This window comes from Lonchura striata, chromosome 3 (assembly GCF_050655825.1).
Source record: "Lonchura striata isolate lonStrDom1 chromosome 3, ASM5065582v1, whole genome shotgun sequence".
In the NCBI taxonomy this organism is placed as follows: Eukaryota; Metazoa; Chordata; class Aves; order Passeriformes; family Estrildidae; genus Lonchura; species Lonchura striata.
Genome location: NC_140705.1, coordinates 59,732,482 through 60,291,687, shown reverse-complemented (window position 1 = coordinate 60,291,687; position 559,206 = coordinate 59,732,482). Strand labels below are relative to the sequence as shown.

The 559,206-nt window shown below is 38.8% G+C and overlaps 3 protein-coding genes across 21 annotated transcripts; 1 reads left to right on the top strand and 2 right to left on the bottom strand.

Annotated features, from left to right (window-relative positions):
* Positions 1-14,878: 14,878 nt before the first annotated feature.
* ZDHHC14 (zDHHC palmitoyltransferase 14) lies at positions 14,879-108,656 on the bottom strand. 10 transcript variants are annotated; one of them, XM_085575266.1, is made up of 10 exons: positions 108,543-108,656; positions 106,754-107,286; positions 56,268-56,428; positions 46,872-47,030; positions 35,839-35,976; positions 32,186-32,234; positions 28,571-28,673; positions 26,725-26,834; positions 24,211-24,313; positions 14,879-16,069 (listed from the first exon to the last, which is right to left on the bottom strand). In XM_085575266.1, exons 2-10 carry the CDS (start codon positions 107,002-107,004, stop codon positions 15,713-15,715), a joined length of 1,431 nt encoding a protein of 476 aa, XP_085431392.1. In that variant the 5' UTR covers positions 107,005-107,286; positions 108,543-108,656; the 3' UTR covers positions 14,879-15,712. The 10 variants fall into 10 exon arrangements, with proteins under 10 accessions (XP_085431392.1, XP_085431390.1, XP_085431391.1 ...); XM_085575264.1 differs by lacking the exon at positions 108,543-108,656 and adding an exon at positions 108,228-108,375 and having other exon boundaries at positions 14,879-16,114; positions 56,256-56,428; XM_085575265.1 differs by lacking the exon at positions 108,543-108,656 and adding an exon at positions 108,228-108,375 and having other exon boundaries at positions 14,879-16,114.
* Positions 108,657-127,883: 19,227 nt separating this feature from the next.
* Positions 127,884-149,014, top strand: TMEM242 (transmembrane protein 242). Of its 2 annotated transcripts, none has more exons than XM_021532091.4 (4): positions 127,884-128,045; positions 129,779-129,879; positions 134,430-134,567; positions 147,796-149,014. In XM_021532091.4, the coding sequence occupies exons 1-4, from the start codon at positions 127,898-127,900 to the stop codon at positions 147,892-147,894; spliced, it is 486 nt and encodes a 161-aa protein (XP_021387766.4). In that variant the 5' UTR covers positions 127,884-127,897; the 3' UTR covers positions 147,895-149,014. The 2 variants fall into 2 exon arrangements, with proteins under 2 accessions (XP_021387766.4, XP_085431386.1); XM_085575260.1 differs by having other exon boundaries at positions 134,430-134,578.
* A 53,492-nt stretch (positions 149,015-202,506) lies between these two features.
* Positions 202,507-528,165, bottom strand: ARID1B (AT-rich interaction domain 1B). 9 transcript variants are annotated; one of them, XM_085575254.1, is made up of 22 exons: positions 527,917-528,165; positions 525,931-527,725; positions 494,883-495,077; positions 446,738-446,884; positions 427,821-427,931; positions 346,562-346,603; positions 301,347-301,590; positions 284,258-284,347; positions 269,160-269,339; positions 262,526-262,853; positions 244,708-244,859; positions 237,138-237,247; positions 236,240-236,398; positions 230,015-230,224; positions 226,440-226,644; positions 218,623-218,761; positions 217,397-217,569; positions 215,645-215,795; positions 213,098-213,194; positions 209,037-209,826; positions 208,044-208,174; positions 202,507-206,047 (listed from the first exon to the last, which is right to left on the bottom strand). In XM_085575254.1, exons 2-22 carry the CDS (start codon positions 527,680-527,682, stop codon positions 204,335-204,337), a joined length of 7,119 nt encoding a protein of 2,372 aa, XP_085431380.1. In that variant the 5' UTR covers positions 527,683-527,725; positions 527,917-528,165; the 3' UTR covers positions 202,507-204,334. The 9 variants fall into 9 exon arrangements, with proteins under 9 accessions (XP_085431380.1, XP_021387762.4, XP_085431385.1 ...); XM_021532087.4 differs by having other exon boundaries at positions 244,714-244,859; positions 525,931-528,165; XM_085575259.1 differs by lacking the exon at positions 346,562-346,603 and adding an exon at positions 214,557-214,673 and having other exon boundaries at positions 525,931-528,165.
* Between the last annotated feature and the right edge of the window lie 31,041 nt (positions 528,166-559,206).

The following is a 559,206-nucleotide window of genomic DNA, read 5'->3' as shown; positions in this document are numbered from 1 at the left end:
AGTAAGTATGCAATAATAATGTAAACTTCAAAGTGCAGCACTGTCACATTTTTTCTCCTTGCAGAACAAAGCATTCCTGAATGGAAGCAGTTTAATACTGATGATAACTCAGGAAGGGGAGTGATTTTCCTCTTTGCTGACTGTAATCTGCCATGACTATCAATATCAGAACATGTTTATCTACACACAAATACAGCTATTATAATGTGCTTAGGTGTAGGTACATATGTACATATGCAAGTAGAAAATTTATATAGTAAAGATCTGTGTGAAAATACTTGATCCCTGACAAGTTTATAATGTGCTTAAAGCACATCACATACACTTAAAGCACATCACACCATAGCACATATTACTTCAGCAACCTGGAGCACCTGGGGACTGCAGAACACGATAAACTTGAACTCCAGAATTCTCAAGTTCAAAATCACTGGTATGCGATTTCATTGAAGTGAGCAAATTTAAGTAAATACAATTCCTCTCTGGAGGGGAGGGAGGGAGCAAGAAACCACATTTTACGTATGAGGAAACAGAAGATTATGAGAAATTCCTTTTCTGCCTGGGAACTGCATCTTTGTATTGTAACACAACATTAGTTCCCAAAATGAACTCAACCAGTTTGTGGAACATTTGGTACAGCAAACATGATGACAATAAACAACTTGCTTGAGATCACACAAAGCAAGTCAGCCATCCAGCTTCCTGAGTCCCACGACTCAGTCACGAAGCGTAGCTCTGCATGGCAGACTTGCTCCAGATGACTGCCTCTGCTGACTGAACACCAAGATTAATTAGCCTGTGATTACTGTGCAGGCGTGCCTTCAACAATTCCCAATCTTACAAAACCCCCACCCCTTAGTGCTACTGCCTTGTATTCAAAATATGGCTTCCAGCTCAACAAAAAACAACTCGGAAAGATCATGAGGTTTGTGTTTGTGAAGCATCAAATTTTCATAGCAATGACTACTTCAATTTTGTGTTTCCTACTTTTTTTTGTTTCCAGTTCCCTGTGTAAGTGATAGCTTCAGCAAAGTGGCCAGTTCAGAACTCTGCTATTTCCAGTGATGTTTTTACAGGATTTCTGAGAACTGTTCTTCACCTCTGCTTGCTGAGATGCCCAGGCTTTTCAGAAGTTTTCTGCTGAGGGCTGAGCTGAACCAGAACCTGACATGCATTCTAGGTTCTACTTGTCTTTCATACTTCTCTCTTCCTCTACAGCTATCTCATCAAACCATTTGTAAGTAATAATTGAAATTGCTTTGGAAAAGACTGAACTGTTGGAAGTATAGCTGCCTGTTTAGGGCAGGAGGTACACGTAACCAAAATTTCTTGCCGACACACCTCTCACCTGCTCCTTAGAGCTCCCTTTCAAACAGGTGTTCAGGCATCTTCTGAATGCACCCTTAGAGCGCTGCATGAACCACAGCAGTGCTATCTGACAGTGAACATTAGCCCTGCCTCCTGGCCCTACACAGCCTCTCATCAAACAGAGAACATCAGCAATGCTGCTTAGTTCAAGTCCTCTGAAAAATAAATAAATACATAAATAATTAAATCCAGCAATAAATCTCCCATACAAACAGGTTGCATTTCAAGTATGTGAGAGAAGGGAGCTAAGGACCCCTGAACTGACCAGTCTGCATGCTCAGACTTCTGCTGGGGCAGCTGAGCCCCAGGATATTTTACACCAGAACAAGTGGACTCAGCATTTACTGCAGTATTACTGGGAAATACAGGTGCTCCCCATGACTGAGAAGGGAGCCTGAGGGATCAAAGGAACACTGCAAATCCACAAATGTCTTGCAAATGGTAGGTGGCTTGAAACTACACATTATGTTCATTTAGTTAGTATTTGCTATTTATGCTATTTTCTCTGGGGTGAGAGCAGGGGATGTGCTGCTTTTAAGATCCTTTCCACAGAGCAATCAGGAAGCAGTTGCTGGAGCATAAAATTTGTTTACTCTGGGCTGAGCAAGCAGAACTTGCCTGTAAAAGCACAGCACATACTCCATGTATCCAAATTATTCCAGCACAACACATCCTAAAGTGCAGAACCACGTACAAATAACCTTCTTACTGAGACTTAAACCAGGTAATAGTTCATGCCTGTAGAAATACATGCTTCTTCTTTAATTCATCCCTTTCCTTCTCTCCTCTTCCTTCCCCATCCATCTCCCAAGAGACCTCCATTTCTGAACTGTGTTGTACCTAAATTTTATCAGAACTGTATTATGAAGACAAGTTTTCTTTCAAAAGAATTATACCAGTTGTATGAGGAATTTTGGATGAAATGGCATCAACAGACTGTCACAATGCATCCAGTGAAATGAAGTTTTTTTAAAAAATTCCATTATCTTCCCCATGCTTTTGGTAAGATAATAGGATCTAAGTACTTGTTCAGATTTTCATCACTTTGACTGCATCTTAGAAAAAAAACCCCAAAATAAAATCAAATCCAGTAATATATCCATTGAGGACCTTTACAAGCAGGATTAATAAAGCCTCCTCCCTAAACAACTACAGTTAACTTGTTTTTACAAAGCAGCCCCAAGTTTCCTATGGAAACAGTGCAGAACATGGCTCAAGCAAGTAGAGCTGGCTGGGTAGCAGTTCTTCTGTAAAGATCTGGGGCTCAGAGCCTCAGATTTGGCTTTCCATGGGATTGCTGCTGGCCCAGTGAGAGGTGGGAGACGGGGAATGAGCATGGTCAGAGAGCTGGAGCCTCACCAGAGCAAACCAATGGCACCTTTGCCCAAGGAGAAGTGTGCCAGTGCCAAGAAAAGTGCTGCCTGACCAACATCCCCAACAGCCATGACAAGGGATAATGAGAACCAGTCACCTTGTGGGAGATTTCATCAAAACTCATAGAAAATATAATTTAATATTTGAGACCCTAAGAAAACATGTCTAATGAAGTCAGGCTGCTGAAACAACAGAGGGTGAGAGCCTGGAGAGTCTCCCCCATTAAACACGATATAACCAGATACAGTGGTTCAGGCTTGAACTGAGGACTGAGACAGGTATGTCTTGAGACACAAGGATGAACTAGAAGCTTTCAGGGTCCCTTCCAGCAATACTCCTTCTCAATAACTATTTCCTGAATTTAATCTGGGGTTTAACACTCAACCCATATATTTTGTTTTCTGGGAGATATAGCCTACTGCAGTTTAATGACTTGATTGGGCCACACACCTCTAATCTAGTTTCCTCACCGTGAAAATGGGAGTAGGGAACAACAAAAACCCTTAAAAACCATATTTCACTTCCTTGTAGAGCTAAATTTTCCATTCCCAGAGCCTAGAACACAGGTTAAATTAGAACAAATGATGCCAATTTTAAGACTGGGAGGCTTCAAGCAGAAAAAAAAATCCCCAGCTAATTTCCTGAAAGACACATAAGCTTCTTACTTTCTTGGAAATTATAAGAGACAAATAAAAACTCCAAATCCCAGAATTTACTGAAGGCAACATTAAAGCAGCAAACAAGGGAGGATAGCAAAAATGTAATCTGTTTGCTAGGTCACACATGCATGTAACTCGCATCACTGCAGAGCACCACCAATTCTATAATTTAAAAATTGAACCTTGCATCAATGTAAGCTTCTTTACTTAATTGTTTTTATAAAACATTAACCTGAGGCAATAGTGTCTCAAAGCTTGGCAGATAATGCAATAAAGAAATCAAATGAAAAGGGAGTTTTTCCTACTTGTTAATCTTATTTAAATGTTAGCTGATCAAACCACTGGATGATGAGGTTTTGTATAATACCTTGCGTGTTAGCTTCCAACTCCTGTTACATGCAATGGGTAAAACCATCAATTACTTAGCCAATTTTGCAGCATTACAGGTAGGTAGGAAAAGTCTTTTAGATGATCTTGACTGCAGACAAAATTGGGGAAGTGGGATCCCTTTTTTCCTCATGAGAATTATTACAAAACTCTTTCCTATTCATAACATTTTGCTAATTTTGTATACATCAGATGCTGAAAAAAGGAGTTTTTTTTCTTTGATTGATAAATATATTCATTCCCAATTAAATTCCCATTTCAAGAACAAGGTCTTCACAACATAAAGACACAGAGACCACAATTTTGCACAGATGCCATTTGTGAAGGCACACTTCATAGTGTTTTTTCTTCAGTTTCACAAAAAACTACATTATACAATCTTCCCATATTATTTTATGTGGGCACAATTATTGCATGGACACTTTACTTTTTAAGAAAACAGCAGCTATGAATTATACTTCAGTAAATTAACAGAAGAGATACATATTAAGACGATAGGATAACACATTTGTCTACAGCACAGATCCATTCTGCAAATATGTATTTTCACAGGAAAAGAAGCAGTAACTTTCTGGAGGACTGAAATAGCACATCATTGAACCCAACTGCACCGACACAAGCAGTTATTCTGGAAGAAAAAAGAACAAACAACATCTGTTTTTATAATCCAATAGGTTTTAAATGCTACAATTAAAGAGGGTTGTTCCTGTTACCTACTAGATCTGGGTCCATAATTCTACATCCCTTACTTTATTTAATGTAGAATTATGAACATTGAACAATGATAAAAGACAAAAAATTACATCTGAAAGCAACAGATTTACTTTAATACTGGGTGAGTCATGTTCCTTTTTGTATGTGCCTGTTCACTCAAGTGTTAAGTGTTTTCTGAATTATAGAACACATAACCTAGCTTCAGCCCTTCTGGAAAGACAGGTACTAAATAATTTACTGGTCGAGTCGTCCACCAAGCCACTTACACAAAGTAATCTGCTATCTTGAAGCTTTCAGCAGACTTTCAAATAAGCTCAAGATAAAACTCAGAAACACAGGGGAGCTGCAGAAGTATATTAAAAAAAGCTCTACTTTATGGCTTATCTGCTTTGAACAGGAAAACAAAATCAGGTTCAGCATTACATGTGTGTGGATAAAAGTCCATGCTACAGTGGACTTGCTTGTAAAGAAAGCACAGTGCAAAATTGAGCAGACTTTTTAGAAGGGTCTTCTAAAGAAAAACAGACTCAAGCACTCAGCCTGATCTTGAGGGTGTGGATCCTCCTGAAACCCTTGGAGCTGCCAGAGAAGGATGTCAGCAAGCTGCTGTGTGGTGCGTGGAGATGGGCTGCTGTCAGTGTGCTGAGGGAAGGGCTGCCTGAGGGAGACTGAGGCAGGACAGAGGACTGGCAGCATCCCTGTGCAGTTCAGCAAAAGCCAACACAGAGCATGGCAGCCAGAGCACAACAAACCCCTGGAGCAATACAGAGAGCATGAATGTGTGTATATATATCTCTATCTATAAGTACATGAACGTTACAAGCCTGTGGGAGATGGTCATGCTGCTGTGGCAAGAGAATCCTAGAAAAGAGAAGCCTTAGGCAGGAAACCAATACCCTTAAAATGGAAAAAGTGAGGCAATATATTCTTCCATCACCTAGCTCAGAATCAAAATTGGTGTGTTCCAAATTGAGAAAGCAAATGCAAACACAAAAATGAGTAGTGATGACAAGTGACACTTAAGTAACAAAGGTTGAGTGTGGCCAGAAAAAAGGCCTCCTTTAAAAATCTCAGAATGTAGAGGAGTTCTTTTCCCATGTTAATTGGATGTGCTTTTTTGTTTGCTTTTGAAACATATTTCATTGACAAACCCAATACAATCTTGTTATTCCCTATTCCTTGAAATTCATACAACTATGAGGAAAGCTTTTTTCAAATCATACATCACCAGAACAAGTTTCAATTTATCCACTCGATCATAAATATAACTGCATCTTTGTTATACCTGTAAATTCCTATATTCACTGAGGAAACTAAAAAAGACCTACACAAGTGGGGACCCCTCCCAGACATAAAGTCCTGTCTCAAACAGAAGATGTGACACCCAGGACACCTGAGGCCCAGTGGAAGGCTACAGACCTCACCAGCTTCCAATCTAAGAACTGAACATTTGAAGCTCTGTTTACAGCTGATCCCCGCTTGAAAGAGGTGCAACTAGAAATCAAAAGAGAAACACAGCTCAATGTTTCATTAGATTAAAGTTCCTCGTAAAACATCTTGTTCTAGAACCAAATCAAAAAAACAGAGCAAGACAGAAGAACATGTAGAAACCTAGAATAAGGAAGTGCAGGAGAAACTGCAGAGGTAAGTATGAAACTCAAGTAGCAGAAAAAAGCCTGGAAAGATTTCCTGCTCCTTGATAGGTGCAGAACTGTAGGCAATTGCATTATCCATTAGAAAAAAAAATTTTGAGCACTAGAGTAGAATACTGCCTAAATCTGAGAGGACAGAAAAAACACCTCAGATCTAGATGATCATAATGACTTGGGAAAACACCAGACTCTGTGAAATCAGCTAAACATCTTACTGAGACAACAAACCTGGATATTTGATTTTTTACATAGGTTATATGATATCAAATATAATAGAACAGAGTATTGGAAAGCTGTGTTTAAAAAGAAGTAAAATCAAACAGACTTTCTACGCTCAAGAATAGTACACTGGTCTTTTAATCTATCTTGCTCATAAAATATGGCTCATTTAATTACAAGAGTCTGCATGTCAAGAATATTGTTACATGAACAAAGTATTTGCCATTTATGCAACTCCTGAAATGATAAAACAAAAATAAATACAAAACCTTTAATTATGAACTAAGTCAGAGATTTTTGGCCTCTGAGCTGTATTTTTATTTTGGAAATTCCACTTATATAAACTTAGCAGAACTCTTAAGACAAATATCCAAAACGGTGATTTCACATGAAGACATGCATGTGGTTATATTTCTAAATTACTTACAAATTGTAAATTTAATCTTAATAACTAATCACGTAACACTGCATGTCCTTTAATTCATGTTAGCTCAAACATTTTGGTTATATAAAACATCCTAATTATAACCCTGGGGAACCATTTGTACCATTTATTAAAAAAAAAAAAAAAGAAAGAATTTTTTTCCTCTTTTTTTTTTTTTTTTTGAGAAATAAGCAAAAGGTAGCTTGAAGAAAAATCAAGAAATTGATGTGTTTTGAGACTTATTACTTACAGTGTACTTTGGTACAGGATTTTCAGTATGAACAAATGGCTTCAATGCAGATGTTCAAGCACAGGTAACATCAACAGCATGCTGGGTCAAGAGTTAGTCTCTAGGCTAAGACACAAGTACTAACCAGTTGAAAATTTCAGGCTTTTATCTGTGCTTGATTTGCACACAGTCCTTGTGAATCACGTACCAGGCTGCAAGCAACATTCCCCATTCATTTTCCTTTAATGAAAAGGCAACACATCTGTCATTGAACTGTGCTATTAACAACTCCTTGCTGTGTACCTCAGTGGAAAGACACTGAATTAAAGACTTTAAGGCTCCCTCTTCACACGCACGTTGCTTTTCTACAAATTGTAGGGTGACCACAAATACAAGTTTGTGTGAATGTGATACTGCTTGAATGAGACTAGATAAAAGCCAACATGCTACACCATGTTTCTGTTTTCTCTAATGCAACTCAATATTCTTTCTTTACAGTCAGTGGGAGAAATGCACATCTTAAAGGCTTTTAAGGTATGTAATCAGTGCTCCTTAATTATCCTTGACATATGTGTCAGTAAATTTCTGTAGGATGCTACTGTCATTACAGCCAGCAAAAGCATGTAGGAAGAAAATATGCAAACATCAGTCTTAAAACATTAATCCATTCCTTAGGCATCAGGATCACTAATTACTATGTCGAGAATGTAAGATCACAGCGACTGCCTATTAAGCAGAGACAAAAACTTGCCATAATTCAGCAACAACATAAATAGTTGAAATACTACATAAACTCTTCAAATAGACTTGCATAAATTAAAGCAAAGCAGAAGCCATCTCCTTATAATAATTAATGCTAAGGTTCATTAACTAGCCAAACTGACATGGACCAGAAAAGAGACCACAAGATTTCTAGACGACAGGTTGTGAGAGCAAATAGGCAGCTTATACAGGAATATGATGCTACTGAAAGCTAATCCTTGAAATGCATGTGTTAGTCTTGCATGTGACAAATTTCCAGGAGCATTTTTGGGCACACTGCTCATGTAAGGATTATTTTTTATATTTTAAAGAAAAACAACCTATGAATTCATAAAAGTTAATTTTGACAGACACTAGGTTCTTGGGGTTTTGCTTTTAGTTTTTTTTTTTCAGCTAAGAAAGAGCACAACTTCAGCAGTCTCAACAAGAGGGACAATACAAGTCAGTTGGAAAACCAATCTATGGTTATATCTACTTTCACAAGTAGTGAGTTTAATATACATAGATTTCTGTAGCAAGACATTTGGTGCTGTTCACCTCATGTCCACACTGTACTTGTTTTGAGGACAGAAACTCTGGACCAGCTCCAGTCTGGTCCTGTGAGCTTTTGGATTGCATCAGGTATGCTGCTGGAATCTACCTTCTGGTTGATTTTCTTTTTAAAAGAAACCTAGTTTGTTTCAAATGTTGCTCCATGGAATGAGTCTTAAGTGCTAAGCAGGGGTAACAAGAAAACAGATTTCAAAATGCATTAAAATACTTATGCGGATACATACTCAACCAAATTTCAGAACAAACTCAGTCACAAGCATTTATATCTAGAACATTCTGCTTAAGTCTTTTTGCTCCTCCTCACCAATATATTATTTTCCATAACATATTTTAGGCTGTCAACGCAAATTTTTTAGGTTTTCTTTCAATATGGTTTCCTATGTGTATGGGCCAGTATGTGGAATACAGAGCAAATAATCTCATATCAACTGCATGAATCTATTGCTATTGTGAAGTCTTGTGACAGAAGTAATAAAAAACAGCATTTTGATTTTTTGCCTGATTTGTGAAAACTGATTTTAGTAGTCCTGACTTATCCTATCAGAAGTTTATTAAATAATTAAAAAACCAAGGTACAATGTGTTACAGAACATTCATTTACAGATGGAAGATTTTAAATCCTTCATATGAGAGAAAAAAATATTCAAGAGAAAGACAAGAATTTTAGAAACAGCTGCTACATGTGCAATTATGGAATAAAGCATTTAATTTTGCTTTCTTCTTCATGTCTAACTGTGGAAAAACGTGTACCTGCTCACAGCAGAGGGGTTGGGACTGGATGATCTTTAACATCCCTTCAAAACCATTTTAAGACATTGTGAATATAAAAACAACAGCAGAACTCTGAGATGATTTTTTTAGTATTTCAATTTCATATATGTAATAAAATAAACACTAAACACCTACTGTTTATTTAAAAATCAAACACCATTTGTGTTTCAAAAAGTTCTTCTATTTTAGTCTCCAGAACCTATGGGAACTTTTTTGAACTTTATTTTTCCTTTCAATTTAGGAAGAAAACTAAGGTACATAAAAATATTAGGTATCTTCTGCATGCTAGAAAGTTAGCTGGTCAGCATTACAGAAGCATGTTTTTAATTTTCTGTGACCTACATAGAAGGAAACGTCACATTTCAGTAAAAAAAGGAAGGTTGTCTAGCTGTGTCCTTCCCATTCCAGCCAAAAACCACCATCAACTGCTCCACTACCACAAAGCAGGTAGCAGGGCAGACACATTAGAAATCCTGTAACCAATTTTCTGTTTATTGCAATGAAGTTGTAGTTTTCCTGCAAAACCATGACAATCCTTGAATTATCAACTGTTTCTAGCACAAATCCAAAGCGTAGCCTCATACTAGCTACTAAGAAGAATATGAAATAGAGAAATGAACTTTCCTGTGTGAATCCAGGACTTTTAACACCTTTGCCACCAAAGCCCTCATGCCTAGTGACAGCAAGTGACAGGAATCGCTCCCAGCCTTCCCACAAACGCTGCTGTAACTGCAGTGCCACCAGCCTCTAAGGAGTCCAGCTCATTCCCACCTCTGAGCTGCAGTGCCCAGGGCAGCTGGATCCCTGCAGATTGCCATGCACAGACTACAAAGTGAGACACTTCAGAGCCTGCTTTTCTCAGTTGTACACGGTGCTTTTAAGAGGAACGAAAGAAAATCTACAGGAGTTCTCCTCACATCATAGATCGTTCAGCCAAGTTGTTTTAAGGTGGTCCCTTCATGTCCTTTCTGTAACTACACCTAAATATACACAGTTAAGTTCCAGCAGCTGTTACCTGCTTTGGGTTTGAGGAGATTAAAATTACAGTTGGATTAAATTTGGTTGTTTTTCCAGGTTTTCAGAAGTGGCAATGTAGCTAAAGTTGGAAAGCGCATAAAATAGATCAAGATAACACTGTCACCAACATTTTGTTGCCAGTGGAACTGACTTCATTATCTATTGCAACATAAATAAATCTTTGTGGGACAGATCTTTCCAGTTTTCAAACCACAAACTTTATCTAGCCTGTAGTCTTAATTCCAATTTGCACAATAGTCACAGAAACTCTGACTGAATTCTAGGCTTCATGTTAAATTGGTGAAACTACTGCTTAGGAAAATACTCCACTAAAGTATGGGTAAATTTAATTAAGTAATTTAATTTAGAAACACTTAACCATACTACATAATTCATTTTCCCAAGACAATAGCACTTCTGGTATGGAAATACATAATGCTGAAATGATTAACAGTATGGAAATTCAAAATGCTAAAGCAATTGCCATTTTTATCACAGTCAATGTCCTCATATTCCTGTCAACTTCTAAGGAGTCAAGACTTTACCCTTTTTTATATTTACAGACATGTTTTCAAAACAGAAATAGAAAAAGAAGTTAAGGGAGAAGAGCTTGAGGGCAAACTAACTTATTACATTTTCCTTACCATCTTCATACAATCACTTTCTCTCAAAAGTTTGACTTTTTTTTTTTCTAGAATGACTTAAGAAATTTCTAAACAAACAAACAAACAATCCAAAAAAACTCAACAACAACAAAAAAACCACCAAAAACAAACCAATGAGTAATTTTGGGGTTTTGAGTTGTTCTGGGTTTTTTAAAAATATTGTTTGATCAATATTAACAGCTGTCCTCATTTCTTTCCCATGAGGCTTTTTTGTTTATACCCCCTCCCTTTCCCTCCACAGCTTACAGGTAATTCTTTTTTTCCTCCATGTCACCTGATAATCTCTGTTCTGCTTTCACTCTTTCTCCCTTTCATCTTCTTATTCCTGTCCTCTCTGACCTACCTTAGAAACAAACTCCTGTTTAATCTCCTTAGAACATCCAAAACTTTTTCTCCCCAAATTGTCTTGTTTGTGGTGAACTTTTAAATGGTATAGTTGCATGTTGCAGACATTTGCCTTCTGGTGATAGACCTGAATTGCTGCAACGACTCATAATTCATCTAGATACCCACAGGTTTAAGGAGATCACTTAATCTCATGAGCCTTTTGGTAGCTCAGGCAGTGCACTCAGATGTCAAACTGCAACACCTTTGCAGGCAGACAGCCAAAATCAGGGAGCCCTGACCCAGATGAATCCTGAAAACTAGGACAGCTCTGATTTAAGTGAGCTACATCTACATGCAACTGCCTAAAACACATTTCATTCATATTTCAGGCCTAGGACTATTTGGAACTGTGCTGAAGGATACTACTTCATTCCACATGAGTCCTCAAACAGGATCATTTGGGCAGAAACTGACTTTTAAAACCAAGAGTCAGAACGGCCCATGGTTGAACACACCATGCTCAGCTTCAGACTAACACTGCTGATAAGGAGGGGAAGGGAGAGAAGGAATAAGTCCACAAATACATGACAGTTCCCACATACAATTTAAACCAGAATATAACTTAAGTGAGGATTGGATCTCTCCCAATGTTGCTGAATTGTTCTTCAAACTGTATTTATTGAATTTGGGAGCTAAAAGACAAATAGAAGCTCAATTTTGTTCCACCAGTGAACTCCTTTTGTTAAGGATTTTGAACATTAGGCAACCATTCAGTTACTGTGAACTGTTACAATCACTGAATAGACTGGGGAGGAAAAAAATCTGCATTATCACAAGTTGGTCATCACATTTGTAAGACATGTCTCATAAATTTATTTTACCCACGTCTTATGTCTTTGGGTTTATGAGATCAGTTTGCTTCTTCTGGGATCTACACAACTGCAAAACAACTAATCTTCCATCTATTATTATCAGATTATTAATTACTAATTATCAGATTATTTTTAAGGAATGCAGAAATACATCTCCCTGTATCATGAGTTCACAGAAAGGGATGACAAATTACCAAAGGATGTACTATAATATGAAAATGCAGTAACACCTGGACATTTATTACATTACTGTTTAACTGCTATGAATATAAAACTTCCTTTAAGATAGAAATATCTTTGAGAAATCACAAAAATAAAGAGCCTTAAAAATTTTTATTAAGCACTGTATTTCATTCTACAAAGAAGACTATATAGACAACTAGAAGGGGAAAATATTATTAAAAACAAAAGCAGAATAAATATTTAAAATCAGATAGACTAACCAGTTTTTACACATTCAAAGATCTTAGGCTTTTAAGAAAAAAAATCTACTCTTCTGAAAAGATCAATTTTTATTCTAGATTTATAAATCAAACACGGAAAGAGCTATTTAATAGTAGTATACTGCCACAGAAAAAAATAGAAAAAACCCTGTGCAGTACTCACAAGGATTGTAATTTTGGATTCTTAGTGTGCATGCTCATAGTTCAAAATAAAATATCAATCAAATCTGTAGAGAAGGTGATGGATAGTTACTTTGCTGACTCATTCCAGAGATATACACAAGTTCCAACGAAGGGGGTGCCCAGAACTGAAGACAGTGACGGAGGTGAGGGGAAGCATCCAAAAACCCTGCTAAAGTTACCTTTTTGATCAACCTGCCGCTGAACCACCGACTGCTGTCAGTCAAAGGCTGCAATGACCGATCCACGCGGGTTAGGACTTAGTTCCGAAGCCTTCCAGCAGATGTCCTCGCAAGGCAGGCATGGCTGGGAGGTTCAAGATGTCACCATTTAAAACAGACAGATGGGGAGGAAAAGACTTAAAATAGGGGTAATAAAAATGTATAAACGAATTCAAAGTATTCAGTATATTCTCAAAAGCCAAATTTAAAAACATAGGCAGCACGTTTAGAAAAAAAATAGTATCATCTTAAAAACTAAAAGAAAGTCACCTGAACAAGTACATTTGAAGCATCTGTTTCCACCACTGTTTCATAATTCTTACACTTCCCATGTAAACAAAATAGAAGGTTCAAAAAACGATGGTGAAAAACACAAGCACAAGGCAAACAGCATAAAGACTCTAATCCTGCCCCCCTCCCTTCCCTTCCATGTTAAAACTGACACTAATTTTACGGTGCACAGAGCCTTCTTCACTACTCCCTAGTGGCAGTGACATACAAACGTTGTCACGAAGCTGGTATTCTTGGAAACATAAAATCCATCTGCTATTTCAGGGAAAGTTAAAAAGAACAATTTCCTTAAAATAATCACCCTCATCATGACTAGTACAAATGGAAAGTTTTGATACCACATTAAAAATATTTGACTTGCCCTTCAAAGTGGTGAGTAATCCACAGTTAACTACCACATCCACAGTTAACTACCCACAGACACCTATGAGAGAAGAGAATGATTCATCAAGTACTGGTCTACAAACTCAAAGCTGGGATTCTTTACCCAGCTCTATCAGACCAATATCTCCAGCCCACTGCCTGCTTTAATGCAGACGTTCATGGCTTCATACCCAAGAAGCTGTGTTGGGGAAAGGTGAAATCAAGAAGATGAGCACCACTGATTTCTTCAAGAGCAGACACAGAAATGCTGAAACTCATGGCTTACTGGGAGATCAGCCAACTGGGACATGTCTGTCACTACACTTTGGCTGATGGAAAGAACTCCAGACCGTCCCAGCTTCTGGAAAATACGAGGAAGGTGGTTTATAATAGCTGGGACAGACTTGTCTGCCAGAGCTTCTTCAGTAGCTCAAATAACTAGGACAGAGGTTGTTTGGTGGACGCATTGTGACACTTACAGACAGAAAGCACTGCTATGTTCCACACACTGAAGTAGGTCCAAGGTAACATCATCAGTTTTAGAAATAGACTGCTCATGAAAGCTTACAGGAATATGGATTTTGTCAGCATTTTGTCTTAATCTTCAATAGCATGGGTGAATGATTTTCTGCAGACTGATTGTTCTCAATTTTGACAACAAAAATTAAAAGAAAAAAGGTTTTTTAGCTTGGAGTCAGTGAATGACATGGTCAACAATACAGAACTGGAATAACATTTCTTAAGTGGCAAAAGCTTTCATGCAATAGAAACATTAAATAAAGCCCATTCTGTACATAATTTGTCCTAGGAAAAGAAGAATCCAGGTTCCACACCCTGAAAAGCAGGTAAATACAGTACTAAAGCTATTACAGTTTTTCAGCTTAACTAATATTCTCTTCAGCTGTCACGAAAAATACTTATAAAATTCCCTTTAACCTTTTAGTTGTGCTTTACTTAAGGAAGCAAAGAAAAAGCACAGAAGAATTCCATGAAACCAAAATTTCTATTTAAAATATCAAAGGACAAATACAAATGAGGAACAATGGCCGGGAAAGCTCTACAGACTATTACTCATTTCAGATTACTTCACTAAGCTCTGTCTTTGTCTTGAATCTTAAGCCCCTCACCCTTCAGCCACACTGAATTACAGTGCAAGCAGAGGTTAATTCTGTGGGTTCCAAATAAAGAGCTCCTATGGGAACAAATACACAGTTCAAAGAAAACCATAAAAATGGTGAAGCAATCCTAATTGTAACCAGTTATTCCTCCATAGTTTTATCATGTACACATATTCCAGTTAAATCTTTACAAACTATGTCAATAAGTCATGATTTCCCCTTCTTTTCCCCATGAAAACTGTGTAAGGATAACTGTACACGTCCACGAAATAGAGGATGTCATTTTATTGGAGGTCCACAGTAATTGTATCACATTAGGGAGTGGAAGAATCTTGTGGTATGGCACAACACAATATCTCACTTAAACACCTAAACAGAAGGTTAAATGATATGCAACATGATCAAATCAGTAATTCATCATCTTCTAGGCACCACTGATTAATTTAAAATAAAATTTAATAAATTCAAAAAATATAGTCCATTAATTTGTTTGCTGTACTGTCTTTAAATGAAACAGCACTTTGAAAGTCACAAATAAAAAAGCAGCACTTTCTCTTAATACCAACACCACTGTAACACATACTGTAGCGTGGCATGCAAATCCACATCTACAGTCTTTTGTTTTGTATTAACAAATGGAATGGCAATTTTCTATCTCAAATATTGGTAGCATAACATGTAAGTGCAGATCATTCTGGCCACAGGTGTGGTAAGCCGTAACAAGTGTATTACAAGAGCATAGAACACAGAGCATGACACTTACATCCAAGAATCTCTCTCTTTTGTACTGTACATGGTGTTTCTTACAGGCTGACTTCCAACTCACTGTACCCAAACTTCAGGAAGTGAGATCATTGACCTTTTCTGGTTTTATTTAAAAGTAAAAGCCAGTCATCCATCAAAGCACAACTGTTAACAACCTGGTCAAAAAAATGCCATAGCTCCATTGCAAAAAATACCTTGTCCTTTTAGTAGACTCCATTAAATGATAAAGTTTCCATTACAGGCATGTTATGAAGCCTTACAGTGGCACTGCAGTGTCATTCCTGTCAAGCACAGAGTTGTATAGACACCAGGAAATGGTGAGATGTTCAGAAAAGCTGTTCAAACTGAGCTAAGCTTTACGAGGCCACGCACCGAGTCTTCGTGCAGCGAGTCCTGACTGGCCAGACTCAGCACGTGCATCGTGCGGCTGTGTGCAATGGGACTTCCACTCGGCAGCATCCCGGGGGGCGACGGAGCTTCTTCAGGAGTGAGGAACTGATGGCCTTCGTGCTCCTCTTTTAATGGTATGATGTCTGTCAAACCTGAATCTGATGTGAGATTAGGCATAGAAGATGGTGGTGTTGGTTGCCCTAGAGTCAGAGATGCACAAGGCCCACTGATAGAAGTCTTTCCTGGTAAAGGGAGCTCTTCACTAGTTATGCTTGGCTCACTCTGTAGGAGGGGGGTGGCAGCAGCCTGCAAAACGAATTTAGTGCTCTGAATGCACTGATCTTGGTCACACTGTAGAATGGAAGGGTGTCAAAATCATATAAAAACAAAATAGAGAAAAAAAAGGGAGAATATGGATAAAAAGGTACGGAAAAGAATGGGATGTGAAGAGAAAAAAAGAAAGCCATTAGTATCATTCCATGGTTAGCCACCCAAACATCCCACTGCATGCTGCCCAGGAAAAAAAAGGAAAGGCATGCATAACTGAGCCAATTCTTTGGATTATGATCAAAGAAAATGATGATATACATTTACAGTGTTCATTTAAGTGTTCTTTAAAAAACACTAGGCAATTTTGTCCTTTTAACTGGTCTTCACATGTAGGAATTAACCTACCACAGAGGTTTTCCAGAATAAGAATTATTTTGACAGAAATATCTTACACAGTTAGCAAAAAAGCTCTATGAGTAAAATTTTTTCCCCTCACAAGTTAATACATTATACATAAATTCTAGAGAATGTCCTATGCTGTACTCCAGAGGATATGTAGAAACCAGGCAGCACTGCAGATGCATTGAGATCAACCTTAATGATTTTTAGGCTGTTTCCTGATTAATATTGACAATGTGATGAATCAAGGTACAAAACACAAGTTTTCTGACAAGCACTGTCTCAATAATTAGCCAAATTCAGCATTAGATAAATCCAGTTAAGCTCAGTGAGTGTTATCATAAATGTTTTTTAGGCTCTACACAGCTCCTAAAAACAATTTATACAAAATTACCCCTCATTCCTTGAGATGAAAAGACAGGTATGCATTTCAATACTGTCCATCTAGCTAAGTGGGTAGTATATCTACTGCCAAATTAAGTTTCTTTAACATGAATTGACATGATTTTTGAGTGCTCCTAAGGAAAAAATATTTAATTCATTGCCTGATCAGTTCTAACATTACAGTTTTTCTAAATCTTGTTAGATTCATTTGCCAAAGTACTGATCTGCTGGATAAGAAAAACACTACAATCAGTGACTACAACTACAAATGCAATGAAAGATAATTGGAGGCAAGCAAGCAGAATAAAAGACATATCCAGAGGTAAGACATCCTATTCACTGTTACTTCAAGTATTCTGTTAAAGCAATATGTTCTGCTCTACGACTGACTTCTTAGATTTTTATCAAAATACTACATATTACAGATCCATCATCTATCCAGATATTCCTGATCCTAACCATTGTTACTAACATTACAGAACCTCTGCAAAATGCCCATTTGAGTTTAAGAAGCCACTGTACCACACTTTCTGAAAACTTATGGGAAGACTTTTGCCTCTTTTATTGTATTATGAAAACCATGATTAACAATGCTTCCTGTGTTATTTTCAGGTTCTCCAGTTTCACCACTGAATAGCTTAATGATGGATGCACACACCTAACATCCAGCAAGTGTGCAAGCAGACTGCTCAGCCATAAGAGATAGGTAGTGTTTAAACACATCTAAGTGGTTTAGGACTCCCAGACCAATTACTTTAGACAGGCAGAAGCTCAATCCTTACTCAGGTATGCATTTCCAAGACTCCTGCTTTCAGAAAGATAAATGGACTGACCTCCCGTTACATAAATTGAATTTATATAAATTACAAGCAATCTTCCCCCCACAAAATGATGAACAGCCCCAGCCAAAAAACTAAAGTAGTTCCCTATCATTTCAGAGGGATTACTCACAGGCTTAAAGCCATAACCTTGCTTAAGTACCTTACTAAGAAGAAAACTGTCAGCATCCTTTAAAATCAAGCTTTCAATTAGTGATTCAGTGTGAATAACTCATTCTTGCTGAATATCCTGTTATTCACGCCTGCTTATTTAAATTAAAACTTCAACCAGCCTTACTATGCAGACCTTAAAAATATGTTAACTGAATTTTGGAACTTCAAAAAGACCAACAAAACCTATTTTCTCTGAAAGGCAGTAGCCAAAGAACAAGTTAAATAACAAAGGAATGCTTATAACCACTGGGGTACAGTGAAAATAAATAATGTTAGCAATTGACTTCTTGCTTTAGTGAACCTTCAGCTCTGATCTTCAAAAGGAAATCATTAATGTGTTCCAAGCAATACAAATACACAGCTTTTTATTAGCTGAAGATAATTTACTTGAACTCATTGTATAGTTTGAATTCATTCTCTCCTTATGGAACACTACTGCACTTCAGTTAAATGAATATCGAAAAGATAAAGTAGCCTCATAAAGCTCCATTAATAGTGTTATAACTTCAGGTGCTAAATATCTCTTCATTTTCCATGCACTTGTCACTTCCCTAAAGCCTCTCCTTTCATTTAGATAAATTTCAGGTTTTCTTTTTCTTGTCTGTTCCACACTGATCAGCACAAAATCCTTAGGAAAATACAGGCTGTAAAGAGCTTTCTAAAGGGAACTACTGCAGGGTCTAAAAGCCAGAAAAGGTATGTGTGTTCTATGAGGCTCTTGAAAATATCTGATAAAAACAGCACATAATATATACATAGACTATTCTTGAGTCTAAACAGCCAACACAAAACTAGAACAGGGAAATCATATTTGTTATAGGGTTGGCATGCTGGTTTTTCTGTTGATTTCATTATTTCACTCTTGACTGAATGATATTTAGGGCAAGAAGTCTTAGCTGCTACTAATCACATGAATTATCCAACACCAGAATTTCAAATTAAACAAAAAAGCCTATGACTGTAAGAAAAAGGAAGCTAAGCATTAAAAACTAAATAACTAAAAATCTACTGCAAAAATTATTTCACCAGCGTCTTCTTATTTCAGATAAGCTGACTTTATTTTTCATTTACAATTTCCTGTGTTTCAGAGAAACAGCAGATTCTGAAAGTAGAACAAGTTTAATAAGTTCTGCAAGTACAGAAGTCCAACTAAATATATGCAAAGAAATTTTTACATATCTATTTATTTCCACATAAAAAGGCACAAATTGAAGCAAATCAGACAAAACCTAGAATTTTGTGTTTATTTCACAAATAATAAATACAAACTACTAAGGAAAAATATTTTTCTGAAGAAAATCTGTTTTTTCTAAGCTACACAGAAATATAATGTTGTACATGGCAATATATTTTTCACATTTCTAAATGTGATTCTTTTGAAATAATCAGAATTATTTACTTTAAATATTAAATAAACTTAGTTTAAAATTTCCTAAATGCTAGTAACATTCAAGAATTGTTACAGTTCTCAGAAGATGGAAAAAAGCAGGTCAGATATCTCACAATCTCTGAATAAAGTACAAACAACAGAGTTCAGAGGAGGCTTACAGTGGCATGAAGTTACAGGAAGAATGCTGAAATACCATATTCTGGATATAGCAAATGGGTAAAGAGTGGAGGGACAGAGCTGTGTGACTGTTCCCAGCAGGTGTAGCATTTCACAATCAAAATCAGTGTGTTGTGGATATTGTGCAACAGCTGAGCCACAAGCCCCACCAAGTCAATGGCTCCACTATCAAGCAGGTACAGTGATAGCAGATGAGTAGATAGAGATTCATGATGAGTAGATCTATGAAGGAAAACACTTCTGAAGCCAAACAGGAAGCTACTCTTGGCCCAGAGACTTTACTTCAGATTGGAGACTGTTTGTTCTTATGGACTGAAAAGTCTGGGAATGCTTACAGCAACTTGGGTGCATTCCAGGGGCGTATCTTCTAAAATAAATCTAGTTCATGTGTTCCAACACTGCTCTGAGATGTGAATAAAAACACAGTAAACATGCACTATCAAAAGAATTGCTCCTAAAACATATCTCAACCCAAAGCAAATGCTGAAATTGATTTACTTGCATGTGCCCATAACCCATTTTACTTGTGAAGTAAAATGCATTAAGGAAAAACCTCTATCAACTGTGAATGTGGAAATGTTGACTTGGTAAGAGCCTCAAGTTCTGTTTTGGGCATCTGGGAAGTACATCAGTAAATACAGAAGGAAACACACTCGCAAAACTCCCAGAAATACGGGGTTGTGGTCTGTGCCCATTCTGTTCTTGTCATGATAGAAATACTAACTCCTAATAATGCAAATATAAAAAGCAAAGGAAGAAGTACACGAGGAAGGTCAGAGTTAATGCTCCCTGTGTCAGCTGGATCTGTTTCCAGATCAGTAACAGAAATACTTATGTGGGAGAGGACTTTCCTGCACTCATCACTGGTAATAAATGTTGTGCATGCACTACAGTTCCTACAATTTTCAGCAGTACATATAAGTGAAAAAACACTTCAAAGTATTTGCATCCAGGAAAGGAAATGGAGAATTAAAAACAAGGGAATTTGGTACACATGGAACTTCCTATACACTGAAGAAGAAGAAACACCTAGGAATGCAGGAATATAAGGAAATTTCTTAAAAACAAGGAAATAAACCTGTCCTGACATGGAGTCAAACCAAAGCAAAGTCTATCATTTTATAAGGCATTAGAGAACTCCTAGAGATATCATAGTAAACATAAACCAAACTAATTCCTCCGAAAAACATTAAGGAGTGAGACAGATTCTGTGTTTTCCCCTAATGGATTACTAAAGAATAAAATACTCTATATCAAACCCCAAGAATCAACTGCAGCTTTAAGAAAAAATTAAGTACTACAGTGGTCCAGACCCAAGGAGTGGTAATTAATGGGCTTATGGGTAAATAAGAACTTTTTTCAGAATACAAAGAAAATAAGCTTTAAAATAAAAGAATAAATTGCAGAGAAAATTATTATTTCATAATGGGTGAGATACTGTGCTTCATACAAAAAAAATTATTCAGAATAAGGAAAATACTTGGGTAATCAAGCTAATGATGAGCTCATAAAAATAATCAGCAATAAAATGCAACAGGGAAATACTTTGGAAGTTATGAGTTACTATGCTTTTCATGTGGATAAGGATATTAATAAGTTGGCTAATGAATTTACTAGACTAATTTCAAATTATATTGAAAATGAAATTAAAAATATTGGGAATGAACCAGGAAAATGTATGTGCTTCCAGCCTTCATGGAAGTAAATATAGATTCAGCTTTTACTAAAACAGTTTTCTCTTTTTATGGAGAGAACATGAGAAAAACCTCTTCTGGAAGATCTAGAAAAAAAACAAAATCACAGTGTAATCAAGCACTGATTATAGCTATGACTCTCACTTTCTGAGATTGTGACAAACTGGGTCACTACCACGAGTAGGGGAGATCCTGTACTAAATATTCAAAGTCTCAGAGGCAAAACTACCACAAAAGCTATTGAATACAGAAAGAGCGCCCCACAAATGGTATCCTGAAAAAGAGATAATATATTGCACTGAAAACCAGTGTCTGGCAACTTTACATTTAGTCTGATATTTATTTTGAACTTAACTGCAAAAATGAGGCTATGCTAAAAGATTAATTAAAATAAATAGAGAGTATTATACTAAGTAACCCACAGAGACTTAATAAGGGACAAGAGACTCATTGGGTGCAACACAAGAATTCTATCTAGAAAGTCACAAGTCACTGACTCCTATAAAGAGCTGCTGAGGGAGCTGGCGTTGTTTAGCCTGAAGATGAGGCTCAGAGGAGACCTCAGTGCTCTCTACAACTCTGAAAGGAGGTTTTCGCCAGGTAAGGGTTGGGCTCTTCTCCCAGGCAACTAGTGACAGGACAGGAGGACATTTATCTTAAGCTGCACCAGGGAAGGTTTAGGTTGGACATCTGGAAGGAGTTCTTCACAGATGGGGTGATTACACATTGGAACAGGCTACCGAGGGAGGTGGAGTCACCATCCCTGGAGATGTTTAAGGAAAGACTGGATGTGGCACTGAGTGCCATGGTCTAGTTGACAAGGTGGTGTTTGGTCATAGGCTGGACTCGATTTCAAAGGTCTTTTCCAAACTTAGCTGATTCTGTAAAAGATTCGAGGGAAGAAAGGGAAGTGAAAGAGGGAAGGAATAAGAGAAGACAAGTGAGAGAATATGCTCATTTAAATCTTTATTTTTTCATCAGTGATGAGGAGAGATATTTTAGCACATTGTGGATTAAGTGGGGTAACATCTAGACATGAAGACCTGATGTAATACATTCTGCAAGAATATCAAGAGACACCACAAAGGTGTTCTAAAACACAGTTCAGACTTCTAGTAATTTATTTCTGGTAATCAAAAGCATTGAACTTGCTAAAGTAGTATAAATATCTCTGACAATGTATGAATGACCAAACTTCTGTGATTTGAAAAGTACTATGGTCTACAGCTATGATCTACACATGCTCCTTTAAATCAAGGAATTTTACTTTGACTGTCTTTATCTGAAATCATAATAATACCAGCTCCAGTACCAGATATATCCCCTCAACAGGGAAGAGAAAATAGTGTTGGAGAGATGGGAAACTCAGCCAGTCTTTAACGGTTTACAAAAAACTCAAGGGTGAAATTTTAATGCTGATAGCCAGCAGTCATTAGAATTCAATTGGTCTTGGATGCAGATCAAGAGAAAAGATGCCCTGGGAAAAATGGCATTACAGTATTTCAAAATATTCCTTCAAACCAAACAAGACATATTACATTTTTCAAGCTTTTTCTAAGAGGTCATTTTCAGGAGTGAAATCTGCACATTTCTGAGCAACTCTGATAACTGGTAAAGAACCCAGGCTTTTCCCACCTCATGTGGATAGAAGCTCATTTCCCAGCTCATTCTAGGCTATAAGAAGAAATCTTTGAAGAATTTGTGGAATTAGAGGTATTACACTCTAAAATTGTAACAGCTACCTGTTTGACTTGAAGTAATACCATAACAGATTTCTCCATTTCTGGAGACAAACTTAGTCAATTTTCTATCAAACTGGCAAAGATTTTCTCATTATTATCTAGTAATAATTACAGTATCTAAATTCTTACAATGATAAAGACAATTTAATGCCTTGGACACATTCTGGGTTTATCATCCTCCAAAGTAAAAAGTCTTGACACCATCAGAAAGTTTGGGTAATCCCTGAAAGACCTCAGCCCGTTTCTAATTTCTAATTTCTAATGTTTGCTTTACCTTTTCTTTTTTTTAACTCCTTTTTCTCTCTTCAGAGTTATAATATTTTGAGCAAAATTTACATAGAGGTTTACCTTGTTCTGCTCAACTGTACCTCAGAAGACTCAGACTTAATACCATGTCCCTAATACATTTTCTTATTAAGGAGACTAACAAATTTATTTAATTCTTAAAACATTAAGTAAAACCAGCTTAGGAACTACAGTAAAAATTTTGCATGAGTCTATTAGTGACACTAAAACTGATCTGTCTGAGAAGAGTGCATCTTTTCTCCTTTTGTTCCAAAGAAAGGCTGAGCTATGTCAGAAGGCCTTGTGGCTTCCTCTTTTTTGGCAGAAGTAGGGTATCCGTAACTCACGACTTCCTTGACAAAGTATTAGAACCCACATGCTGTGAAGATATATGAACAACAATTCAGAAATAGGCACATATGCAAGATGGTTGCCTTCAGAAAAAGATCTCTTCCAATTACTCTCTTCTTCTTGGCACTGGAAATTCTATCTTCTATTATGATAGCCAATGCTACCAGCAAAAAACCAAAGTAAATACTACTGGCACAGTTTCAAAGATATTTAAAGAACTTTTGTTGCAATAATTCATTTGCCATTTTTTGTTCAGGTTCAGTGTTCTCCTGCTCTTTCTTAAAAATATTTCTCCCCTAGAAACTCCTCTTTGTTCATCTTTGCTTTTGAAAATACATTAGTCTATAAAAAACTGCAGCGCACAAGCAAAGAAGGAAATAAGAGTATGAAGAAAGTGACACACAAAATAACAATTAGCTGGAAAATGATGAACCAGAGTAAGTCCATGATACTTGAATATTCCAGTTCAAAACAAAGCAGGTGTCACAGCAAAAGTCAAAATGCCAGTATATTCAATAAATTAACAGCGTAGAAAAGACTTTTTTTTTTTTAGAATCCATGAGCAGTAACTATTACACTGTGTGAAATGCACAATTAAAAAGAGCCTTGAATTTTGTTTTTTTCTTTACTGTTATTAAACAACTCATTCCACCCAGTGTGTCAGCTGTATCCAGTTAGTTATTACTTGATTAGTTCACATGAAAGTGGAGAAGAAAAACATTCACAGGAATCCTGATGAACAACACTATGGGATGATTCCTACCATGTTGCTCTGAGATTGTGTGGCCCCGTACATGGTAATGCCATTGGATGGTCCTGCTAACTGTGGTGTATCTGGCTGTATAAATCCTCTTCTGTCAATTAAGCTACAGAATAATCACAATAAAGGAAAAGTATTAGAGACATTGCTGATGAATAACTATCTCCTCTCAATAAAAAGAAATAAAAACTTTCTCTCATACAACAGACTTTAACAACTCACCGATACTTTCCAATGTCTTCTTTTTGTCAAATGAAGTACTAGATTTCATTTTCTACTCATCAATAAGGTTTTCTTTGTGATACTGTCTGTCACATGCACTACTGCTTTTTTTTGATTTTTATCACACAGACTGAGAAGCTCACCAGCAGATACCACAAAACCAAATTTTAAACTACAGGTGAAAAAACAAATGACAAAACTCACTTAAGGCACTTTGATTCAGTATCTCTTTTAAAGGTTTTTTTTTTTTTTACCAGCTTCCACATCTAAATTGAAACTAATTAATAATAAAATTTAGCAAGAATGAAGAAAATTTCACCTTTATTTCTGACAGACAACTTATCAGGTGTTTCATGACAGCTACTTAACACTGCTTATAGTGTTCCTCTGTGTTTACCAAAGTGATGCGCTCATAAAATTTCTTATTTCTAAGAAAATGCTCTGTGGAGAAATTACTAAATGTAAGCAAAAAAATCTGTGTAAGATTATAAACTAATTATGCAGAATGAAATAATCCAACCAAATTAGAGATTAAAGATGCCTAAAGAAGTTATGTAATTTGTTGCACCAGAATAGTGGTTAGACCTGTGCTGACAGGCAAGCATTAAATTAAGATTTGAAAGCAACTGTTGAAGACATGTAACATACATTATGAATTTGCTAGCATAGGTTTAAAAATTATAAATTATCTTTAAAAGAAGTGAGAAAAGTTTTGATTATTTGCAAATCCTCTCTTCACCTGCATTCCATGCTCAAAGGCATTTGAACAATTTGAATTTTGAGCTGAAATTACTGGTAAGCCACTTTTCCAGAATTCAAGGAAAAAACTTAATATTTAGTGACTTGGGACATAGCTGAGATTAAAAGTAAAAGAAGCAAGCTTATAACTTACATGTTGCAGTCAGTAAATTTTTCCCTGTGTCACAAAATACCTCCCTGAAGAACCTCTATATATACATGCCAAAGTCTGAATAAGTAATATTCCTACATGACATTTAGGAAAAAATACACAAACTCTCCGAAAACACACGAGCCAATGCCAGTCTGGTCCAATTGTCTGTTGCTACTTTTATCAGCCTAATATACTATTTCATATGCTGAGAAACATGATGTAGTTTTAATAAAGATTTCCATTTGGAGTCAAAAGAATTTGAAGCGTGGCATTGAGCTTTTATGTCACATACTTTTATCAAAAGCAAAATTTCAGAATTAAAAGGTTGGCTTCAGGCAACATCTCTACAGGCAGGAAGCAGAGATGAAGCTATTCACTCTCACCAGGGGTAACCTTGTATGTAGAAATCTCTATTATGTTGTTTCCTCTTTGGGAAAATATGTCAGTCTCCCCTGTTAAACTCTGACTGCTCCTAGAAGAACCACCTCTGACATTCCTGACAGCAAAGCCAGAAATCTCGCTCCAATTAAACACCTGAGGCACTGGACTATCAAGTCATCTACTTTCTTCTTCAGATTCATAACTTTACGATTCTAGCCAAAGCAAAACATACCAACCAAGGAGCAGGCCACGAATTATCTACCATTTTTTCTGCCCCTCTCTACACTGAAACTGGCTTCTATTGTGTATGTGCCACATGAACTGCCTAATCACTGAGAACTGAAATAAGAAAATAATTAAGTTTTTCTGGCTTCCAGTTTTTTTCTCTAGTCTCAGCTCTGTACATTTTCTTCAAGCTGAAAAAACATCTCCATCCTCAAAAATATAAATATTTCAGACTTCCAAAGGTGAAAATGTATTCAGCAAAACATAATCCATTACGTGTTTTTGGAATTGCTTTGGTGCAAGACCATCAAAATAATTGTAATTTATATATGTTAACAGTATTAAAAAAAAAACAACTGTCAATTTAAATATAACATTTCAGAGTTAAAAGACAAAATTCAACAGTTATCAAGCTAGTTGTAGATTTAAGGCTCTCCTCAAGTCATGTTACATTTGTTAGGTATGTAAAAGTTCAATAAACTTCCAGGATGACCTTCATGCCACAGCTAACTACTAGAAACTTTTTCTTGCTATACACTATTAACTGCAGTAGTGAAAGTTCAAATAACAAACAAGCTTATTTCCATTTAAGATGTAATTTTACAAGATTTGATCACTTAGTTTAAACACAATTTACCAACTTATTTCTTTATCACTCAAGAAAAACGTAAAGCTTCTAACAGACACTAATCCAAAACTTTCACTTTGTTGAGTAAACTCAAATAGTCAAAAAGAATATTTTTTGATTAATAATTACATGGCTTCATTTATGCTAACAATACTTTTGATACTCTTACCTTGGAGAGAGGGGCCCACAGAGAGCAGCACAGCAGTTAGTAAAGATGTTGCCATAACTGTAGGGATTATAGTTTTCTTTACCTCTTTTATTTGACCATGATCCTTTAATCTGAAGAGATATGAACAATATGCATCACATGTAATACAATACAGAAAATAGCTGTGAGAAATTGAGGTTGTAACATGCTATTTGCAGAAGAGACCACAGAAAATCCATAATGACACTTTCCAAACAATTTAAGAGTTTTGGGTTGTTATGAAGGCTGGATTCTACAAGCACATGCTTTAACTCCATAATGTAGACAACCCACAACCTCAAGAGATCAATATACTTCAAACAGGAATTTCAGCATCTAAACATAATGGTCCAAGTTCAATTTTACAAATATTATAGCATGTTTTGCAGAAGAGGCTCAATTGCAAAATATCACTAAAACCAGCAATTGAGCACTTCTTTTCCATACTCCTGGGTAAGTTTTCAAGCTGCGCAATATCACACAACATTATCTTCCCTAAAGTTCACAAAAGCTTCTAAAATATCATAATGCAAATGCAGCCATTGCTACCTCTTACTGCATATTACATTTTCTCTTGGCTAGTTTGCTTTTCTGTTTGTGGGATATTAGAGAGCCTGAGTAGAATGTCTTGCTGTATTCAACTGGGAATTTATGTTTTAAATTAAATTACTGAACAGTTCACTTGATATTCAGACATGTTCCACTGCTGCAGTTCCCTGCTATCTATCTTTCAACAATCCAGAAGAGACTTTTATTTGAGGGAAGAGGGTAGAAGCACACTAAGTCCATCTAGAGAGAAAACCTTGGTGTAAACCTAATGACCAAGGAATAACCGAGTATCTCGTCTGTCTTATTAACAAGGTAGATTTCTTCCACATCAGGCTACTTGCTCTGCCACTTGATGCTGAAGCACAATTCATTTTGACCCTGCTTGGGAACTGTTTTTCTGGTTGATTGATATTTACTGTAAAATTTATAATTTTAACTGTGACCTTAAACAATAACGAAACATATTTGACAATACTAAAGATGCTATTTTTGTATCTACCAGATACCTATGAAAAAGGTACAATAGGTACAAAAGGTACAATACGTTAAAATAACTTAAAGCTTGCAGTGCTTTGTTAGATCACTTATGAAATTTCCAAAAGCTTTCTATACCATCAGCTCTCAAGTTAATTTTACATATTCCTTTCATTCATTACACATTTCTCCCTTTAGTTAGGGAAGGACACATGAAGACTTCCACACAGAATAAAGCATAATTCAACACCAAAACAAAGGAATCCTATATGCAAAATAGACAGCTGTAGAAATGAGAAAGTTGATCTTTAAATTAATGATATACTCTTTGCCAGAGGTTTTGAACCTCAGAATGACAAAAAAAGTTTCAGAGGTAAGATAAAATAAAGGATGAAATTTTTGTTTAGAGAATTCAACGCACTTTTCAAGTTTCACAGTAAGCAATTTTTGAATTAAAGAATATTTACCACTCCCAGTGAAAAGGAGATACTGAAAAGTACTTACTAATTTCCAACTGTATAAAATATATTTATTTGTCTCCTCCCTCCTGTATTTTCCTATTTCAAGATAGAATCCTATATGTGTAAACCACAATGGACATATTACATATATAATGAGCACATCTTCAAACCATAAGAAATACAATCAAAAAGATTTAATCTGATCTTTTGAATCAAGCATGAGCATATTACTTTCCTTCTTTCCTACTGAGGTATTCACAAAATGATGCAGACATGTCTGACTTAAGAAAAACCTCCTCATTATTATTAAGAAATACATATGTAGAAACATACTATAAACTTACATCTTCATTTGTTGTTTGATTGGAGCTGATCAAATATGTATGAAAACCTGAGAGGCCAACAATGGACCATACTGAGAAAAAACACACCACAGCTTCCAGCACAGTAATTAAAAGTCAAGGAAATATATGCAAATGGGAAAAGAATCCAACAACAAGTAGTTAACAATCACAAAATACAGGGTAGTCCACAAGTCCTTTGAGATCCCTGAGTACTTCAGAGGGGTCAGCAAAAAAATAAACTCAAGGCATCTGCCTAGCCCAGACACAGCACCACCCCTGCCAAACACTGGAGCAGCAGCGTGTGTCCAGCCAGCAGACTGCTGGTGTGAGGTGCAGTGTCCAGGGCTGCACACCCCAGGGACACGGGTGGGAGCTCGTGGGGCGCTCTCATGTGTGACTTACAGGGAACAGCACAGGGACACGTTCAGCACAAGCATCCTCACCTCCAAAGGAGCAGCAAAGGTGTGCACATGCATGGATTGGTATACTAGGAAAAACAGTCAGTGCTCAACATTGCATATTTACTACAGTTTATATAATTATTTTAACTCTAAAGGAGTCATTATCTCATAAGTAAGACAATAAAGTTGCTTCTAAACTTTATAGAATCAAGCATAAAGAGGAACGTTCCAAATTTTCTGTAGAAGACTTTCTTCTATGGCTTTTATTTGTTTATTTACACAAAACAGCCATGAACTCGGAATGCATCTGCTTTGAGAATGCTATTTTCTATAATACTTCAGTATTTTTGGGATTTATTTTAAGGGAACACGATTCAACACAGGGCTTTGGTTCCTAGAAAAGCACATAAAATTCATCACTAGGAACAAAATTATGAGAAAAGAATAGGATAAAAATAATCTGTATATTAAACATATCAACCTTTAGTGAAGTCAGTTTCCAAGACAACGTCAACTCAAAATTTTCCAGAACAAGGACACGGCCTTAGAACACAGAAAATACACCCTTATCACAGAACCTATCAATAGAAGAAAAATATGACAGCTCCTCACCATTACACAGAGACATGGCCTGGAAATTGCATGGATGGACATAAATACTTGCAATAAAAAATACTAACGTTAGTTAAAAGTGAGAAGTTTTGTATTGCAAGGCTGCTTATCCCTAATGAACTGGGAAATACTTGAAGAGTCTGTATAATCTTCCCTAGGACATATTTCAATCAGAGTGGTTCAAAGCCAGAAAAGAGCCACTTGCACTCTGAGCAGATCTGCTCCAAAAGCAGCAGGATGACCAAAGGGCACTGCTGAGCAGCAGGTTCACTACTCTCATTTCCTCCTCAGGCTGGGTGAAGTCAAACCAACACAAGACAGGAACTCTGACTCTCTGCCACAGCTACAGCAAGGAGTACGAGGGATAACCGGTAAGGAAAAGACTCTTGGCAGAGGGTTCCAAAACATGTAAAAGAAGAAAACCACCCAAAGAGTGGAAATAGTAAGGAAGGCTGCAGAATCTACACACCAGAAGGAAGACTCACCAGGTCAGAAAAGAAGAACCTTAGAGGGAAAAGAGCTCCCTGCAACCTGATATATCACCAACAGGTTCCTCATCACAGTTCATGATCAAAAGGGTGGTTCACTTCAAGATTTCTTTTAGTTCCTCATAGCAAGGGATATTTTTCAGTTCCCCATACAATGATCCAAAACCAACTTGAGAACAGCAGGGGTAGCTTACATCAAATTAACCAGAATCCACTAATTCAACCTAAGTCCACTAACTGTAAAACAAATCTAAAAAAACAATGTATTCTCAAAGTATAACCTTGCAACGTGTTATGGTATAGTATCTTACTAGCATCATACAGTATAATTTTCCCTTAGTATCTCACACAGGGTTGTTAGCAAGATTTAAATGTCCATGTTCTCTGTGCCTGAAACAACTGGCTCCAAAGTAGTATTCCCAATACTATTTGGACAATGTAATTTTTTACTTTATTAATTGTAACCAAGCGTTTAAATTGCCCAACATATCACTATCAAGTTAGGCATTTCTGCAAGGTGTGCTACTAAGCTTTTTAAAGCAGCACATCTCTGAACAAAAATGAATTCCAAGCCACTGCTCCTGTACAAAAATCCTCAAATGCATAAGTGATTCTCTTTTGATTTAAAGAAAACAGAAAGCTATTCTCAGTTTGAAAATAGTTTGAAAGAATTATCTTTTGTAAGAATTTACTGTAATTGTTTTAACTGGAAGCTACTGTAGTGGTATTTAGAACTGTTTGTGCTTTTTAAAATTATTTGTACGGAGAAATTTGAACATGTCTTTAAAAAGGGAGTTTACAGCTCAGTGATTCCACCTGATGAAGACAAGCACCCAAAAAAAGTACCTGCAGAATTTGACACTTGGGAAAATTACCTGGAAAGAGGTCTCTATGTACAACTATGAATGACAGTTTTTTCTTCCTACCTTTGTGTGGAAAAGCAAATTGTGTGAGGCACAATGCACAAATGGGAAAGAATCTTTTTACAATGTCTTTTTGAGAGGTGAAAACTGTTTATTCAGACAGGAACCATTCAAAACATATACATAACCAATGGGAAGCTGACTGTACAGAAATTAAGCGGTGGTTTCATCCGTTTCCCATTTTTTTATTATGTTAGCTGCTTTCTGGCTCCATTCTCACCGAGTAGAAAATATACAGAAGGCTACCATGAAGTGATAAAAAGTAATGGAGCGTTTCAGAATAGAACTACAGAGTGGCTTGTGTTGGAAGGGACCTTAAAGGTAATACAGTTCCAACCCCTGTGCCTGGGTAGGGACATCTTCCACTAGACCAGCTTGCTCAGAGCCACCTCAAACCTGGCTGTGAAAATTTCTAGAGATGGGTCATCAGCCAAATCTCTGGGTAACCTGTTCACATGTCTCACCATTCTCATTGCAGACACTTTGTTATGGCAAATCTATACCTGCTCTATTTCAGCTTAAAACCTTGTTCTGTCACTACAGGCTTTGCTAAGAAATCTCTTTGTTTTTCTTATGAGACTTCTTTATATACTGACAGACCACAATGAGATCTCCCCAGAGCCTTGTCTTTTGAAGGCTGAACAACAATTGTACTCCCTGTGTATGCAATTTACATACTGCTATGTCACTTAATGCAAGTTGCTATTTGAAAATGACTTCTCTAAAAACATAAAGAGTAGTTTCAGAAATTGAGTTCTTCAAGGAAAGCATGTTGTTTCCGTTGTTCCAAAATCTACTTTTTCTACACCAAAAACAACCAGCCATTTTGGATACCTTCAGTCATAAAAGCAGAACAATTCTTGAATCTTTTTAGTGAAACCACAGCATGTATATAGTGCAAATATATTTAAGAATTCCACCACAAAACATGAAGCATATTTAATGGACTTGGAAACTACAGATCTTTGTCAAGAGTACTGCTCTGCAAAACATGAAGAATAAAAACCATTCCAAGCTATAGTCTCTTTCCTATCTCCAACATGTGGCAAGAAATCCTATTGTGTAGAAAGTGATGAAGTCATTAACAGATAAGGTCAGTTAAAGCACACATTCAACAATAGCAAGGAAACAAGCAAAACCATCTCAGATGTTATTTTGCAACATCTACAATATGTTTCAGTGAAAGGATATCTTGCAGGACTGTCCTTCAGAGCATTGAGGAACCCTGTTTGTTGAGAACCTGTAGAAATAGAACCCAGAATTACCAGCCAAGTAAGAAACTGGACCATGGGCTGTTTTTACTATAGTTAAAATAACTACATTTGAAGATAAGCAAATAATCATAGATTTATTAATATGAATCTGAGAATATGTTGCTCAGCAGCAACAACATCAGAAAAGCCCTTGAGCAACTTATCAGGTTTAGCATCTGCAGGATATTTTCTCAGTCATACCAAATTGATGCACACATACTTTCCCATGAACAAGATTTCTGATTATTTTCAGACCTAATATGGAAACAAAAATTATAACCTCCTGTTTAGTTTTGAAATATCATTTTTCAAAGTAACTTTTTTACTTGAAAAATGTATTCTATAAACTTGGATTCCCAACTTTCCATCCTTTGTTTTGGACGCAAAGCTGTCTTATTTATAATTCTGCTCCTACTGCACCTACACAGAAGATTTTTCTAATAGGTTACTATTGTCTCTGGGCAAATAAAATACAATCTAGTTGCTGAAAACAGCTCAAAAGAAGCATGAGCCCATCAACTAGAAATGTAGAAGCATGCAAAGTGAAAAAGCACTTGGGTTCCATAACCATGAGATATTAATCAATTAGGGTGATTTCACAATTTGCTGATTGCAACAAGTGAATTTGTTGTAGAAACTGATTTAACGTGACATAGCTACAAGCACACAGTTTGAACTTTACTGTATAACATAAATTATTTAAATGCATCAGGCTGAAAGTTTTCCTCAGAGCAAAAATTTTCCACTTAGCTAAATTAATCTGAAGATCTGTATGGAGAGAAGAACCTTGTCTTGACAAGAATAAACAAATATATGTATAATTCTCTAGACCTAACTGGTCAATTTTACTGTTTATTGTTTCAAGTGGGAAGTTACTTACCTTGTATTTCTTGAGCCTTTTCAGACTCTTTCAGGTTCTTAGTCTCAAGGTTCAAGACTAATAGAACTTTTCCTGCTTTCTTACTATTTTTAGCATCCTTAATGGCAATGGCAGCAGGTAGGTGTTATTTCTACACCTTGCTGCTGGTCACAGTCTTCCAAGCAGTGCCCAAAACATGAGAAGGGGAAGGCTGTTCACTGCAACAAACAGGTGAAATACTGATGCCTCAAACAGAGATGAGCAACTGTAAAGACAGATACTACTACTGGAAATGCGTTCAACTTGGGGAGAGGGAAGAAAATATTGCAAGACAGTACCTCTAGTAACTGATTTACAAATTAATTTTATTATCTTCAGTGATGTTATGTGCACATTTTCTTAAACCTAGAAAGAACAAATTTCCAATATATGCCTCAGAAGGCCACAGAAAACAAAAAGATGTATCTTATATCTCATCACCTCTTAGGCCCACCAAAATCTGTAAAATGCCAACTTGCAAGATGCATTATAAAAAATATACAAACTTTAAAAATTTGTCTAAATCAAGAGGTGCTAAAATAATTTTTCCAAGACTTATGTATGACTTTGAAATATTGTCATAGTCTGAGGAAGGAAGGAAGGTCATAGTCTGAGGTGTAAAAGCCAGGACTTTCTTCAGGCATGCTAACAAAAAGCAATCTATGCCAGGAACAAAGGTTCAGATTCAGTAACTGAGAATCCTGCTTAATGGTTAGCATCAGCTAAAGAACTGAAGAGCTAGAAACCAGAACACAAATTGTTGAGTGATAACTATTAGAAAGACAGACAGGACAACTTCTAGAGGTATGGTAGGCATAAAGACAGTGGAATGACAAGAAAATCTTATTTGTAAAGAACTCTGTTTTGGACACTGTCAAGACTACAGCAGACAAATTTGAAAGCTTGGCTTGAAGTATATCAATTGATCATCAAGAAACTAATCACATTTCATACCTGCTCCCATTGCCTTTGAGGACTGACCAATCTTTAAAGCTTAAGGATGTTTCTTCTTATCTCATTCTAGGTAGATGAACCTCCATGGCGAGAATATTTTACAGTTGACAGGCAATTCAGCATTTAACATTTACTATACATAATCTGTAACACCTACACAATGCTCAAGTGCTTCTCAACTACACAGAGGCACAACTAATTACTCCACTCTTTGTCTGAATCATACTCAAGAGTTAGGTTTGGACACTGTAAATTTAAAACCCACTAGATAAATCTAATTAACATACATGAAATGAAATACTGACATTATACTGATAACTCATATACTGAAAACTAAACAAAAAGCACTGAAGTCCTTGTGAAACAAAGGTAGGTTAGTGTCAAAAATAGCCTTATGTTGTCAGACTAGGAATGTTTTCAACTACTGAACACTAGTAAAGATTGCAGAAAAACCCCCATGTGTCTTTCTTCTTAAATGTAAAAGGTGTGCATATATATGCTCATGTATGCCCAGATAAATAACAAGCATTTTATTAATGGCAAGTGTTCTTTTTCCAATAATTTTCCTTTCTTAAACAATATATAAATCTTATCTCTGCTTTTTTCAACTGGTATTGGAAATGCTGTATCTGGTAGTGGAAACAAGTTGTTCATTGAGACTACCTCAGAATTACATATCCCAGTTCTAGCCTATGAACTAGACTTCTGAGCTATAGGAGGGCCTCTCAGTGCTTGCATCATAGTTTTGCAAAGAACAAGTAAGAGCAAGAATTCTGCTCTTTAAAACACAACTTTTCCCTGCATGTTGTAAACAACTTCGGAAATTGAGCACAATCTGACATATTTTTCCAGTAAAACATTCTCTGAATACTATCATTATGAAGTTAGCTTTATAAATGTGTCATATACTGAAATTATTATTTCTATCAGGTTTCTGTTGCAATACAGATTACAAAGGAATAAACAGATCACATTTTCAAACTGGTTAAGGCAATATCCTATATAATAAATGAAAAGTATAGAAGAGTCTTCTAGCGATGATGGGTTAAAAAACCCAACTTACAAAAGGTGTTTAAAGACAAGTCATGTAGCCTGTCACCATCATATAGGAGCAGCAAAATTAGTTAGGGGTATGGAAACAAGACAGTACCCAGAAGAGTTTTGACCTCAAACACAACCCAGAATACAAATAAAAATTAGTCTCAAACTCATTAATATTTCTGATTCATATGACTCTACTATGAATTAGTTATTCTCAGAATGCCTATGCAAATGAAAAAAAAAGTGCTAAGAATAGGGCTGAGAATGGTGTAAAGTTAAACAGCAACCTAGAAAAAGTATAGCTCCAATCTATTTTCTAGTAATTTACCTCTTTGTCTGGATGGCAAGTGATCCATGCTAACAGTGAAAAAGCACATGGAAGTTCTTTAAGTAAATGATACTACCTGTATACTTGAACATACAGTATGTATGATGCTTTTCCAATTAATCATCCATAAAAGGACAAAAAAAAAAAAAAAAAATTAAGACTGCATTAAGGTAAAGCCAGTGCCAGGCCAATGACTACTATGAGCTGTGCCTACTATAGAATGGGACTCACTGGGGATTGTGAAGCTTCAGAGAAAAGGCAAATAAACAAACAAACAAATAAATAAATAAACCCTGAATGATCAAAATATTAACTTAAAAAACTCAAGCAAATGGCTACATACGTAATCTGATTTCACCAGCATACTTACGAAGGATGACGTGGGTGATAACGAATGCAAATATAAAGACTGTCAGAAAGGACAGAGATAAAATAAACATATAAAAAAATCTGTAGTTTCTTTTCCCCACACAGTTGCCTACCCAGGGACAGTGGTGATCAAACCGTTCTGAAATGAGAGGCAGAAGAAAAAAAAATGGAAAACAATTAATAAAATGCTGTTTATTCAAAAAAATGCTCTCTGAATACTATATTAAAACTCATGATTAATCTGGCATTTGCAAAGTAGCCACAGAGAAGTTCTTATTTAGAAAGGAACAAAAAATAGAAAAGAAAAAAAAAGTACTTGAAAGAAACCTTACAGTTTTTAAAGAAATCAAAGCATGGCTGAGGTGAGTTCCTGTTAAACTAATAGACTAACAGCCTTATTGTGACAAATTGTGCAGTCAGACCAGCAAGCATGTATTTATCCATTGTCACATGGAGCATTAGCACCTCAGTTGTATTTGATTTTTTCAAAACAAGGTGGCTTTTTTCCCTTCAGTGAATCTTCTACTACCGATTGGAATTTCTGAGGTTCTTTCCTTTACATCTGTCATGATCACACCTCTGACTTATGCCTACTATCATATCATCCATCCATCTGGAGCATGAAATATTTACACCTTCCCACTTCCTTTTATTGCTTCATTCAAGATATTCTTCATTCTAGACCACCTATTTTTCCACTTGGGAGTTGATGGTGTCATGTAAGATCATTAAAAATAGCAGAACCATTCACATCAAACATTTTTCAAATGTTAAAATTAAAATACATAATATAAAACCTGGTAATCTGCATGCTGTTACCCTTTGCACTATAGTCTGTGTCTCCTTTTTACTAAGTGAAAGCCTTTCTCTTTACGTCCCTGAGAGAACTCGTTCATGAGACAGGAAAAGGCCAGGGTGGATCACAGAGTGTCCCCAACATGGGATAATGCCTCAGTGCTGGAAAGCAGCAGAGGGAATGGCTTACTCTGCTTCTCCCTAGGCAGCCTGGATGCACCCTCCACTTCCCAGTATGCTGGGAATGAAACAGAGGTATTGCCAGGAAACAAACTTGCATTTCCTAACTTTATTTTGGAGAGATTGCACTGACAGAATTTTAAGGGTTTTTTAATCAAATCCAAAACCATAAGACAGATGCATTCATGCTGACTCTTTCTTTCACTCTCTGATCCTTGTCCAAATCCTGGCTTGCCTTCTGTGATTTTTATGCCTCCACTGACGTACTATCAAACTATTCGTAATTCTACAGGAAAGGCGTGCTATAAATCCAAAGTCCTTTAAGCCCTGTGTTAGAAAGGCACATCTGACCAAGTATACCAGCTTATTTTAGTTGTGGATTTATGTTAAAGGCCTGTATTAAAGGTTTTTCTTGAAGAATGTATTTAGTATTATCTTCATTTAAAAAAAGTCAAAACAACAAGCGCAACAGATTTTTGAGTCTACCAGACTTTCAGGGGCTTTTTAAAAAATGGTTTTGCATGACAGCTGTTTGGACCACATGTTTCTGTCATAAATCTGTTCCAAATTCCAGCAGGGCTATTCAAGGTGAAGTTACTGAACTTTCTTAGGATATGGGTTCATAATATTGTGATTGAGGGAGTACTGCTAAGAATACCAAGAACTAAACACTCTGGGTAGGTGATACTACCTTTTCTCAGTGCACTATAGTTGTATTCCCAAAATAAATTGATGTTGCATTTTAAAAATGTTTGTCTTTAAATCTGTGCTTCTGAATGAGCCCTCATATTCTGATAAACACTCAATTTAAATTCTTTCATATATACAACTCATAAGCAAACAACACCACAAAGAAACATAGCTACAAAGCCATATTTTACTATAATCCTTGGGTATTTTTGTACCCTACTGCTAAAAAAATACATGACGTGTCTTGGAAGATGAATTCCGTATACACAGATTCATTCTCCTCTATGCTGACACAGTAGGAAATGAATTATAAAATAGAGACAGACTTCAGGCTGTTTCTAGCCATGAAACAACATTTAGATATATGCAGACATCTATTTGATGGATTTGGATAAATGCAGGAAAAACTACGCACATACATAGACACAACCCCTCCATCTATAAACTCATGTTCCTATACATCCACACGCTCCTTACTGATGACTGACTTGCTGTTTTTAACCTATTTTTCAGTCCTCTTCAATTTCCATCTTCAAACTTTCCAGGTGAACTGAAAAGCTCTGCTTTCTCAATAAGTACCTTACTACTTATTGTGAAGTTAAGTAACTACCTAAGATATTTACAAAGGAGGAATGGGCCAAAAAGGCTGGATACAAAAACCACTCCTACAGTATTAAACTTGAATCAGAGGCATAATGAAAAAGAGGCATAGTTTACATGAATCTTATGATAAATACATTTAATCTCTTTTTTCTCAGTCAGAAAATAGAAAGGCATGTGACGTGCCACAAAACAGTATATTAAAAGGCAAGATATTATTCTACTCAGCAGAATACAAATATGCAAATGCAATTTAAAGATAACAGCCTTACAGCTTGTGAGCTGCTCTGCTTAGTTATTCATGGAAGAGAAAACTGCCAACCCTGGCAAAATCAAGAGACAAATGCTAAGCAGAAACTTCTAATGTTGTTAAGAATATATTAAATCTATTAAATCTAGAGGTGTTTCTTCTTCATTAGAAAAACACATGACCTAATAAGTATTAATGAAGAAGTAACACAGCGCCTTAAGGTTCACCTTCAGCATTCCAGATGCCTAACAACTGAACAACCAATGATTTTGTAAAGGAAGCTCTATCTGACATCTCCACTTGGACAATGTTGTCAGCAAAATTAAGACAACTTAATTGAGAAATGAAAAACTACTGATGCTGAGAAAAATTGGAATTCCAGGCCTCATGAACTTAAAATGCAAAGCAAATAGAAATGCAACTTCTTGTGAAGAACAGACTGTTAAGAGGTCATGACTGCAGTTCTGGATAGTTAACATACTACTGTATTTAAACAAACATTTGTGGCAAGGTTAATGTAAAAACATGAAACAAATACAAAACATTGGTAACATAAAATCTGTTAATATAAGTGTATTAGAACTCATAATGAGGGAAGAAGAAAGCTGAAGCACTCCATGGATAGCAACATTGTGGTATATCATCCTCCTACACTCAAGTTCAAACAAAAGCAGCAAGATATTTGCCTTCTTGATGTTACAGCTGTATCTTGTATCTACCTAATCAAGAACTACTGATAGAACAGATGGCCCAGTTTCTACCATTTCAGTGGGTCTGTGAAGTCTTTTGCCTGTGTGTTCATGGCTCTCAATTTGTAGGCCAAGCCTAGCACTCATTTTACCCAGCAAAGAGGTTTTACCCAGAGATTGACCTCTGTCAATCTCATTTTAGGTTGACAGAGCCAGATGAACCTAAAACTATGGCTTTCTTTTGCCTATCTCCTCATATCACCAAAGTTGGCCCAAGTGAAGCACTGAGAACACACTGCCAGAGAAGGGATAAAATAACGCCTTCAGAAGCAACTAAGCGCTAATTCAGCCCAGATGTGACACCAACCTTACTAGAGGTAAGCAGCTATCACAACTGCAGGAGAAATACAGTTTTGATTAATTTTTCAGGATCTGAGATCAAAACCTGAAGCAAATAAAAAAGGCCTGAAAAAATGTGTGAAGAGTTTACAAGGTACAGCATCAATAAAAAGAGGAGATGAGTAAATGGAGACTATAAATGCTGCTGTACAAGTCACAGAAAACCAAAGAGGTTTGGATAGCAGAAACTGTCAGTAACAATAACAAAGACTATTTCACTACTCTTTCCCAAGTGATCAGTATCTTTGAATTTAAATAATAACTTCTGAGGATAGCCAGCACCCCCTTAAGTAAATCCAAAGGATGAGGCTTCACAAGATAATTGAGCCAATCCAAAACTTTAGTAGCAGTGAAAGAGATGATAAAATGCTGCCTTTCCTGCCACTTCATCCCACTTCCTTCTTTCATTGTGTAAGCTGATAATGAATCAGGTCAGTTCCTTGGACTGGCAGGAAAGGAAAAAAATTATTTTGCTAATTGATGAGTGGGAAAAACTGACTTACCAATGGCTGTGTTACCAAATGGTCTGTGAACAGGCACAAACAGGAGAATCATGGAAATGAGGAAAAGAATAAATATTGAAGAGGAGGACATTCAAATCCCTTTGGATGCAGCAAGCTGTAGCTGAGTGGCCTCATTAGCACTCAGACTGAGTGGTCTCATTAACACTCACTCAAGTGGTCTGATTAACACTCACCTCATAATCTATGCTAACTGGATGACAGAAAAACAATACACATTCCCCATTTTTTACCTACTCTGAACATTTATATTTAAAACTTGCATAAAAAAATTAACTAGTGGATATCTCAGATAAAAACAAAACTGAGAACATTTCCCATTTTACTAAGCAATGGTCTTACACATGCAGCTTTTCCTTCAGAAGCCACACCAAAGCATGTTTCTTGCTGCTCAGAACCAAAAAGTCAAATCTCTACTTTTCCACAGCACAGTATGTAGACTCCTAAATACTTAAATGTTCTGCTTCCATTCTTCAATCACTACACTCCAGGAAACCAAGCACAAAATGACCCAAATGCTTTCCTTCCCTTTTCAAAACATTTAATGAAAGCCTAATAATTTACAAGGAACACAAAAGCATTTTTAAATGGAACATTTGTAGGCCAGCTTGGCCCTTCAGTTTGCAGTATTTATTAACTGTTTCCTCTTTGTTCAACTGGCTCACTGCACACCAGCTCACATTTTCTAAAGCTCAGTGTGAAGGTAGGACTCAAAGACAAGAAGTCGACAGGTGCAAAAATATCTAGGTCATGTTACTAGGAGATTCCAGTGAGCAAGAGCTAGAATTCACTTGGTAATTTTTCCACCCTGTGCAAGTAAAGCATTGTAGGACAAAGGAACAAACCTAAGGCATTCTCTGAATGCTACCATCTTTACTTATAACATGCAGACATGTATCCCATGACTGGAAAGAGTCAAGAGCCCACTATGCAAATCCTACATCAGTAGAAAGTCACATTACAGCTCAACCAACTGGGCCAGGATTACTCAAAATTACTTTTGATAGTAGCAGGAGCACAACATAGGACTACAATGTCCATTGTCAAGGACTCACACTGAGGAATTATGTAGAGAGACTGACACATCTGCATGTACTTAAAATGGTGACAATAAAAGCTTTTGGAAGGACTATGATGTCATGATATGATCACATCTATTCAGGCTTCTTGACTTCACATTTCATACAACAAATACTACTTTCAGAATTTGATTGCTCTTGAAACATTGAAGAAAACAAATGAGGTTTTTAGAAGTCCATATAAGAAATACGTTTTATTACAAAGAGTATTTATTTTTTTCTAAGATACAGCAGTCCAATCCCAACTGCTGACTGATGCACACAAGCACAAAAATATAACATTACATTAAGTTCTTTACAGTCAGTTCAAAATACCTGATAATTTAACATAACAAAAAATTTATATCAAATAATTATAGCATATTCATAAAAACCATCCTTAGCTCCAATGTTCAGTTTCACCGACTGAAATCATCACTCCTATGAAAATTATTTTTTAAATAATATTTAAAAAACCACCCCCACTGATAGGATTTGCCATCAGCTGGCAACAGCAATCAAATACTTGGATCAATTTAAGTTACACACCATTCACCTGCCTGACAGTCATTCTGCTGACAATAGCTTTGCTGTTACTTTTGTGGAATGAAATCTGAGTAGAAATTTAAATGAAAAAAGCAGTGAGTAACAAAAGATCAATTGCAAATTACATTTATAGGCATACTGATGTTATTTTAGAACATCTGTTATGGACAATGCACAATGGATCCTCTAAATCACCAAGCTTCAGCACTTTCATACAATGATTCCAAATCAAAACACCCTATGAAAACCAAACAGAAAGAAAGCATCTTCTAGCCTCATGTTAACATCTGGGAAATACTCACCAAAAGTTTACTTCAAATTACATTCTGGTCACTAATCTCTACAAGGTGATGTAAACTGAAACAGTAATGTAACACCAGGAAAGATGGGACTCTATAAATGAAATAAGTTAATAATGTGCATGGGTATCTATAACAAAAACTCAATCAGAAAACCAAACAAGGGCTACTTAAGGCGTATTTTACTTTCATGACTGTTTAACCTGTTCCAGATAGCTATGCTATTTGGGTGGGGTTTCAAGAAAATAAGTTGCCATGACAACGTTTTGCATTCTAATCAACTTCAATATTTGTAGACTATTGCTATTCACAAAAAGAAAATAAACATGCTTAATTTTCAAAATAAAAATAGCAATTGATTCATTAGGAAAACATCCAGCCACTGCCCTAGGATAGCTCATAGTAATTAAACTGTATTGTCACATAGATCACTTCACTGCACCCTCCAATAATAAATATTGACTAATTAACAAACTCCTTTGACTGCATGTGCATTAATGGTGACATTTTCAAAGGCAGCAGCAGCAGTTTGGAATGGCTGCTCTTTGAGAGGTACAAAGAGTGCACCATGAAGGACCCCACTGCTTAACAATTTCTCTTTATGTACCCATTCGAGTACGTACACCCTGCCATACCCAGGCAAGTGCCTGACACACACCCAGCTGTGGAGGAAGAGATTTTAAAACCCCAAATTTGTCTCTAGAAGAAGCATAGTATCCTTACCAAGTAACAGCATCCACAAAGTTTATGAATTAGTTTCTCTCTTTTCTACAGGAAGGCACATTTTTTTTTACACACTTCCTTTGCTGTCTTTTACCAGAATTTGAGTTTTTTAACCATTCTGCAAATTGTTACTGCATTGAATGTAAATATGTGTTTATTTTCTTAGGTTCCTAATTTTTCTAACTGATAATTTCTCTCTTTAATTTTTACTCTGACACCTTGATATTTAGAACATCATTTACACAGTCAGATGTTCTGATCATCTTTGTATTTTTCATGTGCAGACCAATGCATAATCCATGACCTCTCTTAAATAACCTATAATGTAATTTTATTTCTTAAAGAGACGGATATATTTTGCAGTCTGCTGGCCTAGGATTTAGAAACCCTGACACACACGCCATACTCCCTGAATTTCCAAAGTACATCTAATTTTATAAGTGGCACAATCATAAATAATACATCACTTCTGAGAGTGTTTGTGTGTACGCCATTTGACAGCTTCTTGTTCTACCTTTTTGGGGCACCCAAACAAAAAGAGTCCAAGCCATGTCTCACCTGTAAAACTGGGAAAAATACATAAGAAAAGAAAGAAAAAAGAATGGTCACAGCAGCCAAATTTGTGCTTTCAACTGTTCAGCAAAAGAGTAATTTCAAGACAACTCGTGCTAAGTTTTAACAGGTTCAAAATGAACCGAAGATTGTACTCTATTCACTGCAGGAAATGTAAGGAAGGAAATAAGCAAAGGCCATGAATAGGAAGTGAAGGCAAGAAAGGAAATAATAAGGTAGTGAAGAAAGAGTTCAATTCTACAGAATAGAGTTTAATTCTACAGAATATAATTAAAACCAAGTAAACCAATGTCCTGACATTCACATTGATTATAAAGGACTACAAAGTCCTGAGAAAATTGTTCTCAGAAACACTGTCTGTGTTAGAAAAGCCAAACTGTTACAATGCTACCTCTCATCCTGCTTTTGAAGTAATTGGTATTCTTCAGCCAGGAAGATGGTGATATCTGGAGTAGCTACTGGGAAAAGCTTGTCCCCAGAACACACTGGCAATTCTCACTGTCTTACACTGTCTGTGTTATGTGTGCTTTGGAAATTAATTCCCCATACTGTTTAGATGTAGCCACCTGCTTCTTGTTCAGCTTTCATTATAGAAATCTGATTAAACAAAAAATTATTTATTAAAACCAAACAAAACAAAAGGAGATTACATAGTCGATGTTGCAATGACCAAAAAGAAATTTTAAAAGCCACCATTAGGTCATTTCAGAAGCAAGTCCAACTACTGCCTTCTTTCTAGCATGACATAGTACCATCAAAACCTCTTGTCAAGACACAGCAATAACTACCTTGAGCTCAGAATTTATGTCTGGTTTGGTTACTTTTATTCTGAAGTCTTTATGTCTTGCTTTCAGATGCATATTATGCTTAACTAGTTTGTAATTCTTAAGAAACACAATGGTACACAAAACCCTTGAGGGGCTAATTTCCAACTGACATTCACAGAGGCAGTAAAGAAAGCAAATCAGGAATAAACCCAAGGTATGTGCTTCAGGGAACACTTATTTAACCAAATTTTTTAAGGTATGACATAAATGGAACAAACTACATTTGTATGGAAATAGAGATTTTTCTGGACACTATTAGGAAAATATTGTAGAGCTAAAGGAGTCTGAAATATTGTCATGGCTACAACTCAAATTAGCTCGTTTCCTCTTTTTTTCTTATTTTAATCTATTTGCTGTTATTTTAAATCTATTTTGTTATCTACAAATATCACATAGACATTTCTAAAAACAGTGGTGAAACAAAAATCAGACAAGGTCAAGTAACAGATATGCTTACTAAACAATTAGACAGAAATAAAGAGTAAGTTTTTGTATATGTACTTACATATATAAAATGCTGCAATAGATTCCTTACAGAATAAAAAACATGAACAGAAAACACAGAATGAAAGAACCTCTTTCACACTGCATTCATTTGCCAAGTATCATAAAACACCTTTAGGTAAAAGTAGCACACTGTTTTTTCTGAGCAGTCAGTACTGGTTTGAGGACAGACTCCATTCCTGTACCACAGAGTCTCTGTAGCTGGTTTGTAACTGTAACAAACTCTTTGGAAACTATGTGGTAAAAAGGAATGCATGGTCATACTGGCAGTGAACTGCTTAAATATCACATATTATGTTTAAATAGCATAAGTTACTTAAATATCCATATGCATGTCAAGTAGGTTTAGTTAAATCAGTAACAAACTAAGAAACAGTGGCACAACAACACTCATTACTATTAAAAGATTTATTCAGAAATGAAATAAAATCATTATCATATAGACAAGACTAACTTATAAGTGGTGGCAAATTGCATAACACACTGATTAAGTGTATACTCTCTTGCATTGTTACATTTCCTCAGGTGCATGAGACATCCAATTTTCTTGACACGAATTTTTAATAAAAAATTAGTTGCAGGTACTCATAGATTTCACTTTTTGCATTCAGTACACCCAAAACCTAATATGACAATATGATGAATACTTATATGACTGCATGTAATCAGGAAACAAAACTACTATACAGTGCACCCTGAAAAAGTCAATTTATTCTAATTCTCAATATAAACACTGAGGAGAAAAACCACAGCAAATTCATTCAATTACTTTAAAACAACTCCAAATTTAAAAATGTGCAAGAGGAAATGACAATGATCATACCTATCTTATAAGCAGAAAAGATATCTCAGTTTTATAAGTAATTTGCTCACTCTTTTCTGATAAATATTAATAATATTTAATATCTGTTTTTTCATCACAGATATGATCATAAAACTGTATAAGTTGTTTCCCGGCCATCACTAATTTTATGTTTTACAGAATAGGTTTTTCAGATGTGGTACGAAAAAGACACAGATTACAGAAAAGCCTATTGGAAAATCCTTCATACCACTGGATTTAAAAACCAGAACATAATTTAAAATAAGCTTCAGGTTGTACAGAGGAATTTGCTCTTATCTTTGCTCTCTTGATAAAGACAACAGCTTTTCAACTTTTATTTATCACACTGGTCAGCAACTGTATTTACATATTATCCAATTTGCTGAGCAATATCATAACACTGTAATGTTAGAGAGACACATTTGCTAAAATATTTTTCTGAAAAATGTACCGACTACAATTCATAAGCATTCCTACTTGCACAATAAAAACATGCTCAATAGCTTTTGCAACACTTACAAAATTTTAACACATCAGAAAAATTTATTTACAGAAGGAACCATCTACAGATACCAATCAATTCTATAGGGTGAAAAGGCTAATAAGCTTCTCAGTCTGATGTAAGTGCACTCCCAAAATGAGTATCATCTAAACATAAAACTCCAATTCTTCCAACGACTGCTTTATATCTAAAAATATCACTGCTGAATGCTGCAATTACATTTCTCAGCTGGAGACATCTTTCTACGTTATTTTTTTGAATGCGTAAGATCCAGACTCAACAGTGTGCTAATCAACTGCACTAAACTGCAAATGTGATCTAATTAACTGGAAACCACTCAGATCTGATTGGTAGGGGTTTTTTGGTTTGCTTTTAAATCCAAGCATATCTTAATCACCTTGTCTGACCTCCGCAGAAAATGGTAATGAAAAAGGACAAGATATTCAGAGAGAAAAAAACCAACCCCATAATTATAAAATATGCTTAGGTCCTGACAACATGTACTTACTCTAAAAATAGCATGTTTGCCCAGTAATTTCTTACGGATTTTGACATAAGTACATCTAGTCATAAAACTGCTCAAAGGTAGGAATCACCTACAGTGTGTATTTTGGTCACACAGCCCTAACCATTTGAACTGTGCCTTACAGTTAGTTACTGATGGACTGGAGAAATAGATCCTTGCCCTCAATTTAGTTTGGTGAAAAAAACAATTCTGAGACTCCCAAAAAGCTTGGAAAGATCATTGCACAATATATGTGGCCCTAATTGAGCTGGGTGTGCTCTTTGTCATTAGGGCAGGTTAGGAAAGTTGTATACATCAGAAAAGACTCTCCCATCTTAGAGTAGCAACATTGCTAGGCCAAGTCTCCTTTTCTGCCTCCTCTAAAATTCCTAACATTTATTAGTTCTTGCAGGAAAGGAAGATGAACAGAGCAAGTCACCTCATGACTAATCTTGTCACTAACTGTTTTTTTAATGTCTCCTATGAAAAGTATTCATAACAAGATATAAGCTACTAAATTGAACATATGCCGTATCTTTTTTTTACTCACCTACGCAGTTATCACAAAGGCTGCAATGTGAGGCACGAGGTGGGCGGAAAATCTTGCAAGTAAAACAATATTTTAGTTTCACTGTCTGTCCATTGATGATCACTTCTTTTGTTCTGGGAGGGGGGCGATAGCCTCCTGAACTGCAGCCATTTGCTATATCTAAGCATGAAAATACAAGACATGAAATGTTGCACATGAACTACGATGTATGCACAAAACTGTCCTTGATGGCAATCTATAGCAAATTTCAAATTTGTAAATACACATTTAAAAGAAACAATTTTCCCCCTTCTATTTCTCAAGTAATAAACAGCAAAGAGATATTTCATTGCAAATAGCATCCAAAGCCAATCAATCTGAATCAAAGAAACCATCCAAACCCAATTCTCAAATGCTGACAATGACCTTAATCCCAAAATTCTTAAACCCCTAATGATTCTTAGATAACATATTAAGGACAACTATAACTACTGGTGTAGGACAGCAAAACTTGGAAGTTACCTTTAGAAGTGGGTTAATTTTTTTCAGAATTTCTGTAATAATAAAAAATTTTCCTAGAAGTGCTGCAGAAATTCTACAGCCTAAAAGGGAATCTGCACATTTACTTAAGCAACAGCAGCTCTGTCATCTGAATCTGGTGAATATCGAGATCTCTTGCATGCTGTGATACAACAGAGCACATTCACAAAATTATTTTACAGCTTTGGCTGTTTAGAAGTTTGAACACCCAACTTCCAGTGTTACCTCTACGCTCCTTGAACTTTGTTACACAAAGCCAGTTTCCAACTACCTTGCTTGATACAAGTGGTAAAGTTTTGTTTCTAAGCTTCCTTTTGTTTTATTTTAGGATATTACCAATCATTTTTCCAGCATCTAAAGGATTGATTAGACTAATAAAGTGTGATTTTGCTCAAGCTGAGCTTTACTCTGAAACTTCAACATGTAAAAGTGGTGCCTTTTTCTAGGTTTATCTGTTCTTATGTAATCATAAATCAAAACAGAGAAGTGAAAAAGAAACCCCTAAATTTATTACACTTGGATAAGAGATTAGCTAAGACAATAGGGAAGTAAAATAAAATATTTTCCAATATATGAATGAAAATACATTTCAAGATCACACTCAAGTCACTTGAACAACTGCGTTTTAAGTTGTCCCACTTCCATGGGGGCTTGTTATTAAAAGATCTATATGATCTATGATTTGTATTTGAGCTCGAAGTGCTAGAAATAGCATGCAGAATTTCTATTTCTGCCAATTATATGCCTACAAATTATGTATTTTACAAAAGGGCAATAAGAAAGTCTCCCACCTAGCAAGGCATTCAAACTGGCAACAGCACAGCTGTGCTAGCAAAGGTGCAATTGTACAATGTTCTGATTTGGTAGCAAATCCAACTTAAGCAGTTCTCATCTGTAAAGTGCTCACCCATAAATATTTTCCATAAATATGCATCAATAAATAAAAGTTGTTGTGGCACACCACTGTAAGCATGACCATTAAAACAACCAGACTTCAGAAAACTCTAATGGAAAAGGGGATAAAATTTAGGGAGCAATAGCTGAGATAGATGGAATCTGGGTATAAAGCTGCTAAACATCCTTTATGAGAATGAAGTGATGAATACTGAAAAAACCAGCAGCTTAGAACCAGCCTCCTACAGCCTGATGAGGTAAAGACATTCATTTGTGTTGGATATAAAGCAACTCCTGCAATGTGCTTATGATGCTTGGCCAGGTCCTACAATCTGCATGTGGAAGCATGGATTATTGTGTGGTTCCCATAACTAACAGTTATACTGATTTTGACCTCAAGGCCAATGCTACTTGACAGATATTTCTGATTAAGTAATGCTACCAGGGTATTTCAGCATATAAATTGAAAATATGTTCTTTGGAAGACACAGCACAACTGTGCTTATACTATTTAAAGCTTTAGAGAGACATGGATGTTACCTAAATCCAGAAGGCAGGGAAGAATTTCTTCTAATTCACATTACATTAAGAAAGCTTCTGGTGACATTATAACCAATCAGCTTGTAATAGTCACAGTCCTTATAGAGATCTTTGGGCATTACAAACCACAATGTTAGACCCATTTCTGACCATATTTTGGTCAAGACAAAATGTGAACATATATATAGGTCATTAGCCCTACTTTTTTTTTTCTTGAATAAAGCATTTAACACATGCTGGCATGGCATGTTCATTAATAAAGCAAAGATTTTCATTTGATACTCAAATTTAGGTGCATAATTATAAAAATTACTACTAAAGCCTGAATATCATCTAGGTGTAGCTTTGTACACTAGAAATACTGATGCATTGAATTTCCTAACATATCAGTAATATTTCAGATTTTTTTCTTTTACAAAATCTTATTATTCCTGAGTATGTACATAATCATTGAAAGAAAATTACTTAAACCAGTCAAGGGAAATTGTTTAGAGGAAAAATGCTCTTTTTCCTAGATAAACATTTATTTTGTAAAAGGCACACTGACTAAACCCAATTATTTCCTTTCCTTTCGAGAAGCTCTTAAAGTGCACCGCAATTATTTCAGATGGGCTCTGGCAGAATCTCAAAGGCAACTTCTGCCTTCTCTGGTGGAGAAGTGAGACAACTGTCCAGCCCATTTTATTTACAATACCAGTCTTCTAAGAGGATTTTCTCCCAAATATTTGTAGGGAAGTTCAGAGACAGCAAATCCTAGCTCTTCAAGGTGAATTAATCTTGAAATCCAAGGGTGAAAGCTCATGCAAATTAAATCAGTGTAAACAGTCTTGCTGACTTTCCAAGGACTGAGATTTTTTTCTCAAAATCTTAAATTACATAATCAAACCTGAATGTTCCAGTCTTTCTGTTTACTAACATCTTTTTCCTGGAAACAAGCTGCAGAGTAAGGTCAAATGTGCTTGGATTTAATATGATTTATCTAACCTAAAAGTGCTAAACATGCCTTGGTCTCACAGTGAATTTTCAGACTGTAATTTGCCTTCTACTCAACTGCTCATACTTGGGGTCTAACACACTTAAATCTTCAATATATGAGATCTCTTTGAGGAACAGAAAGATTAACCTTTATGGAATCACCTTCCCCAAATAAATTGTGTTTTACCACTACTATATTCCACTAATCCAACCTATCACAGATGTAGTAATGCAAGTTCTTTGACAAAAAGGCTAAAATTTACCCACTAATGGGATTGGCATCTATCCTCTCTGTTCTGACACATTTTGTAACTTCCCTAGCAGGGTTAACTGTTCATGCACTACTGGAGCTCCAGCATTTTTATTACCATAATTACAAAAACCCTATGAACACAATTCCTTGCAGGACTGAGAGACCTGAACTGCTCCAAGAAAGATACTCCAAGTATTTAATGAGGATACAGCACAACCTAGCAACCTTCTAACGGGGCAACAAACTCCACTTAGATTTCTCAATTTATTATGCTACAAACAAATGAGCAGTGCTGATGAAAGACAGAAGCTGAAAGTTTGTATACATATCACTAGGACTCTCCTGCTCAATCAAGAGTTGGATTTTTTTGGTCCATGTCCCTAAGAACTTGAAACAAACAGCCTCTAGAAGGCAACCCTATATTGTCTTTATACAAGCTTCATAACCATATCATGCAATGTTTGTTGACAACTTTAAAAAGGCACAATTTCAATCTTCAAACAATATTATTTGAGAAGTCAGTAAACTGAAACAATTCTAATGTTTCCTGAGGATTAAATGAAAAGGTAATGAAAAAAATCTTTATGTATAACCCATCACATCTGAAAAACAATAGAAAAAAATCCCAACCAAAACAAAGCCTGCCAACAATGCAGATCTCTAAGAAATGTCTTCCTCTGTGTTTAACCATTTAAGGTACCTGTTTAACAACAGCTGGCTACAGGATAAAAAAGTAATTTATTTCTTGGAGGGAAGAGAACTTCAATAAAATGTTCTTGTTTCCAGAAAGTAATCTCAGGGACCAACATCACTGGGAACCTGGTTTGGACTGAAACAAGCAGCTGCTAACTTAATTCTTCACATAGTTCTTCACCTGATAGCCATCAAGTGATACTGACTGACCACATATTGCTCCTGACTTTAAGGACTTGCTGCCTTAGATTTTTCTGAAATTATGTATTATTTTCTTAAAAGTAGTTTCAAGATCTTCTTGAAGCCTAAAACCTCATGTGAATGGTTTGCTCATTCCCAGAAAGAAATTGAATCTTCAGTGATTTGCTGAGGAAAAGAAGCATTGAGAGGAAGAGTTTTCCAAGACTTACCTGACACACTATAGAGTAATGTTACTATACTTATTTTAAGAATGTTGTTCAAGAGTGCAGTATCAGGTACAACTATAAGCCTAGGAAGCTGGTATCCCACTTTTGTAAAGAAAGCAAAACATGATAACCACAAATGGTATGTATTTGTTCAGGCCATTGCCAGTTCTATGAAATGCCTAATGCCAGTGCTTTGGCACTGATTTAATTTTATAAGGCTATAATGAAATCAAATTGTGCATTTCAAACCAAATGAAAGACAAGCAAGGAATTTTGAAGAGCTTTCAAATAAACAATTTGCAGAGATAGTGTGCTGGTGTAGCTCATACACTGAGTTCAGGGCTTGGAAAACCCAAAAGTAAGCAAGCAGAAGCGGTCCTATGAACTGGCCTGAGCTACTTGTATGGATTAAATGAGGAAGAGACACATAACTAAAGACAGCCTAAAGAAAAACCAAAGCATTTTAAGGCTGGAAGGACAAATTACCATGACCATCTTTTCATTTATTTGCATCACCTACCTGATGCAAACAAGATTGATATTGTGGAAGAATTGTTAAACTTGTATACATCAATTGAACAAATGCTTTCCTACCTACAAAACCCATTCTCCACAACTGGGTTATCTTTCTAAGCCTTCATATCCAAAAGTTTACAATTTTTCCACTTGAAGTGATTTAACACTTACCTAACCACAAGAGAGATATGTAACTGCAAAGAGGTTACAAAATAAGACTGCTCTTAGTATTGTGTTTCTATAGAAGAAAAAGCTCCTCTCAATATAATATTTTGTGTGATCGCAGAAGCCATGCTTATATGCATCATGACAATAACTAGGACACCCCTGGAAAAATTACTTTTCAATTTTATTGAAAGTTATAACTGAACTAGAAATACTACATCAGTACGTTTGATGTTTGTTGTATTGCTCTGGGGAATGGTTTTTCCCTCCCCAGAGACCCCTGTAGATGTGACCTGTTAGTTTAACCCTTCCTTCCTTTCCTGACTCAGTTGGCTGGGAGCCAAGTAGTCCCTCCTGTGCTGAGCCTAGATAAGGCTCTGTCCCTTCCTTGTTCTCTCTTTTTCCCTCTTCCTCCTATGAGATAAACATCTTGGACCACATCGGGGGTTGGAGCCTCTTTTGGAATCTTTTCCCAGCTCCTGAAACACTTCCCTCCAAGGCCTCACAGATCTGGGCTATCCTGGTAACCTGGGGGGGCTGCAGGGGGTAGGTGTTTCAGATGTTGCATTTAAAGAAAGAAAAAATCCTGCTGCATTTCAGTGAAATCCTAGCACCTTTTTAGCAAATAAAGTTACCCTCAGCGATTTTTACATTTTATAAACCTCATACATCTAGTTGCTTTTGTTCTATTACGTTATATGAAAACCTCAGCAAACTAGAGGATTTTAAGACTTTTGCTTCTCCTCTCTCTTAGGCCAAATGCACGTATGTATTAGATATTCTTACAGACCCTGTTTTCCAGACTTCTCTGTTTAGCTGCCTTCCTCCTGAGTTTCTACTTATGCTGTGGAAAACCAGACAGTGCACTGAGCCCTTGTCACCACTGGGTATCCCAGAATGTCACTTCTGGTTCATGGAACCACTCTTCTAACATGCCACAAAAAAGGATTTCCCTTTTTTTGTCATACCACAGTGCTAACTCAATCTGTTTGGAAATAACACTCAAGTCTCCTCTTCCTGCACCATTCATCACTTAGACCCTTTCCATTAGTATTTGATTTCCACTTATATTCATGCATTTTATGGTTTTTCCCTAACACTGCTCAAACTACTTAAAATATATTAAAAAAATCAAACCCAGTGATTGCAAATTTCTCCATCTCAGAGTTAAGCATACTCCTCATGAGCCCACAATGAGTCTCTGAAAGGTCCTATTTGAGCACTTAGCATTTGCTGCTAGTGTGTCTTTTTGGAAAGGTACTTACTGACTTTGTGACAATTTCATCTAGAACTTATTTCCAAAACTTATATAGAAAAAATCCTATGCAGGACAGCACCAAGAGGCTAATTAGAGTGAAAAATGAAGCACATCTTCTGCTTTCCCACCAAGACAGTTACTCTTTCAATGAAGGATACCAGTTGGTTACACTTGATTTACTCTTGAAATTCTTTGTTGCTTGTTTTGAGACTTGAATAGCCACATGCCCCAACCCTTTGACAGTCCCAATTCTTGTAATTTGATCATGTAACACGTCTTTCCAGACAGAGAGCAGTTTCTAGTGATAGAAATGACAGATTTTTATTAAAGCAGAACACTAGATAAACCAATATACAGTATAGTAGATTAACAGACTTTTAAACTACAACTACTCTCTTTCTTCTGACCTGCTCTATCAGCTATCAAGAAGCATACAAATTATCTTCTGAGATCAAAGCAGTGTTGAATCCTACAGATTGTCCTCTGCTATTTCTCATTTCCCAATTACACAGCATGCCTTCAACTTTTCTTTCTTCCTCTGACCTCTAACAGAACCTGTCCTGTTGTCCTCTACTGCTGCTTGCTGATTGTAACTGTCTTTATTCTCCTTCTGCCTTTCTCAATATGCTTGTGCCATCCTTTCATACTGACCTTTAAGGAACTATCTCCACTTCTGGCACTAGTATATTTTTGACTACAATCAAATACAGTCAAAATGGCCTCTTATTTCATTTCCCAACTTTCCTCTGTATGAGGATAGCTTGATGATCTGCATTAAATACAGTAGTTTTGAATAACAGAATTTCCTTTTGTTTCTTGGACAACTTCTTTTTTTTTTTTTTTTCCCAGTTCTTTTCACTTTTGGTTTTTTGTTTACCTATGAAGACAGCAAATTCTCAAGAAATAACTTCTTTCCATTTCTGCAGGGGGTAGAATAGCAGCATCACAGCTCTGTTAGTCCCCCATTCTTCACCTGAAGAATGATATTTCTACCTAGGCTGATAGCCTAGGTAGAAACATTTTTCACTCTTAATATGACCACCCTGTTCCCAGAAAGATGTCTGAAAAGACAAAGTACTGTCAGCTTCTTCAGAAGGTCTTATTTTGAGAATCATTCTTCCTAATCAGTTCATCCTATTCTATACTTTCTAATGTAAAAAAATAAAGTTTGATACGTTTCAAGAGAACTTCAAAATAGCATTCTTATATCACAATTCCTTATCTTGGGACACAACTGTTTCTCAGTGTAACTGTAATAATTTCCGGTAGGCTGCTTCCCAAAGAGACTAGTAGGGCAGGGTAAGACTCAAGTACCTCAGAATGATTTGAATAAAGTAAAAGCCACAGATAGGACAGGTTACATACACACATTTTAGAAAAGAAACTTTTTGGTAAAGGCATTATTTTTAGGTGAGTTATCTGAAGAACTTCCTTGTCTAAAATTCCTGTTAACCTTGCACCTCAAGTTGAAAGGTACAGCAAGTTACAAGGCAATCCAGCCAGAATGATAGTTTTGGAAAATCTAGTCTTCTTTTCCACTGCAGGAGCCATTCAGCTTTTCCTGCTGCACAGATACCACTCCACTAGGACATACCTTTTACAGGCACATAAAAAGCCATACTGTAACAGTACAAAAATGTTTCTTTCAATTTCCATTGTTGAATCCAGAAGCACAGTTTTAGGGCAGAATGATTTCTTATAGCTGCCTAGCTTGTTCCTCTATTAGACTTGCCTTCAAGTCTCATAAGCCCTCATGCTTGGGAACTCCACATTTACTGGCACTGAAATTCCTCGCTTCAATACTCCACTGGCCCTTCTTGGAAGAGTACTGTCTTTGCTACTGCTGAAGAAAAGACAATGGCTTTGATCAGCTCAGCAGCCTCAACCTGTGAACAAGTATGCAATACCATTTAAAAAGAATTATAATTTGTAAACACAAGTTCTGAAATTGTTGCACAGAGGAACATTTTGACTGTTCCCTCTAGTACATTCAATTCGTAATTTTAGTTTTGCATTTCACTAAAATTCTGACAGATGACAATATAAAATTATTGTCATAAGCTGCTTATTTGAAATAATTTACTTCCCGATGTAGATCAATGTTTCTGTGAACATGGGGCAAATAAGCAATTCCTTGAACAGGAACATGTACCTGTGTTTTGACTAAAGGAGGTACTTTATTCTAAGTAAAGAATTCCTTGAAGGAGAGCAATCAAAGTAAACCATAACATTGGTGCTGAATGATTTCTTCATTATATTTTCCCGTATTTTTATGCACTTCCAAAATTCAGATGAATAGCAAATGTTTTAATGCTTCTATCATAAAAAGCCTAGGACTACACTATGGTATTAAATCAAGGATGTTGCAAGTATTTCTCTTGTGCTTGCACAGACCTGTTACCTGTCTTTTCAATTATATGAGTGAGCATTTCTCTGAAACTGCTTCAGAAAAATGGGACTTCCACCGGCTATCACATCAAAGCAGATATAGTAGCATTTAGTAGGGTTGAGTAGCTTACTAACAAACCCACTATTTATGAAGCAGCTCTGCAAACTCATCCTGTTTTCTTATTCAGGTGGCACATTTCAGCTATTCAGCATATTTGTACCTGTAGAAGTCCCACTTACAGAATTTAGTTAACAGTGCTCTTGCTAAGTGAGAATTGTTCAAGTCTAGCTCTCTAATTTAATTATGCTGACTTTACTCAAAAAAATAACCTTTTTACTGTAAATTAGCACAGAGACTTTTCTGACTCTTTTGCAATATAAATAATATAATTAAATGCAGTTAAATTCTGAAAATACACAGTTTTAAAAATACACAATTGTATATCTTTTTGTAGAACTTTGTAGATCTCAAGAAAGCAGTATCAGCTTTCTTGTCAAAAACACTTCAAAAATTATTCTCTTATGTACTACAGAGAGATTTCTACCAGGCTTGCTGAGAAGTATGTGCAGTAATAACTGTCCCTGTAAAAGGCCAGGGTTTTGTTTACTTTCTTGGTGAAGAGCTGATCAATCATCTTTCCACAGGAATCACTGCCACGTCACCAGACATTACAGCTCCAAAACAATCCCTGTGGCAAGGTAGGAGTAACTCCTCCCCCGAGCAGAGCAGCACACAGCACACGCACCCTCGGGAGGAAAGCGAAGAGACAACAGACCTTCGGTGTTACCTATTTGTCTCTCTAGATCTGCTGCCTCATCTGGTGTTGCGCGGGGGAGGACACCAGGATCACTGAAACTAGTGCGCAGCAGGGTCCCCATCACGAAAAAGAAAAGAATCCCACCAATTGCAGGTATCGCAGGCGTAATCTTCTCTGACAAATATGGGCAACTGGAAAAAGAAAGAGAGTCAACAGTCAACAACACATAACGTAACTTGCTCTCAAAAACTGTTTATCTCTATAAATGCACATGAAGAATTCACTTTCTTCTCTTGAAACATTAATGATGGAATGTTTATTGAAGCTGAAATTTCTAGTTATGTGTTTATGACACTTCTGCAATTTTTCATAACATGTTCGATATAATAAAGGCACAAGTAGCATAATAATGACCTCACTATATGCAATACTCATTTACATAAGAAGATAAAATATTTTTATCACAGCATAATAAGCTTATATGTTTCTTCACCTGCTGCCCAATTACATAGAAGTAAATTGGGCAGAGAGAGGAAAGGGGAAATAACCTGAAGAAGCCATAACATAAAGAAATAAGCCACACTGAAAGACATGATTGTCTATAAAATGGATTTATCATCCACCAGAAAGATAGTGCTCAAGAATATGCAACACATTCTTTTAACAGTCTTGGTGTATATCAGTATTGTAATATCTCTACTGTTTTTCTTTTTTAACTCATTTCTTGTAACTTAGTAAATTTGTTTACTCATTTACAGAGTAAGAAGAATGCAAATGACAGTTCACCACACCTGGGAGCAAACAATCCAAGGGAATGTCTATAGCAACATCAACAGCCCTTGACCAGGGTAAAAATGGATCTGTGTTTACCAGATTTACAATGTACATGCAGGGTTTAAGACTGGATTACAATTTAAGCAAATTTTTCCCTGTGCTTCACATATGATTAAATCAAAATGGACAGGAACACTGGAATCCAACCAATACACAAATATAAATATCTCTTTACAGCTCTGCAGAAAGAAGGGATATGAACACTTGGACATTACAGAAACACTGCAGCACCATCTTAGAAAATAAACAGGTTGAAGACTCTCTTTATAGCTCTTATATTAAGTAGGTGTGAGTAGAATATCAAGATGGCTTTATGTACTGATGTCTGCATAAGAAGTCATAAAGTAAGCCTAAAAACACATGTCAAAAATCAACAAGTTCTAGGCCTTAGGGCTTCATGTAAAGTTTCTAAGTATCGATCAAGTTTAATTAACATTATCTTCCCTAGTTCTGCTGACTGCCTTAAATGATGATTCAGAAGTGCAAGCTTTTGCACTGCAAGTCAGATAACCTCAGTGGAATGTTGACTCTAAGGAAGTGATGACAATGTCAGTTCCATTGTCCATCACTTCTGCAACAGGATGGGGAAAAAATGGAAACACTTTTCATACCAGCTGCCATGTACAAAACATTTATCTCCCTGCATAACCCTATTAAAAATACTTGGCTGCTTCACCAAACCTAGGGGTTTCATGGATGCAGTGAGTCCATATGCATTACACGGTCCACACCATAACAAGTGGAAATCATCTCTCCCTACACTGATGCAATACTACAAGTGCAACAAGTTACAAAATATTAAAAAGATAACTGGGTATTAGAAAAAGGCGAGGACCAAGAGATACTGGGGTTTCACATAACAAATTGAAATAGTAGGAAACATCCTTCAAATGTATGCTTTCAGGAAAATCTTCAAAAACTCAGATTTATGAAATCAGTTCCAGCAAAAGCAAGCAGCAGCATGATGTAAGCCTTGGTAGCTATAAGCCTTGCTTCTCTCATGTCAGGAGAAGCCAGTCAGAATGAACAGCCAAAGAGAAGCTTTCATATTCCATGAATGTCCTACTGCTCAATTTATTTCTCACCACAAAGGACTACTGAAATCAAAACCACTGTAATGTGCTCAGAGAAGAGTACAAATAGGCTGCAAGAATATATTTTTAAAAGGATTAGAGGGAATGTGTACCTTAATGAACACTAAATATAGCACAGTTCTCTCACTCTTCTGTTGCATTATTCATTACATATACCCAAGAAATTGCAACTGTGCTGAAGTGTGTTGACCAAACAAGAGCTGTATGTGTGTGAAAGGTAGCATGAGATAATCTCAGGGTAGTGCAGTAGGCACAGTACAATTTCGACACTTGCCAACGCAAAACCAGCAAGGACATTACATACAGAATGGAAACTAAGGGCCATCATGACTCTAAAATTTCCTTTTAACAGTAATTCCATATGAAATTGGTAGAAAGAAAAAACTGATGTGCTGAAATACTAAGAAAGACCAATATTGCTGAAAAGTGATGTTTTCAGTAGAGTAAAAAAGCATGGAAAAATCTGTCTCTGCCCTGCTGAACCAAGTCCACCTGCAGTGAAAAAATCCCCACCCTCAAAGTCCTGTATAATCTTCATAACAAGAAAGTGTGAGGTAATCTGCTTTGACTAAAGTTGCTTTTAAGGTTTAACAACATGTTTTTTACCACCTTTGACTTGAAATTAATTCAGTAATAATGCAGAAAGGACTGAAGATTGCTTCTTTGGAAATAATAACCAAGTAATATTCCACCAATTAAAAAATTATTTCAAGCTGAGAAACCAGTTTCTTACTCCTTAGTCTGAATCTATTCAGACAGTAAGTCTGGGCAGGACCATTTAATACAGTCTGATTTATGTACAGACCATATAATATTACATGGGCTCACAGAGACCTCAATAACATCTCTCCTTTAAAAACATTCAATTAATTTTTGAAATTCTTGTGAGATACATCTAAAAAAAGCAAACCAAACAAAAACCAGCAGATACCATTAGACCTTTTTTCTTTACATTTGTTTAAAGTACTTCTCTTACTTCTCCTGAGTTATTAAAAAATCTATTAAATGTGCCGTCAAGTTAAAAACATGGATCCTAACTCAAAATTGTGAAAAAATCTGTATAAACACACTTGCATATTTATATATTTTATATTTGCGTGCTTACATAACAAATGTATTGGACTATATTAAGTCAATATTATTTTAAGCACTCCTAGTGTTACTACTTTTAAAATTGTCAAATACTGAACACAGAAAAATATTATCCCTCATGTTTGCTCAGATTCCTTAATTAATTTAATTGAGGATGTATCCCTTCAGGCAGCAGCTTTCCTCAGATATTACAAGAAGTATCTTTTTTTGGAGAGTATATTCAGTGAGTTTTTACAGCAAACATTAGTGGGTATTTCCTGACAGCAAATTTCAGCATTTTCCCTGCAGAGGGACTCCCTGTGCAGAGACCTGCCCACTGCCAGAAACACTTTGATAAACAGCAGAGAGCTCCAGGACAGGTGCCTGTCCCACTGCAGAGCAAGCAGTGACAAACCTTTTCCAACTGGCACTTGGTAATGACTAGATGTGAACTGGCATCCTCAGTTTACATCTTAAACTGGGTAAAACAGTTGTTTTTAATCAGCATCTGTAAGGACAGCAAGTACTGACTAGGTCTATCCCAGAAAACACATTTTTAGAAAATATTACTAGACCACAGACCCCAATAGAAACTGTTACTGTGAAAACAGCTTTTTCAGACAAAAATGTTTGGATCTGCATACAGCAAACTGCAACATAAATTGAAGTTTTGAATTAACTTTTAGCCCTGCTTTTTTGCTTGGCTTCTCAGCTGCTTTTTTGAAGTATCATGTGAAAGTCTGCATGAGTGTAGGAGGGAAATAAAATCTGGTGGAAGACTAGTCTGTCACAGTTTGATAAAAATAAAAACACCCTAGCACAGAAGAGATAATTATCAAGCATCACCCCTGTGAACAAAGGATGCAGGGGAAGTACAAAAGCAACTCTTACCACCCAGCAGCCCTCATAACTGTGTAACCACACTCTCTGTGGCTACCGAGATCAGCAGAAAAATACATACAGAAACTGTGCTGAGGAACACAGTCAGAATCCTACAACTTTCAAGCATTGTCATTAGAAAATGAGAGGAAAGAAAAGAAGTCTCCTGAAGGCCTTTGCTGGAAAGATGTCCGCTTTCCTGAAAGGTTCACTGACAATTATTCACTGATGGGGAGACTCAGTAAATGACAAATCTATCCAGTATGGGTATCTGGAGAGATGCTGAGGCTGTATTTTTTTTTTTTAAAGGATTTTATACATTGAAATTTTAAATTAATATTTGCTCAGATGGCATGCAGAAAACAATACAAGTACAAATTTAATGCAAAGATGAAATAGCTATCAGACTTAATTACACTAATTAAAAAAAAACAACCCTACAAGCCTACCCTTGGCTTGTAAGACTGCTAAGAGGATACTCTATGTCAAGCTGTTCATCAATGTAAAACTCTTTGTAGCAGACACAAAATATATATACTCTAGGAAAAATATAGCTGAGCAATGTAACAAAGAAAAAATTATCATCCCCTTTCCTACATCATCAGCTTCATTTCTGGTTTTACACAGTGCCTGTTCAATACACCAGTGGCTACTGGCATGCAGGTGATGTCCAACAGAAGGCTGGCACTGCGCACCCTGAGTTCAGCTCCACGTGTTACAAGTTAACATCTAAATGAGACTGGGCTGCTTTCTGTAAACTAGCCCAAGGGGTTTGTTGTTTCTCCTTCCACTCTCATTTATGGCTCTTCTCAGCTTACCCTTCCTTTCAACTCCACTGCATCATTGCTCCAAGCCACTGTCCCAAACTTCTGCCCTTATGCCAACATGAATCTTCATCAGGTTCCTTTGTGAGCGAAGTCAGTTTACTAAAATGTGTGAAAATGACACTATTTTTTTTTTTTGTACTTTCTTTCTATCACTCTAACAAAACAAACATGCACTTGAAAGGGATACTGGCATAAAGCAAAGGAGAAGGAAGCAACATGAAACTACAGGGAGAGGGAAATTTGGACGTGGGAGGAGACCGAGTTTCAGCAGCTGTCAGTAAGGTTTTCATTCAGACCACAGCCTCTAGTGAAACCATGTTCTAACCTTGACCTCTTCCAATTTAGAGATGGTAACAGAATACCCATATATAGACAGATTAAAGCAAAGCAAGACTCTAGGCTAGAAGAACAAAAATAGTTTATAAATTATTTTTCTAATGCTAAGTTGCCAGTGCAGTCAAGGACAGGCATGAAGAGCAAGAGAGGTAGAGGAAGATGTAAAGATGGGCAAAACTTGAGGACACAGCAAAAACCTTGGAGGCTGCTGCCTGGTGAAGAATTTATAAAGATAAACAGGACAAAGAGAATGATCAGGGTGAAATACTTTCGCTATCATGGGGTTTGGAGGATTCCTTCTTTTTACTTGTTTTTTTTCAGAAGCAGGCTGCTGGCACACAAAAAATGTGGCATTATTTGAGTACAGATTAGTTCAAGTAATGTAAATTCCTAATAAGATTAGCTAAGGAAGTTTTGCATTAGTTTCCTACATCTGCTTCATTCTTTTGAACAGCTTTTAAAATCCCTATTGAATTGTTTTAAGGGATATTAAGGAACACACAGACTAATTTCAATAGGATTTGAAATATACTTTTACAAAGTTAATTTATCTCATTATTACTTGTTTTGAGCTTTCTAAATCATACACTCTTTCATTTTACAATGGCAAAGCAGTTTCAAAAACTTACTTCATAAAATACAAGACAAAAATCACTCTTCTGACAATTTGCTTCATTTTAAATTGAGGAAATCTGGAATGTTGCAAGCATGTGAAGACTATGGAAAACAGAATAGTTGTCAAACAAAAGGCAGAATGACAACAGGAACAGAAGCAATAGCCAGAATACTACCTCCACATCATCTTAGTAATCTAAAATATTATGTCTTAATCAGAAAGGCATATTTATTGAATGGATTCAGATGAGAGCCATTGTCAGTTTATTCTCTATTTTACAGTATTAGATACACCTTATTTTTTTTGATAACTGCTATATTTCTGATTCCATTTAAAATTAATTCTAATTGAAAATAGTTTTGAAGTGGAAACACATATAAACTAATAGTGATTCTAGTGTGTAACTAAGTAGCCTAGTCTCTACCAACACATAGAAACGATTACTTAAAACAAAGAAGATTAATATGATGAAATCCCACATATTACTGAACCAGCATGATCCTTAAACCTAATAAGGCAAGTGCTTTATAGGTTTGCTCCAATCTAGTAAAAAATAAATTTAGCTTAACATTACCCTGAACAGCAAAAGCTCAACAATTGGTCTTCAAAGTTTGATGTAGAAACTGGATGCAGTTTGGTCTTTAAAGCATGAGCAGTTACAAAGAATGAGAGACTTCAAGGACCTCTCCTCTGGCTCAAATCTGCAAGCATTCAATGGAACTCCTTACAGCACCGACTCCATTAAATTGTAATGCATTACCATTGAAATAAGATTGACACTGGTTTTGGATGTAGGAGCTCAGATGAAGCAAAGCAAGCACTGTTGATTAGGACATTGTAGAAGACAAACTCTCTCCTACAAGTAAAGATCTCAAGATCTCTAATGTAGCAGATATACAACAATCAAAGTAACAGCCTTACCTAACCTCACAATTTTTATTGCTACATGAATTAATTCTAATGATCTGCTGTCAAACTTCAAAGCTGGAATAAATAAAATGCATAATGCAAAATGAACCTGTCTGCAAAACAGATGTGATTACTGAAGTTCCTGCAAGGGCAATTATAGCTCACTTTGTTCTAGAGGTAAACAACATCTTTGTTTTACAGAATACTATTTTAAAAACTTTGATTCCATCAACTGTTGGCCAGAAATTTCCAAGCAGGGTAGTAAGAAAATGGGAAATGTCTACCAAACTGGTAGATACAGTGAATGTCTGACTTACGAGAAGTCAATGCAAGTATAACATGTCCTCAAAAGATGAACTTAGAAAACTTCCAAATATGCAGCAAACTGAAGTCTTGCTTTATTGATATATCTGTTCCCTGACTACTTACTTAAAAAACTAAAAATATATTTGGACTTAAATCTTCCAGTTTTGCATACAGTGCAAGGTTTGGTTTTCATAGTCTAAGACCACCAAACAATGAATTCCACTAAATACATAAAGTTATGATTTCTTTTAAACAGCCCATATAGAACACTTTCTTTCCTGTTGTGCTCTTATTGCTTCCTTATTACTTCTTACTATTTCCTGTTATGTGATTTTATAACGAAACCATCAGGTTAATCCCAAGTACTAATGAACTGAACTGAAAACTGGGACAAAACAAGCGGAAATGCCTTACGCCACAACTAAGTCCCTAAAGGAGTGTGAGCTTTGAGATGACTTTTCACAGGATCCCCTGGAAACTGAAGCACACACAAATAAGCTACTGCCAGTTATTGGACTCTGAGCTTTCAATGAGCCACAGTTTGTTTTCACCCTTCCCAGTCTATAATCTAAAGGCTAGATGTAAAGCCTAGCTCTCGTTAAAGGGCAAAGGCCTGTCAATGCAATCCCTACCTCTGGCCGCACTCCACTGTCATTTACCCTGTATAGCACAAATGAGCTGGCTAACACTGAGTTAAAACAGAAGACTTGTTCTTTATCTGTTCTCTTTTCCCAAAAAAAAACCAAATCCACCAAACTCAAAAAACTCCTCAAAATATTAATTTTCTGTTTGATCAATTTCCTAAACAATTTAATCCACTGTGCAATTAATGAGTGCCAGAGAATAGGTAGGAACACACAGAAGACAGGATGAAGTTAAACTGTGATTTCTAGATCCACTCAGCTACTATGTGGAAATCCCACCCATAATCATAATCTTAGGAATAGTGGATCCTATGTCTTACTGCCCTGATTTCACCTGGCAGACATCTACACTCCACACAGTTGCTCATTTACCCTGGATTATTATTTTTTTTACTCTTCTCTTCTCTGCAGTTCTCTGTATCACAATTCTTTTGTATAGAACACACAAATGAACCTTCATCTAAAATACAGGAAAAAATATTTACGTTTAACTTCTCAGTGAAAGCCATTATAATAAAAGCCTTTGAATATTCATTGAAAAGCAGATACAGCACTTCCTAGGGCTCCTTTATTATAAAAATGGAGAACTGATAATGCTACCCAGCCTACATATCAAAAGTATATATCACATTGTTATAAATAGAGCAACTGGAAACATAAAGCGAGAAGGAGAATAAAACCAAGCAAGTTTAACAACCTCTTCCTCAAAAGCAGCAGAACTGAGCAATTCAGCAACTTGATCACAGAAAGACTCAAGGGGCTTGTTTGTAGTAACTTCACTGCCATGGGTCTCCACAAAGTGCCGAAGGAGTTTTACCTGAAATGGCATCCTTTGCTTTCTCCTGCTGCCTCCTCACAGTCTCATGTGAATCTTTTGTCCCACGCTAAGCACTCATTGGAGAGGCAGACTGGCATACTGCAGGCTACTTCAGACTAAAAAAAAAACCAACTACTAATTTGCACTCATGATTCCAAAGCAGTGCCAGATCTCCATATCTAAAAATGGGTCAGTTTAAATATATCAGATTGCATAGACCAGCTTGAGGCAAATAATTTATTTCATAGAAAAAATAAAGCACACAGTGCTTCATCTACACAGAGAGCATCACCACTAGAAATATTTGGATTAGCAGTATAATTGAAACAACTAGGAATAGCCTTTTACTGTTTTGCCTTAAAACTGAGATTTGGGTGCAAGTGACAGAAGTCCAGGCATGAAAAGTTTAAGAAATACATTGCTTCTGCTTTCATTTGCAACAAAGATTGCTTTTGAACCACCGGAGTTTAGCAATGTCATAGCATTTAATTACCTTCAGGGATGTGTGCAGAAAAGACTGCAGTGTTTGAGTACTGTAACACCTCTGCCTGAGTATTTCCTTTTTTTTTTTAAGACATTTAAATGCTCTTTCTAGAGTTCTATGTTAAATACTTAGCAAACCTAGATAAGCATGTTCAAACTGAAAATCAGTGGCTTTATCATATTATACTTTTCTCTGTACTTCCACAAACACATCACCAAGGGGCACTTTCCTCTTGGGAAAGGCCATTGACTGAAATGATTAACTTCATATTCTCTTCCTGAACACTTCTATAATTCACCAAAAGTTATTTCTACCATACATCAGTGCTGTATTAAATTAGGTGATTAATAATTAATAAATCTGTATTAAATAAAGGTGATTAAATCACCTATTTAAATAAGAAAAAACATATTCAAGCATATTTTCTCTTAAGCCAGCAACATCAAGAAATACAGAACACAGAAAAGTACAATGAAGTTATCACAGAAATGTTAATTCAAAAATTAAAAACTAAGGATGAAAATCATCCCTGTGAATGGTTCAAAGTTCAGGGCATCACAGAAGATTCTGTAGCAAGTGCAACAACAAAAAAAATTCCACATTCAAAATAATTATGCTCTTTACACAAATGTCACTTAAGAACTACAGTTACTTTACAGTTACATGACATACAATAACCAAATATTTTGACTGCTAATGCATAAAGCAGGTCTGAGTGTGAAGTGAACAAAGAAATGCCCAGTTTTTACAGTTTCTTTAAAATATTTTATTCAAAATTCCCACTCAGTTTTAATTTTTTTGTCATATGCAAATTTCCTTTACTACTGTTTCATTGAGCTTTTCAAGCCTTTTCCCAACTAATACGCTATTTTGTCCAGTAATTATCACAACCCCTAATTTTAATGTTAACCAAAATAGGATTTCAAGTAGGGGAGATTAACAGAGGTTGTTACTGCTATCCTTCTTTGACAGTGTAATTTAGTTCTTCAATTTAACATTTGTCTATTTTTGTCAGACTGCCAAAACTCCTAAAAATTGTCACAAGGTGAAGCAAAGAAAAGGTCTTTGTTACATCCACTGTGACTATAAATTTCAAATTCTTTTCTTCTAACATTTCAATTATGCAACTTGTTAGCACCTGTATCTCACAAGATCCCCACTGAAAGAATACTTTTTTTGCTAGGATTTATACAGACATCAGCAGACAGCTTTGCAAATGGAATGATGTGAACTTTCTCCTTAAGGCAAATCAGCCATGAAAATCAGAGAAAAGCTCAGTTACTTCATTGTTCCCAGAATATACTCTCTGGAATTGCAACACAAGATTTATTCTCCATCTTTCCACTGTCAAACATGTTCTGCTGTCCACCTTCCAGTTTCAGATGCTGACATAAAAACCATTCCCACAGTCACTCTCAACCATTCAAATACCACACCAAGTCTTGCTCTTCACTTTGACACTTTTACATAAACAGGAAACCAGCGGAGCAAGAAGCTAAATAGAAATTGAAATCTTTTGAATACCTAAAACAACTGCACAGAAGCTAAAAAGAAACAAATATTGCAATTGTCTGTACAAAATGACATCACATTACAGCCTATATCTCTGTAGTGCACCATCTCTCAACGTACATCAGTAATGTGCAACTTATTTCACATTGATATCATGAGTTCCACCTTTCACCCCAGTGTCTTCTGTCTTTAACAAATTTTGCAGCTCTAGCCAGTCCCTCAGACTCTCTTCTGGCTGAGAAGCTGCCTGAGCCCTTTTACCAAATCTAAATGCACATATTCCTCATGCACCAGAGGGGAGCTGCAGATTTTACAACACTCCACTATTGTCTCAGTTTATCTGGGGATATTCGCAACTGAATTTAAAGAGAAGCTGCTACCCTGGGTGAATCAGTGGCTTCATACACAGCAACACAAACAGACCATAATCAGGAGGAAAATCCAGAGTTTGGTAACCTTCTACAGCTTCTTCTAACCTGTCTTCTGATTGCATCTCTTCTCCATGGCAAAACTTGCCTTTCAGGTTGGCAGAACATACTACAGCCAAAGACATAAGCTACATGGAACTAAGAAGCATGCTGATTATATCACTTCAAATAGCTACACTAAATGAAAGGATAAATGCCCAATGTGTTGTTCTTCCTTCCTTTCTGTGTCGCTTACGTGACAACAAAGTTCAGGAGTTTTCAGGTTTGTGCCCAATTTCTGAATAGTTTTTCTATGAAAAGGTGCAACATACTGCAGATTTATAGCATTTTCTGTCTGCAAGTGTTCAGAAAGAAGCAACCTTGGTGCATCTAGCTCCTAGTTCTAAAAATCACACTAAAGTTCACAGTGAATAAATGACAGAGCAAAATGTACCTCCAATACTGCAGCAGAATAAGCAATTTCTATTTGCAAATAAAGGACAGACCAGGAGCACAAGCTTCTGTTTCTTCACAGGTATACAAAACCCCTTTTTCCTAGACCACTTATATTCTTTTCTCATATTTGACAGTTTGTCAGATACATTTGTATTCTGTCCATGAAGCCAAAGCTTACAAGGATACAGAAGATTATAATGAGATTTTGCTGAATGGATGAAAAAAGGACCGAAGACTACACATCTTATGAAAACAAGACATTATCCTAAACCACACTGTAACCTAGAGAGAAACTTCTATTTAAATTTATGTAATGAAAATGCTAAACATTACATTTTTGTCCTGAACTGCAATGCAACATTAATAACCTCGATGTCCCAAATACATACTAACAACCTTGCTTAAAACATGCAGAAAATACTAGGGCTGGAGGAAAATAGAAGTGAACATGCAAGAGCTACAAGTGCAATTATTCTATTCAGAAAAGCTACCAACCTTAAAAAACGCAAGCAGCATGGCATATACCAAGTCACCGGTACAGTTGTATTCATTCTCCCTAAAGATTTTTAATGCAACTACTCTTGAATTAAAATTCATAGCCACAAATTCATATGAGCCCTATTACTGGTGTCTGAATCTGCACCAACACTGAGAAATACTAAGATAAGAGCTCTCTGCAATTTTTCAGTCTGTCAGAATAGTAAAGAGCCATTAAAATGTAACAGTCCACATCTGCCAACCCAGAACCACTGCCAGGCTTGTGTTCCAGGCTCATGTACTACGCAAAGGGTACGATCATCTCACTGTGAGCATCCTCAGGACAGCACAAATCTCCCTCTTAGAACACGAACACATTCTGCTGCTTCTCGACAGCAGTGATAATTATTCATAGCATCTTCAGCTGTATTTTGTTCTGTAATGTAAAAAAAAAGTAAACACTTGTTCTGAAAGTCTGTTCTACCCCAGGATAAGGTTCCAGGAAAAGGATAGCATTTAGGAACACGATTAGCACTGACTGTAACAGAACCTAGTGCCAGTATGAATCCAATCTTTGAGAGAGTTTTATTCATTCATACTTTATTAACCCCTTCTCTCTTGTTCATGGAAACATACATACAACTGACAAAAATAATTAAAACATCTGTAGGCACACTGCCCTTGACAAAAATCTCTCAAGGTCTTTCTCATACGGTATTGAAGAACTAAATTATATTATTAAATCTCTATGCCAAGGTAATCAGGAAAAGTAAGCAAAGGGAAAACAAAGACCCTGGCAGAATTACTGGCCAGAAGCAGTCTATTAAGAGTCAAACTGGTATAAGGAAGTGTCTAAATTACAAAATAAGTACTGAAAATATTTTTGAAATATATGGTGTAAACCCCCCAGTTGTTAATATGCTACATTACAACCCTACATCTCTATTTTGTATATGATGTTATAATATTCATACTAAAATTAGCTAAAACAATACATGCATTTCAAAACAACAGAGAAGCATTCCTTATTTTTTGAACTACTCTTCAGTCAGATGCTTGTAACTTAGCCAACTCTCTGCAGCTGCTTCGACACCATGCCAATGCCTTTACTTCCTCAGCCTTTCTATCCTTAGGAAACCATCTCTGGAGACCTAATGAGTATTGCACAAACAATACTGTATCCTCCAACTGTTGCTAAATGCAAAATCCATCTTTGCTTCTTTTGTTTCTTTTGAAGGACACTGAACGTGTGCACTGGATTTCATTTTTAGTTGATGAAATAATATTTTATTGTCTTTCAAAGAGGAGACAGATCAACCTAAGAGAGGTTCATTACAATAGAGGTCAGAAACAGTTCAGTGGATGGGGCAGGAGACCAGGAATCAGTAAAGCTGGCTTCCTGGATCAGCCAGCATTCTGTTGCATGACCTTGTGCAAAGGCAATTCATTACACTATGATCCCTCTCCTTTTTTGGAGCATATACCTCTCCAGAACACATTCAAGACAAAATTATGTGCCAAATCCTATACGACTATAAAAATTCCCCTGGGTATTTATTTTTATTGGGGGATTTTTTTGCTGCCAGTGAACCCTGATGATGTGATGATGGTGTTGGACACTACTGTACAAAAACATTGCCCAAGCAGCAAGCAAATCAGCTGGAATCTCTAGGTAATACTGAAATACAAATAATTACTAACAGGAAACACTGCTTGGCTTACACAATACAATAGGGAAAGAAAAAGGAGGAGGACTTAAAATAGAAACTCCGTATGTTAGTAAGCTGATTATTAGTTGACTCATTAAAAAAATCGCTATGGTTACAAAAAAATTAAGAAAATTTATCAATCCAAAAGTGTTCCAGCTTCTCCTAAAGAGACAAGATGCTTGTCCTTTATAGGTTTTAATCTTGCTTTATAAAATTATACAATTCAGCTTCAAACAAGAACTTTACTGGCTTTCAAATATATTCAGTAGGAACCTGATACTGACAGACACATTAGGAAGTTTCTTTCCAAGTACAGGCAGCACATCTTTGTCAATATTTTAGACAATAACTCTAAGGAAATTACTTCAAAGTTTTGGAGGGTAAAAAGTTTCTAGAGATATCTGATTTTTTTTTTTCCTGTGGAGTGAATGATTTTGAGAAAAAAAAGCATGTTCCAAGAAAGTAATTTCATCCAAAAAAAGCCTTAGACTTTCTGAATTTCAGGATCTGAGCTTGAAGCAATTAGATATTATCTATTTGCTACTGTGAGGAGTAACAGTAGTCCATACAGACCAAAGTAATTTCTTCCATCACCAACATGCTGAGAGTAACTTTTTGTTGAGAGTCCAAATGAAACTCCTCTTCCTCTCAGCCAGGTTAGTAATTTTCACTCCTGCCTTGTGCTGACACAATGTTCCAGACAGTAAGTGCTAGAATGAGAATTGAGATGGTTGGTTGCTTGTTTCTAAAATTGCTGATTTTCATTGTTTAGAGTTGTCTGTGACTTATTCTTGATTGTTAATAAATAGATGATCACCAACTTTCAAAGATGTGCAATAATATTCAGTTAAACTGTAAACACCGCTACAAGAGAGAAAAGCTTTGAAATATTTTCAGGGGAAAATCAGACACCTTCATTTAATTTGAGGCACAGCATAGGATTGACTCCAGCAAAGTAAGAACATGTAGTAACACTGAACTTTAAAAGATAGCAACAGACATTCACAGATAATATGAATAAGTGATTTTAAGCAATACTTGCAGCCCATTATAATTGAGATGACTGAACAAAGAAATAAGCCGAAGCACATAAAAATCCCTAGCCCTTTCAACATTTTGCTCTTGAACTCCACAGAATTTTACAGACAAAACTTTTTTGAAACAGAAATGCCAATTCCACTCAGCCTCTTCAAAACACTTACCTAAGTTAAAATAGGTCATCATCTTATATTTACAAAGCAAATTCTATCATTACCATCATAAGGGAAGTTTGACTTTGTTCCTTTCTCTTGTAGCTAATTTTGTTATATAGCAGTTCTGTGAATACTAGATAACCAAAAAAGTGTTGATATTATAAGAGAGTTGCTACTACTTGATATAAGATTTGTTTGATTTGCAACTTCCTCTTGTGTCAAGAAAAATATTAGCTGTATGATTTTACTTAGTAGAACTGGAATCTTCTTGGGATAGCACAACAATTAAATTTTTAGTGTTGATATATATTCTCCACACTACAACATACAATTAGTGCTAATACTTCAATAACTATAGGATTTCTAGGCTTAAGTAAATTATAAAATAATCCTATGATTCCTTGGGTAAAAAACCTACATTGTCAAACTTCCCTTATTTTCCTCTTTCCTTCTTTAAATCCTGAATACAGACATCAGGCATTTTGCACCTTCTGCTTCCAAGAAAAGCACATCTCCACATCAGTCTCTCCAGCATTTACTGTTAGAAATCTCTGCTTAAGAAACTGGGCAAGTCTGTATTTGTTCCTAATGCCTGTATGAGTTGATTAAATCAACTCCAGCAAACACAGAATGAATCACATAAGCCTAATCCAAAAGCCAAATGCTCAGTGCCATCTCTAAGATGACACAAACACCTCTAAATTGGGAAAGGATTAACACTGGAGTGGGACTATAAATGGACTCAGTAGTGATGCTTACTGACCATTTGAGCTGTGAAGCACCAAAACACCATCCTTCAAAACTAATAGCTTTCCATAGTTCACAGCCCTTTCCTGTGAACAGATGAATCCCTGTGGTCAGTATTGAAGAGTCCTGAGTGTTGGTTGTCCTTCCACCCACCATGCACATTAGCCATGAGACACAGATAGCAGCCATAAAACAGCACCTTGTGTTCACAGTGAAATTAAACTTTTAAAAGATGGCTATCCAGGGATGAATCCTGATAAACAGTTCTTATAAATAAAAATGCAACCAATTTTTTTATTCCTACTTAGGTAATAAGACTGTCTCAGCACCTGACAAATACTTCAGAGCTCCAGCACTGCAGACTCCAGACAGAGGACCGTTCCCTCTGCTCAGCAGTAAAACAGCTACAGAGACTACACCTGAGAGCCTCTTTATACAGAAGGATGTTGTGACTCAGTGGTTTCAATTATCTCAAACTGACAGGAAAGAGCTATATTCCAGTGCTATAAACCTATAATAAAAGAGAAAAGAATAATTTTGGGGGGAAAGGCATTTTCAATGCAGCACTGACTGAATAGCTTCATTTTTGTTCCTTTCAGCACTGCTTCCTTTCCAACAAAAGCAAATTTTGAGTGACAGGAAAGTACATTTCCCTCTCTGCCCTGCAGCTCACTCTGACTGTGCAATCAATGGCAAAGTCTGAAATGGGAAAAAAGAAACCCACCAAAACCCAACAGCGCAGTGAATGATGAATGCCATACAAAAATATATGTCCTTGTATGGCCTGGAGCTTCAGAAAAGAAAAGAAAGATCCCTGAAGAAATACAAACATCCAAAAGAAAGACAATCCTTAGTTAACAAGGTTGGTTTTCTTTAAGTAGTCATACTAACTACCTGCACACCACCATTACTGTTTTGCTAAGGGACATGATATTGAGTAAATTGGGTCAACACAATGGCAATGACCAGCCAGTGACACCTTGTTGATAAAATACAAAAATACACTTCATAAAAATCCTCATCTAGTCAGACTTTCATGTGTTATACAGGTGACACTTAAGACTAGATTTGTGCATTATTTTTACCAGCACCACTTCTTTTGGCACTTTTTTTTTCACTTGGTCGAACAAAGCAGAATGGAAGGGCACCATCAATTGCACTTTCAATTTAGTCATGTCTCATTCACACTCAGAGTAGCATCATCTTTATTTAAGACAGGACTGTAAGTTGAAGCAGCTTTATACTTTATAGGTAAATCACCCAATCCACTTTAGACTAATTTATGTAATTCTACTCACCAAAGCAAAAATGTCTAACAGAGGCCTTAGGAAGGAAATACAGAAACTCCCTGCGTGCACAAGCTTTAACTTATTTTCTCATGAAGTCAGTACCCGGATTTTGGATCTTGAAGTCCCAAAGAGAAATAATGGAGTTTTGGTTTCCACATCCATGTGAAAGCTGGATACGCAGACACAGCATAGGGTTAAAGAATTCTCCAGCTACAAGGACACCAGAGGAACCAATATGGATGGGAAATGTAGTCACTACAGGCAAGGTGATGAAAGAACTGAACCTGAATGACTCTCTCACTACCCCCAAGCAAACAACTGTAAAAGTCTGTATCTTTGATCTATAGCAAATAAAGTGATTTAGGAAAAGTCTAGGCTTGATTACAGTTATTCAAAATTACACTTTTTTGCTAAGAGCTAAAAATAAATTCTTGATTAACTCCTGACAACCTGGGAAAAGCTCAGTTATATTAAATAATAATCTTCTTAATAATGATTAACTTGTATAAAAATAGTAAAATTCTATCTGTAAGAAACTTTTAATAACAATGTTAAAGCTGCACATTTAAAGACTTTTAGCCAAAAGAATTATCCTCATCTAAATTGTTTAATTTATAGGAAACTCATACTAATCCTTAGATGAAGAGAGGCACGGAAATAAAAAAAAAAAGATCAACCAGGACCTGAGGCAGAAAATTATGTTAACATTTTGTACTAAAAGCTTCACAAGAAAGGATTAGTGCAGTTTGTAAGAAACTCATTCAGAGTATTTATAAGTTACAATAGGCATATTGGTAAGATATTATGCAAAATACGAAGGCTAAATAGTCCAACTTCAGTAAAAAGAATTTTAAGTCAATGTAATGTACAAGTGGGAAAAGATATTATTAAAAGGTGAGGTCTAAAATCTGCAAGTCCTAAAAAAAATCCCATGAGGCAGAGATCAAGGAATTCTGATGCCTTGCAGAGCAGCTTTGGTAGGACAGACCAGCAATATGGTTCCGAAATGTGCAAAATTAGAACTTTAATGTAGGGTGTATTTGGAAAATGACTCCTCTATAGCATGAAATGCAGAGAGATTACAGACAGAGGTAGGACTCCACGTGACAGAAGGAGTCCATTAGTCCTGCTTTGCCCACACCCCCTGTGCTGCCCAGTCCTACTGCCCAACCTGTGCCAGGAGCCGGCCCAGCTCCCTCTGCAGCAGAAGGGCTGGGGCAAGGGCTGGGGCAAGGGCTGGGGCAAGGGCTGGGGCAAGGGCTGGGGCAAGGGCGCTTCCAGCTGCAGCAGCTACTGCAGGAAATTACAGCCTGGTCCACGGAGCTTGGGAACTGGAACACGGGAGAGAAAAGTGCCATTCCCACAGCAGAGGGAGTGGGTGAGAAAGATCACGGCTCTCTTCTGCTAACAGTAACCTGACATTGGATTGTCTCAGCTGAAGAAACTGCTGCCTCACTCCTTGAAACAAACACTTGTATTTCCCCAAAACTTCTGAAGTTTGCTATTTTTTCAATATCTATTTTCATATTCAACCTTTACCAAGGCTTTGCAAGGGTTTTTACAGAGACTCATTTTGATATTCTCTGGCTGAGCATGAAATTCATCCCCAGTAGACAGCCAACACAAACAGCATTTAAAGTCTTTTATTCTAGTACTACATTTGCTGTCTCACTCCTACTTGAAAAAAATCCTACTGTAATAGCAGCCACTATTGTAAAGCAGTAAGCCATTAAGTCATCATTTTGCCTCAATATTTCATTTTGCTTCCTCAAAACCACTTCAAAATGTTATTTTTACTCACAATATTGCTAAATACAACTACTAAAAGCTTAGAAAAAATGTTCATTATAAATAACACTAATTTCACTCTCAGCACAACATTACATCATGCTGTTACCAAAGTAATCAGAAAAGCTGGCGGTCACATACCAGATACAGTAACAGGATACATCAAATACTCCACAACACATCATGTTAAATATCATCCAAACTTGAAGAGATTTTAGCCACAGAAACTTAAAAATAGTCTTCTATTAAAGCTTTCAAAGGTGATGGCCAAGTTTACAGGACTTTCAACTGAGATTAGATACCTGAATTGTGTATATGAAATTATAAGAAGCTTGATGCTCACCATAATAGGAAGCTTCCTTGCAAAACAGGGCAAAATAGGAAATTAAAGATGTTTTGCACTAAAATCCATCCCCTCATGCAGAGTCATAGAATTTATACAATCTTTAAAGTCTTCTGAAATAGCTGTATGTATAAATCTCACAAGCCCCTAAGAATCTGCTAGACTTCTTTGTCATCACATGTCCTGAACAAAAATAAGAATCTAATATCATACACAAGTGTGGACAGATACACATGCATATATCCTTGTACATCTGAGTGCACACACACATACACACACGTCTTCTGACCCTCATGGTCCCAGGGAGCTTTGAAATGCTTCCAGTGTAACTGTATCTGGCTATGGAGCAACCCAAAAATCTAATTTGAAGTTTTATCTCTGAAGAACAAAGACAGGTGACACAGACATTAGCTAGTGCAGGGGAATTTGAGAAATCTGAGGAAGGAAAATGAAAAAAGGTTCAAAGCAAAGGCTTAGCACTAGCAGTGCCAGAGTCATACTTTTTTTAAACCAACTGTAAAAAGCTGACCTAAACCTCTACAAAGGGGGAATTTGACAATACACTGAAAAAATAATATATTAAAAGTCAACATAAAGAATCTTGCCACTTCTAACATTAGCTAGCTTCAAGTCTGAACATCAGTGAGAGCCCATTCTGACAAGAAAGATTTACGGCTGGATCTTCACACTATGGTACTACTAATCATAATGTATATGGTACTCAAAGGAATAAAAAATATATTTGGCCTGAACAAAGTTGGAAATTCTTTTCTCTCCCATTAATCTGATAAAGCAAGTTCAGAAGAAATATTTCTGACATTGTTTTCTCTCTTCAGAACTAACTATTCCAATTCAGCAATTGGTTTAAAACCGGCAAGTCTGTTGCAGAGCAACATGTAAGAAAGAGGACATAAGACAGTGCAACTCTAAATTGTAACAGTCACATTATTCTTCGGCCTAAAAAAATCCATCACAAAGAAAATGTTCTATCATAAAGTAAGTCCATCTTCAAAAAATAATAAAATTAAATTTAGGATTGAATTATTTAAAAAAAACCCAAATATAGAAAAATAAGTTCTGATTAGTGCACTTAAACCCATTTTAACCTTGCAACAAGAGTGATGCATTCCAGAACAAACATCCTTGCTTTCTTTGACCATTTTTCAAAACAACGCCAGGTTGTGAAGTAACTTTTTTTTTTTCTTGGCTAAAAAAAGTGCTATGAATCATCAAGAAAACCATTACACAGCACTTTCTGAGCTCTGCTAATTCCTTTCAGACAAAGAACAGCAGTTTTCATCCCTTCTGGAGCCACTTTCAGTAGGGTCAAGGCACTTCAAAACACCATTACAATCAAACCTGTTCTCTACATACACGTATACAGCAGTAGCATGTGACTGTAAATTCACAACTCGTTTGTAAAGCAATTTTCAAGAAAAGGCTTTGATAAATTTGTGCCAATCTTTTACTACAAGTATCAGCAGTATACAGGAAGAACAAAATTGCCAGGCTGCACTCTAGATTATGAAAAACAGAAAGGAAAAAATGACACAGAAGATCACACAGAAGATGAAAGTGGATGCAGACGGAGTAAATGGTTGACAAAACAGGCAAAATTCAAAACATCAATGCAACACACAAGGCATTATTGAAAAACCAAACAGAAGCCACACTTTAATCTCTACAGAAAAATTAAATTTTTGTTAATTGTGATCTTTGTCCTCAAAATGCTTGAAACTAAATTTTTCACTGTTAAAACCACACTCTTTTGTGAAAGTTTCACATTTTTGCATAAACTGTATCAATAGCCTTAGATCATGGATGAGAGAACTTTTCAAAAACCTTGTTACATGCTGCTTCTACTCAAAGAGTGAAAACAGTAAGGGAGGAAGCTAAGATGCTCCTGAATAGCCTCTGCTCTCTGCCTGGATTATTTTAGAGGAAATTTCGTTTAAAGGATTTTTTTTTTTTTATTATTATTCATGGCATTATTGCCTGTTGCTATCAAATACTTCCCTGTAAGATTTATATTAGCCTACCAATTATGTAGCAAGTGTTCCTTTACATGACAATGCACACTTATGACTCCATGGTTGATGCTCCATCCCTAAAGTGTTCCTGGCCAGGCTGCATGGAGCTTTGAGCAACCTGCTCTAGTGGAAGAGGGCTGGGAATCAATTACCTCTAAGCTCTCTTCCAGTCCAAACAATTAAATCATTTTGTGACCTTTTTGTGTATTAAAAGCCACATACTTTGCTTTTAAAGAAAATAAAGTTATTCTTGTCACTTTTGCTTTGAAAAAAATATATTCTCTGCTACTACCTGCATCAATGCTGATCAGAGATTATTAAACTCTTGGGGAAGTGGAGAAAAAAACTGAGCAAAAAAGGAATAATATTGAGTCTTCATATTAGTATCTTTGGAAATAGAATTTTCCAAGAGTACTTCACAGACATTTACAATGTGCAACCAAATATTTTGCATCTTGACATACCTAATCCAGGGAAAAAAATCTCTGAAATACATTTCCTTTTCCTATGTGCAATCACAAGATGTTAACAAGTTTAAGATTTGGAACTTGAAAAAAAAACATACTAGGAAAACCATTGTGAGATAGAATGTGTTTAAACATAGGGACAGGAAAGAGACATGACAAAACTGAAGATAGGTATAAAACATTTGAATAGAAAAAAATATTAACAAACAGGCTGATAAATACATTGCATATTGTGATATTTTTGTTATGTAGAGCCTTCACAGCGAGCACAGCATGTTACAGCAGGAGGCCCTGTAAAAGAGCTCCAGTTTAAATCCTCCCAACTCAAAAATCTCCTGCTGGGAGATTTTTATCTGAAGAACTTAATTAACAGCAAGTTTAATATAGGGTCTCTAAAGTATACTGTTGGTTTTCATTGAGAATAGCAAAACCAAAACAAGACAGACATAAGCAGCAAAGGGCATGAATTCTGTTTGCCTCACAAAATGTATGTGTTATCTTCCCCTTCCTTCCCAGAGGGCAGAAGGGAGAGGTATGAGAAAACATACAGCCCTGCTGAACAGAACATCCATCACACAGAGCTGACCCACCCTGCTGCAGGATGGTATCAGATACACTAGGCTCTTTCCTAAATACTCAAGTTTCTTTTTGGATGCCGAAGGGGTTATTTCTGGAATTATGAAAATTTTACAAATCTCTTCCCATGACCTTTCTGACATTCAAACTTTGATGAATAGCTCCCACACTGGATTGCTCATTCTGAGAAGAAAATTTCATGTTCCTTTTCCTTAGTAGCAGATAAATTATGGATTGTCCACAGCAATGATTAAACACAGTTTACAAATACACTGGCAAATCAGTCATTTGTTCTTAACCCCAAAACGCCTGACCTTTTTTCTGGCTTGACATTTTTCTTTTCAACCTTACAATGGCCTTTGTCAAAATCAACTTTTAAAAGCTGTTCCATTTCCATATTTCACCCGTGTCATAGGTTCTGCAGGCTATTCCTAGTTATACAGCTAGGAACAGACACCGTGCCTAGAGACAAATCAAACTGCAAAATCAAGCACTCCAAAGTCAGCAAATGTCAAAGTCGTTGCCAGAAGCAATGGGCAGGATGCCTGGGAGCCTTGATCTGCCCTTGCCCTGTGTGCATGCATTATGGAGAGTTTTTATTTATAGAATTACATCCTACCACCGCCCACAAGGCTGCTCCCTGATTCAGTTAAAAAGAAGGATCAACACCCATTTACTGAGCAACTACTCAGTACTTTTGTTTTCTTCTCAGCATTTTAAATACAGTTTGAGACCTTCTCTACTGAGCAGTACTCAAGTTTTTGCAAAAAGGTGGACTCCTTAGTTTCCTGGTGGGGTATTCAATAAGGCCCATAACTGAATCAACTAAATATCTTACCAAACACTGTCCTAAAAATCCCTAAAACCTATAAAACATTACTTCAAAAATTGAGATTGAAGAATTCAGGCACAGAAAGGCAAAAAACATTCAAGGTTTTGGTATTAAACTGAAATATTCAGCAGCATAGGTATAGACTATATCCAAACTAGGTGTACTTGCACAGTATTTTTATTATATATAAAAGTAGAACTTTGTATTTACTTAACATAAAATTACCATTAATTCAACTGCACATGAGAATTTGAGCATTTTTCTTAGTTAAATTCTAGATTCTCAAGCCAAACAAAAAAAAATACCACAAGTAGCGACTACAGAAATTCTGGTTTTATTTTATATAGAATTACCAAAAGAAACCTGGGAAATGTAGGAATACTGCCCAGATCTCAACACAATACTGACCTCTACTCTATAACTAAATTCTAAAATAAAGTCAACAATATGGCTAGTAGTCCCAAGCTTCTCAAATACATATGCTTGGCTGAAAAATTTAGGTCACCATACTAAAAATATAAGAGGATTAGCTATGAAAGGTTGAAACTTTGTTACAGGGAAGAGAGAGGACACACAAGATGACCAAAAGCAAACCATACCAGACAGAAAACTATGCTAATATCTACCAAAATATACATACTGAAAGCAATTTTGCACTTTAATGCAGCAGCATGCCAGACAGAAACATAATGAAGGGAATGGAAAATAACACCATATTTGAAGGTCTATTAATACTATGTGGGTCAGACACTAATATCCCAATACCTGGCTGAAAAGAACCCTCTCATAGAAGTCTGCAAAGCCATTAGGTATTTTGTCCATTGCCAAAATGCTTTTTATAGTCCCCTGACAGTGTGGGAATTGATGAATACTAGGGACATGAACACCTGACACAAAAAAATAAATATGAAAATACAACTTAAATATAAAAACACAACTTATGGCAATAGAATATTGTGAAAAAAAGAATTATAGGAGAATTATAGAAGAATTATAGATCCAACTAGCACCTGCTCAAAAATAAATATGAGAAGTTATTAAAATCTATGGCAGATATTTGTGCAATCCTTTTCTGATAATGCTGTTTAATGAAAGCTCTGTACCACAAATTCACAGCAAAGATAATTAATAAAAAGCTGAAATAATTAGGTTACTATTAATTAATTTACAGAATTGTATTAAAATATTTGTACTAAATAAAACTACAATAAAAACATTTGTGTTCAAATCAATTTGTCATTTTTGCACTATATTCATAAATCATATGTAAAAGACAAAGGATATAGCAGAATTTCCAAACCAAAAAATTTATTAAAAGGAATTAAGACAGAGCGCACGGACCTTTGCACGTATTGTATGCATATAAGCATTCCTACTCTACAGATACAGCTATTAAACATGTTACCAACCTGAAAAGTCAGGATCAATTTCAAATCACTGCCATAATGCAGAAGTACATTTTTTTCCAACAAACAAGGAAGTGAAGCAATCATGAGAGCAAAACTAGCACAAAAAGTGGTGTCTTCTCACTCCCTAGACATCTTTAAATGAAGGATGGATATACTTCTGGCAAATGTATTTTTGCTAAGCACAAACTGAAACTGCATTTTGGTCAGTTAAGTCAAAAGGTTCATTATTAGGAGACCTGAATGAAAGATAAAGACTTGTTGTATGTAAAGGATGCCAGACTTTGCAATTTAATGGTCCCTTCTAGCCACAAACTCCACAAAGAATTCTCCCAAATAAAACCATGAAATAAATACATTATTACAACCAATTTAATCAAGCCCACACTCACTACCCTAGAAGTCCATCACTATCCTCTTTGCCAGAAGTAAAAATCTCCTTGGGAGGTGTTATCCACAAGGTAGAATAGTATCCTTGGGATGCTACACATCCTCTTTCCTTAAATTCAAATTCAATTTGCTATGTACTTGATCCTATTTACTCCTCCATCTCCATACTCTTCGTCTCCCTCACGAACACTGATGTTCTTTTTTAAGGAAGGTTAAATAAATTAGGAGAGCAGTTTTGGGTTGTTGTTGTTGTCTTGTTTAGTTTTTTCTTTTTAATTACATTCTCAATTAAAATAATTTCTGTCAGCAGGCAGCTTAATATAATATTCAAACCATGGTTATTTACCAAAGCAGTAACTGTCTCTCACAGCTCCTAAGCAAAGTCAAGTTACCCTTAAAGGACAGAACTGTACAGCACTTTGGCAGCGAGAAAAAAAAAACAAACTTTGCTTCTATATATAGATCTACATAAAATTTTTGAAATATAGTTATTCTTGCTGTGATATATAGTTATCATATCAATACCTCTCACAAGAGAACCTTACAGTTCCAAACAATAAAGTAATCACTTTAAAGAAGAGTTCACCTAGTGATCACTTAAATAGCTATCATTAGGACTAAAAAGCATTAAAACTACCTGAGGCCAGGTTCCAAAATGTACTTAAGGTGTCTCTCTGAATTTCTACTGATTTCATCAGGAATCCAGGTATCTGAACATCACTGTGCACCCAAGTCCACTTTTACAATAATCCCATGGAGATCAACTTTATTATGAGAAAGTCCTAACAGTTTATTTTTGCTGTTATATAAAATATATAGTAGCATGATTTAAGAGACCATTTATTTAAAATAAAAACCCTTCAATAATACATCACAACGAGGAGTTTACATATCCAAAGTTACCAGAAAGACAGTCCACTATGCTAAAAATATATACAAGCATCCTGTTTAGGCCAAATGGATGACATGTGTTTGCTGAAAACAAACTTGCCAATTCCTCTGTCCTCTACAGAGCTCAATACTATTAAACCTAAGCAGCAGTGAAAAACAAGCAGAAGAATCTGTATGGCTTAGCTAACATTTAAATCAAATTTTAACTACATATTATTGCATGCAAGTTCAGAGGGTTCTCAAACTAAAAATGTGGCAGCTGAGAGGCATCTGTCTCAGTCAGACACACACGAAAGCACACAGTGCAGCCAAACAATTGCCTGTCTCTGAACACCTATGCATGGAAAAGACAGGTAACAGTATCGATTCCACAGAAACATTCTGTGCCAATCACCTGCAATAGTTACTCTCTCCAGTTGCAGATCCAGCCTTTGCAAATGCCTTGCAGAACCCCTTGGCCAAGCAGAACAATTACAGAACTCGCTCATGTATTTGCTAATAATTTGGGGTATATACAAAAGAACATCCAAAGGCAAACATAGATATTTTCAAGAAAGAGACAAATATAAACTATTATACGGCTTACTGTTGAGATTGTAACCAATAGCCTTAAAGCATCTCAGTGACAAAAAAAAAAAAAAAAAAAAAAAAAAAAAAAAAAAAAAGGGACATGATTTTGGGAAAAGACATGATGAAAACCCCAAACTGTTGCATTTGGCATGTTGTTTTCATAAGAGAAAACTAGAGTATATCCAAGACAGTATCACTCTTTCACTTGTATTACATTTCGATGTGCATGATCTGCACTTCTAGGATTTTGTGCACATTCTGCTTCCACTCAGGCAGTGATCACAGGCATAATTTGAGGGAGTATGCCATCTCAGCTTCCAGTTTTCATGAACATTTTTAAGTGTCAACTATTTATCTACTTCTGATTAGAAGAATTCAAGAGAGAGAAAGTAAGGGAAACATACATTAATTACATTTGACATTAAATATCATTCCAGTATTTTCACCCCACTTTAAAACACCATGTGCAGTGTGTCCACTGCACTCAATGCACTCAAAAAAAACCAAAAAACCACTCAAAATTCTCTGCTGGCCATTCCACCACACAAGGAAGGTGAAGAACTAAAATGAAGTTCCATTTTATTGTCATCTTAGACATTCTAAGGACCAGAGTGCATACAATCATGCTGTCCATCTACTCTCTCTTTTCCAGCTTTTTTTCCGTAACATCCAAAAGACTGGGACAAACTCTTCACAAAATTTTGAGAAAGTACAAAGAACTAAACAGTGTCTAACAACATGGTTTTTCTAATTAAAATCAAAATGTAGAGGTGACAAAGGAGTTTGTACTCCACTAAATATCTTTTATATTGGAGATACTATGGGAGAAGGGTAAAAGGGTCCTGGGGACAGAGATTGTATCTGAGGGTTTTCTATGGCATTTTCCCAGAGAGGAGATGCAGTTATCTTAGAAGGATTTTACAGAAGACTAAAAAAGGAGCCTCACTACTTTTTTCTTATAAAAATACACTTTTAAACAGAAATGTCTTTTTCAGAGTATATATGTTAGGAGAAATGAAAACACAGGTTGACAAGTTAAAAGAGTTTATTAAATATGTAAGGGGAAAATAATGGTGGTTATTGTGAAACTGGGTAAATAAGATTGTATTTTCTGCTGCATTTCTGTCAAGTATGATGTAATGTAATTCCTTGCCTGAATGGAAGGAGGAAACCAATTTTGATAACAAGGCTAAATTTATGAAGTTAGAAACTGTGCCAAAACAAGCTACTCTTTACTTACCCTGTAGAATGACTGACACATCCAAAATAATAATTTGGAGTAATTCTTCCTTTGATAGGAGTTACTCATATTTCTGCTGACTATAATAAAGAAAAACATTTGCTTTCTCCTGTAAGCAACTATGCAAGAGCATATTTTTAGTAATTACAGTATTCAGAAGAATCCCTGGATCTGGACTCCTGCTCTCTGAAAAGGAGCACTAAAACATGCTCAGTTAATAAAAACTACAACTGGTCCACAAAATTGCTCAAACTACTTCCTCATCTTTAAGTAGACTTGCTTTAATATCTTTAGTCTCCTGACCATAGATATTACTGATTAATTCAGGACAGGACTCCACAAAAAGATGTCAGGGTCTACAGACAGCCATTAAATAAAATAATCCCAAATTAGTTTTCCTTCATGTTCAAAGGTAGCCTTTACACCCTTTCAGCAAAATTCGGAAAACCACAGCATCCTCTATAAACATTTCTACAAATATAAAGCATGTCATCTATAACTGTATTTCCTATATACCTTTCTGTGAGTTTACAGTGGACATTTTACAAATCTCTCTTCCCCTGTAAATGTCTAAATCCCAGCAAACACCTGGCAGGACACCAAAAATTAACCACTGCACAAGTAGCAAGGGAGCTGGGGGCTACACATACAAAACACTCAAGTAATAGATTATTTCCCATTGCCTACACACAAGACCAAAATCTACTGCAGTTATTGCCATCACAGATGAGAAAAGGCAAGTCAGGGAAATCGATTTGTGTCATTCCATGTCCAGTGGCCATCACTCAATGCTAACAAGCTAAAAATCTACAGGAAGTACATTTACTGCTACTATTCAAAGATGTGGAAAGAGGAGGCTGTTTTGTTTTAGTCTTTCTAAACCTGAGTTGCCAGATACTTGCAATAAGATATCACTGAAAGAGGCTGAGAGATCAAGACCTGCACAGTCAGATGTATCTGAGTTGCCAATACAAAGATAGCAATAGGTTTTATGCTATTCTGTGTCTTCCGCAATTATATTTGCTCCTAGTCAGCTCCAACTCACTAAGGCACATTGATCTTTTTTTTGAGGTTTATAAATGAACTGTCCTTATAGTCCCATCTCTCCCTGCCCTTATCTTTGGATAATCTCATCCATAAACAAATACTGAAAACACCTGGGCTCTTTCCAGAAACGTTTTTAAGAGAGACATGGCAAAAATGAAATAGTATTTCCATGCATACTGCTTATATTGTAAATAGTCTGTATCAAAAAATCACCCTGAGAAGTTATGCTATTTTTCCACTGAGAAGAACGTCAGACTGGCTCATTTGCAAAGGAGATTTTACAGCTGATTTAATATAATCTTCATTATCTGCTAGAAATGAAGACCCAGATCTATTTAAACAAATTCCATACAGCATAATCTTGGATCAGCTAGCCAAAGTACAGGATCTATTCAGACCCCAACTACAGCACATACAAGACATATAAACAATCCATATTCCAAAAGATACCCAAAGCAAACTTGATTTGGATTTCCAGAATACCCTGCAGATACCCATTCTGATTAATTTCAAAGTCTTTCAGATCACTCTTAAATGAATAAAAGAAAAGAGAGGCATACAAAAGAAATTAATTGAGGTATCTGGCATGTTGCTGCATTAAATCAGCAACAAATTAGTAGACAACAAACTCCAAAGAAAAACCTGGAAGAAATGTTTACTTTGCACTTGCATTCCTTAACTTAGGAAAATCAGTGAAAGAAAATTCAAGGCCTCTGTAGCAGATTTTTATTAAGTTAGGAAAATGATCGGAAGGTAATTTCAATTTGCACTTTTCAGATCTCGAGAGAAGACTGTACTTCAGAAAATATTTTGCATTAAAAAAATCTTTTATAACATACAGAAGTGTAGAATTAAGCAAAATATTTAAAATTAGAAAAGATACACATGGGATTTTAAAAAAAACACAAGAACCGGCAGCATGTGATAAATAATGAACTTGCCCATCAAAAAGTTTTTGTTTCTGCCTTAACTATGCCAGCAATTACTCAGTGTAAACCTAATGAAAAATTAAAACCTTAAAAGTTGCAATGGTAGATTAAAAAAAAAAAAAAACAAACAACCCCCACAAGTCCCACATATAATTGATTTTGTGACCTTTTGTCTTATATCAAAGGAGTTAGCCATTGTCTCTTTGCAGAATTCTGCAATTGATAGTACTCACAGAAATATTAGTATCTTTCAAATGGCAATGAAACTAGCTATTATTCAAGCGATGACCTATTTTCTCTTTCCCAAGAATTGTAAGAATTTTTTAAATCAATGCTTTTGGAAACACAAAACAATCTAGTCCACTCACTTTCCAGAATCAAAATCTGTGACGTTGTTAAAGCTTGCAGATGAAAACCAAGTATGCTAACAGCTGCCAAAGCAGGAAGAGAAGTACCCTGGTGACTATATTTTTGATCTAAAATAACAAGGACATAATGCTATCATTATGAAATGACATATAAGAAGCAGACTTCCCAATTAATTTTACCAATTGTATGCACTACAAAATGAGGCCTAAATCTAACCTAAGTTATTGTCAAAAAACCTCAACAAAGTAAATAAAGCAGTCTTGAAGTGTACATCAAAGAAAGTGCTCTAAGTCACATGCCAGTCCAAGCTATGATGACTATTTACATAGTGCATTACAAAAAAAAAAAGGCAAAATACATGAAGAAACTCCCTGCTGGCTTAAAGGCACTGAGACACCTAGGTCTCTTTAACACAAAGTTTTCATCAAATCTGAAGTTATACACCTGAAAATACCAACTGGGAATAAAGACTACTACATGACTTTGGGTCGATCACAATGAAGTATCTACTAAGTAGGTAATTTTTCCAAGTATTCCTAATATTTACAAGTAGATAAATCTTTTGATGTATGACTAAATATTCCTAGATTCACAGAAAATTGAAGTGCTTTCTGTCAAATATTAAACACAATAAAATATATTCAAGTAGTTAACAGAAAATATAGAATATTATGTTATTGATAAACACACACAAACTTTATGGAAGCATAGCTATGAATTTAGAACCAAACCATTGCAAGTATCGTATCTTTATTCTGCATGATACATTATCTTCTAATCTCTGAGATACAAATCATGTCAGCTAATATTAATGATTTTAAAAATGTATATTTATCAGTCAATGGAAGCAGAAGAAAGATGGTAGGAGAACTATCGACCCATCCCTTCCACTGGCTAATTCTCAAACATATCCGAGTAACAATTCCAGTACCAATTTTAATTCCATTTCTCAGAAAACATTATGAACTCCTTGGAAGGACCAACTGAAATGGGTAAGGGCAACACCAAGCCCTAATCGATTTGTCTAGCATCACCCATAGCAATATATTCCTATTTCTACACACTACCTCAATAAAGTCTACAATCAATTAAACTACCATATCTGAAAAATAGGTAACACTACTTACCTTAAATTTGTCATTTCCACAGTATATCAGACTTTAGGAAAAAAAAAAAAAAAGGGAAGAAAACCCAACAAAACAGGACAAAGGTGAAATTAGTTGCAAAATCCCACTGTCAGGAAACAAGGCAGGCCTACAAAGAAAGTCATTTAAAGTTTTCATACAGTGAAGAGGATGCCTCAAAAACAGTATTTTTTAACAGCCATGAGGTGGGGAGGGGAGGAATATACTTGAACTTACAATCTACAGGTAGCCTTTTTCCCTCCTCAGACAGGTGCACAATTAATATGATACCAGGCAGTTATGATCCATTCCTATCCCACAAATTTTTAACATTCAACTGTGAAAACTTTACTGTTCCCATATAAACATTGAGTATTTTTTTTTTTTGTAACATAAAACATTACAGCCACAAAATAGAAGCACACATGAAGTAAAATAGTTTGGCATCCACACATAACACAGAGCTCTTCTCTCTCCTTTTTAATGCAGCATCACAGGCCTGGTCAGATAGAGAGTAGCAAGAGGGCAGGATTCCCACACCTTAGGAAACAAGTTACAAGTGACCTGTAACCAACAGACCAGGTCAGCTGGTCTTTGCTTGTTGAATACTGTTAGAGACTATCAGCAGCAGTGAGTGGGAACTATCTACAGCACACAAACAAGATGCCAAAGGTCTGCAAAACAACCGGCTCAGAGGTGGCTGTCACCTATTCAAATTACTTATTTGAACATTCAAATAAAGCATAGTAATTACAGCCATGCTGCAAGACCCAGGTGTTTTCTCACTGTCAAATTGGTTTCACATGTATTTAAAAGATTATTTCCACAAAGTCTTGTCCCAAATGTACTTCACCAGTGAAAGAGAAACAAGCCACCCTCCACATGCCATTGTAGGTCAGTCTGTTGTCCTGCCAGTCAACTCAAGATTGGTTCTGCAGTTTGTTTGCCTATGCTTTCCTTGCCTGTCTTTGTCTATCTCTAAGTTACCTGGCTAAATTGAGGTTTTCATTACTCATTCAGATTCCAAAGCTAACACAGGACAGGTAAACCTGCTAAGATAATTCTAAGTACTAGTTCATTAAAATTTAGGTGTTTAGTAAGGCAAAGAGTAAGAACAGATTCCATAAGCATTTACTTTAGTAGTCCATATCAAACATTTTCACACACTACTGATTTTTAATATATCTCTTGTCAGTGCTACTGAAACTCACTGGAAGGTCATTACACATAATATAATTTAGAAATTCACCTATTTAGAGCTCAGTAACTCACATGGAAGGCCTTTGGAAGTTTTGCAAGTTTCACCCTACCTTTGATCTTAGTTCAATAAATTTAGGATACCGGATCACACAGTCTTTAATAAGGTAACTTTACAAGCTTCCCCAGCAGCAGAATATGGCTGTAGGTACTTGCCCTTTCCATGCCACATGTCAAGACAGCTGATAAGTGTACATATACAGCTCCAGGGCTTCCCAGAAACTATGCACACACTTTTCAAGAAATCAGGCAGGCAAGAGCTAAACACCACTCCTAATTACTTGATCCAGCCTACCTCTAGCCATCAAAGAAGCTGTGGGCATCACCAAGCTCTTCTCATCTGTCATTATTCTTCCAGGGGGAATAAAGGGGCCCAACTCTTCTGTCTTACAACAAAATACATGTCACAGGTGACATCTGAAAAAAATATGCCCAGGACTACAATACCATCTGTTTCAAAAACCCCATAGGCTCTGCAAGAAATAGACTAATGAATTACCTTAGTGGGCAAACAAGCAAACTGTATGTTCACTAGGAGGGGCGTGATTTTTCCTACTAACAATAAAATACATTTACAACTAGATGATTAATATGAACAGACAAGTAGATTATGCTTTGTAAGAAAATGATTATTTTTAATGTATTAAGACCGGAAAATACTATCCAATCAATTTGGCAACCTATGAAATTTTTCATATCATACTTCATTAATTACTTTTCCTAAGACAGCAGTAAATATTTATATTGATTTCTTCACGCATAAATAGTCAACTATGACTACTCTAAATTCTAGATTGTAGGTTCCTTTAAAAATTTTTACATGAGTTACAACAGCATCTCTGTTTTTCAAAGTTCACTTTCTAATATCACCTCTATGTAGTAATAGTTGGAATGTATTACATAACTGACATAATTATATTCTACTCAATATACAGCACACTCCTCTCAATCCCCAGCTGTGCTGCATTATTAATAAAGACATGAAAAACAACAGTTCCAGATAAAATCCTTCTAGTATTTCATAGATATATTCATAAATAATGGCAGTGGAACCATCTTTGGAAGTTACTTTTCTTCAAGAAAAGATCACAAATCACTTCAAATTTAGCATGCCTTGCAAACAACTTCTAGTGATGACAATTCCACAATCTTCCTAGGAAATTTATTTCAGTTCTCATCCATACTTGTTCTTGGAAAAGGTTATTTTTTCCTAAAGTCTACTAAGCTTTAACCTGAATTCTTCCTCCTGCAACTTAAAAGTCACAATGTCCTGTCACATCCTAAACAATGTGGAGAACTATTTTTTTATCATACTTCTACATAACCAAAGGAATAAATGTAACTTTCTCACCATCATCCTCTCTGACTAAAATAAACCCCAGCCTTTTTTAAGTTACCTGAGGTCATGAGAGGGAAGGAGAAGAGAAGGAAGAAATTCTTGTGATTAAGAAAACTGCCAGTTCTAGTGATGGGTTCTCAATTTTTGAGACAAATAAAAGCAAAGGTGTTTAGGAAATTGAAACAAAAATATTCAAAACATTTCTCAATTTAACAACCTAACCTACCCATTGTTAGGAAAGCAATACCCAAGGAAATACAGTATCTTCCATTATATTGGCTGCATATTATAGGCATTATAATAATGCCTATAGGCATTATAATATATATAGGCCTGTATATTACAATGCCATGGTCCATCAGGACTATTAGGAAGGAGAGTGAGTTCTCAAGTAAAAGCAACATGCTCAAGTAATGAAATACATGCCTCTTCTGATCTACAGTAACAGTCTACACTGACACTAGCAGGATTTAAAATTTTTGTACACATCATAAATATTGCCTGTGGTATCTTCTAAATATGTGAAGACATCATTCTAATCTGAAAATAATCTGATCTAATCTGGTTTCTGAATGGATTATTAAAGCCCTGTTTGTCATAGTTCAGTGTCCCTCATTAAGAATAGGTTTATTTTTACAAATTTTTGCATTGTTGTTTTGCACAACACAAAGCACACAATTTGTTGAATTGTTATCCTGCATCTAACCAAGCAATGCTGCAAGGAGAAATGTACTATTCTGAATGGTTTGGTTTGACTATGTTAGTCCTACTGGCAGAATACAAACTGAAAACAGAGACTCTGAAGAACAATTTTAAGTATAAGCATGTGAAAAACAAAGTAGGCTGTAGGAAAAAAAACTGGGAAGATACCATCTTAAAATACTGTGCCTCCCAAAAGATATTTCTGGTTGTAATTAACAAGACCTTAGAGTGGGCCTTCAATTTGTAGCATGAATTGTGCTAAACACCACATTTCTAGAACACAATTACATGTCAGATACTTCTCAGTAAAGGATGTAGTTTGTCCCCAGTCAAAAAGAAAAAAAAATCAAATCAAATATTGCATCTGTCAGTGGCCATTTTCTCCTTTTCATGTATCAAACTCCAACTCCACCCTACAGATATACCTTTATTAAACTGATGACACAACTGTGTCCACAACCATGAGAGACAGATAGATATTACTGGACTCAAGCTCACCTAGCAGACAGCCTCATGTATCAAAAATCACAAACAATAGTAAAATTTAGTTGATGTCTTATCAGAAGAAAAAGATAACTCCTTTAAAACTCTGCTGTCATCAAATAAAGGAAAAGGTTTGTTTGTGGATGAATTTTTTCTTAAAATTCCAGAACTCCAGAGAAACCTGCCAATACAAGAATCCATGGCATCCAGCTACTTTAACAATACATGCTCCTCATTCATTTCCACCACTGCTGCAATCCCTTCAGAGTCCTGTGGGTCTTTGCTTTAAATGAGGGCAGTCAGTGGCACAATATTATATATGAAAGGTCCGTAGTTCTGAAATGCATTCACTCCCCTTGCTCAAAAAGACAGCTGGACATAGTGACCTTCAGAACAAGGTTCATCTTTTTTCCCAGGCTTTGTGCAAGAAAAATAAACTCAAAATGGCAGGGAGCCCTCATAACTAGCTGAGGAAGCAGCCAGTGCCAATCTTACTGCAAAAAAATCTAACCCAAGTCAGACTAGAATAATAAATAACAACAATCAGCAAAGTAGTTTTGCTTCTCCATCCTGACAGCTGTTTAGTATTAACTAGGTTTTGTGCCTGCTGACCAACAGTTGAAAAAAATCTGTACTGGGGCAAACATTTTCATCCTACATGTCTCTCACACACATGCACACACCTCTGAGTTGTCTGTAGTCTGATCAACGCCTGACCCTCTTACAACTACTACTTACAGTTAAACACTACTTGGATGTATTTATTCTTTTTTTATCCATACTAGACCAATGCTGTCACCAGAGAACCAAGCTGATCTCCTCACTTTCCTCCACTGGTAAATGAACTTTAGTCCACTTCAGTCAACACAAGCTGTCTACTCAAAAGGTAGAGTCATCTTACAAACTGAAAATAAATTTAGAACTATGATATATGACCAAAGCTGAAGCAGTAAGTTTTCTGCACTTTCAAAACGAAACAAAAAAATAATATTTAATGCTGATATATAAAAAGCACAAATGAAAGCCGATTGTCAGAATCAGAACACAAGAATTGTGTTGGAAGTAATGACAAAAAATTATAGCAAACAAGAAGGTTCTGAAGCACTACAATATGAAAATCAAAATCAATCAATAGAGGCCTGGAGTGCCTAATTATCAAACCATCTGCATTACATTACCTTGTGAAGAACAGTATCTTAAGCACATAAAACAGTCACAAAATGAAAAGTGTAAACACTGAAAAACATTATGTCATGGACCTTGCTAACCTACATTTGCTATGAATTCCATGTCATCAAGACCTAGGCAGTTTCACCAGTCACTTTCGTACACCACATGTTTCACTACTGATGTGTAGTTAAATCAAACAGCTGCACTTATGCGATTTGCTTAGAACTTTGACTCAAAAGCAGTATCAGTATTTAGGGTTACAAAGCAGGGTTTATATTTTTATTCCTATACAAGCAGCATTTAGCCGCACTTGATCAAGTATTCTGTAAAATGCATTAGGTACCACATTAAAAACAGGTGATGCATCAAGCCACCTTGTTTTATACAGCAGAGAAGTAACCTCCTGTGCAGAACACCCAATTTTATTCATTCACAAATGTACTCTATTGCCTGCAAAGAACATCTCCCAGATTTTCCAGTAACTACAGTGAGTAACTACACTGTTGAGCAGAAGAGGCAGTGCTGCCCCTTTTATGGCTCTCTGAAAAGACCCAGAGGAAGAAGCACCAATCCACAGAGTGTAACAGTAAAGAGCAAGCACATGCAAGCACATATAAGATAAAAGAAGAGAAGATAATGATTTGGGAGGGAGTATGTGGAGAACAGAAATAGTGCCTGTTTGGGCACTTACTGGTCAAATAATTACACACAGAAAAGCCATTCTAAAACAAACTGTTAAGATTGCTACATTCAAGACTGACAAAATGAAATAAAATGCCAGCATGCCTGTAGAAGTTAAATTTGATACTCTTCTGCCAGGCTCCCCTTCTTTTGTCATATGCCTTTCAGTTTTAAGACCTCTACCTCAAATGCCCCCAGAGAATCTGCTTCCCTTACACCTTTACATGGGATAGTTCTGGAGTTTACACAAAGATGATTTCTGCATAATAACACTATACGGAACTTGAGATTGCAGAAACTGGAAGGCAAATGGTGAATGAAGCAATTTAAAGAGTTTCTTCATTTATGCTGCCTACAGCCACAGATGAAAGTACCCCACAGAGCAGAGCTTAATTCCCAAAACCAGCTGTGCTACCAATTAGGCTGGCATTACTCAAAACCGTAACTTCAGTGAAGGAGTTCTGCCTTGCCCTCAGAGGCATGCTCAGCATAGGCACAGATATCAGACTTTACTTGTTAAAAATCAAATTCTTGGCAAATGTCTGTACTTTTATGAAGACAACACAACACACACCTTTGAGAGACCACCACACTTGCAGACTCCTGCCTATGTATAACCAAGAGTCAGAATAACCCACTATCTCTTATATGTAACTTGCAAGCCAGCCTCCCAGGTCTTTCTCTCACCATTATCACACTAGAAGTCAAAAAAAGAACAATGCTGATCAGAGCTACAGAGCTTCCCCATCATGAAAGATTAGCACAAGAGAAATCAAGAATGGTAAGAAAAGGGAAGAGTATTTATGGATAGAAAAACAAAACAAAAAAACAACAAACCAAAAAAACCCCAAAAAAAACCCCAAAATAATTTGAAACCTTGAAGCACTACCAGTACAGGTGTCTATTACAGTTCTCTTTCCTGACCTCCTCTTAAAACAAATATATAAATAATAAAACTCCAAAGGAGTCATATGAATGCTGTCATTCCCAGCATTCTTAACTCTGCACTGATGAAGCAGGACTGATGAACACTGTCAGTGTTTCATCACAAGCCTTGTCAACATTTCGTATCTATTCACATCTATTTTTCATATGTTTATTTCTTACTTTCAGGCTCTGAAGTGAAAGGGACGTTGATAGGACACAACATGCATAAGCAACTTAAGAGTACAGTCCAACTATGTCTACAGTACTGGATGCAGTAACAACTGAAAAGTACAGCATGTGTATCCAAAGTTATTACTGTCTTACCTACAGGTACTAACTAAATATGAAAATGAAACAGCTTTCCCTTGAGCATATTAAATTTATTTTCAGAAGCAAATACTATAGAGTTCAGTTCTTCTCTGCTCCTTGTTCCCCCTCAACTCCTAACTCATCCGCATGTATTGAACAAACTTCAAAAACTGTCCATTTTCCATCAAAATATGAGGACAAGTCTAGCTGGCCTAGGGTTGCACTCATTCTGAATGAATAACAGAACTATGCAAATCTTATCTGTGGGGATCAACTCCAGTAACAAATTATATGCTCCCTATATATTTGACCCTTACTGTGCAGTCAGAAATAATACTTGCACTAAAGCTGAAATTAAAATATTATTGTATGTGACAGTATTATTTCAATAAAATGTCACTTTTGTATTGAACTAAGAAGCAACAAACTTTTGATCTCCTTTTGCAGAAGGCATTTCTTTGTTGCAACAGCAAGAACTAGTGCCAACAACTGTTTATAAAAGTTTCAGAACAGAAAATAAACTTACTCTCACCAAGAACCAACAGTCAACTGGGTAAATGCACCTTCAGACTATCATTTAGCAACCTGAACTGTTGGTTAAAGTTTTCTAGGATGCAATAATAGAAAGGTATGTGCATTGGGAAGGGCACGTTTACCTTTCAATCAAGCTGGATATCAGCCCATAACAGTTTAACTTACTGGGACTCAAGTATGTCAGTTGTTTTTCACATATCAGACTGTTTGGATTTTCACATTCATAGTCAATTGCCTGTTTCCAAAACTCTTCTCCAGTATGAGCTGAGGAAAAAACCAAAATTATTTTACTCCACTCAGTCCTTATAGGCTTTCCTCTGAAATGTCCCTCTGCCCTCTAGCACACTACTTGTGATATACTCAAGTATGGGAAAAGAGACTCCAGCTTTCAGAGGCTAGTATTAAAAACAATGCACAGTGCAGCTTGATCCTAAAATAGTCTGTAGAGGAAAAGAATTCCAAATTCTACTCTAAAGATGAACACTGACCTCATCAGTGATGAGAAGACTCTAAGCCTCCACACCTCAAGGTGAAGAGAGTCTTCTGAGCTTTGGGTCTTGTAAAAGAATGATTATCCTTTCAAGATCTTATATTGAATTATATTAATCTCTGTCAGAGTTCAGTCCACAACTTCTTCCAAGTCTTCTGCTCTATAGACAATTCCTTCTGCTCTAATTAGATTTAGGTGTCTTATTTAACAAAATCATTTTAAAGGCCATTTTTTAATCTCACTGTGACTAGAGACATAGACTCCAACAGTCTCTTGTATTCAGCCTGTTCAGATTTCCATTAACTGCTTTATTGTCCTTCCTTCAACCTCCTAGAATGAAAGTTTCAACATTTACAATAGTAAACAAACCAACAAAACATAAATGGGACTGTGAAGAAACATGCTATTTCCTATGTTGTTTGCTACCTCAGAGAAATGGCAAGGATTGGCAATACTCCCATCCGGTTCAGTTTAGCATATTTTCAGCTAACTCAGCTGTTTTTATAAAGACTACAGTCAAGAAGCATTCGTGGAGCTTTCCACAGGCTCTGCTATCAAATGCAATACAATGCATTGGCTCTGCAGTCTGGAAACAGGGAACACAGACTACCCAAGAAATGATGCAGGAAGAAACACTGCTTCAGTTACTGCCCCTGTGTTGTGTTACAATTTGGATATCTTCTAAAAATAAAAAAAGTCTCTAAGACATGAACAACTAAGGGGTGCTATTTGAAAGATGCTGCAGTTCAAGTTCTACAAACTACAACCCAGTTACTTCAGAAATAAAGAATGATTAAGAAGTCTGAACTCTGTAGATTTTCATTAAGCAACTAAGATTTTCTGTTCACACCCTCACAGATGCCAAAGAGCCAAGACAACAAGTTTCCTAAAGCTGGGATACAGTTCCAAATCACAGTGGAGATGATCTGACAACCTCCTGCCTCCCACTAGTAATAACATCTTTTTCTGAATTTTCAGAGATTCAGCTCAGTGATCTAAAGCAGCAGAAAGCTTTTCTTTGTGCGGGCAGAAGGGAAGGACAATCTTTGTGCAGGAAGAGAACTCCTTGAAATGGCTCACCATTGGGTGGGGAAAACAGCAGAACAAGACAAAAGAAGTGACATTTGACATCAGAGGCCTGGAGAAGGGAAAAGGTGGGTCCATCCTTTTCAGCACTCTACAACCATCAGATTTATCATCCTGCAATGGAGACTTGTAAACAGAAAGGAAACTAGGATGCTCCTATAAAATACTCTTGAGAGTTGTTTGAATTCTCGAGAGAATGTCAACTGCTGGCCTCTCAAAGAAAGCAGGCAGGTATACAGACATGAAGTTTACTCTAAAAAAAACAGTGCTTTGGATATGTGGTATGGGAAGATGTCCCCTTGGCTTTCACCAGCCTTGGAGAAACTTAATTCTGACAGCTGCTATGGAACATAAAAATTCATATATATATATATTTTGCTTCAATAAAATACACTCTGTATCATTTAAGCTTTCTTCTCTTATTATTTTATTTCCAGTTTTTAATCCAGAACTGGGCAGCTGCCTTGCTGGAATTATTTACACATTTGATTTTTTTAAGCAAATCACCCTTTAAAGGGATCTTGGACTAATCTGACATATCTAGGGTGTTTTCCATTCCCCAAAGATAACTAATCCACCTTTAGCAGCTTTTCAGGCAAGTCATTTCATTCATATCTAGGAGTTTTGAAGCTGGAACACACTATCATTTAAGGAACAGAAACTGATCTTGTCAAGTAGCAGGCTCAAGAAGGAAGCTGAACCTGCAGGATCCAAAGGACTTTTGGACCTGGCTCAAGCACTAGGAGACAGACCCCATGATTTCACATACCTGCATGATGATATAGGCAAACAACACAGATTACAGGGGAAAAAAAAAGATATGCTCATTTTTTATGACTATGGAAAGGGAAAAATTAAGTCTTTCAACTTTACTGCCTTCACACCCCTTCTATAGCAACAGTGATCTTAGCCTATTAAAAGTGAACAAGTGTCTAGGAATATTGATGGAAGGAGAGAAAAGTTTACGAAAGCAAGACTAAGACAACCTGCTGAACATGTATCACTGCTGGAACAACTGTATACAGAGACATTCTTCTGTATGAAATTTATTAAAACTTAATGCTGTTATTTATAAGAAAAGAAAATGCTAATTATAAATCAGCAAAAACCAGATGAGTAATAGAGGACAAAGCAAAAAAAGCAGGAAAAGAACCTCCAAAAACCATTAGAAAATGCACTTTGAACTGAGAAAGCCACATTAAAATGTGAGAAAAGAGAAGGGTCAGAAAGAACAGCTATGAATTTCACTTCTGTTAGACTGAGACTTTAGGTTCATATTTTACGACTAGATAAAACTGAAGTTCTCAAAGTATGCAGGTGATAAATGAGTCATCAAAACAAGATTAAAATTATCTTGCTAGGTGAAAAGCATCTTGCTTTGCTGTGTTATGGTAAGTTATCTGTTTTTCAAAGATAACACAGAGCAGCTGAGGAACTCTGAAAATTTAGTCTAACTTCTCCAGATCAAAGCAGGGTCAGCTAGAGGAGATTGCTCAGGTCTATATCTGGCTGGTTTTCAGTGTGTCCATAGTTTCACTGGATAACCTATTCCCATGCCAAATCATCCTCACACCAAAAAAAACCAAAAAAACACAAATCAAAACAAAACAGGCAAACAGACTAAATAAGAAAAAGAAATAACCCCAAAAACTCCACCCTTCTTTCTTTTGTTTTTAAGGTAATTTATTTTATGTCATGTCATTGAACACAACTGAGAGGGGTCCATGGCTCTTTTTTTTCATTCCCTCTCCACAGTCAGGTACTTATTAAATAGGATTCCCCCATGAGCTTTCTCTTCTCCAAACTAATGACTGAAGCAAATCAGCAGTGAACATGCTCTTTTAAGTGTGCACTGCAATCCTTGGTATCACACCATGCAGTACACTTCATGAACCCATCTACCCTGACTAATGATAGAGTTTACTTGATGTTCCCACACCCAGTGCCTCTCAGCCCTGTTAAGAGTTCAAATCACGTTAAATAACAAAAATATCTAAAAAACTGTATTCTTTCATCATATGAGCTTCCACATAATAAGCTTCAGCTCTAAGGAAACCACACTCACAAGAATCAAGTTTATTAATGAGTTGTAATGCTGACGAGAGAGAAATTACAGCTATTACAGCTTTTATTTTGCTTCACAGTACTTTCAACTGCTCTACACAGTTCCAAATAAGGAACAATTCTAACTCTTCCATATACCAACTGAACACTAGAAAACCCTTTTTACTAATAAAAGTGTTTACTAAGGAACATGCATAGATGTGCCATGAAAACTTACACTACGTGCACAAACAAGCATGCCAGCAAAATGTAAGCACAGGCTGATCTGACACTTGCTTCTCTGCCTGGAATCATGGCATTCAAAACCAGTGGGGTATCTCACAAGTGCAATGGACATGCAAGACCAAGACTGCAAGCTCCTGATATACAGACAGTGCTATACAGTTCAAAAAAGAGGTGATGCAAAATTCATCAAAATCGAGGAAATTTTGTATTGGCATTCATTTTGCAAGGTGGTGGGAAGAGGAAGCTTCCAATTCCTGACCATGTTTTTAATCTACATTCATAATTTGTAGTCTTATGCCAAGTATCTATGTTAAAATACTAATGCATTCTAATATATTTACTCCTTGCTCATAAGAGCTGATATATATTGATCATATGTATAAGAAACATATACTAAAGCCTTCAATCTAATTTCATAGATTCATTCAATGCAGACAGTGTAAAAATGTTATTTTGCACTTAAACTACAATATGAAATTCACAAACTTCAGATTCTATGTATACCCGCTTATGAGCTCAGGTTTTCTGGTTTTAATTTGTTTTTCAGTATTCTATTTGATTTGTCTAATAATTTATTTTTTTAAATAAGAGTAAAATTTATAGAAGCAGCTGAACTGACTGTGTATTTACTATAATAAATGCACATGGACAGTATTCATTCCAGTAAGCAACTTCAGGGGACAGCAGGGGTGGAAAAACATAAAACAAAACCAGCTGTGATCTCATTAGCCAAGCTCATTATGCAAGCCCTCATTAGGCCTCATTAATCCCATATTAAAGTGAATAAACCCTATGGACATTGATGAAATGGAAGTGATCATACACAGAATTGTATCATCATATATAATAATATCTCACTACAGCGCACTCTCAACTTAGCAGTTGAAGTTCTAGGATCCATTTGGATAGGAGCTCCACTGATGCACACTGCAGAAAGCCCCTTTGCCCATTCACTGCCGTATGAGCAGGAGCTCAAATACAAACAGAAACCACACAGCAAGGGACAGGGCATGTGTTGCCCAAAAGTGAAACTTAAAAACAACTTCAGCATCCTTCCATAAGTATGTTTTAAGTTAGTATCACTTAGTACTTCTGCAACATGCAAAACATAAACAGAATTTTATTTGGAGCTATTACATATAGGTTTCATCTTGATTTCTCAATTTGTCTCTGAGTTGTAAAACATTTACCCACTTTTCTGTTTTGTATTAAGTTCTGAAAAACAAATGAGCTGTAATTATATGAAGTTAAATAAACTTTTGTAGCTCCAGCTGACTTCAGGGGATTTTCCCCCTTTCTCCATCACCTTTGTCACATGAAAGATGAGCTGCACTGCTATGTAGCTTGGACCTGAAGTGATCATCAGCTACTACAGCATCACTTGCAAGAATCACCTATCAGGATAATAAAAATGTCCTAGATAAAGCTGTTCAAATTTTTAAGCAATTTTTCAAAATCTTACAGTTAGTGTTAGAGGGTTTTTCTGACTGGGCCATTTCGAAACAAGCATACAGTTTAGAAAGTTAAAAATATTCTTAGATTTCTCCTCTTCTGCAGCAATTTTCACTTTCTCATTAATTAGTTTGTGTTTCAGTGCTACAGTCAACAGTTCAATGCTGAACTAGAATAGAAATTTCCATTAGAAACTTTATTTTGCTGGGGTTTTTAACTATTTAAAAAGTAAAACTTAAGTGTTAAGCTCTACAAAAAAACCCAGATATTTTTCAATACAGTATTTTGCCAACCCTCCCCCTGTCCACACTCAGAAGAAAATTTATTGGTCATCCATATTCACTGAGATACTCGGTTTTGTATGAAATGCCATTTACAAAATAATAATGCAACATGACAGCTAAGACAGAAATTAAATCATATAGCAACAAAGGTATTTTTTGCATAATTAGTCTAATTTTCAACATTAATTAAAAGACTACTTTACATGAACCTAAACATATAATATGATTCCTGAGAAACTAACTTGAAAAAACACCTGAAAAAGACCATCTTTCCTTTAAAACACAAATTAAAATTTCTGCAGTTTCCAGATAGCCACATGACAATACCTGTCTTCCAAGAAGAACAGATAGAGATTTCAATACTGTAAATTTATTTAATATGACTACTCTAGTCTCCAAAAGATACACTTTATACCTTTAAAACATATTCATTCAGACAAAGGGACAATAGCACCTACTCAGGGAAGGACAAAATTAAACAGGCATAATATGCACATAACAATAGAAACCTCAACCTTTTCAGTGATAAATTAAGATAGATTGTATCAAACAACTGTCACAAGATTACAAGTCAAAACTCATATCCTGGAGATTGAAGATGTAGAGCAGTATAAGCCATCAGCATTTGTAAACATTTGAGGATACATATACACATACATACACACACACACACATATATAAGAACTAAACTATTAAAATTACCTCTTTCCCCTCTTCTCTGGAATGAGTATAAAATAGTCCAGGTAAGGATTTACACCTATCTACAACACTTACGGTGAGCCTAAAAATTACCCACCAGCCAGCAGTGATTGAGTTTCCCAAGGGGAAGGTGGCATCAGGCAAAGTTGACCACTAATGTTCACATTTCACTCTGAAGATGCATGTATATTGATGATTCAAAGCAACACAATGATTTCCTCAAGATCCCCAAATAATATAGTATCTGAGAAGCCAACATCCCAGAAGCTGACATACCACTATACCATTATAGTCCCTATTTTCATTTCCTTGCACCTCCACAAAAAATATAGAAATATAAGTAGAAAAATAAAAAAGTGTTCAAAACTTCTCCATTAAACAGCAGATAAAGGCCATCAACTAAGCTGAATATATAAAAAAAATCCCCAGCCAAAACAAAAACAAAACCAAACCAACAAACCAAACAGCCTCATAAAAAAGAAGAAAAAAAAAGCTGTTTAACAGCTGTTTTGGAAAGCAGGTTAGTATTACAAAACCATTAAAAGGTTCTACAGTTTCAGGGGAAGTCGTGACTTCTAAAAACATGAGAGGTTGTCTTTCCTTCTGTTATCCTCACAGAATTTTACTCTGAAAAATAAAGCACTTAATCATTGCCCATATCCATGTAAATAGACCTAGTCTTGAACAGAAGTGCATGACTTAATATCAAATGCCATTAGTTAATTTCGACAGAATTATTTCAATTTATATCATACAATTCATTCAATACAGGTTTACACATTTATACTGACATACCTGCTCAGTGATGTGTTATTTTTGAGATATGGTAGTACAAAACTACTCTTTTGGCCAGGGAGAAACTTCAGCAGACACACTTACTCAGATCACTGAGAAACTCAGGAGAGCCTACTTTTGTAATGAAGAAAAGTCCCTTGTCAAGAAAAAAGCATTAGATATACTTAGTACGTGGCAGATATTTGATTCTGACAGTTAACATTTTCAGGGCAATTAAGTGCAAAGAATAAACATTCTGCTTGGAATGCATACAGTCCCTTAGAAATAATTTGCTCAATACAAAGTGTAAACCCTAAAGATTAGACTTACTGCATTCCATGTATTTTTCAGTAAGTTATCAGAGATACATAATATGACAAAGTAAGGAACAAATATTCCTCTGGTTTAATTTTAATGACAGGTTTAAAAAACCAAATGAAGTAAAACTGGGAGAAAAGAACACCTACTCAACATTGCACTCACCTATGTCACCATGCACAATTAGGCAGTGACTGCCTTCCTTGTAGAAAAGGATGCGGGTTCCCTTGTTGAATAATAATTGTAGTTTATATATTATGATTTTTGATTTAAAATCCTTTTTGACATCTTCAACTGGAAATGCCCTATAAGTTTAGAACAGCCTTTAACAGTTGAAGTCTTATTGGTAGCACTTTCTTCTAAGAACTCATAGTTTAAGGACATGGTCATCAGGAGACACAAGTAACTTACTTGTCTTAAAGGAAGTTATTAGATGAACATTCCACCTACTTGGCATACAGAGTCATGCTAAGAGACCACTTTTTGCAAGAGCAGAAAACAGAAGGGTTGTTGATACCACAATGAAAATGCTCAGCTTACTGACATCAGTGTTTACACACAGAGGTTTGTCACAGTGAGCAGCAAGTTACACCACTCCACCACAGAAGTTCAATATTGAACAATCCACACACAGCATCAGAAAGTGTGACTCATGAATGTCCTCCAGTCACACCGGTTTTCAAAGTGGGAGGCATGGAGCAGGTTGCCAGCAACTGTGAGAGCACAGAAATCAATGGTTTGTACACACGTATGCACATAAACAGCCTCAGTTTAAATAATTTTCCAGCATACATCTTTTGCAAGAAAATGCAATTACACAAATGCTTGCTAAAAAACAAAACAAAAAAATTTTTAAAAAATCAAATGTTAGCTCAAAACAAACAAACTAAAAACCCCTCCAGCCTGCTGAATCAGTGCAAGCGTCAAATGGTATCAGAAATGATAGAGCTCTGATTCACATATACAGAAAGAAAAGCTGCACTGCTTCAACCCTTCCAGCATCCCACCATCTGTTTCAACCTTCTTCCAGAGCCACTCACCCTGCAAATAAGTTGACAGAAGAAAACATGACTGTGCCAGAGTCAACTCAGTTCAGTTGGCACCTTCACTTAAACCCATGTTTTATGGGAAGTTTAATTTGCCTGCTTGAGCTGAAGCAGCTCAGGTGCAGACATGTTCCTTCCTGCTACCTGCCCTGTAAGACCCAAGAGGAAAGGCAGCACTCAGAGGCAACACAGCTGAGGTCATCAGCCACCACTCTGAAACTTGTGATCTTGTGCATCCACATGAGATTTGCCTTTTAACAATACATTTCTTTCACAAATCCTACTGTGTTAAACATGTCACTCAGAATCCATTTTGCTTTCCTGTAACCTACAGAAACAAGACCCAAACGACCATAAGTATAATAGATTCCTATTTTTTTGAATATGCATACCTAGCTAAGTGCAGTAAGTATGAAGTATGTTAGTTCTGCCTCTACTGCACAAATAAAGGACTTCATGCACATGTAAATACAATGGTTGAACTGGCTACACACATCAACAGATCTGCCCTTCAGTTACAGATGCTATCTTTGCTCTGTGGAGAGGAATTTGTTTTCTAAGCTTTAAATGCAGCTACCTTGATAAATGAGCGCTAAATAGTCTGGGAAAATATACATCTCCCTGTACTGGTGCAAAGCAAAGGAAAAAACCAAAATGCAACACAAGGCCAAATTTACAAGAAAAAAAGAAGAAACAGCTAAATAACTCAAGGTTAGGGTTAGGAAAAAAGTTTCAAGGTAAAGTAAATACCCAAATTTCAAAGAAAAATTTAGTAATTTGTGGCGCCTCATCTTGAGCAATTTAAAATAGGCATAGTTTTTAAAAACAACTCAGCACAGCATCCCTCTTAGGACCCAAAGTGCTTGCAATCATTCACGTTACATTTAATAAACAAGTTACAGAAATAAAACTGGTTGTTATGTGCAATCTCTTCCTTTGGAAAGGGAGGGAAGCAGGACTTATAAATATTTTACCTGCTTGAAAACACATGGTTTCTTGTTTTTCTTTTAAGCAAATTCTGGCTTATCTCTTTGAAAATGAAAAAGAACAGTGAAATGATAAAAGGAAGAAGTGGTGATGCACTTCAAGTATGAGAGATAAAGGTTAACAGAGAGAAAGGAATAAAACCAGCTGAAAGCAGGAGCTGGAGAAAAAAAAAAGCACAAAAGCATAAATATAGAGAAACAAAGATTACAAAGGCATGACTCAATGTCAAAAGCTATACAGGTCAAGATGCATGACACACCTTTGCTTTTGGACATAGGATTTGCTGACTCTGAGAAATGTATTTCTTCCCTGAAGAGTATTCCAAAGCACATGAGATACACCCCTGGATGCATGGATGTCAAGAGTAAAATAGAAGGGAGGGAAATCACACTGAAGGAACAAATGAAGCCAAAGTATAAAGGACAACTGTTTATGTTAGCATGATGCTTTCCAAGGAATTAGCTGTCAAAGTAATTTTTCCTACCTCCTCCCTTCCCAGCCTGTAACCAGGGAATGACTTGAACCATGAGTACACATTTTCAAGATTTCAAAACCAAAGGGAACAAAATAATTTATTTTCACTGTAGCAAAAAAAAAGAACAAACATTTCCAAGAACATACAGGGTACTTTCCTCTTCAATGGCAGTTTGACCTTATGTTTCAGACACACATGGCACATTTTCATTTAAAACCACTTTGCTCCACAGGTACACAAAGGATTGAAAGACATTTCTGTCATATTCAATAAATAGCTGGTTAATGAGGAACGCCATCATCAAATCAGCTAATAATGGCAGTGACACTTTAGTAACTTCACAATCCTAGAAACAAACACAAGTAGAAACCACTTAAAAGTAACACTCTTCAACAAGAGACTCCCCTCTTTTTTTAACATTAACAATCCTCTGCAGTTTAACTATTGCAAACATACTGAAAACCATTCCACAGCCTTTAGATTTGGGTTTTAATTAGCCTTCAGAGGATGAGTAATAATTTTTCAATGCAAGTGCTTTCTAAAGACCAAAATCTACCTTATCATTATAAAAATGAAATACAATTATCACCCTCTACTATGATTTTCCTTACGCGTGCAAGTGATACAAAATGACTCAAGACCAGTACACACACACAGAATATATACAGTTCCATTATAAAAAGTCCAAGATTTCTCCCCGCTTTAAGACTGCCAGTAAGGGTAAGCACCAACTATATATGAAAATCCTTGACTAAAAGTCTTGTCAATCACACTGCAAGTACTCTCAAATATGCAATGGAAATTGGAGAATTCAACTCTGGTAGAGCACGTAACTCACAGTAGTGATGAAATCAGAAGGTGATGAACGGATAGCAGCTAATCCTGCTTTAAGTTCTAAATCATGCAGCTGCAAAGAAAATTTCTCTCTGAAAGATCAGAGTTAAAACATATAAATAAACAGCAAATGGTGGCTAAATAAATTAGTTGTACAATCCTGATTATAAAACGTTATGCTTTCAATCCTACATTTACATTCTGGTATCTGCAGGAAGTCCAGCAGGCTTCAGAGGCTGTGCTGAAGGTGATGAGACTGCACACAGACAGAAGTTTCATCCCACATAGAAAAGCTTTCCAAAAGCTTAATCATGGCAAACAGAACAGAGTAGCACCCAGTCCTAATGCAATACTGGCATACCATTAGAGGTTACACCTTTAATACCCGTTTAAACCCAGGAAAGTAAACACACTTGCAATGTGGATACCATCATTGCCTGTGTTATTTCAACTACTCAAATGATACTCAAGCCACTTCATAATGTCTGCAGAAGATTTACATTTAATAAACCCCTCTAAAGTTACCTGGAGCCCACTAATGACAATCCGCTGAGCTCACACATATATTTAGCCACTCATTACCTGCTGAGCATTTTTACCTTCTTTACTGCTACCACTATTGTTAAGATGATCTGCATTTAACAGGTACAATTTAGGGTTTGTTAATGTCCTAATCTTCTTGCTTGAAGACACCAAATAATGAACGACCTTTCGTCTTCAACTGTACTGCTTAGCAAAACAATTGCTGGAGGCAGCATTGAAGCTTAGTTATAAATAATAGTTCTTATTGCAGAAAAAATGTAATTTGAAGATATTTTACTACCACAAGTCAAACCACAATAACTGAAAGCAGGTAAAGGAGCACTAACCCTTTAAGATAACTCAATTATCCTTATAAGAAATGTTTTAGCAGTGTGAACTTCTTTGTACTTGGTTCCTAAATAAAACTAAATAAAAGTAAATAAAAGTTACACAATGTTGCTCACATCAAGTGCCTAATTCTTTACTGCCATGTGTAGTTAATGTAACTGCTACAACATAAGAGCAAAAATCAGTATATTTGATTTGCTGTCACTGTGTGTTCACTTTATACAGTTGAAAAGGATTCCAGAGCTACTGAGAAAAAGAGCCCTAGAAGAACACCAGAAGCTTACTTAAAAAAAAAAATACAGTCGAAACCTCCAAAGCAAATGCAGCTTAAACTAAGATGAAACTCTAATACAAGTTATCACAAAGAGAAAGTAATGCTGTTACCTAGTGGTGGAAAGCTAGGTACATACAAAATTGTACAGCTCTTTTTTTTCTCTTCACTTCAAAGTCTCATCTACAAGCTATTAAAATGTCAAGAGAAAAAAAATCATGCCAAATTACTAAACTAACGAAGAACTGCCTTTCTTGCATTCAGTTCTGTGACAAAGGTCAGTATTTTTGCATGTGCCAGTTTAGATTCTAAGAGTAATTGACACATGAGGAGCCTCATCATTTCCTGGCCATCCCAAACCTGCTGTTTTACACACCTCTTTCAACACCAGTAAGAGCTGGAAACCTGTGGTATAAAAGCAACTTCAGATCTCATTCGTTTTCCACAGAGTATGATAACCAAAACTGTATTGTGCATCCCTCAGCATCTTATCAGATGGTATTTTCAATTATATAAATCAGTATCGGTGGAATTCAATCAGCATCCTCTCCTAAATAAAAATGTTAATTTTGCTTTTAGCCAGAAACTAGAGTAGGAGAAGGAATATATGAAGGCTTTAAAGTCACTTACTCAAATGCAAAGAAGAGTCCACTGGTGACCAAGATGAGAACAAGAGTCAGGTAGAAGACTCCAGTCTGTCGAGCCATCATGATCCTCCCATTGCAGAAGAATTTGTTTCTTCCAGGAAAAACCTCCCATTTTCTCTTGGGAACTGATTTCTTTTTCTTATGGGGAGACTCCATGGGAGACGAAGAGCTGTGTGTGCTGATCTGACTGTATTCACAGTCTTTCATGGGCCCACTTCCACCTCCAGGAGTCATCAAGAAAGAGTAAAATGTGGGGGGAACCCCACCAAAAATATATACAAATATATATGTGCAAATATTCTTCTGACCAAGAGAGCCCTCTCCACCAGCCCCAGTTAATAAAAAAGGCAAATAAAATGATGAAAAGTCTGCTACTGGACTAGCAATAGGTGTATCATGCAAACACCATTTAACTCTTCAGAAACCAAAGCTGTCACATCAGAAACGCTTGAGAGGGATCCTTCCTTCCTCCAACAGTTACAAAACAGCCACGTAGGACAATCCTTTTAAAAACAACTTATCACAAAACAGGACAAAAAGAAAAAAAAAAGTAATTATAAATCAATTAGGTTTTAAAAAAAAAAAAAAATCAAGTCTTTTTAAATCAAGTTTATTTTCAAATGGGAAGGTTTTTTCCTTCCCACGCACACCCTGAGAGTCTTCTCCGAGGGTCAGAAGGTTGGTCAAGGCAAGGTTTAGCAATCAAGTCTATCATTCATAGAGATTTGTTATAATCCTCCTTTGCGCAGCAGATTCCACTGCTAAAAATGACCATTCCTAAGACGTTCCCTCGAGAGACACGCGAAACAAATCATTAAGGGGGAGGGGAAAAAAAAAAATAAGAAAAAAAAAAAAAAAAAAAAAAGGCAAGAAAGGAACCAGGCTGCAACTCCAGCTTCCGAAGAACACTTGAAGCTCTCCTCTTCCTGAAGCCGCAGTCCAGCGGGAAGCGGCCGCCGCTCCGCGCAGACCTAGGGGCGCAGAGCTCCCCTGTCACCACTCCACAGGAAGGGATTCTCCCGAGCCCGCGGCAGCCCGGGGCACGGCCGGTCGCCGACAGACACCAGCGCTTCGGGAGCGGGTCCTCCTCATCCTCCCTGCCCGCGCTTCCCCCTACACAACAGGTCCCCGCCGCCGCCTCATGCTCCCCAGCGCCTCGGCCCCGCGGCAGGGAGGTTGGGAGGCAGGGGACGGGGAGGCTTCTCCGCCGCTAGATCTCCGCCAGGACTTCTCCCTCCCCGCACCATCCTCGCCGCCCGGCTCAGCGCCGCCGCGGCCGCTCGCACCCCGCCCCGCCGCAGGCTCTCGCCCACGGCCCGCGGCGGTGCCGGGGCCCCCCCCGCATCCCGCCCCCTCCCCCGGCGCGCAGGAGCGGCTCCCCGCCGGCGTCCCCGGCTTCGCTGTGCTCTGGCCCCGCAGCAAGGTGAGAAAAACGCCCGGCTTCCCCCTTCGCCAACCAGAGAGCGGCGACTTTCTCTTCACCCTTCTTTGCGAGCCTCTATCCAGGTTTCCCCCCGGCAGCCAGACCCCGAAGCAGCAGCTGCCACCACCTCTTCATTTTCAGGGGGAGGCGGTAACCACCGCAGCGCCGGCCGCCCGCCCGCCCGCGGGAGGAGCCGGCGGGGGACGGGACCACGCGGGCGCGCACCCTCCGCCGCTCCCGGCCGGCCGGTCACTCAGACACTCCTCGGCCACAGGGCAGCACGTCCCTCGCGCCAGCCGGCCCGGCCCGGCCCTCTCCCCGGCCACCGGAGCGCGGTGACTGCACTAACTCTTCTCCATCGCCACCTCCCCGCGGGCAGCCTCCCCGCCGGCCGGGCTGGAAGCGCAGGGCAGCGAGCCGGGCAGCGGTGTCCGCGCTGGAGCCCCGCTCCCACTGCCGCCGCCGCCTCCCGCTCAGCCGAGCCGCCCCACGCTCCGCTGAGCCGCGAGCGGTGCGTGCCGTTAGCCCCGAGCGGCAGCCGCGTCCCGCCCCGCTGCCGCTACCGGGCCGAGGCGGGCGAGTCCCGCCAGCGAACGGTGGGCACGGAGAAGCCCCGCCCGCGCGGCCCGACCTAGCGGCAGCGGCCCCCGCCCCGTGCGGGCTCGGACACGGCGCCCGAGACACGCCCCTCTGCCCGCCGGGAGTTGTAGTTTCGCTCAGTTGTAGTTCTGCTGCCGGAGGCGGGACGGCGTCGCGCGGGACTACAAGTCCCAGCACGCCCTGCGAGCCGTCCCGGCGGGGCGGGGCAGGGCCGGGCCGAGCTGCGCTGTACCGGCGGTTCTCGGCGGGCGGAGACTCTGCCCAGCCTGCGCGGCAACCGTGCCCCGTGCATGGTCCCGCTTTTCCTGGGCAGCTGTCCGTCCGAGTTTGTCTCTCAGTCAGGCCGGAAGGCCGGCGCTGGAGCCCCATTCCGTCCTGTCGGGAGCCGCGCCGCCCCCCCGCGTTCCGGGTCACCCGGTGCTGGGTGGCCGCTTCTACCCCCCGCCCAAGTGCCCGGTGCAGCGGTGCGGGGCCAGCGTGCGGCTGTCCCGCTCCTCGTGCGTGCCAGTGCTTCACTGCTCCACCGGTGGCAGCCACACGCTCCATCTGCTGCTGGAATCACGGAGCCAGCTAGGTTGGAAAAGACCTTTGTGATCATCGTGCCCAAAGTATGAAGTAACACCATCTTGTCAACTGACCTATGGCACTAAGCACCACACAGTCTTACCTTAAAAACACTTCCAGGCATGGTGACTCCACCACCTCTCTGGGCAGTCCATTCCAATGTTCAGTTACCCTTCTTGTGAAGAACTTCTTCCAACTTAAACTTCCCTTGGGGCAGCTTAAGACTCATGCCCTCATGTCCTATTGCTGGTTGCCTGAGAGAAGAGATCAACCTCCATCTGGCTAGAACCTCGTTTCAGGTTTTTGTAGGGAGTCATAAGGTTTTTCCCTGAGCCTCCTGTTTTCCAGGCTAAACAACTCTAGTTTCCTCAGTCACTTCTCCTAGGACTTGTGTTCCAAACCTTCAAACAGCCTTGTTGCCCCTCTCCAGACATGCTCCTGATCTCAGCATCCTTCCTAAAGTGAGGGGCCCAGAACTGGACACAGGACTCAAGGTGCATCCTCACCAGTGCCAAGTGCAGGGGAAGAATGACCTCCCTGTCCTGCTGGCCACACCATTCCTGATGTAGGCCAGCATGGCCATTGGTCTTCTTTTCCATATGTGCACACTGCTGAAAGTACAAGATTTGTCCACCAACACTGACATGTTTGTACAGACCCTCACTGTGTCCTGACTTCACATCCCAGAAAGTACTGCACATGCCAGAAGGTATGAGCCACAAAGGGAAAGCTTTCCTATAAATGCCATCCTGCAGCAAGCCCTTCTCACATGGGCACTGCTGGCAGGGGTGCCTGCAGAAAGCCCAGGGAAGCTTCCCTGGCAGAACCACTCTCAAAGCTACTTTCTGTTTTTTCTGCCTAGTATGTTCTGCATATGCATCCTAAGAAAGGCTATGAAGATGGTGACAGGTCACCTTATGATGAGCAATTGAAGGAGCAGGGGTTGTTTAGCCTGGAGAAAAGTGGAAGAGTTCATTGCTCTCTATAGCTACCTGAAAGGAGGTTGTAGCCAGGTGGGGTTGGTCTCTTCTCCTAAGTAACAAGCAACAGGACAAAAGGAAATGGACTTAAGTTGTGCCAGGGAAGGTTTAGACTGGATATTGGGAAAAAATTCTACATTAGGAGTATAGTCAATCATTGGAACAGGCTGCCCAGGGAAGTGATGGAATCACCACGCCTGGACATATTTAAAAGATTGAAGATGTGGTGCTTTGGGACATGGTGGATTTGGCAGTGCCAGGTTTACAGTTGGACTCAATGATCATAAAGGTCTTTTCCAAAGTAAATTATTCTGTAATTTTATGGTCTGCAATGGGTAAGCAGGCATAAAGCAGTGCTAACAAAGATTCATTTTGATTCATCTTTTACAGTTTTGCAATTTACTAGCAGAGCTGTGTAAGCTATAGAGAGCAGACTAGTTTGGGATATGCGATAGGAATCAATACAGTTCAGGAAAACCAAAAGCTAACTGAGCAAACTTTTTAAAAAAACATTGATTGCAATCACCTGCATCTCTCAGGGCTGAATGTTGTCCTAGGAGAGACAGCAAAAACATGTAAGGATAGAGCTGAGTTCTCAGGCAATGTGTTTTCTGTTTTCATAATTTGATTTTGAATTTTGAAAGGGAATATTTATCCCTTTAATACAATAAGCTAATTCTTTATCCGTAAACAGTGTCTGATAAAGGGACTGTGGAACATACTGACCAGCAATGGATAACTTCCCCTTCCTTGGAGGAAATGAATTATTTTGATAACCAAATTACACGGAACAGCCTGGTAGACACTCTCCTGGTGATTCTACAGTCCATTTTATTGATACACAGAAATAATTTTGGCAATGTGAATGACACATGGGAAAAATATGGGAGGGTGTCTCCCTCTGCAAGGTGTAAAGAAATAGTCCTTTGGCAGCAGGATGTAAAAATAGTTTCTGTTATCATCTCTCATGAAAATGCATTGGCATCCTTTTTCCACACATATAATACATGGTGCTACATTATTCCTTCCCATCTCATCCTCCTCTTGTAGTTCCTGTTGTCAACAGTTTGCCTGCAATCTCATAACTTAGATATCACAGCATTTTTTATTCTTTGAAATTGTCTTTATAAACAGCTAATAACCTTTCTTTCTTAATGAATACAGCACCTGTGTCTATTCAGAAGGCTGCTGACAGATTTTTTTTGGTTCACTGACAAGCATTTTTAGTCTTCATCAGGTTCCTGTTAGCATATTACTGGAGCTCTGTCTTCAGTGCTTTGACAATATTAATGGCTGCATCATGTCAAATGGTACTGTTATCCCCTGAGATTATGGAATATTTTAAATTTTCACAAATAGAGCTAATGGTTTATGGGAAAATGTCATTGTTGGCTTATCTTCACAGGTAGCACTCAGGCTAATTTCAGAAACACTCTTCAAAAGTGAAACACTTGTAAACAATACCAGCACCTCATTCAAGCTGCTGTCTCAGGCATATTAACTGAGATAAATACATAGAGGAATTTGAGGAGTGCTGGGAAGAATATTTCTAAAAGTCAAACTCAGAGAACAAGCAGACTTTTATTTTCAATAGTAAATCTATTTTGATTCTACGAGGATCATCCAGTCCTACACATTGTACTTTTCACTATAGCCTGTTTTAGTCCCTAAAAATTTAGTCCCAGTACTAGTATTGCATTGGAATTTAAAGTGTTAATCATATTTTGCATCAATACCTCTTCGAAGTTTTTTTTTCAAAACAATTTGAAAACTCCCCTACAAGAAGCACTAAATACAGTAATATTTCACACGATTCAACATTATCCCTCAAAGTATTTATTGTTTATTCACATTAATGAAAATTGGTTTGAGGCACTAAATAGTTGAAATCTTACTATACATAGGACAAATATTCTCCTTTCAAAAAACTTTGTAGGTTCATGTGTTGCAGTATGTACTCTTCTGATTTCTTAGCTGTGACTCAGGTTGATCTCATGCAAAAGATGAATATGATGCAGCGATGTTACCGAGCTTAAAAGAAACCAAGACAGACTATCTTTCTGTTAGGCAAATGCTAATGAAAAAGCTTTTGCTGCTGCAAATTCCTGTCTCTTTCCCTGTCTACAGTGTGGAGGTGTCACAAGGGCAAGTCTTGAAACAACAGGGAAGCTAATTTGCTCTGATGACATGTCACCTTAGATACATAGAATATCTGTTACCATGCTTCATGGCAGAATCTGCTTAAATGTGTTGGAAGCAGTATCAGGAAAAGTATTGAAGTGACTGAATAAACACAAACTAGCAAACTGCAGCATTTTGGACATAAGGTCTCTGTACACCATATATCCAACACTGCCAAATTGCTTTTTGCTTCCAATCAAAAAAGGAGGCTTATATCAACAAATATCTAAAATACTTGAAGTGTCAAATATTTAACTGAAAGTCCTGCTATTCTTACAGGTGGAAAGTAAGTTAGGCAGTGCTGTGGACACGTTTTCTAGGCACATTTTAGACACCTTTCACAATTAATTTTGAAAAATAAATGAAAAAAATTCAAACAAAGTAGCAATAATACCATTGCCATGCAAGACACTGACAGTGTCTTCACATTCTATACTTGCTGAATGCTAAGTATATGCCGGTTTACAATGTTAAGAGCAAATAATCCTAAGAGTTTTCTACAATATACCTGTTTTTCTGACCAAATATTTCTGTCCCTTTTCTTTGCTGTTTTTCAGAATATACCTCTCCCTGCCATCATTTTAGAGTCTTACCAACTAATCATTTTGTGAAAATACTTAATTTCCTTGCAAAATGTTTTGTGCAAACTAGAAATATTACATTTCATAGGAGCTGGCAGGAATAGAGAGTGAGGACGCACATCAGAATCTCTCTAAAGAATTTTAAAAATAAGGATTTTTAGGTCCAGAAGCTGCTAAGTGTCTCTTAAGTCTTGCTTTTGAAAGACCAAGAAGACTGTCATTTATTGTACAGCCTTCTAACAAAGTGTAACATATATTACTTCTCTGCAGTGCATAAGTTTAGAAGGCAAGATGAGGTAAGAGAGCTTTTTCATTGCAAGTTCTGGAGACCAGAATCAATTTTGTATTTACATTTAACCACTGCATGTTGAAAAACCATATCTCTTGACTGGGGTGGTTTGTGGGGGTTTTTTGTTTTGTTTTGTTTTGGGTTTTTTGTTTGTTTTGTTTTGTTTTGTTGTGTGTTTTTGTTTTTGTTTTGTTTTGTTGGGGTTTTTTTCCCCTGCTTCGAAACAGTTCAAGTTAAAAATCTGAAATTGCCTAATCATATAAAATCTGGAATATTTTGGTAGTTTTTCAACTTCTGACTTTGGCCTTCTACCATACAACTTCATTGCTTTGGATAGAAATCAGAATCAATGGATATTTTAATTTATTTCAGCAGAATAAAATAAGAATTCTCCTTGAAATGCAATTAAAATCCAGAAGTTTTTGGAATTGGCCATGATTCCCTGATCAATGACCGTTTCCAAAGATAAAGGCCGATTGTCTCAAAATCTTACAATTTCAACTGAAAAAATAAAGATTAGCATTGCATGAAGTTGTCAGTGTGGTATTTTAAGTCTATTGAACATTTTGTCTTCCTCTAAACTGACTGAAGGGTAAAAAAACATATTTCATTCTGTGACGCTGATACAGAACATGAGCCAGCCAAAAGAAAGGGCCAAGAAAGTACATGAGGAAAACCCCCACATTTTCCAGTGTTACCAGTCACATTGGAAGTTCCCTCACTAGAGCCAGGAAATAATTTTCCTCAGTCTTCCATAATGTGTTAGTAGAGTACACTGTACAAAGCGTTGGAGTGAATTACATTGTTGTGAATTTCTTTGTTGCTTTGCTTCCCTGTGAAGTGCCTTGTAGATACAGAACAGCATCATTAAGTCATACTGTACAGAAATTTCCAATATCTTAATCCTACTTCGTCAAACCAGGTTTTTTTTTTTTTTCCAGTGGGCTTCCTCTTTAAAATATAGAGATATATTTTTTTTAGGAATATTTATGGGAAATGAATGTAGCACTTCTGAGAAATAAATAAATTATGATGGGTCACACCTATCTGTACTCTTTACCACACACCTGCTTTTCAGTTTCTGGGTGTTTTCTGGCCGTTTTCAACTCCCTACTGTTGAGCCAGGTCTCATTCTTTGCATTCTGCACAATTAATGTAAAGACAAGTGTCAGTGTGGGCGGTGGATGAAGCAAGCTGTATTTCCTCTTCCCATCAGAGGCACCCCTCTGTGCCCCACGATGTGCAGGATGCTCCGTGTGTGACGCCAGCACCACGCACTGTGGCTAAGGAGAGCCTGCCCACAGACTGACCAGGGGCCAGCTGGCTGCCACCACATGACCAAAAGTGAAGTGACAAAAGATGGGCAAATGCTGAGCAGAGCTCGCAGCTCACCAGCACCAAGCGAGGAAAGCCTCTCTCGCTCCACATTTCCTTGCGCCTGAACCCACAGTGGCTGTTGCCCTGTTCTCTCCTCAGATCCTCCCAGCCTGTCCCTTGCAGTCTCACCACAGCTTACCGGATGTTTTGCAGAGCTGTCTTGGTACAAGAATATCAGCAGAATTAAAAAAAAAAAAAACAAAAAAAAAAAAAAAAAAACAAAACCCAACAACAACAACAAAAAACACAACAACAGCTATTCACTTTTTTCCTTTTTCAGCAAGTTAATTTTCTGTTGCTTTACGGTGCTGAAATGACTTGGCAAAGGACATGACAAAGCATGACAAAGGACTGCAACAAAGGAGGGGCAGGAACAGAATGCCCAGGGAAAGGGAAGTGAAAGAGAAAAGACCTTTCCTCTTTTAAAAATATCTATTATATAAACTTGAATATATATAAAGGGGCAGAGAGTAGGATTGTAGGCAGCAGCTGGATTGGTCTAGGCTGCCACTGAACTTCAGGCTCAACCAGATGTACTCATGGAGGCGTTCCATAGGATGCAAGAACTGGCAAAACATGAGGACATGAGATACTATTCATTCAAACTACTATTCAGCTTAAAGACAGAAAGGAAGGGAAAGCAGGACCTTGCATCCCGTAGTGATGGGCTGTTAGATAAGCCAGCTCATCATTACTTGCCCTATGTGGTAGTACCTCACAACCAAGTACTTTAAAAAGTGTTAGCATCAATTTGTCTTTCTTTCATTGATTTCCTAGAAACATCAAAAAAATATAGTTAAACCTGAAGCCTCTTCCCTCTTTTCCATTCAGCTGAGCAAGTTTTAACTTATTTTCTGTGAGAACTCCAGCTGACACTTAAATCAATTGTCTAAATCTGTTCCCATAGGAAACAAAACAAAGAACACACCTACAAAGGGTCATGCAGTTAAAGGGATGCCGTCAACTACAATTACTTTAATTAACCAATTAACGTAGTAAAAATGTTTTGAAACTGTTCTTTAACTAGTATCTTCTCTTCAAAAAAATACCCCTTTTACAGCTTTTCTTTTCCCTCCTCTTTCCTGCTTGAGGCTATAGAAGGAACTGTATTTCTGGTTGACAAAACAATTGCAAATATGCTCCGGTTTAGCTCATATAAAATCTTTTTTGCCCCCCCTCTGTTTATATTTCCTTGTGCCTCTTCCTTCTCTTCTCTGCTGCCTCAGTAAACACCCACTCACAATACTGTTGAAAAGTAGGAACTTATGCTTTGCTGTGGAGTGCAAGAAAGTGACTCCATCCAACTTATGTGGGAGCATGGCACTCATTTTGAGAAAAGCCTTCTTTATAATATAGTTGTGGGCTGTTTCACTATTTTGGACTACACATTTAGAGCATTTACAGAAGAACAATCCATTACTGTCAGTGGAACACATCCATGATATGTGCTTATGCGGATTAACATAAAATAAATTGAAGTTTTCCTGGAGGAATCAGGCGATTAGAGACTTCTGTGAATCCCAGAGTGGGACTACCTGCATCATTGGCCTTATCTAGGCCATCTCAAAATGGAACTAACTGCTTGTGAAAATCTCTCCATTGTCACATTCAGCATCATTAATGAAGATTTAGTATTATACCATTACTTTTATCTTGAGCCTTTGTTTTCTTTCCCTTCTCTGCCTTCCACTTGGTTTTGTGTCTATTCAAGTTCTGCCCTCCCTCAGTGCATATACTTTATCTCAGTAAATAGCAATGTTGGTCTTGGGTTTCATACCAACTCCTCTTTCCCACCTTCCTAACATAAAACAGTGAGTAAAAAGAATAAGGGAGAACAGGTCATTTTACACCTCTCAGAGCTATTGTTTTCAGAAGAATAAGCCAGGACTGCTGCTCAGGGGTGCAGCACTGCAATGACTGAATTAATTTCAAATTTGGAAAGCCTGAGTTCCTTCCCATCCCCCTCACCAAACACGATAAAAAAATTAGTTCATTTACGTGGTAATTTATACTCTGTGGAATCTGAATATTCAATGAGCTCTGTATACAAAAGACTAGCTATGACTCATGAATCATATGGCTGACAACACTGCAGTAGAGAAAGGAAGTCTGACAATTAACAGAAATGTGATACTGATCATACATAAATGTGGTCAGAGGCATAAAAACATTTTTTCTTCTATTTTTGTTCATGTATTTACTATAGTGATCATTCTGATATTTCTGTGAACACTTAAATGGATGGACTTTGCTCAGAAGTGTGTGCCTGACTAGGCATGTGTTTATGGAAGCAGAGTTCTAGCAATTCTGCTACTAGTACAACACCTGATGGAAACCTGATTTTCACTTAAGAAATGCATATTCCACATTGAAATCAACATAATGGCTCACTTTTAAGTGTTCTCAGAAGTTTGACTTCTTCAATTATGTCCATGTGGGTGTCATTAGACCTATTTCTTTTTTTTCCTGTAATATTTATTATTAATCATTAATTAATAAGAAATTATTAATTTTAATATAAATTATTTTAACCAATAATTATTCTTTAAAAAATGCAATAACTTCTTATAAGAAAAGCTAGGGGATTATTCACATGGTCAAGATAATGTTTTGGCCAAGGCCCTAAGAACAATTGTAAATAATTTAGAACATATGCTTTTTATACCATAATAGGAAAATGAGTTTATAAATCTGACTTTTTGTAGAGTTAATTTAATCTAACTCTAGTGCTAATCTATTAGCATTCATCTAAATTAATTCTGATGAACAAATGGCAGTCTGGAGTATAATCACATTTTAAACCGATAAGACTGTAACCAGCAAATCCAGGAAAACTATTCAGAATTCTAAATAAAATTATTCTTGCAATAAATAATATACAAAGATTAGTCTTGGAGGCATTCTGAATTGGTATGTTTTATTTGATTAAGAGGAGTGTAGGTACAGAATACCAGAAGGAATAAAACAGGATAAAAATTTAACACTGTGATACAAACATAAATTTTTATATGCAAAAATGTATTAAGTGGGGTTTCATATAGAAGAATGAAGTCTTCTTCCATGAGGACTGAGAGTCCTTCATGCAAACAACATCAGCCCTTGATGCCTCAGAGATGGTGAATACCTGGTAAAGTTGATGGCTGAATCTTCAGGTGGCTACTTCAGAGCTGAGGACTAGGAACAGAGGACATCAACAGGGGAAAAGCCTGGCATTCACTGCCCCTGGGAGAAACTGCATTTTTAGGGATACCATACTCAGAAGGAACACCTTAAAAAAATTTTTTTTTTTTTTCAATTTATGAAGATTACAGCAATTAGAAAGATTTGTTCTGCAGGAAATGAGCAAATTACTGGTGGTGTGAAGGGACAGCTCACAGGGATTTTGAGAACTCAATTTAACTTCCCCTTTTTTTTTGCGATTCTCTTCACCCGAGCCATCTGGCGCAGAGTAGCTTTTGGCACACAGGTCAAAGCTAGGGCTTTCCTAGCGGACTGGTTCCACTAGGAGAACCCTAGCTGGGTTGGCTTTCTTCACACTCACAGTGCTTATTTTAGTGCAAAATCCATCCCACACTGTTTTTATCTGCATGCCACAGCCCTGCCTGTCATGCATTATGCACAACACTCAGCAATTGTCTGCTCTAGCTGCAGTCCCTAACCACAGCGTGTTGCTCACAATAAGCCTAGCACACACCCGTCACCTTTGTACAGCCTACACTACAAACACACCCCACCTCCTGTTATTTTGCTTTGCTTGCTGGCTGCCAGTCTACCTACTCCTTGTGCAACAACTCAAGAAATCATGACAGCATCTCAGGCCTCTCCTGGGCCTGCCGGAGCCAGATAAGCCAACTCTAGATATCACATCTCAATATCTTGCAAGAGCTTCTAGACTTACATTAAATACATTTTTTTTTTCAATAACTTCATAACATATGAGGTTTTGCATCTTGAAGACTAACTTTCCCACCATGTTATGGTCTGTATTTGGAACAAGCAGCAGATAACCAAAAGCTCTCTGCATGCCAGATGCCTGTCTCAGAGTTAGCACCTGCCATTCAGCAGGAACTGGCATTCTGTGCAGCCATGCATATTCAGGAGACATCTAGTACAGATGAGCTTCAGCAAATCCAAGGGTCTGTTTTCAGTCAAGATCTTCAAAGCCACTCTCCACAGCTTATATCCCTACATAATCTTCAGCAACACTGAAAATATTAATAACTCTTGCCCAGTATAGACTCCCCCATTGCTGGGAACAAAAGACAGGATTCACATTTGCACAGGATGTGTCTCTACGGTTCTTACAACTACACTGAACAGAAAAAATATCAGTCATTGTCAACTCTCTACTCTTCCAGAGTGGGTAGCTGGCACTCTCTCCTCCACTGCAGAACCTCAGCTTCAGCAAAGCTGGAGAACTTGTGTTTATTTCAGGCATGCTGTTTTTTAATCTTGGATGAAGTGTCCGTACCCAGCCAACCTGCACATGTGCTGTGTTGTGAGGGACTGTGCACTCAGCTTGTTGACCTCATGGACTGCCAAGATTCATGGAATGTCAATTTTCCAGATTCTATAAGAATTCCTATGACTGGATACATCCCACACCATCTCTGTATGCAGGGTTTGGTGAGTCCTTCTGTGTGGAATAGCCTGGTAAAATGATGTCTTTCAGTCTGTCTATGTCTATCTCAGCAGTGCTGCTGCCTCTACGCAATTCTGAGCCCTGGGATTGTAGGCAAATATGTGCTAGCAACGACACAGCCTCACAAGCACCACCTGGGTCTGTAGGGCAAGAAAGGCATTACTTTAATGAATGTTCATTCCAACCAGTGCTTATAGGGCATAATTGTTCTGTTCATACATATCCAAAAAAAAGGTACTAATTTATTTCCTTCCTCTGCACCTCCTCAAGAAGACAAATGCAAGTTTCCTCTCTATACAAAAAGGCAAAAAAAAAAAAAAAAAAAATCAATCCTCCCACTTCCTTTTCCCACCTCCTTCCAAACTCATGAAAATCACCAGTTTTATCTCTTCTCTCCACCAACCTACTGGAAGGATACAGCTCTCCATCTTCTTAGACTTTGTAAGATTAGCTCCTCCCCTGCCTCTGAGGAGTTGGAATGCTCTTTTTGAAGGCCAGTGATCAGGCCTCTATCTTGAAAAGCTCACACAAAAACAAAGCCCAAACTCTATGGGGCAGATCAACTGTATCTCACAGCTTTGTTACTGCTCCATATCCCCACCAGATGGAGGCAGCCCACATTCCCTACTATCTCTCTCCAGGAGACCAGCCATGGAGTTGAGATGAAGGAAGAAAACACCTGCCTTCAAACACCTCGCTCAAAATGGATAGCAAGCAGAAAACTTTAAATAAAAACATGTTGTACAATACATGTAGATCTAAGTACTTCTTACAAGTAGAAGAGTTCACCGTAATTAACCCCCTTTTTAAATAAACCCATGTGCTTTTGTGTTAAGTCTCAATCTAGTGTTGCTATGCAGAGACCACTTCAGAAAAGGACTGGATTTGGCCACCATGGATAAGGGATGCTCAGGCTGGAAGCTGCTTGGGCTAGTTCTGTTGCCTGATGGGTTGACAGAATCCACATGGCTCCTTCTTGGGTGGGGTTTAACAGGGTGAAAGTCACTGTTAAAAGGGGAAGGTGCCAAAACAGGTTTTGAAGAAACTCCATCATATATGACCAGCAGCCAAAGGCACCAGCAGTGCAGAAGCATGTCCTCTATAGATACTCAAATTTCTTACTCCAGGAGTGAGCGGACATCACTACTGCATGGCTTGAAGACAGAAATACAGCGGCGGGGGCGGGGGGGGGGAACTCTCTTATGCTAGGTGAGGATTCAAACCAAGTTTTTATTACAATGGCATATAATTTCCTGTTTTGAAGAAAAGGATATTTTCACACTTCCTTCAAGAGAGGAAGGAATTCACTGGAGTGACAAAATATGTTGTCCAGATCTTGAAAAATGCAATTAAAATAAAAAAAATCAAAGAGAAATGTTGTGATTTCTAAAAATCATTAAAATAAGAATACTCTTTTTAAAATTGGTCTCTTTGAGAGAGCATACTCTTTTTTCAGTAATAATTAGAATGGTAAAGCTTTTGAATTTTGAATGCTAAAACACTCTTTTGACCTTTAATTGAAAAGTTGCTACAATTCATAATTTTGTAAGTGAAAAAGCAAAGTTCCTTCCATCCTTAGGAATGATATTTCTCTGTATTATTCTTTATAAAATAAACTATTTGAAATTAATTGTATCAGCAGAACATTATACATTGTTGTTTTAACATTTGGGAAAGCAAAATAAATTGATCTCCTTAAAAACTGAGATAGCTTAGCTCACTGGAAGAACACTGAGAAATTGTACTTGTAGCTGCTGCTGTTTTGGAAGGCCTGCTGGATCCAGTGGTAGTGATGTACTGCTTGGAACGAATACAAATTAGATCACAACATATGTCACAGGGGCCCATCATCTGCATGGCCAAATGCCACTTTTATGCCCTCCAAAAGCATTTGCTGTCAGATAATTTTGTCATGCCTTTGTCACAACCCTGGCATTTATAAAGTTCAGAATTATACTTTTATTTTCTGTCAAAGATGAAACTAGGAAGACTCTCTTCAGATGCTGCTTTATTGTCTGCTTCATATCAGACAGGAATACCCTTTCTTGTCAGTTCAATAGATCACAATTCTTCACCCACCTGAAGAGGAAGTGAGGAAAGGAAAGAGAGAGCAAGGGAACTTTCCTCTGCACCTGTAAGTTTCTGTGGCTTCTTCTGAGCTGAAAGCATTTTAAATGTCAGATGATAATCACAAAATTTAGGCTGCTTAGTAGCATCTGTGCCTCCTGGTTCTACCAAGTTGATCTTCCAGGTTCAGTTGATCTTTTATGTCCTCCAGGGGCTCATATACCCTGTAACAGGGCAAACCATCCATGTTTGCCTATTGGGATATTAGATTTAATAATATCTGCATGATATACATCAATGCAACATACGTGCACATGTACAAACTGTATCCCCATGCACAGACAGATAGAGCAATGATCCCATCTGACCTTCCAATATGTCACCTTTCATGGGCTGATAAAGCACCCTTGTGAGCTATGTCCTGACCCAAGGGTTTATTATAGGATCAGAGCCGTAGTTTAAACCAGGTATCAATCCTAACATAAGCAAGAATACTCACACTTTCAGTTCAGTGAATGTGACAGAGTGTTCTTAAAGGCAGTATTCCCATTTCTTTCTCTAGTCCTTTCATTTCTAGAGAACCAAAAGCACCATCCAATGAACACAAAAGGAGATGAGAAGTCAGCTTGAAGTTCTATTTTGACTCTATAATCAAAGGCCTCTTTAAAGCCTATTAGAATTATAGACTCAAGTCTACCATTAATAGCATGCATGGCGCCAGTGTAGTAAGAAATGGAACTACATTGCCCAAGAATGATTTATGAAGTCTAGTAATTCATGTCAGAGTTTCCACAACATTGTGATTCTCAAAAAATCTCAGATCCAACTAACTAAGAGTGCTCAGTTAGACATTGATCCTTTAATGAATGTGTGCACTTTACTGATTTTATTTTGGCAAAGTTACAAGTATGGAAGTGAAAGAGAAAGAAAAAGTACAGTAAAATATTCAGCAATATTTCTAATCTGCTTTGTATGTGGTGTTTTTAAGATATTAATTTCATCTTTCCATCCTTTGGGATGAATGACTATGGAGCATGTAAATTTCTGAAAAAGTGCACAATTTTTAATATTGATCTCAGCAGATTATATAAAAAAAAGATATGAAGAAGCAAATATCAGATTTAAGGATCATTTTAATAACAGGCTTTATTTCAGATCCATAATACACATAATCTATAAAAATAATGCATAAAAATATTAGTTAGCCTATTTTTGACCATTTGTGTCTCTGTAGTGCTATTCCAAGTGAACTTACTGATTTTTTTTTTAACAGTCTATATTTAGGTTTAATGGTTCGGCTCTTCTTCAGTCATCAATAGGGAGCCTTGTTACCATGGTGACAGACAGATGGATTAATGCAATGTTTAGGGAGATACAGTACTGCCAAATTTTGATATATATGGTAAGCTGTAATGTACTGCATACACAAGAGGGCATGCATGCAGAAAAATTCAGGAGTGGTCTTCCATATGCACAGAGTATCTTGACACAATATTCCCACTATCTTCTGCCAGAAAGTGGCCATCTATTCCCACTTTATGCTCTTGAAAAATACCTACCCTGTTGGAGTCACAGACGTCAGTTGCTCTGGAAACTTAAACTGAATGTCTGAAGAGGCCTGTTGGAAAGGGCCGCGTTCAACACCTGACATGTTGGCTGCATGTCCTAGGCCATGAAGCTGCCGGTCATCGGGGAGTGACTGTCTGTAATCCACTCTATAATCCACTCCTTGAAATTCAGCCGGACATCTTCAGCTGACACCTTTCCATTTGCCTGTTTACTTTATTCACTGCAGGTCTCGTTAATGAGAAAGTAATGCGAGATATACAAAAATCTTTGGGTTTTTACAGAGCACAAACAGATTGCATGTGGAGTAATCCTTAAAACTGTCACACTTCCTTTACTTTTAAACCTTTAATAACCTGCACCTTCCTCACCCATCTCACTCCCTTCCCTAGAGCTGCTAATGAGCTTTCCTGTTTTCAAAGTATTAGATTAGTGGTTCATGTCTCGCAAACACCCTCAGATGGAGATGAAATTAATACAGGAAGAAAATGTGTGACAGTCATGCTATGAATTCCTGTCATTCAGACTGTGAATCCCCCATGCTCATAGAACTAGGAAATTATGCTAGTTGCATAGTTTTATTTTATTATATTTTACTTTATTTGCTGTCCAACCCTTGAATCATTCTGTCATTGCCAAATATCTTCAATGCAGAAACCTAGCATAAGATGTTACTGAGAAGTCAAATAATTTTAAAAGACAATTTGACCTGCCAAGTAAAACTCTGGCACAAACTTGGTGCTCTTAAAAATATTTTAGATGTGAATTCAGAAGTGCTTTATCCAGAGCAAATTTACAAGTCAAATTTATAGTGAACACCTCCCCACAATAAATTAAATGCCAGTCCAATTTCTTCCTCTGCAGCACACACCACTGTTGATGATCTCCAAACTGGTGTCACTGGCCATATGAGCATGGCCAGTGGCATGGGCTGGGCACAGCAGCGTTCCCACAGGTACCTGGCATGCAGCAGCTTCTGAGGAACCCTCTGCTGCCCAGTAGTGCGTGCCAGCAGCACACCCCTTCCACCCTGCAGCCACCATGGTGTGAGATCTTACATCAGAGCCAAGCTTGAAGTTACCCTTGCCCATGAACATATTTGTGCGGGAGTCAAACCAGATCTTGGTGCAACCTTCTTCCCGAAGCAGGGTCAAGCTGTGTGCTCAGAGCAGCTCACTCATGGCTCTATCCTCATGAAATCTTCCCTGAAAAGAAACTCTACAATTTCTCCAGGCAGTCTGATCTCAGCCTGTCTTTGTGGGAACCTCTTTCTGTTACCAAAAAAGTAATCTAGAGACACAGCAGGTAACACACAGGATGGACAACTATCTATTGGCCTGTCACTGAGATAGGCCTTCTTTGTCTTGGCAACCATAATTTTGGAAGTTTCTAGTTCTGGCCACGTGGGCCAGGAGTAAATTTTCTCTGTAGAAATCCTGTTCCCAGGCCATCACCCAGCAGAACCTGGTCAGATGGTCTGGTGGTTCAGGATTCCTGCTGCTACCTCAGGTTACAGCATTCCAGTAAGAGTGGCTGAGACCTAAGTACCAGGCCATGCTCTAGTGACACCATGGAAATAATAATTAATTTTTGCTGTTTCCTTTTATTTTTTAATTCAGTCAGAAATACTTTTTTTTTCCCCCTGGACAATAGTAGGGGTTTTTCTAATATGGTACAGCAAAGTAACTATTGAAAGTTCTATGATGAAACACATACTAAAACCACTAAAGACTTGGTATCCAGTGAAATTTAAAAATAACTTGTAAATATATTTGCTAGGTCACTAAAGACAGTAGGAATACCACAGGAACTGGGAAGGGATCTGTGATTTTCCTCTCTAGTAAATGTGGGCAAAGCCAAACAGATATAGGTATATTTCACTTGCCAAGAGAGAGTATTATAAACACCGAGCAGGTAATAAAACATATAATTTATTAAAGGAAAAGAACAGAAAACAAGTAGATACAGGCATATGAAAGACCCTCCTTAAATGTTCTCATCTCTGAAGCCCCACCTGAATTCTGTCCAAGGCATGTGACATGTTATCAACAGCTCTGAAATCTGTAGTGCGCCTCTGGCCAGCCACAATGACATCATCCCCAGATGCTAATTTGGGATTTATAACTGGAACTCTGGCCAGATTGCCAACAGCACTTTTGCCATTTACTGAAACGTGGCCAGGCTGTGGCCATAACAAACAATGCTGCTGTGGTGTCTCTGCAGATGCCTGCACACCCACCCTGCAATGTCCTAAGTTATGCCTCACATGCGCTCCTGAATACCCAAATGTAGAAGTTGAATTAAGGAAGGGTGTTGCATATTCTGTAGAAGCAAGCTGCAGTTTAGAAAAGCATCTCTGGGGCTCGGGTAGGTGGCTGGAAATCTGGAGATCCAGCCTCTCAGCTCCTGCCTTTGCTGGAGAACCACAGCAAAACTTTGCACAAAATAAATAATCTCCTCATCACCTCCAAAACAAAACGTACCCCTCCACAAGTGGATGAAGCAACCTCAACCAGTATTTTTTATGTGTTTTTTGATTCTCTTCTTTTAAGTGCAAGGCTCTTCTTACAACTGTGAGTACATTTGACAACTGAGCACTGCCTTTATGAGAATCATCAGTATTTCTGTAATTAAAGTCTACACATCTCTATTCAGTGACCAGATTTTTGCCGCAGTGAGACGAGATCTGAGGACAGACTCTCAGCATGGGAATTTCAGCCACCAGATCCTTAGGAGATGCACATCAGTAACCAGCTCATTATAAAACCAGAGATTTCTGCAGAAACCAAATCAGAGGTGCAGAACACTTTAATTTCTTGTCCAATCGACTAGAAAATTGTTTGAAAATATGTAACTGGTTTCTTCATGCCCCTGCCTGTACACAGTGCTGATCCTGCATGGTGCTTTCAGGAATATCAAAGCTGCCATAAATAGAGGAAATAACCTCAGTGAGTCGGGCAGAGAATAAAGCTCAGCTCTCCTGAGAGCCAAAGGGCAGCTCAACTGCTGCATTTTTCTCTTTCCAAAACCAGTGTTCGGCTCTTTCCCGAGTTCTTTTACATAATCCAGTTCAGTTACTGAACATGTCAGTTTAGCCAGTTATTCAAATCAACCTCCTCTGTGTATTGAATTGGATTTTCAAACTCCAAACAGGATTCTGTTTCTCAGGTGCCAACATATTTTGCAGTGGCACTCAAGACTTTTGACTATATAAATCATTGGTTCCCTCTCACTGTCTGCTTTTGGCTTACTAAGTTTTTTGCAATAAAAAGGAAAAAAAGCATTATACTATATTCAATCATACAACAAGAAGAGATTAATATTGTAACCTAAATGAACACAGTTCTGCTGAGTATATCTTGGATTTTTTAAAGCAAGTACAATTTACAACACTAAGAATTTTAAGTTATTCAGAGTGGATTTCATGGTCTTTATGCTCTACTTGCAGTCTCTCTGATTAATAGAGACAGATCTGATCTGACTCTCTTAAATATAGATTCTTGGAATTGTTCAAACCAGGATTAAATAATACCATTATACCTTTCTCTTCTCTTCTCTTTCTTCTTGGTTCTGGAAAAAATTGAAAGAAAGTGATGTCTTGATTGATGTAAGCTCAAAAAACTATTCTGAGAAGAAAATATAGGATTGTTATCATCAAAGACACAAAATAATACAACAGACCAAATAACCTAATTCTCTCACAGTTCAAGGATTCCTCTATCAGATGCAGTGATGATCTTGACACCACAGTCAAAATGACATGCATGCTCCAGTTTTAGTTTCATGCATTCTAATAAATTTAAACACTTTTTATAAAAAGCAATTTCTTCTTTTCACATTTATCACACTGCAGTTTTTCTAAGATGTCCTTCTCTAAGCTTTTCCAGGAGATTATTTTATTACTTGTGGCAAAGTCCAATTCTGTTCCAAAGCACCCACGGGATTTTGGGGCATTTTTCATGGGAAAAAGACTAGAGGAGAGGAGGAGTCATCTGCCTGCCGTCCAGATTAGAAAAAAATGAGTTAGTGATGGGTGCTCTGTGTAAAATATTGTTTAATTTATACAGCACATGGACTATTAGGAAACAGCTTTGAATAGGTTTTTAGAAGTATCATGAACAGGAAGTTTCCCAAAATACTAATTTTTTGCCTAGCAACCCAGTCCCTATAATTAGACCCTTAGATACATGCTATGAAATATGTTAAAAGATAGAAAGAAGGAAGCTGGGGAAGAAACACTTATTTACATTCATTGTTTGCTGTTGAAATACTGGTTGTTACAACTAAAAATACACTTTACCTGTCTATACTGAATCTTAAATTAGTACAGCGTTTGATAAAGTGATGAAATTATATATCACATCAATTCATCAATCAGCAGCTGAGAATTAAGGTGGCGCAGAGATGAAAAAAACCTAATTGTATGTTTTTGTAGTGTGAAAAACTATTTACATAATTTAAAATAATGACATTTTGGAACGAAAATATGTACTTTAAAGCAACACTCTTCATCAAGATACAGCTTACTAAAATTCCTGGGAATTAAGAGTGCCTTGCAGTTTTATTTGCTGAAGTCCACTACGCGATCTCTCCCAACCCAAACCAAAACCCTTATGAGCCTGCTAAAAAAGACTCGATTCAAAAGAGGCTTTGACAAGTTCTTCCGATTGTCCCTCTGCGCGGTTTGGGCTGTCGGCACGCTGAACGCCTCCGAAGGGCGATGCCGCCGGATGCCGCCCGGCTGCGCGGCCCCGGAGGGGAAGGAGAAGGAAAGGCGGCTGCGTGTGCCAGCCCAGCCCGCTTTCCTTCCGGGTTGCAGCCTCCTCCTCCTCCTCCTGCTGCTGCTGCTGCTCCTGCATGCCCTGGGCCATGGGGGCGGCTGCCGGCGGGGCCGCCCATGGCGGGGCCGTGGCCGCAGCGCCGCTGGAGCCCGGGCGCGGGCTGTCCCTGCCCCGGGGGGCTGGGAGCTCTGCGGCATCCCAGGACAAGCTCTTCTTAATCAAAGGTGCAGACAGCCTTCCTTCCTCTCCTCCCCTGCACGGGTCGGGGACGAGCAGCAGCGTGTGCGGCAGGCCCGAGACTGGCCCCAGGTCTCGTCCCTCTCTCCGGCTCCTGGAGATAAGGCGAGACGTTTGGGAGTGGCCTCGCTGAGGCTTCTGGACCAGCAAGGGCGGCCGCCCTTGCCCTCGCCCTTGGCAGCGCGGCGCTCGCCCTGCAGCCGCGCTGCCCCGGGCGGCACGGGCGCGGCGCGGAGCCGCCGCCTGCCCTCGGGGGTCCGCGCTCGGCACCGCCCGGCCCCGGGGACGGGAGCCTCGGGAAGAGGCGGCTCCTGCGGGCTCCAGGCAGCGCCGCGGGTTCCCTAAGGGAAGGAGCCGGCGTCCCGGGCTGGGTCCGAGCAGCGAGAACCGCGGCCAGGGCAGAGCCGGTGTCCGCAGCCGCACACAGCTGCAGGGCAGCGGGCTGGCGGCGCTGTGCGGCGTTATGTTTATATAATATTGTAGTTTGTATCCCTAACTCCGGGCTGCTCCCGGTGTTGCTCGGTCTCCCCGCGCCCCCCGGCGGAGCGGAGGCCGGGGCTCGGCGGCCCCGTCCCAGCGCCGCCGGCCGGGACATCCCGGGCAGCCCCGTCCGGAGGATGCACGTACCGCCGGTATTAATAGTTACTGTGTCTGAAACTGCGGAAATGTTGGTTACAGACCTGGAAATGTAAAACTTAGTGGGCTACATAATTCGGCTATGGTGCGAAGTCTTTTTGCTCCCGGGCAAAGTCTTTTTGCTCCCTTACAGATTTTGCTGACAAGAGTACAGGAAACTTCCTCACCACACTAATCAGATCAATAACTTTCTAAAAAGTGAGACCTAACTTAACTGTATTTATGCTTACTTCCTGTTCAGACCTTTTTAAAATTACCTAACTGGTGTTAGGAAAGGGGAAACAGGCTGAGTATCAATACCTGCAAAGGAAGAACATGTAACCCCCTGGAATTTTTAAATTCTAGTATGAATCAGGTTGGTTTCTACAGTGCAGTAAGTCTTATTAACAAGCCTTTTTCTTAAAAGTGGGCAGGTATGGCTAATGTGCCTTTGGTACAAGAGCTAGAAAGGATCAAGGTACCTCAAGTGACTTTGGAAACACTGAAAGGACTGAAAAGCAAGGGATGCTCTCTTTCTTGGGGTAGCTTTCACTAGTGTAATTTTCTTTCTTTTTTAATAAAAATAATTCAGTTATTTATTTTTTTTTTTATTTTTAAATAGAGCATTAAAATATAAAGCTTGAGAACAAGTGTTGCTTATGTAATGGTCTTCAGAGGAATTGGTATTTGCCATTTGAAATCACCAAGTGGTGCAACAAAACCAATTACATTTCCCATTTAGGGAAAGGTGAGATGTCGCCATAGAACAAGTTGATTTTAGTAGGCTGACTGTGGAATGTCAAAGTACTGCAAAAAAAGTACTGCAAAAATCCAAAATCCTGGGATTTGAATTTTTGTGTGTGGCTTGAAAATACATACACGTGCTGTTATTTTCAAAATTACCTGTTTCATAGAACTATTCTTTGTTTTGCTATTTTGTCATACTGAGTCAGCATAAAAAATGTAGACAACTGTGCCTTTCCCTTTAGCATGTGTTAACAGTTCTTATATTTTCAGATTTTATTTTCTAAATAGGTAGATTGGTTTTTTTCTTCCCTTTAAGTAACAAGGTCTTGATTTTTATTTCTTCAACTTTTCTTGGCAGGTGGAATTTTTCTAGGTACTGTTGCTACAGCAGGAATGATAGCAGGTTTTGGCACTACACTTGCAATGACAAAAAAGAAGAACCCAGACTGGTTCAGTAAGGTTTGTTCTTTTAAGCCATTTTCTAATAGTCATACACAGGAAATAAGAACACATTGAATGCTTTATAGACATGCTGATATACGTGGAACTTGGCAGTGTTGATGATAAGAGCATTAGATTTAATTGAATTCAGTATGGGTGTAGGACTAGTTTAAAAATTTATTAAGAGTTGTATACTCTGAATACTTTAGTACTTGAGAATAGCTGAAATACATCATGCTTACGCTGTTTGCTGGAATCATACTTCTGGTTAGTGAAATACAGTTACTGATATCTTTTAATTCTGTGATGTGAGCACACTTCGGACATGAGCCTGCATCACCTCAGGGATCCACTTCACCGTGCTGTCTCATAGTGCTGCAGTGAGTCTCAAAGCTAGGTGACTGCAGTAAGGATGGGAATGAGGAGGTACAAGGCTGTAAGCTGTGGAATATGTAAGTGGAATCATTTAGTCAAAATTAAAGCTCTCCACTCCCATCCCACTGTGTAAGGGGAAGGATGAGAATGAGTACTAGGGGACTGTGAAACCTCATGGCCAGAATGAATCTGAGCTCATGCAATTACTGACTGGATCCACCTGTGCATTGTTGAAGAACTGCAAAGCAGAACTAGCATTATACTCTGTTGGTATATTAGTTTGAAACACAGTACATTTAATTGAAGGATGCTTTTTTCCTCACTAATGCTTTGTGATTGCCAAAAGCATAAAAATTAGGCCCTTAAAATTGATCAGTCTCATCTCCACCAAGCTCTTAAAATGCAACATGTATTTTTAGGGATTTAAGAACTGATCAATTTTGTTTATTTAAAAAATGATGATTCAATAACATATCAATGTTACTGTCAATTCAGTGCATATTGAAAAAAAAATTCTTCCATTGTACTTTATATCAGACCCTTCATTTCTGATCACTCATAATCTCCCTTTTTGGTCAAAGAGCATGAGATCCTTCATTTGCTTTCCTTTTCCTCTGTAGGCTGCTGTGTCATAACTTATCCATTGCCTTTACAGAAACAATAAGCATGAATTTCTTTTTTGAAATAGACAAAATAGAAAACTTCACAAGAAGTTATTTCACAAGCTGTGGAACTACATTGCAATAAGGAAATTGTCTGCTTTTTTACATTTTTTTTTTTTTAACTTCTTTTCTCTTGAGCACTGCATTTTTTTCCAGCTTGCATATATTCCTGGGTGTTTGAGCTGTCCTGGTGTCAGTGTGAAATTTATCAAGAGTGACATTGCATTGACATCTGAGAATATGTATGTTAGAGATGTCATCAAGTGATATATATAATTTTGATCTTTACTGAAAACTGTATCTGCTGCTATTTGTGCAAAAGAATTATAACTGTTTGCTAGCAAAAATCTGATTTCATGGGCCCCTCGACTTCAATACTGCAGAGTGTAGAAAGATACTTTTTTTTTTAAGGTACTTGTCAGTGAGCAGTTTAAAAAATGAAAGACTAGACTTTGAGAATGGCTTAACTCTCTATAGAAGCTCTCCAAGGTACCAATGAGGTTTTGCATTAGCATTCTTAAATTTGTAGCTAGTAACTAACTCTTAATAATACATCATGTATAATAATAACTAGAGGAGATTTCACCTTTTTTAGATGTTCAATGCCTAAATATTATTTTTATCCATGTTAAGGTGAGGCCATATTTTGACAGGTACTTTAAGCCTATATCAGCCAGCACTGGTGTTGAAATGCCAGTTTTCTGGCATTTTATTCCTGTTCCAGTGAAACCACCAATATGTATGCTATTGGGTTGGTGATATACTCCTGGTTAATTTATGGGATTTTTTTGTTAAACTTATAAGCTCAGCTGCAGCAGCCGCCATTTGAAAAGTGTCCAGTTTTACCAGCATTTATCCAGGTGTTTAATTTCACAATGGATTAGGTCACACAAAAGAGCGAACACACTGTATACAATCAACCAAAACAGTTGAACGCACTTTATTTTAGGCACTGCTTCCTTTTAGACATGCTCTGCACACAAAGGGGCAGTTACACAATCAAGGCCTGTGTCTGAATAAAAAAAGCAATGATTTTTTTTCCTTCTCCCACTTCCTGTTTATATCTTCCAGAGGAAAACAAAACAACAACAATCAACCAAAGGAAAAAACCAGCATATATTTGGAAAACAAACCTGTTAATTCTGGAAAGACTCAATATTGTTTAAAAGCTCATTTTTTAAATTAAAGAATTTTTTTTTCCAAAAATACATAAGAGTAGTGATGAGAAAATAATTTGAACATAGAATAACAAGTTAGCGAATAAAATTCAATTATCTTAAATTTTTTTTTGTTGGTGTCATCTTTTTCTTCCATGCTACCATTGTCCTTTTTTAATTTTTTAGCATTTCATTAATCAGCTTTCTTGATGCTCTGAACACCGTATCTGATAATCATTTAACAACTGTCTTGTTTTCAGAAACCCTTATCTGTCTACTTAAGTTCCTTGAGGAATCAGCCTGGGACTGAACCCTGTTTGACTGCAGTCAGTAAAACCAGATCAGTTGTTTCCACTTAACACTATTTTTTTGGGACAATCAAGCATTTAAATAGTAGTTGGTTGGGTTTTTTCCAGCAATTTTCACAGATAATGACTCCTATTTAAAGATTCTGTGTAGAGGATATTTTTGTCCATTCATTTCCCATCTTCCAAATGGGACCATTTTTTCTCAGTGTTGTTATACATGGTTAGACTATGGAAGCAGGAAAAATGTCAAAAGTAATCAGCATTTCAATACTCCGAGCAGTCTCTGCTGAAGGAGTTATAATAGTTCGTTATCTGTGGTAAGGAGATAATAGGACCTGATATTATAGTGTGACTAGAGATCTCTGCCGTTTGTGTGTGTTTGCTTACAGTGTTGTTTTTGTTAACAGCTTCCACTTTGGGATGTACAAATTTGAATAAATAAGGATCAAGATACATTTTGCTTGTGCCCTTTCCTAGTGCATATTTGTCCTTGGGTAGCTGAGCCTACAGCTGAATCCCAAGGGAGAGTGTCAGTACTGAGGACTGTCTAAGGATCATTTTAACATTTCAATAAATACAAAGCCAAGAGGAGAAAAACTACTCATGCTGCTTGAATGACCATAGTGGTAGGCATTAAGTATGTTTAGAAGAAAATATTTTAAAAGAAGTTAAAAATATAAAGCAAAAATACAAAAGATTTTCCCTCACATTTAGTAATGAGAAGAAAAACCCACCAGCTATTTGGCATGTTTTAGAGAAAAGTATTTTTGATCCTTCCACAAGGATTAATTTTGCTTTTCAGTATTTTAGACTATAAATGAAGTAATTTTTTGTAATTTTATGTGCAATCTCATTTATGTTGCCCCTGAGCAATACTTAGTTGGTTTTTTTCCAAGATACCCAGTTAAGTAGAACTGTTGAGTTGTGTAAGGACTATAAATGCCAGTCTATAACAATTAGCATCTGAAATCTGTGTTTGCATGTGAACAACTGAGCAGTGATCCTTTGAAGGGGAAAAAAATCCTCTGAATGGCAGTTGCCACTGTGAGCAAGAGAATTCTGTGTCACTGCCGCTGTGGCTGCAGTGAAGTTTTGCTGTACCAAATAGGTGCAGTACCATGGGTGTTGTGAGCCGAGAATGGCTGGCTAGCAGGGAGTGTGGGGTGCACATGGATTGATGCCACCCAGCAGGTGCCTGGTCCCCCTGGAAGCTGCAATGTCCATTAATGTGCTGTGGTAGAGGGGTTTCCTTATGGTTGGGACCCCATCATAGCCAAGGCTGCATTCTTGGCCTGAGGTGGCTTTTCCAAGTGATAGCATTTTCAAGGTACTTGTGTTTTCAGGACATGTCTCATGGCAAACTTCTGTGGCAGCAGCATGTTAAAACCACCTACTCTTGTAGGTGTTTTCTGACAAAAATGAGAAGTGTGGAGACCACACAGCATTTTCAGTGTTGTTGCTTGGTGAACTCTGCAGGGGAATGGGTTCAGTGTTGTTTGCTTTTACAGAATTTTCCCTAATAGCTTCCAGAGCTTCTTCAGAGTTGTAGTCCTCTTAAATTAGTCCCTGGGTCACTGCAATAACCTTTCTGTGTCCAGATGAAAGCTGCTTGTGTTCTTGCAGGTTCCAGAAGTGCAGATAAAGACCTATAGTCTATCTGTTGCCCCCCATGAAAAAGGACCAAAATCATTGACATGCAGTGATTATGTTCAGATATCACTGGCCTAAAGGCTTGTGACTGGTTTAGATTCAGTTTTGTATTTTGACTGGTGATACAACTGAGTGTTGGCTTCTTGTGCCCATGGAACAACTGACTCTGGTATTTCTGGGCAGTGAAAGTCATCCCCAAGTGGCACTGACAAGTATGAAATCTGTTCCTGGTAGGAAGGCACTTCACCAAGCCCCTTTCTTGGCTCTTGAGGTATGCTGGGAGCCATAAGATTTTCTGTGGCCACGCTAGTGCAACTGACAGGTCAGGAAAAAATCTAAATTACTAACTTTCTTAGTTTTTTTTTTTTTTCCAATTATTGTTCACTTTGTCATAAATTTTTTACCTTTGGTTCTAGGGGATTACTGCCACAGCTGCACTACCAGAGAGTGGTTCATCACTGGCCTTACGAGCCCTAGGGTGGGGCTCACTCTATGCATGGTGCGGAGTTGGATTGCTGAGTTTTGCCATCTGGAAGGCTCTGGGTGTGCACAGTGTGAGTAGCAAGTATGATCCCCTCAAATTTTTCCTTGGGTAATACATCTTGGGATGGCATCTCTGTATTACTTCAGCCTAAGAATTGCAACTTCATTCACCACCTGTAGAATGACTAACCAGAATGTGCAAACAGGGAAGGTGTTCTCATACCTGAAAAAAATGGCATGCTGTGGGAGGAGGCAGTTTAGGAGGAAGGAACAGTTTTGTCCTCCTTTCTGTTTATTTGCACAGATGTTTTAGATACTTCACAAAAGAGACAGTGCTCTATTTTAGAGACTGAAATAGTAGCTGCTAACTTTGCTTGTCGAACTGAAGGCTACCCCCCTGAATCCTGTTTTTAGAGCAGTACAGTTATTTGTCCAAGTTCTATTTTTTGCATCAGGACACAGAGGATGTAAGAAAAACTGAAAGGAAACCAGCTTGCTTTCTAGAAGCAGAAAGGGGACAGAAGACTGAGTATCCTGTGCATTAGAATGGTGGTCCTTGACATGTCATGTCAAGGCAAAGAAGCTTGGGAAGTGTTTGCATGTCCCAGGATACCAGCTACAGCAATCTTCAGTAAATTGATAATATTTCAGTAGTTCGCACTGTTGAGTGTGAACACTAAATTTCATGTGAACATTTTTGTTTGCCCCTAGTAATGAGCTATGACTTAAAAAGTCCTAATCATCTCTAAGCTTGGGAGAGACGTTTGCATCCTCTTTATGACTAGGAATGAATACTTTTACCTTACGTGGCAATTATTTATATATTCAGCAAAGCATATATAAAGGAGAAAGATGGTACTATTATTGTTTCTCAGTATTAATTGTGAAGGATAGTAAAATTCTGATTGTAAGCAGTTGCAGGTGTTCAATTTAGCAAACAAAACGGATGCTTCATTTGCATGTAGGAGCCCCTCCGTTCCAGCACTCACTCAAATTCTTTGCCAGCTCAGTCCCTGTGACTTTCTAGGTGGGATCTTGGTGAATAAAGGACTTGACTTTCACTTGCATGGTTTGAAGGAGAGTTCCAAGTAAGACTGAATTAAGTGTTTAATGTCTCGAGTAATCTTAAAGTACAAGAAGCCTCAATGGAAAATGAGATACGGTGGGTTGACAGAAGCTATATCAAAAGGAGTAACAGAGTCAGCAGATCTTGACGTGGGACTGGTGTGGCTGGGGAGGCCATGGGGCAGTTCCTGTCCTGGCTGGCCCGCAGCACAGCGGGGCAAGGCTGGCTGGGCTGGAGAAGAGTAGAGCTGGTCATTGAGGTTGGAGCAGTGCAGTGCAAGATATGCTCAGTGCTTCTTGTGCTTTGAGCGCTGCCCACGGCACACTGAAGGCAGTGGGATGTGCAGTCGGTGTCACTGAGCAGCCCTGATCCTTGTGCCATGGCCGGGAATGCTTTGTGAGCCGCCCGGCCCGGCAGGAAGCGATGGCGAGCCTCTCCCGCACACCTGGAGGGCAGAACTGAGCCAGGCGGGCGCTCTGCCACCCGGTCCCGGTTGGCTTCTGGGGTCTCTCCCTGCCCTCTCGGGGTCTGTGTCCCTGCCCTCACGGGGTCTGTGTCCCTGCCCTCTCGGGGTCTGTCCCTGCCCTCTGGGGTCTGTGTCCCTGCCCTCTGGGGTCTGTGTCCCTGCCCTCTGGGGTCTGTGTCCCTGCCCTCTCGGGGTCTGTGTCCCTGCACTCTGGGGTCTGTCCCTGCCCTCTCGGTGTCTGTGTCCCTTGCCCTCTCGGGGTCTGTGTCCCTGCCCTCTGGGGTCTGTGTCCCTTGCCCTCTCGGGGTCTGTGTCCCTGCCCTCTGGGGTCTGTCCCTGCCCTCTGGGGTCTGTGTCCCTGCCCTCTGGGGTCTGTGTCCCTGCCCTCTGGGGTCTGTCCCTGCCCTCTCGGGGTCTGTGTCCCTGCCCTCTCGGGGTCTGTGTCCCTGCCCTCTCGGGGTCTGTGTCCCTGCCCTCTGGGGTCTGTTCCTGCCCTCTGGGGTCTGTGTCCCTGCCCTCTCGGTGTCTGTGTCCCTTGCCCTCTCGGGGTCTGTGTCCCTGCCCTCTGGGGTCTGTGTCCCTTGCCCTCTCGGGGTCTGTGTCCCTGCCCTCTCGGGGTCTGTCCCTGCCCTCTCGGGGTCTGTGTCCCTGCCCTCTGGGGTCTGTGTCCCTGCCCTCTGGGGTCTGTCCCTGCCCTCTCGGGGTCTGTGTCCCTGCCCTCTCGGGGTCTGTGTCCCTGCCCTCTCGGGGTCTGTGTCCCTGCCCTCTGGGGTCTGTTCCTGCCCTCTGGGGTCTGTGTTCCTGCCCTCTGGGGAGTGTGTCCCTGCCCTCTGGGGTCTGTGTTCCTGCCCTCTCGGGGTCTGTCCCTGCCCTCTCGGGGTCTGTCCCTGCCCTCTCGGGGTCTGTGTCCCTGCCCTCTGGGGTCTGTTCCTGCCCTCTGGGGTCTGTGTTCCTGCCCTCTGGGGAGTGTGTCCCTGCCCTCTGGGGTCTGTGTCCCTGCCCTCTCGGGGTCTGTGTCCCTGCACTCTGGGGTCTGTCCCTGCCCTCTCGGTGTCTGTGTCCCTTGCCCTCTCGGGGTCTGTGTCCCTGCCCTCTGGGGTCTGTGTCCCTGCCCTCTGGGGTCTGTGTCCCTGCCCTGTGGGTCTGTCCCTGCCCTCTGGGGTCTGTCTGTGTCCCTGCCCTCTGGGGTCTGTCTGTGTCCCTGCCCTCTGGGGTCTGTCCCTGCCCTCTGGGGTCTGTCCCTGCCCTCTCGGGTCTGTGTCCCTGCCCTGTGGGTCTGTCCCTGCCCTCTGGGGTCTGTCTGTGTCCCTGCCCCGTTCCCCGCCGCTCCCCCGCGCCGGGCGCGGCGCGGCGCCGCCGCTGCCCCGCAGCGACCCCCGGTGGCGGCGGCCGGAGCCGCGGCGGGCGCGGCGCGGCTCACGGCCGGTGATGGCTGCGGCCGTGTCCGGGGCCTGCCGGGCTGTGGGCAGTCCGGCACTGCCGAGCCCGGCTGCCCCGGCAGGGCGGCCTCACTGCCCATCGCTGCCAACATTCTTCTGGTGGGATACGCGTTTCCTGTGAATTATTGATGCCAGCGAGTCATTGATAAAGTGTGTATTACCCTAAGCTTGGTGGCTGTTTAGATTATCTTGTCATCGCTTGCAAAGTCGGAGATGAAATGACAAGAGCAAAGTGGAGTGATATTTCCGTGATGAGTTGTAATTAATCTGTGTTAGTGGCGTGATTGCTCAGCAGTTTGTGTCGTGGAAGGAAACTGAAGCCACAGTTCAGGATGCCTCATTCTCACGCCTTCTGAGACAGCCTGTGTTTGCCCTAGAAGCAAGTTGTTGTTAAAAGATTCCTTCCAGGCACTGAGGTGATGCACCAGATTTGGTGATTCTAGATTTTTATTTAATCTTTGTGGTTCGTTAGTTCTTAAAACAGTGCTGTGACAATGCCTGCTTCCAGCTCTTAAATGGCTTTATTGTTAAAGGTGGTTTCCTATAGCTTTACAGTCTGCTGCTTTTATGCCAGCATCAAAACCCAGGAGTGAGAGTAAGTAACCGATCTTTATGTCTTAGTAAGGAATATAAAAGATTTTATGCTGTCTCAGGTTAGGTTGTTAACATTCCCTGATTGCAGTTGCCACTGTTGTAATCTGGTGCCAGGCTGATAAGTAATAAATGCTACTAAATCCCACTCAACTCTTATTATGAACTGAAGAAGTGATGGTTCAATGAGGACTTAGTTTGATAATGGTTTAAGTTATATTTTTCAGTAGTATTAAAAAAAATCTTTCTTTAGAACCTAGGTGATGGTGCTTATATACTTTTATATTGTAATTCTTGCAGAAAATAATCAGGTGTCAGTGATAACTAGACTTTTTAAACTTGGTTCCTGCAATCGCTTGGGAAAATATTTAAGTTTGTAGCACCTTTGATTATCTCTCAACATAGAAACTCTTTCTATATTAGTGAATATCATCGACCAGCAGCAATGGGCAGTGAAACATCAGCAGGCTGAGGACCTGATATCTACAACTATTCCAGGAATTTTCAAAATTTGGACTGACACTGACCTTGCCCCATGGCTTGAATGCCTGTTGGCAGTTGGACTATGTTATGTGCACTGCTAGAATGCTTCTTCAGATTTGTGTTACCCAAAGAAACTGCTGGTCATGCAGTTTGAGACTGTGCAGTAGTTACACAGACTCATGCCCAGGGAGCATGGACAACTGGGAGATTTGCTTCCAAAGAGCACTCCCATCTGAATCTGGGATTCATCCAGACGTACCTGCAGCCTTCCTCTCTGAGGCATCTTACAATGTGAAAACACACGTGTCATGTTAAAATGGCACCATTGTTTTCAGCAAGTTTATTTGCTATTTAACAACTTCCACATCATAGTATTATATTCCAGTGCATTAGCTTACTGGTTTTGAGCTTGCAACATCCATACCAAACTGGGAAAAATTTTAGTGCCATAGAATCATAGAATAACCAGGGTTGGAAGGGACCACTAGAGATCATGTAGTCCAATCCCCCTGCCGAGGCAGGGTCACCTACAACAGGTGACAATTTTCTATAAGTTTTCTATAATTTTTTAGACGTTAACTTTGGAGTTGTAAACCTTTCTTTTAAATTATACTCACAGCTATAGAGTACTATAGAGTAGACCTACTAACATCTGATGCTCTTTTTTCTTTCTTTTTTTTTAAGCTGCCAGCAATTATGAACCTTCTTTTAAAAGCAGAACAATACCCTCAGCCTTTGTAGACTAAAGTGTACAACAATTGACAAACAAGATAAATTATGCTTTAAAAGCCCTCTTGTTCTTCATGTCGTCAATAAATTAGGTTTCATTTCCTCAAAAATAAAAGCATTCTCTGTCCCATAGGAAAAGGGCCGGGATGATTCATATGTAGGTTTGTGAGATTCTGATTGTTGCTATTCTGTGGAAGGCTGGAAAAATAGAAGAATTGCTTAGCAATTTGTGACTAATAGACTTATAAAATATTAGTTTATCACTTTTATGGTGTCTTCTAATGAAATATCCCATTTTTCATTGATCTTAACCTTTAAAATATTAAGAGTCTAAAACAATTGCATGGCCATAAAGAAACATCTAAAACAATTAAAAACAGTGCAGGAATATATGCTTGTTGTAGCTTTGATGGTAAGAACATTTCCTAAGTGAACTGCTTTTCTCCATTAAAAAAGCTAACCTCTGAATCACCATTTTAAGCATAAAAATAACATCCCCCTTCTTATGTTGAGAGGTATTTATTATAATTTTTGAAGATCTAGTCATAGGCACAGTATAAATACAAAGTAGTATTGGGTTTAAGGATGGATTAATTTAAAACAGAAGATGAGAGCATGGAGACATAGTCTTCAAATATGGCATCTGTAAATTATACTAAGATTTATAAATCCCAGAGTAGGCATATTGTAGTGGCTGAAATGTTTATTCTATTTCATAAATGAGTAAATATTGCTATAAAAGCACCATATCTCCTAAAATAGAGTCATCCTAGAGTAATTCCTAAATATTTCTATTAGTTTATACTTATTGTAGTACTTAATCCTGACAAAAATATTATTTATGAAATTTCTATTCTTTATTGTGCTTGTATCTGATAGCATAATAGAAACTTACCTTTTCCTTGCTATTTTATGGTCTTGTGTTTCTATATAAATCAAATCTGCCATTATTTAATGCTCTTTTATTTCCTCAGTGCTAATTTAAACTCAAGATCTTAGAAGATGGAGTACTAGTACAAGTTAGCACTTCCTCCTCCTGTTTGTACTACATTTTTCTCTGCTGCTTATATTGCTTAATTGGTTTGGAGAAGACTTGCCTCCACACACATGTACTGCTAGTACTTTATTCAAGAAGGAAACAAAAGTGAAACCAATCAACTTCACTGTTTACTTGATAAGGCAGAATGCTTATTCAAGGATTAAGATCATAATTTTTGTACTGGAAAGCTGCTACACTCTGCTTTATGAATAGGGCCAGCTGTAAGAGAGAATTTCAAGAAATAGAAAGGCTGCAACTGTGGCTGTCTTGAGGAGTTTCACTCTTCTGTCGGGGTAGAGACTTGCAGCTGTTGGCTGCAACCAGCCCATTGGGAAGCCTGTGGTCTGAAATGCCTCTGTGCCACCCTGCATGTGTGAGTGGGTTGATCCCATCTTGGCCACGTGCAGCTGCAAGCTGTGCATGTACATGTAGAATCTGAATCCAGGCTTCTCTGATGGGTGCAAGTTCCTTGTGCTACATCTTGTTCCCATGGCATCATCCAGTGTGAAGTGTGGTGCGTGGCCATGCTTGCCTGGGGGCATCTGGCTGTCCCTGCCTGCCTCTGGGTATCACACTGGCTCTGACAGCTTCCTGCATGGAATTCAGCCCCTGTCAAGGTGATGAAGCTGAAGCCTCACCAAAGAGTTTTGGGTTTTTGCTGGCACTTTCCCCTGCCTTAAAACTCACTTGTGGATGGTATATGTAATCTCACTTGCAGATGGTATATAATTATAATGATATTATAATTATAATATCATTCCTGGACATACCAAGGGGAAAAAAAATTACTCAGGTTGCTCACACAGACAATCCATATTTTTGAATTTAATTCAGAAATCCAGATTACAGCACAGAAGTGTCTATAGGGTTGGGGCACTCAATCCTGAGATTTTGGGTCCATTAACCACCTAGCTTTATAAATTTGGATATTTAACTACTTTAAATTTAAAATTATTTCAAGACTAATTTTTCAAATTGCCGAGGGTGACTAAGGGGCAATGACTAATACATCATAATAGACTAATCACGTGGATGTCCTTTCCAGGCACCCAGATTTGAAAGTAAGATTTTTCAGAAATAAATGGCACATTTTTCTGTGATATCCACACTCCATTTTTCTGCATGGCGAAAACGCCTTTACTTTAAGATACTATATACTACAAAAATATAAGTATTTCACATTTATTTCAGAAATATCAACATAGGAATGTATAAAAGTGAAAAGAACACCCCTGTATTTATGAACCTAAGGGAATTACTTTTTTTTTCAGAATCCAGTTTACAAAATTTCTCTCTGTGAATAAAGAAATTGACCATAATTAGCTAACCATGTCCTTTTTTTTTTGTTCCTTAAATTCAAAATAATCTAGCCTTAACTCAGAACAGTTTTACTTTCTTTAGGCTTTTTACTAGCCAAAGTGGGGCTAGTAAAACATGTTTGCGATGTAGATCAGCTCTCTTGCGATTTATGAATGAGCACCATGTCTTCTGCACTCATGGAAGAGTAACGTGAGGAAAGTATTTCATGTGTTTTACCTCTTCATGTGACCCAATAATTGGAAAAGAGGCAGCCTGACCCCTGAGACTTGACAGCTGACTATAGTTCTTTAGTAATTCAAGGCAGAATATGGAGTAGTTGTGGGAAGCTACTACAGACTTATAATTGTTTGGGAATTGTGGTAGATTTGCTCTAAACAATGATGGTCTTCTCCCCCTCTCCCTGTAAAGTTCACATAGGTTATTTTCATGTTGTTTTTATTTTTAAAAGCACAGGGCATATTTTACCCACTTACACAGGATTTATAGAGAAGAATTTGTGAGAAAATGTATTTATGTGTTTGTTTAATTTTGGGCACTGTAAATAGCCCTCTGATTTCACAGAGGGTGCTTGACACTGCACAAGGTTAGGCATGTGTGTAAGCCTCCATGAGACAGCGCCAGTATGAACTCCTGACTTCTCTAGATGGTTTAAACAATTCTGCTGCTGCTTTTCTCTGTGTAAGCCTGAAATGCTGGAATTAGCAAATAGGTGCTGAATGGGGTACTGTGAGAGTACATAGAAAATATTAGGTTGTTTACTGCCAGGATTGACTCTCTCAGGGCCATTTTCATAGACTTGTAGTTCTGCATAATCCATACGTTCACGATGCCTTTTCCAGTGAAGTGCAAGATGTAAGAATGTGAACCAGAACTCTATTTTCCATGTTATTCCAGAGCTGGCACAGAGAGGCCCTCAGTGAATGCCCCATTTTACACTGAGAGAAGGACAATCACCTTGAGCTGCCAGGCTGGCTGCTCTGCTTCTCCAGTCCTGCAAGGGCTCAGCACTTGTCATTTTCTACAAATAACTGGCTATTTCTGTATGTGGCCCTTGGTAATCATTTGCTAACAAGGGCAACAGCAGTCATTTTAAGATTTGGGAAAAGGTAGCAAGGGCAATCCTCAGTGATGCTTTTAAATCCAGGGCAGCCTGCCTCATCTTCATGCTTTGTGAAATGGATGGTGGCTGAGGAGAACTGGGGGCATGAACAGACTGCGTTCTGCTGCCACTTGATATTCCAGTTCAGGGCATCTAACCTCATTTCACTTGGAAGCTAATGTAAGCAGTTCTTACTGATACGAGTACTAAAATAGGAAACCAATAATTCCTGGAATCTGCGTTGTCCTATTATGAATGTCAGACATTAAAGAGAACATTTCTTCGTGAAACTTTCATTCTAGGAATCAAATAGACTCTTTTAGCCCCTCTTCCATTCATTTTAATATGAACGGCCATGTAAGTGCTCTCAGTAATAGTGCTATCCCAATTTTTGTGTGACATTCTGTCAACGATGTACATTAAAAAGAGATTATTAAATGGAAGATGCTTTTAGGTCCCCATATTTTTGCCATCTGAGGCAGGATCATTAGGTTAAGATAAGAAAATAACAGTGATCTGTAGCTATTACAGATTATTTAATGCAGTAAGGTAGATGATACCCTTTTAGAAAGAAGCCTGACAGAGGTAGAACAGTCACTGTAATTTATTTGGCAAGAAAAAACAGCGTAAAGCTCTGTAATATCTGTGATAAAAAAAAATAAAATTCACTTGAGTGAAATTCACTTCAGAGAGTCGCCTGCAGGAATGGAGCATGCTGGAATGTTAAGAAATGTTTTACAAATTGTTCATGTATCACTAGGTTCAGGAGCGGCAGTTGAAAGTGGCCTATGTTACTGAAGGCAGCAGGAAGAGGTAAAATACATTCAGCTTTTAGTGCTTGGTTTACTGCACTATTAATTGAAGACATTATCACAGTTGAACTGAGTACCCCAGTGCCAGTGTGGCTGCCAGTAATAAAGAGGCAGTCATTGCAGTGAGTTATGCAAAATATTCCAGTGCTTAATACATAGCACATTAGCTCTTGTGATTAAATTAAAGCCTTTTGATTTGAGACCACTGGTGTGAGTATTGTGGAATCTGAAGGAAATACAGGAGGAGATTTCTGGAAAGGGAGGAGAGAGGAGAAGAGACCTCTCATGTTGCATGTCTGCTGAAAAGAAAAGGCAGAGCAAGACAGAGATTCCTAATCGCAGCATTTCCCTCATTTAGAAGTGTGTTTGTTGTCCCAAGAGTTAAAGCAAGTAAAGGCATGGTCCCAATTCTCACACCTCAAGTGTTCAGTATTAATAGAACATAAAGCTGATTAACTATCTTCACAAGAAGCTCACCACACTGCCAGAGGACTGGACACTGGTAAGCCCAGTTTGTTGAAGGACTAACTTAAATGTTCAGTGGACAAATTCTACTTTTAGTGCAAGGATACTTTGAAGTTGCAATGGGCCTACTATGACAGTGTAAGCTAAATGCAAGCAAGAACAACCTGGAAGCCAGTGTGAGGTACTTTGGAGGCCAAATTTAGTCCTAGTTATAAAAATATATTAAATAGAGTTTGATCAGTCAAGGTCCAGAAGACTGAATTCCATGTCTCTGAAGAGTAATTTAGGCTGGAAAATACCTCTAAATAAAGTCTGTCCATTAAGAAGTTACAGCCTAAAATGGGTTATTAGAATGGTTTGTAAGCAGGCACATATTGTCAGTGGGAGAGAAGGGACAGGAACTTAGGGATGTGATTTTCATGGTTATATATGTGGGTATCCACCAGTTCTGTGACATCAGAGAGTACTTCTCTTTGAAAGCTTTCTCCATGGTTTAAGATAAGTGAGTTTTAGAGGAATGCTGAGTTCAGGGAAGACAGTGAATGGGATTTGGAAGTGCATTTGGGAGAGCACCACGCACAAATGTGTAAATGAAGGAAGAAACTCAGAAGCTGATGTTATTAGTGGAACAGGAGAGAAAGGGGAAGGTACCTTAGAGGTCCAGATCAAAGCCCTAATGAAACATTGGACTGCACTTTCTGACAGGGATGAGAGAGGGTAAATAGGAGACCGTGACTGGTACTAATTAAGTTGCTTAATGTCTTACCTAGTGAGAACTCAAAAACTGTTGTGGAGAGAAATAATCAGGTGCAGTATTTTTTAAGGGCTATAGAAATGAAAACTTCTAGTAAGAGTTAGTAGCTGTGACATTTGTACTGGGAAGAAATTGGCCCCGTTTTAGACATACAGTGAAATCATGTATTAATGAGGCCCATGCCAGTCACTGCAGATAATGTCCTTCTTAAAGAGCTGACAGCCTGAAGTGTAACACTAAGAGCTGACAGCCTAAAGTCTTACACTGAGCATACAATACACAGTAGTGATCAGCTTGGCATTATAATTTATTGAAATAGATCAATGTGCAGGAATCACAAAGAAAGAAAATCTGTGGAAAAACATAGGCATGTTCAAAATTGTCAATTGCAATGAAAAACTATTTTTGTGCAGAGCGGGCTTGTGGAAAAGGGCAGGTGGGAGAGGAAGTGGCAAATGAAACACTGAGTCTAGCATAACTTTCAAAGTGGTTTTACAAATAAGCATCAAAGTGTGAGAAGACAAGGCTGAGGAAATTTCTCAGGGAGTCTTAAAAGCAAAAGAAAGACATTGATTATTTCAAATCTGAACCACATGTTAAGGAGAAATTGCTTTCCCAGGAAGCTAGTTGCTTTTACCTGCAGAACATAAATTAATGTTCTGAGGGGACAGGAATCTATCTAATATTCCTAAATCTGCAGCTGCTAGCAGTGTTTCAGTACTTTCTAAATAAATACTTTTTTTTCTTTCAGAACTGAGTTGTAGTGTTTTATTTCCCAGTCAAGACTGCATTTTGTGTTCAAGAGTTAGGGTTTGGCATGTTAACAATTATGAGGTAGTTGTCGGAGTGGAATCACTGCTATTTCTGAGTTGCTCCACCCATCATCTTCTTTTTGGAGGCTTTTTACAATTGCTTTTAGTTTTCCTTTGGTTTTGTGCATCTTCAGTGGAGTAACAGAGGTGTCTTCTAGAGCTTATGACTGCATCATTTAAATTTATCACTAAGAAATTTAAGTCTGAGTTTAGAAGCAGCCAGAAAACCCACATTGCACCAGATCATTGGCTAGTGCTGAATGTTTTATCTTTGGTTATATCAATAGAGCTACAGTATTTTACATCAGGTTAGTATTTCACCATTCCTGTGTTCCAAACACCCAGATAAAACTTAGAGTGAGATGAAAGAGTAGAAGAGTTGAATCACTCTTTAGGAAGCAAAAAATGTTAAGTAAATTGAATTCTTTCTGCCCATCAGTGAGCTGGGATAACTTAATTACATAGGACTGGAAAAAACAGCTAAGCCAAAGCTCCTAAAACATTTCCTTCTATAAATACTTGTATCGAATTGGCAGCAATTGTTTAATGTAATTTGGGCTGTTCCTCTACATCAGCTCTGATACTGGTGTTTATTATTCTTGGAAACATTAGCTGTCTCTGACAGCTTCTCAGTTTTAAATGAGAAGCAAAAATACTAGTTTAGGAACAATTGTGGGTGATGGCCAAGATTTTGAAAAACCAAGAAGGAATAATTAATCAAAACAATTATCTGATCAGAATGAAATATAAAAAAGAGAGTGAATTTATTTTACTTAGGAACAAAATCAGGAAAAAGCAAAAAGGATAATTTGGCCCTGAATTTTCCTCCTACTTTATATAACATATATTTTTATTTGATTAGCAGTATCCAGGCATTATTACACAAAAACTAGGGTTCTGAAATGGTTTCATCCATCATAGTTAGCTACTGTCTTAATAAAGGACTGGTAATTTATTTGTAAATGATTTTATTCTTTGTATCAGCTGTAACTTGAATAATTACATTCTGGTAGCATGTCTGTAAAGAAGTACCAATTCTTTGTCAGAATTATTCATACACAAAAGGACTTGCAGAGAAAACAACCCAGAGGTATTTGTATAAATACGGATGACCTATAACACACAAAATGTAGGCATATGAGAGTAGATGGTTATGTGGCTGTTTGGAATATATGGATTTCCTGGAACCTCTCTGTGGGACATATTGCCTGAGACTTCATTTGCTCTTCAAGAGGTCATTGCATCCAGTGCTTGAATACCACATCCTGTCTTCTCTGTGTGAATGTCATTGATTCTGTCATAGAACTTCCTAAAAATAGCAGTCCAAAACTTCCCTGTACATCCTGCTGTTTGTGTAACAGGATTTTCAGTGATCTGGTTTTTCCATGCCTATCCTTTAAAAATATATTATATGTAAAACTCCTGGAAGAAAGAAGGTCACTAAGTCTAAATGTTATGATAGAAGTGATTTTTATTTAAATGAATGTTTGGTTCTGGCATTCCAGCACTGTTGAATCATGTATTGGTGATAAAATTCTTAGCATAAATGTAAAATATAAATATAAAATATAAATATCATATATCTATATTTATATCTATATAATACGGAAATATTTCCCCTTCCACAGCATTTTAACAGCAGTGAAAGAAAAGCTTAGTCCCATATATTGTTATGAATCTTGTTTTCTTTCCTAGTGCTATATACATTTGAATGAGACTTTGTTTTGTCACCTGTATCCACATGGTGGGATAAACCTAAGGTGTCAGAGCTGAACAGCATTTTTCTTTAGCCCTTGTTTTAAAATCCTTGAAGAGACTACTGGACCTTTAATCCATTACAAGTGTAGAAAATGGTACTGCAGTCAAAATAGGGGCATGTTCCATGGAGGTAATTTTCTTCCAAACAAAAATATTTTAAGTGTGTGTGTGTATAATAATTCATGTAACAGCAGTGGATCATTCAGGCAAGCACTCTAAATCAGGCACCCTAGTGTGGTGCATTAGAAGGGGTGATTGTTGTGGGTCCCTTAATGCTTTTTCTCACATTGTTAATTGAACTAACATAATCAGAGGGAAAATCCTAGTTTTCTATTACTTTAAAAGCTTTTTATTTATTCTTTACCTCACACAGATTGTTTTGTGGGATAAGCGTGGGCTTCATGGCGCTACTTGATTTGTTCCCTAGTAGCAATTAACTGATTTTATTTTTAAATCTCTTTTATAGATGAAGGAATTCCAAAGTAAGATGCAATCAATCTTTCCAGCAATTCCTAAAAATAGTGAGTCCAGTGTTGAATGGGAAAACTTACTTAAGTCCAAGTGAAAGACCCAGAGAGCCATTTGGAGATATCTTCCAGCAAGAACAGGAGTGGAAGTAGCAGAAGTGTCCCCTCTGGAAAAACAAAGAAGACTCAGACTGAGCAAGTTACTGACTGAGTGCATTGAACCTGGGAATGCCAGTTAATGTCGAGGAGGAAGGGATTTCAAACCAAACCAAACCAAACCAAACCAAACCAAACCAAACCAAACCAAACCAATTTATACTGTACTTTTTCAGCATGTTTGGTATAGTTGATTCATGAGAAAATGAACCCTCCAAGATAAGTTGCATTCATCTGGAAAGAAGAGTTAAAGAAGAAACTAATTTTGATTGGTAAATATATTAATATAATCCCAGTAAACTCCTGTTCCATCCCGCGTTTCAAGAAGAATTTGATGAAATTTCTCTAGGAAACAAGAACAGTACTTTTAGTGACTTGTCCTATTAGGAATATAAGCATCAAATCAATCATAACAGATCTCTTGCTGAGCCTGAGGGTAAAGCATATAGTATTCTCTTCAAAACTAAAGGACAGATTTGAATTTACAACAGAGATAGTATCTAAATCATTTTTATATGTCCGAAGAGTTAGTTTAAAACCCAGTATGCAAGTTGTGACCTATGAGCTCCTCTGCAGAGCATCAGAAGAGAGCTCCACAAAGTTCACCGTTTTCTCAGTATTAACTTTTTAAAATTGGATCCCACAGTAATGAATTGGATTGTGTGTATAAAAGTCTCTGCTATATTGTATATCAATTGAAATAATAAGTGAAAAAGGTAGAAAACAGTGAGACACCCAGTCAGTCCTACACAAATGTTTTCAGCTAAGAAAGTGTATGGGCAGGACTAATTTTGTGTGTCTCAGTCATTTCTGTGGCTCTTCTACCAGGAGAAGCAATGTGACATTTTCCACACTGCAGTAATCTCATGAAGTGTGGGTGTGAACTACAAAGAGTAATGTCTTACTCAAATGTTGTATTTGCAGAACTGAAGATACATAAAACTGCAGAAATAAAAAAAAGTCTATCAGTGAACTGTCCTTTGTTGCTCTTAGATTTTCTTATTAATTGGACAAAGTCCAGTTAGTCAGTTGTCAGATTCAATAAAGTCCTTTTAAAACTTGCTTTTTGTGATTTAAGTCTTTATATTCCTAGAAAAGAATATAAAAAAGCTTTAAATGACAGATAAAGAATAGAGAAGTATAGTTTTTCTATGAAACATGACACTACTACCTTTAAAACAATTAAAGTGTAATAATTGATGTCTTTTCCAGAGCTTTTCCATGCTTGTAATTCAATATTAAATATATTGTGAATACTGCCATCATACACACATGAAAAATAGTAGAGTTTTTGTATTTTTGTTAGTTTCATGTGAGTGGTGATACCTGTTTTGCTTACAGTTAAGCATAGTAGTGCTGACTTGCCAAGTTTAACAAGTAGCTGTGTCATTATAGCTGGTCAGATACTGAAGCGGACTAAATAAATGCAAATTGCATAATGTCCTTAGGATTACTTTTAGTTTCTAAGGTAGGATTTGGGTCATCTTTATCTGGGTTAAATAGCTCACCTAAATCAGTCATTCAAAGTGCCCTGTGCATTCAATGGAGAAAGGCTGGCCAGAGGGTGGCTTGCCCTGTACTGAAGTGAATGGCTGTCCCTGAAATTGTACAAAGCGTGGGATCTGTCCTGCCTTTGGAGAGAGCTGTCCTACCCTTGCTTACCCCCATTGGCACAGTGACTGCACATGGACACAGTTCAGGAGAAACTCGGAAGGAAAATGAGTGTTCTTCTAGCACTTTAGAGCTCTGAGGGATAGGTAGCTGTGAGTCTTGGCACAAGAGAACTGTCCTTTCTGGAAATGGTTAGCCATTGGATTAGTGTAACTGTATTATTAAAAAAAAAAAATCATTATGACAGATCAGAGTAATTAAGTCTGGGGGTGCCCAGTAACAAGGACATACCAGATGATCCTCCTAAAAAAATGCTGACAGTGACATATACAGACAAATCTTTAAAATAGAATCACACTTACAGGGCAAGTACAGAGTGATGACATAAATCCATGTTGAGGTATAAGGCTGAACATTAAACATGTTTCAAAGAGAGAGGAATTCATAGCTCATCATATTCCAAACTTTATTCTGTGCTTTTGGCTGGAAATGGATTTTCTCTAGATAAGGGTTTGTGTAGAAGAGTGCAAGCATAAATCAAGTCTCAGTTGACATGAAAAACACGGGAGATCTTGGATATTTGTTACTGCAGTGTGCAGCTCTCTTCACTCCGTGAATATTCTGCTGCTTTTGTGATGGGTCATTTTTTCTTTCTATGAAACTAATTGTCAAAGAGTTACTGGAAACCACAACAAAAGGTTGAACAAATAATGGGAAAAGTACTTGGTATACTTATGGCTGCTAGATAACATAGTGTATGTAGTTACTGAAACTGAGCAAATAAAATTTAGATTAAAAATGACAATAGAAAATAGACATTAAAAAAAACCTAACAATTTTTCAAATTAAAGTAGATACTGGTGCAAAAAAAGTTAGTGGATCAGTGACCCCCTAACTGCTTTCTTTTATTTAAAAATGGCTGCTTACTCTCCTTCTGTTTCAAGGAAGTGTAAGGACAAGCAGAAGTTTATTTTCATCAACTTTTCCTGTATGGAAAGTTACACTGAAGTAAGGTGATGTTTGCAACACTGATACTCAGAGTGGATAATGTAGAATAGGCCACAGGTGAGTTTAAATTGTTTCAAGCTACTCTTCAGCTGGTCTGTGTTTTATTTCTGCTGATTTTTCTCAACTTTCTGGTCACATTTAGTTATAGGAATAACAGAGAGCATGTATGTTCTTAAAATTAGCCTGTAGGCTAATGCTTAATAATCCATGAGCTTCCTCCATACTCCTGTGTTGCTTAGAAGCCAGAAGAAAAATAGGAAAACAAAAGGTGATGAGAAAACATCAGGAGCCTGCCCAGCTCTGCCATGCTCATGATTACAGAGGGAGCTCCCACAGTACCAATAGCCCCAAAGTCACTAACGGTGTATTTGCTCTAGAAGGTAGCAAATTAAAACAAACTGGGAATGTTTGTTTAAATTGGTCCACTGCCCACTCTGGCAAAAAAATCTCAGGGGCTTTTGCTGTGATTTTTGTCACCTATGGCATTTGCTGACTTAAACTAGGCTCCTAAGAGCTCATATTTTCAGAAAATTCAGGTCACCTAACATGCACGCAGAACGGAGTAGCCTTCAATATTTAGGCTGTCAGTCAAAACTCTCTGGAGAGTTACATGCCTGAAATGCAATTAAGGATGAAGAGCTGAATCAACACTGTGGGAATCTGGGCTGGTGGTTGAAGAATTTCTAGATGTTTCAAACCTGATAGGCCAGAAAACAATCCCATCTGGGCAAATGGCCTGTTTTAGCAATCGGGATTAAGCTGACAGAAGTTTTCTGTAATTTGTCTATTTCTTTCATAGTGTGGACATATTGTTAAATTAGTTAATGGGAAGAAAAAATGTTTAACAGCTAATGTGATCCTTTATGTGGCATGCCATCTGTCTATTGTGTGCTGAATGTCACTGGCTGTGAGAGAGAGGAAATCATAAAGAATTTCAGCCTTGTCTTCTTTACTGTCATTATCTTGGGCAAGTATGATAAGTAATCATATTTATGTTCTGGAGCATATACAATTTAAATCAACCTATTAACCAGGAAAACATTCTTCACAGACTTTGGAAGGCACAAAAAAGACATCATCTCACCATAAGAAATCCTTTTCATGGGTGCTGAGCACTACAAATTTAGAATGGAATGAACAGACAAGTTATTTTCCCTTTCACATTTAAATAAAGCTATATGCAGAGACTTTATTCAGGCATATTTGAGGCCTAATCCTGAGGTTCTGGAAGGGAACAAATCAGATTTTGTAGTCTGTTATGCAGATAGTTTAAGAAATTTCTAATCCTCCATGTTGTAAAATCATCAATTTTATTTAATTGGACACGTGTTTCTGTGAAAGACTTTTTGCTATTAACTGGAGCTTCAGGAGAATCAGTTCAGTTATTCATCAGCCTGACAACTGGATCCTGCTCTCCTTCCAATCTGAGGTTTTACTCTGATCATCAGCAGAGGAGCAAGCAGGTAGCTGACAATGAGCAATTTGGGTGTGGGTACAGTTCTCTGCCACACTCACCTGCCCACTGCAAGGCTTTCCTCTCCCGAGGATGGAGGTGCAGCTGTCACTCACTCACTCACTCACTCACTCACTCACTCACTCACTCACTCACTCACTCATTCTCACTCACTCTGTCACTCCAAAGAGTTTGAGCAGTTGTCAATTGCTCTGCAGCACAGCCCACTCAGCCACAGGAAAGTTTCCCACACCAAACCTCTGTTGCCATATGTATGGCTTAGGAATACACAGGGACAGCATCTGCCTCATTAGCCCCTGCTGAATCTGTTTCATTGAATGTAAATAACACAATGGTTATTGGAGAGGAAGAGGAAAAACCTTAGGAGCTGACTGGCAATTTTGTGGTCAAGCTATTGACTTGGGATAGGAAAGGGTAAAGTTCAAGAATACCTAACATAAAGGGGGAAGAGTTTTGACAGTGGAGAGAGATGCCTCCTGTGCCAGATATGCCCCAGAATAGTCTCCTGGGACATGAAGACCTATTTCAAATTCAATGCTTTCTGCTTTGCTCTTCCTTTAAAAAGACCCAAAAAAAACAACTCAGAATGAGAACATTTACTTTCATGGTTGGTTGGATTTTTCCAGTAGAGAAACATTTTCTGAATTCTTCCCTAGAAGAAACATTTTCACCACAAGCCTGAACTTACTTTTATCGTGCACCACTGGACTTGATTTGCATTTGTCTTTTCCGTAAGGCCTCTGGAGTTCTTGCAAGCAATAGCAACTGATTAAACTTTATTCCTGATTCCTATCCTTCCCCTTGGCTGTTGGACTATGACTTAAAATTGATAAAATGTACTGGACAGGTTATTGTTCTCTACTCTGCTTGGCTACACAGCTTATTTATTATTTGGTACAACTTATCTCAAGAGTACTGTGGAGATGATTTGCAGAAAGTCTGGGATTCACTCGTATATCTGGGTCTGGTTCATTGCTTTCATACTCTGTTGTTCTACAGAGACATATGTAGATCCATACCAGTTCTTTATTACTTTTGCTTCTCCTTTTATTTAGGTCCTTTTTATTTCTTTAAAAGGAATGAAGAAAAAAGAGAAATGGTTTTAGATATGTGGATTTTAGATACTCGCAGTAAGAGCTTTATTGATAATAGGTAAACAGACAATACTGACAAATACTTTTTTTGCAGCCCTTTAGAGGAGAAGGATTTTCAGATTGGGCACACAGGGTTATCTGCCTTTTTAAAAAAATTGCCTTTCTACATTATGTATTTGTATTTGTAATGTCTTGGACCATAGTGTGACTCTGTTATAGAAATCTGTTGTTATGGGTCACAAGCTTATTTTATGTCATTATTAGAACACACTATGAATTAAAGAAAATTTACTGCAGTGATCCTGTTGAAAAACAGAAGTTCACATATCAGGGATGACTTACTTGATGCCAAACACTAATGTGATATCAAAGTACATAGCAGTCAAAAACAATGCTTTGCAGTCAGTTCTTTTAAATTAATGTGCTGGATTTCTATTCCCAATTCCTACAGATGTCTGCAGAAGCATTTCAAAATTCTCAGTGTTAAAATGTTTAAGTGAAAAATAAAGTGCACCTTAAAAACTATACCAGAAATTGTATAATACATTCATCTGAATTTTTAGGCCAATTGCTACTGTATAGTCACAAATGATAATAACTTTGCTAGCAGGCTGACAAGTCAAAATTGAAACACTTGGTTTGAGTTAAGCTGGTTTTTCCCTCTTTGTTGTTAAGCAGCATATTCTTTCCCTCCAAAACTTACTGCTCTGGACTCTACTGTCATTAAGAAAGACCAACAATTTTCTGGTTGTCAGCTTTTGCTACCAGATAGAGAATGTTGGAGAAGAGCTTTTTGAGTTCATGTTGGAATCCTGTGGCCCTTGGCTGGCCCGACCTCAAACCAGCTATAACATGGTGGGTTTGGCTAGGGTTTTCTTTTGGGTTTTGAGTTTCTTTAAAGCTGAAACTTTGAAGCTCAAAATCCTCAGAAGGAACAGAAAGAGAAGCCTCATGCAAACAAATACCACTGATCTTTACACAGCTTTGATCTCTTATGTATCTATAGTGCCTTTCATCATGAAGAAGCCCAGTAAGATTTATAAACTGCCTTCAAAGGGAAATATCCTCTGCACCACAATGTGCACAGTCTTCGGAGCAGATGACCTATACCACAACGTGCTCACCTGGAGCATGATGCATATTAACTGGCAGTAGGACAATAATTAGCAAATACAAAGGAAAAACATTATTTGGCAGGATCTGCAATGCCAGAGAAAATAGTAGAGACCTCACATTTTAATGTCATACTCATCTTTATGGAACAGACGTCGTGAAGCATTTCAAACTCCTGGGTGCAACAACCCCTACTTCTGGGGATGGCTCAGCAAGGGTTTTTGTTGCACCTGTCAGGAGGTGCAAGTTATGCCAGCCCATCTTCAGCACAGGGGCTTCTGTGTCTCCTCTCAGCATGCACTGGTACCCCACAAGATTTTTGCACAGAAATTTTTGCAGGCACATTTCTCCTCTCTCTCATTCATTCCCATCTCTCTTGAATGTCCTGGCCTTAGGGAACCCAGCTGAAACAGCTCTTCTCCCTCCTTTCCATTAGCCAGAATCTTTGATTAACTGAGCCTCTGTCTGAAAATTGCAGGCACCCTTGAAGACTTTCAGGTAATTGCAGTGTCGACTGCATTTCAAAGCTAAGGCTTAGGTTACTAAGCCATCTTCATAATGTCTGATCAATGGAGTGATCAATTAGGAATGGGAAAATGAGCTACAGTGCAGCAAGTGGAATGGCTAATGACCTATCATGGAGAAGTCTTTTAATCTCTGGGTCCCATAACTGCATGCCAGTCTGCTTCCTCACGAAGCCAGCAGGGTCCTGGAAAGTTGAAAATTACCATAAAAAGAGAAAAAATGGGGACTGGGTAAAAATCAATTAAAACTAGTGCAATTGTAAGGACCTAGAGTAGGCTCAGGAAAAATTTGAAGTATTTGTTTAACGGATGTGTGAGCTTGTTTGCCCTAGTAACTCTGTCTCTGTTTGATATGTATGAGGCTCTGAATATTTTATAACAGTGATGGCTGTGTTCACTTAAAGCCAGCTGCTTAAAAAAAATTAAAATTCCAAAAAACACTTTGTCTTTCAACTCAGCATTATGTAATGTCTCAGGCTTGATACCCATTTTCTTTGAAGGCTTTTCCTACTGATAACATCAGAAGTGTCACCCAGGAAAGATCAAATCAAATTTCATCTGAAAAAAAAAAAAGGTTGTTGTGTTTTAAAGGTTTTGTTTTGTTTTCTTTTTTTATTCCACTGACAGATAATGAGTGTTAATGCTTCATCTGAAACAACAACAAAAAAAATGATAGCTGAATTGGAAGAGTGCTGGGGAGGAGGGCACTGGGGAACACATTTGTGATCCCTCACACAAATTCTCTAAGAAGCCCAGGCAGAAACTCAGAACATCACATCTTAACAGAACATAATGCATATTCCAGAAAGAGTAGAGATAATGTATCCTAATGTATTCAATATTTGCCTTTGATGTAAGCTTAAGCATTATTCCATATGTTTTACTCCATCACTATATTAATTTTGGTTAGAAACCATCACACATTAATTATCAAATATGACTAAGCTCCAGCTCACTCGTTTCCCTAGGTTAATTGATGTCTGCTGTGAGACAGTTACACTGCAGAATTTTGTTTATAATAGCTGTGGCTAACATATTAACAGTGACTCTGTCAGATTTGCCAACCATCAGACACAAATACAGCTCAGCTGGCCAGGGTGGAGGCTGTATAGGAAGGGAAAGACTTGAGCCTCAGCAAAGATTTTGCAGACGCATGCACGGGGTCTTATTTGAAACAAAATAGAATAAATTAAAATCCATTTTTACAGGGAAAGAATAAACTAATTTGTACCAAATATTTTATATATTGTATGGCAGTTATGTCAAGGAAATACTTGAACAAAGAAGGCAGAAATGTATTTTATTTTTTTCCTGGTATTACAGACCACTCCCTGACCTAATGCTTTACTTTATTTTGAACAGCTTTTATGTGAATTTTCAAGAACATTTTAAATAATAGATGTGCCATAATTACAGCCTGTGTTTCTTATGAGAGGGGGTTTTACTATTCAGATCTTGTCATTTTAAGATCAAAAGATTTCTATTTCAGAACTCTTTTCCTTGCTGAGCTCTAGACAGACAGACTAGTTCGTGAGTTGCCAGATCTTTAGCTCTTGTAAGCTCTATTGCCATTAAACTCAAGAAATGTTCCTGAAAAATCTTTTATTACACAAGCAGCTTATTGCAGTACTGCCCACGCTTCTTTAATGGAGAAGCCCACATTCCCTTTGAAATAATCTAGGGACTATCTTGTGTTAGTGGAACCAGAGTGTTTTTCATCTAAAGAAAACTATTAAAAGTTTTGAACTAACAGTAGAAATTTGTGGGTTTTTTTTCTGTTTGCTTACTTAAAAATGGATGTGTGCAGGGTTTTATGCAATGTTTTATCGTGTCCGATTCATGTCTCCTTTATCATGTCTCTGGTCAGCACAGATCCCTGAGATACATGGCAAGAATATGTCTCTATAGTCAGGGAAGCAAAGGGGAAAATGATACTGAAGGTTTTCTGAAGTTGTTCTTTGCTTATTCATCATTATAAACTAACATATAACCTTCTATCACAAGCTGAAGGTTCATAAATCTAGACTCTGTTGTATGAAAAACAATTCATCCAGTCTGTTCCATTGATGAGATGCCCCTACCTACAGGTGAGGGAAGCAGAAGTGAGGAGGGAGTGTACACAGTTTATATTTGGCTCTTCAAATTCAAGGCTAAATGACAAAAGCAATCTGAATACAATAATGGTAAAAATCACACAAACTGCAAAAGCTTCAGCCCAAATATTTTCAAGGGCAAATATCTCTCAAGAATGATGGGCTTTTTCCTACTATGTGTCGTTTCAAATGTTGTTAAGAAAATAGATTGTTTCTAGGTTTAGGCTCTGACAAAAGAGACAGTTTGGGCTAGAGTGGAGATGTATTTGTTCTACTTATGACCTGTCTCTAGTGATGTGCCAACCTTGAACATTTGCTTATTCCTATTACAACTGCTTCTAGCTTCACTTGAGGCTTTAATGGGACATTTATTTAAGAGGATGTTGTTGCATGAAAAAGTAGCCTGTAAGTCTCTTTTTCCTGCAGTCACATCCTTTGCCATCCCCTCAGCTCAGCTAGCAGTATCAGTAGTGCAGCTGAGTGACAGTTCAAGCCAAAAGAGAATTTCTCCCAAAAGGATTATTTCCCCTCTGCTCTGGTTCCCCGACCTAGTGCATCACAATTCCTCAGCTTGGGCTGACACAGTGTACAAGGGAGAGGATGGGGACCAGTTTGGGAAAAGCAAGCCATGATCTTGGTGAAGACAGATCTGTGACCTTTTATTGTAAAAATCATGACCTTAACAAACAGGAAAACTCATTACAGTTACTTTTATATTGAGCTAGATTCTTCAGGCTTTAATCACTTTTTACTAAAAATTCTGCAGTCAGTGGAATCTCATCAAAACACAGGTGAAGCTTGAACCTGTGAAATATGAAAGTTTAGAGGAAGGGTAAATAGCAAGAAAGAGGGAAAGATATGGCAGAGATACGATAATTAATTTTTAGAAAATGTTGAAAAATAAATCTGACCAAAATATTATGTAATGAACAGCAGAATCTATTTTTGTAAGACAATGTTTGGAATCAACTCCTATTTTTTTTTAATTGTCCTACTGGCCATCTGTTAGCATTATTCCACTTTCCACTTAAAAAGCCATCTCATCTTTAGCAGATGTTCAGTTTGTCTACATGTATGTTTTCTAATTCCTCTCAACTCTACTAATGGTCTTTGTACTCTCAGAACTACAAGTTTTCTTATATTGCCTCCACAGACACTGTAAAATCCTCTTAAAATTTGAATAGAAATCTTCTATTAACATCTCCCTTCTTTGAGGAAATAGTATTCAAACATCTTCACAAAATAGCCTTTGCAGTTATCCCTAATGGACAGTAGCTGTAAATGCTGAAGTTCCTATTCATTCTGAAATATAAAATTGAAAGCCTTAACTATCTCTTCTATTGCTCTAAGCTGTCACAAAAAGAAATGGTTGTCTGTTCACAAGGCTGTGAAAATTTCAGCACAGAATATCTGTCTGATACTACTTGCACTTGGACTGAAACAGAGTTTTCCCACTATTTTGCATTCCATATAGAAGTCAATGTGTGTGGTTAATAGTAAAAGAGGTAAGGGAAATATCACACAAGGCCATTTTGTGTCCTTCCAGCCAAATGAACATGAGGGATGTTTGCCTCCCGTTTGGTAGGCAGAGCTACAGAAGGTCAAGCATTTGTATGGCATATATTGCAGTGCAACTTCCTGACATTCATACGTTTTTCATGTTCTAAAAAGAGTCATGTACCTGCCTCCTTTAATAAATCTGTTAGCATTTTCTCTTCCCCATTTCTAAATTCTCTCTTATTTTGTGAAATATTTGTACAGTTAGGCTTCGTGCCAGTGACTAGTAGAAGAAATCAGGGTAGAAGCAGCTGAGGAAGGAAGAAAGGGATGTTTGCAGTGGGTGAGGAATGTGGATTAAATGATGACCTCAATAAGATGAAAATTCTTAGCAGGGCAGCAGGTGAATATGAAAGATGATGAGAATAGGGACGCTGAAGACTCACTGACATACTTAAAGGAAAGGTGTGCAAAGGTTGCTATTTCATACCAAGCTGCCTGAAACTGATATGTTCCATAGAACAGCTGCACGAGTGGGAGTCAATTATTAGGCGGTGCTGCAGATTTCTGCAGAATACTGCCTCCTTGGAAGGAATATTCTGTGGGGTAAATTTGAACCCATCCCCAGAAGCATTGCAGTCTTCCATCATTGCTGACTAACAATTAAGTTTTCTTTAAAACAGCTTGCTTCCAGCCATCTGGAGCTCTTAGCTTCTTTATATTTGCTTTATGTTTCTGCTTTCCCAAACAGACTTCTTTTTGATTGTCTCAGTAGCTAAAATAGCACAGCCTAAAACACAGTTGGCATATACAAGTTCTCTCTGCCCCCTTACTTGCTAGAGGGTTTCAGCCTTCCCACTTGTTTCTGGATCTGTTTTTATCTCTGCTGTCACTTCCAGGAGGGGCATGAGGGAGGTGTGCAACCTGTGCAGAGCTGGGCTGAACATTCTAAGAGAAGTGATGAGGAGAGCAATTTTAGCCATGAATATCCTAATGAAGCTCCTGTGCTGACCTTACACACTTCTGATTAAGCAAATATGCAAATGCAAAGCAGTTCGGAACTGGATTAGCATTCAAAGCTTTTTAAAAAGCTACTCTGGCTACATGCAGAGTGACCTTTAGGCCTGCTCAGATCTGCTGGAATGCAGATGAGGAAAAAGAAAGACATTATAAATACAGTAGAACTTGCACTCACCAGGAAATGTGCCACAGGAGGAAAATAATATCCAGATCATTGTTTTACAATTGATCTGGTTATGGGGCAAGAGATTACTCTGCATCATACGTGGGGATGTTTCTTCCAGCACCTTCCAAAACCAAAGTTAGCTCAACAGTGGGTTTGGTCATAATCCTGCAGGTTTAGTACTTTAAAAAAAAAGAGGAAAGCTGATAAATAAGGAACCAAATCTGTGTCCCAACAGTGGCATAAAAATTCAGGGAGGAAGAGGAGATCCAGGGCAAGTAGGAGGCATATCTCCTAACATATCTAAGGTAACAGGAGGGTCAACTCTCAGGAATCTGCTGTTTCCACCAGTTGGTGATTAGGAGGTGAACACTAGGAGCAAAACCTTCAATTCCCTTTAATTAAAGAGAACTTGTGTAATGAGAAGATATTCCATTATCATTGTCAGGTGCTATGCTGCACACAGCACAGTTCAAAAGCACAACCTGGGCTGTGATTTTAAGGCTGGGTATCAAGATCCACAGATGTTCTAAGCTCGTATTTCTAACAGGAGGGAAAACCACTGGAAAAAGTGGTTAAGAAATAGTGGCCATTTACAGAGAGCTGCTCCCTCTACAAATACACAGCTTATTTCTAGGGACACAGCACTGGAAGAGACCTCCTTGGCTCTGAAGACTGATTGCAAGGACCATGTCAAATTCTTTATAAATTGATGGGATTTAGTTGCTGCTATTCTGACTCAACCCACTGAAAATCTGTTCCAGAATGAGCTTCCCTTATAACTGAAAATTTCTTTCTGTTTTTTCAAGCTAAATGTATTTGTAGCTACTGTTCACTAATTTTTTTCAGAAAACTGACTTTGTTAAAGTACTTCCTAAGGTCTGTGTATCAATATCTTTATTTTCTTGTTCTTGGAATGCTATTCGAAAAACTATTTTAACAAGAAAATAATGAAAAGGAGATACTTATAAAACATATAATATCCTCTACTGGTATAAACTGGTTTAACTTTCATGCTAATATGTATGGCCTAGGAATTTAAAATAAACTTTAAAAAAAAAAACAACCTTGTGGGTTTTTTTCAGATAAAAAATATCTGTGGTAAAATGCTGGGAATACATGCATAGCAACCACACTTTTGGGCAATATATTTGTCTTTTTTTTCCCCTAAGAATTCTTTTAAAAGAAATACAGAATACTGAAAGAAACAAACAAGCAAGAAGTTCTCTTATTGTGATTCCTTGGTCATATAATATCCCCATATCTTAATGTAGCATGTCTATTTCTGTTTATTTTTGCATCAATCAACTTCTTGATTTGGAAGAAATTGTCCCACACATACTTGAGGTTCCAGAATGTCTTTATGCAGATGGCAGCAAAACATTATAATACATTGCTTTATTTCCTTGTTTAGGAGATAAACAATAAAGATCAAAATTTACCACAGCTCAAACTACAATAAAGTGTTCACAATTATTTGTTTCAGTTACAGCTGAAAGGTATAAACTTGTTTTATATCTTAAAAACAATCACTTAGAATATTTGAATGTACTGATCCTTTACATGAGATGATTATTTTGGAAAGGTTCAAGAACTTGTTTTACAATAGTTTTCTAAATTGACAGTAAACAAAAATTTTGATAAAGATAACAAGAACCCTTAAAACCAATATCATGAGACTGCACAGGAAAGTAGCAACAATTCTGTTTCTAATGAGGAAAGAACACATTTTCCTGTGATTTAAACCCCATCAAGCTGTATTTAGAACTCAAATAATAAAAAAGCTCCACATTTTCCTCTGGTTTAAAATGACAGGCTTCATATGGGCTCCGAGGCAAGCTCTAAAATAGCAAAGGCTGGTTCAAAATCAGATCTGAGTTCCATGTGAAAGCTGGCTGTTCTGTGCTTATCACAAAATGGGAAACTGAATTTTGTACTTTTACCTGTAATAACTCTTCATACAGTAAATATCCTGCTTTATTGCTGCCCAATAGGAGGACTAGGTATTGCAGCACGTGGATAAATATGGCTGATTATCCTATGAGACCTTCTGCTTGTGCAGTCTGCAAACCAGAATCAAATGCTCCTTTATGACAACAGCCTACACTTTAGGGAAGAAAAAACAAATCAACAAAGCTTTATGAGACATAATTGGGATCGATAGAAATTACTGTAATTCTGAGATATATTCTACAAGTTTTAAACCATTCTTTAGTATTCTGTACTAAAAGCATGATTATACATTAAATTATAGCAGATGGTATAATTTATAAGTATAATTTGTTAATATATTCTGCTGGGCTTAGCCATCAAGGTAGTACAAATTGGCAAAAATTACACTTTCTTTTGGCTTTTTGGCATGTTGATTGCATTGCATTACGTTCTTTCACATCTCTGTACTTACCCTCTAAACTATGACTAAAAAGTCATCTTGTATAAACCAAATTCGGGAAGAGCAAAATCTATGAATGTCAGAACTACAAGCCCTGATGGCTGGCACTAATCTTACAGAAAAGTCCAGTCCCCTCATTTCCCTCCTGCACTGGACAGCCATTCTGAAAGGGATAGGTTGCCAAGAAGACAGGGGATAGATCTCAGAGAAAAAAAAAAGAAAGCTAGATGTGAAATTAGACCCAAGCAGATCGTATCCATGCAATAAAGAAAGATGCAGGGAAGTTAGGGGTTGGCCCAGCTCCTGCCGCGGATTCAGGGCGGAGATGAAGGCCAGAAGGGCTCTGCGAGCATCACCAGAGGTAATCGTGCCTTGCTTTGTTCTTAGAACCTTGCAGAGGACTCGGGGATACCTCTCAGCTGCCATAATTTCCAGGGGGAAGGCAGCCAGGGAAACACTGTAGCTGGTATTTAGAGCAAGCAAGCCTATGGATCAGGGCAGCAACTTGATTTTGCCTGTGTTACCTCCAGCGAGCCCGGGACGAGTGAGCCGAGGAGCAGCGCTGGGGAACATGAAGCTGCAGCGAGGCAGCGTTCCAGCAGAGAGCAGCATCCGTATGTGGAAAAGTGCTGCTCCCTCTCCCGCAGAGCCCGGCAACATCACCCTTTCCCCCCTCCCGAGCTCATAGGTAAATGAACTCACCATCCGAACCTGAACGCTTGAAAACATGGAGTGATATGATATTAAAAACGTTAAGTCAAGATTAAAGTTTGCGGTTTAAAAATGGAAATTATCAGCATGAAATAATTCAGATTCCAGAAGCAAAGTTGAACTCTCTCGATGTCTTACATTCTGCATGTTTTATGACACAGACAGTATTACAACATTGATTATCGTGATGATTAAATATAGATAATTTAGGAATAGATAAATAATTCAATCCCAATCAGAGAGCAGAACCTCACTTCAGAAGATGTTGAATGCAGAATCACAGAATATTCTGATTTGGGAGGGACTGCCAAGGATCATCAGAGTCCAGCTCTGTAAGTGAATGGCCCATACAAGAATCAAACATGCTCAGACCAGCTGAGCTAATCCCAGTGTGTGTGTGCCTGTGTGCAAATAAAATCAACAAGTTTCAGCAGACACACACCTCAGCAGCTTTGTTAAGCATTTCTAGGCTCTTGGGTTTTAAAACATGGGGTGGAAAAACAGTCTGCCCATGCAAAAGCAGCTAAATTAGTGGTTCCTGGAGCCTAATATTTTACATTATTTTTGTAATCTTTGCAGTTTCATTATCTCAGTAATTTTGTTGCATTAATGTAAGCTACTAGAAGAAATTTGCCCATGTTGAGCTGCACTGGGGCTGCTCTGCTTATCTGTGCTGTTCCTTCCTTCAGGCTGTCCTTTTGTCTGAACTTATGTCTTTACAACATGTGTAGCTTCATGAGCAGGGTGGTAGGATTCACTATAAAGATTCTGAAAGACCAGTGAGTAGCTTGGATGTTTCAATCATAATTCAGATGTAATTAACTTACAAGGCCCTTCCAAACCTTTCCAAAAAGATGACAACTGTGATCAGGAGAACCAAAGTGAGCCTGGGAAGTGATGCTACATAAACAGAAGTCCAAGAGACTGTTGGAAGCAATGACCATGTTTGAAGATGCTGAATTAACCTCTGAACTTCTAAAGCATACCAGCAACTGTGGGAGACACACCTGCTCTTTGTAGATGTAATTCTCAGTAATGAGTAGAAAATGCCTTAGCAGAAAACAAATTAGTGAATTTCGTGCATGGCTTGTTGTGACACTGACTATCAGACTGATCTTGTGAATTTTGCCATGCTGCAAAATGATAAACCATGTAACATGGAAAGGAGAATATGGCTTAAGACATATTTCTGCTTTGTATTTTTATATAAAAAAAAAAAAAAAGAAATTGACATGAAAAACCATCAAAAATTAAATTACCTGTGCAGGTAACCCTTCAGCATTCTGAAAAATAAAGATCTGCACACTTCTCATTAATTTACAAATCCTTCTCTGAGATGAGAAAAAAAACCCCAAACCAACCAAACATAAGCAAAAAAACAAACCGAAAACCCCAAACCCACAACTCCATAAAACAAACAAACAAAAAACCCCCTCAACCCCCCACAAAAACAAATTAAACTCCCCATTAAAAAAAACCAACACAAACCCCCTCCCCAAAAAGAAGAAAACAGTAATACCCACTCAATTAATTCTGTTGAAAAACAAGAGTTTAATAGTAAACCAGTGATACTTTATTCATAGTTCTGCAACACTGAGTTCATGTGATAAAAATAAATTTGATTTTAATGTGAACAGTTTTGTACAAGCCTTAAAAAGTCAGGGTCCAAGGATGTATAGAAAAGGGAAAATTAGAAGTTAATTGAAAACAGATCCTATAGAAAGATGGACAGCAAAAACTGGCAGAAAGAAAAGGAAAGAACAAAGCAAAGTACTAAAAAGCAGAAAGAAAAAAAGGATGGAATAAAGAAAGAGACAAATTTTGACTTCATACATTGTGAAAAGTAGACATTTATCATAAATACTTATATCTATCTATGTAACTCAAAAAACTACATCCATTTCATTGCATTTTTCAGTAGAAAATTATTATGGTTTAAGTGTGTAGTATTTGCAATCTATTCTAAGTAATTTTAAATCCCTCAGGAATGATAAAAGTAAAACACTGCCTATTTGCTTTTTTCATTCTTTGGTGTTCCTTCCATGTACCTTACTTTTCCTGTGCAAAAACTCCAGTAAAAAAACCAGAAAAGCTGTCATGTCAAATGTCAGATTTTTCAAAGCTGCTTCTGCTTTGAATGTCACAGAAAAGCATACCCCCAAGTGCTCATCTGACTTGGTCCATTAAAAACTATAATTGAAATTGGCTGCACCAAAATACCTGTGTGATCCAACATGACCTTCCTTTTTCCTCCCTTGTCATTTCAAAGTCTCTTATACTTTCCCCAGACCTTTCAGCTGCCCCAGTGACTCCATTCCTCACTGACACTTGACTTCCCTCTCATCTACTCTCAACGTGGGTAAGACTGGCTACACATCCCAACAGCAGAAAACTCCACAGATGTTTGACAAGCTTGCCATGTGGAAGGTGTATCCAAATTTTTGCTAGGTAGGGGATAGTTTTGAAAGGCCAATTTCTTTAAAAGAGGCAGAAAGAACATAGTGAGAAGCAAAATTGAGACACTTCAGTATACATGCAGAAAAATCTACATCAGCTGAAAAGGAGAGAAAAAAAAAGGAACTCTTCTGGTAAACCTACTTGTCATTCTTAGAAGAATACTTTGCAAGAAATACTGGATGTTGTGCTGCCCACAGATGCTCCATACCCTTTGAAGGACATGGTCTTATTGATATCTTGTTTTCACTTTCACCTCAGTAATGGCAGAGATTGTATCAGAAAGTTTTAAAAGCAAAATAGAGGTTAGATCCATTTTCGATACTCTAAATTAAAAGAATAAATGAATCACCCAACTGTAGTTAATGGGCAATTAACATAATTCTGGTCCGGTGTAGCTGAAAGATAATGAAAAAGCTGATTGCAAATGAACCAGCAGTAATGTAGGAGGTCATAATAGTCCCATAACTCTGAATGAGAAACCAATTTCTCCTCTAACACTTGGTGCTTTGATTGGTGAAGGGATTTATCATTCTATGAAATTTACCCATGATAGTATGAGACATAAAAAAAAAAGGTTCTGCTGTGTAAATGGTGGATGGCTGACAGAACAGGTACCCTGAGCTGCTGCATGAGCCCGTAGTAGCTATCATAAACTAGAGGGTAATTAGAAGTGCAGTGGTGAACACAGAGGAGAAGAGCATATATCTGAGTAATGAGCTCACAACTGTACTACAGGAGGGCAACAACCCACCAGGGGAAATGCAGGAGGGCGTCAGACTCTGTTCCAGCCTGGAGACTGGATGTGCCAATGCCTTCTAACTCCACCCACCTCCTGAATACAGCATAATATCTTCTTCGTGCTCAATTTGTTCTCACTTAAAGAAGGGGTAATGGGATGGGATGAATTCCACCCACAATGCTTCTCTCTACTTACCATCTATATCCTGATCCTATTAAAACTTAAGATCTTGTTCAGCAAACTGTCATCAGATAAAGTAAATTACATTTAATGCCAGTGGTAATGCTCTCAAAATCAAGAGAACCATTGTGTCTAGGGCAAGGACTGTCTTTTTTTCCTAGAATTTCAAGTAAATCTATATTTAGCCCCTTTGTGGCTTTTGAGGGGGGTAAAAGGATAATCATGTTAGAACACTGTAATGGTAAATGAATCTACATCCTAGCAGCAGATGGCACATTAATAGAGTACAGACACATGCACACAAAAAAGCCTTAAAAATGTATTTTTTTCCTTGGTACTTTTCATCACTGTTTCCTATGTCTTTTCTACCAGGGTGAATAAAATGACGGTAGATTTAACAGAAAGGACTTATTCCTAGTGTATATTTATATCATGACAAATCAACAGGTTATTGCTACATTATGCAAAATAGAAAAAGTAAATAGGTAAAGTGACAGTGCTTAACATTCATAAATATTTAGCATTACACTTTAGGTTCATGGATTACGAGAGATCTTTTTAGGGAGATTTTTACATCACCTTTCTCACCCCTGTCCTGTTGCTAATGTGAGTGACAGAAGGCATTTGTGATAACTGGATCTTCTTGCTGTGTAAACATGCATGCAGATCTGACAGGGGAGCACCAATGCAGTGAGTGCTGTAGCAGATACCTGTAGTCCTTTCATACTGAGTAGAACACCCATCTTTGTGGTGCCCGTCGGATAGAAGAGGACTGGGTTCAACATGGACAAAGCACATATACCAGGGAAATCATTACTAACCTTCCTGTGTAGCCATCAAAACCACTTCCCAGATTTATTCCAATAAATACTTGTTGGAATAATTCTGAAGATATCATATTTTTCATCTGATAAAATTATTAATAGCCTAATAAAGAGCAGGTAATAACTTTGACAAACCTGGGGAAGCCAACATGGCTTTTATAATGGACAATCTTGTCTTCCAAATTTACTAGAATTCTCTAAAGTGATCAATGTGTATGGATGGTCTTAATTAAGTTGGCACAACTTACTTGGATTTCCAAAGGTCTCCTAAAAATCCTTTGTAAAAAGTTTATAAGAAAGCTGAGCAGTGATGGGATAAAGGGAAAGGCTCCCACATTGATAAGAAACTGTTTAATGGAGAGGAAACAGAGGAAAAGTGAATGAAAAATTTTTGCAATAGAGTGTGTTTCACTCCTGCAGTTCCAGTGGGATCTGAGCTGGCAACTGGGATAGTCACTGTATTCATAAGCGATTTGGGAAAGTGGGTGAATAGGGAATTCAGGAAATTTGATGAGGGTACAGAGCTGTTCAAGATAGCAAGGGCAAGCAGCAACCAAATAAACCTACAGAGGAACCTTATGAGTCTGAGTGACTGGGCAATTAAGTGACAAATGAAATTCACTCTAGATAAATGAAAAGCAATGCACATGGGAAAACCAATTCTAACTCCACATATTAATATGATGGAGTTGATCATTACTACTTAGGAGATAGATCTGGGGTTATGACAGATAGTCCTACGAAAATGTCAACCTGATGCTTAATAGCAGTCACAAAGGCAAGTCAAATGTTAGAAAACATTAGGAAATAAATGAAGAACAAAACAGAGAACATCACTGTGCTGCTACAGAAAACCATCACTCAACCCCACACTGAATAGTGTGTGCTGAATACTGTCAGGTCCCCTTTTTTCAAAAAATGATATAAGTAAAACCGAAAATCTCAGAGAAGAGCAACAAAAATGATCAAAGCAGTAAAGCAGCCATCATATTAAGGAAAGCCACTCAGCAACTACAACAGGAGCTGCTGGTACACGTTATCCTGGAAAGAATGATGACCTGTAAGAATATGACAGAAATCTGAGAAATCATGAACACACAGAGAAGGATGGATCTTGATCCTTCCCTGCATGAAAACTAGGGAACATCAAATGAAGATATTAAGAACCATATTTAAAACAAACACAGTGGTAGATGTGTAAAAATAATTTCCTGATACTGTGGATGCATAGACTAAAAGGGGAAGCTAAGCAAGTAGATTGGTCATGCACTGAGAGTTATGAAAATGCAGTGACCACATAATTCAGGATGAACATTTCTAGCTGAAGTCTGGAAAGCACCAAGGGCAAGTATTATGCAGAACTAGGTGCTGTGCCTTTGGCCTTACTAATAATGGCTCTTAATATGATCTTACATTCTTCTAAAATATCGCTGCGTCTGGGATATTCAAAATGCAGTTGATTAACTAAGATGAGGGAATGAATTACGCACGTGTTGTACAATTCAGACAAATGGTAGGTATCTTGAACTTCCTGTCAATACACATTAGGGATAAGTAGCCCTGGTAGAAGGCAATGCACACATTACAGAGGTAGGCCCTGTAAGAAAATTATATAGTTTCAGATATTTCTTCTTGACTCACATGAATCAATTTATTTCCTTTGATTACTTTAACAGGACATTTCTTATTTGAGAGGGACAGACTTTTCCTCCTTCTACTTTCAAATGAATTATGACAGAGATCACCTTCTCTAGTGATCTGGGACTATTTGCCAGGATCTCAAATAATCTTCCAGTGTAGTTACTACCTTAAAGAAATATCTATACTTTGTTCACTACAATGAAATCTGAATTATTTCAGATAATGATGCCAACAGGGAAAGAAGAAAAGTATCTAAATTTGAAAGAAGGCTGGGAAGGCAGGGGAGCTATATAAAAGAGAATTAAATAAATTGCTATGAAGATGGCATCAGCAGATTGAGCTGTTACTTACACTCTTTTAAATTCTTCTCCTTTGCATGCAAGGACCCTCTCAGTTTTAAGACTTTATATATCACATAATTTTGTGAAACAATTTATGTGGTCCAGACTACAGAAAGTAGCAGGAGAGTTTGCTCTCTGTCCTATTGCCTCTACCAGAGCCGCAATCCTGGGAACCCTTTGGTGCTTTCTCTGGACTTCTGAATGAAGACATCACCTGAACCCTTACTGCTCTTTATTCAGATACTATTACACGACAGTGGAAATAAAGTATCCTGCACGAGGACTGCACCCTAATTTTGCCCTGCAATGGAAAGCAGTTCTCTAACACTAAAGGTTGCTTTGGCAGAAAGACAAGCAGTTACAGCTGATCCACACATAACCTTATCGATTGTAGCTCTCCTTTCCCAGGCTTTCCAGAACTGTGCTTGTGATGGGAGCCTCTCTGCCATTTTTCTTGCTGTGGATCTGCTTATTCCTTCTGTTATCAGTGCTCCCAATATGTGTTATCTCTGTACGTTATCAGCCACAACAAAGCCAAAAGAAGAAAAGCTTTCCCTGTGAAATATTTAACTCATACCCCCAGTTATCTGATAAAACCTTTAGCTCTGTCCCAGGGAAGAGAGCAACCTTCAGTTTATTGCCCATAAAGGAGCCTATTCTTATTAATCAAGTCACTTCAGCATCTTATTCAGTGAAAAGCCATGCTTGGTGAAACTGGCCTGATTGCTGCCTCTGTGGGTAGATGTGAGGGAGACTGTATTTAGAGAGGCTAGCACAACCTTGGCAAAAATTGCCTCCTCTTCGTTAAATTCTTGCCTATACCAGATGCTACCACAGGGCTTTAAATTCCACTTTGGAATTCTATTTTTAGAGCTCAAGTGAGATTTATATGGTACTCCAACCTAACATGAGCTCGTTGCACAAGGCTAAATTTAGGCTTGCGTGCACTCGCTGCTGAAACTGCTGACTATAATAAACTGAGAAGGGCTTGCTCTACATATGTCTAATAGACTCCCATGTACCTGAAATGTAGGACTTCCATGATGGCTTTAATTTCACCAAATGCTTGTAACAATAAAGATGACAGATGTGTTTCTAAGTTCACCTTTCCTTATCAGCAGTGTCTGTACTTCTTTATTGACTGTTATAGAAAAATACCAAACCTTTGTTTCAAGAATAAATTAAATAGGATTCTCATATTTTTTACAGCTAAGGAAAAATTGCCTTTTCAGCCTGGTCTATGATCATGCTATAGTCATCCCAGTCTCCCTTCACTTGCATAAATTTTGAACTGTTGGCCAACTTAAACAAATAGATAGAAGAGCAGAGGGGAAGAGGTCTCATGGATATGAAACTCTTTGGGCTTCATTAGGTAGAGGAGAGAGAGTACTAATATCCAAGTGACAGAAATATACTGAACCTGTATTAGACAGTAGAGAAGACAAAACAGGAGCAGACAAAGATAACAGAAAATTAGATGCTGTTGATTCAGATGCTTATGGATAACATATTAATGTGAGGGAGATCAAGACTTATGTGCTTACAGTTTTGTCAATGTGTGTTTTGATGTCTGTTGCTTCAGCTTCAGGTGCAAACTGGGCAGCCATAAATGGAGCCCTTTGATATAGAAATATGGATTGAAAAATCAGTCGTGAGTGTCTTGCCCAAATTCAACCAGTAATGGGAACAATTATCTATGTTGCTTCAAACTGTCTGGCCCTCATAAATTTCTGTTCAAAGCCTGCACTGGGGTAATGAAAAATATTCCCAAGATGGTCTCCATTTCATAACTACACATTAGCCATAAGCAAAAAAAAACAAAACAAAAAAACCAAAACACCAAATGAAGCCAAACAACTCACAATAGTAGAATAAAGCAATGAAGAATGACAAAACAGATGAAGAAATCCACAATGTGCTAGCCTGGGCCTCACAGTAATTAATGCTTTTTGAGATATTAGATAAACTTTTCTTTGTTGTAATAGAAACAGATTTCCCAGATCTCCTATTTCAGCTCTCAAGCTCCACCTTTTCTCAGCTTTGTCTGAAATTAGCCACATTTTCTACCACTTTAATAAACGTGGAATACAATTTGGAAATTATCTGTTTGCATCAGCAGTGGCAAAGAACAATAGCTCAAATTTTGAGAGTCAAGGCTTCAATAATAAGGCCTGATTTTCTTAGCAATCAGATGCATACACACGCGTACACACACACACGCACGCACGCACACCACATGTCTTTGTGAATAGGGCCCAAAACAGCTGCAACCTTCCAGAAATTAATTGGATTCTGGATCATTTGCATTTTTATATAGTTTACCAACAAAAGATGGAGATAGGAAGTTTATTAATGTGAAAAAAGAGAGACAAAGAGAGCGAGGGAGGGAAAGTGAACATTTTGGTTGAGCCACTAATCCAAATTTTAATACACACAGTGCCTATTCACCTTATAATACTGCAGCAGATCTTCCAAGGTGGAAATTGATATGCAGGTCTAAACTGCAGGCAGCTGTTAAGGACTCCTACTGATGCCTAGGGCCCTTACAGTTCCTCATCTGGGTAGACATTATGATTTGATAATGGCCATATTCAGACAACACCCAAGGCAATTCTAGGATTTGCTGTCACAATAGACACACTGAAAATAAAGTCAGTGTAAATAGATTAAGAAATTGACAGAATAACAAGGCAGAAAGAATTAGAATGAATACACAAATGGCAGATGACAACTCAATGTATTGTGATGTGGAGATGGGATAAGGAAAGTGGAGCTGGAGGATTTATCTGCTGCCAGTATGCCTCCAACCTGCTTCCTGCCTGCACAGATGCCTGTTTCACTGAGAAGTGAAATCTTTATTAGAAGATTTCTTATCTCTCTTGCTGCCCACTGAAAAACTTCCTTTCTGTTCAGCTGAAAGTGAAAGCTCCTAAAAGCTCCTGATCCATAGGTGTTCACAATGTCATTTCCCTAGGGAATAGGACGAAAATACTGATTCCATATTCAGAAGAGAGACTCAGCTCCTCATGGGAGTTGATGTGAACACTGTGTGACAAGGTGGTAACCAGAACATTATTCTATGTGATTAATTTACAAATTTCTTAGAATTGTGCTGAGGTGTAAGTGAGGTTTTGTGCATCAACTCTTCTGTAGAATCCCTTATTATTTTTTGAGGTGGAAACACACTGATAGAATTTTATTTATTCACTTCTATAATAATTCAATTGCAATTTTATCTCTGCCAAAAAATGCTCCTAGCTCTGCTCAGCCCAGCCTGAAAAACCAAATCATACAAGAGTAAAGGAAGTATCAGACCAATCCCTGAAATATGGAATGTGACTTCATGCACAGAATGACTGTGGATATTGAATGGTTTATTGGTTGGTCTCTATATGATAGACCCAGAGCATGTGCAGAGACAGAATGTCAGCAGTGACATCTCCAGTAGGCTGGTGGGTGAAGAAGGGACTAAAGCTGCTCTAACACGGAAAATGAAACTCAGTGCTGCGTTGGTGCTCAGCTGGATAAGGATCCTGTGAACTTCAATTGTGTTAGTGCAGTTAAGTGTTTCCTGAGTCTGTCAGACCTGCTGCACAGCTTTTCTCTAGAACAAAATCTGGGTGGGACCACACAGGAAGACAAGGCAGTAGCATTGCACAGGGCTGGCTGTAGCAGCAGGGGGCTGGGGATGCCATACACCAGTAAAATGCCGTCTGCTTTGACTATGTCAGAGCTTTGGGCAACGAGATTGGACACCAGGGAGACATTGGAGTAAAAGCTGCTGCTGGGAGGAAGGAAAGAGTAACGTTTTCCCCCTGGGGCTACATGAGCATGAAGTTGTACCCTTGACTATCCAGCCCAGCTCCATCTTTTCCTTCAAGCCCTTTCCTATTCACTTACTTTGCTAAAATCACTGAGAAGCTGTGAGATAGCTCTTGTGTTTGAACAACACAAATCCCAAACTCTCAGTGCAGAATATTCAACCAATACATTTTGAGTAATCTAGAGGGAGCTTAGACTCATTTTAGTAAAATACTTAGTTTTGCTTGACTTCATGGGAATTAACCCAGTGCTTGAGTGCTGTGTTGAATCAGGGAAAAAGTTATATGTGTCTTGCCTAAATAATAATTAAATATGTTATTATTTTATACATGCCTATTATCTTATATGGACCTTTTGAATGTAACAGTTCTATTAAAATCTGAAACATTTTGCAATGGAACATCTTTGAACTTTAATTTCCTTACCTTATTTTCTTTCCTCCTGCCACATTTCTTTTGCACAATAAGAAATCTCCATGACTTCGTTACATTTTCTCCATGATTTTTCTACATTTTCTGTTTGTTTGTCTTCTGCATGAAGTTTGGCCAAGTCTCCTATATAAACTTTGATCAAGTCCCCACTTGAAACACTTTTTTCCCCCTTCATTCATTTGTTTTTCTCTTTGTTTTCTTCTTTTAGGTGTTATTTTAATTCTTCTTTCTTTGGGTGTTATCAACCATTTTTGTTTAATTGTCTCTCATTCTTCTCTTTCTCTGACTAAACTACCCTGAGCATCTACTGCTTCAATTCCCCTCCCATAATATGTCTTTTAGGGTTAGAGAAAGAGATAAGACAATGACCAGAGGAAGGAGAAATCAGGCATCAAGAATGAAAAGGGCTGAATGTCACAGAGCCTTCAAGTATGAGGAAGGAGGAGACAGAATAACAAATATTAAAAGAAAAGGAGTGAAGGGAAAGTTTCCATAAAGAACATGGGAAAAGGATTGAAAACAAAGGTAGTGAGGGAAAAACTGCAGGGCTATTACTTTTATTCACAGGTTGAATGTTCCCTGATTTTTGAAGGACCCAAAGCTGCAAGGAGTAGAGAGCTCCATTTAGCCTTAAATCAATTCTGTTAAAAGGAATACCTTGATTACAGTTAGGTTGCCAGCATTTAGAAATAAGACAGGAACATGGCCAACATTCTTCTGGCTGAATGCACAGATAGAGCGAGACACATTATGGAATGATAAAGCATTTAAGTGCACCAAGCCCTTATTTATCTAACTTTTGTTAACCTTTGCAGAAAGCCTGCCAAAGTATTCTGGTAGGACTGAAAAGCCAAGCAAGTAACAGTCTTGTAACCAGGCTACATTTTGTATGGCACAAATAACTGTATTTGTATTGCCTAGGGACTTAGTAATTTCCTGCTTTTGAGACAGTAGAGAAATGTGAGCATTTTAAGATTGAAATCCTGGCCCCACTGAAGTCGAAGGCAATATATCTACTTAAGTTCTAGTAGTACAGCTGCTTTTCAACTAAAAGGGTGATTATGGAATGTTGCCTGTGTGAATGTACCTAATTTAGATGGTTTAAAAAAGCATCAGAGGAGAAAACACAGAAAGCTGATGAGTATTAGGGTAGGAGGGATAGAGAAACTACAGGTAGAGAAAGATCATGAAAGGAATAGGGCTGAAAAGTTGGAGGAGAGAGCCTCTGTTCCTTAAACAGGATCAGAATTGTCAGGGACTGCAAATGAAGTGAAAAGAAGGACAGAGGCAATGAGAACTCAGAGCCATTATAGGGAAAGCAGAAGTTGTTGCTACCAAGTGGTAGCAACGATTTTCTGCATGAGGCTCAGGATGTGTTTATGGAAAGAGAGAATTATCCTGCAGCGGTGCTTGGGAGCCCAGCACAATACACTGTAGCTTTGCACCTGTTTATTTTGTAGCTATGACATAGGTTTTTTTTCAAGAAAGTACCAAATACATGTACTTAAATATTCAGGATTTACAGCACTCCTCTTCCATATTTCAGTGGTACCACACCCTGAACTCTGCCTGGAGATTGCCTTCTCCAGAATGAGAAGACAACACCAGGGGCAGCTCTTCCACATGAAAAGATGCATTTCACCTGTTAAAAATCTTGCAATGCTTCTCCAAGCAGAAATACAAATATTGGACTGCTGCTTCACTAGGCAATAGAATTTTTTTCCTCTCTGTGGTAAGAAAATACTAATGAACCACTTATTTAATTTCCTGAAAGGAAGCAAGAGGGAGATGCTGTTACATCACCAAAACTAAAGCCTGATAACAGAGAACAGTATTTGATATTAATTTTCTATTCTTGTCAAAACTCATTTAAATTCCCAGTGGATAGGTCTTCTGCTACTCCTTTGGGGATCATATTCCATCATAATCCAATACTAAAGAAGCTTTCTGGATTTTTTTCTTTGCTTTGCAATAAGATAATTTTTCTTTCTCCTTAGCATTCATACCCTATAAAAATTTAAATATTTTTATATTTCATCTCAGTTACTCTTTCACTAAGTTGCCTGTACTTGACTGGTTGGTTTTTTTTTTCATGCAAGTTCATCTTCCTGTTCCCATTCTCTGGATTTTCTGTAGTTCATCAGCTGCATTCTAGTGACATGATAAATCAAAAATATACCTAGTATTCTATCCAGGCTACAACAGAACTGCACAGAGAGGGCTATTAAGTCAGGACTCAGTGGTGCACAGCTTTTGCACAGGCAGCCTGAAATTTTGCTACGCTTCATTGCAACTGTGTCACATTACATGTGCATGCTTAATTTTCTGTTCACTATTACCCCTTTTAGAATATGTAAGACAGTGGCATAAAGCTATTCAGCTGGTTTACTCTTTTTCAGCACTGCTTGAATGCTATTAATGTTGTAATAAAAAAAAATCTGAAATCTGAATTGGGCTCCTGTCAACTTTATCCAGAAATTAAAATTTTATTTCATTTTCATTTTAAGCTGTTGTATTATGAGAGGTCTGATGTTTAGCAAAATATTTGCCTTTTGCAGGTAACACTTTCACATAAAAAAAACAGGTTTTTGCTTTGCAAAGTTTGAAGAAAGCCCATTTATAACTTTACTTACCCAAAAAACAATTTTGCTAATCAGAAAACAATTCTAATGCTCCAATGGACGTGACTAATTCCAAGAGTACTTGAAGTAAAAAATTAAAATCAGAATAGTATATTGGCTTGGTAAGGAGTTTATACTGCACCCTCCTGGGACATCAGAAGTAGTGCATCATTGCTTGCAAAAGTGAAACTTGTGGTAGTAATTGCCTACATAAGATCTGCAGAAATGCAATTCATCAAGAGAAAATGCTCCATAAATAAATAAGTAGAAATTATTTCAAATAGAGTACTGTTGTTCCCTTACACAGTAGGATCTGCCCGGAACAATCTGAAGATAGGAAACCTCCGCTATAGTGTAGTGTTAGTATTTCATTAGTAATTGTAAATCATTCTGAGGTAAAAGATGAGGAGGGAAGGAGAAGGAGTATTTTTTCAGTGCCTTTGTGCTGTTTCTGTACAAGATAGGGGATGGTCTAGCAGTGGGGTTGATTGCCTTGGAAAGATGAGACAGCAGCAAGGGTAAGAGTACCTAGATTACTGCTGAATTAGTTTTCCTCAACATCATGAAAAACATGAGCTACTCAGGTTTGCCTGGGACTCATGGCATATTGTGAGATGGCTGGTTTATGTGGAAGTGTAATTCACATTCTGCTGCATTTCCTTGCTGTTAGTAAAGTTACAGTTGCTCAGGAAGCAATTAGTCCTTCTTGTTGCAATGTGGACACTGCAAGGCGTAGAAAGCAAAACACATCACTTAATCAGTCCCTCCTTGATTCTTGTCACACCTTCTCCTATACTGACTTTGTACCTTGAACATGAAGGCAGGAGCAATGTCGTCCAGCTGTGCATTCTCTCCTTTCAGATAAAGAAGATAGGAACAGTTTGAGACACTGAAGATCAGAAACCTACAGTACAATGTTAGCTAATGCCATAGTGTTTATAAATAATTTTCAGATAATGGATACTGTGGGATTCATATTATTCTTAGTTCTTTAATCTGGTTTGAAATTGATAAAGCTAAAACAGCATCACAATCCAAGCCATACTCCCCACAGATTTAGAAACTGGGTTTGTACATAAACTAAGCTTAAACCATGTTTGACCCTGTATTGGCAGCTCAACCCACATTTAAATCAAAACTGCATGGAGTAGTAAGTTTTTATGCAAAAGTAGTAAAAACTGTAATGAGACACACGCATACACACATCTCTGTCACAACATATATACATTGTGTCCTAGACATACTTTTAATCTATATCTAACTTTTTTAATAGTGACAAAGCGCCTTTCAGTCATTACTAGAACCATTAATTTAAGTATCAGCATTGTCTGGATGTACTGTTCTCCTACAGTGCCTAGGATGTCCACGCAGCCATTGATTTAGGAGACAATATCACTTGCTTCCAAGTTTATGAGGCAATAAACAGCTCCCGCATATTGATGAATGCGGAGGTGTTTGCTCAGCACATTTGCAGGGGACGTTTATTACCCAAGTGCTGTGCTTTAGAAGCAAATGAAATTGTAACTATTCTCACTTTCTTTTGTTGGGGGGAAGGGAGAAAAATGCTGTTGTGTTTAATTTGTTCCTGCACTTTCCCTCCTCCTGTGACTCATTAAAATGACTGACACAGGCGCGGACGTTTCCCTCATCTGTGCAGTTGACAACTACAGTCATTTTTTCCTTTGGTGGCTTTACATGAGACTGCTTTAGAACAGGGTGCAATTGTCAGAATACCAGAGAGACATGACTAAGATTATTCCTTCGTGCTTTATTACCCCATTATCCCTTTCCAAAGGATTAAGTTAGCTCATCAGCATAGCCACTTAGACTTACTAACTCTACAATAATATTCATTGCTCTGCCCATACAATAAAAGAATGAAATAATTTTTAATCTGCAGAATTGGATCATGTGAAAGGAAGGGATTAAAAGATGAGTCTTTGGCTTGTACACCTGGCAAAACACTACTTAGAATCTAAACTCCTTTGAAGTATATTTTGCTGGGAAGGAAAAGAGTGGAGGAAAAAGATGAGATGGCAAAGCTGCATTTCAACTGAGTTGTTATGAGGATGCCAGACAGAGAAAGCAACCAGGAAAATGTATTAAATTATCAAGCCCACAAAGCTGATTTATAGCTGCTGTAATTTCTCCTTTGCCTTTTGTTCCCATATGAAGAAGGCCAGGAACAATATTTACTTGCAAGAAAAAAAAATGTTTCTATCTGTTAATAAATATATACAAACATGCTGTAATTATTTTATTTATCTAGGGAACAAAAACAGAATGACAATTTAAAGAAAAGTTGGAATACAAAATGTAAGAAATAAATATTTTCCAAAATTCTTAAGATGAATGAATCATTGATTCTTCTGGCTTGTATGAAAAGTCTTTAATCTAAATAGCCTATTTGTTGTTTCAAGAAAATGATGTTTGAAATTTCTAGCAGAGCAGATGATTCCTTTTTACTATTACAATATGAGATTAGGGAAAAAATATTTACTTGAAATATTTCATAATGCTCATTAACTTAACTAATATTTTCTCTCTTTTCTAACTCAAACTCAGATATGCAAACTTGCATTCATTTATATAAATCTGGTCATCTGAGTAGTGGCATTAAAATCGATGGGACACATTCTTAGGACAAGCCAGTCCTCAGCAATGTTATTCCAGTAGGCTGTAAAAGGTCATACCTTTCCTTCATGTTTGAAAAATGCCTTCCATCCACCTAGAAGTGTAAAAATTGTAATATTAAGAACCAATGCTTATATTTAATAGTAGAGAAACTGTAATTGGTTGCACCTAACTAGCTCTTAATACTTTACACTGTTAGCAAGGAATTTTCTACACCTGCTTTAATCCATACACTTTGACTTTTCCATTATAGCCCTTTTCTTTCTAATACTCTTTTTGATCCTTTCAGTCATCCAGAATTTTCATTTTTCTTTGATTTTTTGCCCTTCATTCTTATTTGATAAAATGATTTTTTAAATAAGAAATTGAAAGGAATCAAGTCCTATGCTGATTCATTGCAAACAGCCAGACTCTGGTTTGCTTATTGTCCTTTGCCCTCCTGCTGCTTGTGGGCTAAAAGGAGTTAGTCCATGGGAGCAAGCTGGCAATAGCAGCACCCCTTTCATTTACAACTCAGTTGGCAACATTTAGTTGGCATTGTTATCTTGGTAATATTAGGTTACCATAGATTTTGAAGTATGGAAATTAGAAGGAACAAGCCTTCTGACAAATTTTGACCACCTCACTGACTGCTGCTTTGGGAATTTATTTGGGGTAGCATGTTAAAAACACACATTTAGATTCTGCTTTAACTTACCTGAATTCACTGCAAAAAGTGTATTCCAGAAAGTCAAGAAATGGAAATTGACATTTTTCCATGCTTATAATTTTAAATAATGGATGTATGGAATTTTGAAATTGGAATTACTTGAAAAAGAAGTCATGGCAATAATGGATGGAGCCTGTGCTTCAGTCTGGGAACTGAAGTGAAAATGTATGTCACCATAAAATGGTTTAGGTTAGATCTAGTTACCTCAAGTGTGAAACAAAGTAATGGAAAAGAATATTTACTATGTAGAGTTTTTTATGTATCCTGTTCTATAACAATTGGACAATTGAGAATAAATATAGGAAGCAGGTTCAGTTGCTCACTTAATTTTACTACATATTTTGCTCTATTGTTACTAATTTAATCTGAATGTCTCTAAAGATTTTCATAGCAGCCTTGATTGAGGTCCATACATGATCCTGTTCTTTGGAGGTCTGGGTATGACAACAATCTGCTAAGAAAGAGAGTAGGAAGAAATGGTGGCATAACAAAAAATGAGGCATCTTGCTGATTTAATGGACCCCCAGAACAAAAGAAAATAGCAATATCTAATAGCAGAGGGCTACATGGCCTAATAAAAGACTTTTATACTAAAAATATAAAATAATTCCCAATCAGCGTAGTAAAAAAAAAAATCAAACCTGACAGTACATACAGCTGATAAAATGGTATATTTATCAAAGATGTAGAATTAAATGAGAGTATGGTATTTTTTTAAGAAAATTTTTTTTTTAAAGTTCTTTATTTTATTCCTTATTTAGGCTGTTACTGAGGAAGAAAACAGGGTGTAATTTTGCTGCTCTAGTTTTGGGGTTTAATCTCTTTAAGTTTTTCTACACAAGAAAACTCAAGTAGAATTACTTTCTTTTCAAAAGAAGTTTTTAAAATGACTAGTGCATCATATTTCCCTTTCTGGTCACCCTATTAGATTTTTTTTCAAAACAATGGGAACACAGTAAGGTTACCTCCAGGAAGAATAACAGAAGCATTTGACACTGCATGCCTGAGAAAAAAGTCAAGAAAAAGCAAATGGGGGCAGTGACTAGTCTTTGCTATTCATGACTGCTATCCACATCCCATGGAGGGAAGTGGCTGATGACTTTGGAAAAGACATTCTGAATGTTTGGTCAAGTGTCCCAGTCACACAGAAAAGCTAGGACATGGCAATGATTTTGAGAGAGGATCCATTCTTTTGATGGATAGGATGTGCCAGCTTCTGTAGGAGGAAACTTCAGAAGTGTATACCAACAAATAAGACACCTTTCCGTCTATATGTCCTAAGGGTCTCAGATATGAGCAATACTTACTGTACTCAGTAAACTTTAATTGCCCAGAAAGTGTTGACAGCCTTCAACATCATACTTCATGTGAAGATTATTAGGTGTTCCCCAAAAATCTCCTGTTGAGTGACTAATTGCTAGCAGCAGACACATTTCTAATTAATTATAACACAAATTATTCAGATACTCTCTTTCATTGTCTAAGAATTCATGAGGAAGCTCTGCTATTTGCATATCCTCTTTGGCCCAAGGGACATGTTAGTGCTGGCAGTGAAAGGAAACCAAAAAGCACTTTTGTTAAAATGATAAGGAATGATGCAATCAGGTCTGCTCTCTGATGCGGTTTTACTGAGTTACTAAAAACAGAGCAATCCCATGTCTCCAAACACAGAACCTAGGTGATATTCACATTCACAATTGCCAAGGTTGCCTTCCTAGTCTGTTCTGTGCCCCAGGGTCTTTTCCTTTCTTCTGTTCCCTATTAAAGCCAAACAAGCACCTTATATCTCTACCTGTAGCTGTAGCTGTAGCATTCCCTTACATGAAGCCTTTTGCTAGTGAAGGGAACTCCTAATCTTCCCAGCTGTTTCATTTGTACAAAGGGCCTTAATCAAGCCTTCTTTTAGCCAGATTTGGGGGTATTCAGCACCCCTAGCTAGAGCTGCAGTGGCCTGGAGATCGCAGGCTTACTTGACAGCAGCTTTCTAACACTTTCCAACACAGAAATATCAAAGCTAGGTATGATTTAATTTCAAATCCTTTTTGTTCCTGCAGGGGTCCCATCAAACAAAGCATACATTCAAAGTATAAACTCATAGAAAACACTGGCTCCCTATGTGGATAAGAGATACACAGTAAAGGGGAAAAATAAAAAATAATCCTATCTGGCCTGCTGCTTCTGTGTGATTTTCATGTTTATTGCCATAGTCAGACTTATCATTATTTTTATGTATCTCTTGAGAAGCAGAGTTGCCAATTATTTAATTTCTTAGTAGTGAAGAAGAGCACATCTCTTAAGCGCCAGGTGACAGGAGACAGGGACAGGAGAACCTTGGTATGAGAAGCACACTCAGTGTCCATGAAAATATGTATATACTGCATAACATTTCACACCCTAAATGGAGAACAATTCTTTTCTTAAAGAATTAGTAGAGGCAAGCTTTGCATGCTGGATTTATTTACTCCCTCCTCTGCATAAGAAAAACACCACCACTCACCTACTGAAAATGGTTGCATTTTTGATGTGTTCTGAATATCATTTATTATTTCCTGGGCAAAACTGAACTGTGGCTCACCCTCCAAAAAAAATCCCAGCAGACACAGACCTATAAAAACTATCTTGCTATAAAGGACTCTATAAAACAGTATGTTTTAATTGTTTCCTGGTTTCAGCAAACGGTTTTATATTCAAAGTTAACATTAGGTTGACACTTAACTTCCTTGGGCTTTTTATTATTTTAAGGCATAAATTATCAGAAGCTATTTATTTTAGCATTTGCTTTCATGAATGGAGGTAGCACTTGTGTGACTGATTAAGCACTTAAAAAAGCAGCACAACCCACCACAGATTTAATTAGTTGCACAAATTATCACTGAGCACCATAAATTTAATGTCATCTCTTTTACAATAAAAAAAACATACTGAGCAGGTAATAACACATTTGTATGGATCAACTGAGTATCCTGTGGGCAGGTTACTATTGTACTCATTTGGGATACAGGAAGATGAGATTGAAAGAGTTACCCAGGGTGATGCTTTCAACTGATGGTTTGGGATCTGAAGTGGGGGAACCGACAGTTCAGGAAATGTCAGAGACGACCAGAGCTAACCTGCCACCCACTACAGAAAAAATTAGGAATCACAAATATAATCAGCTGAGCAATTGCTACCTTTCTTGGAAAAAAAATACACAAAGCGTTCTCTGCATTGTACATGTCTAACAATGTTCTGGTGCTCAGCCAGGTAAGTCTTCCCTTAATAACCTGTCTTCTCACAGATGCTGAGCCTATAATATAGCTACCAAAATGTATTTAAAAGGTTTATTAACTTTGAGACTCCTCAGAAATCTCTCTCACAACAAACTGATATCATTCTGGAGAGAAAGATACACAGTAGTTTCTGTAGTGAAGCTCTGGCACTGTTTATCTCTCAAATGAGATTATCAGCTCATGAGGTTAAAAATCAACCAAGTGAATTTTTACATTATAGACTCTCACAAGAATCAGATGAAAACTGGTGATGTGCAAGAGAACTGAAATTACACCTGCTACTTACAGTACAATCTAGTAATTAATAACCTGTTCCCAGGTATTGTGTGGTGTCATGGCTGATCTGTAAGGACAAGTGGGTCACAGGGTAGTTTAAAAGCACCCAGTTTTTTAAAAAAGCCATTCCACATTCTTCTCTGGGGAGGATAGGAATGCACAAAACAAAGGGAAGTCAGCATCCTATGAGAAACAACGAAAATGAGACTGCACAATATGAAGACTTAGCCCTATTCTTGGAGCAGTGAAAATTTTCTAAGCCACAGGAGAAACAACAGAGAAACTCTGCATCAGTAGTAATCTTTTTCTATAACAAGTGCTCTTCCAAGGTCATGCGTTTAAGGAAGCTGACAGATGAAATCTGACAAACCTAGCTGCAGCAATTTGGGATGCAATTCCCAGCGTTGCCTGGATTCATCTCTCCACCATGGACTACCACAGAACACAATGCATGCAGCTGCTTCAGCCCATCTCAGCTTTGTTACTGGAGGTCTGCGCTGCAGAGGGGAGCTGTTGAATTCGCTGGGGCACACTGCAATTCAGAGGCTTAACTGCAACCCCTGCAGATAAGAGCTTTCAGCTGCCAAATATTATGCAGGATCCCTGATGGGCTCCTCAGCCTATGTCAAACCCTGTGAGGTTGTAGTTGCTATCACGCTGCAATCATGGATCTGAACTGTGGGCTGCAATTGCACCTTGAGAGGAGCAGCACTGAGAGAACACAGCAGAAATCTGTCTAGCATGCAATGCTATCTCTTAACAGCAAATGCCTGGAGCACAATGTAAGAACACAAGTACTTTTAAAACCAGAGGTTGCATCACAAATTTCTTGTGTACAAATCTAGCTAATTGCTTTTGGAACTCATAAAAACTTCTGACTTCTACTTGAGGAGATCCAAAGTACGTTTCCTTAAAAAGCATTTCTCCTTGCTGCTTTCAATCAGCCATTTCCTAGTTCCAGTGGAAGCACCTATGTTTTGGGCTGAAAAAAGCAATAATTCCTTGTTCACTTCCCCATCTGTCTCATAGATTTGGATTGTCAAAATTGTTGGTCATTGTTTCCCCAGAAAGAACCATGCTAGTGTCATTGTTTCTCATCTGGAAGACATTCCTTAACTTCTTTCACTCTTGCCATTTTTTCCATCTTTCTTACTCTGCTAGTTAGGTGCAGGTAGCACACTGTCATCTTTGTGTCACAGGAGACAGAGTGGCAGATGTGAGAACAGCTAAATCAGAGTTAACTGCCCAGCACTGGGGATGGCCACCAGCTGAGCATCCCCAAGGATAATGTGCACATCCACTTGTGACGTGCACCTCCATGTTTCCCATTGCAATCATATGCTCCAGACTCTGGGTTCCTTAAAGATTTTTTACCCCTCTCAGGCCTCTCCACCTTTTCCTTTTTGTAAAGACATGAAAGACCCTTGCAGAGATGAAGACTCTCAGTAAATAACACCGCTCAAACTAAATTGTAAATGTGTGCTGATATCAGATTTATCAATAGTTAGAAAAATTCTAAAAGCAATTCTGTAAGTACTTATTCTGCTCTTCTGCTGCTTGGCCCATATGGTTAAATTCACTAAATTAACAAGATTATTTCCACTCAATTGAACTATCAAACAGCAAACAAATGCAAACAAACGAAAAAGCAAAGCAGAAGAGCAAACAGCAACCACAATAACATCCAGGAGTACTAGGCTGTGTTCCAAGAAAAAATGAAACTTCCTTACAGATTATGAGGTTAAAAAAAACTGAATAATCTGGGATAAATATTTTAGTAAAGTAGGTATTCTGTTGTCATGTTCTTTCAGCAATTTTAAGATGAAAAATGTTACTTTTACAAATAAAGCTGCCCATCTGATGCCAAAAGCCACAGACTGAAAAGAAACCATTAAAAAATTGTAAAACCAGTGAAGAAATTCTAGGTAATGACACCATGCTTCCAGCCAAGATCCAAGTCACATGGGATTTCAGTTGGCTTAGCATTTTCAGTTTGTGCAGTTAAAACTCACAGAATCAGCTCTTTACTGTAAACTACTGAAGCAAGGACAGTTGTTCAGTGTATTTTATTAGTTCAGGTAACAGATACTCTGAATTTTATACTCACCTTCAATATATTTAATGTGTCTTCTTTTCTATATCCCCTGCCAAAAATGTAGAAAATACTTTTTGAGACTGGCAACACTCATTCTGGGAATGACTGTGCCTTCATCTTTACAGCCTCAAGAGGCAATTGGAGTTGCTGGGGAATTTGTATGTAGTAAATGATCTTTTCAGAAAAAGAAATGTGAACAGATTGCTGCAAAAAAATGTATAAGACAATTTCACTACTGAGAATAAACAGAAAAACCCTAACCAACCAACCAAAAAAAAAAAGCAAAACAAAAAAATAAACCCCAAAATATCAACCAGCCAGCCAACCAACCAACCAAAAAATCACATGAAAAAAAGGCATTATAAAGAAATCAGCCCTCAAAGAATTTTAGCCAGCTGCAGTTAGTTAATACACTCAAGTTACACTTCTTCATTACTTTAACAGTTTTCATAGTCATTATTATTATTTCATAGTCATTAGTCCACATTAATTAACCATGTCTGGTTGCTAAGATATTTTAGTGGGAATTCCTTGGCCATCACAGGTTAAAGCAAGTCCTTACTTGCCACTTCTGTAACATTTCTAAATTAATATATATGCACAACCTAGAAGACAGGGTGTGATTCATCACGAATATTCAAAATGAGTCACACCTTTTCCCTATTAGAAAACATTATATTTGCTTTAAAATAAGAGCTCAATATTACCCAAAAATTTGTATATGTTTCTCCTCCATTATGTCTGAAACTGGAAAGAGCAGTCAATCTGCACTCTATACTATTTATATATGGAGGAGACATAAGGTTTGCTTAATTCCTACCTTTGCCAATGCTATGAAGAAATACAAACTGAGAAATCTCTACCACCATTTTTCTCAAATTTCCCCAAACATTGCAAAAGTGTATAAAATCATGATACGATAAATAATATTAACCATGGTACCACCAAACTGTATTACTGCCTTTAAATAGAGTATTTATTCTGGTCTATAGAAAAATTATAATATTTTTCACTGGAACTGAGAGCAAACAATGCATAAAATACTTCTGAGTTTGTTAATTACTGAGGGAGAAATATCATTAGCAATAATAATTCTTGGGATCACTTTATAGTCAGTCTTTCTCAATTAAACTTGTAATCTATAATTTTCCTGGAGGAGATACTGAAATGTCTCAGATCTCAGCAGGCTCAGTTCTGTGGATAAAAAAGCTCCATAAAATGTTGTCACACATCAAAGCATGGGCTCTGTTTAAACAGAGTAATAGTCATAGCAATAACTACAGTAATGTTCAGGTTTCGTGGTTTGCAGTAGAATAACTTTCCTGGAGATCTTGTGCAAAGGGTCTCCTGCGGTCTCTGCCAGTGATAAACAAGATCTGAAGAGGGAGTGCAAAAGGAATATTTTGACCAAAATCCATTTCTACCCCTTGATCTCTGTGCTGGTGGGCACTTGATTCTACATGTAGTTGGCTTACTGGACTGCTGGTAGTCCATGCTGGAAGAATTCACTCTTTATATATTGCCATCAGTTCTAAGAAGAATTCATTTTTCCTACAGGAAAAGCAACTTAATAGTGAATGAAAAAATAAAGTAAACCATACTGGACTATGGGCCATGCTGTTTTACAAAGGCATAGAAGAGTTAAAACCTGTGCAGCTTCAATAAATTTGGGGGATGTGTCTTTTATCGTATTTCATCTGTAAGGTTTGCCCACCTAACCAAATCCCAGGAACATATTCTAGAAATGCATTTTACCCAGAATCATACCTAATCACTTTGTTTACAGATGGGGCACTTCTAGGAGTATTACAGACTAAATTACTTGTCTGTTACTTCTCTTAGTTCAGCATCCTAAAGCATTGACATGTGGAGCAGGAACATAACATTGTCCTCCAGATGATGTACAAGACATTTAATAATGTCCAGTTTAAAACATGCATGTTTAACTGTACAATACGGTCAAAGGCAACTATAGATGGAGTCTGAATTGTGGTACTATGATAGACATCATTTATAGATGACTTTTTAAGTATTTTAAGGTAAATATGCCTTGATTTCCTTTCAAAAATTTTATAGGAACTTTGCAATTATATGAAAAACAACATTGCAATCACATCTCATTTGTGCCCCTTGCCCTTGTTGTGTCACTTGGCTCTACTGTAGAAAGCCAGGCCCCATCCTCTTGACATCCACATTTAAGATATTTGTATTTGTGTGCATTGGTAAGATCCCCTCTCATCTGTCTCTTCTCTGAGCTAAACAGGCCCAGCTCCCTCAGTCTTTCCTAAGAAGAGAGACGTGCCAGACTCTTAATCATTTTTGTAGCCTTCCACTGAAAAATATCCAGGAGCTCTTTTTCTTTCCTGACCTGAGGAGCCCAGAACTGGACATAGCAGTCCAGATGAGACCTCACCAGGGCTGAGCAGATGAGCAGAATCAATCACCAGCCCCAACCTGCTGGCAATGATTTTCCTATTCCCCCCAGGATGCCACTGGCTTTCTTGGCCACAAGGTCACTGCTGGCCCAAGGACAGCTCTGTGTCCACCAGCTCCTTCTCTGCAGAGCTGCTTCCCTGCAGATCAGCCCCCAGCCTGAGCTGGAGCCTGGGGTTATGCTTCCCCAGGGGCAGGACCCTGCATTGGTCTTTGCTGAATTTCAAGAAGTTCCACTTCAGCCTGTTGAGACACTTCTGAAGAGCCACAAAGAGCTCTGGGTTGTTGGCTGTGCCTCCCAACAAGGAGGTGCTCTGTTCCTTCATCTAGGTCCTTGATGAACAAATTAAACAATACTGGACACTAGTCAGAATCTGTGTATGCAGTATATCTGTGTGCAAAGAGTACAAGGGGGATTTTATCCCAAAGTGCTTCTTCTTTACTAGAATCTCAGTTTTTGATCCCACATAATGTCATCCTCCTCCTTTGGCCTCTCATTTTGGGCATTTTACTTGGAAATACAGATTATCCAAGAATATGGATTACTTGAAGAATTTTTTTTTTTCTGCAAGGAATAGAATATTTAAATAGCAGTTGGCATGTGGAAGGAAATATGGTAATTCATCAATCCCTCTATCAGTGTGCGTGAAGCTGAGGAATTCAATACTCAGCTCTCTTGGTCAGGTTGTAATTTCAGATACTGCTGGGCAGCTATCTGAATCTCTTTGCATGTTTACGTGGCCTATCCCCATATGCTGACAGGTTCACACCTGTAAATCTGATTAGCAGACAATGTTTGACTTGATTAGTCAAGTGCAAAGCTCAATGCAGTCAGACATTTGAAATTCAAGATTTCCTGGAGCTGTGTTAATAGGTTTGAGACCTGAGCAGTGTGTAAATGAAGGAATAGGAGCCACACATTCTTACAGACAGTGTTTCATTTCTTCATTCTCAGAGGGTGCTAAATCAGGAACTATTTGGAGCTGATGTGTCCCTCAGTTACTAAATGCCTCAGGACAGACAGTGGTTGCCATCAGAGCTTTTCTGGAGCTTCTTCAAATGGAAAATATCAGGTTTGTGTAATATTAAATTCCATTTTCCTACTGGTTACTGTCTGTACATTTGATGATCTCTAAAGGTCCACAGGCTGCTCTCAGATTATTCCTTCACATGAGAAAAAAGGACTATATTCTCCCTCCAGCCTTTCACAGGGGTTATCTATTTGCAGTCTCTGAGCTCAACCTCTTGTTTACTTATTGCTCTTCCATTTCTGTGAATCCAATTTCTCCTCAAATTTTTGTCAATGCAAAACTATCTCTTCTGAGACTGTCTCAGTGAAGCATTTCTGATACCACACATCATGGGTGATCTGTGAAATCAGTTTCAGAGTAATGATTAGCTATACATGCTTAGAAAGGCATTTATGTTCCCAAGTATCTCCTTGCATATTATAAAAGTTTGTGAACAAAAATGATGAGTCGTTCTGCCACCATAAGGAGACCAGAGGAGAAACACACATGAGTCCAGTCCTGTGCTAGTTAGTGTGGGGAAAAAGTAATGGAAATATTGTCATCTACTATTTGTACCTCCCCACTATGAGCATGGTGTTTTACTAGCCAGTATCAAGAGATGAATCCTTGCCCCTTGATCCTGTAGATCCTGGAATAGAAGAGAAATGGCACTGCACTGGAGTAATTGCAGTATTACAAACCCTTGATACTGACACAGTTTGTAAGCAGCAAAGTAAGATTTATTTTCATGTGGTGCACCCAATTGCAATAAGTAGTCAGGAATAAGCACTACTTTCTGGTACCACACCTTAATGTCTCTATTCTGACTCCCAGAATAGTGTCTTAAATTAGGTCAAAACACAGTACAAGAATATAGGACATTATGACAGGGCAAAGTAATGGTGGAAGGAAAAAAAATCAATAAATATTAAAAAAGGCTGAAAATTGCTTTGAGGTGAGTAGTCATTCCCACAGAAAGACTATTTGCATTGATTTAATTTCTGACATGCTTTGTTTTTAAGACTTACAATGAACTGTACTATTACTGTTTGTTCTGAAGCATTGTCAGAACAAAGTCATGAATAAGCAAGAATGGAAATGAAAAATTTTAGTCTCCATGCCATCTGTGAAGGGCAGGAATCACCTAGAGGCACTAAAACATGAGCTGAATAAACAAGATGAGCAGGAGGCTGGAGGAGAACATAGATCAGAGAGCAGTGACTGAGTTGAGAATGGGGGATTTGCTGGAAAATGATAGACACAGTGCTTTAGTAACCATTGACCATGCACTAAATAGCACAGGAAAAAGTCAGTGCTCCAGAAATTTAACACAGGACAAACTCAAAAGGACCAACATTAAACTGATTTCTTTCTCATGTACATGTTATTTCCCTACCCATTTCTCCCTAGCCACATTAGCTGTGTCCTTTCTCCAGTATCATATCTACTCCTCTCCCCACAGGGAGCAGTTCTCTCTCCCCCAGCCACCAAAACTCTGAAACTTGCAGGGTAACATTTATACACAAACCCACATTTTCTTTGGTATGAGAGGACTACTTACTGATGAAAATTTGTGATTTTTCAGAACACATTTAAAAAGAATAAAACCAAACCCTAAACTTACAACAGTGTATTTAAACCAGGAAAGCCCATGGAATAGCTGGTTTTCATTTGGTGCTTATATGAATGTACAAATGACTATCAGAAAACCTTTCCCTGTACCATTTGCTTTATTGCAAAGCAGCTATTGGGAAACTTCATTATGATTTCAGTGAATTTGCCTTAAGACTAATGTTGGTTACACTATCATTTGGCACTGCACAAGACAATTTGAGAATCGGTTTATTTTCAGAGCAAAATGTTCCTTGCTCATGGACTCTTTCAAATTGAAGCCCATATTTTTACAAAATGGGAGTCTTGGGGAAGGACTGCCCTCTGTCATTCACTTTCACGTTCTGCCTCTTTTCTCACATCTTGCAAGATGTGTGTGAAGGTTTAGAAGGATGATGCCTGTGGTGCCTGCAGCCACAGAACAGGAAAGCAAGTGGTGCACCAGTTCTGGAGAGCACAAGGTTGCACAATGCCAGAATCTCTGTCCTTGTCTCTTACCTGAGACATTGAGTAAGTCTGCTTGGTGGATCAAAGGATCAACATTCCAAGGAAGAGTGAGTGCTGTGTGGTGCTCCATCAATGCATGTGATGTGTTAGCATCCTCTAAGTCAAGTCTTCTAGGAAGTGGAATATCTGTCTTCTAAGACCAAAATACAGGCACACCTTCACTGCTGTTTCCACTTTCCTGACCCAGTGCCCCTTTCATTATTCATCTTTCTCCTTCTACAGGTGATGAAGAAACTTCTCTCACCCAGGGCTCCTCCCTCTCTGCTACCTGGAACCCCTGTGTCCCTGTCTGAAAAATCCTGCCTCCCCTCCTGATGACAAGCAGCTGTGGGATGCACAGTGCACACACGCACACACGCGCACACACACACACACACACACACACACACACACACACACACACACACAAAAGCTGTGGGAAGGCATGAGGCAACCTGCTCTTACACCTAGCTCTCAGCAGGGCAACCACTAGCAAATGCCTAAAGGAATCCTTGGGACAGTATTTAACTTGGTGTTGTCTTCACATTGAATGCACTCACTGGAAATAAAGAGGAGGGAGCAAATCACAACTGCTTTGCAAAGGGGCTGCACAGTCTCCAATTCTGAGAATTTCTGCCTCAGGAAGCAGGCACTGTGAGTGGTATTTAAATGTTACTGGAAAGGGGAGGGGAAGGCTGGTGGGAATGAATTTCTCTTTCACGACACACCATGGTCACCAAGGCTGGCAGTGTATGGTCAGCAGCCTGCTCTGGCAGTGTCACTGCTGCTCCACTGCTGCAGTTTGTACGAGAGCTCGGGCCATCGGATTCAGGCAAAATCAGCTAAGGTGATGTAACACATTGAAACACCCTCTGTGAGTTCCCCTGGCTCGTTTTGTTTCAAAAGCTCACACAAAACCGGTGCCCAGCAGAGCAGCAGGAAAGGGGCAGCAACAGGCGACTGGGAGGCAGTGAAGGCTTGAGTCAGAGCTGTATGGAACAGAAACAGCTGTATGAAACATGAACATCTGTGGCTCGGTCATTTACCAGTACAGTTGGTGTTCCTCATGTGGTCAATGAGGTCATCTGTCAAAACAAAACTCTGCTGAGTTCCCAGATGCCTCATTCTTTCATGTGAACTTCCCTAACATACGTGCAGGAATAAAAAGAATGTACTTGTCACCACAAGAATAAATTCATTAAAGGTTAGTGCGAAATCTAAAACAATTATAAGGAAGCATTTACCTCTCCATAGACAACATCTCTCTGTTATTTTTGCCAGCAATTTGGAAAACTAATTAAAATAATGGATTATTGTACTCACTGTTTTAAACTAATCAGTAATCCTAATATGCTATGCATTTGCTATTTTCTATAAACACTATTTTTAAAAGCCTTCCTAAATTGACACTTTAAAATAAAAATTACTTTCTTTCTCTTCTTAGTTATTTCTAATCCAATAAATAATTAAGCTCATCTTGCTTAATATTTGCATGAGTGTGAGAAAGCACAGGCCATTCAGCATGGGTGGCTGAGGAGATCCTACATCCCTATGAAGGGAAGATTTTCATAAAGCGTTTTAGATGCCAAATACATAATGTTTTAAATCCATTGACCTTCCAAAGGGTTGAACACCTTTTATATGTCTCCAGGTGAGCTTTCCAAAGCAGAAGCCGCTAACCTAACAGGCAGGCTTGAATGCCTTGCCTCAGGGTGTTTTTCACAAACAATACAGACACACTCTGCTCATAGCATCTGTGTCTCCCACTTGCCTGAGAACTAAAAACCAAATAAGGGAAAGAGATCCTCAGTTGAGATATGAAATATGAATAGTTCTTCTGTGAACTGAACTTTGAAGCTTAAATAACAGAGCAGTAAAAGTCTGGGAAACTGAAAGATGTACACTTCTAATTTAGTGCTACCCAAAAACTCGGTTAAAAGATTTAAACATCTTTCTTTACTTTAACTAGAATCTTCAATGGACCAAAAGTGCCTCTGGGGAATCAGCAAAGCGTTCTGCAAGATCTGAAGAAGATAAGGGGGGAGGAGACCATGAGGGGAATTATCTGCACTTCAAAGTGTTTCCCTCAATATCCCTATTTCAGATGAAGATTTACAAAATGTTTATTATTTATACATTTAGTTATTTAAACAAATGTAATGTATTACTCAGATGAGAACAAAAAGAGTTTGAAAATTAATTTTTATGCTGTAAAAGATATCAAGCCTATTGGACTGAAGTTCCCTTTGACATTTCTTTCTCTTTTTAAGGAGACTTTTTTCCAAACCAAAGATAAAAATAATGTCAAGTTCTCACCTCTCTGTCGAGGTTCAAAGTATTCCCTTCATTTTAGTGTTATTTTGTATGGTAAGTATCCTATCAAATGAACGCTCTGTTTGCTTGAATTTCAATGAAAAATAAGACAGAATTAAGAAGCCAGCAGCAAGTATTTCACACTAAGCGCTGCTTTCTACACTTTTGATACAACTTCTTTAAAGAGTCTGCAGAAAGGGTAGAAACAACCAAATATGTAGAAAACCCCCATACTGACATAACTTCGCTGTTTCGTTATGTTGCATCATTTAAAATGAGCTTCAGAAAATAGGAAAGTACTTTTTAAAGCTGAGGTATTTAGAGGCATGGAGTGGCCATGGCTTTAAAATCAGCAACAACCTATCACAATGTAACTTCTATAATCTTCATAATTTCCAGGCCCCGCTCTGTACCTCCAAATAATTAGTATTTCTTAAGCATCACACATTTTCTGAGGAAGAAGTTTAATTTAGACTAGCCAGGTTAACCTTTCAAAAACCTGATTCTGAAAGCCAGGTGAAAGATTTTAGAAAAGTGTTAGCAAGCATCTTTCCTGTGTCCCCATGGTTTTTGTGGGACAATTCCTTTGATGAGGTAAGCAGTGCAGAAAAAGCATGGGCAGCATTGCTCTCGTTCCATCTGTTTTCCCTGCTCTTCTGTGCTGCCAGAGGTTCTGCCTGACACTCCCAGGTCCTTCAGGAGCATTTCTTTATGCCAATGGCCACCTGCCTGCACTCAGCCTCACAGCTGTGCTGGACCCTGCCCCACCTTACAGCCTTGGGGCAGCACTGGAGAGAGCCAGCTCTCCCAGCACCCAGGCCAGTGTGGGCAGCAGGGAAACAGAGGTTTCTGTGCAACTTCTGGCTGTCCAGGTGAGTTCCTTCGGACTACCAAAAAGGCAGCAGCGAATCAGAAGCATTGTAATGGCATGTTATGATTTTTAGCATCACTTTGGTTGAATCAGAGGCTACGGATTGGTTTCAAGGCTGTATGAATGTTGCCAGCTCGACTAAAATATGTGGCAGGCCAGAATGGAATTAATGTGCCAGTGAGACAAAGAGCTTTAGCCAGCAGGGAAATCTAAAGCTCTGAGTTCCCTGAGACTGTAACCAGGTGAACCAAAGGTATGGCTGGTTACCTACTGTCATGGTACTGTGACTTGTACTGCTCACACAGCTCCTGAGAAACTCCTTGAAAAATGTGGATGCCTTGGCAATAGCGTGATACTGAGAGCATTGTAAGGATTGTTTGCCTTTGTTTTAAATAACATTCCTTATTGTTTAGAGAGTAGCAGTGGCAGGGAGATTTGGAAAGCTTCTCCAGTATGCTGTCCTTCATCTCCTTCTGTTATTCCTTCTTTATTTGGATTAAAATTTGTGTTTTCTCAACTGAGGACTGAATTTCCACTTCAATTGAGAAGTTTTAAAGAAAATACTACTTTCAAATGTATTTTTATTATGGGAAATATTCAGAACAAACCACTTGAATGTACTGACTGATTTACTGGTTGGAAGGAATACCTAAGCAGAATCACAGTGAGAGAGATATGAAGACAGACCCAAACTACTTCATGATCTCTCACATAAGTTGTTGAGGAAGAAATCTGGATGGAAAGTCTGAATGATCTAAGCCTTATAGAGACCTTTGTTATATTAGGGAGATTTTACCTATTTACCAAGAATATTTCTATTATTTTACCTGTTATATGTTGCTACAATTATGTTTTTTTCTTCCTAATAAAAAAATAACACTCAAAATGTGCTTGATATCTTAGTCTGCAGCCACCAGATGCCTGAAACCACAGAAATATCAAAATATTGCAACACTTTGTCTGTTGCTATATAGTTAATGGAAAAATGGGTTACTATTTATTTGTTTGTTTTCAAGCCAGCACAGAACTTGAAGAAAGATTCTTCAAAAAATGTGAAGATATAATACCATGTGTTTTTAACTTTTACTTATCTACAGCTGATAATGCTGATACCAACACTAGTAAGCACCACTGCCTAAAAACTAATTAGAAAATGAAAATTTATGCTTAAATGATTGCTCTGCTTGCATTTTTCATAATTGACTATAACAAAATCATTGTTTGATCTTGAGTATTGCATAATAAATGGTACCAGCTACTTTATCAGCCAACAAATTTTGGACCAAAGACATTTTTTCAACTTATTTTTCTGTTAAAATGAAGAGGTATGTCTTTAATGTATTACCATGGCACTGAAGGGTCTTAAAATACTGCATATTACTGGATGCTTGTAAACATGAGGCCAGGATTGCATTTTTTTAATAGCTTAACAATGATAAAGTGATCCTTTCAGTGAATGACTACTACTCATATTTCTTTCAATATGAGCTGAAAGATCTTTTTTTTTTTTTTAATTAAAAGAAGCTGATCTGTATGTGCTTAAGTTTGATACAGAATGCTAATTGCTTGGTTCCCAAAAAGTGATGACAAAAGCTGTGCTCATAAATAGAGCTTGTGCAAACACTGGTGAAATTAGAAAAAAAAAAATTATATATATATGTATGTGTGTGTGTGTGTGTGTGTGTGCTTTTATATCCTTTCCCCAGTCTACAAGAAATATGGAGAGAGGATTTTTACAAGGGCATGTAGGTACAGAATGGGGGGAATGGCTTCAAACTGAAAAAGGGCAGGTTGAGATTAGATATTAGGGAGAAATTCTTTGCTATGAAGGTGCTGAGGCACTGGGACAGACTACCCAAGAAGATGTAGATGATCCATTAATGGAAATGTTCCAGGCCAGGTTGGATAAGGCTTTGAACAATTTGGTCTAGCAGAAGGTGTCCCTGGCAGGGCATTTAGAACTAGATGACCTTTAAGGTCCCTTCCAAATCATACAATTCTCTGATTCTGTGATTTTGAGTGCATCAGACAAAAATTACCTCAATTCTGTTCACAGAGCCGGGAAAAAAACGTGAAGTCAGATTGACATTTTGGGAATCAGCGGGTGGCCCCTGTTGCAGAGGGTGGACAAGGGCTGCGTGGTGCTTGTGTGCGAGGGGACACAGAGGCACTTGGTGGCAGGGTGGGTGCCGGAGGGTCCCCGGGAGCCAGCTGCCACCTCAGGGGGCACGGGTGGCCCACAGAGGAGGGGGCTGCTCCTGCCTCCCCTGCATCAATGGACTGGGATGGATTGCAGCGACCTGTTACATATTGATTCTGCTAAGGCTTGGAATTAAAGTTAATTTAAATTGTACGTGTAAAGAGTTTTATTAATTGATTTCAAATGACAAAGAAGTATTGGAAAAGCATTAAGCCTAAGCGTCATTTTAGACAATAAATTTGAGCTCACGGTGATTGAATGATGTGTTTGCAGCTGGAAGGGCAGGCCGGAGGGAAGTGCACCGTGAGCTGCTGGAAGCAGGGGAAGCGTTCTGGAGTGAAATGCTGTCCTGGTGGCAGAGGGGCTGCGTGCGGGAGTGCGAGGCCACAGCTGCTGCCGGGGGGACGGGCAGGGCAGGAGGGAAAGCAGCGGGACACGAGAGGCTGCTGTGGCCATGGAGGAGGGGTGCAATGGCCAGCAAGGCCAGAGAGATGATTGTCCCTCTCCCCTGTGCTGAGACCTGCCTGGCGGACTGCGTGTGGCTCTGTGGCTCCCAACATGGACCTGTTGGAGCGAGTTCAGAGGATGGACATCAAGATGATCAGAGGGCTGGAGCATCTTTCCTGAGGAGAGAGTTGGCGCTGTTTAGCCTGAGCTCTGGGGAGACCTTATAGAAGCCTTCTGGTGCAAGAGAGCTGGAGAGAGACTCTTATGAAGGTATTTAGTGATAGGATGGGGCATAATGACTTTAAGCTGAAAGAGAACAGGTTTCAAGGAAGAAGTTCTTTACTGTGATGGTGGTGAGGCACTAGAACATTTCTAGGTTGCCCAGAGAAGCTGTGAGTGCGCCATGACTGAAAGAATTCCAGGTCAGGTTGGATGGGACTTCGAGCATCCATTTGTTTTAGTTAGAGGTATCGCTGATCATGGCAGTGGATTGGAACTAGATGGATGATCTTTAAGGTTCCTTTGAACCCAAACCATTCTATGAGAGCAGAGCCAAAAAGATCTTGGTCCCACAGAGAATGAGCTTCTCTGTATCAGTGTATCAGACTGGGAGGAGTTCTGGGTTTTATCCTCCATGTATCATAATTGCCTATAGAACTGACTAGTAAATATTTAAAAATTGAAACAAAAATTGTCAGAACAATCCTCTCTCCCACAACCACTTTCTGTTCCAAGGCAAATATGAGTGGTGCTGATGGAAATGTCAAATTCATACAAATGAGGACTTTATTGGCTTCTTTTCATGCCTGATAAGTGATGGCACTGCTGCCCAAAACTGTATTCATGCCCTTTGGGTGCTGCAACACCTTTGTGATGGATTTGTTGCCCCCTATACAACCCCTATTTGTTGCCCTCTGGTTGGCTGTCCCCCTATACAAGACAGAAGGGAAATGAGAAGCCTTTTTTGTGTTGTAGTAGAATGTATTATTTCATAAATAACATCTCCAGACATTAAAAACTAAGCAAAAGTGGAGATTAGACTGCCTATTAGAGAAATTCAAGAGCATGTAAATGTCCTTGGATAATGATTTATCAGTATATTTTGTAGTCCCCTTTCAGCATGTGTTTATCACTCCAGCATTACATTCTCTGCCTGTACCTGGGTCAAGAAAATGTGCCACTTCTTGTGAGATCAGGCTGAAGGCCCAGTGCATGTAGTTCTCCCTTACATGATGTTTTGAGATGCTCTGGAGGTAAATCACATCTACTGGCTCCTGGAGAGTTTGAAGCCAGCAACAAATCCCTGTCCGTACTATAATGGGTGAACAACTCCTTAAGTGTATGGTCATAGCAGCTGTCAAAATGTTCTGGGTGGAAAACCAAGCAAACCAAACACCTCAAAGTATTAAGTGCTTAACTCAGCCTGGACTAGGTTAGAAACAGTACCCTAGAGCTGCTGTGTTTGCAGGGAGTTAATAACTTCTAGGAGGTGCGGGTGGGGAGTGGTAATCTCCTCAGGTAAGGCCACAGCCAGAAGAATGTACACAGCTCCAGCTGAAGACAAGCTAATGAAGTTAGATTAAAAGTCTCCTGCTTAAAATAAGCTGTTTAATGGATATGATCTCTACATACGGCTTTATTTTCTTCCTCATACTATATTAGTCATGCTTTCCTATACAAAATATACATATTGTGGAATGTTGGCATGTTCTACGCTGATAAAAATGCATGAGCCACTTGAGGTACTGAATAAGCTTATTTTGTGGAGGCCACAGTATTATTTTCGCAGGGTACATTGGTCATACATCTAAGTGCTTTTGAACAAGCAGTTTTATTGATATTTAAAGCAAAATCTCTTTACTCAAAAGACCCTCTGTAATAGAAAAGCTGAGGAAACTATAGCAGCTGATTGGAAAGGTTGGTTATTTATGGTTACTCTAAGTAACTTGCCCATCTTTTGAAGGTGTAGGATGACAAATGTGTAACTCAAGGCTCTTTTCTCTTTTTTACCTGTCCTTGGCAGATCATGACCACTTCTGCACTATTAAGACTGGGAGCCAGCATAGTCACTTTTCCCTACAGGATAAGAACCTTTGGGAGGTGCTACTGTCTCAAGAACTGGTGACTTAATCCTGCACAATGAAGAAGTCCCTCTGTATACTATAAGGTATCAGTAACAGACAAATCCTAGGCTGTTCAATTGAAAAACCAGCACTCTCTATTTGGTACTAATTCATAGGGGAAAGGAAGTAAGCAACGTAAGAGATTGAGGGAGTAAATATTAGGAAAAAAAAGGAACAAAAGAGAAGAACAACTTCTCCTGCCCTGTGAAACACATGCCAATGAAACATGCATGACTATACAAAATAGGTGGAAATACATTTTGATTTTTTAGGTGGACTCATGATATTGATAACAAATAACTTGTCTGTCTTCCCTAAGTGCATATAACATGCATAGTGGTAGTTCTGCAGATGAAGCTTTATGCTTAAATTGCAGTATTTCTCAGGTTTTGTGTTTCACTATTTACAGACCTTCATATTTTATATTGAAAAACCAAAAAAGAATTCTTCTTGAAGGAGTCCACTGTAAGCTTCACTGGTGATGTTATACCCAGTGGAACATTGTCTATTTCCAAATTCTCTTAGAGAGAAAGACGTTTAATAGTTGATTTTGCAATTTGGGGTTATAATTTGATGGTAAAACATGATTTAGTAGTTTTTCTTCTTCTCTGTTGCAGATGCATATGTAAGCAAATTACTACATGTAAAGTAGAATTGCATCATGGAGTACTTTAAGCTTTATCTAGCATATATTTTTCATGTTAGGCAAACATATATTTCTCCTGGCATGATAATACATCAACTTGCCTTTTAAAAATGCCCTATTAGTGGAGCAAAAGCCAGAATGTTTGTCCTTCAGGAGTCTCTTTGCAGACCTGAATAAACACTGTAGAGGTGTAGAGGCCCAAGTCATTAGGGATTTGCTCTGCTAGCTAGGCAATTCCACTGCATCACCCTTTCAATGTAAATAACTATGCTTAATTAATGGAAATGCAATATGTACTAAGTAATGACAGAACAAGTAAATTAACAAATGCAGAGGAAGATGTAGCTCTGTTGAGGGCATCAGATGAAGATCTTGCTACTTCATTAGTTTATGCCTGTTAAAACAAATGTGAAGTATAAAACTACATTTTTTTATACTGTACAACAGCATTGCACTGAAATGCATTTTAGCTTGTGTTAGAATTAGTAATTAGAAGTACAAAATGAGTAGTTTAGGCATGTGACAGGCTGTATTTGGTATGCAGTCCAGAACAGCTGCCTCCTTTATCTGGAGCTACTGACACTCACAGAAAGGATGGCCAGACTTTGCAAACCCGTTTCTGACAGTGCACAAATAAACAACTGAGGGTGGATTTAATAATGCAGACAGTATTAATCCTTCCCCATTCCTGCTGTCGTGAGGTTTTGAAAGGCAAATGCAATTAAAAAAAACTTGAATTTACCGGTCTACACTTGGAAACTCATACTTTCCTTCCCTTGCTCCCACTGAAAAGATTTTTTTTTACTTCTGTTGTATTTATACCAGCCACCAATGAAACGCCAAATTCCCCTAGCTTGGTTTAATTGTTTGTTTGGAATGACATAAACATAAAAATAGAATAAGGGACATAGGAAGCTTTTGTTTCAGCTTTGTGTTCTGTTTCTCCAAATGACCATGCCTTTTCACCCCTTTTTCCCCCCTCTTAATTTTCCTCTCTCTTCATAGTCGATAATCTTTAAAATCATTTTTCTGAGGCATGGATGGAAAGGAATTTGCCATGGGGAACTGGAAGATTTCATGAGAAAACGAGTAGGGAGCACCCTGAAATTTCACAAATTATCCTGGGGAAAACTAAAGTGGCATGGGGCCATGTTCTAGATCTCTGAATTCCACTTCACTACAAGAGTAGGACCTGCCTTTCTAAGTTTACTGTTGCTTTTGTTTCTATTTTCTCCTCTTTCCCCACCTGCAGTTACTTGTTCATGACTTGGAAAATAAACTTTTTCCAGCAGGGACTGCTTTGTGGCTTTGTGGTTTTTCTGTGAGCATGTTTTCAACATATTTGATAATTCTAGGGCAAAGGTGATGAAAGTAACCTTTCTCTGGAGTACTCAGACAAAATTTCAGACTGTTCTTAGTTGAAAAGTCCAAAAACATTGGATTCTGTGGTAGTTTTATTATTGTTTGGGCAAGAGGTGTCTGTTATTTCTTAGATACATCACCACTACTCATAGCTTCTTGAAAGCTGAACTCATTGTGCGCCACCTTGGTTTAGTTTCAAATTGGCTTGAGCTCCTGCACTATATGAATGCTTTGTCTCTACTATGGAAGAGAACAGTGGAGATGATGGCAATTTTTTTTTCAGTTTCACCTCTTTATCAGTAAGAGATATTTTCATATTATTCATAAAATAAGAGGTGTAGCCTGCATTGCACTGTTAAAGTGTTGTATAGGAACCATTAATATGTAATGCGTGTATATGCTTTTCCTACAGTATTCCTCTAATTAGATAAATTTTTCTTGTAAATGTATCCATGCAAAAAGGTAATGGTCTTGTGGTGGTGATGGCACAGATTGTGGTGTGAAACAGCAAAAGTGCACAGGCTTTTGAACACAGGAATTTTTCCTTTCCATCTTTCATTTTGTGTAGTTGAAAACATGGAGTTTCTGAGCAGGATATTTGAATGTGTTGGTTTCTGTTTTGTGGATTTTCTGAAAGAGTAGTGTAGGAAGTTATGTTAACAAGAAACAAAACCAATTTCTCATGTCAAAGGGGACAGGCATTTAAATCCTGAAGTGATTCTAGAAGTCAGTAAAGATATATGGATGTTCTTTCAACCTGCAAATAATTAGTTGCTTAGGTCTGCCAAAGAATCAGGTAGATTTATATACATATATGCAGTTAGTTAGTCAAGTGTTTGTGGTTTATTAGTGCCTAAAATACTAACTGGCTGCTTTCCTTTAAATAACTCAAATAGTCCATCCTGTTAGTGCTACTCTGAGCTTCATCACAGTGATCGCATCTGCATAAAAATGTAGAATTTGCTTCCTAAATAAATTCCTCTGGTAAGAACAATACCAACAGCAGTTCAAGCTTGGTCAGGACTCAATCAAAACATGCTAAGTGCACAAGTCTCATCAGCAAGTTGTCTCCAAAGGCTTAGGAGAACATTGTGGCAAAGATGAAATCATACCAAGACCAGAGGGGGAATTGGAGCTCTTATGTGTTACCTTGCTTCTGATAAATGTGATGCAATACTAACCAGTGATTTAGACTGTTTACTCTTACTGTAACAGAATAAAATCATGTTCAGGCAGAGTCCTCACTGTTAACCTTTTTCTTTCACTGCTGTGTTTCCTTGGCTAGTTCTTGGCTCAGCTGGAAAAGTGGCAGGAAATGTCACATACATATGGACATTATGTGGCTGGCTGGGTGTTTTTCCCCCGATGTTCTTTAAGCAGGCTCGAAGCAGTCCTGAGGAGCATTAACATGCTGCCTCTGACAGCTGAGAGTGTTTTGCCACAGGTGTAGTTTTCCCCAGAGGACTTTGGGTCTGAAAGCTGAAGAGGGAAGAAATGTCCTTTGTTGTCCTTGATCAGAAAGGGGTGTGTAGCACTCAGCAGAGGGTTTATTTAAAAGCTTGCTTGTATCCATGGGGTGGGTATCAAGCATTAAAATATTAGTAAGAAACAAGTTTAGCAGGGCGTTCTACTTTCACACTGCCCAGCAATAAGCTGTAAAAATCATCCCTGAAATATGCCTCTTTCTGTGATGAACAGTTGCAAGTAGGTTATAATTCACCAGACATTTCTAAAAGCAGTGATACCCAGGAGGAAGACAGACCACTGCAGCAGATGATGTAGCCGTACAGAGATTACTGAGTAAGAGAAGCTAGAAAGAGAAATTACTTCTTGTGGCACTAGGGAAGCACGTTTCAAACTTGGCTTATAATTGTATATACTTTACCCGTCTCTGAAATTCTCTTACCTATATTAATGTTATAGCAATCTATATGAACAAAATGGGCAGTATGCCAAAGGGGGTTGTAATTTTCAAGTACCTCTGTATTGTTATTGGAGAGGGGAGGAGGATATCCACTAACAGTGTAATTATGTGGCAATTCCTGGGAAATTGATTATTATTAGCTTTTTATGATCACACTAACAAAGTCAATGATCCAAGATAAAATAGCAAAAATTAGTGCTTGAACAATATTCAGCAACAACATATCACCAGGTGAGAGTGGATGTATCTGAAACCAGATAATTCCTGAAAGGGAAATGGCCATCTCCCACCAATTATAACGATGGATGTGCTCTATTAAAGCCTGATCCACTTTAATGGGGGACTCCCAGCATAAGAGGCCACGTAAGTATGCAATGACACATACAGTATCGAGAAGTGGGTGGGTGTTTATTCTAAATACCCACATCACTGGGGTATTTGCACCTTTAACCAACAGAGAGAATTACAGGTAGTGAATACAGATCCATTTCTTCCAGTTGGTTATTGCTTTAACAAAATCTTTTGTCACTTTTTCTAACATCTGCCTTCAGTCCCCCAAACACAGCACGGAGACTGGGTACCTGCATAGTCAGAACTATCTCTTGTCAGCCATGTCTTCCCCTTTGAGGCTTCGTGGTTTTATATATAATAATTAAAAATGCTTCTCTGAGATGTGAGAAGGCTTTTCTAGAAGTTGCTGCAATACAATAGTGTAATATTTTTGAAGGTTATAATAATAAAGTAGGGGAAAGAGAATAATCATTATTGCTCTTTCTTGTAATTATTTTGCTTTCAGATATCTCACACTGTAACTAGAACACTATTCAAGAACACCCATCACAGTGCTTAACAAGATTTAATGTACATTTATTCTTAACATGTGGAACATATAAAGATTTTATACTGAATAAATGAAATTCATTAAGCCAGAGGAAAAGGAGGAATTTACATCAAGTTTTTTCTTTTTTAACTACATTATCTTGAAATACAAATGCAGATTCTTGTCACTGAAAAATCTTTGAAGTTGTGTTTCTTCCTTTTTTTTTTTCCTGTATATATTTTTTGTCTGTAGACTGGTAACCATTTTCTTAAATCAATCCATACGTAACCATTTCCACACCTTGATTTATAAAGCAAATTGTGATCGGCTGCTCTCCCGAAATAGAGCATGACTTTATACATACAGAAACTTGTACATTACCCTCAGTTGTTGGTTTTCTGTGTTGGGTTTTTTCTTTTTTCTTTTTTTTTTTATTATTTTTTGGAGATATGGCCCAAATGAAAGAAAAAAATAATTCTACTATCACTTTGTAGATACCACATCATGAAAAAGAAACTAAAAACTTTGTACTAAAAAAAAAATGAGGGTATGTTTCATGTACAACTTCTATATACATCACGGCCCTTAGGCAATAAAAAAATATTTTAAAAAATGATTAAAGGAATTGTGAAGAACTGTCATTGTGGAAGGTCAAAAAAAAAAAGAAGATGTAGACAAGACAGTTCTGGTGAGGAAGCAATTGATGTTTAACTTCAGGTTTTGTTTAAAAATCTTTTAACTTGACTTGTTTTGTTTTGTTTTGCTCCTAGCCTAATATAACCATTTCTCCTGAGGAGAAATCAGTATTGTTTTGGATTTTGACTACTGACTGACACCCTCCTTGATCCCCTATACCTACATCACTAGAATCTTCTATTGCACAGAGCTTTGGGTGATGGTATACAAGTTTTTTTTTTATTTTTTCCTTATCTGAAAAAATAAAACACACAGGAACTTGGTATGTTGGTTATTTTTCACCTTTTTGTTTCAAAGTGGTGAGAATTTTTTCCCATCAGACAATGGTTTGCCATAACATTTTTTTTAAAAAGTCACTAGTTCGCTTCCCAAAAAATATGCAATACAAACATGGAAAAGAACATTGAAAAGGATAATCTATGGAAAAAAAAAGTGTGACCTTTGAATGTACTAGACAGCAACTTTGGTTAAAAAAAATAAAATAAAAAGATGTACTTATACACATAGACAGCAAATATTAATTTTATAACTGTTCAAATTAATAATTTCTTTAATTCCCAATTGGTAAATAGTGAATGGGGCAGAGGAGCAAAGATTCGTTTTTTTTCCTTCTTCCTACATTGGATAAACAAGAACAGAAAACAGCCAGTTATATGTGACCCTCTAATCTCCACTCACACATGCTTGGCTTCTCACTTATGTCATAACTGCCCAATCTGAAAAAGTACATCACAGATGACAGATGCAACCAGAGAGTTCAGGACAGCAGATATTGAGATATCCAGCAAACGGCCCTCGTGCAAAAGGAACTCGGAGCGGTTCTCGTCCACTCTCGCCATGGCCAGCAAGGCCTTGGCTGCCCTGCACATCATGTCTACGCTAGGCGGCTCCAGAGGCGGAGGCTGCATGTGCATGAGGTTATGCTGGCTCTGCTGGTACTGGGCCATAGTGACCCCATCCTCCAGGAAGCTTATCAAGTTTCCAATGCTTCCCTTCTGCACAGCTATTGCCCTTGCTGCTAATGTGTCCCCCTGGGCAAGGTTCGATAGGAGCGCCATGGACATTTCTCGGCAGACCGGGTTTTTGCGGTCCCCAACGTACCTAACTAAAGTAGCGTAGAGTTTCTCCTGACGGCTGAATGGGGGGGTGGCCAAGATAAGGTCCACATTATTGTCCTGGATACTGAGCTTACACAGGGTCTCCAGCACAAGTCTCTGAGGCGAAAGAACTGAGTTGGGCCCCACGGTTGGAAAAGGATCCTGTGCCTCTGCAGACGGGCACACCATCCAGTGCAGCAAGCCATCCAAAATTGGCAAACAGATGCTTTCTGTGTAAGCAGACAAGTCTAGCTGCCCAGAAATGTTGGCTAATGTGACCAATGTATTATCCCTCAAGACCTCGAGGCAGTCCCACCACCACTCATCCTTGCTGCAGGCCACCCCTTTGTCCTCCTCTTCCTCTTTCTCATAAGTCTGCGGTGCTCGCTTTCTTTCTGGATGCTCATGGTGAAGAAGGATCAACTTTCCCAGGATCAGCACCAAGCCTGGATGTTTGGACATTTCGGTGTCATTGCCAGGCACAAAAGACAAGCTACGGACAATATTTGACACACAGATGCAGCGTTTGGCCAAGGAGTCTTGCCAGTGAGTTATGGTGCATAGAGGAGTCTCATCCCGGCTCCTTGGCTCATCCTCTAGCAATTTAATATTCCGGTGGCTTTTGGCTTGATGGATCCCGAAGGGAAATTTACTGCTCTCTGTTTGGGAACCAGAGTTTGAGTCTTCAGGTAGTGCTCCTGGCCGAGCTGAGAGGACATCATCAATGGTTGCTGTTATACTCTTTTCTTGTTGCTCCTCAGATTCACCTTTCCCCTCGAGGTCCTTCTTTTTGCTTGGAGAGTTCAAGGGAGGAGGGGCTTTCCTGCGTGGTGGAATCTCCATCTTGCTTTCAAAGTGAGTCTGGATATGCTCAGTTGTGTCACCACCACCAAGCTGCCAGTGGAGAAGTCCACTATCAAATTCCTGAACGCGTCCAAGTTTGTCAGATCGGTCAACAACAAATAGATTATTTTTCTTTACAATCTTTATTGGCAGCTTGTCAAATTTACTTGCTTGTTTTGGCCTCTCACTTGGATCAGCAATGGCACCAGGAGTAGAAAAAACAATGCTCTTTTCTTCTCCTTCTACCTTTTCATCCTCCCTCTCCTCCTCATCTTCATCAAAATAGTCAATACATTCGTCATTCTCATCTTTTCCAGTATCCTCTGCCAGGGACTGACTATCATCTTTCTTGGCTGCTTTGTGATCAAGTGCTTTGTGGCCTGGATCTCCCACTTCATATTCCATAAGGATTCCAAAAATGTCAATCAGGCATTTTCTAAAATATTCTACTAAAAGCTCAAGAAATCCAGACAACTGAGGGAAGAAGAAAGAAAGAATATAAAAATCACATAAATATTTTTGTCTATATGAAATTTTATTAGGAACACTGATGCATTCATGTGTGAATATTTCTCTCATCCTGCCGTGGACTTGTGGCTAGGTCCTGTATGGCAGAAGTTAATCAAAAGAAATTCTTCTAGAGTCTGTCCAAACAGTATATAATGTCAAATTATCACAGCTCTGTTTGCTTCAGCTGTAACAGCCATGAGAGGTACAGAACTTTATTAATGTCTCCTTTAAGCCGTAGCAGACTTAGCTGGCTTAGCTGTTCTGTCCCCTTGGAAATGCCTATTAATCTTCATTTTTTGTACAGAGTACTGAAGTTTCTAACTCGGCTATTTTTTCTGATTTGTATTTTTATTAGATATCTAAAGTTTGCAATTCTTCCTTTCCTCCTTTGTCTCTAAAACCAACTGTCATATAGGAACCTGCAGTTCAGGGCCTAGGTACTGATATCCTAGATAAATATGTCATCTCTATTGGAATAGATCAGTTTTTTGTCTGGCCGTAGTTTAAAACTGTTATTGGAGCCTCGTGCTGTAAGTCATCCTTCAGAAACAGTTTTCATTTAGGTTTAATATTCTTAATTAACTTGTAATCACTTTCTTATGGAAAGGCGGTAGTTGGACTTGGTATTAATTTACACTTAGTGGCTTTATTATTAGAAATTCTTTGTTGTTATGATGCATTCAGCCCAATTGTCTGGCTTTTAATGTTTTTTTTTTTAATTGTGGGCTAATGGATTTTCAGCAAAATGTAGCCTTTTGTCCATTCTATGTTCTCTTATGATTGCCAGCTTCTCAAAGAACTAAGAACAAACTGATGCTTATCAAAACCACAGGAGTTACCAGGCATCATTTGGTCCTGGCTGCCATTGGAAACAGAGTCCAAAGCAAACATAACAAAAGAATATATGTATTTACAATATATCTGGTATTCTGTGCCATTTGCATAGGGTGTATTAACACAATTTCTATCAGAATTCAGAGGAGATTCACCTCCTTTAACTTCAAACATCCACACTAGTCACACACCTAACCTAATTGTCTTGATTCCTTTTGTAATCAATGGTCTTTTACAGGCCATTTCTAGGGTATGATTCATCTGACCTATTTTAGATCTCTTTTTCTGGGTGAGATAAATCATGCTATAGATATCCCTAGTTCTATAGTCAGGTGGGATGTAATGTACCATTTGTGTCTGTATTTAAAAAAAAAAGTCATTATATTTAAAAAATGATGAGTTACACTATTAGTATCCAAGGAATGAATGGAGGAGAGAAACTGAATATTTAATTTGTACAAATTTTAGATGATGTGAATTATCAGCATGCCATCTATTACTACCACCTAACAGGCAAATGATTAGAGCAGAGCTGAAAAATGCTGGGAGGCAGTGAGGCAAAAGCACACACTGTTAAATCCTGTGTTGCTTGCATACTATGGATAGACAGTGGATTTTAGCCTTTAAATTGTCAATTTGGTATTCCTCTGAAAACTTAATTCACTGGAAGAAGAAACTGAACAGAAAAGAAGCAATTAAATAAAATCCTACAGTCTCACAGGGAAGCATGGAACAGGACAAGCTGTCACCAAAAACCAGTTTAATATAGTCTTGCAAAATCTTTAAAGAAACACCGATTAAGAAAGATTACTAACATACTGCTGTTTTGAGGGATTACACTATCATGTGTGTGAGTTTATACTTTAGTCTTTTGGCAGTGCTAAAATTCTTATATTCCTACATTCTCCTTTCTACAAGAAACATCCTTTTTTCAGGCTTCTTTATTGCCTCTATTTGACCTATATCTGCCTCTTGTTACTCACCATTACCAATCAGAAAGAAGTTTTTCAATATTAAAATTTATGTTAATTAGAATAAATTGGAAAAGCCAGCAGCATTTTTGTAGGTGTCTTATTACACTTTTCTTTCCCTGGAAAGTTGAGAAGTATAATAATTTCCCACCTACCTGAGAGAGGTTGAAAGTAGCAACAGTGCTGTCATCATAAAGAAGAATATTAATAGTGTCTAGCGCCCAGGTACTTTCAGCCAAAAGACCAGATTTAAGAGACATCATCACTCTCCAGGCTTCAGGAGTTACTGGAGAAAGAAAGAGGGAGAAGTAAAACAGTATTAGTGCATCCTTCGAGACTGTTAGCGAGTTCTGAAAGAGTAAACTATGATATTCGGAGGATGCAAATTTGAATTAAATGGTTACTGATTAAGACCCTATTTTCACTGCTTAGTTGTGTTCAGTTTTCTGTAACTGGTGCTAAGCCTTAGTGCTGGAGAATATCCTGGCAGGGCCATTCTTCCTGACACTACTGAACCTGAAATAATCATACAAACTTAAAAAACTTGACTAACCCAATTCATCAGTAAACAAAGGTAGAACACTCTGTCAGGAATGTGGAAATCTAAAGTATGAGAACTTGAATGGATGAAATGTAAGCAAAATTTAAGATAAGAAAATATTTGGGGATCTTCTTAAGAAGTAGGGGAGAAACAAACAGGACAAATACTATGGAATGATTTAATGGACCATTCAAAGAAAGCAGAGATTGCAACTACACAGCAGAACAGCATGAGCTTCCATGGAACAAAAACATGGAGAGCTTTGCTAAACTAAATGCTATATTGGTGATTTAACAGACACTCTAAAGGACCTTTCAACATATCTCATTTTGAAATCTGAGGCAAGCTTCATTTTTAATGCATTTGTGAAGACCTCAAGTCTCCATTTAAAATAGTGCTTTCATTTCATGTCAGATTGTCTGGGATGAATTTTACCTATCATCCTCACTGATGCATATGTTATTATATTTTTATGGAAAACAATCGCATTGTAGTTACAAAAGTTCACTATTTGTCAAGAGTATCTTAAAAATGTGAAAAAAACCCCAAAACCAGAATCAAAGTCCCTTTCCTCACCATTTACATTAGGTTTTGTTTTGATGCTTACCAATATCTTTTGAGGTAATCTTTCGTCTTGGTTTCAAGACTGGTTGGGATGCTTCTACAGAGCCTGGGGGGAAGGTAATCTCTCGCCTAATCGGTGGTGGTTGGGGTGGAGGTCCTGTGACCTGTGACACTGGAACTGTGGGTATAACCTTTTGCATCTTCATGGAGGGTAAGAAAGGAGACTTGCTTGGAGACATACGGTTTTCCAAAGAGCGCTGGAAGGACGCTGGACTTGGAGCTCTGGAGATGTGGTTTGGCATAGAGGGTGGTGTCTGGTAGGATGACTGAGGAGGTCTAGTGATAGGCTGCATGGAGGCTGAGGATGACATATAAGAAGGCTGCCGTTGGTTGACATGAGAAGGCCACTGACTCTCGTGGTTTATCCTCTGGTCAGGTACCATCATATCATCAGTGCGATTCATCCCTGGATACGGGGGGGCCTGTGCAGGGCCTCCTGGACCTTGCCTGTTCTGGTAAGGGTAAGGCATATCATTTCGTGTTGGCCACATGTTCTGCTGAGGACCTTCACTGGAGGACGATGACTGCATGGGGCCACCAATCATCTGGGGAGGTATTCCATGCTGCTGCATTTGTCCTGGGCCCTGCATCCTCTCCCTGTTATATGGGTATGGGTACTGTCCCTGCATGGGCCTCCTGTCAGGCCCTGTGTAAGCGTTGCCATACTGGTTATACATTTCCTGCTGCTGGTTGCCATACTGCATGTTATACATATCCCCTTCGTGGCGTTTGGCTGGAGGCCCATACATGCCATCCATGTGTCTCTTGTAGTTCTGAAAGATAATTTTTGGAAAGATGTGTCACTTTCACTCTACACACAATACAAATATACTGGATGAAAGCTTATTCAAAAAGCTGAAGGCACTTAGTTCTAGAGGGATCGTGCTGACTCTAGAGTCAGGCATACAGTGCTGTTAGGCTTGATCCCATGCTTTCTTTTTAAGCCTCTGTTTTGCTGTGCTTATAACTGAATGCTAATAGGAAGCTTATCCTTGGGCTAAATTTTCTTATGCTTGCTCTATTTTCTTCCCTTTCCCTTTCCTTCCCCATCTGTCAGATTAAATTCCACTGGTCATTTCAAACATGTATGAAAAGGCAACAGCCCTCACCAACTAAAATATTTTCACTTCTTTTTTATGCTTGGTCTATTAAAAAGAAAAATCTTTAAAAAAATTCAAAACCACCCAGTGAATCTTTTCAAGAGATGAGCACTGAATAAACTCTTAAAGTAACAAGATATGCTGCAAGCATGCATGTCAGAAACAGTAAATCTTACAATATGACATCAGCTACAGACAATAAATTTATTAATAGGAGAAAACAATCTGCTGCATTTGATATTCTGTGTAATTCCCAGGAATATTGTCCTATTTGGGCAACTGTTCTCTTCCTAAATCATCCTAATCACATTTAATTTACTGTGAGATTATTACAGCAAATGGTCACATCCAAACGTTCTGTTCTAGTTTATGCAGGTTCTTACCCTGCTGTTCTGTAATGAATTAGGCAATGTAACTAACAGCTGCCACCTATGGTTTATTCCCTCTTTGTTTCTCACCCTCTCAAAAGGGGAATGTTGTGTGAGGTAAGCTGTTTTACTTAGGGGAGAGCTGAGTGGTTTTTAAACCATACAAGCTTGAATGTATTTATGTTTAAGATGGCAGAACAAAAAAAAAGACATGTTGCTCTTTGAGGGGAAGGTGGTAAGGTTTGTAGCGGTCCTTAGTTCCTGTGGGAGTTTGTTCCACAGTTCAAACCACATTGAGTGCTCTGAAGCAAAAAATGTGAATTAAATGGGTGATTTTTGAATATATGATCTATGGCAAATTCAAAGTTACAGCTCCCCCGGAAACTCAGTAGCTCAGTAGCATTGTACAATGTATACTAATGTACTAGAGTTAAGATCAGATAAAATTCTCTCTGTATTCAATATGGGAAAGTTAAAACAGCTCTGGGATTCATAAAGTCATCTTCCAACTTTGGTGCACATAAAACCACAACTACTGTATTGTATGAAAGTATTTTTTTTAAACTTGCAATAGAGCTTTCTTGCTATCTGAGAAATACCTATCTCCAGCCTTACAAGAACTACGTGCTGTACTAAATTCCACCCTTGGGGCCAATTTATACATTAAGAAATGACTTGGCAGCAGCCACACCTAAGCAGGTCATGTTTGTTTTGCCACAGTGACTCAGTGCTCACAGCAGACACTTGGGAATGAAGCATGTGCCTTTTTAAAAGCACTCTAGCACCCTGGTTCATGCAGTGCCAACGTGCCCAATGGTCCCCAGTGCAGAGGACAGTGATGCACCTGACCTCCTCCCTCCTGTGGACATGCCCAGCAGGACACTGAGACTGCACAAGGTGTGTCTCTCTCTCTCTCTCTATCTCTCCACTGAGATGTGGAATTCTGAGAACTCACAGAGGACAAAAAGCCACCAGCACAGGTTACCTGCTGTGTAATAGCTCTTGGGATGTAAGCATTCATACAGAAATTGGAAAACCTGGCCCCAAGTGTTTCATTAGCCCCAGCAGTTCATGCTCCAATCACCTCCTTTGCAGGTCATTCCCTAGCCTTTGGGTTGTAGGTAAAGCTTTGAAAGGGTAATTTTTCACATTCTCCCTGAACCACTACAGAGTAAGATTTAGGAAATTGTAAATAAGCTACTGGCAACAGAATCTCTAGCTAAATGAAGAAGATCCTCTTGGGATGGGAGAGAGTGGCTGAGGCTGATCAGAATCCTTGTCCTTCATTCTCCACTGCTTTTCTGCATTGATACATTTTGCATTCAAGAGTCATTGTACAAAATATATAAACAGCACTAAGGACAGGGACAAATATATTTTTACAATTCTAGCTGTCTCCTTGCTTAAATGAACATGTAGTTAATATTTTCCCTGCACATGTTAGCATGGAATATCACAAACTGTTCCATTATATATCTTTGCAATTCCCCCACTGAATCACCTAGACTGCTAGCATATGCTCGTCATAAAAAACAACAAAACAGTTTTTCGATTTCTGAGATGTTATGAACCAAAGAGATAAGCAAGAAATTCTTAAATTTAAATTTATGTATGTTTTTAGTACAGTGCAAGCTAAGATCTCTTTTGGTTTCTCCCCACAGCACTCCCAACCCCTGACCCCAATTTCCTAGTAAAACTCTATGCTAAACTGAAAAGAACTATCTGAAATTGGCTCAAAACTAGTTTATATTTCAGGTTTTTTATAATAAGGAAATGCTTTATATTCAGGAAGCCAGATTCACGTATTGTATGACTAGAAATGAATTAATAACACACAGAATGAGACTGATCCTGTTGAAGTCAGTGGAGTTTTGCTACTGACTTCTAATGTGGGATTTTGCTCACAAGGTAGTAATCATGCATAACAAAAAAAAAACTTATTAATTAATGTCATTTGTATTTTTGAGTTGTAAGAGCTGGGGAGACGGTAATGTATAAATGTTTAAACTATTTTTAACACCTATAACATTCTCTCTTATGTATTTGTACCATATTATTACTAGAGATATCATGTGGGAATATGCCCTCTGATCTGTATTGAATATAGGTATCTCATATGACCCACCACAGAACTGAAAATAATTGAGAGTGCTGCTCATTTTACTTTGTTCCAGTCCTCTGTTGGGTTCACTTGGCTGCATGAAATGCCATGTTAAGGCCCTTGAACCTGCCATCCAAACCACTTTTCTATTTGTTCCTTCACTTGTTACTTCACTTCTTTGTCACTTCAGTTAACTATGCTTTTGTCTGGTTATTAACTTGGGACAGTCACTCAATGCACATCCAATGCCACAGAACATCTGTTAGAATTTACATTCTTCCAGTGTAATGAACACATTTACCTACAGCTGCACATACGTTGCTTATCTATACGACTGTGACTTTGACCAGAATTACAGTGTTCTTCTGTATCATAAGACATACACTGCATAAACAAAATTTTCAATGTATACAGAATCCAGGGGTGAATTTTTTAAAACCAATGTTATTAACATCACCGTTTCCCCCTCTACTACCTGCTGCTGTGGATACATTCCAGGTTGATGTCCTCCATATGGTGGCTGTCCTGAGGGAGGTCCTTGTCCTGGATACTGCTGCCCATATGGTTCATGCCTAAAATAAAGCATTCAAATCAATACTTATGGCTGCTGGAGTTTTCAAGCCACCAGGAAAAATAATTTCCTCTGAAAATCTTGTGCCTTGAAGGTATCTGCCATCTGGAAACAAGGTGAAGGCACAGTCTGGTACGGTCCTGAGCCTGAGGTAGTAAGCTCTGCTGGAGCTGGTTGTGGAAGGAAGGAGGTCAAGTAGATAGAAGAAAGGAAGCAATGAAGATACAACAGAGAGATTAAGAGGGAGCAGTCAGGAATGGGAAGAGGATATGGTCAGCCAAGAGGTAAGAAAGGCAGCTGCAGACATGAATAGCCCATCCTTGGTAGGGAAGTATCCAGCATACAGCTCAAAGGTTGCAGGTAAAAATTCTTGTGTTTTAGAATGCCAGCCTAATAGCAAGCTACTTTCTGGATTATTCAAGAATATATCAATTTAAAGTGAGTAAAGCCACTACTCATAATTTTGGTAATGTTAGTGTAATTTTTAATTAAAGCTACATAATGAAGCATACACAGTAAGAGACAAAGTTGTGTTGCACTTGGAAACTTATTTGTGGCCTTTAAGACCTCTGAGGAACACTACAGTGCAATATTTTTAGAACATATGAAATATGTTCTAAATGAAATATAGGTTGCTGAAATCAAGTACTTGGAAAGCATTAAGATTGATAAATAATTGCAGGCTAATATGTGAGTAATTCCTCTCTGTACACTATCAGTGAGAACACATCAACAATTAGAGGGTAATTATAGAAGTAATGTATCAGGGAGAGATACAGAAACAGAGAACTGGGGAACTTGACATGTTAAAAGAACTAATGGGACATAATTTTTTCCAAACATAGAAAACTGATTTTTTTAAAAGAGATGACCAGAAAGAAAGAAATAGCAATTCAGTATCTCCTAAAATTATGACATGGATGGAGAGAAATTATCCAATGCCAGTTAAAAGAACAATGGAAATGAAGGGAGTTGTCTGTAGCTGTCCAAGAGATAAAATTCAGCAAAGGTACACATATGTTATACATAGAGGAAGACTTCAGAAGTGGTATCATTTAATGCTGCTCTGGAGAACTTGGGCCTGTAAACTATGTTCTAGTCCTGTGTTGAGCAGCAGATACACAAGGTAGGATGTACCTACCTATTCTAACATCTCTGATTTGACCACTACAGAAAATCAACTGACTCACACAAGCCTCTGCTCCCCTGCAAGAAACTGAACCAATGGTAAAAGCCTAAACAAGAAAGCAAAACAGAAGTAACACACTGGGAGGCCCCATGCTCTGCCTGTGTGCTCTCACAGGGGCTGCTAGTGCTCCTTAGCTGGTTACTGTGGGTATTACACACAGAAATCAGTGTTCACCTTTGCTGGACAGGGTAACAATTAGGAGAGTATGTGCTTGGGTCACTGTTTGAAGACACCATGGTGCTTTGACCAGGCGGTACCATACTGCCTTCAGAAGCCAGCCCATGAGCTGACCTAAAAAATGACAAAACCTTATTCTGTAAAAAGTACTTATTTTCCAAAATTGTCAACCAAATAAAACAAATCGCACCCTTTAAAGGAAACATTCTCTTGACTTAACACCTTCCACTGGAGCCCTTACTCTCACCAACTCCTCAGCAACTGAACTCCCCACCTACTGAACAGCATGATAGTATTTGCTTTCCTTGACACATCTACTACTTAAAACTACTGACTGAAAACTACTTTGCCCTTACCCTTAAAGATCCACACTGCACCACTCTGTCTACCATCAGGCTAAGTACACAGCCTAATGAAAGTAAAAGCAGGAATATGGCCAGAGCAGGAAAATCTGCCAGAATACTTCATATAATCCAAACATTCCCAGAACATTCTGCTGGCTCTACCAATGCTTAGACATCACTGATTTCACCATTTTTTTCCCAAAGCCTATCCCTAGATAAACAAAAGAGGACCACATTTATTTCATGTACTTCACTGAAGGAGAAACTTATGAGAATCTTGTTGGACACACTGCAAGACTGATGTTGCTACAGACTCCAGACTCTCCAAAGGCAATTCACTCACAGACCACAAATCAGACAAATTTAGACTGTGCATTTTGTTTTTCTATAAAAGCTAACCACAACTGTTTAGGTGAAAACATGGCCAGGAGACCAACTCAAGTGTTATTTTATGCTACCACAGCCCAGCCCAGCTGCCAGCTGAAGGCAGCTGTCAAAGACATCCACGAGCTGATCTGCTGCAGCCTGAGTGATTTCTAAGGTGTGACAATTTCTCCTTATTAATTTCTGTGAACAGCTAGACTCAGTCATTACCAGTGGTTTGACTCCCAGTAATTTAGTAAGATGCTGTAGGAAATGTAGGCTGCTATGTTCTCTGAAAGGTGGAATGGGAAAATGAAAACGGAAGAGAGAGGATCATTTTCACTAATGGGCTTTGCTTTTCCCTGAAGATTGACTCACCTCCTGTCATAGCCACTTCCATAAGAGAACTGCTGTCGCTGGCTCATGCTCATGTTGGACATTGCTCCAGATGGACTCTGGTTATACATATCTTGTATTCCACTGTTAGGCATTTGTCCAGGGGTCATGAAAGGCTCATTGCTTCCAGGCACTGCAACAGTCAGGGAAATTAAATTTATTAATCTGGGTGTTTGAAGATCACTTTCTTTTCAATGAAGTATTTTAGGAGAATGTTCAGATCCCTAACACTGCCAAGGAGAATTAGCAGGTGTCTAACAAGCTCTCTGGGGTCTAATGGGAACATGTGATGCACCACCACTACCAAGATGATGGGTATAATATTAAGGAGCTGCAAGTGAGGAAAAAAATCTCTTCCTATGGAGCTGAGCTATCAGGCACCAGGCAGCTGTATCCCTCCGGTCTTCACAGCTGAAGATGAACTTCACTCTTGTTCCTTTCACCAAAAACAATGCTAAAAATGAACGCAAACATAAGCCTTACAAAACAGATGAAAACAAATCTGCTAGTCTGAACTACAAAGCTGTCAGAATCAAGCTTTTCTTTCCCCCATAAAACCCTCATACACACATATTCAATAATGTTGCTTTGGAAAGGATACTGTATCCTAATGTAGCTTCTCAAGTAGGATGGGCATATTCTATGGGTCCAAGAAAAGGCACTATTATCAGATATAAATCACCAAGCAAATAAAAGAGATTTTAGTCTTCAGTCCCTCATAGTAGATACTGAACAGAGATATTTGTTTCTACAGGATGAAGTGAAATGTAAGACAAAGTACAATACACCCACTTAATCTCATATGGATATAAAACCTAAAGTGAATCTAAAGCAGAGAGTTTTCCCTTCCTTCAGCTATATTATGTGTTAGTGTCCACAGTCCAGGCAAAAGGATTTAAAGGAAAAGCTTTAAAAAAAAAATCACATCAAAATAACTACCTCTTTTAAAGCATCTCCCCACTTCATCACATCTCTCTCTTTCCTCAGTTTCAGGGCCTCTTCTTGCTATATCTCCCTTTTGCTCTGTTTTAGCTTACACTTCATCTCCTCCACCTGCTCTTCTCTTTACAGCCATTGTAAGCCCTGTGTTCTTTCCTCCTACTTCCCTATATCTGAGGCATGCAAGATTGATTAGTTTTAAAATCTTTTTACAATATCCACAAAACCAGCTGTAGGTTAAGTACCCAAAAGGACCAGAGTAAATTTTGACATTAATTTTAAATGTTGCTTTTTAAAAATAAACAGTGTTTGTATCACCTTTTGTCAAGGACTGCCCAAGTAAGAAAAATACTAGCTTTACTATTCTGAAAAATAAGTAAACTGAGACAGAGAGCATTAGGAGGTTTGTTCAGTTTCACACAGTGAATTCCCACACCAGTCCTACTACAATCATGCATGTTGCTTCATCACTTCATATTCTAACAGTGAAGTCCAGCACTTGATTTGCAGAGTAGCTAACCAACCTCAAGAAATATAAATTCTAACCCTATGATTTATGACATTTCCCAAAATTTATTCCTACAAGTTTTTAGGATTCTATTAATTCCAAAATAATGGGCATGACTCTGAGCGGGAAAAATATGACCCGACCAGAAACTCAACTGCACTGCACCTTTTTTTTGCTACAAGAATGCCAATGGCAAAATCATCAAAATAAAGAAGCTCATTCTGACTACAACATCTTGATTGCCTAAGAGACAGGGAAGAACACTTAAGCTCCCACAAAGAAAATACCTTTTCTCATTCCACCGAAAGGATCTTTATTCGGCTCATATGGCATCCTTCCCATCATATCTGGCATGTTTATTCCCTGCTGGTATGGTGCATTTGGCGTCATGGAGTTTCGCTTTGGGAACGCTGAATCACTTACATCAGAAAAGGGATCATGCACACTGACTGCGCTGTTTCTAGCAGATTAAGAAAAAAGAAACATTAACATCATCCTGTATTCATAAGAACTGTGAAAACAGCCTAGACTACAATACAACTAGCTCACCATGCTGTGGCAGTGACCAGTGCAGGATGCATCCAAGGAAGATGCAAAAGACTTTCACAATGGACAATAATTTAAAAGAATCTGCTCACTTTTTCCTCAAACTTTTTTGTCTACTCACCTTAGAGATCAGGGTTTTTAAACTAATTCTATTGTTTGTGCATTCCTATTACTCATATAGAAGTCTAAACCGTCCTGAAATTTCACTAAGCTGTTTTTTTCTTTTTTACCTAGAAAACTCAATCTGAATTAAGATGATTAAAAAAGGTTCTTGCTGTCCTTTCTGCAGCATTACAGATGGAGAAAAATTTAGTTTGGAGTGGCTGTGCAAACAGTTCAGAGATCAGTCATGTTCCTGCTGAAGTCATAAAAAAGCGTTTTGCTGGATTTCAGTGTACTAAGTAATGTGTACAGTGTACCATTAATGAATGGTGAGACAGCTTCACTTCCGATTAAGCTGGTCTGTGAGACTTACAGAGCACAGAACTGAAAGGGATCTCTTGGTCCATCAAATTAAACCCTCTGCTATCTCAACTACTGTTATTGCATATGCTTTTCACAATTTGAATTCAAGTTACACCTTTAAACCACATGTTTTTCCTTCCTGAGCATGACTGGAGCTGCTGACCAGAAGTATACAGGGTAAGTGAGGAGAGGAAGGCTGTAGTTCTAAGTAGGTGCTGTTGTTGGGTTCCACTATCCTCCCCATTACTGACATATTCACATGCATCTCTTTGCACTGGTGCTTGTCTGATTCTTCTCTGGTGTTTAGAAAGCTAATGGACCTCTCTCTACTCCTTCCTCCCTTTCCCTCTCTCTCCTCCAAAAAGAAATAATTTTCTGCCACTTTTCAGGCTCTGACTGGTTTACTGCAAAATCCTACGAGTGTTGAAGCAGCTAGGAAAGACCGGATTAAAGTGATGTAGAACTAGAGCAATAAAAAAATGAAGCAAAGCCCTTTTCATACCTGCCACCCTGCATAGGTGTCATCTGTCCATGAGGTGTGGATGCTGGTGTTGGGGGCTTCAAATCGCCTGGCACTTCTGTCATGGAATTACTACCAGTGGATTGTGGAGTCTGTGGGCCTTGCAAGGAACCAGAATTAGCTGAAAATTAAAAAAAAAAAAAAAAAAAAGAAACAATTATGAAAAAGTAGCAGCCAAATTCCTGTGGAAATAATAATCATCAAGGAAAAATAATGGTTCTCTCCTCCAGAAGCCTGTGTATACCTTAATCCATCTCAGTACTTTATAACTTCCCCAAAGTCCTCTGAGATCAGGATATGCTGTGTAGTAATAGCCATCATCTTTCCTAGAACTATGAATTTAATCTGCTGCCTGAAGCAACATGAATAGAAATCATCCAGATGAAGGATCATTTAAATCAGAGGTCAGAGATACAAAGTTAATTGTCTGTAGTTTACAACAGAGTAAATGAAGGTTGTTCTTTGGCATAGCTTCTTCATATAATCACTATCACAACACATGCGTTTATAAGAAATATTTCAGCTAGAAGCTCTTCATCATAAATTTAAGCTGCTATATTAATATAAATTCATGGTTTTATTTAGCACTAAAAGGCAGACATTTCCATGGTGAAACATAGCAAATGCTTAGCGGCACACTGCAATCCCATGTCATCTTTGAGACAGCATGGCAAAACATGGTATTTAAGAAATGCACAATGCAATCTGGGATCAGAAGAAAACAATAACTGAAAGTAGAATTTGAACAGAAGGCTAAAGATAACACTTCTAAAAGAATTGTAAAAATAGAAATGGACACCTTAACGAAGTGTTAATTTGGGTCAGTTGATAGGAAAGTATACGTAGCAAGACCAGGTCAATTCTGCAAAGAATCTGTTTAATCTGCAAAAACTTGTTTGTCGAGATCTCAGAAAGCAATAGAGTATCTGCATTAGTGTCCTCCTTAATGGAGGTAAATACTTTGATATTCTTGGTATACCAAATGTAGAAGAGCATTTTATTGTTGTGTTCTGATGTGACTGAGCAGCAATAAGGGCATTAAATTACTACATCAGCTATAGGTAATTGTGAAGCTAATGGTAAGATACACCCAGACACCAGTCTTTCAGAGCAGACACCAAAGTTACTATTTTCATGTGACTACTGAACTGAAACATGCCCTGAGCCCAGAGCTCTACATAGCAGTTTTATGATTTAGAAGGTGGTAAGTGAGAATTAGTAACAGCATCTAAGTCTTGGATATGACAGGTCTTGCAGCAGAAATTCTTTCAAAGGAGAACTTGTAGGATTCAAGTCTTTAGATGCAACTGGGAAAAAAATTACCAACAGAAAAAATTTGCAATCTAACACACTGAGTAAGACATGGATTTGGCTGGAAAGGTCCTTCTTTTTTATGAACTGTCATGTAAGTATTTTATTGTGCCCGCCTACCTACGTTCAACAACCAATTAACAAAACTTTATAAATTACTGTTACAGGAAAAATTGGAACAAGCAGTATGGGTTTTTCTTCTGTATATGAAAGAGAATAGTTTATAATTGACTCAGAATCCTAGAACACTCATCATCCTGACAGGCAGAGCTTGTTTTTAACTGGAGAACACCTTTTTTATATGTGTTTCATATATATCTGTAACACATGTTCCTCTATCTGGAAATCAGTCTCAGTAGGAAGTGCATATGTAAAATCTACGTTGTGTGGACCACATTGTTCTTGTCCTCAGCTTTTTGAGGCATTTTTGAATTATGCTTACAAAGTAAGCATAAAAAAAAAGTTTAGGAAAAGCTCTCTGATTGCATTAATACACGAACAAGAAAATTTGCAACAACTAATGTTAGTCACATTAGTCTACAGTTAGCTGAAGGCTTTAGTGGTATAATAAAACAAAAACCCACCATTTTCACATAAAATGAGCTCTTTGTATATATGACCTCCAAGGTCAGGATCATTCTTCTGCCCTTGAGCTTTAAACTCAATTCTAGATTCTTCTAAAAAGCTTGAAAGCATTTCTGAGTTATGCCACAGATTGTCACATACCATCCTGCTTTATTAGAAACATGTAAGCAAACTTCTTAGTGTACCCATATACTTACCGTAATTCAGATATTGCCTAACTCTGCATATTTCTCTTATGCTGGGCTATTAGGAAGCAATTAAGCTTTTCCCTATCCTATCTGAGCAAGAGCTTAATTCGTATCTCCAGCAAACCTAAAGGAAACAAGTAAAAGATTTTTCTGTATTTACAAGCTGCCAGAGTGCAAAATTATTAATAACAATGTTTTTTAGATCATCTTCTATAAAGAATGGTTTAAAAGAAAAAGAAAGATACCCAACTTAGAAGCTACAAGTCCAATTTCTATTTTCAAGGTGACAGTTAAAAGGCTGGTTATTTTTCCTCAAGCCTAATTCTAAATGACTAGTTATATACAACTGAAAAAATGGAAGACAAATGCTGTCATGAGAAGGCAAAGTTTCTGGTACTGCTTTGTTAATACACTTTGGCCCTGACCTCCACTGGGCTAGGGACACTTCTAGAGAACAGGAACTGTAAGTGTTCCAATTTCTGGATTAGGACTCCATCTACCAAGAAGAGCCTGTATTTCCTATTTCACCTTAAATTTTACATTTGTTGGGCTGCACTCTGAAATTTTGACATCTATTTTTGCAGGGATTTTATTATGGTAGATGCTAATTTTGATTGTGGATGTTGTGAACGAGAAACAGTATAATTTAGAATGCTTCATAAGCTTCGATATTAAACCAAGCTCTAAGAAGGAAGACAAAGAACAGTGTTCTTTTAGGAAAAGTAATCTCTGCTTACATGATTCTGCAGCTACCTTGGGGATGTCCAGGAAAAAACCTGGGGGTTCACAGCCAATGAATTCCTCATCTCATATCCACATCTAAGCAGTAACTGTCTTGCAGGTATAGTAACAGATTTGTAAGAATATGCTTTTCACAATACAAAATACATAAAAACTTAAATACAGTTGACATTCTGGTCAGTGAGAAGGGGAGGTCATCCACAGTTTGCTGTGGAAACATGTGTTAATAACACATGATAGCATACATTATTCTCTGCAAAGCCTGCATGGCAGTAAGTATTGTTTTCAGGAAAGACCTTTTATTTACCAGAGAAGAAATATGCAGCTAAAAAAAAGATATTAAACCTTCCTCTTACCAGCATTTTTTTCCCTTCTGAAAAAAAAGGAAGGAAGAAAAAAAAAAAAAAAAAAAAAAAAAAAAAAAGAAAAGGAAAGAAGAATGAAACCTCTTGAAACTCCATTAATGTGAGGCCTGACATGCTCTCTAGGATATCCCTACCTTTTGCCAGAAGCTACAAATGTATACTCTAAAGTAAACAATGGAAAGGTTACTGAAGGTTAAGTACATTCACATACTTCAGAGTGAACAGCCAGCCACCACGCTGGGAAGATAATTTACACAGCACGGACCCAGTGCCCCAGCTAGGCTGGACTGGGGCCGCTGCTGCTGCAGGGCCCCCCGGGCAGGCGTGATGCAGGCACAGGGCCACCTCCGCCTGTCCCCCAGCCACCCCTCCCAGCCCCTGGCCCATCCATCTTCAGTGGGGATTCCCTGGCTGGCCTCATGACACGCTCCATGACATCACCTGCCTGCTAATAATAGCACTTCAGTCAGCCACCCGCCAGCAGAGACGGATGGGTTTGGTTACAGACGCGCTCACTGAACGGCTGTGTCCTGCGGTGCCGTGCCGTGTCCCCCGCCACCCCCCTCCCCAAGTCTCCTTTCTCTGCTGCCAAGGAAACGCAGGCAACACACTCCTGGCGCCTTCTTGCTCCCTCTTTCCAGCACAAGCATATGATTTTTCCAGGTTTGCTTTAATGAAATCTCTGTTGATGTCAGGGCCAGCTGCTGTTACTCACAAGCATCCTCAGCTGGACCACTTTGGCCATGCTGTTCATTCAACACAGGATAAACTCTGAGCCTGTGATTTTGAGAGCTGTGCACACACAACCGTACACTGCAACTAAGAATTCAGAGTGCCAGAGTACAGCAATGGAAGATAACTCCTTCATGCTGATGCTCCTTTGGATTTTTTTCTCCAGCATCCATTACTGCTTACAGTAATGGTGCGCAGAATTCTGCTCAGTTTAGAACTTTCTACATTATTTGTGACCATTTTGGTCAAAACCATCAAACGCACATGACAGGAAAAGCATTTTGTCTTTCCACCTGCACCTGCTCCTGGAAAGAAGGAAGCCCCTCTCTCTAAGGGAGTTTTTATGCAGTGAAAGTCATCAGCATGTGACACGGCCCTTGGCACAGGCCCAGTGATGACGACAGAAGGCCACCAGGGATCCTCCAATAGTTAGTCTGTCATTAGGCATTTGCTGCTGGCCTTCACTGCTGATGGTATTACCTGACCCAGGCAGATTTAAGCTGACACGAAGGCCTCAGCCTACCACAAACATATCACCAACTTGCACAGCCTCACAGCAGTGCAAGGCAAGGCACATTAAAACATTTAGGACCCCAACCCTCCCCAGGAGCTTTATGAAACAGCAGAAGAGGCTCTGACAGGCATTTGACGTAGGAACTATTGAAATGAGCACCTAATCCTAACCCTAACACCTTGGCTACTGTGTAAATCTCTGCCAATCAAAGCCAGCCAGTCTGTCACTTCGCTGCTCTACTCTCGCTCCTTTTTTCAACTTCTTATAATTGCTGACACTATCGTGAATTTCACTGTACATAACACTAAATTTTTCACTCCTTTATGTACCATTTACCTTATTAATGATGTTGTAAAAAACAGAAGTGATGCGAGAATCCTGAATATAGTGCTACAAGGAAATGGACAAACATGTGATCCCAGACCATTGTCTTGCAGCCCCATGTATTTGACTTACACGTTACACCCTTTTCTTGACCGTGCTCCTCCATACAATCTCCTCGCCATGGCTGTCGCACTGTGCTCCCCAGCACTCCCTCTATGCCTGCACTCTAAAGGTCATCTGTGAGGCAGTCACATAAGCACCCCTTGGATGTGAGATATCTGCAAGAACGGATTTGCTCTAAGCTGCACTTCAGCCTGCTCCCACCTTGCATAACCACCCACCTGGAAACTCCGACGACATTAGAACTGAATCCTTCTCTGTACCATAAAGGCTGCCAGTCCTGATGTATTCTTAGGAGCAATTTAAATTTTTAATTTTAGAAGTTTTATGAAGATCAGCTGACTTCTAAGATCTCAAAACTTGTTTCAAGCATCAGCTTGTTAGAACTGGACAAAATACAGCACCCTCCCCTCTGAGAGAAATTCCTCTGCTTTTCTATCAGATTAACTTCAGCCCTAATACTGTAACTAGTTCTCTGCAAATGGATTTGGCTTCTAAGTGGCTCTGCCTACACTGAGCTAACTGCACAAGAGTGGCTAATGGTTAAAGTAAGGACCTTTAGAGGCTACTGTTTATTGTTGTATTGGGCTCCTGTTCCCTCTGAATGCCAAAGAGTGACAGATTATCTAAAGTATGTCTACAACTCTGCTTCTTTTGTGCCTCTAAAATGTTAATGTTGGTATATACTGAAGGAAAAGGAACAAGAAAAAAAGCTGACTATTAAAGAGAACAGGCTTGTACTCTCTGAGGCATCTATACCTCAGCGGGATTTCGTGTACTAAAGCTGATACACACTGGGAAAGCCTTTCTCTGTACAGAAGTGCAGTCCCATTCAGTGACACGAGCTCTTTTCTCTCCAACAAAACAAACCTTGAGATCCTTGCTTGCTTCCCCCTTTTCTAGTCTCTATGTCCTGCTGTGTTTTTATTTTAGAAAAATAGTTTCAGTTCTCCTCAAAGACAGCTTGCTTGAATGTTATGATAAAATTTAAACTTGGACTTTGCCATTTTCATTCATAGCATCGTGATGCAAAAGGACTCTGTAAAGTGGTACATCTGACATTTCCATTACTTTGTTTCATGTTTACATATCTAAATAGCAATTCTTCATCTCAAAATTCAGCTGATTTAGGGTGATCATCCCCAAATCAACTACTGAGAACAGTACTGGAGACAGAAGGTAAGGGAAGAGAGAACAAAGTGTAATACGCTTTCATTTTTGGAGACAAAGTTATTTATTCTTCATTGTCCTTAACAAGTCTAACCATTTCAGCTTCACTTACCAGTCTTCTCAGGAGATGATGGGCACCTCCAACATATATTATTTTTTGGAGCTGTGCACACTCAGGACACTCTGTGCTTATTTGAGACAGATAAACATTTGGACTATGGGCTTTACTTCTAGTACCAAGTGTTTTTCTCTATCTTCTAAACTTGAATTGCAAAGTAATCTAATCTCCTCTCTATTAAACAATCACCACTGGGGTGCCTTATAACCCTAGGTTTTAACAAGGTGGAGGAAACATTGAAGTTATTACAAAGAGATGTACTTAGGAAGATTTTAACTAAACACTCCCTCAAATCCTTACACTGAATGAAATAGGCTGAGAAAGATTTAAGCCTTATCACTGTTATCTTTTTCTGTACTGAGAAAGCACTATTGTAAGAGATAATCTTGGAAAGGCCAGAACTTTATTATATGATTATAGAGGTCTTTGCAATTTTCTAGTGTCCATGATAGGGTACTGAAGTCATGCAATTGCAAATTGTCTGCAGGGCTTGCTGTGTCTCTGACTCTCCACTTCCCATTTTCAGCCAGTGAACTGTACTAGTAGAAACTAAGTGAATTAATATTTTCCTGAAACTGTTCTACTGCAGGAAACTCCTGTAAACATTCCAGAAATTCTATTCTCTTGGCAATAAGTGATGGTGGTCTGCCTAATACGTAACTGTGACAATAGTTCACAGATTTTGTCAAATTATTTTGCTGGTCAGAAAATAATAACAAAATTACAAATAATTATTAACAAAAGTAATAATCCAAAATAATTAAAGGGTTTTTTTACTCTTCCATGGGTAGTCCAGAAGTCAACAGCTAGACTAATACTATGACTCTTCCTATGTACTTAAAATATTTCTACTTAAGAATAGTCCTGCCCTGAGTATCAACTGCGACTATTAAATCTTGAGTATCTTAAGTGACATAGAAATAATACTGTGGTTTCAAACACCACACTCTAAATGCAAGAAAGAGCAGCCAAAATAAAGTAATCTTAGCTCCAATTTTTCAGATGAGAAGATAAAAGCAGTGATCCTAATGACTTACCTGACACACAGGATTAGCAACAAAAGAACAGAGAGTGTGCCTCCAAACAGGGATGTCTGGCAGTGAGGACACACTGTACTCTCAGCTCTCCATCTGCCACACATTCAACACGAGCTGCATCAGAGCAACCATGTGAGACACGCCGATCAGTCCAGCATCTGCCATCCTGCTCCAACTGAAGTCTTGCTGATCAACAGTTGTGTTGAAAAACAGCTTCAGTCACAGCAAGGAAAGTGCAGGTACCAGAGCTTGACCTTTAGACAAATGCATGCCCCTGTCTTACAGCAGAAGCACATCCGGGCAGACCTCTGTTCTTTTTGTTATGCCTGTATCACTGAATGTTAAGGGTGCGCTGGCACACACATCTTTCTATGTTGGACTGAGGAAGCACAAACCAGACATGCAACTGTGGTGACCCTTCAGAGTTAACTCTGATTTGGCTCAGGAACCGGCTCCAAGACTGAGAATGAAGATTCCAGCAGGTTTATGCTTGTTGTTCCAGCATTATCCAGACACATTTATAGGATGCAACAACCTAGTATGCCTTGCATTCAATAATTGGTTGTGTAAGGGGCTGCAGTTTATTTGACTTACCAGGAGATGGCGGCTGAATCTTAGGCTGTTTCTTGGTATCTCCAGTGCTGAAGACTTCTGGAGGGGGCTCCTCCCCTCGCTCAATCTTGCACTCGAAGGCAAACAGGTACTGAATGTATTGTTTTTTCAGGGAGCTGGCTGCGCTGCTCGAAGTGCCAACGTTCAAGGTGGTTGCCAGCTCACGCCACTTCTTGTTTTTATTAACCTAGCAAAGTAAACGGCAGAATCATTGGTTTGCAGCAAAGTGTTTTGTTTAAGACAGGAAACAAAAAAAGGAAAAAAAACCCACTTAATGTCTACTTGCTTTACTTTTTTTATTTTCCTCTTTTAACTAATGCTCATTACTCCCACACACAGTAATACACAGACAGCATTTACAGTTATAAAGCCATTAAGGAACCTGCTGATAGCTACATAAAAAAGCTTTGCTTGTGGAGTCTTCTGCATGGTGCATCCTTTAAATGTCTTACACCCTTCCAGGGCCTATGCTCTTCAGTTAGCAATCCATCTCCAAGCAAATTCCTGTTCACTCACTCCCTCCCTGACACCCACCCACACCCACCCGATTCTAATTAAAAAGCAGCTTCCAAAATATAATTTAGAGAGTACTAACAGTGTTATTCTGCAATTTGTTTGAACATTGATATGAAAAATAAATTTTTCTCCCAAATAGCCACCAGCTGTCAAGCAGTTCAGCTTGTAATTCCTGGTTCAATTCCTTTCACTTTAGTGCATCTTGCAGGGATGGATCAATGATCCTCTGGCTAGATGAGAGGCAGAGTAAAGTCAGGCCCCTTAATTAATTAAGGCAGACTTCAAACACTCAGGGCTAGTCCAGCAATACTCTGTATTACAATGCTGACTGCACCACTCCACTGTGAGTCTTGTTTGCAGTGTAAGGCTAAGAATATTGAAAGACTCTGCTCAAACACAGCTGATCTGTAATAATAGCCAAGTTCATTTGTCATCCTGGGTGATGCCACTGACTCACTCGGCTGTACCACTCGTAGCAGCCACTGCTTTTGCTCTAACACCTGATGTCTTTAAGTTCATTCAACCAGTTGTGCAATTTATAGGTATGATCCAAGGAGCAGGGTCAGCACCAAAATAAATTTGCTTTAAACATCTGAGAAATCTCATCATCTGTGGGTAGCAATTCTGATTCCATGATTGTCTGCTACTTGCCCTAAGGCCTGGTATTTTAATAACCTTAACTTTGTACAGCTAGAAAGATTATCATCAGCCATACTTTTCCTTAGTCTGTTTGCCAGCAAGGAAAACATTTTCTTAAGTTTCTCTCAGTGTTTAATAACACTGTAACTGCTGCCAGTCAGCAAAGATCTTTTGAGGATGGCATTAACAGCAAGCAGGTTGGCATGGCTATGCTAAGTGTTTTTATTTCTCTGGTACATCCTGCAAGAAGAACCCAGGAGTTAAAGGAGACCAGATTTTCATTAAGTGCCCTTGTTGAGGCCTGAAATCCAGTTACACAGCTCTTTGTGCCTACTGGCTTACAGCTAAGTGGTGCGTAATGAACACATTGCATAATGCAAACAGAAACATTCATGCCTAAATGCCCAGTATATTGGCATTTAAAAGAAGACTCCCAGCAGCTGGTCTGTTAGTGTTGGGACCCCATCAACAGCAACTCTTCAGACAGGGGATATGCACCACTGCTGCACAGCTCCACTCCCTGCCACTCTCTGGGCAGAGTCATGAGATGTGGAGTGCAGCAGTTGGAGCAACAGCTTTTTAGGAGGGCATCACACAGATGCATTTAAATAAAACTCAGCAAGGAAAGCTTTGCACCTTTAAACAGATAAACACGGTGACCATTCATGTGGGCACACCAGCAAAACCAGGAGCCCTCATTTTAAGTGTTAATTTTAACCAGTACTAAAGCACACACATTTGTAACTCAAGCTCTTTCAGAAATCAGTCTAAGTGAACAGCATCTATTCTTTGGCAAAGTATAATGTCTGTCACTGAAAATCAACACTGAATGTCCCAAAATAAAATAAATTTCCATAATAAGAAAACATGCATAACTCTCTAGAATATCCCATCTGCCCCCCATCTTGCTCAGTTTTTGATGCTAAGAGTCACACTGTGGGCACAATCATGCTGTATGAGGCAGAGCAGCTGCATGATACAATTTACCTGTAATAAAGTTTCTAAGCTAAAAGTAATCAAATCCATATGACGCTGAGGGGCATGAGATGATCACTAAAAATGTCAGGATAACATCTCTTACCAATCTACAGCATTTAACAACTGGCAGAATAAACTATATTAGGTTTCTCTGCCTTCCTTTAATAATAAGAATAGCTATAATCCCTGGATTTGAATGGCCAATGATCAAATTCAGTTTTCAAATCCTATGTTGTGAGGTGTACTATTAAAAATAGCTTTGGAAGGGGTCCTAATTGATGTTGGACATTCCTTTCTTGAACTAACAACATATATTATGAAAATATGTTCTCTTTATGAGAATCTGTTTGCCGTATTTTTGAGTTCAGATTTTGTAATTGGTGGAGAATTGTATGTTTTAATATTATGTTTTCTACAATATTACACATGCATATTTATCTACATGTTAGCTATGTTTAAGACCTCATTTTGCAAGGCATTTAACAAATGTTCTCAAAAACACAGAACTTATGAATCCCTGCACTTCACAATAGTGTCTAGTGTCTAGCCAGTGATCCCCTAGATGCAAGAGATGCTTTGTAGAAGCATCAGACAAGGACAGGTGACTTTGAATGCCAAATCTAAGACTGCAAGTACCTACCATTTTCTCCTGCTTTCCCTTTAGATGCTAAACAGTGAAGCATTTCATTTTGCTCTGTGGTGAACATCCCCATAGAACTCATGAATATTTTTCCAACATCCCTATGCAAAACTTCAAATTAACTGGTGAGAATACAAATGAAAGCTTCTGTCTCCCATCTGTGACTTTTTTATTCTCAGCTCTTCCTGCTTTCATTTTTCTTCAACTCATTTAGGTAATTCACCTTTTCCTGGTAATCATTATGTCAGCAAGGCAACCCAAAATATCCTGTAAGCATTTTCCAAATACAGCATAGTCTATGTCTAAGAAACACATATACCATATAAAGACAGTCGGAACTAAAGGTTTGGGATGAAAGAGTGCATTTTAAGAATATTTCTGCAGTTTCTCTGGAGAGATGAACTGAATTGTCCTACAGGCTGTATCTCTATATAGGAAAAATGGACTTTAAAGTCTCCTTTTCCTTTTAGCTCTATCATCTTCTTACTCATAATTTTGATCCAGTGGCCTTTTCCTATTTTCTTCTCTCAGCAGCATTACTAGATTCCCCTGAAAAGGCAACAATTTCATCTGTCTACAGCAATGGCCAATCTCGATTCAAACTCCAAAGTTTTAGGGCCATTATGAAGCCCAAAATGAACTCCAGACAGCTATCAAAGCATGGAACGATTTTCTTCAACAATATTGTCTGGGATGAAAACCTAATGATGTATCCAGCAGGAATACTCTAGAAAAAAAGAATATTGATTTTTTTGAAGGTTCACTTTTAACTAGTTCTTCTCACCTGTGCTAAACCTCCGATCTCCTTGACACAGACATAGAGCCTGAACAGGTCCAAGGGCTTCTTGCCCACAGCTGGCAGACTGGCCACAGGCGTGCCCCTCTCCTCCATGAACGTCAGGTACCGATCCACCCACAGCTTGCGCTCTGGCTCATTCCCGAGCTCATAGACTTTAGTGATCTTCTCTCCAGTTGTGGTAGAGGAACTTGATTTCTAAATTGTAAGAAGAAAAGAAAGAGTTGGGGGAAGGGTGGGAGGGGAAGGGAAAAGAAAGTAAGAAACTCACAACATTGAAAAAGAGAAGATGTCAAACAAACTAAAGCTATCACACAACAGTCAGGAATGAAGGCTACTAGTTCAGGCACAAACAGTACATTCTGTCCATATACAGAAAAGTCAGCTTTACAAATAAAGGGCCCAAACTCCCCATTCTCATATTTCTTTCACTGATCTGAACTTTGGATCCCAGAAGGCAAGTTTCTGATGTTGCCTCATGTAATTTTAAGAGGAGGTAGCTGTCACAGTGTGCTTCTCGTCTACTTATCTCAAAGTGCTTTGCAAGCAACTATTCTGGTAAAATTAGAAACAAGTTTGTCCCACACAAGTTTAGAAAATCCTAAAACCAAACCAATCCTCTCCTTTTTGCCCTCAAAGATGGGCTAGAAAACCTGAAAGTGATCCTCTAGAGCAGGAATTGCACAAAAATAGCCTAAAGCGTGAATCATAGCAAACTAGTACAATGGAGAAGTAGTCCTCTCTTCAGAGTCACAAATGGTTATGCTTTATTACCACTTCACACAACTGGTGGCCAAAAAGCAAGATGAGCAAGAGTGCCTACAGTACAAGGAGATTGGTGGCAATACTCTTTGTGAACTGCCAATTAGCTGCCTGATGCAATAAAGCTTGTAAGTAGCAAGTACTCTTCTCCCCTGATGGAGTACTAATGATATCCATCTCTTGTTGTCCTTGCAAAGGGAATGTGTGTTATGACCCGGGGAAAACCAAGGATGGACAGCAATCAGAGCTGAGACACCACCAGAAAAAGCAGAAGAGGTGGCAAGAGCAGAATTCCATCTCTGTGGCAAAAAGGCAGGAATGTACCTGCTTTTCTGCTGCTCTTTGGGCTTTACATCTAATGAAAGCTCACGTTATGTTTGGCTCTCTTTTCTCCTCTTTTTTTTTTTTTTAATTTATTTTTTTTTAAATGTAGAGATGGCAGAAAGATGAGGCTGCTACACAAGCTATAAATTCTCACTGCATCTTTTCTGTGCAGTGTAACCCTGTGAGCTGGGCTCTGTGCCATGTGTGGACAGACCCTGTCACAGACCCTACCCAAGCTGCCTAAGCTCTGACAGCAGGAAGGGGCTGCTGCTACAGCAGGACAACCCTCCTACTTGCAGAAAGTGAACTGATTTGCTCAGCAGTGGAAGATGGGAGTGGTTCAGAATTAAACACAAGCGAAAAAGACTGCCATAAAGCTTTGGGAAAGGAGCCAAATATGTGAAGGGAAACATATCCTTTACGTCTGTATAGTAAAAGCCTAAACTTTGTTGTTGATTGCAGTAGACACTTCTTAAAACTCATATAGTCAATCACTCTTTCCCTCTTTTGCCTTTTCCTTACTTTGAACTGAAGACAGACTATTGTCAAGTAAACAGAAACTCATTCCTAGTTGAACATCTCTAAAAAAGATCCTCCCTGTACCTCACAGATGCTACAGAACCACTCACTTTGTCCATGTCCCCACATAGTGGTGAGGCCTGGCACTCAACACCATGAAAGAGGGACACAGCAGAGTAGAACCCCACTGCCAGTGATTTCAAGAGCATTGCCACCATTTATCTTGCATGTTAGCCTGGAAAATATGACAGACTCTGTATCTCCTTCCAGCTATCAGGTACAACTTGGCAAAACTGGAAAAGAGTCAGGAGAAAAGAAACATGAAGCCAAGGGGGTGACCTAGCAGTTCCATGAGCCATTGCCGTTCTTTCCAGTGAATGGATATTAATTTTAATTAAATAAATAGCCTCCTTTAAAGTTTTCTGCCTTGCTGACACTGTAACTTCTTCACAGCAATCCTTCCTACAGACATCTATGATTACCTTACTTAGAAATGAGGTGCACGCCTGCATTTACTTCAGCCAGACTCCAGTTGCGTTACAACTCCTACTGAAGTGAGAGTCAGGGCTAAATTTGTTTTATTAATTCTAAGTGGCTGGCAGGAAATACACTGATATGAATCCTGCAGATTATGCAAAGAAAGCACAAACTGATTTTGTAATAGCAACCAATTTACTGAAAGCATAATTTGCTATATATCTTGGTGCTCAAGAAAATCAGTTTAACTCTTAGCAACAAATATGCTTTTTCAAAGTTTGGGAGGGGTTTTTTTAGTGGGTGGAAAGGAGGGAAGTCATGTTGATGCGGTGAGCACCAGATACATGATCACACAGGCTTGAACAGCTGAATGAACACGAACTACCCCACCACCTTTGTACTAAGTACAAAGTTACTCTACTGCTCACCAGCATCAATTTTAATCTGACACTTAAGATGCCTCAAAACTCTACAAAAACGAATGTGGGAAATTTCAGCTTTTATGCAAAAAATTTTCTATGTGATTATGTTTTAACACATGAGGCAACAAAATAGTTTTTATTTCACTTTTATGGTGAACCATGATTAAGAAAGTTCAGATTTACAAGTTTTAGGGTTCCATTTTTGCATGTAAAGATTCACTTTTTCAAATCAGAATCAGAGCAGAAGGGAAACAGCTAAGAATTTTTCTTTCTGCATTTTTCTACTATACATCTCAAATGATGCTGCTTTCCAGCACTGTGGCAGCAAGCTCTAAAATGACAGTATAATCTGAAAACTTTTCACAGCTTACAGAAGGTAAGAAGTGTTTCTTACTGTGTGAGCTTTCAGGTTGTCATGCTTTGTAAAATGGGTGCAATTTTCTTCTAAAATGAAATGTTAACTTTAGAAGAATGCACTGGAGGGAAGAATGCTATTCCTCAAGAGTAAAGATCTTTTTCTCTTCTCTTCTCTTCTCTATTTTTATAAAAGTAAATGTATAGAAATGACAGATGTGTGTAAGCTAGTCTACACACAAACAAACTTCAGTTTTACATGGGCAGGTTCAGCTGGAAGCAGAAATTTACCTATAAATATTAAATATTAACCCTTATAAAACAAGGGTTTAAAAGAGAAAGATCCTATTTTAAACTAAAATGAGCACATCCCAGGCAATGCTGGAAGAATACAGATCATGACTTTTTCTTCTGTTAAGTATGTTGATAATTTTGGTGATGGAAGAATGCTAGTGCCAGCCTATGGCAGATATCTTTAATGATTTAGTTATATCCTACTCTGCCTGCAGTCCCCAGCACTCTTCCACATGATACACTTGCAGTGTTTAAATGGGTGATTAAAAAAACTCCACCCAAGTATGTGGATGCCAAAGCCAATTCCCATACTAAATCTGTTGAAACCCATACTTTCTTTTCAATACACCTACCTACTATTAAAACTGTATTATATGCAGACCCTTGTATGGTGAGTCTGCAGAACCCTTCAGAGCAACACAAATTTATGTAGGAGTTATTTTCACATGAAAGGCAGTGGGTAGTTGCTTCTTTACATATCTTTAAGGATCTATATTTATACAATTATCTACTGTTCCCTTCCCTGACTTCAGTGAGGAATTTGCCAATATTACACTTGTTACACAGACCTCCTTTACTACAGAACAGAGTGTGCATACATAGGCAGCTAAAACTGCTGAAGTCCAATCCCTGGTAGATGCTTGTGCAGGACACATTATTTTGTCAAGATTTTCTCCTGAAGGACTCTGAAGACTCCTCCCAGCTACCACCATGGAGGTGTGGTACTGTATTCACTGTCATGTTCATGGGTCCCTATGGATAGTTAACAGCATTTCATGGGCTTTTTGTAACCTCCTGTTTTACTCATGTTGCAGTGACCCTGCATAGTTTACACCCACGCTTGAAATGTCTCTTTTCAAGGATCTTAGAACTACCTCACCACTGTCAGGGATGCACATTATATGCAAAACTGGCAGAAGTATCCTTTTCCTGATGTGCCCAAGGAAGCTTCAAAACCTAAGGTTCATCAGTTCTTTCTCCCCATTTTCTCATGCCTCACTTCCACAAAACACAGCTGAAAGAGAGGATCCACTTAGCAGAATCACAGGGATACCTTGAAGTGAATCAGAAACCATTCACCTCCGCTTTTATTCTCTACTGGAATGGACAAGTTGTAGCACATGAAACGGCTTTGGGATTTAATGAACCAATTCAGGCTGTTTTCAAGTGTAACGAAATGCCTGCAATCAATCGTTCCAGTCTATGTCAGGCTGCTGTTGAAGTCGATGAAGTTATCCAACCCACTGGCCTTCATAGGTAAAAAGGGATCAGCTTATTTGCAGCACTTATTTTTCCATCATTCCAAAGCTCTGTATTTATCCATGTCTAACTGAAGCTTTTGGAGAGAAGGACATTCAGAAGAAACTGAAAGCATAAACTTTCCTCATTTATTTTTTCCAATGTTATACTCTGTCAATCATCTATACTTTATTTACATGAAAAAAATCTCCACATATGCTCACAATGACTCCAGGATTTGCTATGCAGTTTATGCAAGAGCTCAGGAATACATTCTTGTTTGGTTGTAGAGGAAGCACTCAATGTGTTAGGCAGCCTGTGCAGTAACTCTCTTGCTTTCCTCCAGAAAACTGCCCAAACAACCAATATTCCAACCATCACTACAAAGAAAAGTAACAGAATTTTGATGTCACCCTTTCACGAATGTTTTTAAGAAAAAGATGAGACCTTGTGGGAACAAGTAACATCAGCTGCCTTCTGAGACTCAAAGTTGCTGTCAAATCAACATCCAAAGATTTAAGTGGTGCATTTCATGCCATGCTGCCCCCTTGCTCAGGGGAGTCTGTAAATGTCTGGGTTTTGGATAGTTAGATCTCTTCCCCTCTGACTGGCCTTCCTCTGTTTGCCCTGAGACATACTCTGTAACACATCACTTTGTAAAAATTGTTATCGAAGAATCATTGCTAATTTAAGTGCACTTTAACACTGGGGAAACCCCCTTTCTGTACAAGAATATGTTACAATATTTTTCTACAGAGAAATTATTATTATTTCTACTTTTGATAAAAAGAAGTAAGAGAGGAACAACATATATATTCCTAATTATTAAAAAAAAAAAAACAAACAAAACAAAACAAAGCAAAAATGACCAGATGGACATTTGCTCCCCGTAGACCTAGACATAGATCTTAGGTCTGCATTCTCTTTTCTATATATGTATACAGATTTTCTATATGTGTGCATATATATATAGATAGAAAGATAGATGATGAAATTTGTTTTAGTACCACACATCTGTCTCAGGTTCTTCTTTGCAACCTGTGTGAGACTGATTAAACATTACTCATCTAAAAAATAGTTTTCTAAAAATGTACATGCATCAGAAATTTTTTCAGCTCACACTCTGGGTTATTTCAAAATAACCAAATGAAGCAAATTAGAAAAAAATATGGTTTAGACTGTGCCTTGACAGCCTAATGAGTGCATTTCCAAATACACAATTCAAAATTAAAAATGTTTCATAAATAGAAATGGCAACTTTTTTGTGGTGCTGAGTCTATAATTTAACTTTTGATGGGTATTAGTTTCAATAGGGGAGAAGATGTCTTGTTTTGTTTTTTTTTTTTCCTTTGTTCTTTTTTCCCCTCTAAATAATGCTAGTAAAGACAAGTGCAGCAACCAGAGTGAAGTCAGTTGTGTGAAGGAGTTTGGGCCCAGGAACAGAAATGGAATTGTTCTTAACAACACAGTCGGCATGCTTAGAAGCTGATGCATTACAGGAAGGATGTTTTCTTCACAACAACTGCTGTTTTACCAGACAGCACACTTGCATGATGCACACAACTTTACTCTTTCTTATTTCAAAGTACTGTTGGGACAAATTTTGCCCTTGGATAAGCATGCTCAGGCCCCACTGAAGCCAGGCAGTGGAACTTACAGTCATGTGTCCGAGAGCAGAATTTGTACCCAGTGTTATAAAGAAAGAAAACTGTTTAGTGGATAAGTAATTAAGAAAAGGAATTTACAAAACAAACAAGCAAGCATTAAAATATAATTAATTACAGAAAAATAAACAAAAACCAAAATAACCAGAGCCACTTACAGGGCTTGATGGAGTCTTTGGCCAGCCTGGGCTGCTAATGCTATCACTTTCATCTCCATGAAATGAGGAGATGCTAGCAGAGCTTGGGGACATTGGGGAAGGGACTGGCAGGTTGCCTGGGGTTGGGGGCTGAGAAATACCCTGAGAGCTGTAGCTATCCTGTGGTAGAGGAATACAAAAAAAAAAAATATGACAAAGGCAGGGCAAACTTTATTAAAAACAAAAAAAAATACATCCAGTTTAACAGACTGACCCATTTTTATATATAGAATATATATAAACAGAGAGACACATACAGAAAACACACACATATATATTTATATATATATATAAAAGGTATTAAAACAACATAGTTAATATAATTTGGAAAGTTTGCTGGATGCTTGGCTAAAGTCACTAAGCGACCATGCTTACTTCAAGCTCACATGAAATGCTAAGCATGGGTTTCCCGTTATGAAAGAAAGAAACAAAAACAAGCCGTTCACCTTATTTAATCAAATAAGGCAGGAAAGCAAAATATTAAAGTATGCTGCTGCTGCGGCCAAAACAGGAAGCTATAACTGCAGGCAGAGAAAAATGGCTGCAAGGACTGAAACCAGGCAAGACCCTTCTTTCCCACCCACCTGGCACAGCCAAATGCCCACGCAACTTTTGGCTTGGGATGCTTTGCCCCCACAAGTTAAAATGCCGTGAGAACTAGTAACTTTCAGATCCACACAATGAAGAAAGGAAAAAAAAAAAGAAACAAAAAAAGAAACAAAGAGATTGCACGTGAATGGAAAGGCATGCAGGAAAGAACAGAAGTGGGTAGGCCAAAACCAGGAGATGAAGGACAACACAGCAGACCTCTGCAGGCGGAACCAACACCACGTGCGGAAGGTGGTAAATTGGTAAATACCTTTGACTTGCTCTCGGGTTGGGGGGCTCCTTCTTCTTTGCCATCTGCTTTGAGAGGAAGGGGAAGTTTGGACTCACCAGGTGTCATCATATCTGCAAGACCCATAGGTGCTAATCGAAAACAGGAGAAACAGTTAAGCATGACTATGGTTGGTTTGTAGGAAAAAACACGCCTCCTGCTGCATGGTTGAGGTGCCACGTGAAGGAGAGGTTTTCCCACGTCTGTCCTGTTACTCTAGCATCCAGAAACCTGGAAACCTCTTCAGTTGAAGTGAGGAAACAAAGGAGAACGAACAGGAAGAGAATACAAGCACCATGCAACAACAACCATCGCTTAACAGAGTAGAATTCATTCTTCATGCTGCTGGTGCTCTTCAACTGTCTCTGCGTTTGACCACAACATTTTAACAAAACAAGTCTATTTTAATTGCTGAACTCTCCCTTTAGCAGTAGACAAATGTAAATGAAAACAATTCACATTCTGCTTTCCATGTTGAATCTAAGAAAAAACTGGAATTTTCCAATTACATCTGCATTAAGGCTGGTGTCCAGCAGATAATTCCTGCCCCTACTGACTTCAATATGAATGGCTCAGCCACTGTGAGCCTTAAGTACAGAATTACAAGCTGTAAACTGTGCTCTGTTGGACAACCAGCACTCAGCATCTTCCTCCTGCCAAAACGAGGTGGGACTATAACGAACACATAAATGTCTTTCTCTGATAATGGCATGCAGTTGCTTCCCAGGGGTGCAAGGAATTTAAGGTTTTTTTTTTTTATTTGAAGATGCAAGTGCCAAGTATAGTATTATTGCTGCAGAGCTGCTGGGTTCCTGGTTCCTGGATTTCTAGAAAGATGCAAGAAGAAACATTCAGAGAAATAGAAAGAAATTACTGGGCAGTGCAGATGCTAGGAGGTGCCATGACACTGAATTGATGCAAATAACCAGAAAACAGCAACAAGACACAAGGTGATTCTTTGCCTGCTGAAAACCATGTGCACTGCATTTGTGAAAGACTGGATTACCTTCCCTTTCTCTCTTTTTAATCCTCCTCATGCCCTTCTTTCAAAAAATATGAAGTAAGAAAAATACAGAATAGTCTAAAAGACAATAAAAAACAAAAATGATATATCCCACATGTAAAAATGTAAGAATTAGTAAACCATCACTGTCTTTACCAAAGTAAAGTGGCTCTTGCAAAATGACAGTGCTGGCTTGCACCAGGCAGCAGGCACACTGCACAGCAAGCCAAAGACAGGAAGGGGAAAAGAAGCTTTAAAAATACTTCACAGATTGCCCACTACAAAATGATTATTGCACATATTCATGTATTACTATGTTTTAGAAAATAATTAGTTTTAATTACAGCAGTGAGAGCATGAGCAGGACTCTAGCGAATACGCTGGCAAGCTTTGCAGTGCTAATTTGCTAATATCTTTAGCATCACTGCAGGTTGAGACTCTGGCTCTGCCAAAAAAACCTACCCAGCCATGTGCCATGTGAGTTTACAACTGTATGCTCAATATTCAGCTTTGAACTGCCGGTGTTTTTCATGGGCACATTTTCTTGTTTTTTCAAAGCACATTTGTAGCCCAATCAAGCCCTTAAAAGTCATCACAACACACAAATCATAATTGAGATTAAAAAAAAAAACAACTTGCAATACTTCAGACTTCAAGAATTGGAACAAAAAGCCTTTTACAAGTGATGCAGCTGCACAGAAAAATCCATTTGGATCAGCTAAAAATGCTGTTATTTTTATGTATGTGTGTGAAATTTCAACAAAACAGCCAGTCAACATGCTACTGGGAAGTCAGCATACACTAATCATTTGATTTGTATGCATTTTGCCCTTAAACTCTGCTTGAGGAGCTGGGGCAGCTTGTGACCATTCTCAAGTGAAGGATGGCAGCCTAACATGTTCTAGTTTTGAATTTCCATTTTAAAAAATTGGTTACTTTTCTTTCAGAGATTTAAAAAAATATATGTACAAAATGGTCAAATATATGCCACAGTGTAGTTTCAAACTGGTATGCAGAACTGTTATACAATATCCACTTTAACAGTTAACACATTTCATGCTGCGAAAGTGCTAAAAAAGAACTCTTGGGTTTTAAGCTTCAAAGCAAGCAAAGCTGACCCTTCCCCTGTAAAGCAATTTTAGAGAGGTCAAACAAAGCAAAGTTAATGATATCGCTTTTTCACCAGAATTCTGCATAGCTAAGTCCTCTCTGCTGGTACCTCACTTTTATCTAGTTGGCACATCATACTTCTATTACAAAGAAAATTTAAAAATTGTGTCCACTTCTGGTAGTCCTGTTTCCATTAGAACTCCCTTATGGGATCTGTTTCAGAGGGGTTTAAGTTAATGCCTCATATAAAGGGCTACTAACTCCAGTCTGCAGATTACAGCACACATTCTGACTCTATTAGTCATGTTTAGAAATACAAGATCATTTTGGCTTTTGACTATCTTTTGTTGGCATATACAAACATAACTATGAGGAATTAGAGACAATGATGAAACAAATAATAAAATTACCCAAATTCTGTTTCACTTTTTGTTCTAAATTATTTAGTTAATCTACATTCTTTCTTTGTACCTCTAAGAGAAGAACTGCAAGCATTTTACTGGCAAACTGCAAGGTTGTCTATTTTCCCTATAGCTTTTACCCAAGATGTTTCCACAGCTACTTTTCTACCTGATGTTGAAATGCTGTTTTGTAACTTCTTGCAAACATACTCTCCAGCGATTTGTAAGAAGACATTCTTTCACTTTTTTTAGCTAAATGGTACAGCAAGAACATTGTTTTGACCCCTTCTGAGCAGTGAAATACTGTTATTGTCACGAAATGGCTAAAATAAGATACAGACTCTTACTACACAGGTACTAATAATTCTGCCTGTGAAGTGCAGACCAAAGGAGAAAACATTGTAGAGAGGAGGATAACAGGGAAATCTTGACTCAAGAAGTGTTGTGGCGTACTGTGAATAGGTTTCAAGTACTAGCCTCTGGCTTATAAGAATTTAAGAGCTAGAATGATTTCAAAAAGCAAGTATAGGTCAAGGTCCTGAATTAACTATTCCACACTGAATTTAATGTACTCAAAGGCAGATATTGACATGAGTAAAACTGCAGCAAAGAATTCTTTTTTGCTAAAGGCTGCTCTACCAGTCCCAGAAGATGATGAAATACTGTAGAAGCAGCAATATACAAACATTGTTTTTCTCTTTATTGCTAGTGTGATAACAAATCATGCTCTACAAAACAGAATACTCCCTCCTCTCTCCCTTGTAATGTAATCTCTCTCCCTCCTAACCCTAGCACCCTCCCTCTGTGGAAAAAAGAGAAGATAAAGCAAAAGCAGTGAAGTAGTGACTGTGGAGCTGACGAGAGGATCCCCACTGCTTTGATGCCTGTTGAAAAAACAGAAGAGGGACAACAGCACTATCCAATGTCCTGCCATGAATGATCCCCCCAGCTCTGGGGACAAGTGCAGCCAGAGGTGGTTGGGGACCTTATCTCAAAAGGATGAGAGGGTCACCAGGGATCTCAGTGCCACATTGCCTTTCTGCTGATAAGTCTTGTCCAGGGAATGACAAGTACAAGCAGTTTGGGATGTGGGCATCTCTATGCCAGGTGCTGGCTTGATTTGCAGTCACACAGTGACCACTGGATCATGGTCATCATTTGTTTGGAATATAGGTGATGGGAAATCTCAGCTGTTACCACCTACTGACAAACTCCAGAAAGTTTATCTAAATGTGTATTAAAAGTTCATACAAAGATATGTATTAGAGGAAAAAAAACCCTGAAATAAATTGAGGTACTGTTTTTCAGAAAGATGCAACCAAGCTGCGAACTAGAAAAATCCAAATAAAGTTTCTAAAAAAATATTTTACCTGCATAAATATAATTGCTTTTCCTGTCAGAGGTTCATCCAAATAAATGCCAAGTCAAATATAGAGCATATGTATGATTTTTGGTATTATTTTAAAGTGTCCCTTTAACTCCTTTAGTGCAAATAATTTTCCTAGAATATCACATTTTATGTAAAGTGTTATGAGATTGAAAGTTAATTTGGAATAACAATATCCAGAAAAAGAAAGGTTTCAGTAAGACAGAGGTACTGAAATAAGGAAAGTATCCTTAAGCAGTAAGGCGATTAATGCCTTATTATTGGTTTGTTCATCTCCAGAGATAGCAGATTGTGAATGCCAGTTTCTATGCAAGAACAACATGGAAACTTGCGAGACATAAATTTCATATTGCTTCTTTTTAAAGATAATTTTCACTAGAATTAACAAAGCTTACAGCATGAGCTATATTGAGGGTTGTAAATTTTCTGTTTATTATATGCATTTTTAAAGCTGGAATTTAAAAAATAATGGGGGAAATTCTAAAAATATGTATGGGTAATGTGAACTCATACAATTAAAGGACAGCAGCAGTTATACAATTTTTCTGAATGGCAGCTTGTTCCATAATTGTGAAGGGATTCTGACACCTTTTTTCTGAAGCTTTTGTTATTGTTATGGATGGAATACTCTATTAGAAGAATCTGTCGTCTTTGATCTTGTAATTTCTGTGTTCCTAAAACCACTCTGCATCAGCAGAAGCTGGTGATCTGCTGTTTGATCCACAGTCACTGTTGAAGTATCAGGATGCATAACTGCAGCATGATTTTCCTTTCAGTTGTGACATTAATTAAAAGAAACTAAAGACAAAAGGATCACCTGGTAATGAGGAGTTATAAACACTACTAAAAATGGGTGACAAAACCAGTGTTAGACATAGCTGTGCTGATGCTCCAACACCATATGAAAACAATTCCATCAGTTATCAGCAATCTTCTCCTATTTTAGCGTACAACCTAAAAGTGCATTTTATTGAAATGAAAGACCCGCCTTCCTCCCTCACAACAGGCAACAAAACTGCCCCCTTCAAAACCCAGACAATGAAGAACCTAACTTTTCCTTATTGTTCACCTTAAGTTTTCACTGGCCTCTAACTGAAGTCACAGCTGTGGATGCTCAGTGCATGTGAGCAAAATTAACCGATGCCTTCGCTCCAGCAGCAGCCACTCTGCTGCACTTGTTTTTGGCCCTCCACATTGACTGAACCCTGGTTTATCTGACAGATGTGTGATTTTATGGGGCAGGGAGGAAGGGGAAGCTAAGAAGCCACATAGCTGAATTGGTCTTCCTGCCACAGAAAATCCTGTTTTCCAGCTCCTAAAAAGGTATCACCTATAGGTTCTCCACCTCATCAAATGCAGGGCCAGAGCTAACCTTAAAATGCACCCCCAGCTCAAGAAATCATCATTAAAAGTACTATATTTGCATTTGTCTTAAGCTTCCATTTTTTTGACCGAAGCAGAAGGATGAGTCTGGATAGGGGGCAACTAAGCATTCCCACAGCATTAGCACTCAACAATGTATTCACACCTAATTTTCTCTTTCTGGTGTAGTGTGTGTCCATGCCCTCCCCAGCAGTGTCTCTTGGAGGTCTGTAAAGCAATTCTAGATGCATGTGTGCTCCCACACAGACTGAAAGAGGTGCACTGAACTCCTCTAGTTCATCTCATACTTACTTTCCATTGGGTAATCTCTGAATTAATAAAACTGGAACAAAAGAAAACCTCACAAATGCATGGGCAGAAAAAAACCTGATAAATGTTTAAATTATTAAAAATCCAATATTTCAGAATGCATAACACAATAAAAAGAGTATGACTACCCCATACAAAAGACTGCTAGGATAAATGGTCTTGCATTGAACAGATTTCCACTGTATGAAATAACAAATGGCTGAATTATCTGAACAAAAAAACCTCTGTGAATCTTCCTTTAAACTGGTTATTCCTTAGGAATACATAAATCTTCTTAGGCAGGGCACTCTGCCATCTGTTTGCTGTTGGTTATTTTTGCAGCTCTGGGGGCCGACGGAAAAGGGTGGAAAAATTACTTCTGCTAATAGCAAAACAGAATTTATAGCACAGTTTCAATGCTCAGAAGTAATTTTATTTCAGCAAGCCAGACAAAACATATAACTACACAAACAAAACATAATATTACCTGGGACAGCTCTGGTGGGGAAAAAGCAAGCTATTATCTAATGCTCTTTTCAATAGCTTGTCCCTCTTTATCCAGATGGTGCAGTGTGCTGTCTGGGCTAGCCAAAAGCTTCCAGGCTAGAACTGGAAAAAGCCTTTTTTTTTGATTTGTTTGGTTTTTTTTTGTTAATTTCTCTCTCTCTGTTTAAAAAGAAAACCTTACTGATTAGCAGATTCCTTTCCTCTGCTAACCAAAATGGTGACAATGTTCTTGAAATATATGACACTGTTCAGTGTCTCAGCAGCTCCTATGCAGAGGAAAGAAACTCTGGACATACTAGACACCAGCATCTCACTGTGGCTACTTTCTTCCAAAGACACCGGAACATGTGAGACAGAGAGAAAAGACAGTGAAAGATGCAAAGGATGAAAGAATTATACAGGCTCAGAGGGGTAAAGCAAAAGATGTGAAAAACCTGGTTCTTGGTAAGACACAATTTACGTAGTAAGGCATTTCTTAATAAAAAATAAAAGTAGAAACAAAACCAACCAAGAAACAACTTCATATTACCTTAGCACAACCTATTCAGCTTCCAGAAAAAACTTCAAAACTCCCAACATTTCTAAAAGGGATAATGTAATCAATAAGGCATGCACAGAAACTCCATGACTGGAATAAGTACTTGGGAGGATTCACTTCAGAGTTATTGAAACTCCATCCAAACACAGCCTAATCAAAGAATTGATCTTTGCTGAAGTATTATCTTGAAGGAGGATAATTGTTAGGAATTCAAGCTGAATATGTACCATGAAGCATATTTGTGCAAAACTGTATTCGCCTGTCTTTAGAGTCACACACAAAGCTACAAGCAAATTTGAACTCATAAGTCATGATATGAAGGATAAATCCAGGAGCTACATTGAATGTGGTTTTTTTTTTGCAAGAGGAAGTTACGGTGAATTTTTATATACTGATACTTAAATAAATAAATGAGGAAACCTTATATAAATTCTGGAAACAGTAAATATAGCCTATATTTTCCAAACAGAAGAATTATGTTAAATGCCCAGCTTAAAGCATCTTCAAATCAGACCAAGTGCACGTATCTTTTTTTAAATGACTACCACATTAAATATCTGAAATTGCAACCTTAGTGATAAGACACTGAAAAACAAAAGCAATCTCTTAAAACAAGAAACTGTTCTCCTTCCCTTTCTTACAGACACATACACACAAATACACATATACTTGCTGGTCAACATGTACATCAAGCTGAGTCCCAGAGATGCTGGAACTGTGTAAAACCCTGAACTCATCTATGTGCTGAGCAGAAGGACTTAATGAAAAATGTATCAGTTACTGCACAAAAAAACAGCGAGCACCTTAGCCTAATTTCAAATCACCCTGAACTACCCAACAAACCAAATGAAGAAGGATGCTCCTCTGCCACCAGCCCAGGGCTGATAGTGTTAAGCAGGTTTATGGAGGAAGGTCACTGCTGGAAGGTTACTCACCATTACCTGCTGAGCTGTTCACCATGTTGGGTGCCATGCTGTAAGGAGGAGCCTGCGGGTTCATCAGGCCAGAGCTGTTGTTCATCGGCTGAGTGTAGGGAGAGCTGGATCCCATAATGCCACTCTGATTCATGGCAGGAAAATTGCCTTGCCTAGGAGGGGAGAGCACACATACAATATCTCACTACAGACCTCATTGCTGAAGATGCTCTGGTTTGTCACAGAGCACATCACCTACTATTTGTAAGGAAAAAGCAGGTAATTAGTTCATTTTACCTACGTGGGGAGCTTTGAGTTAGTTTTGAGCTGATTATCATATATGTGAAATAGAATTGGACTGAAGTCTAATTTCAAGAGACATATACAGAGTGTTTCTATGTCACTATCAATCAGAAGAAAAATGAAGCTCATATTATATATCCTATGAGTAGACAGTAACAAAATCAGGAGTAAAAATTAGAACCTAGCACTGGCATAAAAACACCCCCCAGTGCATCACCATTCTCACCATTTTGACCATGCAATAGCAATCCTTACCTGCCAGAGCTTAATAAACAGTGAAATGACCAAAAGAAAAATGGGTACCATAGATTCAGTTTCTGATTTCGGCATTTGTTGAATTATTGTGTTGAACCGTGTTCATCTGTATGGGTCATCTATGCCAAATCTTTCAAAAAACTCCATACATATTCCACTTCATTGAGACAAGAAATCGCAGCAGAACTATTTTGCTTTAGAAAATGAATAGCATATTTGTATAATGCTTGTATAACTGAGACTTAAATTTGTCTCAAAAACTGCCCTAAATGAAGCCCTTGCATAATTCGCCACATGTCCAGACCAAGTATTTTGAAAGACTAAAATTTTTAAGTTCTAAGAAGTATCTAAGTATGCTTGGTACCTGATTTGTCAAACTCTGTAGACAAACTGAGGCACAAGGAAGAAAGTAATCTAATTCAAGTACACATGATAACCAATGTAATGCAGAATTCAACTTCAAAAATAACCTTTTATTCTTTTAATACAAAAAACAATGACCTACCTTCTCTTAGCACAGTTGAAGACTGCATGTATTATCATACGTATATGGGTAACACACATATAAAATAATACATATGAATAAAAACACATAGAAAAAAATACTTACTTGTATATTCATAGGAAAATACAAACTCAGATCTTTTTTCAGTGTGTCCCCTGTACATTTCTGTTGCTTTTTCAAATAAAACAAGAAAGCAAACACCCTTATACACAGCTTTAGTACCTGTTAACTTTTATTTCCTTACAAAAAAATGAAGCACTTAATTTCACCCTACAGGAAGGGAAAGCTGAATGTCTGGGTAGCAAGATGAGAGTTTTGGTAGAAATTGTACTTTTAATTATTTTACAGTATTCAAATAAAAAACAGACAACTCCTAAATCAAGAACCCTGAGTAACTTCAATGGCTTCTTGTCTTCTCCAAACTCATGGCAGATTCTTAACACAATTGGTAGAAGCAGATTTCTTTTTTAGGAGGTACAGGAGGAGGACCATTAAAGCAGTATTTGGCCTAATTTTTCTTGACACACTGTGAATTTCTTCAAAGGAAAAGAGAACGTGTTATCTAAATAAAGCATATTTTTCCAAATCAGTTTTGTCCTTTGCTCTCTGAAGACAAACTTTTCTTCACTCTTGCAAAGACGCAAAGGCTTTCTTTTGATATGAAGGAGATAACTGCCATACAATGTCATTTCCCAGATGAAGCATGCAATGAGAAGTGGAGGGAAAAGATTTAAAATGCACAGTGGTGCAATGCTCCAAGGGAAAATTACAAAGGGAAAAGAGAAGAGCAGAACCATTTGGCAACAACTTTAAATTATTTGAGTCACACAACCAAGCTTTTCTTATGTAAATACTTTGTCTTAAACCCCTCCTGCCCTCCTTTTTTAGCTGAAAATTGCTATATTTCAGCAAATGCAGTTAACTGAAAAATGCCTTCTATGCTGGATAAGCAAGATCTTTTCTGTTACTGGGTAAAGTTACTAGTGAAGATGACAAAAATGTGCAAGTGTATTTTCATACTTTAAAAAAGAAGTAATGGATTTTCAGAGGTTCTTTTATGGAGTAAAGCTAGGATCCTGGAAAAGACAAGTCTCTACAGGTAGCTATCTCTTTAATGTCCTTCTTTTACATTAAAAATGCACAGGAGACACACACCTTGTTGGTAAGCTGAAACTGCTCCTTACCTACTATTATTTCAATAGTATTACTTCCTAGCATGTGTATTTTCTAAGCTGTGGGGCTGTTCATTGTCTCAAATTGAGGTATAACCTATTTCATGTTACCCACAATGGACATCAATCTCAATTGCAGCTCATGCAAGCATACTGCTGTACAACAGCTTTAAATCAAGAAGTAGGAAACTATTTCCAGTTTAGACAGAGAGTGGAAATTAAATAAAAAGAATATACAGGCTTTGGCTAGGACAGCAAGAAAACAACTGAAATCTAAAAAAATTGCTTCTGCACCCAGAAGAACCTGAATGGCAGAACCTAATTCTGAAATTTCATCAGGCAAGGTAATAGCTTTCCCTTTCATCCTCCCATGTAATGTTGTACTTGGAACAGACACATCTCTCCATTTCTGGAAAGAGCCCAGCAAGAGAGAAGACTCAGCACCATCCCTGGCAGGACTTTGTCCTTTCCCAGCCCCCTATCAGAGCCCTGACTGCAGCATGCATGAGCTAATTCAGTAACACTGAAAGGACATCCTGTCAGAGTAAATGCTATTTTATTCTGAGATTGGGTGCAGTGAGCAGTACAGAGCTCCTCCACATATTATTTTGCTCTATGATGGCTCAGAATGGAAAGTTTCTTTAGGGAGAAATAATCAGGTATTACTTCAGCCTTTAATTCTCACTCCACAGTAGGCCTCCTTTGAGTAAAGACTGCCGACTGTGACAAATTGTGCTGCATCAGTGCTATAATATGAAGTGGAGTCCATTAAGAACTGAGCTGAGATCACCAAACTCATTTTGATTAACCTCCAGGTCACTAAACACTTATAAATATGTTACACAGCAGCTGCTAAACATATTTATATATGCTTAAGGTCACAGCATCATCTGTTGGTTGTTGGAGTTAAGTCAAAAATCTTATGTTTCCTTCTGTGCTGCTTTTAGTTAAGGCATATCCAACATACTACAGTACTAGACTCTCTCCTACATCTCCCGATTCCCTCCTCCATTTTTCCAGGATGCTAAATAAAAGTCAAACCTTTAAAAACAGTTTCTGTACACGTAGTGACATCTAATGGCAAAAATTCAACTGGCCAGCTGCGAATTTTATAGCACTACAAACCCAGCTAAGTATACAATTTTACAGTATTTACCACATAAACACCAAGGGCTGGGTTGCTTAGGGATGATGCAATTAGGAATAATAGGAAGAAATTAAGAAAATATATACTTTAGTATAATGAAAATATGTCTTCATGGTGAGATACAGTTACCCTCCAAGGGAATGAAGGAACCCTCAGCACCTGACATTTCTGCATGCAGGCAACATATACAAATACATTTAAATGTATTGGTCAGAGAAACCCTGCACTGTGTATGAACTAGAGTATCTGCTCTTGCAACACCTTGATCCCAGATAATGTCTTTCTGCCCATTTAAAAGAACAAGCAGCCAGGCCAATACAAATTTGGGATTATGCTATCCATTTAAACACAATACCTATGGCTACATTTTTTCTTCTGCTCTACAGCTACAAGTAGATCTTCAAGAGTTCAGCAATTTTAAGAGATTTAAAGTGGAAGAGAGGAATCTGCTTGGTTTCTATGGTTTATTTACTCTGTTGACAATTTAGCAATGCCTCATGCCAGAGCCAGTTATGCTTGAGGAAAGAGCTGCCACCTCAGGGGACTTGGAGAAGCTGGAGGAATGTGCTGACAAGAATCTTGTAAAAGTCAACAGGGACAAGTGCAAGGTCCTGCACCTGGGAAGGATGAGCCCCCTGCAGTGGTGCTAGCTAGGATTTGACTAGAGGGAGCAGATTTGCTGACAAGTCCCTGGGCATCTTGGCAGATGGAGCTGGGCACAAGCCAGCAGTCTGCCCTGGCAGCAAAGAGGGCAAACAACATCCTGGGCTGTGTGACAAGGTGCAGAGTTGGGAGATGGAAGAAACTGATCATCCCCTCCTTCCTCGGGACTCACTGGACTCCATCTAGAGTATCATGTTCAGTTTTGGATCACCAGAAAAGATGATGATGAACTAGAGTGAGCAGAGAACCCCTTACATGGCCAGGGCTTGAGCACTCACCCTGGAAGGGCTGAAGGATGAGGCCTCATTCAGCCTGGGGCAGAGGCAGCTGTCAAGAGGAACCTACAGCAGCCCCATAGCACCTAAAAGGAGGTCAGCAAGAAGACAAAACTGGCCTTTTCACAGAGGAGTGGGGCGTGGAACCAAGACACACTGGGTAAGAGTGAAAACATATTAAGTTCAGACTGGATGCAAGGAAACCATTTTCCCAGTAAAAATAGTGAGACTAGATTTGGTGGCCCAAAGGACAATCTCTGCCTTTGGAGATTTTGAAGACCCAACAGGATAACACCCTAAGCTCCAAGATAAGGAGAAGGTTGGACTAAACTTCCTCCTGAGGTTCCTTTCCAGCTTGAATGATCCTATGTTCTTAGCTTGTCAGCTCCACTGTGCTGTTGACAGTCTGGTGTACTATCGGGCCCAAAATACAACTGCTCAAATTCAAACCATTCCCTTTTAAGAAGTTCTTCTGATCTTTTGTTTTCCTTCATTTGCAATCTACCCAAAGCTTAATCTGCACTTAATCTCTTTTCTCTGCAAAACAAGTAGCATCAGATCTAATTGCGTCTTCTGAGCTAATGCAGAAGTCCGTGTATTTAAAAAGAGGAGTCGACACGCAAGATCTGGTCATCGTTAAAAAGCACAACAAAGAAATTGTTAGAAAGAACAGCACTGACAATGCACAGGAGCACATGAGTGATCACAGCTGCTGAGGAGTCTCTAACACTGAAATGCCTTCCTTTAACTGGACCTGAAATCCTCAGTAGGCTTATGTGTTGTCTCCAACTGTGACACAGAAGTCACTCTACAGCCCTTGCACTTCACGCTTCCTGATATGTGATTTAGTACCTCCTCAGTTTTGTCACCTGATGCAAGACTTATACTGTCATCTTCCTTCTCTCTTCTTACTGAAAAAAGATTCCCTATGAAGTTGAGTTCAGATGTGTATATGGTTTAGCTATGGACAGTGACAGAAGTGGATTATGTTTCTCAACAAGGCAAAAAATGAAGACTTTTCATATGTCAAAGCTCAGGTTGCTCTTGTGTACATAGAGATCAAATTCTAAAACTTTCTGTGGATCTTCTAAGAGGCACCTGATGCCTTGTACAGGTGCCTCTCAATCTACAACTCCAGAGCAAAACTGTTCATAAAGACAGAAAAAGTGAACCAGCTTCTGTAACGAGCCCTGTGGCAGCCTGAGCACAGGAGGTGAGTCCAACATGGAAATCTATAGGGAACAGAAGAAAGCTTCAGAGGTGGAGAGTATAGAGATGGTGGAGGTAGAAGATTCTGGGGCATAGAAAATGGAAATGAAGGAGACAGTAGAAGGAAATTAAGAAGGAAAAAGGATTGGGAGCATCCTCACTAGGTGCCAAAGGTTTTTAGGGCAAGGAGGATGACAGGTGCACAGGAGAAAGCAGATGAAACAGATGCAGGAGAAGGAGCAGGGAGAAACAGAATGCTGCTACTCCCAGTGTAAACACAGGTTACACTCTAGCACAAGTGGAGCCTCTTAGCCAGATATGCCTGAAGAAAGGAAGGGATTCACAGGAAGCTTCCAAAGCAGGGTGCTACAAGACATATGGCTTCCCTCATCTCCTCAGCTCGTGCACCCTGCCCTGAGGCAGGGCCAGGCTCTGAGGTGGCCACCTTGGCCAAATGCTGGGGGAAGCCCCAGTCTAAATGTGGCACAACGGGGCGATGCTGAAGGGACAATGCTACAGGGACAAGAGCAGAGATGGGACACAGCCCAGGCAGGGAAGAGGTGGCATTGAGCCACACTGCACAAATCCTGGCAGTCACAAACTCCTATCAGTTGTTAGTTAGGTGCTTCGGTACTGCGCTTCCTGACACTTGACACAGTGTGCACCTAATGTAGGGATTTCTCCCAGTTCTGCTGCCCTAGGTGCTGGACCTGAAAAACTATCCTGCTACTGTGACCTGGCCACCTGAGCAGTTAGCTGGTGAAAAAAAAAAGGCCCCAAGTTTGCCATTTCTACTCCAGATCTTTAACCTACATCAGTTTTGCAGCGAATGCACTGCAGCACCTCAGGGGAGTAATTTGTGTAAACATTTTAAAAGGAACATTTTTTCTTTTAATGCTGACACACTGCTAAGGTGGCTACTTGATTACAAACTGTGAAAATGACTGCGTTAGGCTGCACTCACAAATCACAGTGTACTGACCAAATTGCCCTGTGCTTATCTGTGCCAGGTCTGCAGCATGACAATATTTCCTCTCTCTTTTAAATGTCAAAGTATGATTTGGGGGGTTGTTATTTAAACACACTGACCTGCACAATAACCAGAAGTACTTTATTTAAATCTGTCTTGAGCTGGGACTAGCCTTAAGCGCTTATAATCTGTCACACTTTGACACCAAATGGGTTATTATAATGAGAGTAATTCAGGAGTGAGACCTGTGAATGCTTTCTCCCTGGAGAACTTACACATAAACATGAGCAGCCAGATACATATGCTCTTTTGTTATGGATTTTCTTTCTTGCTACATTATGGGCTTTCTTGGAGAAGTGAAACCATTTCTATTGTCAGGGGATATGGGAAGAAGGGAGAAGGGAGCAAGGGAAAATAAACCCCAATATTGCTTGTTTTGTTCTGTCTGGAGGTTCACAGTACTCTTAGCAAAGGCCAAGACAAACGAAGCCTGAATAGTGTCTTGTGCAGCTATAAAATGGCATTGAAAGCAGTTCCCATGTGAATAAAACAAATTAATTTAACATCATTATATCTGAAAGCAAAGTATCTTGTTCTTGTTAGCTGCTACTGTAAGTATGCTAACCTGAACTTATATGTCCTACTCTCTTCAGTGGGGAAGTTCACCAATTGTAATAACAAAGTTTCAGAAAAGCAACCATGAAAGCTGCTGCTATGAGAGGTATTAGGTCTGCCAGAAGACTGTTTGCCATTTCTGAGAATAGAAAGAAAGAGAAAATTTTACACTTGTGCATGTCTACTTGTGTGAAAATGGGAGGACTAAGTTCTGAAAAACACCGACACTGACAAAGCACGGGGAAACATAAATGAAAAAGCGTCTGGATTTGTACTGAGAGGTGTGTGTTTGTATGTGTCTGCTGACAGGAGGTACAAAGAGCTAACACAAAACTCTTCTTCTCAACAACCAGGCCTAAATGGTAATGCTAAAAGGGGGAAATAATTTTAACACTGTGATTATATGATAGTGCAAATTGCCTTGTAATCCACTGCAGTCAGTACACTGCCTGATTTTTCATTTGGCTGATCTAAATATTGTTGTGCAAGATACTTTTGAAAAGAGTAACAGAAATAGTCTTTCTAAATATTTTATCTTTCTTCTGATTTACAAAACTACTTGTGCCTTTAGCATCATCTCCATTGGCTGAATTTTGCTAAAAACTAATTGAGGAGTGGGAGGAACTTAAAAATTAGTTGTTCCTACCACACTGATTCAATGCTGAGCTACTCAGAAAAAATCACAAAAACCTATTGTTACTTTACATGTTGTTTTCAACACATTAACGATTTTTCCAGTGAAAACATCTGCTCAATGGGTTACCTACTTGGTAGTCATTTAAAGCCCAACAGAACAGAAGTGTCACACCACATCAAACTCTGGAAGAGCAACATAAGAGGCACATGTAATTCATAAGTAATAATGCTAATAAGAACACAACTACCCAACATTTGCACAGCTGAATGCATACTGGGATCAGAAAAAAATCTCTCTACCCCATTTTACAGATAATAAAAACTGAGGAAGAGATCCAAGATTAATAATGGTCTAAGATATGGCCAGAAGAATAATAAAGTTAGTTGAATACACTGAGGAAAATACAGCACAAGCCTGTTAAAAAGAAAATAAATCCCTAACTTGATTTGGTCCTAATGACAGAAGGGTGTGTGACTGAAAAGCATTTAATGATAGTGAAATATGTAGGGTTTTGTTTGTTTGTTTAAGTTGCAGCCATTTGATTTTCTTTTTATAAAATTCCCTTTGTGTTAATTAAAGTAGTTTTGGTCTGAATTTCATGGTGATCACAGCATTTGATTACCAGTCTTCAAACCCACAGAGAACCCCTGAAATGCCTTTATTGCACAGCATTCTTACAAGTACAGCAATACATCCAGATCTGAATTTGTGTAAGAACAAACTAAGCTCTTGGTACTCCATGTAACCTGTACTGGATAAATACAATTATAATGCTGTGTGACAAAATCCACAGAACAACTGAAAACTGGGCCAAGTCAAATGGCTTGGAAACCCATCACAGCTCTGCTCTTGGTGACCTCTGTCTACCTTCACCACATATAGATTTATACAGCAGCTCTAACAGCAACTGCTTGCACAACCATCTACCTCACACGTGGTATCTGAGCACTGAAGAGATACATTTCTTAGCCCAAGTGGAGCGTGTGATGCACAAAAGAGGGCTGCTTTAATCTGTCCAGCAAGCAGGAGCATGCATGAACTGGGTTTATAGGGAAAAAAAGAAATTTGCCCTGTATGGCATGATGCTGTCAATCTGAAACAGAATGTCAAGAAGGGCGATTTAGCCTGGTGTGACTTGATGTCAAAATGCGAATGACTCATATGACTCTCACTATGCACCTTTTATTTTTGTGCATGTTTATAAATAGCTGTATTAAAAAGTCGGAAGGCCCTATGAACTCTCTCCCAGAAAGATTACTTGAAAGTGGTAAGAGTCTGTTCCCAGCACTTGAACAGTCAGAAGGTCACCAAGGTGTGGTGCTAAAAAGCTACAGAAAACTAAGGACACACTTTGGTTTTCAATAACTCAGATTCCTCTGGTGGGACACTGTCTTGGGAGAGGCTTAACCCCTGAGCTCCCTCATCTTCCATCTGGGGATGCTGTCTCCCACTACCTTCTTGCCATGTTCAGCCACTGCTTTTGAGCACCTTGGAATGCACTGTGCTAGCAGCTAGCAACCAACCGAAAATCTAATAAAAACCTATCATTTCATGCCAGCTCTTCAATGTATTTTTTCATAGTAAAATGTCATCTGGATGACAGCAGCATGCTGAATGCAACTGTGCATGTGCATCAGCATGGTAAGGAAGTTCTCCAGGGGGATTTTCCAGCAGACACGTTTTCACTCACCTATCTTTGCCCAATGGCCTGGAGCAGTTATATGTTTATTGATATTATTACCAGCACTGCTACTATCAGTCTCGGCTGTTTGGCACACTGGACAGTTTCACAAGAGCAATGTAGTGCACATGCCAGTATGATTTCAGCTGCCTCTTTTCTTCATCTTTGTTTCACATGCCTGAAACCTACTGTGGCTACTGCAACAGATATTTAACGTGTTAGTAAGATTGCCAGCCATCGTTAACAAAATCTCCTGCTGCTAGGTTATTATTTAATATGATTCTTACAAGACTACTTATATGTCCAGCTAGAATTGGTACTCCCATCTGAACTCATCAACAAACTGAAGGGCTCTTCCCATTCATATTTCCTCAGGCACCATTGCCAAAAAAAAAAAAAAAAAAAATTATTTTTCTCTCAAATACCACCCTTGTAAAAGAACCTAAAACCTTAAACTGCCTTGAAAGCCTGAAACCCTCCTACTATTTTTTATGTCCCTCTCTTTCCGTCACAAAAATCTCAGGCTCTTCTATCACAGTATTGGACTTGCACAGTGAAACGCGCCAAATCACACAGCACAGTCACAGAATTAGCTTTCTTCATGAGTCCCATTAAACAGATGGCTATTCTACTTTGTTTTGGCTTTTTTTTTTTCCTAACCAGTTCTGTGATTTAAAGTAGTAGATCTTCTGACAGACTGTGAAAACCGTTTCCTTATCTGAAATAATTTTTGTCACCCAAGAAAGAGTACTCAATCTAAGGTCCTCCCTTATTCTTTAACTTTATACAACATCAATTAATGAAGTACTACATTCTTAATGTCCTAAAGATCATATTTTAAGGTACAGAATTTCTATGTAACATCCAACCCAGAGGCAGAATGTTAATAAGCTACGCAAAGTCCTATACTGCAATTTTGTTCCAAAATAACAAGTCTTTCTACAGAGGGCAACAAATCTCCTAAACAACCAAATCAAGCCAAAAATAACCTTGACAAAATAATAATCAAATTAGAAGTGTCTCTGAGGTAAGTGAAAATTCTCATTCATGACTAAAAATCATGCTTCCTTCCCAACATACTCCTTTCACAATTTAAGAATGGTTACTCTCTGAAGAAGGAAAAGAGTAGGACTCTTGAGGTCTGTGGTTAATCTCTAATGGCATGAACAGCATACAGCAGTCGACGTGATTGATGAGTCCAAAGAAGAAAAAAATGCCTCCCCAAATCACTGGTTGCCTGCAAGAGCTCTGCAGCATGGTGACAACCAGGGCTCCAAAATGATGGATTTACCTTTTAGTAAAACAAAATTCCAGATAAAAATGTATTTCTCTTGGTCTCCCACAAGAAATGGCTTTGGTTAGCTCAGCATGTAAAGTTTCTTCCAATCCTTACACAATTTTATCAGCAATTTTGAGCTGATCCATAAAATGCATCTCCATTTAAATAAAATAATCACAGAAGATTTCTAGCTCTCCCCTTACAATAATAAATACATATAAGCTGAGCTGAACTTCTTCCCTCCTAATACATTATCGAAAAAACCCATACATGATTCTGCTTTGTAAAGCAAAACATAAGGAGAGGAAAAAAAGAAATAATAAAAAAATCACTTTGATACAAATGCATATTTCTCATGAGGAGGGAAGAAGCATGAGTCCTTTAGAAGAGAAATATGTCAATGCTGGTTAATAGCTTCCTTCGAAATTACAGTTACAGTAAGCATTAGTATTTGGACTTTTAACCCCTCTGAACACAGAAGCCTAGCATGGGGAGAAGATATTCCAGCTATTACTGCATCTCCTCCAGCCTCAGCTGGAGCCAGCACGAGAGTATTTGGGGTTCACAGAGACAATACAGCCAGTTAAGCCAAGAAGAAAAACCACTTCACCTCGCTGAAACTATACACGGACTTTATTTTGGAAGCCAAATTTAGTTTCATGGACTGAAAGTACCACCGGGATATTAGAACAGCACTAATTGAAAGCAAAGTGGGGGTCATTTCAGGGTGGCCATCAAGATCTCTAAAGGAAATTTGTGATTGTTTGGAGGAGCAGAGCAGAGGGGAAATGACCAGACAGCTTGAGCCTGGAGAACTGTGAATGGCCTGAATTTGAACAGGAGCAACTCCTTCCGTGTGACTGAATGTTAAATAAAAAGACCCGGCAGAAAGAGCCTTTCTTGCCAGGGGCTTATTTCAAAGGCAACAGATAACGCAGGCACTGGCTCCAATTATGGCTACCAGTCCTATCTTAGCCTAGTTTACTTTGGGGATTTCACAGCTGGCAGCCTTTCATCTAGAAGTAGCCTGGTTTGAATAAGCAAAGAAACTTGAATGAGTACTTAACCTTCCTGCACTCCACCGAACTTCCCAGCAGAGAAGAACAGCACCTCCAAGCTTAAGGGGAAAAGGGAAAACAATGGAAAATATATACTCTCTCCAGGGATTAAAGATGGTAGGTTTTACTGGAGCGCTTCAAGACTTCCTGCTACAAAACTGCAGCTTTCAAAATTACAATTAGAATTTTAAATCCAAGTTTTGAGATCAAAAGGGCCAGACTGGAAAATATTGCACAAAACTGACAGCCACTAGGATGTAAAACACCTAAAACAGTTCTTGGTTTTATTTATATCATTATTCTTTTTAAAAAATTTATTCCCCATTTCCGCCTCCTTCTTTTGCCTTTTGACATTTTAATGCACCATGTCCATTACTATATTTCCTCACCAGTACCTTCTAGTCCATCAGCAGTGCTGCATTACCCTGCTGTTGGAGAAAATAATATGGAAAAAGTGCTTTGCTGGCACCAGCAACATAGGATTATGAATTATACATACACAGCAGGAGAGAAATGCTGATGGAAGGTTAGTGTGCCTGTATGTGTGCAAGTGCATGTATACACACACACACAGACTAAGACAAAGACATCTAGACTGCACTTTTAAAACTAATTTACACTAACTGTGTTTCTCTGTACAACAAAACTACTCTAGTATCAGTGCAGTTTTGTTTGATCAGTTTTATGACTGATTAAAAATGTACTAAATTCTTCTCACCACACTACAATGAGGCTGTGGTAACCAATCAGTTGCTAAGCAATTTAGAATAAGAACCATATTCTAGAATGCCTAAAATTATGTCAAAGCAATGCAACATCACACATGATTGTAGAGACTGAACACCACTTCTCAGGTGGCATGGGGACATGCAGAAGGTAATGTAAATATCCACCTCAATTTAGCAACCCAATGGCCAGGATTTAAAATGATCAGAGGCTGCAAATAGCAAAACTGATTCCAAATTTCTGTTTAATAAACTACTAGGTCTGAATCATCTCCTCTAAAATCAATAGCACTTAATTCTAAATTCACTCAATCTGTTAAAAAAAATTGCTTTAATTTACAAAATTGCAACATGCAATCCTGAGAATCATATTAAGGTATACTGAGGTCAAAGGGGATGTCTTCAAAGATAGGATTGCTCCTCATGTAGGCACATCAAAACTCATTTTGTTGTAATTAGTTCAGGTATTGATAACTGTAGTTGCACCAGCAAAAGGCTCATTTTAGCACCCAGTTGGATGCACATTTTACAGCCAGGTAGCACTGAATTACATTTTCTAAGGCCACACTACTGAAAGCATCCAAGTCAGCCATTTTACAACTGTTTTTACCTTTCCATATACTACAGTCACACTTTCAACTGCTAAGAAGACATGCTCAGAATGACACTCACTGCTAGCATGAAAGATGCTGGAAGTGATGGAGAAAAGCATCTAGCTCTAAAGATGTCAGTTGACTTTGGGTGCCAAATTGATAATCAGTTTTAAAGTGAGAACTTGCTATAGCAAGCTAAAGCTCACAGACAGTGCACACATAGTCCTGCAAAGGTTCAAGCTGGGCATCTACAAACTGAGGAGTTCAACACTGGCTGGTACTAGAAGATATTGGCTAAATTTGCTGCCTTTCATATCAACATGGATCTCATTTCTTCCAGTAAGAATGAGATACAAACATTATCTCATTTTCTTAAAACTGTTTTTACTAAAGGCTTATTGTAATGCAGTTTTTGTACATACTGGAACATGTATCTGTCACTATAAATCTATGTGTTGTTCTAAGAATCACAGTGTGATAAAACATCTTTTGGATCCAACTGGTCCTTTAAGGGTCTCCTCTGGGTTCTAGTCTCCTGCAGCAGAACCAGCCCTTGGGGTTTCAGTCAATGCCAACTTTCTTCCATGGATATATTAGGTCTTCAACATAGAGTCCTCACCAGTCAATGGTTATGCAGAGACCAAGACAAGACAAATATAAGGAAAACACTGTTTTGTAATTCCTTCACACTCTCCTCCTGAAAATAAAGTGAATTACTACACAGGGTACTGGAGATTTATTTAACATTGCCTGCTGTGAACTTTTACTCAGGGGAAGCTTGAACACACTGGGTAGCCTGAAACAATGAAGAGATTCAATGAAGTGACCTTAAAAACCTTTCTTTTCTCTAGCCTGACATGGTAGTTACCATTTGGAAAACCCTGGCATGCATGCACAAGAGAGACCAGCATAAGATGTTAGGTTACAGGGAAGGTATTATGTAGCCATATAAATTAATCAAAGCTTAACATAAAGAAGACCTCAATATGAGGTCAAAGGCTAATTCAAATGGTGTAAACCTACTATCTTCCACAGCCACCACTTTCATTTGTATGATTTTAATATTTTCTAATGAAAAGGGTGGTGGTCTGCTCTGAGGATGATACCTAGGTACAACTGGCTGACACTCAGATCCTGATTATCCTGCCCTGGTTAATGAACATTGATTTTGTGCGCCAATGGAAGAGATTTTTTTCCTGATACATGCCATTTAAATTCTTTTTATGCTGCTGCTTAGTGTGGCTTGGCAAGGCAGAGGCAAACCAGCATTCTATGTCTAAATGAGACTCCTGAGCTGGGAAAGGACAGATCCTGTGGATTAACAGCTGAAGATAAATTTCTCTCCCCTATTGATACTTGGCTTCTGAGTCAACAAGTTGACCTTGAAGTGGATCACAACCAACTTGAACAGAAACACTGCTGTGTAACCATGACTATGACACAACCATTTCATTTTATTCTTAATTCTACACAGAGTGTTTTATAGTAATAAAAATCCAACACTTTCTGAGCTCCACAGCTGAATCTTATAAACTCAACACATTCAAAGAAAAAGGCTGAGCATTGCTCATGCATGGTGGCATACAGGAGTGGATGTCTTCCCAATTAGTTAAAGTTGTGTGGTCGGAGTATTATCCCATTTCACTAAGTTTTGTTTTTTGAATTGGATAACAAAGTACATAACTTCTGTTCTAATCTTTTTTCTTTCTGCCTTCTCTGTACACATATATGAACAATGTTATTAAGGGGAAAACCAAACTAGCAGCTACGGAACACTGGTAATTAACACTTGTTAACTGCCATGACAGAAGCAGTAATTTGGGTATTAAAGATTTCCTATGGAGGCAACAACTGGAATAACAGGATGGCAGGGAAGTCTGTAAGAGTTAAATCTCAGGTGAAGACGGACTTGTTTGTGAGGGAGCAACAAGCTGAGAGGCAACATAGATACTTTCTCCCAGCTCTGTAACTTGTAATATGGTTACAGAATTCAGTGTGGAGGACTCTGAGAAAACAGTAGTTGCACTTCAGGCAAATATTTTGCAAGGGATACTTAGTGCTCCTAAAAATTCTTCTACAGACTAATTTTTTCAAATACATGCACACTCAACTACAGTGTGCTAAAACTTCCTTGCAAATCCTGTTAAGAAACCCTGTAATTGCTCTTGCAGTACATCATCTCTTAGAAAAGGATTGTACTTCGGGAGGTTGCAGTTCTCTGCATAGGCAGTAGTGACAATACCACCAAGTCCAGAAAATGTGGATGCACACACTGCTGCAGACAAGAACACCACAAATTAAGAAAGTAAAATGGTGCCTGGGTCAGGGAAGGAGACATCTCATTCCTTCTCAGTGAGGAAGTTCTTCATGTCCCTTTTAGGCACAAAGAAATAGAGCTGTGCCAAAAGCCATGCAGGTGTGTTGAGTGAGAGACATGCAGATTTTCATTGTACTGTCACAGTGGCATTAGTAAAAAGAAAACAAAAAACTCAAATCCCCTCTAGAAAACAAGTATTTCTGTATCTTTTATGTGATTTTTATATTCCTTCAGCAGCCAATGGGATATTCACAAACATTTTCAAAAATTCCAAGGTCCCATAGTAAGTCCAGTTTACACTGCTGCCAACCCGCACTGGTCAGGCTGGTGCGCTGAGGGAGCCTGAGTGTTTCCACAGTTTGGGTGCTGTGAAGAAAACATGCTGTGTCTGCCAGCCCCAGATTGGATAAGCAGGTGACCTAATGTGTAGTGGCCTGAAGCAGAACCTCTCTGGATTTGATCTGTATCACAAATCCAAGTCATTGTCAAATACCTTCTTTCCATATGCGAGTCTCGAGGACTTGCAGGAATAGCCAAAAGCCATTATACTTTCTCCCCTACAGCTGACTTGAGATCAAAGAGGAAAACAGTGTGCTTGCAACCCCCCTGGCATGAGAGTGGTGTGACAAGTTCCTCCCAATTTGAAGTTTATAAATTACCCTTTTGCCAGTATTTGTGATAGAGATTCAATGACTGCTCAGCTCTTCCATAGGTGCCGGATCACTGGAATGGGCAGTATGTGATAGGAATGATCTGAAATGGGGCAGTTTTGTCCAGTCAAAGCTAGAAAGAGAAAGCAGTTCTACAAAATTTACTTAGGAGGAAAATGTGAGATAGAAGTGATAATCATTTAACCCAGTTTTTGATCAAACATCACACACTATGCCCAACATGTAAGCTGAATCACAAGCAAATGCTTTCCACTTAACACAAAGTCTTTTCTTCCTGTCAATACCAACAAACGTGAGCTTTTCCTTTCATTCTATGATTATAGAGAAGTCCTGTTCCTGCAGCTGCAGTGATGGCCTATTTATTCCTTCGTGCCTGACCTATCAGCTTATAGCCTAAACCAGACAGACAGAAGCAGACTTTCATAAATCCTACTAGACAGGTCTGTTAAAACAACCAACAGAAGAAGGGGACTGCTGGTTCATAGATATCTCTTGAAGTATGGTCTGTTTTAAAGGAGTCTGTTTCTATTTTACTGAGCAAGAACATGAAGTACACTAAATTAACTGTTACTGTTTTAAAAGTTTGCTGCTGCTTATCATTAGTAGCCACCTGCCTTTCAAGCTCTCAACACAAGAAAGTAACAAATACAGGGACACACTGGCTTCCTATTTTGTGTTTAACATTGCATCTTGGAATAAGAGCATCTCTAGTGTCCACAAACATTGGTCTTGAATGATAATATCTGGATGAATGTATATGCATAAGTGCAGTGAGCAATACATACACATATGAAACATGATGAACATGTTCACCAGAAGAGTGCAACTAGATTTTGTGTAACTCTCAAAGCATTATGGACCTTCTTGCAACAGAGAAAGGTAATAAATATGACAGAAGTTATTTGAGTCCAGGAAAATGTGGATATTACTTAATCTGAAAAACTTCATTAAAAAAAAATTAATTGCAAATATTCACTCATTTTAAAAATGACATGGACAGCAAAGTGGTTTTTACCAAAATCTATATGTCATTAGTATTAATGACAGTATGTAGCTATGCTGCCTTGGAGGGGAGACAAGAGAGATGATGGCCCCAGCCTCGGCAGGTAATGTTTGCAGGTTCTCTGCACAAGTGGCAGGTATTGACTCCAGATAACTACAGACTGTTTTTTACATCTCCCTCTGTCTCTCCCCCCCAGCTGCTCCCCTCAGCCTGCCCTCATCTCCCCCTCTGCAGGCTTGCTTAGGAGCAAGAACATCCCTCAGAAAAGAACTGCCATCAGCACTGCTGCTCAAAACATGGGCAGCAGATACAAGTGCCGATGGGCAGCTTCACAGGCTTCCTTACTCTCTGGCAGGGGTAAGCTGCTGAGGATGTGCTGGCCCTCTCTTTACCAGAGATAAAAAAGGTATAAAAACCTAAAAAAGTTTGAAGTTGCAGAGAGTTTGTTGAATGTCGCTGCAATCATGTGAGTTTTCCTAACACTGTAATGTCAAGAATCAGACTAGAAGTGGCCATCATCACCATTGTTGGAACTGCTTTTTGAGAGGATAATTCAAACAGGTAACAGCATGCTTTCTCCTTAAGAAAAGGAGATGATTAAGAATAAGTATTCTTCGGACACACCATCTCCTCCCAGAGATAAGGGCATAGCTAGAACATGTATAAATGCACATTCACACACCTCTACAGCACTGTTACTTCTGAAATGACAAGGAAAAAATGTTCCTACTTATTTAAACTCCTTTCACCTGAATGCATACCTGCTCTGAGCGGAGTTCGCAGCAGCCTGCATCACTGCAGCAGCCGCCTCCTGTGCCTTACGGTTCACAGTTGGCATGGGTGGGCCCATCCCAGGGCCTCCCTGTTGAGACATGCCAGGAGAATTGGGGGTCATACTGCTCATGTTTCCAGGAAATGGTCTGCTCTGCATCCCAGCTGATGGCATCCGTCCCAGGGGCATGGAACCACAAGGCTGGCTTGGCCCCTGTCCATGCATCTGACTGTTGGCATTTATACCCATGCCGGGTCCTGGGCCACTGTAACTTGTGTTGGGCACACCGCTGTACGTCGGTGGTCTGGAGTAGTTTCCTGAACAAAATGATAAAAAGCACAGAGAAGAACATTAAAACTTTTGAGCAAATGTTTCTGTTTAGGAAGTTAGCAGCTGCAGAATTTACACATGTGAACTAAAGTGACCCAAAGTCAGGACAACGCTTTTACATGAGAGAAGCAGTGGAACAAACTGCCCAAGGAGGTTATGCAGACTCCCAGCATGGAGGTTTTCAAAAGTCAGTTGGATACAGCCAAGAGTAACCTGGTCTGATCCTTTATCTGACCCTGATTTGAATACAAGGTCAGCTAAGAACACCTCTTGAGCACCCCTCCAACCTGAATTATCCTGTGAACCTGATTTTCACATACCCTCAAACATTTTCTGTCTAATGTATGTTACAAGGCAACAGGAAATAAAGAAAAGTACAGCCTCCAAAGAGTTAACAGCACAGCACAACGTGTGACATTTAAGAAGCCCATGACATGAGTTCTGGGGAAATTTCATTTTTGTAATTTAATGTTCTCATTCCTTTGTCTTTCTGCAGTTTCAGCAACAGGCTTCTTGCTCCTAACTGTCCTGCCTATTTAAAACAGAGATGATGCTGGTGTGGACTGGGGAGGATGACTGCTGAAGTCCAAGAAAGATTCCTGCTCTCTCTCACCCCATCCTGCTTTTCTAGTAAGTTCAGTTTGGTTTTGTCAGCATAAGGGGTGGTAGCTTACAGTGCAACTCCTCTGAGAAAACTAGTCTTACACAAGTAAGCAGCAGGAGTACAAAGATGCTCATATAAGCAGGTGCCTTATGAAGGACAGCATGAAAACCTGGCTGAACCCAATCTGTGTTGTCACTAAAGTGCTCCACTTACAGCAGCTTAACTCCCTTGACTGCTGATTTTCCTGTCACGTTGAAATCTCAAGAAAAATCAAGTATACAGCATGCAGTGTTACAGAAACAAACCCAGGCAGCATGAGAAAGAGGAAAAAAAAAAGAAAGCTAAAGATATGGTAGAAAACTATTTTAGGAAACGTATCACATTGCACTACTTCAGTCATCAGTTTTGACTTGTCTTCATTTCCATCTCATCCAGATTAGTGGAAACATGACCCATTCCCTCCCTGTGGGATGCCACGAAGCAGAGTTTCCTGACTACTCTCAGATATTCCCACGCTTATTCGAAGGCAGAAGCCCTTGGACTCTTCCTGTGATTGTGCCGATCAGCCATGCCTCTCCATCCAGAGGGCTTGATGGCAAACAACGCCCATTTGTATTTAAAATAAACATATTCATCCATCAGTTGAATGCACCCATAATTAATTCATATGCTTCTGCTGCTGTGCTTTTGCTAATCTTCTCTTCAGTCTGTAACTGACTCACTCTACTACAAGATCTCCTCAGCGAAAACATATGAGACATACACTTCCCAAGGAAAAGAAGCAACCATCCTCTTCTGCTTTAAAATCCAAGTTTCTGCCTGGGGGTCCTCACAGAAGGATCCCCAGGATGTGGTTCAGCAGATATGAAAGGCTCCAGATTCAGCTTTATGCTGCCTTAAGACTGCCCTGTCACTTCTCCTCCTCTTCTAGGCTTGGCTGCTGGCAGCTGACTATTCTCTGTACAGTGAGCCATTGCCCCCAGCCAGAGTTTTAGTTGCTGAGACTGGCTCAAGTCATGCATCTGATCCAGCAAAAGTGACTCCAAACTGAAGGGTTGACTAGTTTCACACTGCTCTGCAATGTGTTATAGGCAACAGCACACAACTGGGATGTTGCTCTGGGTTTCCAGTTGCTTTATAGAAAAAAAATGTAATACAGCAGGATGGTGCATATGTGCATTCAAAGATTATTCACAGCAGTTAGCACATCTTATGTACATGCTATTAGTAACACTGCTTCCCAAAGTGAAGCAAATTCTCTCCCTAGACTAGCAGACCTGATAACCATGATCACTGGAAGCTACTGTCAGTCCAATTTACATAAAGCCAATTTGTTTTGTCATTTAGGGTCTACAAAGTACATTCAGCAGCATGCGTGGAGGAGCAAACAGCAATGCTAAAACACTACTGCTGTTTTCACGCTATTTTGAATTGGGGCAAAAAATGTAATCTTATGTGCTTTGGCTTTTCCAGCATACACATAACACAGAAAAAACAGTGGAATCTTCTCCATAAAAATATGTGGCTCAGTTAAAATAGCTCCTAATCATTCATCTTCAGGGATACAAAATGCATAGGGAAGTTGTATCTTTTTAGTAAGGAAAACAAGTTTCAATGGTTTTTTCCATCTTTTTCTTTCCCTAAGCATTTCCTCAATATATCAAGTACTAGCTATTCTTATACCTTTCCCAGACCACAACAAAAAAAAAAAAAAAAAAAAAAAAAAAAAAAAAAAAAAAGGCAAAATAAAAGCCAAACAAAATAGAAGAGGAATTGCCAGGAATGAGGAGTGCAATCTTATTTCCATGTTTCTCTAATAGATTAGTAATTTGTTGGCAGTGGCTTTGACAGAAAACAGATGGATGCAGCATTAAACACAATGAATGCAGCAGATGCTAGGCCAGCCCACATCAGCTGGACGTGTCAGGCAGCCAAGTTCAAAAGCCCACACTTTTCAAGTGGGTACAAGCCTGGCAACAGCGGCTGCACAGTACAACTGAACAACTCCTCCCTTCCATATCTGAGGGATTTTTGATTCCAACTCCCCCTTGGCAGAGTAGACCTGTACCAAGAGAGACAACATCTCTAATGCATGAGAAAAAACAATGCTGTAACAGGAATCAAGGGAAAAAAAAAAAGAATGTAATGAAGATAAAGTATAAAAAAGCTGACTAACAACCTGCCAAAGACAGATGTTCATACTTACTGCTGAAACTCTGGTCCACTTTGTTCAGGTTTGCTGAACAAAGTGCTCTGAGATCTTGCCATTTCCAGGCAAACTAAAAAGAGGGAGATTTGAGAACTACCTGTTAGCTTTGCTCTCTGCTTTAGAGACATAGATCAGATTCACCATATTAAAAAGAGCATATTGGAATAGTTCTAGAATTTTTTACATGTGCACTTAACCATCAAGCTATTCTTCTACAGACAATTTAAATATGTTGTTCTGAATTCCTCTGAACTATTTTACCTAGGGGACTTCAGTAAGATACAGTTGATATTTAAGTCTTAGCTCCACAGACTCTTGCATACATGGGTCTGGATTCAGAGGTCAGACTCTCATGATAGACAGGGCATCTCATCCTTAAGATGCTACCATTTTAATTAAAAGCTAGGATTAAAACCAATGGGAACTAGACAGCAAAGTGCTTTTGTGAAATGAATCCAACATTAAAAGCACAAATACTCAATTCATACTACTTTATCACAACAAAAGGGGGTTTAACTTACAGTGAAGCTCTGGGGTTGCAGCTCAAACAAATTCAGTACCGATTCCCCTCTTTGTCATACCCCAACAGAACAGCTTTACTGCTGAATTGAGTAGGAAAGGTTAGGAAGACAGGATGCATTTCTGAGACATTTTACTGATTCACAGGAAGCTTTTCTCTGCCCTGGTCTTAAAAGATCCAACTGACTACAACGTCTGACTGCTCTCCAGAGTGCATTTAAGGGACATTTTGCTGTGGCAGCAGTCTGATGCTCAGGTCATAGACCAGAGCCTCATTAGCCCCTGAGCCAGATGTTGCCCAAATACAAACCAAAGAGATTCTTTCAGTAACAACTTCTATCCTCACTCTGCTTTTTTAAAAATTTAATTATTTGGGACAGGAAAATGCTGGGATTTAATAAAAAATTAAAATTAATCTTCTGTATTGCATGTTCCTGTGTTGTATCCCAGACACACAGAAGTGTGGAGCCAAAGCCATTAATTATTTTTGTAGGAAATGGTTTCACAGAATTCGACTAGGACCCAGTACAGAACTGCTTCCTGGGAAAAATATATTCTGCTCTTATTATACTTCTAATTGTCATGTAAACACATGAAAATCAAATAAATCAACCATAGGCATGAAATGGATCATTCTGCTCTCATGAACTGAGGGCTAATACTTCCAGTCCAAACTTAATGATGTAATCTTTACTATGGTGAGCAATTCCACTGCACAGAGGACACTAGCCTTGAGCAATTGTTTTCAGGACAGCACACAGTGAAATCCAGTATTCAAAGCTGGATCAAAAGCTTAGTGTCCAGAATGCTTTGATGCATATATGAAAATACAAGTAGTCCTGTCAAACCCAGCCTAAGCTTAACAATATTCTGGAAGAAGGTTTATGTGAACAAAACATGGAAAGTAAATCAGATCCATGAGAATTACTTTAGTTTAATAATTTAAGAACTTGGTTTCAACCCACGTAATTTTTAATATATTTGCTATTTTGGCAGAAAAAGGCAGATGGGATAACATTATTATATATTCATCATTGTTGGCATATGCTTATGCTTTATAATAGGGTATGTTAAGAGTTGCAATTATGAATTACTTTTATTTAAAATGAAAAAATGCTATTAAAAAACCCTTAAGTCCAGGTAAACACATAACTTGGAAATATCACTATCTTCATCCCTGGTGGTTAGATCACCCTGGTGAAAATGTAGTATTCTTCTGGTCTAATTGTCACCTATAGAGCTGACAGTCTGCAAGGCCCTTATTTTATGATGACCAGTGCACAGAATCATTGGTACTTCCCAAGCACTGGCAGAAGAACATGGTTTTCATCCATCACACTATTCACCAAACCCTTCTGAAATGGCCTGTTAATGACAATGATGCTCATTTTCTTCCTGTCCCTCAAGTTCACTTTTTAATAGCAGTTTCTTCTTGACCATGACCCATAAAATCATTACATAGGCACTTTCATCTACAGAGGGAGGAAAAGAACTGCTGAACTCAAGCAAAAAGAGAAAGTAGCATTTGGCGTGTTACTTAAATGCATTGATTTAGTACAAAAACCTTTCCATTCAATCAGTGTGGATGGCTAATGTTTTACTGCACTTGACACCCACTATTCCCATGGTTCGGAATCTCAGCAGCAGCAGTACAGCTGGAAGTCAGGATAGCATACCATAAATCCACTGGATTTTTTACCAGTTAAGCTAGTTTCTCACTGTGCAGATAAAAATAAGCACTTGGACAGCATTTTATGGCCACAAAATGCTTTCCAAATAAAAGGAAAGCACCAGTCAACTGGAGTTAGGTAATTAATCTTCACACATGGCTATAAGGCATTACTAGTCCCATTTTATAGTTAAGGAAAGCAAAGCAGAGAAATGAATCTACTTGCCTAAGCTGAAAGATGATGTAAAAGGCAGAGCCAAAATTAGAAACTGGGAAATCTTGGCTTGTAGCCCTGTGTTCAGAACACTGAACCAAACGCTACCCAGAGATGAAACAGAAAGGAGCATTGCATAGGGCAGCAAAGCTCCTTGCAAATAAACATCAGAACTAGTTCTCAGAAACTTGGGAGACTAAAATAACCATCCTTGCTAGCATGGGAGAGTCACTGAGCCCTACAGAAATTCCCATTGCTGGCTCAAATCCTTTCTGAGGCTTTTAAATAAGAAAGCAACAGTAGGAAGTGCTGAAATATAAAAGCTTCTTTATGTTCCTCTAAAGAAAATACTGACCCTTATATATTCCATGGCTTGACTTCAACTTCATTAAACCCCTAAACACGCATACTTTAGAAAGGTTATCTATTAAAGGCAAAACAAGAGATAAGTTCAAGGCTGTCCAGGAGCAGAAACTGTATTCTATTTTGGTTCACTCCCCCACCAATTCTGCCAAACAAGCAAAATAAAAGGAACTGTTTCTCTCAGTCTGAAGGGTTAGTTAAGATTCACAAACCATAAGCATTAGAGCTCAATATTCTATTTCCACAGTAGCCACTGCATTATTATGCTTGTTAGAAGACTTTACCCTCAAAGTCACCACGCAATTTCAGGCTGGCCTTGGGATTTTATCCAAAAAAAGAAGTCCTATTTTGGGAGCAGTGCTGTGACCCTTATTCCATGCTTGCTCAAATGCAGCCTCATCACAGAGATGACATGCTTGGGCTCCTAAACAATAGACCTGGCAATGCCACAGATTCTTAATTTCCTTGCCTAATTTAATGTCGCTATTTTTATACAGAGAAAGGTGCTAATAACAGAAATAGAAACAGCTTCTTCCACAAGGTGCAGCTCCACCTTTGGATACAGTTTTATTTGTTTAGGATTTTTTTTTTGAGAGAGTGTTGTCTGTATGTTTTTGTTGTTTTTAACATACATACACAATACATATATATATAGTAAAAAAAAAAAATATATATATATATAAATTATTGTATCTATTACCAGCAAGCATTTTACCTTGTGGTCCATACTGGCTCATCTGAGGCCCATAAGTACCACTTGAATTACTCTGCTGAAAGCTACCAATTCCAGGATGCACTTGACCTCCAGGTGAGGGGTGTGGTGACATGGAAGGTCCAGTTTGTTGAGGTCCATACTGTGACATTTGAGGGTTCCTCTGTATGCCTGCCATAAAACCTATAGGGAGAAAAGCACCAAAGCAAAAATTAATATTCAGGTAACTGTTCTTTATTTCTAAAAGATCTTTCGCATTAAAATAAACTAACTCTCTTTAGTTATTTCAGACTAAGGATACCCAGAAAACTGCTGTTGTTCATACAAAGGAAACCACACACATCTCCAAGTCAGCAATGATGTCTCGACTACCAAAACCTGCACATAAGGTTTGAAAACCTTTACTTGTAAATGAAGACAGGCAGTCCTGCTTATTTACAAATGTGTCTCAATTTTAAAATGAAAACAACTTTTAGGGGAAAAAAATAAAGGCAATTATATGCATTAGTTAATTAGCAGTAATAGGGAATTTGCTGATGACTTTTGGTGGGAGTATCACAACTTCAAAATTATACATCACTTTGAAAATGCCTCACTTCAGCATATAGAAACCCACTGTAAATACTCCTCTATGGCCAAGAAGCTCACCAGAACTAAGATTTACCTCTATGTGAAGACTAGTCATACCAGCCAGAAGTAACAGTTGTTTTGTTATGTATTTGTTCTCTAGGTCCTCCTTCTGGTCTTTCTCCTGCACATTCCATTGCATTTTCTCCTTTTTCCCTTTTGTAAATGTATTAATGAATCCAAATTTAATTTAAAGTTCAAAAGTGACAGCATGAGACCTACTGAAACAGTATCAAATTTAGAAGCTTCACATGGAGGAACAGAACTAAGCCTATTAAATGAAGGAAGATGAGGGTTTTGAGGTGGGGTTTTAAAGTTTTCATGAACTGGGAAAAATCCTGCAATCCTGCCCACGAAATGTCTATGTAGGGATGCTGGTTTTCTATATGTTTTATATCCTGAAAGGTTTTAGTGCTGCTTTGAATGTTGAGGAGGATGTGCTGGCAAAAATTTAGTAGGGTTTTTTTTTATTTATTTCTGGAGGAAATCCTCTTTCTTTCCTGTTCTGCTTGCATATTAAATTTCATCTTTCCATTTCCCTGCAAGGCAAAAACCCGCACATAGCACAGGCCAGCTCTGGCTGTGCTGCCACCATGCCGAGTGAGGAGGGAGCCCCGGGGTGTGGCACAAAAGGGTGACTCTCCAACAGGGCCGGGGTGTCCTCCCACTGGTTAGCACCAAACATCACCCTCTCCCCACCCCCGGACACTCGACGCCTGATTAATGAAGAGAGGTAATCTTTTCTGAGCCATAACCAGAGACATGATCATACTGTAACTGAAAACACTGAGGCGCGGGTTGTAAGGAGAAAAACCAGGAGATGAGATGACTTTGTACCCCTTGGGCACAGTTCTTTCATGATGTGAACAGCTCAATCCATATTGTGCTAAAACTCCAACTGCAAGACTTGGCAGAATATGCATCAATTTTTTCTGATCTTTGTGCAAGCCCAAGACAAGGAACTTGATCACACCTGAATTGCAAAGTCAGAGTCTGGCACTTGCTCTGGAGGCAGAGAGGACATTGACACATGATGCAGCAAAAAACTGAGTGCAAAATGACAGCTTGGAAACTGGGCTGTACTGGTTGGAAAACTCCACACTTCTGCAAAGGAAAACTTGCATGACCTTCTCCATTTAGCTTTCTTTTGAAACAGACCCCTTGATTTTTAGAACAGTTCCACTCTGGGCAGAGCTCTTACTACAAGGCCTATGTCTTCTGCTAACAGTGCTGTAAGTAATTTAGAAACCTAATACAATCATATGTCTGTACAAAATCAAAGCCCATGCTCCTGACACACACCATATATATCACTCTTGTGGGATCCATTTGAATGAAAAAATTTGTACTGGTCACACTAAGATGTTTATTATAAAGACAGTAAAGTTACTCCTGTGTCTAGAAGTGAGGGGTTTTTTCTGTTCATCTTTTAATCCATATGAGGTAACTTTCCAAACATTGCTCTAGTGATTAAGGTTTTTCAGCCCCATTATTATTGCAAGCAGTACTTTTCTTTACACCACAAGGAAGGGTGATACACTGAACAGCTACTGGTATAGTAATTTCTAGTAGTGATGCAGAGGGACTGCTGGTTGTTGAAGCTAATGGAAAACATCGACTAATGTCTAATGAAAAACATGGACTAATGTCTAATGAAAAACATGGAGATTATCAGTTTTAACTAGCTCTGCTGCTGTCAAAAATGCTTCTAAAGGGACCAGACTAACAAGTAAAAAATAAGTGTTTCTACTCAAATGACCTCTTCCTCAGTAAACTCCTCCTCATTCATTCTGGATGCTGTGGAATGATGTATAGCTATGTGTACAGTCATAAATAAAACATGCCAGGAAGAGAGTGGGACACTGGTGTCCATCCAGATAAACCTTCCCACTCAGTCCTGGTAACCTTATCTGTATGGCTTCTGGGCACAGTTCCTTGTCCTGCCTTATCCATGCTCTGGGCTGTGGCTCAGGGAACATTGGCCAAAACCAAGCTGGGGCATGCCAGAAACTCAAGAGCAGAGATAACTGTGTGATACTACTCAAACTCATGCTCTAGCCGTAGCTTAATAAAGATGTTGATTAACAAAACAAAAAAGGAACACTATTAAACTGTTTTTGATGTGAGGCATGAGTTTCATAATCTCAGAGTGTGTAGATTCCTCTCAAATACAGGCTGGCTTTGCTATTTTCTGTTGAAGGAAGATATTAAGATAAAGAATTAAGGAAAAGGAATCCTGAAATTCAGGAAGAATATCTATGCTATGTTCTGCTACTCTCTGTATGGTACACTGAAGCATGATATTAAAACGGGACATGCTCTAATTTCCTTCCAGGGAGCAGAGGAGTCATTTCAGCTATAGATGAGATGTGGAGTAGCAAAGAACAGATCTTACTGTAATCTGGATTCCATTATAACATAGAGGAGCCTATCTTCATCAGCCTCCTTGATAGCCCAGTCAACATCCAGAGATCAGTGTATGAGTTTGAAGTGGTTTAAGTATTTGCAGAAAGCTCAGACGTCTTACAGAGAAAAGGGTTCCCGGTCAATACATTAACATTCATGCATCATAAAGAAAAAAACAACATCAATTCTAAAAATCTTATCAGAAATGAAAAGGAGCAGCTGGTATACATTCATTTTTCCTTATTTACACACATTTTCCCTAGTGTTCAACTTCATTTTATAGCTGATACAAAAAGAAATAAATTTTCTTTCCAGAAAATTAGATTTAAGATAAGGTTTTCTTTCTTCTGTAAAGAATGGAAGTAGGATTACATTAGAGGTGCACTAGAGTAATGGTAGTGAAGTGATTCAACAGCCAGACTGCATCTGACATGTCAACCCCTGTGACAACAAGGTGGGTTGTTGTTTTGTCTTTTAAACTGCTAGGAAATAGCTATGAATTAAGCTTTTAAAACTGCAGTGGCAACACACTCATCAGTGAACAAATCTACTCCCTTCCCTTAATATTAATGATAAAAAGAGGTAGAGGTGATGCTTTATTTGCCATCACAACAAAAGAGTACTTATTGAAAAAACACTTGAGTGGGTTTTGGCAAACAAAGCTATTTCAGAAGTAGCCGGATAAAGTGACCCTCCCAGAAGCATTCTCTTCCTTTTGAGTTAGCTTTTATACTACATTTACATACATGAAGAACTGTATTAAAAACCATTTTAACATTGCAGAGTCATCTTTTCTCTTTTTTTTTTTTTTTCTGTTCTCAGTGGAAGAGTAGCATATTAACAGTTATCACACTGTAACAATAATAAAATATGTTTGCATGTTCAAATTGAACATACATAGAGCATTTAAAAATGGTCAGGTAGCATCTTATTTTTCTTCTTTCTTTTTAGCAAAATACAGAGAAAAAATAAACAAAGCAATGCTTGTGATAGAAGTGTTTCTGCTCCTCAGATGAAGGAAAAGACAAAAATGAAACTTCTGTTGTTCTAAAGAGCACTAACACCTGGTAATACACATAATTTAGCTAATACCACCTATGATGACTTTTAAAAATAATTTAAAACCTTCTCCTTCCCTTACGCATATGTATACACAAAACAGATATACAACAGTAAATTACTAAAGCTTCATGAAATTGTGCACTAAGGTTGTCTTACATCTGTTCATTGACCAAAACAAACCCATCTGTTTCTTGAATACTATCACTTTAGCACTACCCATGCTGGGTGCTGCTGTAAAACATCAGATGGATTCTTTCAATATTTTAAAATCTTTGCTTGAATATGAAGAAACATTACAGGAAAGTAGAAACTCAAACACAAAAGGAAGTGACTGCAAAGGAATAGGTTATTGCACATCAGTTGATGGACAGTAACTGTCTACTGGCACACACTTTAACCAATGAGAAGTCTTTTGATTTAGCCAGGAGTAGTCCATCGATTTTCATGAATGAATTAAACCAGAAAACACGTGCAACACTTACTCATTATCAGCTCACAAAAACTTTGGAGTTTTCAGTGATAGCAGATCATCATTAACCTATGCATCTGATAAGTAAGAAATGAGGAAAGGTACAATGTGCAACAGTATATTGTAAAAATGAACTTACCTAAGAAACAAGTACACCAGGCTGCAGCTCTTTCTAGAGGGGCATGCTTAGTGACAGAGCTTGCAACCAAAACAACTCGGGAACCTTTCTGAGTAAGGAACAAGGAAGCTCCCCTTGTTCAAGGGCAGAGGCTGAAGCAAGGGCTATTACCAGCTACACAGGCTTATTAGTCTGAAAATCATGGAATAAGAAAACTAGAAAGAGACTGGATACATACACTGATGATCAACTAATTAGGTAAAAACAACATAAAATCATGTACTTATGAATCAGCTCAAAAAAATTAAGTGAAGAGATATTTTCCACTACCTCTAAAGGAAAAACTTGTGTATGGGGAGAAACAGAAATTTCCAATGCTTGGTATTTTAACACGGCACTGGTCAGTACCCTTGAGAAAAAAGAGCAAATGTTTGCACACCCATGACACAAGCTTTTGGCAGACCTTCCTTCCTCAAACAGTGGTTAGTGTTGTATCCACTCTCTCAGGATTTTCACCAGAGTATACAACAGAAGTATGAGGGATCTAAAGCAGTGACTCCCAAATCTAGTTCATCTGTGGGTAAACAACACGGAGATAGACATATCAGGGTAAAGCTAAACAAATGAAAAGCTAAACAAATCATTATTCTGTGATTTGGCACCCTGTTAGCACAGCAGGATGCTCAGGAACATCACAGTCCCACTGAAACTCTGCCTAGCCCACCCATTTCAGATGGCAAGGACAGCTCAGGAAGGCTTCAGACTGGTGAACCATGTCTGGGTTTTTGCCCAGCTAAACATGTCAACAGTCAGCACTTCAGAGCACTGCAAGGAAATAGCCAACAGAACACAACTCACACATTAATTAAGTGTTCTAGTAATTGAAAGAGATGGATATTCTCATGTAAGCCTGTGACTCCAAAACCCTAAATATGCAACCAGGTTGTCTGCAGATGGTACTTGAACAAACACTTCACATGGTGTAGTCAAACCTGGAGATGTGTGGCTTACAGACAGCAGGAGCTGAGAAAATACTGTTGCACCATCGCTTATGGGGGCCAGCTCTACCTGGCCATAAACTACTTACTGTCACTGGCAAAGAATGGCATGGTACTTACCCCTAAGGTGCTACTTAAAATAAACACTGAAAAGGACACAGTGAGAGAGATTTAGGCACTGGAAAAAATCTAAGCAGACAAAAATGTTACATAGGTCTAAACAAATAACAGCAATTAAGAAACTGGTGAAGGTTTGACCCATGTACCAGAAAATAAACTAACTAAATCAAGTGAAATCACGTGGCATAAAAACCAGGTATCTAGGGCAAGCAGGCACAAGATTTCTTTACATTTGAGATACCTCAGATCCTATTTTCATTTTCCAGAAAGCAACCTTATTAACATATGCCCAGCTAGACCTATGTTTGACATACAAAGAGCATCTAACTTAGCAATACACATCATATGGTGATGGGTTGGTGAGCATGAGTGGCTGAGCTTGAAGTGTCCATCTCAATTAGACAATGTAAATACTAATACTCCATATTCCTCTCCAGTTAATAGCCAGACAAAATAAATAATAAAAATTAAAATATCTGCATTACACCAATACAGTATCTTCAGACATAATATTTTATTAAAGCTAAAAATGGTATTTAAATTTCTTGTTTCTTTCTCCAATCTCATTCTATTAAAAAAAAAAAGTTCCAAAATGTTTTTAGGAGAAAGTTCTTTGAGAAAAAAGAGCAAATGCTTGCACATCCACGATACAGTTTTTGGCAAACTTTCCTTCCTCAGACATTCACTCTCTCAGTTCTTCTGAGAACTCTTCTTCTAATGAACTGCTCTTCTTCTAATTAGAAGTTCTTCTAATGTTTCTCCATTAACCATGAAAAAAATGTAATCAAATTTCTATGCTGAGCTCTTTTTTTCAGCCCACAAAAAACCCCACATAAACCTTGCCAGCTTCTCCAAGTCCATCAGAGCACCACAAAAACCATCTGAACTTCTCTAGGCTAGAGTAACAGTGACATGATTTCCCTTTGGTATCTGGACAATTTATTTTCACAATGGCATCTGCTAATATCTGCAGTATAACCACCACATTTCTTCACATCCATTCAACAAAGAATGCTTCTTTGCTTATGGGAAACAGCAGTAAAGGAAAACATTGCCATAGCAAAATTAGGATTTCCTGCAAAGATCACTGCAGTATTTCTCGTTTCCACAAAAAGACCAATGTTCTGTTTAAGAAAAAGTGCTGGACTGGTTTTATTTTTCTTTAAAATTATTTTCTTATTATGCTTTAATATCTATCTTACAGTCTCCTCACTGTTTATTTGTCTGACTGCTTCTCTTCACAATGTGAATAGCTTTGGGGAAGATGGAAACTAATGACCTAGCTAAGGTTTTAACCCAGACCCCCTAGTGTTTTACCAGCTGTGCTATTAGGTTAACTGGCTGAATCTCCTCTGCTTCTCTCTCTGATATTACAAAACCCAGTCCATGTATAGCATGCAATAATGTTTAAATTTTTCCCACCCCTAAATCTCCCTCTGCTACTGCCTAGCCTTGAAATTCATATAATCTATCACTGATAAATTAGAATCTGGGGAAGGATCAGACAGATTACCCAGATGGTAGCCGGGGAAGAAATATCCAACCTTTCCTAATGCAAACCTTGCATAATGCCCTCTGATGCAAATTTTTAAGTGCTATACTGAGGACAAAGAAGGAAAGATATTTGTGGAGATGTTCATGCACAGCCTAAACAAAAAACACATTGCTCATTCACTATTTTACACATAATTTGTTACTGTAATCTACCTTACATAAGATGCTTTTACTATGGTGCTTGAAAAATCAGGGTCACTGCACTTTTGCAGTACAAAAGTGCCCACCCTGCCCTCCCAGCTGCCCCTGAAGGGAATCCTGAATTTCAGTAGGTAGCTTGGGCTGCTGGAAGAAATCTCAGCAGCAACATTAAAACCTGAGGAGTCCATCTGCTTTGCACAATCAACATTTGTCTGTGTTTCCCTAATAACGTGCACACTTACGAAAATCATGGAGGAGAGCAAGGAATGGCATTTTACAATGTGTAGGTGCAAAACATGCAGGCTTAGTGGTCTAAATTTCATGTCTGAAAATTTTACCCTCCTCAGAGACTGCTGTTCAAAGGTTCTGAATCAAGTCAGATCTTCCTTTTCATGAAGTAAATATATTGAATATCACTATATATACACTTTGTGGACAAGATAAAATATACGTGATGTGTCTTCTGTTGTGCACATGTAAAATAAATTATATTGCCTCTTTCAAAAACACAAAATCAGTGTGTTGTCCTCAGTCCCAAAATGCCTTTGCCACAGTCTTATTTTTACCATGATTTATGATTTGACTGATTTTTTCCTTTCCTTGATTTGCAGCTGTTCCCTGATGAGTGTTTATTCTTTTGGGATCCTTTGGGATGGTGGGAATTATCCAGTGTTAGCTATTATTATATACATTATATAGACTTGAACTCACTGTCCTGTATATTAATTTTAAAAGACATAAAGGGTCTTAGATTAAAGATTGTTTATCTTTACAGAAGCTTCATAAACAGGTTAACTTAGGCATTGAGTGTCCTGACAACAATGGTGCTGTTAAATAGGCAGACCACAGGGAGCTCCCAGTTTATAGGCCATGATGGGAAGCTCTCCCAGGGACAGGGATCATACCCAGCAACTTCACATCAAGGGTGTGACAGCAACATGAACTCACTCTGTCAAGTTCTTCTTCAGTAACTGCTGTAGCTTATCTTGCTCCCTGAACCCAGAGGCAGGGAATTTGATGGCTGCCTAATGAAGTCAGTGGAAACTTTTCTATTGAGAAGTCTCTCTGCTGGCAACTATATAAACTCTCTCAGAATAAGGCAATTCTGCTCCCTAATCTCAAAAAGAGAATCCTCAGTTTAGTTTAAAAAAATGAAATAAAGATTAATCTCCAAGTCTAACAAGATTTAACATCAGCAAGAAGAGTGCAATGACCAGCTGCTAGTATACAAAATTTATTTGTTGAGAACTGACTCTGGGTTTTGATTTTACAGATATTATTACTTACTTCACATCCTACTTCTGCAGTTTTGCTGTCTCCCAGCATGGCTTATCATATGTAAATCATACCCATTTGTCCTTTGATTTTTCTTGCAGATGGCCTGCTGTATATTTAGCATAGGCCACAAGTAATCAGATCAACCCAAAGCTGAGACTGGTGGGTGTATGTCTGAAATCCAAGTACAGTCTGGAACCAGCATCCTGAAATGGTGATCAACTTCTTTAAGAATTAACCTGTTTTGGCAGAGTAACATTATTTCTAATACTTCTGGGCAAGAAAAGCAGGTTTTCCTGAAACACTTGAGAGACAGACACAAAACTATGCACTCCACAGCTCAGAGAGGAGAATAGGAACTTTTCTTCCCAGTGATGCTGATTACTAATCAAAGTAGACATATTGTTAGTTTTTTTTGCTGTGCATTGCTAATCAAAATAGCAAGCACACATTTTAAAAACCTGCTTATCACACTGACACTACATTTCAGTGCACTTCCACTTTTACAATCCAATTAAAAATACAGAAGCAAAAATGAATGAGCCTTTGATCTTTTTAAAAACTGTCATTAAATTTAGCACTCATTAAGTTGAGAAAGTAATGTAGCTTTTTGAGTCACCAATAAAGCTTAGTGCCTGGCTCTGCCTTCACATATAGACCTGCTCTGTGTATTCCTTGGCATCATGGTCCTACTTCATCACATGCCTTGAGATAAAAAAGGGATGCTTTACTGAGCTAGTGTCACAGATTCAACTAAAACCTGCTTTTCCTCCTTATGTGATGCACTTCTTCTGTTTGTTGAGGGCACAGTTCCTCTAACCCCAGTTTTCTGGGCATGATTTCTGCCCAGTCTGGCAGAGTGCTCCTGAATACCAGAGCTCAGCTCCCCTGCACTGACCCACTTGGAGAACGCTGTGTGCAGAAGAGGTACTCAAACATACCTGTGGCTTTGCACTCTATGCATGTCTCAAGCATCTTTCTTTAAGAGCCTGAAACACTTCAGTCTACATCAAGTAAACTTATTACCAAGTCTGATTTAACCTTAAGTGGTGTCATCCTTAACATGGCAAGCAGAAGAATGTTAATGACAAGAATCACTTTATTCTCTAGCTCCTCAGTGCTCTGAATAGATCCCAAATCCCCAAATGAGAGCAAAAATCGTATTCTCAGGGAAAAAGTCTTTTTAAGATCTAAAAGCAAACTACAGTATCTTTCGTGTTGCAATAAGAATTCTTTGATCTATTTTCTTCCTTCTGGTTTCCCTTTTTAAGAAGAAAATAGATTTCAGGAAAAAGAATCTCTACCATCAAACGTCAGTATTAAGCCATAAATCTGATCAGGAATTGTAGGTGCAAAATACCTGATTGGTATTCTGTATCTTCCGCATGAGCGAAAACATTTATGTTTTGTTAGAAGAAAATGTATGACAGTGGGATTTATGTAAAGACTGTGTACAAATAAGCATGCCCAGAAAACAGTTAAAGGGGAGAAAAATACCTGTATGAAATCTAATGGGTAAATTAGGGAATTTTAGTTACAGGAATTCAGTTGCTACTTAGTGTTTGTAGGGAAGCACAAAGAGAACATCAAAATGCCTGATCACATCCCATCTGTTACAACCTCTTACTGGATAACATCTTGACTGCCAAAAAAGCTATTTAAATTTACTACATTGCAGCTACTGATAAATATCACTTCTGTGAAGATCTAATACTAAATAAGGACAAGATCTGAGGATAAACCTTACAAGCAGCAGTGTCAAAAAGATCTGAATTTTGCTTAGTTTAACACCTGTACTCTTAAGAGCCTGCAGTTTCTTACTCCTTGTCCCTGACTGTGATATGTTTTTAATAGAGCACACAACTGTACAACACTCCTCAAAAGCTGGATGCCAACAGCGGAATGAAATAAAGGCAGAACAGAAAGAATGACATAAAAAAGAAAAAAAAATGAAAAGGTACTAGGAGAAGGTGATCGAGAAGGCGGCAACTTCTATTCAACAATTTTGGAGGTGATTACTCCAGGCACTGTCCACATAGATCTGACAGGCACAGAATGCTGCCATGAAACTGCCTCCAGCAATGGAATACATTTTCCAGCACATCACAGCAGCTGCAACGGCATCAATTCTGCTTGCAATCCGTGTCCAAAAAGAAAAGTTCTCAGTGGTCCTATTTCAGCATATCTCAAGGACTAATTAAATCCTCATTACTATCTTCTAATTATTCCAGTGCTCTGGGATTTTGCTCTGCAAGTCCCCAATGGTGCATTAGATGAAAAGGGTTAAATAACCTGTGTTGATTTTGAGACTCCAGATCTATTTCAGACCTTTAGCATATCATCAGCATTATCATGAATATTTAACTATGTACCGCTGTGAAAATTATAAGGGGAAAACAATTAAAGATTTTTTAAAAATTAATTCTGACCCATATACATTTGCACTAATAAATAAGGCTTCTTTAAGTATCCCCATTATGAGTGCTTGCTAGAGTAATAATGGGAAGTCATTAACTGTTTTCATTAAATTCAATGGTTTTCAGGAGCTCCCAATTCACTATTTTAATATAAGACTGAAATCTGACATCTACATACCCAACTGCATAAATATGAAAATACTATTTAAAAGCAGGTAAGTTTTCTAAGCTTTTTCAGAATTACATAAAGAACCATTCATTCCTGCAAGGGTAAAAGTGCCTATTTCAACATTATTATGACAAATATTCTCCTAACAATGCTTGCACAGGTGAGTGTTCTGCTTATATAGTAGACAGAAATCTCTGTTAGTTTACAAAAGTAAGAATGGAAGTATAAGCTAATGGCCAGGACGAAGGTTTCTTTTTCAGGCTGAAGCTTCAGAAAACTAATTTAGAGGGTCAATTGGGATGTGCTGGGCTTTTATTTGATCCCTAGAAATAACTTCAAACTCATTGAGCAGTTCTGGCTACTAAGGACATCTTCAAACTACAGCTTCCAAAACCCAAACAAATAAATAAGATACAGCTGAACATACAGAACTCAAGTGGCTGTGTACCTCAAGTATTTGCTGAACGATTATGACAGCTGCCCTACCTCTGGGGCTGATGCAAAGAAAGTTTATAAAGAGCCTTGACTTCAGTAAACACAAAATATGGAACCCTTACTTTTGATCACATAAAGGAAAGTCTGGAGTAGGTTTGTTAGAAGCGGAGAGCAAGATGTGCATCCTCCTTTCTCTCAAAAATGAAGCAAGTTTCGATGACTACCTCAATTAGTCGTGACTACACTGTCATTATGGTAGCCCCAAGTAATGGTAATTGTTGGGATTCAGCAGCAGTTAAACGCATTCTTGCTTCTCCAAGAGACTTCTGACACCAGTCTGTCCCCACAGCTGTCTGGCTCCAACAGCTCTTTAAGATGTGTGGGATTGACTTCAAGTCCCACTGCTTTCCGAGTCACGTGAGCTACGAAATAGGTTATGTACATAAAATAAATGCAATTTCTTGTTTCTTAGGTAGCCATTGTGTGTTGGCAGAACTAAAACCATTTCACTGACTGGGCATCGAACAACAGTGGCCGGTTACCGGTTGTGGGACAAGAACAGAAGTACCTAGAATTTACATTTACACTAAGCAGGTCCAAATGTTCTACAGCTTGAGCAGGTCATGAAAAATTAAAAAATTGTTTTTTAGAAGTACACATTTTAATGCTTATTACAAAAAAGTATTAAATAAGCTATATAAAAAGAAACCTAAGGAGCACAAAGAAATCCAATCCCTCAAGAAACTCTTATTATTTATATGTGCAGTACATTACTACTCCCCTACTATCATACAAAGAATGTACATGTAAAAATGTTGTCATTACTTCATGCTGCGTTGTGAGACAGTGGATGTACAGTCTTAGGTAGGCAAACATAAAAATCCCACAAGGGTGTTGAGTAGCCATGGAAAGAATGGTAAAATACAATGAAACACTTTAACAATAAAATAAGTAAGTGTAAACTTAATGGTTCACAGTAGTGCTTTAGCATTCAGACTCCACCCACTGATCAATCTTCATGTCAGCTGGTAAATAACATTTTTTTCAAGTATTGGAAGCAGAGGATTCTGCTCAAGCAATGATTAGTACTCTTTCGTTCACCCAATTCTCTCTCAAAACAAGGAAAGAAATGCTATATAAAGTGTGAAAACAAACAACATTACCTTATCCTATGGAGTGCCTCTTGGGTTTTTGTTTTCATTTTCCTTTAATTTTTTTTCTCTTTTTTTGGAGAAAGTGTATCAGTAAACCGAGAGTTTAAATTACTGTAACAGATACCCAAGGATCAGGTGTCCTTAGCAGCAACGATTTTCTGCTCAGGTTTTTATCACTAAATGACAAGCACCTTCCCTTTGAGTCCCCATCATTCCCCCTCCTTCCTTTCTTCAAGTTCTGTGGAAACCAGTTCAGGCAAGCAAAGGAATCAGCTAATGTAACAGCCTTTTTAAAAGGTGAAGTTTTCCATTTCAAAGGAGCTTCTAATCAATGACAGGGCGCAAAAGGGAATGCACGAATGTTTATGCGCATACAGCACAGACTTTAGAGAAGCTTTGGGGAACATGTTCTGCAAAATCAATAGGACCTAGCTAGTTACAAATTTTGAATCTCCTGCATGAAACAAATGGACTTCTTGTACAAGCTCGGTCACAAGGATCCAGATTTTGCATATGCAGTGTTCAAAACCTGCAACATTCCTAAATACATTTTCTCTAAGAACATACCCACAATTCTCACTGTGTAGACAAAAACCAAACTAAATCAATCTGTAAATTTTACTGCTCTCACTGTACTTACTTGTTTGACCTCCTAATTATGGCAGCTGTGTTCTGTTTTACTTCTGAATATCTGTCTGCCTCTCCTGATCATACACTGAACCCCAGTTTTGTTCTACAGCAGAACAGAGCGGTTCGACCTTTCCAATTCTGTCAGACCTGCCTAACTTGTCCCCCAAAGCCAGCTGAGGAAAATACCCTGCAGAGATAATTATTACTGGGCACTATAACATTTTATGCCAAGACCCACTTGTGCCAGGAAATGCACACATCTTTCTGAGATGTTTGGGTTTTCAAAGCCTTCATCTGATCCATTCTTGCTGCCTTGTGACATTTCTATCCCACAAAGTATCATGTATTTGTGTTGGGTACTGCGAGCATTCTTTTTTCACCAAACATGCATGCTATTCTGAATTTTTTAATGGGAAAATATGTCCCTGCACTTAACAACGGAGTAAAAAGAATGACTGAAAAGGAAAACAGAACAAACCAGCATGGAATTCTGTATTTCATGTTCTCATTAATCAGCATTCCTGGAGGAGGGGACATTCAACCCAGAAAAATAGCAAAAATTAAGACTCTCTGCTCTTCTTTGTGAGTCCTCTTAGCTCCTCCTGGATGCTATCCCAGAAATTTGTCATTCTGTGAGTTCAACTTGTTTCACTGTGAGAAAACTTCTAGTATTTATGGTATCCCCATATGGTGCTACTTGGGATATTTCTGGAAGCAAGACATTTTAGGAGGGGCATTTCATAAATAACTCCATGTTTATCACAGTTATCATGTGTCTGTTTTGCAAGCCTGTCAGTGGCACATGTTAACCACTGCATGGACAGGACGCCCGGTTTACAGCAGTTGATCACACATATGGCCACGCAACAAAGCTGTGACAACTGTATTCCATGAGCTAGGGAGAAAGGAGGTGAAAGGAAAAAGGGCTTAAAGTTTATATAAAGTAAATTTAACTTAACAATTCTCTGCTTATTTTTGTGAGCACACGGTAGGGAGCACCCTTTCAGAACAGTGCTCTTGCCTGCAAGGTTTTCAATGGCAAGATTTCCAAATGATTGAGCCATTTGACCTAAATATTTGATTTCCCTTTATATTTAAAGATATTTTACCTAGAACTGGCTAGAGGACTATTGTATCCATGCAAATATATTAGAGATGACAATTTTAAGAACAGTAGCAAAACTGCTCCTAGTTAGCACTCTTTCTCTACATCTTAATTCTGAAAAAGACAACAAAGAGCTCTATTCTCCAGGACATGACTCAAGTATTTACAGAAACTGCCTTTATACCCTGGGCATTCACTGTATTTTGAGAAAACCTTATTTTCAATTATAGTTTGGTAAAACCTGCTATTCAGTTGCACTTTCCCCGGAGACGGAAACCCCCCAAGCTTTTTACAATGAAGACTGTCATTACTTTCCCTGGGAATAGAAAAGAAATTCCAGGAAATCTAACATTGCTAATCTGCAACTTACAACGAAGGCTGCATTTGGCACCAACTGAAAAAGCCCCAACACCTAACAAACCTCGATCCTGTGGCATTGGTGACTGGCTCAAGGCAGGGTGGGAGCTGGATTCTGACTGGCTGCCAGGAGGCTGCGGTGGCATCTGACTGCCTGTAACACACAGAGAGAAAAGGGAAAACACACTTGCTTTTAGCATTTCAGTGCACAAAACCAAGCGTTGCTGCATTTTTCAACCACTCAACATCAAAGAAAGTACCAGCTGTATAAGGTAAAGACAGAGCTCAACAGGTCTAGCTTTTTTCATACAGTTTTCTTTTTTTTTCCTTTTATTTTTTGAAACCCATGGAGGAAACATGCACAAACACATTTAGCAACAGGCATGGCAAAATGTTCAATTTCGCACTGAGCGAGTTCCCAACCTCACCAACATGATCCAATTTATAGCTGCAAATCTCCTGACACATATTTCTGTTAGGGAGTTTAACAAAATCCAAGTCTGCTGAACAATAGAGCTCATCCTGCCTAGCTTAAACTGGCCTCCAGCCAGGCAGACATGGACTGCTGCCAGCGATATTACCAATGAAAAATTTGGTCAATACAAAAATGACTAACAACAACAGTTTAAAAAGTATTTAAATGAATCAGTGGTTTTAATATTACTTGAATGTCCATGTAGAATATGGGAATAAAGAATAACATGTAGGCACGCATGGTGAAAGTGAATATTTAGAAGAGATCAGACAGAAAAGGAGTATCTTACTATTCAAATAAAAACAAGGGGAAGTTATTTATTAAAATAACTAGCCAGAACAGACACGTGCATTTTTATGACCTTGTTCAAAAGACATCCACTGGTGTCTACCCACCCAAACAAGCAGAACACTCCGTGCTGTCTGTGAGGCTCAAAACACAAAACGTTCCCTTTCAGTGCTAATGGATAATATGGCAGATGTTTATTGCACTGATGCAAGTCACTCCTCTGGGTCACCATTCAACACCGTGTCAAGCAGAGAGGTCCATATTACCACCCTACCAATACCCCAAGAGCCTTTAGCTTAAGAGTCAACCTCCCCAGCCCAAGCAGGAGGAAGAAAGAGACCTGAACATCCCCCAGGACTCTTCTTTGCTCTTGGTCTTATATATGCCTGCTCGTGACAGCCCAAGTGGCTTGAAGACCACCTCAGGTTAGACAGCAAATATATACTTTAAGCATTTAGACACTTGCAGTGACGAGCATGGTATAAATAGCAGCAGACAGATTTATACCCCTCATCCTCAGAAACTGTTCAGATTGTTTTCCATTTGAAGGAAATGGAAAGAATGAAAACACAGGCAATAGATTTGTGCCTGCTGAGACTCATTTCCTCCTGCTCAGCAGCTGCCCCTCTGCAGTGGCAGGAGCAAGAAGGCTGCTGACGGTCCTGGTGCTGTGAGCTGGGCTGACAATGGGGCAGCAGGGGCTGCCCTTTAGAGTGACCAAGGGCCCCGAGTTGGACAGCTTAAATGCAGGAAAGCAAATGTGTCTGCTCTGTCCCATCCACTTCCTGTCCCACAGCCACTGGCTCTCAGCAGCAACGATAAAGAAGGGCCAGATTGATACAGAACAAAGAGAAAATCTGTAAAATGTGGAGTGTATCCACTGCCCAGCTATTCAGATGAGGTGCTTTTGCACTAAAAACATGACAGTCAACATTACTGGGAGCAGCTGTGACAACTGTCTCAGAGATGCAAATGCTGGACCAGAGGCAGAATTGTTCCACCAAAAGACCAAACATGCCACTCAGCGCTCAAGGCTTTGGGTTCCACAGCCCATTCACGAACTCTGAGGCATATGACAATAATAATGACAAATTCCAGCTTATGTTTTGATGCCACTCAAGAGCGGGCTGTGGAGATGGTAAGTGCCTGCATTATAATGAAAGCTTTCAGCTTGACAGGAAGGATTCAGTGACTCAAGACTGTAAACAAACAGCATTTCCATGTTAACACAGGGCACTGCCACTTCCACTGTGTATGCCCCAGGCACCACTATCAGAGAAAGCACTACAAACACTTTAAAGAAAAAAAAAAACCCAAAAACAAAAAAAACCCAAAAAACAAAAACAAAAACAAAAAACAAAAACAAAAAAAAAACCCAACAAAAAAAACCCACAGGTGGTTCTGACTGCACCACATAGCTCTCAGAGGATCCTCCTTTAGGTGGACGCTTGGCAACTTTGAGAGAAGCTATAGTGCAGAGAATATCTATGATAGGCAACATATTTTGCATATTATAGATGTGTCTGTTTTTTTTTTTTACATTGATAGTAACATCAGTTATCTGGCTGGAGTCTTGTCTTGCACAGGAAAATATTCAATCACAGACCAGTAAAGTCAAGGTGTACAGCACTACCTGTACAACTTTTACGAATGAATCAATTTCATCCACATCTTCAGTAAATACAGACTCTGGAGTTTTGCAGATTCACTGTAATTATCAGTCTCTCAAACACTAATGCTATTTTTTCAGTGTACGTCTGATTTTTTTCCTTATTAAAAAAACTGTCAAGCAAATTTTTTGTTTCACAAAGAAAAATGGTTTCATAAACATGACCAACTCTGCACAAGTAAAAAACTTTCAAGAGAAATATCCACTACGCTAATTATCAGTGGGTGCTACAGATTATCCAGGTGCTGGATATGAAGGTACTGCATCAGAGTGTTTTCAATCAAGCTGTTATTTTATTCTTAGAAGTGCTGTGAAAGGTAAAAGGAGGTTAAGCACCCAAATACCTTTCAAGACTTGAACTGAACTCTTAATTTGGGTATCTAACTCCTATTGATTGGGAGGTGATGACAGGACTTTAAAACCTTTGAAGAACCTGTCTGCCATGCTTTTTAAGTTTCTTTGTCATGAAAAGAAATGACCTTAAAGATTTTCCATTTCTTTCTTTTAAATGATAGCAATCCTTTTCTCTTTCAACCAGTATTGCTGTTGTGGTTCTTGGAAGACACTTTAAATAACACATGAACAGACTCTTCTATTTTATTAGGGAAGGAAAACTTTTACAAAAGAAAAACAATCTTTTTTTTTGTTTTTAACATAACTTCTACAGCTATCCAAAAATCCAGTATTTTTTTTTCACTAACAAACTACTGCCTCTTTTGACCCAGTGATACACAGAAGAAAGCTTAAACAGGGATGACCTTTTCCCATCTTTTTCATACCATTGTCGCCACACTGGTGAGATACTCCACCTGCCAAAATGCATGCAAAGTGAATACTACAGATATTTCACTAGTATTATGCAAAACCAAAGAAAATGCAATAATGCATGTTAAAAGGATAGAAGCTGCCATGATAGTTCTTTCCCCTATATGTAACAAAGGAGCAAAATGCTATACAAATTCATATAACTACCTAGTAAAAATATTCGTTAAAACTAGTGATACCAGAAGTCTAACTAATATAGTATCTGCTATTTAAACTAAAAAAGTCATCTGAAGAGGTAAGGGAATTTAAAAATGTATAATACTGTATTTGTAAGCGGGTTTTCTATTTTTTAAATTATGTCAGATGCTTTAAAATTTTTTCACTTTGAAAATCTTCACTTCAAATGAAGTCAGGAGAGACTATGTACTATGTTTGGCAAAGATGGACTGAGAAAAGTACTAAATAGTGACTGCATTATGGCTACAGCCATGTAATTAAACTGTAAAAAGTAAAATCCTTAGGGTCAACATAGCAAACAAGAGCAGCCCTTTGATATTCTGCTGAGGAGTCCTTACAGTTCACATCAGCAATTTTTTGAAAGATGCTGAGGGCTCTCCCTCCCGATGATACTGGAGGATGTTCAGCTGTGACACCCTGTAACAGCTGGACAATACCTCACAGAATTACACCTGAACAGTTGAGTCAAGAAAACACTTTGGTGATAACAAGTTCCCTCTGGGAAATAACCAGTTAAGGGGGGAAGGAGGGGTATAAGCACAGGAATTTTAAGATGCATGAAGAACTGGAGGGCGGGGAACTGATCACAGCCTGTGCTGAAAATGGAGCACTAGGCTGAAGGAAAGGCAGAAGTTACAGATCTTCTGGGTCATCTTCAGGACAATTCCCAATCTAATTTAGGAATTGAGAGCTACGACTGGATTAATGACATTGATTGATGACAAAGTAAGTAATATTAGTCAATATAAAAGATTATTAAAATACTACCCTAAGAAACCTTTTGGCTTGGAGTATTAAAAATGCAAACGTTTATATACATGGATCAGAACCAGTCCTTTTATAACTGAAAAGCTGTAGGTTATCAGGTAGACATAGAAAAAAAAAGGAAGGAAAAATATGACTTATCTGTTGACCTAAAATGGTTATAGCCTACAAACAGCTATAACTAACTATGCCATGCAGCACTCAAAGAAACAAATTGATCACTAGGATAAATTAGGGGGATTGTTTACAGTAGAGGTACAACAACACAACATCACTGCTGATGTGTCACTGGTGGCCCTTCACAGGGACAAACCCAGAAAGCCTAATACAAACTGGAATGGGAATCAGCTACCAACATGAAATTACAGGAGTCTTGAAAGTGTGAGTATTATTAACTAGAGCTGGAATTTTGTGATTTCTTTCTAATAATATATTTGAGGCTAAATATCAGGGAGGAAAAAGAGCATGATGATGTTTAGGAGGATAAACAAACCATTAATGGAACTTGAAACAACTTTGTTTTAGGAATAATGAGGTCCTGAAACTCTAGTAATTAGGATGCAATCTGATAAAATAACAGGATAATCATCACACTGTCAATGTTACAATAAAGGCTCACAGACCAGAAGAGACATGCCTGGTCTCCGATACCTACATCAGAATTGAAAGAACATAAGTAGGCTTCTATATGGGAATGTTTCAAATGAGCTTTCCAGGAAATTGGAAGTGAGGTGCAAATGACCTCAAAGGAAAGAAATTTTCTATGGGTAGCATAAAGGGAAACTGGTCATGTGTTTTGCGTTATAACTTCCATCTTAGAAGCCTATGACCCTTTAAGAAAAAATATGATTTTCTTCCTTAATTTATGCATTGTAGCCAAGCTTCCTGTTGTATCAACAGTATATTTTAAATTACTTATTAATTCAAGTAAAAAGCAAGGGTTGTCTTCATATCCTCTCAAATTAAGGTGTGCAAAATAGTAAAACCTTCCTTCTATCTATGCAGTAATCTGAGTGCAGATGTTTTAAAAGGCCTGAGACATGAGGACCCTTTCAGATACAGCAGCTGTGGCTGTGCTGGGATATGCAGAATCAAACACACTCAGACCAAGCGTTCTGTCTCAGCACCATACTGCAGCTAATAACCCCTTACAATGCTGGTAATCCACTGCAGCCTGCTTACCAAGACAATTTCCACCACCCTGAGTCAGGAACTTGGGACCAAACCCTCCTGCCTTGGAATACTTTTGGTGTCTGGCTGAGAGGCTCACTGAAGGCAGGACTGCAAGAAGCTGATTTGTTCCACTGCAGCAACAAAAAGCTTCTGTACAAGCTTCTGAACAAGGAGTTTATCAACTTATGCCAGATTTATGGATGCTCTACATCACAAAGTGTTATCAAGACTGCTGTCAGGCCTAGCCCTGATTTTCTGTATTACCTCTTTGTATCATGTTTTGAAGACACAAGATTCCCTAACATATGTGAGTATCACAATCCATGTAAAATCAACAAGAAGCAAAACCCCCCATTTTGCTTTTCATGAAAGTGTAAAATTCTCAGACTACCAACACTTGAAAGTTACACTCTCTCCTTCTTTTTCCTATCTATGTCACATTCACTGTATCAAGAATGGGGTTGTGGGTGAGTTTCAAAGAAATCACCGTAACTTAAATGCTAAATTGCTTTCAAATCTCCATTAAAAATGCAACAATGAGCCTTTGCTCATTGTGGGCCTAGGGAACCCTAGCTCTGACTTTCCTCTGCACAAATGCAAAAGCATAAACATCTTAATTTCATGAGTAGAAGCTACTTGTTTGACATGATATAACATTTAATCCAAAGCAAAGTTGACACTGATGGGATGAGGTAACTACTCAATATTTTGTTTCATCCTCATTATGCAGCATGTAGTCCCAAGGTATTACTTATGGAACACCATCCAAATGTCACCCTTACTACAGAATAATTCATTATATTATGGACTTAAAAAAAAAAATAAAATCAAGTAGCTGAAACTGGGGTCTCTCAAATTAGACATCCAAGATTTATTCCCAGATTGTGGAACCTCTGAGTAAGGTATAAAGACTGCAACAAATACTCAGGAGTATGAAGTGAAATAATTGTTAGTACTGCCTGAGCTGACAACAGTCTTGGTGGCAAGGGGCAGGAAAGAAAATATATTGCCCTCCAAAGCCAAAGCTCTTTTTGCTCTGGAGGGGAAGGGAGAGCAGCAGCAGACACTGCCAAGCAGGTCTGTTTCACCCATGCCCCATCCAGAAGTCACCTCTGTGTTCAGACCAAAGCGAAGCACTTTCTCCTGAGATTTTGGAAATAAGCCCAAAACTAGCTGTCAACTGGAATCTTCAGAAGCATGCGACTCACCCAAATAATGAGTGGCCTTCCAGGAGGTCACAGCAAGCACCTGTCTGCCTGAGGACTATTCCTTTCCAACAAATTCCAAAATTCTGCTGCAAACCAGGAAGGCAGTAGAGCTCCTCAAAATTAAGGATGCATCATTTAATTGCTTGTATAAGAGAAGGCATAAGTCAGTATAAATCTAGGAATCACTGCTTCTCTATCCTCAGTAACACCTATCCCAAACCTGTAATTTCACTTAGCAGTTATGAGAAGTTTCATTTGGGGGAATCAAATTATTTCTGCTTTCACCTCTGCCTAACTCTGCATCCATTTAATGCATTATTTCCATTAAGCTCGGGAGTTTCCAGCCAAAGATATTTCTGCTGGAGGCCAGTCCAGAATGGTGCAGCCCAGGATAGCAACCAGTTAAATCTTTTCTAATCCCCACATTCAGAAAGAGTGGCTCACAGTGGCTGGCATGCAGGAACTGAATAGAGCAGGCAAGCTCATATTTCTCTCACCAGGCCAAATTAATAAAAACAAAACCTGATTTCTCCTTCTCATTTTCCTATTCTTCCTGTTCCCCAATATTTTTCCTCTTTAAAACATTTTTTTTTTTTTGTTTGAGAAGCCTAATGTTTGGCTGCCTTCTGAAGAAATGGGCACAGTGACAGATGAAAGGCCGTATTCATCGCCTAATTCAGAATAGGGAAAAACCGACTGCTGTGCATTTAAGATTCTAACAACCTTGCAATTTTGTAGAGCCGTTTTCCCCAACCCATTCTTTTGAAGAAATCTGCTTTTATTCTGTTAATAACTAACCACAGTTGCAGCAGCATGGATCCGATTAGCAGTTCTTACGCTACAAAGGGGGTTGGGGGGGAGGCTGTGAACAGGGTTGCCAATTTGTCCACCTGGGTCCCCAGAAGAAAGAGTAGATGAGGTGCTTGCTCCTTTCTTCCCCACTCGCTTGCTGCTCTGCACTACACAGACCTCTTCAAAGCTCAGCCACTGATTTAATTTCTTTTTTCCCCCCTCTAAAGTCTCGTTTAACCACCCCTCCACATGTTTTGCACTCTGTCGCTGTGGCCCTCCAAAGCGACGGTGTGAATTGGGATGAGAGGGGTTGGGAGAGGCTGTGGCCACAGCTTGCCAGCACTTTCTCTCACACCTCTACAGGGCCTCTGAATTGCTTTTAGATTTTGAAAATTGTATTTTCTTAAATTTTTTAAAAACATGCCTATGTTCTTTAGGGAATGATCCAGACCCAATAGGCATACTGTGTTTTTTCATTCTGTCCTTTTAATCCTTCCATAAAAATGGCAGTTTTGCTTGCATTTGGACTGAAGTAGAAGATTGTAAAGGGTTGCATGGATTTAGTAATCTATAATTACTTAGGACACATCATTACATGTTTGTAGTAATTATGTGCAATACAAAAAGCATATACTAGAGGAAAACCATTCTCAAATTTTCTATAAAATGTCAATTAAACAGAATATAAAACTGCAATTGATGCAAGTGCTAAATATCTAAAAGCTCCTAACAAAGGAGAGGGTAATATTTCTTTCTTATTTTTGGCTCATTTCTTCCTTCCAGGAATGAAACCTAGCCTGCCATACACCTGAAACTTAAAACCTCAGAATTCTATTTAGGGATTTAAACCAAGTTCCAAAAGGAAGAATTTTTCATTATCAGTGCTCATTCTCTAGACTGCATTTACAACTAGGAGGAGATTTTTTTCTCTAAGCTGCTCCTTATTGCGTCACCTGCATTCAAGAGCCTAAGAAGCACAATAGATGTAGCAGACATATATTTCTAAAATTTGCCACCTAATAAAAACCTTAACACCCAACTTCAACATTGCCAAATTTTAACCAAACCACAGATCAAATTTCATTTATGGTATGTGTGAAAAAATGCATTTATGATATAGTGTGAAAAAAGCAAGATAAAAAACAAAGGGTGAATATGATGTGAAATTGCTGTTTCCTATCCATATTTCTTTTCCCTTGATCCAGATAAGTTTAAGAATGTCTCAGAATCAGGCAGCATTAACTTGGAAGACCATCAGCAATGTAGTTTGAGTTCTCCCTGCTCCTCCTGGCTCTCTCAAGTCTAGCAAGCAGGGAAATTGGAGCAGTGCTGTGTGGCAACAAACTATTCAGCTAGTCCTGCCTGCTACTCCTAATACTAAATCACTGTCTCTGATTAAAGAGCATTTTAGTAGCAATATGTATGTGCTTTCACTAATACTACGCTCAAAAGGAACAAACCCTCAGCTAATCTAGTTTTTCTTATTGTGTTATATGGCATATTACACAGCCCTGGTCTCAGCAATTCTCAGGGATGAGGGAGAAAAGGGCAAGTTGAATGCATAAAGGATAAAAGCACCTTGAGGCAAACCTGCTTCCAAAACCCATTTGGTGGGTCTGATCTCCCTAGAAGACAAGATCTATCAAGCCATATTTCATCTTGCCCGACAACGATAAGCTCCAAAGACCGGTGCGGAAGCGAAACAATTCTTCATGTATTTTTAATCAACCGAGAACTTTCATCTGGTGAGCTCCCTCCGCAAGGTCACACGCACCACGTGCGGCCACGTGCCTCTCATGCAGTTTGCAAACACCAGCTCCTATGTCAGCTTCTGTTTGGAAGGGGGAGTATTAACATTAGCAACTCCTGGTTATATCATTTATAAACATGCAGATGTGGATTATTAAAGATTAATGCATTTTGGGATTGGTGTCGGCATTCCGTTTGTCTCACGCCGAAACCAATTCTGTTCTTCATTAGTCAACGACAACCCGCATCACCCTGTTGTGGAAGAGAAATCAAAGGTGCAAGCGTGAATTGAGAATAAGTGATGAAACTGATTACTAAGAAACTTAACGGCTGTAATCAATCAACACATCACAATAATTTGAGTCCACTGTTATCTGAAGATGGGGAAAAAACAGAAAAGCTTGCCGATGGAGTGAATTGTTCTTTTGTGTTTGCTTTCTAAAAACTCACTTTGCAATTTGACTTCCCTATCTACCTACAGAGCAATGCTGTCAAAGGACTGTTCAAATCTTTCAAGTTGCAGTTCAAGCTGCATGAATTTTGTCTCTAAGGAGGAGAAAGGATATCTCTCTTTTCATTAATTTTTAAAAAAATTATTATCTGGAGGTAGTGAAAATGTTCTTCTTTTGAGGCATAGAATTAATTCAAGCCATATTTGCAATTGCTCAGAAACCTTCTAAGGAGGGACACACCACGTATCTGTCTAGTCAAGTCTGACACTAACTATGAAGCATGAAGGCCACTTTAAATATCTCTCACGGCAGTGATACATAGTCTGCTGAAAAAGTGAAAACTGAAGCAGCCTATCCCATCAGAGAAACCAAATACCTTATGGCATTTATGCTCTATTTTATCTAGGTATAACAACCACCTGTCAACAACAACAAAAACACACTGATGGAGACGTGAGAGACTTTTCCCATTTGCTCATTAATCACTGCTTAGTATTGCAAGGGACAAGGGAGTGAGAAACAACCTTTTAATTGATGATAAAAAGCAAATGAATGCCCTATTTGCCAACACAAATAAAGAGAGACAATCTACATTTGTGTAGCTAAATAATGACAGAATAAAAACCCCCAAACATACAAAACCAAACACACATCACTTTAAATTTCTTGACAAAAACATAAACGGGCTGAGAAAAAAAGTTACAAAGAAATACATAGGTTAATGAGCAAATGTAAACAATAACTGTCCAAGGATGGCCTTAGAACATGCAGCTAAAACTAATAACAAACATACCTGTCAAATCTTGGCTGTGGTTAAGTATATTTGAATTTTGTTACGTGAAGCAGAGCACATGCATAATTATGCAAATATGTTAATTGGATTTCAACAGCCTTCGTACTCTAGATGGATTTGTACCAGCAGGGTGCTACCAGTGACTCACAGAGCTACAAGAAGTGGCCTGTGTGTGTGTGTGCTGCCGCAGCGTCCACAGCAGCAGATGCCCCGCCATGCGGGCTGCTCAGACATTGCCAGGATGGTGGAAACAGGCCTGGCAGGAACCAGCAAAGAGGACAAACCAGATATGGGGCACAGCACAGCTATGGGGATGTGAATGCCACTGATCTGGCCATCTGTGGGACGGTGCTGGACAAATCTCAGTGCTGGATCCTTCAAGGTTTTCCGTTTATAGTGCAGAAATGTTTGGCACTGGCTTAAGATAGCAATTAAACACTAAAACTGCAATGTGTGACTATGAAATATAAAGATATTGAAGATATTACCAGATATTAAGCAAGTGAAACCACTTAAAACTAAACCCCATAAACTACCTATAAAAATAACCACCCAGGGCATGGTTTTTTTTGGTGACTTACTATTTTTCTATCTGATACCTAACTTTGGGCCAATAAAAAACCATCAGGTTGATGCCTGTGGAAAATGAAGCCCTCTGTCATCATGAAAACTGAACAGGAGGAACTTGAACAGCGTGTCTCCATCTCTTTTCATCTCCTGCACCTGTTCTGGAAAGACCACCTCTGCAGAGAAGGACACCTCCCTGATCTCTGGCAACATTGCAAGTATAATAGGAGTTTTTATAGTGCCTTTTGTAGCATAGGCTTTCCTCACAAAACCTGATGAGACAAGTTATTTCATGAAGCCTTGAGACAACAGATTATTCATTAGTTGTGACCTGGGCTGAATTCTAATAGGTATTACAGGCTAGATGCTCCCTGTGCTAGAAGCAATGCCTTGAGCTAGAGTGCTTTACAATTTGCTTATTTTTTCATCCTTTGAAAAGACAGAAACACTCTAAATGTTGTACAAACCATTCAAAAGAAAGGATTTTAAACTACTACTATGTGAAACATTCACATATTTCATTTATAAGCATTCTAGATTTGCAAAACTGCTGATTATATGTTCTGTGCACTAGAAGTGATTAAGAACATAGCTACGTCAATGACATTTTGTGTTTTGGCTTTTTTCTGGTCTGGATGCCAATGAACAGCATGCATCTTCCTTGCAACAAGCTGTTGCAAGATTTTTGCCTCCGGAGAAGCCAAGGGAGAAACATTGATAGATGTGTTAAAACAATCTTTCTAGACAGTATTCCCCTGAATATTTGTAAAAATCCATTTTACAAGAATATGATCCCCTCTTGTTTTACAATTACTTTAGGGTATTTAAAGCTTCAACAAAAAACATAGTATTACAAATTAATAGAGTCACACATTTGTTTGGGTTGGAAGGGATCTTAAAGTTTGTCTGGTTCCAACCCTCCTCCCCCTGTCATGGGCAGGGACACCTTCCACTAGAGCAGGTTGCTCAAAGTCTCATCCAACCTGGCCTGGAACACTTCTAGGGATGGGGCATTGACAGATTCTCTGGGCAACCTGTTCCAGTGCCTCACTATTCTTACAGTGAAGAACTTCTCCCCAATATCTAATTTAAACATCCTTTCACTTTAAAGCTATTCCCCCTTGACCTATTGCTCATGTCCTTTTAAACAGTTCCTCTCCAGCCTTCCTGTAAGTGACCTGTAAGTGCTAGAAGGATGCCTGCCACAAGGTCTCCCCAGAGCCATCACTTCTTCAGGCTGAAAAACCTCAGTTCTCTCAAGCTGTCTTCTAGAAGAGGTGCTCCAGCTCTCTCATCACCTTTGTGGTGTTTCCCTGGACCTGCTCCAACTTAGCTTCTGCTTGTGTCGGGGACCCCAGAGCTGGATGCAGAACTTCAGGTTGGGTCTCACCAGAGAGGGGCAGAATCCCCTCACCCTGCTGGCCACACTGGTTTTGATGCAGAAGGTTGGCTCTCTGGGCTGCAGGTGCACATTGCTGGGTCTTGCTGAGCTTCTCCTCCACCAACACCCCCGAGTCCTCCTCCTCAGGGCTGCTCTCAATCCATTCTCTGCCCAGTCTGCATCTGCATCCTGCACCTGACCCAGGTGCTGGACCTTGCACTTGGCCTTACTGAGCTTCATGAGGCTCACACAGCCCCTCCTCTGAAGCCTGCCCAGGTCTCTTTGGATGCCACCCCTTCCCTCTGTGTGACAACTGCACTGCACGGCTTTGTGTCATGGCAAAGCCACTGGGGGTGCACTCAATCCCACTGTCTATATCACCCACAAAGACATTAAACGGTGTTTATCACTTTCATACTGTAGTCTTGTCTCCCTCAAATATATTTAAAAAAGGACCATGTCATATAATATACAAATAGTGGTGATTCACAGGTTAAATATGTAGAATAACTCAATCCCAAGAAAAATATTTTTCCAAATTATTTTTTAAAATAAGATCTACAGTAAAACAATAGTTTATTTTAAAAAATAATTTGGAAAAATACTATCTTCTGTACTATCTTCTGGAAACTGGTTCAACTGGTAGGCTTCTCTTTCATGAAGTATGAAAGAAAGCATCACTCCTTTTCAGATTCTTGTAGCACAATGTCCCTTGTTTTTCTTCTTGCATCATTTCAGCCACACGCATTGACTAAACATGCACACCAAGACAAGTATTCCTCTTACTGTTCCATCTGGGTATACAATTTTCCTCTTGCTCCTCTTTTTTGCCTGGAGTGCTGGCTGTAATGCTGTAATTCTGATGGATCCTGGAATTCAAGCCAGCTAGCTGATCAATACAGGTGTGAAAGACCTCCAGGTTTGCAGAGAGTAGAGTTTAACACTGAATGGATTAATCATTGATTCATATAATTATCACTATCAAAATTTGGGGTATTTTTAATCAGAGGAAGAGGCTGACTGGTTAACAAAAATTAAGAAGCCCAGCAATAACACTCTTAAAACAGAGCATCAGAGGGATTTCTTTCTGGAAATTCTAACTTCATCTGTATCCAAGTTCCTCAGTGAAAGAAGACAACTGTAACAAAAACAACAATGTAGCTGATGCTTAACAGAGTGAAAATAAACTTGTTTCTTCAGAAAGTACATGGAATGTCTTAAAAGCACAAGTCAAAATACTGGTCTATACAAGCTAAGTCAAAATACTGATCCATGTGAAAAAAAAAAAATCACATATTGCTAAAGGCAGCATTTGCTACTCATTATTAGCATAGCATACCCTTCTCTTCTATGTGTATAAAAATTGCTGTAGGGGTTTAAAAATAATAGAATCTATTAACTTGTACAAAATCTGCTTGTCCATCATGGGTTAAGGGATTCCTGGCCTATCAGCAATCTTTCTCAGAACTCTTAATATTAAAAAAATTTTGCTGCTTACACCGCAAGGGAGAAAGAGCTGACAAAAGCCTTTGGCCAGTGAGATCAAAATTGGGGATGGGGGGAGAAAGGGGAGCTTAGCTTATTTACATTTTTGCTTTGTTAGTAAACTGGAATTGTTAGAGCAGGAGGGAAAGGGAAAAAAAAAAGAGAAAAGTGAAATTAACAGCCACTAAATCTTCTGCAACAACAGTGCATTTTGATATATGCTGTGTCAGCTTCCACTAATGGTTTAGGGTTGAATAAGGCACAGTTCAAGACCCAAAGCAGTGCGGGGCATCAGTATCTCATTCTTTGGAAGAATATGTACCTTAATTATAAAGATGGCTACAAAATAAAGAGATCAGGATTTCTGGCAAAACAGAATAATGATCTACTTAATAGGAAATCTTAATGTAATTTTGAATCAGTGGAAATCATAGAAGAGTAGGATTTCAGCCCTGTAATCAACATACATCTGAAAAGAAGTCTTCTGATTTTGAGAGAAAACTACCTTTCTGAACAAAATCCATCCAAGTTGCGTTTTCTGCTCTTAGGAGTTAATCTCCCTGGTCTGTTCTGGTAATGTGAATGGAAACAAAGGCTGTATATGCATGTGCCACTTACCACACAAAATATCCATCCAGTATTTCAGAAAGCACAGGAAGGAAATGCCCACTGAGCTAGGGACGTGCCAATGTCAGTGCTGCCTGTGCCAGGCTGCTCCTGTGAAATTTGTGGTGTGCAGCAGAAAGCAATGCAGGGTGGCAGGATTACAGAGGGGTGCGGAGACAGCTTAAACAGGCAGTGGAAGAGAATCAGCCATTTGGGAGGTTTAATGGGGGCTGTTTGTTTGTCTGCCCTTTTGATGTTAAATTAGTTTTCAATTTTGTTGCAAGGAAGGAGCCATTGGGAAAAGGATGCTTCTCTTCCAGTAAACCCTGGGAAAGCAACACCTTTATTTTAATGGTCTTCCCACCAAGAACCCCCTGCAACATTTTGGCTTTCCCTAGCCATAGCTATCAGCAACACAACAGCTGCTCATTTTACAATGACTTGCTGGAGAGAGAATGATTGAAAGAGCCAATCTATGTCACATTGAGAAACTGTAGCACAACATCGCAGGAGGTAATAGGAGAGGAATGAGGTCAGAACAAACAAGGGTAGGGTGAGAACAGAGAAGAAAATAGCAGAGAACAAAATTACTAAAGGCAAGGTGCTGTACTACACAATTTATGTTTAAAAATGTCTACAACCTGACTGCTGCAACAGCCACAGAAACGCAAACAAGCTCTGTGTTACTTTTTCTTAGCGTCTCATGAATGCAGCTGATGATAAAAGCTACCTAAGTCCTTGTAATGAAGAACAATGGTGTGAACACACTTAGGTGAAAGCACAGTCTAATTCATGCGGCTTGAAAGCCCCAGCACCCAGCAGCATCCCTCTGTCACAAGGCTTTAAATAGCAGCCTTGCTCCTGCTTTTTGTAGCTCGAGAAACAGCAGAAGCAGCAGTGATGCTACTGCAGCTGCCTGGCTGCCCTACGGAGAGTACTGCCTTAGCTCACGCCTGGGAGTTCACCTTTAGCAAGAGCTGCAGAGACCAGAAGCTTGTCTATGACAGGGAAACAGTGCAGGGTGATTTTGATTTAGCACCATTCATAGAAATCGTTCCTGAGAAAGAATTGCTTTTGTGTTACTGCAGCAGACCAGAAAACCACCGTGCAAAATGGTGGCACAGTTTTTATGTAGAGACAATGCTTTCCACTAGGTAAGTTATAAAATGAGCTTTTGGGGCTCATCTGAAACGATGAAGTGACTCTGACCCTGACCTCTGAGTCCATATCCCTTCTATTTTTACCCCTTGGGGATCAGGTGGTTTCATAAAAGTTATTACTCTCCCCCTACACACATACGCTCGTCCTTACATATCATGGCTACAGTAAACCTATTTTCAGCATCACAACATTTTTTCCCTATTCAGCAATCAGGCTGCTAAAATGCCAATCCATTTATTCACCTGAATCTGACTGTGGCAAAATGTTACCTTTCCAGCCAGGTGGACTATCTGGCTTCACTCAACAACAGAGATGGATTTCTTACACCAAATACTGGGAAACACCTTGGAAATACAAAGCTACCACACTGCATACAATGCAAATACTCTGTCCCCACTATTCCTGCTCCACCTGAGCATGTGTTGCCAGTCAGAATGGCTGGAGAGGGAAGAAATAACTGCAAGGCATGCACACAGCATCAGGACTCAACATGCTCAGGTCACATTTAGTACTAAACATTCCTGTGTGCACTGAGCTTACTTCCCTCTGCTTATCTAGTTTAACCTCTGTAGACAAACAGGCAGGAACATTTTACACAGATACCTTTGTATCAAATACCAAAACACATTCTACTCTCTCAATTTTAACCAGCATTTGGTTTACAGCAACACTCAAATCACCTAACAAAAAGGCACTTCTGCTTTTGTTTCTTTTAACTGAGGTCCATGTTTATTATTTTGTGGTTTTGTCAGCAACTGATTTTATCCCTAGGGTAATGTCAGCACTCTCCTACTCTTAGGAATTCCCCTAGTATTCAAAATGTCAGAAGATAATACAAAAACTTGAGCATCAGAAAGAGAATAAACACACCTGCAATACTAAATACAATTTGCTGTCTGACCCTCTGGAGTAAGTAACATGCCAGATGGGTGGGGATAAGGTAAGAACTGAAATTAATATATGCCATTTTTTTCTTCTGAGTATCTTAACAGATTTCCACAAATTTCTGAATATACATGACGGTGTGTCATACTGTGAACTGAACAAGAGAGTGAGTGGCAAGGCTGCCACTGGTATTCCAATTACTACTGGAGGAGCTGAATCCCTAGTAACTTGTTCATCTTTGCAAATATTCAGAAATATCTTATACAGTATTCTGTATTCATGTCCAAAATTACATTGCCACAGTACTGCCTCATCCTGCAGGTCTGTAACCACCATTCAAGCTGAAGAGCCAAACCCAACAAAAATACAGTTAGAACAAAAAAGGTCTGTAAATAATTGAGAGAAGCATGTGAAAAATGACACACAAACCAAATACAAAAACTACAATTAAGTATTCATATTGGTTGATGATAAAGACATTTATCAAACACCTATGTGGAGTCAAGTTCAGAACTTTGAGCATTCTGAAGGCTTGGCAGCTGACGTTCAGATTGAATTTACTCTAAATATGCATTTTTTTCAGAAAAGCCCTGAAAATACAGGATTCTCAGAAAATAAATTAGTTCAGAATATGGGAGTATTTATTTACGTATTTAATAAACCTACCAATTTATTAAATTTTATTTGTTAGAACAAACTTACCTGGAATACTCGCTGGAGAAATGGGACCAGATCTTGACTGGTTGCTTCCAACAGGTGAGCCTACAGGGGAAGGTGATGGGCCCCCAGGGATGCCAGAGAGATGTGGAGAAGCATGAGGGGAAAACGGAGACTGTGCGGGGTTGCTCTGCTCCCCTTGGCTGCTCGTAGAGCCTGACGCACTAACAGCCGAGCTGAGGGTAGCTTCAGTTCCAGTCGGCAAGTCGTCAATGGATCCAGATAAATCCTGAGGAAAAAGGAAAAATGAACATAAGTGCTTGCATGAATACTCAGGCCACAGGACTCAAGAGCTGGCATGGCAATAGATCCATTTGTTTACTTACTGCAGCAGATAACTGAGAGGTTGTCTTTAACATTTAACACGTAGTTAAATGATGGCAGAAAACAAGGATGGTATGCACAATTCTCTGCTTAATATCTAATTCTTTTGAGAAAAAGAGCAAGCAAGGGCAACAAATGATTTGGAACCAAATTCATTCAGCATTGAATTTAACCTTTTCCATCTGGATTAAGCTTTCAAAATTAATCCCACAAATTCTGCCTGAGCATACCAAAACTAATGAAAATGATACATCAGTTTCACTTTCACACAGTATTTAATTTTGGGGTTTGCTACCATTACAATCACAGCTTATACATTCCACTCTAAAGGAGTACAATGAGAGAAGAAGAGTGTAAAATATGCAGCCCTCTAACACTCCCTTGCAGCTCCTTTGCCTTGCAACAAGGAGATGAGAAGAGGCCCTGCCCTCAGCAGCAGCACTGGATCTGCTGGCCACCAAGGAACAAGGACTGCTGCTTCCTCACTCCCACCAAATACCAATGTACAGCTCAGAGTTTCTCTTCAATTTCATCTGACTACACTGCTAAACTAAACAGGTACTCCATTTCAGCTCATAACTTCTGCATTTTCAATGAGAAATTTCTTCTGTAGGTCACAGCACATTTGAATTCTAACTATGAACTGCTGGACATATTCCCTCAAGCTGTAACACGGGAGTTATACTGGTCTTTGAATCTGTGGGAGTAATTAGGCGTTTTAAATAATTTTAAGATCAGAAATGAAAAACCAAGAATGCTTTGACAAAGCAAGCACACGCTCCCCAAATGTCAGAAAAAATGCTGGCAGATATTTTCAGTTCACGAGAAGCATGTTACTATGTTACTATTTCTATTAGCAAATTAAAGCTCAAAAAAGTGGCACGGATCTACCTTACATATAGATCAGGTCATCAAATGACCCCGAGACTTGAAATAACTGGGATGACAGGGTGCATTACTTTGACTGGTCCTGACATCATTTTTTGGCTCATGCAAGTGGCTGCAGCACAGACAGCAGGACCCCTTGTCTGAACAGCACAAAAAGAACTGGGTTCTGCCTGAGCAAGGAGCTCAGGAAGTGAAGCCTTAGTGCTGCCTAATTTTCATAATGAAAAATGAAGATTTTTAGACGTCACAGACTTGAACTCACATGGTGTACTTAGACCCTGCCTTCCAAGGCACAGAAGAGGAAGAATAACAGTTTAAGCACTGCTAACATTTACTAGAAGCCACGTAGAATGCTACAAGTTATTCCTCCTTGTGGGTAAGGGCAGCGAATACAAACCACCCAACTCAGCTCTCTGCAGGGCATCTTGCTTATTTCCAAGGAGTTCCCACAAATACTTCAAGAACAACTCTCACCACAGTTAAATTCTGCTTTTTCTGACAAGCATGAAATTGTACCCAAATGCCATTAGGCACATGAAAAGTAAAAATTAAGGCTAAAACTTCAGTCTACATGTAGATACTGCATTCACTCAAGAATAGGCTTCCAAATCCGTACAAATGGAAATTTAATTATGAAGTGGGCAATAAACTATTTTCCTTGGGGCTTTTTGGAACTATCAACTGTAGAAAATGTAAACAAGAAATAACAGTGTTTGGTACTGCATAGATCAACACTAGATATTTTTCACAGTAGAATGTATTTGGCAAACAGGTAAGCAATTATTGCTTTTCCATACATAATATGGTATTCTTCTAAATGGAATCAAATCACTGCTGTCGTCATGTGTAACAAATGCAGCAGGAAGTGCTGATAAAACAAATGCTGTTGAAAAGCATAGAATAAACCTCTGAAAACTGAATGTTGCAGAATAGAGCCTATTCCAAAGGAATATAAATTCTGTCTAAAAAACAGATAAGCACACAACTGACAGAAGGTATAGAAAGCACACGGATTTACGTTTAGAATAATAAAGATTTTTAAAGGGTGGGTGGAGTAAAGCTTTCATTTGTGTTGGCAAACCAAAGTACTTGAAAAAAACAAATTTGCCAGGATAATGGAAAAGCCATGAAGAAATTAACACTGTCTTTGATGAAATTATCTGCTGTTCACAGATTAAGGCAAAACTTGAGGATGGCACTGAAATTCACTTTTCTCATCAGGTCACAGTGATTTCTCCAGCCTTCCACAAGAGCAGAACAACTGGTGAGTCTCAGGCATCTTCTCGAGTGCCTGCTTTCCAGGAATTTCTTCAACCACCTGATGAAACTCCTTCACCAAGGTGGAAAAAGAAGAGAAAAGCTTGCATGGCACCAGCCTATTTAAATTGTCAAGCCATGCCACCACCCTCAAGCATCATAGGCTGAGGGAGCAGCCTGGCAGGCACAGCACACCCGCAGGGCCTTGCATTCCCCAGGTGGGATTTTCTCCTAGGAATGGGGAACTTCAAAACAACATGTTGCTCAGGATGCAATAATAGTGTTCACTCATCAGACACACAAAGAAAACCAAGAAAGAGGTTGGTCTCAGGATGGCACAAAGGATTGTTACCTATCTATAAGTCTGGGCTGTGCAACACGGTTTCCTACATTGTCTTCAAGTGGGCTAAAGTAAGAAATATTAGCTGTTCTGTACAGGATGGTTTGGGTTTTTGAATTTGTTTGGGGGGGATGTGAGTTGTGTGTTTTGATTTTGTTATTTTTCTTTTTTTTAACATACACTTCGAGGCCTTACCTAGTTTTCTAATGTGGAAAGCCTGAGCTGACAAGCAACTGGGAAACTTGCAGCAAACAGAGGCTTTAGAAATACCTCTCAACTAAAAGAGCTAATTGGGAAATTAAAGAGAAGGAGAAGAAAGACTTTATGTGAAGCACTTTATATGGACAGAAAGAGCAGAAGTTGACTTTCTTTTATCTCATTTTAACAGAACAGTAGTGAAGTTGTGCAAATTCCACATGACAAACATTTATATGTAAAACAGTATACACATACAGATACGCATAATATATGTCAATTACATGGATACACTTGCATTTACTTAGCATATCTACTACGTAATGCTATTAGGAAGCCTGCTAATAGGAGAAATTCACAGAGGTTTAAGCATACAGCCTAGTTAACAAAGAAGCTCTGTAACTAATACTCCTCTAGAGGACAATTTAGGCAGCAGGGCACCAAGTCTATTCTTCTTTTATAAGTAGTATCAGATCTATGATGCCTGTAAAGAACAGAAAGACCTTACTTACTGCATCTCATTCAAACCAAGGCACCTTCAAGCTACAGTGCTTCCATTTATCTTGTTCGAAAGTTGGCAGCTTAGGTAATTGCTGGGATTCTTTTAAGGGCCTGAAGTCCCCTTACCCTAAGGCATGACTTAAATTTTGCCTCTTTTCAGGGTTTTTTTCAGGAAAGCACTCATTTCTTCCAGTAAAACCTAGCAAGTTTAGAATTACCAGTAGTCTTGTGTTCCTTACAGATCTGTTTCTTGTAGAGCAATCTTATTATTTCTATCTGTGGTATTGTTATGACTATATTTTCAAATCTCACAATAAAATCTTAGAAAAAATGAAGGACAAATTATTTCCTCCCTCCCATCACAAATCTGTATTACAATTCTGTATTCTCTATGTTAGTTTTATACCTGTATTATTGCAGACATCCTTACTAGTTTTCAAAGTTAATTTCTACAAAACACCATGATTACAAACTGAAATGTCCCCATGCAGGATTTATCTCTTTAAGTAGTGTTTTATCTTCAACTATTTTCAGTTCTAGCCTCAACTTCCACCTATGCACGACCTTTTTTCTTGTCCATCTGGCAAGAACAAGAGCTGAAATGAACAGGATCACATTGTGCTTGGGATTATAACGTTGTGCCTTCCTGGTGGCATGATCTTATCAGAGTGACAGGAGAGACACTTGAAACAGCAGACCATTTTACTACTGCAACGTGGGCAGCAAGGGGTAGAAGGAAGCAAACTGTTTATCCAGAGCCAGAAAACCCAAAGCTACAAAGAGACCACACGAAGAAAACCCCTACAAATATCCATATATAATATAACAACATTTACTTGCTCAAGGAGCACACCTAGATTCTATAAACAGCAAAAGGGAGACTACAGTAGCTCAGCAATACCACCACAATTTTACACAGCAAGTGTGACAGGACTACAGCATTCACTGTGGAGCAAAAATTTGTGCAGGTGCAAGCTTTGCATAGCAATGTCTCAGCAGACACCAACCAAGATTTTAAGGAAATTCCTTGCTAAATACTTACAGCTGAAAAAGGATGAGTACCTTCTCTGAAATCAGCAGCAGGAGAAAATGTGGGGCACCTTGCTAGTGGAGTTCTGACACCACTAAATCACAGCCTAAGTTCTGTAAGAAGTTACTGCAGCTGGGGCTCTCTTGTGGGGATTATGCAGAGCACATACAACCTATGGTTTATTTAAATTTTCCAACTCTTGCCTACCAGTTCCTTTATGCTCAGGGAGTAGAAGAAAAGCAGAGATATTAAAATAGAAGACATAGGTATTAAAATTAAAGATACACAAAACCCTTCTGTCTCCAAGTAGTTGAACCCCCCAGCCTACCCTACCATTCATTGTGCTAGGATGAATCCCAGCACTGCACGCAGGGAACTGCATCAACTGACTGGCTGCAGGATCAAAGCCTGCTCATTCCATTCAGGCCTTCCTGCACTATTTCCTTAGGATGGTGCTGCTCAAAAGACAGGATCCTGCATGAAATATCCATCTCTTTAACATGAATCACCACTTTAGAAGCAAAATTATATATACAAGCAAACATATTTCACATGTAAGTATGTAAATATATATTCAAACAGACATACACTCTGCTATTGTTTTGGAGCCATGGGGGATTATGAACAATATGCTCTGTAATTGAGATTAACTTTGAACAAATGATTTGGCTGACAAACACACATATGCGCACAAAAGGAAAACCCACAATAGCTCTGTTTAAATTTCAAGATATTTGTAAGACCTCTTTTCATCACAAAGCAGCCGATAATAGCATGTTTCAAGAAGTCTTCCAAAGGCCCTGCTGGTCACATTGTGGAGGCAGTGAGCGAGCTAACAGCCTCCCAGCACCTACGCAACCGGAAAAACGCATGGGCGCAGCAACGAGTGGGACCACATGGAAAATTCTTTTATTTTCAAATGCTGCTACTCCCAACATGGATATCTTCTTTCCACGCCAGCTGCATAATGACCCTCATCTAAGCACAATAAAAGTACCTAATGCACATCTTTAAAAAATTGTTTAACAGGAGACAGCAGGGCTGCCATTACATTTCTGCCAAAATCCCTTTTACATGCCTTACAGAAATTAATTCTGTGGGAAAACAAGGTTAATTCTCTGAATCTTGTTAAATCAAGGTCTGGAGCAGGAAAAGCAGAGAAGATCACTTCTCATACAAACACCTCCCCAAGGAAAACTCTTGATTTCTATTGACAGGGCTTGTTTCACTTGTGAGACAAACACAAATTTTGACAACAGCTAGGCAAAGGTACTTCTTATGATACTCGTGTTATCTATAAATCTTATTTAATTCCACTTACTATATGTTTCAGCATTTTTAACCAGATTTTTAACTTTAACCTCCATGTTATAAACTATAAATGTTTATTATTATCCATTTTAAAGGAAGGGAATTCTAAGTATATGATAAAAAAACACTAGCTCTTGAGCTAAACTTAGTGACAAAGCACCACTTGCTGGGGAAACATATTCTTCTCATTCGGTGGACCTCACATGCTTCCCAAAATAACTTGGGTTACTGAATTGTGTTGCAAGAACACTGATCAGTATCAAGTACTTTCTCTGAGAAGTTTTACAGGCAAGTCCCTGAAGATGCAAAAATATTTTTCCCAAAAGCCTTATATTCACTTAAGCAACCAAGAAGATGTGCAATCAAACAGTGCAGTGACACTGCCCTGCCTGATGTCCTTTCAATCTATGAGATCCTGGAATTAGATCAGTCTTCAAGAAGTTATCTACAAAAAGCTGACTTGGAAAACCAGATTCAAATCACAGCTTACAACCAATTACTAAGCAAAAGACTGTTCATTCAAAGAAAGAGTAATTTTTTACTGCAAAGGATCTTTGTTGTAAGACAACCTCACCTAAAATAAAAGCTTTTGACCTAGGGATACAGGAATCCAAGAACAGAATATGACTTGCCCGTATCTGTCACACGTGGGATGAGAAGAAGTTGCTAGGATGAATACAATCACATTTCTATATCTGAAATGATCCACACTGGGATTTTGTATTTGCTTGTCCAGACAAGAGCTTTACACCAAAATCAACTTATGACATCTAGGAATTCAAAACTGATGAGACAGCAGATGAAGGCCCCACCAGCCATGCTTCTCCCTGCCTGTGCCAAGTGCCACTCACTGCGGGAAGTTACCAGGAAGGGGCTCCTGAGTCCTACAGCTCTATCAAGTAACCTAACAGCAAAAATTCACTGGTTTATAAACACTGACTCCTGTGTATGAAATGATAAATACTAATGACCTATGTGCCATCAAAGCAAATTGACAAAGTCTAGCAAGGACTGTAAAGCATAGGACACACAGCCTGTCTGACAAGGATACTTTATAATAAATAAAGAGTAAATCTCCAGAACAGAAAAACAGTAACAGCGCATCTCTCAAAATACAATCTTTCCTGTTTATCTCTGAAGCAGAATGCTTAGCACGTAGAATTTCTGGAAATAAAATTTAAAAACAAAAAGCCCCAAACCCTTAGGAGTCATTTGTTTCTTCAGTACTGTAGCAAAGAAAAATTCCCAGCTAACAACTCTTGTAGCTACAGCATCAGTCATTTATCATCAATAAACCATCAACCTTTAAAACAACCAAATCAATGAAAACCACAACAAATGGCCCCTATGAAGAAGAAAGAAAAGTTGTGTTTTTGTAACAGTAATCTAATATAATTCTATACTACTTCCCATGCCTAGTACCAAATTTAGCCACTCCCAAACATGAAATTCCTTCTGTTAAACCTAAAGGGTTTTTTGTATAAAGAACAGTGATGTGAGACATAACATCTTCCGTTATTGCCTCCACAGGGATAAGACAGACTAAACTGGCAGGATAAAACAGAGAGGAAGCTGAATTAAGCAAACCATGTACTGATCCAAAATCTTACAAGCTCTCTGGAATTTGCTCTTTTGGGGATCACTATCCTTCGCCCTCTATACAGGAAGCCTAGTGATGCCATCCTGATGTTTAACCTGAATGGACACTGTGCAACCACCCTGCTCATCAGCCCAGACTGCTCTCCTGGCTGTGCTTCTGGCCATGCTGAATTCAGCATCAAGCCACAGGGAAAACACCATGTAGCTAGCTGCTAGTCCTCCTCCCATTACCTACTTACTCTACTTCACAGCTGCTGTAGAAAGAAATCAGACTAAGTAAAGAAGGAGTACCAAATCATAGGAAAAACAAACATAGATTTGAGCAAAGGCATATGAGAAAGAACTAGACATTATTAATAGAACATACGGGGTGGTAGATCTGAAAGAGACCAAACATTTCAGCAAGAGCAGCAGCAATATGCATTAAAAAGTACTGCTTAATTCCATTTACTCTGGCCATCATGCTTTGGAAACTTGCAGCACATGCAGTCAGACGTAGACCATCTGTCTTTGAGACTATATATTCAAAAACCTGATATTGTGAAGGTGTGGCTCAAGCAGAAAGGAACAAACAAAAAACTTCGGAATACCATAACATGTAATGTGGTAAAATTCACACCATGTCTCACCTGGACACACCCACGAGACTGCAGTGCAGAAATTCTCAATAGGTCTGTGCAGGGCACCTCACATAGGAGAAGCACTTTGAACATGACCACACAACCTCATGTGGCTGCATGTACCTTACTGTTTACTACTACACACATACCCTGAGTCACAACACACCTGTTTTGCAACTGTTAATTAACATCTTTCTACATCTTTCTGATGTGCTTCTCAGACTATCCCATTCCACATGGCATCCAGAAGGCATTAACAGTGCTTGCAACTTTAGACCTACAATACTATCTGATTTGGAGGCTGCAGCTGAGAGAATGAAGCTTTGGTCCAACAAGCAACTGCCCACTGATCACTGAAAGCCACAGTAAATTAGGCAAGTTGGTAACAAGTGAGCTGTTCTGACAGCCCAAGGACACCTATGCATGGAGCACAACAAAAGGCTTAAACAACGGATTGAACCAATACACCTGTATGCCCAAAGTTTAAAAACTCTTGATCTACAGCGCTTGGCTTTTTTCTTTTTTTTCATATTAATACCCTTTGTAGAGTTATGGCTTGATAAAAAAGTCTGTCCCAGCAGGTTACCGTGGGAATAAGCATCTACAAAACATAGTTTTTCATTAGCTTAGGGCTTGTGCGTGCATCATACTGCGTCTCTTTCTTCTCTCTCCCACAACACCCTGTAACCAAATACCACAATTCAATGAGATGGTAAATAAGCCCCAGACATATCTTAAACTTCAAAAACACAGGTGGCTCTGTTAACTTTCCATCTCTTCCTCTTGAATCAGAAGCAGAAAGGAGGAGAAAACTGTATACATCAAGAAGACTGATAAATGTTATAAAGACTACCTTTTTAAGGAACTGACTAAAGTGACTTCCCTCAGAGAACAATATTAATTAATTAATTAAGTCTTATTTAAAATACTGGATATGTAACATTATACTGGGGTAACAGGCAGAAATTAGTGTTACAAGGTTTACCTCAGTAAATTTAGCTTAATTTGCCACTTCAGATTCATTGTCTCATCCTCATGCAAGAACCTCTCATCCTTGTTCCTTTTTCTCTTCATTTTCACTGAACCCAATGCAACTCAGTGGAGTGTCGTTTGACCATCAGTAGAGCACAAACTCATGGGGCTGTGATCACTCTGCTTCTGCTTTGCTCCTGACCCCCAGCCACACACTCAAACTGCTTATTTCTTTCTGAGGTCTGTGGGCCACAGCAGCAAAACCAAACAATTACTCTTCAAGAGCTGTCTACTCAACCCCTCCCACATTTACATTCTCTGGTAACCTGAGAAAAGGTTGGAAAATTAAATACAAGACAGTAGAAGAGCAGTAAATAAACTTTCAGATTGTTTCTCACACATGCCTGCTAGAACAAGGTTCTCACAACACCCCAAGTTCTGGAATTTACATTTCTTTGCAGTAATTCACTGCTTGCTGGGAATGCTGAATAATTAAGTGGCCAGGGAATGTGGTATTTTGAGATGATACAGCTTTAACAAACTTATGTAGAACTCCAGTCTCAGAAACCTCTCTATAAATTTCAAAAGGCTTCTAAAATTCTAGAGAAGTGTCTTGACTTCAGTTTTCTTTTTGAAATAATGCCTTAACTAGCCAAGTAGGAAGCATAACTTGTAGCACTTCAACTGGACATGAAGAAAGAATTCTTAAAGACAATACCCTTCCCCATCTACTGCTCAGCACCATTTTGGCATGGGAAGAGGTTTCTCAAGGTTGATAATGCCATGGTTGTCTTGATCGCTGAGTGAACTAAACTAACCATTATCCAACATGTCCATAATTTCAGGTGCACTCCTGAAATCCAGTAAATGAAGAGACAAATGGACACACCACTACAGAAGTGTTAAACACTGTGTACTACACAATCTACCAAAAAAAACCCAACAGATAAACTACTGCTGTTCTTTAATTAATATATCATACAAAGGAAAAACATCCATGGGGAATTTTGAGGGTTCTGTGTGCTGGAGCATGCTTCAGTTTTGCAGCTTTTTCTTATGAAAGAGAGGATGTTGGTATTGCACTGAACTACCTATTTATTGCTATGCTAATAAAAGTAGTCTGAAAAAATTCCAAGAAAGCACAGATAGGATGTGCAGTGTACAGCAATTGTAGTTCTCAAAAATTTGACTGCCACAATGGATGATCACTTGGTGGGGCCTTACTGGGCTGGGCAGGGTGTCTCCACCTGCCTTTCTGCATGATGATGTTTTACCCAAACCTTCACCTGAGATGCCAATTGTCCTTCTCCAACACCTGCCAGACTATGTCCCTGCTGCAGCTTTTTTCAGCAAGCACCACTGTAGTGCCACAGCCCACAGTGCACTTAGGAGCCACTTGTATTAAATACCTCTAAGTACAATAAAAGGTAACTCCTTTCCCCATTGATCTGTATTTTTGCTGGACTGTTTATTGTTAGTATCATAAATGGTGTGAAAAAACATGTCAGGTAAAATGACAGTGGTGGAAAAAGAGAGAACTGCAGCTGGAAGCATCTTTGCAATAGGGTTTCCCAGGATCTTGTAAGGCAGTGATCCTTTGCTCTCCTGTCTGGCCACTCCTTTTCCCCTATGGGAAGTCGAAAGAACTGCAGCTCTAGTCAATGTCTGCTTCCTGGTCCTTGCAAGAGGAAGCAGAAGCTTCTGCCCTGCCAGACCTTCAGGTGCAGCCTTAACCATTGCTGATTCTCCATCCTCCAAGCCTGTCTGAGCTTTGCAACACAGCTTAGGGAGCTGGGCCAAGAAGGTTTTTGGGGAGTGCATCTGATAGGAGGATCGAAAAGAGCCATCTGTATCAAGGCACAGTTTGTAAGTGCTACAGCTTGAGAAGAAAACTGTTCTTAACCTTATGAAAATTTTGCTGCATGGCTTTTAACATAATTGCTGCTTGCAGCAGTTTTGCCTGAGCTCTTGTCCCAGTTCCCTGTTCACAGTCTTCTATGCTGGAGCCTACAAATGGGGCCACTGTTTATACACTACTGTCTCTCTTTAAAAAGACCACTATGGATACAACTTCTAAGAAGATTCACCTGATGGAACTATCAAGCCACAGCTCATTTCAATCTTCAAGTTATTAATTAGATAGACCACCAAAAAAGAGAAAAAAAAGTAAATCAGTAAGTTAGCTCTTTGCAAAGTCTCAAAATACTTCTGAAGAATGCTTGTCAGAACAAACAAACGTACCAAAGGAAGAAACATCCTCATGAATTAAGTAAAAAAATAAATAAAGGGAAAACATATGAAAATTTCAACAACCGTGCCAATCTGTTGCGAGCTGTACCCGTGCCAGTGGGCGGCCTTGGGGCACCGTAGGATTCCTCAGTGCAGTGCCAAGCTCCAGCAATATTGTTATGGTTAGAGAGGAATTTCTCACAAGAGCTAACAAAGGCAGAAGGTCATAAATAAACACAGCAGGATCGCCTTGTCAGTTCTCATTATTAGCGCTGCAGGCACTTGCTTTTCTATGGGCTGCTCATAGGTTCATTTAAGTGTAAGAGCTCCTCCTCAGAATTTCATGTTCATAAATAAAGACAACATTTCATTAGAAAGAAAGGCATACCTAAGTTATTTTTTATTACCTTTTTTTTTTTTTTTTTCCCATCCACACAGGGGCACATGTGCTTGAGCCAGCTGTGCTGTCTGCAGCCGCTCCATCCGCTCACATCCTGCACTGGCAAAACCTTACACTTGGCTAACCCAAAGCTGCAACATCCTTCTATGCTGGCCTCTGTGAGGCCATGCAGGCCTCCCTCAGACCCCAGCCATAATGAATGAGGAGAGACTTACTACTGTAATAATGGTCACCAGAATTACATCTGGGCAGGAAATGAGGCTGAGCTCCTAAACTGATCCTGACATGCATTATACAACTAGGGAAGCACAGCTGTGTGATCATTATTGCAATTATAAAGTGACATTTAGTGTTAATTTTATTTTCTTACTGAATTCTGAACCACTAACTCTGGGAGTATAAATGTGAAAAAAACAAAGGAAATTAAAGTTTTTAAGAGTGCAAATGCTGATTCTTCATCACCTGTCAGAGGTTAACAAACAGCCGAGTGTAAATCTTGTATCTCCCATATACACACCCACCTCTACCTATATTTATGCCTATACAGATGAATAAAAATCTCTGTGTAAAACTAGACACATTTGAAATAAATTAACATTATCATGTAGTGCATGCTGATTTCAAGTTCCAGATATGGTGCTTTTCAGAATATTAGGGGAAATCAAGATATCAGTAAGGCTATCTCTTCAGAGTTTTTATTAGAAAATAAAAATAATTACCTTGGAATAAAAATAATTACCTTGGAATAAAATAATAAAAATAATTACCTTGGAATAAAAAAAAGTAAAGATGTTAATAAAGCTCAAAAGTCCACAACCTTGGAAGCACTGCCAGTATATAAAAAGTAAATAAAATAACAGATCATATATTATATAGGGGATGCCTAGCAATGGGAAAAACATCTCTTGGTCACCATTCCTTCCAGCACAAAATAGGTGATAGAGAATGTAATTGCTCACCTGCCAAAGTACTGCTCCCTCCTGTGAACTGTACTGAACACCAATACACCAGTACATTGGTGAGTACTGGATAATGGTTGTGTCTATCTTTCTAGTTGCCTAAAATCTGACCAATGTTATTGTTACTATAAACTCAGATCCTCACCTTTTAAAGCAAACCATATGACTGACAAGCAAAAACCCTGGTGCCTTGCATGCTTTCTGTGAGAAGCTTGGTAAAACAATTTTCATTCCAGTTTGCTTCCTATCCCATACCCTGCTATCAGAAGTCGGGTTGCTAGTCCTGATGCACTACAGTAGAAAAGCCATGTTCAAAGAGCTGTTTCCCTGAGCTGTGCAGCCCTTCATTACACACCATTCATCACTATCAACACCAGGAACTGCTGGAACAGCCCTTGTGAATGAAAAATCTCCCTGTTTAACTTCTAGAGGCTGCCAGCCACTCGCTTTGGCCTCTGTGCTGAGGCAGGGTTTGTACCTCGGGCAGGGGGCTGCTGGCCATGCTGTGTGTGCCCTCTGCCCAGAGCCCATCCTGACAGGAGGGCAGCAGCCCCTCTCTCCTTCTGCCAGCAGGAACGCAGGAGTCGCTCTCCGGACGGCCGGCCCTAAACTGGCCTCTGCCAGGCAGAGTACCGGAGGGGCCAGGGAAGTGCTTTCTTTCTGCACACCAGCAAGGGTGTGCTTCTTGGCTCCACACTCCTGCAGAGGAAAGAGCTGCTGGAAATGGAAGGAGCTGGAGCAAAGGACAACAGTTTCCAGCTGGTCAGTTCCTCAGTCTCTCCTGACCAGCAGGCAAGGTGCTGCCAGGGCACAGGGCAAGCTGCAGCCCCTTCTGCAAGCACAGACATGGAGAAGCTGCTCTATCTCTAGCCTCTTCCCTTTGCCCACTTTTTTCTTATTAATATTTTAAAAACACTTACGTAGCAGACACGTTGCAATTAATTTATCTTCCCTGGTCAAAACACATTTACTTCTGTAGAAACATGCCTCTGCCACCCATTTCAAAAGAAGAGCTGGGTTTCAGCCCACTCACTCAAACACAGATTTATATTAATTCTTGCGCCTCATTAATTATTTCAGAAAAGAAGAATTCCTCACACAAGTTAAAAAGTCACCTAAACTGTGTGTGCTATGAATGGCAGTGGGCAGAGACAGGAAGAAAGATGTTTTTCAGGGGTCTCTGCGGCACTTTTAAGTCACAGTGAGAAGAACTTCAGGTTTCACATGCTCTTTTTCTTCTTCTTTTTAAGTAGCATCTATTTTGTTCTTCAGCAGTTTTGGTCATATTTCAGTAGTATCATATCCATGGCTTTTTTGGGACTTTTGGTATCTTAAACTTATTTTACACATTTACACACTGATTTTTCTAAACAAAACATTATAGAAATATTTAAAGGACATGAAATTTCTAAATTAAATAATTAAATACTTTTTCATACCCAGCAGTATATTTCACTGCCACAGACATACTACTGTTGAGTTTTTCATCTAGGAGTCCAAAATATTTATTTTATACAGTCTGAAAAAGGTAATTTTACATTTGTTAAGAGTATAAAAAATTATGCAAAGAACAGTTGAGAAAGAGGAAATAGAGCAGGAGCTATGTTCTTCAAAAGAATTATTGGAGGTATTTTCTTGTTACGAGATATCATTTGTTATTTTTCAATCAAAGAAAACTGCAACAAAACACAAAGAAGGTTGAACCATCTACTCTAGAAAATTATGAATGCCAAAAGATCACAAATAGCACATTAATGTCAGAGTGTTGCCTCTCATTGACTCCTCAGGATTTTAATTTTGCTTTTTAAGGGGAGAAAGGAGAGAAACAGAATCATTAGACTAAGTCCATCCTGCATTGCCCTAATTTTTTAAGCTAAAACCCCCAAACTGTGTCCATGATCTGTATCAGTTTGTACCTGACCACTTCAGCTGTCCCTGACACTTGACCTGCTTCCGAAAAGCAAGAAGTCCAATTTAAGTCGACGGTCCTACAGGGAGGTAATGGTTTGACCCTTGGTCCCTCCACTGCAACCATTCCAATTCTCTAATGATTTCCCTGCAGGGTTCATTTACCAGTTCTGGGTCAAAGACCAGCACATCACGAAGGCAAGGGGCAGCAGAAGCACTGCATGATGGATTTGAAAATAAGTGCATCGTAAAGGAAACCTCCATCAATTAGGGATGGCCTTTGAATTCAAAACAAAAGGAAGCAAAGTGCAAATCATAATGTCTATTCTGCTCACTTTAGCAGCACACAATTTAGCAGACACACATGGAAAAAGATGCATTTTAGCCTAGGTGCAAAACCAGCAATCATCCTAGGGCAAACAGTCCCCCCATTCATCCTCAGAAGAGATGGCCTTTTGCTCATTCTGAGCAACAGTGAAGTTGAAGTGATTCACTATTCAATTCCTCACCGTCTTTTGGTACAACTTAGTACTTTGATATGTGCACCATGACTTTAATTAGAAACATTAAGACCTGCTCTAACCATGAAACAAAATATCACCAAGGTCCATTTGCACTTTCTGGAATCTGTGGTTTAATTTACTTTTACAGGGAACTGCGAAACTACCAGTTACGAGAACATCTTTTCCATCCACTCATTGCCATGTATGTATTAAAACAGCTGCAAATTTCCTTTTTCTCCCAGTGCTCTTCAATACTGAAATGTACTATGTGTTTTTTTGGAAAGAAAGGTATGAGGAAGTATATTTAGAAGTACAGAAGGAGATGCAGTAACTGCATAAAAATATGAACAATGAAGGAAATAAAAGGTATCTCTTGCTTGTTCCTAGTGAAAAATTGAGGGGAAAAACGAAATCCTGCCAGCAAATGTGCGAATTAAAAAAAATTATGAGAATGCTAAAAATAACTTTTAAGGAGTTCTCTGCTTTCCTGAGTGAACTGACCAGGCAGAAACATGTTAATAATTCTGCTGATGCTAGAAGCCATGGTCACGACTAGTGGTCACTGAACTCTCATCTAGTAAATTCTGCTTAGTTATAACAATTAGGGAGCTATATCCTCACATGCAACTCTTTTAATACTACAGTTACAAGACCACCAAAATTAAAACATTAAAGAAATCCTAAGAGATGTGGTTTTGTTTTCTGGTGTTTTGTTGTGGGGGTTTTTGTTTTGTTTTGTAATTTTTTTTTTAATACTTTTAGTACATCTAGGCTTCGCTTTCCTATTTATTTTTGAAGGACAGGAGAAACTGCTTATCTGATATTCAGAATATGTTCATTATCAAGAAGCCTTGGCTTCTTGCCAAGGCTTTTCAAATTTAATAGTGATTGAGACCTCGTAAAAATACTTAAATTTTCCAAGAGCTGAAGAAGCCTGGAAAGAAAGGACTTCATAGTGTTTCAGCACAGCAACTGAAAACTACAAGTTGTCTTTTAAACTTTTGCTTGTCTGTGTGCATGAGTATCACATACTCACTCCAATATTCTGCCCAATATTACTATGTGTGTATTATTTTCTGGTACAAGAAGCATAGAAACCCATATTCTTGCTAAAGCAGAGAGAAAGAAAAGTGTGCTTTCCTCACCGATACTTGTCTGATAAAAGAACATGACTGCTAAGACTGAGAACACCCAAATTTAGATCGGTAGCAGAGATGTAAAATAATAAAGAAAACATAGCAACAAACTTTTTACATCCCCTTCTCTTCATAAGTGCCAAACTTAGAAGCTGCATAAAATCCTCTGTATTGAGCCCATCAAGTTTGCTGACCTTGAATCTCCTGCATAACCTCCCAAAGCCTTTTGTATCCTCACTTCTATTTTGGCAAAAGTGAGGGATGGGCAACATCCGCTGGTATCTGAGTGAGCAGGGTTTGTCTATGCAACCAGGCTGGCTGAGAATGAGTTCTTGCTGCCAACCCCACCATATGTGACAGGAAAACTTTTGTTAATAAAAACCATATTGATGTACTTGTTAACGACTTGAACAGCCCACTAATTGAATTTAAACCAGTTAACTATTCACCAGGGCTTCATCAGCCCACCTCCTTCATCTCCTCTAGCCCTGTGTTATTTCAAAGCAACTGGAAGAATTTTACACCACCACCACCCTTCCCACCACAACCCTTTCACCATTATGTGCGCTCAGGAAGCTTTGCGTTTGAGCAGCTCATTTGAAGAGCTCTTAACTGCATTTTTGAAAGAACAAAGCAGTTTTATAACTCTCTCTATACAAACAGAAGGCACTTATCTGAGGGGCTCTCTTATTTTCAGTCCATCAATAAGTGACACCGATATGTTACAACTGACTACCACCATGGAGACAAAGTGTGTCCGTCCCTGACCTCAAAGGGATCAATCACATCAATGTTTCTATGAGGTTTGTGTTTTTTTATTAAAGGGATCAAGGAAAGAAACAAAGCTTCCCAAAGTACATAAAATGTTTTAATGCATAAGTTTTTCAATTTCCTCATCAGCAATATTATTTGAAAGCTGAATTACTAAAAGGTTGCAATTACAGAAAGATGGTTTTCAATAATTTTTTTTGAAGTAGTAATTCTTTAATTTCTTTTCCCTCATTTTTCATCAATTAAGTTTAATTTTTCCTGTGAGCCAACACAAGGGAGCTGACAATAAAAGCCTGATGCAGCAAACCTTTCCAGAGGCCCTTAAGCCAAATGATTTCGGTTTATAATCAGGATATGCTTGTATTCACAACTACCCTCACTATGGCTCCACCTCTGCTCAAAAGTGTGGTTTTGCAAGATTTCTGGCAACATTTTGCTTTTGTAGTTGTATGCAAAGAATGGTTTACTACAAACATTACTAGAAATAAAGAACTTATTTGTTTATTTTTGCTTTAACTAAATTATTCTGTGCAGCTCATTTATCTCACACAGAACACAATTTACTATTGCTACTTATTGAAACAAAATCTGCATGTGATGAACTCCTTATTGGTGAGCACCTACAAAAAATGATGAGATTTCTCCCAGAGATGTCCCTCTCCCTCCCTAAATTCAGACAGGAATAGAAAAGCCAATAGTTGTCTGTAACTGTACACCAGGTCTCAGACCATACAGTAACCATACACATTGCAACAGATTTGCACAACATTTGGGCAGCATCTCAATGGATTGATAGCTTGTCTGCAGAGATGTGAACTTATCAAAGGTCTGCTTAGTGTAGATATCCAGACAAGCAGTTGGCAGCAAGGTTTCTTCTGCACTAATTACATTCTTTTCCAAAAGTTCACCCTGCCTGGGTGTCCAGGTAATTGCAATTAAGGCAAGAATCTGGTAATTAGAAATTCAAGTGCCCTGCCAAGAACAATACACTTCCTCTTAACGTGCTGCCCAAAGAACTAATTCACTTGGAAACGACAGAAGCTGATGTGAAGTGGCAGAGTAGATGTTGATTAAGCAACAACCACAGAAGTACATTCCCTTCCCCCTAAATCATTTAGACTCTTAGAAAGTGTTTCATTGCCTTTGAAACATTTAAAATAAATTTAAAAAAAATCACAATTCCATGCTTTCAAACAGCATCATTTTCTGCTCCCATGTCTGCTTAGAATTGCTGGAATGTCTTTCTTGAAGCTGAAAATACAATGCTGGTCACACTCCCCTTCAATCTCCCACCAAAATCTAACTTTGTATCATGACTCAGCAATTACTGCTCACAGGCATTACTGAGTAACAAATCACTTAGTAATTGCTGAAATAAGTTTAACACAGAGGAACAAATACATTTTTAAAGAAGTATAAACCAAAGCCACTCACAGTTTAGTGCTCTCACAGGACAGAAAGATACTACATTGTCCTCTAAATTCCAAGATTTTGATGGTATTGTTAGTTGGAAACGAATGGTTATTTTTTACTCTCCCTACACATTTTTTTCTAACTCACAGCTGTTCTTGTCAATTTGGAATAACATCTCTATCCCAAATCATGGGCTCAGCTTCTTCTGGTTAATACTTTCAAGAAGCACAAAAGCCTTTTTCTACTGGGGATAAGAAAACTCCTCCTTTATGTATATTGTGTATGTGTGTGTGTGTGCTTATTTACACAGTTACGTGAACACAGACGTTTCTGTCCAAATAAAAGCTCTGGAATCACGTGCCTGGCTTCAGACATAGCTGTGACTATTCATTTTTATATAGCTGAGCAATTTGAAATTCAAAGATGGGAGGTTCTGGGATAATGTTATTAAAACTATTTAAAAAAAATGGAGTGGGGGAGAAATTCCCTGCTCTTTCTGAATAAAAATGTATACCAGGTCCACATTCATGCTAGATGAGACAGGAAAGTGCTCTCTCCAGTCCTGAACTCTGTGGTTCCCAAATAGCTTCTTTTGGATGACATCACTACCTCTTCTAGTGTGCTACTCAGGCACTATCAAAGAAACTTCTGTTGCCTCGTCTCGTGTTTCACCCACTGGAGACTTCAATAAAATCCCATCACTGGGATTGATCTGGGGATCAAAAACCACCACAAGCATCACTCACAGCATCCAGAGTGCACTTCACAAATGGAGCCTAGAGTAGCACGCAAAATGTGCATAGAGCCCTGATGGAAAACTATGAAAAGGAAAGAATGCTTTGAAATTTTCAAGTTTTGTTGTTGGTTTGCTTTCATAAAGCATTGTAAGAGCAGTACTGCTCCCCTCCCGCCCCCAATGTTTTTAAGCCTAAAAAATTACTCCGTTCTCTCCTGACCTCTGTTTTCTATTGCCTTAGTGGGTTTCCAAGATTTCCTAGATCATAGCCAGACATAACTACTAAAGAAACAAGCTGAGATCATCAAAACCTCATGACTGAAATGCTGAAAACAAAATAAAATGTACAGTTTTCACCACCCACCCCAGAAGTACATCAAGTGCACAGCAAGAAAAGCCTACAGTAAGAAATTACCTCTCACACGCTGCAGCAAAGCCTCAGGAGCTAATAATACAAGAAATAAAACTGCTGTTTTGATTGATAGATCTGTTAAAGTTTCTTATCGCTTATTTCCAACAATGTCAGTCAAATATGTTTCATCTTTTATCAGTAACAAAATAAAGTTATTTTTGCCTGAGAATCTAAATTATAGATACTTATACATAGAGAAATAGCACTAAGTTAAGTGACAACTGGGGACTAATATTTTGCAATTGACCTAACAATGTATTGAAGAAAAAATAACAAATATTAACTCCTACCAACACTCTATTCCTTCCTATAATTCATTTCAGTTAATCATAAGCAAGTTGTTTAGTTCAGGTATATTGGGTTATAACTGAAGTCATCTTCCCCTTTACAACATGATTCAATGCAGAAATTACCTGTATGAATTCTTTGTTCATGTAACAGATAAATTTTACATACGTTACACAATTATTTACATATATTTACATGTTTATGCAAACACACATTTGTATACACACAATACATATAATGTAATCTTTGATTGGTAAAGCTGGTACTGAAAAATGGCTCACTTTCAGCAAGGCTTTGCTGCTATATTGCAAGTGATTTTTATCTTCCTGGGCAAGTTAAGATCTACTGTTCAAGGAGTATGAAAATCCTCTACCATGCACACTGATTTCGTAGTTACAACATTCTGAAAGTCATTGGATACTTTGTACATGGCATAAAAGTGAAACTAGTGCTTTGTGGGAATTCAGACTAGAAAAGTCTGAAAAAGTTAGGAGCCTTATTGTCCTTGTATCTACCCACATCTTCACAGAAGCAGATGAACAGCTGATTCTGTCCATGCAATTGGATAAGATCATTTATCAAGGTGCTGACTTTGTCTGCACACAAGCAGGGCTGGGCCCCATTTCCTTCTTAATTGCAGGGGTACATCACAACCCAGAGAACGAGTGAAAACTCTAAAAGGCCACAAACCACAAAAATGGCAGAAGAGTTTAGACCAAAAGGACCAAAAGAAAGCCTGATGCATGTGTGGGTCCATCCTGCTGCTTCTGAGCAGCTGCTGGAGGTGTTCAGAACACACTCCCACCTGGGACCCACCACGAGCAGCAGCTCCCCTGCTCCTTTCCGTAGCTCCCTCTCATCTGTGTGCTGCTGGGCTAGGACCACAACTTGCACTACACTGGACCACACTGTAACAAAGTTATCTCTATTGGCTCTGCATGAATGTTGAAGACCTCAACAGTGTGCCAAGCACTGCTCATGCTCCCCAAAGCTGACTGCTGTCAGGGATATGCCCATCTCAAGAAACAAAACTACCTGAGTTTCTCTCTGGACCACAAAATCAGTTTTTTTTTTTACACTGAATATTATATCACAAACTAAGTAAAGTAGAATAAACTTTCTCTTGTAACATCCTTAAAAACAGTTAATACAGGATTTTTTAAAGTTAAGATTTTGCTATATAACACTCCATAAAACAGTAACAGAGCCTTTTACGGCTTCTTTCTTCTTTCACCCTTCTTAGAGCTGCATCCATTCAAGTAATGGAAAGAAGCCAAGGTGCAACCAGAGGCACTTATATTTTGAAATCCAAATGGTCACTTTAGAAAAATTATACTAACCAGCACATAGCAATATAAATTGCTGTATAAAAGCAGCAAACTGCCTTATAAACTGCTCTTTCAAAACTAACTTAAGGGGAAAAAAAAAAAAAAAAGGTTAACAATGGACTACACAGCTGTAAAGTAAGTTGCCAGTTCCCAGACAAGATGATGAAAATTGAAAATCAGCCATGAAGGACTTTTAGCGAAAGGCAGAAAGAACAAGGTGATGAATATATTTGGGTGAGTGATCAGGCCTTGCTTCAGTAGCAGAATATATAACACTGCATCCACCTCAAGCTAGCATCCAGCTCTGCAGGCATGGTATTCTAGACAAATTAATTATCATTCAATAATAATGACTCAAGAGCCAGTATTTTCTGGAAAAAATGAATTTACTGCAATGGACAAGCAGCAGACTGCCAGCAGATAGGTTTGGGGACAATCAACCATGCCACAGATAATTTCCCCCATTTTATAAAGGTTCAGTTGCAACCAGACAGATACCTTATTTTGCTAACTTCGAACTGGGAGTCTTTTCCAAAAAACTATCCGATGTCTTTGTGCAACAGACTCCAAATATTTTTCTGAACCACAGACTAAGGCGTGTGTAAATGCAAAGAATGACACAATAGGAAAATTACTGGACACCTTCACTGTTTCTCATTAGCTATTTTATTTTTTTAAAGAAGATACAGTTTCTAATGACCTTCCCACCCAAAGGGTAAGAGCTTTGTCACTTGTGAGTTATTTGTATACTCCTGCTAATTGTATCATTACACTCCTCCAACTGTTATGAATATTCATTTTCTCTCACTTCTCTCTCTGTGCACTTATTAACTGTATAACACAAATACTCAAGAGATTTTGTGTGTGTGTGTATATATGTATGTGTATGCATGATATTATTTATGTAAATCTATAGTTGACCTGTGCACACAAAACATTATTCACCAGTGGTACCACAGCCCTTTGAAACAATGTTTTAAAGGTCTGAACTGCAACAGAAATTGCAAGGGATCCAAATAGCCAAATTTTACCTCAAACAAAACCAGTTCCTTCTACAACAATTTTGTTGGCAAGGATATGAACTCACCGAGCATTTCTTATCATTATTGTTACTATTATTTACTGAGCACTAAACCGTGTTTTGTCTTATATATTTAAATTACGAAAGTAAGCTGCCTAAAAGACCGCATCTTGTCGTGTTTGCTTCTATCTGCTGCTACAGTTTTAAAGCACATTTCCCTTTATTTCACTTTTCCACAAGCCATAAAAAAACTCATTTCTAATTCATCCGTTCGTTCAGCTTAACCTCTCTTCTCAGCAATTAAAGTACTCTGCGCATCCCTCATCTATCACACAGCCAGCTAAATAATGCATTGCGTCCTCCGCTCATCTTTTATCATCCCAAATGACAGGTATTAGCATATCTCCCCAGTCAATTACAGTGCAGCGGAATAATCACAGCATAATTGGGCGAAAGCCACTCTAATCACCAACCCTGCAAACTCGCAGAATAAAAACTGAGTGGCAGTTCAGACAGGCCTTGCTCTTGTCCATGACTCCAGCCAACAGGCTTGGCAGGTCTCCATTTCCTTCTGCCTTTCCAAACTTGTTCTTTGGGGCTAAACTTCTCAGCATATACACAAGCAACCCGTTTGGGTTTTCTTAAAGGAAGACCAGCGCATTGATAAATATTACCCAAAGACTATTTGCTAACAAAAGCCAGCCTGGAATACAGCACAGCTGTTTTCTGCCCTTCAGATCATCCAGTGGGGCTCTGCTTTACAGACTAGCTTTGACAGATGGGTTTGTTGCTTGAGGTAGAAAGTTTTACATTTCATGTTATTGCAAGCAGAATTTCTTTTCCTTTAAGTATAAAGGATTTATGAGATCTAACACAGTTAGGTACTGCTTTAGATGGTGCTGCTTACTGCAGACATTAGCCTTCTGGTTTTCAACACTAGTGAGGTGCCCACAAAGCACAGTTTTTATTTGTTGTCTGTTTAATACATCTAGATTAAAATCCTACATATCTATTTGAACATAAAACAAGTGTTTCACTAGCTAAACAAAAAGACAAAAGTAAATTAACATCACACTGCCATCTCCTGTGTTCAATCTGAGCAAATGAGAGTACCAACAGAAATTCTCTACCTCCATGGCCATTATGCCAACTTAAGGCTAATGGGCTCCTAGATATGCGGTCTCCCCACAGCTCTCAAACTGGTGCTGTAGGACTAATCTCAGGTGAGCTACTTGCTCTGAGACTTCCCTGCTCTGGGATTCAGAGTCATGTTCTGATGGAGGAGCTACCCGTGGATGGTGGTGGGACCATCCCAGACCTGGGTGTGCTCCTGAGATCTGCTCACCCTACAGGGCAGGAGTGCATCAGCTCTACAGTCTGAGATCCTCTCAACAGCCGGACATTGAGGGCATGAACAGTGGCCTGGGAAATCAGGATAGGAATTGAATTCAAAAGATTTTCCACAGTATTACGTCAGCACAGTTGAAATTTTTGAACGTATTACAAACATGGAAAGTCTTCTGAAATCTAACAGCCAAATTATCTTCTTTGAAATTCTAAGCGAGATGTACTAAATTTGTGCTGTTGTCATCACTGGTAGCACAGGTTGAGCGTATTTTCTAGTTCAGCCCAAAAGAGAAGAAAATGCTACAAAAGAAAAAGAACAGTTAGACATATACCCAGACCATTAGCACAGTGCATTCCTGCTGTTTGGTTAGCTGTGTGCATAACTGCAAATTTTACCCAGTACAGGGTTAAACAGCACATAATGACAAAAACCCAAGACTTTCTGGAAGCAAAGTCTAGGCAAGCTATGTACCTATTTCAGTCTAAAGGGAGGGGGTTGCTTTCAATTCCTTGCACTAAGTACTTGAGAGCTTACACATTGTTTTAGCTAGAACACATCATAATTTTAAAATAGCATTTAATTTTTCATCTTCTTCCTGATCTTTTTGCTCCCTTGTTTTCTCAAAACCACTTTCAAATTTCTACCCCAGAATAATTTCTTTTTCATTGGCAGATTTAACACCAGATATAGTTAATCACTGATGATCTTCCCATCCTTGCTTTCCAAAATGGACCTGAACAAGATAGGGAGGATTTTCTTTATTTATTAAATTAATCTTTTATAACTTCTCATTATATAGTTCTGTGTACCAGCATTGTTCCATACAGTGTAGCTATGGGAACAATTTGGTGTTAAACCCCTTATACAAAGCTGGGCAGGGAAGAATAACAGCTTGTGCATAGGACAAAGAGAAAAATCTTCCTTACCCCCATGTCTACCAATGGATCTTTACTACTGGTTTTTCACACACAAGCTGCTACAGCCACAAAACAAATGAGAAGGGCAAAGCAAGGCCTGAGACTGTTTCACAGTGGAAATACTGGTGGAGGATCTGTGCTTCTGTCCCCTGAACAGACTAAGAGTGTTCACAAAGATGTGGTTAACTATTCAGCTTTCTGTGCTGCTTCTTTCTTCTGTGCCACCACAGGGCCAAAGCCTGCTTCTTCTGCTAAGAGCACAGAACAAAAGACCTACCACCTGTATCCTTCCAACACCTTTCATCTTAACTCATTGCTCATTTGAATCTTTGCTTAAAAGAAACAATGACATAGAGTAGTTATACAAATAAAAATTTCACTGTTTTAAAATGCCAGTGTTACTCTGTTGCATGGCCTTCCAAGCTGCTTACTTCATACAAATAGATGGAGGAGATATACCAAATTCCAGCTTATTACCTTTTATAATGTCAGGTACTGTGTCACTCTCAACAGATTCCCTGAAAACAATGCAACTTGGGGTAAAGCCAATAGACAAGAAAAAAAATGGGTTTAAATCAACTGATAGAAAAACTTAAAAAATTTTTAATTTCCCTCATATGATTGCTGATTTCACTCCTGTTCTCTATAAAACCCAGCAAAGTGAATGAAGGCCACTCAGCTAGGTCGCAACAGGTTACAGTGAAAAAAGCACTAAGTTAAATGCTGTTACAGGAACCTTTATAAAGCCCTACAATAGACACTGCTTTTCTTTCTGCACTGCATTTACTGCTCATAAGAAGTGTTCAAGAGCTACTGAGGTTTCTTCATTCTGGCAATTTAAAGGCATAGCACATGTCGCTGAACAGGACCCACGAACATCACCCTGTGCTAAGAAATGCATCTGCTCGGCTTTTCTTCTTCCTTTTTACCTTCCTTTTTTCCTGAACACCAACATCCAGCTTTATGAAATGAACAACTTCTTTGTGAAGAGGCAGGCTAAGACCAAATCCAATTTTGCAGAGGTACACAAGTCTTCTTAATTTCTCAATGGATACATCTGGTAAAGCCAAAAGCTGAAGGATGTGGCAGCCTGTAACGCAAAGCCTGCCCAGGAACTGGTGACATACTTTGGAGTGCAAACAGCCTTAACAATTTGTTTCACCTCTGGGGCAAAGGCTTCTACAGCCCTATTTCAAAAGACCTTGCTGGGGCAAATTAGAATCATAAAATGGTTTGGGCTGGAAGGGACCTTAAAGTTCCAGCCCCCATGCCATGGGCTGGGACAACCTCCACTCAACCAGGTTACTCAAAACCCCATTCAACCTGGCTTTGAACACTTCCAGAGATGCAGTATTCACAGCTTCTCTGGGCAACCTGTTCCAGTGCCTTGCAACACCACAGTAAAAAATTTATTCCTAAAATCAAACGTAAGTTTAGTATTTTTCAGTTTGAAGCCATTCTCCCATGTCCTGTAACTACAATTCCTGACAAACCGTTAGGGTTGAACGATGAAGGTTAGGGGTCTTCTATCTGTCTACATTCACTGCTTTTTTTTTTACAGAAAAATCATGATATGAGAATGTAAACTTGCACCCAGATACTGAAACTCAACCTGAGTCCCATGGTTTTAACTATGATTGTCTGGACTAGTGCAAAATACATGTGTTATGAGGGTTGAAACTTCTGGTAAGTAGCTAGGAGTAGTTAACATCTTCTGCAGTATCATCTGTCAAAGGACCTCCTGATAGACACCTAATCTAAAGAATGCAGAGATTATTCTTATATTCACACAACTAAAATTCTACAACTTTATGTTGGACTGCTGCCAGCTGTTACAAGGAAGCAAACAAAAAGCACACTCATCACACAGTAACATCAAAACCTTGGCCTAGATATTGGATATTGACTGCTTGATGGTACACCCAGATACATACTGGATTTCGTATTTTTGAGAAAAGGACAATTCATCTAATAACAACATCCAAAATCATGTACTAATAAGTAATTTCTCAGAAAATAAGAAAGACTTTTAAGCAGCCTTTAAGAAAATGTTTCAGAATTTCAGGTGGAAGGAGAACATGCTATAAAAACTCCTCCACCAACACCTGGAACAAAATAACAGCTTAAAAAAACCCTTTTAAATCTACATTACTTGGAACTGAAATTCAGGAACATTATTTCCTTTCATTAATAATCAAGATTCTGTAACCAACAAATGGATCAAGTTCTAACAAGATTTCCTATAGATGCAGTATTTTAATGCCTCCAAGCTGCATGCAAATTTCTACCCAGCAAGGGAATTTCTGTGTTGATGTTTACAAAGTGCAAATGCACCATGCTGCAGCTGCCTTGCACATTATGAGACACAGTCTGGACAATGCCTGTCTACAAAACTGTAAAGACAGAGAAACATAAACTATACAACAAGGTAGCCAGAGACAAGCGGAGGAGGAGGGGGCAGGGGAAGCATGGCTTTAACACCAACCTCAACTCTACAGTGATGATGGAGTAAATCAGTCAGTAAATCAGTAAATCAGTCTTTGCTTCTCTGAACATTAGTCTGCTCACAGTGGACACTATCATGGTGTCTGATGCAAAAGAATGGTCTGCAGAAAAAGCATGCAAGATAAATCCAAGAACTGATGGGAAAATATATTCTCTGGAGTAAGTGGTTAGTAGGCCATAAGTTACTACTCTTTAAACTGGCACCTAAGACTGTTGAAACCATATAGATTTGCAAAATTTAGTCACACAGGAACTCTCTCCTCGATGCAAACTCTTTATGTTCTCATTAAGGACAGTCCTAGAGAAACAGACAAAAATACAGTCCCTTCCTTCACAATTGCACTGACTTATGTTTCAAAAATTAGCATCCCTTTATCACTAAACTTTCATCATTAGTTGCAGTACTGTAATTTATTTGAAACTCAGGTTCAAGTTTGTTTTGTGGATCTTGAAGGATGTTAAAATACTGACATTTTTATTATAATACTTTTATTCCAATAGATCTCACAGCCCTAACACTTATTTATCTTTTTCAAGAATGCTCTAATACTGTAATAATTATGACCTATGTTCAATTGACTTGATGACTAATGAGCCTTCTGTAACCTAAGTAAAAATCCCATAAGCTTTGATAAATTGCACAGATGTAATGTCGTAGCAACACTCAGTCACTACTTTTCCAGGGTGAAACAGGAGTATGGAGATAAAGCTGAGAGGATAATTGCCTCCCCTAGAATGTTGTTTTCCCATTTCCTTCTTCTTTCCCAGGGGGTGGAAGCATAGTGAGGAAAATATGCATTATGTTCCAGACACAAAATCCTTAAATCTAAGACAAAAGTTAGGAACCTCTTTTAATGTAAAAGACTTCCTATGCTACCTGGATTCTACCACTAACAGGAATGATGCCTTATTTTTTCCATGGATCTTTCAGCATAACCACACCTATGCCATGGGGACAGAAGTGTCTCCAAAGGAACAGCACTTTCCATTCAAGAGAATATACAGTTGAGTTCTTATTACAGAGTATAATATTCTGCATTTTAGTTGCTGCTTGGAGGATTGTAAGAAAAATATACATGGTCTCAAAAATGGGATTAGAGCTCCCTTATCGCAAAAATTAAGTCTAAATATATGGGAAGCAATCAGTTCCATGCATGGCTGTTCTCATTCCCTCGCTGTATGTACATGAATGAAAGCAGGCACATATGCTTATTACATTTCTTAGTATATGTACGATATCAAGGAAATGATATAATCTTTGGTTATCTAGGACTTTCAAATCCACATTATTAAATAACTTATATCATCCTAAAGACAGGTTAGTAAAATGTCAAGGTTTTCTTCTATAAATAATATTAAAGAAATGAGACAAATTAATAAAGTAACTGCATTCAGAAAATAGTTGCAAAAAGTGCTTTCTCTAAATTAATTATTAAAACTGCATATGACTCTCTCCCTGAAAAATATTCCAAAACCTGGATAATGTCCAAATAGTATTTGGGAATTAGACATCTGCTCATCACATCACCAATCTTATAATTTCCTCACAGACTGGTTCCAAGTATTAAAAAGCCTTTTTAAGTCTGGAATGACAAGATCCAACTACAGAATAAAAATGCTAACATATATGCACTTTAAAAAAACTTCTTTTTTGAAATATTGCTTCCTTTCTGATTTGCAAGATCATACGTATGTAAGAATAGAAACCATTTGCAATCCCTTTACAAATAATTCCTTTGTATCATTTTACCACAGAAACATAAATATGAATTATTATAAAGCACTTTGAAATACAGAAATATTATACTGCAATTTTGAATAATTTAATGTGTAACTAACTTTCAAAATTCACTTTAAAAAACTGTCTTTCCATTGTTACACAATGACTTGAAAAAGGGAACATTTCCCCTTTGCTCAGCTATGGCAGATGCCGCCTCTGGGACAGAGGAGCCGAGCACCAGACATTTGCACAGCCCTTTTGAAACTGAAGAACTGGCACCCACAACACTCCTCCTAAATGTATTATGCTCTTTCTTATAGCTCAGCAGTGACACATAAGCAAGAAGCAGAGCTGAGAGCAATCTACAATGACAATCTCAGGCTTATTTTATTTTCACCAAAGAGTTTAGTATTACTGCTATCCATGCTGCTAGTATGCACAAAATGGACCCAAGGTATAGAAAATCTTTGATTTTATTACTTCCAATTGAGCATGTACAGCTCTACAGATACGCAGCCAGAACTTCATATGTATATAAGCCTTTTGCAAGATGTTCTCAACGAGCACACAAAAATTCAGAGTGCATGCATTAAGAAATCTCAAAATTGACAGAAACTGAATCTAGCTTTTCCACTTACGCCTCCTAGCACAAACTTTACTGTGCAGTAGGGAGCCGTAACTTTGAAATAATAACAGATAACGTTGCATTTGAGCCTTATTTCCAGTTATTTGGGGCCTCTTGCCTATTTTTTTTAATACTAAAATGACAAGGGGGCAAAACCAATTACAGAAACAAGGCAACCTGCTCTTAAACTGATTAGCCTAGATGTCAAAATGGTCATATTCACTTTTCCTGAACATCTTTCCAGCAAAGCAAATCCACTGTCTTCTAGACCAAGTGTCATATACAAGTGTACATATGCAAATATGTACACTTCAATCTACCGACTCGTGTTTGATCAATTTACATATTCGAGTGGCTCACTCAGACTCTGTGCTTTGAGGTTACATGTCCCAGAATGTACTGAGCTTGTTGGCATTTTGAAAATTAAATTTAGAAAAACGTATTACTTCACAGTTCTTTCCCCTAAGTTACTGAAATATTTAAGTGTAAGATATTCTACATCTAGATAAGGGGATAAATCAAAGATCAAGACAATGAACTTCCATTCAACACCAGCCCTTTTCTGCACCTTTCATCTCTTTATCAAAACACAGAGATGAGCCTTGAGGGAAGCCAGCCCTGCAGTGAGGCATTCCAGGCTTGCTGAAGTATGCAAGGAGACCACAGTGCAATGGTCGCATGTATCTGAGTGTAGCGAAAACCATCTTTCACTTTTAAATTAGAACATGCTGAACTCAAATAACTTTGCAGAGCAAAATTGGAAGTATAAGACTAAAATAAGAAGAGACAATTCTAACCAGAGAAAGATCTGGAAATCTATCCAGTCCTGACAGGCCTTTTTTATTCCCCTCACACCTTAAAAATGCACCAGTAGCAAAGTGAGAAGGCAAACTGTTCTCCTCTGCTGAAGCACAGCAATCATCTGGGCCTCACTGGAAGTTCATTTCAGATTTTGCACACCATGGCACCTAGTTCTGGGTAGATCTTAGGCTCCACACAACTCTGCATCTTGGAAAGCCCTCTAATTGATGGCTCTTGAGATATTTATGGTTAAGCAGGAGCATCCTGCCGAGGGTGGCACTGGCCCCCAGAGCTGTGGCAGCCAGCCCACAGAGCACCAGGTGTGATGGGCTAGGCCAGAGCTCCGCCAGGGGTGAGGTTCCTGCTGCAGATTAGCACAGCACGATTTGCACGTTGGGGATGTAAAGGTAAGGCACCGATGTCCTGGCCAACACCATGAAGTGACAGGCATTCTCAGTAGAGCTGTTTTTTAAGCATGTGAACATTTGGGATATGGAATGTATACTTCATCGGATTTAGCATAGATATGGTCTTTGCCAGAACACAAGAAAAGGGTGTATATATGGAACGCAATCCCTAAATTACACTGTCATAGAGTATAATTACTTTAACTCACTGTAAAACATTATAAACTAACTCCAAATCTTAGTGAGCAATGCTCTCTGGCAAAATGTATATTCACAATAAAGATCTACAAGAAGAAACTGACAATTGATGCAGTGGGGAAAAAAAATAACTAGGTGCCGCCATATAAGGTATTGTTTTTAATTACCTTGAATTATTTCACAAGATAATCCAATATTTTAGAAATTACTGCACAAAGACTTCATTACATATGTTTGAAATATTTCTATTCTAGACTGAAGATTTCATTCTGTCTAGTCTGAAGGAAATAAGTGGCAGGGAGCAAAAAAACCAAAAAAAAACCCAAAAAAAACCAAAAACCAGTAAAACTTCTTTGGCTTCAGTTACTGGGACATTTAGTGACCAGGGATTAAAAATATGTAACCAGTCTTTATCCAGCTCCCTACAATTTAAGGCAAAATAAACAGGATTTAACTTTCAAATATGGAAAGGACATAGTTGTCTTTTTACCTTTTAACACTGGTTTTCTTTGTTTTGCTAAGACCTTATATTTCAAATCTGTTGGCGATACGATCACAGCACATATTACCCGTGCACAGCTTCTCTCCAGTAATCACAAATCACTATGAGCACAGACCAGACAAATGAGGGCACACATTCCTTCCTAGGAAGGATGCATTCTAGTGTATCTTCAAGTCCTAGTTCAATCCCTCTGAAATCAGAGAGGGATCTGCCCCACACTGTTCTCCTTCTGGGCCATGGAGTACTAGCACAATTCTCTGCACAGTCCTATCCAATATTATTTTTAGCCCATTTTTCAGTTGCTGTGAGAAAAAGGTGTCTGAAACAAATCTTGAGAGCCCACTAGTTCAAATAATGCTGACTCCCTGGTAAAGCCAATGGAAGAGTGGTGGACTAAGTGATTTACAAACCAAATAGGTCTGCACATGACCACCAGCAGCTGGGTCTGTGCCACAATGTGTGTGTGTGTGTCTCTGTCTGTCTGTGTGTGCACACATGCCTGATGATAATGTAATCCACACGATTCTCTGTTCATGTATTTTGATGTTAAACTTGTGACTTCCATTTTGTCACAAAAATGAAATGCACAAAACGACGAGCCAGAAGGAGCTGGGGTACCTGGGGTTGGTTCCCTGGTTTTCTGCAGGGAGGAGTACTGCAGTCACACTGAGCTCCTCCCAGCTGTGGAAGGCCCTGTCAGCACCTGGCTGACAGCAGTAAAAGAGAGCAATTGGAGGGGAGTAGAAAATCGTGAGAAACTTTTTGCAGACATTACAGGAAGATTTAGTGCCCAGGTATGATATGAACCAACTTAACAAAAAATTACAAGATCAGCAATTATCTCTTTTGAAGCCATGCAAAAATCCTGCCAAAAAAAAGGAGGAAAAAACCTACATAACTAAATATAGATACGTAAGAAATAAAATTTTGCATGTATATTTAAATAGACATCTTTGTCTATATATATTTTATATTTCTGTGTGCATGTATAAAAACACAGTGTTGAGTATTTTAATAGAAGCAAACGCAAATTGATTTAAATTAATCTCTGAATATAGTGGAAAGCCAGCAGAGTAATTAACTATGTTATTTATTAATTACTATAACCATACCAACTGTCCTTTCTCTTCATCTCTCCAATAAATACAACTCACTGCTAATCCACTGCAGCTGCAGAAACTTCTATGAAATGTTAGTTAAGGTAATAAAATAGCCCCAGTTTTAGGTATGGAGGATCCATTACTGCCCTTGAATCATTTATGTCAGATTATAATCTTCAGTGAATTATTTGATGTTATTTCAACAATCCAATACCTCACTGGCACATGCTAGCACACAAAACCATTTTTTAAAAATTACACAGCAATATAATCAGAATAGGAAATCAATCACTGAACAAGCTAAATCTACATGAAGGAGAAAGACTGGAATTGTGGGATAGAGGTGGGAGGGTAGAATGCAGTGAGCAGTATCAGAAAAATGAGCATATAAACAGGAAAGGAGGAAGAATCCTTTTCAACTAAAGATTTCTTTCAATATCTGCTGGCACTTTCTTTTTATCTGCCACTAGTTCCCTCTATTGCAGTCAATAACCTGAATGGGCATAAAATAGATTTTTTCTCATGGTTTGGATCAACACAGGATATAAACCACAACTGAAACACATTTCCACGCACTAAACTCAGCAATAATTATTGTAATCCAATTGCCTATATATAGCATATTTTGGCAATTGAGGTGGTAGGCAGGTACAGGGAATACAGAGCAAGAAGGAAGGTTGGTACAGATTACTGCCTTCCAAATCTACTTTTGTTTTGCTGGTGTATTGTTAAATCCTTTTTGTGCTTCATAGGAAGCTACACATTTTGAAGACAGTTAGTCATAACAACTACTTTATTTTGTTTTTGGATTAAAACGCCTATGATTTGCACACCCTGACACCTGCTGATTTCATGCCCTGCCTTTTCCCATCAAAATCTCTTCTCAGCTCTCCACACAAGGAAATCTCATTTATCAAAATTCTGTTAGCGTAAGGGGAAGGGCTATGCTGAGCTGAGCCGTAGCCTTCATTAAACATGCAGAACATAAACTGCTGACACTAAGCACAGTCAACTTGCAGCATGGCAGAGGAGGGGGGAAGAAAAAAGGAAAAAAAAAAGAGTAATGAGACAGAAGGAACGGTGTGATGGTGAAATAGGAATAAAAGTCACAGTTTTGCAAAGCATTTAAGTCATAGTGGAGTCAGTGAGATTTAATCACAGACCTGAAGTTAAGCATGTGCTTAACTTTGCCAAACAGAAATAGATCACTAAATTATGAATGGAACGATCTATTTCTGTTCCCAGGAACACGGGCACTTTGTTCTCCAGACCAGTCCCTCAGGGAATGAAAAAGGTGAGGGGGAAAAAATGATAACAAAATTGGAGAAAACAATCCCTCCTTCAACTCAAAATACTGGTCCGGATAAAGGAACTGCTATATTTAACATAACAGGATTAAAAAGGTTGGTACCCATCACTTAGATTCCAGGAGATAGAAAATAGCAAGCGCCATTATGGTCATTAATTTCAACATGGCACCAAAGGCCAGGGCTCTGAATAAGAGGAAAATCTGTAAATTTGGAAGAAGCAAGCATGAGAACAGGAATGCATTAAAAATCAGAATTAGGGCTGAGGGCGAACAAAGTGGCTTTTTGAATTTTCACTTCACATACTGTTCTTCGTATTTTTCCTCCCTTTAATTCTCTAAGATAGCTGTGTAATGCTGCCTACAATAGAAACTTGAATTTAATAGGCACGAAGCAGAAGGTGTGTAGCATTTTCCTCTGATCACAAGGAACAAGCACTTAGCTGTAAGAGATCCACAATGAGTCACTGCAGGGAGGAATCAAATGCATCACAGGTACATGCAAGCCTTTTTTATTATTATTCTACCAACTGAAAATGCATTATAACATACAGCCCTAGGAAAAAAAAAATCAATTTCAAACCACCTAGTCCTATAAAAATATATAATTTACCAATCATATATGCCTGCATTTGCACAGTTCAAGGAGAGCTAAGGCAGATGCAAGGCAGGAGAATAGGGCAGGAGATAGGTGGAGAGGGATGTCAACATTTCTTCTGTAAGCTTTTGCTGGTATTTATAAATAAGATAATAATTCCAAGTTGAAATTGTCTCAGTACTAAAATGAGTAACTTACCATCAAGTTTCAAACAGCGGCTAGTAGTTATTTTAGTATTTTAGATATTGTCTAAAAAATAATACAGTATCAACATTTTCTGATACTTTCACAAATCTTAAAACAGTTCTTCAAAGTTAATCTGAAAGTGAAGTACCATAAAATTAATGGTTGGATTTTGCCTCCCTTTTCCATTCTGAATGTCATCATATTCCAGAGAGAAAGAATTTAGCTCAGATCAACTAACTCTTAGAACAGTATTAACTTTTCTTCCCTCTCCCAGGATTCTGTGTATACGCCGCTTTAATAAGAGAGTAGAAAGCAGACACACTTGTGGAAATGAGGCATATACCTTCACCATTCCTCAAGAGTGATTTCTGTAATTAAAAAAAAAAATAAATACTGTATACATTTAACAGAAATCAATAGCTGCTTTTATGTAGAAAAATTGTTGTTTTTCTTGAGGTCACCTATGAACTAGAACAGGACAGTCCAATTGTTCCATCTTCTCTTTCAACCTGTAAACAATGTGGTATTATCACCAGCTTTTTTAGCTTTTATTCTGGTCAACAAGGCGCTGCAGCCTGCCATATAAAGCTGCACACCACATGGCACCATTCAACAGTGTATCTGGGTCAGCTTGCATTTTTAATGTGCTCCATTAGCTTTCCCTTGCTCACTGTATCAAGTTTGAACGTCTCCTTCTCACTTTTCAAACCTCTCTATAACTAAGCCAGACAACACACAGGATCCTAACAGTACTGTGATCACCTTCAACATTTGCTCCACCAAAGACTGCAATTCTAATCCTATTTCCTGAATTCCATGCTGTTTCCAAACCCAGCATCCCCTCAATTTCTCCTTCAGGATCCTTTTCCACAATACTGCCAGTAAAAAAAAAAAAAAAAAAAAGCGGTTACCTAAATTAAAAACCCCAATGCTTTACCCAACATAATTCCTTCCCTCAATACTACTTGGGGAATCTTAACAATTTTGACCTTGGCAGCATTCTGCACACACCATGGCTAAACAAACCTACAAGTTAATAAGCACATAAACTGCCTACATTCCTACATTACTGTAAAGCTTTTGCAGAATCCTATGTGCTATAATGGTATTTAGTTAATTTGGTGCAACAAAAACCAGTGTCACATGATTCACTTCATTACTTTCCTTCATAAACAGTAGTTAACTCACTTCTTAAAATACATTTATATATTTTTAAATTAGCATGTATTCTAACTGCTCTTCCCACAGATGATTTTAAGGTGCACATCTCTCCATCAGAGCACAGCCCTTGCCCAAGGACTGAAGTTGTAAAACCACCTTTGATATAGATTGCATGTACAAGGTAATCAGTCCATCAGTTCTGACACAAGGAATAGCACTGTGAGGAAGTTTCACAGGAGGCTCAGGGAGATTCAAACAGATCTTGATAAGTGGAGGGTGGAACTGGATGATGGAATGAAAACAGCCAGTCACATTAAATTGAACAGTACAAATAATGCTTATTTTGCTTCAGATTAAAATGGTAAGGCAAGTTTTAGTAAAGAGACTGTAAATTTGTCTGTTGTCTATCTCATGTAGAAGCAAGGATTTAGTAGTGAAATCATAAAACACACAGAATGATTGTTACACTAGAAATCTGTCACAATAGTCACATGTGTATTGTATAAAACCATGTAAAACATTGCAACAATATGAAAATCATGCCAATATGATCTGTAATCTTGATCCTCCTATATAAAAAATATGAAAACACTGTATAATAAACTGCTCACCAAGAAAATCAAAGGAATGATCTAGAAAAACAAGATTTCCCAGTGTCATCCTAATCTAATAAAATTATCTGTCAATATCCCAATTCACTAGAAAACCTTATCTCACAAGAGTAAGTTCTTAAAAAGAAAACTGAAATAATTGAATCTTCAAAGTTAAAAAATTATGTCTTCTGTAAAAGACATATATGTTCAGTAAAAAGCTGCAGATTCTGCATTATTGTAATTGCTTTTTCCTCTTGGAATCTGCAACATGTCAACAGCACTTTTCCTGGCAAAACACAGCTCTGAACGATGATACACACCTGTCCTTGTCTTCAGGATAAAAAAACAGATGAAATGAAAACCTAAATCACATCTGCCTAACCCAACAACTTTCTCATGCTCCTCTCTGCAATTCCTATCCCTCAAACCTAGTATTAGTTTTAACAAGCCTATTCTGAAATCAGGGGAAGCAGCCATGTAGCAGAAATCTGAATTTTTTTCTATATCTGTATTTCATGCTTCTAAAAAAGTATCCTTTAAGGAAAAAAAAAAAAAAAAAGCAAACACTAACATTAACAGTAGCTTGATTAAAAATATAAATACTTTTGGGGGTTTTGTTGTTTTAAGTTCCAATCTGAATGGGAGCATACCTTCTGTAGCAAGGTGGCGTTGGTTGCTGGAGGGCATGGTTCTGGTCCCACCAGTTGTACAATCAGGTAGAATTTACAGAAGAAAAAGAAATCTGGTCTGACTCGCTCACTTCACCAAGGAGAAACAGCAAACTATTTGCAAATATTCTGAACTGCTCTCTTCCCACCCCTAAACAAAGAGACCACCTGCCTCAACATTTATTTAAAATGTACAGGTATTTACAAGCAAACTTTGTGTTCTGATTTTTAGATGACTTGGTAAATCTGATACTCCCTCCAAGTTCAAACCAGCAGTGTAAATCAAAGGGGCCACAGGGAACTGTAAAGGACCCGCCTGATCCAGCAAGCATCACCCCGTTTACATGTCAACAGGAGGCAGCTGAGCGAGGGAGGATGCAGAGCAGCACACCCAGCCAGGCAGCTCAGGCACAGCAGACTCGGGCTGCCTGAGTGCACCCACCAGTTAAAATTTAATGAGTAACAGAAGGAAGACTGAGAAAATAAATTCTTTTTCTCTGGTAGAAACTTAAGTCACTGCGATGTAGTGACTGGTGGGTTCAAACCTTTGAGGAGATGCTTAATCCCACCACGAAAGCAGTACCAAATTTTGCATTCTTCTGGCATTTCCATAAAGTTTGGAAAGGGAAAAACTATACTACAGACTGCCTCTTCATAAAAGCAGCAATGAGAAATATGGATTGCTGCTGCTGGTGCCACCACAAAAGCTGGATGGTTCAATGATGCAGCAGTTCATTTTAATATAGTGGCAATCTAAATGGGCACAGGACCACGCAAAGAGGGATACTCATCAATCAGAAAAGCAAAATTAGCCACTAAGTCTTTACTGTGAGGGTTGTGAGGCACTGGAACAGGTTGCCCAGAAAAACTGTGGATACCCCATTCCTGGAGGTGTTCAAGGCCAGCTTGGATGGAGTTCTGAGCAACCTCATGCAATTGAAAGGTATTCCTGTCCATGACAGAAGGGTTGAAACTAGATGATCTTTAAAGCTCCTTCCAACCCAAACCACTCCATGATTCTTACTTACAGGCATCACTTGAGCAAATACCTAACAGTTGCTTTGAATTGCATGCACATGTTCTGAAACCTCCACACTGGTACTCTCAGAAAGGCAATGGAAGCTTTAAATTCATATCAAAATTCAAAATGTGGCCACATCCACACCCTGATAATCTAAACCGTGCAGTGCTGGAGAGGAAGGCTGTTCATCACATTTATGTATGTCCAAAATAAAGATGATATAGGAAGAAAGACAGCAGTTCACATTTTCTTAGCACTAATCCCAGCTGGTTGCAGGGCACGGGGCCAACCACAGGCCAACAATGTTGAAGGGTGCTGAGGAAGGCACGTTTACCATCTGTGCTCACTCCAGCTTGCCACAGAGTGCTTGGGAGCTTTGTAAAATAAATGTTACCACATACCCATGTAAACTGCCTAAGCCTAACCCTGAGGCCATCAGTATTTATTCTGCAAGCACCATGAGATGCTTCATGCTGAAAAGGAACATTAAACATGTATTTATGGCTAGCTTGGATCACTGGCAGAAAAAAGGAAATATCCAAGAAAGCCTGACATGCTGTACACATACAGGGACATTGCCACAGGAGACAGGTTCTCCCAAAAGCCTCACCTTGCCTTGCCTTTCCTGAGACTACAGGAGTGTGGGCACAGGGCACAAGGAGAAGAGAACCAACTCTTATTACGTCATTTATCCAGCTGATCTTGACTTTCTGACAAGTGGGGCTTCTTAGCTAACATAGCTTATTTTCTCCTATTCTGTGTATTATTTTGTCTTTTCTTCTTTATGCAGGATTGTTATGGAATTGTCCAGACCCACCTCCACAGCACAAGGAGGCTTCACAATCTCCAGGAAGCCTGCACATTTTTCCATCCTCCCAGAGAGCTTTAAAATCTTCTCCATATGGCAAGTGGGACATAATTATGAGGAGTGGAGCACCACAAGTGGATGTTTTTTGGAACCACCCTCCATACTTAAGGTGGTTAGATATCCTCCTCTACTGCCTGCAGCACTCAGGATGAAGCTGGACCACAGTTAGGACTGTGTGATGGATGGAGAGGAACTTATGGCCACAAATCTCTTGGTGTGCCTCTTAATTAGCATAAAACTAATTGGGGAAAAAAGCCCACAAACCATAGAGGTATTTATTGAGACTAAACTTACCAGACATTAAAAACTATTGATTATGGAGATTAAATTTGTAAAACATCATCACAATTTCTCAGTTTTATGTTTTCTTGGACTGTCACAAATAGCATAGCAGTGATATGCACAGGTTGTTCAGAAAGAAACGTGTTCAAGTTACTACTACTTAGTCATAAGTGCTTCAAAACACTTTGATACATCTGTAAGGGGACCCTAAGAATATAAAAAGAGCACCTTATTCCCTGTCCCTGCTATAATGGTATTCTCTACTCTTGGAAAACACCCAGCACGGAGGGCACTCGGGAGACTTCTGCAACCCCAAAACACAACTTTAACAATGAGTCAAAGAAAAGAGTTTGGAAAATCCTTATGGTCATCTGAACACCTCAGGTAGAAACCAGTCCACAAAGAAAAGAAAAACAGAACTCTGAAAACATGCAATCCTAACTCTCCTATGAGTAGCAAAACAGGATTTACTGGAGGTTAATATGAGTATCTATTTTTTTCTAAGCTAAAACAAACCCAAAAACTTATTTACAACTCCCATGTTCCTATCTAAGTCAACAGTGCAAAGACAGATGAAAATTTCTCTGTATTTTCCCATATACTAAGCATACACAGACAATCCAAGTGTCAACACATCAAGACAGAGATAATTCTGACCCTTGAAAACATTCTCTTCTGAAAGGGATTAATTGGCTTTAAAACAATTTAATTTGGCTTTGAAGATGCAACTGTTATTAGCAACCACCAGATGGCAGGAGCAAAGGCTGCTTACAGTCTTCAACAAAAGAAAGCTGTCTTAAATAAGGCAAGCATTAGAAGAGAACAATTTTTATGTTTACTTTTTCTTCTCTTTCAATTGGTTATTTTCGTTTTCTTTCCAAGAAGTATTATTTTATTGCAATCAAGGTAATAAAAAAAAAAAAAAAAAAGAAAAATGTCTCATGAGAACATGTCTCTCAATTTTATCTCATGCCATCTCCATCTCATAGCTCAAGGGTTCTGTTACAGATATTGCAAGAACAACAGTTTCTTTCTAGGTTTGCACAGTCATAACTCACAGTCAGCCACCAAATGTATTCCCTTTGATGTCCTATGCTTCAAACCAGGAAGCTGACACATAGCTACACTGTGTAGCTCAATTTACCCTTGGGATTTGAACTTCTGCTATCTGGGATATGAAAATAAAACCATGGAAGATGCACTATGATGTGCTGATTGCTTCAATACTGCAACATCTACGAGGTGGAGGAAAGCAAAACCACTCCCCTAAAACTATGAACCTCCCCACTCTGCCCAGCACTCCCTCACCAAAGCAACCCAAAAAACACCTTAATAAACTGGAGTAAAAGGAGTATGTTTGGGAGGAAAAATATTTTAGTCCTGAGCACATTTGATTCTTAAAACATGTATCCTGTATCAGAGAAAGAACACTTTAAAAATGCAATCCAGCAGCACATACTTTAAAAGACTTAGGAATAGACTCTCTAAACAACTTCCAGAGTTACTAAATTATGGAGACAAGGTCATCACTTTATGTTGTGTCATAAAACAAAAATACAGCTAGTTTCATGAACAATGCTGGAAGCTCCACCATACAGACACATCCACATCAGAGATACCACACTTGCTGTATTTCTTTGATAGAGCTGTCTCTCCATTTTGCTGATTTCTTGATCAAAGACAAATCCTTACTCCTGTATTTGTTTTCTGCAAAGGAAACATAAAATCACTCCTACAGTGAACACTTCCATCGGGAATGAGATTCTTTTTCCTCAACCCCAGCAGCACACAGTCCCAGAAAAGAACAAGTGAAGCTCACTCCTACTTCAAAACAGTGTGAGATGCAGTTGTGTGGTTAATTCTGCCTCTGTACATTAGCAAACATGCCACTTGCAAAATATGAAAGGATTTCTTCCCTGCCCCATTTTTAAATGACACCTGCAAATCACTAATCCAGTTGCCATTTATTTCCATATGTCAAATTACAATCTTAACTTGTGCAAAGCAACATAATAGTAATGATTAAGCCAATTACATCACAACACAGCTTAAAACTACACACAATGGAAGGATTAAAGCTCACTACCAAATAAGAGAGTCCTGTTCTTGGTGGAGCTCCCCCACTGTGGGAACAGAAGTATCTCTTTTCCTGTTGCCCAAACTTGTGAGCCTTCTGACATGTAGCTGCTGGACTGCCATTAACAAACTTATTTCTATTAATGCAGCACTAAGCTGGGCTCACTGCACCTCGGCATTAGCTGCAGAGGGCGGGTTCTGTGGCCAGCGCTGCCAACACGGCTGATGGCACTCCGCAGGTCCGCAGACTGGCTGGGACACGTGCACGAGGTGATCTCACCAGGCTTAACTGAATGAAGCCTCCCCTACCCTATGTTATTTGGGTCAGGTGGATGCTGACAGTAAAAGCCTTAAGGAAAGGGAGGGAGAGTAAGCTGAGCACAGGTATTTAAAAAGTCAGGCATCCTGTTATAGATAGGGATAACAGACACTATTTGCAGCCTGTATGAAGTGTGTGCTACTGCATTTGACACTGTAATTCCAACTGATGCAGTCCCTACAACAATAAAATGTGGGTTAAACCTTTACATAATAACCAACCTTTCAGACTAAGGTTTTCAATTCTTCCCCACGGATAAAAAGGTTCTAATGGAAATTGACCATCTGAATCTCTTAGGAGGATTTTAAAAATTCCTACACTCCTATTTTTATTTGTTCATTGCCTTGGTCTTTAAATGAGCATCATTCAAAAAGGGTAACTTTACCTTTTACTTCTGCCCTGTGCACCTTATTTTTTTTTCTCTTTCTTATCATATCTTTGTATTCCACCTATTCCCTCTGCCATCTGCAAACACTGGTCCCATCTGCTAAAATATAACTTCCTACTCAACTAAAATAAACAAAAATTAAATTGGTACTTTTAGTATTTTACACATCATCATTAGGCTTTAGTAAGATTAATGAGACTCAAACAGTTTCCAACTTTGAAGTACATTCCTGTGTGTTGACTGCAGGCTTGGCAGATATCACTCCATCTATAGAGTAAGAGTGAACTCTTACTCTATATTACTTTCTTGACAATTATGGTTTTTAAGAAATTTATTTTATGTTTATGCTCATCAGAATTTGAACAAACCAGGCATAACTATTAAGCCTGTCCCAGATCACCTATCAGCTGTTTATGATTTTCTACATGGTCATTCCCCCTCTATATCTCTCCATGCGTAACCGTACATATATCACAACTCCTCTAAATATTGAAATGAAAGAACCAATCAAAAGCTGGAAGGTTTTTTCTTTATAAACAAACATGCATCCAAGCACACACACAAATAAATGTGTAAATTAAACTGACCACCATGTGTACCATCTTTGAAAGAGCTGTTGCAGCACACCAATAGCTTCCTCCTTCTGTAAAATTAGTTGCACAGAAAGCTGAATGGGTTTACTTCCTTCTATTCAACCAAAATAAATCTTTGGACAGCAATGCAATCAAATCTGTACATATTTATACTTATTGAACGACAACTTTTTTAAACTGATTGAAAATGTGCTTAGATTTTTATGGTCTTTTAAACACTACTGGTCTCACATATGCACAAAATGAAAACAAGAAGTTCACATTAAAATGTAATTTTTACTCTACTAAATGCCTTATGTCCTACATTTGTTTGGGGAAGACTGATTCCTTATTAAAAAGTTGAGAAGGAGGAAACATTTTTAAGGACTACTATTAATGGTTCGCAATTTGCACCTGTTCCATGCCTAAGGAGCAAAGACAGAATTTGGTACTTCAAGGTGCCTTTTCCCTGGATATTTTGACAGTTTGACACAATTCCTTTTGTTTTCATTTTATTTTCTAAAATAAGAATTATTTTGTCTAAATCAATATGCATAACTTGTATCAAAAGCATAATGTAGCTGATTTCTACAAACACTTATGAGGATGATGATCACCATCCAAGACTCAGGCATTCAAGGAGAACACTACATCAGCCAGATCTTCACTTTGCCAATGGTAACTACACCAAAGGTGAACAACATTCTGATGTCTCATTCAGAACCTTTTCCTGGGAAACAAACCCATTTGCTGCCAGTATGCATATTTACCATGAGACTGACATCACGGAAAATTTAAGAATAACAAATGACATTGTACATTCTTTTAGTAGCCTACAAATATCTTTTTTTTTTTAAAGACACTATTTTTTGTATGTATCTACAGGCAACACAGCCTGTCAACAGCCTAAAACTAAGTGGCATCTAAGGATAGGTGGAATGGATGCAGTCAAAAGAAGAGTCATCCCCTGCAGCAAACTGTGCTTCTGCTCCTGCATACAAAGGGGCCCTACAATGTTTCAAGCTGAGACATACTCTACACCCAAACCCGAAAAAGATAGCTCCCCTCAACAGTCTACAATAGCCCTGGAGGAAAATTCAGGCTAAAAGCAGGTACCAAGGAAAGCACTGCATGGTGCAAATTTTTAACTTTACATCCTTCTCAACTGTGTTACCTGGTCAACTGTGTTATCCTATCAACTTACTTCCTAATTTATAAAATTAACTTTTTTTCATTTAAAAATTTTTGCTTATACACATTCTCTGTTGGCACACAAAGTCATCTGTTAATGTAACAGACACTGGCATTTATTTATCATTGAGACAGACAGTAAAGAAAGCACCTTTTAAGGGAGAGAAGGGAATAAAGTGCTTTTGCAGCATCTCTAAATAGACAGCAAAAATAAATTCTGATATTAACAAGTTTTGGATTATATATTTAGCTTTCTTTTTGATTGATAAAAAGTACATTACATTCCTAGACATAGACAGTTCACTATACAAAATAAAGCTACTATTATAAGAGAGTTTAAAAGACCCTCATAGTTCTGAAGATGAATCTTAGGAAAAAAGATGCTGGGGACTCTGGACATTGATGGTCAGAGCTGGTAACAAACTGATTCAGTTTTGTAAAACAGAAGCTTAGCAACAGAAAACTCTTAAAAATTTTTGTAATAAAAAGGAGTTTGAAAGAATGTCCATCAGGATGACAAGACACAAAAACACCTTGTAAATCTAGCTATGAAAAAAACTCAGAAGCCTCCTCCACAATGATTTTTTTTAGCTCTGAGAGTGACTGGCAACAATAATCATCAGTAATATTTCTTTTTACCCACCTAGTCTGAAGGATTATGGAGATGAGCTCACAAGAGCTGACCCTCCAGGTTTATTAAATATTCAATGAATATTCTGTATGCTTGCTGGGTATTAAATAAAAATCAGAAAATACTGCAAACTACCATACATTATATACTTCAAATAATACCAGAGTAGCTCTGTTTGTTTTCTAATAATTTATTGAAATCACTTTATCACATATCAACATAAAAATGTACAATATAGACACAATGTAAATTCTGGCATCATGAATATTTATGTACTTTTAAAGCTTTTTTTCTCCCCTGCTGGTTAATTTTGCTTATTGTATTCCAAATAAACCTGGAGAACTTATTCAATATTTCCTTGCTTTTCCTTTTTACCTTAATAGTAACAGCACTGCTATTTTTCCACCTGCAGTAGCATCACAGCATATGGGTCTTCAGCCACAGGAAACTCCACTGCCACGATTTAGCCTACTGTCCCTACAATCTCTTTTTTCCCTTCCCCATCCACTCTTCCTGGCTTAATGGTTATAGCCTACACATAATCTGCCTTCATTAAAATCATCTGTTATTAGTGCTCAATTAAAACGGTGGTCAACATCACAATGCTCACTGGCCAAAGAAACTTGAGCACTAGGTAGGACATAGCCCACCCACGTAGCTGGGCAGGTCTGAAGTCATCTTTCCAACACCACTATTGCCCACCACACGCTGATCTACAGTTGAACACAGGGTGATGCAGCTGTTCAATGCACTACTTTCTACTTGAGATGCTCTGTGAAAAAGGGCCTGAACAAAGTGGCTTACTCAGTAGACTGCCAAGCAGACAACAAGTACAATTTCTGAGTTGCAAATCTATGGAACAAGAACAAATTCAGCATTTGGGTAAGTCCAATCTTAAAAACTGCTGCTAAGCTGACATTCTCAAATGACCACACACAAGGGGACGCTTCTGAATTGATGGATGCAAGTCACAGAATCCTCGATTCTCAGGTTGAAAATTGTCATTTTCTGTGGCATCACATCCAAAAATTCATATTGTTGGGACCTATATAACAAAACTGCACCAAACTACACACCTTGTGTCCAAATGTAGCATCCTCGGAGGCCAAGACTTCAACCTGAAATTATAAGGAGAAAGATAATTTCAAATTTAGCCACCACTAAGAACCTCTCTCTCCTGAGCACAGCAGCACAGTCCAGGCAAAGAAGAGATCTGTAAATGAAGGTGCCAGTCTGGATCAACCCTAGGAAAATAGCACATGATAGGATGTGCAAAACTAACAGCTGACAATAGAAGCCCTCAAGTGAGGAAACTCAGAGAGTATCCTTCAGGACACAAACAAGGTTTCTCTGCCCTGAATGACATAAAGAGTAACTGCCAGTGTCCCAGAATTTACTGTGCTACAGCTGGAATATTTTTCTCCATACAGAGTTTTGACTACACCAAAAAGCTGCCTAAGCACAACCAGAATGATCTGCCATGCTAAGTCCCAGCAAAAATAAAAAGCTGGAAACCCCTGACCTCTTCCCCTCCCTGTTACCTTCTAAGCAGGCTCGGTACCTCTGCACCTGCACCAAGTGGAACAGCAACAAGGGGAAACTCTGCAGTCAAGGTCTTGGTTGCAGGCTCCTGTCCTGTCTTGCACTAGAGAACTGTTTGAAAACTAGAATTCGGGGAACACAATCTCCCCAGGCAAAGGCTGAGACCTCTCAGCTGGCTGAGAGATACAGTGAATGTTTGAAAGTCCGAGAAAAGCAAGCTGTCAGGTCATCGAGTGGTGCTCCAGATCAAAGCCCTTGCTGCTTGCCACACACTGCACAGCTCTAGCGTTTATATGAACTAAACTGCAGTAACAGGAACAGACATAGGAAAGCAGGCACACCAATTTTTCATTAGACTCCTTAAAAATACTTCACACTTTGGCACCTTTCACCTGAGAATCTCGGTCTTTTATGAATTCTAATTAATTAAGCTTCCCAATACACCAGTGAAGTCAGAAATGTCATCATCCCAATATAGAGAGAGAAGAGTGAGGCAGAAAGAGACTGAATAATTTTTTAGTAATGTGCCAAGCCAGGGACACACTCATGGAAAGAATCCCAGATCTCTCCTCTCAAGCTCACAGTTTAACAACTAGGAAATTCTCTGTTTCTCTGATTTACATCTTATTTAGAATGCCTAGTGCTGCATTATAATTTATACAACTAGTATAACTAATGTATCTAATCTCCAGTTTAACTTAAGAAGAGTGAAGGATTTAAAGCAAATCAAGAGGGAAAAAATGAACGTGAAGTTTCACCCTGAAGCATGTTATAATGCTAGAGTTATAAACCGCTGAACAAGAGGGTTTATAATGGAAAGGCTGATAAACTAACAATGATGGCAGCACTTAAATATATTTATGTCACGATCTAGCAACATATGGTATTTCTTCATCTCTAAATTAAAAAAGGGAGGAGAAAAAAAAAGTGGAAGGTTGATAAAGCGTTTATAGGAACTAGGAATAAATGAAGAAAATGAACCTGGAGTTACCCAATTGTGACCTGTCCAGGTAATTAGGAATGACAGTAAGAGGCTACAAAATAGCATCTCATTCAATAGGAGGTAGGGAAAAAAATTCAAGTAAATAAAATCAATCTAAAATTATATGATACATATTAGCTCCTTATATTAAGCTTCTAATCCTTTAGGCACTTTATAAATATTAAACAATCAGTCCTGGTGAGACTGATAAATATCCATAATATATTTTACAGATGAAGAAACAGACAGAGGGTTAAGTGACTTGCCCAGGGCCAAAAAGAATAATCAGCCATTGGATTGGAAATAACTGTATGACTGCTTGTCACAATACAGTGCCCTACTCAGACACGCAGGTGGTTTCTGAAAAAAGTAATTCCACTATCAGAAGCATCTTAGTTAGGTTAATGTGGTACACATCTGAAGTGTGAATGCTCATTTTCACTAGGCTTACTGTTTTGGTACAGCATCCAGTTACCACCACTAGACAGATCCCAAAAGCTTTTTCAAACTTACTCTGTTTTCTCTGTCCAGTATTATGGAGTCAGATATCCCAGATGCTATCTCCAGTCTTAATCACAGAATCATAAAGGTTGGAAAAGAGCTCCAAGATCTTCAAGTCCAACCTTTGATGAAACAAAACTATGTCAACCAGACCACAGCACCAAGTGCTATGTCCAGTTGTTTCTTGAAGACTTCCAGGAACAGTGATTCCACCACCTCCCTGAACAGCCCATTCCAATACCTGACAAGCCTTTCAGTGAAGAAATTCTTCATGATGTCCAACTTGAATTTCTCCTAGTAGAGCTTGAGGCTATATCCTTCTGTCCTGTCACTTGTTGCCTTTCTTGTGCCACAGGGTCCTTCTCTGACTTCCTCTTTGAATCCATCAGAGAGGCTGATGCCTTGCCAGCCTTAGTACACTATGTCTCTCTTGCCCTGCTGTCCCATTCCTCCTCCCTCTCTTTCCCAAGGGTCTCAGCTGGGAGGACACCTCTATTCAGGGCTGCCTGTCCCCTTCCCTGCAGAAGCACAACATGGATGGGATGGCATGGAAAGCCTGCACCAACCTAGCACTGATCAGGCAGAGTTTTAGATCGGGCTCTGCACCACTTCATCTGCAGAGGCCACCTCACACACCAGGACCCCCACTGAAGAGCACAGGCATATTGTCAGCACTTGGGTTCTGCTCAGGAGGCTCCTGCTCAGGGCCAAGAGAATGCTCACAACAGCCACAGCTTCAAAACACATTAATTACAACGGCACAATGACCAACACATGTGCAAAAACCTCAATCTTCATTTCACCAAGAAACTGAAAGGAAGAACAAATTGTGACATGAAAGAGTAAAACAGACGTTTAAGCTAGTTTAACATACTCTTAGTCTCTTCCACATATAGAAATATTTTCTTTTATGCTTAGAAACATAATGCTCACAGAGACAGTAAAATGGCTTGAAGATAGATAACAATTCTAATTAAAAATGTTACTGAATAGGTCTGATAAAGCTGCTTCTACTTTTCCAAGAATGATCACACCACTTCTGTGATAAATAATTGTCCTCACCTTGCAGATACAAAGAAACATTCTCTGTGTTCTTTGTTACTACTGTGTTTAACAGTGAACTAGTGCGCTAGTCATTTCATTTGGATTCTCACCTCCTTGTAGAAAGGACAGTTAAGCTAAGTAAGAGACAAGTAGCTGCTGACACAGTGAGATACACAACATAAAGGACTGAAACAAGATATGAGACTACATGAGGTTTTCCTAATGCTGAGCTTCCAAAAAAAAAAAAAAACCCATAAAAACAAAAAAAGCAAAACGAAACAACAACAACAAACCAAACCAAAACACCAAAACAAACCCAAGCAAAACAAAACAAAAAAACCCCAAAATGCATTACAACCTAGGCTGAGTGGACCCCCCTCTAGCGGGAATGCTCGTGTACTTCAATCAGCACCCACATCACCCCAGCAAAAGAGAACATTACCTTAAGAATCAGGCAAGCACTATCTTTCTCTTAATCGACTTCAGAATATATACTTTCCATTCCAATACATAAAAAAATAAATAAGACTTTCATTACTGCTTTAAGATAATCTGATGTTAATTAAGAACTTCCCATTATACAGCTATTTGTGGCAGCTAAACATTTTTTATTTTAGTTGGCTGTTCTGTGTGTACACATGTAAATATCTTGGGTAGGTGGAGTGTTTTTTTTTTACAGTGAAAAATTCACTGCATCACTAAAAAATGCAGACTTGATTCTTAAATGAAGCACTGTTTGATTTCATGTACATATTTATATCTGTATCAGATACAGCAGCTTTCCCCTAGGCACTGCTCTGAATCTTTGCTCCAGTCCACACTTCCTGCTCCTCAAAATACAGTGCTACAGTTGAATGCTGTTTGCCCTGTATTTAATTTCTATGTAAAAGCAAATTTTGGGCACTGTTCTTCGGTTGGTTTTTTCCCAGATTATCTAAAGAACCAAACAGCCTTTTTTTTTCTAATTGCACAGTATCCTGCAATTCTGGGCTAGAAGGCTATTGCAAGTGGTAAGGAGTAAATGAAGGGGTAGTATTTTAGGGAGTGTGTGTATTAACCATACACTGTGGATCAATGACACGAGACACAATTAGTGGTTTAAGCAGTATCCTACAGCTGAAGCATGCCTGTCCTGCCTGTGCAGCTGACCCTTCCTACAGCCTGCTCCCCACTGCTGCCCTCAGTCCAAGTGCAGCCTTCTGGGGCTGCCCAGGAAGGGGTCCAGAAACCTCCCCAGTGCCTGACAAGGTGAACTTCCCACCTCCCTGCACAACTTACATGGACTCCAAAAATGGATAGCTATGGCCCAGACCACTACTGCTTATGTAGTATTCTATAATTAAATGGTGAATAGAACAACATTTATTATTTTTTTATAAGATGAAAGAATTCATAAACGTCATGTCAGCCAGAAGGACCTAATGAGTAACGTGTGGAGTGCCCTGAAACAAGTCGGGGTATAGCCTTGAGTCTCTTTTTGTCGGAAGTAATGAAACTTTGCCAGTAGTTCTATTTTGCTTCTCAATAAATGACTCATACAGACCCAGTTCAACAAAGAATATTGCATCTCAACCAAGAGACTTACAGTAAATTACACACAGTCATTTTTACCTCCCTGTCCAAGAAAAAAGGAGTTGAAACATAGATCGAACTCTTGAGGTGCAGTGCTGAACATAGCCTTTTTGGAACAAAGTTGTACAACCTAGTGATCACATGACACACAGAAGTATCATAATTTAATCTTCTTCAAAGCCATATTCAGCAATGGTTCAGTCCTCAGCTCAGCCCAAGTCTTTCTTGGCTCATTGAGACATTGTTTGAGATAGGATTAGGTGAAACACTTAATGCCCAGACTGTTACCCAAACAACGGAATATGAAATACTAAGTACACAAGGACAAAATAACTAACTCACAAAAGACAGGGGTTAAAAAAGTCCTCTCCATCTTGTCTGGGGGAATCTGAAAATAAGCACTAATAATAATTTCTGATGCATGCCGATTCCCATGTAATAGACTGTTAACATTCATGCTGAGAAGGATCATTGATCTACATTTAACTACCTAGGCAAAAACTTCCAATACAGCACACACTTAACGCTGCTCTGAGACTTGGGCTGGAGCTCCTCGGAGTTCACCCAATGGAGCCACTATTTGCAGCTGGCAGGTGAGGGGGTTACAGCTATTCTGGCAAGGGATGCAGTAGACTGGAGCAGCTCTGATCAAGACAAAATATTTTATACGGGCACTTACAGTTTCTGTGGTTCACACATGAGAATTTGCCCAGCTGGCTGCGAATTTTATAGGCTTTCTATTGTCATTTGTTTGACATTATTATTCTAGGAAAATTATAGCACAGGGCTTCTCTGATACCTAGAGGGTTTTCGCCAACTGCCTGCTTACTAAAAAGGCATGCCTCTGGCTCTTCTAAAATATGCTCAAAACAAAACAAATGTGTAAGTTAATACTTGCATTTTGCAATACTTTTGTTTTCCCTGTTTGGTAACGATCAATCAGTTTAGAAAGAACTCTTTTCCCCATGATAACAAAATCTAAAAAGAATGAGGAAAGACAGGTGCATCCTCTTGAATTACTACTGCCAAATCACCTTCCTGCTGTTGGGGTGCACTACTTGCTCAATTCTGCCAAGACAAAACTGCACCAGAGTGTCCAATTCAAACGCGTGGTCTTGTATCCGTTTTTGCCCTCTGACTTATGCAGGACTTGGTGGTGACTTTTACCACTCATGGGGAGGGAGAGGCTCTGTAGTTCCAACAATTCAGTGGGTCTCATTAGCCCAGGTGTGGAACAATGCAAATGTAACTCCAATTACTATTTTCACATACCAGTCTTGCTGAGCTGCCTATAGGAAATAGCCTGGACAGCACGGAACATGGAGGATGCTGTAGTGCTTGGTGTAGATACACCCTCATAATCCTTTTCTAGCGTAGATTTTCAGCTTTTAAAGTTTTCCCATCAGCCCACCCACCCACACACCGCCAGTTCTGAACATATCTTTTAAATGAAGGTGATAAAAGAAGGAAGTTAATCCAGTTTTCATTTTTCAAAGTTCTTAGTTTATTTTAAAGATTAATATGGCTACAGTCAATATCTTTATGAAATCCAGTTTAACTAGCTTTAACATCTCCTCCCTTTCCCATCCCTTCAAGTGATTAGGATTCAGTAATTGTGGCAAATAATTGTCCTTCTCATTGGAGCAGGGACAAACCTATGTGACCCACACTAGTTTCTGGCAGTTTTCAAGGATTTACTGAGGGTGTACACAGCTTTAAATGCACACTGAACTATGATAATAAACTTTGACAACTGCAACAACCCTTCCTTTCCTTTTTCCTCTGCTACCTGCCACCAATTTTATTTACTTTTAATTGCAATCATGCATGTACTTCAGGACTAGGACTAGGTTTCAGGACTATAGCAAGTGAGTATTGGCCTGTTCCCTGGGCAATCCTTGAATAAATACACCAAAGACACACCTTTGTTATGACCCTGAATCTGAAATAAAGGTGTGACAGTCACATAGTATAAATCTCATTAACTAAGGACAGATCAGCTGAAATTTCCTTACTTTCTATACAAAGGCTGTTGAGACTACTTACTCAGGCCTTTCAGTTAAACAAATGCTATTGCCTCACAGTTTGACCTATGTAAAAACTGGAAACCATGTGACCCAGTTCATGGTAATTATTCACTAAATCTGGCATCCCCTTTTTCTTAGGCTTTCTCTTTCATTTATTGCTTCTTCTTTGTAGTATCAGTCATTCATCTTTTAGCTCACTGGGTCTAGCAATAATAAAGATCAATGTTCTAATTTTTGAGGCCACAACTTTTAGGTTGAAAAATACAAAATAAGTAACAAAATGATCCCTCTTTAAATGATAGAGTAACTTTGTGTGCTACTTTGTGTTAAAAGGGTTTGAAAAGATGTTTCAAGAAACTATTCTGCAGTTCAAATTGCTTATTAATTCTCCTCATTCTCCTGTACAGGCAACACAGTGGCTCAAGGACGCAGCTGACTAAAGCAGCTCTGTTCTTGGTCAGCCATTGTTTGAGATAAAACACAATGATGCATCATATTCTTAAAACCTGGTTAGTGGAACAGACCTGTCCTGCTCCTATTTTTGAACCTGTTCTTAAATGTCAGTGCTTTTGGGGAAGCTGATTTACAGCAATTAAAAAAAAAAAAGTCATTCACATCTTCAGCATTGAGTCCAACACATGTTGCTGGATTTGCTATTGACAAGCCTAGTTTAGTCTCCCTTTGCAAAGATTTTGCAAAATCCTGAGAACAAGGTCAATCCCTGAGAAGAAAATATTAGTTAACTAAAAGTAGTAACAGTCAGCCTTGTAAGATATAATACTTACAACAGAATTAGACATATCAGGAGCACCTCAGGAGAAAAAAAAATTGTGTGCTATGGGGCAATTTCTGTAAAGTCAAGAAGACAGAAAAGTACAAAAATATTTAGGTTTGCATCAGGAAACAAACATTACAATTCCTAAGAGAAATGGACATTTGAGATTGCGTAGATTTCTGCTCAGTGCACCCTCACTGAAGGGGAATCTGTGAGACCTATCTCTGGGCACCCTCCCACCCCTTACAACTCTGCCACACCTTACTGCTCCGTAGGTCCTTTTATCAATAGTGGATCATCAGTAAGTTCATGGCACTAACAGGCTCATCTGCTCTTGTCATTAGGAGATGAAACGGGCAAGATATATATAAACACACACATACCCATGCACGTTTTCCCTCTGTAAGCTTATATTCAAATTCTTTTATATTTTCCTGTCATACTGTTTTTCATATATATATGCAAAAGATGTGTAACATGCAATTAGTTCTTTCACACCAGAACACTGCATGAAACAGAGTAACTGCACTAAAAATGCTTTTGATATTTATTGGTTTGACAATATAGAGATCAAAATGACTGTTGTACATAACCCAAAATCTCAGAGCAGTTGCTATTTAATTTCCCTTAAGAAAGGAGTGGTAGGTATCATAAAAACAAAACTCCAACCTCATGCATTCTAATATGTGGGAAATCCTGAAAAATTGTCATTATACCATGTGACATAAGCAGCAACAATTACTGCCACCAGTAAGTATTTTATTTAGGTATTGTGACTGCATCTTTTCTAATCTGTTTGTATTTTTCGCTCTCTTGTTCCAACACTGATTTCATTTTGACTTTCTGCTTTCAAAACTGAGCAACATAAAACTTTGTCTGCAAAGGGTCTCTACAGCTATTGCCTTTGGGGGATATCACACTGTGGGACTGCAGAGGAACCACTATGGAAAACCTCAAAGAAGGGTTAAATGCTGCTGCCCTCTACTCCAGCAGGGCTGGAGCTTCCCACTGCCACAGCTCAGCACCCAAGGGCGCATTTGAACAGCCCCAACAGCCCCAGCCACACAAAGTTGGGCTCCTCAGCCTAAATACAAGATGCCATCCACCAGCAACTAGGGGGTGGTAATGAACAGCTGCATTGCCACAATGCTTCTAAATATTCCAGAAACTTCCAAAATTGCATGTTTCAAAGCCACCCTCACCAGTGGGAAGAGGTTCTACTGCTTAAGGCTGCAATTGCAGAATACTCCTCTGTCCCCTTTACCTACATCTCTACATAATTACTGCACATAGCACCTGCAAAAGCGAAAACAAACACAGTTCCAGATAAAACTGCACGTCTTAACAATCTTGTCTAAAAGAAGTTAAACACACTGCAGTGAAAACTAAAGATAAGTGACCAAGGACAAAATCTTTACAGAAACAAAGCTTCAACTCTACACCATTCTGTCAGCAGCTTTCTTATTTAATTGAGCCCGTATACAACCAACATCAAAGATACAAAGCTATTTTGTGCTGAAAATATTGGAAGCATGTTAGGAAGAGGTGGCAAACAGAAAGATCTGTCAAAGGTAACAGATGTATCAAGGGCACCAAGCACTCTGAAGAAGGCGTTAATTACCTATGCTGAAAAAGAAAAGGTGTTTGAAAAACAGAAACAGTTTTCAAGAGATTCAACATATTCCTATTGTGCTCAGGAGAAAAAGCTTCCTGCACCTTAGAGAACATTATTTTGAGTATGTGGGTTAAAAAGAATTTTTAGGCGAGTTAAACACAATGTAGGGAGCACTCTGTTACAGAAAAAGGATTTTAATTTAAAAACCTTTACTGTGTCTCACAACCAATTGCAATCATAAATTGCATTCTTTATTCCTACTTTTAATGGAATGGGTAACTTACACAACCTAGTGAAATCTCAAAAATAACAGGAAAAGAAAGAAAAGAAGAACACCTTTTTGAGCGCCTTTTTGTAATTTAGCACCACTTCCCACAGTACTTTCAACTCCCACCCTACAAGAACTGTTGCATTTTTCTTCTTGCTTTATCTGAAAAATCTGGTGCTTTTTGAAGAACACCAGATCACACCAAGGCAAAAATTATCACCGCAAGATCTACCCTACATACATTTTATGTACTTCTATACTTGTTTTTAGATTGTGCATGGTACTACTTGCTCACAACCTAATTCTGAGTCAGAAGAAACTGATTCTTTATTATACTGGTGCTTTCTCTCTCCACCTTTCCTTGTAGGACCAGTAAATGGTGACTTTCTAAAGCATGGCTTTGAGAAAAATGATCAGTTAACATAAAAATAACCCTTTTCATCTTCAACAGAAAAAAAATCAGAACAGATCCAAAAGGAGACAAGCAATACTTAAAAGCAAGGGAAGCCTATGCTTTTATACAAAAAAGGCTAAAACACATTTTTCTGAAGACGATTAAAACATGCTAAATGCACACTCTGATACTGAATGCTCAGCTAAATTAATGTGGCCATAGGAGTGTGGTATGATTAACTAGAGAACCATGGTTCTCCATGAAACTGTAAATTATGTGGAGAAGGGATAAAGGCAATTGCCAGCACGCTCTCAAAATTTGGCTCCTAATTTCCCAAGTAGATCAAAGGCTCTTCCTGACATCCCCTTCTCCCATATATCACGCCATATACAAAGAGTGGCTAATGCTGACAACATCTGGGCAATTCCTGTGGGCATCATGTGGGTATTGTCAGATCCAGTGTACAGGTTTGGAAGGGATGGTTTGCACAACAAACCATCCACACACCTGCCAAATAACGGTGCAGTACGAATTCATTGGACAGTGTTCTGTGTTTCCATGTTTAACCTCAGAAGGTAAATCTGTGGAACAAGATGCAGCTGAACTACTTGATTTTTGCCAATGACATGAGCTTTCCTTTTGAATTATCTGAGGATGTGTCCCCATTGCCTTCACACATGGTCCAAAGGCTGATAAACACTCTGACTGGATTAACTGCTTTAAAAATTATTCAGATGTCACAGCTGGCAAGTTTTTGACCCTTCTGGTATCAAGATTTAAGAGTTGACTGGGAAAGAACAAGTGCTCCAGTCAGTGCCATAACTCCTCCACACTCTTCCAGCTCACAATAGCAATACAATTCCTCAGAACTGAATGAATGAAAAACTGTCTCTCACATCTAGCCCAGCTTTACACTGAACATTTCAATGGGGTAGGCAAAAATACCAGCATTCCTAGGAATCACTTCAGTCCTAAGTAGGGTGCATAATAATAAAAGCTTAGAACAACCAACGAAGTGTTTGCATTTTTTTTTTCTATTTTACTTGAGTTCTCTAGACATTGTACTGAAGAAAAGTGAACAGTGAGCACAAGCCCTGAAAACACGTCCTCCAAAAACACGTTCCATAATTCACATGCACAAAGCCCAAATCTGCATACAGGAATCAAATAATTAGGTTTCTCAAATGCTTGAACTACTTATATAGCTCAGAACTTTTTCTAACCGAGCCAAATGCACAACATATAATTTTGCTGACCACTTAAGCATTTCACTTTTTTGTTATAGCCACAAACAAACAAACACGTAATTTAAGTCCAAATTCTTCTCAAAGTTACTGCTAGCAAATAGTGGCTCACTTATAAAAGCCTGATTAATTGCAGAATCTTGGCTTCAGAATTCAATTACATGTTAGAATATTAAAAATTCTAGAGTCTATAAACAATGACTGTGAAACTGTTTATAGCATTTTTAAGTATTTTATTTGCAATATGAACTGTAAATGTTCTCTCCCTTCCCCCACTTTTCTTCTCATTTGTTTGCTGCAGTTTCTTCATGCAAATAGAACAAGAACGACATTGAGGGAAAGAGGAGAGGAGAAAGGATGTGGCAGGCTATTGACACGCCACCTCCTCACAAACTCTGATTCTTCACTCTGCTTTATGCCTGTTCCGTGAGTTTTATTCTAGGTCTACAAGGGTGCTTCTGGATAATTACAGGATACAAGCTAGCATTTTTTTCCCAGCCTGTCTCAGTTTCAAAGTAAACCTCCTCTTCATTCTTTTATTGTTATTCAAAGTGAAAGAGCAAAACAAATCAATTGCTAACAGCCTTGTGCAGGTTTCCAAACTTAGCATTTCTGTATGCCAGTGTGCATACCAGGTAATATTCAGTGTAGGAGTACATCTTCAGGCATGAAAACTTAGTATCAATCTTCAACTTCAATGACCACTTTTCTAAAGATTTCTTCTTTACACACATACATTTATATATACAGAAACATACATGTATATACGTATTTTACAAGTGCTACAGTAAAGATTTTCTTTGTAACTTTTCCTGAAGAACCAAATCCCACCAGTTACCCTGTTTTCCAATTAAGTTATCTGCACCAATTCTAACACTAAGCTGGCAATCCCAGAGACTACTTTTTATACTTATTTTAATTTCATTTTACTCAGAATGTAAAGACCTGAACTACAATTTCAAAGGTGAAAGGCTAGAGTTTTAATTTCTGAACTGTGCAGTCCTGTCAGGGGTTTTCAACACTTTCATGTTTCGTGGAGTCCATTTTATTTCTGCATTCATTCCTACTAAGGCTCCCCTCTTCCCTTGCAGCAAAGAATGTATAACTGTATTTACAAGGAAGCTGGTCACAGACAGGTTTTGCTGTAGCTCATTTGTTATGTCTCACTCTGAGTTTACAAACAGCTGTCCCATGCATCTCCGCTGGATACAATTTTAGTCCAGACAGGGGAAACCCAAACTACTACTGCCCAAACAACATAAACACAGGAAGATTTTCAATCAATCATTTCATTAATAGAAACACGTCTAATAATATAAGGGGAGGGTGTTTTGGAAGAAAGCCCATTTCAGGGCCTGAAACAGCATAATTGTGTGGTATTGTTCTTGTGCTAGGCAGGGCTATGGAACGACACTCTCACAGACCAGATTCTGGTGCCATGGTGCATTTCAATAAAATAAGCCTTGTTTCCCCAACACAAGTGGCTTTCAAGACCACTAACAACTTTGAAATAAATGGTAAACAGACTAAGTAATACTTGTACAGCGCTGGCATTCATCTCTGCTTTAATACAATCAGGTCAGTGCCCACACAAATATATTTCTAGCATGACTATTATTTCTGGTTTTCTTCAAGCTGTTTTACCTGGGAAACAGCATTAAACCCAGCAACTACTAACATACTAGTACCTTTCTCCTGTTCTCGTCTGTGCTAGCCTGTTGTCTGTCTGCAGTCATATAAATGTCTAGAAATAAGCTGCCTTGAATGCAGCTATTCCTATGTTTCTTAGAGAAAAACACTGTCTCCCTTGAACACCCACACACTAACTTGTCAAAAAAAAAAAAAAATCAAAATGAAGACCATTGCAATGCTTTTCCCTCAAGAGGAAGAAGGGGAAGAAGCTATTCTTTGGTCCATGTTTTATTTTTTTATTCCTGAGTAGAGCTGTCCCTTCATCAAGAGACTCAGTTTACTATCCTGATCTCAGATCAACTTTTACCAGTGGGTGTCAGTGTAACAGTGTAATGATATAATGGGGGGAGGACAGGGAGAAAATGCATGAAAAAACAACGCTTAAGTTTTATTTTTAGATGCTAGATTTATATTAAAAGTAAAGAAAGAAAATGTTTCAAAACCGATTTCACTGCAGATTTATTCTGCAAAGATCCTGCAACTGTTTTTTTGTGCAAAGCAATTAATTTCAATTTTTGTTTTCCAAACTTATGTATCTTCTGTGTGCGTATACACATGCACACAAACATGGATATACAGTAAATGTTTGGTATATAAACCTTTTTTCAGTATTTTGACAAAGTGACACTGTCTCTTTAATTCAAATTTCACAGTGAACAGTTAAGAGGCTCTGTGGACCCCAACTTATTAACCTGTGCCAATTTAACTAGTATTACTCAAGAGGTTTGAAAACCTAAAAATAGGTGTTAATCTGTGCAGACTGACAGCAACTAATCAGTACCCGCCCTGTCACAACTTCTGTCCCTCCTACTCCTCGAAGGGGGGCAAGTATAGCACTTGGGGAGGCAAGAAAAGGACAGTCCCCATCTTGTGGTTTTGTGTGTGTGTTTGTTTTGTTTGTTTCCGCTTGTCTTTTCTGAAAGGAAAAAACCCCACCAAGTGTTAATTTAGCAGAGCTAGGCTTTAAAACTTGTTTCCGTACTAGCAAGCAATGGCTTCCTGAAATCAAAAACTGCTAGAACGTCCACCAAATTATTCTGCTGAAGTGATAAAACACTTACGTTTTACATACCTTAAAAATAAACATGTATTTAAAAATCCAGTTGCCTTAGCTCCAAGCCTAGTTAGACAGCATTTCAAAATTTAAACGTGCAACTTTGTCTTTTCAAAAGCTGTTACATTAATTAATAACCTAGTTCGGAGTCTCTCTTCACCAAAGCACAAAGGTACGTGCCTGTGCCTACGCAGGTACGTCCTCTTCTTCCCTTGTTCACTTCCCAACGATAAACCTGGCACTCCTGTGCCATGGAGACAACTCTGAGTTATGTGCTCACATCCCCTTTCTTAAACGCAAGAAAAATTAAACGCGGAATGAAGAGCAGCCCAAGTTGTGGCTCACAGCTGTAGCTGTAGTGCTGCCCCTGGAACCAGACCCTACAAAAAGGAGTTAAAATAAAGAGGCAGCCGGGACAGGCCGATAACTGAACTGTCAAATTAAAAATATGCACCGAACTAGGTTAGGTCTTTCCGTATATAACTCGTTCTGCCCAGGATATGCCGGGCCCTGCTAAAAGGAAAGACCTATCCTTCCGAGCGAGCCACTGCGGGGCAGATTTGCGGGAAGTACCAAAATACCGTACAACAACTCTGCTGCAGCCATTGTTAGCAGAAGGAAGTAAACAACGCTGGGCTAAGGCGCTTGTGCGTGCCTGGAACGGGGAGAGAGCAGCGGAGCCCCCGCCGGGCCGGGCCGGGCCGGGCGGGCTCGCTGATGGCGGCGCCAATGGCGGCCCGCGCGCCCCTCCCCCGGACCTGTTTGTGTGCGCGCTCCCCTCCCCCCGCCGTCCCATCCCCCGGCCCCTCGCAGCCATCAGCCGCTCGTCCCAATTACGCTGAACGAGTCACAACTCATCCAGGCTGAAAGTTATATATTAAAAAGAGAGCGGGCGAAGCGTGGGGAACGAGGTCGGGAGGGACGAGGGGGAGGGAAAGAGAGAAGAGCAGCTGAGAGTTGCGGCCAGCGAGGGCACAAGGGGCGCTCCGCGCCTCGGCGCTGCCGCTGCTGCGACCTTTTATCCGGGCTCTCTCCCGGGTCAGCAGAAACTTCCCCCGCTCTGTGGTTCTCCCGCTCTCCCACTTCTCTTGAGAAAAGATCAGTATCTTGGGAGCCCATCCCTTTAATACAAGTCCTAAAAAAAAATAAAAAAATAAAAGGAAAAAAAAAATCTCCAAAGGCCAAGTACACCCCGGGCGCCCGACAACGCTCGGCCCTATGTACAGGGGCGGGGGCAGGGCCGGCCTGTGAGGAGCGGGTCCGCTCTGTCTCTCCGAGTTCCAAAGTTTCCCTATTTAGGTCGCCTCCAGCTTTCGCTGCTCTTTGAGCCACTCCGAGGAATTAAACAAGGGCCACTAATAGGCGGGGGCCGGGGGAGGAGGGCGGCCTTGGGCAAGGAGCAGTCGCCTGCCATTCGCCTCGGCCCTTTGCTCTTGCCCTCACTCGCCATCCTCCTCCCTCCCCGTCGTGTGTGTGGGTTCACAAAGGCACATCTGTGCGTGTCGGAGGGCCGGCCTGACGTGTTCTCCGCTCGCAGCAGCTGCGGTTTCTGAGGAAACAAGGCTGATTTTCTAGTCAGGCTGGAAGGGCTTTTTCCCGCTCCCCCCCTTTCCAAGCGCCTACGTGCGGGGGAGGGGGAGCGGGAGCGGCGGGGGGAGGAGAGGAGCGGAGAGCCGAGCCCGCGCCGCAGCGGAGCCGCCGGGGGAGGGGCCGCGCGGGGCCTGCCGGGAATGTGCTGGGAACGGTTCGGCGTTCCCAGGGCGGCTCTCCGTGTCGCAATCCCGCTCTCTCCTTCTCTCTGCGCGCTCTTGGCTTGTTTTCTTTAAGGCTACAACCTTTGTAGTCGGCGGCTGTTGCGCGAGGGCTCGGGATCGTCAAGGGGCGCTTCGCACCGTTTGCCAAAAATCCCTTTTAATCCTACCAACTTGGGGGAGGGGGAAAAGGGAAAAAAAAAAAAAAGCTCTGCTCAACTAAGTGCTCGCAGTCTCGGTGCTGCGGGGCGGGTTTTCACGCTCTCCGCTTCGACTTCCCCGGCTCCTCGGCAAGGGAAGGGGTTAATCCGAACCACTCTAGCCCTTTAAAGCGGCTGCAGATCTGCGCTGCGATAGCGTCCGAGCAGGGGCTCGTCCTTCCCCCTCCCTCACGCTGCCCGAGCCCCCGCTCAAAAGCCCGAGCCTGGCAACCAGCAGAAACAGATAATTGCCGTGCCCAGGAACGATGAGCTCCGGCGTGACACGCAGCCCGGCCGGCAGCGGGGGAGGAGAGGCGAGCGGAGGCATGGGGGGCAGCCAGCGAGGGGCCCGCGACGGGAGGCGGCGGCCGCCGCCCCCCGACCGGCCCTGCACACACAGCGGCACTCACAGAAATTTCGCGAGGCTTTCCTCTGCTACCTGCGCGTCGTGATAAGACACGGAAAATAATTAAAGGCTGTAGAGCAAACCCGGAGCCAACAAGGACATGCCAGGGAAAGATCAAATGTTCCGAGTTAAAAAGGAGCGCAGCCCTTCAGCTTCCCCGTTCTAGCCGCCCGCAACAGCCCCTCCTCATGACTAGAAATTAAAGGCTGGGAGGGAGGACAGAGGGTGGTGTTCTGACAAGGACGGGAAGAAGAAAGAGGAGACCAGAATGAAATGCACATAGAAAGACTTTTGCCGAGTTCGGTAAATAAAGTCGTAATTGGCTGTAATAGGCAAAGGTGGAAGACAAACATTTGTGCTCTTTGTTCTGATATTAGAAATGTCAGATGAAACTTTAATCCCTTGTAGCTGTTTATTTGTAAAATGTCCAAACATCTTCCTGTGCACACACCATAACAAATTAATTTCACTGATGTTTAGCATTTGCGATCACCGTAGACAAGCAAGGAATTGATTCTGAGATAGAAAAGCTAACGTTACAAATTTTTCAAACTTGATTGCCTGCTATTAGGTACCTATGTTCATATTTAGTCACTGAAATAATTGGCCTAATTTTCAGAAATGATAAGCACTCACATTTTCAATTAATTTCACATCTCTGAAAATTAGGCCATTACATATCTAAATTTGACCTAGGTTTGAAAATTCTGGTTCTATCTCTGAAACAGAAAAAACCCAGTGATTACAACCGAATTCTGGCATAATTACTTAGCATTAAATATGGAGACACTAGAAAAGGAAAATACATTCATTGGGCAATGGTATCTAGTGCTACAGAAGCTATATGACAATTGAATTAAAAACATTCAAAGCTCTATCGGAATCTGATACTTAGACTGGCTTCAGTTATTGCTGTGGAAGAAAAAATAAACCCTAACAGAAAATAAAGCACACATTTACAAATTGTCAGGACTGACCCCAAACATTTGGCCATATTAATCACATTTAATGGACATTCTCCACATAGGAATTAAAGGGCGAAAAAAAACCCACTTCTGCTTTAAAGAGGGGAAAAGGCAAACTGGATAAAGACCGCATGTGCAAGTATTCCTCACTGCATCTAATTTAACTGCTATTTCCAACTGTACAAAGACTGTTTTTCCCACAATTTCAAGTCAACTTTTCTGCAAGTTTGAGCAAGGCACAGGGCTGGCTCTAAAGAGGAATATTAGAAACAGAGGGAAAAGAGATTCTTGAGAAATGCCAAAAATAATCATGTTTCTTGCCTTCTGCCAGAATTGGAGTCAGTTTCACCAAGCGGAAGCACTCAAAAATCCTGTATCTGGGCTCAAAAGAAGGAAAAAAGCTTTACAGAACATGAAACTTTTAGGAAACAACTTTGGATTCGTTTTATACATCTTGTAGGTTTTGAACCTGTAGAGAAGGTGCTTCGATCATTATTCTCATGTCCCTCCCCCACCATTTTACAAGAGCTAAAAAATGCCCCCTACAAGCACTGGAATGTCGAGGCTGAAGGGTTTTGTTATTGTTGTTTCGTTTTCTCAAATTATCCAAAAACCAGAAATCCAGTCTCTGATCCATCCTCATCTCCTCCTCCCCTCTGCCCTCCCATGAAAGCCGTGAGTAAATTTCCCAAGTGGGAAGGCCCGGGGAGCCGGCAGCCAGGTTCCCTGCAGCTCCTGCCGCCGCCTCAGCCCCGCGCAGGGCAGCGCCAACAATGGCTCCTTCTGCCGCGCTCGCCAAAAAAGGTGACCTGCCGGAACAGCGAGGGAGTATCTTTAGCTCGATCTGAATCCTTTATGCAGGGGGAAATCAGCTGCAGTGGCTTTCAGAGTCCTAGCTCTCCTTGTCAGCAGGCCTCCTAGGCATAGAGATTGCAGGAGGGAATTCACGTCCCAGCCCTACTGCGGGGAAGGCGGCGAGCAAGGGCGAATTGAGCACTGCGTTTGGTTGGGATGGCCAGCGTAAGGCGGAATTTGTACCGAGATCCTTGGAGGAACCTATGGCTTAACCTCGGCATACGAAATAGTTTGAAACCCCCAAATTATCTCATCCTCACCGTATTATCTGATGGTAGTTAACTTGCTAGGAATGCTGTTCTTTGATGACAAGTGCTTTAAAGGCACAGTGCAGAATCTCAGCCACTGTACTTGTTTTCCCCTTAGCAGCTTTGGCAGGCCCTGCAGCAACGTCGAGCTGCTGCTCTGCAGGCTTTCTGTCTCAACTAATGGTCAGTGTTGAGGGCCAGGGGAATGGGGCTGGGAGAGGCGTGTTTGAGGAACTGAAACGTGGCGAAAGAAAATCTAGCGAGCTTCTCTGATTAAGGGGGACCACAAATGAATGGCCACTGTCTGCAATTTATCAGTACTTTAATGTGGACAAGTACAAACTCAGATGGAATGACCTGTAAGCTGCAGATGTAGCTTTAAATATGGTTCAAGACGGTATTTTTTTCAGTCTTGAACTACTTCGTCGACAGTAACAGCAACTGGAAAATGATGCAACTATAACTCATATACAGAAGGCAGATAGTCTATTTATACTTGCAAAAATCAAACATCTAATATGTAGACTATATTAGCTTACAACCTTTTCAAATGGAAACACAAATGCTTTGTATGTATGATATTCTAGAAGTGCCAACAAGACCATTCAGAGATACAAAGCCTAAAAAAACAAATGCCATCCATTTCAGTGCCTGTTAAACAAGAAAGTGACCCCAATTCCTTAAAATAAGGTTTCAAAAACTCTAGAAAAAGCAAGAAAATTCCCTTGCTGATAACTAAATCTCTATTTCCAAATCTTCCAAGATCCAATAGCAACATTCAACACACACAATCACAAAGCTCTGAAAAATGCTTTTAAAGTTCTAAGACAGCCTGTACTGCCTCATAGGAATTATTCACATCTATTTCCATGCTGTGGAAGACTTGAAAGGGAAAATAAGGTATATATGCATAAATATTTGACATACTGGTCCAAGCCTCTAAAAAGTATGAAAATAAGAACATGTGAAAGGAGCCAACCTAGACGAATGCGTGCATGATTAGATGAGTGCTGCTTTCCATTCCCTTCCTTTTACCACTAAATGAAATTGTCATTAGCAGAGTGTCAGTCCCAATATCATCAACTTAATAAAGCAAGATTGAAACAGGAGACTAAGCCAGTTAATGCAGTCCTCCAAATGCAAACCATATCAGAAGAATACTGTTTAAAAGGCATGATGTTGCTTCTAGCAGAGAAACTAGTAACTAAGAGACTGGACAACAATTCTTGAAGGAAAACGAGCAAAGATACTCATTACACTGTACAGAACACTGAAAAGCTATATCTGAGAAAGTTATGGGTAAGGATGAAACATGATACAGAAAAGCTATTCAAGAGATAGTTTAAGTATCTAAAGACTTTAGCAATGAATGATCAGCATACAAGCAACAGATTGGTTCGGCAGATGCAACCTTGGGCACTTTAAAAGATTAACATTGAGATGAATTGCTAATACTTCTGGACATTTCCTTTTTCCTCTACCATTCAAACTGGTGTCATTACCACTGTTCACATGGGGAGAGGGAAACACCCCAAACCAGAAAGCACTTACATACTGATCACACCCTCACACCAATGCACTGTATGCAAGGAAAATCCTTATCAAGACTACACAGACTCCCTAACAAGGATTCTCTGAAAAGAAATATATTATACTACACGTGGGCAAAAGTGAGAATTCATGGCCAGTGGAGGAAGCTGAGTCTTCTTCAGGGACTGAAAAATTAGGATTGCTTTAATATTGTACAAAAGCCAAGCACCCAAATCCATATGAGGAAAGCCAAAGAAGTTCCAGCCTAGTGATTCAACAGCCTACTGAAGTTCTCATCTACCGTGCATCAAGAGATTTACAAACGGAGTGCTACATGCTCCACAGCACAATGGGACCAATTTCTGAAACAAGAAACCTGTAACAAAGCTAATTTATTCCATCAGATTGAAACAACCTTCATTAGGTTCCCCACAACCTTCATAAACACAACTTTATTTGAAAATGTTCAAGCATAAGATTAATCAATAATTGTTTTTAACTGTGTTTTACAGTTTCAGGTAACTGTTCTTGTATAAATATTGTCTATTTATACATTCTCATTGTGAGTGAAACCATATGCAAGCACAGAAAGCCTATGAATTTTATTTTCTCAGCAGTAACTGTGGAGGAGGGAGACAAATACAACCCCTTCCCCGTGCCCTCCATACAGCTATGAAATCAATGGCATGTGCTCTTCCATCAATTCCTAACCTGAGATTTTTTTTTCCTTTTTTTTTTTTTTTTTTTCCCTAGGGAACACTAAGGAGAGGGTTTATGAAAATACAGGAGAATAACACACTTTAGAGGCAGAGTAGCTGCCAGTAAATAACCTTTCCATCTCTTTAAATCCTTCCCTGTGTGAGCTTCTAATTGTACTTCACACAAAATACCATCTTCCTAAAGGGGGATTCCAAAGTCCATGGGCGATAGAAGCTATGCTCTCCCAAAATCACCCTGTTGAAGCCTGGGTTCAAGAGTTTAGTAAACGTGGGAAAAATCTGTCTAGGTAACGTGTTGAAAAAAACTTGAGAGAGAAAACATGCTGGCACTCACTGCCCCAGCTATGGTAGAGTATGCCTGGGCCATCCCAGGCCTTCCACTTTCCCTCAAAGCATCATTTAAACTGACTCTCTGTCTTGAGAATATCAGGCACAATGACTTTCTAATTAGATCCAGAAAGCCAAGGGAATCCTCCAGGGTTTTTTTTTGTTTGTTTTTTGTTTGTTTGTTTGTTTTATGATGATGATGAAGATCATGAAGAAATATATAAGATGTAAGAGAAAGCCTAAAGCCCATAGAGGCGAACAGGAGCACATGAACTGTGGAGACTCAAATGACATGGAGTTCTGACATAGCTTCGGGGAAAACCTTAGGGGGTGTCCTAGAAGTTATCTTGTCCTGAAAAGTTAAAAATTAACAGTCCACCAAAAGGCCCTGGATCTCTCACTTTGGACGAGATTATGTAGACATGAAGACAACTCTGTAACAGTAACAGAGAGGGTAGGTGGACACTGCCTGTAACAGGTGAGTAATCCAGAAGGCTGATTCACTGAAGGACCTCTTCCACAGCCACAGAAGAGTTGCATGGATCAGGGTGGGGTGAACTAGCACGGAGAAAATCTCTACTTGGGAGTTCCAGGCAGAGAGGGAGAGCAAGTGCAACCTGAGAAAATTTAACAGAGGCCCACTTCTTTTCAGCTCAAGCAAGTAATCCAGAATACTGGGCAGAGCAACCTGAAACAGGGTCATGTTTGTTTTGTTCCTCTGCAGATACTGCTGAGGAAATAAAATTTTCTGGCTTTCTGTGCTTGCATATGGGTTCACTCAGAATTTCAGCCACCCACCAAGCTGAAAAATGTGGTTTATTTAGCCATATACATTCATTAAAGATATATTCTCAATCTTCAGTGATTTGTAATTCAAGACTTGCTGAACCAAAGGTCACACATCTTTGTATTAAATAACATTTGATGGAGTTTTCTTCTACTAATTTATCAGATCTTTATTTTGAGCCCACGTACTTTTTCTGGCATCTGTAACATTTTCAGCAAAAATATCTACACTTTAACATGACTCTTTTGGTTTACTTTCAGCATGCTCCCTTGCTTTGAAAGAGACTGAATTAGGACTGGACTTCATAGGTGTTTCTGAAATGGCACCCCAAGATAGGAGTTCTGCACATGTACATGTGATCCCAGAATGGAAGAACGTGAATGGGAGTCCTAGAGTGCTCAATATTGTACACACACACACACACACACACACACACACACATAGAAATAAAAATAAAATTATACCTTTTATGAGCAGGGGAGCTGATTCTTTACAGATGTTAGCTGGGAATCAGCAGATTCTAGGTGCAGCACAGTTCCTGCACCTGTCACTTGTTTGCAACAATTGTGAACACCAAAACTTGCAAACACAGTGGTGCTGCTTTTATAAAAGAATAGAGACCAAAACACGTGCCAAAAATCTGGGGGAGGGGTAAGAAAACAACACCCTCTGTATATCCAGAAAGCCCCTCACAGAAAAACCTACCTTTCAGTCTTCCAAAGTTTGAAAGGGTAAGTCACTTTGGCAGTTGAGATAAAGTATCTTAACTTTTCCCTTAACCAGCTCCCTACTAGAACTGGTTACGTCTAATTTATATGCGTCTTACCAGATGAAGAACACTTGCTGGAGTACCTTGGTTAAACATGCACTAATTGACTATATGCAAAATACAATTTACTTTGACAGTTTAAATCATGTTATTTCCCAAAATTTGAATTCAGCATTATTTTAAGTTAAGGTAAATACTTCTTAAAGTATTAGCAAAATTTTAGAAAGACTGCCAGTGTTTCATTCCCTTACAGAATACATTTTTCAGAGAAAAAACAAACCTTCCCATGAACTGAATTCATTAACCTAATCCTAAAGGAAAAAAATATGCATACCAGTCCTATCAATTGAGAGACACTGCATAGGAGAGGTTGTTACAAACAATTAACAAAGATTATTTTTATTTTAATTTTACTCCCCCCATCCCAGTTACACTTTCATCAAGAGTAACAGCAATAATTTTTTAATCTGATGGGTCAAGTTAAACAGGGAGAAAAGAAAATTTCCTCTGGCTCTTTCTTGTGTTCCTTGTCTTTAAGGAGGCTTTCTGAGTATACAGACAATTACTTTAACCTAATCCTATTTTGAAGGGGAAAAAATAACTAGTGGGGTTTACTTCCAGACTTCTCAGGTTAATAATGAGGACAAGCCCTTCAAAACAGATGTAAAATACACAACAAATTACTCCAGAAATTATGTTAATTCAAATCTAACTACACTAGCTCAGTGCTATCAGCAAATGTATTCTCACCTTCACAGCTTTCACATTTGTGTATGTAGCTATATATACATATATGCACTTAAAAATGATTTCTTAATGTGTTTCTTTAACAGAAACTTCAGTTCAACCAACGTCATGATTTGCAGGGTGTTTTAAGCCAGGAAGGATGATGACTACAAAGGTGAGACAGATTTATATTATATTTGGCTTTGGATTTCATGAAACTACCTTTCAGTAGAAAAATCATCTCTGTTCTCCAGGGTGCATAATTTACTTGTCTTCACAAAAGGCAGCTGACACTAACATTACAAATACAAGGCTCTGAGTCTCAATTACAGGAATTAACTCCATTTGGCCAGGCTGGATTTTGTTTCCTAGCCTTGCTGCACCCATGTGTCAATGCAAATTCTGAACTCAGTCAGAACAGAAATGGTAGCAAATGTTGGGCTATTGGTAAAATAGCTTTGTTTATGTATACACACACACAGAGTTCTTCTCAATAGAACCCAGTTAACCTGATTCACAAATGTTCAATTTTCAGAAAACTTGTGTTGCATATCTCAGTACCAACTGTGCAAGTCCACATTACTTGACTGAAAAAACATCCAAGCAAAATCTCAAAACCACAAAAGCAAGCAAAATGAGATCCATGGAGTTCTACCACGGAGATAGCATCATCTATAGTAACGAGCTGTAGCCTGCAAAGTGTGCATGTCCCAGCACACAGGGCACCTCCACGCCGCACCTCTGCAGCATGAAAACTCAGAAGGCTGCACAAGATCTGCTGCATTTTACAAACACCAGCAAGTAAACACTGTGCTTTCTGTAGAGTTTGTATGTTACTGCCTTAATGTAAGTCTAAGTAAAAACAGCTTCTGTTTGCATAATACAGGAAAAAGTGTATTTCCAACTCATCTGAAAGACCCCACATCATCTAATCTAGTCAGCTTTAAGATGTGAGGACAGGGAAACTAATCTTTGCAATTATTCACAAAAGGTGTTATGTTTTAAATAAATGCTATTTTTGAAGTGGGATGCAACACATTAATGTTGTTGGATCTCTTCATACCTGGCATTGCCTTTATACCTTTGTATGTATTAAAGCAGTGGAATACAACTTTGTGATATATGTGATGAATCTGAATTTTCTGATTTTCCTTCTCTAGTCGTGTGTGCGTAGGCACATGCATGCACACACACCTACTTCTCCTCCTAATGGGACTTGTACAGTTAAAGTGTTCCACTGATTAAAAGTCTGAAAAAATTTTCATTTTTTCCTCCTCTACTTTCACACAAGCACCTAGAAGAATAAAATGAGTAGAAATGGTTCCGCTAATGATTCACTTCGCTCTAAAGTCATAACATCAACATGTCCATTTTCATTTCCCATCCACTCCCCAGCTGGTGCACGCAAGTGACCAGTAGCTGGGATAGTCTGTTAACGAGAGGAAGAAAACAGAAAGAAAAGGTTAAGGGAAGACTGCAACTAATTCATACTCACTTTTTCAGCATTTGTCAGAAAATATATTCTCACAAACAAGGATGTACTAAAAATTATATGCTTTCTCAAAACCAGAAGAGGACAAAAATACTTATTTTTGGTGCAAAATAATAGACTATATAAATTATATAGCTCTGTTTGTGTTTGGAATTAACAGTATAACTACAGTATCTGAGCTGTAAATATATGCAATTAATAAATGAAAGCTTGAACTTTCTTCTGAATTTTTTCAAGTACTCTTCCTGAAGTCCTTAAGAACAATGTCTTGCTGATAGTTTAACCATCTGACAATTTCTAGGCATGCAAACCTGTCCTATTCTACATTTTTGCTGTACAGTAATAATAAAATCCATTTTTTTAGGGCTAAATGCTCCTGGTATTTGCCTTGACTCATACCTGCAGCTGCTACAGACCGACTTCTATGGCAGCAGTTCTGGCAAGCCCTGGTTTGCTGGGCTGAGGGTTCAGGAGAGCTCTCAGCTCAACACAGCAGTCCAGTCTATCCCACATGAAGAAACCAATGTAAATCAGGATCTTGCTGTGCCTTGGCTTCTAGAGCCTCCATGTTAAAAATTTAAAGAAAACCCAAATCTCTTTGTCCTTTATTAAGACTGTTTTTTTTTGAAAGCTTAATTACTTACTTCAGTAACTTTAAAAAGAGAAATCTAATAAAAAACCTCTCTATGGTATCTCCTATACAATAGCCCCCAAAAAAGCGAATTCTACAGCTCTGTTGTGTCAGCAAATAGACAAGAAAATGAGAACAGGATAGGAAGACAGGCTTGTAAAACACATGTTGCAAGTACAAAAGTTAGCTCCTAAGTGGCATGTTAGCCTTTGGGGCTTCCTCAGGCCCTGAAAAAAAACAGAGCAATTAACAGATAAACGAGCTGAATTTTGTTTGCTTGTTTGGGGGATGCATTTTGCTTTTTTTTGGTAGGGTTGTTTTCATTGTCATTTGTTTATTGATGCTCAAGAACAAAGATAATTCATAATTTGCAGATTTCCTAAAAAGCCAAGACAGCCCAATATTGTAACATTGTTATTTGTACTTGTTAACAACAGCAGCAGCAACAATAACAAAATACTGGAAGAGAAGAGACAGTAGGGAAAGGAATATGATGTTTCCTTTCTTCCCCAGCATTTGGAAAATAGCCTGTAGGGAAACACCACTGATTATTTTTCATAGAAAAAAACCAACAGAAACCGTGCTTAGTCCCCCACCACTGAGGATTAGCTGCTCAGAGAAAAGATTTTTCATTTTCACACATGCACACGCTTCTACACACGCTTGGTTTAGATAAATTTGCACAAGCTGCTTTAACTAAACTGATGGGAAGCTTGGCTGCATCTGAAATACATGGTAATTCTCATGGACAAGAGGGTGGGTACTGCATGCATGTTGTTCAGAATTAGACGGCAATTTAGGACATCAAATTGATCTGGGATGAGCAACCATGCTTTTATTCAGTGACTTACTATGAAGCCACCAATATTGTGGCCATGGTAATAAACTCAGGTGCACGTGGGCACAGGTGAAAGAAACAATAGGACAGGCTTTGATTATTTTCTCCTTTTAGATTTTAATAAACAAAATAATTTTAATTTGGGCATGTATAGAGCCATTTAATTGTCTGGTCTGTTTTGTATGTAATTCACCTTTTATTCCTCCTCCCCCTTCATTTGTCCTCTCTTCCCAAGCCTTCCTTATAGTCAGATTTGACAAAATGTGAAAAATTTATTATAACATCTTTCAGAAGTTGCATAAGAAATACCTCTGAAAAAACTCCATGACTATGGAATCAGGGCTCAGGGGGAGATCATTTCACTCACCATGGCTTACTCTGTTTTAATGTTCAATATTTCATTTGTAACTACAGTTACATTTCTGCAACAATACATTTAAAAGAAAAAAATAAAAAGAAAAAATAATTTCCAGCTCAGCAAGTGCCTTTTCTATTGTTTGTCAGACTTAAGCCAAGCTAAAAAAAAAAAAAAAAACAAAAAACACCACAAAAAAAAACCCCCCACAAAAACACAAAAAACCCCACCAAACCCAAAAAAACCAACAATGGTGGGTTTAGGATAAAGAGTCCACTTATCTTCCACTGGTAGAAAAAGTCCAGTGGGATCAAATTGTGGGAGAAAAAGGAATAATATCCTTGGAAATTCAAATATAAGCCTGATGAGTTCTTTGAGACATGACTAAACTGCATTTCTAAAGAGACTTTTACAGACTTACAGTTTTACTATAAGTCACATATGTTCTCTATTAAATGTAACAAAATAAGCTTTAATCTCTGTGATAGTAAAATGTTGTAATATGCGAGACTATAATCTTCTGTAAGAATCTTTTTGCTATTATACACATTTTGAAGGTATTACACACTTTTTGAAGTACTCATACTTGCCTTCCCCCTCTTGACTATACAGTATGTACATTTTGCCTAATTTAAAAAATATTCCTGTTTGCATATGGTATTCCCAAGGAAGATTAATAGATTCCTACAAAATACATAATTCAGCTCTCTCCTGCCATTCTGCAAATACTACCAAATGTACTACAGTACACAATTTCTGAATATCTTTAAACTCATACTTCACATTTTCCAGTTAAAATTAAAAAAAAGAAAAACTAAAAAAAAACATAAAAAATTTACCACAACCCAAAACAGTTTAATGGCACTCCATATAATTGTCTGAAAATTTTAAAGTTTGTGCAGTCTGTTATCAAATTTAAATTAAGTATGTAAGGAAGGATTTTCAGAACAATTCCTATTTCTGTAAATACCATTTTATTAATTAATACTTCACAATTATACAGAAGCAAAAAACCTAGGCTCTTATGCAAGTTTTCTACGGATGAAGAAACTGAGATACCAATTTTCAAGTGAAATGTTTTTCAAAGGAAAAAGTTAGTTGCAGCACTTAGAACTCTCGGTGCTTAAGAGCAGAAAGCCTTCATCCTGGATTTCATAAAAATGGCACCTGCTGTCCAAGCCCCAGAGGTGCTGTTCATGCTCTTCCATCAATGAAAAAGTCCCAGTTCCCTCTCGGATGCACTGTGGAGCCTGTTTATCCCCACAGTGCTCAGAAGCAGCGGGATGCATGGCTGCTGCCATGACTCCTCTCCCGGAGTCTCGCAGCACAGAGGAGCCGTGTACAACACGCACAGGGGAGAGAGAACCATGCCCACCTGTCATCCTGCATCTTCCAGTACATTTATTTATCAATAAATCGAACTTGGTTCCTGGGCAGTCTCCTATCTTCCATTCTAGTTTACTGTGGAACCTGTCATGACTGCAAGTGGCCGGGACTTTGGTTTTACATCTCATCTGAATGACAGGGCCAGCAAAAGGTATATTGTCCCCTGATACACTGCAGGGGCATTGATTCTGCATGGGTTTAGAGAGAACAGTGTCACCTACTGAATCATAAATACCACTTGCTAGAGCAGTTTTTCTTCTATGTGTCACATCTAATCAGCATAGCACAATTCTCACAGCTGCTAGGAAGGCTGATAACATTTTCTTTCAAGGAACTAAAATTTAATTTTATTCAAGCAAGATACTAGCATTGCTGGAAAGAAAGGCTTTTACTGAGATTTGGAAGAGCATTAACACAATGTTATAGGGCCATATGGCCTTCAGTAATCTGGCCAAGCTAAAGACCATTTAGGGGTAGCTCAAGATGTGGAGGGAGTTTCATCACAATGGGAAGATCTCTTTGTGAGAGTGCAGAGCTGATGAATGCAGAGATGGGTGACACACGCTGTGGCATATCCATGCTGCTCACCAGATCATTTCTTTATTTTTTAAATATCCAAGATTTTTTTTTAGATTTAATTTGCTATTCAAAACAACTTAACATGAATGTTCTTTTAGTATTAGCAATAAATTTGCACAGCCTCCGTGCAGCGTGGAACACTGAATCCATGTGGCTAAAAAACTGGTTATGCAAGCAAGGCATATGCTTGAGAGGATGAAGAAAAATTGGCAAGATACAGCTTGCCAAGGCATGCCACACATTAGTCTACTTTAAAACTGTTAGGAAATTTCAGCATTTGCAGTTCAGTTTTTTCTACAGATATACAAAATGGGAAGCATCTTCCTTCAAGAATCATCATGAGATGCTTTCCCCTCCCCATTTTGCTCCTATTTTGATCACATCTTCTCTTTGAAATTAGTGGCCAGCTTTCTCAGATGGTGTTATCTCTCAGCTAAGGAACACTATGTCGTGTATTATTTAAAATTAGGTATTAAACAGAAGCAAACATTTCTTTGTAAAGCAATTACTGCACATTTGTGCAGCATGCGGCATTGTTCTTGGAAATGGCTTAAACCGTTGAACAAACACGTAATGGAAAGCTTGCACACATGCCATATTATTTTAAAGAACTGCTTTACCATAAATTTTCTTTGTTTTTTTCTGAACTTGTTATCTGATTTTTTTTTTAGGTGTAATCCTGAGTATTGGAAGAGTCCATGGCACAATGGATGGTACTAGAAATTTTAAAGAATCAATATCACCTACAGTGTATCTTAAGTGTGTCTCTTACAAAGACTAGAGAAAATGTTGCGTGTTTATAGCACAAAAAAAACCCCTAAAAATATTAGAAAGTAATGCAGAATGTAAATATTAGGCACTGACCCAATCTGTTAATGTTTATCATGGCCTGGTGAAGTATAAAAACTTCTCCAGGAAAAAGAGCTAGAAAAAAAACAGAAAATGAATAAAGGGTAGGACTTGTCTGGAAAATACACAGGCATTGTAGTAAATTAAAAGATGAAACATGATATTAAATCCCTGAATATCAATATTTACATTCTCGTCTTTCTTACAACAATACAATTTCCAGGAACTTTTAGAAAAATTGTAGATTTTCATTACATTGAAAAACGTTAAAATTACTCTCAAATAATGGACTGTTAAAACTCTTGTTCAATATATCTAGACCGACTTCTTCCTCTGCAAGGTTATTAGCCTGCTGCAAACCTCCACCAATGCAGTTGGCATAATTACTGAGCAGTGTTATTTTTAAGCTTCTGCTTTCAAAATGACCATATATATGCAGAATGTTGCACCTGGAACCCTGTGAGCAAAATAGGAAAAACAAAAGCCCACAGTATTTTTGATTAAAATATTGCATTCAACTAAATTCCTGTCTCCCCAAGTTGCTTCTGTGTGCTCTTTCTTTAAAAAAAATTTTTTGAAGAGGTAAGGTAATTTCATTAACAGTAATGATGTAGATCTTCTTTCTCCTCCCACTCTTCCATTATCAATCTTTTCAATACAGATGCACCAGTTACTATGAAGCAGTGGTTCTTCCCCAAAATTTCTGGAGTTTCACTCAGCTGTAACTCCATAAACTTGTACTCCATAAAGCAAAGCAAAGCAAAGTGCAGGCTATCTTCCATTATGATCCTATTATTTTCTCTCCAAGTATTTGTTCACAGGAGACAAAACCGACCCCATATAATATTTTGGGGGGCTGCAAAGCTATTATCCTTGCTAAACATTCAGCAAACATGTAATTTACTTGGCAGTATTAGAGAGTTCAAGCTCTTGCTTGGCATGCAGTTAGCATCCCCAGTCCATGACATTTCCATGCAAAGCAGGGTTCCTGAGAAGTAAACTAATGCTAATCAATAGATCTGACTCAGTGAAAAGCCTCAGACTGATAAAAGAAGGCATCAAACATGAAGACAGATCATTATCTCGTCTAGCAGCTGTCTGTCATTTCTAGCGAGGTGCAAAACTTTTTCTGAAAACATCACTTTAACTCAGTTCAAACTGAAACACCATTTCAAATGCAAGCTCGGTGGGTTTAGTGCCAGTGTTTTACTGAAATTGGTCAGATCTCATTTTGCAACTGCCAGAAACCATTGTTATTAGCATTGCTCAAAATACATCCACAGAGGCTGTTTAAATCTCCACAGAGAGACATTTGGATGCCCCCTTTAAAGTCAGGTACTTTAAAGGTTAAAATAATAATTTTTAAAAATCTGTAAAAAGGCAAAGACTTTCTTCCTGTAAGTATAAAAGGCTGTAAAAAGTAGTCAAAACTGATGAAGTTTTCTGCCTTTGCTCTATATAACAGGTGTTAACAGAGACAGCAGTTAACCCTTAAGGCCACATTTATTCCTGACAGAAGTATTTACTTCAGTGAAATTGCTGGAGCAATTTCTGGAGATTAATTCAGCTCTCACTGTGAGTAATAGCCTATCAGTGGAATATTTAAGATATTTAAAATTTTTATTAAGAATTGAAAGGAGCTATATTAAAATTCGCAAGGAAAGGAAAAAAGTTTGCATGAAATTCTACCTCTTTTATAAAAGATTTCTTTATGTGCCAAAGTCATACTGAAAGCTGGTATCAAGTGAGACTCATAGCTAGCTTAGAAAACAGTACCAATAAGTCTAATAATCATGTTGAACACTTAGCTTTGCCACTTTCAGAAAATCTTTCGGTAACCTTGTTTGTTGTAACTTAAGCTTCTATGTCAGTTTACAAGCACCTTCACAGAAACAGACAACCAGAACTGAAGTTTTGCAATATAAAAATGACGTGCAGTTCTCGTGAGGAAGGATTTAATGTATATGTGCTTCAGATGGCAGTCATCTTATTTTAATGAAGCCTTCCCTCTCAGAAGAAAACATACACAAACCTCAAGATGTGTCATGATTTTTAGAATATGAGCACTGGAGGTCATGGATGTTGAAGTATGTACTTGTGAAATACAGGCTGTTTTCGCAAATGCTCACACAGTGAGGATATTCTACGTTCTTCCAAGGTCAGATATTTTTAACACCCCTACGCACAGAGCCCTATCTGTTAAAACATTATAGTAGGTCACAAAAACAGGATCAAAAGTAAAGATACGAATATTGAGGTTGCCGATGTCAACTCAGATGTGGTCTTCTTTTCCTGTCACCTCCCATTTGTTCATGTCCTACCTAGTCCTGCTAGCTTTCCCACGTGATCTCCTGGCCTTAATCTCAAGGCTTCACTCAAGAGGCTTCATTCACTCTCCTCCCCTCAGGACAATTTCTGTCTCTACAGCTCCTAGCCTCTGCTATCCCTGCCCATCCATCCCTGGGGACCCAGGCCCTGTGCTCCCCCTGCACTCAGCCAACGTCCCTGTCCTCTTTCTTTCTGTCCGGTCTTCGCTGCCTTCCCCTGAAGCCAGCATCCCCTCCTCTAGTGCTGATGCCTCCCTCACTCCTGCCCTGTCACAGTGCAGCTCCAGCCTCCCCATGGCTCCTCAACAGGCCCCTGGTTTCTCCCTCCTACTTCTGTGCGTTTCTTCAGCCCGTCATCCTCTCTTCTCACCTCCACAATGAGCTTTGCTCCCTTCCTGCTGTTGCTGAGGACCCTCCTGTGCCCCATCCCCAGCTCAGTCTTGTGCCTCACCTCTGCTTTCAGAGCTGCCTGCTGTCTCCCTTGGCAGGCACAGCCCGGGCGGCTGCTGAAAGGCTCTTTGAGCCTCTCAGCTGCACTCCAGGACTGCTGGTGGTACCAGCTCTCATCTGCCAGGGGTGCTAACAGGGGCGCATTTATGGCAATGGCAAGTGACCCACCCTGAATGCCAAGTGTGACAGCGGTCAGTTCGTTTTTAACTTTCTGCTAAAAATAATGGGACTCTGAGGTCTGTTTGAAGAGAAGAGGTTGTGCTATGGTGGGTTTGTTTTGGTTTTTTTTTTTGTTTGTTTGTTTGTTTTTGGGTTTTTCTTTTTTTGTGTGTCTAAAGAATATTCTTTAAACCCATTTTTAAAAAAAAAATCACCTGGTTTTGTGGTATTTTCAATGTTTTAAAAACTATACACGAGCAAAACTTAATGCAGGTTTTTACACTAGGAAATGTCAGACACCCTGACTATTAGTGCTATTGCGCCTGCCCATAATTTCCAAATCAAATTTAGATTCTCTTGTATATCTTTACCTAAACATATTTCCATAACCACCAACCAGTAACTCTTCTTTTAATTTAGGAGTGCTGTGTTAGATGAATTTGTTCCCAGACTCAGACTATGAGGCTAGCATCCCAAGAGACACTCCCACCTCTTCCTGGGGATAAACAAGCCAGCCCTGGGAACATGAAACAAACAGCAAGAAACACTATTTGACTTTTATAAATTTTAATAAACTAAATCACAGGATTGAAAGCTTGAAATCTTTTTTTATTTACTATTACCCTGCAGTGAAAATAGAGGGGAAAGGAGGGGGTGTGTTTTTTGCATATACTTTAAATATATAAATGTACGATTTTTGTCATTCAATACCCTTTCTATCTCCTTATCCTTTTTCACTTACTTTGTTTTTTAAACAGTCTGACATTGGGCAAAAACCTAGTTTTCTCTTTTTTGTCTTTTTTTTTTTTTTAAATCTACAAGAGGAATATATACACAGTATGCTTAATAATCCTAGTAGATATTTTTCATGATCATTCTTTGGTTTGTGAATCAGGCAATTAGAAGTCAGTTGTGTCACTGCCATTGCCATTTTGATCACCACATGTGAGAAGTAACTGTTTTACTTTAAAACTTATTCTGGAGTCTGCCCTCAGCACACTGCTTTTTACTACTTCCCTTCTACCATTCTTTGGAATATTATAAACATTAATCTCTATACTATATGTCACCTAAGTAAGCTTTTTTTACATTCCCAAATACTTAAGTTTACAAACTACATTTGTAATTAAAAGGGCCATCTTAGCTCATTTTATCATTTTATTACTAAAACTTATTTCTAATGTATTGTTGTGTTGCACAAATGTGTATGGAATGTATGTGTTGCTGGATGGGAGAGGGAAAAGGGGAACATACGGGTATCTTAAACATCTTGGAGACAGTAAAAGACAATAGATAAAAAAATTAAGTATACATTGTTGAGAATGGCTTTGTATCAGTTTCTGAAATCCAGGAATTGCTCTGCTCTATCTATATGGGAAATGAGGGAGACTGCAGATTACAATCACTTGTCTGACATTCACCTTCCTGGGTTTAACAGTCTAAAAGGAGAACTGTGCAAATATAAATACCTTTAGTAAGAATGCAACAAATCCCAAAGAAGATGCCGAACTACTCCAGAGTAAGCTGGACTTCCAGTGACCCATACTGGAATTTGTTTTTTCCTCAAACGGGCTATCTCCAGCCATCTTTCACAGGCTCAAAAACCCAGGGAAGAGTAAAGAAGAGAAGGCTGCCATTCCAGCATCAATACTTGAACTGTGTTTTCTCTCTTCTTTCCCTCAGCTATCACTCCTTATTCACTTCACATGGTGGAAGAGAGTCTCAATCTCTTCGAACTTGTCTCCCCTATTTTTCAAGGACATGAGGGGCAGCAGAAGAAAGAAAAGAGAGAGGGAAGAAAAGAGAGAAGGAAAGAGACAGAGGACACATCAAGGCCAGTTACGCTTCCACATCATTTATTCTACAAGAAAGCACATGCTTTAATCTACCCTGAGCCATACATACACAGGCATTGTCAGGGTTGCATTTTGTCTACAAAGCTAAAGAAGTAGCGAGTGTAAGATTATGCTGCTGCGTCAGTCTAGTTTGACCAGTTTCACAAGTTTGCTCAAAAAGGAAGTGTGACATTTTCATTTAGAAGAACATGAGCGAAGCTTAAAAACATGGCTGGGCATGTTGGAGTAAATGGGACGGTGTGTCTGAGCAGGAGAGCCTTGTTTTACAGTGAACTGAACATTTTAACAACCAGTAATGGATTTGCCTGAATTTAAAATCTGAATGCAGAGAAATGTCACTTAAGATAGTGAGAGACAATGACAAAAGAGATTTCAAGAGGGAAAGAAAAGCTGTGTTTGCCACTCCATTTCCCTGGTACCCCTAGCTCACAGACAGACTCCCACAGCAGGTATGGATACACCCTGGCACTTGGGAGCAGTGCCCTGCACCAGCACCTGCCTGGCACATGGCTGTGGGTCTCCCACGCGCTTTCTCCCCCTTGGTCTAAGCCAGAGCATGTCCATATCATGCCCACTGCAGTATCCCAGAGACAGGAGTTCCAAAAGGACTTTCAGGGGAGAGAGTGTAGTGAGGGGAAAAGGAATGCACATCGTGAATGTTCATGTGTGCTGCTGTGGTAAAAAACATCAGTTACTAGTAAGTAAGGTCTGTTTTCAAACCCCATGGTTACATTCACAAAGGGCAAATGCAGAGAGGTCCAGGAATAAGCCCCATTCACACTCACAAACCTGGTAGGGGGTCCAGGAGCAAACCTGTTGACATTGAAGATGCAAAGAGAGGCCTTGGCACTGGAAGCAGGTTAAAACCACACCTGATGACAGCTGGGTTTAAGAGGAATTAAAAAGCCACTTTGCAGAGAAACTCTGAATGTGATACAGGAGCACCCTGTCCAGCCTGCCTGGGAAACATAAGCAATAAAGGTCTGGATTTCTTTCAACTTCCAGAAAAGGTGATTCCAAAAGTAACATCGCCTTTACAGTAAGATGAAATAAGAAAATTTTTTTGTGGATTGAAGGTAAGTTTAGACATCAGCACAAGACATAGCAATATAACTTTTAAAATAAGCTAGAAATGCCTGTCTCTTGCACATCATCTTGTCATCTGCTCCCTCAGTCCTGTGTGCTCACAGCCAAAATATGATCCCTTGTTCAAAATCTGTCACAAAAACAGAGGAAAGGTTTCCAATGTTGGGGCTATCCAGCCATGAAGAACAGACTTTCTTGCTGGGATGTGTCCATAAACTGAGATATTGCTGCATATTAGAAGAAGCAACTACTGCTCACAAATCAGGGAATTGTCTAAATGCAGGATTTTAGGTTTTATGTCTGTTTATGGAGCTGCTTGGTTAAGAAGGGCTGCACAGAACCATATTGATTGAAAATGAAATCGGGACAAGACAAACAACACATGGTCTAAAACCTATGCTGCTGCACAACCTTTGAGCTACTGAATCCATGTTCTCTAAAATGTTCTTTAAAGCCTGGATAAAACTAACCTGTTGCTTCTTAGCATTTATTATTACACCTTCGGCTCTAAAGGCATAAAATGCTCCTACAGAAAGGCCCTAGGATTCTTCGATCGAACAGCTGTTCAGACTAAGTGAAGAAGATAGTGAATTCCCCTGAGGTGGGAACAGCTTTGTTAAGGTGCTCACTTGTAGTAGAAAAGGAGACAATTTGGAATTAGAAACCATTCTACCATTCCCAAGAAAAAGAGAGCATCTGCAGGCTATTCTCACAGCTGTATGAAGCCAGAAACTTCAAGATCAAAAGGCACACCAGTCTTTTACGTCAAAAACCAAGAATCGGAGCAGCCAGGGTCACTATCCTGGACTTGAACTTGCAAATTTTGGTGCTTAGTTTTTCTAAATGCTGAACATATTTAAATCTGATATTTCTCTTCATGAAATACCTGGTTTAGGTATCTTACACACTTTGTAGTGTATGAAAATTAATTGTAGGGCAACCTACCTGTTTAGGTATCCACACACTTTGTAGTATATGAAAATTATCTGTAGATATGTTTTACTTACATGAAGTAACTCTAATGAAATTCTCCAACAGGGGTAAAATAAAGTTTTGGGGAGACATCACATAGAGAATGACTTCTGATGGCAGTATGTTGGACCCTGAGCCTGACATTGCATGTGCTCCTTGAAAAACTTGGTCTCCAGTGATAAAATCAGTTTGCACTTACTCTACAGAATCACTGCAGGGGAAGAGAGATTATATATAAAAATGTATTTATTCATATTTAATCCACATCACTTCCCAAAGTACAATAAATTTTAACAGTTTGGGAATCAGATGCTATAGATAACATTATAATCAAGGACAGCAGAAAGGATGTCAGAAGTTGACCAGCTCTGAAATACTGAATGTTGCATTATGAATGGTGTCCAAATCTATTTCTGTACAGATAGCTACAGTTAATCTGCAGAAAAATTATGACTGCTATATTTTACATACATTATTAGTTACAGGTGAAGCACACCTATGAAAAAAGTGTCAGTAAAATAAACTGTGTAAATGAAAAGGAACATAAGATAATAATGATAGAAAAGACAGTTAAATAAGAGAAAGGTCTACCTGGCATAAGCAGAAATGGGTAAAATCCCCCAGTAATTGTGTTTAAGCTGGAAGAGAGAAAACATTCCTAAGTAAAGGCATGATGTTCCAGTCTGAATGCGAAAAGGGCCTTGTTTGGAGAAAGAGCACTCAGTGTACCATGCACAGAACCAAGTAACAGATCTTGTGGTGATCTGGGATTACAGTATAAAGGTTCCTCATTGGTCTCAGCTGCAGAACTATTCCACCACCAGGAAGTGTGTCTCTGTGTGTTGTTGACCTTGTCATGTTTATTTCAGAGTGCATATACAAGCAATAACGAATTAACTGAGTTTCACGGGTTTCTTTCTCTTTATTTTTCCCTTTTTGTTAGGGGTGGGAAGGGTAGTAGAAGGGTATGAAGAAAAAAAGGCACGAGGAAAGACAAGCTAGAAGACATTTTAAGCAAATGCAGAAACATAAGCCCCAAATTACAAGTATTAGTACCAGTATAGAATATGGTTCCCTATATGTCTACAAATGTTTTTATTTCAAGGAATATTAAAGTGATACATACAACTGTCTGTCCTTCCTCAAAGGCATGCTGTAGTCACAAATGGATGCTCTTAAAAAGTTGTGAATGGTGAAAAGATCTATGTTTCAGCCTTAGGCTAAAAACTGAATCTATTTCTACTGTATCAGTTTCCTTTTAAATATCAATAAACATCGCAAGTCCTAGGTGGCTTTCTTGCAAGACTTGATGATTCTGCTTCTGTTCATCCATTTACCTTATTATATTTCAGGCTAAACACATTTTGTTAATTATGCAGCAGGATAGGATATGTCCACCATTCACAAGCTTTTAATTAAAAAACAAACACAGCAATAGGTAGGTTTTTCTAGTCATTTAAGCCTTTAAGCTTGGTCAAAGCCTTCCCACCAAATGATGCAATTATGCTTTATTTCCCTGCACCTACTTCTTCATCGCAAAAGAAAGCTGATGACAGAGATTTCTTTTTCATACCCTGCTGAGGAAGGAGCAACCGTAAGGGCACAAAAAAAGATTATTGTCGTGGCTCAGGAGTGCACTAAACATGAATGCTCATCTGTAGCACATCCCAGAGCTTAATCATAAGAATGACCCATACAAACAGAAACACCAAAATGACACTATAAAGTATGTAACAAACACTACCTTCTGCCTTGATGCAAACGGCAAACACACAGTCATTTTTGTTACTGAAATTTGTCTTCATCATGCTATATTTGTTAAGAAACGGGACAGGGAGTGCTCAGATGTGACCACTGCTAGAACACATGGCCAGCTTATGGCACGTCACAAAAAATTCCATAAAAGCTCTGGGATGCATGTGCTGGTGTTAGCACAATGTGGAGAGGTTTCATCAGAAACATCTGCAAGGCCAGGGATGGTGACAAAGAATTAACCAATATAAAAAAGCTATTGTACCTAGGTCCTCAACAATAGACACACAATTTATTCCTCCACAACATGGGAAACAAAGCTGCCTGACAACTTCATCAACTAATACTTCATCTTTTATCTCTCCTTCATCAGCAAGATCAGTGTATATATTTCTGTAATATATATATTGTGCCTTTCCATGTTCATATCTTCATTTCCACTCTCCACTTTTTCCAAATAAACTTCTGCTGCTAGATCTCAACTCAGACTCTTCTCCCCAGAAAGCCCTTTGGGCTTCATTGGAGCTCAAACTATTCCCATCCTACCCCATCTACCCCATCATCTTTCTTCCTCAACCCTTCTCCTCCTGTGGTTTCCCATGGTCCATCCCCTCTCAGTGATAAGTCCACCTGCAGTAACTTCTTCTGTGTACTCCTGGAAAAGCTTCTTCTTGTCTTCTGTCATCTCTCCAAGAGAGATCTGTGAGTCTTGGACAGAGTGTTTACACCCAAGATTGATTCCTCGGGGAAAGGAATACCACTGAGCCAGGAAGCCAACTGAGGTTAGGAGGTGGCAGCCAGTATTTTTAGAGAAACACGTCACTGTCAAATTATATTTGTATAAATCCTCCACTTTTCGTAACAGACTCTCTGCAGAACATGGCATTTCACAGGGCACTTGAAATTTAATCCTTAGCATTGATAGCCAAGTAAAAGCCACTGTTAGAGCTGCTGGTCCTATTCCAGTCTCAATGTAAGGACAGAAGATAATGACAAATAAGGCACATGGACAAGCCCCCAACAGGAAAAACCTCTTGCACACAAATGAGAAGACATACTGGGAACCATCAAGTCACTAGAAGGGAACAAAATAATGCATTCTTTTAGGAGGCTATTTTTAGTGGATTTTAAACATTTTTATTAATTAAATAGAGTATTTAAATGTCTGCAGTGTATATTAATATAAATTCTATTTCAGTGGTAGGAAATTTCAAGACATTCTGAATTATTTGACTAATCCAAAAAAAATCTCATATCAACAGATTTCACCATGCCTTCCCCTTGCATCCATTTACATACCTCTAAAATACTACTGGTTTAAGCTTCTAAGTCCTGATATTGAAATGTTTAACAAAAACCCCCACTTCTACTGAATAAACATAAGAACTTATATCTCAGTATGAACTATGGCACTGCTTCCACAGTGCTATAATAATTAGAGTTAACATAATGAAAACCTAGTAAAAAGACTATAAATTCACCATATGAGCACATATGGATGTGAAAAAGGAAATCAAACAAGTTCTCTGAACTAAAATTAGAGTCAAAACAGAACAGTGTCCCACAGAAATAGCACAAGCCTAAAAAGTCTATATAAATTTACTATGCCAAATCCAATTTTATCCAATGTTCCGTTTCATCTATCCATATTTCCACACTGTATTTAGGGTATTGAGAGCTTAACTCTTCATGTAAGTCTGGACAGCAGTTTAGCTACTTGAGATAGATTTTCATGTTTGAAGCAAACCAATGAGCTGGGTTCACTGCAGAGCTACAAAACTATGGAGCCCAATCCACCAAGCCGTGAATATGATTCTCCTATCCAAGCTTCTGCTCCTGATATTTGGCACTGCACGCTGTATTTATGCTTTCTCTACAGATGAGTCTTCCTTTCTGAGGGTTTCAACACAATGATTCATTTAAAACATATCTCTGACAAGGGGATCTCATCATAAAAGATGAGAGCAAAATCCATTTATCCTGTTATTGTATACGTATTCATTTAAATATCCTTTTAAAGCAATTCATCTGTGAAGATGAGCCACCCCTCAGCTCATATGAAGACATTTGTGAATACCATTTTTTTTTCTGGTAGCCTCTGCAAGTTTGGTTGTAAAAAAACTTTGTTGTTAAAAGCTTGTGACAGAGCAGTGTTTTGTTCTCTTTATGCTGCATCCTCCACATCAGTTCAACTTGCTGCGTACTGCATCTTCTAACACGTCATATGCACGGAAGGAAGGCCATTGACTGGGGAGTCAAATCAAACAGTAGCATGTATCCATTTTGCTTCTAGACTGCCTCAGAGGCATTTGTTGCAATTGATGCCAATCACTGGACCGGGATTCAGTTAAATTCTCAAGCACCTCTTCTGTGGGATAAAACCAATTTCGTCTGAGCTGTTTAATTCCTTTGTGACTTATGAGATTTAGCTTTTGTTCTTTTTTAGGGAAGTCATCAAATGGACAGAAATGCTACATAACTACTGATGCTGTTGTAAGAGATGTGGTAGCTGAGTATGTGCTGGTTCTGCTGGAGAACCATGACAGGGGACAAGCCAGGTAATCATCTTTCCTAGGTGCTGTCCAGATGCCATCCCATGGCCATCCCGTATTTCATAAAATAGTCAGGTCCTCTTTAATATAAGAAGGAGCTGCCATTCCTAAGAGATGACTGAAGATTCCATTCCTCACCTACAAGGCCTTACTTGCTGGACAATTTTATAGGGTGTCAGGTCTTATGCTGCTCTGCTGTGCGTATGATTCCCCGTCATCTTTCTATTCCTGTTCTCTCTCTTATTTTCTGCTGCATCTCCTGTTCTCAGCAATCCTCCTCTCAGACCTTCCAGGCTCAACGACAGATTTTGTGCACAAAAGGCTGTAAATTTTTAGGGCAGGAGTTATCTCACTACTTTTGTGCGTTAACAAGCTATGTACCCTTGATAGGGGAGGAAAGTGCAACCTACTACATGGTTTTAAATAACCACTATACTCATAAATTATTTGTAACAGCAATAATACGCCTACACCAAAAAGCAGTAGGAAAGATCACATACAGTCGTGGTCTCTCACAGTTGTCGGTGCCATCTGGAGCTCCAAGCGGCTAACTCTGCTCGGCAGTCTGTGCGCAACGAGTTGCATGACACACAGAAAAATATTCCAGGACTTCACAGTTCCTCCCCATGTAACACATTAATAATGATCTTCCACCCATAGTTAGCACTTCAACTGCGAACACACTGCTGTTGATGAAGGCACAACAGGTCAGTTGGGGAGGAGAGAGAGCGGCTTTGTCCCCGGCACAATACCCTACAGCCGCCACACATGTCCCTTGCTCAAGTTGCGTGTGCTCTGTCATTATACTTGCTGCCAGCTCCAGTGGGACCGCTCAGAGGCTACGGCAACTCTCCAAGGTCCACAGGACTCTGGGAGGGGACAGGCCACCTTCTGATCCACAGCCAGGATGAATGGATTAGCGGCGAGCCGAGCCAGCTGCCGCAAGCTTTATCAGCACGCAGCCCCGACAGATGGGAGCCCACTGGAGAAGCCTCCTGCTGCAGCCCGCGTGGCCCTCGCGCCGGCCTTCTGCTCACCCCGCGCTCGCTGACACGAAAGCGGACACAGAATATGCACAAGGGGCAAAATCACATTTAAAAATACACACGCCCGTTTGGTGCGCTGCTCAGGTTAAGCAACAACAAGTGAGCTGCTCTGTGGTAAAATGCTTCATTTTGGTTTGGATTTGCAGTTAGTAGGATTTCTGACAGATGATGTTTGTTTCCACCGGAACTGAATTGCTGACATTAAAACTGCGTGCATCTGAACTGTAGTAAGAGATACACAAACGACAGACGAGACTGTAACTATAGAGAAGAATTCAAACTAATTGACTTTCTTCTGGGCTATGTATCCACATAGAAGTCATAGACATCAGAAAAAAGGCATACCACAACTTAATCCACAGAAACTGGATTCAGACAAGGCAGGTAATGTCCATTTGACTTTTAAGTCATGAATCTTGCACGCCTGCTCCAGAAATATTCAAAATATTATCTGATGCAAACGTTTGCAACAAGATCAAAAACATTGACAGTTTTTATTGTAGCTATCAATAATCTTTTAAAATCACAAAACCAGAAAACTGTTGAAAAGAAGGAAAACACCTACCTAATTACTGCCAGAAAAAAGCCATTATACTGTTGACCATGCCATACTGCAGTATGAAGTGCTACACTTATGAACAGCAGTATTAAAAAAAAACCAGGAAACCCTATTGCTTCTATTTAAGAAAAAGCCTCTCTTTACAATCATTACACAGCCAGACAAAAGCTCAGTTGATGCAGTGGCAGCCTTTGCATACATTGTAAGGGAGTTAGTAGCAAACATTACTTATCAATACACATAGTTTCTCTCATACTACATCACTCAAGTTTAGGTACTTGGGTTCTAGGGGTGAATTCTTGGGTCCTAGACAATTCACTTGATTTTCTGTGAGCACAAACGTGAACAATATTTAGAAAGGAATGCTACAGTTTGCCAGACTTATGTGTAAAAGTCTCAATTTTCCCTATCTCTTGCTTTTTGAAAGGGGTGTCACATAAACCTCTAAGTCTGAAGCTGTTTTGTTGTAAGAGAAAATTTTGCAGCTCAAAAAAGCTGTCTATCTCTGAGCAAAGAAAGTATCTAGAATTTTATTTGCACACGTTATGCTTGTGCACTGTGGAGAGTATAAACCTTAATTTATGTTCTTTCAGGTAATTTCCTATTAGAACTCAAAATCAAGTTTGTAACAAGCAAGAAACTTTTATATCACTATTCTTGATTTATGATACTAATCTCAAAAATATAGTCCCAAACAGTTAATGCAGCTTCAAACTAATTTCACAACTTCCTTAATTTAAAAACATATTTAGTGCACAAAAGTGAAAATATAGCATTAAGAAAAAAGGAAGCTAATAACATGTACTGCAAAATGAAAGTTATTAAAACCTTCATTGAGTCAAGAAGTCTACAAAAAATGTATAAATCCAGGTCAAAACTGGCTATTTTATTTACATTTAAACACAGTGATTTTGGCACTCTAATATAAGTACATCTTGAGGACAACCTTTTTATGATGCATTTTCCAAAAATTAAATAACTGTATTTAATACATGAAAAACAAGCCTACCAATCTATTTAGTCAGTGTCCAATACCATAAGCAAAAGTCGCCAGTACCTACTTCTAAAGACAAATTGACATTGCTTCAGCAAATTACATCAAAATGTATACAGCAAACTTACCAAGTATCTCCTGGAAAATAAAAGCTATTTGTCATTAATGATCTCCAGTAGGCATAAAGTCAAGATAAAGAAGAGCTGACTGTCTCCAAGTCTTAGACCAGAAAGAGCAAAATTTTTTCGTATTATGCTCAAAATCAAAATCAACACTTAAACAAATAAAAAACCAGGCATCTAAAGCATAAGTAAACAGCATTTGAAAATAGTTTATTTATAAGAAGAAACAGTCTTTCAAAAACTGTTTTCAACAAAAGAATGTGTTAATCACGAAAACAACCAACAAAAGCTGAATGATGGAATTCTTCCTCAGCTTTGCACCGTTTTATTGCTGCAACATGGTCACTTCTGTATCAGGCAATACAAAGTTTCAGGTGCTGTCAAGATACTCTTGTTCTTTGTTATCAGTAAGGGAATTTGTTTTAAAAACTTAATTACTTAACACCCTCCCCCCGCCCCAAAAAAAAAAAAAAAAATATATAAAGACCAGTTAGAGAAAGTAAACAGTGATTAGAAAGTCCCACACTTGTGGGACTTCATCAGTTAAGCCCTAACTCCATGTTTCATAAACACGTTTAGAAATCCTGTGTGTCATTTCCAAATGTAGTTTCTGGTATGTGGCTGAAGATCCATGACTAAGTGATTTCTGAAGAAATGTGTCATCTGTAGATTTCAGTAATCTGCTTTTTAAATTTTGCAACATAAAAGAATATTGAAGGAACTTATGAATACTGCCAAGGAAGTAACTTTATATGGAAGGGTAGGGTTGGTGGGTTTCTTTAGTAATTTGGGAGTGAATAGGGGGCATTAAATGCAAGAGGTATCTGTATCTCCACATTTCATGCCATGAAAATTTGTTTGTAGTATGCTGACCTATTTAATTCTGATGGCAGCACTAACATATACGGCCAACAAATTCAACAGAGGAGGAGCACACACCTTCAATGAGGAAACAAGAACAGAAGAACAACAAAAATTCCAGTAGCTCTCACTGAAACATCAAACATCTAGGGTTGACCAACACAGTTGCACCACCTGAAGTGCTCAAAGTCCAGATGCACTCTAATTCCCACTTGTTGCAGAAGCCTAATTAGTGTTGACAGACAACACTTCACTGTGAAGGCTGCAGATATTCAACTTCAAAGACAAACGTACAGAAATAAAAACAGAAACACAGGAGAGATGAGTTTGGGCAAATACTGGAGCAACTATCCAAACAGAGCAGAGCAAGTGCAGGTAAGGCAACCAGCTGCAGACCAAGCTCAATCAATTCATGAAAAGACCTACAAGATGTAGCTGCCTACAGTGGTCCTTGGTTTCCATCATTCTTCTGCTACAACAGCTACTTCAACATGTCCAAACATGACATCCTCATGCTTGAGTGTCTAAATGGAACAAAACAGACTTTTTGTGTCATTTTAATAGACAAAGCTTGTGGAAGATCACAGGGAGTAATGGAAAAGACATGACAGAGAATAAAATTTCTTCAGGCACCTCTAAAGCTGCTCTGTTGTGTGGAACTTCATCAGATGTTCCATCACAACCAAGACTGTACAACAAATGAGCAGTGGCAGCATGCATGTTGTCTCTCTCACTGTAAGTTCACTATGCCATGTAACCACAGATGTATGCATGAATCCACACATATGATCACAAAAAAATCCCTCAACTCCAACCACCTCAAAACCTTGAGTTAAGTAGAGTTGGTAAAAAACTGAATGAAAATGCAAAGACATAAGCAGAAATTCAGCCACAGTTGAGATTACTGATGGATAAAAGACAATGAATGGACAGAGAGAAAAGAAATGAGGCTGTGTCTAGTTGTTCTGCTTGGCAAATTTTGGAGCATTTCTTCCTATCAGCACCATATCCAGGTGTCCTGAGGCAGCAGAATGTTGCTGCTGATGTGAAGAAGCTTCAAGTGCAGCCATTTCCCTTGCAGCAAACAATTTCCCAGCTGATTAAAATACTGTGACAATCTCAAAGCTTGCTAAAACCAGGAAAAGTAAACATATGGATTGCTTTACTGAAAAACTAGAATACTGACTGGGGGGGACACGCTCCTTTTGTCAACGGTATTTTAATGCATCTAAACTACAGCTGCCACTATCACTAAGAGCTGATGGGCATTAATGTAATCCAGGTGGTACATGGCATTCAGAGCAGAAAGCACATCCCTCTGCCTGTTCCAAAGACAACAAGAAGCCACCTAACCCAATTCATGTGCCCAGCCCTGGAAAGCAAAGCACAGACACATGGGCAAGTTGCTGTGAACCAGGAGTCATTTACCCTCCTCTGCTGAGGGTTACAGCAACAGTGCAAGGACTAATGGCAATGGGCATTAGGACACATTTGGAAACCCACCACAAGGTCGTCCCTTCAGGGACAGTGGGGCATGTGCCTGCACGTGGGAGCAGGCAGGACACGGATGATGCACAGGCCACTGCTCCAGCAGAACCCCTCAGGTGCCGCTTGCCGCTCACTGCTCCCACCTGACTGGAGAAGCAATGAATTTGTGGTCCAAAAGCCTGTCTTAAAGTTTGTTTATTCCAAACAAGTTACCAATGCAGAAAACAGATGGGGAGAAGAGAGAGATCATTTAAAGGAATACAAAAAAAAAAAAAAAAAAAAAAGGTGTGGGGTAAACCAAAAGCAATGCCAGCAATTACTTAATAAAAATTAAATATTCAAAGTATGATGAGAAGAAATACTTAGAAAAAAGCAAGGTGCACAAAAAATGTATGGTTTTGGTTTGCAGTGCAGATGTTTAGGATTTACAATCAATATGGTTTGCTTTTTCATGCTATAAAATGCATATATAATTATGCCCAAGATGTGTGTAAATGTTTAAATATTAAAACAAAACAGATATTCTGGATGTTTGATGTTTGTTTTTAAAAAGAAAAAAAACCTATTTTACAAGGACACAAGCACTAAAGTGAAATTAACATAAAACAAACAAACCAGTGTAATAAAATAAAAAGCTCAAAACCAAGTTAACCAAGGTCGTTAATGTCAGTTCAATGGCAAAGATCCATGTTAGCCAATATTTAAATATCAATTAAATGAGAAAAGACTGCCTTGCAATTGCACTTCACAGATTCATTTCTGTTTCTCCTAGAGTATATATTGTCTCTAGTGAACACACACATTTCTTTACATTTCTAAAGTTTAAATTCTCTTGTCTAAATTGTCACAACTATTCAGAAATTTGATTTTCTCCTTTTTGCCATTTTTTCTAAGTATTTTGGAGAATAATAGCATTGATTGGCTAAGTCCTACCTACACCTTTCAATAGTAAATCTGTAACTAGTGAAACCATATGCTGAACTTCTCTATTTGAACAGGAGACAAAGCTCTTGTCCACTTCTTTGCTCTAAAAATCCCCCACAGCTTAAAATGCTGAAATACAGAAGCACAACACCCACTAGCACAAATTCACAGTGTTTTGCTGATCATAAAAAAGTCCTTGTATGGATGGAAATGGATGTCTGGGGGAAAAAAATTGGTAAGGAGGTTTTTGTCATGTCCTCCCTCCTAGTAATACTGCTTGAATGGAATTTGCAGAGAGCCACAGTCTAAAAATACACAGGCTGAGAACAGCAAAGCAGCTACATGGATTATACGCAGCTCTTACAACTGTTTGTAGTTTCACAGGAAAGCCAACTGCTGGAGCACCCATCTACAGTACAGTTCTCTCATATATTGGAGAAAAAGAATTGATGAGAACAGGTAAAATGTATCCACTACAGGAAAACAAAGTCAAGTGTTGGCCACTGTACAGTGCCCACATAAAATATTCAGAGAGAGAAATGTCAGCACTGAGAAGTGCTCCTAGAGTATATTCTCATTTATTTATTTTTAATACAAATCCTTCTGTTTTTCAGGGTACAGGACATAAAGCATATACAGCTGATAGCTATTTTATACTGACAATAGTAGGCGAGGCCCAGCAGCCTGTGTGCTACTGACACAGAACTATCTATTTAAATACATTCTGATTTTTTCTAATCCTGAAAAGATGATGGAAAAGGAAGGTTTGGGGTGAATGGGTTTTTTTGCCTAGTTTGTGTTGTCCTCCTCTTACTTCAGTGTCTTAGGTAAGTTTGCCTTATGGGCCCCCATACACATAGGACTGTGTCACAGCTCTTTACAAGGATTAAGACACAGCATGGGAGGACAGCCTTTTAATTGAAACAAAACAGTGCCTACTATAACTTTTCCCCAAGAGTCAGTAGAAAGAAAGGGACTTTGCTAGCAATCCTGGTCTTTTCACCTTTCTATTTTCATAAACATGTTCAACAGCCAAATTATTTTAAACTGCCAGTGGAAATACAGATCTTGCTTACAACTGTGTAAGCATTCCCCTTTCCCTTTCCTGTTGTTCACTGGGGTGTGAAGTTTTGGGAGTTTGCTTTTCCATTTAAACATGCTATCATCTAAACAGGTAGCTTTTAAAAGAGGTGAGCATTTAATTTGATGTAATTGATTCTTTTCCTGGAACAGAAAGGTTCAGATTTGTTCAATACGGAGATGCAACCCAGTTCAGGAAAGATGTTCTTGGACCCTTTCTTGGTTTAGTTGCATAGACACACTTCTATCCTGCTGAGCAAGAAAGGATGTTGACACAACCCTGGCTTTAAGGTGAGGAAGATCCTTTGAGCAGCACCAAGGTTGCAAACATCAAGGCAGAGGTTCCTGATACCCTTAAAAGACAAACCAGCTCAAATTGGCTCTTCATCTGCCCAAACTGAAACCTGTGGTCAGATAAATGTAAATAAATTGTATGCACCAGAAATGTATCTTTCAAGGCATGATTCCTGTCTGTGTAATGGCAAGAAGAGCATTCTGCATAAAAGCATATTCCTCTCTCAAGAACTGTATCATGGCCAGTGCAAAGTAGTCAGTTACTCAAGTCAGTCAGTCAGTCACTCTTTTGCCTTCCTCCATGAAGACACTGAGACAAAGGTACCAAGTCTTCACTGGAATCACCTACTTGGAAAACTCACAAGGAGAAGAGCAGAAAAACACATCTGTGTTTCAGTGCACAGTCGTAAGGCCTGTCCCGAATGGAATTACTAACATGGGTGATAAATGAGCTCTCTACAGACACAAGAGAACTTCCATGTGAAATCCACCAGCAGGCCCTGGCAATCAGGCTCCTAATTCTCTTGACCATCCATCAAAGTTATCTGCTCAAGATCCCATCCTCTAGGTAAAACTAGAAATCATCTGATGAGGCTCTGACAGCACAACTGCCCAGCATTTGCTTGAACACCTTGAAGATAAGGACCACACAGCGGAACAGGGTAGAAGTCAGACAGACCCACCAACCATGAAGGACTGCAGAAGAAAATCAGAAGCTTTTTTCCAGGATGGACCTTCCCTGGAAACATACCATAGTGTAGTTTTATTGGTCATGCAAGATGCTTCAGGAATGAGCTTAGTAATTTAAGCTTTCCTGTAAAACACTAGTTTTTCTGGATTTTTGAAACAATATTACCAGCCTTAGAAGATGTCAAAGGGATTAAGTATCTACAGTAGAGAAGTATTTACAGCTTTTTCCAGCTCCCACTAGGAATGCCTGAAAAGACATTCAGTAGAACTCAAGAGTCTAAATAGTCCCCAGCTCCTTCCAGAAAGAAACGGCAATATCTCTTAAAAAAATACAATGGATTTTGTGCAATGCTAACTATATGCAGCTATTCTGAAATGTGGGAGTACGTAAATCAAGTACACAAAAAAATCTTTATTAGTTGTGTCTTCACTGGAAATAGGAACACGCAAAGGAAAAGCTCTGACAATTACCAGCCTGCTCGTAAGGTGAGAAAAAAGGAGTTACGAGTCACCCAAGTGTTCATAATAACCAGTGTGTACAAGCATCATGTACTCTATGAATACAAGAAGTCATCAGTACTGGATATTAAGTAAGCTAATGAAACTTTCAAATGCCTGGAATATATAAAGGTTTTCAATGCAGATATTAGATCAGAATGCACAAATTCCTCCATCTCATTCAGCAATTCACGTAAAAACCTTGCTCTTTTCCCTCCACCATCTGTCTAAAATTTAAATAAAACACTCAGTCTAGAGATGTTCTTAAGTTCCAATAAGGCAGGGTTTCAGCAGATAATGAAATCAAATTAAGGAAAAAAACATATAAAAACCCAGTACCATTTCTTAGTCATTTCTTATTATGTCTTTTATACAAATAATTTCCTTTCCATTGATTTGGTCAGTAATATCTTTCAATGATTGCTAGTGCAGTGCTTTTTTGAAAACAACCTGAAAAATCAGGTTAACCTAGAAAGCAAATTCCATCTGTCCTGGTTGTCATCAGTAAAAGATACCTATTCAGTTATTTTCAAGCATATAAGCTAGTACTCAGTCTAAAACAGAATTTTAAAGGCTTCTCTTATCAGCTTTTAGCTTTACTTTAATAATTTCCAGCTGGTGCTATGCTGAAATCAGAGCACTGATTCCACACCGCCCCCCCCCCCCCCCCCCCCCCCGCCCCCCAAAAGAAGAATAGGTACAGATAATACAGGAGTTTGATACAACAAGAGATGTGGGAAGAACCTACATACTTTGCAGTCACAGTAATATTTGCTATAAACTCTTCAAAAAATCACTCAGTGTGTAACTTGGGGATGGGAAAAAGGTATTGAATGATTATTGCAGCCTAGGTTTGATACTTTAGTGTATACAAGAGTCTGCTTATTAAAATAAATAACATATCTCTGAATAAATTAATTTTTTTAAAAAATCTATTTTGCATATGATGGTGTTATTTCAGAAATATGCTCATTTCATTGCAAACACAGCATATGAAACTTGGGAAAAAGAAGGCTGGTCCAAACCCACAATATTTTTTCAATTAGATTGCATTTCTTCACAAAGTTTCCAGGATGGTGCAGTTATTTACTCAAGACTATGAGAATGACTATTATTCAAGTTTGCACTGAAACAGGTGTTATTCCTTACAATGCCTACAAATTTACTGGTTTTGTATGAATCTTTAGAAATTGAAGGATTTTCAAATTCAGTTAATTCTAGGATTTGACACTCCACATCAGGAGTGCAAAAAACGGTTTTCTAGTTCAAAAAGCAAGGCAATACAAATAGCATGTTACATTCTGCCCCTCAATAGGTTATGTAAATTCTTTAACATTTCAACACTACCCGCACATCCGGACAAATGCTGAAAAATTTAAAAGAGCGTAGACTGTACTCTACACCTTTTACACATTCCAAGATTTGGGAGGAGTCAACATTGCTATACACGCAACTGAACCCAAGGTTTCACTTGCCAATATGCCTAGTTATAAAAATCAATGCCCTGAAATTAATTCCCTAGAAATTAAAATATATGCAAGCAAGGTAAAGCAGCATATAAATTCTTCAATAAACTGCTTCTCAAAGAAAAGATCACTTGAAAGACCTGGTCATGCCTGTGACAGGAAGAAACATGTCACAGTCTCTCTCAGAGGTTTATAAGGTTTACTGCCAGGATCAGGTAGAGGTGCACCTCAGCAGGGTGCTAGAGAGGCAGCAGCTCCTGAATTCCAGCCCGCAGGAGGAGGCTTCCTGCACTGTGCCCAGCAGACAACCAGTCAGGAATAGAAAAGCCACTGAGATTAGCTGGAGGAGGGCATATTGCAATCCTGAACCTCTCAGACCTGAGCAGCCCTCCTGAAAAAACTAAATTGCCTTCTTCACTTAAAATCTCAGCCCCAACTCCATCCACAGTCCTTCAGTGACTACACTGATTCTGCCACTCACTGAAGCATAATTTTCTTTAGACAATGACTAATAATCACCTTGCCAGCTCACACAAATTTACAATTGTACAGTAAGAAGGTAAAACAGAGTAGCAGAAGTTATTTTAAAAAGCCACAAACCAAACACGCAGGATGAGTGATAGTGTTTGAGCAGTGCAAGGCTGCAGGACAGCTACCACTAATGCACTTCAGCTGATGAATTTATCAAACAACATGGCTGAGTTCACTCAAATGTCATGGTGATTACAGTATATGTTATAGACTTGTCAAATTAACAAAATGGCTCATTTTGTCCCCAAAATGTTTTCTCTGTTTTGTAAGACATCATTTAGGGCTTGATATTTACTTCTTGTTTCTTTCAGAGCACAGACTTTAACCCACTTTATGCTATTCTACTTATTTAATGTTGACTGAAACACAGCTAGGATTCTTTACTGCTGTAGGTTCCCAAGAAAAGCTCCAGTATGAGAAAATTAGTCAAATTCTCAGCTATTATAAACTGATTTTTACTCATGTGAACTAAGCAACTACTGACATATGAGTTAATATGAGCATACCAAACTTTATTTAGGGAGCAGAAATGGGCTATTATAATTGTATTTGATTCCCATTCACTTACCAGATCCACTCTGGAAAATGAAATAAACCATGCCAAAAGACATTAATTCCCTGCAATGTATCAGAAGTACTTTACAGAAGCAGCGTAAAAAGAAATAGCTATTGTTCTTATTTTATTTCCAATCCCCTCATGCTCCTTACTGTTATGAGGATCAAATTCAAATACACCAAGCAGCTATTTTGAATGTTTGCAGCCCTAGTGAAACAGAATATGAGCACACTGCAGCTACATTCTAACTTGCCTGCCTGCCATCCACCCGTCATTTGGATGGGTAATTTCTCCCCTCGGGACCATATGCGGTGCTTAAAGCTGAGTCAGTTTGCCGTATGGCATTATTCTATAAAAGCAAGACGGCTTTGCTGGAATCTGACCTAGGAGGGTAAAGGCTTCTACATACTTGGCTCAGTAGTTGCTAGACATGTTAAAGAAACAAAAAGATTTCAAATGTTAGTGTAATCCACTTGTTTTACACAGCATTTTCCCTATCAACAAGTACAAGCTTTACACCATTATGAAGCAGAGTAATGAACATTACTGTTATTACCTACATCAAATTGCACACAAGAAATTAAAAAATACAGAATGCACGAAATAATTACATTGCACTGAATTATTGATCTACAGACAAATTATATATCCACTGAATATTCTATCTCCTGAATTATACAGATCTGCTTTATACTTTTGTTTCATAATTTGTACTTTCTATGTCTGTTCTACTGTGCTTCTTTTCAAACATTTTACATTAATAATTTGGAGAATACTGGACATCAAAGGCTGCTAAAAAATGGCTAGTGAATGCAGGACTGGCATATTAGAAATGTTTACTAATATTCTACACATACAAACACTCACTTTTGTTTTACCATAGCTACCTATTCCTGCTTTTTTCTGAGTAGTGGGGAAGTAATTAGCTCAAAAGGCTGTAGACAGAAGCACTCTTTCTTTAACTGTCTTTTTTGAGCATGATACAATAAAAGCAAGCCAAGAAAAAAACCCCGCCACATAAGCAGGAGAGTTCCTTTTCATGTTTACTCTTGATTTGTTTTCTGTTGCAAGTGCTGCTAACGCTGTTCAAGATCAACAGAAACAAAAAAATATTAGAAAAAAACTTCTTCACAGATGCTATAATTCTGCTGATGTGCATTTTCCAATCTGAACAAAAAATACAGTATTAGTTTACAATCACATCAGGCATCACAGACAATACTGGCTTGCTAAGACAACAGCAAGAAACAGCCATGTATCATTACCCAATTCTTTCTGGCCCCTTCTTTTATAAAAGTTTTACTATGTACATGAGAAAAGGAGGAGAGGAAGATTATAATGTATTTGTTGATGTAGACCTCTGCTTTATTTCCACAGTACAGACAAATGGTGCTCAGAAGGGGTCCAGCCAAAATGGAACATGTGTGTGTAGTACAACCCACTAGCCTTGACCATGGGTATTAAAATATTCATATCTCCTTTCAATGTCACTTGCATACAAACAGCTTTTCCTCCCCCTTTAAAACATTAACCTCTGCTCTCCCAGGTGATACCAACTGGACATAGAATTAGCACTGCCTTTCCACACAAAACCACCACCGAGGTCAGGCACCCGCTTCTGTATCCTCTGAGCTCAGGTATCTGTTAACTGCAGCCTACCCACTCTGCCAATACACGGGTCAAAACAAACAGGTGGGGGTGAAGTGTAAAGATCTGACCAGAAACAAAAAGAGAGCAGCATTACACCCTCAAACTTTATCCCTGGGGTAGCTACTCCCTCCCTGCTGTCCTCCTGCCATGGGATTCACTACCAAGGCCTTTTGCTGAGGAAGCTTCATCTTCTTCACAGAACCATTTATTTTAAAATGCAAGGCTCCATAATTCCTCCTTTGTGTCACACAGAGGAATATGAATAATACACTGAGGATTCATATGGCTTTATTATTACAGGGCATTATAAGATAAAACACCCAGAAGAGTCAAAACAAAACAAGAAACCGCCTACTGTAGTCAATCTGAAGTGTTTTGATCAGAAAGTTATCCAGATTAGGTATTTATCTTTTTAACATGGAACAGACAGAACTATATTAATACAGGAGTTAAAGCCCAGAACAATGCACACTGATGCTCTGAGGTAAGGGGTGGAGGGAACTAAACTAAACTGATGGACAGCCCCACCACAAACAACCAACAAATAACCAACCCATCCCCAAAACCCAGACCCACAAGACAGACATTATCAGCCTCTGAATGAACAGGAACATTTTGGCAGATGGGTATCCACTGGGAAATCACATCTGTATAAGCCCAGAAAAATATGTCTGGAAAGTATTTACCAGGAAAGTTCTGTCCAAAAGCCAGCTGAAGTTCAACTCTGGCTGTGACACAGCTACCCCATGGAGGCAGACAGTGGAAGGAAATGGCCTCTTTAATGTTTTCACCACCACTGCCCATGGAAAGAGATACAAGGAGCATCACTTCTGCATTTTTCTTTTTCTCAAGCATAATTGTCACAGTGATGGATGCATCAGAAACATACAAAAACCAACTTCAGCATCGAGAGCGTAATGCTCTCCCACAGCCATGCAGCAGGCCAGTTGTTGCGCTGGAAGCAGCACTCAGGTTCATAGCACCATTAGACAGAGCTCTCTTACTATAAAAGCCTGCAAATAAATGTAGGCTAAAATAAACAGCAAGTCAGATGTTTTATCTGGGGATGTTACCTCATTAAAGGCTATATATGCCAACTCCAATTCAATTTGAAGCAACCTTACAAGGAAAGACATCTCCCCCCCCAACCGGAATTAGATCCACTTGATCATTTTAATTATACTGCATTGCTCTTTTCAAAAGAGTCCTGCGAGCCTTCATAGGCTGCTGTGCTCCCCTTTGAAATTAACAAATTAGGCTTGGTAATTAGAGAGTCAAAATGGTGTGTTATATTGTTTGGGGTGACAAGGGATTTAAGAGTGTTTCATTTTAAGCTGTTTTCGAGGTTTGAAGGTAAAATACTATCACTAATCATGTATGTTCCCATTTTCCACCTACGCTGATTAATATCTACACAGTGCACTGAGATAAATTTCTTTGCATCTTAATTAAGAGCATTTCAAGGCAGATTTCTCAAAGTTCTGTTCTTTTGAATGAAGCTGTAAATATCTTTTAAATGCTATTTACCACCACAAAAAAAAAAAAAAAAAAAAAAAAAAAAAAAAAAAAAAAAGCCACAAAGAAAAAGCTTCTAGGGTATAATAGTACATGCTAATTTATTCCAGAAATTATAAATTACTATTTTGTTCTCCTTAATGGACCTGTCATCAAATCTTAGGATGTCACAGAAGCCTGATACATCAATTCAAGGATACAGCTGAGTCACCCTTCCTTCTGAGAACAGGCCTGTGCTCATCGTCAAACAAAAACTTTAATAATTTACGTCTCAGTTTGCACTTCTTAACATTATGCTTCAAGCCCTGAATTCATTATTTTTAACCTCATTGCCTCGGCAGAAGATCTGCTGTGATGCATTACTTCGGGGACTGATGTCCACCCAGATTCACTGGACAATGCCATCATCAGATCTGAGCAAAGTGTGCCAGAACTTGGGGAAGGTTGTCCTGAGAAACCATGAGAGGACATTTATAGCACTGCATCTTTCATCTCAGACTTTCAAGCCTCTTTACATGCAGAACAACTCATGGCTAGTTAATTACTTTTGTATAATATACAGGGATAAACATTTGGCAGGCTTGGTCACTTATTAGGGCACAAAGAAACCCAGAATTGAAGAAACCCTGATGCCTTCCCTACCACTGTTCTTCTGCAGCAAGTAATGTACAGGTTATATTTTGATATTACAGAATTTTCAGTTGCATCAAATCTAGACCTGATGTTTTATTCCTGTTTTCAATGTTTGTTTTTCAGCAAAGCCACTGACTTTCTGACAGTGCTCAGAATAGATGCAATATAGCAGAATTTCTCACAAAATTTACAGAACCTGAAGCATAAGGTATTTTTATCCCATTCAAAGTTTTAAAGCAGAGAGTATATAGACTTTCTTCCCCCAAAGTACTCTTCTAAGCTGGCATTGTATAACAGTAGGTGAAAATGTCAGACAGAAGGAGGGAACTTTATTCCCATATACAGGATCAAAGAACATAAAACATAGGAGACAATGAAAAGAAAGCAAGCAAGAAAAAGGGGTATTAGAAGGGTATGATGAATGGCATATACATTCTTGTGATAATTCTTTTCCTGCTTTATTGCTCGGTAATGATCACACAATACTATACTTCATTGATCACTGCTTGAAATCTAAGCTTCATTTCCTTCACATACGTTAAACACCTTTGACTTGAATTCACTTCATGTAACTTTTCAGTACTTTCTTTTTAGTGTAAAGAGAAACCGAATATAAATACTGAATGAAGGAAAAAAAATCATTCTACATTATTGTTCTCTATCATCTATAGAGCTAGGAGCTGTCTTTGAGGTTCAAACGTGTCAGTGGCAAAGCAGGGCACCACATCAAGGCACTCTATATATTAAGTGTGTGCCTCGGGCTAGTGATTGAAAACCCACTTTGACCACGAGCTGCAAAGACTGAATGCAGATTTCCCCGCAGCCAAATCATTCACTGTCTGGACAGGAAGGAGGCAAGCTCCCATACAGTCACTCCTGGGAGCAGTCAGACCTCAGGGGCAGGCCAGTGCCTGGGCTGGTCCCAGCAGCTGTTCCACATCCTCTTCTCTCACAGGGCTCACCACCAGATGAAGTCCCCCACAAGTAGTCCATGTACCTGTAGTATGTACAAGGCAACTGTGTGCACACTTATTACAGGCCACTCTCTAATGCTTTTTGACTACACGTGTGTTTTCAGATGCCAAATGAACAAATAAGGATGCTGGCAGCTCCTTTTACACAGATAAACTCCAGCTGGAAGCACATAATTTATGAGCAGTTCCTCAGTGCATACACTTCCCTTTTAATCACCCGCTGATGGTCACTGCGGTGCTCCCCTTGGACAGCCCCATCTCCTGCACACTGTGGAGCACAATGGCTCCAAACACAGGAAAGCATATAATGAATCAACACACCACTAACAGCTAATATTCTTTTGGCAGTTTAATCCTTTATTGTGATGAATTCTCTGCCACAAAAACATTGGGGGGAAACTATATTAATTAAATAAAATAATGGAATGTATTTTGCTTATGTTGCAGTTTCAACAGTCAGATTTACATGACCAAAGTGAAAATATCTATAATTTTAGAATTAATATACATGTATATGAAAGAACAGTTGGTACCTAAACCTGAAGTCTCTAAAAATCCTTTTCACTAAGTTTCTATTCAGGACAAAAGGCATATGGGATGAGGATTGACAAAAGGCAAAATAAGGCTTTTAAGTCACAGCATGAGGACCACCTAGTTAAGCAAACAAAATCACAAATATTAAGGGGTTATGGTCCTGTGATTAAGGCATTTGACCAGGAGGCAGAATATCTGAATACAATTCCACCTCTGCCTCTCACTTCCTCCATGACCTTGGGCATATCAATTCATCTTTCTGTGCCATAGATAATCAGCAGGGAGAGTAATAATACAACTTCCTACCTCCCAGGACTGTTGTGAGAAGAAATTTGCTGATGTTCATGAGGTCAGCACACACCCTCTTAGGTCATATAGATTGACTCTGTTTTGTTTGTATTATCAGAGTACTACATCAGCAACCCAACACCATATGATTCCAAACAGCAAGGCAACAATTTCTGCAGATTGTTTTATGCATTAAAAACCATGAAATTCTTAAGACACTCAAATTCTCTGTGTGACAGGGTACACTAAGGGCATATTATGGACTTTGCAGCTCACGACCACCAATCACCTAATAAGAGTTGAAAGAGTCAGGAAGTTCTAAGCCCTTATCACATATTTATGAAAGATTCCAGTGTCCTTCAATTTTGAACATTACTGTCCAATACAGAGGAGTATATAGCTTGAAAATCCTGTAAAATACTCCTTCTAGGAAAAGCACCAGTTGTGTGCAGCTTTTACATTCAAAGCACTGGTTCAATATGTACAGGTGCAGGCAAAATGCATTGCACTGCTCTCAATTCCAGACTGTCTTGTGCCTTATATATGTGACTAAATGAGTTTTAGAGATTATTGTTTTGAAGGAAAAAAAAGGCAAATACTATATTCTGTGTAAAGTATGAGAACAAAATAGCTAGACAAGTAAAATAGGTAGTCTGTCTAGTCAAAACAACACTTGATATTTTACAAATATTTCTTTTATTGCATACTTCAAAGAAAAAAAAAATCATTTTGAGCAGACTGGGCAGATGAGTATTAATGGAATTCTTGAATAAAAGAACTGAAAAAAAGTGGTGAGATGCCTTAAGGTCAGCTTTGCACATCTCGTATTTTCAAGCCAGTTTGGCCTGTTAATATTACTCCAAACCTACAAGTTTGTTTGGTTTTCATCCACCTGCCAGAGTGCTCCAAGAAATCCATAAAGTAGCCATGAGCCAACTTAGCATGCTACAGAAAGTCCCCCAACTCAAGGTCTGGAAGCTACATAAAGGGGCAGTGGCACCCCCTTGTTGCTCTCCAACCTTTGCCCTAAGCTGCATCAATTTTCAAACACCTACAGAAGCTGCTATAGAAGTGAAATGTAGCTATATAGACCCCCTTGCTAAACTCTTCCAGCAAAAAGAAGCTGTACTAAAGTATAATGAACCTATTGAGCTTTCTTATGATAACTTTCATCATCCAGTAACAAAAAGTAGAAAGAGAGCACTACAGCTGTGCTGTACCACTAAACTGAGCTTCCTTGTAGTGGCAGGGGTCTATAAGAGTTGTGTTTTCATTTTAAATTAAGTTTAAAATATTTTGAATCAGTCATAAAAACTGTACTCAGCACGAAATAAATTAGAATGTTTAAAGAATTTGGGAATGATTTTAATAAACTTCTGGGTTCTTCCTAGCTCTCAGCCACAAGATTAGCCACTCATCAGGCAACATTTCCAAGTATTTTCTTGCCCTTCCATGGCTGAAAACAAGAATAGGAGATGAGGAGAAATAAAAGGAATTTAAAGCTGCTGAAAACTAATGTCTACCACATGAGGCACAAAATAAGCATGCCATTGTATATTTGATGAAAAAATAACTGTTATGAAATATTCATTTGAAAAGTGATTAAGCTTTGCAATTGAAAAGCTAACCCTTCACAACACAAAATAATCATGCAGCTTGGGAATGAACACATCCTGTGTCCTCTGGTGCTCATTATAATATATGCAACATCTCTACCCCACTACTTCGGTTGCTTAGATGTTTTCTTTTTTTTTTTTTTTTTTTTTTTTTTTTTTTTTAAACTTGAAATAAAAAGATCACTAAACTAGTTTCTCACAAGCATGCTTCAAACCCAAAGAACCAGATTTACCATTCCCATACATCTCCAGACAAGGAACAATAGGTAACACTTTCTGTGCATTACCTGTGGGGGGAAGAAGGAGGCTCTCCCAGACTCAGCATAGGGGCCCCCAGGACCCAGTGCAGAATTCCACCTCCCACTCTGCAGCAGGAAGAAGCTTCTTTCTTCAAAGCTATTAACAAATTCACTCACCAGCACAACCTGTGATGTCTCTCCTAAGGGTTAAAATGAACAACCTTTCATACAGAATATGCAGCCTATTCCCTAAACTATGAGGGATTAATCCACTGAGCAAAAGAAATGTTTTACAATCCCATTTATTTTAACTATATTTCTTCAGGGATGTTTAACTTTACATATGAAAGCTATACTTTATACATGGTATACATGCAGGCGTATTATTTATTTACAAATCCCAGGCACAGAAATCATGAGTCCGAAATTTTCCTTACAATGAGTTTCATAATTAGCCCTTCCACAGTCAAGGCACACACAGAGATCAGGGATTATTCATTAGAGGAAGGAATTAGAAGGATTTTAGGCTTCAATGGCCTGTACAGACTATTAGCTTGCATTTGGCTATTAGGAGAGTAAGCAGAGTGGTCTCTAAAGCGTCAGCAACAGATAACAATAAATTCTCAAAATGAGACTTAACACCTGCTTTCTTAGTCATAAAAGGAAGAGGAAAACAAGACAGTTGGGTGGTGACACAGCATCCTTCCAGCCGCACAGACTCCCAGTGTCAGGCTGGCAGCACATGACAACTTCCAGCCACGGAAGCCAGAGGTCCCGGGATGAGTGAATAAGCCAGGCAACTGAGACCATGGCAACACCAGGCCCCGGCATCAAAAACCGCCCTCCAGATCTGCATGACAGCATGCAGGCTCCAACTGCTTCCCTCCGATAGAGGAGGTTTTGAAAATGAAACAAAAGGATGGTACACGGGGCTGGCTTATTTGAGGACTATCAGCTGGTCTACTTCCATCCCTTCCAAGGTCTGGAACTGAGATGAGAGGAACATCAGGACTGTAAATGGCTGATGGATACACAAGTGCAGGTGTGTCCTGTCTATGCATTTTATTTATTCTGAATGCCACCAGCACCCCCCACATGCTGATAACACAAACCACCAACCTGGTAACACCAGCCTATCCTTTCCTTTTAACATGCTAATCTATTGCTTCAAAGCAGATGGGAAAAATAAAAAGAGTCTAAAGATGTTATCTTCTTTTTTTTTCTTTTATTAAAGATAATGCCCTCAAAGTGGAAGGACAGAATAATGTCTTCACCAAAAATACAGTGCAAGACTCTCAGAACCACTTTGTTCAGCTACTGCTGGCAAGTAAATACCAGAAAACCAAGGACTTTTGATTTTACCTTTCCTCCCCACTCCTTTGCATTTCCAAGGCACACAGAAATAACTGCATTAAACAGAGCTCCTAGGAACGGAAGTGCTGACAGATAAGCAGCATGAACCCAATCAGTGAAACGTCTCACAGAATAGTGCAACATTTCATCCTCACCTGCCACATCAGTAGAGTATTTCAACTGGAATAAAAAGCACCATCAAGAGTGCGACCCTAATTCACCACTACTGCAATTTTCTATCAGTGTAAGATCAATGATTTCAAAGTAATTACACAGATGTAAAACAAGAATAACTGTTACATCAGTCCCAGTGCAAATTCAGAGGAACTCTTCCATGCACATGTACAAATAAAAATATTAAGACAAACCATCACAGGAAGACACATATGATTACATGTAATTATAAATCCACATGCTACTAGATCTAGTATCCAATGATGAAATGCAGCTACATTTTGTTCCCAGATTGATTAAACATCATTATTATACCATACACCTGTTTTAGGAAGAAAAAAAGAGCAGTTTTTTGTAATTTAACGAAGATGAAGACTAAGTAAACGAAATAATACAGTAAATTAAGAAGCAGAAGTTTAACAGCTCCAAGCTGTCCATGTTAATGTGTTAAAGCAGTAAGTTGATTTCCTACCTCACAAGAAAGGATTCAGAGGAAGCAGGAAAATGAAAGCTTTTCTGGCTACTGATCAAACAACACCTTACATGATAACAAAAATATAATTACACGCTAAAAAAAAAATAGTTTGTGAAAATTCTGGGTGAGAGAGAAAATTTCAAGGGAACATGTGAGATACAGGGAAATATAAAAAACTGGTAGCTTTGTTTTTCTAGTTAGTAGGACAGTGAAATGCATTCTTTTCTGTCCTCGCCTTTCAAAACAAACTGGAGATTTTTTTCATTGGCACCATTTTTAGGCCTATGGCATGACTCAGAACACTATTAATACAAATGAACACTGAGTTTTTCCTTCCTGTCTTCTGGGTTTTTACTTTAAAACTGTGAAGAAACTGGCTGTTGGTAAGAACAAGGAGCTTACTACATGATTTTGAGAGAAGTAGACACCTGCACTGTGCAAATCTCTCCACTTCTTGTCAGTGTAGTTCAATCTGCGACCCAGAACTCCTCTGCTAATTTCAACCTTGGACCTTACTTGAGCAACGAGTAATAAATTTCTGATTTTTTTTTTTTTGACAGGGACAAAAGGATTCCAGGAGATAGCAAGAAGCTCACTTCCACTTGAGAACTGATCAGACTACTTGAACCCAGTCCTTTAAAAGGTAACATTTTCTCATTACAGAAAATCTCTGAACATCCCGTTTCAGATCACAACCAAATCATTAGGGCCTGCCACAAAGCCTATTGAAGTCAATGGAAGTCATTCAAAGACTTCAAAGTTTTTGGATCCAGACCTTATGTAAAACATCCAGATGCGGCCCAGCAGCACCTCGCGCTGAAGGGAAGGCAGTGCCTGCCTGAGCCAGCGGCGCGGCTCCGCAGGACCTGGCACAGGGGGGACAGCTCCGTGCTGAGCACCCGACACCAGGCTGTGCCTGCCCTGCTGGAGGGCTCTCTGTCCGGCTCGCCCACGGGCCCAGTACCCACGAGCAGCTGGAGTGCATTAGGCAAGCTCCTGGGGAACATTTGTCAGTTTTGTTTCATCTAAAAGGAATCCAGCTCGCTCCTTGCCTGCTGGGTAACGTGAATCAAATGGTAAAGGGCTCAAGCCAGAGCTGCTTCAAAACCGTTTGCCTGATATGAGCCAAAATGCTTATCCAGCCCCACTGAAGCATGGGACAGCTTGACGGAGCAAAGCCGAGTTTCTGTAAAATAAGGTCCCTAAGAGGAATCAAAGAGGTCTCCAGAAAAACTGTGGACTTCAGGGGCTGAAGCATGGCAAGTGCCCTCAGGAAGAGTACGGCATAGAACCACAACTACAGCTTTTGCCCGGTGCTGACTTCTTAATACTCATCATCTGTACTCATGATGGATCCAGTGCTTTCATATATAATTACAAAAATGAAATACTACTGTCCAAAAAATTCTAAATCTAGGACTAAAAGTAAGCAAGATTACTTTCCATGAGAAATCAAGTTCAACTTTCAGAACTTTCCACAGTCTGGAAATTGAAGATTGATGGCATCACTATGCTATTTTAGGCCTGCACATAATTTTCTGTATTTTTTGAATGGTTGACTAATAAACCATCTAAGTTCTCAATGCCTCCTACTTAACTTTGAAGTATCTTAGTATAATCCAAATTGCTGTTCATTGTGAACACTCACATTTAGGAAAAAAAAATGAAATAAAACAAAATAAAAAATACTCCCCTCCACCCAACACTTCAGCAAGAATATAAACAAAATATTTCAGTGATGTCTTTCTACAAACTGGCTCCAAACCAGTTTTGCTTTTCCAAAAAGCAGAATTTTTAAATACCAGCTGAGTTATTTTCAATGTGTAAATAGGCAAACACCTGAAAATTTTAACATACTTTATACAAACTTAATTTTAGACTGCAAATAAAAGAATTTCAAAAGGTTTTCCCTGCTGTAAGGAATTATACATATTCCACTGATCAGCCCTCCCCCAAGCCGATACCACGCTTTGTAAAATTTACCAAAAGGAAATTTGTGATGAACTAGAGTGTTTACTGATGTTCAACACTGGTTTAAGTAAATTAACCCTACAGTAATAACTGTAAATTATTTTCATAAAATATATTATTATGTTCTGTACTCTGAGCAATCACATTCTAATTTGGGATACAGCTCTTCTTCTGAGGTATGAAAGCAAACCTAACATAAAAAAAGGACATATTAGTGTTGTCTTTTCATTTGATAAGTGAATGAAATTAAAAAACAATTTCATTATGGCAGTGCTACAGGAAACAAACACACCAAAAAACTACCAGAGCGAAACTGAAGAAGACACTTAACCTAGTTCTGATAGGACATATCAAACCAAAAATGACAGTATTATATCACTATTATTAGTTTTAGAAACAAAGCTTTTAGGAATAATTTCGGTTTTTAGTCCATTACCCTAAATGATGGCATATGTAAAAAGAGCACATGCAGAAATGTAGTTTGAGAAAGATTAAGAGATTATTTTAGAAGCAAATCACTCCATAAATAAAGCATAAAGGGAACACAGCATCATTCAGGAATGGACATCTGTCACCCAAGCAGATACCACATCACACATTCGCAGCTTAATTCTACAAAGTGGAAAAACAAGACTTGAAAAAAACCACACAGTCTTACATGCATTACATTTATTTTTAAATTTCTAGTTACCATAAATATCATCAAAAAGTATAAACATTACACAGAGAGGAAATGGTAAGAAATAAAATGAACAAAGAACAGAAGAAAAGAAAAAGTCACATGGAGTAGGAAAAATCCAGCCCTATCCTGAGTAGGTCTAGTGCTGCTTTTCTTCTAGTGGGGGACGGAATGAAGAGGGAAGAAAAGTCACATTCAATGTCATTTTGACAGCGACCTCTTATTCAAAAACTATTATTTTTCCATCTCAAATAAGAGAGAACCAAGTGCTCTTCATAATCACATAAATGACCTACCACTCTCTAAGTGCTCTCTCTTAGATCAACAAAGAGCTATCGGAAGCAGAAAGTATTGCACACTACTCCCCTGTCGTCGCAACCCAAGTCGTCCACACAGCTCAACCCACCGTAACAGAAACCTTGAAAGGCCAAAAGCATTAGGAAATAGACTTTTCAGACTGCCCCTCCTCCCTGAAGCAATTATTTTAGAGCCTTGCAGTGTTAAAATTATAAAGACACAGAGAAAAATAAAAGTTAAGAGCAGGAGAGAAGCACGATGGGAGTTAACTTATATTTTTCTAGGAGGAGCTAATCAATAGCTTTAAAATGGTGTTTTACAAGGGTGGGAGGAATGACTTCAGTTGTCCTTAAAGGCAGACCATTCCCTAATGCTGCATTTTCAGTCAACTAATTTGACATAAAGGTTCTTATCACAAGGCATGCCACACCAGAATGTAAACTGACCAACTCACACTTCTCCCTTCTTTAGGGCAAACAGAGGTACCTGTCCCCATAAAGTCAATGGCAAGGCTAAGGATCTTTATTCCAAAAGAAGAGCTATTCCAGGGGTTGGAGGTGTTTGTGTTAATTGTGTTTTGTTTTGTTTTGTTTTGAAGGATGAAGGGATAGATCCCATTCATTTATTTGTCTTCAGTTTTTTCCCTTTAACTGAACCAGGAAAGTACCCAAAGAAAAAATTGAAAACTGTATCATGTGAAAGAAAGGGGGGAAAATCCCAAAACACCACTTTCAGACTACAGTATTGCCAAACACACAAACATCTCCCAGAAATGCTCTGCTGCTATTTTGAAATCCAACTGCAAATTACAGAAGTTTAATTAAAAAAGAAGGATCTGGTATACTGAGCAACTTAGAAAGTCAGACCTCAGGTAACTCACAGGGTGTAAGTAAGGAGGTAGTGCACGGCCCAGATATCCAGCCCTTGTTACTGCAACTGTCCCAAAACACTCCACAAACTCCTGATTCACCTGTGAGGAAAGCTGAAGTCAGGAGTGATGAAAGCTTACCTTCACCAGGCAGGTCAGCCTGAAATCCTGACTGTGCAAGAATTTCCATTCATCCATGCAAACCACTTGAAAAGGTGCAGACCAAACTACTTCTAGTTGATGGATTTGCTGGAAATTCAAATCCTCTCAAATAGAATGGGTGAACCACTTCTGACAAATGGCATTTGTTGAAATGCAGGCTGCAATAAACTGGGTAATAACTAAGAGCTGGGGAACAAGGACTGTAGCAAGCACTGGGATTGACTCAGAACTCCTTCAAAAACTAAATCCATATATTCACCTCTACCACTACCATAAAGCATAAAGATTAAGTTTACATTATTAGTAGGAGGACCCAATAGGCCATAACGCTTTCTTCTGTTTCTACCAAGAGAGAGTATAGTAAGTCACAAAGGAAAGGCAAACACAGGAACACCCTAAGAGAATCAGAATCCTTGGATCTGACCTTCTCTCCATATTCTCCCTCTGTCATCTTTTTTTTTCCCCTGCTTCCTGCACAGCTAGCTGTACTGCTGACTGCAGAACACTTACTGAAGAATGCATAATTACATCCCTTTAACCCCTTGCTGTCTCAGTGTATATATACTGTGCTAGGATCTAGGGTATTTAATATTCCCCTCCTCCTACCAAAAAGAATTAAAATAATTTGCACAGGCTACTAATCCCCAAAAATATAGGAAATACCACTGATAAGGTCCTATTCCCAGAGATTGCAACACATACAAATTAGACTCCCATGTTACTTCAATGCTAGTTGCTCTAGTGTATTCCTCTCTGCTACATTTAATTTCAGACTGCTCAAGTATACACACAGTAGAATCAGTGAAATGCAAGAACATCAACAAATGAACATTTCAGGCCCAGTAGCTTCTGTTCATGTGCTTTTCTACATGAATCTTGCAGTCTGCAAGTGCAACAAACTCTTTCACTTCCGTCATATCAATCCCTACTTTGAAAGAGCTCGAGAACCTACTCTTATGTCAGTGACAGTAATAACTTCCTGTGAATTTTGTTCTTCATTCAATGTCTAAGAAATAAGCAACTCTTCAACTTAACAAGTATTTTTGAATTTTTATGGAACTGGTATTCAATCTCAGGCTATAGTGCTTGTGCTTTGAAAAATTTAAGAACTAACATCTTCTGAAACAATGTTTTCTCATACAATCAGTAAATAAGTTTGTAGGCCCTAGCTGCTGATGTTAACAAGGACAAGAATTTTTTTCAAAATAACTTCAGAAGTACCAGCTGTTGTGTTTTAATGGACAGGAGACCTTAACTAATAGTCACACGAGACCATAGTGACAGTCAGATGAAAATAATGGAAAAACAGAAATCCTGATCTAAAAAACTACTTAAACAAAAAAAAGTCCATGGGCCATCAGCTAATGAGAATTTTGTTTTTCTTTTTCCCCTCCAGTCTGTCTCTATTTCCAGCTAGTCAGAGGAATGGCTGAAGGCTTAGAGTTCTGAATAAAGACACTACTGACCTATGAACCACTGGTTTCTAAATCAATCTTTCTTCACTTATGCATGGTTTGCAAATATATTGTTTGCATCAAGGCTTCTACCTGTGCTCAAGGATGCTGTTATAGCTCAGCAGAAGGCTACAAATGTTATCAAGGAGAGCTGTACTTTCTGGTCACTACAAGTAGAGCACAGGCTGCTGTGTACAACAGGTTTGCAGGCTGTGTCCAAGGGGCTCCAAACAGACACTGAAGGAGAGCAACAGGAGAGCAGCTGGGTAGTGCAGACGTTAAGAATTACTCAGCCTAATCTAAACTCACTGAAACCAGTGAACAAACCCACTTCCGAAAAATATGAACTGAGTCCTCTAAGATTAAGGAGAAGTGGGAAAGTAGAGTGAAATTTACATTCATTTGGGACTACTGTAGCTGTTGTTCATTGACTGACTTGGGAAAGGTCACCTTTTGGAAGAGATGCTACTGGTGTTGGAGTTCGGATTTTTTCTTCCACGTGGTTGTTTTTTTTTTTTAAACAGGCTCTCTCTAGTCTTTTCTTCTCATTCCAGATCAAAGACTGATATCACAGACAAGAAGCCAATATACTCTTTGACTACCATGGCAAAAAAGTAATAAAACATGCAGAGCTTTCTGATCTTCTATATGTTCTTTCATATCATGCATTATTACGGTTAAAACTGAACAAGTTTTATTTAAATTATTTTATTAAAATTGTCATATTTTGATGAGGCCAACAGAGATATGATGATTACAGCAACAAAAGGCCTACACAAAAGATGTTAAAAGGAATTGAGCAACTGAAAATACCAGGAACTCTGGAAAAACCTGCAGAAGGAAAAATTTTAAGTTGTTCTGAATTCTGCAAATACAGCACTAAGAACATTGAGTACCTAAATAATTAAAGTTTATCCTCTTTATTGAAACAGTCCATGTTTGAGAATTCATGTGAGTTTTAATGTTTAATTAAGGGATTTAAACCTCGTTTTAAGTGAAAATTCAGTACAACCTTACCAATGAACCCACGAGGTCACCTCCGTAATATATTCATGTTGGGAGATCCAGGACCTGGCTTTTACATAAGTCAGTTACTACAAACACACAGTTCAAATATCAGTCACAAGCACGTGAAAAATCAATTTACAAGGAGATGAAAAAATAAATGTTCTAGGAGATAGGATATGCTAATGAAAATTAGGGTAGTGTGTTTGCTTTTTGTCCACATCCAGGTTTTGGTTTCACATCCAGTGACTGCTGAGACATGTTTATTTAGTGATTAAAAAAGAAAAAAAGATTAAGCAGCAACTTTGAAAAGCGCTGTGTAGATAAAGATACGCCTGTTTTAGAAGCAATTAGTAATTTCTTATTCATGGAATGTAAACTGTTTTGTCTAATTTTCCCAGAATTTGCAGATTTAAGGGGAATGCAACTCAAAGGATGAAATTCATACCCATAAAGCCTAGAGATGAGAGTAAGCCTCTAGTCCAGCCTATTTAATATATGCAGTTGTACAATACTATATCCACACTTGGAGCAGATTTACCCATCATTGCCTTTTTTTTTGTTTAATATTTGAACAGAATTTTAAAAACACATAAAAGAAAAAACTTTTATAAATATATGTTATTGCCACATTCATCAACACTACAACACACCAACTCCAGGCTGGCCTGCAACACAGCCCACAGCTGCTGTTGGCCAGGAGTACGTACGGGCCTCATGCAGATCTTAGGAGGCCAGGGAGCTGAGATGCTTGTCCATCTGCCATCCACCCTGGAACTCCCTGAGGCAGCAAATATATGTCCCTTGAGTTTTAGATGCACCAAAGGTGTCTACAGGAATCACAAGGATGCTGAAGATGGATGTGGTGGGAAGAGCAGGAGCCTGCACAAACAACCTCCCCGCTCAGACACCGGAGCACAGTCTGCAGTCAGCTCTGTAGGTGAAAAAAAATCTCAGCATTTCGGTCCACTGTCCAAAAGCTGCAAGTCCATCCCACAGGAGATACCATTTACATCACCATTGCCACATGGCGTCAGTAAAAAAGGACAAAAAAATGAGAAATATCTGCCTTCTCCTGAGATGTCCTTGGAAGTTTTTAGGACAGAAGGATTTGTGATAGATACAGATGGACAAAGCAAGGTGCCAGTAAGCACCCCATAACAACAAATTCACAGTTAAAAAAAGGAAAGGAGGGGCTTGGGAGAAAATATGAATTCCAGGTTTGCTTGTTACCCTCCAAGTTTGTAACAGAGAGACCATTTGTGTCGGCAGGGATGACTGAATCCCTGTATCCACAGCATTTGACTGCACTTGGATATATGCCTCCTACTAGAGACTAAAATGAAAGCTATATTTTAGAGCACTGAAAAAGTGAAACAAAGCCTGCAGCTTGTGTTTATAGCAATACTTCTACTTGTCTAGATGTATTTCACCAGCTCCATATTAACAAGAAAGGTGGTAGATGTAAATACTGTGTCCTCAGGACTGTTCTGGATTTTTTGTTCCCCAGTCCTTCTACCATGAGGTGCATCTCTTTTGAAGGCAGCCAACAAAAATGCGACTTGTAAAGAGTATGGGGTGAAAACACTATGGCCAGAAGAGAAGATGGTCACAGAAATTAAAAGGCAAACCCCAAATATGTCCTCAATCCAAACACTCCACAATTATATCAAGGCTCGTGTGTGCTGACTTCAGCATCTGCTTCAATTAAATTACAAGAACAGACCAATCTGCATTGCTTCTTAGAGTGTTTCAAGAAAGCAGAATTGTTGAAAGAAACTAAAAATAATCATAAAAAGAAACCTTTTTGTCTAGTTTTAAACACATTAAATGGTAGCAACCAAGTCTGCCTGGAGGCTTGGCTCCAAGTTTTTGAAGACAATATCAAGGAGAGAAAGGGTTAAGTCCTGAAAAATAAAAGAGCAGCAGAGCAAATCTGTCTACATGTTTGAAAGGGCCTATAAAATGTTACAAGCAAAACAGGAAAGCTTGTGTTAATAATGCATAAACCAAAGGAGGGGGGAAAAAAGCTACCCATTTAATGGAATAATGCTTTTATCCCCGCAGTTAAAACGAAATAAACCATGACTATTAATCTGGTGCGGCCATGTAAAAGCGCAGTTTTTAAACATTTTCTAAGAGGGGAGCGCTGAGGGAACGCTCCGGCGAGCGGGGCCTCGGCCGGGCCGCGCTCGGCGCGCAGCTCCAGGCTGGGCTGGCGGAGGCCATTACCCGCCCGTCGCCATGGCGACGCTAACAGGGCGCCCGGCTTCAAAGACAAAGCTGTAATTTCAGACGCGCAGCAGCCAGAGGCAGCGGGGAGAGCTCCCGCCGCCTCACCAGCCATTACACAGCCGCCCTGCACGCTGCCCGGCCCGGCCGCAGGACACGAGCCGAGCTCGCTGCACCGACACCCTTCGGGTTTGCGGTGTCATTCCAGCCACCACCAACAAAAGTCGTTTTCGTTCTTTCATCCTATGTGAAAAGAGTGGGGATACTTGTGAGATTATCAGTTCTGGGGAGAAAACCCTCAGCAGGAAGGAAAAAGCTCACTTAAGTTTCGCCACTGTGTGGATAATGGCAATAAAAAGTAATGGTAGTGCAGAAATAACAGACATTAACTCAGCTTACACAGTGCTGTCTCATCAATGTGCTCTTATTAAACGTGACAAAAATATCCACTTGGAAATCAATCTGTAAAGCTGGCCTTGTAGCCTAGCAATAGTTCAGCTGCTGCCGGGGAAGCCACGGATCCATGGATGCACTTATAAAAGCGGCTGTGCCGCGTCTCCAGAAGGGAATGCGGCTCTTCTCCGAGGTGCCATGTTCCACTGCATCACAGCCATTCCCCAAAACCAAGATGAAAGTAACGCTGGGTTACCTTGCAAACCCCTGGGAGAGGGGGCAGAACAGGTGGAGAAAAGCCAGGTCCTTAAACAACCCAAAATTGGGAAGTATATTTTTTAATGTTAACACATACAGAGATGTGTGTATAATCAAACTGGTGTTACAAGCATAACTTGGTTATTGCCTAGTCTGAAGGAAATCTAACCCTGTTGTGCAGAAATAGGGACACTTTGCTTCTCTCTCAGTACAAAATGACTGTGAGGTTTTGTACCCTTACTGGAAAGGCACTCCCCACCTGAGGGAGCCCAGAAGTGTCCAGAGACACTTCTCACACTAAACCCAAAGGCAGCAGCGCAGAGCGCCCTGGTTAGCCAGCGAACACAGCCCGTGCACACAGCTCAGCCCAGCATGACATGCCAGCCCGAGAGCCCACGGGGTGAGCAGCAGCACAAGCCCCCACACCCCGTCCATCCCTGATCCACATTCTCCCAGCCCAAGGCACAGCAGGGGCCAGCACTTGCTGCTGGGTTTTGTCACTCTGTAAGGCTTGGAGATAGGTACTGCTCACAATCTTGAGCTGGATCCTGCACGGCCCTGGACCAATAACCCCAGACTGAACTTGGAGAAGCATCAGCTGCCTGATCTGCACTTGTTTAATCATGAATCTTTGAGTTCTGCGGAATACAAAACTCAGCTTTTGACAAACCTGAGCCCATGTTACTCAAAATGAGCACACAGAAATTGAGAATATGCAAGAAATTCAGACAGGTGTACAGAATGTTTAAGATTGCAGGGAAAAATAATAATTTTAAAAAGAGGAAGTTTATAAAAGGAGGAGGTTGGAGGGGTTTTTATGTTTCCATCTTCTTTTAAATAAAAAAACCCTTTTTTAAAAAACCCTTTGCACCATAGCTGATCACATATTTTGTTTCAAAGTTTCATCTTTAATGGATGCGGGTGGTGGAGAAAAAAATGTGTCAGACTAAGTCCTTTAATTACTTCTAAACTCTGGAGTTTCATTGCATGCTATAAGGAAGATAGTCTTTAGTTGTCCTGGCTAGCTGACTACTGCCCTCTGACCACATCTCCATGGAAATGGAGGTCAAGTGATCAGAATTCACACAGGAGGGAAAGTTTGGGTTTTTTTAGCAAAAATAAGGTAAAGAATTTAAAGGACACACTTGAGTCTGACCTATATTACTGTGAATATAGCATTAAAAACAAGCACTAGAAATCACTAGTTCTAACCAGCAAAAATTAAAGAGCTGAAGTGTAAGTATATGCAAGTACATGCATGGGTGCATTTCTCATCATTCAAAGGATTTGATGTAACCTCTGGTTCTTTGCAGAGGAGAAAGACAACTCTGTATGTAGCCAAATGGCCCCTCTCACACCGACCTGTGGTCTCAGTGCTGGAATGGCCAAAGCTTCCAGAGCTAAAAAAATCCCTGTATTTCATCATACCTCAGAATAGGAACAAAAATGCTGTTACTATGATTTCCAGTGGGGTAAAATGTCTAAAAAGCCCTGCAAGAAGAATCAGCAGTCATTTAGAAACATTGATGTGTATATGCAGTCTTCATAAATCTTATTTAAGCGTACAAGCAAAAAAAAGGAAAGTAAAGAAGACTGAGAGAAAATAGATTATGAGAGAATCCAAATGACGCCATGAGATGTTACTAAAAAAAAAAAACAAAAACAATTTGGCTAGGCCCTCCCAAACAACAGCAATAAAATCCACAGATTTTAAGGTTTTACAGCTTGTTTCAGTAAATTCTGAAGAGCTGTGCTGAAAATTGCACTGAAGTTTTACTTTTTTTCCCCCCACTTTCATGTAAGCATGATAATAATGACGCAACAAACATGATGGAAAAAAATACATTTCTAAGAAGCTTTCATTAAGCCATATTATTAAAATCTTGACATGAACTGCAAGTTAAAAAAAAAGAAATAAATAATCTGGAATTTTTCTTCCATCTCCACTCTCGAATGGAGTATCATATGAAAAGCTGCTACGGCTTTCAGTTTCAAGTCTAAACCTAAAAGATAACAGTGTGCATTAAGTTTTATCCCACACCATAATGAATTAGTTCACTAGGGTCAATGTCTGTAGTTAATCCATACACCACCTTATCTACCTATTTCATCTTATTTTGATTGTAACAATTGAGTTAAAAAATCTCAGATCACTTCCATTCCTTTATTTCCATACTTTTCAAAAGCAACAACTGGATACTGAATAATTTGCAGTTTAAGAAACAAAAATAGTAACATTTTAGATCACTTTCATTACCTTTTGTACGAAATGCATTGGGAAATTTCATCAGCTATGATCCTGTAAATATACATGTGAATCTACACCTTATTCTATGGCATGAAACAAGCTTTGTCTGCTACACTAAATCCACTAGTGTATATTCAGCAAACCTTACTAAAGCTTACTGATACATAATGTATTACTACATGCAAACATAAATACAAATGCTCATGTATGCTTATCTTTATATTACTTCCCAAAATGATAACTTCAATCAGAAGGTGGAAGACAAACCATTATGTGAATCTCCACCTTGAAGGGAAAAAACCAGAACAAAACCACCAAACTCAACACCACACACTGATACAAATTCATGCAATTTAGCTATAATGTAAAACAAATGATTCAGGATGGCATATTTTCCTATCCTAATGCAATTATTCAAATGTGCCTCAAAATTCAGGTCCTAAGTCTTATTTAACACAGTAAATCTCACAATAAGGTTAAGATGATTAAAAGGATCATCTGCAATTGTATGCATGGAAGGAAAGAGATCAAAAGCCTAAAAACTGGGAACTGAAAGTAGCCCTTTCCTGGCATTATCAGCTTTTCTATCTTCATTTCAACATTCTATGATGCTTCATCTCCAAAATTACACTGCCAATTCAAACAGGATCATCTTTACAAAGTTTTGTGTTTGAAATTGAGTGGGAATTGGCACAGAATAATCTGTGTGGTCTTAGCAGCAGGTTAAAATGTAAATGCCTTCCAAAGACAAATGTCGACACCCCCTCTGCTTGTGTGTGTGTCTGTGTATATGTATTTTTAAAGGTAAATTGATAATGTAAACTTATCTACATGAAACACACTTCAAAAGCACTTCTCACATACAGCACAATACAGCACAGTTTGTGTAAAAAGTCACTATATACCAGTCTTCAAGAGAAGATTAATAGTGAATCTGAGATGTATGGCTCAGCAAAGGAAGGAAGGTTGTGGAGGTTTGAGTAGTACAAGACATTAGGTTTAAAGAAAACACATTTAAAGAACGTTTAAAAACCCATTTCAAACCTCAAAAAAATGCCACCAACAAAAGAACACTACTAAAATGTGTGAATGGCCTCACAGTACAGGACTGAATTTATCATTATTTGAACACAGTATTATGAAACAAACAATATGTTACAAACACTTCCCATTTGCACTGTGATGGCAGCTAGAATCCCCAGCAATTATGGACACACCATAAACAATCAGAAAAAGCACTGTGAAACCTGGCCTAATCTTAACACTATTGACCGTGACTGCACAAACATCTGCTCACACAGAAACAGCAGCTGACCAGGAGCACTCAGGAGTCAGTGTCACATCAAAGACTGGTAACTTTTTTTTCTAAACATGAAAGCTGCAACAATAGCACCAGAAACCAACATGTTCCCAGCGAACAGGAATGGAGGGAGGAAGAAAAAGAGAAGGAATCTACTGCTAGGCTTCAGATATTGCTGGTCAGAGTGAGTTACTGTGTTTAGCCAAGGTTATGAAGCTGAGGTCATACTTCACAACGGTTGGACAAGCAAAGGAGTTACTCAAAAGAAAAAAAAATCCATCTTACAGGAAGACTTTTGGCAAAAATAAAGAAAAAACATTTACAGTGTCTCAGGTACTTCCTGAAATGATATTCAAGTGAGTAATACTCCTTTGTCTTACTTTCTGCGGTGTAATCCCCATGTTCACACAGGCATGAACAAAGACATGCACCAGTGAATACATTAAGCTTTGGAATTTATAGTATGCTATCAACTCAAAATTTACAAACAACCAAGCAGATAAGATATCTGTGCTTTTATACACTATACATGTATGTACACACATTATGTAAAATGTTCAAACAGTAAAAATTGATCCCCAAATAAAAAAAAAAAAATCCCTACCACTTTAGAGACAAATTCTCAAATGCAGAACCTAAAGGCACTGACTTTGAATTTGAGGCAGATTAAAAGACAGCCAGTGCAGTTACTGTCCCTGCAGCAGGTACGTCTGAGCCATGCATGCAGAGGCACCAGTGCTACTACAGTTTACAGCCTTGCACATTCAAGTAACCTTGGGAGCTTCCAGCTCTCATTTCAGGCTGCTAGATTTGGTGGTTCAGGGGCTACCACAAGTGCAGTTCAGTCACCCTGGCTAGGAGGGCAGCAGCCTCTGTGGAACGGATCAACATGAGTCATAGGTGGTAAGGAAATAAAAATTAAAATGCTTCAACCACCCAAATTAAATCTAGTTTCTTAATTTCTGAATCAACACCAATACTATTGTAGTATTGGGAGGTATATGATGCAACTTCTCATGGCTTCAAAAAACATTGCAGGAAAAATGCTACTAATACTTTACTATCCCACTTAGAACAACATTGGCCTATTAACTACAAGTTTTTGCAACCTTAACCACTACTGGGATCTATAATCCCTTAGCAGGTTTCCCACATAAATTTCATGTAGAGGTCAAACTAAGTATTTCTTTTTGCATTTGTAAATTTTCTTGGATCATAAATTAGCCATTTTGTTATTACATGGATGTTGTAAACATTGTAAATGTAAAGTATTTTGAATCTGGAAAAGGTGATGAACAGTCAAGTATATTTTTAATAATACTTAGTCAAATTACTTTTTATACTTCAATAACAACCTGAAACAGTTTTTATAAATAAATATGATCAATTTTTCAGGCAAAATCAAGTACTTCTGTAAAGCACTAAAGACAAATTAATAACAACAGGTCCTTCTCTTCATGTTATAAATATTAAGAATACCTAATTCAAGAATCTGTAATTTTGGTTTCAATGTTTCAGCTTAATCCTACATGGACAACACATGCCCAGGGATGTTCTGCACTACTTTAATCGCACTTTTTTCCCAAAATGGGACTAAAAGTTAATGTACAAGTTGACTCTAGGACAATGAATCACTTTGAGCACCCTACATGACGTCCTGGTTTAACTGAAGTCAGATGTAAAATGTGGGCTAGGATGTGAGCACACAAAATTCCCTCCCCTGATAAAATCACCAATGTCAGTGGTGCTGCGGTGGCTCGCACTGGTTTTGAGCCATTATTCTGACTGACACAAAAGAGAGGCCACAATGGGAGGCTCTGGATACAGCAGCTACAGAGCATGTTTTGCACCTCAGAAACACACAGAAATACATATACTTGATCTCTCTATACATAAGTGTTGAGTGAAAATGGTTCTAGCTACAGGTTTACAAAGAGTGTTAAGGGGAAAAAAAAACCAACCTAGCAACTGCACTTGATCCAAAATTAAAATAACTTGGAAAAAATAGCAACTTCTTCCAACTCTGCATGTAATGGCTAAGAAAAACCTTTGAGATAGCTTAGTCACTTCTTTGCAACTTGAAGCTTTTTTCCTTTTATTCTAGGCTTAAACAAAGTTCAGTGGGGCATCAAACTGCCTCAGTTTTAAATTACAGTCTGTACTTTAAAATAGAATGCATGCACCACATGTTCCTGAAGCTAGAGGGTGGGAGTGTTATTCACTGAAAATTGAAGGCTTGTTGAGTCAATAATCTTCTTTCACAGAGTAACAATTTTCAGCTAAAATTTCTTGACCCAAACAAAGGAAAACAAGATCATTCAGTTATTTTACAATGTTGCAAAAAAGAGAAAGGAAAAGTGGGAAGGAGGCACACCAGTTTTATCCTACTTGATGTAAAAACAGTGCAGAATTTAATTCACAAGTATTACATACTCACATTTCTTTTTCACGGTTTACCATACTCCCAAACACATATTTTCAGGCAGAGACGTGAACAAATTCAGGACAGATTTGCTATCATGTACTACACACATCTATCAGCTGGCAACAGCATTTGCCTCCCAGGAATTAAAAATAATCAATTTATAGGATTTTTTTCTCTTCTTTCTCAAATCACAACCAATACTCTGTATTTTTAATACAGTACTTAAATTTAGATCAAATTTTGTATTTGCTTACCTGCAAAGAATTCAACAAAGATTACAAAAAAAGAGGGTCACTGCACTATCTTCTCCTTTAATACTGGTTTGTACTTACAAGAAAGGCTACAGTGGTAATTAATATTTACATGATGGTAGTACCCACAGCCCTGATCATGATTAGGGCTTACTGGGCTAAGCTGTATATAAATGTCACCAGAGTCCCTCGTCCTAATAGTTTAATCTCTGAGAAAAGAAGAGTTACCTCCTGCTCCCAATCACAGTTGCTCAAGTAGTGCTGGGAAGTGTTTTCCTGGTCTATTAAGACTTCACCCATTAAAGGCATTTGTTCAGGGTGTGCTGTTGCTTGAGATGACTTTCCAAGCTACTTCATATTCTAGAAGTGGGACAGAGAATCTGGATTCCCAAACCCTCCCATGTATTTTCCTCACAGTCTAACCAACTGAGATCCATCTGAAATTATGCTGTTCCATGAGCCAAGTGTATCTAGTTTTGGATTTCATTCACTATTAATTCCCAACAGAGGTCCTGTGAAATCTAATTTAGTACCTGCCTTCTACAACAAAAAAGGTGCGTCAACTGGAGGAAAAACTGTCCAGCTCTCTAAACATCTTTCAAAGGCTCATTAAAATGAGGTAGAACAGAACTGTGAAGCAGTTAATAAAATCAGGAAGGGATTGCTGATGTGCTCTTTTCCATGGTACCAAGCATAATGAAACAAGACAACTGACATCCTAAAAAAGTTTATCTGTCCAAGCAACAGTATGTATTATTTTGAGCTCTGAAGCTCATGCAACTATAGACGTGTAGAATCACAACCAGCTTCGTCGGATCACAGCACTCCAAGATTCAAGTGGCATTCTATCTCCACTTCTGGCTACTATTTTGTTTTGCATAGGAATTACTCTGCCTCAATGAAAACACCCAGTGAATAACTGATGATGAATGAATCCATAAACTCTGAATTCTGAACGATCTAGCAGAGCAGTGGATTCCCTCAATTCCAGATACAATCTTCCCCTTCCAACACTGTATGACCTCCAGAAAGCACAAGATAAACCTAAGTTAAAACACTAAATCTACAATTTCCTTACAGTTTACATGGATGCAGGTGAGGACCACCACAACCCCACCTTGTCCACAGCCTCCGTGGTGTCACAGCCTCATGCTCTGCCTCCACACTTGCACTCACGGGCTTGCATTTAGCAGCTTAGGGATGGGAGCTGGCAGAAATGTCACCTTACAAAAAGAAGTGAACTGTCTTCAGTCTGTCTGGGGCTCTGTGACTGCTATAGGGCCTGACTGTGAACACTGGAATCTGCTGTGCCACCATGTCTCAGCTGACAGGATGACAGCATCTCAAACCCTTCCAGCAAGATCATAGAGTCATTTAGGATGTGGCTAAAATCAAAGCTGCCGTGGCCCCCACTGTCTGTCCCCTTTCCCATCACGGCTACTGATTTCCATCTCCTCATCTGAGGTGGCTCTGATGCCCATGCAGTTACTCAGTGATTCAGTCAAAAACTAACCCAGAAATAGAGAGAGATTATTTTTCATCTGGTTCAGTTCCCCAAGTCAAATCCATGGCCAATCCCAGAAGCAACAGTGGAGGAGATGGGAAGGCACAATGTATGGTGGGACACACAGCAGGACTGCAGCTGCCCTGGCTTCCAACACCTCAAGATGCCACAGAGCTTTTACCTGTAAGTAGCAACAAAAAAGCCGTAGCAGAAACCTGTCTTTCAAAAGCTTGGCAACCTTGGGCCATTTGACCTCATAGCTCAAAGAAGCACACCTGACACTGGGCAAAAAGGACCTTATTAAAACAAAGTAACAGCAAAAACAGTAGCAGCTATCTGAAATTACTTTAACACTCAAGCCAATTAAAAAAAATTATATTAATTAATGTTTTCTGTTCCTCATTCTAGCAACGCAATCCAATGTGAACATTTATAAATGCACTTACTAAAGACAAAATAAAGGATTAGTCTTCATACACACACAGCCTACTGCTGACATAAGCTCCTCTACTGCAACAACAAATCTGCAGATACATCCTTTGGAAGCTTTTTCCTATAAGTCTGCTCCAACTTTCTCACAATAGAAAAAATGTGTATTTTGCTATTATCCCTTAAGTCTTGATAAATATGTTCTGTAGTAGTTGCTCTCCAGACAATTTCATTCAGGCCTCTCCCCCTTTATTCCTCCACTCTAATAGGGAACAGTTTCTGTTTATGACTTCCTTTCCTTCACAGAGTTCCTAACTCCCATGTTTTCTCAAAGGCTTGAGATTTCCTTCTAATTGTGACCCCAACAAAAGTGCTTGGAGCACTATTCTGTGCAACTTTTCATTTGGGCTCTCAGTGACTCCACATGGTCAGAGACCCACAGGTCAAACCCTCCAGATATCAGAGCAGTTAGGAAAAGGAAAGCAAGCATTGTATAGAATCTGACAGGCCATTAGAAGTAGCTAATAAAGCCATATTTTGTTTGTAGCCATTTGTTACCAACCCACATTACAAATTTGTCTGCTTTGAACTTTATGGGAACATTCATGCCAGGACTTTTATATACAATGTGTGAAGGAAACGGAACAACTATTGAGCTGTTTAGCTGTGCTTACTGTGACACAAACCTGCTGAAAAAACTCCCCCAAAGGGTGACACAAGCCAGCATTCAGTGCTGCAGAAAGTGGCCAGCTCCTCTTCGAATCCATCAAAGGGAAATTCTTTTTTTAAAGCCACATCAGAGAAAACCATTCACCATTTAGTATTACATCTCTTTTGTTGTTTTTTGACACTTGTATAAGCTTGCTATATAGCTGCTGTGATTTTACACAATGCCCTTAAGAAATAAAAAGATAACGGGCAAATTGTATAAATACCAGAATACCATGAAACTAGAAATAACTAAATTTTATTAAAAGCCTAACACCACAGCTATAATTTCAAGCTTCACTGTACAGAGACAACTTACTGACTACTATCCTGAAGAATCACATTACCCAAAAATAACCTTAAGAAGCCATATTGAGTATTACCAAAATGAAGCTAACTAGGAATACTGAACAAGGAACAGTGATCAAGGGTTTTCATAAGCAGTCTAAAACAGAATACAGAACTCTCCCGCTTCAGGGAAAAACCACCATGTTCAAACCATTATCCCAAATGGACTTATATTAAAGCTTTTAATGTATGTATCATCAAAAAAACCCTTGTTGCTGCATACAAAGAATTGAAGTTGTTTTTAAATTTGAAAAACAAAACAAACAAAAACCTGACAACACAGAATTACAGAATTACAGCATCCTCCATTCCCCTCCACATGAAAACAGCAGTGTTTTTTGAGTGTATGAAGTGTTCTCAACATCAAAGCTTTTCGTCTCAGTAACAGCATTTGGGACCAACTTACAGTTTAAGCTCTGTGGCCAAAATGGTTAACATTCACTGTTAATACAACCAGCTTACTCATACCTAGAATAATTATGAGCTACTAAATATACCAAACACTCTGGGACACAGATAATACCCAATACTCTGCTTAAATATCATGATCCTTGAGATAGGACAGAGCATGGATTAAAAGTAGGACAATTGTTTAAGAAAAAACACAGCAAATTAGCAGAACATTAGCTGATAAATAACTTTACTTCTCTCTCCCCTAATAAACACTGTTCATAAAAAAACTGGTAGATAAAAAGTCCTTTTTAGTATCCCTGCTTTTTAAACTAGGTAGTTATTGCCAAAACAGTTTAATGTCCACAGGAGCTACTATTTTTAAGGTAACTGCCAGCATCCATTTTTGAGAACTGTTCAGACAAAAAAAGGGCTCCTGAAAACTGTCAAATTAATACTAGGTTCAAAGCAAATGGGTATCTTTTCTCATGCCAGTTTCCATAGCTTTTCCTGAGACTTGCATGTCTTAAATATCATGTAAAGCATTTGTAGCACCTATACTCTCCTAGGTGCCAAAGATGTAACTTTAAAATGCTATGAAGATGTTTATTGCCCTATTTTTAGTGATTTACAATTGCGCTGTGTGCCAGAGGTAATATATACAACATACTACCAGATTTCACAAATAAATGTGATATCTTGATACAGTAAACTTTTCAGAGAGATCTCTGCCAACTGCAAATGAATACATACCCAGTGAACCACAGGAAATATCTTAACATGTTTCTGATACATTATTCCCAGCCAGAGGCCACATAGTTTATAAAGTTTTCATCATTTAAGCTGAACATATTCTAGTTGGTTTAAATTCATGCTGGTTTATACCAACAAACAAGAAAATCCCCAAACCAAAAGGAACACACAGAGACAAGGCTAAGTACTTTGTCCATTACAAGACCTTCAGAAATGCAAGCAGCTGCAATGTCTTCACAACATATATCCATTTGTGCTGTTTCCCTCACAGCAGAATGTATAGAGCTCAGAAAAGCTGATAAATATTAGTCCAAAATAATTCCCTAATCAAAAATCAACCTAGCCTAAGTATTGCTGTTATTCCTGCTTCTACACTTGTGTAGTAATAGACAGTAGCAGAATTAACATGTCAAACTCATTACTGATAATCAGGGTTTGGAACAGACAGCTCTTGGTAACAGTATTCTAAACCAGTATCTACCAAAAACATTTGAAAAAGGACACAGAAAAAAGCCTCCTCCTCACCAGATTGGTTTGTGCAAGTATGGAATTCCTAAAGTTAAAAAATCAATCAATTTCCTCTATGAAAGTACAAATGTGTAGAAGCACAGAACATGCATGTGCTGTTCTGAACCAGAACAAGCCTAAGCCAAGTCCACTCACATACAAGCTATCTGTTTCCGTATTTTTAAAAACAATTTTTCATCAACCTTATTTAGTATTTCTTCTTTCACTCCTTCTCATCTGCTCATCCCAGATACAATGAACTGATATGTAAAGTGCTTTCACTTTTAAAATACTGAAATAAACATTATTTTCTTACTGGTAAACTCGATGGTCTTTCTTGCTGGATTAGATTCAAGTCTTCATGGTTAGGCTTTCCTGGGGCCATAGGGGGTTGAGATCTGGTTCCATAGCCTTCCTGAGACATGTCCTGCAACAACAGTTGTTAAAGAATTATTAACCTGACTCAGTAATTATAATTAAATCTGCATCATGGAAGGGTGAAAATAAAACATCTGAGTGCTGATGGGTTTTTTTGACTCGAAGTTTTTACTGGTTAAACCTTTCTGATAAAAGTACCAAGTCCACACAGGTACTGCTATGACATGTGCTGTTTGTAAAGAAAACCAGCAGGGAATCATACCACTGGAACATGGGAAAACACAAAACCAAACCACTTAAATGACCCCATTTTACTGTAAGAGTTAGCAGCAAGCATAAACATTCATCCTACTCTAAGACGTCTTCTCAAGTGTTTTGATAAAATACTGAGCCAGGTGGAAGACTGGAATTGAAAATAGGATTACAATCACACTGTGTAATCAGACTCCTGTAACAACCCCGGATTTACCATCAGTACTACTGGCGCAAATTTCAAACCCTGGCCATCAGGTCATAGCGCAGCACAGTCACTGCATCTGCTGAAGGCATATTCTGTTTGAAGGGTTAGAGGGCACTTGTATTTGATCAAACATAGCTCCAGTATCCTCAGGATTTTCCTCCCTACACAGGCCCAACCAGTTGTAGCTAATGGCCCAACACTATACCCACCATGCACAGGTGGGGGGATCAATAAAAAACCTCCTGTCCTGCACCCCATCTGCCACCCCCCAGCACAAGCTCACTTCACACGCAGAGATACTTGCCCATTGCAAAGCCTTAAATTCAGGCTTCATTTTAGCTTCTATAGCAGCTTCTACATCAGCTTCTTTAGGGAAAACAACAGAAAACTCGATACTGACTTCAGAATGTATAACTGGCAGGGAAAGTTGAAGAACCAGTTCCTGCTAGAAAAGCTATCTCACCTTTTTTCTTTGTTTTTAAACTATTTAACTCTCCTCTCCCCTTTCCTAGTTTACTACCAGTTCAGTTTGCTTCAGCCACCCTAAGGCCTTCGATTTGGTGCTATACCTGAAGCAGGCAGGAGTTGCAAGGCACAGAAGGACAGGGCAAGCTGCCCTCTGCCCCACCCCACCTTTCTGCTGCCTGCGCAGGGCTGCTCAGGCAGCCCAGTGCCACAGCCACAGCTGTGGCTCATGCACAGACTCCAGAAGGCAGCTGACTGGCAGAGCAGGAAAGCTTTCTGTCTCTGGTTTTAGCCCAGCTTCTGACAGAGAGAAATTTGTTAACAACTGTACCATTTCCATTCAGCCCCTTCCACCCATTTGGACTCTTAGAGATTATTTTAAGGGATGCAGAAAATTCAATGGGGCTAATTAAACAAACCCCAGCAAACCTGATACGATATAAACCCAGCAATAAATGACCCTATCCCTAAGCCTGTGCCAAGTAAAATCAAGAAACACTTAAAAGGCCAGCACTTCAATGTGGTTACCAGCAGAGGGTAACAATTAGGCTTAAGGGTGACAAAGGCTGATGGCTGAATGATTATTATCCCCTGTGACCCCCCGCACTCCCTCCCGCCCAGATTTCCACTTGTCACACAGCTCTCCTGCTGCGCACACCAGCAGGTTCCTGTGGATTAACAGTGAGGTTTAAAATCAACAAATGGCACAAGGCCTCCATTCAGCAGCCTTCACCCCAGTACAAAGGAGTAGAAAGGTGCAGGACAGCTTCACAATAGGCAAACAAATGAGCAAACCTCTGCTTTCCTTTTTATTTAAAAATGTGCACGCACACACACGCGCGCACACACACAGATGCACACACACTCACCACGCTCATGCATGCTGGGGTTGTCACTACACAGGCACTCCCAACAAACCTGGCAACCCCAGATTTCAAGTTCTAATTCAGTGTTCAACGCTGTTCTTCCTAATTCTTAAAAAAATTACACCAAATAAAAAACACTTGTCAAAACAACAACAACAAAAGCCACCAGTTATACCAAGAGTGGTGAAAAAGGATAAATGGGATGTTAAGTTTAGGAGATGTCATTGTAGAAACACAAATGTTCCCTTTTCCAAACAGACACTACAGGATTTTTCTGGGAAGCAAAACATGGTTTTTTTATATTCTGAAAAATCAAGAGCTATTACTTTCTTACAAAGTACCAAGCATGGGTTTTCCCACATGTTTGCAAGGTTTTTACCTTGCTTCCTGCTGAAATTTCCAGGGAGATCAGAGCAGGGGAGAGAAGAGACAGCATGCTTTCTCATGAGAAATACTGCAGGTTGAATGGAATTTACTTTTACCTGTGTATTTGAAGACTGTGTATGAAATGTCTTTCTACACACTGAGGAGCACATTGAAAACCCCCAACACAACACCCTTTGTCTTTTTAAATACACTGTTTTCTTAGAGCTTTCCTTTCTGTCTGTAAAAAATCAAATCCATTTGCTGAATTGTAGGTGAGGTTTGCAAACACAGAGACATTTGTGTTTGTTAATGATGCAGGCACCTGTGCGCTCCAAATGGGACTGAGATTACAAACTCTTACATTCTCTGTAAAGCTATGTAGATACTTGGATCACTAGAAACTTGGAAAGCGGCTCTTGAGAAATAAAGGATCAGTTTGCTCTCAGTAAGTTGCAGGCTTGGGAATCTCCCAGATGAAATATGCATGGGACTGTGTGTATAATTTTATCTGTTTATATACATGTATTGTCCAATAAAAACAGTCCATTTATATCCTAAACATAATGATTAAATAATAGCATATTTCACTAAGAGGTTGGCCTCATAACCAAAGCAGTGCTTAGTATCATTTTCACTGAAAAACAGAAGAGAGAAAATCCCTACTGCCTTTCTTCAGTTCTGCATTTGGAAATTTTGTTAACATACAGCATATTACAGAATAGCTACAACAGATTTTGAGAGATAAATAAGAAATAAGGACAGAAGTATTAGAGTAAATTGTCTGTCACAGAGGAAATGCATGGAATTGGCAATTCTCACAGCTTTGAAAGGTCATTTTTCTTCCTAGCATCTAGGAATGGATTTATCGGGGACTGAAGAGAGGAAACATAAGGGGAAGAGAAACATGTTACCACGTGTTGTGCTACAGTCATGGCTGAGGAATTCCCATTGATACTGGGGCTCAGTCTTCTGGGATTCCTGACTTTTTTTTTTTGTTTGACTCCCAGTATTCCATCCATCACTGACATCAGCTTTCAAAATAAAGCTTATGACTTTTTATCAATCACAGAAAATCCTTCCTCCCATAGATGAGCATGTGTGTAAGACAGAAATCCAGGCTTTTATAAACAGAAGGCTACAAGTTTCCACTCAGAACTTCCCAACTTGGCACAAATCCAATCATATCATAGCTGTTACAGCACAAACTGTCAACAAAGTTGTAAAATAACTAAAGTCAGGGTTTCCCCCATCAGATTTTAGAAAAGCACAAGGACAAATAATCAACAAGGCATAAACATATATTCAAAATAGCTGAGGTTTAGACTTTTTTAGAGTTTTAAAAACACATTTATGATTAAAGTAGGTAGACAAAAATAAAGGACTAGACAGAGCCTAAAGCCTATATATTGGTTAAGCGGCTCAGAAATTGATCCATAAACAATTATTATATTTGGGAAGCAACAATAATAACAACAACCAATTGCTTATAATTCACAGAGCCTGGATTAGTTATTCATCTCCTATTTATGTGCACTTTCAGCTTTTTCTGCACATTGAGGTATATGGAGCTTAGGATTTGTGTAGTCTAAGGAGTAAGGGAGGAAATGGGATATTTTTCATCCCTCTTGTTCTCGGTTACTGTATTCATCTTATAGAATTTCAAAGTCTCTAATTCTGGTGTGGGATTTCACTACCACAGAGGTTTAAAGTGATGGAGTGAGCCTACATACTGGCCTGCAATAAAATCAAAGGCTTCTTGTTCCTGCCTCCCACAATTCTTGCAGCTGGACACATATTCCTTAGTTTGTATTACTGGTCTTTATTAGACCACTTTGTTAGATGGTGCAACTTAAAACTTGCCAGGTAAGTAACCTGTTCCCCTTCAGCTTTATCATGGCTTACTGTGTTGAGCTGGCCTTAGGAAGGGTTGGGTGAGCAAGAGAGGAAGGAAAGTTCCCTTCTATGGCAGCAGCCAGCCATGAGCCTGGCTCCACACTTGCAGGAGTCAATTATACTACAACCACTTTGGAGCAGGCAATGGCCAGACAGCTTTTTCCCTTTTTCATGTGCAATGGTAGTGTTGTGCTTTCATTCCCTAGCTGGACCTAGCCTAAGACAAGTGAGCCTGTCCACATGGATGTGTTCTCTGCAAATCTGAATATGGTGCCAAAAATTACTGAAACCATGTAGATACAATGCACATATAAGTTTTGCTGAAGAAGATTAGATCTAATTATTGAATAGTTTAAATTATTTTTAATGGAAAATGAAAGCATAGTGAAAACATTAATGTTTGAGGGAAAACCACATTTAAAGGAACTGTGCATGAGAAATGTCATTCAGGCTTCATTCACTTCTACTGCAGTGAGTTTCAGAGCAATAACATGACCACCCAGGAAGATAAGTACCATGATGGCTAAACAGAAAGAAGATAATTTATTTAAAATAATATGCTAGAAATCAATCTGAAAAAAACTCATTAAAAACTATTTTAGCCCATGTCTTGATTCAGTGGGTTTATCTTAAGAAGACTTCAAGTGTGAGAGCAGCAAATTCTATGGCAATGTGACAACAGCAAAACTGAAAACAAATGTTAATTCTTTTTTTTTTTGCCTCAGACCAATTGAAAATGAAAATCAGTACCCAGTAGAGCAGCCAAGAGAAGTGGACAGTCCTACAGTACAAGAGTATTTTACTCATCTCCAAAGCAATACTACTGAACAAATAGAAGCCAAGTGATATTTTATGGGCTATGCTAGAAGGACATGCCTCATTACCAGTCAACCAAGCATCTGTTCACTCTGTGTAGAGAAGTATGTATCAACACATCTCCCCCATTTCCACTTTCTGTACTAGGACTACAATAAAGAAAAAATTACTTACCAGATTGGTGACATATCCCTAAACAGCCAACTTCTAGCCCAACCCTAATACTTAACATGTAACCTCCCAAGTTGTATATTCTCTGGTAGCACAAAACTAAGAAAGAAGGCCAGCCAACCGGTTAGAGGAATATTGTAGGTAAGGCTGGAGTCAAAAAAAATGTTATGCCCAAGGGCACAGGCAACACTGAGCCTCATGCAAGCAGCCCTGTGGGGAATGATCCACTAAGGACAAAGAACAGAGACATTTGCTTGAATCCTGGCCAGAGGGTCTGCAAAAGTCCTACAGGAAGTAGACAGATTCTTGCAGAAGTTCTTGGGTCAAGAAGAAATACATATATATGTATCTTGAATTTTATGAATCAGAAATGAGGAAGGAAAAAATGAAACAGTAGCCTGCAAAGCCTTGAAGAAAACCGGTATCTATAGCTGGAGAAACCAGCACAAACCAGCAAGCAAGTCTCTTGCTGCACAGGAGGAACAGGTGATTGCAGGGGAAAAAAATTGTTTTGTCAGTCCTAGCACCTATTACACCAACAAAAAAGAATAGTGTGCTAACCACCGGAGGTGGATTACCAATGCAGTCTGGTAATCCTCTTAAACACACGAGTCCGTGTTTACGCGATGAACTGAATAAACCCTGTTCACAACCAGACTACGTAAATCATTTCAAGCCAACTCTCTACCACCACCATGGAAAGCTGAATGGAAACAAGGAAAGCAGTTCTGAACAATGGCAACCAGAAGGTTGGCACCTCCTGCAACACACTGACACTATTTTGCTGCCTGCTACATCAGTGGGACCAGCAAGCAGCAACTGCAGCTCTTTCAAGTCATTATCATTTGCCCATAGTCAAACCAGGGCTGGAACATAACCTCAGAAACAAAGATGATACTCTGCTTCACCAAGTTAACTTTGGTCTTGAACATCTTTACAGGTATTAAAGGGAATCAACAACTTCAGAAAGTTCCAAAGCAGAATAGCCCTTTCCTTTTTGAAGAGGAGAAATTAACCCAGAAATCATAAGTAATCTGTAAGAGAAAAATCCTACCATGTACATGGAGACATTTGGAAAACCTGCCAGATTGCATGCTTCAAGTACAGACCAGTCATTGTCCATAAGACACCTCTTAAAATGTTATTGATACCATCCCTTCCAAGAGATCTGCAGTTTCTTGCTAAAACTTACTATTTCCTAGACGTACTTTGTTAGGCTGATTTTTAAAAAAATTACAATGATAACATCATTTTCTCGCTTCATGATCCCAGTTATCATGAAATGACATCTACGTCGTAAGACACTGTGGAGGGAAGAAAAAAAATACACTATGCAGCAGCTGATGCAAAAGATATGTAGGTAAGCAAATATATTATTGAGGGTCAGCTCATCAGAATTCTCCACAAGTTATTAGCAAGTCAGACTACCTAACTGTCAAAAGATTTTTGCTGTAGAATACACTGAAAACATTTTAAGCACAGACAGGGTCAAAAAAAACTCCCCACATCTTGCAGGAAGATTTTTTGTTTGGACAACACAGCTTCTAGTCGCCTATTAGGTAACCTGAGCCAACTAACAAGCCAGAAGGGTCCTTCTTCCTCAATGGTCTAGTCCATTTTCACATGTGTCTTGCTATATGGCCTCCAGGAGCCACATTAAACAAGTGATGCAGGAAGAGCTCCAAGATGAAATCATTCTCTGAAAGCCTTATCTTGCTTTTCTCTTTCGCCACTATTGCATTCCATGGATCACAGAGCATATCAATAGTGGATTTAATCAGAAACAAGACATTTCTTCTAGTTTTCCTCTCATACTTGTAAGATGCCACAAGAAAAATAGGCCAGTTTGATGTTTGTATTAAAATGTGACTGTTGCACACTGCACAACCTGATAAACAGCTGTCAGCTCTTCATTTATAGGCAAAAAAGGTAGGATTTTGTTCTACAGATCTAAAGTTCCAGTGTAAACAAAGAGATGAGAGAGAGTCCAAAGAAGTAATCTGAGAAATATAACTCGGAAATGAGGGGGTAAAATGATCATTTTATTTCCATGCATTTTCCCATGTTATTTGGACTTTTCCTAAAAAACCCACAAGGCTTGACAGTCCAACCACGCTTTCATTTTCCACACCCCCTCCTTCCTCTCCCTGCCATTTTTTCACTGCCAAAGCTATATTTAAAACAAAACAGAATAAAAAAGTTTTTTAAAAAAGGGGTCTGGCTGGTTTTGCATGTTCTATTCTTTATAGTCACTTGGGACAGACTACTGTGTTAATGTGATCACTTACAGATTTTGTGCCATCCAGCATCCCGCCCTGCCACACTAGTCCTTCCTAAAATTCCAGGAGGAATGCATCGCTTCAGCAGACCCGCGATGTGAAGCCGGGCTGAGGAACAGCTCTGCACCCCAAAGAAACAGCTAAACCCGGCAAAAGGTGGGAGCGAGGCAGGATTTAAAACCTGCCATCTCTTTCAACTCAGCTGCTGCAGAAGCAGAGAGCTGGGGGGCTCTGTGCCCCAGAGGGCAGCAGCCTGCCCCAGCCTGCCTGCTGCTGCCGAGGAAGCTCTCCCAAGCATACGGCTCGCTGGCAGAAATGAGGTCAGAGCACTGCCCGCAGCTTACAGCAGAGCTGAAAGCCTGAAGCCAGCTTACAGAATAAAGAGAAAAGCTGCACCGAGAGCAGCTGCTACCTCTAGGCTAATCGAGCTAGGTACCCAAGGATGAGACTTCCTCACTCAAGACTGGGAAACATTACTTCAGTGTTTTCTTAGGCACACGTCTGTGTCTGTGCTTTGAGGTAGAAGCCAGGACTTCATCTAAAGGCTCATGAAAACCTGCAAATCGGTGAGGAAGGGCTGCAAAACATCACTGAGGTTACATTTAAAAAAAAAACAGAATAGAGAGGTTTGCTTCCTAGCCCCTATCCCTCATATATAAAGCTATATCATATAACAGACAATTTATATCACAGTCCAGTGACACCTGCTAACTTACCCTCTAATACTCCACCACAGAGAGCCCTTAAATAAAAACTAAAAGGAGATTTACCTACTATTTTATCAGCAGTACAATCATAGGAGAGTGAACTGAAGCGCAGATGCAAAAAAGTCTGTAATAAACTTGGTAAAGAAGGTATTCTCAAACTTTGGTTTTCAGTATGTGAAAGCATTAGTGTTACATTTGAGGCTGGCTACTGGAAGCAGAAAATTAGTTGCATTACCATCCTCCTTTCTCAGCAGTCTGTGAAGACAGAGTATCTGTGCAGAAATCTTTAAATCCAGCCCACCACATGGAACAATATCTTAGTCCAAGCAGTGGGAAAAGAACAGTAATTTCCAAAAGGAAGTACCCACCAGTAGAAGCAATTCAATGGACTGCACAATACAACAGTTTAAACCAACAGCAGTAAACTATTTCTTTATTCTTTTGAGACAGAAAGGTCTTCATCACCATCATCACAACCACAATTTGTCAAAAGAAAATACTCCCAGCAGGGCTGGTGCTGGGAGTGGTAGAAGGAGGGGGTAAGAGGGTGATGGACAAATGAAAGTGGTGAAAACTTAAAAGTCTGAGACCAGACCACTGACTAGTCTTTAATACAGCAGTGAAAAAAGAGTGACATTCATTAAAAGTTGGTAAAGGATTACTAGGTAATAAAACAACAATGATCCTCTTTTTTGTGAGGGTGAAGGAGAACAATCTTCATGAATACTATAAGCAGAGACTCAAATCCCAGACTGGTTACAGCTGGTTATTTCGCTTTCTACCTACAAACATGCGTGTGGAAGATAGCTTCTTGGCAGTCAGGGATAAACATGAGGAAGACACAGAGAGAGAGGCTGTGTTCTTCCAGAGCTTGATTTATTGAGGGACAGCTCACCAAGACCAGCAGTTGTTCTCTATCTTCTGCAACATAAACACCAGGTAGTTTTGTCAACATGTAAAGGTAAACTTGTTTTTTAAGTGGTATCTTATTTGGTATCTTATTTATTTTGATTTGCTATTTCATTCTTTGTGGTACATATCTGATTGCAACAACTAAAACACCCTGTAACAATTCAGCTGCATACTCTAAAATCTATTCAAAATCCTGCTACAGTACTGGAAAGGATAATGAATGCATATGAAATATATGCTGGTCAATATTAAGATAATTCATTGTCTCAACAACAAAATCCCAATGCAAAATACAGAAAATAAAACTAAACATATGTATACTGAACAGCTTCAATTATTAAAGAAAATGCATGCAGCCAAAAAATGCAGTGTTAGATTTTATGTCATGAATATTAACAAACTTATTTTCCCTACCTCTGAGGAAAATAATCTGTGTTAATTTAAAGACGCTAAGAGAATACTGCTATACTGCAACTGGCCATGAGGTGCAATTTACAAGACCACTGAAATTTGGAATACATACTGCTCATACAGAACTAAAAAAACAAACCAACCAACCAAACAGAACAAACAGTAAAAAAAAAAAACCAAAAACAAAAACAAAAAAACCTCACAAAACAAAACAAAAAAAATCACTTAGATTTATTAGTAGTTTTTAGACTTTACAACATGATCACTTAATTCAGAATGCTATTTGCATTTTAGAATTTTTCTTAGAACAGCATTTATACCTTTATATTCTAAAATATTTGCCTACATAACTTTTGTCAATTAACAGACATCAGATAAGTGGGCCATAAAATAAATAACAATTACATGATCAGGTATCTTCTGATAAATTCACTATTCTGTTTAACTTATATTTCAAAGGTATGGATAGAAGTATTTCTGAGATATTAATTTAGCTCTCAGAATAACATAAAAAACCCCTCCTTGAGTAGTAAGGAGAGTGGTAAGGGTAGCAACAATAGTTATGATCACTAATCACCTACAACAAAATAGTTTTTATTAGCCTGCATTCCAGTAGTTTTACTATCAAGTTAATTAATTTACTGCTATGCTAATATCTAAATGTCAAGCAATTAATGGCACTGAACTATAGATGGCTTTTCCTTGCTCTTATAGAATTATTTTATAAAGCAAATGAAATTCTGTCACTTCATTGATTTAATGCAGGGTTTCTGAGGTTAATATTCCAAAGCAATTGCAAAATAAAGAACTGCTTTAATTAACCTTCTGTGATTTAAATACTGGGAGAAATCAGAACTCAGAAACTTTAAATAATATCACCATCACAACAACACTTTGTGGATCAAAGCCAAAACACTGATTTGAGAACTTTAGGAAATACATTTGGACACGTGTATCTTACTCTGTTTCCAAACTCATTAAAAAGACCTTTCTCTAAGCATACAATACTAAATCCATGCTACATTTTACATAATTTTTGTAGTTGAGCTGAAAAATGTTTCCTTTTAAGATGATTGATTTGTAAATACTGAAGTTTTTCGTTTGAACAAATGATTCAGCACCCCTACTTTTTTGCACTTAGAATACTTTGTGAAGATTTTTGTTATGGACATAAGACACTGGCACTAAATCTACAAACTGATTGCACGTAAGTAACTGACCACTTAAAATTAAAGCAGCAAAACACGACTTCCCTGTTCCTAGGAGATTAAGTTTTCTCTCTTTCCAATTTAGCTGAAGGGAGGCTTTTATAGCCAGAGTGTCTTTATGATATTGGATGCTAACTTCATTTTAGTACATGAAAAAAATCAAGACTCAGGCCTTTCAGCATTGCATATCTTTCAAGCACAAAAGCTGCAATCTTATCTGCCAGGCTCAGAATGATACAAAAACACAGGAATAAAAATTAAAAACCAGCAGGATACAGGTAGTCATAAACATTCCTGCCAAATAGGTTTGCAATGTGTGCTGACCTATCTCCTCTGACTATCCAGCCAGGTATCATCAAACCCCCATCAGCAGCAGATGCCTGAAGAGGTGCACTTGCTGGTTTCTCAGCAAAAGAAAGCTGACCTTCAGAATTTCTCCTTCAAATGGAAAAGCCTGCTTTCAGCAGAAAACCATTAAGAGATGAAGACAGCAAAAGAACGTATATACTGAGAAAATGTTTAATTACAATGAGGGAACTTGAAACTGAAGGTGCTGTTCAGTTGTTGAGACAACTCAGAGGTAAACAAATTCTTTCACTGACAGTCCTTTGGAAGATTATAAAACAGAAGTATAAACAAACTTGCTACATTTTATACTTGAACAGTAGTACCACTTTGCAAGATAAAGTACTTCTCTTTTCCCAGTAGTACCACTTAACAAATCCAAGTTACTACAAAGACAGCTATGTGCAAGGGGTAGCTACACATGCTAACTTTAACAGCTTAAGGCCTAACAGACTGGAGTTGGATTTTTATTTGCATAAATTGATCACAATCTCTGTAAACACTCTCTTTAAAATAAAAGGGCCAAGAAAATCTTCTCTAAATCTGAATGCAGATTTTTGGGTTTGGTCAACAAGCCTTCAGCAAAAACAAGCCTGCGCTGCTGTGACTGCTGCTCTGTGCTATGCCCTCAATTTTGTGTTTGTGCTCAGGTGTGAGTTTACAGACAATTATACTTTCTTCTTCTGCCTGACTCTATTCCTTCTAGCTACTTGGCTCTGGAAGATTATTCTCCAAGTCTGACAAGGTAGCACCTATTATGATCTTATAAATACAGAGAAATCACTGAGGAAAAAAGAGAGAGGTTTGACACATTTCCTGGAATGATATAAACAATGATGAGCAAACAGCAGTCCCCAATGGACAACAATCAGCCATTCCCACTACTGGGAGAAGATGTAGCACAGGAGTCAGTTTCACTGAACTCCCGAGCTGAGCTAAGTAACCTCCATCAGATAAATAGCCTTATGCTTAACACTTATTTGCTATCATAGCAGCATCACGATTATGAAATAAGACTTTATAAAAGCAGAGATCTAACTGGCAAAGATTGCAATCAGTTAAGTACTCATTGAACCTACAAGGGTTCAAACTCCTCTTGTCCTTCCTGAAAGTATCATGTGCTTAAGAAAGGCTCAAAAAGGATAAATCAGTTTTATGCACAAGTTCAATATGGTTCCTAAGTATTTCAACAGCTCTTAAATCAGTGTTCAGCAGGTGCTGGTCATTGGTGGCTTGAATAGAAGCTAGGATTTAAGTTGTGGTGTGTGAGTTTGGAAACCACATGCTGAAAGCCTGCTTCCCTTCCCTGCCCTCCCCAAGGCCAGTCAAGTTTTACTACAGATTCAAGAAGCCAATACTGCACTCTGCCTTTTGGTATCTCTGAAGCACGTTGGCAACAGAAGGTTCAGTGTACCAAAACTGATGCCTTCATAAAAAGAAATACGACTGGTGTTCCTTGTCTCTCATTTCAGCTCCCCCCATAAGTGAGGCTGAAATGGCTGGCAAAGTGTGTGTGTGTGTGTGTGTGTGTGTGTGTGTGTGTGTGTGTGTGTGTATATATATGTATATGTATATGTATATGTATATGTATATGTATATGTATATGTATATGTATATGGAGTTCTTAATGTCATAAGCCTGGGATTAAATGTTTTACATTACTTCCCCCTATTACGTCTTCACTCTGGAAAGAATATAATTGCTCCTGAGCTAAAAACAAGTCCAGCATTTCAGAACAGAGTGAGTGTACACTGAGCACTAGGCATCTCTGTTGCTGAGGTGACAAAAGCCATAAAGGATTTATGGTACACAACAAGCAGTGGTGTCAGCCACTGCTGCTGACAGCAGGCAACTATCTCTTCTAAACATTAAATTTGATTATGAGTTCCTATATAACTGTAATAGCCAAATTCCACAGAATACTTTCAGAATATTCCACAGAATATTCCAAAGAATACTTTCCTATATGCCTGGCAGCAAATGTCAGATTAACATACAAGCTTGTTCTTTCCCAGACTTCATGTGGTTCATAACCCAACAAATATTAAATGCAACCACTCATCTAGTGGTAAAATGATTACAGATACAAAAGTTTCAAAAGGACAGAAGGACAAATTATTTTTATTACAACTTCTAAGACATGTGCAGATGTATGGTAGTCCTTAAAACAAATTTAAATTTAAGTCTGAAGGATCTGAAACTAAACTACAGTACAGTTGACTGCTAATTCTGTGCCAATTTTGAGTAGGTTAAGAGTGAAAATTTTACTATAAAGAGTGATTGCATCAAGGTACACCAATTTGGACTCACTGAGGACTGTCTGTATTACTTTCTTGTGAATTTGCTATTTGCAAGTACGACAGTTATTCCTATTATTACAATACTATTTTTGTACAGTGTTACACCCCAAAACAGCTTGACAATGTTAATTAACATGTTGCTTATTATACTGTTTAAAGAACTTTAGCAGTTCACATTGAATTTAAAAACAATACTTCATCTTCATTGTACCAAAATCACTTTAATAATTTGGTGCATTTTGCCACAATACAATTTGTTCTGTTTTCATGACAGCCATACAGATTGGACATGAAAACAGATTAATTAGTTTCACATTTTGTTCACATTTTCAAAGACTGTTTTAAATCAGGAAATGTTTTATCTGTCCTACCTTGCACTGACTCAACACTAGAAACAGATGTCTGCAAGAAAACTTTCTCATCAACATCTCAGGCTTAAAACCAAGATTAATTAAACCACTGATCCCAATTCAAGGAAACATAGAGAAGTCCCTTATGGAAGCATCAAAGGGTCTCCAACCCTCTGCCTAGACAGACTGACCAAGGTGTCACCAGAGATGCATCCCACCTTCTCATATATACAGCCTTCCTGCTTCAGATGCCTTTCTACCTGGGACTACTAAAACAATTCACAAATTCCTACTGGCCTAAACTGCATTTGTCCCCTGGCCCAGTCTCAGGGAAAAAAAAAACCCACCAGTGAGTCTTGCTCTTTATTTGTCCTGTACAGTTTGCATTGGAAAACAATCTTGCCAAGATCAGTAGGTAAGGTGTATTATTCTGAGGGGCAAACAAAATATTGGCCAGATTTTAGAACACCTAAATAAAACCTGTGAGACAGCGAGAGAGTGTTGTTCATTCGCTTGTTTATAAAACATTTTCTCCTTTTAAGTAAAAGCAGACTAAAGAGTGAGCCTGAACTACTTAGAAAAACCCATAGTAACCACAACAAATGATGTACAAACACACACACAAACTCTTTGTGCACAGAGGACTTTTTTCCCATTTAATCTTTTGCCCGTATGTGAGAAAAAAGATCAGCATTTTATTCTGGAAACTTGCAAGCAGAGAGCTTCCAGGAAGGTGTAAAACAAAAGATGACCTCATTCAGGGTAACAGCAGTAGATGTAGAATAAAATCACTATTTTTGTTTAACTAAGAGTGGGACCATAACTGTTTTGCAGATCCATTTCATCTGTCAAAAATTGATATGGTCCCAATTCATAAAATAACACAATAAAGCTTAAAGGCACGATTCTATCTTGATACATATGAACACATGCTACATAAAGCAAGGAAATATATAAACATGGCTGTTTACAAGCCAGTTGGAAAGCATAATAACCAAAAATATACATCACACTATCTTAACAAAATAATGTTTAATGATGACAGTTTAAGTTTGCAATTACATGACATTCTTGAGCAAAATATCACTTCTACTTATGGCAAAAGATTTAAAACTACAAAAACAAGCAAAGCATTTATTCATTTATATGCCATTTCAAGATGAAAAGCTCTGCCAAGGGCAAACTATAGTAGTATAGCACATCTTTCTTCCTCTTTTTTCTTTCAAAGAGCAGTAAAGGTAAAAAGAAGTTAAAGAAAAAAAATCAAGGCAGTATCTACATCTACTGGCAATATCTAATGATCAATGAATCTGCTACTGCAATAAATTTGCTTAAAACAAAGCTCTTCCTTTAATGGTTTTTACACAGCAGGCTCCTGATATGAAGAGGGGATGACTGATGCTAGCTTACAATATGGTTCTATAGTAAACTGTGCCAGTATTACTATCAAATCACCTCTTATGAAACTCCCTTTCTGCCTACCATGCAATCAATTTAACAAAGATCTAAACAACTTAACAGTTCAAACATTCAAATAAATCTCATTCTCCTCCTTCCCATCTATGCTTATTAGAAGAATGAAAGTCACAAGTCACTGGAACAGTCCCAGAAATTGTTTTATCTGTTTACTTTTATAAGACAAGATTGCATATTGAATTCAAATGAGTCAAGGAAAAACAGCAATGGTTTCACACTTCCACAATATGTGAGAAATGAAGACGAGCACCAATTCGAAGGCACAACACAGAGTTATACCTGACCTCAGGAGCTCGCTCACAATATGTCTAAAAGAGCAAAAATAAAACATCATCTGCAAGAAATTTCACATCAGTTTTCTCCCTATAACAGAATACCCAGATCACCACACTATGGGGTTTTACATAAAAGGAAACTAGTGGCAAGAAAAAGTCCATCATCCAGACAGAATAAACACTATTTTCAGCTTTATAATATCCAAAACAAGTAGCCTGACATAAATCTACAAGGGAAATAAAGGAAATACAGACAGGAAAAGAAGGCAAATTAGAGAAGCCTTCTTTCCCCAGTCTGGCATTTCTCTTTTCCCTCCTGAAGCAAAACCAATTCAATCACATTCACATCACAAAATCAATATAGAAAGACAAAAAAAAAAAAAAAGGTTAATGAAGAATATAGAAAACATAAAGGAAATTAATTTGCAAGCTGAAAAGAAAGAACAAAACTAAGGATGACAGACAGAAAGGATGACAGATTGTATGACTGAAACTACCTCAGCTTTCTAATTGACAGGATTATATAAACAGGATGTACTGATATTTTTAGGAGCAGAAATAAGAAAGATACACCAACTGGTGCAACAGGTAATATATGATTCTGCAGTTTATTTTAAAATTGTGTTTAGAAAATGTAAAGACATTCATATATAATCGAAGAGACCTTCAGAGAGAGGTCATATAGTCAAACCTCCAGTTCAAAGCAAGCTTAGCAAGAACAGGGTGTTTTGGGGCTTTGTCTAGTTGAATTTCTCCAATGATGGAGATGGCAGTCTCTCTGGAATTTTGTGGGGTTTATAATTTTTGAGTTTGTTTGTTTCTTTTAGAGAGTTGCAACATCCCTTTTCTTAGCGTGTCCCTATTGCTTCTCGTCCTTCCATTGTGCCCCTGAGATGAGTTTGGCTCTGTTCTCACCCACATTCCCCAAACTGCTACCTCTCCTAAAACTAAATAAGTACATACTCCTAATTCTCTTGTGAAAACTTTAATCAAATTCTTCATTTTTTCAAGGTAATCAAGTCTTATATAAGCAGGGATATGTATGCTTAAGTAAGCACAGTTTGTAATGTTTTTCTGTCAGCAGCAGAATTTGACATATGCTCAAAACTTTTTTTTGGTTTTTGTTTAGTATTAATTTTTGTATTTCACATTGGTTACCACTTGATGGTAATTCTACTATGCATTACCAGCAGAGAAAAAACACTTCTGCTGAAATGTCAGAAATATAGACTTCAATTTCTTGTGTTAGGAATTGTTTTCTAGATGAGCAGTTCTCAAAGAATGGGAAAGTGCACAGTGGTGAGGTTTTACAGAGAAACATGACAGAAGAACTGTTCATCTGCTGATTCTTCTTGAGAAAGGGGGAAGAGAAGCCATAGAACCGATCTCAAGATCATGAAAGAAGCAAGCCCCGAGGTGTTTTAGGACTACTTATTATTTATACAAAATAGTCCCATCTACACACAAAAACTCCAATTACACAGTGAAATTATCATATAATTCAGAACCTGGGTCAGAGTCCAAAACTTAAGAGGCTGAACACTACTGAAGAATAGCCATTCATAAACCATCAAGAATTCAGATAAAATTCTCACAGAAAGGACTACCAACTGCAAGGCTGTATTGCTGAGGACCTAATGCATCATCTCACCTTGCAGACTGAGGCAAAAAAATGCCTACTGACCTTCCTAAGACACTTGTATCAGCCTTGGAGCTGGATTTTGACTGTCCTTCAGTGTCACTTCAAATCCTCAAAAAGGGAATTTGGCTACATCAAGCCTGGTATCTTTTACTGTGAATCTGCCCCTGCCTTTCTCTTCATCCCAGTTCTCAGAAATTCAAAATATATGGAAAGCTTTAATTTTACTTTCATCCTTCTATGATCCCTCACACTTCACTGCACAAACTTCTTTCCCAGCTATGATAGCAAATGATGTAATTGGAACACCTATCAACAGATAAATCAGTATCTTGTTCCTCTTAAGGCCTATAAAGTTGGAATGTTTTGTATATTTTCTAACCCAAAATATTAAATCTGTTCAACTGACAGTATATTTATAACATGACAAGGTGTCCAAGGCAGAAAAAAACCCATTTCAATTTCATATACTGTGATATGTAGACATTAGAGCAGGTGTGTTTCTTCTATCTTATAGGCCCTATTACTAGGTCTTTATTGGCTGAGACTTCACCAAGATGCTTATGAACAGTATTTTCAAGTCACAGAGAAATCAAGCATTTAATGGCTAAGTAAAAAGGGAAGAAAATTCAATTTAAAAACACAACTGCAATCTTTAAAGTTGCAGTTACATATAATCCAAAAGACAGAATGTGTGACATTTACAAGAATATCATAGATACAATTAAGAATTCTATTTCATAAACCATCCAGCATTTTAATGAAAAAAGTTAATTCTCAATGGAATTTTAAAATGTAGATGAAGAAAAATTAACATGTAATTACACAGTGAAATTATCATAGCTTTATTTTAAAGTCAAAGGAGGGGAGTCTCCAGTATCATTGCCACTTCCAGCATCTTTTGTTAGTTTATTTTACGCACTATTTTTATTTCAAGCTAAGGTTTCTTTGCACCAGCATAATCACAAAATGTTAATCAACCGTGCCTGACAGAATTCCCCAGTGACTTGCAGCAAGTGCTGATGCTTCCACTAATATCCAATCTTGAGCAACTCACTTTTGTTAGATTTCCCAGGATGGTGAGTATGCTTTAGTTTCATCCTTCCATTTTCAGATCACCTCTCCATGATAACAGAGCTGAGACTGCAGACAGAACTAAGTCTACATATTCAGCTGCATCAGCTATGCACATCCATTTTGTTCAGCATCTAAAATCCAAGTGTTTCTCCAGCTCTGGAAACAATTCCCATACATTATCACTTCTGATCTTGGTTAAAAACAGAATCACTTGAAATTAATTTTAATGCTTAACATAAAGAGCACAATTCAAAACCAGCAATGGATAACGGATTGTGTGGTTTCACTAACTCGATATGCAAACTGATAACATTCAAATTAATAGCTGTAATATAAATTTAAAATATCTTTTAAGATGCTCCCTTGACAAAGCAACTCCAAAATGCCTGGAACTCCTCCACAAAAATCCCAAAACAGCAGTGACCACACTAGATGCAGGAACTCTCAACAATGTCTGTCTTGTGGTGAAACTACATAACAAAAGCAAGGATGCTGGAGCTCTTGATGAGCTCCAGCACCCATTGACATCTCATCAAGAAATTGTTACCTGTTTTTATAAGCACAGATGCTGGGAGAATCGCATTGGCTTTACCTTAAAAACATGGTACAACATAAAGCCTGAAAATGTGTGCAGATGTATTAGTGCATATATCCTGAAGACTGTTCAGAAACATGTGGTCTGATTCCACGTTTATTTAATTTTGGTCAATTTATTATTTAATTATTGTTACTTAATTAACACTGTTCCCTCGAAAAGATGAGGGATGGGTTTTGCTCATTGCCCACGGGTTCCTTTTACACTTCCAGGGTGCCTGTCAGTAGAGGAGGACAGTGCTTACCTGCTGAGCCTGGTACCTCTGCTGGGCCTGCGACAGGTACTGTGCCTGGGGCGGCAGGTGCTGGGGCTGCGGCTGCTGGTTGTAGTAGGGCTGCTGGCCCTGCTGGCAGTAGCCACTTACACCTTGCTGACCATACTGAGGTGGGATCTGTTGGAAGAGCCAAGCAAAGCAAATTCATGAGTGGAAGCAGAAGGACATGAAATCAAGCTGTGTCCCACCCGTATGGCAACCTCAGCAGAAGTGATATTCTCAGCTATATGCTTGACCCAGCGGTCCGACCCCTCCACTCAGCGGTTAATGGGAGCCCTTAGAGCCTCTTGCCTTAGCAGGAGGAGTAAGGCCAAGTGCTCTGCATAGTTACTCTTTCCAGAGGAGCTTCTACGGAAAATGCTGCGCTTCTGAACATCACAATTCTGTAATGCCCACCCTTAAAACACAGAAGCGGTTATTTGAAAAATTTACTCTCCGTGGGCACACTAGTGAGGCAAATCAACAGAGGAATCATTCTAATGCGCTGACCCAAAAGCTGAATTGTGGAAAAAAGGCACAACTACTTTTAAATAGACATTGAAAGATAAATGCCTTTTGGTTTTTTGTTTTTGTTTTTTTTTTTTGTTTTTTTTTTTTTTTTGAGAAATCAGGTGCTAATTTTTACTTAATGTTTTGCCCACAACCCTTAGGTTTTTATTGTTTGTATTTAAGCCTTACACGAAAGTCTTGGGGTTTGACTGAATTTTGGTTTTGTCAAGTTCAATCTCTCTTAGTTTTCTCCCCACTACTAAGATATACTTTTTTAAAAAACAACAACACAAAATAATGTGTTACACACCAGTTGGAACATGTATCATGTACTGAGAACCTGCACACATTGAGAATCTGTTAGAACCAAAACCAAGTCAATTACAGTGTCAGAGAAATTTTCTGCATTGATTTAGTCTGTAAGCCTTGTATCAATAGCCACTGACATTTTCTCGAGGTATTTGAAAAAGCACACTTTCAATGGACTCCTGATATCGTGCCCAGATTTCCTTGATTTTAGGTACCTATGCTTTTCCCCAAACTCTGGAATTCAGCATCATTTCAGATGCATCATGACTTCTCTGTTCTAGAATGGACCTCCCACTGGTCCTGCACATCCCTGCCCTACACAAGTGTCTCAAATACCTGAGCACATCTGAAATACTTTGCTCTCTCAACTATTCCCACTGAGTTTCTCATACAACGATAAGTCTGTTTATTCAACAAGCAAACACCTGTTCTACCTAAAGTTAATTCACTACATTCATTCAACAGTATTTGCTAGGCAATAATAATATTAATAATAATACGTTAAATTTAAACACCTGCTTAGGCTGTTTTTATTATCACAACTTGATCTGCTCCTATTACTTCTGCCAGAAGTTGGCAGTCCTACCTCTTGGTTACTCCTAAGGTCAGCACTGTACACTCCTGCACTTGCTCTCTTTGCCTTTGCTTCCATTTCCTTTCCCATCATTTCACAAGCAGTTGAATGTTTCTGTGACCAAAGCAACAATTTCTGACAAATACCCTCTCCCTGATGATGCATAAATGAGGCCTTTATAATGCAAACTAAAAAGGGTGGGTTGGAATATCATCAGGCAAACAGACAGCTGGAGTCTGGGATATGACAGAAGACCACATGGTGATTTGCCCATCATCTGCAAAGGTCACAGAGCCTGGACTGGTTCCTATGAAAGGCTGAGGAGAAACCCATGTTGTGGTCCATCTGGGTTCCCGTTACACCAGGAAGAAAAGGAAAGATACCATGACAGCAAAATATAGGCTGCTAGGAAAAAAAAAAAAAAAAAGAGAGAACTTGAATGCCCAATTGACCAGATGGTAACAAAGCAAAAGATCAGATGCATGAGCAACCAGAATATTTCTAGAATAAAGATACTTGTACAGGAGATCTGGAGTTCACCTGAACATAGGAGCCAGGTCACTGGCACATTAAGCGCAAGAAAATGAAATTTGAAAATGAAGAAGGGATTAGAAGAACACATTGTTAAAAAGCATGGTATTGCTATGTCAAATGAAGATGCTGAGAAGACTCAAAGAATGAAAAATGGACACACAGTGACTGCAGAGTAAATAGAGTGGAAATAAGAAATTTTAACAACACATGGACTTCTACATGAAAAGGAGTGGACTGGATCACTGGAACATCAAATTGCAAACAAAAGCACTAATAGTAGTCATATAAGAAATACGGTAGAAAGGAAAAAAAATTCGTGGGGTGACTAGTAGGCATCATCCTGAGCTACAAATTCAGGGAGAAGACTGCAATAAGTAACATTATATGCTACATATAATTTAAAAACTAATCAAAATAAAACTCCACCTCACCAAGCAGCAGAGGTCTGGAGCTTGGTCAGATAAAGAAGATTGAGTGCTGGAACCACCATGCATGGCCAGACTACAACACTGACAGCAGCACACTAGCAAGATCAGCAAAAGGCACACCACAAGATTGATTAGGGGGAGATTTCAACTCCTCCCAGACAGCCTGAGTAAGCAGACTACAAAGCTGAGAGACCACAGTATCAGATAACTCTCAAAGGTTGCTCCATGGAAGTGCTGGTTAGGGAACCTGCATGAGGAGCCACTGCCTTTGGCTCAGTCCAGAGCAGCAAGAATCATCTACTACTGCATCCTGCAGCTGCAGAACCACTGTGCATCAGTGACCATAAAGGAGTTAAATTGAGCATCCCTACAGGAACAATCAAACCCAAGGAATCTACTACTGTCATGCTTAACTTCAAAAAGTGTAACTTCACAAAAATATGAGAAAGCTTGTTAAAAGTAATCTCAGACAGCTATGAGAAATAAAATCTGACTGGCAGCATCAAAGCTGTTTAACAATAACCACATGGAAAGCACAGAAACAATATTCACCACCCATTCAGAAAGATTTGATAAGAGTAAAGGGACACCAGCAAGGCTCACTGCAGCTTTCTAGAGGTAAAAAGGCAATCCCCTTCAATAAGCCAGCGCCGGGTCCAAATGGGGAAAACAGAAAAGACTGTAAACTCTGCCACTTCAAATATAATAAGACAGGCCAGAAAGAACTGTTGGAACAGCTAGAAAAGGGAATCGAATGAGTAATGATTCATTTCTTCAAACACATCAGAAGTAGGAGGTCTGCCAGAGTCTGAAATGACAAATGATGATAAAGGTATAAGGGGAGATACAGAGAGCACAACGCCATCACAGAGAAGCTTAACAAAATCTTTGGCTCTAGTGTGCACTGTGGAAAAATCTTGGAGTGTTCCCATGCTGGAGTCCTTTATGAGTGACTTGATAAATGTCTCTCAATCTGATGGAATTTTCATGGAACAAAGTGACAAATGAACAGTCAGAAGGGGCTTGGGACCATAAAGTATCACTCCAGAGGTCTAATCAAATTCAAAAAGCTGAATTACTAATGACCACATACAGCTTCTGAATTGGAGCCACCTTGGTATGTGAGAATTGCAGTATGGCTTAAAAAGAAAAGTCAGAGATTTGAATAATTTAAGACTACGTAACACTGATGACTGTTCTGGATAAATCAAGACAGAGAAGAATGAAGATGAGATTTAGGAAACACCAACACAGCAAAAGAAAATCCCTCTCTACTGACTTCTTGGACTTAACTAGGAAGGGTCAGACAAAAAGGTTCAGGAAAATACAACAAGAATCATCATAGGTATAGAACAGTTTCCATAAAAAGCACCTATAACCCTTTGAGGATGGAAAAGACACCAGGAAGTAGGAACACGGTGGAAAGCTACAAAAGTATCTTGTCCAACAACAATTAGGATGCATTCAATAGCAGAAGCAAACTTCAAAACAAGAGAGAAACAGGTTTTCTAGTCACAGAGGTAGCAGATGTTTAGAAGTCCTTGCCAAATTATGTTTTGAAAGCTGAAAGTTTATGTGGGCTCAAGCAAAGACTGGACAAGTTCACAAAAGAGACATCCTCTGAGGGTTACCAAATTTATAGAGCCACATCTGTCTCAGGAAGTCCCTGAAGTGAAAATAGCTGGAGGCTTGAAGAGTACTGGGGGAAGCACCACGTGCTTGCTTTGTTCTGACTCTCCTCCAGGCATCCAATTAAAGCCTCCACTGGAGGCAGGATATACAGGACTGCATGAACCCTCGATCTGCCCTGATAGAGCCATGACTACGTTCTCAACTCTTTTCAAAAGATTGTCGAGTCTCTGGAGAAGACAATGAAACTTTGGTCTGCAATATACTTAGTAACAAATGTAAGCAACCTGAAGAGGCAATAACACCTTGACTTCCAAAGCTCTGAGACTGCTCCATTTTCTTAAGTATTTCCCCAAGCAATCTGCTTTCAGACACTGCTTTCAGAGAGGGTATCAGGCTATTCTTCTGATCTTATATACCAGTTATGTACGTTAGAATTTTCTTCCATATCTGCCCAATTCAAACTGTTTTAGAAAAACAACCAAACACCACCACTTAAATACAGCAACAATCATAATGCTACATATATGTTTGGATGCTGTTCTCTTCAGTGCAGAGACTCATCACCACTGCCTTAGCAGAACACTCCATATAATGGCTGTGGCTATTTAAATAAACAACAGACAACAACATGAAAATTAATCCTGCTTTACTAATGAGGATCACAAGATACTGCTTATGGACAAATGTTTATTAAGCAGCATACAAAAAAAAAAAAAAAGGTTCATGAAAATCTCCCCAGAACAAAACAAATCTAAAGCCAATTACTTACAATGCTAGGAGTGAATGACCCAAGCATCCTCTTTCTTCATAAAATAAAACCCTCCCTCCCCTGCTCCCTTACACTCATATTTTTTGTGGCCACACAATGCAGGACACAATTTAGCAAACTTCATCATGTCTGTGGTAGTGCAGATGTTCTGGGGACAGCTGAAGAGAGAACAGACCTGAGTTTGAATCTATTTCTAGGCAAGCACAGGAACTGTAATAATTCCTTTGGACTGCTATCTGACTTGCACTGCATAAATGGCATTATTTTGGGAAAAGTATGACTGACCATAACTGATTACACCACTCTGAACACAAAGAAAGAAAGGATGAGAATAGAAGGAACAAAATTGGCATCCAAAATGAAGAGATGGGGAAAATCCAATTAAACATATAACTTAGCCCATTATCTTTAATTCTTGCTTGAATAAGAGATCTGGTGGCAGGCATTCTTTTTCCAGTTAATACCTTGATAGAAATGGAAGTTTTAAGTAATTTTTGCATGTGCAATCCATGACTGATGTCGAAGAAGAAGGATCATTAGACAGCATTAGAGTCATTATAATAATTTTTTAAATTAAAATGTAACAGAATTAGTGTGTTAGCATAGGTACACTAATAATACTAGCAATATGCAGCTACCATCCTTTTACACCATCCTGATGGCTAAATCTAGTCAATAATGGAAGCTTTTCATAGTCCCTATCACAAAAAGCTCTGCAAAGTCGCTCTGAGATCCACCTGAACACATCAGATACCCTGACATGCCCACTACAGGGGAAGAGTCCCGGCTACATCCTTGCTTCACCCTGAAATCTACTGGGTGCCCAAAAAGTGAGGCATGATATTGGATATCCATTTCCCTGAATGATACTGGTGGAAGTCAAGAGCACAACCTGGAAGCTGTGGACCACAGTGTTGTGATATAAAAATCTGAGGGAAAACAGGTCTGTCTGGCTTGATCAGCATTAAGCCTGGCTTACAGAGAGAAAAAAAGCTGAACTTCAGGGGCAATGGTGCCACTCAGAAGAAAGGATGGCACTACCTGGTTCTACAGTGGCACTACAGTGGCCAACTTTGCTGAGGAACAGTGAGGTAGAATATTCTGAAACAAGTACCATCCTGAGTAATATAATCATCAGTAACATTCTACTTTCTTAGCATCTGTAACACTGTAATTACATAGAAATTAGAATTTTAAAATGTATAGTGAGGGATATGCTCAGAAAAATAAAACCCTGGGTACTTTACACAAGGAGTAAAACAGTGCATTCCTTCAGTTAACGAAAGGTTACAGTGTTTAATTCTAATTACTTCAATTTTACAGTGATTGATTCAGTTGTAACTATAAAGAAAGATGTCACTTAGTTCCTATCAAATATTCAAATAAAACACTTGTGATTTCCGAAACAACTTGTGCTTCAGTTTTAGATTTCCAAAGTCAGACCTCTGCCAAACCCTAAGTATTTTCCTCCAAACATTCAAACCATGCACTTCCCCATACTTACCAATAAAAAGCTGTAATAGGAAACTAACTCCCTAACTTTCACACACTTAACAAAAAGGTCTGGTTCATATCAAAAACTTTCAAATTCACATAATCCCAGGTCTACATCTGTACGTTTAGTTGAATTATAGGAAGAAGAAAAATATAATATGCTTATACAGCATAAGGAAATTCTCTGGTACATGTTCAGTAGAATATTCTGTCACAGTTAGGGCAGCATAGTCTCCTGTCTCAAATCAACATGTTCAACCCCAGCATGCTTGTGCACACAATCTTAATGAAGGCTAAAAATCCTTCTCACTGAATGACAAAATAGAAAATAAAAACCTAAAAGGAAACCAAGCAGAAATCTGGGTGTTAATGTCAAGGCTATTAATCAGAGGTAGATCTGAAATCCTGATGCTACGGCATTTCATTCATACATTCTATAAATTCTATTACTTCTTATCACTTAGCTTTAATCTTTTGACAATACATTGGTCACAATGTTCACCTGTGTTACTGTCTTTCCTACACTGCTTGCCTTTACACTGAAGTATGAACTTTAACATCTTATTAAGAGCCTTTAAAATATTAACACTAGGCCTGATACTGGTCCACCCTGTGACCCAGAGCATGGAAGCAAAAGCATAAAAAGCATGTTTCTGTGTCGCAGAACAATAATCCCCATTCCAGAACTTGCAAGTTAGTGGATTTTGCAGAGTCATTAAATGCATGCCTATGTTGAAGACTGCAGTGCAGCACACAGATCTGCAAACTAGCTCAGATACTGGCAGGAACCTACACCAAAAGCTGTGCTCAGCTAATTTGCCGTGCTCCACAGAAGGGTGAATTAGGTCAAAGGGAGATCCACCCTCTTGTAGCCAGACTGCTTCTTGTACACAAGCCAGTTCATTAAAAAAGGTAGTTTAACTGTCTTCACAAGACGCTGCAGTCTGCAATGCAGTCATACCCAGAACTACAGAAAGGACAGGACTTACACACATGCCTGTAATCCCCTTTTCCCCAAGCAGTACATGGCAGCACAACTACACCACTTGTCCGTGCAATGTATATGGCATCACATACGTACCTGTCATAAGGTGCTCTCTACATACTGCCTTTTACTCTAGCTTAAATCAAAACAACATGAGCTAACCAATTATTAATACAGGCAATTTTCCTATCCTAAAAAAGCCCCAAACCAATCTACCAAAAAAAAAAGTGTAAAAAATCTTCTAAGATTACATGATTAAGGAACTCTCCAGTCAGAAAATACAGATGTTAAAGCTCCAAATGCAACATTAACTGAGCCATGTTATACATATATAGCACCTTCTCTTTCTGATTTATGTTGTCAAAGGCATTTCATAAAATACAGAGGATGTGAAATGTAGCTTAGTTACTGTGGCTGCTAGAATCTTATCATTTATGTTTTCTGACTTCTTAGCTGTGCAACCTTCACATCTTATTAACATAGTTTTTTGCATAGATTGTAGTATGGAATAATACTTATGTTTTATGTATTGACATATTTTTGATGTACTGAGATTTTGAGTAAGTTTGCTATTCTTCATGATGAGAGCCAAATAAATAAAGACTACTGCCACAAAATAGTCAATCATTTATACGGAAAAGCAATATCTCTCCTTCCAAAAAAGAACACTTTGATTCCCCTGTCAGAAATTGATGAAAACTACCTCTGCTGTAAATGCTAAATCTATGCCAATATCACAACCAACTCCCACTCCCACCTTCCCCTAAAAACAACAAACAAACAAAAATTTAAAATTTGCATGTTTCAGGTGAGCTAAAATTAGTTTCAAGGGAGAGGTAAACAGCTGAGTCTAGAAATAAAAGGAAGAAATTTTTCCTACAATAGTGTTGATTCGCACAGTGTATTACAGCTTGAACTGATGCAACATTTGGTCCATTCTGCAAGTTAAGGGATGAAAATATGATAATCTCCAGTAAGAGATTTCCACACTGCTGTATCTATGCTCTCAGACTGACACTATAGAGAAGACTAAAAATTTGCAACAGAATTGTTTTTAGAAGTGCTATTTTGATACAGTGCATTACAAATAGAGAGAAATCATAGTGCCCACACACACACACTCTCAAGTGATGAGTCAGGTAAAATATCTATTCTTATACTCTGCCTTCCTTCCTTTTTTTTAAAAAAAGTGATCAAAAGAATTAAAAGGGATCATGTAATCTGCTTAAGTAATAGGTTTCCACTTCACAAACCAACATAAGGAAAAGCATATAACAACTGTCACAACCTGATCTCTGGTGAGTCTAGTGATTGTGGCTTCAGTAAAAAACTTGTAGGAAACCTCACCTTTTGCTGTGTGAGTAGCATGAAATTCACCTACGAAATGCCAGCCATTACAGAAAAATGCAAAAGCCTATATTTAACAGATTTTTAATCATATAATAATTAATTTATTACAGGGCACTTCTTGAGCATCCATGAATGGAATAAATAGTGATATTTGAGCCCCAAATCCTCTAGTTGCTGCTTATTTTCCAGGAAATTTGTAACAATTTTGACCACCATTTCTTAAATTGTGATTAAAATAAAATATGGTTGAAAAAATACAGAGAAACTTATTTCTTCAGACAAATTCTGCAATGCCATTCAAGTCTTCTAAAGCAGGGAACACAAATGAGACGTATGGGTTGAGTTTGAATAGCAGGTAATCCCGCTGCATGAGTAATCCTCCAATTTTATGCCTTTATACACAGAGAGACCACTAATACTTAACTACTGGAGACTGAAAAATCCCTCAGTAAAATAGCTTTCACTCTACATTTCTTCCAGTACATAGTCTTGGTAGGAGGAAAAATTGCAAACATTCTTTAATCTCAGTAGTGAGAAAAGGCAGAATGTGCACACACCCTGTTTATCACTGCTTCCCTGGCATCTTGCACACCCTTGAGTTTTCTTTCTTCCAGTCTTTTGAGAGAAAAGGGTGCTATTTAATTAATTCATGTTCTCCTCCAAATATATCAATCTTGATGAATACTGTCTTTACCATTCCTAAACTCAATGGCGTTAAGAATCATTTGAGATCATTCAGAGCTCTTCACCGTATCTGTTAAAACATCAGAAGAAGATTATCTTCTTTCCATCTAAACTCATCTGGTTCCACATAGGGCTTCACAGACCCTTACAGTGCACACCCTCTTTACCTGACAGCTGCTTTTCTTCCTTTATTGCTATCCTGCACTTGTGGAGGGACAACCCCAGGCACCAACCTGCTTCCGCTCTACTCTGTAGGACTCTGTCCAGCTCTGGGCTCCCCAGTACAAGGGAGACATGGACATTTTGGAGAGACTTCAACAAAGGGCCACAAAGATGATTAAGGGGCTTGTGCAACTGTGCTATGAGGAAGGGAAAGAGAGCTGGGACTGTTCAGCTTGGAAAAGAGAAGGCTCCAGGGAGACCCAATAGCAGTCTGCCAGTATGTAAAGGGACTCTAAAAGCACAGGGCTTTAGTACAACAGCATGTAGTGACAGGACAACAGGGCATGGCTTCAAACTGAAAGAAGGCAGGTTTAGATTAGGTATGAGGAAGGAATTCTTTACTGTGAGGATGGTGAAGCACTGGAACAGGTTGCCCAGAGAAGTTGTGGATGCTCCATCCCTGGAAGTGTTGAATGGGGCTTTGAGGAACCTGGTCTGGTGGAAGGCATCCCTGCCCACAGAAGGGTGGTTGGAATTTGATGATCTTTAAAGTCTCTTCTGACCCAGACCATCATATGGCTCTATACTTCAGTTTAGCAGTGTCTTAGTACAAAGTCTTCTGCCAAGGGGTGTACCCTGGTCTTTAACAGAGAACCCCTCTGGTTTTGGCCCAGATACCTTTGACAAGGTCACCAATTTTGAGTAAACCCCCACAAACAGCAGACCAGCACATCATCTTCTGTTTTGGACCTTCACTGTGTTATGGGATATCACCCTTTTAATCAAGAAAAACTTGCAATGACAGAACAGATTTACAGCTCTTTGTGTTCCCGTTATGGATTTGAATCCCCAAGTAGTGTCCACAGCACAGGTCGGTCCACACACAAAGAAAAAGGGATGACCTCCAATATCTATCATTTAGGTTCAGCAATATCTGTGATAAATCTAGTAATTTGTACAGTACAAATTCTTCTAGTTTCTTCTATTATAGCAGGATCAAAATAATACTTTTCATCTGGACACTAAAAATTCCCCACAGCAAGGAATCTTGAGGCAAAGAGAATGACTGGCTGAACTAACAGTAAGAAAATTTCATTACATCTCTACCCATCCAGGATAATTTATTATCCTGCAGCATAGCATTAACTTTCTAAGATCAGAATCCCATTCCTATGGCAGTTCCGCAATATTCTTTTGAGGGTATTTCTGCTGGGTTAGAAAAACAAGAAATAGAGAACTACTCCTATCAGAAACCCTTCTTCTTTAGATGAATTTGAACAAAGTGCACCACCAATAAAACCAAAACCAACCAACCAACCTTTAAAAAAGGGAAGATGTAAACCTTTTCTGTGATGGTTTTTCTTTCCTTTTTCTTACCAGGAACCAATAAAAACCAAGTCAGCCTCTTAAATAGGAGTACTTATATAACAGCTGTGATTTCAAATATTCCTGCAAGTATTTTTAAAAGAAAACTTTCAAATAATTCCTTGTAGATGCAGAGTTCAGATTATTTGATTTATTCCATTTCTATTATTTAATTTGACCTATTACTTAGCACTGGAAAACATCAAAAGAACCCTGACAGAAACATCAAAGACATCTATCTTATAAATTCATAGCTGAAACCATATAGCACATTATAATTTTAAAAATAATTACAGTTTTATTATACTCAAAATAAGATGATTATTGTAAATTATTCCTCATATCAGTTTCCACAAGTAAGTTTTAGAAGCATCTGCTAAATATATGTATCTGGATACAGTTAATCCAATTCATGTAACATTACACTCAAAATGGAACAGAAAAACAAACGAGAACCTTTGAAGTCCTACCATCACTTATCAAAAATTACATATTTTGCTTAATTGAAAATAGCCAACTTAAAAACCTATGAAGAATCAACAATCAAATTCATACATTCATTCTACAAAACTACTAGATTTTTTAAAAATTAATATTTCAACTAAATTTAACTCAAATATTGTGTTCCATCTGTTAATATTCATAATACCTACTACTCTTTCAAAGCATCGAAGCATCTCCAGTATATCCACACATGGCTCCTTCCTTTCTGGAAAGCTCAAGCCCCCCTTCCCCAAGTCTGGTTATTTTGAGCTATTATCCTGAACACCTATTTTGTTTAAACATTCACAAAACAGATTCTTACACTCACAAGAAAATGCTTCCTTCTCGTTTATGTCCAGACTGAAGTAATATCTATCTGTACACAAAATTAACACACAAGTGTATAATTGTAGTTTTATGCTCAAGTGCCCCAATTATGCACTTTGAAACACTTTAAAGGATCCACGAGGAACATTCAATACCTCCAAACTGTAAAGTCTTGAGGAGTGTCTTTTGACAAGACAGCTGCATTATACAGAAATCTTTCAGCTACAAACAAAGAAAGCAATCAGCTTCAGGGTTTTTTTCCTCTAGGATACTTCAGCTGTAAAGAATGGTGGGACCTATCTGGTGCAGTGCATTTTGCCACAACTTAAGAGACAAGCAGGAAACTGAACAGTCTCTTTTTCTGTTGTGTAATATGTCCCAGGTAAGCACCTGGCCCAGCCTCCAGATTGTTTGAAAAGGTGATTAAGGAAAGGTGATTGTTTGCAACAGACAAGCGAGGACCCTACACCTTCCTCACTTCAGCCCCACATTAACTGCAATTCCCCACACACACTTGGTGAACATTCATCCTCTGCCTTCACTCTTCTTACAAAATACTTTCAAGAAGCAGTTTGTTCAAAAAGGGAGTGCAGGAAGTGACTGTCAACAGTTTTATGTTACATAAATAAATTTTTCTGCACATGTGGTAAAGAAGGGAAATCTATGTTAGCCCATCTGACTTTGCACTGAAACGGGTTACAGGTGCTCATACAATGCATTACAGTCTTTCAGTCAGACTGGTGATAAACTTGCCATATCCTTCATGTTATAGTTTATGAGAACCACTGGTGGTGTTCGTGGCAGAGGGTAAGTGGGGGGATGTCCCAGCAAGCACAAGAGAAGAAAAGAAGACAAACTTGTTTCACATGACAAACACATACCAAGTTCTTAATAAATAATAGGTAAGGAAATAATGAGCAGTAAAAACAGCGTAAGAAGAAGGTAGACAATTCATTACATTTAAAAAACATACAATTCATTAAATTTAAAAACATAAGAAAAGGGTTTCAGGCTGACTCAAAGATGGCTAAGTGGTGAGGCCATGTTAGCAAAGGTTTTCCTCAGTAAAACCAAGACACAGTAACTTACACTGAGAAAATGCACTGCTCTGTGCAATTCATATGGGATTTACCATCAGGTGTCAGGGGCATGCAGTCGCTGTTTGTTGACCATCAGCAAAGAGATAAGATAAGCCTATTTGTGAGCTCAAAGAGTGATCACAGGTACCAAGCAGAGTGAGACAAAATTCCAGCTGCTGTTGCAGTTCTTTAGTGGGGCTAAGAGAATGCCAAGTTCTTCCAAGGGTGATGGAAAAACCACACATTTTCAGGAAGATGCCATTAAAAGCTGCTCTGGAAAATGCATGCCACATAGAAATGCTCCCAAGCCATTCATCCAATGCACTGTGGGTTCCTGTCTCACAGCTGCCCAGTGCTCATCTCTGCGAGCTGAGGAGCTGTGGAAAGAAGAGGTCTCCTGACAGCAGGCACCATGAAAGACACAGTGCAGGTTGATCATGTTTTGGATAATGCTCCAGAGCAAAAGCATCAAGACAACTGGTTTACAGCTGCAAGCTGATCTGTCTGCTGCCACAGGAGCTCCACTACTTCACCCAACCTGTCAGTTCTCCCTGACTCCCTACCACGGGTTCTGCCACACTTAAATGGCAGAAAGACAATGGGCAACCTGGGCAACCTTCTGCTGTCTTAGCACACCAAAACAATTCAGCATGCTCAGACGAACCCAGCAGCGACAAGAGGGAAGTGGCACTGCAAGTACCAGCTCGGTTGGCTTTGGCTGCTGTTGAACTGCAGATTGTTTGTGTTTGATTTTCCATGGCTCTCCTCATCTCATTAATCCAAATCCACAATTCTCACTTTCCAAAAAAGCATCCCATGTGCAAAGTAACAACTTCTAGCTCTCCATGCAGATCACTTCTAAGGGAGAGGTGTCATGAGAAAGCTGATGCACTACCAAGTGAATCTACAAAAGAAGCCTCTACTTGACTTTCAGGGAGGATACCAGCTTTTCACACGTCCTCAAACTCAAGACACTCAAATTCTGTCATAAAATTTAATCCACTTTAAGCAGAAAATAATTCATTTCTGCTCTCACCTAGAGTGACATCCAAAGGAAAGCAGTGATATAGGGAGGGGGACATACATACAATTCTCTCTCCCTTCTAGAAGCAAGAACATATAATGCACTTCAGGGACATTCTTAGCATGAAAATAATGGGTAATGCTCATTTAGATTAGTTCTTGAATATTGTTAGGGCAATGATCACTTATCTGCATTGGTAGTTAGGTATTTTAGCCTCCTGTTTGATTTGGCAAATCTTCCTCTGTGTTCCAGTTGTACTTTAGTGGCTACAGCGTTGTTCAGGTATGAGCTTCTATGATTAAACTAGGCTTCTGATTTTGTAGTTGCATAACTATTTAAAATATTTCAAACAATAGATCAATATTTTTTAGAAGCTGTATATATCTTCCAGAGCACAGAGTTCACGTTTTTAATTTTAAAACCAGGTATTTTCATTAGTTAATTGGTTCTGAATTATATACAAAAAAAAATTTGAGAGTATAAAACTAGGGAGAAAAGCTTAGGAAGCAGCACTGTCTGTTTTGGAGGGAGTATTTACCCATCTGCCCTTCTGGCCAGAGGTTTAATAGATTTCTATTTTTATAAAGGACATAAGGGGAGGGGGTGGCTCCATCAGTTTCCTACAGAAACCCAGCTGCCAAACTGGATGTGCCAAAGGGGAATTTTAGGGAATTTTAAAGAGATAACCTCTGCTGAGACTGCAATGTCAGCTTTGTAACCTCATGACTGGAACATGTGCAGTGAATGCTGGATTGAAAAAGCTGTGCTATGGGAGTTAGAAGAAAGAAAAGGAGAAAACAGGAACAGCACTGACTGGGATTATTACTCTGTGATGAGAAGAGGACTGAAGCTAAAAAACACTGTTAGTTCACTGTGAAAAAAAACATCTATAGAGTAAGCTCACTTTGATTTGAGTATTTATTGATAACCTCTGTGCACTTCCCTTCTCCCAGCCCTAATATGGTCTCTGCATTTTATGCTGATTCTGTTGTTACATTTAGCAGGTCACTTGCAGCATATTTTAAACAACACACGGACCCACACTGACCTCTGGTTTAAATGTTCAGCACAGAAACTGAGGGGTAGGAGTTGAGCAGGGAATAGGAATGGGAGAAGAATGGGAGCACTGCCAATTAAAAGCAAACAATTAATAAATTTTATTAAAAAGTAAATAATTGGTGCTTTTTTGATCTAGTCCTTCAGCTTCTACTAAGCTTTTCTTGCATGTTGAGACAAAACTAAACTAAATCTCCTTACTTCAAATTATCAGAACTTTAAAAAATTTATTTTACAGGAAATAGATAAAAAACTATGGCAAGTACTGCTATTTGCTCACCGAGATCAGAATGTTTGAAGAAATTTAGTATGCTAATGAAGCTGTAAAACATTTGTGATTCTAAACTAAGATCAACATTCAAAACAGTAAGGACAGCCAAAAAACCCACACAAACAGAGTAGCCACAAATACCTTCAAAGGTCTATAAATATTTATTATCAACTCTTCCTTTGGGATTAAAAAGGTGAAATCAGTGATTTGCACTCAGACAAGTAAATTTCTATACTAAATTACAGACAGGGAAGTCTCTTATGGGTAGGACCCCATTACGAAACATTTCTGATGTCCACCTGTTTTCTTCTGCTCTTCACATAGAGCAGTGTGCTTGCAGACCCATCCCTTTTACTACATTTAAAATAGATGAGAAAAGATGATGTCATCACATTTCACCTCGAAGAGAAGCAGTAATAAATATCCTTTTGCAGTGAAAGCAGGAATGCTTTATGATAAAATATAAGAGCTCTTTAAAAAGAAACATTTCAAAGTAACAGCAATGTTAGAAAGGTAAAATAAATTAATAGCCTATGTTGTTAAAAACTACAAATCTTTATAATCCAATTCTCTCAACAGCTTCAATATGTGGTGAATGTCATTAAATTATCAATCATCTGTCTTCAAACTTGAAGATATATATCCTGTTTAGCCTAATATTTGGGAATTTTAGAAAATATTTCTTCATATTTTGGGTTAGTGATGGGGTTTGGGGAGTCTTGTTTTCTTTTCTTTTGAGGGAAACTGTCAACTGAGAACCCTTAACAAAACAGCTACACCATCACACCATAAGGCATACCCTAATATATGCTCTCTTTAACTAAATGTTAGTTTGTTTCACTAGTGTTTGTTCTTTCTGGGCAGCACTTCATTGAGGATCTGCTCCCTTGAGGAAACATAAGCTGCTTCAGTGCAGTGAATCTCAACATCTCTGCAGAAGAAAATGCATGTAATCAAATAATTAGCAACCACTGAAACCATTCTGTGCATCAGAAACAAAAACCTAGACAAGCACCTCTCTTTAAAAATACTGCCTCCTCTGTTGCCTCCAACTGATCTGAAAATAATATCATTTCATCTTCAAGTCAAAAAGAAAACAACTTGTTACACTGTAAGTGGCTTTTCCATTGCCTTTCAGCAAGAAAAGCTTTGCCAAGTAGGAAGATTTTTGCTCTCTCAGAAAAAAAAGTATTCCTGTGATGTACTGTAAATCTTTACCTCCCTCAATTGGGAGGTAGGTTTTTATGCCTTTCAAAATTTATTATGTCTGCTCAACTGTGCTTTCCTAAAGATCCCTTTCAGCTTCTGTTCCAACGAGCAAGTGAAAATTCTCTCAAGTGTAGTAATGTAAAAGGAGTAGAAAAGAAATTCAGCACATGAACAGGGCAGACACACAATGTGTGTCTTTACATAGCCCTACACAGCACATTATGGCTCAATTCATGGAATACCCAAAGTACTTGCTCTATAGGTCTTCTAGTTTATTAAATTTGATATTATAAATAAAACCATGAAATCAGTCCCAGCTGAAATGCTTACATTTCCAGAGAAACCCTACAAACTCAGCAAAATCTTGAGCCTCTTCTATACATCTTTCCTAACCACATCCTATTCATTTCCATTATGTGTGATTCACATTCCAAAGTTACAAACTACTATGCAATTTAAAATTTTAATTGTAAGAGTAGTGCCAGTGAGCTTAACAGGGCCAATGCCACTAACGTAACCAGTGGTGCACACATCAGCCTACTGAACTGAGGGATTTATACTGCAATATCCTTGGGGCAAGGAATATGGCTTGTCCTACATTTCACAAAGCAGCACATAATTTTGCTGAAAAGCAGGAAATAAAAATTTCAATTTTAAAATTTTCCTATTACCAGCAAGCCCAAAGAGGAGAGCCGAGAGCCCAGAAAAAGCTCTGCAAGATGTCAGATTAAAAGGATCTCCACAATCTTCTGTCTCATGATGGTAGTTAGGAAAGGTTCCTTCCATACAAGATGTGATAAAGTTGTGATTAACTAGAAAACTAATCAGGAACTAATGTTTCCTGCTGCCATTCTATGTTATCTTTTTTTAGTTTTTTCTTAAGCAAAGGACTATGCTACTAATTAAAAAAAACAAACACAAAACCAAAACCAGTTTCAACTACACTAACTATACCTCCATTACATTTTTCCTGCTGTTAAGCTTATTCAGTAAGTAAAAAAGGGGAAGAAAATCACACACAGATGTACTACCAAATTCACCATCAGAGAAACAAGCAATCATTAGCCTAGCAATGTGTCTTTCTCTGATATTTCAGCACATATACACTGCATTAGATATCCAACACTCTTTCTTCAATAGCAAATATGTCCTTCATGTGCACAAAGTGCAGTAAATTCTCTCATAAGAGTGCAGGACAACCTTGATAATTTTAATTACTGGGAAGTTTGTCTTGGGTTTCTTAACATCATCAGTAACAAGGTACATAAAGCAAGTAAGACACACAGAAATAGAAGACAAGGCTGTTTTAGCAGAATTGTATCTTACTAATACATTAGAATTGCAGGGTTTGGTTTCGTGACCAAGTACGAGCAAGTGTATTTCACTGACTTTTGTAAGATGAATTGATTACTATGACACTTCAACCACACACTAAAGAGAAAGGTGACACTACAGCAGAAATGTGCTATCAGTTCAGCAGCAGTGATTTACAGAAAGAGCTTTTCAAGTTTATACTAACAGGGTTATTTCATGAGCTGAAAATAGTTTTATTCCCTTATGTCAAATAACATTTATGTATCTGTAATGTGCACCATACCATAAAAAGGGAGACATGAAGAAAAACATGACTTTACAGACATGACTACCATCACACAGTACTGCTTTATAAATAATGCTGAAGTAAACATTATCTGCATATAAATAACATTTCTTATATTGACTGTTAAAAATACATTGACAGAACCAAACAGCAGCAAAATGTTGCTTATGGTAAAACTCTCTGCTTTTATTTTAAAGATATAAACAAAATATTTCTTTTTGTAACCATCAAAGCAAGCAGCTGACTTTTGATTTTGTCTGTGAGGAGCACGTATCTACAAACAAAGGAAGAGAAAAAAAATCCCCAACATGGTAAAAGAAAAAAAGACGCAAGTGAGGTTTCACACTATTGACAAGGCTTACAATCCAGAAAAATCTGCCGTGTTAGCCAAGGCATGGCAACACAGCATTTAGGCACACAGAAGAGAAATGCTTGTAAATTCCACGGGTCCAATGAGCAGAGACACAGTTTTCATAATTTTATCATTGTGCTCCACGGCTGAGCGGCTGTCAGGCCAATGGCAAGGCACAGGTTCCCATTTGAATGACATATGGGTTCACCCAACCAGAGAGATGTTGGAGCATTAAATACCACAAACAGACAGGACAAGAATACAAAAAGCCAAATTAGCGCTTGTGCAATGGCGCGCTCAGGCAGGGACCTGCCTGCTCCAATCCAGCACCTCTGCCAGGTCCCCGGCATCGGGAGAACCGTGTCCTCCACCTACCAGTCTCTCACCTCATAAAACTCAAAGACACGCTGAAAAATTATACTTCTAAGTGTGGCGGGAAAATAAGAAAATGTGTATTTTTAAAACACTGGGAAATGTAGACTTAAGACATGTGGGGAGTGAGAAAGGAGCAGGAATTATTCTTTCCCACAGTATTTCTAAAAAAGTGCCATGGAAAATACATTTTACCTTTGTGGAAAGCTGTTCTTCAGACAGAAGTGTTTAACATGTTATATAAACATGTTATGCAGTGAAATGTAAAACACAGGGGGATTTTCATCACATTTATTGCATTTGTTAGCCAAAACGTAGTAGTCTTGTAATCACTGCCACTGCTGTAGTAAAACACTTCAGTAATATTAACAAAAAAAGTGCTTTCAGACGGGCTTGTCAAAGGGGAAAGAGATTATATTGAACAACTTGGACATAAACAAAACAACAAACCCAAATAAAACCCCCAAAGAACTGCAGATGAGCATGCAAAAAGAGATCATGGGGCTGATTTCAACTAGCAATTCACCATGCTTTGAAATCTTCTTTTATGAAAAAAACCAAACTCAAATCACATAAATTACCAAACACTGCATAGGACACAGGTGTCCCCTCTCTGTACAATGTGATGGAGCAACACATGAACCACACAACATCACCAGTCCACAGGAGAGGTTCAGACTCCACGGAATTGAATGGAGGAGGAACTGATGGAGGAATTGCATTAGCAATTTTCAGTCCAAGTCAAGAAGCTCCCCACAATGGCATACCACCTTTGCACAGCAGGATTTGCAAAAGCAAAGGCAAAGAACAAGGTTTACTGAGGCTCTCTAAGAGACCCAGCTTGTACACAGGCAGCTTCTCACGTACAGAGGGGTAGGCACCTTCACCTCTGCCCCTCACCCTGCACCCAGTCAGCTGTAGCCTCCCTGCAGCTCAAAACAACTCAAGGAAGTGGCAGAGATGGTGCCTTTCACTGACTTTAAGGGAGTTTTTCTTCTCAGTCTTTCTGTGCTCTATTTTCACTCTGCAGATCTCTCTAGACGTGGTCTCTTTAGAGTTATTTTATAATACCAGGATTCTCTTCTGTTTGTACTGTGTTTTTCTGGCTCTCATTCATTTTTACCATTTCAGTGCAAATGCTATCATCTATGCAAAAGACTTTGGAGACTTTACTAGGTTCTGCAACATTCTCCATCAATAAACCAAAAGGACCAGGAGGGAGGATTATCTTCAGGCATACATTTAAAATAGCTGCTTAGATCAAGAGTACTGATTGATTACTGCAGCTCAAAAGTCACTGACAGTCTCTTCCTGACCAAGAGGAAGACCATTGCTGCAAGAGCAGCAGTCCATAATAATCTTTATTAAAAGTTATTTAACCACACACTCTTTATGCTTTAAGTGGTTGAATTTGCACTTTACTGGCAAAAATAAATAAGACACTAGTGAATAGTTAGGAAATTTTTAGACACAAGTGAATTGTTAGGAAAAACAACAACAAAGCTGTCTCTTTCCTTAAGAATTCCAGCACCACATCACCATCTGCTACAATAACTCCACATGCTTCACATGGTAGATCCCAGAAAACTGTTTACAGGTTAAAAATTTTTGCCCCAAAGTTTATCCCAGCAGTTTATCTTTTTACTTCTGAATTTTCTTTGCCTGAGAACTTCACATTCTAGTGTAGCTTTCAACTAAGTACATCCTCTTTTTTTTTTTTTTTTTTTTTTTTTTTTTTTTCTGTAGTTAATTACTAAGAACTTATTTCAGTACTATAGGCAACAAAATATTGAAAGAAGGCCTGTCTGACTCAGGAAAAATCCCAAATTCAGTTAAATATCTCCCTAATTGTTCTCCATATAGGCAAACTGTATGCCACTTGAATGCATAAGATGAAGAGAAAATGAATCAAACACTAGGAAATGTACTCCTTAACATCTAACAGTAGAAAACTGTTTCAAAGCTTCCCATACATACACAAAATAGTGCTGGCAAAACACAAGAAAAGTAGATATGAAGCAGAATTGTCACTGATGTCCTCCTTAAAATACTATCTTAGAGAACGACTCTCATACCCTCTAGGCTAATCCATTCCCATGCTCTGTGTTGGAAGATGATACTCATATTAAAAGATCCATCAAAGCCTGCCCTACCTTAGACAAGGAAAAAGAAATCAGCACAGCTAATGGGAGAGAAATCTTCTGAGCCGAAGGCAGAGCATCTCCCCCCTTACCATTATCTCTCCCCACCCTACCATGCTGAGGGAAGTTGGCAAACTGAGACAGAATTCCCAATTCAAAAAAGCAGGAGCTTTCAAAAAAGCTTAAGAAAGGGGAGAGTGAGGCTGAAGATTAATAGGATCTTCAGAGCTCAGCAAAGTGCAGGACAGAAGGAGAAATTCAAAACTGATGTCTACGACATTTCAAAATAAAAGAAATGTGAAAACCATTTCTTCCTTAGAAGTTGAAATTTTTAGTTATAAGGATGAATATTTCAATGTCTGATATGGATATGTGAAAACTCCTGAGGGAGTTGTTTTGGTTTTTGTTTTCTTGTTTTGTTTTGAATAATATACAGCTAAACATGGCATATAGCTAAGCATGGACACTAAAGCATGGCAGAAACTATTTAAAGTTTTCCACTCAGAATTTTTTTTAAATGTAATAATGAAAGCACTATTATATAAACACACAGAAAAAGAAAAAAAGTTTGTAAAAACAGAAAACTAAAGTAAGTTACAAAATCTGAATACTCAGATTTGACTATAACTGCCAAGAACATACAAGTTATAACTTAGAACTGGAAAAAAAAAGTCACCTAAAAGAAAAACAGTATTTGGGGTGGAGAGGAGAAACAGAACTTTTCAAATTCCCCTCAAGTATATCTTTTGAAACCAATTTTCTTTTGAGGATACTTTAACTACGATAAAAATTAATCACCCAGTAGAAAACTACCCTCACTACATTTTCCAACAGCTTACAGGTAACCAAACAAATGCACTGCAATACACCATCCTTCTTTGGTAACATGGAAATTAATAAGCACTTCATCTAGATGAAATTTATATGGACTTACATCTGCCTTAGCTAGAACAAAGATAAGCATACTGAGTTAAAATTTATACATTGTGTTATAGTCTGCTAATGTAGTGTTCATGCAAACCTGCAGGCAGACACAAACTGAGTCACAGTGGAACATGACTTTATTGGAGGCTAAGGTAATTTTAACATGAAAAATGCTGTACCCATCTACAGAGCTCCAGGACACTAACAGGTCTTTTCTAACTCCATTTATCTAGAACATAAGCAACTTAACATCAATAAAATGAACAAATAATTCTCATAAAATTAATGAAAATACAGTTACTATACTTAATCTACTGGTATCCTCTTTTAAAATTGCTCTGAAACCAAAAGCACCAAAGACTTGAAAAACACTGATGAAAATATTTTCAGCTCAGAAAGTAACATAGGCTTGATGGTCAATGTTTGGGCTGCAACAGATCAGGGGTTTTTCAAAGATGAGATTTCAGTTGAATCCCAAGCTCCAAGAGGAATGAAGCCTCACAAGCTATTACTTCTCCCACCCAGGTGCAGCAAAGCCCTTGCATAAATATCATCTGAACTCCCAACCAAACAAGACTACAGTAAATAAATATGGCTCATCGAACACTTGCCAGTGCAAACTTCAAACAGGAGAAAGAGGAGACTTTCTTTTTAAATTTCAAGGACTGCATGCAAGTGTTTGCACCCATTCTACCCCCTGACCCAAGTTGGGTAATGGATGGAAATGGTAAGAGCTCTACCACCACTATGAGCAGCTGTAAGAATGAACAGCTGTCCTCATCTTTCACCTAAATGAAGGAAGACACAAAAAAAGTCATGCCTAAATTCATTCCCTCTTCATTGCTTTTTCAATGGATGACCAAGTAGTACTCAATAGAGCAACATAAAGACAATGATGGGACAGAGGATGGACAGAGAGAATCACATTAACAAGGCAATGCTGCCCATCCTTCAAATGTATTTTTTTCCAAACAGCTATAAAGCTGTTTCTAGATTCAGGGTATACTTAGAAAAATACTCTGTATTTCTGCTTACAGCGCCAGCGAGATAAAACACCAAAGTCCCGCAGGAAGATAGGTAAGTCTTAGGCAATCACCCACATGGAGGAAGGTTTCAGGTATTAAGATGTAAAACTGCACTGAAAATACAGCCTAGGCAGAAAGCTAATGATGGTTTGATAAACCTTATTAAAAACCCCACATGGATAGATGGCAGTCAGTGCCTATTATTGCAAGGCTTGGATGGGATTACTTTAATTAATGTTCTACCTAAACTCTTACTTCAATAGCTACTAATTACCATTAAGAACTACCAGGTATATCCGCAGATTAAGCATTTCTCCCCACCCCAAAGACCCAATTTCAGAAACTGATTCTACAATGAATTATTTGTTATATTGTTTATGGTGCCATAGAAACCTCTACATCCTTTTAAATTTGTGGTAAGATCCTTTGATGTAGGTCCTTTAAAATCCTTGTTGAACAGATACTCACAAAACAAATGCCTCTTTAGTCTATGCTGAAAGAGTATGAAAAAATGTCAATATACTACATAACTTTAAAGCAGAATTAGAGGACTCACAGTATTTGATGCAATCTTCAGATTTACTTAAATCTGTAGCTTCCTCTTTCTTTCTGAATGCACACAGGAATAGAGAAATAAGAAAGACCTTGTCTTGAAGATGCAATTTTTTGTAGATTGATGTATTCTCTTTTAAAGGGATATAATTTTACAATCCCTCACAGGTGAGATAGTGGGTTTAATATCTAAAGGAAAGTACATATTTGTCTTTATGTCAATCTGCATGAAAGAAAAATCACTGGTAAAGTAGCAATAAAATACATGCACTGCAAGGATCCATCTACATTCCTATTTTGTGGCTCAGATTTGACGTATTATTTGCCATACTCAGAAATGTAGTATTTCTGTATGCACACACATTAATCTTGACAAAAAGATCTTATTTCAGTCATGCTGATCCTATTTTAAAATTTATTTAATACTCAGCTATAAAAGGCAAATACTATTTTATAATTGAAAAGGACATCACAGTTGAGAAATATCCCTGATTGAAAACACTATCTGAGCAGTTAGAAGAAAAATTCTACTGTCTTCCCTTTAAAAATCAATAGAAGAAGACAGCTATGTACAAATTTGGAGAAACTAATAAACAATTTGCAAGAACAAAAGCCTTACCAGTTTCATACACACACACATAAAAACTCAATCGCATTTTTCCCCACAGTATTGTGAATTTAATAGAAACTATGCTGTGTACATCTATAAGATGCTGTATTTAAGAATTTTTGTATCTCTTTTTAGATATCCATTAATTTCAGTAAACAATTATATAGTCTTACAGTTTGAAAAAAGTGAATTAAAAAAGGAACAATTCTAGTAGAGAATATATTTGAAGAAGAAAGTTAGTCTATTCTCCCGCAAGACAGAACCTCCCTTTATATTTCTCAATTGTAAAACTGCATGAGAGCAAAATGGTTTTAGTATAGCCAAAACAATAGCTTTGTACAAGTAAGAAACCACAAAGAACAAAAAATAAATGTAAAACCAATTGAACTCTGTACAGCAATTATGATTTAAAAGTGACTATTAGCAGAGCTACAATACTTCAGACAAAATTTTTAACAACATTTGCTTTCTCCATCTGTCTTTTTTAAAGACTTATTTCAGCAGTGAGTCAGATTTTGGACAACATTTGATGTGGTGCCATTTAAAAAGTAAGAGAAATAAGAAGAAAGAGATTTTATGAAATAAATTCTGCCAAAATCCAAGGCAGATCTGGAATATGACAACAAATTCATGTCAAATAACAGTCTGCCTGATGTTTAGATTGTTAAGATTATTTAGGAAATGTGAAGAAAAAAGTAAGCTTTCCAAACAGTCTTAAGGAACTTAGATTCCAACGTATGTAACGTATTAGAAGAAAATTAATAGATACATGAATTTAATTAAAAGATTCTGTGTTTGCCTATTGCTGTTATACACAGAGGAGCAATCATGTTGGTAGCAGATCCATGTCATTAGAGTGACTTCTGCAATTTTTCTTTTCCATGTACAAAAGCAACTACAAATCTACAAGGACAGCAGCAAGAGGGCCAACTATCACAGTCTTTTAGTCTTGTTATTCACCTTTGCTACCAGTGTTGTACAGGTTCTTCTCTACCAGAACTAAGGAGAACAAAAACTATTTCAAACAGCTGGATGGAGCAGACAGCATTTTGGTGAGTGGCTCTCTGGCACAGAGAACAAGTTCATAAAGTAAGACTGCATTGACAGCACATTTTCTTTCAAAAAACAACAAAAAATTTACTAGCCCATTAGAAGTGACAACCAGAACACTTTTTATCATCCTTCTGAAAAAATAAGAAGTTTGAGAAGTCAGACAAAGCTTCTTGACAAAACTCTGTTCTATAAAACTAGGAAAAATAATGTAAACTTATCAATTCCTTTTAAACATTTATTAGGTCCACAATGGGATTGTTGGGCAGAAGAGCACAAAGCAATGCCACAGTTTTGGCAGACCCAGTTGCAGCCATCAAGGTGCCTTGCTCAATGACATGAGCTTTAATTACCCAATTATGTCTTATTTTTAAGTTATTCTGACTGTGGCAATGGAACAAAACAAGCTGATCTAACTGCCAAAGATTCACCTCGTCTCTACCCTCCTGGCACATACTCCTAAATTTCTTTTTCATGGCTTCAGCACCAGCCTAGCCATGAGCTGAGCCATTTTAGCACACTGAGCCTACAGAAAACTAAGGCTTCTCCCTTCCGTCCCAACAAAAAAACCCCCAAAAGTCTTCCACTCATTCAGCAAAACACTGCTAAGCTTCATGAAAATTAGGAACGTACTGACCCAAGGGAAAGCAGGAGAGCCAACTGGAATCAATGTGCTGCAAGGAACAGAAAGCCATCCAGAACTAAGAAAACTGTTTCCCACAGTTGCCCAAGTCTGACTCAGATTTGTAACACCAGCTAAGTGCCATATAACAGCAATGTGATTGATGCACACTGTATTTTACATCATGCAAAGCAGAAAAAGAGTAAGAGAATCTCAGAAGCGTAAAAAAATCATGCCAACATTGAAGACATTAAATACATACATACACATACATACTTAACACAGACATCCTCACTGAATTTTGTTAGTAATTAGCCCTTCATCTGAAAATGCTTAAGTAATTCACAGTGATGCCTAAAATGTATCAGTGAAGCTGACAGATATTATTACCTCAGTAGAGACTGCATATTAAACCTTTCGTTCAAATCTATGGCAGAGCAATGAAGCCCACCACCTACTCTCAACTCTTTGGAAAAAACCTCTCCCTATATGGAATTACATTTTGTATATTTATCATTTCCTACCAATTTAGTTTGCTAAGTATTTTTTCCCAATTCCTTTCTTCCAAATATGTTGCAACGTGTCTAGCATACTGTAGTTTTTTAAGCACTTGGGTAGTCAATGCACATATATAATTCTCTTTTCAAAGTCATAACATGCCTTGAGGGATGTGAAAGGTGTTAGGAAAAATAAATAAGGCAGGAAGAGTTTTTGGTTCAGCCAACCAGCCTGAAGTTACATTTTTCTAAGTAGTTCTACGTATTCTTAGCCATTTTTAAGTATGTGTTAAAAGCATAGAAACAATAATTTGTAGTTCTTCAGTGAGCCATGAAAACTCTGTAGCTCCCTGGTGTACATGCAGAGAAGTAATGGGAGAAGAAGGAAGATGGTCACCTACTTACTAGTAAGAAGGGTGTTCAGCCTACTTAAGCTCTTGAGTAACAACTTACTTCAGTGGCTAAACCAAAACCAATATGTAAGAAACTCAACAAATTTATAACAAAAGCTACTGGAACTACTTGCAGAGAAATGCCTGAAATTATCTGAAAGTTAAAGACTACATAATTATTTTTAAAACACTGTTATTAGGGTATTGCCAAGACTCTTCAAACATAAAAGGCTAGTATCTTATTTGTTCAATCTGCACAGTGCATGGTTACGAAACCAATGACATCTTAATATTTTTTCCTCAAGTTTTGTATTTCAAAAACAGTTTTCTGAAAAACACAACTGCCTTATAAATGAAACATCTGTAGAACAAGCCAAAAAACTTGCAGAAAACTAAGGAGGGATGAAGTGAGAGAGACAAGCCTAGATGCTTAAAATATTGCCATTACTAAGGGTACTAAGGTAAAAACTGAAGGGATGAATTGAAGATATGCTCAGTGCTGAAAGCACATTTCTGAAATACAAGATAGCAATTTGTCTGAGAACATCTTCTCTTTTTCTCCCTCTGAGGGTTGTAAGATTATTAATCTTCAGAGCATAAATCAGTGCAGAACTACAATTCCCAATGTACCCTGCAGCCTATTCACTTACCTGAAGTAAATGAATCCTTGCTACGAGGAGGCAGGCAAGTTTTAAGAAAACATAAAACCTAGCTCTGCCGTGCAGTTTTCAGCTTTTAGTGCCTGGACATGTATTTCTTCCAGTGGTCTACTCTTTTTGCAGAAAAAGAGGTAAAGAATTAATCAATTGAGTGAAGCTGAGTATTTCTGGTTTCCTGTGGAAGAACAAACTCAAGGTGATACTGAAAATACATAACTGCTTCTGGGATGAATTTTGGCAATGCCCTCTACACAACTCCGTATGGTATCAAATAACCTCAGAGCAAAAGAGTATGTTACTAGGTTTCTACTGTCCTCAAAATGCTTCAGTTGACCAACAGAAGAAATGAAACACAAGCTGAAATAATTAAGTGGCACTGGCAAACAGGAACAAAACCCTCTGGTGTAGCTCAGACAACAGGATCAATCCAGGACAATTGTTTGTTTCTCCTCTCTGAGTTTACAACTGCACCTGTGATCCTGCACTCTGGAGAAGTTTCCTACGGAAAGGGAGAAAGTTCTATCTACTGCTGTAAGAAAAAGCTTGCACATGGCAAACACATGCCTGCAGTAAGGATGATGCCATCCAAGACAGGTGCATCCTTTCCAGGCCTGGAGTCACAGCTACCAGAGCAGGGGTTGATCCCACACACTCTGGTTATGACTAACAGCCCAACTTCAGCTGAAACATCTCTCCTATGTGGTTTTACAGATTAAATGAGAAAAATAAAAGCGGGGTAGTTAGGGGGAAATGTTTTATCCCCATGATATCCCTATAGTTTGGCTGAGCTTCATGACCTCAGCCATGTCCCACTACCTGGCTCCACCATCCCACTATTCAAGCTCCAGTAACTCAGGTATTGCATTAATGATGGAGCAGAGTTGCCCACACCACGTAAGCACAAGAGGCTCTGGCAGTATCAAATTCCCACCAAAGTCTCCACAGTGTCCACTGGTGCTAGAAAAGATCCACCCAGATGTCAGTGAAAGCAAAGATCCCTCCAATGTATGTCACAGGAATGCACAAACCACCATGTAAAAGTAACTAATCACATTTATTGCATCCACTGCTTCAGCAGCAGGAGAAGGAAAAAAAAAAAACCAAAAACAAACCTAAAAAAACCACAAAACAAAACAAAAAAAAAACACCAACAAAAAAACCTTCTACAGAAGACCACTGTTAGTCTCCAGAAAAGTGAAGAAGATGGATAGGGAAGCATGCAGGGGAACTAACTGCCACCCCACAGAGAGGACAAGGAGTCTCACCTAGGAGGTGGCCAACAGCAGTTTGTCCAACCAGGGCCCCAGTGTGTGAAAACATGCTGGGTAGTAAACTCTACCTCACAGAAGATTCAGACACTTGGAATTTGGTGCCTGTTCCAGTACCCAGCCCATTACCGTATTAACCACTGGGGAGGAGGCAGATGACATACACCAAATTTACTGCCTGGTACTGCAAAACCATTAATTTATCTTACAGCTATTTTACTGGCACAACCCCTGCTCTATAATGGCGCTCTTTTCCTGACTATGAGAAATTATTGGGCAGTTTGTGCTAACTGCTTTCCCGTCATGTTTCATTTCCAAACACCATCTTCTGTCAGTTTATTCCCATTCAAACCAAAGTGACTGTCAGCATGAATACGGATGATCTGTTCATTTTTATAATGGTCTAATTTTGAGAGCAGTTTCCACCTCCCTTACTCCTTGAACTTAAAAAGGCCAAGCAAACTCAACCAAATAAAAATAAAAACAAAAACTAAGGAAAAATAGAATAAAAAAAAAATCCACCAAAGCACAGGTAGATTAAATCTCAATATTATGAGAAATACATTCTATGTATGTCACTGGCCCATTTGTATTTTACTTTGTTTGAGAAAAGACAAGAAATGTGGAAAACAGAAACAACCAAACAAAAGGGAAAAAAACCAACAAAGCCCAGAATCACCCTCCTCCTTCGTGTTTTATCTGCACATAAACATTTTTCACCACAAATAAGCAAATTCTGCTTTTATATTCCAGCCTATTCCACTAATTTTAACATTTTATCAGAAGCCCTTCTTGAGGGTCTGAACCCTCCTCTCCTAGCACTCACAAATGTGCATCTGCACTGGAAACACTCCCAAAAAACAGCAAAATCCAGTAAAGATTATGAAGAGGAATGGTAGGGTTAAAAAGAAAATAAGGAATCCCTGGAAATGGTCCTGCACTGCAATTATGTAACTTGATATCAAAGGTGCGAAAGCTAGAATGAAAATATTTGATGTGACAGCTCTTCACCTCAGTTGTAGCATGCCCTATCTAAATAGCAGGAGAGCAGATGGTAATTTTCAGGCACATTTAGACCGGAATGCAAACGATACTTAAAAATAAATACATAAATAAACAAATAGCACTATACATGGAATAAATAAAGTGAAGCCTGTGGATGGGGAGACAGCATCTCACCAGGTTAACCAATGTAGTTGGAGGGGAAAAACCCACCACTGCACACACAAATTTACAGTCACACAAGCCCTTCTTCAGATCTGACATTTATGATTTATTTTTTTAAAATAAGCTAAACCATCAACTTGTGGAGCAATACAAAGATGCATGCACTTGTCCTGGCAAAAGCTTTCAAAGTTCACTGGTATTAAATCTGCAGCCCAGTAAGCTGTGAAAACTCTGTCCTTTCAAATGAAGCAGCTTTTGAATACTTGTGAAAATTTTAAGTGAATAAGCAGACTGCATAAAATTTGTTCAAACACCCACCACTACCTAGAGATTTATGCAATGTCAGACTCAAACTCCAAGTTATTTTAAACATAAGGAGAAATAAATCATTTTAATGTTAATAAAGACTGGTTTCAAAATGCTGCTTGCTCCACAGATAATTCTGAATAGTCTTCCAACTGTCCAATCAAATAAATCAATATCTGGGGTCATGGCAGACGGGGATTTGTAAGCTATACATGCTCTGTATTTAATTGTCATAGTAAATCCCAGATTTAAAGCATCACTACAGCTGACAGGGCCAAGAACAGCCAGTGCCGTGACCAAGAGTGGTGTCTACTACTGCCCAGGAATCCATGCCATCAGGATGTTTCTGCATGTGGAGAGCTACATACCATCTCATACATGGATGTGTATGTAGAATATGTTTATGTATATATATGGATGTGTATAGTACTTCAAAGACAAAATTTACCACCACTGGGACCAGATGAAAGAGAAAGGACAGAAACACACAGTGAATTGTTTTCAAGCATCTACTATTCACCAGCATGGCTGGTGGCAGGGTATGTCCACACACATCTTTCCCAGTTCTCCTCAGTGATACACTAGGCCAAGATGTTTTTCTGGTGGACATCTTTTCTCTTTTGTTCTATTGTAAGAGGTGACAACCAGCACTTGACAACTAAATGGAAACTGTTACAAATTTTATGTTTAAGTTGTTTTAAGGCAAAAACCACACCAGTTGTCCCACTTAAATAAAACTTCTGAAACTGCTCTTACACATACTATTTTAACAAACTACACGTATACACAGCCCATTGCAGTATGCTACTTTTTCAGGGATCCAGTAACATCAGTAAACCATGGAAGAAAACATAAAACTAATTGTGCCTGAATAAACTATTGAGCACTCTTACCTCAATAATCCTGATGTTAATTATTCCAAGGCCCTGATGCTTCATGAAGAGCAACAGCACCTAAAATTTAGAGTTTCCCCTGCTTGCACAGCTACATATCCTATGTGCGCTCTCACCAGTTGAGGTCAGTCACTGCGACATTCCACTTGGTGCAATCACCACCAGCTTTGTACCCCAGTCCAACATTCCTGCAGATGCCTACTTGACTCTTTGCATTGGCCATGTTGTGCTTGAGTGCATCTCTGTTGGTACCTGTTTTCCCTACTCATGCTCACTTGGAAAGGTCTTCCCCATCTCCAGAGCCTCTCATATGATGTAACCCAATTAAGCTTGAACTGGCAAACAACACAGCAAACCCCACTACTCTTGAGAACAGATCTAGAGCTTCAGTGCCAGAGGGCAGCAGTCTTTCCACACAGAAATATGGCATATTTGACATCAACTGAGATAGAAAAGTTTTCAAGACAAGACTGTATTAAGGGGGGGAAAGCAAAATCAAATTAAGTGTTGAGATAAAAGCAATTAATTGCTGCATCTAGAGCAGAAGTGTTTCCACCTGATATTCAAGAGCAGATTTGTTCAAAACAAGCTAGAACTCCAGCACACTGAAAAACTCAGATTTCACTCCCATGTTTTTCAAGAACATCATTTCTGCTCAATAAACATTATTTTTGATAGAGCACTACTAACATGCAGTACTGGGTAGGTATTTCATAATTTATTTGCACATATCATGCATTTTATAATAAATTAGCATAGCAGTTCAGCAGCAGAGTCAAAATTTGCACTGAAGCATCCTAATTACTCTGATTTTCTCTATATTCCTATTCTAAAGTGTTATCTCGTTTGCTCATTAGTATGTAATATACATGCATTCCTAAAAGCACATACAACTGAAATGATCATAAATATATAGTACAGTTACGTTTTTATTAGGTTTACCAAAATCTGAAAGAAAACGGGACTATTAAATGCAAAACTTACATGCAAAATTCTAATAAATAGTGTCTTAAGTTTAATTTATTCTCCAAAATACCCCCAAAATGTCTAAAGATTTGTATTTTACATAAAAATTAGTAATGGTTCATTGTCTAGAAGAATGAGAGGTTGAAAAGTAACTTGAGTGTATTGTAATTTAACAGGTATTAAAAAAATATAAAGCCATTTATTAGCTATTCATAGAACCAGACTAAACTGATATGATTAAGCCTCAGTTTAATCTACTGTATAGTTTTATGAATTTGTTAAATTTGCTTCCTTGCCATCAATTTTGGAAAGAAAAGTGTTAATGAATCCATATTAAGACCCATACTCCCAAAGCATACCAAGGCAGACAAGAACAGATACACAGCAGTGCTTAGTATGGGTACTCTTATATACATTTTCACAAGGAAACTAGTATGGTAATCTTTGCTTTATTTGTATGTTTTTGATTTCACAAGCCCGAGAATCAAGATGATGGCTAACCAACATTAAAAAAATGCAAAAATCATTCTATCATTCTCCAGAAACGTCTCATGGAAAGTCCACGCCTGACCTCCCTTCCTTGGAGAAACTCTCCGTAAGCTTCAGTGGTATAAAAACAGCTAAAAGGAAAAAGACTCCACTGTTTAAATGGGCTTTACAGAGTTGGACGAAGTCAAATTTGGGAGATAAACTTTAGTGTGTCCTGCTCAGAAGCCCTCCCCATCAGCTATGGTGGGTCAGCGCATCTCACAGCCAAACTTGCCCCTGCAGTGGAGACCATGGCAGCCCACAGGCTGGCCTACCAGCTTGCTGCCCTCTCAAAATAAGGTTTCTTTTCTGCAGGATGCAGGTGATTTCAAGGACAAAAAGTACCATTTCTGTGTCTTCTGAACTCTTACAGTTTACATGTGGTATTTCAGAAGAAGTAAGAGTACCTTCCATCTCCAGAAGGTGTTTTCACACCTACAAGCATTTTAAGTTACTTGCCTGATGGCAAACATCTTGGACCCAGAGAACCCACCTCCACAAAAAGCACTCACTTTTACAAAATTAGGAACCAGAGCACATAGTTTTTTTAGCAATTAAAGTTTCTGGTTTCTGAAGGCATAACAATGTGGTGCAGTTTTAACAACTGACCACACTGTTGGAACATATGATTCACTATTGAAAGAAAAACAAATGCTCTGATTGCAATATGGCAGAAATGATTTCACATTCGTGTCACTCAATACTTTAAACACCATGCTAATTTTCAGACCTCTTGGGGTTATTTTGATATTTTGAGTTACCTGAAGGGCAAGCATTACACATTTGCACATGGCCGCAGTTCTCCAGCCAATGGGCCTACCCTGTCTGTGAAAGTATAGCCCGTTTATACCTCTGTGCTGAAGTGAAAAATTCTTTAAAGCTTCTGTTCCATGTATTCAGTTATACACAAGTTCAGGCCAAGAAACCTGAATCACTTCCTTTAAACCTAGAAGGTTATTCAGTTCTTTGGAATTTTTACTATCAACCACACTCTCCAGTTCACTGCTGCCATCCTAACTCTGTATCTGAGCACCATCTCTATTAGCCATTTTCAGGGACCAAAACCCAGATTCAGTCTGCCAGTATCACTTTCTTTTACCTAGCCAAATATCATATTAATGCTTTTAAACTGCAGGTCTGCACAAGGAACTTGCACTCAAACTGATTATCTACCATGACCTTCAAAGCTTTCTCTGTTGCTATGTTTCCAGAAGAAAGTGATATCCCACAAGTGAGAACTGCATTTTAGTTCACAGACCACAATGTATTTATTAAAATCAAAGTATTCTCTATATGTCTGGTCTTATCTTCATTTAAATTGTCAACAGGAAAATGTGGTGTGAGTAATGTATTTTCAACTTGTGTTGCTTTTTTATTATTATTTTAAAGAAAAGTTTCGTCTCAATGATTGGTAACTATTCTGTTTCAGTTTATTAGTAGCTCTAGCTTTCACACTATGCTTGGCAAGTCTTTTTGCTAACTAGAAAAATGTATTTAATGTCCTCATACACTTATTTAAGCAACTAGGTGCTTAAACAAATATTTATTCAGCGCTTAAGTTTAACATGCTTATTACATTATAAAAATAGCAAACAGAACATTTCTTTCTCACCAGATCATTTTTTAAAATTCATAATTAGTGCTCATTTATAGTTGAAGGAATTTTCCCCTTTTAAAACAAGTCTTCATTACTTAAAGAAACTACTTGAAAATAAACTTGATCCACATTCAAAATATTCTTTATAAACAAAACAAGAAATTGCTTTGAGAAGTGAAGTTTCTAGTTATAAAATTCCAACGGATGCTGGAAACCAGAACAGCAGGACAGCATTAACTTTTTCTTCAATTATTTGTTCAGTAAAAAAACCTCTAAGCCATTCCAAATATCATCTACAGAGAAAAAAAAAATCCCTCCAACTGATTCAGCTCATGACCATTCCTGTCTTTTGCGCTGCTGTCCCTCTGGAAGCAACATTGTGTGTGTATGTACACAATATATCTATCAATTGATACACGCATTCACGCTCGTGGATTTGATACTGTTGCTTATTTGAGCTCAATTCTTACTGCATACAACTTAATTAAATCAAGCTATGGTCCTTTCAATTAAAACACCACTGACTTACTTCTGTGACTAGCTCTTCTTCATCTGCTTTTGAATTCCAGACAAATATGCACAGTTTTTAACAGAAATTCCTAAGGGTATCAATCCTTGCAGCAGGTGGTGTTCAGTCTCTGTACCCCCCTTCTCTCCCCAGTGCAAGTAACATTCTTGAGGGACAAGTCATCTTGCTTTTACTTAATTTCAGTGGTACCTAGCAGGTGCTGGTTAGTACCTCATCTTCTGCCTTCTCTGCCAGGAAAATAACTCATAAGCATTTAATATCATTTGCTTTTTGAGTACTCATTTACTCAGAAATACATAATATCATTCTTGATACAGAGTACCACTTTCCTTCCCCTTCTATCCATTAAAATCTCTCTAAATAGGTTATAACCATTTATTTTAAAATTCCAATCCTGTGAACATTTACACTAGATTTCAAGTAATACCAAGCAGACAAAATTTGTAATTGTAAATGAGAAATTTCAGCTTCTCTTGTTTATTATCCTGGCTTCCAGCATTCGAATGTAGGCAATTAAATGGGGGGGGGGGGGAGAGGGGGGAGCGCATGCCCCTCCTGTCATCTTTAGTTCCTTGATCACAACTATCCAAAAAAAAACCCATTTCAATCTCAATATGTGCTTACATGTTCCTGTAATGTTACCCTCCACCCCCACTGCCCCAGCTCTGAGCTCTTCTACTCACCCAAGCCAAAGTGACCCCAAGAAATATCTTCTCTGCCTACCGGGGGGGAGCTCAGCCTAGGAACAGGCTCCCTTCCCTTTGCAGACAATAACCAGCTTCTTGAAAACACCAACAACTACACCAAATTACTCACCTTACCAGTGGGACACTTGCAGGATCATTGTTTCTGTACTCCTTATCAGGAAGGCCATTTGAGACCAACTGGATAAAGGGGATTTTAAACAGCTTCTGCCTCCTGGCATCTAGCATCAAAACCCTACCTTACTAATGTGAATTCTTCCACCACAGCTGACAGACAGGATAGCCAAATGCAGCTGGGGAAAGGGAATGGGAAAAGGAGAGGTGCTAGGTTTCTTGCACTGAATGGAAAAAGTAGGTTTTCTCCTACTTCATGGGATGTTCTGAGACTTCAGAACATCACTTGGTAATCATCTTCTGAGAGACTCCACAGCATCAAGTATGTGAGCCATTTTTTTCTACTGTATGTCAGAAAAGGCCTGTCTAGGTATATTTTCTGGTCAGTGAAACAATTCATGCTTCACAGCTTCAGAGTTCTCCAATCCCACAGTAGCATGCTTATTTCTGCTGTCTTGAAATTTATGACATAGTAATTTTGTTCTCAAAAAAAAAAACCCCAAAAAAAACCCCCCCAAAAAAACCCCAAAAAACCCAAAACAAAACAAAACAAAAAATATACACAAAAAACCCCACACCAAAACCAAACAAAACAACCCAAAAAACTACTGCTTTGATATGCAGTATGATTTCAGTTCTAAATCAGTGGTACTGCAGAGTGTCCAAAAGTATGGCAAGACCAGGCAAAGATACTTAAAGACAGTAGCCAGCCACATATTATCATCAGCTTTGTTCACGAGAAAGATTATCAACTTTTTTTTAAGATTTGCATCCATACACTTATTTTCAAATGTCAAGTTTTTTTCTTAATAGTTATCAAAACATCCTTCCATCCAAATAACTGCTGTTTTAAGATGCATTTGTTAATGCAGGTCCAGATTTTTCCAGAGCCCTACTGCCACTACATTTACCTTGACTGTCTCACAAGCAGAAGGGGAGGCCTTTGAGACAGATCAGCTCATAGCCACTGCAGTTTCCTGCTAAATAACTCCGTGAAGGGACAAGCTGCTACAGGAAGGACTGGTAACCTCACTCCCCCACCCAAATGGGAAGCCTTCTGTGCCTCCAGTTGGAAAGTGCAGTGGTAAGTGCAAAACTGGCACGAATAGTGCAACCTTAGCACAAATAGCACAAATTTCACTAAAAATCATGTAAGCCAGTGGGAGAGCTAATGACCAGTGGTGGCCTTCCTGAACACAAACAGGAAGACCCCCCAGCAAAACAGTTTCCTCACCCAGTAGGGAGAGCAAGCAGAAGACTGACCAAGCATCCATAACAGTTCTGTCCAGAATGAGGTTTCAGGCTTTCATTACTCCCTTAATTTTCCACGAGTAAATATAGTGTAACGAACAATATTAATGTAGCAATATGTACAAACATGTACACCTCTGCCTCAGCAGACGAATAAGTTTGCAAGGTTCATTTCACCTTCAGCTAAAGAGAGAAAGTTGCCGCAAGACAACAGGGAATCTTAAGGACAAAAAAAAAAAAAAGACAAGAAAAATCCGTCAAGGCAGCTGCACACAAATACACTGCTGTATGCTGCTTGCTCCAATAAGCACTTACACTGACTTCAACCGTAGGAAAAATTATGGGACAAGAATTAATTCACATCCTTTCGAGGAGTTCTACTGCCCAATTCATTCTACCTTTTTTGAACACAACTGGGATTTTCACAACATATCAAAACCTGGTATCTGAAGATCTCAATTTGCAAACCAAGATATTAACAGCATAAATTAAGAACTCCAGCAGGGGTGCAAAAACCAGACTATGCTGTTTTCAACCACTGTTCAAATTTCACCTGCAATCTCTTGTCAAGTATATAAATATAATGAAGAAAAGGCATCTCTTTTTCAGGAAAATATTAAGTCCTCGTAGTTTTATTGCATCTTTTAGGTGAACCATTCACAAAATTTGTTTCCCATTGTAATTTCACACACCCCACACGAAGTGGTTATTAGATGAACAGTACTAGTGAAAGCAACAAAAGGACAACAAATACTGCATTTCAAAAGTGAAGATGGCATAGCAATAAAGATGCGCAGATTTATGTTACATCCATTGTAAAAACATCCAGAGTAATCACAAAGGGCTAAGGCATTCCCAGTATTTTCCATTGCTACAGTTTTACTTTAAAGGGGGAGGTAAAAAAGGGGGGAAAAAATTCTGCGATTCAAAATGGAAGTTCAGTAATTATTTACAGCCCAGAATATGACTGGCAAAGTTCTCAGCACATCAGCTCAGACGTATGTAAGCAAGGCATTCCTTCCCTGTGGTAGGCGGCCCCATGTCAAGCAGCTATGTGCTAGAACTTGTCCTGTGCTACCTGTTCAAAGGAAACTGTGCAAGAATATTTCAAGCTCTGACAGATACCACTTTGTGCAAAAACATCCACAGGAGTATTACAAAAAAAGACAGCACTGATGTTTCAGCAACCTCTGTGTCAAGAAAGGTGCTCTCCTGCATTTTTATTGACATGGAGGAAGCAGATGATCATTCCTTGTACAATCAGCGCTAGCGCTGACAATACCGCTCTTCTACCAGTCCCAGGCTCCCTTCCATGCCTTCACCAAACTCTCACTTAAGAATTTGCATCCACCTATTTCAGAGAAATTACCATTTGGTATTGCAAATAGAAATGTTGCATCTCTAAGACAGTAAAAAAAACCCAACAAAACCACAATGCAATAAGAAACCCTATGATTTGCAGCATTTCATTACTACAAGAACTACACCAAATGCCAAAGTGAGCTCTCCTTTCTTTCAGCAAATATTTATTAAAATACTAGTATCACTTAAGTTTATTACCTGAAAGAATTCAAGACACAGCCATTCCTGCCTGTGTCTGAAGTGCAATACATACCATCAGCTCCATGTGTAAAAAATACTTCTCAAGTAAAAACATGTTTTCTCCACTAAGCAACACTACATGTAATATAGATCTTTCCACATTCCTGCAAAAAGCAGTCTTACAACCAGGTTAACTCTTTAACTCTCTTTTTTTCCTTTTTTCTTTTTCTTTTTTTTTCCTTTTTTTTTTTTTTAACCAGATTTGCAGAAAGCTGAAGTTTCCAAGTTCCTGCAAGCAGGTGTAAAGCAACTCCAGTTAAAGACACAGCAACTCACATGTACACAGGGTTCTGGTATTTTGTCAAGTTTTTATTCTGCTTTACAAGATTTTAATGCATGCCAAGAATAGGAGTGTATTTTTAGTCAGTTCTACACGTGAAAGACAAAAATGGGATGACAGAACACAAGAGAGAAAGAAGAAAGAAAAGCCTACACCTAATACACCCAAAGTATATCTGATCTTTTCCTGGATATTCTTCAGTTGCTTTTTGTGGTTATGCTCCTCTTGTAACCCTGGTATTATAAGCCTAAAGGAATATTAAAAACCATTATTTTCCTTGTGATGTATAAAATCAAAATAGAAAAGGCCAAATACCCCACACAATCTTGGCATTTACTGAATCTACTCTTCGCAACTTGCTGCAAGACTGCAAATTTACTCAGGTCATAAAACAACCTTCAGTTTGAGAAGGATACATGGAATTTCTCACATCATCACCTCAGAGACTAAAAACCCACCTGCCTGCTCTCCAACATCAGGTAGGACTTTTTGTGAACATGAGGTCTAAAGTATAATTTTCTGCAGGACTTAAGGTTCATTTTAGAAATAATAGTTTCCTCCCTAGAATAAAAGGGCTATAAATCTATTAAGTACACACTTCCCAAACCTGCAGGGAGATATCTTGGCCTCTGATTTTCCTCAGTTTTGCCAACCAGCAATAAAATGAAACCAATGAAAAACACAAACCAGTCAATTTGCATCTGTCCTTTAAAACATTCTCCAGTATAGTAGAAGAGTCAAAACACATGCCAATTTTCAGTGCCGCCAGCTCAGAAAGTTAGGAGAGACAGCAGAGGCAAGCAGTAGAGTTTCTGAGGAAGGGCAGGAGCAGCTTCAGGCAGAGGTCCTTGCTGAGCATCCCTGCTTGCTCTGTCCATGCACAGGCTCAGTCTGTTCTCTGCACGGACTCTTAGGTGTTTGTTTCTATTAAGCACCACTTGCTGAGCACAAAACAGAGAGACAATCCTGTGAGAAGAACAAGGTGGTTCCACTAACCTGTCCTGTAAAGCATATTCTTGCCAATATGGCCTGTAAAACACACAGCTATATAGACTCCAGATAACTAATGTTACTTCTTAAATAATTAAATAATTAAAACATCTTCCTTAAGTGGCTATATAAACCTTGTTTATTTTGATTGGACTCTTGTCTCAAAAGACAAGTTATATTTCAGTTTGCCAAGAAATATGCAGAAACTTCTTCATCACTGTTCTATGAAAGAAATGAACAAGCAAGTGTAATTTGTCTCTTTGATGTACATACCAAAACTAAATCCACTTATTTTCCTAAAGGTGTATTTAGAAATAAGATTCAAATATGATTTCTAATAATGTCCAGTCACTGAATTGTTTATTACCTGAATGTGTCTTGCTCTTACACTCAAATGCAAAAAGCATTACTAAGAAAAAATATTCAGAAGAAGAGGGAAAAAAATGGAGTGCACAAAGAAATAAAACAGACACTAATTTTCTTCTTGGTACTCTTCCACACCCCCAAAATACTTTATAAGATTCAGAGATGAAATACGTTATCAGCAAGGATGCAAGCATTTAACACATTTTTTCTATTTCAGGCAAAGCAATGAACAAGTACCAGAAGTACCCAAAAACGGGGTCACCCAAGGTAGCAGAAGAATAAAAGCCTACAGAGATTGCATGAGCTCTAGATTTGAGTTACTCCTTATATTCTTAAATCTTTCTTTCATCTGTCTTGAAAAACAACCAAACACCAAAGGCTTAAAGTATTTACATTAGGATTTTTAGATGGGCCCAGTTAGAATAATTATAAGGAACAATGCAAAATATAAACAAACACAAGTATTAGAAAAAATTATCTATAGAGAATTAAAATAGCCTCAAACATATTAAGATTTTCTTTTTTCAAGATTTTATAATTCATCTACTCCCATAAAACGTCATAATGTTCTAGATGATAAAACATGCAAAACTACAACAGGTTACTGAACAAGCTTGAATTGCACTGCATGGAACCCATGTCATTTAATACTGACTAGATAAAAAAGGTATAGAAAATACTTTTGGTTTTTTGCAGTACTAACTCTCCCACTGTAATTTTTGTTCAAGTTCCACTGAAGCTAAATCTAATATGAATCTTAGCCTATAAAAAATAAAAGTTGCTGCTAGCAATACGAGTCCAAGCTTGAACTACTATAACATCAGGTATTTTTTGAAAAGCCTATTGTTTCAAGAAGAAAACTACCTGACTCTGTCCCAGGGTGACCAAAGTGAAGGGCACTGACTGGTCTCATTCTGAAAGGCTTTTCAACTGACCTAGTGGATTAATTCTGCCCACTCTGATATCAACTAAAGCCAAGTCACCCAATCCCAGCAACGTGGCCCCAAAGGGAAATTGTAGCTCCAGTGAAGTCACAGCAAATTTCTTACTGATTTCTCCTTATCTTCAGCCCTATTTTCAGTTGTGGGAAACACACTCCCTATTTTTAAAAAAGCATGCTCTATTGCCTCCCTTGCTTCCTTTGAGCAAGTCCAAATTTACAGACAAATGATAGCATCTTCTGAGAAATCATACCATGATTTAAAAGAATTAGAAAACAAATATCTGAGCTCCCTCAGGAATATTGAGAAATACAGTTACAATATGGTTTAAAAATACATCTTGTATACGTGCATGATGGGTCGGGACATCATTTCAGCCATTTGAGTGTCAATTATTCTTTGATTAATATTGTTAACAAAAAAATACTGTGACTATAATATTAAGAGTAACAGTCCTTACCTACACTTTAAAACCCTCCTGGCACAATCACTATATGACAGCTGTTGAACAGTGTAATGCAGCAGTCTTTCCTTAAAGCAAGATGCTTATTTTGCTTCAAATGTAAATAAACTCATGTCTCCTGCTGCCATGTAAAATGAGCTGTTCATACGTAAGTGATTTTGTACCTTCCTAGTGAAGCAGCAAACAACTCTCTGTTCTCCACTCCTGATCACCAAATCTATTTCCTGCCTAACTCCAGTGCAGAGTGACAGCTAATTCTGCTAGCAAATCGAGCTCCCAATAACAAAATAACTGCTGCTTCTTTAAACAACAACCTTTTTCAGAACACCAACACAGTGGGCTTGCATGTTTTCCTCTCTAATGTCCCCACTTCCTAGCAGAACAACAAATGTGATTACAGCTATTAAATATTCCAGCTAAATGACAATCGTTTAGCAGTAACAAAAATACATTTCATTTGTCATAATACATTGATCATTCTTACACATTTCCTGTACAAATATTGTCTGCCTCTTACTCCCGTTTGGATGTAAAAATTACCATTTACTGAACATCATTACATGGTAATTCAACAGATAAAAATGTTGACCCAGCCTCATTTCCAAACCATCTCTCACCAGCTGAAAGATCAGTTTTTTTCCCTTTTCAACCTACATTTTTTTTCAGCACTGTTTCAAAGAATGATGGAAGCTACTGAAATGTTTCTATTTACCATAATAATGCAATTCCGTTACTTAAGGGATTTTCTTCAGTAAACAATCTCAGATGACCAGCATTAAGATGAAGAGCTAAACTATCATAAGGACCACAAACTTATTTCAAATTTGATTCTGTGATTATCCGTAATCTGTGCTCACCTCCCTCTATAGAGTGAATTACACTCAATAGAAGGGATAATTCTAAAGGAGACAATACAACATAAAGCCTTATCCTGCCATGAACTAAAGTAGCAGCCTTTTTTTTTCAATTTAGTCAATGAGGCTTAGTATACCCAAAAGAAAGAACCACGCTAAACATTTTCCTACAGTCTGCACAAGCACAGTACTTAGCATTTTCCCAAATCTGAAATTTAAAAATCCCATTTCTTTACATGACAAAGAGCAACAACTTTTCTTTGCAATTATTAACACTTGACTATCAAAAGACCCATTCTTAAAGATGACCTTACATGAAAGGCAACTAGCTATGACTTCTTGTCCCTTTTTCTGGTTCAAACTTTACGTTATTCACGAAGCAGCAGTTCTACTTATTTTACTGATTTTTTTTTCCTAGAGGTTTATAGAAGTTCAACAGGATAGCAGATCTATCATTCAAATAAAATGTTACTAAGGAATTATTTTAATTAGAAGTATTTGTAATTTTTTTTAGAACAGGAAGTTGGAAAAAATAATAACAAAATAGATTCATAATCTGCTACTGATAGCTCCAAATAAATGCCCAGTGAAAAAAGCAAGCCAAAATAAATGAAACAAGCAAACAAAAACCCAAACAGAACACACACACCACAAAAGCCATACCAAAACCAAAAAGAAAAACAAATGCCCCCAAAACCCCAAAGGTAAATCAAACAAAACTCTGGAAAAACGTACTTCTGAAGCACATGCTGATCAAAGCTTTACACTCCCTTCTCATGTGTGTGCATCAAATGTATCTATCAATCTTTAAGAAAAAGCAACACATCTCACTGTTTTGTCCTCTGCTGGTTATTTTTGAGATTCAACCACATTGATTCATGCTCTGTTCTTGCAAAATAAATAGACTGAGAACTGAAAATGGTGCTTATTTTCTATATCTGCTCTCTTTAATAAGACTAACATCAATTGTGCTAACACCTGCTTAGGAGCAAAAAACTGCAATGCATTTAGTATCATCTAGGTGCTGAGGGCAATTATACACACAGAGGACCAAAAAGGTAATCACTTGACCAATACTTGCTGTATGTATACACAGCAGTTTAAGTTAATGGTCAGAGCCAAATATGACAGTAAGCCTCACTTTCTTGGCATACTTCAATCTTTTAGAATTAAAATGACCTCAGAAAGTAACTCACACAACAAGCCAACCAGTAGTAAACATGTGTGTTTGCTAGCTTTAAAACTCTATCTGCCAAGGCAACAGCCAACTGATTTCCTTGGCACAAACTCGACATTTCCAAGCTGGGACGTTACCCAATATGGGCACTGGAAACCCTTTTCTAAATGATGTAATCACGCTGCTGCTCCTATAGTTCTGGTTTACTTGCAGTTTCCATTACAATAAATCCTTTCTGTATATTCCTAGAGGTTTTACAACATTTTCTCCCCTTAAAAAAAATGAAAGTTACTCCACTTGAAACTTGCCATAAAAGACAACAGGCATATTTTCCTTACACCTCAATATAATCTGTATATCAAAAAAGGAGGGAAATGGAATTAGTACTTCTCTGTATATCTACAGTTCCAATCTTAAAACAGTGAGGACACTAATAACATTTGGTTTTGGATTTGGCAAATCAAGAATATAAAAAAAAAGTTAAAGGGTCAAGTGATTAGCACCCTTTCACCTCATAGTATTTCTATAGCAAAAAAACAGGAGAAAGAATAGATCGAGGCTCAGACCTCATAACTTGTCTTGCTGCAAGCAGGCTCAAGGTACTAAGGCAACTGCATGATCGGTACTGAAATGTTCCATTTTAAATAGCAATTAGAAATGGCTGTTGTATGCATCCATGCAAATATCTTCCATAAAGAATTTACTATGCATTATAGCAACACGATCCTATTTACACAATAAGTTGTTGTTCCAGTCCATCAAGTACACAAGGAATTTTAATGCATGCTAAGAAAAATCAATTAGGCAATGATCATATGATTAAACAGGCATATCACACCATTCAATTCTTTCAAACATATTCATAAATCCAAGCCTTCAAACTTTGATGAAAACTTTCAAAACCTGTAAGTGAATATTTTAAGTATATGATTTTTAAGCTTAATGAAATTCCTCACAAAATAAAATACTGCATGCTATTATCACAAAAAAGCAACACTACTGGTGAGAAAAAAGCCCCTTATTTTGATCAGTATTCTGAGGTCTTTTTATTTTTACCAGAACATGTATTTACAAAGCAGCAGGTTTTCCTACAGCACACAGCACTAAGGCACTTTGAGTGGGTAATCGAACTAAAGCCAGAAGGAACCGATCATGGCATCATCACTTGCTTGACTGAGGTCCAAAAAGGGTGTGAGGCAAAAAAGAAGTTACATGAAAAGCAAATTATTGTCTTTATAATCAGATCTTATTACTTAGATAGTATTTCACTCATAGGGAGATGTATTGCAAAATCAAGACTGAAGTTTTCAGGTGTTAGCTATCCCTGCATATTAGGATTTTCAGTTTTGACATAATCTCTTTATAATTCTAAGTGGTAGCTAAGATACTAGAAATTGAAAGTTAAATCCAAAAGAATATTTTTCTGCTTTCTGGTTTTAAATACATTCCCTGGGTAAGGAGTGCTAATAACCAAAAAATTACATTCACCCCATACAAACCAGGAGAGAAAGTTCATGACATTATGAGACAGCAGTATTAAGACTTATAGGCAAGAACAGCATTTTAAAACCTTGTTGCAACTTGTGTTCCATTCATGAAGACGGACAACATTGGCACAGGTCATCCTGCTCCCAGCTTTTACTTGCCTTCTTCCCCCCTCTCCCACTGAAGGTGAATGGAAAAGAAACAAAATCCCAAGTTTCCTAACAGTATAAAAATCTCTTTCTAAGTAATTAATTTTCCATATTAATACATCCTGACAAGAAATATATCAAGTCTACAATCCTATAAATTAAGTATATAACTCTTTGTATCACCTTCCCTTCTCATACCTTCCCTTTTATATAGGTGGCCAAATCAGTCCAAATGCTTTCTGTATTTATTTGACTCACACTGGACATGCCCTCAAAATCTTACAAAATACTGCAGCATTCTTCAAACTGCTTAGCACTTTGTCCCTGGAGGCTATCAATCATCTTCACATGAAAATCTGTATCTCTGTTGTTAACTGTCAGAAAAGAAAGCTTACCATTGCTTTATTTACAATCAACCTGCCTTTCCTATCTGGCCTTTTATATATCTAGACCCCTTTATCTTTAGCTGTATTAGTGTAAAGAGATTGACTGGATTTCAAATTGTGCCCCTTATTTAAGGCTCAATGTGTTGTGCTGGAGCTCATAATTGATAACTCATCAGAGATGAGTTCAAAACTCACTTAGGGGATCTGCTTTCTCTCTTCAGTCCTTTGCAGAACATACCCCATACTTTCCATAGTCACTTTGACATCCTGCAGTTTCCACATGGAATTTTAGGAGAATCTGGGGGCTTATTTGCACCTTCATGTTTGGTGCCAAGTATGCCTAGACCAAACAACAGTTGTAAGAGAATGACTGCAGCATTTCATAGATACCCCTTTTAAAACTGGCTAGCAGGCTGTGCTTGACACCCATGCTGCAGATACGTAGGCTGACTGCACCTGATACCATTTCATCTTTTTTATCCTCTTTAATCTTTTACTGCTTATGCCAGAGGCCTCCCTTCCTGAGAGAGAGTTCTTCCACCTCTGGGCTGCAGGCTGGAATACACTATTCTCTGCTGCAATATGACATAGACCAGCTAACTACATCTAGGCAATTATCTTCAATTCTACCACTTTCATTAATTTTAGCTCAATCTTTAGGGTGTTGTTTTTCATCTTTATTTCTTCATTTGCAGCATTCTGCAGAAGAGCCTGCAAGTTAAAATCTGTCAAGTCCCATAGTTCTAACCTCAAGCCACAACACTTGCTGACAAAGAGCCAGACTTAACATTTCAAGGTCTTCTTCAAAATTCAAAAATCTTCACAGTTTAACAAAAAAGCCTTCTTGTTTCATCCAAGGAAACAGAGCTGACACCCTCAGCTGTCTTTGAGCAACAGAAAAATATAACTTAAAATAAGAACAATCTTTCCCATTGATGCTTCCCACCCTTCCTACAGTGTGGCACTTCCACCCTCATAATCCATCTACTCAGTGCTATCTCTGCACAATACTTAAATCTGAGCACGGTATGTGTTTAAGGCCCAGTATTTTTTAACCAATCAAGTTTTTGGAAGTGCCTTGCGCTTTTGATAAATTCAATGTGACACTGTAAAGCAGTCCAATTTCCAGAAAGTGCTGAGATTCATCTTCTGAAACTTCTGGCAATATTATGTATTATATATATATATATATATATATATATATATATATATAATATCTAAAGTAGGTACGTGCTACACAGTTTTAACAAGTGTGGCTAGGCTGTCCTTATTTAATATTCATGTCACAGGAGTAAAAATCCAGCCAGGAATCAAACTGTGGCATCCTGTGCCAAAGACAACTTACCACTCAGCTGGTAAGTTGGCAATTCAATTTACAAACCTGCATTCCTGCATTTTAATCCTTTGTAGAAAGGTGGTAATATATGAGCAATATGAAAAGAACTGGATTCAGATCATTAGAGGTTCACAAACCAAACACATGAAGCTTTGGAGGCTGTCCCAAACAAAATCATGCCTAGGTGGTGATGTCCGTTCAATAAAAATTCAATGTCATAATTATCCTGTCCCTTTTTCCCCGAAGAGCTCTGGTGCTCGGCCGGCGCTGCCGCTCTGCCACTTACGGCAGCGCTGCGAGGAGACGGATGGGGCCGGCAGCCAATGGCGCTGCCAGGTCACTGCCTGCTGACGGGTAATTTACAATTACCAAGCAATTAGCAAATGCACTGAAAATTCAACACTCATCTCTGCGTAACGCAGAATAAGTCATTTTTAAATTAAAAATCTGTTTTAATAACTTCACTTTGGTTACAGATACACAGAGAAAAATAAAGCCTCCTTTATTCAATTTCAACTCCCTTTTGCAACTGACAAAATGCTTTGCTGCCTGAATCTAGCAAACCAAATATACAGTTTGGCATTTATAAACTAAATAATCTCTTCATTATCAGTAAGTATCTATTTAACAACAGAAAAGAATAAAAATTGAGACCTGTGATAATGATACTATAATATACTTCAAACCGTTATTTAATTAACTGCCTGATTAACATCTTGTCCTGCTGGATGGGTAATAACAAGAACTGGCCAGGCATCTATCTGCCAGGGGTCCAAAATTTTATTTTATTTTCTATATTTAACAATAAATAGCATAAAAAGAAGCGAATCTGTAACTAGACAGTTGCACAAAACAAATGTTCTTTCCCATTAATGATAAAGTTACTAATCTGTTGTGCTCACAAGGCAGTGTAGAGCTCTCACTGCCTACACTCACATCCCTAATTTAGAAAAAAAAATTAGCAAAACATTAACTTCTTGATAACCTTGGTTTATTTCTCCCTCTTGAAAACTGCTCTATTTTCCTTAGTACATGGTATGCACATTGAGATTGACCTTCTTAAAAAGGGTAGGAAAAAAGCACAAGAGGTCTCTATCAAGCAGTGAAATCCAAGCAGATTAAAAAAAGATCCCTACCTTTCTATGTACTCTGATACATTTTAAAAAATCCTGACTTTAAAGAGTTGGTAAAAGAAAAAAAATAAGCTACAGACTCCTATCAAAATGAGGAGAAAAAAGAAAACCAACCACCACAACAACAAACAGCTGATATAAATATGTAACAGTTTTGTATGCACTGGACTACGCTACCCTTGATGCACTGATGTCAGCTCCACGTTTTCATCTTACATTTAAGTGTATGTAAGCCGGAGAGATAGAGAACATAAAAACCCCTAACAAACCAAGAACAAAACAGCAACAGCAGCAAAGAAAAGAACCAAAAAATATGCAAGACTAAATGGTGTCAACTGGAAAAAACCAGAAAACTCATGGCATTTGATATACTTCTCTCTCTCCAGAAAGATACCAGCAACAAACTAAATCCTGTTCTAACTGTAAGGGATTTCAAAAAACATTCACACTGTAAAGGTAATTTCTTTAAAACAGTCCTTCATCCTCCTTCTGCACAAGAAATAATTATTTCTGACGGTTTTCTCTTGCACCCTCTGTATTACTGGAATGTCAGAAGGGAAGAGAAAGAGAGGAGGGAAACCAAAGCAACCCAGAAAAATCCTCCACAAACCTGTTGCTGTGGATACTGCATTCCTCCCATGGCTGCCGGGGCTCGGCCCTGCATTCCCACGGGATAGCGCTGGGGGCCGGGAGGGCCGTAGGACTGCCCGGGGTAGGGGCTGCTCTGCTGTGCCTGAGAGTGAGGGTTATTGCCCATGCCGTACAGCTGCGGCCTCTTCATCACCATCGGATCCATCGGACTGCCCTGTTGGCAAACACAAGCAAAGGAATATTTAAGACATGCAAAGAAAAAGGTCAGAATCGTCATGCTCGCTGCGGGTGAATTATACATGTGTTTTCTCAACGCTTTATACATCAAATATTGACTTGATGTACAAACTGGCAAAGTACCATATCCTGGGTTCTCTGACTAATTAGATGAGGTTTTGAATAGTGAGTTTGGGACTTCCATTCCATTTTAAATAACTTTAAAAAATATTTGACACTAAAACTTGAGGCTGTCTGTTACCTATACAGACAGAGAGCAGAAAATATGCCCAAAAAATTTCAGCTTAAGAAATAATTAAATATACTGCTACACACTGATTAGCATCACTGACCTTAAGGTTAAAACAAAAATAAAATAAAAACATAAATATTATATCAAGAGAGACACAAACAGTGGACAAGCCACTTAACCTTGAGAAAATGTCTGCTCTCTTACATAAAAAAAAAAGAGAAACTGGAAAGAAAATAAAGTTTCCAAGAAGTGCAGTGCATACAGAACACTGCATTCAATGCATTTCAGCATTTTCCTATTGTTTTTCTGCACACTAATAAGTTTCCAGATCAAAAAGCAAGTCATAACCCACATTTTACATGAAAGTTTATTTGCTTCCTTAATAGACCTCAGAAAATCCAAACTGCAACCAGTGATGGAGGGGGAAGGGAGGTAAGGGAGGGAAGTTTTATTTTTAGACTTTTTGGCAGCACTTACCAAGCCCTGTAACAGTTTCAGGACAGGTGTCAACCATTGTGCAGTATTACACTCATGTTTTATTACTGAGAACTAACTGAACCAGAAAAAATATCATACTTCATGAAGTGCAGCCCTGTATTGTTAATATGACATCCATTTTTTAATTCTTGAGTTCTGGTTAGGTTAATGGCAGAATGTGGGCTAACCTTTCCAAAAGCCTATCACAATCTTATCTTCACGCAAGTGGCACATACTCCCCTCCTGCTCCCCCCTCCCCCCCTAGAAGACCTATTAATTCACCCAGCCAGCCCACTCCCCAGCCAGGAGCAGGATTCCCTCCTGCAGCACATTTTGCACATGTTTTCCTATAGCGCACTGCTGAACAGTTTAATTTAAAACCTCCTATGTAATATGGCTTTTTCATGTCCTTTCTGGCTATTATATTCTGATGTAACAGTTATTATGACAATAACTAACATTTCCCACTCCCACCCGTTTCTTCCCATCACTGCTGTTTGTACTACTAACATGCTACTTTTTTTGTTCCTGTCCAAAATATGCCCTTTCCAAAGCAGTCACTGCTTAATGAACTATTATTCTTTCCTTACTGCAAATAAAATCTATCGAACCTAATTTTTTTTCCCCTGGCTGTCTCCACCATTACCAATACCAATTTTCCAGGAATATCACCCAAAACTAATAAAGTATTCTGAATATGGGCACACTACACCTGAGGAGATGGAAATTATAATCTCCTCCTCAGATGACATCTCCATTCACTTCAGAAGAGGACTGCCTGTTTTTGCTACCATAGCAAATTCCACATTCACTGCTAATTTTGGGTAAGTATTACTCAGCAATTTTCCCTTTATTGCTTGCCTGCTCTATAGCCAGATTAGAAGTTTCTATTTTTTGCCACTAAATGTCCCTGGGTAATTTACTATTTATATTTAATACTTTTCAAAATCAACGGTTCCTCAACCACTGCAGATCACCTGATCCACAACAACATTCTCAATTCTGGAGTTTTTTTTTCAGGCCACCATGCACTCTCACCACAGTTTCAACAAAAAACACAAAGGCTAGCAGATGCACTATAGATTCCTTCCTACAGTGTCCCAGGGGAAAACTTACATTTCCTCCTATAGACCACAACATTATATTTATGATTATGTCTGTGTTTTAATGTTCAGTGCATCACCTGTCTTCTTCTTCTCAAACATAAATCCGTATTCAAATAGCATCTTGAGCTTCCTCCATAGATTCCCATGAGGCCGAATAGCACTTTTCATTGCTACCATCTTGTGTTTCATGGTATAATTTCTAGGTCTCATCTCCAATAACCACATTTACTTAAATTCAAGTTTAATTAATTTTGAGTGCAATATTTTCTTTTTAATCCAATTCTTAAGTATAAACAATGCAGATAGCTACACAGCTAAAACAATTTAACATTATCCATTATTAAGACTACTTTCAGGTGCATATAAACTTTGCCAAACTTCAAGCATTTAGGCTGAAATTTTCCAGGGCATATGTATGCCTGAGGCTGAAATTCTCTGGAAAATTCAGCAGAAATAGTTCAGCTATGTCTTAGAATGAGGTCACAGGAAAATACATGGTTTATGTTCTCACATAAAACACTTGAAAATACCTCTTGAATACCATGCTTTGAGGCAGAGAATTTTAATTTCCCAGGGTGACACTGGACATTCATGAAAGGCAAGGTATGTGCCCGTGTCAGAGAGATCACCTGAATGTCACCAGGCTGGGAGGACAGGAGGAATAAACAAGAGCGCATGAGGGGCAGGGCAAGGCTTCTTCAGAGGAGTTATGAAGTGTATGGAAACTGCCTTGAATTTGCCAGACAAAGGAAGAGGGACAATGAGTTAAAAAAGCAATGGACACAGAAGTGAGGCAGAAAGAGCTGAAGGGGAGAGGAGGAAACAGGGTCAGGAGGCGACATGGATACAGGCCAAAGAGTCTCTGTCCTTTGGACTAGTGAACTCCAAGCAGAGGAGATTCTGTGTGTGTGTTGGGAGAGTGCGCCTCACTGCCAGTGCATCCTTCCTTCCCTCCTTCTCACCAGCCTGCCATCACTACACGTCTCCGGTTTTCCTTCAGGTGAGCCATTCCCCTTTCCCTTGGGTGATATCCCACCAATTCAGAAAGGAGGGGAGGGATGAAGAGCCTCAGATACTGCTATAAATCCAGTCAACAGGGGCTGCAGTGTCTCACACAACACTGGAATTGAGGGGGCCGTGGTCACTGGGAGGCAGGGGACTTGGACATTCTTAGAACTTATTGTGAACTGGAAGTCAGAAACCTGGACCAAGGACTGGAGATACTTGAATATGAGAAAGCGAGAGAGAGCAGTGACTGTGCCTGGATAAATTACTGAGACAATCCACAGGGACCTACCCTAGCTATCAGTGCTGCCTGTTCCCTCCTCTCTCCAAAGATCTCAGGGAAAGAATAAGCAGTAGAGTGTTCTATGATCTCTAAAGTTGGAGAAAACAGACTTAGTGAGGAAACATTTCTCATCCTATGCACTGGTCGGTCCTTATGAGGGGTGGCAAGTCACCACTGCTGTTCCTGACTCCCTTCAGATTAGATCTCAACCCTCTATGTGGTGTAGCTAAAGGTGAAGACATCTACCAGTGACTCAGTGGCTGTCAACATATTTCTGCAAGTCAAAACAAAATGAAAGAGCCAGCTCTCCCCCAGGCTTAAGAAAGATTATTACTGCAGAAGTTGAGAGCTCCTGGAATTAAGTTTGCCCTTGCACCATTAAGTGTCTCCTTCACGGATATGGCTGTCTTTAAACCTGCAGCCACACTTCAATCCTCACAGGCAGTGTGTGTGCCTGCTCCAGGTATCCACCAGCACACGGCAGGGAAGGGGCCAGTGTGAGCTACTGGAGCAGGGCTTCACTTACCATACAGGCATTGAATGCAGGAGACAGCTGTCCTACCATCTAAAGTAGCTATGTGCTGCTCAGTCAGAAACAGACTCTACCTCTGCCACAGCTTTTCACAAAATTTACCAATTTAATGCATCCTGACTTGAAATCCTGGGCCTTAAACTGCAGAAAATGCTGCATATCTACAACTGCAACAATTTTTGAATTTGATGATAGATGTTCTCTGAAAGTGTTTCCAGAAACTGCGTGTTTCAAAAAATTTAACCTACAGCAATCAAAACCAGGCCAAACTTTCTACAACAATGCCTCCATTTCCCTTATGTAAAAATGAAAAAAAAGGGAAAAAATTTCCAACCCCAAAAATTAACAAAAAAGCCCCATCATTTCTTCAACACAGAACTGATTTCGGAGTTTAGTATGTCCACGATCAATACCACTGAAAACTCTCTAACAAAAAGACAAATTTTGTCTTAAGAACAGTATATAGCGAGGAAGACCTGGAGCCATACACTTAACAGAAAGATAATAGAGCTGCTCATCAGGTACTGTCCACCTTACAGTGAAGATAAAAATTTCAATGTAACTTTTTCCAGCTTTAATGAATGCACAGTTTTTAGCTTTATCATTCTTATAGACTTTCTGACTTCATTCTTACAGTGACTTTCTCTCATCCATGACATTTTGAAAACTTACTAGAAGAAGTTGCTAATTGAGACATAAATCTTATAATCTTATTTGAAGTTTCCTTTAACATTTATTAAGTTCCGGTATTTTCTTTAGCATCAGTTCCAACAGTTTTCAGAGACAAGTTTTTAGTGACAGAATGATAATGAGATGTACCAACCTCTTTATGCTGTAGGGATCATAACCCAACCCCTCCACAAATGCTCTCTAACACCTACCAAAAATGACAGTACTGCTCTAACTGCATCACATTCCTCTAAAACCCAGCATGCATGTTTGACTGTGAATGGATGATGTGTGTGTTTTCACATCTGCCACGCCTTTACTTTCTATTATACGCTGTAGTGCAAAGTTTTAATCACTTATTAAATTTCATTTTAGTGTCATTGTAGTAATCAACATCCATTTGTTTCTTTTCCTGCCTTTACAGAACAGTCCAATTTTACTCTAGTGCCATTTTACTCCTAATACACACATTACCATTTTGACAGTTTATCTAGTGTTTGCTCGTGCTAATTTTTACTGCCATGTTCTTCTAGGCAAACCTAGATGGATTCTGCCTTTTACTTCTTATTCCACACCTCCTCTTCAACTTGCTGCATTTCATTAAAATTGAGTAGAACTGCAGTTCCTCAAAATACCTCAGTCTTGTTCTTTGCTTCAGTCCACAGAAATACCATAATTTATAACCCCTTTATTATAGCGCCTTTCTCATGTCAGTATCAGATTCATTTGCACATGTACTATCAGGCTTTGTGAGAACAGAGCATTTCATAAGAGTTCCTGCCTAACATGTGCCTCATGAGCAGCTTAAAATACCCAGTGGAAGGTTTGCTTATGATTTCAACAGGGCCAAGGTTTCATTCCCAGTCTTTAGACTGACAATACAACTATTAAGGTACGACACTGAAAAATCTACACTATTTGCAAATAGTAACTGACAATCTTTTTCTCATACCTGTTCCTTCCTTCAATGTTTTGTGTAAAAGAATACATAAACTCGACATTCCTGCTACAAGCAAAAGTGAAAAAATTAATATTCTGCACCCACTTGTAAACTCAGTGTCACCACCACCATCCTGCTCTCCTCCCATCCAAAACAATCAAATCACCTCACCCTGAAGTACCTGGAGATTCAATTTTGCCTTTTCTTAAATGATAGAAAAATACACTACCATTTTCTTTAGTCATTTAGCCAGTGTTTTCCAGTTACAGCATCTACACTCATATCTGAGGCAGTTTGAACAAGAGAATAAGTTGAGAAGCAGCGTGATCAAAACCAGCTCCTACTTTTAAGGCATTACTGATGTTATGCACACATTACATACATATGTCCACTATCAAGTTATCAACTAGTGCTTCACTTCTAACAACAAAATGTTTATTTGAATTATATTTATGAATATGAACAACACCAGTCACTGTCCCAAAATACAACTAACATTTCCATTTAAAGATGCCACAAAGACCCTCACCACTGAAATCTCAATACAGGGAGGCGTGGGAGACACTTTAATAAGGTCACAATGGGATTTAGATGTGAATCCCATTCAGCTAGTGCTCTCTTCTACAAGGCAGACAGAGCAATTCACTAGAAGACAAGTATTTACATGAGACATGTAACCACTTTTCAAGTGAAAGTGTGCTTTTTTTGTTTAAACAAAAAAAAAATGAAAGAGGTATTAGTTTGGCTGACAACAGCAAATGCAGCGATTTAAAGCAACCATAAGCCACAAAGTATCCCAAGTAATGCTCCATCATTTGTGCCTGTAACAAAACATGAACTCAACACTCTCAAGTAGGCTTCTCCTCAAACTTCTAGAACTATGAATACAATAACTCTTTGTTTATTCATTGATCTGCAGCCAAAGCTTCTGTCTCTATATTAAACAAAAAAAAAAAAAAAAACAAAAAAAAAAAAAAAAAGAGAAAAGTAAAAAAAAAAAGCCTCTGTATAAAAACCAGAGCCTTGAAACCTCATAATAAGTACAGTTGACAATCAGTTACCGACATTCCAAGGAAGACAGGCATGGAGCTCTCAACTCTATGTCAGGCACCAAGTCACAAATTTATCACTGAAGATAATCACAAGTATTCACTATAATAAATGACACAGCTGGCTTGAGGATGGAACTGCAGAAAAGATAATCCACTCCTAGATAATGTCATCATTTGTATGAACATGTACAAGGACACCTCAGCCAACATTTTTACATGACAAAAGAGGAAGTATCAAAACAAGTCTAGTGTGTTTCAATATCCATTTAAGAAAGTTGCAAGCAACTATTTAAAAAGTATGAATGTACAGCATTAAATTCTAACATTAATAATAAAGTCTGAGAGGTGACTAGTAAACATGCTTTCTATTTTTTGTAAAAGGAAATCTACTATCTGTTTTACTAAAATTTTAATTTAAAAAGGTTGCATAAACACAACAAACAATAAGCAAAGACATAAGCCTATGGTGAAAGACAATCCAGTAAATGAAGAAGCACACACTAACAGAGTTTTAACATAAATAGCCATTTTGTTTGTCTTAAAGGTTCTGCATACTGTCTGATTTCAGCTGCAGGGAGATATCAGAAAGATTCTTTTCCACTCAAAACAGAGAATAAGTAATTAACAAGGCAAAAGAAAAAAAATCAAAGCTATGCCCCACAAAGAATCAACTACTACTTGCCTAGAACAATTACAAGTAATTTATACAAGCAACTGTTCCTGCAGGGTGAGGTAGAAGGATATACTGTTTTTCAGCCTTCTTCTGAGTCTTTTTTAAACACACACAACCCATAAACTGTAAAGCCTGTGTTTCAGCCATTCTCTATTTATAATTTTGCATATAAATAAAACTAAACAACTACCAAAAGAATAAATCACAACAAACATAACAAATAAACCTTTTTTTAATGACATGTACATAACTAACCTCTTCAGTTGCCACTACAAGTGCATGCAAAGGGTAAGACAACATCAAGAAGCAATCATACACATTAATACAGCTGATGGCCAAAACAACCCTAGGTTTCTGACAAGTTCACATGGATATACAGCCCAGAACCACTGCCCCTTAAGTTGCCTTTGTCCTTGCCAGCTACTGACAGCTAATAGGTTACTCTGAAGTCACCTTAATGTGTGTCATCTATCCTCATCACACCTGAACATTCCGTTTTCTCCTGTAACCCACTTTCCTAATATCAAACCTTTTCCAGGAAATACTGAGGAATTATAGTCCTGTCTTTAGATTTGTTTTCTCCAACTTGGATGCCCCTACAAAGACTACTTTTCTTCAAGCATGCAGAAGCTCTACTCCCCTCCTCACCAAGTTTGCAGCAATTTCCAGTGCAGCAGAGTTCAGGGGTTCTTCTAGCAAACCTATCTTCAACTATACAACAGGTCACTCATTCCAGCTGCTTCTACTATGTGCTGCCACATCGTGACCACGCTTTGGCTACTCCAATCTACAGTCCAGTCTGAACCTAGAACTGCCTGTGTTGGATGGTTTTGCACCCATACAACAGCTTTGGCACTGGAGCACAGTCAGACACGGGCAAAGCTCTCAGTCTGGCATTTTGACTGTCAAAATAGCAACCCCCAGTAGGAGAGCAAGGCAGATAGCAAGGGAAAATAGTAACCTATAGTTCTCAGGCTAGATTTACCACTGGATGCCTCAAAGCTTTAAGGCCTCTTCGGTAGCCAAGGCAAATGGCTCAATAAGGATGAGAAAATCCATTCATAAACCCTGAAAACCAAGTTTAAAAAAGCAAAGCCCCACCCAGAATACCAGTTACTTCTATTTTGTCTGGCAATGAGGTTCTCAGCTTCCTAGACAAGTAAACACCTTCACTCACTGTGCATGGCTGCCATCTGGAACTCAGAGAAAAAATTCCCTTACCTACTTTGTACAGCTCTTACACAAACACGGCGTTAGATGGACAGAAAAGGATGTACTAAAAATAGTGTCTGTCAGCCAAGGAATAGAGCACTGCCCTGAGTGGAACGAGGGGAGCTCTGCGGGAAGGCTGCCTGCAGAGAAGTATTGCAGTAAGAGGGGGAAAATGCACAATGTCCTAAATATAAGTGATGAGAGTGAGGGATGTAAATGGAAAAAAAATCCCACATCCACTTTAAATTTTAAAGAAAAAACTTCCTAAACTTAATATTCATGTGGATCTGAATACACTTCTTCAATTACTTGGCTTTACTCACAGATATAAAATTAAAAGTTAGATGTATTTAATTGCTGGAGAGAACACTATCTGAGAAAGTGACATTGTGGACACTGGAGATGACAGAGTACCCACAAAAAGGTATAACCAATCACATCTAGGTCACAAGCCAAAAGTATATACAGTTAGCTGCAGATTTTTTCCACTCCCAGAGATATATATAGTTCTATAGTAACACACACGCACACACACAAAGGTATGCTGGTCATATATCCTCAGCATTTATGGCAAATTATTAATCAAGTCCCACCTGAAACAATTTGTTAAATTGATTTTAATCACTGGGCCTCTCATGTGAAGCTTTGTATAATCAGCATTTCATTTACAAAATTAATTGCCTGATTGATTCTCAAGAGGCAGTAGCTGTCATTACACTGCTGTCATAACTTTTGAGTAGGGGTGTCACAACACTGAATTCTGACAGTATGAAGAGCACTGCTATTTAAAAAATGAGGGCGGGGAGGTAGGGGGGAAACAAATACAGTGATTTCACAGAATTGCTCTTTAGCCCGATAGAATGTTAAAACCATTTCCCAGCAGTTTCAGCCAGCCTCCCTGTTTTCCATTCATTGAATAATGCACTACTCAGCTATTCAGTATCTTTTCTTAGAGGCAGGTTCATTTAATTCAATTTTATCATAGTTGCGGTTGCATAAAATGAGTTTGTTGTTGTTGAATATACAAAAGATTTAATCACAGGCCGCTCTTAAGGTTATTTGTAGAGCAAAGTTTGACTTTCAAACACATGGAACTTTCTTCCAAATCCTAAACCGTGAGGAAAGCTGCTTTTTTTTTTCCCTGCTCTTTTTAAACAAAGCAAAGCAAACCGTAACTTTATAGAACTTATCTAGGAGCTCCTTTAGAAAGCTTTTTTTTCTCCCCTTGTCTTATAAGCTGTGTATAAGCCCTGGAGCCCTGCCAGAGTAGGAAGCAAAGCTCCTGTATTTGCTGTAGTTACTCCTATATCCACTGCTACTATATTCTTGGAAAAGACCGGTGCTCTGGAGAGGCGGCACAGGCCAGCGGTTAGGGCACTGAGTCATGAGACAGGACTTCTATTCCTGGCTCAGCAGCTGACCTGATATGCAAACATGAGCACAACACTTCACCTTCCTGTGACTGGGTTTTCACTCTCACAACAACAAGTGTTATATGCACTTTTAACAAGAAAAGACACAGGAGGACTTTGGGGACACTGATGTCAGTAAATGGGCAACAAGAAACAGGGCTAGGAATTTGGAAGGGTAGGCTAAAGGAGGAAAATCCCCCAAACCTCTAGAAGATGTTGAAATGGAGAAATTACATCCACAGGCTGCAGCAAGGTACTCTAAACTTTCAGAAACCTACATTCCAAAGAAAAAAGGTCACTAGAAGCATCTTAAAAAGGAGTGAAAAGAAAGAAAAAAGATGACCTTAAATTTCTGCTGCTAGATCACTTGGAACAGTATTAATGCCTCTGAAAAAAATCACCTATTTCTAATATAAGGTCAAAAATAAGCTGAACTGCTCAAATTCAGCCTTGTACACTAGATTTTATCAAGTGTTCATGAAGGAAGTAAATGTAAAATTTCTAGGCCATGTTCTGAGATTACACTATTACCAAAAAAAAAGCAAATGACAACTCTTCAAAAACTGAATTATACTTACTTCTGGTATTTGTAATTGACCTCACCAGAGCAATTCCACAGTACATCAGAGTCCAGGTAACACTAGAACCTAGCAGATACTCCAGACAACACAGCCCCTTTTCTCTTCCTACCTCCCACTTCTTACTCTCATCCCTAACTACTGTCAAATATTATCTTCCAATGTTCTCTGCAAAGTGCTTTGCCACTTGAGTGGCTTTATGCAATTTTCTTCCCTTTTTGCAGGTGTCTCAGTTCATGATGAATAAAACTGGGGAGGAGGCGAGACGTCAACAGGAAGACACCAAAACAAGTATCATTGACAAAATTGATAGATTACTGAAATATAGAAGCACAAAAAAGTAAAAGAATGGAAAACTCCACCAAGCAAACAAAAGCAATTAGATGTTTTTGTTTTCCATAGCCATAACGTGAAATTTCAACTAAGGGAGGTTCAGAAAGTTCTGTCCACACTGAGAAATAGTTGCCAGAGTTTTAAACTATATCCTTCTGCCACACCAGTAAGAGTTCAGAAAAAGGAGAGAATCAGTCACCCTACTTACAACATGGGATAGCAGACTGGGACACTAAAAAGCAGTGCAAAGCACCGATTTTCTGTATTTATTGGTTTCTAGCTTCATAGCAGGTAGCTTACTGATTAATCAAACATCTCCTCTTTTCAAGCCCAACTTTTTTCTTTTTTAATAGCTAAAGAAATGGTCTTAATTAAAATAAGAAAACAGGGGAAACCCCCTAGCTAGAGCCAATATATGCAGAATTCCTAAAAGCATATATTTAGCATCAGGGTAATTGGAAAGCAAACTTAGCTCTACAACAGAAGTCCTGTCACTTCTTCAACTGCCAAGAAACTTATCTTGTAACATATTTTCTGTATTAAAACTGCTTCCTGTAGAGGCTGAAAAAACTTGGTTGCAAATAGTGCAAAATATTAAGTTACCTGGAAACAAACCAGTTCATCTTTTTTTAACCATCATTCCATTATGATCTCTGTATCACATTGGTTGAACATCGCAAAAATAAAGTGTCCCAGTTAGAGAGACATCAGCAGTGTCAGCTCAGCCCAAAAGTCCGCTACAAACAGATAATTAATCTGGAGCTATACACCCATATTGTGGAGCTGGAGTAATAGAATCTCGGTAAGTACCTGCCTGTGATTATTTTTTATTTATAATGACCTTTCTCATCAACACAGACACTGTCAGCAGCATGGAACTAACTTCCTGGGCAGGAGCAAAACAAACAAAAAGTCACCAGCAACAGGTGATTTAAAGCACTAGAAAATGGGGGGAGGGAGGTTGTAAGTAGATAAGGTAAAAATTAAAATCAATCACCAGAGCAAATTACAGTTATGAGTGGGAATTTCCATTATTGCTTGAAAACATTTAATAGTAAGTTACAAATTAGAAGAAACAGTAAACTGAAGGTTGAAGCCCTTGTATCACTTGAGAAAACAATGTGACTAGAAACCATGAATCCACACACATGCCTACAATTCACACCCGCTCTATTGTATAATGTAACTGATTCCCAAGTATCATTTTACAATTCTGATTAGGTCTTACAAAAATCTTGTTTATTAAATTGCTTTCTTTAGGCATTCATAACTGCTAATTTGTTTCCAACTAAATCATGTATCATCTGAAAAAGACTACATTGCAACAGCAAAATGACACTCCTGGGATTACATTTCATCTAGATTTTAGAATTAAAAGGACAAAAACTATATGAGTTGTAAATTTCACTTTGAAGGTAGTGGTGTTAACACCCTTCAAGGAATTCTAGAACTACTGGTGCACTTGACATGTAGCAGCTGTACTGAAACAAACATAGCAAGTCAAAAACTCCAAGTATTAAGGGATCTGTTAATCCTTGAATTTTAATTTCTACAATTTAAAAAATGGATCAACATATATGTATTTATACAAACATTTCCAAAGCAAAATAACTTTCTGTTATTATAATTTAAAAGCTATGTTGATTTTAAAACACTGTCAGCTCTAATTCCTACATGTTTTAAACAAACTTAAAATTTTGCAGAAATTTGGGAATGACTTTCGAAGAACACTATGGAAATGACATCTAGAAAATGTATCTAAAGTTAATACAAAATTCAATGTAGCTCATTCAGGGTCAAAAAAGTCAGACCTGGGTTTCAACCAGGTCAAATTCTGGTTTATCCTAGAGCCTTCACCTATTTCTCAAAACTGGCAGAAGTCACTAAGTCTTCATTACTGTTCTTGCAATCACAACAAAGGGGATAAATTCTTCCACAAATCCTGGCAGACTATGAAATATCCCAGAGTATCTCAGCTCAAACACATATATAACATACATCTAGGTAAGCGCAGAAATAAAGAAGTAGGATTAACCATGAGTATGAACATCTCTGCAACAAATCATGTAGTATGTTCAGAATTAAATGCATAGTTTTTGTGCAACTACTATCGAGAACTTTTAGTTTCTATACAAAGAAGATGTGTTTTCAATATATGCTCATAATTTTCTTTTAATATCACACCACCTAAAATTAAATTAAAAATCAGCATGTGACACATATCTGGTCTGAGAAATATGAAAGCAGGAAAGATGATCCACTTCTTCAGTATTTCTATCCAAAAAAGAGAATTATTTAACAGGAAACCTGATAATACCATATTCATAGAACCGCCTTCCCTCTCCCACAGCAGAAACCATTATATTTTCAAATTCTCTCTGCCTGAAAACTCTTGGCTTTTTTCCACTTCTATGCCCACCTCTTATTTCCCAGTCCTTAAGAGAGCCCACATCAGCCATCATGCAAAAACACCAACACAGCTATCTAAACGCACTTCAAAGCAACTTCTTTATTTGCCAGAGAGGATCTTCAGGATTAATGAGCCCCCTTTGGGCACAACCTAAAACAGAGTATTCCCATCTTCCTAAAATTACTCAATCTAGAACGGAAGTAAAATTAACAATCAGATTAGATTGGCAGGAAAGAGAAGGGAATCGCTACCTTCATAAACACTGAAGCAGTACAGCTACAGGGAATCTTTTCTCTAAGTCTGAATAAGCTATTTCTGGGGGCAACAGCTATTTGAGTATATTTACAGCTAAACCTTCTCCAAGGCGGCAACTTACATCAGCACCTTCCTGCAGCTGTTGAGGGCTCAAGACAGTCCACTCAGTCAAAATCACTTGGCCTAGTCAGAAAAGGTCATTTAGCAGCAAAGACAGATGTTTCTCAGTTGACATAACCAAAAGGGAAAATAAAGCAAACAAACCCAAAGACTCATTTTAGCAACAAGTTATCTGCAATTTCAGTTTCAGGTATTGCTCCCTTTAGAAAGATGCTATTCACCTGACATGCATTTTTCAACCTTCAATTTAGATTAAAGAGCTGCAGATACCACACATAAAATTCTGAAACATATGTTCCCTTTATTCTTCAAAGAATATAAATCTTTACTTAAGGCCACACTGTTCACTTCATATCTAACCTGACATTTCATCTAAACCCAGCTCTTCTGCTGAGTACTCTCATTTCTTGAACACATTCTTCCCCTTCTCACTTCTACACTCCTACCCACAGTTGTTTTACTTTTTTCTGCTCAGCTCTTTCATGCAAAAAGAAATTGAATAAAAAAAGGAAAACTGAAACTCATTACACACCAGAAATACTGTCAAGTATGAAAATGAAATGCTACACATTTTTAAACCAAACTGCTCAATGCCAAAGAAGAGGCGATATCTCCTCTTCTTTATATTGTTTGGCTGGTTACAAAGCCAACACAGAAAAATAATCATTTCAGGAAGAAATACACCTGAACATCTGACAGCCAAATAAAATTAAAATGGGATATTGCACTCAAAAATACACAAACATCATTAGACTATTTTGACAGAAAACACAGTTTCCAAACAACAGAAGTAACTGAGAAACTTAAAATAATCCTGAAGTAATCCATATATCCTCTCACACCAATTCTATGTAAAGTTCAGCTTGCACAAAGCTTTGGGAAGATAACGGGAAAGAGTAAGTATAAATAATTGTTTTTTGCTCGGTCTGTTACTACTACAGGACAGATGAACAACTGCCATGAATGTTAGGTCTGCCTTATACTGTCAAAGAGCTGACAGATAGATTAAATAACCTCTTAGTGTCACTTCAAGCCCTGCTCTTCTATGATTTGGAGGTTATTACATCACCTCTATTTTATTATAAGGTTTCTCCAATTTCTGCAATTTTTCATTTCAAGTCATAATCCTCAATTTCTAGCAAAACTAGACCACATGAACATTACAACACTACAAACATATCAGATACATTGATTAAAGAAAATTAATGGAATAAAAAGAGGTATGTTTTTCAAACCAGTCTTTTCATAAGGAGTAAAAAAAAAAAAGATACTTAAGAAAAACTGTTTCTATGTTTTTATGTTGATATTTGCAGAAATTGGGAAAATACTGTAAAAAATGTTTACATATTCCTGTTTTAGGAGAGATGTGAATGTAAGGATGAGTTGTGTGCTAAACAGCAAAGGTGACATGGGGAGAAGAGAACCAAAGAAGATGGCCAACTTCAAAGTACCATGCATGTGAATACCTCTCTCTAGGTACCCACCTTTGAAGCAGGCAAGAGACATCACCCCTACCAAGTATACTTTCTACACATCATCACCCTTCTCCTGACTACACTGCTCACCAACAGGGTTCCTGTACCTTCTCCTTCCTCTGAATCCAATTTGAGATGCTCCTTGCACAATTTGTGCCTAGCAAGTCAATTACGATCCTGTCTTGTATAAAGATCAATAAATTTCAGCAATTCTCCAAACAATTAACATTTTTGGAAGCAGTTTTTTCAACTTCATCAAGGAAGCTTCTTTCTGTGATCCATGGAAATACATGCAATTAGAGCCACAGCACAACAAAACTCAAGGAATAATGAGAAACAGCAGACAAAAAGTGTCCAACACAGAACTCATTAGACAGCCACACACTATTCCACCTGTTGCGCTGTACACTGAGTACTGGTAAAATCACAGGGAGGGCGAAAATGCAGATATATCCAAGCAGCTAGGAACATGAATTCTGATCCCTCTTTATATCCCATTGTTATCCACAACCCAGGAAGCTGTTAATTGGCCTAAGTAATTGGCTTAAATACCCAAGTCCCATTATAAAAATATACTATAAAAATGCTTAGACACTTATCACAACCAAGAAATTCTTAACTAAAGTTCAAAGCTGAAAAGGCACAAGGGACTTGTCTACACTGAAGTAAAAACATGCATAATTATACCAATATAACTATCTCAGTGTGGAAACTTTCTCCAGCATAAGAGTACCCTTTCCCTATTAAGCTTACATGGTTTGGAAGCAGAGTAAGATAAACCATAAAAACTCTTATTCTGGTATAAGAGTGTCTCCATAGGGAGTTATATTGGTATAATTATAGCATATAACTATAGCACATAGTTGTACTGTGTAGACAAGAACTAGATGCCCAGTCCACATATATTTTCTAGCAAAACAAATGGTTATCAATTTCAAATAGAGTCCCATAAAATACTTAGCTTTTATTTTTGTTTGATGCACCTTCTTCATTTTAAAGTGATGAATTACTTCAATTAGTATTCCTTGAAAATGTTTTTCTCACTGCTATTCTGTATGGTAATAGAATGTTCTTCTGGTGGTGGCATTGTAAACTAACACTTTGGCGATATTTCCCACTCTGATTTAGGCTCTCATACAAAGCAAGTGGTGAGAAATCAGGTACAAGGAAGGAATAAAGTGCTGTTTACACATTTGACTGTTAGACTCGCACCTGTTATAGTACATCCCCAGCCACTTTAAACAGTCAAGTGCTTCAATAATTTAGTCTCTATCCTTCTGACAATTTCATTCTCACCTCATTTGCTATAGAAGTTAAAATATTTCAGTCAACCTTGAGGAAGCCATGCTTCCTCCTCCTCCCCCTGTACACACTGGAGGAAAAACAGTACATCTGAAAATCATGCCTCTAGTTCAACCTCAAATTATAAGAGAGAACTAAAAAAGAGATACAATCTTCAACACTACAAAATACTCTTCAGAATTTTTTGAAAACAAGCAACTTTTCTTAGAATACCTAACTCTGAAACCTAATCCTAAAACAAATAAACTGATGCCCTTTGTGAGAAAGATCCCTTAAAAAGGATGTAAACAAAAATATGGTTGTGCCAGCCTCCAAAAAGTGCAAAGCACTGGCATGCTGCTACAAAGATACCAGTGAAATTATTAATCACAAAAATACTTCAGTTTGGGCATTTTAAATACTTCACTAAGAAAGGCCAAGGATTATGGTACCCATTTTTCAGGATACACAGGTAAATCTCTTTAGCAAACTGTGGTTTTTCCTCTTTAACCATTTTGAAAACACGATACTGCCAAGAAGAGCTCTATGCAGGATAGGCATCCCTGCGTTTCCTTTTGTCCTAAACAATTTCATCCCTCAGCATAACACCAAGTTTTGCCACCTTGGAATACATCCGTAGCATTCAGAACAAATCTTGTTTGCTTTCATAACCACTGTCCCTCTCGGTGGCAGAGATCTCCTGACAGGGCAGCCCCTTCCTGACTCCCCATGCCCAGCACAGCCCCTCAGCCCCCCAAAGTGCTCACTGGGTTTGCTACTCTGCACGAGGCCCCATAGAGAAACCCCCGGAGCAACCAGGGTGGGGAACGCAGAGGCACAGGGAGCACCAGTGCTGGGTGAGGAGGATTACCACAGCAGGGAAGCTCCTTCCCAGAGGTGCCCACTTCTCTGCAAGTTGAAGTGCCAGCAATAGGTAAAGATTTTCAGTGGACTGTGAAGCAGCATCTACACAACAAAACTGCTGCCCGATTTCCAAATCAAAAGCTTGCATCTGTGTACAGAGGAAACTGCATACCTAAGCATGAAGGTCAACTGATCTGGAAATTCATCCTGGTATTTTCAAATTTGCCAGTATGCCAGTATGTCTGCAAATATGTTGGGTAAAAATAAATTATACTGACATTTCTTACATGCAAACATTTGGCATACCAATAGAAAAGCAGCAGCAAAAAAAATCTCTGAATAGGCATTATACAAACAACAACAAAACAGAAATGTATTGAGCTTAAGCAGAAATGGGTATGCAAACCATTAGTTCCAACAGGTTAGCAAGACAAGAAGAGGAAGCTAAGTTAGTCCAGAACTCAAACACAAGTCTGGAGTCATTTGCCTGTATGAAAACACTGTAAATAGTGGAAGGAATTAATTTCACCTGGCCTTTGACATCAACACCTGAGTTTATCAGCTTAGACTTTCTTTAGAGCAAGGGGAAAAGCATGAAACTTTAGGCCCATGATTCATTAGACAAGAATTACACATCTACTTTAGGATGAGATGATTCACACGAAGATCTGACTATTTTTTTGCACTGAAGATACACAAAAAGATCAGGTACAAATGCCTACAGCACATATGGTTAGATGAGTTCCACCCTTCATATCTTGTTTTTCAAAGATACTCACAGCTTATTTGGCCACTGCAATCAATGCATTCTGTGTAATTATCACCCTTGGGGGAAAAAAAAAATCACTCTCTGCCTCAGCTTCTCTCCTTTTAAGAGAGGGATAACAATGGCTTCCTGCTCCAGAGAAATGTTAAGAAATTGCCTGTCATTATTTACAGACTAATTTTACACTCAAGAGGCAAAGTAGAAGAAGTTTAGGCTGACAGAACCACCACCTGTACCACCACCAAAGGAGCTGTCTCCTTTGCTCCACCTCTGTGCTGCAAAGATTATGCTGCAAGTCAGATCTGCTCAATGATCCGGCTGAAAGCTAAACATTCACAGGTCTTGTTTGGCAGGATTAGTTTTCAGACAAATCTTCCGAGCTGATGCGACTCACCTTATGACACAAAGGAAGCAGCAGGGAGCTGATAAAAAGGTGGGGACTGGTCTTAACAGCAGAACTGAAGTCTTAGATCAGCTTCAGACAACCATCAGACTCACATAGTGGTCCAGGACCTTTTAGCAACACAAAACTGGATGAAAGTGTACTCAAGGAGTGTAACAAAAGGCTACTGAAAAATGCAGAAATAAACAAATTAGATTTTCAAGTTTTCTTCAGTTCCCCCAAGAGAAATTCTGGCTTCATATCTACACAAAAAGCAGATGTCCATTTGGTTCAACACATATTTTCCTGCGCATTTATGTGTTACAAACTTTCTCTTGCTAACTTGCTCTTTGTTTCAGCCTGTGATCCTCAAAAGCCAAGAAGGACAAAAAGCTGTCTTTCTGAGGAATACCCACATGGACATTCTGATCGATGTACATGCACTGAACTAAATTTTAAAAAATATTTGCTGCTTATTCCCAAGTATTAATGTAAAAACAACAAAAAAAACATGTTACTGAATGCTCAGTATCAAACATTTGGAGAAAAAAAAAAGGGAAACAAAAACCCCGTCACGTTCATTGTCTCTTTGGATATGGATATATATATATAAACCCACTACTGGAGAGGTAAACTGCATTTCTTTCTACTTCTGGCACACTAGCTGAGACAATTTGCTCAAGTAAGACAGACAACCATATGTGAGATCAAGAATTTCAAGAAAGTAAAAAAGTCATCAGAAATCATAAATATTTGAACCTTCCATTATGATGCCATGACTCGCTGCAGCCTTTAAGAAAAAGCACCTACTTTCCCTCCATCTCATCAAGGAAGATATCAGCCACAAGCAAATGAAGAATTTAAACTGAATGTTAAAAAGTAGGAGTAGAGAAAAGAAACAAAGAGGGTAAATCAGACATTGCAGAGGGTTTTTTCAGGTTTCAGACTGTTGCAAATAAACATCTAGGTGTTTTTAGAGGCAAAGCAACAGAATTTGGAAACTATCAAACAGGAGGAAACTGGCCTCAGTTCTCTCTTGAATTACTAAGGTATTTAGAACAATGGGATCTTAACTCACTTTTTAAACAGGCTTCATTCACCATCTTCATAAGATAGATTTCCTCAAATAAAATATGGTACTGTGGAACAACAAACAACCAAACAACCATCGCTGGCAGCTCTCTATACCCCCTATCTTCTGAGAAGAATTAAAAGGAAAAGAAATCTATAAAATGAAGTATCAAGTTCTATAAAATTGCACAGAACATATCTAGTACACCACATCACTACTTACTACAGACAGTCATATGCCAAGTGTTCCCTCTCCTCAGTTCCAGTCTTTTCTACACTTTCCACATGTACAGCAGCACCACATTTGAATTTTCATACAGACATCTTTTCAAATATCTTTTTAGCAAATATATATATTTTTTAATCAAACCTGCCATGCCAGGTAAAAAAACTATGCACACCAACATTTACATTTCAGCTTGATTTTGCCCCCTTTGTTTGTTTCCCTCCTTTAAGTCTGCTATTGCTTAGAAGATCAGCAATAGAACAACTTGAAACAAAAATACCAGCACCATCACCCACAGATAACTACTTGTACAATTTTTACTACTGTACTGCTAAGTTTTGCCAAGATTTGGGGGACTTGCTTGGTTGTTTTTTTAGTGGCTTTTTTCCCCCTTTTTCCTAAATGCAACTTGACCTGTGGTCACTAGGAGAGCCTGCACAGGAAGCTGGATAGTGAAGACTTTCCCTGCTGCCACTCTCTGCCCAACAACTTTTGTCAACTTGGAGGACAGAGGAACAAATACAAATCAGGATGGGTACCTGGATCACTCAAAAGCTATTTTCTCAGTGACTATACAGTTACACCAATCACTCTTGCACAACTGTTAAAATTGCAGAAGACAGTAAGGATGATGTTTCCATCACTCCAGTGACTTGGAAAGTAAGAAAGACATTTTAAGAAAGAAAAAGAAGTATCACAAAACAAAGGAGCAGAAAAAGATGATGACATTTGGATACAACAAGTACTATGACTTTGGGAAGAAAAAAATGAAAGAGATTTAAATAACCCACAAATAAATCTTTCACTCACTGAAGGGGAAAATACAGAAGAAGAGTGTTAAGCAACCACATCACACAACAGAGCTGACACATAACAACATTAGGATCTGCAGAAAAAGTAGAAGACTGCATCCACTATTCTGTCAACCACATTCCAGCAAAGTATCAGCTCACTCAGGCCCTCCTCAACCTTCCTCTTAATGAGAAAGTGCATTGTTACTGTTGCTATTATTATTGAAATGAGCTGAAGAACTAAAAGGAGGAATGTGTGGCTATGCAAAGTCTTCCTGGGACAGAGAATCCCCCTCCGCTGCTTGTTCAAACAGCTGCATTTAGCACGTTTCTTGTGAAAAACCAAATCCCTAAATGTCCCAATATATGAAACAACCAGTCCACGTACCTAAATCTAAAACTTTTCAAGGGTCTTTTTCAAGGTTCATTCTCAGTTAATCCAGAAAATGTTCTGATTGCCATCAGCAATCACACATAAAGCTCTCGACAGCTTAAACTGAAGTAGCCTTTAGATTCCTAGCTAATTCTTGGAAAAATCTTTAAATATTGGCCTCCACTCCAACACCTTGATCACTGCAAGAACACTGCTCTAAAATGACACTTTGTTTCATATGCTGCTAGTCCAATCAGTCCCTTCTCTTTAAAGGAAAAGCTCAATTAAATTGGGAACTTTTCTTCTGAATTATTTTAAATGGGTTTTTTTCAGTTGTGGTTGAATCTCAGTTAGTGTAATTGCTATTTATATCAAAACATTAGAAGGTCTGGTTATGGGGTTTATTAGAAAAGCAAAATGTGTTTTTAATACTTAAAAAAACCCACAACAAAATACGCCATAGCACTATTTCCATTTGTATTTGCATACCACATGTTCAACAACAAAAAGAGCATTCTGCAGAAAGTTAAAAATCTCAGAAATGTTGCTGAATTAGTAGCTCCTACAGTTTGTTAGTAGGAAAACCGGCTCTGTGCCAGGTTGGAAAGGGGGGGGGGGAGGGGGGGGGCTATCACAAGGGATGTGTGTTAGCTTCGGGATTTAAAAGAAAAAACACATATATTGTAAACTAAAATGTAACACACAAGACAAACAAATGCAGTATCTCTTTGCAAGCAAAGATGTAAAGTAAGTGTCAGTTAAGGCTCGAGCCGCTCGGAGCGCGGGCAGAGCGCGCCGCGTCCCCGCGGCCGCCAGGGCCCGGCCGCACACGCGCGCTGCCCGCGCTCCCGCTCCCACCGGCGAGCGCCGCGGCATCCCGCGGCCGGGAGCAGCGCCTGGCCCGCTGCCCGAGCGGCGAGCTCGCCGAAAAGCAATAGATAGCTTCTGGCAGCGGCGAAGGGGAAAATATTTTGATCATGTGACGCCACACAAGAGAAGTGGTTCGCTTCGTGTGCAACTTGCACGGACGCTGCCACCGGCCCGGCGCCCCGCCGCCCCCCGCCCTTCCCGGCCCCGCGTCCCGCCAGGGAAATGCCTCAACCGGGCGCCGCTTCGGCAAAACAGCCAACGGCATCCGCACATCCCGGCGCGTCCCACGGGCACCACGAACGCACCTCCCTCACAGGAGTCGACCTTTCTGCCTACAGGAAGGGAGAACTTTCAAATACAAGTAAAACTGCCAAGTAAAATTATTTTGCTACTGCTGGTACGCAGCTAAAACAGCCTCAAATGTAACTACCTCTGTTTTTCCAAAAATGTTTCTTTAAATAGCATCTATGACCAACCATAAACTTAAAACAGCAACAGCTCTGAAGAACATGCTTATTACTTTTCTTTGCTTGGGAATTTCAACCAAATTAGAAACACCGAATTTAAAAAAAAAAAAAATCACAAAAGCACATTTATTTTCCATAAATCATGCCTGAAAATAAGACATCAATACCAACGTTTCATATAAACAGAAAATCCAAGATATTCACAACATAAATTGCTACACAAAAAAAAAAAATAAAATACAGAACTCCATACATTCCATCCAAATCAAAGGCTGCAAACAAACCAGCATATTCCTTTGATGCTGTCAAAACAAACCTCCTTATCTTTATTTTTAACTTTAAAAGAATAAAATTTAGGAACTACAAATCCTGTCCTTGTGCTTTCAAAAGAAATTTTCAGAGTTGATGTTCCAGTATCTTGCTTACAAACAAGTAAGTCTGACAAGCTAACCAAATAACATCATCAATGCTGGGAACACCAAGTCTCTCATCCCATCCAAACAGAGGAAGGCACAGTGCAGAGTGGATACCTTCCCATGTAACAAATATTTAGGCTGCCTATTTATTCCACCTTACTCGGTAATTAAAACTGCACATCAAACTCAAACGATTAAATAAGGCAAAAAATATTATTTATTTTAACATGGGGAAACTGAGGTATCAGTCAGTGAAACCAGCAACCCTTAGCTCATGCAGACAGCTGAGAGATCTTAAGAATTCCTGCACCAATTCTCTACTAATATCATTTTCCTGAAGTCACATAATTTACTTACCATGGCTGAATTCAGTGCTTGTGTAAAGAAAGCACTATTCCACTTCAATCTGTGAATTAAGCCATGTCCACACTGGGAACAGCACACACGACTACAATTATGTTTTAAAACAGGATCCCTCCTTTTGGGATTTTCTGAACCGATTTTCTTTCTTTACTCAAATAAAGAAATAAAAACCATGCTCCAACTTGAGGTCCTCCTGTGAAAGACAGCTGTACCAGGGAATGGTGCTACAGCCAGGACAGCCCTCTCTTTGCCACACAACACAGACCTCTTTGCCCTTTTAAAAAGTGACTAAAACCTGTTGTGGAACTATCAACCTTCTGAAAAACTCAGCAAAATACCTCAATAGCCATACCTGCAAACCCTTCAAGAGAGGCTTCTTATAAAGGCTGTTATTTTGGCGGTGAAGATATGCTACCACTCCAATGGTAAATTAAATGCAAAGGGGTTTGCCACAACAGCTATTAGTCAAGGATGCAATTAATTCCCTGAATCCAACTATGTAGCTGCAATAACAGAACTTCACAGTGAACCTGGCCATGTGGTCTTTAAAGGGCAAGTAAATTGATGCAGTAACTTGGCAGAATCACATCCGAGAGAAAGCCTTGCTACATAAGATTTATTTTTTTGAGTAAAAAGATACCTAAAACAAATACCAAATAAAACAAAACAAAAAACCAAAAGAGACATAAAACCCCAAACCACCCCCCCAAAACCCCATGAGTATAAAAAATTGAAGAGGAAGCTTGCAATACTCTAATAGTAACACAACTAACACTATCCCTTAAAAAAAAAAACAAAAAAAAAACAAAAAAAAAAAAACAAAAAAAAAAAAAAAAAAAAAGGGAATTTATACATCAAGGTTTTTTCCCATTCTCATATTCAATCTTTTTTTAGGAACAAACTAAAATTCCACATATATCTACTTTCTTAATTAAAAAAAAAGGTAAAAAAATATTAGAAGAATATTATTTCTCCACTCTCCAATGGTCAGAAAGAGACTGATGTGAGTGGCAGGGGAGATCAGTGGCACAGCTTTACAGATGGGAGTGTCAGAGGGCCTATCACTCAGATGGATGTCTTAATAAACAATTACTACATCACAAACCTGAATTCAGTATCTTTTCAAATCTGAGAAGCCTACAACATAGGGCAAAGATAGAGCACAGCAGTGAATTATTAAAGGCAGGACATCATTTGGCAATTGTGCATGTTTAGTTGCAAAACAAATTTTACAAATTAATAGATCTTAAAATTAGAGAAAAACTAATAAATAGATGACATACTTCTACACATGGTTAGTCCTGACGTAATTACTAACACACAATGACTCAAATACAAAAAGTAATATGAATGTAGATCACACACTGATAGGTCTGCACTGAAAGCAATTCCTTATACATGCTGCAGAACCATCAAACTCTGTTTTACATCCATAAACTGGCTACTACACATTCAGAAATTCAGCCACTTCATAAACTTGTTAATTTACAAGGAAACTAACATTTCCACTGTACATGGAATATAAATGCACAATGTATCAACACCCTTTCAAATCATGTCTGCCAAAAACTTTTACACAGATTTCACATTAGTTTTAATAAACATAGATAAACTATTTAAATGAAAGCTTTAGGACAATAATCTCAGGTTTCCCAATTTCCAAAACAACTGCAGGCACCTTCAGATAACATAAGCATCCTAGATTGTAAACACCAAGTTTGATAAAAGGTACTTCATATTTGCAGTAAGAACAATTCCCATGTGAAAAGCAATCTTTAAATAAGACACAACAACTATGATTTCTGCATCAAATCTGTTCACTTCAAAACTGAAGAGAATGTATCTGCCAGATAAAACAACTGGACTTGGTGGTAAGGGAGTCTGTGCCTGCACCCTCATGCTGACCCCACCCCAGCACACACTGGTGCTCTATGCAAAATACTCATCAAAAGACAAGTTCTGTGATACTTGTTAAGCTTCTGGGCACTTGTTCAACTCAAGTTTCCTCAGAGTTTAATTTCTATGAGAAATTTAGTATCTTTATATAGATGATATTGGGTATGTAATGATAAAATAGTGCAAGGAATACTGAAATTCTGAATTACGGTGCCTTTAGTTTAACGTGACTGTACTGATAGAGCAGAAAATCTCTTGTTTCGCTCAGTTATTTGTCTTCTTACTCGCTGAATAGATTCCAGTAAAGCTTACGTTCTCCCACAACAGAATGTTTACACAATAAGATTAGATTTATTAAAAAACTAGAGCTTATGGCACCAAGACCCTGATTATTTCCAAAACACCTGTCCTTGTGTGTGCCTGTCTGAAGAAAAGTGGATGTAATGTGCCTCAGTTTCCCCACCCTGTACTACAGAAAGAATAATTTTTTACTCCAGTCCAAGGCACTCTAGAAAAATAGTGTAAAGATCAAATGTACTTGGAATATTGTTACTGAGAAGATAAAGGTAGCTAAAATCAATTCTGTACAAATTAGCCACTGTCCCCACTGTTCACAGATTCACACAGGTTTTTTAAGATACATTCATCCTTGAGGATTCCTTGACAGCAGTGGAACACCACCAAGGATGTGTTTGACTTTTTTGGAGCTGATGTGCTCCTGGTGGATCACTGGATGCCACACTCTCAGAACTGGAAGTATAACAATGGAAATTGTCTGGCCTACCTGCAACACAAACACTGCAGCACTCTGCCAGCACATCAGCATTTGTGTGTGAAACTGAGCATGAACAGGTACCATTGGGGAACAGAAAATGTAAAAGGGTAATACTATGATCTGAATGGAAAAACATACAGTAAATATACAGAAACCCTTCAGGTCTACTAAAAATATTTTTAAATTTATTAAGAGGTAAGACTTCCTTAAAATAAATTTTACTCTAATATGATTGGCTCCACAAGATTTTTGGCATTACATTTATTTGCGTCTATAAGCACCAAGCGATACAAAAACAACACTGCTAAGCAGCACTTTTCTCTTACTAGTTTTCAAAACAAATTTGAAAACCACTAAGGTATACTTTTAATTTAAGTTTAATTAAAGTCCTCATTCAATCGTACCAAAACATATATTTAACACTATGTAAATAGCCCCAAAATTGAAAGAAAAAAGTTTTTTTCCCAAGTACCTTAATAATCACAATTCTAAAATATATTCTAGCAAGTTAGCCTACCACAAACACATGCTACTGAAATTCTGCAGCCTTGAGCATGCATGCACAGTGAATGTGGCAACACTGCTTTACATATCCACAGAGAATCTTCAAAGCTTCCTGCTAAATGGCACATTTTGAAGAAGTACTAAAAGAAGTAACTGGTGTAGGGCACAGGTACAATCCTAGGGACCAAAGAGTAAATAAACTACTGCCATTCTTACATTAACAATTAGAATGTCAAAATAACTATAACAAAATACCTGAGGAATAAAACTAAGATCTATCAGTAGCTAATCAAACTTGTTTTCACTGCACAAATTTAATCTAGTTTTAACTAAGATACTATTTCAGAATGAATAAACATCACCTAGCAGACCATGCTTAGTAATTTCAAAAACATTATTTTACATATGTAACTAGAAAATTTAGCAATGGATTACATTCCTTAGTTTTTGTCTCCCGAGATTCAGATCAGAATGCCAAAAAGATGGTAATCAACTGCTTAGTAGAAGAATCCTTACATTATGGAAGCAGTAATAGAGTAGGCAGGTTTGCATCTCTCTTTCTTCATTGTATCTCGTACACAGGGTTCTGCTGTTCCATGTGTAGGCATAAGCGCTACTACAGAAACCAATAACTGAACACCAAACCACAAAGTGTCAAATATATGGTCGTAATATATATATAGATGCTACTAACTGTGAATATTGCTATTTGCTACTTCTAAATAGAAGCTATGTGAATACTAAAATGTTTATTTGAAACTGCACAGGGAAAAATATATTTTATTCTCCCATTGAGACATCAAGAATCTATTCACCACACTAACAGCTGTTTAATGGCCTTCAGGCACAGGACATGATTCTGTAGCCTTGGCTTAGCCAGAACTGTCAATACGGGCAATCTATTTGGCATAAAAAGAGCTGCAGAATCAGGCATATTCAGAGTTTCTCTGCAACAAAACAAACAATACATACACAAACTCACAGCAGCTCAAAAGATTTTCTTCTAACATTTCCTCTGTATCTTATACAGGTAATCCTGAAAAGACCCAGGTTCTCTCCTTCTGTGTAGGTGTATGTAAATCATACACACGTGCACAAAGGAGAAAGATGTGTATAAAGTGCACACTGACAGGCCAGCTAATGTGTTAAACTACTGCAGTGCAAATCAGAAGTGAAGAATAAAAGGAGCCTTAGGACTCCAAATATCTGTACACTGTCAAGGATTAATCAATAATCAAAAGATCTGAATGACAAGGTACTGTACTAGCATCATACAAGTCCCCCACGACGAAATCAATGTATCTGTGTGAGCAACATCCATCTGCTTCGAAAATGTGCTTTTCTTCAGAAGCAGGAAGCCTCTGATGCATGCTTCCATCATATCTCTCAGTTGGGTAAGGTGATTTAATCAAATGGAAACAAAATTTTCTTAAATAATTTAATCGGCTGGACAAATACAAAACTTAGTTCGGAGTAGGATGCCACAGTTCTTCATATTACAAAAATTACCCATGCCGAGGCAAAAATTTCCTGAACAAGCATCTCAGATGTTGTAACCTACTGTCAGTCCTTTTTCTCTGTTCACAGGACAATAGTTCCTTATAGGCTTAGGGGCCAATCAACATCTGCTTTACAAAGACACATGACAAGTGAGCATATTCTAATGTGTGTATACACATATCAAGAGTACACACACAGATGATTATTAATAAAATTGAAGAGAAGTCTTCTGTTCAGATGCTGGACTAAATATACATTTTCTCTTTCAAAGAGCAATCAATTTCTCTACTTACAGGAAGATTGACATGTGGGAATTAAAAATAAATAACAGTGTACAAGACCAATTGTGTTCTGCAAGCTAATGGTAACTACTTCTTGACAGAACCCATTTTATACATCAAAAAATATTAATTTAAAACCCCCCCAAAAAAATTTATCTCAATCTCTTACTGGTTAAATGGAAAAATCATAATACAAAAAACAATGATGTCTTGCCTTTATGACAATTATTTTGAGGAAAAAATAATTTTAAAAATAATCAAAGAAATTGTGCTCTTGACAGACTATTTTTCTGAGCTGCATGACAATCCATACGGTGCAAAAAAAAAGAAAAAAGAAATCTGTAAGAGAGGACGTAAACCCATAAATATAAGGAAGTATTTCTAAGGGTCATACTGAGGACATAAATGAATTTGCTCTCACTCCTCCAATAAAAATAAAATACTTTAAACAATCTCTGCCACGAAGAAAGAGCACCCTGAACTAGCACGTACATGTGTGACAATGGTTTTCCTATCTTTTAAAGCTACAAATTCTGAACTACCTGTTTAAAAGGAGACAATGCAAATATTTTAGAGTAATTATGAAACGTTATGCATACAAGGTCACATTACATTATGGCTTCCAGTGACCCTTTTGCCATCACAAATTTTAAAAACGGTAAAAATTAACACACACACAAAAATCTTATTTCCTTGGAAGAAAAAGAAAGGAAAATGGAATAAAAATTAAAAACATGACAGGAATGGTCTATTGGAAGTAGACAAACACACACACAGCCCATCTAAGGGCTATTTTTTTTTCCAGTATTAATACACCATTTACAATATTAAGCAGTGATTTCTCCAGATTCTATTAATTACTTTATGGAAAGATCCAGCCATTGGAGGACCCCAAAAGCATACACCTGCATTTGTTCTTGTCAGACCTTGCTGTTAAAAGCTGTTAAAAGATTTAACAGTTCTTAATAGAAAGATCTTGTTGAAGGGAGAAGAAACCCATAAAATTCTAATGCAGTACTCCATTTAACACAATTCACTTTCCTACTGAGAATTCAAGCCTAATCTCACACTTGTGTAGAAAAATAATGAGATCAACAACTCCCGATGCTTCTTGAAGTATTCTAACCACAGTCCAAACCCAAAAGCACGTTTTCTCCCGAATATCTGGATTTGTTGCAGAGCTGAAACAAACACAACCTCTGGCAGAGCGGTTCCTTCTTCCCTTCTTTGTACAATACACGGCATTTTCCCACCTACAGCAGCTCACATGCAAACACGATCTTTTTAAGAGGCATGCACACGTTAGGCATCGAGCTAACAGAAACGCAACAAAATTAGTATTTGGTTTCTTTTTTTTAATAAAAATCCAATCCCTTGCACAACATCCGTAATCCGCAACATTACAATATATTTAGGTTTGTCAGGGTTGGGTTGTTTTTTTTTTTTTTCCTAAGAAGGCACGAGCGCGAGCCGAAAACCCGAACTCTCGTCCAAAAGCACTGTTATTACGAGGCACTTTCCCTACCGCCTCTAATTAGCGCGGAATTAAAAATCTAAAATAAGTAAGCAAAGATAGGTAAGTAGATAAATCAATCGGTGCCCAGGAGAAGCAGGCGGCGCGGGCAGGCCGGGGGCGGGGGAAGGTGCCCGCGCTGCGCTGGCGGCGGTGCCCCCCGGAGCCGGCGGTGCCCCCCGGAGCCGGCGGTGCCCCGGAGCCGGCGGTGCCCCGGTGCCCCCCGGAGCCGGCGGTGCCCCCCGGAGCCGGCGGTGCCCCGGAGCCGGCGGTGCCCCGGAGCCGGCGGTGCCCCCCGGAGCCGGCGGTGCCCCGGAGCCGGCGGTGCCCCGGAGCCCCCCGGAGCCGGCGGTGCCCCCCGGAGCCGGCGGTGCCCCGGTGCCCCCCGGAGCCGGCGGTGCCCCCCGGAGCCGGCGGTGCCCCGGTGCCCCCCGGAGCCGGCGGCGCTGGCGGCGGGGGCTCCTGTGCCTGCGCCGCTCCAGCGCCTCTATTTACATCAGCGGCGCGAGGTGCCCAATGGCGCGCGCGGAGCCAATCAGATGGCAGATTAGATGTCAACTCGGAGGCAGCTGTCGGGAGACGGTTGCAGCCAGTTTACCTCCACAATTCAAATTCCCAACCTGGCGGGCGGAGGAGACCCGGACGCTCCTCCAAGGGTCGCGCCCGGCAGCCGGCATTCCTGCCGCGCCGCGCCGCGCCGCCCCGGAAAGGCGCTACGCCGCGCCCGCCGCCCCGCGATCATCGCGCCTGCCTATCGATCGGATCCATCCATCCATCGATCGCCGGAGTTACCGGGGCTGGGGCAGAGGAGTGCGGGAGGGAGCGGGGGCGGCGGCCTGCCCCGGTGCCCGCGCCCCATCGCTTACGCCAAGGACTTTTCCCTCTTTTTTTTTTTTTTTCCCCTTTCTCCTTTTTTCTTTTCTTTTTTTTTTTTTTTTTTAAATTTCCGCGTGTGTTTGCGGAGAAGTGAAAGGCAATTACGCGTCCGCGCACCGGGCACGCTCCTGCCGGCGGGCGAGTCCCCTGCAGGTCACCGGGCCGGGACGACCCGCGCGGACCGGGCGCACACGCGCGCACACACGCGCGCGCGCGCTCTTCCCACAGGGAAAGGAGCGCGGCCGCGTTACGTGGATCTCACTGCGGTAACTCCAATCAGTGACAAACTAATTTGCTGAGAGCGCGCAACGGCGCAACTCGTTCTGCTCGGAGATCGAAAAAAAAAAAAAAAAAAAAAAAAAAAAAAAAAGCAACGGGTTAAAGAGAGAAGGAAAAAAAGGGCCCGTGAAAGATAATGGACGTTATCCCCCGGGAGCCCCCCGGTCCGGCACTCCGGTTACAAAATCCAATCCCCCGCCCCCGTCCGTCCCGAGCTGTTTGTCCTCCGGGCCCTGCGTCTCTCCGACACTGTTTCAAAGTGGTGGGAGAAAATATTAATTGGGTCTGAGAACAACCTAATTTCGGCAGCGAAAGCCACACTCCGGTGCCTCCAGCCCCAACGGGGCCGTGCATTGTGCACAGCTCACCCTCGCTACGGAGGCAGCGAGGGGCAAAAGTGGCCCAGAAGAGAACGGGGGGGGGGGGGGGGGAAGGGGGGGTAAAGAGAAAAAAAAAATAAAATACAAAAAAAAGGGGGTGGGGGAGAGAAAGAAAGTGAATTATAAAGAAACTAAGACCCCGACACGAGCGACACAGACACGAACCGTCATTAACCGAGCGCGGGGAGTTACCTGGGTCCTGCTGATGGCCTGCCCGGTGTTCCCGGGGCTCATCGCCGGGTGGTTCCTTTGTTGAGCCGCTGCCCAGGCCGGGTTCGCCGCTCCGTACTGGGCGCCCATGTCCTTGCCCATGCCCATGCCCGCCGCTGCCTGCTGGCTTCCCGGGGCGGCCGCCGCTGCCTGGGGCTGGGGTTGCGGCGGGGCGCTGGGGCTGCTGTAGTCGGGGTAGCTGCTGCCGTAGCTCCGCATCATGGGGCTGGGGGACGTGAGCAGCTGGTTCAGGGTAGGGGTGGCCCCGGACGGGTGCTGGTTCTGCCCGGAGAACCGCGCAAAGCCGCCGGCCGCCGCCGCCGCGCCGGCACCAGCCTTGCCGAGGCCGGCTCCGCCGCCGGGGCCCATCATCATGCCGCCGCCGGGCTGCCTCGGGGAGCTCAGCACCCCGTATCCCGCCGCGGAGCCCCCGTAGCCGCCGCCGCCTGCCCCAGCGGCCGCCGCCGCCGCCGCCACGGCTCCCGCGCCGCCGCCGCCGCCCGCGCCGCCGCCGCCGGGGCCGCGGCCGTAGCCCGGGTAGTGGTTGTACTGGCTGTTGGGGTACCCTTCGTGGGAGTTCTGCAGGGGGTCCATGCTGTTGGGGGCCGCCGTGGGGTGCATTATCCCCATCCCAGGGCTTTGTTGTCCGCCATGTTGATCAAAGCAAGGCCCGGCGCGGCTCGCCGTAGCGCTGCTGGCAGGGGCAGGGGCAGGGTTGCCATAATAGCTATTGAACTCCGAGACACCCACCGCGGAGGGGCCGCCGCCGCCTCCCCCGCTCCCGCCGCCGCCGCCGAGGCCGCCGCCGCCGCTCCCAGCGCTCGGGGGCGGCTGCTGGGGCTGCTGCTGTCCGCCCAGGGGTCCCAAGCCGGGGTGGTCGTAGCGGCCGCCGATGGGCTCGCCCATCTTGCCGGGCATCTCCTCCTCGTCGGCGCCTTTATTCAGCATTTGCTGCGGCTGCTGGGTGGGCTCGGCCTGAGCGCCCAAAACACTGTCTTTTCCTCCATGTTGCTGCTGCTCCATGTCTGCACTGGGCTGAGCAGCGCCGCCACCGCCACCGCCGTTGTTGTTGCTGCCGCTGCCGCCGCCGCCGCCGCCGAGGCTGCTGTTGTTATTCTGCACGGGATGGTGCTGAGGCGGCGGCTGCTGCGGCGGCGGCGGCGGGAATTGATTTAGCTGCTGCTGTAGTGCATGGTGGTGGTGGTGCGGGTGGTGGGCATGGTGGTGGTGGGCATGGTGATGCGGGTGGTGGGCATGGTGGTGGTGGGGCGGCGCGGCGGGGTGATCGCCTCCGACGCTCTTCAGCTTGTGGTTGGGGAGCAGCCCCGTCTCCATAGCCGAGCCCGGGTTGGAGGAGGAGGAGGAGGAGGAGGAAGAAGACGAAGAAGATAACTCCGAGGAGCTTCCACCTTCCTTCAGAGCCGGCTCCGAGGAGGAGCCGCCACCGCCGCCGCTGGCGTTGTTGTTGTTACCGGCGGCAGCGGCGGGAGCCGCGTTATTGGCCATGTTCGGCGGCTCGCTGCGGTGGTGGTGGTGAAGATGGTGATCTAAATTATTCACGCTGTTGCTGCCGGCCGGACTCCCCTCGCCGACCCCCAGTGCGGGGCCCGGCCCGGGAGCCCCGGCCCCCCCCGGGCCTCGCTCTGGGCCCAGGCCGCTCGGCAGGCTCGGGGCTTTGCCCTTGCTGTTGTTCGCACTCGCCGGAGCCGCTGCGACTTGCGCGGCCATGATCATCGCAACATTGCGAGTCCGGAGAAATTGGTGCAGATAATAGTAACTACAGAAAAATTTAAAAAACCCCAAAACTGAAAAACTAAACAAACAAACAAAAAAATCTACTCCCACCCTGAAAAATGGGGGGTGAGCAGAGGGGTGGGGGGAAGGAGAGGAGAGGGGCAGAAGGGGAAGCGGCCGGGGCAGGGACTTGACTGAGCCCAGAGTATCCCCTGCGGACCGCTCCGCACGCACCGAGTTACAGCGATTTCCCTCCCCGAGTCCGTGGTTGAGGTTAGAAATGGTAAGAACGCCTTACGGTCCGTGCCCGTTCCCGCTGTGTGATTTCACGTTGAAAGTTTTTTGTTCAGGTTTAAATGAAACTTTTTTTTTTTCTCCTCCTTTCCTCCCTAACCCGGATATGGGTAAACACACGTCTGCCGGAGCCGCGCTGGCCCAGCATGGCATGAGCGAGCGAGCGAGCCAGCGCCGGCAGCCATCGCCCCCTCCGCCCCGATCGCTCCCGCGCACCCGCAAAACGCGGACTGGACTCCACGCTGGACTCGATCGGGCGCCCGCTCCCCTCCCTGCTCTCCCGGCAGCGCGGCGGGATGGGGGGCGCGGCCCTCGCGGGTCCCCCCGCTCCCAGCGGGGTCCCGCCCGTGTGCGCGCCGGGGGTCGCGGCCTGCGCGGAGCACCGAACCCGCGGGAGCTGCTCCGAGCGAGGGGTCGAGGCGGGCCCCGACGGGCGCCGCTGGGCGGGGCGGGGAGCGGGACTGTCCCCGGTGCTGCGGGGCCGAGGGTGCCGCCGGCGGCGCTGCCCCGCGCGGGCCGGTTCGGCGGGAGGGAGGCGAGGAGCCGCCATGCGCTCCAGCTGTGCCGGAGAAGATGGATCGGTCAAACTTTGGGGGGCCGCACGCTGCCCCCCAGCCCCGTGTTCCGTGCTCAGCAGCCGCCTCCTGTTCCGAGGGCAGGGACACGTTTGTCCGTGTGACGGAGAAATTAGACTTGTTTTGGATTCCCCCCCCCCACAAGCCACCCGCCCCTTGAAGATTTATATTTGTATGTATAGACGGTTATAACATTTAACCTACAATTCTGCAGTGGTAGCATCTTTGCAGTTGTCCACATTGTCCAGCTGTCTCCAAATTCTAACGGTCATTTGCACTGATGATGCTTTTATATATAGGGCCGTTTTCAATATGTTCTGTGTACTTATTTGCAGTTCAACAAGAGATGATCAAAGAGCCAGAGACATTTTCAGTCTCATAATTGATTCCCCAAACAATATAATTTCCAGTATGCACAAGACACTCATGTAAACGTAGTAACACAAAACCCAAAATATATAATCTGAGTAACTTGCTCCAAATGGAAAGCTGCTGCTGACCTACATTTTTGAACTAGAATGGTTTGAAGGTTTTTTTATAACTATCTTAATACAAGGGATACCTTAGTATAACAAAAGGTAATAGTCACACATTACGTTGAACTAATGAAAGCATTTGGGAGATTAAATACTTGGCTATGAATACAGCAAACTGGGATATTAGCGAACGTTTTCAAAACAGCAAGGGTCTAAACCACGATGTTTTAAATTAATATATTTATACGGTCTGTTAAAGTTAAGCACGTTTTCAAATTTCAAAATGGATAAATAGGAGATACAATCATAATGGTAGAGAAAAAAGCATATCAAGAAAGATGCTGTCATGAGTAGGTAGGCTTTTTTGAATTCACTGTGAAAATATTAAAGGAGCAGAAGCTTCATGCTCTAATGTTGAGTTACATGTAAAGATTATTGATAAATGTATGAGCAGTGTGATTCCAGCGTCTATTAATTTTAGTTCTGTCTGAAAAGTCAAAAATATTATGATTTGCATTAGGGAGTTAGTTTTGAAAAGTCTCAGTGCTCGAGAAGTACATCTTGCTAATACTTCTGTTTTACAGTTGTGGGGTTTGGTTTTTTTTTGTTGGTTGGTGGTTTTGTGGTTTTTTGGATTTTTTTGTATCCTTTGCAAGTGCAAAAATGTTGTATGGCTACACATATATAAACACAGAGTGGGAAAAAAAAAAATGGTGAGTAATTCTAGCGGGGGGAATCAGGTGCATACCCAAGGGTCATTACAGTCTGTAACAACAACAAATTGCAATTCTATGCAAACTGCTAGAAAGGGATATATCATCTTTGTAGGAGAGAGAATAACAGAACCGTAAGATGAATTCATGCCAAATCATTCATCTGCTTTTGCCAAGAGAATACTACATCTTTGTTAGTGAGCCTTTTTGACATTATCTCCTGGATTTTCTTCTTTTCTATATTCAAATGCACGCTAATTATACACATTAAACCACCTAAGTTGATTTTAAAAGTCTTTCATATGCAAATAAAAATATAGACTTCTCCTTGTGTGTATTTCTTTACATGTGTACTCTAACATAAAATATAAAATCAATTAAACACTTATACTTTGAGACATTTCTATTTGAGCAAAAATACGTGTATCGATGATCTGCTAAGATGTGCTGATAGTGCCCGGGCTGCAGATCGCAGTACTTCCTGACACACTCCGCAACTCTTTCCAATCAGGAAAATAACCCGCAAAAGTTTAACACAGATTTACTTTGAAATGTTTTCTCTGGGAAAAGGACAAAAAAAGCACGAGGCTTTAAACTGAAGAGTTCGTACCACTAACTCCTTTTCCTCCCATTTGTTTCAGCAACTCGGCTACAAGATTGGAACTAAGAGGCTATAAAATTGAGGCCCTCAGCACAATGAAATCAGTCTGCTATAAAAGGCAACACATGCCAGTTTTTCCTCCCCAATGGCAGATGCCACACCCTAAAGCAGACAGAAGGCACTGCAGTCTGTGCAAGGGAAGCACAACACAAAGCAACAACGATGGTTCAATTTTTTAGAGCGCAAATAATGTTGAAATTCCTTTTGCCATCTTTGCTCAGATGATGAGTGGTAGTGTTTGTTAAATTCAAATGCTTCTTTCCAAAAGCTCTCATTGTATGCATGAATTATGAATTTATTATAATATAATGTAAAAAAGCTTTAATTACCGTGCATATTATCTGCTGCAAAGTGATTGCATTGATATTTGATATCGCAAGTGCGCAGTTTCAACTTTAGTTTTATTTTCATTGTTCCTTCCATTTGATTATTTTCTATAAACCAGTGTTGTCCAAGTGTAATTTATTTCTCTTTATTTTTCTTGATAAATTATAAACTGTGGTGCTCTAGGATCCCTCATCAAAATAAACAACATAATTTTCTAAACTTGCTGTTGGTAATTTGTTTACACCATTGGCTACAGCATTTATACAGACACCCTAGGCCACCTGTCTGTATCTCAAGCCCATGAAAGTTACTGCTTTTCCCCTCAGTACAGCAGCCATCCTTCTGTTTGGCCTTCCAAGTCATACAAAGAGTAACACTGAAGAGAGAGACGGAAAACAAACCAATATTGTAATATCTCTGAGATGTTATGTTAGAGGTATTGGGAAAAATATTTTAAATTTTTTTGGTAAAAATCCAATCTGAGTTTCAAGACCCTGTTGGATTTGACATTGGTGTGCACAGGAATCTGAAAAATCTCTGTGTACAAAAGAAGGAGCTTTTCATTGGGATCTTGTTGTGCTTTATGGTTAAATACACTGCACAATTTAATGAAACTGTTGTCAAATTCACTGTAATTCTCAATTTCCTTCTTTTACATTTGCATTTGATTTAATGAGAAAAAAAGAGAGAAGTATGCGGACTTCTATTAAATTATCACTTCTATTACTAGTTAAACATCCAATCAAAATCATTCTGAAGTCAGTGCAAATCTTTTAATTTATTTCAATAAGGCATAAATCAGATCACAGAAAAGTAGGCAGCCAGCTCAGGGTTGTTTTAGCCTGGCATTTAGAACTATAGTAATGGAATTTTGCTTTAAAAGATCCCTTATGTGGTCAACATATAAATATAACACAGGGTTGTTTTCTTTATTATGTAATATTTACATTTCAGTCACAAATGTAAAAAGTAAACTAGTGCCATAGATGTCCAGCTGATAAGCCAGATTCTGTTAGGTGTAAAGCCTGTAAGGTAAGTGTAAAAAATTTATTTTAGCTGGACAAAGTGAACTTTGAAAAAAATGTGGTTTATGCCAACAGATCATGGCCTAAAACACGCAGAGAGTGACACATTGTACCAATTAATTAAAATCCAATCTTTAGCAGCTACTAATCCTGGGCAATTTAATCCATTTCTTCTGGCAATGTGTGAACAAAAGGACTTTACAACATCACCATCACCATCTCGAAAATGTCATACATTATTTTATTATGAAGATGCAACCCGCTAGAGTTAGATCACTTGAATAGACTGCTTAAATGCCTCAATTTTACAAATGCGAATCATCCATTGAAGTCAGTAAGATCACTTGCTTCCTTAAACTTAAGCCCTGTGCTTCTGTGCTTAAGCCCTGTGCTTCTGTGGACTGAGGCCTCTGTGAAAAAACAGCTCTTGTGTCTCTGTTTTGGTGAGATAGGGGTCCAACCAATTGTCTAAGCCAAAACAAAATCTTGCATTTGGCAGTAATAGAAGGATTGTTGATTTCAGGGTTCACCTACCAGTGAAATCTAAGCCTTTAAACTGAGTTACTCTAATATTTCTGGATCCTGTGCCAATGTTTGAGAACATCATTGCATTTTGGAGAAATTTAGGAAAAGGCTGGCCTTCCTTTGAATTAATAATTTATGATCACATTTTTTATAAATTAGAAAAGTTAAACAAGAATCAGTATAACAGTAATCATAGAGTTCTCTGCCAAGTTTCTTTCCCATTCTCCTGCCTTTTACAAATCTTTTCTGATGTGCAAGAGATATATGGGAAACCAAAAGAAATATTTGTTGCTCACTACACACTGGTTGGAGGTCCTTCCTTTTGCCAGTTGTAGCATGCCAGGTTGACTGATACGTTGAAGGAACAGTCAAACTGACAGTACACAGCTTTCACTCTCATAAAATAAATGAGATTGGTACCTTAGCTGTAAATGCACTTGATGTTCCAAAAAAAATAAAAAGCCTTAAGTTTTCTTTCCTAAACCCTTTCCACTCTATAGTCTTATATTTTGTACATCACAGTATTTATCAATTGCTGTTTCTAGAAACAGATTACTGTAGCCTCCATGGCTTAACCAAGTAAAATATTTTTCAGTAGGGTATTTTTATGTACAGACAGAAATGCATGGATTTTAATATAAGATGGCACAGTATTCTTCCTTGTCAAACTGATTTTTTTTCTATGACTATAGTGTCAGAATTATATGTAATTCTCAATTTTTATAAGTGTGCCAAGTTATGGTTTTGCCTGATGCACTCTATTTCTAACCAATTTTTGGAGTATTTTACCTTTTACAATCTCAAATACAGCATCTCTGAGTCTTTTAACTGGAGACTCACCTTTTTCCTTTGCTGTAATAGTCTGTAATTCCCTCTTTCCCTCACATTATCTTCATTATCCACCCTTTCACACATGTACACACATCTGCTTGCTGGATAATCCCAAATTCCTGCAGCCCAACTTGCAGCTGCCTTAGCCTCCTAAAGTATAGTAGTCATGCTGTATCACTCATATATATCACTCACACTATAATTCTGCTTCTGCCCTCCAAGTCCCAACAAAGTTCACCTCAGTGCCAATTTTCTTCAGCTCCTTTGCACAAGGGACACAAAGTGAATGCTCTTGGGGAGGAAAGGGAAGAGCTGCAAAACCTCAAAGAGGATGAGGGAGATGAGAGGTGGAAGAGGCCAAGTGAAATTGTCCTAAGCCTTCTCCATCCCAGTTTTGTACATCTTGTGCTTTCTCAAGGGGGCAACTTCCTGTTTTGAGAACCATGCTTTGATACATTTACCCTTAAAGCACTACTGTACTGAGAACTCCAGTTGCTCCCACTTCACCATCAAGGAAAAGAGACACAAGGGAGGAATGCCATGACTGCATGAACACTTCTTTCATCTGCAGCATCAGTTCCAGGAGCTCCAGGTGACTGCCACAGTCACCTGGTGTGGACCTTGAGGGTGCTGATGCAAGGGTCTGCGCAGATGCATGATGTGCCAGCAACCCAAGAGGGGAGAAAGAAAACTTATTTTTATCCAGATCCTTGCACTGACTCACCCAACGGCCCAAACAGTAGTGCTGGCATAACAGGAAGGGGGAAGAGAAGGGGCAGAGCGCACGAGGCCGTTACCCACTTCTTTCTGTTTGACCAAAGAGGAGGTTTGGTGGCAGAGGGAGATAATAGGATCTGTTTAGCCAATGCTACTGCTGGAAGAAAATTATGTCATAAGATTATAAACAGGTGCTCTTTTCCAAAATCCAGCTAAGCTAGTGAAAAAAAGTTACTGTCCCCATTTTTTGTCAGCATCACCCTGTCAGGTATTAATGATCCTCACATCTGCTGGTAGAGTTGCTCCTATGTATATTCCCCAACCCTCTCTAGATTAAACAACCCAAATTACCAGACCTACTGTTTAAATTATTTGTATTAATTGAGATTAATTTGATTAAATAAGATTAAGATAAAGTGAGCCAGCAGATCTGAGGAGACAGTGGACTCTAGCTGAGGGACAATAAAGAGTTGGCAGGTGGTAGTAACCTCTTCAATAAATACAATGTACTTTTGATGTACTGAGGGACTCCATACATTTAGGCCCTCAAGGTTAGTCATGGTGATACAGAGACAGTTATATGTCAGTAAAGATCATTTATCCATTCTTTACATGTCTGGCCCGGAGTAGTAAAAACTTCAGGGTGTGGGGTTTGCCATCTTTATTTCTTTATTAATTTCTTACTATATTCTTCCTATTTCTGCATCAATAGGATGTACACTTGTGAAGCATATGCTGAACTATATGTACATCTCCAGAGTCCCAGGTTTGTATTACAGCTGCTGGTCCATCATCCTTGCTTACACAGTGATTCAATAGAGCCTGTAAACTGTGAAAGTGAGCTTGCAATTCTTGCAAGGGAATGCTCGTTGCACAGGATGCAGCTGAAATACCTGCGATCTCTAGATTCACTCTGAGAGGTTAGCTGGGATGAAGTTGCTCCACACACCAGCTGGAGATGGGGCAGCTGTGGCTTTGTGAGCTTTGTGAGCCAGTGGAGGAGAAGGCTGCTCTCCTGAGGGGCGCAGTAGCTCTCGGTTACACGCGCCGTCCCCATGGACACGCTGAGCTTGCTCTTGTCCTCAGCAAACAGGACGTCACCACCAACTGCCGCTCGGGTACCTCACTTTCACATCCTCTCTGCCACGTCTGATTGCCAAAGCCACAATCAAATCCTCATTATGAGGGTGAAGCATTTCTTTAGACAAGCATCCCTCACAGCTGGCTGCCTGCTTCAAATAAGCCAAGAGATCAACTAACCTAAGAGGAGGGGTCTTTTTAATATCGTGGATGTAAACTACTTCAAGATATGCAGTTCTAAAAGATCTAAAAATGCTACTAGTCTAGGGTGTGATCCTAGAAATGCTTAATAATTCATGTAGTCCTTGCTCCTGTTAAGCCATGAAATGTAGTGACAGACTAGAGAATCTACCATGTGATGAGGACTGGATTGTTTAAAACATCTGTTTCTTCTTGCTTAAATATAAAAAGTAATGTTATTAAAATTAGAAAGACCATTTTATTAATCCAAAATATCATCTAGTTATTTAACAAAGACCTAACAATGTGAGTCATCTGCATTACCAAATCCAGATGCTATAGTCAGAGGCAGGAAAGACTTGGGGACTGACAATAGACTTGCTTTTTATGCTAATTTTTTTTCCTGTTTGTTTTTCATTCCAAACAGTCCATCCCTAATATTTTATCTCACTTGGTGGATTTTAGGAAAATTTTAAGTAAAGACAAAAATTCTGAGTTTTCTCTCTTTCTTAAAATGGTAATATGCAAATACTAATATGATTTTTCTAATCTATTCAGCAGAGTTCATAACAAAATAAAATGTGTTTATATCTTTTTGCCTTATTACAAGTGGTTTCTTCTCATCCAGAGGATTGGACAAATGTGGTTTTCATTTGACCACATTTAAATTTAAATTGCCACACCGTTCTGTGCTGGGTGTAAACTTACTATACATATGTCCAAGAAGAAAGGACCATAATTTGGGAACCCCTATCCATGGTGATTTGCACCAACTAGATAATCAGGGACTGCACTCATTCTGGGAAAGGCCACATAATAAAAAATCACAGTCACCTTGCCTTCTTTGCTCTTCATTGAAGGGCTGGTACTACTGAGAAGGAATTTTCAAAGTGCCTCGTGACAGAACAATCAAAGTTCAGCAAGAGCAAAGTAAGGCCAGTACTAAACACTTTGCTGATTTAATTTTAATACATAATTTTTTTATACAGGGATCTTATTTGCACAGCTCAATGGAGTAAAGTATTTGAAGAGCACTGCTGATTAATTAGGTTGGTTCAGTATGAATGAATTAGGTGATCTCTAGTTTATGTCTGTTTCAAAGTTCACTATTGTGAACTTCACCCCATTCAGTGCTCCATCCTCTTCAAAAGACTTGTTGCTAACTTTACTTGGGCATAAAAATCACTATGCAAGCCTCTTGAGTATGGTGGGTTCTGTTACAGTTGTATAAATACAGCTCATTACTCAGCAAAGGGGAATTGACTTTCTAGGCAGGTTTTGAAAACATAGGGATCATGAGTCAGAAGGTGTGGAAAATGCAGGTTTTATGACCAGACCTGAACTCAAGTTCTCTGGTCCTGGGATGGAGTCTATACCAGCTTTAAAAGTAATCTGCCTCTTTTTCTAATGATATTGTGAATTTTGCTCCTATTTTCTCAGAAGACTGCAGAAACAACCAATTTTATTTATTTGGAATATTTATCTCAACTCGTCAGTAAAAACTAATTCACATTTCCCTTAGAAATACAACAAAGGTGGAACATGCTAGACTTTCCTTTTTGCTTCTTTACTTCCAGTTCAGGAGTTCCTTTATTCACTCTGATGTTAGATCTACTTATATTAGAGAACCCTTTTTATCTGAGCAAATCTTATTCCTTAGCAATGAATCTCAGAACATTGTGGGGTGATTGTATAAAGCCATTGCTTTTTCTTTATTGCCCACTAAAGAAACATTTATGATTAAATGGGAAAGGGAACTATCTCATTCTCCTGAGCTGGAGATATTGGACTCAATAATGTCCTTCATACGTGTATGCTCTATTTCAGCTAACCTGTTAGAATTGCAATATAAAATTGTAAATCAATGGCATCAAGCACCTGTGAAGATGAGTAAGATTGCAAGTCATTTCTCAGATAGATTCAGAGAAACAGCTCCCAGCCAAGAACTCTTTTACATGTTCTACAGTGTCTGTCCTAAATTACCCCAATAAAGTCACTTGTTATACATCATATTGAGAAAATTTCCGGCTGTCTGATGTCAAGTACTCAGAAACACTATACATAGGGACACTTGGACTTTGAGGTATGTGATGTACAACTGGATGTTCATAAAAATTGAGTTACAGGCTATCCAGCTGGTTATCTGCAGAGCTAAAAATTCAGAATCTTTTTCAATAATGAAAGTGGATCCTTAGGAATTTGTTAGAATCTGTTCTGTTTAGCTATAACTGCAGAAAATTCATTATTTCTATACAAGGTGTTCCTTTATTGATTACTCTTGTGCTGGCAGGTATTCTTAAATCCAGCTTCTCATAAACACTTTATGGGCTAGAAAGAATGAAAGTAAGAATTTTGTTTGTTTTTCTTGTCTTTCTGTAATCACAATGGTATCTCTTTTTAAGCTTGTCATCTTCTGCTTGGCTGATTCTCTTGTAAGGGCTTTAATAACATGAATTTAATATGAAGTATACCTTTGTACCTACAAATATATATCAGTCAAACCCCTTACTTTCTGCATTTTAGAATAAATTTACCAAGTTTTGTATATGTGAAATATCCCCAGACCTTACAAAAGCGGAGTTGTTAGTACCCAGGCATGCTTTTTAACTCCACAGAGCTTGGAGATCAGTGCAATGTAAAACTTGGCATGGCAGACAGAAAATATAAAATAAAAATATGCACCATCCATCTGATTTCAGCCCCACTCACAGAGCTGATAGCAGCCACTGAACACACACTGTCACAAGAGTGTTCTCCCTCTCCCTGCAGAGGACACCAGAAGAGGGAGAGGATGTCTTAGTGTGTCAACCTGGTGGTTCATGCTGCCCTGGGAAATGGATGGTACGTCTGCTGTTGGAAAAGGGATTAGAATGCTGCCTGGAGAAATGGAAATAAAAGGAGTCAAAGAATAGATCACAGAGAAGAGAAACTCCAAGTAGAGGCACCTGCACAGATGATGGCATCACAGAGGTCAAAATACCTTCTGGGGCTGTGGACTCAAAAATGTGAGGCTACAAAGGAAAGCTAAAACAGAAAATGGTGACTTCTCCACTTGGTGTCTTTGACTTAAAAATGGTTTCTAGAAGATGCTTGCTCATTTATGAATCATGAAGCTTAATTACATAAAATTGCTTGACCTGTGCTATACCTCAGGTTATGTTACCTAAAGGTATCTTCTGACCTTAAATTTTATGAAATCTGCATAAAGTAGCTGTAAGGAAAGAACGGCAGAATATGATGTTGTTTCACTGATTTGAATTACAACATGCATTTGCATCTTCATTTGCATTTACTGTCTTAGAAGTAACTACTGAATGCAGTTTTGTGATGGAGTTGTCACTGTGTGTCAAAAAGAGATGAAAGTGTGTTCTGAATGACCAAGATCACATTTACAGGACTGATTTCTACCAGCATAGCTCTAAAGAGTTGCCAGCCCTGACAGGCATAGCTGTATCAACAGAAGCCTCTGGTAGAGACACAGTTGTACCAGTAAAATGGTATTTTTACCAATAATATTTTATGCCAGTGCTGGGAGATGATTTTATTCTACTAGCAGAGGGTATCCATATTAAACTACTTTGGATTTTAGTATTCACAGCAAAATACTCCCCTCAGTGATTCCTACACCAATCAATTTTGTTGGTGCTGCCAAAGAAAGGACATACAACTGGCCCTGGCAACTATCAGCTTTGTGCCACACATGACAGCATTTAATAAAGGGAGAGTACAGAGAGAGTACTGAAGAAGTCCAGGCTAAATCTGTTGGCCAAATAATTATGTCAGGGAGGAGTGTGAAAAGATCAAGCTGATCAAAGTCGGAATAAACAATGACTAACAAAAAAGCTCTTTCTCAAAAATAGTTTCTGTCATTCGAAGCAAAGGTTTAACAATACTGGCAAAAGTGATACTGGAATAAATTACTCTGACCCCGTGGTTTTTGTAATTACAACTATACTGGAAAATTCTTTGTGGTGTAAACTAGCTCTCAGAAGAGACTCTAGGGGAAAGGATGAAGGGTGATAACAGTTAGCACTTCATTCAGGAGCAGGGAATGAGGAGGGAACATCATTGCTTAGGTCTGTAAGTGTAGGCCAGATGCACCAGCCTGATCAGACTGTGAGCAATTCTCAAGCCTTGCCCGTGAAAGGTGTGGGTGTTACTCTATTTTACTCTTTATTTAGCTGTGCTCACAGCCTCCATTTCCAGGGAGTTCCTAGGAGGTAGGTGTGCATGGCTTAAGGACCAGCCTGGCATATTCAGTCTCTACTGAGCTGGTGCTCAAAGGTGCAATTCTTTTTCACTGTTCAAATCTACGCGCTCTATAATTTGGAAGGGCATGACCACTAATCAACCTTTACTCCACCTTCATAAAGTTGTGCAACATTCCACGCCCTTTATTTATTTATTTCTTTTTTTTCCCCCTTTTTATCCTGTATAAACTTCTTGAAGCCTTTAGTACTCTGATGCAGTTTTTTCTCTGTGACTAGGTCTGCAGCTTCAGCTATAGTGATGACTTTCCTGCTCAAAGGAGATTTATACAACTCACTGGTTGTATGTTATGCTTTCACTGCATCTGCACCACTCACACCTGAGCCCTTCTCCTCGCTGAGGAACAGGACTCAAAGCCTGAACCACAGGGCATTCAGAAACAATTTGAAGGTGATTGTGGGAATGCGTTTTTAGGTAAAGTGAACTAGGGGTGAGGGTTTTGGCAAAGTAAATTTCCGTGGCTGCTCTGACTGCTTCTTCTCTCTCCCTCCCACAAATGTGCCATTTGTGCCTCATGGTGCTGTTCACAGTGCTCACCCACCACAGGGATTTTCTCCTTATTTCCAGCATGAAGTTCTGACTCTTCCTTCACTCGAGCCACCATCACCCCTGTTGTCTGTCCCCCATTGCAGCAGCTGCCAGCCTCACATGTGTGCAGACATCCCACGCAGGGCTGTGCGGTGCTTTGTTTCACTCCTCCTCTCAGGGAAAACTTGAAGGACTGGCAGTGAGGCTGGAAGGTGAGGGCTCTGGGAGAGGTGTAGGCACATCTCAGGGCAGGCACAGCTAGAGGACAGGACAAGCAAAGGACTAGAGAAAAGATTGCAATCTCTTCTTCAAGGCTGTGCTTTGTGCCTCAGAAAGGACAGCGCTGGCACACAGGAGGTCTGGAGAACACTGAAGTAGCCCATTCCTCTCCATGAGGTGTGTAAGCAGCCCAAGGAGATGAACGCAGCTGGGAACACTAATCCACAGCTGGAGCCTGTGGATTAGTGAACTGCTCTCTGCAGTTACTGCGCGTTCTTGCTTGCCCTTTCCAAGGAATTCGGGCTCACTCAGGCAAGGGAGAAGGGCTCAGCTGCCAGTGGAGGTGGGAGCAGCGCAGATCCAAGCTGGCTCCTGTGGAGGGGCTGGTGCGGAGCCAGCCGTGACGGGGTGCGGGGCCCTGCAGCTCGCTGTGCACAGCGTGCTGGCCGCTGCCCTGTGCTCCCAGCCCAGCCAAGGGACGCGCTGCTCGGCTTGGTTTGCTGCTGCGGACAGGAGCAGGGTGAGCTCGGCGTGCACCGACTGCTGCCCTGAGCCAGGGATGAGCCAGGGAGGATCAAACGCCCCGCGGGCCTCGGGCAGGACCAAAACTTTGGCTCGGCTGTGGGAGAGGCCTGGCAGGGCTGTGCTGGGCGACTCCTTGGGCAAGCGGCCTCCGGCTTGGAGCGCGGGCGCTGTGCAGCCCTGCTGAAGCGCTGGGGTTTGGGGACATGCACAAGGGTCCCCTTTGGAGATGGAGGCGCTCCTCGGCGAGAGCTGTGTTTGCTTTTGCTGGCACAGAGGGAGATTTATAAAGAAAGCAAACAAACAAAAAGCCACAATGGCTGAAACAGTGAGTTCAGGTATCACTTACACTCATGTCTTGCAAATTTGCTCCACAAATGTTATTTCAGCACTAAGATTTTGGGAGTGTGAGCAACACGGATCCCAGTGTGTTGCAATAACCATACGTGAAGAAGTATATATATGGGACCCCAAGTTGAGTGGGTAAATAAAGCGTGTATCTTTAAATGGATTCGGGCCGGCTCGGTGCAGCGGAGTGCCCGGCGCTGGTGGTGCTCAGGACGATCCGGGAGCGGCCTGCGGGCACCGGGGCCGGGAGCGGCCGCCGCGGGCGGGCCGGGCCCCGCTCCGGCCGGCGCCACCTCGCGGCCGCCCGCCCGCCGCGCGCCCGGTGCCTGCCGGGAGCGGCCGCCATGTCGCGCGCCGCGGGCTGCGGGCATGGCGGGAGCGCACGGACCTGCCCCTCTGGAATCGGGTGGCATCCGACTTTGGGCGCCTGCCTTCTTCTGGTGTTCTGGCTGTGTTGTGCCAGGTCATCCGCGTAGTGCTGCCACTGGAGCTGCGGTGCCCTGTGCCGCTTGCTGAGCTGGTGACACCGCCTGCCAGGGTTGTTTTTTGGGGGGGCAGCATTTTCCCCCATTCCCGTGCATCCCTTTCTTGTTCTACTCAGAAGTGTTTTGCTAAAAGATACTGCTATGTAAGTTCCCCGTGTTGGAACTTGGCATACCTGCTGTCTGTAGAGAAAACACTTCAGGTAATAGGAGTTACTATAAATCATGGTTACCTTGAAGGGGCATAAATGGAAAAAACGCTGGAAAATACTAAAAACTTTTATTCAGGGTGCAAAGAGCACAGAAGTTAAATTCTTTAAGGGTTACAAATACCAATGGAAAATCAATAGCGGGATTAAACAGGAGTACTGGTTTTATCACACTCTTAATTCTCATTCTATAGGTACACAGCAAGACCCTTACTAATCTGTAATAAAAGTTCTCAGGGCTGTGGTGTATCTTTGCTCCATTCCCCATTTGGTGGGCATTAAGTCTGTTTTGTGATGGAGGTTTTAGGAGCAGGCAAGGAAGAAACATCCCGCTGCTTCACCGGGCAGTATTGTGTGCTGCCAATGTCATACAAAGTTGTCAAGTGTCACAGCCTTCACAGGCAATGTTGTCATAGCAAGCCGGTGTTCTACATTCTTTTGAGAACTTAATTATGTTGATTTTTTTAAAATTAAAGTAAATTTCTTTAAATATATTGACAAGTTACTGAATTATACCCTTGAATGGATGGAATGCTAGACGATCCAGACAGGCATTGTTTGTTTTTCAGTCCCATTATTAGGGTAATATTTGACTGGGGAAAGGGTCTGACATATGTTTTTGTAATTCCTTGGGTTTGCAGTACTACCTGACAGCATACCTGAACTGTGTCCTAGTGTAGTTTCTCTGGGTGTGGAAAAAAAAAGTCAATGATTGGAGCCGCTATACACTGATTTACAGAAAGTTAGTGATATCAATATTACAACCAACATGGATATTTATGTATTGTGTTTGTACTGTCTTTGTACCTGCATTTTATCCATAAGTTTACATCAGAAATTCTTGTGCATTCAAAAATACTACATAAATGTAAAATAAATTATAAAGAATGGAAAGATTCTGGATGAATGTAGCTGCCTTCTCGAACATGTGTCAAGCCATGGTTGTAGAGAATGGAAGAGTGACTTTGTAGAGTTGCTGTCTTAACTCCTTTGTAAAAGCAAGAGCAACCAGAAAGAAGGTGTAAGTTTTAAAATTCAGATGGCTCAAGTGCCTTACTCTAGGAGTTGGAGGAAAGAACATCTTAGCTGTACTGCTACCACTTATGTTTATTTAAAAATAGACAGCACAAAGACTGTATATACTTCTTGTGTCTTGCAGTGTGAATACAACTTTGATGGTTTATGCCATGTCCAAAACAAAAAGAGATCCTGTTCCTTCTTGTCTAACAAAAGGTTTACTTGAGAGAGGCAAAAGCTCAGCTGAAATTGAGATGTGTTGCTTCCCCTACTCCAATTCATTTCAGAAGATATAAATTCTCAGGTAAAATTTTTGAGACAATTGAATAGGGATCCTTCAGTAAAACTGGATTTTTTACAGATAAAGTATGTGAGGAGGAATATTTCCCCCAACATTTTCTTTCTCCAGTGTCATTTTTATGTGGCTATCATGTAGATAACAGCAGGGAATTCCACTTAAGGAGATCCTTAATGGATTTAACTAATGGTTTCTTTGTGATGCTCTCAGACAGTTCTCCTGTAATGTGGATCCTCTAAATATTTAAATCCACCATTGAAGCATTTAATAGGAAGAAAGTCTCCTACCATTAGAATAAAGAAAAGGCTTTCAGCTGGAAACAATACCAAAACAAAATCTGATTTGTACAACTGCATCAAGAATCCAAGCCCACTTACTCTGTGAGGCAGCTGATACAACAAGGACCTAGGGTGCCAGGTAAACAACAAGCAGTCATTTGTACATTCAGACAATATCTGTGCTTTGTCCATATTTTTGAGGGCTGTTTGTACTGATTATTGATTTGAGTGATCAATTAAACTGATAAAATAATACTGCTATTTACTGTTGGTACTGGGAAGCTGCCTAATACATGGGCTTGTGGAATCTTGAAAATAGTGGATAGGTTAAAGTGGGATGCTTCTCCTTATTTTGAGTCTTCTGACAGTGTTTCAAAGTGATCTTTCTTCCTGTTCTATCCATTATCCTCCTTTTCTATTCTTACAAGTGGAGCCTAATGTTTGTTGAGTTCCATAAAATATTTGGGCTGGAAGGAAAAACCTTTTAGAAATCTACTTACTGTACTGTCAAGACCTAATTTTTTTCTCTCCTGTCACTTGCTTGGGAAGAACAGTCACTTCAGAAACTAACACTGGTCTTTAAGCTGTCTGCGTAGTGCTGGATTTTACCATGTTTCCCTTGCACAAAGAACAAAATCTACTGTTTTCAATCTAGATTGTTTCTGAAAATGATAAATAATAGAAAAATGAAGGCTCCCCATAGCTTGCATTCAACTAAACAAAACCATAGAGCTGCAGTTGCCCCACAGCTGTTTTTGTGGTGCATAAAATACATCCCTACCTTTTGAATACATAGGACTCATTGAAAAGAATAAATATTACTTTCAGCTAAATAAATCTGTTTATTTTGTTCTGCACAGTTTGGGCAGGGACATTTTTTCTGCGGATGATACTAAGAAATTTATAGGAATTTTCTGCAATCTCTTGACAATTTGTACTGTCTAAATCCACTTGTAACCCGTTCCATATCTAGCCCTTAAATATAGATATTTTTAATATTCTCTGATATTTCTGTGCAATGAATTTCTGCATTTCTGTCACTTGGTATTGTTACAGATACAAGCATGTAGAGCCTTTCTGAATTCTTGTGTGCACAACCACGGTATAAATAATACGCAATATAAGCAGCAAAGTTTCTCACTTGCTGTGGAAACTGGCCATCCAGTGAGGGCACACTGGACCAAGTTGCCCATAAGGGCACCCTCATTTGGCTCTAGTGGGGAGGTTCTCCGAGAAAACAAGCAGGCACACTTCGATTTTCCTTCTTGTTTCATCTCAGCATCGTTAGTGATAATGCAGAACTATCAGCATGTTCCTCTCACGCTTGTACTTTATGTTGCATGGATACACTCAAAGGCTCGAATTAAAGGCTTTCTTGTTATCCTACCCACTGCCAGAAATGGAGTGTCTGTTTTTAAACCAGGTGCCGGATTCTTTGTTATGCTGTATCTCCTGCAGTTATGTAAACCAGAGTCAACAGAAAATGGCTATTGGATAGTAACATCTATGTAAATCAGTGCAGATGCTGAACTAGTAGCATTTTATATCCCCTTGCAGAGCAGAATATGCCTGCCTCAAAATGGGGTGAAATTTTGGATCCATTTAAAACTTTTTTACTCCAGGTGCCTGTGTAGGTTATTATGTATGTTAAGTATGTTATGCATATATGTTCTCACAGCCCCAAAAGCCCACTGTATCCAATGCAGTGTGGCCAGCAAGTCAAGGAGAGTGATTCTGCCCCTCTCCTCTGATCTGGTAGGACCCCACTCAGAGTGCTGCATCCAGGGTCCTCAGCACAGCAATGACATTGACCTGTTGGATGGAGTCCCAAGGAGGGCCACAAATACGATAAGTAGGCTGGAGCACTTCTGTGAAAACAAGGGTGAGAGAATTTGGGTTGTTCAGCCTGGAGAAGAGAAGGCTGTAGGGAGACCTTAGCGCAACCTTCCAGTACTTAAAAGGGGGCTACAAAAGAGCTGGAGAGGGACTTTTTACAGGGGCATGTAGTGATAGGACAATAGGAAATGGATTCAAACTGAAAAAGGATAGGGTTAGATAAAATATTAAGAAAAAAAGTCTTTATTGTTAAGGTGCTAAAGCATTGGAACAGGTTGCCCAGACATATGGATGCCTCATTCTTGGAAGTGTTCCAGGCCAGGTTGTATGGGAACTGAACAACCTGGTCTAGTGAAAGGTCTCTCTGTTCACAGCAGGGGGTTAGTTTAGGGAACTTAATAGTCTTTAAGGCCCATTCTATGGTTCCACAATTTACATTAGTAGTTATAAAGCAGAGAATGCGAGTGTTGAATTAATGATAAAGGGCACTTCACAGAATTAGAGAATGGGTCAGGTTAGAAGGCACCACAGTGGGTCACCTGGTCCAACCTCACTGCTTAAGCTGGGGTTATCCTAGAGCACATGGCACAGCATTGTGCCAGATGGTTCTTGCATATCTTCAGTGAGGGAGACTTCACAACCTCTTTGGGCAGCCTGTACCAGTGCATGCCCACCTGCACAGTAAAGAAATTCTTCCTCACGTTCAGGTGGAACTTCATGTGCAAAGTTTCTGTCTGTTGCCTCTTGTTCTATTGCTTGGCACCACCAAGAAGAGCCTGGATCCATCCTCTGACACCCTTCCTTCAGATATTTATGGACATTGATGAGGCCCCTTCAGTCATCTCTTAGGCACCTAATACCTGTTTCTGTGTCTTTATGTCTTTGAAAACCTCCCATTCTCATCTAATTTATGTATGTATTTACTTGTGAAGGTGTTGCCCATTTAATCCATGAGAGCAAAGAAAAGATATCGTGCTAGTCTGAATTGGTACAGGAGCAAATGCCTCCAAAAATAGTGTGATTTTTTTTTGGAGAGGCCCATCTGTGAATTGCTGCTTTGTGCTGACCCACAATTTATGCAGCTTTTGCCCAAATCTATCAGACGAAGCTCTTTAAATGGCTTAAAAATAGTCTGTAAGTGTTACAGGCATTCAGTCAAATTAGTTACTTAGTCAAATCATTCTTTCAACTGGTGCTTTCAGCAAATGGTTAAAACATCATTTGAGGAAGGACCAGGTGTATGATCTAATGCCTGAAAGCAGATCATGCTCAATGACATAATCTTAAGAATAAATGTATTGTAAGTGTATGGCCAAACACAAGAGAATATCTGTCATCAAGTAGCTAGAAGTGCCACATGGTTTTTGTATCACTGTGCTGGAGCCACTGAGTGTTATGCAGCACTTGCAACTCTTCTGAGAAAAATACCACATACTGCTTCAGCACTCCCTTGATCCAGGGCAGATGCTTTAAGAAATCTTTAACTGGCAGAAGTAGAATCTTGCTGTCTCTTCTTCTAAACAGAAGAAACTAAAACTCACAGAATTTCACTTGTACAACTTTTAGCAATGTATTTTGAATGGACTGTGGGACAGAGTCTTGACATGTTGTGGCAGCACACCTAAACAGACAGAGGTCACTGGGAATCCTGTGCACAAGGATCAAAGTCTGGGTCCCTGAGTGGTGCACACGATACCAGGCTAATCATTTGGCCTCTTTATGGCCTGTTTCTCCTAGTGTTTCAGGTTAATGCATAATATGGACATTTGGAAGAAAAAAACTTGGAAGAAAGGAACTATACCGCTGCTACTACCTACACTGACTGTTACAGTTGCAGCTGTGCTTTCACAATCACAATCAATAATACATCACTCACTTAAAGATTGTTCTAGATTTCTCCAAGAATACTTCTTGGGCTAGCCCTCATTCTTCATCTCTCCATTTTTCTTCATTGTAAATATGTATAGCTCTGCCATTAATGTGTTTACAGGTAATTTTTAACTGGACTTATTGTCCCTGTCTTCATGCTTTGTTTTTTTTGCTAATCAGAGGTTATGCTAGAGTTCCTTTCTTGTTGATTTTTTTTTTTTTTCCCAGAGAATGGTGTGTTTCCATGTACTGTTTAAAAACTAGCACTTAAATGGAGTGTTAAATCACTTCTGGAAACTGGGCCTAAAATAAACGGTTATACTGTATGAAAAACCGCATCAACCTCTTGACCCTGCTCTTGTCTCTTTCCAGAAGCATGTTAGGAACAGCTGTGTATACAAATTGAATGTACTCTCTATCTTCAAATTCTTTACTAGGACCCTTCCTAGTATTTGAGTGCTCATCGCAACTCTATCATAGTTTGAATCCATCCTCTCCTCCTAAATCTGCAACTACCTTCTCAGCTTTCCTCTCTGTTTCCTGCCTGTCCTCCAGCCCATTATAATCTGCAGGTGCTCCCCCTTCCCCCCCACCTCTCCTGCGTGTCACTTCCAAAGCATTCTGCATTACTCATTTCACTGGTGAGCCCTCTGAGTTCAACTGAATTGCTGTTAGCTTTTCAAATAGTTAAAAAAAAAAATTGTAATTACACCATTGCATTAAAATCAGGGAATTAAACATAGAACAGTGATGAACAAGAGTCAACATGGATTTTACCATTTCTGGGCAGGAGGGGCTTTATGGTCTTCTTTTCTCACAAGTGTTGGGCAATGACACTTTATAGAAAAGTAAAGAGCCTTAATTTTTCAACATGGGAAACAAAAAAGGAAGAAAATTATCTGTAATAAATTGGAAATAAGAATACAGGATAGAACTTCTTTTGTGGCCATGGTAGCAATAGTGAATATGTATATATAAGAGGATCATTCAGCAATCACCTGTTCTGGCAGCAGATGATGACTGAGATTTTTGTTGCTCCTGGGTAATTGGTGCTTGTGGAGCAACAAAGGAAAGGACTTGAAAGCCTGATCTTGCACCAGCCAGACCCAAATTCTCAATCTAATTTCTGAATAAATGGAAGACCGAAAAGAAGGGAGGAGGAATTTTTCAGCAGTCTTTCTTTCCAGAAGGGAAGAAAAATATGAACAAGTGAATCCTCACAGCAGCAGGTAGAGACAAGTCTTTCCTCTTCTGTCCTAATTCAGCAGTTGGATCTATGCCTGAGATGTTCACTGGGGAACCTTTCTTGTAGTCTCCTGCTCTAGGGGGTGGCAGACAGTCCCACAGCCTGTTCTGACATTCAGGAAGAAACGCACTGATGAAGGAAGGCTCTTCATGGCTTAAACAGGAAGGCAGGGGTAAGAAAAGCGATAATTAATATAGTCTTTATTTCTCTTGATGTGGTGCTTGTATCCTGGTGCATTTCTGTGTGTATGTCCCCTGATATCAGTGGAATTAGTGTCAGGGGAGGAACAGCAGCATGTCCCACAGGCACGGTCACAAGGCAAGGAAGAGATCTCCCAGGGGCCTCCTGAATTTTTGAAGGCAGTGGAATAGTAGATCTGAAAATGTATATTAAGTGTGAAGTGGGGGCTGGGATATTTCAGCTCATTAGTGATTGTTAAAAATAACTATTACTCTGTGAGTGTAAACAGTATTGAGTATGCCATGCTTAGAATGAGGTTGAACAAGACGCTTCTTCACAACCCAGTTATTATGCATGGTCATCTACAATCATTGCTTTTTACACTGTGCCTTTCAAAGTGTGTGAAAAACACTTTATACTCCTGTGTGTGTCTAAGTTGATTTCACACAGTCCAGCCCAAGCTACCATGTGCAATTATTTAGTGATTATTTTATGTGCCTTTCTAATGTAAGACTCTTTCTGCAGTGGTAGATATGTAATTGATTGCTCTTTCTGTAAAGTATCAGCTTCAACTAGTAATCAATTTATTACCAAATGTTTCTTGGAATGAGCAGTTTTCTCCCTGACAGTAATGTCATTGATTGTGACAAGATATGATCAGGTGACAATGAGACTTTCTCAATAACAACACAGTAAATCACACTCAATAAGAATAAAGAGTTCTGAGTAAAAATAATTCCATTTTCTATTAACAAAGCCCTTGGCTACTGGCAGCCAGTGCCACAATGGCAATACTACAGACACTGATGGAGAAGTGAGAGATTGTTGTCCAAAACAGAAAAAGTTAGTAGGAAGCTCAGTTTAGATGAGCTTTCTATATATGCTCATTTTTCACTGCTAGGTCTGACAACCTTTTCCGGGTGACTGTGTCCCATTTTAAAGCTTCCTTCCCTTTGTGGTTCTGGAACTGTTGGGTAAAACTTAATCCCTGCTATCTGTTAAGGCAGCTATATCCAATTTACCTCCATGGTAATACACTCCAAGATAATATACTTGAACAATTATGTATAGAGGTAAATATTTTTTATCTTTTATCTCTTACAGTTAGCACTGCATTTATTTATTGTATTGTATTGCTCTTGTGTCTCATGGACAAAAACTAATCTTGTGGCAGGATGATCTGTCATTGTTCTGGTGTTATCAAAAGGGAGATAGTTCCATATTCAACTTTCTGCTTCCTGCACTGACATCTCTCATTCTCATCACAGACAGCTGTTTCAGAGAGATGCTTTGAGAAGTCATGTTAGCATGGGCTGAAGAGACTTCTAACTCTCTCTGAACCGTCCCATAAAAGGCTCTGAAAACAGCTGAGAATCTTAAAAATCATGAAACACAGTGGCTTAAGAAGATAGACGATCTCTAGTCTATAGTATAAGAACTGTATTTTGCATGACTGAAGCTTTTAAACTCTCTTTCTCTGATGAATATGATCCTTGGAAGCTGCAAACACATGTCTGTACTGTGTCCAAGACATGATATCATTGTGCTCAAGACTGGGTGCTTTTCAGCTGTGTTTGGTCAAGTGCAGTACTGTTCAATTTGCTTCAGTCTTTGTGTGTTGATTTGAAAAAAACTTAATTTGTCACAAGTGCTGGTGGACTCTTCGATAGCCTCCATCATGCTGGCCCTAAGTGTTCAGATGACCTGAAATAAATTCTAGTTTGAGAACTTCCATATTTTTATCAGTTATGGTAATCATGACCAATTAAGTGTTCATTCTGATATTTTAAGTCTCTCAGTCATTAAGTATTATTTTTTTTTTTGAAACCACTGAAGAACAAAGAACAAATTGTGAACATCTGCACTGCCTACTGCGAGTCGCCGATATTTTGCCATGGATAGGCATAAATGGCTATTTAGAATACAGAGAAGCCTGAGACAGAGCCATACTATATTTTCTTCCACTAGCTCCCAGCTAACAAGTAACTTCAGGAAAGAAAATGTCCTTGATGTATCAGTTCTTTAAATAAACCATGCTGCTCAGATCAGCTACTTTCTCAAACTCAGACACTTTTGTGAAATAAGTGGTCTTTTCTAAATCACTTCTGTGATTTAAAAGAAGTTGCCTTTGGCCACGAAGTATGAATGGAGAGCTGTAAGCCAAAGGTGATATTTTCAGCAAGATCTTATCATAAACAGGGCTGAAATGAATTTTTTTCCTCGTCTTATCTGTTATCAATGGATGATAGGTTTTCCTTTCATCCTCTGTATGATACCTCCCACAACTGCATCCAAATCCATGATTAAATTTCTGATTGCTAATTAATGCAAGTTATTATTTACTGTTACTATTAAATAAGGGCAGGGCTGCCTTCATCTGTCTGGAGGGTCTGCCATTATATCTGCTCTGTGTATTGCTGCTACAGTGGAATTGAATATGCCTCAGCCTCATACAGATGCATTGTGTTAGAAAACATCTGCTAGCTGCTGATTTTATGCATATTACAGAGACTTTATGTACTGTTAAATGGACCACTTCTTCATTCCAAACCATAATTTTCCATGTGGCATCATTTGATCTGTCCTCACTCCAACATTTGATCAACTCATTTCTTCCTACCCAATATGTTTGTTGTAACCTCCTCCATGGCTGTGTGTGTCCTCCGTGTGAATGGAGATTACTACAATGCTCCTGTCACAAAAATATGGTGGTAGGGCAAAATGTGACATTTTAATCAATATATTTATATCCATTAGCTTCTTTCATCCCCGAGCTTGAGTCTAGACAGAGTTTAGGTTTGATTATGCCAACTGCTACTTGGCTACATGGTAGCTTTCTGTGATCTAATGCAATGCAGTTTTTCAGAACTACCAAGGACTCCTAACTGGGTACTAGGTTTAGAGCTTAAATGCAGCTAATGAGCAGAAGAATGTCCTTCACCCAGAACTTTGCTGTGCCTGTACATTGAACTTCCAAATGCACAAGTCAGAAGGGAAGCTTATTTGGGTCACTGCCCTTTGGGGACACATCCATTTCAGCTCTGCTATTACCTTCCTGGGAGTCGAGCTGCAGGGCCACGGCAGAAGGTGCAGGAGGCCGAAGTGGGAATGTGCTGAAAACGGGGACCATTCCTTTTGGAGGTGAGACATGCTTTGCTGTTAATTGTTTTGCTTTGATCTTCTGTAGCAATGATTTATTGTGATTAACTTTATATCACCTACCCATGATATAACGCCATAGTTAAAGCTGAAATTACTGCGGAGGTTACCTTGTAGATCCAGGCTGCTCAGGATTGCTCTGCACGGGGTGAGAATTGACGAGTCTTTGCCTGTCCGTTCCTAACAGTTCTTGAAACAACAGATCTTTTCTGTACCTGTTGAGTCACAATTTGGGATTAGTACAGCTCTAATTACAGAGAAAATAGAGAAAACTAACCTTTGGTTGTGGTGACATTTCTAGAGGCTACAAGGAAAAAGATGTAAAGTTAAAAGGTACCTACCAATAATTTCTGATATATGTAAGTAGCAGGAGGCGGGCACATACTGCCGGGGAAACATTTTTTGCCAATCAAACATGACACAGTCTTTCTTGGCATGCATAGAACTTGATTGCTACATTACAAAATAATAATATGCACATACACACACACCCAACAGAGATTTTTGCATATTTAATGATTCTGACAAGTTTGAATAAATATGTTTTTCTATTATTGCTAGTAGTATTAATAATGCACATTTAGGTATCTCTTTTAATGTTCAAAGTACTTTATAAATGCTAGCTTGTTAAGTGATCCTTGCAACATCCTTGTGAGGTTCAGAATTATTGTCCAAATATTAGATATATATATTGATGTGCAGTACACCAATTTCCATTAACTTTTTAACAACAGACTGAATTCTGATACACAATGTGTGTCCCTATATTTCTGGAATATCACACAGTAACAAAAATGTATCTAAAATAAGTGATTTCTTCCATGAAAGCAGAGTAGAATAGATATATAACTCAGGTGTCTGTAATTATCTTCCAATTAATTTTCTCAAAAAAAATTATAATTTAGTTGTGCTTGAGGTAACAGGGAACTCAGCAGTGATGTTTGTGGGGGTACTGGGGTACAAGGCACTATGCTGATTTTTATGGGTTAGTGAAAAAGGCTGGTTCTTATCTTGGATATTTTGCAATCCAAGAATATGTTAAGACAACAGATGAATACAACAGAGACAGAGACATTTTGAGGTTACAGTGGGAGGATTACAATTACTATAAGAAGTGGTGGTCACAGCACACCAGTGGTTTAACCATTCTCAGATAATTTTTTAGTCATCACAACAGTGAGAGTAAGAGAATTATTTGAAGGAGGATGACAAAATGACTAGGCAGACTTCTGTAATGTCTCCTTCACATGCATATATAGAGACATGGGGAAAATATCTTCATAAGAAAATGTCATGGAAAGCGTTTCACCTTTTGTAAAAATGAGGTGACAGCTAAGGATTCCGATTCACTATAGGAAATCATGAAGGATGAAAAGGGATAAGCCCTCAAGATAAATACTGAAGTGAATTTGAGTCTGAAGTGAAATGCAAGGTATAGACCTTGGTGGCAGTGAAGTGAGGTGACAGGAGTGAAGTGCCAAGACAGAAGATGATGGGGGTGTTTTGATAGAGCTATTTGGTAGAAACTGTTGCAGTTCAATGACTGTAAGAGCATCTGTTTTTCAAACTTTAATGAAAGTCCTGTGTTTCTGTTCTACAAGAGGCTGTGAGAAGTCTTCTGACCCCTTACTTTGTGTGGCCTCCATGACATGGACACTGGTTCTGTGCTTTGCAGTCTGTGCTAGAGTGTCTTGCACTCTTGCTTGGGGTTCAGCTAAAACACTTCCTGTGTTTGATATGTGCCTGAAGACTCAGTTGAGACACAGAGGAGTGAAGATTTACATACCATATTTGTCTCTGATCTCTGTGATCTCCATTCTTCACTGCTCATGGTAAAACCTCCTTCACATATCACTCTAGAGGCTACAGATCCTTTGCCATTCCTCCCCTTTCAGACAGCCTGGCATGGTAGTTGCACATATCCCCACGGCATACCAAGGTGTACTGTAAACATAAACAAACTCATTTTAAACAGGAAACTGCCTTGTTGTGGTAGCACTGAGGTCTCTGCAGATTATTCTATCCTTTGAAAAAGGCACTAATCCTAATTTGTGTTTTATTTCCAGTATAAGCACTTGGGTTTTGATAGAGCAATTAATGTACTTGATCTGAGTCTTTGCATTGCCTGCAATGAGTTTTGGATTGGAACCATAATCCGGATGCCTTACATGCATATACGTCCTTAATTAAGAATTTCTAAATTGCTGTTACATAATGAGGATCCCAAACCTCCTGTGAAGCATTTCTAGTAAGCCAGTGAAAAAAAAAATTCACTCAGTATCTTGCCATCACAGTCAACATGAAGCAGAGCACTTCTCTATATTGAGTATTGAGACAGGTGAATTATTGGTTCACTGAGAACACCAAGTGAATGCTCTGACTCTTATATGTTTTGAAATTTATAAACAAGCTGCTTTATGGTAATTTAGTTACATTACACACATACATACATGGATAGATACACACATACATATATACATATACATATATATGTATATATATAGATACTCTCAGAAAGTTATGATAGGCTTTAAAAACAGGCTTAGAATGAACATAATTAATAAAACTTAAATATACCAACTGCTTCTGTTGTTTCAGTTTCTGCTTTCTATACTCATTCAGTTTGCCAGGCATATTTTAAAAATATAATAGATTGCTATACCTTTTTACCAAGAAGAGGTACATCCTGTAGCAGCTGTCCATCATTAGCCTCAGAACCATTTTACAATGACCTATATGAAAAAAATGAAGCAGGCCTCAATCATATATCCCCTCTCTTGTGCAGTAAAAGCAGTCATTCAAGATTTTAACTCATTTAATTTTTTTTTCAGCAGGAAATACCAGTCTGGTCTCATAGCAAGTGCTGTGACTTAGATTCATATGACCTGCTTTCTATTCCTGGCTCTGGCTCTGAGTGACCTTATGAAAGTCATTTTTATCTACTATTGTTTTTAAATGGACAGAATGGTTTCCTGGCAGAATGGGTCAAGCATAGGCACTTTCTTCCCATTATCCCACCTCAAAAACCTATCCCCGAAGAAGCTACACACCTACACATAAAAATGCCAGTCAAGCGTTTGCCTCAAATAAGATGCTCTCCCTCTCTCCTTCCTGCTTTCTCTCTCTTTTGTTCTATATAGCATGAGGAAGTCAAGAGTGGAGTGGCTAAACAATGTTCTTTAAATAAACATAACTTGAGAAGACTAATTACATATACACATCTCTGCTCCAGTAGGCTGAGGTGATTTCTGAAAGCAAATACCACATGGACAAAAGTGAGCTTCCCAAAATATTTACGGGTTTATTGTACTGCTACACACAATACATGATAAGTGTTTATTGGAAAACTGCCTTCCCCTTTAGCAGTATAAGTGTCAGACAACAGTTCACACACAGCAACACCATGTCATAACTTGGGAGATAATCTTTTACATGTTCCTAAAAATATGCTTTGAAATCCTACATTTAAAAGGGTTTAACAACACACAATACCCCAAACTATCAAATTAGTAAAAGTAACATGTAGAGCCAGACACAAAACTAGAATGAAAACGATTTTTTATTATTCTCCTCTGTATTACCATAAATGACATGCTATATTTAATTTTACAGTGCCCCTGGACAAATCATCAAATACTTTAATAACTACACAAACATTAATATTTAAATACAAGAGATCCCCTCAGTTACTGAATAATCATAATTCTGGATTGATAGGGCACTAAATGGAAAAATCTTGTTTAGACAGTTGTAAGAGGGGGGAGGGTGTTTAATGAAACAAGTTTGATGGTCTTGTCATCATAAAACTGATAGATATTTGGCACAATTTATATCTTTGCTAGAAAGAAGTTTGAGAAATGGAACAATTGTAGTGAAGATTAATTTTCCCTTCTTTTGCTGTGAGAGCATAGTCCTTTAGATCATTAGCAAGAATGTGTGACATAGATTGCACTTTACCCATGCAAGCTCCATGCTGACTCTTAGAAAATGCACTTGTTAAATAGCTGTGACTTCTACACTTGTGAAATGGGCTGCCCAGCTATCATCACAGCTATCTAGACCCACTTTATGAGAGTGATGAATATAGATGGTAAAAGAGACAGCATACACAGGTCTGATGTCAGTATTTGTTAGGCCTGACCACCCATTCTACCCACTGTCCTTAGAGGGCTTTTTTTAAATCCAGATTTTGTTTTGTTGCGTTAGCAACTCTTCCAATTAAATGTTCTACCTAATAATGGAAGTTTGACTACTAAACCACAAGAAGAACAGTGAATTGGAAGGTATTAATAATCTCTCCAGTGCCACCAAAAAACCCAACAGACAAACAAAACAAAACAAATAAACCAAACCAAACAAAAATGCCTGAAACACTTCTCAAAGTCATTCACATAAATGCCTGAACCAGAAGCCTGAGACTTGACTAGATTTTCAGATCTCTGATCTAGGTTCATGCATGTGTCTTATGTGTCACTGAGCACAGATGACACTAAGCTAAATATCTGATTATTGCTGGTCAAAGACTTAGCTTTTATTTGTATCAACTCATGCTCTGCTTGGGTGCCACAGCTTTTGTAGCTAAATGAAACGCTTATGGAGTGGGAAGTGGGCTGTGTTCACTTACCAATCCCTTATATTTGGCTTCATGCCTCTTTCCAGGAGAGTCTGTCTCTGTAATGCACCTTAACATTTTATTTTCTATTTTGGGGTGCTGCCTCAGACTCTGCAATTTTCAGAGTTCCTTTTTCTTCTGTGCACTTCAGCTCCATGGAGATAATATAGTTCTAGCTGTATTATGTTTCTTGGCCACTTCTCAACTGGGAAATACCCCTTTGAGGGAAATTCAAGTAAGAACATGAATGTGTTCACATTCTAGCTTTGATGGAACAGAGGGGAGGAAATGGCACAGAGACATAAGACCCCTGAATAATGGGACATGGGCTGGCAGACCTGGGAAGCAATACCATTACAGTACTCCTCCAGATATAGACAGCTGACAAACTTTAATGATGAAGGCTGCATCCAAGCCAGTTATGATGAACTAATTAAATATCTTGCTCCATTTAATAAAGGAAGTATAGAAGAATCCAAAGCTGTCTATAAATCATCTACCCACATCCCTGCCAAGCTTCTAAAGTGGCAGGAAAGGTGAACAAAAAAAAAAAAAGACAATACATCAAAACTAAAGGACTAAGACCAATGGAAGTTTCTGTGCTAGGAAAGAATGGCTGTTGTCACCACATCTTAATGAAAACAAAAATACTATAGAAACTCCAAACCAACGGGCCTGGAATCAGAGCAAAGAAGGTTAAAACAGCATAACAAGTTAGCATAAACACTGTTGCTTAGAGCTGAGCAAATCTTTAAATAAGTAATTAATTCTCTCTGTCTTGACTTTATATGCTTAATTTATCATTCAGTTCTTGTAACTTCATTTATTTTTCCTTTTCCTTGTTATAAGGCAGCAATAAAACAAGAAGTTGGAATTGAGTTCTTGATATTAAGAAAAGGGCTGATTAGTCTCTGAGACTAACTGGGCTCAGGCTGCCTCCACCTCTGCTGCTGCAGTAGTAATGCATGCTCCCTTGAGAGAACAGATTTAGTCACTGAGCGCAACCTCTTTTTCAGGAGAAGAAAATGTAAAGAGACAGCAGTTTCTAGCAATAAAATAAATACCAAAATAACATAAACCATTTCTCCCCCTTCATTTCAGTAATTTCTTCCTCCTTCATTCCAGCTTTTCTTGAAATGGACAACCCATGCCCATTGATGAGATTTTGAGCTGTTCATGATTATTTGTAGAGAGAAAAGCTGATTTTGCACTTACATGTGTACGACGGAAAATATATTTTCACCTTTTTACTTCACTCCAAAAATCTACCTGAAACATGCTGAGAAACTAGAAATATCTTCCTACAGATTAATCTCATTTGAAGACATTGAAACACTGGTGAGGAATGAAATTCTACAAAACCATATTACTTTATGATAAAATTGTGAATTCAGTGTGCTGGAATGAGTAATTGAATTCCCCAAATTGCAGTGTGATTTCTCCCTTCCCCTGTATGTGCATGGGTGTCTGTATTTTTGTACAGCCATAGGAAAGCTACTCTAAAAGGATGTTTTAGTGAATTTTTTCAATTTACTGTTAACAAGTTTTTTGAGATGCAGATACATTTTCCTCATTGCCAAGTATTCTCTTTCAAAGAGATCTTTGAAGTCTTACAATTTGCAGGTTAAAGTGCCTTTTGCATATCACTCTACCATTCTGATTGCTTCCTATTCCTTGACTAAATCACAGATAAGCAGCTATTTTGTAAAACTATATTTTGAATATCTGAAGTAATTTCTGGGGATAGACATAATCCCAAGGTGTACTGGAAGCTTGAATTAATCCTAGAAATCATAAATGGAAATACTGGAGAAATCTTCTGTTCACCAATAACACAGCTCAAAATTGAAGCTATCATTTTTTCAGCCTTCTGTGAAATAGAAGTACAGATGGTTGTCTATGTGCATAACATCAGCGATGCCCAAAGCAAAGAGATTACAAATACTTTACAGAGTTGTTATCACCAAATAGGTACTCAGGAGAATATAGAAAGGCAGAAATTCACCTTAAACTTACAAAAGATGGTCATGGCACTCTATTTACCACTGTATTGTCTGTTGCCATAACCTCTCAGAAAGCCCAGATAATTGTTCTAGAGCGGATTTCCTTTAATTTTTTTTTTTTTTTTATTAATAGAACAGGCTGGATTTTGCTTAGGATGTCACTTTACACGAATGATATGTTACTTTGCAAATGAAATGAATTGCTGGAAAATATCTTACACAACCTGAATGCATGGTCAAAGAGTTTGTAAAAAATTCCTGTGAGGATGAAAACTATTTGGCATATGCAGTGGTTAAAACCTTGTCTCTATAATGGTTCCATGATAAAAAATGGCCTCATGGATTTAGGTTCTTCCAGGAGGAATTCACACTAACATTGTTGTGCTTAGCCAGGATACCTTTCCAACTCTTTGTAAGGTGGAGCTCTTTCCTGTGAAAATCTGTGATATTGCAGAAGACAGTAACCAAAGTTACCATTTTTGCTTCACAGAAGGAAGAAACTTCATGAAGATAATTGGCTGCTGAATTCTGAAAAAATCAATCAGTGCACACATTTGTTTCACTGTAGGACCAGGGCCTGACACCTTTCAGGCTACATGAACATTTTTGGACAAACATGTGTATATGCCTGATACCGGGTTGTACAGCTCCAACACTTGCTGTTCTTGCAGCAGTCTCTCTTTAAACTGCTGCAGTCCTTCAGTTCTTGTGCTGCTGTTTGTTTCCCTGTCTGTCTTAAACTTTTAACAACACTTAAGTATTTTGCTGAGTGGTTTGTCTTGAGTTGTGTTCCTTCAAATTGATTTTAGCATTATCTTTTACTAAAGTAGATCTATATGTTTTCAAATTAATACAGAATGCAAATTCCTTTACTGTATTACTGAATTTCAGCATACCATGTCAGGAAGGTGCATGTCAGTAAATTCCAAAGCTGCAGTCTGGAATATTGTCTCCAGGACAAAAGAAAATATATTTATGTAGAAACACAGAAATATTTTCTGGACTTAAGTGCCAGTTGAACTGATATTGATGCTGTCAGTTTCAT

Coding starts and splice junctions, on each gene's coding strand:
- ARID1B (XM_085575259.1), bottom strand. CDS start 527,682: ATGATCATGGCCGCGCAAGTCGCAGCGGCTCCGGCGAGTGCGAACAAC. Junction 269,340..284,257: donor ACCAATGCCACAGGATCGAG/GTTTGTTAGGTG, acceptor TTCTCCCTATAG/GTTTTATGGCAGGCATACAG. Junction 214,674..215,644: donor GGAAGTGGCTATGACAGGAG/GTGAGTCAATCT, acceptor GTCATTTTTTAG/GTCAGCTCATGGGCTGGCTT.
- TMEM242 (XM_021532091.4), top strand. CDS start 127,898: ATGCCCTGGGCCATGGGGGCGGCTGCCGGCGGGGCCGCCCATGGCGGG. Junction 129,880..134,429: donor ACCCAGACTGGTTCAGTAAG/GTTTGTTCTTTT, acceptor CTTTGGTTCTAG/GGGATTACTGCCACAGCTGC. Junction 134,568..147,795: donor AGGCTCTGGGTGTGCACAGT/GTGAGTAGCAAG, acceptor TCTCTTTTATAG/ATGAAGGAATTCCAAAGTAA.
- ZDHHC14 (XM_085575264.1), bottom strand. CDS start 107,004: ATGACTCCTGGAGGTGGAAGTGGGCCCATGAAAGACTGTGAATACAGT. Junction 47,031..56,255: donor ACAAATAGGTAACACCGAAG/GTCTGTTGTCTC, acceptor TTTCATGCTTAG/ATATAGCAAATGGCTGCAGT. Junction 26,835..28,570: donor ATCAAACAACAAATGAAGAT/GTAAGTTTATAG, acceptor ATATCTCTTCAG/ATTAAAGGATCATGGTCAAA.